This window comes from Sarcophilus harrisii, chromosome 1 (assembly GCF_902635505.1).
Source record: "Sarcophilus harrisii chromosome 1, mSarHar1.11, whole genome shotgun sequence".
In the NCBI taxonomy this organism is placed as follows: domain Eukaryota; kingdom Metazoa; phylum Chordata; class Mammalia; order Dasyuromorphia; family Dasyuridae; genus Sarcophilus; species Sarcophilus harrisii.
In genome coordinates this window covers 81,070,214-81,566,071 of record NC_045426.1, presented here as the reverse complement: position 1 = coordinate 81,566,071, position 495,858 = coordinate 81,070,214, and the positions used below count along the sequence as shown (strand labels likewise).

Sequence of the window (495,858 nt, the reverse complement as noted above, 5' to 3'; positions counted from 1 at the left end):
CTCATTGTCATGAATCTTTGGTTTACATTTAGTCTATTCTAGTTTTTAGGGAGTCTTATTACTTGGGAAATGTTTATCACTTTCTGTTCACAGAAACTTACTCTTGTTCCAATCCTTTCTTTTTTGGAATCTTATTTCATTTTATAAAATCTCTTACTTCACTTCAGATATTTATGTCCTCATAGAAAATCTTTTTTGTTCTTTTGAACATCTGCTTGTAGGTGTAGAGCTCTCTCTCCTTCCAGGTTATATTTTTGGATCTATTCATTGTATTTTCCACATCTATAAATTACAGTAACAAGATCTATAATAATTCTCTTTTTTAAAATAGTTTTGTTATTTTATTAGTTTGTAATTATTTATTTTAAATATTTTATTTTTTCCAATTGCTTATAAAAACAATTTTTAACATTCATTTAAAAAAATTTGAGTTTCGAATTCTCTCTCTTCTTCTTTCTCCCTAAGACAGTAAGAAATTTGAAATAGGTTTATACATAACCAATCATGTTAAACATATTTCTATATTAATCATATAATGAAAGAAAACACAGACCAAAACAAGTCACAACATTTTTTTTAAAGTGTAGAATAGCATATTTTGATCTGAATTCAGATTCATCTCATCAGTTTTTTCTCTGGAGGTGAATAGCATCTTTCATCATGAGCCCTTTGAAATCATCCTGGACCATTTTTGAGAATAGCTAAATCATTCACGGTTGATTATCATATAATATTGCTGTTACTATATACAATGTTCTCCTGATTTTGTTCACTTCAATTTATATAAGTCTTTCCATGTTTTCTGATATCTGGAATACTAATTAATATAAGAAATTCATGGTGTTTCTTTTATTTCATTAGTATTCCATTACAACCATATACCGCAAGTTGATCAGTCATTAATTGACAGACATTCCCCAGTTTCCCATTCTTTGCCATCAAAAAAAGAGCTGCTATAAATAGTTTAATAATTCTTTAGCATAATTGACATCTGCTTTTGATGTGACTATTGCTGACTCTCATACTTCCAAATGTTTTAGGCTTATTGAGTTCTAAGTAGTACTTCCTTTTCCTATTTCTAGCACATTTTTTGGAAGATAGAACTGATGATAATAACTTCTATCTTTGCAATTGAGAAAAAAGGACAAAAATGTTCTTAAAATAATTTCTATGATTCTTAATTAATATTTCATATAGCAAATATTCTTTGACCTCTCTCTCCCAGATTACCCCTCCAGGTACAAATGTTTCCCTGAAGGATTTGAGGTTATCTCCTTTCTAATGCCATTATATTGATTCCCCCACTGACTGTGTTTCTCCCACTATTAGGAGCCTGTGACGAAAGTCCAATTTCCATTTAACCTCTTAATATTGATTAACTTTTACAAAGGGATAATTGGTTGAAAGATAGAGCCATAACAGAATTAAAAACAATTCTGCCCTAATATTTATGGAGATGGGGATGGGGTACACAAACACACACACACACACACACACTCTCACACACTCTTTTCTTTGTCTCACCTCAAACTCTTGAAAATGTGGGCTTACATATGAAGAGATGCTCCAAGTCATTCTTAATCAGAGAAATGCAAATTAAGACAATTCTGAGATACCATTACACACCTGTCAGATTGGCTAGAATGACAGGAAAAGATAATGCGGAATGTTGGAGGGGATGTGGGAAAACGGAGACACTGATACATCGTTGGTGGAATTGTGACTACATCCAGCCATTCTGGAGAGCATATGCCCTTTGATCCAGCAGTGTTTACTACTGGACTTATATCCCAAAGAAATCATAAAGAAGGGAAAGGGACCTGTATGTGTAAGAATGTTTGTGGCAGCCCTCTTTGTAGTGGCCAGAAATTGGAAACTGAGTGGATGCCCATCAATTGGAGAATAACTGAGTAAATTGTGTTATATGAATATTATGGAATATTATTGCTCTGTAAGAAATGACCAGCAGGAGCGAAATGAGCAGGACCAGGAGATCATTATATACTTCAACAACAATACTATATGATGACCAGTTCTGATGGACCAGGCCATCCTCAGCAACGAGATCAACCAAATCATTTCCAATGGAGCTTAGTAATGAACTGTACCACCTATGCCCAGAAAAAGAACTCTGGGAGATGACTAAAAACTATTACATTGAATTCCCAATCCCTATATTTATGCACACCTGCATTTTTGATTTCCTTCACAAGCTAATTGTACATATTTCAGAGTCTGATTCTTTTTGTACAGCAAAATAATGTTTTGGTCATGTATACTTATTGTGTATCTAATTTATATTTTAATATATTTAACATCTACTGGTCATCCTGCCATCTAGGGGAGGGGGTGGGGGGGTAAGAGGTTAAAAAATTGGAACAAGAGGTTTGGCAATTGTTAATGCTGTAAAGTTACCAATGCATATATCCTGTAAATAAAAGGCTATTAAATTAAAAAAAAAATGACCAGCAGTATGATTTCAGAAAGACCTGGAGAGATTTACATGAACTGATGCTGAGTGAAATGAGCAGGATCAGGAGATCATTATATAACTTCAACAACAATACTATATGATGATCAATTCTGATGGACGTGGCCCTCTTCAACAATAAAATGAACCAAATCAGTTCCAACAGAGCAGTAATGAACTGAACCAGCTACACCCAGTGAAAGAATTCTGGAAAATGAGTGTGAACTACTACATAGCATTTCCAATCCCTCTGTTTTTGTCCACTTGCATTTTTGATTTCCTTCTCGGGTTATTTTTACCTTATTTCTAAGTCCAATTTTTCTCATGCAGCAAAATAACTATATGGATATGTATACATATATTGTATTTAATATATACTTTAACATATTTAACATGTATTAGACTACTTGCCATCTAGGGAAGGGAAGAGAAAGAGGGGAATAGTTGAAACAGAAAGTTTTGCAAGAGTCAATGCCAAAAAATTATCCATGCATATATTTTGTAAATTAAAAGCTATAATAAAAATATAAAATTAATGTAAAAAAAAACCTCACTGTATCTCATGCATAATGTTAGACCCTGTAACTACAAAGAAAGGCAAAAATTAAAAAAAAAAACATTTTGCCACAAAAAAAAGAAAGTGTGGGCTCAAACTTAGCTCACTTCCTATGTGCTATTGGTTTCACTAAGATCATATTTTGATGTGGAAAGACTTCTGTATGTACCCTCATCTCAGTAACTGTTGAGCTGTCAGAAAGTCATTCCTTAAGGTCATTTCTTATTCTTTTGTGCAATGATATTGGAGGGGTTGCAAAACCCTGACACAGGATGCTGGTGGGATATCTGTTTTCCAATCCTTTCATCACAACCAGAAGAGAACAAATGCAAGGTCAAGGTCAGAGGCCTGTTTCTCCGGACTACATGGTCTTGATGGTGAGAAGATCTGAAGGCTTTTCGCCTTATAACACTGACTTTTATCAGACTCTGTTAGCAAAGAAATCAAACTACCAGAACAGATAATACAGTGAAGACACTAAGTCAAATGCTTATTGACTGATTACTCTTTAAGTTTTTTAAGATGTCCCTAGTTCTAGACATTAAGCCAGATGAAAGGTGCATTCTCTAATTATGTAGTTACCATACTAGAAACAGTTATAGGACATCTATATGTATTCCATAGACTCTCCAAGACATTTCCATTAGAGACAATTCAGTGAATAAAGCACTTTCCTGGAGTCAAAAAGACCTGAAGATTTTGTATTCCAAATTTTTTCTCCTGCCCTACCTTACCTCCTCCTAACCCAAGACAGCAAGCAATCTGTTATAGATTATGCATAGACAATCATTTTTAAAGGTATTTCCATATTTGTCATGTTTTTAAAAATAAATCAGACCAAAAGGGGAAAAAAAAACCATGAGAAAGAAAAAGCAAATAAACCAAAAAAGGTGACAATGCTATGCTCAGATCCACATTCAGTCTCCATAGTCCTCTCTCAGACACTTTATTATTATAAGATGTGTTAGCGCTGCTCAAGTTAACTGCAAAATGGGAATGATAACAGTAGTTACCTTACAGAGTTTCTTGAGAGGGAGATATCTATAAAATGCTTAGAATGTTACTTGGTATATAAAAATGCTTAGAATGTTATTTGGTATAAAAAGCTTAGAATGTTACTTGGTATATAACAGATGTTACATAAATAATTTTCTCCTTCCATTCCATTCCTTTTCATTCTATTCCAGGAACTCTCCTGGAAGTGAGCTCCCTGACCACCTCCATCATCAGCTGAATGCTCAATCTGTGTCAGCACCAGTCCTTATCACATTTGTATTTACCTAAATATTCTCTCTTTAAGCAGCTTTACAGCTGAATATCCAAATCTGAGAGCAAAGAAAATCATCTCCCAGGATTGTATTTAAAATAATAATAACAATAAATTTGGATCTCATCCTGTAGTGTCCAATCTTGTCTAAATAATGATTTGAAGAGGAGCAGACATGCCTTTGTACAGAGTAAATTGTTCCAGGGCAACTTAATTTTCTTCCATAATAGGATGACAAAGAGCAATAAGGAAGTCTTCAGGAAGATTCAGGACCCCAGTGACATTTCTATCACCACTGTAGAAGGATGAGACCTAACTGTCATGATTCTAAGATGAAGGAACCAAGAAGACTGGCATTACAATGAGTGAACAGTGAGTTGGAGTGGGAGTTCTTTCTTTTCCAGATATGCAATTTACCTTTGGATTACTGCTTAACCCTAATCTTTGATATCCTCCACTTCCCTTCTTCTCTCTAGGCTTTTTCTTGGAGATCTCATTAGGTCATATGATTTCCATAATCCTCTTCATGCAAATAACTCCCATTTGTCCAGCTCTAACCTCTGTCCTGACCTCCAGTCTGGCAAATTCAATTTCCTGGTAGACATTTTACACTGGATGTGTCATAGATATCTTTAACTCAACACATCCAAAATTGGACTTAATTATCTTTTCCTTCAAAGCTTTTCCTCTTCCAAACTTCTCTCTTACAATTGAAGATGTCACCACTTACTATTGAGTCAGGTTCAGAATCTATTTATGATCTTCAACTCCTCACTCTTTCTCACCTCCCAAATCCAATCTGTTTTTTTTTTTCTCAATAGTATTTATTTTCCCAAATATATGTAAAGATAGTTTGCAACATTCATTTTTGTAAGATTTTATATTCCAAATTTTTCTCCTTATCTCCCTCCTCCCTAAGATAGCAAGCAATCTGTTATAGATTATACTTATACAATTGTTTTAAAAGATATTTCCATATTTGTCATATTGTAAAAGAAAAATCAGACCAAAAGGGGAAGAAAATAAGAAAAAGCAAATAAACAAAAAAGTGACAATAGTATATCACTAATGTCACTAAATGCTAAGATCCACATTCAGTCTCCATAGTTCTCTCTTTGAATGCCGATGACATTTTCCATCCCAAGTCTCTTGGAACTGTCTTGGATCATCGCATTGCCGAGAAAGGCTAAATCTATCATAGATGATCATCACATAATCTCGATGTTACTGTACTCGATGTTCTCCTGGTTCTACTCACTTCACTCAGTATCAATTTATATAAGTCTTCCCAGCCTTTTCTGAAATCAGCTTGATCATCATTTCTTATAGAACAATAATATTCCATATCTTATTCAGCCATTCCCTTAATTTATGGACATCCACTGAATTTCCAGTTCCTTGCCATTACAAAAAAGAGCTGCTAGAAACATTTTTGCACATATAGATCCTTTCCTCTCTTTTATAATCTCTTTGGGATACAAACTCAATTCTCTCTATATTTTTGAAATGAGGTCTTTATCAGAAGCACTAGCTATAAGAATTGTTTCCCAGCTTTCTGCTTCCCTTATAATCTTGGCTGCATTGTTTTGTTTATGCAAAAACTTTCTAATTTAATGTAATCAAAATTATCCATTGGGCATTTCATAATGTTCTCTAGTTCTTCTTTGACCATAAATTTCTTCCTTCTCCAAAGATCTGATAGGTAGATTATTCTTTGCTCTTCCAATTTATTTATAGTATAAGCCTTTATATCTAAATCATGAATCCATTTTGACCTTATCTTGGAAAAGAATGTGAGAAGTTGGTCTATGCCTTGTTTCTGCCATACTACCAAATCCAGTCTACTGCCAAGACTTATTTTCTATCTTTAGAATGTTTCATCTATGCCCTCCTTTTCTTTTCTAATATTGGATTCATCCTGGTCCAGGTCCTCATTGCCTTCCTTTGACTATCATAATAGTCTGCTGGGTCTTAATTCTCTCTCTACTCTACTCATCTTCCACATAGTTATCAAAGTAATTTTCCTAATGTACAGGTCTAATCATGTCACCTTCCTATTCAAAAACCTCCAGCAGCTCTTTTTTGTCTCCATTATCAAATATAAAATCTTTTTTGACTTTTAGAGCTCTTCAAAATGTGGCCCTTCCTACCTTTTCAATATTTACATGTACTCAATAATTCAGTCAAACTGACCTTGCTGTTTTGCATACAGGACATTTCATCTTCCAACTTTGTGATTTTTCAGTGGCTGTTCTCTATGCCTGAAACACTCTCCCTCCTCACTTCTGCTTCCAGGTTTCCCTGGCTTCCTTCAAGTCTCAGGCTAGTGCCTCCTCTCTGATATCATCTTCAATGGTGCTATATAGCTACCGTTTGTACATAGTTAATGTAGTTGTGTGCTGATTCCACATTAGACTATGAGGCCCTTGAGAGCAGGGACTGCCTTTTGCTTTTTTTTTTTTTTTTAACTTAGCACAAACACAGTAATACACATTAAATACTTAATAAATACTTGTGGACTTGTCTTTAAAATGTGGATAGAGCTATTATATATATTATATAAAGTATTATGCACTTCTTTGGATTATTGTAAGAAGTGCTTTGAAAACATTAAAAATTATATTAATATGAATTATCATTGTTATGATTTGCAGTAACTTTCAAGAGGGCAGAGTAAACAGTTATCATTCAACAGATATTTATTTTTATAATAACTTTATTTTTCAAAATACATGCAAAGATAGTTTTTAACATTCACCCTTGCAAAACCTCTTGTTCCATATTTTTTTTTCCTCCCTCCTTACCTTTCCCCTCCCTTAGACAGCAAGTAATCCAATATAGGACAGCAAGTAATCCAATATAGGTTAAACATTCAACAGATATTTGTTAAGCACTTACAATCTGCTTTGGTGGCTTCCTGTTGTTAAATGAAAAGATTAAACTTCCCACCTAAGTATTCAAGATCTTGGAGTCTTAACAAGTATCTTTCCCACTTTCTCATATTATTCCCCATTGTTCTATATTCAAGTCAAAATGAACCACTCTCCATCAGTTTTCTTTTCTCAGCCTTTCTTTTTCCAATCTTTGTGTCTTTTTGTTCATGTGTCATACCCATTGTCGTCAGCAACCTCCCATCTGCATCTTCTGAAGGCACACTCTTTCTTCAAGATCCAACCTTTCCCATGAACCGTTCCCTGCTCCATCAAGGGAAAATGAATCTTTCTTCTTCACAGTTTTTGTACCTTTTTCCTGGACCCCAAATAATAATTACTTGTCCTCTTTTCCCCTTCCTCCTTTCTGAATTTTAACTCTTTGAGAGCAGGATTTAAGTCATATCTAGCTTTGCATCAACAACAATATGTTTTGTTGCAAGTTACAGGTTCTTAACAACCATCTGTTGATTTCCCTGCACTCAAGGAGTTTATGATTCAAAAGGGAAGAGAAGACAGATACATAGAATATAAATTAGAAAATGATAGGCTATACACAAAAAGTATACAATTTTATAGATCAGATGAGAATATAAAAGGCAGCTTGCTAGCCCCAGTGGTGTGCTGGAAAATGTTTAATAACCAAATATAAGAAGGATCAGAAAAGAAAATTGATGGAAAGTGGTTCATTTTGAAACTGCCTTGTTTCCATCCGCTGAATTTCCAGTTCCTTGCCATTACAAAAAAGAGCTGCTAGAAACATTTTTGCACATATAGATCCTTTCCTCTCTTTTATGATCTCTTTGGGATACAAACTCAATTCTATATTTTTGAAATGAGGTCTTTATCAGACCTCAATTCTTTAAATTCATTAAAATTCATTAAATTCATTAGGGATTGAACTGGATTTCTGAGGGGATTCTCAATTCAATTCATTAAAATAAATTCATTAAATTCATTCATTAAAATAAAGTTCATTTCATTTCATTAATTCATTAAAATTCATTAAAATAAAGTTTAAAAAAAAGGCAATTCATTAGATATGTTAGAAAGACAGCTGGTTTGTGAGTCAGGAAAGACCAGAACAGACTAAGAACTTTGAAAACACATCAGAAAAATAGAAAAGCAATGAGCATGGTGCTGCTCTGTGCACCCATGAGGTTACTCTAGACCCAGAGGCTCTGGTGTCTTTAATACTCTATCCTGAGAAGCTAGAGAAATATGAAGAGCCAGCCCTCTGATCATGGAAGATCCAGGGGAAATAAACTCCGGAACGGGGGAGATCAGCACAGAAACCCAAGAGACAAAAGCTGAACAGAAGGGTAGACTTTGGCCCTGATGCAAAGCTCCATTCATGAAACTAAAGCTGAATTCATGAATAAATTATAGAAAACAATTACTAATGTAAAAAAAAAAAAAGGTTCTAATGCCATCTGCATCCAGAGAGAGAACTATAGAAACTGAAAGCATTTTCACCTTTTTTTTGTTAGCTTATTTGTTTGCTTTTTCTTTCTTATAGTTTTTCTCCCTTTTGGTCTGATTCTTATTGCACAACATGACAAATACGTTTAAAAGAATTATACATGTTTAACCTATATCGAAATGCTTGCTGTCTTGGGAAGGAGGGAGATAAGAAAGAGAGGGAGAAAAATATGCAACACAATATGAACAACAAAAATGAATGTTTAATTATATGTTTTTGGAAAAATAAAATACTGTTGAGAAAAAAAAAATGATTCTAAATCTAAAGATTCACCAAAAAAAGGAGAAAGTAACTCTGAAACAACTGAAATAGACTTATAGGGAAAATGGATTTCCTATAAGAAGTACATGAATACCTAGAAGAAATGAAACAAGAAATTAGAAAAAAAAAATAAAAGCTCCTGCGGAAAGATTTGGAAGGATTTATTAATCTGAAAATAGTAAACTGTTCCCAAAAAATAGACTCCCTGAAAACTAAATTAGACCACAAAGAAATTAATGACATATTAGAACAAAATTAAAAGACTGAAAAAATATATAATAGAGATATATAAGATATCTTATATAAAAACAACAGATCAGGAAACAGCTTAAAGAGAAGAAATAATTTAAATCAAATTTTCTGAAAACTATGAATAATATAATTAAGGATCCTGTATTTCAAGAAATCATAAATGAGAATTTTCCAGAAGGTAAAATAGACAAGAGAAAGTAAAGTAAAAATCCAGATCTTTCATATCAAAGAAAAAATACTGACTGTGTAAACATCCAGAAAGATGGAGTTTGAGTGCCAAGCAACTGTAATCACTATCTCACAAGAATCTGTAAGCTTTTATTATGCATGAGAAGAAAGTTCGAAATACAATATTCCAAAAGGCAAAAGAGCTAAACTTACACCTAATAATAACTTACCTTGTATAGTTAATATAATTCTACAAAGGAAAATAAATATCTTTAATGGAATAGAGGACTTTAAAGCATTTCTGATGAAAAGACCCAAACTGATTAAGAGCTTTGAAATGCAATTACATGGAAAGAGCCATCTGTAAGCAGAGAGAGGACTGTGGGGCCTGAATATGGATCACAACATAGTATTTTCATCTTTTTTGTTATTGCTTGCTTGCTTTTTTTCTCATTTTTCCCCCTTTTTGATCTGATTTTTCTTGTACAGTATGATAAATGTGGAAATATGTATAGAAGAATTGTATATTTTAAATCTATATTTGATTACTTGCTGTCTAGGGGAGGAGAGGAAAGGAAGGTTTGAAACAAGGGTTAATGTTGAAAACTATCTTTTCATATGAAAATAAAAAGCTATTATTTAAAATAAGAAGCTGTGGGCATAAAAACAAAATGAAGAATACAAACACAACAATCCAGAGTAACCTTGATAGGTAAATTTGGTTGAGTAACTGAAAGGAGCTTAATGATGATGTGGTGCTGACATCCTAATAGTGGGAGGAAAAAAACAAATTTTCTTGTCAGAGCCATAATATCTTCAAAGGATATTTGGGGGAGTTAATTTAAAAACAGGGACTTGGGGTGATCTAGTTCTGTTCTGAGGGTTTTAAAAGAAGAAAGAGGAAGTAAAAGATGAAAGGAGGAATGTATTAATGAAGAAAGGAAGAATAAGGAGGTAGGATTTACTATTTTTAAAAATTGGGATATGTGAGAAAAGTATGAAAGTATACAAATAATGAAGAGAATATACAATAGTGATGCCAGTAAAAAAAAAAAAAGCAGCTATCATAATATTTTTCTAAATACACAGAAAATAATAGTGGGAACTTCAGAAAAAAGCATAGATAGGACATTATTGAAATTAATGTATAAAATTTATATTATATCCATTTTAAAAAATCAAGTAGTTTGAAATGTAAAATTAAGAAAAACATTTATTTGATTTAATATTTGATATCATAGGAAAAATATAATAGCTGGTTGTATATCTAGGAGCTCTCTGGGGAGCTTAGAAGACTTTTTTTTTTTTACATAATAATCCCAGAGTGCTTTAGAAGTCATAATAAGAAAAAAGCAGAATCTGTGATTTAGGGTTCTTATGAATTCAATTCTACAAGTCAATCCATAGAACATTTATTTCTACCATATAGAAAGCATTCTATTGGGCACTGGATACTAAAAGGAAACAGTCTCTACCCTTTTTGGGACCTATTCTCTAGACATAGAAAAGTCAAATACAAGTTACATGAAGAAATTTTAAAAGCAAAAGAGCACTATTAATAAGGGGCATTAAGATTCTTGATGTTGAACTTCCATGAGTAGATTACATCATACCCTTTGTTGTTGTTGTTGTTGTATGTTCTGCTGCTAAGAGATTCCTTCTCTTAATGTAATCATCTAAGAGTGCTTCTTATTGGTTAGTGATTTCTGGCCAAACTCCTAGCACAAATAAGAACTCCTAACACTAAATAAGCTTTTAATTATAATTGTTGAATTGAAAGGTCCACAGGGGTGGCAAGCAGAACCATAATTAACAATTATTGTTCCTGTAGCAAACAATATAAAACATGCCCTCATATCAATTAATACAAATTCAGTTAAATGGTACAAATATAAGAGGTGGCAAAAAACCAGCAATCAGAGCAGGAGCTCACCCAGGATGTGGTCCCTGGGGAAGATGGGGAAGAAGTACATCATTTGATAGCTTCCAATTATAACTAATTCTTATTAACTAGGTATTCAGCTCACTTGTTTCTATGCTATTGAAAGAAAGACTTCAAATGCTGTCAGCATCCAAATTTTCACCTTTCTTTGTGTCCTCAATTCTTAGCATAGCATCTGGCACATAATAAACCCTTAATACTTGTGACTGAGTGAATGAAAGAACGAATAGTGATCAACTCAATGTCAGTATCCTAGGACAAAACTCTTGCTGTGGCTCTTTAATGGTGGCAAGGATTGTGTAAAGCCTGCTACTTGGCTGGCCAAAACTCTGAAAATTTAATGGGTGCCTATGCTAATACAACACTTATATTAACTGTTTTCCCACTAGAGCACAGAAGGCAGCAAAAATTTTCATTTACTACTAAATATATATGGAACAGGGAAGAATGGTACATTTACCGCATTTCAGAGTAGAAATTCCCTCAGAAATCCAGTTCAATCCCTAAACTATTCATTGTCCCAGGCAGCATCTCCAAGGAGTTGAGCATTCAGTCTCTGCTTGAAGAAGAAATACATGGGATCAAACTATGTGTCTCCTTTAAGTATGATTTCCATACTATAAAAGCCTTGACTAGTTGGCATAAATGTTACCTCTACAGGCTGATCTTTCCCTTCTCCTTTCACAACTACCATGCTCCCTTGTCAGTTTTTTAACCACTTCTCAAGGTCTTTATTAATAACTTCAGAATTGTTTGCGAGACATGGGAGACACTGGCACAGGACCATCCATCATGGCATGCCTTTAGCGGAGAAGGTGCTGTGAAAAGCAGAATTCAATTAGCCCAGAAGAAACTTGAGATGTGTAAAGTTAAAGAAGCCACCTGTTCATAGGGACTATTTGGGTCTGACCTGTGACAGAGCATTCCAAGCTCATGTTGGTCTAATCATTCACAAGTGGACACACTGTAACTTGACTCATATAGTGATGTCCTTTTGGATCCTCTTCAAGAGCAAAGGACAACAACCAACCAAACAGCTTCCTCATCACTTAAAAAAATCTAGACTGTTCACCTACTAGGGGTTCAGCCTTAGCTGACATTTATACTGTGGAGGACACAATAGGAGGAGAAATCATGGGTCCATTAGGCTCAGGGTGGCTGTGGGGTGTAGGTTGAAGGAGGGGGAAGCCCCAAGGTGTAAAGTGTGTGTAACAGATTCTAAGAGCTCAGAGATTTCAGAATATTCCAATCTCACAGGATGGAGTAATCCCTGAGGAGGTTCCCCTACTTAATTAAGCTGTGAACTATCAAGTATGAACAAGATTTAGATAGGAAGAGGAGAGGGTGAGAGGAAGGGCATTTGAAATAGGGGCAATACCACCAAAAGCTAGCTCTTAGTTCTTTATGTAGGAACTGGAACTACCTACAAGTTCTGAAATTCTTCTCTTTGATTACAAACTTCTATTCTTCTATCTCCTCTACCCCCTTTCCCTTTCAATTTGCTCATTGTAAACTTTGCCTCATTTGGAAAGTGAAAAGAACTTTGGCCTTGGAATCAATAGAGATAGGTTCAAATCTCATGGGTAACAAACAATTTTTGCCTCTGTGACCTTAGGCAGATTACTTCTCTATGAATCAGCTTTTTCCCATATGCAAAATAATTGGGTTGGACTAGGTAATAGATCCTTCCTATGATCCTGATTTATCCCTAACATCCAGCCTGTGAATTCCTGCTGTAGTTTCATTTTCTTTCCTATTTGATCTTGAACCAGTGAGCAGTTCTTTAAAAATATCCTTCCTTCTACTTTTGAATCCCTTTCACATTTAATTTTTTGCTCTTTATTTTTCATCCCTGATTAACTCTTGCTATTCTTACTCAATTTTTCTGTTCCTACTCCTTAAATTTGTGTAAATATTATTCTTATAGAACCCCAGATGATAATAATTAAGACAAACAAGCTAATAGCATGTAAAGAGAGGTAGCTGCCCCACCTATGAGAATAGGCAGTCCTAAGCTCTCTGATACATTAGACATTCCTGAGACATAAATCCAATAGCAAAGCATTTACTTAAAACAAAGTGTTATTTTCAAGAGACTGATCATCTAATTTTCCTTTTTTCCCTTTAAATTGATAAAATTAACTTTTTTGTAAAACTTTTTTGTAAAACATTTTACAATTGATGAATGGTGAAAGTTTATTGTGCAATTCTTTCTGCTGTCTTCAGTCACATCCTTGTCAGACCCTCCAAGGCAGACCGGAAAACAGATGAAAGCTCTTGCCTCATCCTTGTAGTCAAAAAGATAGACCAAATCATTGACAATCCATGAATTTATCCTTTATCTTTAGCCTGGGTGTGTTTATGTTTTACTGTTTCCATCCAGTTATCCATAAAGCTCTTGCAACACTTTAAAAAATATCTACCCTCTTTAGTCTCCTTACAGTCAGTATTCTCACCTGATAATGTCATCATGCTGAGAACTCACATACAACCCTGTGGGAAATATTTTAGATCCAAACATTGTGGAAAATGAAATAATGTAGACATATTTTTATATTTCCATGTCCCAGTTAAGATTGTATTTTCCAAAAATCTTACTATGTACATAGATATATCTATAGTTATATGTTATAAATACTAATTGAAATTACATAATCATAGGAAAATATCTCAGATACGTAGTACAAAAGCAGATATGTAAGTGTATAATATGAGAACTGCTAGTGGCTCAGGACTTTTTTTCCCTGGGTCTAGTAAGAATATAATTTCTCCCCTTTTTGTGTTCTCCACAGCACAAAGGTCAACTATGGCTGGGAAATACAGTAGGCACACAGTACAAATTTATTGGCCATTTGACAAAGAAGCATGGGAATTAAACTGGTAGATAGAAGAGGGGATCAGTATTACAGTACTACAGATCAGCAGTAGGTCAGAAAGAAAATACATGGCTTATATAGTGAATTTGCATACAGAAGACCAAATATATAGATCACACAAAGTCCATAACATAAGTTAAAATTACTTATAAAGTACATATTATGTGTTCCATCAATGGCTATTTTCTGTCTATCTGTGGAACTTCCTCTCCCATTATCTCCTGGAGCTCTACATGTCAACCTAATAATCCTTAGATGTAGTGGCCTATTGTCTCAGTCTAGAGTTCATAGATCTCCTTGGCTGACTATCATAACTTTCAGGCAAAAAGCAAGTCAAACTCTAAAAGCAGCTTTCATTCACTTGAGTCTAATACAACTGGATTATTAATTAGGAAAATGGGGGTGGTTAGGTTTAACCCTCCTCCTTTATGAGGGCAGAGGTTGCTCTCAAGTTGAGATAGCCTTAAGAGCCTTCTTTGACTCTCAAAAGGATATCAACATATAGGTTCCTCGTCATCTGAATTGTTACCCAGATCTTTTTTCATATGGATCATCATCCAACACTAAAGATCCATCTTCAATTGTTTAATAGTCCTTTCCCAGAGTCCTTTTTTTGATAATTTTGATAGAACTGAGTACATCCTTTTAGACTCCAAAAGGTCTCTAGAAGATTAATTATTCTATGCGTCACAAAATAATTGCAATGTATTTTTTCAGGAATATTTTATAGCCAGGCAGACTGCCCTAACTGGTATGGGATAGTTCTTCACTGCTCTGCTCTCCTGTTTTTTCCTTTTTCAGGAGCTCTTGGTAACAAATATGATGCTTAATATCATTCTTCGACTTTCTCTAAGATCTTCTGAGCTGAGGCCTACATTCTTAAATCTCTTCTTCCTAAAAAGTCATTTTTGATCCTTTGAATCCCTTAAACTATTGTCCTGTATCTCTTCTACCCTGACCACCTACTTTTAAAAAACAGTCTATATCCACTATAACCAGTACCTCACAGTTTCCAATATAAATTCTTCTAAAACATCTTTGTTTTGGGTTACCAATAACCCTTCTTGCTAAATATCCTCCCCCCTTACCTTTTTTTCCTTCTTTTCAATGACATTTCTCATTATGGATTACTTAATACTTTATGATATTACCTCCTTAACACTTGGTATAATTTTTGTCTTCCCAGTTCTCTATCTCTTTTCTGTCATTCTGGCTTCTTTCTTGCCTCCCTGATTTTATGAGTGTCCTCCTACAGCATGACCTCCTAACTATCCATCATGCTGATCATTGACTCAAGATGCTTTCTAGTTGATCATCTGTTCTTCCTAAAATGTGGCACCCTTACCTGAACACAGTGCTGCTGATATGATCTGACCAGGGAAGCATCTTCTCCCTCTTTCTGTATTAATATTCATCTCTCTTAATCTAAGGGTAGCATAATGGCATTGTAGGTAAAGTGCCAGCCCTGACCTCAAAAAAAATTATTTATATGATCCTATGCAAATCACTTTATCTTGTTGGCTTTAATTCCTTCTTTCTTCCTGGAGAAGGAAATGGCAAAGAGCTCCAGTATCTGTGCCAAGAAAACACCAAATTGGGGCCATGAGAATTTGGAAATGACTGAACAACTTTTAATTTCACCTAAGATTTTATTCATTTTTTGACTTTCACATTGTTAACAAATAACAGCTTTTATGAAGTTATTCATTATAAAAAATTTGAGTTTCTACACATAAATAGTTTATAGCTATAAATTTTAACCATTTCAACATTAATTTTACTTTGTAGTTTGCCTTTCTAATCTTTAGCTTCTTTGATTTTGGCTGCCGAAAAAGGGGGATTTTTCCTAGTCTGGAGAGTTCCAAAAGCATGATTAGTCAGTATCTTGAATTTTCTTTCTTTTGGCTATAGAGTAAACTCTTAATGTTAATGCTGTTCTTATGCTGTCATTTTGGGTTCAGATCTATTTCTGAAGTCAGATTTGGGCACAGACTTTGAATAACTTTCTTTAGATTGGATCTACTTCACTGCTTTCCTTTCTGTGAATTTTTCACACTCATTCAGATAATTACAGTAGCCCCCAAACAAATATTTCCACCTTCAATTCCCCCCCTTCCAATGCTTCTTTCACTGCTAAACTAAACTATTTTATGCATGTGTATCCATCCCCCAACCTTCTCCCACCCCCACCCTTGGGGCAGACACTTAAATAAGTTGAATGGAGGATATTAAAAGACTACATTTCCCAGAAGTAAATGGGCTTAAGGAACACATGGAATGCAGGTATTGATTGGAGGAAAGCAGGAATTGTTGGAAAAGGGAATCAGCTCATGGGAACCAAAAGGGAAGGTTTTTGCCTTCATATCAGACTTAGGGACAACTAGTTTTCACTGAGGGCGTTCTCATGGGACTATAGAATTGTAGACAGTGGAGGCAGCAGAAGCAATAAATAGCAGGAGCAGATGACAATTGCTAAGTCAACAATCCCCAGCAGCAGCTGGAAGAGATGGTTGTTGATTGATGGCACCTGCAGGAGCAGGGACAGCAGAATAGTTGGAGCAACCATGCAACAGGGATGCTGTACTTGTGCTTGATTTAGGACCTGGGACAGCAGTGCACTCAGTGCAAAATTGGGTCTTCAGCAGAATAGTTGGAGCAACCATACAACAGGGATGCTGTACTTGTGCTTGATTTAGGACCTGGGACAGCAGTGCACAGTGCAAAATTGGGTCTTCTTATTGATGTTACTACTGGTATGTTCCTCAGCACTGGACTCAGGTCTAAGCCCCATTTGTGTATCTTTTTTTGTCCATTTTTTTTTTTTGTAATAAATGTTTATGTTCAAAAATGATTATTAGTTTTCTTGGTTGCTAATAGATGAACAAATTTAGAGACTCTAGAAATTAGGTAAATTGTGATGTTCCTAGGGGAACTCTGGTAAGGAACGTAGCCATATAGAGATAATTATTTTTGCTAAGCCTTTAAGATTGAGCCCTATTCAGTCAGCACAAAGGTAGAACATAGATCTGGGTAGATTACTCTTTTGCTCAAAAATGTCAGCAGCTCACAAACACCTTCCCCTTTGCCACTAATTATAAATTTATAACCAGATTCTGTAACAGAGTATAGAGTGTAAAGAGCATTGACTCTAGAGTCAGAAGACCTGGCTTCAAATTCTACATTAGTACTCACTACTTCTGTGGTGGTGGAGAAATCACTTCATTCCTTTGTATCCTAATCCCCTCATTTGTAAAGTGAGGACTTTAAAAAAGATGACCTCTGAGATTTCTTCTAACTCTATCTAGATCTATTTGTGATTTTTTGATTTTCATTCATTGTTTTCTTCTAGTGGAAGCATATAGCATTAAAATTTCACTGATAGTAAAAAAATCTCAAGAAATAATATTTTGACAAATGTTCTCATCTGAACTATATGCTATGTTTCCCGGAAGTAAATGGGATTAAGGAATATGCTATGTGCAGACGGTGATTGGAGGAAAGCAAGAACTGGTAGAAGGAAAAAGAAAAAAAATAGTACCATGAGAATGGAAAAGAAGTGATTTTTGTTATGTAACATTTTCTCTCTCCCCTCTTACCCTGCCATCTCCCCCCCCCCCCCATTAGAATGTAAGTTCCTTGAGGGAAGGGACTTGTGTGGTTCAGATAGCATTTAATAAAAAAAAAGCTGGAGAGATCTCTAGAAGCAAAGCAAAGTTTATAATACGTTTTCACAACAGGCATGCGACCCATCGAGCAGATAATCGAAGGGAGGAGGCACTGGCACTGTAGGGGCAGGGTCAACACTTTTTATCCCTAAGGCAAATACCCCCTCCCACCACTGACCCTCATCCTTATTGACTGAGGATCTTACATTCTAAACGCGGGAACTACCCAAGAAATTGAACTTGACCAATAAGTACATAGCTGCCCATATTTGACCTAAACAGAAAGACACTAATGTCATAGGAGGATAACGAGGGGACATAAATATGCCTTCTAAAGGCATAGAAGGATAGCAGGAAGGGGACTTAAGAGTATGCCCTTGACTTAATGCTTAAAATCCTTCAGGCCTACTCAAACTTTGAAATAGATGAAGCCTTACTCGATTTTCACAACTGTCTTGAAAGATCTCAGTTCATCTCGTTCAGATTGTATTTCTAACATTAGCAAAGTCCTTGGCACATACTTAATGCTTAATAAATGCTTGTTGATATAACCTGAAATCCTTGATCTCATTTTAATCAAAGATCTACTTGGTCTGCTTTGGATAGAAGAAATTTCAAAGAGGCATCTTAAGCCTCTGAAACTGAAATCAATAGGAAAAGTTGTCTTTTTTTGTGACCAAATCAAAGTGAGAATGCTCTTTTATTTAATCCATTTAACAGAGATATCTCTTTGTTCACCTTTAATCAACTTAAATTAGGAAGTAAATGGTTTTAGGAAGAGTCTCTTGCATATACTTTTACTATTGTTTTGTTCGACATTTCAAAAACTCTAAACTTAAAATTATCTTTGGTTTAATTTACAATAGAATTTTGTCTTGTTGCATTCAAAGCACTGTTGAATCATCCTGTATCAAAGAAGCATGCTAAAAGATTTGCACTTTTAGGTAACAAAGACCCCTTATTAGCAGCAGATGTTGAATAACTACTGGAATAGGTTCACAAAAGGAGAGCAACCTTTCAACTTGGCCCTTTTATTTAGCCTCTCTCCTTCTTTTAACTCTGCAGATGCAAATACTGGGCTTCCTATTTCGAGGTTAGGAAATGTCCTATGCTCTCTTCTCTACATACTCTACCAGGTTCTGAAACAGAGATTCAATTATATAAGTTTGTTTCTGAGCCTCTGGCTGCCTGTTTTACTTTTATTTCCTTTCCTAGACTATGTGTCCAGGTTGGATCTTGAGTTTTGGAGGTGTAGAATCCTAGGTTAATGCTAGAGTGGCAATCAATATACTGGATCTGCAGTAGGGGATGGGATTGAAGTTGGTGAGAGGAAAAATAAGAAAATAAGATCCTCTGTCAAGATCTCTTTGATGAGGGGAGCCTGAAACTGAAGGGGGGACCTTGAAACATTCTCTCTGAAATTCCTTTAAGGAGAAAGTCTCCTTGAATTCTGGCCTCTGAAAAGACCCTGCCCAAGGGAAACAGGACAAACAGCTTCATTTTATTTTCTAGGTGGGGCTAGTTGATCTGGAGTCAGAGATTCTAATCCCATTGAATTGGAGATTAGTCCAGAGACACCCATTCAATTCCAAGATTTTCTATTCTTATTCTAGCCCAGGCTGCACCCAGCCCCTATCAAGAACTGCCCCCAACTTCTAGCCATAAAATGAGCCAATTTGGAGCTCAGTTCTTGCAGAGGACTTAACATGCCATGCCATGCTCCCCTTTGCATAGCAGTAACCCTCTGCCTGCTGAAATAATATTCTCTTTCAGTATTACCCTCTCTTTGTCTCCCTCACCTATTTCTCTAACAAGACTTTATACCTCTCTGTCGGGATTTCTCTACTAGAAACTTTACTTCTCTGTCAGGATCTTGCCACCAAGGAATTCAGTCTTTCTATTCATGCATAGCAAAAACTGACTTCCCAATGCCAATAATAAACTTCTTTTACCCGTCTAGCTTTGGGGGTTCATAAATTCCTTTTTGAAGGACCTCTGCGCCACCAGAAGGGGGATCCCACAACTCCCTACCCTGCGCCAAATCCTAGGGGAATCTAGGGAAGCCAAACCTTTTCATTTGCTTCCCTGAACTAACCTCATCATTTAACTCCCTGACCACCAGGAACCCTAACTTCATCATCTTCAGTCTTTTTGGACTCTTCTGGCTTCCACCTTCAAAAGAGAAGATGGTTAATGCCAGCCTCTCTTCAAGTTCCTGGAAGGGGAAGAGGGGGAAAAGGCAATTCTAGACCTTCAACCATATCTGTATTTTCACCTGTTACACTAGAAACTTCATGGAATTTCTCTTTGGGTTGAGAGAATTTCTTTTTGGTTCTCTTTCTCTTGGTTGAGTTGAGATACCTCAACATGCAATGAGAGAGCTCTTTCACTCTGTATTATCTGATATATATTTTCATATGTATACTTTCTTTGATTTCTGTTTCACTATTCATTTGGATAAATGGATTTACTTAAGTGTGTATTTATGGTAGAAATGAGATTTGTTGGGAAGAAAGCCAAGCCTTGGATATAAAGCTTAAGGTCTCTCTTAGATTTAGATTAAATCTAAAAATCACATCTTCTAGACTAATAATATTTAAAGGAAGAGATAAATATAATATCTAGACTAATATCAATAAAATTGAGGAGAGCAGAGTGGCCAGCCTCTGACCTCTACCTTCTGTTTCCCCTTGTAGCAAGAACTAAAATCTCTCTCGATGAAATGGAAAGGGAGGAAGAAACTAAATTTAGAGATATCTTTTCTGGTCTCTCTTCAAAGAACACCCATTTCTACCTAGGGTAGGGCAGCCTTAATTACACTTAAAAAAAAACCACTCCTAACTTTATCCAATCATGTCTATGTCATCCTATATCTCTTCCATCCTTCAGGACCAAGATCTTCATGAAAGATTTTTACATTTAGTATATCCATTTCCACTCATTCAATTCTAAACCATCTGTAGTCTGACTTCAACTGAAACTTCTTTCTTCAAGGTTACTCTTTTAATTATTGTGTTTAGTAATCAAATTTTTCTCTTAATTGCCAAGTCAAATGGATTTTCTTCAGTCATCATTCTAGTTGAGTTTAATGAAGCCTTAATTTAATACTGTTGATTCCCTTGTATCACCTGGATATATTGACTCTTTAGGTTTTTATAACACTGTTTTCTGCCTGTCATCTTCCAACCTGTATGACAATTCTTCATCCATATCCTTTCACTGTCATCTTCAACCCTTCGTTCACACTCATCCCAAGTACCCAAACTCCAAGACTTGTCATTTCTTCCTTAAAAACTTCTCTCATATATATCCTCTTCTCTCCATTCACAAGCAGCTGACATGCTGGTACTGGCACTTATTATTACCTCATACTTGAACTTTTGCAATAGCCTTTTAATTAGTCTCCTTTCCTCAAATCTCTCCCCACTCCAATCCATCCACCATCCAATTGCCAAATTGGTTTTCCTAAAGCACAGATCTGGTCATGTTCCCCTCTTACTCAAAAAATTTCATTGATTCCCATTATCATTTGGAGCAAACATAAAATCCTGTTTGACTTTTAAAGGTATTCATTACATGGCCTCCTCCCACTCAGTCTTTTTATACATTATTCCATCTATGTACTCTATGTTCCAGGACACTGGATCCAAATATGCCATTCTATTTTTCAAAGAATCTCCTGTTTTGGAGAGATTTTTTTGTCATTACTCAAAACTACTCTATTTTTTTTCCTTGAGAGTTTAAAATTTTACACTAATTTATATCCTTTATTTTTGGAATTTGTGCAATGAAGTTTTCCAGAAGCATTAGCAACAAAGGGCAAAATGCAGATTGCTATAATTCATAAAGAATCAACAGAAGGAAATTCCATGTTTAACTTACAGGAAATGTCATGATGCCAAACTTCAAAACTTGAATGTCAAACAACAAATATAACAGTCAGCCAAGAGTAAGTTCTTCATATAAAAAGGAAAAGCCATTCACTTTATTCAAGACTTCTCTTTGCTTATGATAAATCAAAGAACAAAATGAAATTTGATATTTCAAAAGGTAAAGATTGGATTGCTCCTCAAATTACATATTCTACTAAGCTGAATTTAACAATAATTTTTTTTAAAAGATGGACTACCAGCAAAAAAGAGAATTTTTAGTCATTCCTTGAAAACAATATGAAGTGGTGATTGCACATATATAACATATATCAAATTGCTTACTGTCTCAGAGAATAGGAAGGTGAGGAAGGAATGAAGAAAATTGAGAATTTCAATTTTTTCTCAATATTTTATTTTTCCAAATACATATAAAAATAGTTTTCAACATTCATTTTTATAAGACTTTTTCTCTATCCCTCTTTTATCTCCTCACTTTCTAAAAGAGGAAACAATCTGATATAGGTTAAATATGTGCAATCTTTTTAAACATATTTGTGTAAGAAAAATCAGATCAAAGGGAGGGAGGTGGGGGGAACTATGAAAGGACAAAAAACAAATAAAACACAAACATACTAAAAGCAAGAATGTACTTCTAGTTATATTTGGTTTCCATAATGCTCTCTCTGGATGCAGATGGCATTTTCCATCCCAAGTTTATTGGAATTGCCTGAATTCAAAATTTTTTTCAAAAATGAATGTTAAAAATTATCTTTTAAATGTTATTGGGGAAAATAAAATGCTATATAGAAATAATATGAAGGTAAAAGGTCATCTAATATACAAATTTATGCAAGAAAGCCAAATCACTATTATTAGCAAGAAATTAATTCAATGCTTTTATGTTCCTAAATTTAGGTAAGATTATACACATACATACACATATACTCCCACACTCACTCTCAAACTTTCATACTCTTTAAGGTTGATACTTAAACCTCATTAGAACAAACATTTTGCAAAATTGTATTATTTATGAAGAAGCTGAGGTTTAAAGTGATTATTATTCTAAGTCACAAAGATAGAAAGTTGCAGAGTCCTCTGGGTCCTCTGACTTCAAATCCAATGCTCTTATTATGACACACTATGTCTGGTGAAGGACTTTTTCAATACCACAATAATGCTTAGTGGCAATCAAGACTAGTACTCAAGTCTTGGTATAGTAGAAAGAACTTTGGACATAGAGTCATAATCTCATCTTCATACCCAACTCTGCTATTTACTACCAGTCATTCCTTGGGTAAGTCATCTACCTAAAGTCCTAGCTCAAACCACATCTTTTATGAGAAATCTTTCCTGATCTTCCTTTATGCTAATACCTTCCCTTTGTTAATAAATTCTTAATATTTCTGGTTATAGCTTGTTTATATATTGTTATTTATAATTTTATATATTATATATTATTGTTTGCATGTTACTTCCCTGATTAAGCTGTAAGTTCTGTGAGTGGAAGAACCATCCTTTGCCTTTCTTTGTAAAGAAAGGCAAAGCTATTAGCTAGCACTTGGTACCTTTTAGAGGCTTAATAAATGCCTCTTGACTCACTGACTGACAGTTTTTCTTTTTTTTCCCCTAAAGCTTTTTATTTTCAAAACATGGATAATTTGACAACATTGATCTTTGCATAGCCTTGTGTTTCAGATTTTCTCCTCCTTCCTAGATGGCGAGCAATACAATATATGTTAAACATGTTAAAATATATGTTAAAACCAATATGTATAAATATATTATATTTATACAATTCTCTTGCTGCACAAGAGAAATCATATCAAAAAAAAAAGAAAGTAAATGAGTAAGAAAACAAAATAGAAGTGAACAACAACAAAAAGCGTGAGAATGTTATGTTGTGATCCCTATTCAATTCCTACAGTACTCTCTCTGGGTGTGGATGGTATCTTCATCACAAGATCAATGGAACTGGCATCAATCATGTCATTGTTGGAAAAAGTCATGTTCATCAGAATTGATCGTCAGATAATATTGATGTTGTCGTGTACAATGATCTCCTGGTTCTGTTCATTTCACTTAGCATCAGTTCATGTAAGTCTTTCCAGGTCTTTCTAAAATCATCTTCCTGATTGTTTCTTGTAGAATAATAATATTCCATAACATTCACATGCCATAACTTATTCAGCCATTCTCCAACTGAGGGGCATCCACTCAGTTTCCAGTTTCTGGCTACTACAAAAAGGACTGCCAAAAACATTTTTGCACATGTGGGTCCTTTTCCTTCCTTTAAGATCTTTTTGGAATATAGGCTGACTGAGTCTTCTCATCAGTAAAATGAAGGAGTTGGATTAATGATCTTAAAGTTTATTTTTATTTTATTTTATTTTTTTTATTTAATAGCCTTTTATTTACAGGATATATACATGGGTAACTTTACAGCATTAACAATTGCCAAACCTCTTGTTCCAATTTTTCACCTCTTACCCCCCCCACCCCCTCCCCTAGATGGCAGGATGACCAGTAGATGTTAAATATATTAAAATATAAATTAGATACACAATAAGTATACTTGACCAAAACGTTATTTTGCTGTACAAAAAGAATCAGACTCTGAAATATTGTACAATTAGCTTGTGAAGGAAATCAAAAATTCAGGTGTGCGTAAATATAGGGATTGGGAATTCAATGTAATGGTTTTTAGTCATCTCCCAGAGTTCTTTTTCTGGGCATAGCTAGTTCAGTTCATTACTGCTCCATTGGAAATGATTTGGTTGATCTCGTTGCTGAGGATGGCCTGGTCCATCAGAACTGGTCATCATATAGTATTGTTGTTGAAGTATATAATGATCTCCTGGTCCTGCTCATTTCACTCAGCATCAGTTCGTGTAAGTCTCTCTCTCTCTCTCTTGAAATCATCCTGTTGGTCATTTCTTACAGAACAGTAATATTCCATAATTTTCATATACCACAATTTATTCAGCCATTCTCCAACTGATGGACATCCATTCAGTTTCCAGTTTCTAGCCACTACAAAAAGGGCTGCCACAAACATTCGTGCACATACAGGTCCCTTTCCCTTCTTTATAATCTCTTTGGGATATAATCCCAGTAGTAACACTGCTGGATCAAAGGGTATGCACAGTTTGATAACTTTTTGAGCATAGTTCCAAACTACTCTCCAAAATGGTTGGATTCGTTCACAACTCCACCAACAATGCATCAATGTCCCAGTTTTCCCGCATCCTTCTCTGGGCATAGCTGGTTCAGTTCATTACTGTTCCATTGGAAATGATTTGGTTGATCTCGTTGCTGAGGATGGCCTGGTCCATCAGAACTGGTCATCATATAGTATTGTTGTTGAATGATCTTAAAGTTTCTTTACAGCTTTAAAGCTGATCCCATGATCCTCTGAGCAACCTCTTCCTTCTTCTCCCATCGCATGCTACCTCTTGGAAGGGCTTAAGTTAAAGAAGTAAAGAGGGGATTATGCTTAGAGACATATTGATGGTCTGCAAATGTCTGCTATGGAAAAGAGGAATTAAACATGTTTTATTTGGTACAGAGAGAAAAAACAAGAGTCCTAAACTGGAGTTTCAGAGACACTGATATAATTCAATCTAAGGAAGGACTTTCTAACCATCAGAACTGTCTCAAAATGGAATTATCCAGTTAAGGTGATGAGTTTCCTATTGAGTGGCTATGCAGAAGCTAGATGACCACCTGTCAGGAGGGCCATAGAAAGGACTCCTGTGCTGGTTAGAAGGTTTTACCATTGAGGTTCTTTCCAGATACTTCAGGGGAAGGTCCTAGAAAGGAGGGATCAACTTAATAAGAGGCATTGGGAAAGATAGTGTCTTTCCCTCATCTACACAGTGGCTTCAGGCTCAGAAGTTCCTCTCATGTTTATGAACCTCCATGTTACAAGTTGGACACACTAAATCCTGACCTTTTTAATGTCAAAGTCACCCAGACTTTGAAAGAGCAAATTGGGAAATTTGCCTCCAAAATATGTCTGGTATGCGGTGTCTCAAGCATGTACCATTGCATGGAAAAGTCCAAGTTTTTTCTTTCTTTTTTTCTTTTGCTATTAAGTAGAACAAAACCCTTCATTTCTAAGATACAGTACAACATTTGCAGACACACAGACAGACAAGGAACCAGAGAGATACCATATTTGACTCCTGATTCCTTGGCCCTCCTTTTTCTAAAAATTCTCTTTTTAGGGATTCAACATTCATTTTGGATTTCCCAATTTTTTTTCTCCCTTACCTCCTTAACACAGCAAGCAATCTAATTTAGGTTATACATGTACAATCATCTTAAACATATTTCTATATCTTTCATGTTGAAGCATCAAGTTTTGAAATCACAAAACCTGGATTCAAGTTCACATCCAGATGTAGCATAACTGTCAGAGGAGGCTTTTCCTCTGCTACTATCGGATTGGATCCCAAGAGTAACCCTTATTTCTCTGGCCATGAATGTTGAATTGGCTGCAGAATCCACACACTGGAAGTCTAGACCCTCATTCTCCTAATTAGAGGTCCTATTCTCTTTACCTAGAAAGGGAAGGAACAAACACAAAGGTCAAGAGATGTTTATTTCTAAAGGCCACATGGTTTATTAAGTAGGGAGAAGGAACTAAATCCTCTCCCTTTATAGTGTTGTATCTCATTGTACACCACAGGCAAAGGAGCCCAACCATGAGCAGAATTAGTCAGAAGGAAAGGACAATGGCTAACTTAGCCTGTTTTTGAATGCCTCTGCAACCAATCAAAGAATCTCCTCTAACCCAAATTTTTAGCTGACTAGAATTTATTACAAAATGTATACACATGCTCTGGAGTCTCTTCAGGGCACTTCCATCATGATTCTCCTGGAAGAAGTCTTCCCAGAATCTTTACAGAGAAAGACATCAAAAGAGGTACTCTGCACATGTGCCAGACCCTGTTAACACCATTTAATGGGACTCTTTCCTGATTAGCAAGATGAACAATCAGGAAGAAGCTGAGGACAAATACAGAAATGTGGGCACAGGGTAAAGAATGTTGAAGAAGTGACTCTGAGGCTCATGAGAAGCACTCATTCATTCAGTTGACAGGACTCTTCTTTTCTTTCTTGCATCCCTCCATCATGAAGGCAATTTTTCCAGTTTGCCAGTCAAACATTCATTTCCTCATTTTCCCTCTTAGCCAGTGAGTAGCAGAAATAGAAGAGAAATGCTTGTTTCATTTCTTCTCAGTGTCCAGCCAAAGCATCCAGCTTACTTTGATTTTTTAAAAATTTTGAACTTAGATACACACACACATAAAGCATTTCTATGTACATAGTAAAAGATAAAAAGATTATACAAAACTACAGTTCTTCATCCCATAGCATAAATTGTCCTGCTTGTCTGTGCTTCCTTTTGAACTGCCATATGTTTCCTCCTGTGCATTTTCAAAAACGTTACTGCAGTAGCTCTCTTTGAAAGTAGAGGGTATCGTTATTTCTAATCTCCTTATCCCTGACTTTCCCCACTCCAAATTAACTAAAAGAAATGTATCCAACTTAATTTCATTTCTATGCGAATTTACCTAGCATAGTAGATATGCTCTACCATAAGTGTATTGGTCTGTGAATGTTTGGAGCAAGATTGAGAGTTGGTTAATTAAAATCCAAAAAGGAGTCATTCTAATTTTTTTAAAATTTTTTATTATAGCTTTTTATTTATAAGATATATGCATAGGTAATTTTTCAGCACTGACCCTTGCAAAACCTTCTGTTCCAACTTTTCCCCTTCTTCCCCCATCCCCTCCCCTAGATGGCAAGTAGACCAATACATGTTAAATATGTTAAAGTATATGTTAAACACAATATATATGTATATATATATACATATATATATATATATGTATACACAAACACACACATATACATAGTTATTTTGCTACACAAGAAAAACTGGACTTAGAAATAAGGTAAAAATAACCTGAGAAGGAAATCAAAAATGCAAGCGGACAAAAACAGGGGTAGAGATGCTATGTTGTAGCTCACACTCATTTCCCATAGTTTTTTCACTGGGTGTAGCTGCTTCTCTTCATTACTGGACAAATGGAACTGATTTGGTTCATCTATTATTGAAGAGGGCCACGTCCATCAGAGTTGATCATCATATAGCCTTGTGGTTGAAATGTATAATGATCTCCTGGTCCTGCTCATTTCACTCAGCATCAATTCATGTAAGTCTCTCCAGGCCTTTCTGAAATCATCCTGCTGGTCATTTCTTACAAAACAATCCTATTCCATAACATTCATATACCACAACTTATTTAGTCATTCTCCAGTTGGTGGGCATCCATTTTCTGGACACTACAAAAAGGGGGGGCCACATACATTTTGGCACATACAGGTCCCTTTCCCTTCTTTAAGATCTCTTTGGGATATAAGCCCAGTAGAAACACTGCTGGATCAAAGGGTATGCATAATTTGATAACTTTTTGAGCATTGTTCCAAATTGCTCTCCAGAATGGTGGGATATATTCACACACCAACAATGTGTTAGTGTCCCTGTTTTCCCACATCCCCTCCAACATTTAGTATTATCTTTTCCTGTCATCCTAGCCAATCTGAGAGGTGTGTAGTGATATCTCAGAGTTAACTTAATTTGCATTTCTCTGATTAATAATGATTTGGAGCATCTTTTTATATGGCTAGAAATCGTTTCCATTTCTTCATCTAAAAATTGTTTGTTCATATCCTTTGACCATTTATCAATTGAATGGCTTGATTCCTTATAAATTAGAATCAATTATATATTTTGGAAATGAGGCCTTTATCAAAAACTTTAACTGTAAAAATGTTTTCCCACTTTATTGGTTCCCTTCTAATCTTGTTTGCATTAGTTTTGTTTGTACAAAACTTTTAATTTGATATAATCAAAATTTTCTATTTTGTGATCAATAATGATCTCTAGTTCTTCTTTGATCACAAATTACTTCCTTCTCCACATGTCTGAAAGGTAAACTATCCTATGTTCTAATTTATTTATAATCTCATTCTTTATGCCCATTCTAATTGTTTTGATTGTTTTCTTTGACTAAATTGAGATGGGAGGGGGCAGATAAAATGTATTTATATCACCTTAAATAATTTTCCTGAGTTCATATGTTTAACTATAAGTTTGTATTAAAAGATCCCAGTTTTTTTCTTTTTCTTTTTTCTTTTTTTTTTTTTTTTTTTTTTTTTTTTTTTGTGAACCAAATGCGAGAAAATGGGAGGAGCAATGTTTTATGGGACAAACACATGCTTTTTTTGCTCATAGACACCTCATAGAGTGGGACTGGGAGTTTCTGAAGCCCAGACTTCATAAGGACCTTAGCCAGGGGAAGTAGAGAGATTGCCCATGGATGAGATTTGCTTAGATTGCAGCTGGCCTCAGTTTTTTATTTAATGCTAGGAGACACCTGACTTATTCATACACTATCCCAAGTGGTTATACAAGAAACTTTCAAGAGGTTGAACTGAGTATTTTTTGTCTTTTTCCCCACTGCCCTTTGGATGCTGCCTTTTCAGTCATCTGGTCTACTTGAGGAATTGTTTCATTGCTATCACTGACCTCTCCATAGTTTCCACATCTGGGGTTGAAGGTTTCCTTAGGGGGCTGTATGGATAGGGAGCCTTCTCAGGTCCATTATAAGTATAATCCCTCTCTCACTTCTAATATCACAAAGATCTGTACTCAGCTCAGCCAAGCTCAGCTTCTTTTACCCTGTCAGCTTTGGCCCTCCTCTGATTTCTCTTAAAGTCTAGGTTCAAGTGTGCAATGGTGATCTATACTAGCTAAGACTTAAACAACCATCCCTAATGATGTATTAGTTGGAGGGCCAACAAGTCCCTGGAGCCTTGCTACTATTTATCTTCTCAACCAGATTCAAAATCCCAAATAAGACAAGAATATCGATGCGCTTTTAGTGGGAAGATTTAACGTCTAATCAAAGTCTTCATATCTTAACATTATAAGTTGATCAGACTATCCCAACACTCCCTAGTGATGTTACAAAAGAGACTGAGGTAAGTGCAAAAGAAAGATCTAAACAAAATGCTTTAAAAAGTGGAGGGAAGAAAGGTTACTTTCAATTTAAGACTTGAAGAAGGGGGCTGGATTTAGAGTGTCTCTAAGGACTCTTCCAACTCTTATATTCCAAGATTATTCAATCCCCAAAGAAGTAATTATAGAGAAAGGAGAAGCTACAAAGGGCAAGAAACATCAGAAAGAATGTGCAGTGTTGTTGTTGTTGCTAGGATGCTAATCAGAGTCCCACCTTGGTTGCCTTGGTGGAGGTAGAAAGAGGGGAACTCCAGTATGTGTGTATGAGTGTTTTAGCTCATTGGCCCTGATTTTGCCTCATCAACCCACATTTTGCCACTTTCCCAAGTCACAGTAAAGATCTGATCCCTGAAACAATGATCAAGGGCCCAAGAGATTTTACTATTTGCTTTTATTCTGAAGGCAATTCTCCTCTACACCTGAAATGTCTTTTTAGGAGAACTGAGGTTTAAGACCATTTCCTTCAAATAGCAGGCCCATAAGAAAGGCTTAATGAGGTTTGGGTCCCCAGCTTCAGGTGGGTATTTTTGTCTAGGAGTCCTAGAAAAGGGAATCTCAAAGGGATGGGTGAAAAAACAGGCAGATGAAGGTAGCTTCTACTCCAGGAAGCATTGAAGATTATATGCACCCTCCAATGGGACCAGGCCAAAGGTCTAAGATCGATTCTGATTGAGCCCCTTAACATGGTCAGTGGGCTTAGGGAAGACGTTCTTTTTGAGTGAGTAGCCAACTCTCAAACAACACTTAGATATGGCAAATATTTAGGGTCCCTCCTAAATGGGGTTAGCAAGGTTCCCTCCAGAAAAAGTGTACCTATAGATATCAGGAATATGATAGCTATTTAGTTCCAAAGGAAATGTTTAAAATACAAAGGACTCATAAAAATGCATTAACAATTTAAATATGGAACAGTAACTCATCCTTACTTTTATGCTCTCCTGTAAAGCAAATACAACTTTGTTGGGTTGATAAATGGATATTTCACATTTATCTTGGATCTGTAACATGTGAACAATTCACAAGTCTAGATCTTCTGGACAGACAGGCATGGCCTGGGCTTTCTTGGCCCTTTCATAACTGTAGCATCCACCTGGTGGCAGTCATCTCTTCCAAGAAGTTGTCAGATTCACTTGCGACTGGGCCACCAGCTTTTGGTCCCTTAAATTCACTAGTTAACTTTTGCCAAAGCTGAAATTGTCCATATGTAAAGATAGTTGGTTTGTAACCTATACTGGGGAAAGGACCACCAAGCAAAAGTGGCAATTAGGGCTTGAAGTCCCACCTCAGGCTCGCCTAACTAAGCAAGCACATTTTAATTGTTATCATGTGACAGCTGCAAGTATCATGGCAATAAGGGCAAGGAGGAAAGTGGAAAAAGGAGAAAGGAAAGAAATATCTTCCCTTGCCTTTCTGGGAGTCCAAGTAAATTTTGGCCTGTCTATATCCTAAAAGAACACCAGTGGCTTTGGTCTCTGTCCAAGAGAGGAAGATGGACTTTCCCATAGTTCTTTATGACCTACTAAGGGGTGGCGTGGTTCTGACTTTTTTTGTCAGTCATTTTTGACACAGTCTCAAGTCAAATGAGGACCAATCAGGAACTGATATCAGGGTCACATCCCTTAGCAAGGAGTCCAGAGTATAGTTCATCTCTACTCAGACTCCACTGGGTGTTCCCTCCTATATATGCTATATATATATAGCACTATTTAGGTATTTAATGGTCATAACTTGAGAAACATAATATGTACTATACATATTGACTGGTTCATATGTGGGATAGAATGTCAGCATTAGAAACTCTCTATTCCAATTCCTTTATTTTATAGATCCAAGTAGGAAAGTACTTGACTAATAAGGAGCACAGCCATGTTTAGGACAAATGTCTTCTAATTTGAAATCCAGAGCTATATAATATGTATATGTATGTATATATATAGTATAATAGATACTTTTTATGTTTGTATATGTATATTCAATATACTTTTTTTTTTTTTTTTTTTTGTATATTTAGACACATGAAGGCCTGGAAGAATACTGGAGAGGGGAGAGAAATAAGGGGGAATGTGTTTATTCTTATTTTTAGGAAAAACCAAAGAAATCCTCAGAACATGTGGATTTTCTTTCTACGTCCTCTTTGGATCCTGTCTTAATTTGGGACATTTTCTATTGACTTGTACTTGATAAAGGTGAAAAGTTTGAACTAAGCTTCAGACTAAAAGAAAAGACAGCAAATCAAGCTGGAGCCTTTTTAATACTCTTTTTTTTTAATTTTTATTTTTATTTTTTTTTTTTTTGTGGGAGGAAGGCAATTGGGGTTAAGTGACCTGACAAGAGTCACACAGCTAATTAAGTATCCTAGGCTGGATTTTAATCCACCTGACTTCCTGACTGCTCTATCCACTGAGTTATCTAGCTGCTTTATCTTGATACTTTCCCAATATAATATTTGCTTTACTACTGATGTGAATACAATCTTACACTTAAATAGTACTTGCAAGTATCCCTCTTTCCTTTATAGGTGAAGAAATGGAGGTTCAGAGGGGATAAATGACTTGCCCCAAATCACCCAGCTAAGGACTTAACTCTGAGCTTTCTAACTTCTAAAATCCATGCTGATATCCCTTCCCTTACCTCACTAATGCTTCTCACATAACTAAGTTTGCCTTCTTTTCACTGTACTAAACTCCTAGAAAGACATCTGTATCAGAGGTATTAAAAACACAGCCATAGAATGCATTGTATCTGGCAAGACTTCCAGTAGACTAAAAAGAAATTAAAATGTAATTGAGAAATATATAACAAGATAAATAAGAATATAGTAGCACATAAATAATATTAATATATGGTTTTCTAAGTCAACCTCCTTAGGAATTCTTATGTATGATTTAGAAGCCCTGGTCTCTGTTTGAATTTTACCCCTCTGGTCATCTACACCCACAGTCTCCATTTCCTTACCAGTTATTCCTCATTCTCTGTCCTCTGACTTCCAACCCCCTTCACTTTACTGAAAATGAAACTACACTTTTTAAAAATGGAAGTGACCTTTTAATTGCTAAATCTAATCAACATTTGTTTTCAATCTCTGATTTTTCTGGACCTCTTGAAATTACTGATCTCTCCTTCCTTCTAGTTGTGCCCTTAATCTCCCTATCTGTCCCTCTTGAGAGATTATTCCATTGATCATTCTCTCTAACTGCCTCCTTTCATGGCTACAAATATACTTAGGTCTCTTATATCCTTAAAAAAAAATCCTCCTGTCAATAAAAAGTTATAATTTTTTAAAAATTCCCTTGACAATCCCAGCCCCTCGAGTTTATTACAAAATTTTAGATTTAGAACCACAAAGGACCATCAAACTAATTTAATTCAACCCTTTAATTTTAGGGATGAGAAAACCAAGGCCCTAAGAGAATCAGTACCTTAGGCCACATAGGTAATAAATGTAGGAACTGAGATTTGAACCTAATACTTCTGACTCTAATTCCAGGACTATTTCCATGACATCAGGAGGAACCTTGAGCTGAGATCTGAAGTGAATTAGGGATTCCAAAAGTAGAGGTGAGTTGTAATTGGATTCCAGACTTGGCAGGAGCACTAATGTGAGGTACAAATCAGGAGGAGATGGAATAGCTCTTATAGGAAATGGCTGCTATTACAATAGCTTCCTAATCGGTTTTGCTCCTCTAAATCTTCTCTCACCAATCTATCATCCTCACAGCTGCCATTATAATATTTTTAAAGTACAGGACTGACCAACTCATTCTGCTACTCAAAAAAACTTGGCTGCTATAACTATAGAATAAAATATAATCTCCTAAACTTGTCATTTAATGCTTTTCACAATATGACTCCAACCTTCCCTTCCCCCTTTATTTTATATTCTGTCCTTTCCCTTTATGTTGCTCTACATTCCAGCCAACTTGTACTGCTAACTGTTTGCTAAACTTGACTTGTCTTCTGCTGTCACGTGGGCCATTCCTTCTTGTCTGGAATGCATTCTTTCTTTATCTTCACCTTTCTGGAATCCTTTCCTTCTTTCAAGACTTAATTTACTTGTCACCTAAATTGTGCAGAATTTTCTGAGTTTCCCTAGCTAATTTTTTCACTCTCTTTTAAGTTTTAACCAAAAATGCTTTATTTACATCTCTCCTTTGATTTCCCCTACCCCCATTATCTCCTTTCTTGCAATTATCACACATTTTAAACTTATTTATTTATATATTGTATCTCCCTAATAGATTATCAACTCTGTGAGGTAAGAAACTGTCATTTTGTATCTTTGTGTCAAGACTGAACCTTGCCTCATGTTTATTTAATGGAACATGGAAGTTCTAATCTTTTGCAATTCTTGAAAATCTTTTATTTTCTCCTTTAAAAAAGCAACTAATTTGCAAACCTTTTGGTGGCTTACACAAATCAATTTTTTATTTTTTCACATAATACTTCTCAGTTTCCTCATTTGTAAAATAGAGTAATAGTGTTTTAACTGTCTATCTCTTAGGGTTGGTGTAAGGAAAGTGCTTTTTGATCAAATCTAATAGGAGAGACTGTTAATTTTAATAGGTCACAGACCTCTGTAATAGAAATTAATAAAGTGTTGTCACTGATGATGACAAATTAGGTACAGATATCAGATGACAAATAACTAAGAAAAACTGTGTAAGTATATAAATGGAGCAATATGCCAGGACAAAGAAAAAGGAGTGTGTGTGTGTGTGTGTGTATGTGTGTGTTTAAGGAAAACTCTTAAGGATTTTAGTTATTCCCAGTATTACAGGGTTTTTTAAACTTTTTGTCTGAGAAATTTTTATTTGAACCTTGGGTATTTATAAAATAGGTTTATACATCAAACATACTGATAAATAACTTGTAATTTTGCCAATTCCACATTCACTTAGAAGATTCCATCTGACCACTACATACCTGTCAGATTGGCTAAGATGACAGGAAAAAATAATGATGAGTGTTGGAGGGGATGCGGGAAAACTGGGACACTGATGCATTGTTGGTGGAGTTGTGAACAAATCCAACCATTCTGGAGAGCAATTTGGAACTATGCTCAAAAAGTTATCAAACTGTGCATACCCTTTGATCCAGCAATGTTACTACTGGGCTTATATCCCAAAGAGATCATAAAGAAGGGAAAGGGACCTGTATGTGCATGAATGTTTGTGGCAGCCCTCTTTGTAGTGGCTAGAAACTGGAAACTGATTGGATGTCCATCAGTTGGAGAATGGCTGAACAAATTATGGTATATGAATGTTATGGAATATTATTGTTCTGTAAGAAACGATCAACAGGATGATTTCAGAAAGGCCTGGAGAGACTTACACGAACTGATGCTGAGTGAAATGAGCAAGACCAGGAGATTATTATATACTTCAACAACAATACTATACGATGACCAGTTCTGATGGACCTGGCCATCCTCAGCAAGGAGACCAACCAAATCATTTCCAGTGGAGCAGTAATGAACTGAACCAGCTACGCCCAGAGAAAGAACTCTGGGAGATGACTAAAAACCATTACATTGAATTCCCAATCCCTATATTTATGCCCACCTGCATTTTTTGATTTCCTTCACAAGCTAATTGTACAATATTTCAGAGTCTGATTCTTTTTGTACAGCAAAATAGCTGTTTGGTCATGTATACTTATTGTGTATCTAATTTATATTTTAATATATTTAACATCTACTGGTCATCCTGCCATCTGGGGGAGAGGGTGGGGGGTAAGAGGTGAAAAATTGGAACAAGAGGTTTGGCAATTGTTAATGCTGTAAAGTTACCCATACATATAATCTGTAAATAAAAGGCTATTAAAAAAAAGATTCCATCTGGGTTGCAAAATATAGTTTAGGAAGCTGGGAGTTAGGATATATCCACTGGCCCTTTTTACTGCCAACATCAGTCAAATGTTGAGCTATATATTAAGGGAAAAGTGAGAAGTGGCAAACATATAATACTACAAAAAGAGTTTTGAAATCAAAGAAGCTGAATTTGAATGCCAGATGTAACATACACTAGTTATGTTAGGAATGTCACTTAATCTTTCTAAGCCTCAGTTTTCCCATTTGTAAAATAGGAATAATAATACTTTATTATTACACTACACTATTAACCTCACAGGATTATTGTAAGGAAGATATTCTCCAAAGTCTAAGCGTAGTTTTAATATTTAGGAACTTCAGAACTATATAAATACAACACTTCAAAAAAAAACATTTGAAGAGTTAATTATTTACAATTTTAAAATATTTATATGTTCTTTATTAAAATATAACATCTTATGCCATATGTTGCTCTATCAATTTTCCAACTTGGTAAAATTTTTAATCAGCTGCTGCTTAGTGATAAAAAGAATTGCATCTATAATTCTAGATTTAAAATTATCCAAAGAATGAGGTTTGGACATATACATTATGGTTTTGATATGATCTTCTCCTTGCCATTCCCCCTTACCCCAAAGAAAAAGTCAAATAAATCAAGTGACTGAGGTGGCCAAATAGAGGATGACATCCATCTGTCTACCAGTTTGACAAAATGTCATCAAACACTGTTGCACATAAGATATGTGTGTTGGGGATGGTGGGGAACCCCAACTTGTGAAAAAAATTTAAAATTATTCGAATTTACAAAATCAAACAAGTATAAAAAAAATGTAAATAGCTAAACCTTCAAATTAAGTTTTTTAGAAGTTTGTGACATTGGGATTTCTGAAATTACTGAAGCTTAAAACTGAACTAAGCCTTTCAGACATGGCATAGAAAGACATATATGTTTCTCCTGCTGCTGCTGCTGTACCATTCTTGTGACAGAGTATAGAATGACTGCAATTGTGAGAAATTCTGGTCCCCATTATGTCATTTGTTCTGCTTCTGTAATCAAAAACTCTAAAATTTGTTTCTTAGAAGGATGCTAAAATCAGCTCAAAACAATTCTTGAGAGTTGGTTGTTAAATTTTCAGGGTGAAAAGTTGACAAATGCTACAAACTGGGACTTGATGTATTGTTTTGTTCCTTTTATAGACTTAAGAAAGTGATGGAGAAAATATTAATAATGCAGATTAAACCTGTGAATGTGTCATGGGTACATTCTTTGCCTCCCTCTCCCCCAAGCTGGCTGTTAAACATTTATCAACACATTGTTGTCTCTCTTCCTCAGTAATTTCCTGTACCATTATCTCTGCCCAGTTTGACTTTTCACCCCTTTGTCAGGTAAGACCCTTTATTTAACTCATTCAAAACTCTATTCTCCTCTACTCTTCAATCTTTTTCTTCCTTGATACTTCTACCATCTGCCTCTTCTGCTTCTATTCCTGTACTACTGCTGAAAAGAGCTGGAGAAAGTCACATAATTGCTGTCTGGTGGCACTACAAATTTTTATTACCTAATCTCAACTGCACCCTCCTTGGAGCAAGGCTATTTTATTTGTCTCTAATTAATTTTATACTTCATTCTCCACAGAAGCTATTTAAACCTGTCTCCTCTCCTTCAAACTCTCATATTACCTTCAACCCCCCAATCTTTGCAACTAAAGACCTTATCTTATACTTTACTGAGAAAACAGAGATCAAAACTGTGCATACCCTTTGATCCAGCAGTGTCACTACTGGGATTATATCCCAAAGAGATACTAAAGAAGGGAAAGGGACCTGTATGTGCACGAATGTTTGTGGCAGCCCTCTTTGTAGTGGCTAGAAACTGGAAACTGAGTGGATGCCCATCAGTTGGAGAATGGCTTAATAAATTGTGGCATATGAATATTATGGAATATTATTGTTCTGTAAGAAATGACCAACAGACAATATTTCAGAGTCTGATTCTTTTTGTACAGCAAAATAACGGTTTGGTCATGTATACTTATTGTGTATCTAATTTATATTTTAATATATTTAACATCTACTGGTCATCCTGCCATCCGGGGGAGGGGGTGGGGGGTAAGAGGTGAAAAATTGGAACAAGAGGTTTGGCAATTGTTAATGCTGTAAAGTTACCCATGCATATAACCTGTAAATAAAAGGCTATTTAAAAAAAAAAAAAAGAACAAGCAGTCAAGTGCTTTGACTTCCAAAAATAGTCAGAGGTATGCTGGTAAATACTTAGCAACTGGTTCTCCAAAAATAAACAACATACTTTAATTAAAAAAAAAAAAGAAATGACCAACAGGATGATTTCAGAAAGGCCTGGAGAGACTTACACGAACTGATGCTGAGTGAAATGAGCAGGACCAGGAGATCATTATATACTTCAACAACAATACTATACGATGACCAGTTCTGATGGATCTGGCCATCCTCAGCAATGAGATCAACCAAATCATTTCCAATGGAGCAGTAATGAACTGAACCAGCTATGCCCAGAGAGAGAACTCTGGGAGATGACTAAAAACCATTACATTGAATTCCCAATCCCTATATTTATGCCCACCTGCATTTTTGATTTCCTTCACAAGCTAATTGTACAATATTTCAGAGTCTGTTTTTTTTTTGTACAGAAAAATAACGGTTTGGTCATGTATACTTATTGTGTATCTAATTTATATTTTAATATATTTAACATCTTCTGGTCATCCTGCCATCTGGGGGAGGGGGTGGGGGGTAAGAGGTGAAAAATTGGAACAAGAGGTTTGGCAATTGTTAATGCTGTAAAGTTATCCATACATATAACCTGTAAATAAAAGGCTATTAAATTAAAAAAAAAAAAAAAGAAAACAGAGATCATTCACAAGTTCCTTCTTTTTCCTTCCTTTTCATCTAGCAATCCTGTTTCTTCGTTTCCTCTCCTTTCCTTCTATAAGGGTGATATTTGATTTAAAAAGAGGTGCCTAGTCTATCAAGTTTTTCAGTTCATATATGACTAACTGCCTATTAAACACTATGAATTGGCTGTCCTGTAGGCATCTCGAACTCAACATGTCCAGAACAGAAGTCATTATTTCTCCTCAAGGATGCTGTCAACCTTCCAAGTTTTACTTTTCCCCACATACCTCATTTGCCAAATCTTATCGTTTTTTTCCTCCAGATCTTTTGCATCTGTCTGTTTGTGTTGCCCCTACTCTAGTTCAAATCCTTCTCTAGAGTCCTGGAATACTTTACTAATTAGTTTCCATCTCTAGTCTCTCCTCATTCCATCTTTTACAAAGCTGTCAAAGTGATTTTCCTAAAGTTCAGATCTGACCATTTCACTCCTCTACTCAATAAACTCCAATGTCTCATAATTGCTTCTAAGATATTTTGGCATTAAAAATCCTTTACAACTTGATTACAAACTATCTTTCAAATCTTATTACATAATACTTCTCTTTGAGCATACTGTGCCCCAGCCAGAGTAGCTTGTTATTCCTCATACACAATAAGGAGCATCTCCAACTAGGCAACTGGCACCTGATTCTGGGATTCCAGACTTTTTGAACTCACAAGACAGAATAATAGAGGCTGAAAACATGCATCTTCCTCAAGATTGACTATCATCTATATTCATGGAAAGAAACTGAGCAGAGAAGGCAGTCAGGGCCTTGAGAATCTAGTATCATGCTCATCTTGACAAGCATATGTTCTCATTGCCATGTCTGTGTAGCTACCACATCTGCTACTGGAGGGAATGAGAAACATTCCTTTTTCCCCATTTGAAAGTCTAAGAGAAAACGGTTGGAGTCTCCAGCCATACATTCAAAAGAGAGGAAGACAGAAATAAGAGACTTTGACTTCAACTGAGTGGATGGCTTTTTTTCAATACATTCACCAATCTTCTTTGTCAAAGCCCCATCTCACAGAAACCAAGAAACCAAGCTTTGGTGTAGTGCCTCCCCATTAGCAAGATGCTAGAGTGCATGTGTCAGCAACATCATACCTGTTACATCTATATATACCCCAGCTAAGATCCTTGAGAGCAAGGACTGGTTTTGATTTTTGTCTTTGTATCTCTAGTATCTAGAATAAGACAGAAGAGTACATAGTTAAGAGAAATGATTCTTGAACTGAATAGTTATTTAACTGGAATCTGAAGGTCACGATAGAGCTTGCTTTAGCACTCTTCATCCCTTGTCTTCATCTGTAGCCTCCTTGTCTCATTGCCAAACTCCTCCTGGAACCTTCCCATGATGAGAAAAGGCTCAGAACAGTTATTCTAAATTCTCCAGACTTAACCACCCTGCCCCACTCACCCCCTAATTATAAATTTTCCTTTTCAGCATCATTTTATGTGTTGCCTTTTCCAGTTAGAATGAGGTCTTTGAGAGCAAGGATAATCTTTGCTTATATTTTTATGTAGCACATTGCCTGGCATGTAAATAATAGTAAGTACTTAATAAATGTAGGTGCTTTTTGCTGTATGCCCTAATTCTTTCCCAAACTGTAAGATTGTTTTTCACCGGCAACTACCAGGACATTCTGGGGCAGGGGTCCTCAAACTATGGTCCGCGGGCCAGATGCGGCAGCTGAGGACAATTAACCCCCTCACCCAGGGCTATGAAGTTTATTTAAAGGCCCACAAAACAAAGTTTTTGTTTTTACTGTAGTCCGGCCCTCCAACAAACAGTGTGAGGGACAGTGAACTGGCCCCCTATTTTAAAAGTTTGAGGACCCCTGCTGGAGGCATCTGTCAATCTCCCTGAGCTACTCTCAGAGCTTGTTTCTTATTGAGTGGTATTGCTCCCTTACCTTAGTATAGAGATTATCTCAATTTGTTTGCTCCATCCCAGTCTCTCATTCATTTTTTTTTCCTGCTGTGTGCCTTCATTAAAATTATTTTAACTCATAGCCTAGAGACTTCCCAATTTCCATATCCCATGTCCAGACTTGGAGTTTTATCCCTAAAGATTATTTGGTTTTTCCTCTCTTCCCTCACCTGGAATTTATCCTGGGAAAATATCCAAAGCTCATATTTAAGTTTTCACATATATTAGTAAAAGGTGATCCCTAGAGAGGCAGCTAGATGGAGCAGTAGATAGAGCACTTGCCCTGAAGTCAGAAGGATCTGAGTTCAAATGTGGCCTCAAACATTTAATACTTACTAGCTATGTGACCCTGGACAAGTCACCTAACCTAATTGTCTTGCCAAAAAAAAAAAAAAAGTATTCCCTATGTCTCAAATAAGTACTTATTAAAGTAGCAAATGAATATTGGGTATGGTATTTTAAAAATTTTTTTAATTACACATTGCTTTATGAGTCATGTAGAGAGAAAAATCAGAAGAGGGAAAGGGAAAAAAAAAACACAACAGAAAAAAGAAGTGAACATAGCATGTGTTAATTTACATTCATTCAGTCTCCATAGTTCTTTTTCTGGATGTAGATGACATTTCCTATACAAAGTTTTTTGGGGATTGCCTTGGATCACTGAACCACTGAGAAGAACCAAGTTTTTCATAGTTAATCATCACACATTCTTGCTATTACTGTGTACAATGTATTCCTGGTTCTGCTTATTTTGCTCAGCATCAGTTAAACCTTTTTTTTTTTTTTTTTTTTTGGTTGTTGTTGTTTTTAGAGGCAATTGGGGTTAAGTGACTTGCCAAGGGTCACACAGCTAGTAAATGTTAAATGTATGAGATCAGATATGAACTCAGAGCCTCTAGACTGCAGGGTTAGTTCTCTAGTCACTTGGACATCTAGGACATCTAGCTGTCCCTTAGTCTTTGTTTCCTCAAACAGAAAGGGCAAATTCACATGAAGCACATAAATGGATACAGAAAACACAGAACTCTTACAATAGTTCTGCTCAGGATTGCCAAAATAGTAACATTTCAGCCTTCCTCCTGTTTTCTCACAGCAATCCAGAATAACATTACAAAGGGAAATTTTTAAATTAAAAGCATAAAAGTAGCCTCTAAAGTCTTTTATGAGCTCTCATAGGACAGCAGTTTCTTCAGTAATTCTGTCCTCTCCCAGAGTCCTAGACAATGTGAAGCTTAAAGGCTCTCCTACTCCCTGAAACCAAATTAGGAGCTATCCTCCCTTTTCTTGTTTATGTCCCCTGCTCTCTATTCACCCAGGCAATACCCTACTTCAGAACCTCTTCACCTCTTGTAAATAATCACCTTTTGTAAATGGATTATTACAACAGCTTTCTAATTGGTTTATATCTGTTTCAAATGTCTCACCATCCTTTTACTCAAGTACCAAAATAATTTAAAACTGCTTTTAACAACTCAACTCAATAAACTTTAGTGGGTCTCTTTTATGTTCTGGATCAAATAAATAGAAAATATTTTGGCACTGACATTTTTTACAACTGGTCCCTTCCTATATTTCTACCTTTATGTTCTTCCAAACATTTCTAGAGTCCAGCTATGTGTAGCTGATCTACTTGATGCTGCTCATTCACAGCATTTCAAATCCTACTTGTGTGTCTTTGCATTGTTCTGAGCTTGAAATGCTTTTCCTTTTGGAATCCTTGTATTCTTCTAAGACTCTAAACCTCCTAAAGCACCATCTCTTCTAGTTCTCCTTCTCCTGAGATTGTCTAATCTGTATGTTCTGATTCAGACATGTTGCTTTAGTAAGCACTAAATGTATACTTGTTGATTGGTTAATATCCTGTGGCCCAATGAAATTCCATTCCATTCATAGAACTGTTTAGCTATTTCCTGAACTGATTGGTGTACATTTTGACTCCAGTTCTTTGCTACTTCATAGGTATACTTTGACTCCAGTTCTTTGCTATTTCAGAAAGTTCTGTTGTAATATTTTGGTAAATATGGAACTTTCTTTTTCCTCTAGGAATATGCTTAGTGAGATTTTTCAGTCAAATGGTATTATCAGTTTTAGTGACTCTTGTTCCTAAAAATTCCAAAAGTTTTTTGGAAAAGTTGGAGATTTTTCACACTTTCATCAACAGAGCATTAGAGTACCTGTCTTCCCATTGTCCTTCCAATATTCACTATTTCCTTTTTCCATTATAATTGCCAGTTCTTGTGTAAGGGACACCTTGAGTGTTCAGAGTTGTTTTAATATAAAGGTTATCTTAAAGTGTGATTTGGAATATTTTGTAATGTAATGGTTAATAGAGTTAATAGGTGAAAAATGGTATACACACATGTAGGCTTAAGCCTACATGTGTGTGTACCAAGAGTTTTTCACCAATAAGTAGTTAAGAGGATATTATGAGGGAAGCATATACAGTTTGCTGCTTACGTATGTACATGTGCTGAGTCCTATTAGTTTCCTCTGTGTATACATGTGTGTTCGTGTGTACACACAAATACACCCCTCCCACATATAATTGTTGTTGAGTTATCAATCATGTCCAAATCTTTGTGACCCTCTTTTGGGGGTTTTCTTGGCAAAGGTACTAAAGCAGTTTGCTATTTCCTTTTCTAGATCATTACACAGACTAGGAAACAGGTTTAAACAGGGTTAAGTGACTTGCCCAGAGTCACATATTTAATGTCTGAACCCTGTCCTGGAAATAGAATGCTCTATTCACTGCACTACCTAGCTGATACAATTATAAAAAACATGCACATGGGGCCCAGCATCAGTGTAAAAAATACACAAATGTGCTAAGTCGCAGTTTTCTCTGTGTGTATATTTTGCAGAGCCTCAGTTACCTGTGCGTATATATTTTAATAAACATACATATACACAAGCATAGAGTACAGAGCCTCAGTTTCTTGTGTGCGTATATTTTGTCTGTTTCCTGGGTGTGTATATTTTAATAAACACACATGTACCCATGCATGGAGTGCAGAGCCTCAGCTACCTCTCTGTATGTATATTTTGCAGAGCCTCAGTCACCTGTGTATATATTATGCGGAGCCTCAGTTTCTCATGTATATATCTTAATAAACACACATGTACACATGCATGGAGTGCAGAGCTTCAGTTTCCTGTGTGTATATTGTGCAGAGCCTCAGTCACTATGTGTGTGTGTATTTTGCAGAGCCTCAGGTACCGCGTGTATATTGTGCAGAGCCTCAGTTTCCTCTGTGTGTGTATCTTGCAGAGCCTCAGGTACCGCGTGTATATTGTGCAGAGCCTCAGTTTCCTCTGTGTGTGTATCTTGCAGAGCCTCAGTCACTATGTGTGTGTGTGTTTTGCAGAGCCTCAGGTACCGCGTGTATATTGTGCAGAGCCTCAGTTTCCTCTGTGTGTGTATCTTGCAGAGCCTCAGTCACTATGTGTGTGTGTGTTTTGCAGAGCCTCAGGTACCGCGTGTATATTGTGCAGAGCCTCAGTTTCCTGTGTGTATATTGTGCAGAGCCTCAGTCACTATGTGTGTGTGTATTTTGCAGAGCCTCAGGTACCGCGTGTATATTGTGCAGAGCCTCAGTTTCCTCTGTGTGTGTATCTTGCAGAGCCTCAGGTACCGCGTGTATATTGTGCAGAGCCTCAGTTTCCTCTGTGTGTGTATCTTGCAGAGCCTCAGTCACTATGTGTGTGTGTGTTTTGCAGAGCCTCAGGTACCGCGTGTATATTGTGCAGAGCCTCAGTTTCCTCTGTATATTTATTTTAATAAACATACATGTATACACACATGGAGTGCAGACCCTCAGTTTCCTGTGGGTATATATTTTAATAAAAGCCCATGTAAACACACACAAAGTGCAGAATCTGTTTCTTCTGCGCGTACGTATTTTTAATTAACTACACACACTCGCACACCCGCCCGCGCGTGTTGCGCGCCGAAGTGGGGGGGTGCCTGAAGGCGCCCCCTCACCCAGGCCGGCGGCCCCCGACTGCAGCAATGTGGGCCATTGTTAGCAGCGCCGCCGCCGCCAGTCCGAGCCCGGGTCGCCTCGCTGGGCGCTGGGGGATAGGCTCGAGGCTGGGCTCGGGGGCCTTAGCGGGGAGGCGGCCCCTCTGGAGTCGGACCACTCAGCTCTTCGCCCCTCGGCCTGGCCGCTCCCTCGGAGCCCACTCCTCCTCACGTTCTCTGCGGGCCTCCCCCTCCCTTTCTTCCCCTTGTCTCCCCTGGCGGGGGAACGCAGGGTTTCCTCAGCGGAACCTTCCTGTCGGAGGTTCCTGTTTCCCGCCCGGGGGGCCCTGGCGGTCACGCCGGCCGGGAGGGGGAAGCTTTCTGGCGCGGACCCCGAGCGGAGGCTGCGAGCGCCGCCGACTGAGGAGAGGCGCCGCGCGGCCGGAGGGAGCTAGCCAGCAGCGCCCGGGCCCGGCGGGCCTCTCCCCCCGCCGCCGCCGTCCCTCGCAGCTCTCCGTGGCCTTCACAGCTCCGCGCGCCGCGGCTCGGCCCGGCCCAGCGCAGCCCGGCTCACCAGTCCCGGCCTGGCCCGGCGCGGCCCAGCCCGGCCGGGGGCAGCTCAGCCCCGGCGTGGGGAGGTGAGACGGGGCCTCCCGGGGCGGCTTACTGTGGTCTGTGGGAACTAGGCTGACCGAGGGGTTGTGCCCGGGGCGGGGGGGCCTCGGGATGGCGCCGATCTTGGGGTCCCCCGATCGTGGGGGCGGGGGACTGTGTCTGGAGCGCCCCGGTGACCCCTGCGCGGGGACTCCTGCGTCTCCCGCTTCGGAGGAAGTGGGGCTGGTTTCCAGGGACCCCGCGTCTGTGAGACTGGGCGGTGGAGGGACCCGGAGATGGATGGAAGCCGCCGGGGCCCGGGGCTGGAGGGGGGAGAGGAGGCTCGGTCCGGGAGCAAAGTTCTTGGGGGCTCCCGTGGGTCAGAGGAAAGTCATCTTGGCACAAAGTGGCGGAGACGCTCTGAGGGAGAGGCTAGACGGCCCGCTATGGAAGACGAAAGTACGGGAAGAGCGGAGGAGTGGTTGTTAGTGAGACGGGGGCAATGGGGACCAGCTTGGGGAGGTTGGGGTCCTGTGGGAGATGACCCAGTATCTGCGTAGGAGGAAACGTGCAGAATGGATATCCGGCTATATTGAACTGACCTCAGAGTGGAGTGGATCATTCAAAACCTGTTGGAGTCACCGAAGCTCAGAAAGGCAACAGGGGAGAATGCTGTTAGGTGAATTGATAGGGGAATGAATGGTGAAGAACTGTACTTTGAAGGATTCCATGTAAGGGTGATGATGCAGGGGTGGCATGAATTACTACTCATAAACTGGACGACGAACTTGGGCAGAAAATACGATGCTCACTATTTAACTCTGTGCCCCAAATTAAAACGGGGGGTATTGATGTTTGTACCATTTTTAGTAACTCATTTCTCTTATGTATTTCAATGCCTGTTTCTGAGGATGATATTTGGCTGTTTTCTTTCCTCCTTTGTTCTGGAGTTGAATGACTCATAATTTCTGTTCACTGATGCAGCCATTGTTTGTTATTGAAGGATGACGATCAAAACTGGCCACTCTGTATTCATGAATTCCAGGGAGTTCAGTCTCTATATAGATTTCTGTTTGATTTTTCAGAATCCAAACTTTAATTTAAAAACCTATCTTGACATAGCCAGGTAACACTGTTCAGGGTTTCTAGATAATCATTGTTTTAAAAATCTCAGCAGGCAGAAGGACACAAAACTTCGTTTTCCCATCATTCATCTCTGAGATTGCAACTTTGAATCATGCTGATTATCACTTTGGTTCCACAGGGTAACTTTCAAAGTAGTTTGTCAACACCCAGTAATATTAGATGCTTTTAAATAACCTACTGAGTTTGTGTCTGATAAATTTTTCCTTTGAGAGGCTGTTTCACAGGATATAGTGTGCAAGCCCCAAAATTTGATTTGTCCAGATTTGTTCCAAAGTAGTTGAACAACTTAATCCTGAGATAGCATCTCATCAGAATTTTGGGGTAAGCTTTTGAAAATATATTTCTGTGTGTGGATTTATGCTCAAAGGGAAACTCTCCTAAAGAAAGGGAAACTCTTGTGCATTCACAAGAGTACCTGTTATTTACCATTGTGCTAAGCACATTACAAATTTAACTCATTTGATTCTCATAACTTATGAGGTAAGTAATGTTATCTCCACTTTACAGATGAGGAAACTAAGGCAGAGAGGTAAATGACTAGCCTAGGATCATACATCTTCAAGTGTCTTGAAACTAGGTTAAATTTGAAAGTAATATTAGGTAAATTAAGTTAGCTTCTTTATATCTTCTGAATTAATTTTGGGCCAGAGTGGCAGTGTAGAGCCTGGGTTATTGTTTAATAGGAATTGTAGATTTATGAAACTGAGATAAGACCACTTGTCATCCCTCTGGGGACAACACAGGTCTCTTGAGATATTGAAGGAGGGAAGAAGCATTTACTAAGTACATATTATTTGTAGGCAAGATGCTAAACTATTTACAAATATTTTCTCATTTGATTTTCACAACAATCTGGGAGTTATGTGCTATTCCATTTGTAAAGTACAGTTAAGGAAACTAAAGCAGACGGAGATTAAATTATTTGCGCAGAATCATACAGCTAATAAGCGTTTGAGGCCTGATTTCAGGTTCAGTGTTCTCTCGATATTGTGACACATAGTTGCTTCTGTTTATTTAATGCTTTGGTAAAAGTGTAACTGTTCTAGTGATGGTAGTTTTCCTGACTTTCAAAAAACAATTCTTAATTTATTTCCCTTTTCTGAGCTAGTTGCAGGTCAATGAGGAGTGAAGTGATTCTGGTAGAGAAAAAGAAAAAAAAAAAGAAATGGATTTTAAAATCTATTAAGAATTAGAAGTTTTGTCATTGTAGAATATTTCTTTCATTAGTTAAAATTGGTTATCCATTTAAAATCTGTATAGGAAATATGAGATTATAATTCCTTGTGTGAACACTAAGTTGTTTTTTGCATTGCTATAATTCAGTCTGCCTAATTTGCTTTAAAGTATAATCTCAAACACAGTGCTAATGCATTAAGCAAAGATTTTATTCTTTGTATATGTATGTCTTTGAGTAATGATATACAAATATATTACATTTTCAATTTCTTTAATAAATTGTAATGCCATTTTTCCTTGTCCCCTTAAGAATTTGAAGATGCTTTTTTGCTTTACTTTATCAACTTGATCACAAAATACCCATGATCTCTTAGAAGTTATTTTAAAATGATAGGAATAAAATAAGGCTTTTTGAAAATCACTTACCTTTTAATTAATTGTGCTACATAACAATGTAAACCTGAAATTTTTTTTTTATTGTTGTTGTGTCAGCCAATTAATGATCTGATACAGTAAAATGAAATTCTACTTTGTGACTGGATATAGTTATAACAATTGAAGAAACTGATAATCTGTGTTTGAGGGCACAAGTTGTTTAAAACATCTTTCACTTCCTATCTGGAATGTTCATTCTCTCTTTCTGAGAATTCCAAATGTTAATTCATTTGTTACATTATTATCTGGGAACATTGCCTTGCTTAAAGAAAAGTTTTGGGTTCCATTTTGGTTAAAAGCTTCAGAATCCTTGGAGGAAATTCCTAGTGCTTTTAGTCATGCTGAAAATAATGATACAATATTTATAGTCTCACAGCAATCAAATATGCAGGTATGAGGTGGCGTGATTTAATGGTAAGGAGTTGCCTAATTCTGTATTGAAGTATATGAAAAATGTTAATCAAATAATTGGCAAGATCATTGTTTTTCTATCTTCTATCTAATTCTTGGTGGCTATGATCCATATTGAGATTTCTATTGTCATGCTTGTGGCTCCTTTATAGACGGTTTTATGGAGAAGTCACCAATTGCATGTCTAGAAAGAATGAGCATCACTGAGATGTCATGCAGCAAATTGTTCTCTGTAATTTCTTATCCTGGTACTTGTTCAGCTTAGTTTTGTTGGTGGTGTCATTCTAGTTTTCATCAGGTTTGGAAAAGCTCAGTACTGGGCAGATTCTTCATTCTTTTTCATTATGTGCTAATTTGATTCTGATAGAACATGTATGGAGAATATGCATGTACTTCAATAGAGGACTATGAATTGTCCCTACTAGGGATAATATCAGCACTAGAAATTTAAAAAATGATGAATGGAATGAATAGGAGTCTGAAGTGGTTCTAAAGGAACTAACCCGTTTCTTGGATATAAATCAGACCTGCTCTCTGGTGAATTTTTTATCTGAAATGAATAATAACTCACATTTATATATTGCTTTAAGTTTTATAAACTTAATCCTGGGACATAAGTAGTACATATATTGTCTCCATTTTGCAATTTAGAAATTTAAATTCCAGATGAGAAGTAATTTGCTCATATTTACATAATTAATAAATGTTGGACTTGAGATTTGAATCTAGATTGAATCACATTGCTTACAACATAAAGAGAAACTTTTGCATTTAAGATATTACAACACAAAGATAGCTCATTCCTGAAATTACCATTTCTGGATTCCTATTTTAGTTAGAAATAGCATTTGCATCTTTTTATTTTCAGGTGGTTAGAAGAACACATCCATACTTTCATAGTGTCATGGTCCTACTGCCAATTCTAGGTCCTCCCTCATTTAGTAATCTTTCTTCTTTTGAGGTTCATGCTATTCATATCCACAACCCAATCAAAATCTTGGTCACTATTGTCCACTGATCTCCAAGTCATTCCTTTTCTTCTTAAGTGAATTTGATAGCTGACGTAATTTTTTTTTCTCCCCAACATCTGCTCTCATACTTGAATATACATATTGATTCTCTTTCTGATATCCTATTTAGTTCCTTAACCTGTTTGTTCACACCTTTTATGAGCTACTTCTCAGCCACACACAAAGGTCTTTGATCTTGCCATCACCTGCAGATGGACCACCTTCATATTCAAGAATTCTGAAATCATCTTATCTGGTCAAAATCTGTTGACTTTCTACCTCTCCCTCTGCCTTCCCTTACACAACCCTACTCTTTATTATATGGCCTGTTATCTCCAATCCCTTGACCTTTCAATTCTCTCCCAGGCCACTTCCTCTTTCCTGGGCACTTTTCTCTCCTTATCTTGTCTCATTGGTGGACCAATTCAACTCTACATTGCTCTTCATTTTTGTAACTTCTAGCTCCCTTATCATATCACTAATTCTTTCCAGCCAAACCTCAGCCTTGAATCATTCCCACCATTTTTTACCTTCACTCTTTTACACTGCACATGTACTATTGAATGAAGGTGGAAAAAATTCACAAAATAATTCTGATTCGATTCACAACAAATTTTCAATGCACAGCATCAATTGGGTCCTTACTATCACTAGGCAATCCTATTTTATTTTCCATATCAACTCACTATCCCACTCTCCACAGGGTTTCCTCCAAACCTTTGCATCCCTCCTCAAACTTCTTACATCCTATACTTTCAAAGAAAAGAACTTTTGATTCATATTTTACAGAAAAAAAATTAGGCCATTCAGGTGAATTCCCTCTTCTTCCCTCTTCCTCATTTCTTATTATTCTGGTACCTTTTTCTATTCTTTCCTTCTCAACTTATCTTACATGATGAAGTGGCCTTATTAATAATCACATTCTATCTTATTTCTTCAAATAGATTGCCCTCTCATCTTTTATCACTTTTAATTTCTAACTACTGGCTCTTTACTGCTTATAAACAATGTCCATGTTTCTCCCATGCTGGGAAAAAATGTTCACTTAATTCTTCCACATTTGCTAATTATCATCTTATATATCTTTGGCCCTTTGTAGCTAAACTTCTCAAAAATACCATCGACATTAGATTCTTGCATTTTTTCTCCTCTCTCTCTCTCTTCTTAACCCCTTATAATCTGGCTTCTGACAATCATTTCGATGAAAACTGCTATCTCTAGAATTACTAATGATCTCTTAGTTGCCAAATCCAATGACCTTTTTCTCAATCCTCATTCTCCTTGGCTTCTCATCAGCCTTTGAAACTTTAATCAGTCTCTCCACCTTGATACTCTCTTCTCCCTAGGTTTTTGGGGCATCACTCCTCCTGCCTATCTAACTGCTCCTCCTGTCTTCTTTGCTAGATTTTCCTTCAGATCATGCTCTCTATCCATAGGGGTCTGTCGGGATTCTGCCTTGAGTCCTCATCTCTTCTCCTATATTACTTTATTTGATAATTTCATTAGCATCCATGGATTTAATGATGATTCTCAAAGTAAGTTTCTATGTTGACTTCCAATCTCATATCTTGTCTTTCAGACATTTTGAATTGGATGTCTAGTGGACATTTTAAACTCAACATGTCTAAAACAATTCATTATCTTTCCTCTTCCCATCCCCTTTCCTATATTGTAGAGGATGACACCATCCATCCTTTTGATCTCTCAGGTTCACAATCTAGTACCTTGGCCTGGATTCCTTATATCTCTTAGCCCTTACAAGAGCCAAGCTGTTGTCAAGGCCTGCTTATTTCATCTTTGCAATAACTACCTCACTCACATGTTCCCCCCTTCTCTGACCCTGCCATTTCTCTCATCACCTCATTGTTGTTGTATTATTATTCAGTTGTATCTGACTGTGTGATCCCTTTTGGGGTTTTCTTGGCAAAGATATTGGAGTGGTTTGCCATTTACTTCTCCAGTTCATAAAGTAATAACTGAGGCAGACAGAGTAAGTGATTTGCCCAGGATCATATAGTTAGTAAGTGTCTGAGGCCAGATTTGAACTCGGAAAGATGAGCCTTCTTGACTCCCGGCTTGGAGTTTTATCTGCTTCACCACCTAGCTGCCCATCACCTTAAGCCTTGATTATTACAATAACCTTCTGGTGGATTCCCTGCCTCAAAAGTTTCTCCATTCCAATTCATCCTCCTTTCAACCACTCAACTGATTTTTCTAAAGTGAAAGCCCAATTGTAGCACTGCCTTACTTCATCAACTAGTAACTTCCTTTTGTTTTATGAACAAATTAAAATGCATTGTTTGACATTCAAAGACCTTCAAAATTTAGCCCTCTCTTACCTTTCCAATCTTTTTACACTTTACTCCCCAACAAATACTCTTTGATTCAAGGGAGAGTGGCCTCCTAGGTGTTCCACAAATAAAACACTCCGCCTCTCTTGGTTCCAGGCATTCTCCATCATGCCAGGAATGCACTCCCTCCTCCAACTATTGACCCTTCTTGACTTCTTTTAAAATCACAACTACAATCTCACATTCTCCAGGAAGCATTCTTTAAAAGCCTTCTCAGTGTTAATTATTTCCTATTTATCCTATATATAGCTTGCTTTGTATAATATTTGCATGTTGTCTTCCCCATTAAATTGTAAGTTCCTTAAAGTCAAGGACTTGCTATTACCTCCTTTTTATTGTATCCTTATTGCTTAGTAATGGGGGTTGTTAATAAATATTTATTAATTGATTAAAATAAACAGGAAGTGATGAGTGCTTCAGTGAGGGTAGTGGCCATGTGCAATTGGGAGAACGGGAATTGAAGCTTGAAGACATGAGTATAGAAGTGGTGAGTTGATAACTGATTGTATATGAAAAGAGAGAAGAATTAAGGATGACTTGAAGTTGAAAACCTGGATATCTGGACAATGAGTATCATATGAGAGGAGGGGCAGGTTTTAGGTAAAGTTAATCAGTTTATTTTGGTCATGTTATGGCTAATGAAAGGTAGAAGCTATCCATATACAGGCAGCTGATGATTGGGGACTGAAGTTCCAGAGATTGGAGATGAGTGTGTGTATACATACATATATATATAATGTTATCTGCATGAGAATATTAATTGAAACCCCAAGGGAGTAACTGATATCACCAAGCCAGAATGTTTTGAGAAAGGAGAACCCAGGACAGAGCCTTAATTTCTATTGGCTGTCTGTAAAATTTGGCAAATAGGGCAGTTAGGTGGCCCATTGGATCAAGCACCAGGTTTGAAGTTAGGAATACTCATCTATTTGAGTTCAAATGTGACCTTAAGACACTTGCCAGCCATGTGACACTGACCTGTTTGACTCAATTTCCTCTTCTGTAAAATGAGAAGGAAATGGAAAACCATTTAGTATCTTTACCAAGAAACCCCCAAATGGAGACATGAAGAGTCAGACATGATTGAAATGACTTGAACAATGACAACAAAATGGCAAACATTTTATACTCTTGTGAATGAAGGGGGAGTTCTTTGACAGCAATTTCCCAGTAGGGTATTTTTTGGGGGTGATAGAAGAATATATGAACATTTTTTCTTATTTTTCATTTCTTTATAACCACGTCCCCTTATAGAACCTTTCACTATAACAAAGTATAATTAGGCAGAAACCAATAAACACATTGACTTGTCTGAAAATGCATGATTCATTCCATATCTTCAGCTCATCCCCATTTCTCTGCTTAGTTATTCTTTACTGTTGTAATTCAGAATAAGATATTTATGGTTTGAGATCTTTGGATGTAGCATTCATTGTTTTTGGAGATCAAACTGGGTAGCATTCTGTCATCTTCCAAAGAGTTTATTTTTTTTCTCCAATGTTATACTAGAAATTGAAACTCTATAAATCAGAAAATATTTTTCTTTAGTACTTCTCAACTAGATATTGTATAAAAGAATATATTTGTCTTTAATATCTGAAAATTATATTTTCTATGAACTTTTCCAGAAGTTGATAGTATTAAACTAATTTGCTTGTTTTTTCTAGTCCATCTCTTCAAGGTTAGACATCTTGAGAGAATGTTTTCCCCATAGTAACCATGTTAGAAGTCAGTGTACTGACAAATGATTATTGAATTGAATTATAAAACATGGAATGGGATAGAAAATAATAATTATAGGGAACATAGTGTTTTAAAGTTTGCAAAATGCTTTATGTATTTTTATTTCATTAAATCCTCAGAACTGCCAATTGAGATATGAAGAAACTGAGACTGAGAGAAGGGTTAAGTGATTTGCCTAGAGTTATACAGCTAGTAAGTGTTTGATGCCTCTTCCTTTCTTCAGAGGCCCAAGACACCATCCATGTAGCTGCCTCTCAAAATGAAAAGCCTTTAAGTGCTCACTGTGTGTGTGCGTGTGTGTGTGTGTGTGTGTGTGTGTGTGTGTGTGTCTAGCACAATGATAAATGCTGGGAATATGAGTAGAAAAAGCCAGATGGTCCCTGCTGTCTGAGATCTCACGTTCTAACTAGGGGCAGTGAACATATACAAGAGAGTTCAGCTTCAGGACAGTTGGAAAGGCCCAGTAATTCTTAGAGTGTATTGCCAGGTTAGATAGTAAGGCCTGCTGATCCTCCATATTATTGGAAAGATTGTAGTTGGTAATTTTTTACTCATTGAAGGGGTGTGATGGGCTATGCAGCTAGGAGCCTGGAGGGATCCAGACACATGAAAGGAGAGATCCTAGTATAGAGATCTAGATTACTAGTGATTGACCTGTGGCTGTTAAGGAATGGTCCTGCACAGATCTTATTACCACCATCACACTTTTGTAGACTTTGGCCATAATTTTTTTTTTTTATGACAGCTTTTTATTTTCAGAATACATGCAAAGATAGTTTTCAAAATTCACCCTTGCAAAATTTTGTGTTCTAAAATTTTCTCCCTTCCCTCCACCCCCTTCCCCTAAATAGCAAGTAATCCAATATAGGTTAAACATGTGCAATTCTTCTAAATATTTATCATGTTTCACAAGAAAAATCATATCAAAAAGAAAAAAAATAAAAAGACAACAAAAAAAAAAAGCTGAAAATCCTATGGTGTGATACACGTTCGCTCCCCAAAGTCTTCTCTCTGGGTGCAGATGGTTCTCTCCATCACAAATCTATTGGAATTGGACTGAATCACCTCATTGTTGAAAAGAGCCAAGTGCATCACAGTTGATCATCACATAATCTTGTTGCCATCTACAATGTTCTCTTGGTTCTGCCCACTTCACTTTGCAACAGTTCATATAAGTCTCTTAAGGCTTCTTTGAAATCATCCTGCTGATTGTTTCTTATAGAACAATAATATTATATAACATTCATATGCCATAACTTACTCAGCCATTCCCCAATTGATGGGCATCCACTCAGTTTCCAGCTCCTTATTACTTCAAAAAGGACTGCCACAAACATTTTTACACATGTGGCTCCTTTTCCCTTTTTTATGATCTCTTTGGGATACAGACCCAGTAGAGACATTGGTGGATGCTCAGTTTTATAACCCTTTGGGAATAGTTCCAAATTGCTCTCCAGAATGGTTGGATCAGTTCACAACACCACAGTTTAGTGTCCCAGTTTTCTCACATCCCCTTCAACATTTATCAATATCTTTTCCTGTTATCTTAGACAATCTGAGAGATGTGAAAGTAATACCTCAGAGTTGTCTTAATTTGCATTTCTCTAATCAATAGACTTGGAATTCTGGCTGTAGTTACTGGAGGAGAAAGGATCCTGTCATATGTACAATAATGCAAATAGTATGAGTATGGGTAGGGTAGTGAGGTGGCAAACTGAATAGAACCCAGGGCCTGGATTCAGGAAGACACATCTTCCTGGATTCACATCTGGCCTCAGACATTTACTAGCTGTGTTATTCTAGATAGGTCAGTTCATCTTTTTTGCCTCAGTTTCCTCATCTGAAAAATAAATTGGAGAAGGAAATGACAAACTATTTTAGAATCTTTACCAAGATAACCTCAAATGGGATCAGAGATGTTGGCTACAATTGAAAACTGTTGAACCTCAACAACAGATGAGTATATAGGTAAAAGAAAGCAGTGAAGAATCATTGTAGTATGAATTAATGTTTTTGTACATAAAAGGATGAACTGGTGAGAGCTAGAAAGCTCGTTTTGGTTCACAACTGCATCAATAAAGGCATTTCCTTTCTAGTCAGAACTGAGATGCAACAGAGAAGGAAGTTGTATTTGTAAGGGTGAGAAGAAATGAAAGCATGAGAAAGAATTTTAGTAGAAGCAGAATTGTGGCTGTATTAGTGGTTTTACTGTGTAACATATAGACAAAAATAATTGCTGAGAAATTATGAATATAAATGGGGAGAGAGTAAAATTTGAGAAGCATTTGGAAATATTTTGTATTTCAGTTTGAAGGAAATCTCAGTATACTATATAGGAAACATTCCTGATGAATTTGAATCCATGCTGTGGAATTTGACTTGTTTGCCCAGATAAAACTTAAGTTTTCTGGAAAGCCTTAAATTTTGAAATCCTTAGACACATACATTGTTGACCTATTCCTTAGTTACTGATTTGGTTTCTTCCAATTTTTTTTTTCTCATTTTCATCAATTAACCAATCAACAAACATTTACTAAGCACTTGCTATGTTCTAGCTATAAGTACAAAGACTGCAACAGTCCCTCTTGTCAAGGTTTGACATTCTAATGGGGAATACAGAAAGTACATATAAAAATATTCACAGCATAAACATTTGATCAAACAAATGGCATTTATTAGACTTTTCCTATGCGACTTAATTTGCTGAGAATATAAAGAAAAAGCAAAAACAGATCCTGCTTTTAAGAAACTTACATTCTAATGAGAGGGATAACATGTTTATTTTATTTTATTTTAATTTTTGTTTGTGTGTTCTTGGAGTTTTTTGTTTGTTTGTTTTGAAATACAATTGGGGTTGTGACTTGTCCCAAGGTCCCACAGTTATGATCTATTCACTGTGCCATCTAGTTGCTCCCAAGGAAACATGTTTAAATCAAAACATACAAGATGAATGGAGAGTAGATGAATGGTAATCTTAGAATGGAAGCTTCTAGGCAAAATCAGGGGACTAGAAAAGACTCCCTGGATGGGTTTTGAGTTGAATATTAGAGCCAGGATTTGGAAAAATAAGTTTAGGACTATACAAATGTGAAAGTTAGTGCATATGTAGGTATAAGTATTTTGTTGTTTCTTTCCAGTATAAACATCTGATGTTGAGTGCATTATTTGTCCTGGCAGAAGCCTTATCATTTCACTCATAAGGTGAATTTTCTGGTTTTGCTTAAGCTGTGCATTCACACAGAATGCCTTCCCATGTTCATTATATTCACAAGGTCTCCCCAGTATAAATGCTGTGGTGCCAAGCAAGCATGCTATTCCAGTAGAAGGCCCTCCCATTTTTATTACATTCATAAAGTTTTTCCAATTTGTACAGACCTTCCAGTATATACAGAGTAGTTAAATATAAGGGATGGAAGACATTACCAATTGTATGGATTGAGAAAGGCTTTATTTAGAGGATTGTGCTTAACCTTAATGGAAGAGAGTGGACTCTGTGAGATAGAATCAACAAGAGTACATTTCAGGTATATGGGATGGCAGGAGCATAGGCATAGAGATGAGGGATAGGAAATATTTGAGGATCAGAGAAGCCATTTTGGCTGAATGACAGTACAAGAAGATCTCTAATGTCCAGAGAGATTGGAAAGACATTATTGTCACGTTTGGAGAGCTTTAAATTTGTAATTTGTATTTTATCCCAAATGCAATGGGAAGCCAAAGAATTGATTGAGTAGAAGTCATAATGTTAGATTTATGTTTAAGGTAAATTACTTTGGCTGCAATGTATAAGATGGGCTTTTACTATTAAGTTATAATAAAACATGCTTGAAATCAGTACAATCTTATTTTACTAATTTGTATTAATAAGTACAAATTTATTTTATAATATTTTATACATTTGTATAAGTTAATTTCAATCCATAAAATGTTATAGTAGCCATTAGATCACTTAACTCTCCTTTAGAATTATTTATCATCTGACCATTCTCATTCTTATTTTTTTTTTCTTTCATGTCTTACAGTTGTAATTACTGAGTACTCTGCTCTTTTCTTATACTTTATTTTAGTCATGACTACGTTTTGGTGTTGTTACACTAATGTATCATAATTTAAATGTTACTTTATTGTTATATGTTTAAACTTGCTTTCAATTTCTTATTTTTTAAATCTTTGAACAGATAGCTATTTGTTTTTTAATAATACTTTAGAAGTTTTCTGTTCCTTTCTTTTGACCTGTTGTAGATTATATTTTTCTGTAATCTTTTTAACAATCTGTTATTTTTGTATTAATTATAGTTTTTATATGTAATTTCATTAATATAATCACATCTATCTTGTCCCTAAAATCTCCTTTTATTTGTTACATATAAAAAGTAATTTCCACAGTTGAGATAAATACATTCTTTCATTTTCTTGTCTTATTTTTTTGTGTGATTTACTTAAATTTTATTTAATTTTCTAATATATCGCCTTCTCTCCTTACTCTTAGCTTCTTCCTTCCCTTTGCCCGCATTGAGGAAGCAAGAAAAATAAAACTTTTTACCAATATGTATAATATAAAGATACAAAATTTATCATTGGGCATGTCTTTAAAATATATATATACATATACACACATATGTATCTATTTGTCTCCTCATTCTTGAGTCCACTAACTTTCTGTCAGGAGATAGCATATATTTTATCATGAATTCTCAGGAATTTGGTTAGTTATTATGTTGATCTGAGTTTCCAAGTTTTCTTCCTTCTCAGCCCTCTCTCCCCACAACTCTGTCTCTCCTTCCTCCATTAAGAACTCAAGAAAAATAAAATCTATTACATACTTGTATAGTCAATCAAAACAAGTATCATTTTTCTCATTCTGTACTCAGACTTTCGCTCACCTCTCAATTCAGCATCATTCTTGTGAAATCCTGTTTGGTCATTATGTTGAGGGTCATTAAGTTGAATTTAGTTGTTTTTGTTGAATTATTTTTCAATTTTAATCAATTCATGATGACCGCCATTTGGGGTTTTTTTGGCAAAGGTATTGAAATGAGTTGCCATTTCCTTCTCTAACTCATTTTACAGATCAGGAAACTGAAACAAACAGGGTTAAGTGACTAGCCTAGGGTTACACAGCTAGAAAGTGTTCAAGACCAAATTTGAACTTGGAAAGATCAGTCTAACTAATTCCAGGCCTGGCACACTATCCATCGGGCTACCTAGCTGCCTGATAAGAATTCAGTGTGATTGTATTCCATCACATTTTATGTAATGTTATGTGTTCATTGATTCCCTAATTTATAGGGACACTCTCAGATTCCCATTCTTTGTCATCTCAAAAAGAACTATAAATATTTTTATACATCTTTAGAATGTTTTGCTTAAAGCTAATCCCTTTATTTTATTTTATTTTTATTGTAGTAAGCTTTTTGAAATGTGTAGGAAGAGAAAAATCAGCAAAAGGAAAAAACCATGGAAGAAAAAAAAAAGCAGAAAAAAAGAAGTAAACATAACTTGTGTTGATTTACATTCAATCTCCATATTTCTTTTTCTGGATGCAAATGGTGTTTTTCATTCAAAGTTTATTGGGACTGCCTTGGATCACTGAAACACTGAGAAGAACCAAGCCTTTCATAGTTGATCATCGCAAATTTTTGCTGTTACTATATACAATGTATTCCTGGTTCTGCTTATTTTGTGCACCATCAGTTCATGTAAATTTTTCCAGGCCTTTCTATAATGAACTTGTTCATCATTTTTTATAGAACAATAATATTCCATTACCTTTATGTACCACAGCTTATTCAGCCATTCCCCAATTGATGGGCATCCACTCCTTTTCTAGTTCTTTGCTACCACAAAAAGAGCTGCTACAAACATTTTTGCACATGTGGGGCCTTTTCCCTCTTTTATGATTGCCTTGGGACATAGACCCAAAGGGTATACACAGTTTTTTTATTCTTTGGCATAGTTCCAGATTACTCTCCAGAATGGTTGGATCCTTTCCAACTCCTCCAATGAAGCAACTAATCCTTTTCTTAAACTGTTTTCTTTCTAATTTCCCCTTCTTCACTTTCCTTCCTATAAACCTGTTGAATAAATATATATCTACTTTGTGTGCAGCGTGTGAGCATGAGTGTATATATGCATATTCTTCCTTCTTTTGACTATTAATGAGTTTCCTGTGTCAGCTGTTTTACTTCATTCCCTCTTTCTTGATTATATAGATGTTTACTTGTGTACTCTCATGTGAGAAAATTTTCCCTAACTTCCTTTTCCCTTCTCTCCCCTTTCCTCACCTTTTTTCTCCCCTTCTTTTTCCATTCTTTTCTAAAATCAGCAAGATATATAACTGAACTATTCTCTGGCCTTGTCTGATTGGATTCCCTCTATGAACCCTAATGATGATATTATTTGCCTTCTGCAATATCATTCCAAATGTTCCACTCCTTTATAGTGTGAAATTGTGATGCTGATTGTAGCTCTTTGTTACTTGAATTCATTTTTTTCTGGCTGCTTGCAGTATTTTGTTTTGACAAATTCTGGAGTTTGTCTATGATATTTATGGAATTTTTTCATTTGGAGAGCTTCTTTTAGCATCTGACCAGTGGAATCTTAATATTTCCACTTTGCCATTTGGTTCTGAGAGATCTGGCCAATTTTCTTCTAAAATTTCTTGAAATATTATGTTTAAGCTCTTGGTCATAGTTTTTATAGTCCAGTGATTCTTAGATTTTTTTTTTCTCCTTGATCTGTTTTCCTGGTCAGTTTTTGCTGTGAAAGATAACTGACTTTTTCCATAATTTTTTAAAAAGCCTTTTAATTGTGTTTAATATCTTATTGCCTTATGGTATCATTGGCTTCTATTTGGTCTATTTGAATTTTTAGAGTTTATTGCTTGAGTAAGATTTTGTACTTCTGTGCCAAACTTACTAATTTCTTGTCCATTCCTTCTTCCATAACTCTTTTCTTTTCCAATTTTTGTCTCAAACTTTCCCATTTCTTTTATAAAAAGCATTTTTTTAAACTCTTTTTAAAAATTCTTGCTTCATTTCTTCCAAGAATTCTAGTTGATTTTGTGTCTAAGCTATTTGTTTCTGTTAGGCAATACTCAGATGTTTTGGAATTATTCTTTTCAATGTTTATGTGTTGAATTTCCCTGTCACCATAATAGCTCACTGTAGTGGGGTTCTTTTTTGTTTGCTCATTCTTCCAGCCTACTTCCTGACTTCAGACAAGATGTTAGGACTAGTCCTGTTGCTGCTTTCTTGGGGTATTGAGTGGTGTGTTATTCCAGGATCTCCAGGACAGGCTGGGAATTTGAAAGCTTTTACTGCTTTCAGAGTGCTCTGATCTATGTCTGGTCTGTGCTCTGCAAGTTCTTGAAATGGGTTTACTTCTGAGCAAAAGTATACTGCTGCTGGATTCTACCTCATCAGTCAAAACTGTAAAGCTCTTTTAGTTCAGAAAAGCAGAATTTTAGACTCCTTTGACTTTGAATTTCAACCCTGGTGAATTTCAACCCTGGTTATTCCTCTGCAGGCGGGTAGATATTGGAAGTGAGACCCTGCTTTGTCCTGGGGTCTGAGCCATACCTATTTATTTTTTATCTTTAAGTCTGTTATTATTATTATTATTATTATTATTTTTTTATGACTTAAGACTTGTTGATGTGATCGGAATGGTAACTTTTACTCACCAATGCCTATAGTAAGGAGTATGATTGCTCACATTTTATTGTCTGCCATTTGCTACCATTTCCTTTTTTTTTTCTTCCTTTGCTATAGGACTTTGCAGGAAGAAAAAACTGGAATAGGGAGCTGGATTTGTGAGTTGTTTTTAAAATTTTTTGTAATTTTCTTTTCTACACTCTTGATATTTGACTAATTTTTGTGATATATTTTCTGTTGCTTATTGGGAGGAAAATGCAAATTGAATTTTCTTAAATCGTCAGTTTTTCTGTGTCTATATTAATCTTATGTTAGGACAGGGGGAGGAGAGTGAAAGAAAATCCATAACACATGATGGTTTTCTAGCAACATAAAAGAAAAAAGAAAGGAAATACTTGAAGACTTAAGACATTAAAGAGTTCTTTATTCTCCTGTTTGACAATGGGCTTCTGCCCAGTCACAAAGTATACCTTTCCCCTTCTCATCCCTTCTCTTCTTCTAGGAGCCATAACCCAAACAATTCTACCATTGCTCTTGGTAAGTATAGACCATCTGCTTTCTCTGTCTCTACTTATCTCTGTAACTTTCCAGACCAAAACACATTTCCCTGGTCACCATTCCTCCTAAATATCTTCTTCCCTTAATAGGGGCAGCTAGATGACTCAGTGAATGAAAGACTGGCACTAAAGTCAAATTTGGCCTTAGACATCCTAGCATGTGAGCCTGGGTAAGTCACTTAACTCCAATTGCCTCACACACGCAAAAATAGAATAGAAGCTTTTTGAGATTTGTAAGTGTTGTTTAGTTCTTTTTATTTGTAGTCCCAGTGCTTAATACATATAGTAAAAACATAATATTGCTTTTAATTAATTCATTCATTGGACTGGAATTCCTTGAGGAATATATTAATAAATCTTTATATATATATATTTAATTTCAGTAGTTTTTTATTTAAAAGTTATATGCATGGGTAATTTTACAGCATTGACAATTGCCAAATCTTTTGTTCTCCTTCCTCCCACCTTCTCCCCTAGATGGCAGGATGACCAATACATGTTAAATATATTAGAGTATAAATTAAGTACAAAATAAGTATACATGTCCAAACCATTATTTTGATGTAGGAAATCCTTTATATTTTGATTGGCATTGCATTAAGTGAGAGGAAGCATAGCAGCCTGGGGAAGTTTATGAATCCCTTCTTATAACAATTTTTAAAAAAATTCATAATTAGTTAGCAATCATTGTAGTTTTTATCCTATGACAAATCCTATGATTTCAGAAAAACCTGGCAAGAATTGATGCTAAATGAATTGAGCAGAACCAGAACATTGTATACAATAACAGCAAGATTATATGATGATCAACTATAATAGATTTAGCTCTTCTCAACAGTGTGATCCAAGATAATTCTATTAGATTTGGGATGAAAAATGTCATCTACATCCATAGGGAGGGAGAACATGGAGATTGAATGTAGATCTAAGTATAGCATTTTCACTTTTTTTGTTTGTTTGTTTGTTACTTTTTCTTTCTTATGGCTTTTGATTTGATTTGATTTTTGGTTTGATTTTTCTTGCACAACATGACAAATAAGGAAATATGTTTAAAAGGTTACATATTTAACTTATACCAAATTTGGAACACAAAATCTTACAAAAATGAATGTTGAAAATTATCTTTACATGTATTTAGAAAAATAAAAAAACTATTGAGACTAGAAAAAACAGCAATCCTTAGCCTAGTAGATAGAGAGCTTAACTTGAATCCAAGTAATTTAGTTGTAAGTTTCCCTCCAATACCTACTGACTATCTGAAATTTATCAAGGTGATCATTAATTACCTTGGAAAAAGCATTTATAGTGAAGTATTGGTTGGGGATAGAAATAAGATTGCAGGAGGCTGAGTGAGCCATGGATGAGAAGTGGAGGAAGAAAAAGCAGATGATTCCTTTGTAGCATTTCTCAATAAAGAGAAGAAAGATACTGGCAAATTATAGTTGTGCTTTTTAATGGACATGAATACCTATGTATGTTACCTGAGTGTGTTTATAGGCAGAAGAGAGTTCAGGGATGTGAGAGACTTTAATACTATTCTTAAGAGGCATGATGCTTATTCCTGAAGCAAAAATGAATGACAAAAGGGTGGTTGCAGTAATGGAGTTTTGAGGTATGAAGAACAGCTCAGGGAATTCATGCTGGATAGTCCCTGTCTCCTTAGCAAAGTGGTAGATGAGGAAATGAAGACGCTAGGTAGGCTATAAGAATGTGGAAAAGGTCTGGAACAGTCATAATAGGGAATATCACAGGGAATTAATGAAATAAAAACAAATTGCATAGGAACTTTTGAGGGCTCAGTTGTAGATAGTTTAAATTTGTAGTCAACCAGGTCATCTTTCTATAGGAACAGAGAAAGTAAATAATGGAAAAGACGCAGGGTTAACCACTGACATGAAAGACATGGTAGAAGATCATGTGAGTAAAGGATTTTAGAGTATTAGGTAAGACAGCAATGAAATGGCTGAGCATGATATGGGCTTGGATAGCCAGAGAAGCAAATGATAATTCTCATAGTAATATAAGGAAAATTACATTGAAAGATTCATCTTATAAATACACTGGCCTTTTGTAACTTCACAGGATAAATGATGAAACAAGGCTGAATTTTTTGGTTGTGATATAAGGCATAGATTTTCAAACAGAAAAGTGTCTTGATTTGTAAGTGTGACTCTCCTTTGTTATAAGGAGAGTTTAATTGGTGATGTATATGGGAGTGACATTTTGAATCATAGTGATTCAAAAAGCTTTTTTTTTTTTTTTAAATTTTAAGACAAGTCAAATCAGAAAGCAGCTGACAATAGGAAGAGGTAGAGGGACATATAGTCAGATGAGGGAAAGGACAGCTTATTTATGTAAGCTCAAAAAAACCCAACCCAACTTCATTTTTTTTTTCTTCTGTGTTCTAATTTTTCCCTAAAAAGTATATCCTAGTATTCCTGTGACTCTATATGTGAGCTTGTTAATGTGAGTATACCTTTCAATTTGCTAATTTGCAAACTATTCATTCAGTCTACCCATCCTATGCTGCTACTCTTATCTTTTCTTAAATCTATAACAAAGAATCCACTCAACTGTTTCCCTTCAAATTGCATAGATTGCAGTGAAGCATATGGGTTTTCATCAGTTGTCATGCTCATTAGATGACTTTGCTCCTGTCTTTTTTCCCCCAGGTATATATTTCTCTAATTATTACATCCTTTAGCCTTGTTCTGCAGAATTTCTTATTTTTAATGTATTGTATCTTTCTCACACTATTTGCTTCTCCATTGCCCGTTGGGTGATCCTGTATTTCAGTTCTGCAAAGATTTTTATGTTACATGACTCACAGCCATATATCATTAGAGGAATATTAGTATCAAAAAGATATGGTAATATTTCAGGGAGAAGCTTGGATTCATTAAAAGAAACAAAGAAGTTTACCAAAGGCAATCCAGTCTATTCCCCTTAATTCTTTTTAATTCAGAAGAAATTATTAAGCATCCACTATGTGTCAGACACTGTGTGAGAGATACAAAAACAAAAAGGAGATAGTCCCAAGTTCAAGGAGTTTATATTCTATTGGAGGAGGAAAGAGCAAACAACATGAATATAGATAAGTAATTACAAATAAATATACAAAATAAATGCAAAGTAATTACAGGCTCTTTGTGTGGGGAATAATAGTAATTGGGGAAATCAAGATCTTAAAGAAGATGGTACATGAGATGACCTTAAAGAGGAACTAGAGATTCCAAGAGGTAAAAATAAGGGGATATCCTATATAAAGGCACAGAAGGAGGAAATGAATTGTTGTGTATGGGGAACAGTGAAGGAAGTGAGTAGTTGAAATATAGAATATATGATGATGAGTAATGTATAATTAGACTTTGATGGGTAAAGAGAAATTGGAGACATTTTGAAATGCCAAATCAGAATTCTCTTAACCTACAGGCAAAATATCCTATCATGGAAGCTCCTTTAGGGAGCCACTTAGAGATAACATGATCAGTCCTGAGTTGGAATACTAGTTCAATTACTCTGAGTGATTTTGGGCAAATTTTTTAGCTTCTCTGGAATTGTTATTTTTATCAAATGGAAGAGTTGAGATAGATATTTAAGGTTCTGTGATCCTAATGCTTACATGATAGCAGAGGAAAGATAAATGTTCTTGTTACAGAAAGAATGAGAAAGAATTAACCCCTTTAATTTTTACTCCTAAAAAGGTTAGGATGTAAACTAGTTTAGCGAACTTCGTTGTCCACTTGTACTATTCAAGATGGATATGCTGATGGACTAGCTCTATAAATAGCTGACCATTTGATTGCATGCATAGTTTGAACAGTAGGCATTATTCTTCCTTTGCTTTTTTTTGTGTGTATAGTTAAGCCAAACTCTTTCAGGTGATTAGAGTTCTCTTCCAGGTTGCTCTACAATGTTTTGGGATTTGATGGTTATAATAATGTCATCTGCTAACAGGTTCATTTGGATGATTTTGTTATCAATAGTGAGTTCCTCTTCAAGTATGGATTGGTTTGGACATCCTTCATGATTTAACAAATATCTTTGTTAAGGATATATGTGTTTTGTTTTGCTCTTGATATTAACAATTATAGGCTCATTAAGCAAAGTTTTTTGTTAAAATTTTTTCAAGTAATCTTGTCTACCATATACATGTTAAAATTATAACACCTCAGGTTTTTTCTTTTTTTAAAAATTATTTATAATAGCCTTTTATTTTTCAAAATACATGCAAAGATTGTTTTCAACACTCACCCTTGCAAAACCATATGTTCCAAATTTTTCTTTCTCCTCTAGACAGCAAGTAATCCAGTATAGGTTAAACATGTGCAATTCTTCTAAATATATTTACTTTTTTATTATGCTGAACAAGAAAAATCAGATCAAAGAGAAAAAAATGAGAAAGAAAAAAAAAAGCAAGCAAATAACAACAAAGGTAAAAATACTATGTGTTTTGCTCCACATCTATTCTCCAGAGTCCTGTCTTTTGGATGCAAATGGTCCTCTCCATCACAAGTCTATTGAAATTGGCCTGAATCAACTTATTGTTGAAAAGAGCCAAGTCCATCAAGGTTGATCATAATCTTGTTAGTGTGTACAATGTTCTCTTAGTTTTGCTCATATCGCCAAGAATCAGTTTATGTAAGTTTCTCCAGGCCTTTCTGAAATCATCTTGCTGATTATTTTTTATGGAAAATTAATTCTATTACATTCATATACCAAAAATTATTCAGCCATTCCCCAACTGGTGGGTATCCACTCAGTTTTCAGTTCCTTGCCACTACAAAAATGGCTGCTGTGAACATTTTTGTACGTATGGGTTCTTTTCCCTTTTTTATGATCTCTTTGGGATACAGACCCATTAGAGACAATGCTAGATCAAAGGGTATATACAGTTTGATAGACATAGTTCCAAATTGCTCTCTAGAATGTTTGGAACAAAGTTCACAATTCTACCTACAATGTATTTAGTGTCCCAGTTTTGCTACATGTTGGAATCTTTACAAAGTGTTAAGCCATTTGGAGTTAATTTAATCTTAGAAACAGTTATTTTGGGCCAGAACTTGAAACAAGTTACTAAGTGGAACTGATTGAACAATGCTTGTGTTCACACCTCTAGAGAGCTCATAAGTATCTAAGTACTCAATGGAGTTCACAGTTTGGGAAATTAAGAGTCTAGAAAGAGATATCTGAATTCACACCTTCCTTAGGGCCAGAGAGCATGCTGGGAGATATCCCACAATTCCACTCTTGGAGAAGTAGCATAAATAGCATATCTCTGGGAGATACAGGAGGGTACTGGCCTCAGTTGGAGATTGAGAAGCCACGAGTCGGAGTTGAGCTGGAGGGTGAAGAAAGAGGCAGAAGCCAAGGACAAAGCTGCAAGATCTCTTGGAGCCAGGCAGAGAGATAGGCCTCAACTAACCAGGGTAATTTGGAAGGAGAAATAAATGTTTGCATTTTTACCAGCTGGCTGCGTAACTGAAACTAAGGCTGCCTCCAGGAAAACCTTCACAGCTACTTTCCCTCCAACATTTATCATTTTTTTCTGTCATCTTAGCCAATGAGAGGTATGAAATGGTACCTCAGAGTTGGCTTAGATTGCATTTCTTTACTCAATAGTGATTTAGAACATTTTTTCATTTCACTAAAATTTCTTCATCTGAAAGGGGTCTATTTATATTCTTTGACCATTTATTTATTGAAGAATAGCTTGTATTCTTATAAATTTGAGTCAGTTCTCTATTTTAGAAATGAAGCCTTGGTTGTAAAATCCCCACCCACCCCAACTTTTCTCCTTCCCTTCTAATCTTGGCTACATTGCTTTTGTTTGTATAAAATCTTTTTAATTTAATCACAATTAATGATTTTGCATTTCATAATGTTCTCTAGTTCTTCTTTGGTCATAAATTAATTCCTTCTCCACTATCTGACAGGTATATTTTTGCTTGTTTTTCCTAATTTGCTTATAGTATCATCCTTTATGTCTAAATCATGAACCCATTTTGACTTTATCTGGTATAGGGATACACCTCTTTTGAGGAGACTTTTTTTAAGTCTACAGAATCAAATTTCTTTTATATTTTCTGTACCTATACCTGATTTTTAATATAAAGATGTGGTCTACTATAGAATATCATTTCTCAGTCTTATCCGTATTCTCTCTTACCTTCATCAAGGAAGTTCTTGATGTGTGTATAGATAGTTTCTATAACTTTTTTTTTTTTTTTGGAGGAATGGGTAAGTAGGGATATTTTCAAATGAATATATTTCTGATGGTGGTATCACCATCCTTAGAGTTCTCCAGATTTATATTTCTAAAATATCCTTGACTTTTTCCTCTCTTTAAACACCTCCCACCCCCACCAAAAAAAAAAAATATATATATATATATATATATATATATATATATATATATATATATATCTCCAGAGAATTGTCAATTCTTGTCTGTACTACCACCATAGCATCTCTTGAATTTATTTCCATCTCTCCACTCACATAATAATCTCTACCTTAGTTTAAGCCTGCCTGAACTGTTATCTGGACTCGGATTGCAACAGACTTCAATTACTCTCTTTGATTCTAGTCTCTTCCCTTTCTTTCTCCTTAAAGAGGAGTCAGCCTCCTCTTTAAAAATCTTCAATGGCTGCCTTTTGGCTATTAGGATAAAGTTTCCTTAGCCTGGCATTCAAATTCTTTTGCTCTCATTGTAACTTTCCAATGTTATCCCCCACTATTTCACTCCTACATGCACCCTCCCTTTTAGCTGAATTGGTCTATATATTGTTCCATTCGGGTCATATCAAGGCCAAGATGTTCTTGTCTGGAATCAACTTTGTATTCTTTGTCCAAGTCCCACTCTTCCAAGGCCAAAGACCTACTTCCTTCATAAGTAGTTCTCTGGTCAATTTGTCCAGTCAACCCTTGACCCTCCTTTGCTTCTTTCTCTGAACTCTAGCAAGAGTGAAGCTTGTGAAAGTGTTGTTCCAACCAGTATTTGAGATATAACCAAACTCTACTATGAGGGGAGGTCCCCCCAAATCTGCTTTAATAAAGTTAGATTAATCAGTTTTATTTATTTCATCCTCTTCCATTTCCCACTTATAAGGCTTTTTCTTGTTCTATTTCAGATGGGAAACTTTAGCTTAAGGCTGCTACATTCCCATGGAACCATTTCTATTTTACCCTGCTTCATGTGCAAAAACTGTGTTATTTGTTTCATCTGAGATAGATGGTACCAGAGTTAGATTATAGTTCTGGGTTTAGAGTCAGAAAAATTTGAGTTCAAATCCTGCTTAAGGTAAGTCACTAAACTAACTGATGTTTGGCCCAGTTTCCTCAACTGTAAAATAGGGGGATGATAATAATATCTAGGTTTATTTTGAGGGTCAAAGAAAATACTATTTGTAAAAGTGTAAAATTAGCACAGTTCCTGGCACATAGTAAGTGCTGTATAAATATTTATTCCCTTCCTCTTTTCCTCTGACCGATTGCTGTCAGGCAAGGTGAGCCTTTATTGTTCTTGGTTGGGAATCAGGAGAGTTGGAACTCTTCCTGGTTCGGTCCCTGACTAGGTGTGTGACTAATCTCTTTGAAGTCATTCATAAATCGGGGCTGTAAATGTTACATGTTTCACAGGGTAGTTGTGAAGGATCAAATAAGATAGCAGGTGAGAATGGATATGTTAAACTATGTGTATGTTTCTGATGTTATTTATTATTTGTAGTGATAGCATTACAACTCCTCTGGTACTGCTGCTTATCATTTTCATATGTACCCTACAGGCCCAAATAGATTGTCTTAAATTCCTTTGGGACACGAACTCCTGTGTATTTCTTCAATTTTGTCATGCCATTGTGTCCACGCTAGTGTTTAGAACAGGGTTCTACTTATGGCAAGCATTTAATAAATATTAGTTGATGACGGCCCCCCTCCTGAGTGAGATTGGAAGGAAAGCTTCTAAATAAATTGAACTAGGACCTACTCACTATGTTGTTCATACACTGGTTGTCCTCTTCATCATTTATTCCCTGTCCCACTGCTTCAAACTTGAACTTTACTCTTGGAATACTTGCCTTTGAGTTTTCAGCTTGTGTTGTCAGGACCCAGTCTTTCTATGCCCATCCCTCCTCCTGTTCCTCTCTATATCAGTATCCTGGAGAATAATTATCCTTCTTCACTTTCTAGCTTGCTTTGTGTTGTTTCCTATTGTCATATAAAGAGCATGGGCTGCTTTGCTTGTATTTGTATATGGTATACTATACTGTGATATTAGTAATCACTAAGTAAATGCTCTTATTTCTCATTTTAACTGCTTATCTTTGACTAGGCATCTTAAATTTTAGTACAGGTAGGATCAATTACTGAAAAGTATAATCTGCAAAGGAAATGTATGAATCTGGATAGATGGTCATGCTTAAGTGATTTGACTTTTCATCTGTCTTGTTAACAAATATCCTAAGTAGTAAGTAGTATACGTTTGTCTTTATTGTAAAATGTTAATATTTTAATTTTTTTTCTAATTACATTTAAAACAACTTTTTTTTTTACATTTGTTTTTAAAACTTTGAGTTTTAGATTCTCTTCCTTATCCTCATTCCCCAACTTGATTAAATTAGGCAAAACATTTGGCAATTATCTTTAAAATATCACTGATCATTGTTCTGAGCATCTATTTCATGCTTTTAGTAGTGCTAACTTTCTAGAAGGGCAAAGGATTCTTTATGTTTGAAATGCTAGTGAATTTGGCTAGATGCATCCCAGGATGGTGCAAGAGCTGGTCAGGGTGAGGCAAAGTTCACAGACAAACTCAATAATGTTATGAGCATGAATTAATCTAGTGACATTGGGACCTGATGATATTATCAAAAGACAGAAGATATCTGTCTTGTTTTTGACCAATTGTGATTGTTTCAGATTTTTCTGTGAGATGCAATATTTTTAAATTTTGATGTTTATAAGGTGTTTTGATCTATGATAAACATGTGCCTCTGGCAGCATCTTAAAGAACAACCAACCAATCATGTTTTAAGGTCATTTTGGCAGCTTTTCCTATTCAGGAGTGTTGACTAATTTTACTATGATTATAATTGAAGGTTATAAAAAAAAAAGTGTCAATATGTTCTTTATAAGTATTGAAACTAATATAAGTACTAGAGCAATTTAAAAAAATAGGTTGTTGGAATAAGGAAGAGGCACAGTTGTTGGAATCTTTACAAACTGTTAAGCCATTGGAGTTGATAGAGACAATAATTATCTAATTTGGCATGGTTCAGTATGATTGATTTGATCTTGGAAGGAGATATTTTGGGCCAGAACTTGAAACAAGGTACTAAGTACAACTGATGGAAACAATGCTTGTGTTCACACCTTTAGAGAGCTCATAGAAGCAAGAAATATTTAAGTACTCAATGGAGTTCACACGTTTGGGAGATTTCAGGCTTAGTATGAGATATCTGAATTCACACCTCCCTTAGGGCCAGATAGCACTCTGGGAGATAACCCAGAATCCCTCTCTCTCCAGAAGGAGGAGTTAACCTTTGGGAGGTCATATATATACAGGAAACTCTTAGAGCTGGGGAGAGTTTTCTTGGGAACATTGACTGGGGTTGGAGAGGAGCACTCTGGAAGGAATTTCTCCGGAACATTGGGGTCAGAGAGGAGCACTCTGGGAGGAAGTCCACAAGCCCTATCTTCGAGGCAAGAGATTCATTGCATTTTCCAACTTGGTGCTGGCTGGAGGCTGAAGAAAGCAGAGGCAGAAGCCAAGGACAAAGCTGCAAGAGCTCTTGGAACCAGGCAGAGAGATAGGCCTGAGCTAACCGGGCTATATTGAAGGACACAATAAAAGATCTGAACTTTTATCACCTGGCAGTGTTTTGGAAAAAGACCACCACACACTGTGATAGACTTTCAAGGGTTATTATGCGGTTTTTTCCCCCTTTATTTTTTCCAAATATCGTAATCCCTAAAACTGTAGCTTCTCATTTAGGAATGCCTTAGTACTTCATTGCTGTTGCTTCTTAGAGAAGAGCTGGAAAAATACCAATAACATGGTCTCAGTAAGACAAGATAATTACATAGATCATTTTAAAAGCCCTTACTATGTGCTAGGTACTGTGCTAAGCATTGGGAATTCTAGTACAAGCAAAAAGATAATTACATATAGTGGAAAGATGACTAAGAAGTAGAATGGACTTATGAAGCATGTGTTCTAGCAACATAAAGTAAAAACTTGCCTATCAGAGGCAGGTGTTGCAGGAATAGAATTCAAGATTGACCTCCATTTTCAGGCAAATTTGCAGCAGATATATTTTCTGAACTCAAACTATAGCTCCAAAAGCCTGCACTTTTTTGGATCTCAACACAAGGGCAAAAGAAATTTCCTTAATTAAAAAACCATTTAACTGCCATTGAAGAGCTTTCACCTAATCTTCAGTTGGAAGTGATTAATCCACAATGTAATAACATGCTAAAAGATAAAAGATTCTGTAAATGCCTTTCCAAGTGATAAATATGTGTGTATGTGTATATTATTCAATTAAAACCATACGTGGGTAATTTGGCATTAGTATTTAAACATGACTTTTTATACAGATGGATTTGGTTAAAGATGAAATATGTAAAAATCTCATTATAGATGACATCTCTTATTACAAATACATAAACGAATAAACACAAGTAAACACTAACTTTGAACCCCAGTTAAGCAAGATGTTATTTTCCCAAAATAATTCCATTCATCTTCTAGTAGTTCTGTATTACCAAAAATATACATAATCAATTACTATTTTAATTCTTGAAAAAAACCATTTTAGAAATTCAGAATTTTTTTTCTTTTATTGAATAAGTATACCTATATGATATTATTGAACTTGCCTCTTGGCTCACAAAGCTTGAAATATTTATTATCTAGCCCAATATAGAAAAAGTTTTTCAACCTGTGTTAGAGAATATTAGCCATCCCTATATCTTGGATACCCTTTGGGCAAATCTGTTTGAATTTATTGGACTACCAGTTTTTTGTTTGTTTGTTTGTTTTGTTTTTTGTCTTCACTGACTCCCTTTCTCTCCACTCCTTTTTTACACTTATTACATCAGCATCCTTTAGCTATGCTGCTGCCTGTAAAGAATACCTCTTGTCTGGTCTTTGAGTTTAAATTTTTGTTTCATTTTGTGACATTTCAGTGCTTCCTCCAGAAATGAGCTCTTTTAAATCAGTACAGAAGTTATTTTTATTATTTTTTTTTAAAAAGGACCAACTTAGATTCCACTTTTTTCATGAAGCCTTTCGTTTAGTAGGAATGAGTTCCTGCTTTTAGCTAAAAATGAAAATCCCTTTTCCCATTTCCCTAAAACACTTTCACTGAGTCTTTCCTTTGACCTTATCATGTTCAACTATGTATTCACTAGATTCTCTTGTTATATAGTAAACTTTTTGAGGCAAGAATTATTATAATAAAAATCTTAATTTAGATCTAGAAGGTGCCTCAAAGATCTTCTAAGTACCTTTATTTACAGATAAAGAAACTGAGGTTCAGGAAGATTAAGGTACACCTTAAATCATCAAATGTAAGAGATGAGATTTGAACCAAGGGCTTCTGGCTTCAGAGCCAATGCTTCTTTTACTTTGCTGTGAATCCTCAGTGCCTTAACAAAATGCACTTCATGTAGTGGAATTCAATTATTTAAGGACCACATTACATGTAATACTGAAAGAGATGATTGATCTTCTGACCTAGAAAATAAAAATGGGGTCACATTAAGTAAAATCCTGACTTTTCAAATTTTTAATGAGCAATTTAAGTTTTGCAGTGTTTACTAATAATTTTTTAGTGCCATGATCACAATACTATAGAATTTTCAGAAGAGATGACATTTTAAAGTTAAATTGGAGTTTTAAAATAGTGATTCCTAGTATCATACTTATTTTGTAGGTAGGGAATAATTGGTTACCTGCCTCTAAATCAGGGGCATAAGTTTGTCTTTGTCATTGCCATCTTCATCTTCATGCCTCCTCATCCTATCTTCTCTGAAAAACTGGAAAGCAGCAGAGTAAGTTCTATAATTTTAGGCTCAACTGCTTCACAGTAGTTCGTGAATTACTGACAGTATAATCAGCCTTCTCTCAGACACAAGCCTGTTTTCCACCTTACATAACAGAAGGCATCACATATTTATTGCTCCAGAATGAGCATACTAGGGATTCTTAGAACTGGACTCATGATCAGTAACATGTTTATGTACTTTATATTCAAAGCATTTATAGTTTGTATCATCAAAAGGAGTCTGTAAACAAATAAAAAGTAATATCATTACTTGAAGAACCAAAAGGATGTGTCAGGAAGTTTTAGGAACTATAAAAAAGCTATTTACCTTCCATTTATTAATTAATTATTTTTTTATGTTTGGTCATTGCTTTTCTCATAATTTTTTTTGTTAGGTAAATAGGATTTTATTTTTTCCAATTATATATAAAGATAGTTTTCAACATTCATTTTTTATAAGATTTTGAGTTTCAATTTTTTTTCCCTTCCTCTCTCCCATCCCTCCACCCAAGATGGCAAGTAAACTGATCTGTTACACATGTGCAACCATGTAAACATACTTCTATATTAGGCATGTTGTGTGGGAAATAGGGCAAAAGAGAAATGTCACAAAAAAAGAAAACAAAAAAAAAAGGTGGAAATAGTATGCTTTAGTCTGCATTCAAACTTTATAGTTCTTTCTCAGAATGTGGATAGCATTTTCCATCATGAGTCTTTTGAATTTGTTTTAGTCTTATGTATTGCTCAGAAAAGTTAAATCAATCATAGTTGATCATTGCATTGTAGTATTGCTGTTTTTATGTACAGTGTTCTCCAGCTTTGCTCTCTTCATTGAGCATCAGTTCATGTAAATCTTCCAAGGTTTTTCTGAAATCCTTCTAATCATTTTTTTATAGAATAGTAGTAATTCCATTATGTTCATACAGCACAACTTGTTCAGTTATTCTCCAATTGATGGGCATCCCCTAGATTTCTAATTCTTTGCCACTAAATATTCTTTGCTCTAAATATTATTTAACATATAGGCCATTTCTCCTTTTTTATGATCTTTTTGGGATATGGATGATTATGGTATTGGTCAATCAAAAGCTATGCACAGTTTGATTACCATAAATAACATAGTTTCAAATTCCTCTCTATAATGATTCAATCATTTCACAATTCCACCAACAATGCATGTGTTCCAGTTTTCCCACATCCCCTCCAACATTTATCATTATCTTTTCCTGTCATCTTTTCCAATCTGAGTGGTTATAAAGGTTATCCCAGAATTGTCTTGAGTTTCATTTCTCTAATCAATAATGATTTAGAGCATTTTTTCATATGACTAGAAATGGCTTTAATTTCTTCATTTGAAATTTGTTCATATTCTTTGAGCATTTATCAATTTGGGGAATGACATATTCTTATAAATTTGAGTCAAGTCTATTCTTTATATATTTTAGAAACGAGGCTTTTATCAGAAACTCTTGCTGTAAAAATTGTTTTGCAGCTTTCCTTTTCCCTTTGATCTTGACTGCATTGGTTTTTGTTGCAAAAACCTTTTAATTGAATGTAATCAAAGCTAGTGATTTTGTATTTCATAATGCCCTTTAGATCTTCTTTGGCTATAAATTCCTTCTTTCTTCACACATCTGACAGGTAGATTATTCCTTGTTCTCCTGCTTTGCATATAGTATTATTACCTTTTATGTCTAAATCATGAACTCATTTTGACTTTATCTTGGTATAGGGAGTGATATGTTGATCAATGCCTAGCTTCTAACATATTTTTCAAGTTTCCCAGCAATTTTTGTCAAATAGGGATTTTTATCCCAGAAGCTGGAGTCTTTAGACTTTTTGTCATTGATTATCGTTTCTTGTGTACCTCCTTACCTATTCCACTGATGCACTATTCTATTTCTTAGCCATACCAAATGGTTTCAATGACTGCTGCTTATTTTTTATTTTGGTTAGATTTGTCTGATTCTATTCTATGGAGGGAAGGTTGAGGGCCCCCATTAGAATAGTTTTGCTGTCTATTTCTTCCTGTAATTGCCTTAAAATCTATAAGCATTTGCCTGCTCTACCACTTGGTGCATATACATTTAGTATGGTTACTACTTTATTATTTAAGGCACCCTTTATCAAGGTATACTTTCCTTCCTTATCTTTTATTAAAATCTTTTTTTTTTTTTTTTTGCTTTATCTGAGATCAGAATCACAATACCTGCTTGCTTTTTTTTTTTTTTTACTTCAGCTGAGGCATAATACATTCTGTTTTCAGCCTTTTATCTTTACTCTGTATGTATCTCTCTGTGTTTCTTGTAAACAACATTATAGGATTATATTCTTTAATCCACTCTATTTGCTTCCTTTTTATGGGAGAGTTCATCCCATTCACATTCAGTTATGATTACTAACTGTTTTCTTCCATCCTATTTTCTCCCCTGAATATACTTTAATTCTCTTTCCAAACTGTCCTTAGTTCTATTTTTTTTACTCACTCTATCCACTACCTTATCACCTACCACCCTTCCTCTCTCCTACTTAGTAGTAGTAGTAGTGCTTAGTACTACTTAGTAGTAGTAAAACAAAAAAAATGTTTCGTTTTTTAACCCATTCCGCCCACTGCCTTGTCATTACCTTTCCTCCCATTTCTTACCTTTTTTCCCTCTTTTTTTTTTTTTGCCCTTTTTTCTATTCTGAATGACTGCTGCTTTTATACTTTTAGGTCTGGTATGGCGGGGCTACCTTTCTTTGTATTTTTTTTTTTTTTTCATTAATTCCCTTCATGTTCTTGACTTTTTGTTATTATTTTTCCTAACTCTATAAAGTAATGTTTTGGCAGTTTGATTGGTATGCTTTGATCATTTCTTGAACAGCACAAACTTTTTTGTTAATCATGACTTACAAGTAGTCCAACAATTCTTAAATTATTTCTACTTGATCTATTTTCCAGGCAAGTAGTTTTTCCCATGAAATATTTCTCAATTTAAAAAAAATTTTTCATTCTTTTGATTTTATTTGACTGATTCTTGATGTCACATAGTCATTCACTTCCAATTGTCCAATTCTAATTTTTAAAGAATTATTTTCTTCAGTTAGCTTTTGTACCTCCTTTTCCATTTGAACAATTTTATTTATGAGGAAATTGTTTTCTTTAGTCAATTTTTGTGCTTCTTTTTCCAAGTCGGCTTTATGTATTCTTTTTTAGTCCTTTTTGAGCTCTTTCAAGAAGACTTTTTAGGCTTGAGACCAATTGAGATTTCTTTTTGAGTCTTTGCATGCAAGCATTTTGACACTGTTGGCCTCTTCTGGCCTCTCTTCTCTGTCTCCATAGTAGCTTTCTATGGTCAGGATTCTTTTGTCGTTTTTTTGTTTTTTGCTCATTTTTTAAAGTTTAAAGCTGTGTTTCTGTGGCATAGGGGATACTGTCCCAAGCATTTTGCACTGGGTACCAGGGCCCTGGTCTTTGGCTTTCTGATTTAGAACTTTTATAGTTGGCATCTTGCCCACTGTTAGGATGGCTGGGCCTAGTCATGCCTGTTGTGCCCTGGGAGTTTGCTTGCTTACTCTGGGACTGGAGGTCTCACAACTGGCTTGCTGGGCCTGAGCCACAGGGCATCACTACTGATCTGTGCTGTGGCTAAGAGTTGGCTTGCCCACATATCTGGGCTATGTATTTTCCTTTTAACAAATAGATAGACCTCTCCTGAAATCCTGTTCAGTTATCTTGAGCTGGAAAACTGTTTCACTCCCATTTTTTTGTGGATTCTGTTGCTCCAGAATTCTTTAGATGCTTAATTTAATGTTGTTTTTGAGGGAAACTTGTGAGAGCTCAGGCAAGTTCCTGGCTTCTCTCTGCCATCTTCCCATTTTATAATTATTAAACAAGCTGCCTGAAAGCCCCATGATATTTGTTACCTTTGTTGATTATGCACAAAGCTTTTGATTCAAATCTGTACTTAATGGGTTATTAATGTATTTCAAATATATAAAATAGACCCAAAATAAAGTGAGAACACTAGTGTATTATGTCCACATTGTTGGGGGAAGGGAAAGTATTATTATTGAATTTTACATTTTAGGCCCAGGTCTGTTAGAAATAACTTTATATTTTATTCATCATAAATTGAATTTCAAAGCATTTCTAGTGGGGAAAGAGTGGGGAGAGAGAGAAATTAGCATCATTCTACCTCTGATGTCTTTGCCTCAAGAGGATTTGAAATAACATTTATAGAAATTTTGAATAGGAAAAAGATTATAATATGATGTTAAAATAAAGTTTGGGGGTAACTTTCTTTTTTCTAGAAATTTTAAAAATATTTTTCAATTACATTAACATTCTTTTAAATTATTTTTGAATTTGAATTCTAAATTCGCTATCTTTCTTGAGAAAGGCAAACAATTTGATATAGATTATATATGTGCAGTGATGCAAAACATTTTCATATTAGCTGTGTTTTGAAACATGAACATGAACATGAAAACACAGGCCCAAAAAAAAAAACCCAAGGGGAAAAAATTATGCTTTAATATGTATTCACATCCTAACATTTCTTTCTTTGAAGATGAATAGCATTTTTCATCATGAGTCCTTCAGATCTTGGATTTTTGTATTGATGATAGTAAGTTATTCACATCTGCTCATAATGCAGTATTGTTAATAGTGTGTATGCTATTCTCCTGATTCTGTTCACTTCACTTTCCATCAGTTCATAAAAGTCTTTCAAACCTTTTCTGAAAAAGCATTCTGTTCATCATTTCATATGGCATACACTATAGTATTCTATCACAATCCTCTACAATACTTTGTTTAGTCACTCCTCAATTGATGGACATCCTCCTAATTTTCAGTTCTTTGCCATCATAAAAAGTGCTGCTATAAATATTTTGTACATATAGGGTTGTTGTTTTTTTTTCGATCTCTTTTTGGGATATAAACCTAGTAGTCACATTGATGAAGCAAAGGATACGCACAGTTTGATAGCCCTTTGGGCATAATTTTAAATTGCTCTCCAGAATGGTTGGATCAGTTCATAATTAAACCAACAAGAACATTAGTGTCCCAATTTTTCCACTTCCCCTCCAACATTTATCATTTTTTCTCTGTTATATTCACCAATCTGATGGGTGTGAGATATGGTATCTTAGAATTGTTTTGTTTTTTCTAAGCAATAATGACTTAGAGCATTTTTTCATATTTTTAGAGATAGATTTCATTTCTTCTACCTATTCATTTCCTTTGACCATTTATTAATTGGAAAGTGATTTGTAGTTTTATAAATTTGACTCATTTATGTATTTTAGAAATAAAGCCTTTCAGCCCTTTTTGTAGTGGCAACAAACTGGAAACTGAGTGGATGCCCATCAGTTGGAGAATGGTTGAATAAATTATGATATATGAATGCTATGGAATATTATTATTCTATAAGAAACTATCAGCAAGATGATTTCAGAGAGGCCTGGAGAGACTTATATAAACTGATACTAAGTGAAATGAGCAGAACCATTGTACACGACAACAGCAATATAATACAATGATCAATTCTGATGGATGTGGCTCTCTTCAACAATGAGATGATTCAGACCAGTTTCAATGGTGTTGTGATCAAAAGAGCCATCTTCATCCAGAAAGAGGACTGTGGGAACTGAGTGTGGATCACAACATAACATTCTCACTCTTTTTGTTGTTTTGTTTGCTTGCATTTTATTTTCTTCATCATTTTCTTTTGGGGTTTGATTTGATTTTTCTTGTACAGCAAGATAATTATATAAATTTCTTATATTGGATTTAACATACATTTCTATCATGTTTAACATATATTGGACTACTTGCCATCTAGGAGAAGGGGCTAGGAGAAAAGGAGGGAAAACTGGAACATGAGGTTTTTTTGTTTTTGTTTCTAATTTTTTATTAAAGCTTTTTATTTACAAAACATATACATGGGTAATTTTTCAACATTGACCCTTGCAAAGCCTTTTTTCTAAATTATCCCCTCTTTCTCCCCACCCCCTCCCCTAGATGGCAGGTAATCTAATATATGTTAAAATATATGTTATGAAAAAAATAGATATATTATGTTAATTATATATATTATAATATGTATACATATTTATACAGTTATCTTGCTGCACAAGAAAAAAATCAGATTGAGAAGGAAAAGAAAAATTGAGAAAGAAAACAAAATGCAAGCAAATAACAGAGTGAGAATGCTATGTTGTGATCCACACTCAATTCCCACGAACCTCTCTTTGGGTATAAATGACTCTCTTCATCACTGAACAGTTGGAATTGGTTTGAATCATCTCATTGTTGGAGAGAGCCATGTCCATCAGAATATATCCTTATAGGTTTGGCAATTGTTAATGCTGTAAAATTACCCATATAACCTGTAAATAAAAGGCTATTAAAAAAAAAAAAGAATATATCCTCATAAAGTCTTATTGTTGCCTTGTACAATGATCTCCTGGTTCTGCTCATTTCACTTAGCATCAGTTCACATAAGTCTCTCCAGGTCTCTCTGAAATCATCCTGCTGGTTGTTTCTTACAGAACAATAATATTCTGTAACATTCATATACCATAATTTATTCAGCCATTCTTGGAACACAAGGGTTTGCAGGGGGTAAGGTTGCAGAATTATCTATGTATATGTTTTGAAAAATAAAAAGCTTTAATAAAAAAATAATAAAGCCTTCATCTGAATCTTGTTATAAGTTTTTGCGTGTGTCAGTTTTCTCCTTTGCTTTTTTGTTACAAACCCTTTTTAATTTAATGTAATCAATAAATTCTTCTCTTATCTTGAAATCTATGAAGTAGAATAATCCATGTACTCCTAATTTGTTTATGCTATCACTCCTTGTATCCAAGTCATACCTAGTTTCTGCTCAACTGTTTTCAGATTTGTTAGCAATTTTTGTCAAATAGTGAGTTCTTGTCCCAATAGGATCTTTGGATTTATCAAACACTAGATAATTATGGTCATTTACTGTTATGTATTGCATAGTTTATTTATCCTACTGCTCCACCACTGTTTCTTAGCCAGGAAGAAATTATTTTGATGATTACTACTTTGTAATAGTTTGATATCTTTTTATTAAGATACCTTCTTTTTCACTTTTTTTTTTTTTAACTGATTCCCTTAATATTCTTGACCTTGTGTTCTTGGAGATGAATTTTGCTATTAATTTTCTTAGATTCATAAAATAATTTTTGATAATTTAATTTATATAGGACTGAATAATTAAATAGAATTCTCAGTTTTATGACTTACAAGCAAACTGGTATTTTTCAAGTTGTTTAGATCTGACTTTAATTTTGTGAAGTGTTTTGTAATTGTTTTCATACACTTCCTGAGTTTGTATTGACAGATTCCCAAGTATTTTATATTGTCTATAGTTATTTTAAATGAACTTTCTCTTTCTTCTTGCTGGACCTTGCAATATATATAAAGATTGATTTGTATGGGTTTGTTTTTTGTCCTTCAACTTTGCTAAAGTTGTTGATTATATCAAGTAGTTTTTTGTTTGATTCTTTAGGATTTTCTCAATCTACCATTATATTATTTGCAAAGTCTGATAATTTTGTTTCTTCATTACCTATTCTAATTCCTTTAATTTTTTTCTTAATCATTGTTTTATTAGCATTTTAAATACAGTATCAATTAATAGTGGTAAAAATGGGCATCCTTGTTTATTCCTGATCTTGAGAAGATTTCTACCTTATCCCCATTACAGATAATGCTTGCTAATAGATACTACTTATCAATTTAAAGAAAGCTCCATTTATCTCTATGGTTTCTGGTGTTTTTATTCAAATGAGTATTGTATTTTGTCAAAAGCCTTTTCTGCATCTTTTGAAATATGATTTTTATTGGTTTGTTTTTGATAAGTCAATCATGCTGATAGTTTTTCTAATATTAAACCAGTTCTGCATTCCAGGTATAAATCCTGGCTGGTCAGTTTGGAAAATGTGTAAGTTTATTGAATGTCCATTTTTCTTATTTAATATTATGAAAAATTTTGCTGAATATGGCTGCAGGTCTACTTCTTTTGTTTGCCTGTAGATAGGATTCTGGTGTCTGTGGTCTTTTATTGTGGCTGCTGATAAGTCCTGTAATATTCTAATTGTAGCTCCAGCATATTTGGATTTTTTTTCCCTTGAGAAATTTCCTCTTTGATCCCCGGGGGTTTCAAGATTTGGCAATAATAATCCTATGTATTTTCTCAAGGATCTGTTTGAGGTGGTGATCCGTAGATTTTTTTTTTCTTTCTCCTTTCCCCTCATGTTCTGTCAATCCAGGACAATTTCTTTTTTGCTCAGGCAAGTATTTGGTTAAGTGACTTGTCCAGGGTCACACAGCTGGAAAGTGTTAAGTGTCTGAGGTCAGATTTGAACTCAGGCCCTCCCAACTTCAGGGCTGGTGCTCTATCCACTATGCCACCTAGCTGCCCCTCAAGGACAGTTTCTGGGATTATTTCTTGCATTATTGTGTTTTTTTGGTCACAGCTTTTATGTAGTCCGATTATTCTTATATTTTCTTTTCTTAATCTGTTCTCCAGATCTGTTGTTTTTCTTTTAAGGTGTTTTACATTTTGTTCTGTTTTTTTATTTCTTATATTTGGTTTTGTTATTTCTTGATTTCTTAGAGCTTCACTAACTTCCCCTTGCCCAATTCTACTTTTCAAAAAGTTATTTTTGTCCTTGAGACATTCTTATCTCTTTTTCTAATTAATTGGTTAACTTTTTTTCATAATCTTATTTTTCTTGAATATATATATATATATATATATATATATATTTAATTTTTCATCAATGTCATTTGAGTTTTAAATTCTTTTTTGAGTTCTTCCGTAAATTCTCTGTGGTCAGGAAGCCATTTAACATTACTATTTGGGATATGGTTTTTTTGGTTGTTGTTTTTATACTTCAGTATCTTCCTCTGAAGATGAACTTGATCTTCCCTGTTCCCATAATGAGTTTCTGTGGTTGGATTCTTTCTTCTTTGCTGACTCTTTTATTTATTTGTTTGTTTATTTGTTTGTTTTTTTATTAAATGAAGGAAGTAGTGTAAGCACATCCAATTGTGGAGTGGGGGGATGATGCCTTTAGCTTCACATCAGCTGTCCCCTCTGACCTGGAATTCAAAATCAAGAGATTCACTCTCCTGCAAGTATGGGCAGCCCTGCTCCACTGCTTCTACACTCACCAATGTTGGTTCCTTTTTGCTCTAAGACTTATTTCAGCAATACAGCTGGGCCTGGTGTTCCTAATCAGCAGAGATTCACGCAGTCTTCCTGGATTTAGATCTCCAGCTCTATATGCAGTCTGGGAGGTGAAAGTCTATGCATTCTGCTGAGGCCCCAACTAAACCCAGCTAGCCCCAGGGTTCTCTACTTGATGTTTCTGTGGAGCTAACCTGGAAGTTTGAATTTCACACTGGTTAATTGCAGGACTGGGTTCCTCTTTAGACTTCCTTGAGTTGTATCAGGAGGAGACCTCTGTTATGCCTCAAGTCTTCTTGATTTTTCTCCAGTCTATGTTTGTCTTGAGCAAACCTGTTCTGCCCTGGGGGAAATCTAGAGAGTCTGAAATTCACTTACCTATTCTGCCACCTTCCCAGAATCCTCTCTTTATATTCCAATTTTTAATTTATGATTCCATAGCTCCTTATTACTTTTATTTCATTCTTTTTTTTTCCTTACTGGTATTTTATTTTCTAATTATGTGTAAAGATAGTTTTCAACATTCATTTTTGTAAGATTTTGAGTTCAAAATTTTTTCTTCCTCCTTCCCAGACAGCAAGCAATCTGATATTATACATGTACAATCATTTTAAATATATTTCCATATTTGTCATGTTATGAAAAAAAATCAAAACAAAAGGGAAAATGTACAAGAAAGAAAAAGCAAAAAAGTGAAAGTAATGTGCATAGATACTTAGATTGAATGTAATTTTTATTGCATTTGATCTGAAAAAGATGCATTTTTTTTCCATTGGGTTGTGAGGTTTTTTATTCTGTAATTGTTAATTTTTGTGAAAATACTGCATACTTCTGAGAAAATGTATATACTTTTTTATTACCCTTCATTTTCTCCAGAAGGCTATCAAATTTAACTTTTCTAAAATTTTACTTATCTTCTTAACTTCTTGGGTTTTTTTGTTTTTGTTTTTGTTTGATCTATTGAGTTCTGAGAAAGGAAATTTTATGTTTTTCATCATTTTTGATACCTTTTAGCAAAATGTAGTTTCTCTGATTATCTCTTAATTAAATCCATTTTTGCTTTTCCTTTTCTTAGGTCATGATTGCTACCTTTTTTTATTTTTTTTTTATTTTTTGCTTCAATTGAAGCATAATAGATTCTTCTTATATTTACTGTCTGCTTCAAGTGTGTTTCTTGGAAACAACATATTGTGGGCTTCTCATTTTTAATCCACTTGACTTTTCACTTCCTTTTTATATGTGAGTTCATCCCTTTCACATTCACAGTTATGATTACTAACTGTGTTTTCCCTACAATCTAGTTTTTCCTGTTTATCCTTCACTCTCCTTTTACCCTGCTCCTCTTCAAAAGTCTTTTGCTTATGGCCACCACCTCTCCCAATCAATCTTTCCTTTTATCTTCCTTTCCATCTAATTCTAAATAGAGCAGAATAGATTTTTTATAACCGAGTGTGTATGTTATTCCCTCTTTGAGCCAATTCTTGTGAGAATAAAGTTCATGCATTGCCTTTTTCTCCCTCCAAAGATCTCTTACAGTGTAAAAGTTCTTCCTTTTTTATTTCTTTTATGTGAGATAAATATCCTAATTCTACCTCTCCCTTCCCCTGTCTTCCAGTTTATTCTTATTTCTCATCCCTTAATTTTTTTATAATCATCCAATCATAGTCAAGTTATACTTGTGTTTTCTGTGTATATTCCTTCTAACTGATCTAATAATGATAAAATTCTTAGGAATTACAAGTATCTTCCTTTGTATGAATGTAAATTGTTTAATCTTTTATTGAATCCCTTGTGATTTCTCTATTGTGTTTACTTTTTTGTGCTGCTCTTGAGCCTTGTATTTATTTGAAAGTCATTTTCTTTTCAGTTCTCTTCATCAAGAATGCTCGAAAGTCCTATATTTCAAGGGTGGAAAAACCTTTTTTTCTGCCAACGAATATTTGGATATTTATAACATTAAGTAATCATCTACTTAAAGAACTCAAGCAGTGGAAGGTTGTGGTTGCCTTGGGAGGCTCAGATCAAATAATTTCGAGGACTTTATATACTCCCTTTTGGCAGGACATTCCCCACTCTTGCTCTATTTCATTAAATTTCTATCATTCACCCTGAAGGGTGATAACTAAGTTTTACTGAGTAGATAGATGATTCTTGGTTGCAATCCTAGTAACTCCTTTTCTTTTTAGACTATTAACATTCTAAGCTTTCTGATTCTTTAAAGTAGAAGCTGCTAAATCTTTTATCCTGACTATAGCTCCACAGTGTTTGGATTGTTTCTTTCTGCTATTTGCAATATTTTCTTCTTAACTTGGCAGCTCTGGAATTTGGCTATAGTCTTCCTGGGAATTTAAATTTGGGAGTTTTTTTTTTAAGAAGTGGTCAGCAGATTCTTTCCATTCTATTTTATCTTCTTGTTTTAGGATATTACAATGTTTTTCTTGATAATATCTTGAAAGATGATTGCCTAGGCTCTTTTTTAGTCATGATTTTCAGGTAGTCCAATAATCTCATCTGGATTTATTTTCCTGGTCATTTATTTTTCCAGTCAGATATTTCCCATTTTCTTGTATTTTTTCATTGTTTTGATTTTGTCTATTTGTTTCTTGAATTTTCTTGGAGTCATTAGGTTTTTAGTTGTCCAGTTGAAAACCTCATTGAGGTTTTATACTTTTCCATTTGTCCAATTCTAGTTCTTATGGATTTGTTTTGTTGAGTTAGTTCAATTTTGCTTATTTAAGGAGCTGTTCTTTCTTGTTGTGACTGTTTTTAGTATTTGGTCTATTCTATTTTTGAGGGTATTCTCTTTCTTGGTCAGGATTACACAAAGTAATAAGTATCTGGATGCAGATTTGAACTAAGATCTTCCTGACTCAAGGCCCAGTGATCAAAGCCACCTGACTGCCTGAAAGGGACTTTTTGTTGGTCATTTGTATCGTGACTTTTTATGAACCTGTGGACCTCTGTCCGTGGAGTTTTCTTGTCAAAAATACTGTAGTGTTTTGCCATTTCCTTCTATAGAAAACAGAATTTAAGTGATTTGCCCAAAGTAACACAGCTAGGAAGTTTCTGAAACTGGATTTGAACTGAGAGCTCTATCCATTGTGCCACATAACTGCCTGAAAGAGACTTTAATTACTTGTTATTTAGACAAAAGGCATCAAAGTCATAGCTCCTGACTGAGCCTTAGCCAGAACCAGATTAAAATATAATTGGAAGATGTTTAATAAAAGAAATAAAAATTCACAGAATAAATACTGATTTGGGTTATCTGAGTCAATATGTGGCCTGTAATGATCATTTCTATTTAAGTTTAGTACATTGTTGATCCAGAAACAACTTTATCATTTTACAGCTTTTGTCCTGTAATCATAGAGCTGGTTCTAGAATCTTAGTTTCTTTCTTTTTCTACTCCCTTCCCCACTTATAGTATTTTATTTTCTCTTAATTATATATAAAGATATTTTTCAGCATTTATTTTTTATAAGATTTTGAGTTGCAAATTTTTCTTTACTTCTCTCCCCCCTCTCCAACACAGCAAACAATTTGATATACATTCAATATGTACAATCATGTTAAACATATGTGGAAAAAGAATCAGAGCAAAGGGTGAAAAAAACAAGAGAAAGAAAAAAAAAGTGAAAATAGTATGCTTCTTGTATAGGACTGCTTGCCATCTGGGGGAGGGGGTGGAGAGAGGGAGGGGAAAAGTCAAAACAGAAGTGAGTGCAAGGGATAATGTTGTAAAAAAAATGACCCAGGCATGGATTCTGTCAATAAAATTATAATTATTAAAAAAAAAAAAAAAGAAAGAAAGAAAGAAAATAGTATGCTTCTGACTCTATAGTTCTTTTTCTGAATGTAGTTAGCATTTCTGTCATGAGTCTTTTGGAATTATCTTAGATGTTGTATTGCTGAGGACAGCTAAGTCAGATATAGTTGATCATTGCCCAGAATTGCTGTTATTGTGTCCAGTTTTATTCTGCTTCTGCATACTTCACTCGGCATCAATTCATGTAAATCTTTTCAGATTTTTCTGAAATCTTCCTCTTCATCATTTCTAATAGCACAATAGTATTTCATTACATTCATATACCACAATTTGTTTAGCCATTCTCCAGTTGATGAATATCTCCTCACTTTCCAAATCTTTGCTGCCACAAAAAGAACTGCATATTTTTGTACATGTAGGCTCTTTCCCATTTGGGATAGGAAACTAGTAGTAACACTGCTGGATCAAGGGGTATGCACAATTCTGTAGTCCTTTGGACATAGTTCCAAATTGTTCTCCAGAATTAGAATCCAATTTCTTGCCTCCTGATCAAGTGCTCTTTTTACTGTCCATTCTTTAGAATAGCAAGGAATGCTCAGAGTTGTTGGCCTGGTCTGTTTCAGTTCAATTTATTTTGTTTTTTATAAACTCAAGCTAGAACATCCATTATTCATTGAGCCTCAGTGAATGTACAAAAGGTTAATTGCCTAGGAATACATGGTGGAGAGTTCAGTCTACTGGACCTTAGATGAGGAATGATTCAAGGTTAAGTAGGAATATGACCATAGGTAATTGAAATCAACTGTGCCACAGAAAAATAGTTTTAAATAGATAGGTATCTTGCTAACTGAACATATAGTAATGATCTGATGATGAAATATTTACCCACCAATTTTCATTGAGCATGAGGAAAAACCCAGTCACCTGATATTTTTCCTCTGATAAAACCATTTCTTTCTGTGTCAGTCTTCAAGCTAAATCAGCTACCTGGATAAGGAATGCAGTTTGGGAGCATCTTTGATTTCATTAACAATATAGTTTTGCAGACGTTAGCATTTAGCACAGAGAAAAAAAAGAAAAGAGATGACTGCCTCATGATAGAATTTATATAATATGGATGTTAGATAAATGGGTAATAGGTTAAGTGTCTATTTGTTAAGTTATGGTTAAATAATGTTTTTCTTTTCAACATGTTTGTTTCAGAGATTCACTAGGGCTCAGTAATTAAGTTGTGGTAATTGCTCCAAGATTTAATTTGTTATCTGAATTTTTACTTTATTTTTTGTTTTATGTAGACCATTAAAGAATGAACTCTTCTTATTCTTAGGGGGAAAAAAAGGCCTATTGTGCATATGCAGCAGTTAGAATGGTTACTGACTAGTCTGAAACTAATCATGAGTTCTTTCTAGCCACTAATAATTTATATGTGATGCTCTCAGATGATTTCTTATACCCAGTGTTATTTTCAGATCATTGTAAAGTCATCTGTTTCCTGTCATGCACAAGACAGTCCTAAGGAGATTGACTTGTGGAAAATGAAATAATTAATTCAAGATTTAGTTCTATGGTATCATTTGTAAGTCTAATATTTCCAGATAGCATATTCTTTTGGTCCAATCACAGATTTCTCCTAGCTTGAATTTTAAAGATAATCCTTTGATTTGAGATTGCTGAGAAGTGCCAGGGAAAGAAATGTCTGGTTTCTGCAAATCCTGGCAAATCTGTGAACAAGAATAGCTTCAAAAGTATTGAAACCACTTGTCCCAGTGTTACATAAGGAAATAGTTAACATTGTACTTTGTTCTCTACATGTAAACAGAACTCATTAGTATTAAATTCCTTGGTTAGATGTAACTAAAAATGTAGAATTTGTTATCCATGATTCTTTAACCAAAAATAAACACCTATCTAGGGAGATTAAACAACAGGGCCCTAAGTTAAAAGTTAAAAGTCATGCATAGAGAGAAGGTGTAAGAATTACTTTAGTGTCATGTGAAACTCTTGACATGATTCAGCTTTTCTAGATTCTTTTTGTTCAAGAAAGGTTACTTTATTCACTATAGTGTTATAGGGGGCACCCTGAAACAATGAATTTAATTTGTTGAGTAAAGCAGATTGTAGTGAACTAAAAATAAGTCAGATTCTATCCTAATAGAAAAGGAGATGAACGAGATAATTACTAGCATTCTAGAACTTTATTATGGATATTACTCCTCATATCAAAGTGGTTGGTATAGTAGACGGCTAGGTATCACAGTTGGTGGGGTGCTAGACCTAGGCTCAGGAAGATATGAATTCACATCCAATTTCAGACACTACACTTACTAGCTTGTCTGAACCTCTGACTCAATTTTATCTCTATAAAATGTGGAAAAATAACAGTGCCTATCTCCTTAGGTTGTTAAAAGGATAAAATGACAATAATATTTGTAAAGTGCTTGGCACTATGCTAGCTAATAAGCATATTGATGATAGTGATCATTATCTCTTTGAGTATTTTGTTGAACTCGTCACAATCCCTCCCCAATCTTAGAGATAGGTATAAATAATTTCTTATTATGTGAAGAAATAGAAGTGAATCAAGAACCAAACTAAGACTGTAGAGCCAAAGGAGCCATTATCTTTCTAGCTTTCCATCTCCATCTTCTCACCAGAGTCTGCAGGTGCTTTGCAAACCAGCATATATATGAGTCATCAGGATTTCCAGCTTAATGAAGATGTGTACTTTTTTTTTCTTAGTTAAAGGAGGCTTGTTTTAAAATGGAAGAGTATTGAATACCAAAAGAATCCAGTTCATATACTCTCCCATTGTTTTCTGATAGTGATTGGAATTTGTTTTAACATGGGGGTACTTTCTTCAAAGTCTTTGTACATCTGATTCAAAAAAGAGAGCTTTGGAATACTGGGTTATACTCTGAATAGTTTGACAAGTGCTGACCTCTGTTTTTCTCTTACTGATTAGGTGTTAACCTGGTTCTCCCTGTATATAGTGTATATATTTAACAAGAGGACATTTCTACTGTTCTTCACTTGGTCTCTCTTGGCACTTTCTTTAGTGAGATTCTTATGACTTCCAAAATTTCTTCTAATTCTAAAAGGTGACATGAGAGCTCTCTTTATTGGTCTCTTTTTGTTTAGAATTCCTTTTGCAAATACTGATTTCAAAGTCTTAAATAGAATAAGGGAAAACCTTAAAGAATAAATACTTGTGCAAAATGCTACATTTTGTTATTAATGTTAATAGTAGTAGTGCAAGAAATTATGAGTTTGGGTGGATAATTTTCATCATCTTATGTGAGTAGTAATTCTCAAGCATATTAGTTTTTTCAGTATACAATTATTTCAACAATCCTTACATTTGATTCATTATAAAGAATGAAACCTTATTATGTCCCTAATTAGACTTAAGCTTTTTTGTTTTATGCCATCTAAGCAAGTATCAGATAATATATAGGTGAATTAAAAATAGACATATAATAATGGGTGTCAGTAAATGTTAATAGATTATCCTGTTGAAATTGTTTATTATGGACTTTCCTGTATTCCAAAGCTTTTGTTAAATAGTGAAATGAAGAAGAGGACTGAATACTGGGAGATACTGAGGTGTGTTCTGATAGATTAATAAAGATGAGTTACTGCTGCCAGTAGTCCTGGTTGTATAATAATCTGCAAGTATTACCACTAACTTTGTTAGTTTCTTTTGTTCATCTTCAGAGTGAAAACTGAATCTTATATAACATTGAATTGGACTCCGTTTTTGAGTAGTATCTAATTAGTAGAAAAAGAATTAACTCCTCTCTTTCTCTCTCTCTCTCTCTCTCTTTTTTTTTTTTTTTTTTGGCCATCACTTATCTCTTTTTCCTTCATTGGACATTTTTATTCTGGCTTTAGTCATAGGGAGAATGTCCACTTGAGAATGAATCTTAGGAATGCTGACTATATAAATAATCTAGAATATTAAAATTTTATTAATCCTCCAATAAATATTTGTCCAGTTCTAAAGTTGTTTCTCTAGAGATTGTTATTTATATTGGAAATGCTAGTTTGTACTATTCATTTTCATCATTCCTAGTAAGCAAAATTGTTTTTGCAAGGACTTCCTAATTGTTTTGCAGTGGATTTTTTTGAGCTAATGAAGTCAAAATTTCTGGTTAAATTCCTGAATGAGCTATAGTTAACTCTATCTAGAGAATAAAATAACCTTATTTTGTGGCCACAGACTGAATGTTTAAGTGTAGTCTAGTAAATGTATGTCAATGGCCACAAGAAAGATTTGGTGTTGATGGTATTGAGTAAATCTTTTACTCCATTGTATGTGACATTTGCTGATGAACTGGTAAAACAATTTTTTATGTTTTGTGTTATGATGGAATCTGCCTAAATGAGACAAACTTTCTTGGGTATCTGATAACTTCTTTAATTTTTTGCTAAGCAGATAATCTCCAATAATTGTATATGTGGGATTTTTTCAAAGAAGCTAATTTAGGCTGATTTCATGAAAAACTCCCTAACAAAACTGTCACATAGTGGGAGATAGGCAACTTCTCTGGAAGTGGTGACTCTCTCTTCTTCCTTATTTGAGATAACTTTGGATCACAACTTATCAGTTGTGATATAGTGAATTTCTTTTGGGATGTGGGTTGTACTAGATGGCCAACATTAAAATTTTATGATTATCTGAGGATGTTTTTCTTTGTGACATCGTTTTCATTTTTCTTTTTGTTTTTCTATCCATGCAAATTAACTTGCCCTTTAAAATCTTCCTTCTTGTTTTACTAAAATCATCATCATTATTATTTTTTGTACCTTACCCTTGCCCACTGTTTACAAAGGATTCTCATATGAATGATGGAAGAGAACACTTAGTTTAAACTGGAATTCTTAACTTTGGTCTGTGAGTTTTTTTAAAAGCTTTTTGTAACACTAATTTAATTGGTTTTATTTATAATCTTTGTATTTTTTTTATTCATTTAAAAATATTATTCGAAGGAGTCCATAGACTTCACTGGACTGCCAAAGTGATCTATGATACAAGATCTAAATAAACTGATTTCTTAGGATAATAGACTTATCTTGTATTGCTCCCCAAATTCCTCTTTGTAGAGCTGTAAGTTAGAAATGTATGTATGTGTGTGTTTAACAATAAAAACAGCATATTTTGTTGATAATACATATGAGCTTGGCTAAAATTTTGCCTTAAAAGGATTTTATTCTGCTTTATGGTACTTTGAAAATTGAAATCTGTCAATGTGATCTTTGTCAGTTCATATAACCTATCTGGTGTTTTATTTCCTCATCTGTAAAATGAGTGGTCCTACACTGGATAATTTTTAAGTTCCTTTTTATCTATGATCCTGTGATCTTATATGTCCTGTTTTTTGTAAATAGTTCTTTTTCATAGGGTGATTTTTGGCTCACATTTGCTTCACTTCTTAAATTTTTGGTGTTTGATTTCTTCAAACTCTCTAATTTTCTAGCTGCACTTAAAGAGGGTAACAGTTGGAATTTTAATCATAAAATCCTTTAGAATATTCTTTGATCTCCATTTTCAAATATATATATATATTGTCTGTCACCATTACTCAGCAACCTGTCCTTTGAGGATATACTATTTAAACATTTCACTCAATTCAGATCTTAGTGCCAATTACCTAACAATCCTGTGGTCATTTCCCCTTCTTTCTCACAATCAGTAGACTATAACATAAACACCCTAAACTCCCAGTTCCTCAATTCAACTACAATACTATATACTATTTCATTACATATAGGGTTGATCACTCTTTATGTATAATCCAAAAGTAAACTGGTTCCATGATCAGGAATTCCGTAATTCCTTTATTTTCTCAGAATCTTTTATAACTCCTCCTTGTTCTCTCCCCTTATTATATTGCTTCACACTTCAGTACTCTCCTAGCCATCTCTCTTGCTCTGGCTTCACTTTCCTCCCTTCCCAATCTCTTATTGTTTAGTTTTTTTTTCAGTCGTTTTTTCTGACTCCTTGTAATCCACTTTTGGAATTTTCATACCAGATATTGGAGTGGTTTGCCATTTCCTTCAATTTATTTTGTAGATGAGGAACAGAAGCAAACAGGGTTAAGTGACTTGTCTGGGGTCACACAGTTAGTAATACTATCCTGTATTCTCAGATCCTTTGCCCCGTTTCATATCTTGCCAAACTGAATTCCAAGGTAAGTCCCATCATTTGCCCTCCTCTATTTCTACTTGTTTGCTGTTAAATGGATCTGGAGGAAGTCCATGATGACTGAGTCCACTCCAGAGTTGTGTCCTAGACTTAACTATAATTAACTTTAGCAATGTAGTCTTTGTAATTTTTGCTCATTTATTCTTTATACACTTCTTACAGAAGCTATTAAAAGTGTTTTTTTTATTAAAGCTTTTTATTTTCAAAACACATGCATAGATAATTTTCAACATTTACCCTTGAAAAACCTTGTGTTCCAAATTTTTCCTTCCCTTCCCCCCATTTCCTTCCCTAGACAGCAAGTAATCCAATATGTGTTAAATATGTGCAATCTACACATATGTCCACATTTATCATGCTGCACAAGAAAAATCAGATCAAAAAGGGGAAAATGAGAAAAAACAAATAAACAAGCAATAACAACAAAGTGAAAATACTATTTTGTCCCCATAGTCCTCTCTCTGGATGTAGATGGTTCTATCACAAGTCTATTGGAATTGACCTGAATCACTTCATTGTTGAAAAGAACCAAAGTCCGTCAAAGTTGATCATCATATAATCTTGTTGTTGCTGTGTACAATGTTCTCTTGGTTGTACTGATTTCACTTAGTTCATGTAAGTCTCTCTAGGCTTCTCTGAAAACATCCTGCTGATTGTTTCTTATAGAACAATAATATTCAATAACATTCATATACCATAACTTATTTAACCATTCTCCAGCTGATGGATATCCACTAAGTTTCCAGTTCCTTGCCACTACAAAAAGGACTTCTATAAACATTTTTGCACATATGTGATTTTTTCCCTTTTTTATGATCTCTTTGGGACATAGATCCAGTAGAGACAAAGCTGGATCAAAGGGTAAGCATAGTTTGATAGCCCTTTGATAGGCATAGTTCCAAATTGCTCTCCAGAATGGTTGGATCAGTTCACAACTCCTCCAACAATGTATTAGTATCCCAGTTTTCCCACATCCCCTCCAACATTCATCATTATCTTTTCCTTTCATCTTAGCCAATCTGAGAGGCGTGTGTGGTACCTTAGAGTTGTCTTAATGTGCATTTCTCTGATCAATAATGATTTAAAGCATTTTTATATGACTATAAATGATTTTAACTTCTTCATCTAAAAATTGTCTGTTTATATCCTTTGACTATCAGTTGGAGAATGGTTTAATTCTTATAAATTTGAGTCAGTTTTCATTCTTATAAATTTGAGTCAGTTTTCTAGCTATTTTGGAAATGAGGTCTTTATCAGAACCCCTCAGATGAAAAAAATTTTTTTTTCCAATTTATTACTTCCCTTCTTTTCTTGTCATTGCAAACCTTTTCTCTTCAGTTTACCAACACCATTCCTTCCCTTCCTTTCAGTTGAGGATTGTGTCCTGTATGTCACTGAGTAAAGAACTCCTTCATTTCTATATTTTTTACAGTTCCTTTGAAATTATCCTTCATTCTCTCTTTCTATTCCATTTTCTGATGAACAAGTGGTCCTTCTTATCAAGGCCAGCATGTATCTCTGGTCCTACCTCTTAGATTTTCTTTGCAGTTATGTTTCTCCCTTATCTTCATTGGTTCCCTTTTTGGTTCCTTTCTTGCTGCTTACACACATGCCCATGTTTTCCCTAGCCATATATATCAGTAAGGTCTTCCTTCTTTCCTCCTTCCACCAATTGAGAATGCAATTCTTCCTTCCTTCCTTCCTCTTTCCCTTTCTCTTTCCTTTTTTTTTTTTTTTTAAATTTTGTTCCTTTTCTCCTCCCTCCACCAACTGAGAATGCAAAAATAAAAACATATCTCATAATCATGTATTATGAAGCAAGACAGATCTCCATATTGGTTTTCTTCAAAAAAAATATGTCTTATTCTGCACTCTGAATCTTTCACCTCTCTTTTGGAGGTAGGTAGCATGTTTTTATCATTTGTCATTTCTGTAGAACTGGTTGGTCATTACATTGATCAGAGTTCTACTTTTTTTCAAAGTTGTTTGTCTTTACCATATTGTTATCTTTGGACACAAATTGTTCTCCTGTTTCTGTCCATTCTCTTTCAGTTCACATGAGCCTTATTAGGTTTCTCCGAATCCATTCACTTTTTTGGGGGGAGAGGAGCAGGGAAAGTTAGACAATCAGGATTAAGTGTTAAGTGACTTACCCAGATCACACAAATAGTTCAGTGTCAAGTGCCATGCCTGAGAGGCCATTTTTGGTGTTTCTGACTCCAGGACTGTTGCTTTATCCATAGTGTCATGTAGCTGTCCCCTTTCGTTATCTTTTGTAACATGGGTAAGTACTCCATTTCATCACGCAGTTAATGAGCGTCTCTTCAGATTTTCACTTTTTGCTATTTACAAAAAAAAAAAACAAAAACCTATAAATATTTTTGTATCTCCTTTTAGTTTATTTTGCTTAGGACTAATCCTTCTCTTTCCCTGAGAGAAATGCATTTTTTTCTTAATGGTGTATTATTTTTTCAAAATACATATAAAGATAATAGTTTAGTTTTCAACATTCCTTTTTGTAAAATTTTGTCTCCCAAATTTTTTCTCTCTTCTTTCCTTATTCTCCCTTTTCCCAAAGATAACAGGCAATCTGATACAGGTTATACATGTACCATTCTTTTCAACATATTTCCATATTTGTTATGTTGTGCAAGAAAAATCAGACCAAAAAGGAAAAACCATGTAAAAGGAAAAGCAAACCAAAAAAACATTGAAAATACTATGCTTTGATTCACACTTAGTGCATTTTCTATCCCAAGTCTATTGGAATTGTCTTGGATCACTGTATTGCTGAAAAGAATTAAGTCTATCATAGCTGATCATTACATAATCCTTCTGTTTTTGTATACTGAGTACAATGTTCTATTGGTTTTGCTCACTTCACTCAGCATCTTTCCAGCCTTTTCTGAAGTCAGCCTGCTCATTATTTCTTATAGAACAATAATATTCTATTACATCCATATACCATAACTTATTTAGCCTTTCCCCAACTGAATGGGCATCCACTGAACTTGATTATGGTTCTTTAGTACTTCTTTCTTTCTAACTGCTTGCAATATTTTGCTTTGACTTGTGAGCTCTAAAGTTTGACTATGGTATTGTTGGGAATTTTCATTTTTGGACTTAAATCAGGAGGTAAGCAATATATTCTTTCTATTTCTTCTACTTTGTCCTTTTTTTCTGAGAGATCCTGGGCAGTTTTTTCTCCTTAAATTTCTTGAAATATGATGTGTATTCTCTATTTTTGGTTGTGGTTTTCATGTAGTCTGATGATTCTTAAATTTTTCCTTCTTGACTTGTTTCCAAGTCAGCTGCTTTTGCTATGAGATACTTTGCATTTTTCTATTTTTTTAAACTTAAATTTTTTTTTTAATTCTTATTTTTTCCTGTTTTCTCATGAAATCATTGGGTTTTTTCTGGTTCATTTGAATTTTCAGTAAGGTATTTTTCTCTTTCCCCCCCAATAAGGTTGTGCATTTCTGTTAATTTCCTTTCCAATTCTTTCTTCTATAGCTCTCGTTTTTTTCTCAAAAGTTTTCCTCAAGCATTTTCATTTCATGTATTAAACATTTTTTAATTCTTGCTTCATCTCTTTCATAAATTCTAATTTAATTTTTTCCCAGATTGTTTTACTCTTAAGCATTGTCTGTATTTGTTTTGGAGTCATTCTCTTCTGAATTATGTGTTGAGCTTTTCTGCCACCATAATAGTTTTCTTTTTTTTAATGGTGGAATTCTTTTTTTTTTTTTTTTTTTTTTTTTAAGAGTAGTGAGTGATATATTATTCCAGGATCTTAGGGATAGTTCAAATTTGGGACCTGCAAACTTTCAGTGTTCCCTGGGTGATATGATTTAGGGCAAAGTCTTGATTACTATCTGTCTTGTCAGAGTTCTGGGTTTGGCTCTGACCTAAATTTGTGTTTGAACAATAGTAGAATGCTGCTGGCTCAGCATTATCAGCTAACTGGGAACTTCTGCTTGTTCTGAGTGACAGAACCTGAAGTCCTTCAGTGATCTGAGATTCCTGCCCTGATTTTTCTTCTTCACTCTTTAGAGTGGACTAGAAGCTAGAAGCTGGACCCTATTCTGATCCAGGATCTGAGCCACACCACACTGCTTTGCTGGGAAGGAGGGGAGAAAATGGTGGGTGGGTGCAGATCCACTTCAAAATCCACCCTTGACCCATGACTTGGACCTGAGTTGTGGGTGACCAATGATCAACATCATCTGTCTTGGTTGCAGTACTTCTTTATGAGTCTGGGCCTTTTATTTATATTGGTACACAGCCTCATTCTGCATAAAATGTGTTCATTAGCCTGTGTTCCAGGGTCCATAGACTTCTCTATGTGCCTAATACTGACTGAGGCTAGCAGAATGACTCATTGTAATATTTTCTTTTATTTCCCCATCAAAATTTCATCTGTTGCGTTTTCTAGGTCGGTTTGGAGTAAGTTTGTCAGGAACCTCATTGTATTGGTTCCTACTACTCTGTCATCTTGGCTTCTTATCACACTGTCCCTCCAGTTTTTCCTTATCCTTTTCAATATGACTTTCAACCTTCATCACTCAAATAGAATTGCTTTCTCTGAAGTTATCAGTGATACTTTTTTTTAAATAAAGCTTTATATTTTCAAAATATATGCATGGATAATTTGACATTGACCCTTGCATAGCCTTGTGTTTCAGATTTTCTCTTCCTTTCCCCTACCTCCTTCGGGGAAGCAATTCAATATAAGTTAAAGATGTTAAAATATATATTAAATCGAATATGTATAAACATTTATACAATTCTCTTGCTGCACAATAGAAATCAAATCAAAAAAAGAAAGTAAATGAGTAAGAAAACAGAATGCAAGTGAACAACAACAAAAAGAGTGAGAATATTATGTTGTGATCTACATTCAGTTCTCACAGTCCCCTCTCTGGGTGTAGATAGCTCTCTTCACCACAAGATCATTTGAATTGGCATCAATCATCTCACTGTTGGAAAGAATCACATTCATCAAAATTGATCATCCTATAATATTGATGTTGTTGTGTACAATCATTTCCTAGTTCTGCTCATTTCACTCAGCATCAGTTAATGTAAGTTTCCCCAGGCCTTTCCGAAATCATCCTGCTGAACATTTCTTAGGAAAATTATTAAGGAAAATAATATTCAATAACATTCATATACCATAACTTAATCAGTTATTCTCCATTTGATGGGCATTCACTCAGTTTCCAGTTTCTTGCCACTATAAAAAGTGCTTCTACAAACATTATTACATATGTGGGTCCCTTTCCTTCTTTTAAGATCTCTTTGGGATGTAGGCCCAATAGAAACACTGCTGGATCAAAGAGTATGTGGGGTTTATCAGTGATTCTTAATTGTCAAATTTGATGATCTTTTTTCTCATTCTTCTTGATTTCTCGGCAACATTTGAAACTGTTAAATTCCTTCCCATTTGATTATTCTCACTTGTCTGTGTTTTTGAGACTCTTGGTTCTCCTACTAATCAGAGGTTTTTTTGCTGAGTTTCCTTCTTACCCTCCTCACATACCCTTCCTTGTCAGCTTCCATGATTTAATGATCTATGTGCAGTTGACTTAGATTTTTATATCTTTCCTTAATCTCTCCCTCAAACTCTAGCCCTGCATTACCAAATGCATTTTGGACATTTTGAATTGGATTTCAAACTAAATATGACAAGAAAAGAACTCTTCCTTTTCCCTCCTCTCTTCTGAATTTTCCTATTTCTGTTGAAAGCACCACCACATTCCCGATTAGTAACTTTGGAATCATCTTTGACTCTTCACTGTCCCTTACCCTCCACTTCAGAACTCCACATTTTTCAGTTAGTTGTCACATTTTGTTGATTCTTCCTCCTCTGCCTTCCCAGCTTTATAACATATGTATTACTTTCCTTTATCCATTGGGTGAGGTGACCTAATATTAGCCTTACAGTTGAGACTCTCCTGTTTCCTTGCCTTTGTCTGTCCCCAATCCCTAGTATGTATTCTCTTCTTAAATTTCCTCTATCTCCTAGAATCCCTAATTCATTTTGAAGTTTAGGGACGTTTCTACATGGAAGTTTTCTTGATTTCTGCCAACTGCTAGTGCTTTCATCCCACTAAATTATCTTGCATTTATTTTGCATTTACTTCATATATACAGTTCTTGAGAGCATAGACTGTTTTCATTTTTTTTTTCTTTCTGTCTTTAGTGCCTGGCACATAGTAAGTGCCTAATAAATGTGTTTTGCTTTATTTGAATTTTAGAGCTTTTAGAAATAAAAGGAACCTTGGTGTGTTATTCACCTAGCCATTTTATTTTATCATCTCAGTTCTTGCACTATATTGGCTCTTATTAATGGACTCTTTTCTTTTCCCCAATTCTATTAGCCTATATTCGTTTGTTACTTCTTTATTCTAATAAATAATTTAGATGAATTGAGCCTCTGTCTCATATACAATCTACATGGTGTTTAAACCTTTGCATGTCTATGAGAGAGAGAAGTTGGGAATAGCTTTTGTAACCTAGCCACAAAATAATAGAGAAGGCTGTGGTCCGGATAGATTACATAATTTCCCTTGGTAGAATGTTCAGAATTGGGTCAGAGCTACATGAGGAAGCAGGGCAGGCAAGCTGGTGTGTTTTTATTTTCTCTCTGCTGCTTGTTCATTTTTGGTCATTGATCTTGGCCTCAGCAATCAGACCTGAATCTCCTCCAGAAGGAGCTCAAATGAGACCCAGTCAACAATGGCTGTCATGGGAAGCTCCTGGGACTTAACTGAGGGGAATGAAAGGAGAGCTAGCTATAAGGCACCCTCTTCCCTTCCCCCAGAACAGTGTTGTACATCATTTCTCTGCAAAAGTCCTAAGGGCTCAGTTAACCCTCTGGTGGCTTAACCCTATGCTGTTGTTTCTCCCTGAATATGAGAGTTAGAAAATCATTTGGTACTAATTAACTTTGGAGCCGTTTAGTACTTTGTCAAGGTAAAACTTCTCATTCATTTTTTGTACTGAGATACTTTTCATTGAGTGTTTGCTTTTGGTACAGTGATGGGTAGGAAAATTTGTTGTCTCCCCCTCCAACCATGGCTGTTTTACAGTTCTGATGTCAGTGTCAGCATTCCCATTTCTCTCTTTGTTGATCTCTTTGAGGAGGTATAGGGGGTATCACACTGTACAGAGGACTGGTCTTAGGGTCTTGAACACCACCTAAATTCATATCCAGCCTCAGACAATTCCAAACTGTGACCTTGGGCAACTTGCTTCCCCTCTCTCCGCCTCAGTTTCCTCATCTGTGAGATGAGGATCATCCCAGCTTTGTTGGACAATCAAATGAGATATTTACAAAGGTCTTAGTGAAGTTACCAACACATAGTAAAATGCTTGTTCCTTTCACTCTGCCTTTCTCTTGACTTTATAATTTGAACCACCAACAGAACCTCTTGATTATAGTTACTAGAATGTGTAGCCTAAGGGATTGAGTTGGAGGGGAGTGGGATAGATAACTGTTTTATGAGACTAGAATTATTACTTATTTGGAGATGCCAAGCCCACTAATAATCATCAGTGGTCATGTTTGGGTTTTTTTTTTTTTTTCAATTCATGTTATCAGTTGCTACTAAGATACACCCCCTCCCCCCAAAAAATCCTAATGTCAAAATTTAGTTCTGTCCAGCGAGGGTTTTTTTTTTTTTCATTTGTGAATTTTTAAAAATGCTACATGACTTTTCAGCTTCAAAGCATTTTATTGTTTCAATTCCAAAAGTACATTTAATTGTTTAAAGGTAGAATTAAGTTTCTGCTTTGAAGTAAATGGCAGCTTTATTATAACACTTAGGAAACCTAGAAACCGTTCCTTAGCCTTTATGTAGCACTTTACAAAAAGAAACTATTATTAGTTAACAATTAATGCTTATAGCATTCCTAGAAGAAAGGTAAGTGACCAAGCATTGTCATCTATTTTATGGTTTTGGGAAATGGAATCCAATGTTCTTGTGTTTATAAATAGACAAGTAGTAGCTCAAATCAACGCCCAAGTGTTGGTAAAGCCAAAAAGGACAGCTTTTGTTTATGTCAGACACAAGAAAACTGTATGCCTAAACATGTGGCTTAGGTATTCTACTGGAATGGACTGATTGGAGAAAACCTAATACAGGAATATTCATGTTTGCAGATTAGAAAATTAAGAGGTAATTTGTTGCATTCCAAAACATTATTACGGTATCAAAGAGGAAGTATTCTCCTTTGTGAAAAAGTGTCCTTAATAGGAGTGTTATAAAAATTTAGCAGTGGGTTGAAGTGGAACTACTCATTTTACATATTGGGAGACGGAGAGGATTTAGTTTTATTAAGTATGAGTTTTCTGGAATACATTTCATGTCAGAAGATAAGAATATGTCAACTATGAATAATTCTCTGTCATAATTTCTGTTAAACAATACTAATAAGAAGCCACTTTAATATTTGTAGCCACTTTATATTTGTATGGATACATGATATCATTGATATGTGTACTCCCTCTCCAGCAAGGGTTTTTAACCTCCTTTGTGTCAGGAATCCCTTTGGCAATGTGGTTAAAGCTTATGAACCCTTCGCAGAATAATGTTTTCAAGTGCATAAAATACAATAGTAATAAAGCATGCATATCATATAGTATTATAAAGAAAACAAAATTTTAAAATATTAAAAATAACAGGTTCATGGAGTCTAAGTTAAGAATTTCAGTTTTAGAAGATCAAATGAAAAACAGTACCTTTACATAAACATAAAAAACACACTACCTCTTCATGCTGTACTATTTTTCAGCTCTTATGGAAAATTTTATTTAAAATTTTGTCTCAAAGGAAAATAGGATTAAATCATAGTCATTTACATTTTGATAAAAGAAAGTAGTATTAATTTGAACAAATTAATATTAAAATTTATTCTAATTTTATGTAAACTATAAAATTTTGCTGCTTTGTTTTTGTGTAATTACAACCAGTATGTTTTCTGCTTTAATTCTCTTTTGTTTGTATCACTTCATTTAAATCATTCCATATTTCTTTGTGTTTTTATTTTTTCACAATTCAGTGATACCATACCTTATTCATTCTTTTCCTCATACTAGACCTGTTAATTGAGGATTAGAAATAAAATAACTTTTTTTATGGTAGCAAAGAACTGGAAACAAAGTATAGGTACCTATTGATTGGGAAATGCATAGGGGTCCTCAAACTTTTTAAATAGGCCAGTACTGTCCCTCAGGGCGGGACTATAGTAAAAACAAAAACTTTGTTTTGTGGGCCTTTAAATGAAGAAACTTCATAGCCCTGGGTGAGGGACATAAACGTCCTCAGCTGCCGTGCCGTAGTTTGAGGGCCCCTGGAAACAAAAGGTGATATGTGAATATGAAGAAATAATTACTGTGGTGTAAGAAAATACAAGCGATTGACATATAGTCAAAGAAGCATGGAAAAACTTATATGAATTAATACAAAAACATCATACACAATGACTACAAAAATATAAAGGGAAAGAATCATCTTGAAACAATTGAAAATAAATGTTGCAAAATTATAAACAAGAAGCATGGTTTCAAAGAAGAAATGCAAGAGAAGACCTCCCTCCATTCCTTTGCTGAGGTAGCAGTGGTAGCAGAGTATTACAAATATTTTCAATATAACAATTGGTTTTTGCCTTTTTTAATTCTTTTTATTTAAAAAAAAAATCTTCATGTGAGATGGCTTTTTGGTAGGTGGGAGAAGAGAATATATAAAGGGCAGCTTAAACAATATACATACAAATGCTATCAATAATTTTTTTTTAAGTAATAAAGTTGCTTTGAATATTTTTGCTTAATTAGATATATTTTAGGATTGTAGATTTAGAATTGAGAAAGATATTTTGATTTAATGAAGTTAAAACTGTTATTTTATCCAGGAGAAACCCATAGGGATTAATTTACTAGGAGAAAGTCTCCAAGGTTGTAAAAGACAGTAGCAGGATTAGTCCCATCTGACTCCAAATCTGGGCCCTTTTTCTTTTCTCCCTCTCTACTGTCTTGCTTGATGATCTAAATTCCTGTGAGTTCCTCTGTCAATGAATTTTTTATCTTTTTTTATCCAGCCCTAACCTCTTTTTAGATCTTCAGTATTTCATCACCAGTTGCCCATTGAATTCCTAGAACTTGATGTCCTATAGACATCTTAAATCCAACATGTCCAAAAACAGAATTATCTTTCACTCCAAAACCCTGTTTCCTTCTTCCAAACTTTCCTGTTGTTGTCAAGGGTATCACCACTCTCTCAGTTACCCCAGATTATAACTATACTCTCAGTGTCAAATTTGACTCCTTATTTCAACTCAACCTGTGCATCCAGTCTATTGCTAAGTCTTTTTACACACAACATTTTTCATATGTCTTATTCTCTCCACTCACATACCTGCCTCTCTGGTGTAGAATGGCGATCATTTCGACCTCTGTCCTATTGCAGTAGCTGATTGGTCTCTTTGTCTCAAGTTTCTCCCCATTCCAATTCATGCTTCATTCAATTGCCAAAACATCAGTCTGACCGTGTGCCCCTGCCTTGTTCTCTCCCCAGTTTCTACCCAATAGTAAATTCTAATGGCTTCTTGTTATCTCTAAGGTCAAAAATAAAACATAAAATCCCTTTTAGCTTTTTATAGCCCTTCTTAATTTGGCTCTTTCATAGCTTTCCAGTCTTCTGTAGTCTAATGTGACTGTTCCTCATACACTATCTCCCACTCTTGTGCTTTTTCACTGGCTTTTCCCAGTGCCTGGAATATTCTTTTTCTTAACTTTTACTTTCTGGTTCCCTTGCTTTCTTCATAACTTAGCTCAGAGCTCATCTTCTGCTAGAGACCTTCTCTTTAAACTGTATGTATTTCATATGTATACAATTTTTTACATGTCTTTCTCATTAGAATGTGAGCATTTCTCCCTCTTATTTCTTTGTATTGCCAGTGCTTAGCACAGTGCCTGGCACATAGTAAGTGCTTAATAAGTCCTTCTTGTTCAACAAATAAATAGCACTGTTTACATTGTATTGTGCTGTCATCTTTTTAGGATATAGGCAACAGCATAATTGGTTCAAAAAATAAAATCAGTTTTGTATCTTTTCCTTTATTTTGCCAGTTTGCTCTCTAATAATCCTGAAACATCATATTGTCTCAATAACACTTTGTTGTAAGTGTAAGTGCCTATTTATTCATATTTCTATCAAAATTGAATTCTTAATACCTTTTTAATCTTATTTTTATTGATTTATTTTGTTTTTACATCACCTTCATTTCCAAATGTATCCCTTTTTTCTTCATATTTAGCAAGCCATCTCTTAGAACCAAGATTAGAAGATAAAAATAGTTTACCAAAACTAATTACCATATTAGCTGTAACCACATACATGAAGTCCTATATCTCAGCAGAGAGAGAAATGAGGTACATTTTCTCAATTCCTCTGTGGACTCGAGATTTGGATATTATAATTATACAGTGTTTGGTTTTTCTTTTCTTTTTTTATTTGCATGATTATAGTCTTGTTTACCTGGTTCTGCTTGTATCACTTTATATAAGTTTACTCATGCATCTGAGTTCTTGATATTAATTTTTTTTAATGCAGTAATTATTTTTCAATTTTTTAAAATTCTGGACTTAACAAACATTTAATAAAATGAATATTTCTAAAAACATAGTTTAAGAGAAAAAAGGAGTATTATATATGAACTTGTAGATCTCTTTTATGTACAGCTTTTCTTTTTAAATATGAATTCAACATGTAGCTTTCCAAGCTGTTCTATTTGTCTGTGCTTCTTTGTGGTCTTGCCTCCGTTCTCTGTATTTTTAAAAATGCAATAGTATTTCATTATAATCATATAGTACAATTTATTTAGCAGTTCCTCAATTGAAGGGTACCTTCTTTATTTCTAATTCTTTGCTGCTACAAAAAATGTTGCTTTGAATATTTTAAGTGTATAGGTGGTCTTTCTTTTTGTCTTTGACCTTGTTAAGGGTATATCTAGAAATAGGGTCTTTGGGTCAGAGGATATCAACATATGAGATGGAGCCAAGATAGCAGAGTTAAAGGGGGGGGGGGGGGGGACTGCTGAGCTGTCCTCCAAATTCCTTCAAATAATAACTCTAAGCAAGTTTTAGAGCATCAGAACACACAAAAGGACAGAGTGGAACAACTTTCCAACTGAATTCAACATAGAAGGTTCGTAAGAAAGGTTTGTGGCATCATGAAGGAAGGAAGCCCAGCGTGTGTAGTACAGCTTGTGCAGTCCTGTGCCTCACCAGCACAGGACTAGCCCTAGCCGCAGCTCCAGCTCCTGCCCCTGTGTCAGCAAAGCAGGAATAGGCCTTGGGGTCTCTGAGTCAGTAGCAGTTTCTAGTTGGGGGTTTCTAGACCTCTCAGCCCAGAGACATTGAAGATGACTTGGAAGATCAGCAGGAAAAGTCTGTCAATAAGGTGAAGGGGTTTTGGGAAACCAGCAGACCAGGTGTGGGCACTAGGCAGCTTGTGGAAGCCTCAGCTCACAAGGAGGTCTCTTTACTATCACTGAAGAAGGATTCTTCACACTAGAACTTACAGCCACAGTGGAGTAGGAATACTCCTTAAAGATCAAGGGTAGAAAAGAATGCTTATAGCTAGGTCCCAGAAGGATCTCTAAAAACAGCTGCACAAAACTGCTGAAGCTTGGAACAGTACACCCTCCATTCTGGCAACAGAGCCCTATTTTAATCAAGTTAAAAGCTGAGTAGTAGAATATGAAAATGAGCAAATAATAGAAAAAGATTCTGACTAAAGAAAGTTATTGTGCTGATAAGGAAGATTAACACACATATTCAGAGGAACAAAGTCAAAGCTCCTATATCCAAAGCCTCCAAGAAAAATAAGAATTGGTCACAGGCTATGGAAGAGCTCAAAAGGGATTTTGAAAATCAAAGTAAAGAAAAGATGAAGAAGTTCAAAAGGAAATACAAAAAACCTTAGGAGAAGAATGCCTTAAAAAGCAAAGTTGGTCAAATGGGAAAGGAGGTACAAAAAGTTCAGAGAAAATTAATTCCTTGAAAATTAGAATTGAGCAAATGGAAGCTAATGACTTTATCAAACAATCAAACAAAACCAGAAGAATGAAAAAATAGAAAATAATGTGAAATATTTCATCGGAAAAACAATTAACCTGGAAAATAAATCCAGGAGAAATAATTTTAAAATTATTGGTCAACCTGAAAATTATTATCAAAAAAAGAGCCTAGGCACATCTTTCAAGAAATTTATCAAGGAAAACTGTCCTTATATTCTAAAATCAGAAGATAAAAAAGAAATAGAAAGAATCATGTTTATTTTTTTCCCTTCTCTCCTTTCACCCGAACTTTTTGAAAGAGATCTCAAAATAAAAATTACCAGGAATATTATTATCAAATTCTGGAACTCTCAGGGCAAGGAGAAAATATTGCAAGCATCCAGAAAGAAACAATTTAAGTATAGTGGAGCCACAGACAAACATTTTTGCACATACAGGTCCCTTTCCCTGCTTTATAATCTCTTTGGGATATAAGCCCAGTAGTAACACTGCGGGATCAAAGGGTATGCACAGTTTGATAACTTTTTGAGCATAGTTCCAAATTGCTTTCCAGAATGGTTGGATCCATTCACAGTTCCACCAACAATATATTAGTGTTCCAGTTTTCCCACATCCCCTCCAACATTCATTTATCTTTCCCTGTCATCTTAGCCAATCTGAGAGATTATACCTCTTTCAACAGCATATTTTATTAATATACATTTTTGCAATACTTTCAACATTTTTTTTTTATCTTTTGTTGTCTTTTCTAACTTAGTGGATATGCAGTGAAACCTCACAATTGTTTTGATTTTCATTTATATTATTAGAGTTTTAAGAAATATGTAATAATAACTTAGAGTATTTTTGAGAATCATTTGTTCATATTCATATTCTTATATCAATTTATCACTGGGAAATCTTCATCTTACACATTTGTTCTTATACAAACATCTCTTGGCTATTATGCCCTCAGACATGATGATGCAAATATTTTTCCCTCGTAGGTATGACTTTTTATCTTAACTACATTGATCTTGTTCTTGCAAAAGCTTTTTTGCGTTATTTGATAAATTATTTTATCTTTCATGATCTCCCCTATTTTTTGATTAAGATCACTATACCTAGCCATAGTTGTTAGATATCCATTTTAGAATTAAGAATTGTTTTGAATTTGACAATCATAAACAAAAATGATTATTTCTTCATACATAGAAGAATAGAAAAAGAGGACTTTGTGTGACTCCATGAATCTCTGTTACATACAGGTTTTTTTTTTTTTTTTTTAAAGGGTATATTAAATTTAACTTTATCGAATCAGTATTGCCTAGCTTATCTAAGTCTTCTTGTTAACATTTTTAATACCAAAAATTTCCCCAGTATATCTCCTTCCTTCCTCCAGAGAGCTACTCCATATAACAAATTATGATTTTTAAAGACAAAAGAGTTCCGGGATTGAAGCCAAGATGGCAGAATGAAACCAGGAAGCTGCTCAAGCTCTCCCAATTTCCCTTGAAAAGCACATGAAACCAAGCCTCTGAGCAGTTTGATGAAATGAAACCATTCTCGAGCTCAAGATAGACTGAAAAAACTTCAAGAAAGGTCAGTTTCACTGGGGTGAAAAGGGTGGTCAGCCCAACCCAGATGGTGTTCAGGAAAGCCAGTGAGAGGGGGTCTTAATCATAATAGATTGTAACCCTCAGAAGCAGAGCAGACAAGTAAGGCAGCCTCCAGTCCCAATAAGAATTTAAATTGCCAGCCCAGGAAAGGTAAGAGCAGGTAGCCCCTCCCCCTGTTGTGAGCAAATCACCAAACGCGGCGTTCCTGTAGTCAAAGGCAAAGGCTTAGAGCTTCACGGGAAATAAAAAAATAAAAAGTCACGAAATAGAAAAAAGAAAGAAAGAAAGAAAATGAACAAAAAACAGAAAATGAATTAAACCATAGAAAGCTACGATAGTGACAGGGAAGATCAAAGCACCAACTCAAAAAAAGACAAAATACCCACATGGGAGATCTCAAAGAGTGATATGAATTAGTCTCAAGCCAAAAAAGTCTTCTCAGAAATGCTCATAAAAGATTTTAAAAAGCAAATAAGAAGAATAGGAGAAAAAAAATGGGAAAAGAAAATGAGAGAGGTTTGCAATAAGAGAGTCAAACAGCTTAGAAAAGGAAAATAATTCCTTAAAAAATACAATTGGTCAAATGCAAAAAAAAAAAAAAATCCAACTGAAAAAAAAAGTAGAATCAATCAAATGAAAGAAGAGATATAAAAGCTAATTGAAAATCATACATTAAAAACTAGAACTGGTATCAAACTGTGCATACCCTTTGACCCAGCAGTGTTACTACTGGGCTTATATCCCAAAGAGATCTCAAAGAAGGGAAAGGGACCCACATGTGCAAAAATGTTTGTAGCAGCCCTTTTTGTAGTGACTTGATGGATGCCCATCATTTGGAGAATGGCTGAACAAATTGTGGTACATGAATGTTATGGAATATTATTATTCTATAGGAAATGATCATCCAGCAGGATGATTTCAGAGAAGCCTGGAGAGACTTACATGAATTGATGCTGAGTGAAATGAGCAGATCATTATACACTTCAACAACAATACTATATGAGGATATATTCTGATGGAAGGGGATATCTTCGACAATGAGAAGATCCAATTCAGTTCCAATTGATCAATGATGGACAAAACCAGCTACACCCAGAGTGAGAACTATAGGAAAGAGTGTAGACGACAACAGCATTTCCTCTCTTTCTGTTGTTGTTTGCTTGCATTTTTGTTTTCACTCTCAGGTATTTTTTTACTTTCTTTCTAGATCTGATTTTTCTTATGCAGCAAGATAACTATAAATATGTATATATATATATTTAACATATTTAACATGTATTGGACTACTTATTATCTGGGGGGGGGTAGGGGGAAGAAAGAGAAAAGTTGTAACAGGAAGGTTTTGCAAGGGTCAATGTTGAAAAATTACCCATGCATATGTTTTGTAAATAAAAAGTTATAATAAAATTAAAATAAACTAGAACTGGGAAAATGGAATCTGATGATTCTATGAGACATCAAGAATCAGTCAAACACAAAAAATATGAAGAGACAATTTTCAGATAATGAAATTAAAGCCATCTATAATCATATGAAAAAATGCATTAATCACTATTGATTAGAGAAAGTACCACCTCACACCTCTCAGATTGGCGAAGATGACAGGAAAAGAAAATGACAAATGTTGGAGGGGAGGATATATATAGGAAACTGGGACACTATTGCATTGTTGATAGATGCAACTAATGGTTGATGTTAAATGACCCAACCATTCTACAAAGTAATTTGGAACTATGCGCAAAGAGCTATCAAATTATGCATACCCTTTGATCCAGCGGTGTTTCTATTGGGTCTTTATCCCAAAGAGATCATAAAGGAGGGAAAGGGACCCGCATGTGCAAAAATGTTTGTAGCAGCCCCATTTGTCATGGCAAAGAATTTAATAGATCAATTGGGGAATGGCTGAATAAATTATGATGTATGAAAATAATGGAATATTATTGTACTATAAAAAATGATGAACAAATTGATTTTAGCCAGGCCTGGAAAGAGTTACGTGAACGGATGCTGAGCAAATCAAGAACCAAGGCTGGAATACATTGTACACAGTAACAAGATTGTATGATGATCAGCTATGAATGGTTTGGTTCTTCTCAGTGGTTCAGTGATCCAAGAAATCCCAATAAACTTTGAATGGAAAAGTCCATTTGCATCTAAAGAAAGAACAATGGAGACTGAATGTAAATCAACAAATTCTGTCTTCACTTTTTTTTCCTCTTTTTCTTGTTTTTTTCTTTCATTTTTCTCTGTTTTTCCCTTTGTTTTGATTTTTTTATCACATCATTAATAAAGAAATATATTTTTTAAAATTAATGTACATGTGTAACCATTAAAAAAAGAAAAAAAAACAACAAAAAGGGGAGAAAAAGGAGAATCAAACAAACCTTTAGTTTAGAATGAAAAAATGGAAAACATAAAATACCTCATTGGAAAAATAGCCAAATTGGAAAAAAGATCTAGGAAAGAGAATTAAAAATTATTGGTCTATGTGAAGACCATCACCGAAAAAGTCTAGATAGTATTCTTCAAGAGATTATTAAGAGAAACTGCCCTAATATACTAGAACCAGATAGCAAATAGTCATTAAAAGAATCCATTGGTCACCTTTGAAAAGAGATCATCCTATAAGGAAAACCCCAAGAAACATTGGTGTAAAACTTATAATCTCAAGGGAAAAAATTGCTAGCTGCCAGAAAAAAACACCACCACCAATAAAACAAACCAAGTATCAAGGAGCAATGGTTGGTATTACCCAAGGTTTGGCAGCTTCTACAATAAAGAATAGGAAGACCTGAAATATCATAATCTAGAAGGCAAAGAACCTGGAATTACATCCAAGAATCAACTATTCAGCAAGTGCATCTTCATTGAAGGAAGGGACTACTTTAAATTATTTCTATTGAAAAGACAAAAAGTAAAAAGAAAATTTGATATTCAAACAACAGAACTCAAGAGAAACATAGAAAGATAAACAGGAAAAAAAAGACCAAAAAAATTATGAATTTATGCAAATGTTATTATATCACATTTGTGGTACTATCCTACTTTATTTTTATTTGTTTTTTGCTGAGATGATTGGGGTTAAGTGACTTGCTCAGGGTCACACAACTAGAAAGTGTTACATGTCTGAGACTACATTTGAACTTAGGTCTTCCCGACTTCAGGGCTGGTGCTCTATCCACTGTGCCACCCAGCTGCCCCAATACTATATCCTACTTTTAAAGGAGTCGGGTAAGATATTCTTTCATATCTCCTCTTTGGAGTCATGTTTGTTTTTCAATGGTTATTTATTTTTTGTGGTGGTTCTTCCTGTTTGCATTGTTGTAATTAATTGTATCTTTTAAATTTGGAATATTATTTTCCATAAGAGACAACTGTTACAAGGAAATTCAGAGAAATAAGACAAGATTTTCATGAACTGACTCCAAGTTAAATAGAACCAATAATGCAATATGCCTACTAACTAAAGCACTGTAATAAAGCAAAGCAGAATTCTGTGTAACTATAATTAATGTTTTTTTTTTAAATGAGAGACTGTATGGTGTAGTGAAGTGACAAATAACTTACAAATAACTCTAGCTAAGTAACTTAACCTCTCTGTGTTCTTAAATTGCAGAGAAGACCATGACTTACAATTAGTAGAGGAAATTCCTCATTAGGAGGTATCTAAGTAAGTGCAATTACAAATTTAATCTCTATTCCTTTCTTAATTCTATTTTTTAATTCAATTTTATTTTATTTTCAGTTCTGGATTCATTCTCTCAAACCAGGCTCCCCATTTTTAAATGAGGCCCTGAGAAGTTTAAGCATATAATTTTTTTAGCACACTAAAATATCTCCTGAAATTTTATCACTATTCAGATTATGTGTATATAGAGGCTAATTAAAACTTTACCTAACTAGTAATCTACAGTAATTAATCTACTAAATGTGATTCACATAATTTTGTTCAGAAATATTGATGTTTTTTAAGATGAGGTACATATACAAAAACTTTTCTAGCTCTTCAAATTGAAGGGATAATTCTCTTAAATTAGTTCTCAAAATGTGGTTCTCAAAGTGTAGTTCAGAGAATCCTAGGAGATCTCTGAAACGTCTTTCAGAAGGTCTACACATTCAAAATTATTTCTAATGTGGTAAATATAAATATAAACCACAGAAACAAAAACTTTTTAACACAATAAAAATTTTTTTGAAAGTTTGAGAACCCCTGCTATATAGAAGGCAGTTGGATCTAGTTGGCATTTAACTAATGGAAATTACTAAATTCCTAAAATCCTAAGTCAAATAGGTAATCACTTAAAAAAAAATAGAAGAGTTAGATCAAATAACTTAAACATAGTTCTATCTTTTAGGCTGTAATTGTGTAAGTCTTGGTCATCAGGCCCTATTTTTTTTTTCCTATGAGGTGAGGGACTAATGGTATTTTTGTTCATGTTATTATATTAATATAAAGAGGCATATGGTGGTACAGTGAATAAAGCCCCAGATCTGGAGTGAAGAAAACTTGAGTTATATCTTGCCTCTGACATTTAATAGCCATATGAACCTGAGCAAATCACTTTATCTCTATTTGCCTCAGTTTTTTTTAACTGAAAAATAAGGCTAGGAATAACACCTATTTTGCGTAGATTAAATGAAACATTTGTGAAAGACACTTAGTTCATGGCACATGGTAGACAATATATAATGCTATAATGCTAATTTTCTTTCTTTCCCCTTCCTCATAAACTATTTTTCTATTGTTTGGATATCTTAGAGAGTAACAGCTATACAAGCTTTGTATTTTTTTTTTTTTTAACATTCATCTAGGAAGAACAATTGAATGTATACTCTTAGTTCAATATGTAAGTAATAAGGCACAGAAGCAAATGGTGGAGTGAGTTCAAAGACCCCTCTTAGTTCTATTGGCCAGAGGACAGTTTGAATATTTCTACTGTTTTCAGTAAAGATAGGCTTTCCTTTTCCGAGAGTGGAGTTCTGAAGGCCCAGTTTAATGAGAAAGGTTGAGTCATTTTGTTTGTATTAGTTTTGTCTTTTATGCTGCCTTGTATGTTCTGGATTATAAAATATTTATTACAATGTGATGAAAGTTATTTACACCTATCTAAAAGGTGTCTTGGGCTTTACCTAGACCAGGATGATGAGCTAAAAGCACTTTCATTTATGGAGTATATTGATTTACTTGGTTTATAAGATTTAAAGTTGGTAGGGAACCATACAGCATTATCTAGGCCAAACCAAGTCCCCTGTATTTAAATGAGGCCCAGAGAAGTTTAAGCATATGATCTTTTTAGCACACTAAAATGTCTCCTGAAGTTTTGTCACCATTCAGATTATGTGTATAGGGAGGCTAATTAAAAATTTACCTAAAATCTAGTCCACAATCATCTGTTCCATAATCAGCCAACATAGTCGCTCTGAAAGCAAAATATTTACTCTTTCTTAGTATTTGCTGACAAAAAAAAGTAATTCTTATGTTCCAAACATGAATCAGTTTATAGCAAGTTCTTATCATCATACAAATATTTTAGAAGCTGATTCTGCATCCAAAGCTGTTAGTATTTAATTTTTTTTTCTTTTTCTGACAGCCACAATGGACCCCAAAACATATGATAGAACTCTTGCCAAGAGGTTTAAAAATCTGTTTTGTAACTCTGGAATATAATGGAACATTAATTTGTATTTATAGATGAGCTTTCATCTCTTTGCCTAAATGCATTTTACAGATGTTTTATGGAAGTAATTATTATTATATTTTATTACCAAGTCACTTCACAGATGTTCTTTGTTTGCTTCTCTTGAAAAACTGTTTTTTTTTTGGTGGCCAGACAGTTCACTCTCATATTCATAATTATTTTCTGTTTATCTTTATCTTAGGTATCCTAAACTTGTCTTTTTTTTTTTCCCCTAAAATGATTACTTAGTTCAAAAGTGATGTATCCAACTTATTCTAATTTCTCCATTTTTTCCTAAGGAAACTCAAAAGTTATGTTTCAAATTTAATCTGAGCCTAAAATATTTCAACCATATTGTATTTGTTTTGTTAGGAAGGGACACCCCTTATAAAAAAAAAAAATAATGACCTCAATAAAAGTAAAGATTAATAAGAGAAAAGAAAAGGGACAGAAAATCGATATGTTTAGACATCTGTTACTATAATTTGATATTCTAGTATTCTAGAATACTAGACTTAAATATCAAAAGAGTGGTAGTCACACTTAACAGCTAAGAAAAGTGGAAGAATCATTGAAGTCTACAGTGAATTGTTTAGGCTTTATAAGAAGAGATATGGGACCTGAAATAAATAGGACTTAGGCAAAAAAAAATTGAAGTAATATCTCTCAGGTACAGGATGGAGACAAAAGTGTAAAAGTGTAGAGTGGCCATTGTATAAAATAGCTATAACACTAGTGGAAGGAGACTTTTTATATGTTTCTTCAGGAAATCTGCTCTCGCAAGTCTCTGCTTTCTGTTCATTCTTTTCTCCCCCTCCCCTAAGCCCAACTTCAGAATGATTGTCCAGATATATATAATAACCTTTAACTGGGTGGGGAAATTAAAAGGAAATGGGGCATGGTTTGTATCTATAAGGCTTGGTATTTAAAAAGGATTGATAAATGAATGCAAATAATAACACTTAAAAGCAATGAAACTTGATGAATTATAGTAACCAGTCACAGTCTTAGAGAATTCATTTTTTAAAAATACATGATCTTTTTTTCTTTTAATAGAAAAATGGGAATTATGAATATGAAAAATGTGTCTCATGGTTAGTCATAGTAACTATATCTTCGGTCTTTGCTTAAATGTTTTTATCTGTTTCTGGGAAGATTTCAGTTGGAGAAAGAAGAGTTTTTAAGAGAAAAACAAAAGGTTTCAGTTGGGGTGACAGGTGTTGACAAATAAAAGGCAATAAACCTTTTTTAAATTGAAATAAAAGGGCATGATAGACACTAAGAATCTGGGACAGAAATGGTTAAAAGAGGAACTGAAAATACTATTTCCTGAATATTCAGTCTGTTGGTGCATTGCCCCTAGATGAGGTTATTGTGAGCTTGTGATGTTTTTGGATTGGGAATTCTGAGTTCTTTTCTTGTTTTCTTTACTTTTCCCCATAGGTCTGTCCCACTGAAGACCATGAGTAGGTAATGCACAGTGAGGATTATTGGGAGCCATGTCAGACGAGTCAATCTCAGGGAGTGATCCAGACTTGGACCCAGACTTGGAGCCGGAGGATATGGAAGAGGAGGAGGAGGAGGAGGAGGAGGAGGAGGAGGAGGCAATGGAGGAGGGAAATGATGGAGATGATGAGGAAGACTTACTTGATGAAAATGGTAAGTATTTGGAGTTTCTGATACACTTCAATCTATCAGTGCCTTTTCAGCCATAGTTTGGTGAGAGTAGAGGAATTCCCTTTCTTGTTTTTGCATATTTTAAGTAGATATTTTATTCCAGAGAGTTCTTGATATTTTATTTCTTATTGAGTTAATTTTTAAAATTCATAGCGAAGAATTTTTTTTTTTTTAAATATGAATACAGGGAAGAAACTGGCTTCATGCTGCCAGTGCCTTCTAATCAAATAGTTTTTGGTGATATGGATAAAAAATATTGTTACTGCTTTATGGAACCATAAAGGCAGCCTCGTACATTGGAAGGAGCTCCTACTTTTAGTAGGAATTAGAAGATATGCTTAATACTCTTTTTGCCTCTAACTTGATTTGTGACCTTGGACAAAAAATCCTTCACCATCATGGCCTCAGGTTCTTCATCTATAAAATGAAGTGATTGGATTAAATGATTTTTCTAAGTGGTCCGTGATTCTCTGCTTTAACCAGTTGAGCCTCAGTTGAGCATTTTATTTCTTGTAATTTTGCTGGCTCATTGTTTCACTTCTTTAGGCTCCTTTTTGAGGGGACAGGCACAAGAAGCAATACACTTTTTATTTATCCCAAATTCCTTTATTACAGTCTCTGATGATATGAATAGTTTATGATTAGTTGGCTAGAAACTTTTTTTCAGCTTACCCAAAGAACTTCAATTCTATCCTTTCAGCAATTTTCAGCAGTTAGGAGATGACTAATTGGATTACTTAGACATCACACTTTTCAAAAGTCCTGAGACTGCCTATTAGCATTGAGTGGAAGTTTCAGAGAAGCTAATTTCAGAAAAAGAACTGTCTCCTCAGCCAATGGATTATGCTTTGAGACCACTCGTATTATTTAGAAAATGTTTATTTTCACTGGCAGGGTCTTTAGTCAGGGAAGATGATTACTTGTCAAGAATGTTGAAGTGATTGCTATTCATGTAGAGGTTGGATGTGATAACCGTAATAATCATTGAACTGAGGGATATGAAGAGGCAGAGAAGGAAATTGCGAACTGTGTGGAAGATTGTAGAGAAAGGTTAGAAGGAATTCTGAAATATGAAAAATTTCAGGATTCTCCCTTCCCTGTCCTCCACACTTTGACTCAATCTTGGTGTATTCCTCCCGAATTACTTCATTCTTATTTTGTATATATTTTGTATGTGTATCATTTCATTTGATCTTCCCAAAACCTTTTGAAGGAAATTATTCTTTTTTAAAAGATTTTTAAATGATAGCTTTTTATTTTCAAAATACATGCAAAGATAGTTTTCAACATTCGCCCTTTAAAAACCTTGTGTTTCAAATTTTTCTTCCTTCCTTTCTCCTTTAGAGAGCAAATAATCCATAGGTTAAATATGTGCAGTTCTTCTAAACACATTTTCACATTTATCATGCTACATAAGAAAAATCAGATCGGGAGGATGGGGAGGTGGGATGAGAAAGAAAAAAAATTGAGCAAACAACAACAAAAAAAGGTGAAAAGTACTATGTTGTCATCCATATTCAGTCCCCACAGTCCTCTCTGGGTGCAGATTGCTCCATCACAAGACTATTAGTACTAGCTTAAATCACCTCAATGTTGAAAAGATCAAATCCATCAGAGTTGATGATCATATAATCTTGTTGTTTTGTATAATGTTCTCTTGGTTCTACTCACTTCAATTAGCATCAGTTCGTGTAAGTCTCTTTAGACCTTTAGAATAATAATCTTCCATTATAATCAAATAACTTATTCAGCCATTCCTCACCTGATGGACATCCACTTCGTAAGAAATTTTTTTTTTTTTTAAGCAGATTAGGAAAATGAGACTCAGAGATATTAAGTAACTTGTTCAGTATCATCCAGCTAGTAAAATGTCTGAATCAGTATTTGAATTCAGGACTTTGTGACTCCAGGTCCCACCTCTGAAATATACTGGCTTTGTGACCCTGGCAAATTACTTAACATATTGCTCTGGGCAACCCTTTAAGTTACATAGAAGGTGCTTATCTACACTATGTAAGTTTACATATTGGGACAATTCCCTGTCCCTCCACATATAATATACACAGCTAGGGTAAAGACATGGAGTCAGAAGATAAAATGTAACGTATGGGAAATAGCAAATAGTTCAGTTTGACTTTAAAATAAAGTATGAGAGAGTGAGTGATGTTTAATCAGCCAATATCAAACAAAGGAACTTGTGTTTTTTCCTAAAGGCTGTGGAGAGCTTTGGATGCTTGTTGAACAGGAGAATGTGATAGATCATTCACATCTGTACTTAGGAATACCAGTTTGTGTGGAGAATATACTTAAGAGAGGAGAGATAGACCTGGGAGACCAATTGGAGACTCTTACTGTAAACCACTTAAGATTTTTGGAGAGATGTGTTAATTGTAGAGAGAAGGGGATGAATGAGAACAATGTTACGAAGTAGAATTGATAAGACTGATTAGATGTAGGCTCTAGGTGGGAATCAAAGAATTAAAGATGACTCACTTGAGTGACTGGAGGAATAGTGGTGTTCTCAACAGAAATAGGGAAGGTAGGGAAGAGTGGTTAGATTTAGAGAGAAAGATAATGACTTCCATTTTGGGCATGTTGAGCTTGAGGTGGCTTATAAGACAGTTGGGTGGAGTTCAAAAGAAGTATGAGGTTTGTATTTTTATAGCTTTGGGAGTCATCTCCATAAAGTTGATGGTTGAATTAATGGGATCTGAAGAAATCACCAAAAGAGAGAAGAATTAACAAGCATATGCTTATTACTATGTGCCAGGCATTGTGCTAAGCATTGAGATACAAAGAAAAATAAAAATAGTTCCTATTCCCCAGCAAACTTGCATTCTAATGGGGGAAATGATATGCACATCGATATGCACAAACCATATATAGGATTGTTAAGTCATTTTTAAGTTATGTCCAATTTTTTGTGACCCTATTTGATGTTTTCTTGGCAGATACTGGAGTGATTTGTTGTTTCCTTCTCCAGCTCATTTTATAAATGAGAAATTGAGGCAAACATGGTTAAGTGACTTGTCTGGGGTCTGGTAGGTATCTGAGACCAGATATGAATTCATGAAGATGAGTTTTTCTGATTCCAAACCCAGTGCCCTCTATCTACTGTACCCAAATATAGCTGCCCAAATATAGGGTTTAATTGGAAGTAATCTCAGAGAGAAGGACTTAACATTATGTAGGACCAGAAAAACTTTCTTGTAGAAAATGTAATTTTAGCTGGGATCTGAAGGAAGCCAGAGAAGCCATGAGCCAGAGGTGAGGAGAAAGAGTAGTCCAGGCATAGAAGATAATTAGAGAAAATACACAGAGCAGGAAATGTATATCTCATAGGAAAACATCAAGGAGTTGTATTTGAGGGTATTATACTTGGAGTGTAGTAGTAAAGCTGGAAAAGGAGAAGGAGTCAAATCATAAGGAACTTTAAAAGCTAAATAGAGGATTATCTATTTAAAGGTAAAAGGAAGCCATTGGAATTTATTGAATAAAGGATTGGTGAGGGGGTATGTATGAGAATGAGAGTCTATATGGTCGTACTTTCATGATAGGTAGACCACTTTGGTAGTAGAAACTGGACATAATGGGGAAAGACTTGAAACAGGAAGAACAGTCAGAAAACTCTTGCAGTAGCTCATGTGGAGTCCTGGTTTACAACCATGGTAGGGAAATATGGTGGGGAATAGATGGAAAAAATAGAGGGTTAGAAAGGAAGAAAGAGTACTAAAAAGCAGTCATGAAAATCCCAAGGAAGGAGTCATCAACAGTGTTAAATGTTTCAGATGGATGAAGAAAGATGAGAACTGAGAAAAAAGTCATTGTATTTAGTAATATAATTGATAGCCTTGGAGAGAGCTGTTTGTCAGTTATGGGGGAATGGTAAAAAGGTGGAGGTAATGAGTATGGAGACTTATTTTCTCAGTTTATTTATTTATTTTTTCCCCTCAGTAGTATTTTATTTTTCCAGTTACATGTAAAGATAGTTTTCAAAATTCATTTTTGTAAGATTTTGAGTTTCAAATTTTTTTCATTCTCCCTCCTTTACTTCCCCACTTCCCAAGACAGCAAGCAATGTGATATAGGTTATACATATACAGTCCATTTAAACATTTCCATATTTGTCATGTTGTGCATAAAAAAAGGAAAAACCATGCAAAAGAAAAAAAACAAATAACAAAAGGTGAAAATACTTTGCATTGATCCACATTCAGTCTCCATAGTTCTCTCTCGTTGTGGATGGCAATTTCCATCTCAAGTCTATTGGAATTGCCTTGAATTACCTTTTGATTATATCTGCAATATTCTAGACAAATATATTTTATTTGCCTTTTGTTGGGTACAGGCTTGCCCATAACCAAGAAGGCTATCATTCCTATAATTTGAGTTATGTTCAAGAAATCTTAGTCCCCTTCCCATATACCATCTTCTAACAAATTGTTTTATTCCAAATGTCAGTTTCAAACTTATTCATCTCAAACTCCTATGCAATCAGCCTTATCTCTCAGAATTCAGGCCTCTGTTACAAGCTTCTCCTTTTCTCCAAATCTTCTTCCAATTCATTCCCCGTATTCTTTCTGTGGTTCAGTTTAGGAGGATGAGATGGCCCTTCTTGACTATAGCAACCGCTTTCCTGGTATCTTTTATCCCTTGCCCTTCCCATTTTCACCAGATGATTGTCCTTTTGATAATCTCTCATCCTACTGCAAAATTTTTCAACCAATCTTTAACCACTGGCTCCTTCACTGCTGTCTACGAATATCACTAAATCTCTCCAATCCTTTAAAAAACAAATAACAAAACAAAAAAAGAACCCTTCACTTGAACTCTTACATCCCCTCAAGTTACTATCCTATATTGCTCCTCCCTTTCATAGCTGAACTGAGAAGATAAAATGTCAACATAATTGATTATATCAGGAACAAAACTAAAAGAAATCATTGATTATTTCAATAGAAACAGAGAAGAGTTTGTCAAAATACAATACCCATTCCTAATAAAAACACTAGAGATCCCAGAAATAATACTTAAAATGGTAAATAGCATCTATCAAAAACCATCAGAAAGCATTATATGTAATGGGGATAAGCTAGAAGCATTCCCAATAACATAGGGATGAAACAAGATTTCACCATTATCACCACTATTATTCAACATGGTATTAGAAATATTAGCTTTAGCAATAAGAGAAGAAAAAGAAATTGAAGGAATTAGAGCTGAGTGAATAAGTAGGGAAAGCTATGAGATTAGGAGATATGAGATTAGTTATGGAGAATGAGAAGAATAGGTTGATGAGAGGTATAATAGAATTGCCTTGCAGCTGTAGAGGCCCAGTTGAGCTTTTATAATATAAATTTGTAAAGGACTTAGAACAGTTGTGATTTTTTCCCCCCCACCTTTGTTTAGTAAGTATGTAGGAGTGAAAGTAACAAATGGCAGGAAGGATCCAAGGCTGAGTCTTGGCCAGGTTTAATCAGTGATATGAAAAGATGTTTGGGAATTTCAAAGAGAACAGAGTAGAATTGAATGGATTTACCAAGGGATCAAGATGGCAAGAAGAAAATAGCTTGTACAGGGAAAAAGACCTGGGAGAGAATTTAGAAATCATGGAATTTAAGGTAATGGTGTAAGTGAAGAATAGTTTTTCAAAGAAAGGCAGAGGGAGAAATGAAAAGGCAGTAACTTATGATTGGATAAGAGGATTTGAAATTCTTGAACATGGAGGTGGTGCAATAGTAAAAGGGTACATTTGTGGCAAGATCAAAGTGTGCAGCTGAGGTGTGGTAGAGATAGCAGTCTGTAAGAAGTGAGTAGGCTGTGAATCTGAGTGATAAGAATGTTTTGGGAAAAGTAAAAATGTATGTTGAAGTCTTCTACTATGAGGAGAGAAAAATTGTGAGTTAGGTTGTTGTTGTCCTTTCTCAAAAGAGGTCCATGACATTAGGGAAGTGATACCATGACATGTAAGTGAATTGAATTTAAGTGAGGAAGGGTGGTGCAAAGTCACCAGCCTCATTTTCTCTTCTGGAGCCATCTGGGTCCAGTGGCAAGATACAGATCAGGATGAGTGGAGATGACTCTGAATTCAGTGGGAGACCTTGGCCTTTTTATGCTAAGTGTTTTAATAGATCTTAATTTGACTGAGGCAAGTCCTGATCACTGATTAGGGCTAGGTAAGAAATGATGCAGAGAATGGCCTCTTACCTAGTCTGAAAAGAAAAAAAAAATCAATCTGAGTTACAATGTATTATAGTGTTTTCACATCCCCTCCAACATTTATCATTACCTTTTCCTGTCATCTTAACCAATCTGAGCAGTGTGTAATGGTAACTCAATTTGCATTTATTTAATCAATAGTGACTCAGAACATTTTTTTAATATGACTAGAAATAGTTGTAATTTCTTCCTCTGAAAATTGCTTGTTCTTATTCTTTGATCATTTATCAATTAAAGAATGGTTTGTTTGATAGGGTGTGTTTTTTTTCTAAACTTTTTGAAAATATAATTTGTGTAATAGAGGTTCTTTAGACATTTGGGAGAGTTTTCTTATGAACATTTGGAATCTGGATTATACAATGATTCTTTCTTTGTAATTATATCAATTTCTTCTGATGTAAAATCCCTGTTTGGTCTTCTTTTAATTAGGTCATTTTGCATTTTTGTAGGTAATTATTTATGATAGATTCTGACAGTTCTTTTTATTCACTGTTGTGATTTCATTTTACTTTTTTATTTTGCTAATTTAATTTTTTAAATGTTTTTTAGTTATTTTTAATTGACAAAAAACCTCTTTTCTTCCTCTCACTTTACTTCCCTTATATTACAAACAAAACAAAGCCCTAGTAACAACTGGATAAATTGTTTTTCTTCTCTTTTTAAAAATTATATTAACACAGAAATGCAAGAGGAATGAATAAATGCAGGTAGCACAGAATAAAAAGAGAAAGACCAGTAAGAGACTTCTTTCTGGATATACACAAGGAGAAAGGAGTGAAGGAGGGGAATGTGGTAGAAGTGACAAGTGAAAAGGCATATAGGGAAAGACAGAGCCTGGTGATACCGTGCTTGTATGTAAATGCTTCTTTTGTAGAACTCATTACAACATGGACAGAGTAAATGATAGAGACGGGGAGGGGGGGCGAGGGGGGAGGGAGAGCTGGGGCCTGGAGCGGAGTGAATGAAGTGCCAGGGTCAAATAGAAGGCTAGCAATGAAGGGAATGGATGACCTCTTTGGCTTCAGAAAGAGAAGCACTATAGAAGAATGGGTAAAGAATCAGGGGAAAGATTGAAAAGAGGGGGAAAGGAAGGAGGCCTTGTTTTGTAGGTAGGATGGGATTCCACTGATAAATGTCCTTTTGGACATATGGGAAGACATGTGAGTTCCTTACACTGTATAAGACTAGGGGGGATGGGGAGAGGTGGTACCTGCAAAGTCTACTTGTCCTGGGAATGGGGGAGGTCGAACCCTTGGAGGGCAACTAAGCAACTGACTTGAGTGGAAGAATGTGGAAACAGGGAGATTTCTAGGCAAATGTGGGGAGGGGGAAGGATGAGGAAGATCAAGAAGGGAAGGCATAGATACATGATGGGGGAAGGGGAAGGGACCTCATTTGAGCAGTATTCTTCTGTGATACCTATAATAATTGATATTGTTCAATGATTGATATTGTTCTGAGAGTGAAACACAACAAGAAAGGGGAATCCATGGGGTAAATAAGTCCTACAAGGCAGTAGCAGAAAGCGCCTATAAGTCAGAATCTAGAGTGAATACCTTGGAAGCTTTAAATATATAAAGAATATTGGGAAAGGGGTGGGGGGAGATAAGGGAAGAAGGAGACAGAGGGAGAGAAGAAAGAAGAGAGACAGATTAACCGACCAGATGTATATGGGTCATGTCATGAATCAGAGAATGAAGGTCCAGAGTAAACAAAAAGAGAAGAGAAGATAATTGAAGAGAGTAGGAGAAATCCTTTTGGGCAAGGAGTACCAAAAAACTAAGGAGCAAAGCCAGCTGAAGGGCAAGGGTGGAAAAGGGAGTCTACTTGGTTGAGAAGAGAAGGAAGAAAAAATATATAATTGGATAAAAGCTGGAGAGGAACAGATTCCTTTAAGAGGAAAAGGATAACAAATGAAAAGAGATGATCAAAAGGGGTGTGGGGAGAAGAGAGCCAGTTGGAACAAGTCCACCTTAAAAAAAAGAGTAAAGTAAAATAATAGATGAAATATAATACTGTGTTTACAGTAGAAAAGGGAAAAAAATCAGAACTTAGAAAAAACTTTTAGAGAAAGATGGAGAAAAATATAAACCTGACTTTTATAGCTTTAAATGTGAATGGATTGGATAATCTAATACAAAGAAAAATCTAAAATATAAAGAAAATCATGAAAAGGACAGCACTTTTAGAACTCTAGTATCTTTGCCAAGAAAACCCCAAAATGGGATCATGAAGAGTTGGACATGACCAAACACAATAATACAAAAATCAGATAAGAAACATCTTTCACAGCTATATAGATAAGTTATATTCTTAATGAATTATGAGATAGAGGCAATTAATAAAGATAAAATAGAAAACTTTGTTTACTTGAAACCGAAAAGCTTCTGCACAAGCAACATACATAATGTAGGATAAGAAGGGAAGGGATCCACTGGGGGAAAAAATCTTTGTATCACATTATTCTGATAAGGGTTTAGTGTCTAAAATACATAAACTAACAATCTTTCCTTCCCTCTCTGTCTCTCTTGCCCCCATACACACACACACACACACACACACACACACACACACATATGTAAAGGCCATTCCCCATCATATATAAGTCAAAAGACTTGAACTATTTTCAAAAGAACTTCAAAGTATTCACAGCCACACACACACAAAAAAAAAATCACAGCCAGATCACTAATACTAAGTAGAAATGTAAATTAAAACACTCTGAAGTTTTATCTCTTAGGTGAACAGGTAAATATGACAAAAAATGACAAGTCAACATTAGATGGGTTGTAGGACAATAGGCACACTAATATACTATTGGTGGAGGTGTGAAGGACTAAACTTTTATTTCTTTTGAACCCGAGGTTCCATTATGGGACTCTTATACCAAGGAGGCCATTGATAAGAAAAACATCCCCATATATTCCAAAGTACTTGTAGCAGTATTTTGATGATAGCTAAGGATTGGAAACAAAGTATATGCCCATCAATTTGGGAATGGCTAAACAAATTGTCGTGAATGTCACTGAATGCTCTTGTGCTTAAAAATGATGTGAGTGATGAATACAGAAGTACATGTAGAGTGAAGTAAGCAGAGCCAAGAAAACAATATACAAGTAACCACTAGAATAGAAATGGAAAAAATGACATTCCAAAAACCTAGAAGTCAATATAACAATATTATAAAGATCAAGTGAATCCCATTTAATTTTTATAATTTTGTTATATTTACTTTTGGGTTTGACTAAAGAGATAGTAGAAGACATATCTAACCAATCCCATTGTGGAAATGGGAGGAAGATCCATAAATGTTCAACATTGCACATGTCTTTATATTTTTTCAATGTTTTGCTGCCTTTTTTTTCTTCTCTTAAAAAAATACTGTCTATCATGAGATTCATGGGAAGTGGGATGATGAACAATATGTGAGATACTAGTGTAATAGTATATTGTGACATAAAAACTGAAAATATCAATAAATTATTAAAAACAAAACCCAGGGATTTGTGGATGTATCTAAAAGTCTTCATTTAATGTTTAACAAGCTTTTTCCTTGTTAACCTTCTACATCCCAGTGATTCTGAACCCCGAGTCTTACCCTTTGGATCATCATTCAAACTCCATTTCCCACTGACTGATCCCTTTTTCTCATTCCCCTTTACCTACACATCCCCAACTTCTCATCCCAAAGCTACCCATACTTTACACTGTGCTCTCAAATGCTTACTTCTTTGGCAACAGATTTATTTTTATCTTAAATCTTTTCCTCCCTCCTGATTACACAGTTTCCCTGGGCAACCTTTCTTCCAATACAGACTATACTTTCATTTGTTCCACACCATTTACTGGTAGAGGGGTGAGAGTTGGAAATACTCCTTGTTCCCCATTATAATTTCCTACTACCATTACTCAGTTCTCTCTCCTACTTGGAAATTTGTTCAATTCATGTCTTTCATCCAATCAAAATTCTAGTAACTATTGTCTACCAGACAAGTGTTTCATCCCCTTCTTTACTAAGTGAGTTCACTTCCTGACTCAGTCACTCTTTCCTCCTCAAATCCTTCCCTCTAATTTCAACACATATATTGTTTCTCCCTCAGATGCCTTAAGCTCCTAGTTCCTCAACTTACTTATTTCCCTTGACCTATTTCTTCACCTTTCCTTAACTACACATAAAGATGTTCACATCCTTGATCTTGCCATCATCCATAAATGTCCTCCTTTAATGTTCTCTGACATTCCCTTTTCAGATAATTTTTCATCATTCAACTTCTGTCTCTATTTTACCACACCAAAACCTGTTCTGATCCCTCAGAACTGCATTCTCTTCCAAGTCATCATTCCTACACTAGCTACCTACTCCTCTTTTTTCCATATTTACTCCTAAATGAACCAGTTCAATTCTACAAGGTCCACTTTTCTTGAGTCTGTTACTCCCTTATCATATTGTTGAGGGTGCCTTGCCAAGTTTCATCTTTTACTATCTCATGCCTACACATGTGCTGCTTAATGTAGACTGAAGAAAATCATGCAATTCTGTTGACTTAGGTGCACTACAAATTTTTGTTACATAATTTGTTTTTTTAAATTAATTATTTTATTTTATTTTTAAAAAATTTTAATAGCTTTTTATTTACAAGTTATATGCATGGGCAATTTTACAGCATTGACAGTTGCCAAACCTTTTGTTCCAATTTTTCCCCTCCTTCCCCCCAACCCCTCCCCAGATGGCAGGATGACCAATACATGTTAAATATATTAGAGTATAAATTAAATACAAAATAAGTATACATGTCCAAACCATTATCTTGCTGTACAAAAGAATCGGACTCCGAAATATTATATAGTTAGCCTGTGAAGGAAATCCAAAATGCAGGTGGGCAAAAATATAGGGATTGGGAATTTGATGTAATGGTTCTTAGTCATCTCCCAGAGTTCTTTCGCTGGGTGTAGCTGGTTCAGTTCATTACTGCTCCATTGGAACTGATTTGGTTCATCTCATTGTTGAACATGGTCACGTCCATCAAGATTGATCATCATATAGTATTGTTGTTGAAGTATATAATGATCTCCTGGTCCTGCTCATTTCTATGTTACATAATTTGAAGTAATGCTCACCCCATTAGGCAGTCCTTAAGCTTCCTTCATTGACACACTATTCCACTCACCACAGCAACCCTTCAAAATTTCTTTGTCCCTCCTCAAATTTCCTGTCATTCCCCCCTCTTCCCCACATTCCCAGCTGAGAACTTTGCTTCATATTTTACTGAAAAAAAATTGAGGCCATCCACAAAATGTTCCCTCTTCCCCCTTTCTCATTTCACATCACCCAGATGCCTTCTACCACCATCTCTTCACTTATCTCACATCTCATATGAAGAAATGATCCTTCTTATTGATGTTATTCCCTTTGTATTCACAAATGATTCCATTTCCATCCTGTCTTCTCCAAGAGTTTGTCTCCTCTGTCACATCCCTGTCCACTCACTACTTTTCCATTGTCTGTAAACATGCACATATCTCCTTCATCCTCAAAATTCTCTCCATCCATCCATCCATCCCTGCTAGTTATTTTCCTAGATCTCTTTCTGCCTAACTTTCTTGAGAAGGCCTTCTATCTATATTCATTGCCTTCACTTTTTTTCTTTTACTTTCTACTTAATTCTATGCAGTTTGGTTTCTGACTTTATGCTTTCAACAATATTGATCATTTTTTTCTTTTAATACTCTTTTTTTTTTTCCTTATGGGTTTTCATGACTTGACTCTCTAGATCACTCTCAATCTCCTAATATTTATCCACTCATTCAGCAGCTCACTGTAGTAGATGTCTTACAGGACTCTGTCTTGAACCCTCTTCTTCCTCTATATTATTTCACTTGGTGATCTGTTTAGCTCTCATAGATTGATTTTCATATCTACTTATCCAGCTCAAACCTCTCTAATAATGACTTGCAGTTTCTAAGCTCCAGTTGCCTATTAGACATCTTGAATGGGATGTCCTTTGAACATCTTAACCTCAATATGTCTAAAACCAGATTCGTTACCCACCCACTCCCCATCCCTGTTTCTAAGCTTTCTAATAAGCATTCTAAGGATGATAACACTATCCTCCAGACTCACAACCTAGGTATTACCCTCAACTCCTCAGATTCTCACCCCTTATATCAAATCTGTGTTGAAATTGTATCTCGTTATGTTCCCCACCCTCTCCCTCATGCCCATCCCATTGGTAATAAATAAGTAGCCGGTACAAGATAACAAGAAATAGGAAATTGGAATGAGGATTGTAAAGGGAAACATAGTACCCACTTGCCCCAAACTGTCTCCTAAATTAATTAAGGCCATTTCCAAAAATTATGTACTAAATTAGGAGAAGCCAGCTAGGTTCCAGTATAGTGGCCCTTCTGTCCCAGTAATGGTTCCTCAGGTTCAGATAGGTGCAATAGAGACAGAGAAAAGTGGTGGCACTGATCACTTCTAGAAGATATTAATATTAATGAGTAAACCCCAAGGTGCCGAAAAGTGAAGAGCTGGGTCTTCTGGCACCCCCAGAACTCTGTAAGAATTAGACCTCCAAACCCTGAGGTGAGTACTATTCTATCTGCCACAGGTCCGTGCAGCCCAAGTTCTCCCAACTCTGATGAGCAGTTATATAAGTGACAGTGTGCTCTTCTCCCTTCTCTGTCTCTTCTGGGAGCCATCTGCCCCTGTCTCCCACCCCATTCTCTGCACACTCTGCCTCTGTACTCTCTGTGCCTTATTAAAAGTGTGATTGGTGCATTACTCCCTGATTGCTGCCAGCATGATCTTTCCTGATGGGGAGCCAAAGAATTGAGCTTGCTCTCCCTGACCCAAACAGGGACCCTTCTGTGGCCCCTCCATGGATCATAGGGCACCACAGATCCACTGGGAAAGCACAAGAGATACAAGGAACTCTGTATCCCCCTTTCTCCAGAGGGGCCTCCCTAATGGTGGGGGCATAATAGAACATAATATGTTGCCCAAGACCTATTAATTTTATTTCTCCAACATGTCTTTCTTTCCTCTGACACTATTACCACCTAGTACAGGCCGTCATCACCTCACAGATGAATAGTTACAGTAGCCTGTTGATCTGCCTGAATTATGTCTGTTTTAGTACTTCATTCAGCTACCAAAGCAGTTTTCCTAAAATTAATCACTGGCCATGTCACTTCCTCTGCTCAACAAATTCCATTGGCTCCTTATCCAGAATCAATTGTCAAAGCCTCTTTTTGGCATTCAAACCACCCCCATCCCCGCCCCGCCTTTCCAATCTTCTACATTATTCTCCAATATATAATCTGCAACCCAATGACACTGGCCTTCCTGCAGCTCTTCAAACAAGACACTTCATCTGACTGCAGGCATTTCCAAGGACATGGCTGCAATGCTTTGCCTCGGGCTTCACTGGCTTCCTTCAAGTCTCAGTTATAATTCTACCTTCTGCAAGAAGTTTTTCCTGGTCTCCCTCAGTGTTAGTGTCAATACTCTGAGATTATTTACAATTCATTCTGTATATCTTGTATATAAATATTTATTTGTAAGTTGTTTCCCTTATTAAATTGTGAACTCCTTGAGCACAGAGACTGTTTTTGTCTATGTCCTTAGGACTTAACACAGTGCTTGGCACAATGTAAGCACCTAATGTATATATTTGTTGACTTGACTAGTCAACTAGGATTTTAGCTGGAGGGAATGTGCACAGTGGAGGGAAAATAAAATGTACAATAATGTCTTTGAGGTAGATAGTAAGTGCTATTGAGAGATTTTTTAATGATTCAACTTGAGAGTTTTGGTGGGCTTCAGGAAAGGAAACAGTAAATAGAAAGAGAATGGAGTATAGTAAGAAGTAAGTATAGGAAGAATGAAGATTTTTTTGGGGGAAAAAAGCTACTGTGAAGGTCTTCTAGCAATTAACTTTGGATTACAAGTTAGCTAAAAGCCAAAAACCCTGCTCAGCATCAACTCATAAATGAACATCAGGTTCCAAAAGGGAGAGGGTAAGAATCAGGCAAGAACAAGATAAAAGAAAGGGGTAAGGAGGGGAATGTACAGGAATTTTTGGAGCTTTGACTATTGACATGTATCAATGCCCCAGTGTGTGCAGGACCATGACTATAAGATCAAGGTAAGGAACAACAAGGTATACTAACTAGGGAGAACTTTACAGAAGTTCGTAATGGGGATATCAAAATATAAACAAATCAGAAAATAGTGGGAAGAACTAGATAGTGGCTATACTAATGAGGGATCCAGACTGGCGGAGTAAAGCAATTTATAATATAAATCATAGGTAGAGAAAGGAAGGAATTGTCTGTCAGGCATGGGGGATAATTAGTAACTTGTGGACAGAAATGGAAGATGGAGTATTTTGCCTGGGAGCAAACACAAGGCTAGTCAGTCAACAGACATTTATTAAGTGTCTGCTATCAGGCAAGCACTGTACTAAATGCTGAGGATAAAAAGAAAGCCAAAAAATAGTCCCTGCTCTCAAGGAATTCACAGTCTAATGGGGCTGACTCTGTGCAAGCAATTCTGTACAGACAGCCTACATACAATATAAAATTGAAGATAGGAACTTGCATTAAGGGATTAGGGAAAAGCTTTTTGTAAATGATAGAATTTTAGCTGAGACATAGGAAGTAAGCCAAGGAAATCTTGAGACAAATGAAAGAGATAATTTCAGTCATAAGAGTAGCCAGTCAAAATGCACAGATTTGTGGGAGGAATAGCAAGGAACACAATGAAGGAGACAGATAAAATATAAAAACTGATAAGAAGGGAATGAAGTTATGAAGGGATTTAAATTCCAAACAAAGGATTTTATATTTGATCAATAGAGGCATATTTGAGCTTTGCAGTTGATATTGGATCAAATAAAAGGATTATATGTGATCCAATAATGGATTGATCTTGAAAATTTTGGTTTGGAGGGAAAGGTAATGAGTTCCATTAATGGATGTGTTAAGTTTGAGGTGTCCTAAGGACATCTAGTTTTCAGTGTCCATTTGATTTGGTGATTCATGAGCCTGGAGCCCAGGAGAAAAGCTAGGGAAGGATACTGGTCATCTATAGTCAGAGGACAATTAGGAGATGATGTTGTAGGTTAGAACTGAGTTGTGAAGGACTTTAGATGCCAAGCAGAAGAATTTGTATTTGATTCTGGAATGGAGAACTAAAAGTTTATTGAGCAGAGGAATGATATAGTCAGACTTGTGCCTTAGGAATATCAATGTGACAACTGAGTGAAGGATGAATTAGAAAAGGAAATTAATTTGAAACCAATTAGACTATTTTAGTAGTTGTTGATTGAAGAGGGGTTGAACTAGGACACTAACCATATTGAATTGAGAGAAAAAAAATAAACTAGAGAGCATCCCAGAGCAAAGTTCATACCATAAGAAGATACCTTGAGGACAATCACTTTTAACCTGGAGAAAAGATTGAAAAGGGACCATGATAATCTTCAGCTAATTGAGTAACTGTCCTATGGAATAAAGGTCAAGACTTGTTCTACTTGGTCAGAAGAAGCTATGGGTTGATTTTGCAAGACACATTTAGACTTGAAATAAGAAAAAATTTCATTTCCTAATAATTGCAAAAGTGGAGTGAACTGCTAGGAAAACAGTGAGCTCCCTTTCATACTGATTATTTTTCAGCAGACAAAAAACTGGATTTGTTGTAAAGGGATTCTTTTTTTCCCCCTAAGGCAATTGGGGTCAAGTGACTTGCCCAGGGTCACACACCTAGGAAGTGTTAAGTGTCTGAGGCCAGATTTGAACTTGGGTCCTCCAGATTTCAAAACTGGTGCTCTAACCATTGTGCAACCTAGCTGCCCTGTGTAAAAGGGATTCTTACTCAAGTGTGGATTGGGTTCTGTAGGTCTCTTCCATCTATCTTTGAGATTTGGTGATTTTTTCTGTTTGTTCGTATAATTAATATTTCTTTCCTCTGTGGCAGAACAGATTATAGGAACACTTTATAAAATTAGCACTTCAGATTATATGTAAGGGAAATAATAGTTATTTTCAACTTTTTTGCTCACACTTTTCTCCATTGGTATAGTGATAATGCCATTTTCTTCTTGTAGCTTCCCTTGCACAGGCCAAAGTAGAGTTTGAATAGTTATCTGAGGATTTGTGTTATATTCTGGGTCTTTGCCACCAGGTGAAGTAGATTGCAGCCTAGGTAAATGGGATCTGATCTGAATGCCAATGTCCAACTTTAATTTAAGCTGTAAGGGGAAAAAAGGGATATGACCGCTCTCTCCCCATCATCCACATTCTCATTACTTTGCCTTTTAAATTAATCCCTTTTATTGGGGTGGACCTAATCATCTTCCAGCTGATGGATCATCAGCTAATATAAACGGGGCTGTTTTGGTAGCTAGTGGTTGGTTTCCCCAACTATCTTAGGCTGTATTGCTGATTTGAGCCTATAAGCAGGGCAGGGAAAGAGAGATCAGGTTGACGCCATTATTTGTAAGGCCTCCAGCTGAGCACCACGCAGATGAATTTAACTAGTTACATAACAGTGATCCTGCTCAGACAGCATGGAGTGAGTTTTGGTACAGCTTTATTCCTTTCTGTATTGAACACCAGGTGGGGAAAGTACAATTTCAGATGGCATTTCTGAACATTTCCAGGAATATTCAGCAGTTGGATTTAGTTCCAGTTTGTTTTTTCCTCCTCTTCTTCCTCCTACTGGACAATTATAGAAGGAAATTACCAAGAAATTATTGCTTTTCCTCCCTTTTCTCCTACCAGTGCCTATAATGAGATGATCCCAATATTTAGCTTTGCTTACAGAATTAACAGATCTTGACTCTAAGTTTGGAGATAATTTCTAAAGGACTGCTGATTTGGGAAGAGGTGTGGAGCTTATTACCACTTTAACTCTTTCTGTTAGAGCATAGGCAGTTTCTTCTCTGTCTCAGAATCAGCTTCAGTCAGCTAAGTGCTGCAGTATGCTACTTTTGGATGAGTTGCAGAAGTTTCCAGGTAGGATTTAGCTTTCTTGGATCTTGATGTGTGGTGTTTTAGTTAAATTGGGAGAGGATGAAAGTGGGAGCAATGCTGTTTAGATGGGGGTGAGTGAGAATGGTGCCTGACAGCAGTCATTTTCAGGAATTTGGAAATAATATAGTAGTCTGCAAATTAATTTGGACAGAGTAAAATAATTAAAGGTATTTACTTCAACAATAAGCTTTACAACCTTAAAAGCTTTACATACCTTTAAAAACTTGATCAGTATGTCCAGCTTTTGCGACAATTACCTATTTTACACAATTTTGCTTTGAGTCCACATATTTTATCTTTCTTTGGTTTATTATGAAACCTGTTTTATCCTATTAATTTTAATAATTTGTTATCTTTTGTTATTATATCACTTGAATTTTCTTTTACCACTTCTTTCTTCTCTCAAAGAACTATCACATTGGACATTATTGGACATGCCTTTGACAAAACGGAGTGTTTAAAACAATTTAGCTTTGATTATTGTCCATAGAATTTTAATAGTATTTAAATCATGAAAATTTCCAGATCATTGAAGCAGTGAAGTGTTTTTTGGTTTTTTAATGGATAAATTCCCTAACCTTTTGTAAAGTGTGACATGATGCAAGGCTACATTGCAGTATTCTTTCTCTAGGTATTTTAATTTTATAACAGCTCAACTTTCTTATTCCTTTAATAGAGACAAGAATTCCAGGCTCACTATAAGTAAAATTACCCAGACATTTTTGTGGGTGAATGTTGTACAATCTGGTGAAAATGTCCCGATTTTACAGGTTTATTTGTACTTCCAACAAAAGTTTTGGTATAAACTTATATGAAAAAGTGAGTTTTATCAATAAAAATTACAGCACTTTAATTTTTCTGTCATCTTCCCTATGATAAATTTTTTTCATAACAAACAATAGTCAGTGGGTTGTTTTTCTTTTTTTTTTGTTTTTGTGTTACTAATCTTCTCACTATTCTTCTAGCTTCAAGAAGCCTATGCTACCTTATAGAAGAATGAATAATAACCTTTTCAACTTCCATGTCTGTCCAAAGACTTTTGCTTGTTTTCTGAGGATTAACTAGGCTATTTCACAACAGTAGTTTCTCTGTTTTTGGTGTGGTAGGATTTTCTTTAAAAAAAAAAAAAAAAATTATCAACCTCACTTTCCTTTGCACTTCAGTGAAACCAGTAGTTTTAACTGTGCTTTTGAATGTTCCTTGAAATGAAACTCATTTTCTTCATGGCAATATCTCTAATGATCCTTGAAATGTGTTTTTTAAGAGCTACAAATTTTGCATATTTCATTGGAATAATATTCCTTTTTTAAAAACTGCACAATTGAAAACACAACAAAAGAGAGATAGCAAACACTTGCGTATGCCATGAAGTTCAGCATTCAATTGACAGGGAACTCAAGGTGGGAAAGGTAAACCAGCTCAATCCACTTTCTTCTCATCAGGGTGAGGTGGTGTTAACAATCTAGTGAGTGAGCATATATGCATAACTGTTACTGTCCCTAAGTGAAAACAACACCAAAATTACTGCTTGTTTAAAATAAATCTTGTCCCATAGTGTAGAATCCAGTGGATTTTTTCTCATTAGTTGTGTAATTCTGGAGCCTGGTGTCATCTGAGCTTCTAGTTGTTTTTAAGTGAGAGGATAAGCAAGAAATGATTTTCATTGTTACCTTTTGGATTTGAGACTTGATTTCTGTTTGTACCTTGGCAGAAAGGGATTCTGAGATCCTGTTAACTTAGAAAGCCAGGCAGTAACTTGAGAAGTTCCCTCAAATATAAGATCCCTCAAAACATCAGCCTTAATAATTATATACCCTTCTCCTTCTCTATCTTCTACTTTTATCTCAGGAATTCTGATTCTTTCCTGAAGTTTGCCATGAAATGTCACCCTCTAGTCCTCTTAGAGACAATTATTACCACCCTCAGAATGCAGAACAAAACTAATGCCATTTAGTTTGCAGCAAGGAAGTACATGTAGTCTCAGATGTTTTAAAATGGTTCTTGGTCATGTTTATCTATGATCTTTACAAATAATTCACTTATATTTTTTGCTGTTTTGACAGTAGATGGACTTAAGTGACTGAGCTTCTTTCTGGCAGGTTGTAAGTTCTTCATAGGAAGTTCTGCTCATTTTCACTTAGCATCAGTTCATGTAAGTCTCTCCAGCTTCTCTGAAATCATGATGGATGACTTTTTTGCATTAAGTGATTCTAATACAAATAATTCTAGAGGAACTGAGGATGAGGAAAAAAAGCTACTTTTCAGTTTTCTTATATAAATCAGAGTGGGAAAATGCTTTTAATAATTGAATTATTAGATATATTTTAAATCATCTATAACTTCATTTCATTTGAATGAATGTCTGTGTGAGTTACAAAATGAAATTTTAGTTCCTGTTTTACCAGACTGGCCAGCATGCCACTGTTCTCAGAGAAGCAACTTGTTTTATTTTTTCCCCCTCAGTGGCTCCTAATTTGACCATTTTATTCTATCTTGATATTTTTGTATATTAAATTTTTTAAAATCCTAGACATTATACACACATACACACACACACACACACACACACACATATATATGTGTATATATATATACATACATACATACACACACATACATTATACATTATCCAAAATGGGGAAAGCTGGCAAACTCAGATGACAGCAGTTCTCTTAGAAGGACTCAAGGGCTACAGAAGAAAGCAGCCACACTTAGCGTCAGAGGACCTGGGTAGATAGCCTGGTTCTGCTACTTCTTATCAGTATAGGCTTTATCAAGCCATTTTTCATCATTTTTTTTATGGCCCAGAGTCTTCATCTTAAAAAATGAGAAGATTAGAGTAGATCTTTAAGTACCTTCTGGGTCTAAATTCATTGATTTTATTCCCTAATTTACTACTTGACTATAGGCAAGTGATCATTCTTCCTTGGGTCTCCATTTTATCATCTGTAAATTGAGAGATTGAATCTTTAGGGTGCTTCCAACTCTAAGTTTTTTATTCTGAAGCTTTTATGGAGTCTCCATGGAGTTAATAAGGAACTTCTTCAGGTTGCTTTCAGGCTATGTCAGTGATATGACAAGAGGAAGTTGAGAAGAGAATAATTAGATTGCAATTGTTTGATATTCTTGCTTCCCTCTGCTTACATGTCCTTCTCATGATAGTCTTCTTATACCTTTAGTTTTGTTTGAATTTTGAAATTCATTTATTCACCATTTATTAAGCTTACTCTTTGTGGTATAATCTGCTGGGCTTTGGGGAAAGGTTATAAGATTTAAATCCTTTTCCTTATGGAGCATATTGTTCATCCAAAGGAAATTAAATTAGGGATAATTTTCTTAAAAAGAATGAATTCCCAGTCAATGGAGTCAGTGGTGTGAAGAGTTATTTGGGGATAAAGGAGGTAAAGTGAAGTATGCTGTGGACTTCAGATTGAAACTGGAATTCAGCTAGAGAACCCTTGGTTAATTTTGGGATGATGAAGAGAGGGACCTATATAGATAGTTTTCTAACCTCTAAATTTGTATTTAGGATTAGATGATTTCTAATCTCTCAGGCTCCTTCCAGCCTTAACATTCTAGAATTAGCCAGCACCACAAATAGTGATGATGATGGTGATAGTCATTTAATATGTCTATAATGTTTTTTAAGATTTACTAAGCATAAGACCCTTTGATCCAGCAGTGCTACTACTGGGCTTATACTCCAAAGAGATACTAAAGAAGGGAAAGGGGCCTGTATGTGCACGAATGTTTGTGGCAGCCCTCTTTGTAGTGACTAGAAACTGGAAAATGAATGGATGCCCATCAGTTGGAGAATGGTTGGGTAAATTGTGGTATATGAATGTTATAGAATATTATTATTCTGTAAGAAATGACCAGCAGGATGAATAGAGAGAGGCTTGGAGAGACTTACATGAACTGATGCTGAGTAAAATGAGCAGAACCAGGAGATCATTATATACTTCAACAACAATACTATATGAGGATGTATTCTGAGGGAAGTACATTTCTTTGACAAAGAGAAGAACTCAGTTTCAATTGATCAACACCCAAAGAAAGAACACTAGGAAATGAATGTAAACTGTTTGCATTTTTGTTTTTCTTCCCAGGTTATTTCTACCTTCTGAATCCAATTCTCCCTGTGCAACAAGAGAACTGTTCGGTTCTGCACACATATATTGTATCTAGAATATACCGTGACCTATTCAACATGTATAGGACTGCTTGCCATCTGGGGGAGGGGGCGGAGGGAGGGAAGGGAAAAATCGGAACAGAAGTGATGGCAAGGAATAATGTAAAAATCTACCCTGGCATGCATGGGTTCTGTCAATAAAAAGTTATTTAAAAAAAAGATTTACTAAGCATATTTCTCATAGCAAACCTATTAAGTAGGTAATATCAGATAATATTTCCATCAGACCAGGAAAACACAGACTCAAGGAAATTAATTTGTCCAAGGTCATCATTTAATTAGTATCAGAAATTGAACTCAAATTTAGATCTGATGACTCTACATCCAGTATTCTTTCTACTACCATCAGGTTTATTTTTCTTCCATCTATTTATTTATTTGTTTTCATTCAGATTTAATTCTCTCAAATTTTATTGATATTTTAGTAATTCTCACCCTTGAAATACTTTGTTTATCGACTTGTAGAAATTATGGTAAGGTATCCTTACAATGCTATAGCATTGCTGTTTGATTAGAAGTGAGTGGAAGATAGCTATATTTTTTTCCATGACGAAAAAAGCCTTTCATTGTATTGCTGAAAATTGAATTGGTCCCCTTTGCTTTTAGATCATGTTACAAAGTCGTTTAATTCACTATTTCCCTTTGATATTCCTGCTTTTTAGGTTTCTCCTTTCCAGTGATGATCTATTAATTGGAATTTTTTATTTCTCCAAATAGATCACTATATGTTTTTGAAGCTGAGCATTATTTAGTTGGGCTTTTGTTGGTTTCTTTTCTTTCTCTTCTCTCCTCTCTCCTCTCTCCTCTCTCCTCTCTCCTCTCTCCTCTCTCCTTTCTCCTCTTCTCCTCTTCTCGCTAATTTTCAAGCCCCTGAGACTTGTTGGTATTTTCTGGAACTTGAAATGTTGATTACATCAGGAAAAATCTTGTTTGCTATTTTCTTAATAAACTGTGGTAGATGATTAATAAATGTTCATCAAAAACCATTTATTAAGCACCTACTTTGTGTCAGAATTTTGGAAATTCAAAGATAAAGAAAATTGAAGCATTCCTTTTCATAGCCAGGCTTTAATACTATCATTTTATGTTATTTCCCATCCCTTTGTCCTGCCTTAGATATCCTATTGTTGCCTTATAATCTTTTGGCTATATAGATTTGCCTCTGCCTTTTCTTGTATTTGTTTATGTTTTTAATACAAACCTATTTAAATCACTGTTGAAAGTTTTGATAGACATCACAGATAATACATTACTGGATTTCTGAAGGATCTAAGTTTGGCAGCCATCAAAGGCAAATTATTAATATGAGATGTCTTTTACTTAAATCCTCAGTTTTGAATGTCTTATCTATCTTCAGCATTCATTTATTAAAAAAAAAAAACAGTTGAAACCTTTTATCATAGCACTTTTAACTTTCTAATATAACTATCCCAAACAATAACAAAAAATGTAAGCAAAATCAACCAAAAAAGGTCCATTACATCAACATTCCAATCATATGGTTCCTCTCCTGTTTATTCTGTAACCAAGATTAGTCATTGCAGTAATTTATCTGAACTTGCCTGCCTTTTAGTATTTCTTTTTTTTTACATTGTTATAGTCATCATGCATTTCATTATCTTGGTTCCTACTTGTGTGACTCTTAATATATTATAAACAAGATAATACTTTATCACACTCATATTACAATTCTCCCCTTAATTGATAGCCATGCACTTAATTTTTTAAGTTTTTTTGCCATAATGAAAAAGGACTACTACAAGTAGGCATTTAGGTATCCATGAAGCCTTTCTATCTTCAACTTTTTTGGAATATATACTGAGTATTAGGATTTCCAAGTCATAAGATGGGAAAAATTTAGTGACTTACATAATGCCAAATTGTTTTTCAGAGCAATTGGGCCATTTTATTGCTTCACCAACAGCATCTTTGTGTGTCCTAAGTACTTTTGCTCCAACTTTTCTCAAGTTTCTGATATCTTTAGGAATATAAACATTATACAAGAATTGTGGCCAAGTTAGTCCTAGATAATTTTAATGTTAGATAAAACATCACCTTTTCTTGTATTTATTTCCATCATTTATTTTTTTTTCTTTCCCTCTGTGAATTACTTTCATTTCTTACTTCTGAGAAACCTTTTCTTTCTTAGTCACTTAAAAAAAAAAAAACTTATAGGCATTGCTTTATGGAAACAAATGGGATAATATATGATACATACTCTGAAAACCTTAAAATACTGAGTTGCTGCTACTGTTATTATTAGCAGAAGTCATTTAATGGATAATATGATTCAGAGTTGGAAGAAGCTTTAGAGATCATTAATTCTAACCTCCCTCATTTTACAGATGAAGATAGTGAAGCCCCAAAAGAGAAAATGACTTGTTGGGGTTATAGAAGTAATAAATAACAGAGCAAGAATTCAGACCCTAGTTTGGCTCAAATATAACACTCTAGGAGTTTGCTCTTTCATTCTTTGAATTTAATTGATACTAGCCCTAGTCACCTTTAAATACTTAATGATAACTAGTTTATTCTTTTTTATAATTACATGATTGGTTCTAAAGGTGTTGTTAGCTTGTATAGCTGTCATTGTAAAGGGAGTACATTTGGCCAGTCCTTCATTTGAAGTCACCATATTCTCTGATATCTAGGAAGAATGGGGGGGGGAGGGGCAGATGTTGTTGTTGGTAGTGTAGTTCATAAAATCATGTTTTTTTTTTTTAAGAGCTGTTAATGATTTGAAGGCATCTAACTCCCTCCTCCTTTCAAAGGAGGAAAGTAAGAAGGGAAGTGGTTTGCCAAAGGTCATTAATCTATGCATAGCTGAAACGAGAATGAACGTATCCTGACTCTTCTAAGGATTTTTTTTTTCTGCTACACAACATGTATTTATCCCATTTGTGATGGGAAAAATAAATATAGATTATGGTTAAGAATCCATTGAGAAACTATACAAAATGATCTGTTCTACTCTAGAATTGCACAGAGATAGCCAGAAACCTACAGGCGATAAGAAAGGGAACCCACCAGAAAGGATGAGAGCCTTCCAAATTAAAACCATTTTTAGTCTTATGTCATAGCCATTTCCAGAGCTTGAAAATCAAAGAAAAAGTACCTCATGAAGCCAAATAGAAATTCAGGTACTAAGAAACTATCCAAAACTGGGTAGTTTCTATTTTGAATGAGAGGTTATTTTGGAATATATAATTCTTCAAAACAAAAAATGTAGACTTATAACCAAAAATAACTTGCCCTGAAAATCTTACAACTAGAAAAAAATATATATCTTTATTAGAATAGAGTACTTCTAAAATTCCTTGTGAGGTTAGACTTTTCAAACTTTTGAAGTGCAAACATGAGTCTAAAGAAATCTAGAAAAGTCAAAGTTATTTGAGTAATTAGAAGGGATTATATGATGATGAGAGGCTAATGTTCTAATGGGGAAGAAGGAACAATTGTCCCTTCTGAACTTTAATATCATCTAGGATATTGACAGAGTTAATTAAAAAGCAAAACAGTGAATTGGGTTAGATTGGTTCTTTCCTATGGGTTTTAAAAGATAAAGGAGGTGGTGGCTAAGAGGGAAGTAAATACTGTTAAGTTCTAAGAAGGTACCCATCCATCATTGTATATCTGAACAAATATGGTATATGAATGTAATAGAATGTCTTTGTGTTATAAGAAATGGTGAAAGAGCTGATCTCAGTCTTGGAAAAAATGAATTGATACAGAATGAAGTAAGCAGAACCCTAGCAATTTATATGACATCATTTAAAAAAAAATATTTTTTTAAGACTTAACTTTAGTCAAAGAAATGACCAAACAGAATAATTGACCATACCTCCACAGGACCTGTGATAAAATATGTTGCTCACCTCCTGACAGCTGATCTGCAGAAAGAGCCATTTTCATATATAGCCAGTATATTAATTTGTTTTCCTTAATCATGCTTCCTGGGTTTTTTTTCTTTCAATTTGGAGAGAGAAAAAGCAGCTCTGGTGATAGGGTTGTCCTCCCCGCCCCCCCCCCAAAAAAAAAAAGAAGAAGAAGAAGAAGAGGTTTTAAGAAAAAAATGCACAGATGAAAACAAAAGGAAACACAACCAAGCAGGATAGTTTTGAAAATAACAGGCTGAATTTATTATGTGCTTTAAAAAAAAAAAAAAAAAGTATAGAATAGAGATCCACAGTATCATAAACAGTCATCTTTTGGTGTTCTATATTTTACATGTAAATGCACTTTTGTGTGTTTTTAAATAAAGAAAAAAATTTAAGTCAAAAAGGTGTTTTAAAAATAAAAAAAGTATAAGCACTAGTGATATTTGTACCTTGTAATTAAAATAAATGGCCTGGAGTTCCCTTTCTGTGATAATAGACAACTGTTTGCCTCTTGGAGTTTGAGGTGTTAGTGTTCATAAATGCATTCCTGCAGAGGCTTATGTAAGTGCTCTTTAAAGTGTTTATGTAACATGGGTCTCATTAGTCACTAACATGTGTAGCAGTGGGGCCTGGATAGAGAAAGCACATGAGCATTTGGGACCCAAAAAAAATACTGTTTTGTCTAATCACAGACTTGAAAGAAATATGGTCAGTTATAACTAACCATGGGTGCTTTGATTTTCTTTTTTCCTGGTTACCTCAACTTTTTTTTCCTTGATGAAATCTTCCCTCTCTCCCCATCTCTTTATACTTTATTCTTACCATCTAAAGGAAAGATTTTATTTTATCTTCTGGGCATTATATGAGCATATTTGGTGCATTAGAAAATCAAAGGCATTAGAATGTTGGGTTTAAATTTCATGCTGGTATTTATTGGGATGACTTGGGGTATTACTTGACCTTTACAAAGTATAGTAAAGGTGAACTCTTCTGCAATACTGAACTTTTAAAATTTTATTTAGTGGAAAGTTTAATTTTATAACATAAGATATAATTGGTTACTAATAAAATAAAGTAATGAAAAATTACAAATTAGAGCCCACATGACTGTCATAAACATGAAGATTTCATCAATATCCTTTAACATAAATGAATCATATACTGGCTAGATTGAAAGTATATGAGTATGTGGAGCTTGTTTCCCTTTATATAATCATAGGATTCATCTTAGAAGATAGAGACACATTGGAAAAGAATTTGCGTCCTTCAATTATTTTTTATTTATTTATTTATTTTTTAGTAAGTGTATTCCCCTTATTTTTCTAATAGGGAGAAATTTTTCTTTCAGGAAAAATTTCACATATTATGTCTGAATTGTTAAAAATTCCAAATGAAGTGTGAGTTAAAATTTAAAAAAACAACAACAACTTTATTTCCCAATGATTATTATTATTTAGATGATGAGGGCAAAACTTATAGGGTTTCTGAACCTAAGAGAAAGGAAATGTTAGGGAACACTTACCTGCCACCAGTGAGCTAAAATCATGAAGTTTATACAAAATATAACCCAGATTTCTGACAGATATGATTAACTATTGTCAGAGATCTTTGAAAAATCATGATGCATAGGAGAGGTGCCTTGGGATTGTATATATCCCAATTTTGTGAAGTATTTTTTCTCCTTACCTCCCCCAAAAAAGCCTGCTCCAAATAGTTTTAGAAAATGCACTATACCAAATCCTGATGGGGGAAATCCAAGAAAGTCACAGTGAATCATGTCTGCAGTACAGTTCAGCATAGAATGACACATAAAAAGGTCTTTGACACTAGGGAAGGGGTCTGACTAAGATTTCATTTAGCTAAGCACTAAAGTACATAGAAAGATGCTGTGTACCAGGCAAAGAGGAAGGCTCAGATCCGTACAAGATCAGGGAATAGGTGTCAACTGGTAGTTTTATTACCTACTACTCAGTGTGAGGTCATAGATCAATAGTGGACTGAGTAAAGGATCTGTCCCCAGGGATGGTGTTCTGGTAGGGAACAGTCCCTAGGCAGTAGCATGACTCAGATCTAAGGAGCAGAGCAAGGTCTCAGCTCTTTACTCTTCACCTGAAGAGGAATAATGAAAACCAGGATCCCAGACCAATGAGGATCCTACAATATGTCATCAGAACCAGCTGAACTTCCCAGCTAGTTGATAATGGCTGAGGGCTAGCAGTGGTCTCCTTTGTTTAGACCCAAACCCAGGTCAGAAACTTGCAGAGCTCAGAATAAGTAGCAATCAGACTTTTCCCTGAACCAGATCATATTGTAAACACTGAAAGTTTGTACGTCCCCAGCCCAAGCTGTTCCTTAGATCCTAGAATAATACATCCTTCACTACCTGAAGTAGTAACAGAACCAGCCCAGGCCTTCCCTTCACAAATATTGCAGAGTTGGTTCTAATATCAAGTCCAGAAGTCAGGAAGAAGGCTAGAAAAATGAGCAACAACAACAAAAAAGAAAAATGTGACAGGGACACACAAGACACATACCCAAAAGATAATGACTCCAAAAGACTTATGAGCAAAGCCTCATAAAGAAACACAGCTTGGGCAAAAATTCAACCAGAATTCCTGGCAAAGATGAATTAAGCAATAGTTTTTTGGTTTTTAAAGGATTTTTATAAATGAAATGAGCATGCCAGAGGAAAAAGTTGGAAAAGAAATGGGAGTTATGGAAGAAAGATTTGGAAAGGGAATTAATATCTTGGCATAAGAGGCACAAACTTTTGCTCAAACAACAAACTCCCTAAAAGATGGAATGGCCAAATCGAAGATAATGCTGCCATGAGACACAAGAAAAATTAGAACAAAGTCAAAAGACTGAAACCCCCCCCAGAAAAATATAGCAAAAACTGACTTAGAAAATAGATCAAAGAGAAAACATTTAAGGATCACTAGATTCTTAAACCATTAAAAATCATAACAAAAAAAAAAAGCCTAGACATTCTATTTCAAGAAATTTTAAAAGAAAATTGTTCAGACCTCTTAGAACCAGAAAAAAAGAAAACTGCGCAGATCTCTTAGAACCATAAGACAAAATGGAAATAAGAATCTACTGGTTACCTCCTGAAAGAAGCCCCCATATGAAAACTTCCTGGAATTTTATAACCAAAATTCAGAGCTTCTAAATCAGAGATTCAGAAGCAACCAGAAAGAAAGAATTCAAAAACCAAGGACCTAGTTAGGATCACTTCAGCCAGTAAGAATTTTTAAGCACTTGCTCTGAGCCAGGTACTATGCTAAGTGGTAGGAATATGAATACAAAAAAATAAAGGCAATCCCTCTTTCAATCACATATAATCTAGTAGCTAGGTATGATGGAGCCTAATACAATGTTCTAAATGGTGAAGGACATAGGCTTACCACCTAGAATAATTTGAGCAAAATTGAGAATAACACTCCAGAGAGAAAAATGAAATTGAAGACTTTCTAGAAATAGAAGACCTCCAGAGCCGAGTAGAAACTTTGCATTAAGACACAGGAATAGGAGAGACATAAAAAAGTAAATATGAATTTTCATTTGGAAACTTTCAGGAGATGACTGGTCGATTCATTTTATTTCTACTTTGACTTCAAATTCTAAGAGATGTCAGCAGTTTTTTTTCTTTTAAACATCAATGATGAAAGACTAAAGATAAATTGCTTACATTCAGATATATGGAGATGATACAGATGATACATGTGTCCTCTTTGAACTCTGTTATTGGGGTTCATAGAGGGAGACTAATTAGACAAAGCCTGGCACTACTGTTCTGTCATGTCTTGATGATCTTAAGAGAAGAGTTGTACAGTAGAAGGAAGGGAAAGGAAGATTCGGTAAAATTCACAATTAGGGTATACAAATTTACATCTATACAAATAAGGAGGAAATGGGGCAGAGCAGCAGCTGGCACTCTTTTAAACTGGTCAGAGGATGGAAGAATATACATACACAGATTTGAGTACAAAAACACATTTTGCTCAATAGAGAAATAGGAGGGATGGGGGAAATTCAGGTAGGGAATAGTTGTAAATCACACTCTACAAATGTTTCTACTTTTTTTTTTTTTTTGGTGGTGTCAGAAAATGGAAATCTGAGGGGACTGCACATAAATTGGGGAAAGGGGTGAACAACTTAGGAAATGTCTTGGCATTTTATTCTCCTTTAAGAAATGATGAAGCTATGGCTTTAAAGAGACTCAGGAAAATTTGTATAAAATTGATGCAGATTGAAGTGAACCGAAGGAGAAAAATGACAAAGACTATGAGGTAAAATACAAATAACTTTGAGAGAATTAGAAACTTTGATAATAAGTATTGGCCAACTGGGATTTTAAAGGACTAATAATGAAATGTGTTTTCCCTCTCCTGTTATAAGGATGTGAAGGACTTAAAATGCAGAATGAGACAATTTTTCTTTTGAGATGGCCATTAAGGAAATTTGTTTTGCTAGAGTTCATATTTGTGATAATGTTTTTTTTCTTTTTTCTTGATAGCAAAAGGATATCTTTTTAGCAAAAGTCACTATTTACATCAGTGACTGTGAGAAAGTTCTTTATTACAGCTTTTTACTTACAAGATGTATACATTTTTCAGCATTGACAATTGCAAAACCTTTTGTTCCAACTTTTCCTCTCCTTCCCCCTACTCCTTCCCCCAGAGAGCAGGTTGACCAATACATGCTAAATATGTTAAAATATAAATTAAACACAATATATGTATATATGTCCATACAGTTATTTTGCTGTACAAAAAGAATTAAACTTTGAAATAGTGTGCAAGTAGCCTATAAAGGAAATCAAAAATGCAGGCTGACAAAAATAAAGGGATTAGGAATCCTATGTAGTGGTTCATAGTCATCTCCCAGAGTTCTTTTGCTGGGTGTAGCTGGTTCAATTCATTACTGCTATGAGAAAGTTCTTAATCAAACCAGAAACAGAAATGATCCAAAAAAAGAAAATAGTTTTCATTATGTAAAATCAAAAAGATTTTATATGAATCTTTTTGCAACTAGAATCAGAAGAAGGAAGCTTTTGTTAGGGAAAAAAAAATCTTGTTATCGCATATTTCTCATAGGGTTCTAAGAAATACAGGCCCAAGAATCATGAGAAGAAAAATTGTGAATTATTAACAGCATGATTTCTCTCAGTCACTAATAATATGAGAATTGTAAATCAAAACAACTTAAGTTTTGTCTCACACCTAGAAATTTGGTAGAGAAGACAAAAAACATAAGAATAGTTAGTGTTGAAGATTCTTCAGAAAGACAGTATAATATAACCTTGGTGGAGTTTTCAATTGGTTCAGTTATTCTGGAAAGTAGTTGGAATTATGCTTTTAAAGAGGTAATTATGACAACCATATCCTTAGACCCAGAGAATCCATTGCTAGGCATGTTACATACAAAGAAGGCAAAACATAAAGGCTCCATGTAATAACACTTATGTGGAGGCTAAGAGTTAAAAACAGGAGATTGCCATAAGCTGAAATGTGAATGAAAAAATTGTGCGAAATGAATGTAATGGAAGAAACAATGACTGTGAAGAAGACTACATCAGTATAAATAAAAAGAACAACCACAATAATCCAAACTGAATGCTGAGTAATTAGAATGACCCAGCTTGGCCCTGAAAAAGAGACGAGAAAAGATGGGCACCATCTCTTCTTCATTGAGATGGAGGATTGTGGGTATAGATCAATGTATATGTTGGTAAACTGCTTTTGCTTTTCTTTTTTTTTTTTTTTCATAACTTTTTATTGACAGAGCCCATGCCTGGGTAATTTTTTTTTACAACATTATCCCTTGCACTGCTTTTCATTTTTTATTATTTAATGAAAACAAAGGGTGATTTGCTCAATATAGGACTGAGGGGAAGGAAATATTTAGAAATGAAGATGATACAAAACCAAAATATCATAAAAAATGTAAACAAACAAAAAACTCCAAACAAGTTCATGTCAGACCAGCCTTCCTTTTTGGGGGGACAGTGTTGACTAGTAGATGGTGGAAAGACCTAGAATTTATACACTTAAGATTTCAGCAAAGCACTTAATAGTTTTTCACATTATCTTGTGGCCAAGATGAGAGATGTGAATGAGATATCATGATTTTGGGGTTTCAGAATTAGTCTAGTGAATGGAGCTTAAGAGTAGTCATTGATGCATTGATGTCAGCTTGAATGTGGGCCTTTAGTTATATGTCCCAGGTATCTGCTTCTGAAATCTACATTTCTTCTGTGATTTCCATGGTTGAAGAATAAGGTGATTATCAGATTTCTAAATGACAAAAAGAATAGCTAATATGTTGGGTGATAAGTCAAAAAGTATAGTAGACTATAGAACAATATGCTGAATAAGAAGATAAAATTAAATGAATGGAAAAAAATTTTTTTAAATTAAAATTTAAAAAAATTAATCAGCTTCATAATAATAGAAATTACAGAACCATGTCCATATAACATTTCCTATGAAAAAATTCTGTGTTTTTTTTGGATTGTAAGCTATAGCTTAATATGGCATTCCCCAAACCTAATACAATCTTAGGCTGTATCAAAAAAGGTATAGTGGCCTATGCAGTGAAAGTGCTAGTTTTGATGTACTCTACCCTTGTATGACAACATGTAGAATACAATATTGATTTTGAGGCACCACATTTTATTTTTTTTTTAATTTTAGCTTTTTATTGATAGAACATATGCCTCGGTAATTTTTCAACATTGTCCCTGGCAATCACTTCTGTTCCAACTTTTTCCTTCCCTCCCTCCACCCTCTCCCCTAGATGGCAGGCATGTTAAACATGTTAAAGTATATCTTAAATACAATATATGTGTACACATCCATACAGCTCTCTTGTTGCACAAGAAAAATCTGATTCAGAAGGTAAAAATAACCTGGAAAGAAAAACAAAAATGCAAGCAATCCACATTCATTTTCCAGTGTTCTTTCTCTGGATGTACCTGGTTCTGTGTATCATTGATCGATTGGAACTGAATTGGATCTTCTCATTGTCGAAGATATCCACTTCCATCAGAATATATCCTCATATAGTATTGCTACTGCTATGTACAATGATCTCCTGGTTCTGCTCATTTCACTCAGCATCAGTTCATGTAAGTCTCTCCAAGCCTCTCTCTATTCATCCTGCTGGTCATTTCTTACAGAACAATAATATTCCATAATATTCATATACCGCAATTTACCCAACCATTCTCTAATTGATGGGCATCCACTCATTTTTCAATTTCTAGCCACTACAAATGGGGCTGCCACAAACATTTTGGCATATACAGGTCCCTTTCCCTTCTTTAAGATCTCTTTGTGATATAAGCCCAGTAATAACACTGGATCAAAGGGTATGTACAGTTTGATAACTTTTTGAACATAGTTCTAGATGGCTCTCCAGAATGGTTGGATCTGTTTACAATTCCACCAACAATGTGTCAAGGTCCCAATTTTCCTGCATCCCCTCCAATATTTGTCACTATCTTTTCTTGTCTTCTTAGCCAATCTGAGAGGTTGTAGTGGTATCTCAGAATTGTCTTATTTGCATTTCTCTGATTAATAATGATTTGGAACATCTTTTCATATGGCTAGAAATAGTTTCAATTTCATCATCTGAAAACTGTTCATATCCTTTGATCATTTATTGTGGTGTTCCTTCGTCTTTAAAATATAATGGTTCTCTCTGGGAGCAGGTTTCTTGGGGAGGTTTTCTAGAGCCAACTTTAGTATCAGTTCAGATCAATAATCACCCCAAATGCAGCCAGATGTTAAAAGTTCAGATCTTTTATTGCTTCTTCCAAAATAGCCCGATTAGTTTTCTTGGTGGCCTATCTCTCTGCTTGGTTCCAAGAGCTCCCTCCGAATGGCTCCAAATCCCTCCAAATCCAAAGGTTTGTCCTTCAGCCTCCAGCCAGCACAAAGATGGAAAATGGAATGAATCTGACTCCACCTCTGAGAGTGGGCTTGTGGGCTTCCTCTCAGAGTGCCTCTGTGTCTGTCCCAGAGTGAGTGCCCTTTGGCTCTGGGAGCTTCTTGCTTATATGCCTCTCTAAAGGTGTGAACACAAGTATTGTTTCTATCAGTTCCACTTAGTACCTTGTTTTATGTTCTGGCCCTTAACACCTCCTTGTAAGATCAAATCAATCATACTGAACCATGCTAAATTAGATAATTATTGTCTCTATCAACTCTAATGAATTAACACTTTGTAAGGATTCCAACAATTTATCAATTAGAGAATGGCTTGATTTCTTATAAATTAGAGTCTATTCTCTATATATTTTGGAAATGAGGCCTTTATCAAAACCTTTGACTGTAAAAATGTTTTCCCAGTTTATTGCTTCCCTTCCAATCTTGTTAGGCACCAATATTCTTTTATAAAGAATATTGCCAACCTAGCAAAGATGGTGAAGGTTCTAGAAACCAATCCACAAGAATCCTTTGAAGAAACTCGAGAGATTTCACTTCAAGAAGATAAGATTTTAAGTGCTCTCCAACAGAAGAATAAGACTTGTTCTTTTTGGCTCTAAAATGAACCTAGTATCAATGGAAATTATAGAAACGACAGTTTATTTCAGTATCATTAGAAAAGAACTACCTAACCCTTAAAGATGTCCCAGAACAGTGAGTTCTCATTTAATGGAAGTCTTAAACACTAGGGTTAAAGAAACTAGGGTTGAGCTAAGCCGAATATAAAGAAAGAAATAGCACATGCTCACACTGGAATGTAGCCCATACAACATAAGTTTGTTTTAAAGCACTTGGCAGCCAGATTACAAATTTAAGTGAAAGCAACTAATTGGTTGTAGTTGTCCCCCTTTCTTTGAAGTCTCTGAATATCTAGGGGTGTCTGATATTTACCAGCTGTGAGGAGGAGGAATCTGATGGCCTTTACTTTGAGAAGGGAAAGGGATTAACAAAAGTGGGCCAAGTAGGAAAGTGTAAGCAATAAACAAATGAATTGTGTAACATTTATTAAGTATTATCTCTTACTTAAAGCTGGGTTGGAGGATCCTAGACTATCAAATGACATGAAGGAATGACTAGTTTTTGTTTTTTTTGTTTTTTTTAAGTAAACACCCTTTTCACTCTCTCCCTTATTATATTTCATGGAAAGTGTAGTGAGTATAACTCAGATGGAACTGGAAAGGAATTATCTGAAAGTCTCACAGTTCTGTTTTGGAGTTTCCTTTTTTTTCCTGCCATACAACATTTGGATATATCTGAAAGATGAAGTCGGCTTCCTTTGCAGGATGCCAGTGCTAACTATCTAGAATCTAGGCGCTTCCTACTGTCTTTTACTTCCACTCCATCACTTTAAGCATTAGCAGCATTGTGGTAACCCCATGTATTATTACAACCTTTCTTAGTTATTTATCCATAATGCTGAAGTCAGTCCATTCACAACATCATAAGCATTTTTTAAGATCAGTCTTTTGTTTTTCCTTTGTATAAAAGCAAAGGTTGTATTCTTGAAAACCTGAGTTTAGATCCTATATCTGTTATTTATTTTCTGCCTGTGGTTCTTAACCTAAGGTTCCAAGAAATATATGAATAGATTTCGGGAGGTCTATTTCAATATAATTTGTTTCCTTTGTAATATTACATTTCTTATTTTATGCTCTATCTTTTATATCACTATTCTGATATGATTGCCCTGCTCTCTGATCTTGGGCAAATAATTTCCCTTTGTTTCAAATGAGATAATATTTGTAAAGCACTTAGTACAGTGCCTAGCATGTAATAGGTACTATGTAAATGTTACATATTGTTATGATAGTTATTATTTCAGTTTACTTCTCTGTGAAGTAAGTTAGATGAGATGATTCCTAAGGTTCCTTCCATCTCTGAATCCTGTGATCTGCTGTGGGCCAGACTTTTGATATATTTATTTTGCTGGACCTGAAATTTCATTACTATAGGGAGCCTTCCCTGAAGGAGGAATTCCAGGACCCCTGACAAAACCATCTACTTTTTGTAGCATTAGAGATTTTCCTGGGAGCACTCCCAAAATTAAAAAATCTGTCAGATCACTACACTGTGATCTCTCAGAAATAGGATATGAATCTTTGTCTTCCTGGGTTGGAGTCACCAATATAGCCTCCAGGCCAGGCTGCAGCTGAGGCCCTTTTGTGGGCCTCAGTTTTCCTAACTGTAAATCAAGGATATTAGACAGCTTTAAACTTATGATCCTGGGATTAATCATGGGGGTGATCTGCTAGCATTAGAGCTGTTGAGTGGAAAGAGCTGGTGAACATTGAGTCACAGTTATTTTCTTGATTTTATAATTAGTCTTCCTATTTTAGTAATAGATATATGATAGAGACCTAATAATCTTGTTTGCCTTTGCCCATTTTTCCTGTTTCTCCCTTCCTACTCTTCTCTCCCACATCTAGATCCGTTGAAGACACCCCACTTGAGTGGGTTTGAGTGTGGTCTGAAACATTAAAATTTACTTGGGAAATATTTAATAAAATAAATAAAAATGCAATAGAACACAAATAATATTTGACATATGGTTCTTCTAAGTCAACATACATATGCAGGTTGTATTTCTATTTGAGTTTAACACCACTGGTCAGGATTACTAATTCCCTTCCAACCTCCAGCTATAAGTTGTACTTTATAAAAACATTTTGTGCTTTTATCCGTTTGTGTGACATCATGCATGATATTTATTTACACAAATATTTCCCACCTACCCCCTTGAAATCAGGGACTGATGTTTTTCATCTTTGTATTTCCCACTCTGAATTTAGTGTCCTATGTAGGTTTATTTGTAATTTCCTTGATATGGGAACTCTTAAATACAAAGATCATATCCCTTAGCAAATAAGTCTTAGTAACTAAGGATAGAGAAGTGAACATTTTTACCGGTGATCATCTTTTTAAGTAAGAGTCTAGTCAAGTGGGATTGGAAAACAGGTGGTTCAGATTTTAAATCTACAATTATGTGTCCACTCTACTTTGCTGCTACTTCTTGCACAGAGTTAGAGTGAAACAAATAATTGAAAAGTTCCTAAAAGAATCTTACATGAGAAGAGAGCACAATGGGATTGGGACTAGATAGGCTGTGAAAAAAATCAATTAACATTAATTGCTTATTGCAAGTCAGGTACTGTGCTAAATGTGCTAGGGATTAAAAAAAAGTCAGTCCTTCAAGGAGTTTGCAATCTAATGGGGAAGACAATACTTAAACAAATATGTACAAAGCAAGCTAAATACAGAAGGCAAAGGAAATAATTAAGAGACAGAAGGCACTGAAAACTAAAAGGGATTGGGGAAGGCATTTTATAGAAGATGGGATTTTAGTTGGAATTTAATGGAAACCAGAGAGGTCAGTAATTGGAGCAGAAAAGGAAGAGCATTCCAGGTACAAGGGACAGCCAGAGAGAATTCCAAGAACTGAGATGGAGTGTCTTGTTCATGGAATAGCCAAGAGGGACCCTCTGGAGAAGTTTTTTTAACTATCAGTAAGTAGGAAAACATTGGGAACTGCCAAAATAACAGCCAGATAGTTTCTCCTTCTGCATCCTTATTCCAATTCTATAGGACCTGTCAAGGGATCAATGTATTCAGCAGTAAGTGACCTTTACGATTATATTTCATTCTAGAGACTTCCATATAAGATTGTCTTTTGAGAACTTTTCAGGTTACAGTGAGCAGTGAAAGATACTTTTTAAGGAGGTAAAGGACATTCCCAGCAATCCCAGAACTAATGTCTCTACATTACAATTGGTGAGACAATCTGTTTGTTTTGTGAGTTTCTGATATCTTTGGTAGTATCTGAGTGTATAAAATGTCCCTTAAATATAGTTTCCCGACACTATAGATATAGAACTTTCAGTGATTCTTCATTTACGTGCCAAATAAAGCTTAAATTCTTTTTTTTTTTTTTTAAGGTTTATAAAGTGCTTTATTTATTTGATTTCATTTGATTTTCTTTCTTTTTTTTTTTTTTAAATAACTTTTTATTGACAGAACCCATGCCAGGGTAATTTTTTACAACATTATCCCTTGCACTCACTCCTGTTCCAATTTTTCTCCTCCCTCCCTCCACCCCCTCCCCCAGATGGCAAGCAATCCTATACATATTAAATATGTCACAGTATATCCTAGATACAATATATGTGTGAAGAACTGAATAGTTCTCTTGTTGCACAGAAAGAATTGGATTTAGAAGGTAAAGCATCAACAAAAGAACAAAAATGCAAGCAGTTTACATCAATTTCCTAGTGTTCTTTCTTTGGGTGTAGCTGCTTCTGTCCATCCTTGATCAATTGAAACTGAGTTAGATCTTCTCTTTGTTGAAGAAATCCACTTCCATCAGAATACATCCTCATACAGTATCATTGTTGAGGTATATAATGATCTCCTGGTTCTGCTCACATAAATTCTTTCTTAACATTCAAATCTTGTTATAATCAGTCACCAACCTACTTTACCAATCTTATATTGTACTCTTCCCTTTTATATACTTTACATTCCAGTCAAACTGGGCTACTTTCAACCCCCCACTCTCATCTCCTGCTGCCTTTGTTCTTTTTCTCATACCATCACCTGTACTTGGAAATGAACTCTTCCACTCTACTTGTTAAAACTGCTCTTTCATGGCTCAATTGGTATACTACTTTTCTTTTTAAGTCTGTCTTCCCCTTTAAATTTCTTCTTGCATTTTACCACCTAGACTTTTTATTTTCTTTTAACATTTTTATACATAATTATTGTCTGACATTTTTGTTTTATCTCCATGGCATAGCAGTGTTTTATAGATGGTACACTTAATAATTGTAAATTGATTTGAATTTGATGAATAGAATGAATGACAAGAAAAGATCTAGTCCCACACATTCTTTTTAACAATGAACTCCAAAATTTTCCCTTTCTCTAATATTATTATTATTGTTGTTATTATGTTATGTTGTTACAATCCTAGCTGTGCTTTACTGAGCCTGCATATCTTATCTCTGTTTTCACAGTATTTCATGTATCCTAGTTCTCTGCTCTCTCTGCAATCACTCTCAATCAGGCCCTCATGTCTTTTAACCTGGTATGGATTGTGATATTCTTCTCTAAAATATAATGTTCTCTGGGAGCGGGTTTCTTGGGGGGCTTCTGGGAGCAGCCTTCCTTTCAGTTCAGTAATTTCCCCAAATGCAGCCAGGGGTTAAAGTCCAAATCTTTATTGTCTCCTTCAAAGTCTTGTCTCCTCCACTTGGGGCTCGGCTAGTTTTTCTGGAGGTCTATCTCTCTCCTTGGTTCTGAGAGGCCTACCTTCTCTGGCTTCTGTATATCCCAGACTGAATCCTGGCTGAGGCTCTGAGAGCTTCTAGTGGGCTTGTCCTTTCTGGCCCTGAGAGCTTCTCCTTATATGTTCCACACTGAGTATACACCCATCATTATATCACTAGGAAACCATTATTTGTTATAGGATTAAATCAATGCTAAACTAGATTTAATTACTATCTCCTCAATTCCACTTACTTAGTACCTTGTAAGAATCCTAACAATGGATCTTTCTTCTTGCGCTTTGACTCCTATACTATGCTGCTTACCCAGTACATTAGGGAAAGTGCTGGGTTTGGAGTCAGAGCACTGAGGTTTAAATCCTGGCCATTATAACCACCTGTGTGGCCTTGAACAGATCACAGCATTTCTGGGTTTCATTTCTCATGTACGAAATGAAGGGGGACAGACTAGATGACATCAGGATCCATCTTGATTCTAAATCTAGGATCCCATTTTCCTCTCTGATATTCCAAAATAATTTCCATATCAATGACCAGATAATCTTTCTAATGACATTCTGGTTAAATCATTCACTCAAGTAACAAAGGAGCATTTATTAAGCTTCCATAATGCCATAATGTACTAGACACTGTATTAGACATTGAGAATACAAATATGGAAATGAATTAGTTCTTGTTCTCAAAAAGAATATTTTGCTAACATTGTGCTAAGGTGATAATTAACAAAGTAGTAAATCCAGGAGTCTGTGTATGTATGTACACAGAGTGTAAAGGATGATAAATCCTCTCCTATATGTTAGTTATAATAGGTATTACTTGACTTGAAAGGCAATTAGTAGTTTTAAGAGTTGGTCAAAAGAAAGGAGAACATTTCAAGCATGGCAGTGGGGACAGCTCAGGCAAAGAAAAGGAAGCAGACGATGGAATGATAGGTTCTAGAGAAAACAGGAAATCCATTCGTTTGGAAGAGCTTATCTTAAGAGCCTGGGAGGGAGGGATGCCACTGATATTTCTTGAGTTTAAGAATTTCATGATTATTAGAACTGTACTAATAATAGAGGTTAAAAAACCTTCAGTAGCTGTAGCTTCCCTCTGCCTCCTGAGTCAAAGATAAAATGCTGACATTCAAAACCTTCTGTAGTTTGGTTCTAGTCTATGTGACTAGCTTCATCTTTTACTATTTTTTTCACTCCTTCTATGATCTACTCAATGAAAAAAGCATATATTAAGTGCTTGCTGTGTGCCTGTTTTGAGTCTGACCTTGTGCTTTCATCACATAATTGATCCTTAGGCTTGAAATGAACTACCATCCTATTTTATTTCCCTTTGTTCCTTGAAGAGCCAAATTAAGTACCACCTTCCTCACAAAATTTTAACCCTGCCCATCACTAGCACCTGCTAATTGGCTAGAATGCTGGGCTTGTATCAAGAAGACTTATCTTCTTGAGTTCAGTTCCAGCCTTATATATTTATTTGCATACACTTAACTAGCATTGTGACCCTGGGCAAATTAAATTTAACTCTGTTTGCCCCAATTTCCTTATCTGTAAAATGAACTGGAGAATGAACAGTATGTTTGTTAAGAAAATTGTAAATGGGATCACAAAGAGATAGACCATGATTGAACAACTACTACTATCCCACGAGTGAAAGTTATTTTCACCTTTTTTAAATTTCCCATACTACTTTTTTGAGCTTACTTTATACTTCCTTGTGTCAGTTATTTACTTACCTTTTCTGCTCATTGTATCCATGTAATAATAAATGTTTGTTGAGATGAATGAAGATACTGAGGATTGGACAGGTTAATGACTTATCCAAAGTCATATAACTAGGTAGTAAAAGAACTGAAGCCTAGAAAATTTGACTCCCAATTTAGTGTTCTTTGTATCATTCTATACTGCCTTTTCTTCAGCAACTTATATATAGTGGATATTTTACAAAGGATTACTATAAATTTCTAGTCCATTACAAAAGTTCCCCCACTGTTCCAAAGTCTTTGGGTTTGACTCTGGTGAGAAGTAGCATGGTATTGTGGGAAAGAACATTGGATATGAAATTAGGAAACTTGAGTCATAGTCAAGTGGACAAGTCATTTAATCCTTATTGAGCTTCATTTTCCTAGTTCTTAAAAAATAGTAATAAGCCCAAAGTACAAATTATCCAAATTAACAGGATGAGAAATAAGAATACTCCAAAAAAAACCCATATTTTTTGGAAAAAGAATTAAATAATCCATAAATTAACTCCCTGAATGAGGAAAAAACCCAAGTCTAGATCTGTTTCCAAGCAAACTATCAGATAGTTAAAGAACGATTAATTCTAATATAAACTATTTTTTTAAAATGGTAAAGGAAACATACCAAATTTCTTCTGTGCCATAAATATGATCTTTACAGCTAAATCAAGGAAAGTCAAAACAGAGAAAACTATGGACCAATTCCTGTAATGAATATTAAGACCAGATTTTTAAATAAATACTAGTAGGGAATTTACAGCAATTTACCACAAAGATCAAATGTTATGAGCAGGCTGAATTTTTACTAGGAATGCAGGAATAATTCAATATTGGGTAAACTATAAACATAAATTACAGCATTAGCAACAAAACAATCAAACCACATGATTATTTCCATAAATGCAAAAAACCCACTTGTTTCTTTTAAAAACATACAAGAATCCAACCATTATGGAGAGCAATTTAGAACTATGCTTAAAAAGTTAATCAAACTGTACATACCCTTTGAACCTTCTACTGGGCCTGTATCCCAAAGAGATCTTAAAGAAGAGAAAGGGACTCACATGTGCAAAAATATTTGTGGCAGTCCTTTTTGTAGTGGCTAGAAACTGGAAATTGAGTAGATGCCCCTCAACTGGAGAATGGCTGAATAAATTGTGGTCTATGAATGTTATGGAATATTATTCTGTAAGAAATGACCAGCAGGATGATTTCAGAGAGGCCTGGAGAGACTTACACGAACTGATGCTGTGTGAAATGAGCAGGACCAGGAGGTCATTATACACTTCAACAACAATACTATATGATGATCAATTCTAATGGACGTGGCCCTCTTCAACAATGAATTAATTCAGACCAGTTCCAATTGTTCAGTAATGAAGAGAGTCATCTACACTCAATGAGAGGACTGTGGGAACTGAGTATGGACCACAACATAGCATTTCCACTCTTTCTGTTATGGTTTGCTTGTGTTTTTATTTTCCTTCTCAAGTTTTTTTTTTCTTTCTAGATCTGATTTTTCTTGTGCAGCAAGATAAATTGTATGGATATGTATACATACATTGGATTTAACACATATTTTAATATGTATTAGAATATCTGCCATCTAAGGGAAGGGGGGGGTAGGGGGAAGGAGGGGAAAATTTGGAACAGAAGGTTTTGCCAGGGTTGGTGTTGAAAAATTACCCATGCATATGTTTTGTAAATAAAAAGCTATAATTAAAAATAAATAAAACATGCACACAAGCACATGTGTGCATGCACATGCACACACACACAAAAACATAAATTGAACTTTCCTTAAAGTCTTACGTACCTGAAACCAAGATTAAGCATTATCTGTAATAGGAATAAGCTATTATTAGTAAGATCAAGACTGAAGCAAGAATGTACATTATCACTTTTATTATCCAATATTATACTAGAAGTGCTAACAATAGTAATGTCAAGGAGAAGAAATTGAGTAAGTATAGGAAATAAGGAAACAAAACCATCACTTTTTGCTGATGATATGATGGCTTCCTTAGAGAACCTAGAGAGTCAACTGAAAAACTAATCTAAATAACAAATATAGCTAAATTGCAGGATAGCAAATAAACCTATTTTGCAAATTATCATCATTTCTTTATATTATTAAAGTTCCATTTAAAATAACTACAGACCATATGAAATATTTGATTCTGTCTACCAGGAAATACACAACAAGCATATAAACACAATTATAAAATGCTCTTCACACATACAGATTTTGATTATCTAGAGAAATATTAATTACTTGTGAGTAGGCCAAGCTAATACAATAAAAATGACAATGCTACCCAAATTAATTTTCTTGTTTAGTTTCATGCCAATTAAACTATCAAAGACTTACCTTATAGACCTATAAAAAAAAATTCATTAGAGCAATAAAAGCTTAAGAATATCAAGGAAACCAATGAAAAATAATCATGAGAGAGAGAGAGAGAGAAAGAGAAAGAGGGAAGGAGGGAAGGAGGGAGGGAGGGAGGAAGAAGAGGAGAAGGGGACTAGCAATACCAGATCTTAAAATATACTACAAATTGTATTTGTACTGACTAAGAAACAGAAAAGTTTCAGTAGAATAAATTAAGTATACACTATTAAGTATCCTGTATGCAGCATACAGAAGCAAATGAGTTCAGGAACATAATGTTTGATAAACCCAAAGATCTGAACATTTGACAAAATCTCAACTGACAACTCACCTAAGCACTGACTAATATTTCACATTGTATATGAAGATAAACCAAAATGGGTACATGATTTAGACATAAAGTGTGTTATCATAAAGTCGTAGAACATGAATAAAATTAGCTGTCATTTACAGAAAGGGGAAGAGTTCATGACTAAATAAGAGAAAGAGGTTCACAAAAGATGATAATTTTGGATTATACAAAAAGGATAATTTTGATTACCCAAAATTTATAAAAATTAAATTACTACAGCTAAAATGAGAAGAAGAAAAGAAAAATTGGGAGGAAATCTTTGTAAGTTTCTTTGTTCTCATATTTAAAATATATAGGGAATGGTTAAATTTATGAGCCATTCCCCAATTAATCAAAGTATATGAAGTAGGTCAAAAGATACGAATGGAAAGTTTCTGAGGAAGAATTCTAAACTATCAATAGCCATATGAAAAAAATTTCTACATCACTACTAGTGATAGTAGAGAAATGCCCATTAAAAACAATTTTGATACTGTACAGGGGGCCCAAGCGTGCTTGAAACAAATAATTTTACAGCAAGGTGTTAGCTCAGTGGAACTGAGATAATGATTCTCTAGTTTACATATGCTTAGTATTTAGTATAATTCTACAAGATTGACACCTATGATGATGCACTTATAATAAAGTATATAAGAACTAAGAGACCTAGAAAGGGGGGAGATAGAGGATTGGAGGCTGGAGCTTAAGCTCTCAGACTCAGACATAGACTCCAGAACAGACTCGAGGACAGACTTGAACACAAAGACCCTCGTGGTGGCTGTCCTGTCTCCTTCACTTCTCCACTAAGACCAAGAGGATCTGAAGATCCTCTAGAAAGCTAGCCCGGCCCCAGACGGAGACAAACTGTGAAAGAGATAATAAAAACTTTGGACTTTATTCCTGACTATTCTCGTGGTGATTATTCTGCTGAAACCAAGGCCCATTCAGAGGACCTCCAGAGAGCTAGTCAGAACATTGCATGATATTACTTCACATCCATCAGGTTGGTGAAAATGGCAAATACTGGAGGAGAAAGGTGTGGGAAACTAATGTGTTGTTGGTAGAGCTTCAAAATATTACAATCATTCTGGAAAGCATTTGGGAACTATGCCCAAAAAACTGTTAACTTGTTTATGTAACTTTTGACAAAGTAGTATTGATGCTAGATAATACCTTGGAGAAATCAGAGAAAAGACCTACATGTTCAAAAATATTTTATCACAGCTCTTTTTTATGATAGCAAAGAATTTGAAACTGAGATGTTGTCTATTAATTGGAGAATGACTGAATAAGTTATGATATTGTTAAGGGATACTGTTGTGCTGTAAGATATGAAAGGAATGTTTTCAAGAAAAAAAAATCTGGAAATACCTTTATGAACTGATGCAAAGTGAAGTGGACAGAATCAGGAGAACAGTTCATATAGTAACAACAGTAGTGTAAAGATAAGCAATCTTTTTTTCTTTCTTTTTTTTTTTTCCACTGAGGCAATTGGAGTTAAGTGACTTGCCCAGGATCACACAGCTAGGAAGTGTTAAGTGTCTGAGGCCAGATTTGAACTCCACTGCGTCACCTAACTGCCCCAAGATAAGCAATTTTTAAAAAGACTTAGTTAACTTCAGTGTTCAGTCCAGTGACCAGCCATGGTTCCAACTCATGATGAAACATGCTATCTATTTGTAATTAGAGAACTGATATATCAGAATGAAAGTTTGAATCATATTTTCTTGCCTTGCCTTTCCTTTTGGGGTGGTGGCATGGGCAGGGCATGGCTAATACTGGAATTTGTTTTGCATTGCTATACATAATTATAATGGGTTTTGTTTTTCTTGCCTTTTTACTGGGTAGGGGAGTGGAGAATTTGGAACGGAAAATAAAGTTGAATTTAAAAAGTAAATTGGAGTAATCATTTGGACTGCTGATAGATATTGTGAGGATCAAAGATAATGCAAAACTTAAAATATTGTAGAAATGTAAGCCATTATTAGGTACATAATCAAGTATTGGATCAGTTGTGAATGAATGAAAAAAACATATATTAAGTGCTTGCTCTGTGCCAAACACAATTGTAAACACTGGAGATAGAAAAGCAAAGATAGTCCTTGGCTTTAAAGATTTTTTTTTTTTAATTTGTTTCAGCCTTAAGGACTTTATATTTGATTAGGGGAGGACATTTCTTGTATATTTAGAAGAATGGAGTCTAGGAAAAGATATTTGGATAAGGAAGTCACAAGAATTGGTGAATGGAATTTTGTGGTGGTTGGGGATTCGGCTTTAACCTTTCCAGAAATGGTAGCATTGATTTGATTACTGTTCCCATAACTGGTGGTGGAAGTTGCTAAGTGGGGAGCAACATGGCATGGAGGTGACCGGAGAGCACTAGTGTGATGCTTCTGTATTGTCTAATTATACAGAACTCTGACCAGTCAGGAATGTAGGACCCAACAGTAGGGACTAGAGCACCAACTTGGGGTGTGAGGTAGAAGCCATGAAATGAAGATGGTTTCCGAATGTTTGATTTTTGCCAAGCACTAAGTATCTATGTAACTTAAGGGTCGTTGGAGGTTGAAATAAAGGACTATGGGTGTGGTTTATGAATTTGGCTACTTTTTACCAGATTATGATATTCCAATTCATATCTTATTCTGCTAATCAGAAAAATTCCAGTGTCACAGTTTGGAGCAAACTTTTTATTTGAATGGCGTTTATCTCTGAGGAGAAGCTCCAAGATCAATATTGATGTTCTTATAATCTGTTTAACTGTCATACAGAGACTTCCAGGCCAGTACTTGTAGCTTCCACTACCTCCCTGAGCTTAAGGGACTTTGTATGGGTCAAGTAGAAACTGGTCCGTAACATCTACTCTATTTTCCCTTTGTTGTTAGACCAGTCCAGAGAAGGCATGTATGGCACTGAACATACCCAGTCTGAGGAAGATGGGGAATGGCAGCACTCTACTTCAACTACCTCATCTCAGAGCAAAAGGGCAGAGCGTCTTGGTCAGAACCAGCGCAAGAACCTGACCTCTGAGGACACCAAAAAAAAGAGGGCTCAGAAACCTTCCCATATGAGGAGGAACATAAGGTGAGTTATCTAAGATAGGATAAGGGAGAGTTATATAATAAACGTCATCTGTTTATTGCTTCCCCCCAATCCCTTCCCTATTGCATTACATAGCAAATTCATCTCTGTGACTGATGTTGCTTAGTAATATTAATATTGGGCTTATTAATGAAGCAGGTATCTCTCAGACTGCTGAAAGAGAAACTTATAGACAGTATATTCAATCTGGATCTTAATTTATGTTTCAAGTAATCCCAAGACATATGTTCAATTCTTAGGCCTTAATTGCCAAAAGATTCTGATGTGATAGGAATTTTTCTTAATCATAGCAGGGGAATATGGGCATATCCTTATTATCAAAAGCCTAATATGAAGCAACAGAGAATAGGTGAAAAATGTCTAGGATGTGAATTTCTCCGAGAACAGACAAGGAAATTAACTTTCTAGTTACCAAATGACATGAGAAAACAGGTAGCCTAGATATGTCAGTAACTCAAGAATTTAATTTTATTGATGGAGGTAGTCTCCTCAATTCAGACAATAAGTCCTCTATAAAATTTGGTTTCTGAAGATGGCTATCTCTGAAAAATGTATCACCTTTGTATCCTTTTAGTAGTGACCTTTCCAGACTTAGCTAGGCTGGTCCTTGGGTAACAAACATACAGATCATTACCAGCCCTGTGCTTAAAGCTTTTACATTAGCAGGTCCTAGCCAGAATTTACACTGTGCTGACTTGACCTTTTAGGATTTTGTGTTACTCATGGCCAAAGCAGTGTCTTGGGCTTAAATGATGGATGGAAACCAGTGCAATTTTTTTTTCTGCTTCGCACTTAAAAAGAATTCTAGAACTCTGAGAGGTTCCCTCATCCTATTAGACCTTCACTTCTGTGTTCAAAATGATAACCTTGATCATATGAAGTATGTCTGAGGCTTATTTGCCTATCTGCTGAGGCTTATCAAGGTGTGGGCTTCTCTTGTAACTAAATAATATGCAATGTATAGTGATTCAAGGATTTTCCCAATATTGCATTACCAAGTTCCATTCCTTAGCCTACTAATGACAAGCAGGAAATATACATAACTGTCTTCAAGCTACACAATAAATATGATAATCTTTTCTTTTCCTTATTTTTCACTTACATCCACAATATCCTTTTCCTACTTTGGGTTTTGCCATAAAGTTGTTTTAGTTGAATTTACAAGTATGGCTAAAATTATTTCTCTTATTTATTTGAATGCTTAGAAAGCTGCTACGGGAGGATCAATTGGAGGCAGTCACCAAAGCAGCTCAACAGGAAGAACTGGAGAGAAGAAAACGGCTGGAACAGCAAAGGAAGGACTATCCTGCCCCAATCCCCACTGTACCACTAGAGTACCTCCCAGGTAAAAAGAGATGGCATGATATTAACTATGTCTAAACCAGTAGTTCTTAACTTTTTTGTGTGTCATGGGCACTTTAGCAAGCTAGTGAAGTCTAAGGGACCCTTCCCAGAATAATATTTTTAAGTGTTTAAAATAAAATACATAGACTTATAAAGGGAAATCAGTTATAGTGAAATACATTTTGAAAATATTCTTTAAAAACCAAGTTAGGAATGCCTGGTCCAAACTCATAATTTTAAAGCATTAAATCCTACCCTCACTGGCCCCTTTTTAAAAGAGGTATCTACTTCTCTAATAGTAGAGATCTAAGCAAAGCCTGTGTCCTTTGTGGATTATAGGATAGGGATAAGAAAAGACAGACAGATAGATCATATATTAAATACATACTGTGTGCCAGACACTGTACTTTCTAAGTATAAGTGAAAAAATCAGTTTCTGCTTTTAAGAAATTTACATTCTTTTGGGGGAAGATGACAACCATAAAAGTGTATTGAAAAAAGGGGGGAAGGGAGTGTGAAAGAAGTGGGAAGGTGGATTACTTGGGCAGAAGCTGTGTTTGGAGAATGCCAGGAAGAGGTCCAGAAAATCAGAGGGAAAGGGATTATGTAGTTAACAACAGTTTAGAGAAAAGTGTTCATATGTAGTGGAGACTTTGAGGCATTTCATGATTAATCAACATTTTTTAAATAATCATTTGGATTTGCAACCTTTAAAATGACAAACTATATGGCACAGTGGATAGAGTACTAGGCCTGGAGTCAGGGGGAACTGAATTCAAATCCAGCCTCAAATACTTCCTAGTTATATGACTCTGGGCAAATCACTTAATTCTATTTGCATCAGTGTCCTCATCTATAAAATAAGTCTGGCCCTTATTTGCTGGTCTTCTAAAAGAAAATGGCAAATCATTTTTGTATCTTTTCTAAAAAAAAAACCCAAATGGGGTCACAAACAGTCAGATGTAATTGAAATGACTGAATAAAACCTTTAAAACAGCCAGGAAGACACTTTGGTTTTTTTTGGTTTTGTTTTTGTTTAATTTATTAATTTATTTTTATTTTTTTAATAACTTTTTATTGACAGAACCCATGCCAGGGTAATTTTTTACAACATTATTCCTTGCACTCACTTCTGTTCTGATTTTTCCCCTCCCTCCCTCCGCCCTCTCCCCAAAGATGGTAAGCAGTCCTATACATGTTAAATAGGTTACAGTAGATCTTGGATACAATATATGTGTGCAGAACCGAACAGTTCTCTTGTTGCTCAGGGAGAATTGGATTTAGAAGGTATAAATAAACCGGGAAGAAGAACAAAAATGCAAGCTGTTTACATTCATTTCCTAGTATTCTTTCTTTGGGTGTAGCTGCTTCTGTCCATCCTTGATCAATTGAAACTAAGTTAGATCTCAGGAAGACACTTTGAAATGTATCTTCCAAATTGAGATTTTCCTCAACTTTCCCTCTATAGTTTTGGGTCTGAAGACCTTTCTTTCACATGAATATTATTACCACTTCTCCTAGGAAGTTGAATATCATCAACAATCAAGAACCTCTTCAGAGATAGAGATTTGAAATAGAGTGACAAGATCTGGTCTAGATATTGCCATTGGGTGATAAAAACATACTAATGTGATAGCAATGGAAATAGTAAAAAGAGGCAAAAACAAGGGAATTGTGTCTCAGGGAAATCTTTTTTAATCAGCTGTATCTGACTTTCGTCCCCAACCATTGTTCTGTTTTTTCCGTAGAGGAAATTGTTTTACGAGCAGGTGATACTTCCCAGCTCCCCCCTCAGGTCTTAGCTCAAGAAGTTATTTGTTTGGATAGCACCAGCAGTGGCAGTGAGGAGGAGACAAAGGGAATACTCCATGGCATTAAAGATGGTAAGAAGTATTTTGTTTCTCTTAGTCTCAACTTCCTGTGCTTCATTAGCAACATATCTAAATAAGGTTCCCAACCCTCCTACTTCCCAGCATAGTTTGGGCCTGATGATATACATTTCTCTTCTGTCCTCTGATTGACATGTGAATTACATTATTGCCTCAACTTGAAGTAAGAGAAAGGAAAAATTAAAACTTACTGTTTTCAGGAATAACAGCAGATAGAATAAAGTTTCTACCCTATTGTGTTTTGGAAATGATCACTGAAATCCCTTTAAATCTTTCCTGGTATCTCAGAAGTGATCGAACTGAGTTCCGGAGAGGATGAGGCCCTTCAAATTGTGGACAGTAGTGATTCTGCCAATGAAGGGGATGGCGATGCCACAGAGGAGAGCAGTGGCTCCCATGTGAATGATGCCTTAAATCAGTCAGACGCTATGGGGCAGGTCATTGTCAACATCAACCATCCACCCAATGAGGAAAATATCTTCCTAGCTCCACAGTTGGCACGTGCAGTGAAACCTCATCAGGTATTGGAAGTCTTGGGATCCTCTTCTCCTTTTCTTTCAAGGGCTTCTCATTAGTGTTGCCATTGCTCATTGCAAGTTTGTTGTTTTAATAAGTGGAGACTTTCTGAGCATGTGGGAGTTGTATAGAAAATCTGACTTTTGGTCTGGCCCTTATCTGCTGGTCTTCTAAAATTTCATCTAAGATTCACAAGGTGAGAAGCCTCAGGAATAATTGAGAGAAAAGAGGGGTGGGATGGGATGCAGTATAACTGTGTTTTGACCATTGATTCATTTTCTAGTCTTATTGCTAAACAGAATTGAATGAAATTCCTACGAGGTGTAATAGCCTGAATTCCCTGAGAAATGTAGTTGGGAAATTTGCTTTATCTTATTGATTATTCCTTCAAGTGATGTGAATAGATCTTTAAAAATATTTAATAAGCCTACCTGTATAGGAAAGAGTAGACTTTTTCTGTATTTCTCTACTAGAAGCAAGAGGTAGAAGTTACAGGAAGACAGGTTTTGGTTAGGTCACCTATCAGTGATCCCAATGGATTAGTGAAGTATAATGTTACTGAAGGTATTGAGAATTGAGATTGGTAACTGAATTGATTATGCCAGGAATTCTTTAGAAAGGATTTCTCCTTTGGGTAGGAGGTTGGAATCCGGGTCCCTTCCAAACTTAAAATTTTTTATTCAGAATTATGGAACATGGAACGACATGTAAGTTCACTTAGTTCAACCTCCTTATTTCACAAATAAGAAAATTGAGGCCCAGAATTGTTAAATGACTAATGACAGAATCACAAAGGGTAGTTAGTGCACAGCAGAGCTGGGGTCCAGCCAGATCATCTGGCTCCAGGTTAAGTTCTTCATTCCTAGTACATCTTTAAGTGTGATTTAATAATGAATGTTGTCCTCTCGCTAAGGTTGACTTTCTGGTGTTCTTCTCAAAGACCACTCCTCTTCTGTAAATTGTTTTGTTTATCAGCAATAATAATGTAACACTTTATTGTACCTACATTTTTTTTCCCTTTGGTATTCTCACAGCAATCCTGAGGTGCTTAACAGAGCTATTATAATTCCCATTTTAGAGAAGAGAAAACTGAGATCCACAGAAGTCAGTGATGTGACAATGTCACAGAACTCATAAATTTCTGGCCTAGAACTTCATCTTTCGTGTCTCCCATTTTGCTTCTTAGCAAGGGTTTGCTTGAAAGGGATATGAAATGTTGATTACAGACACCAAATGTCTGTTCTAATACTTACTGTCTTAACATTGTTTTCCCGTTGTCCTGGAAAAAAAGAAAACTCCAAATTCCACACTTATGTCACTTATGTTGTTTGTCATTTCGTGTTCTTATGATTCCTTTCCGTCCTATGTTAGATTGGTGGAATCCGATTCCTGTATGACAATTTGGTGGAGTCCCTGGAGAGATTTAAAACCAGCAGTGGATTTGGCTGTATTCTGGCTCACAGCATGGGTTTGGGGAAAACTCTACAAGTCATCTCCTTCTTAGATGTCCTCTTCCGACATACAGAAGCCAAGACTGTCCTTGCTATTGTACCGGTAAGGACCCAATTAAATCTAGTTTAACTCTACTATGTTTGGCATTGACTGTGTGCCAGCATCAGAATGAGTTCTTTGTAATCTGTTACCTTTCCCCAACACTTACAGAGCTTTGTATGAATAAGCAGGTATTTTAATTGCTTGTATTGCACCTGAACGTGCTGATCTCTGTAGTATAATTTTTTAAAAAACGCACCACAAACTTTAATATCTTTTCAACTAAACAGGCTTCTTTGGAAGAAGGATTGATTCTTCAAACACTTTCATTTTTTTAGATGCATATCATAGGGGCTATTAGTCAATACAAAACATATCAACATATCAGATATAATAAAGTCATCCCTTCCCCCCTTCATTGTTTATTTTACTTTTGACAGGTGAACACTCTTCAGAATTGGCTGGCAGAATTCAACATGTGGCTGCCAGCCCCTGAAGCTCTACCCGCTGACTATAAACCTGAAGAGATTCAGCCACGCTACTTTAAAGTCCACATTCTGAATGATGAGCACAAGTAAGTCTCTTAATTTTTTTAACCTAATTTTCCTTTCATTTTGTTTTTTTGCTCAACATACTTTTATTTTAAATTCAGTTCAACCAGCATTCAGATACTACAAAAGTCTCAAAACTTCTCTTGAGACTCTGATGTTCAGTAGTGTTTTGTTTGCATATGTTCCATATTCCCTAATTTCCTTTTGTTTCTTTTGTATATTAGCCACTCTATTCTTTTTTGTTTTTGTTTTTAATTAAAGCTTTTTATTTTTCAAAACATATACATAGATAATTCTGCAACATTAGCCCTTGCAAAACTTAGTGTTCCAGTTTTTCTTCCCCTTCTCTCATCTCTTTCCTCTAGATGGCAAGTAGTCCAATATGTTAAATCCAATATATGTATACATATTTATACAATTATCTTTTCTGTACAAGAAAAATCAAATCAAACCAAAAAAGAAAATGATGAAGAAAATAAAATGCAAGCAAACAATAACAAAAAGAGTGAGAATCCTATGTTGTGAGTCATACTCAGTTCCCACAGTCCTCTCTCTGGGTGAAGATGGCTCTTTTGATCACAAGACCATTGGAACTGGTCTGAATCATCTCATTGTTGAGAAGAGTCACGTTCATCAGACTTGATCATCTTAAAATCTTGTTGTTGCCGTGTATAATGATCTCCTGGTTCTGCTCTTTTCATTTAGCATCAGTTCATGCAAGTCTCTCCAGGCCTCTCTGAAATCATCCTACTGATCCTTTCTTACAGAACAATAATATTCCATTATATTCACATACCATAACTTGTTCAGCCATTCTCCAACTGAGGGGCATCCACTCAGTTTCTAGCTTCTTGCTGCTACAACAAGGGCTGCCACAAACATTTTTGCACATATGGGTCCCTTTCTTTTCTATAAGATCTCTTTAGGATACAAACCCAGTAGAAACACTGCTGGATCAAAGGGTATACAGTTTGATAACTCTTGGGGCATAGTGACAAATTGCTCTCCAGAATGGTTGAATCTGTTCACAGTTTCACCAACAATGTATCAGTGTCCCAGTTTTCCCCACATCCCCTCCAACATTCATCCTTGTCTTTTCCTGACATCTTAGCCAATCTGAGAGGTATGTAGTTTCAATTTCTTTATCTGAAAATTGTCTGTTCATATCCTTTGACCATTTATCAATTGGAGAATTAGCCACTCTATTCTTAAAATTAATTATTCTATCCCAGGTTTCTTGGTTTTAAAAAAAAAAAAACCAAAAAACTTATATAACTGTAGGCTCTCTTTGCTGGTGCCTCTTTTGGTACTTGTGCTTTAAATGTTTTTCATTTTGTCGCCTGCCTTCTCCAGTCTGGTCTCCACATAGCTTGCAAAGCAATATTCCTCAAGCATATGTATTGTCTTTCCTACTCAGTAAGGTTTAAAAATCTTCCTACCAATTTAGATTCTTTTGTTGTCATTTAAAGTCTTTCCCAGCTTGATACTGACATGCCTTTTCAGCCTTATTATACACTCACTCACTTTTTACACTTTAGCACAGCAACAGCAGCAAACAGGTTTCCTTGTGTTCCTTACAGACAGTGTTCTCTCTTCAGGGTTCTCACCTTTGTCCAGTTTACCCCCATGCCTGGAAAACCCTCCCCCCTGACTTCTTGGAATTCCTAATTTCCTTCAAATCTCAGCCCAACAAAGATAGTCCCTTGCCCAAAAATCATCTCATATTTATATTTTATATGTACTTATATGTGTACATATTCCTTTAGAATATAATCTCTTTGAGGACAGAAACTCTTTAATTTCTATCTTTGCATCTGCCTGGTAGAATTCTTGGTCCAGAATAGGTAGTTACTAATTGCGTAATGATTTATTCTTAGTTTTGTGGTAGTTAGTGTTTCTAAGGGAATACCATAAACTGAAAATGTACAAGCCATTATTTTTCCTATGTGCTGCTATTGTAATAAGGTCTGACATGATGAATATGGAACTCTTCTAAGTACAGTTTAAATATAGAGATCAAATGAGGTAATTTTTGTAAAGTGCTTAGCACAGTGATTGGCATATAATAGACACTTAATAAATATTCCCTCCCTCTTGGTTTTTATTTTGATTTTTGGAAATTCATCTGGTTTCACTGTTTTAGTCTGATCCACTATTAATTGAAGATTATAAAATTTACAAAACTTAGAGTGTATTCTTCTTGTTCACTAAACCAGCAAACTTTCTTTTCTTTTAGATTTTCTAGATTAAAATGTAAACAGTAAATTAACTTTTATTCTTATTAGATACTGACTTTCCAATCATCCATCCTTCTGTTGTTGAAGTCAGATAAAACCCTAGGGAATCAGAGTGTGATAGAGATTCCTTTCAGTCCTCTACTGAACAACCCCTAAAAATTCCAACCTATTTTATCTCAGTTTTGCTTTCGTGAGATACCACTTAATATATAGTTACTAAGATATAGTTAGCTTTTAAGTCTACTGCTGGTGTGGAAGGCAGCATGGCAAAAGTGGTGCAATGAACAAGGAAATGAATTTGGAACAGAGGACTTAGGCACATATCTTAGCTCTTAACTAGGGACTTTTTGTGAACAGGGGTAAATGATCTAACCTTCTCTGTGCTGCAGTTTCTGCATTGGTAAATTTAACGTTTGTCTTAGGAAAAGACTCAATGTAAGGACCAAAATCAAATTGCGTCATGTTTTGCATGTCCTTTCCTTCCATTGGTTAAAATAAACTCCTTTTCATATGTTCGATATAAATAAAGCTCTTCTTTGAGATTAGCTTCATTTCTATTGGAATTGGCTTAAATTCTAGCCTTAGCTAAAAGTGTAGCTTTCTAGAAATTATGATTGGCCAGGGCAACTAGTTGGTGTAGAACACCAGCCTTGAAGTCTGGAGGATGTGAATTCAAATCTGCCCTCAGACACTTAACACTTCTCAGCTGTGTAACCCAGGCCTCAGCCTGGGTGTAACCCAATTGCCTCAGCAAAAAAAAAGAAAAAAGAAAAAGAAAGAAAGAAATTATGATTGGTATCTTAAAAGGTGAGATATGGGGTGGGAAGAAGAAAAGGGTATTAATGCTTCTAAAACTTAGGTGAAAAGGGAAAAGTTGTTAGGACACCTGTTTTTTCACTAATAATATCAGAGAATCTCCTGTACCCTGCAGTAATAACTAAAATTTGGAGTGGGTAAGTTCCCGTCTTTCAGAAGCTCCCGATGGGTTGATCATCTCTTAGGCAAAGTCTGTCTTTCATAGCAGATTTTCATTGTATAGTGGTAACTGTGATTTGATTTTATTTACAGTTTTCTTTTAAGATCAGCTACCCCATTATTAGTGCCCAATTCTTGTTATATTACAAGGATGCATATCTTTAGAATTGTCTCAATGCTTGCTTATAGACCTTTGGTAGATACTCTACCTCTCCACTGGATGTACTATTATTTCTGACATGGATAACATTTTATTTTTAGGTATTGTCTAGGGAATCTTATACTGTGGCCTGGGATTTTTCATGGCTGATTTTCTTGATGTTTAGTGGATGTCCTTGGGCCTACTAGTTAACTTTTTTAAATGATCTGGCCTAGCTTAAGTAATTGTATTATCTTGAGGAATGATAGGTGAGAGAGGGACATATTTTTGAGCGTGTGTGTGTGTGTGTGTGTGTGTGTGTAGTATTAGATAATATTTGAAGTCATTGCCATTCTAGAATCATAGACGTAAAATAAATGTTATTCTGTAGGTGTCTGTTTTGGTGAATGCTGCTGGGGAATCTGAAAAAGCAGTAGTCATTTCTGTCTGTTCCTTTTTGTAGGACGACGGCTGCTCGTGCTAAGGTGGTGACTGATTGGGTGTCAGAGGGAGGGGTGCTGCTGATGGGGTATGAAATGTACCGACTCCTCTCCCTGAAGAAATCCTTTGCTACAGGTAGGAAGAAGAAAACCAAGAAACCTGCTTGTCCAGTAATCATCGACCTGGATGAGGAGGATCGACAACAAGAGCTCATGAAAGGTGGGTTGGTCTCTCTGACCTGTGTCATCAGTGAATGGGAGTGCTGTGCCCTAAAGCTGAGGTGTTGGGTGGCCTAGTGGAAAAAAGCTTGGTTGGGGTTTGCTGATCTGCTGGCTACATGGTTTGGAGAGAGAGCCCTTCACTGTCTTGTAACTTTCTAGGTCTGCTGAGTGGGGATGATGAAAAATTACTGAAGGGAAGCTTGAGAAGCCCACAAGAGCAAAGTTGTTTTACATGCAAAGCCAGCTTCTCTTGGAGGCCTTTGCTGGGATCAGGGAGGGCCTTCTTTCTGATCCACCAAGCTTATTTCAGTGTCTTAAATCTATTCATCTGCTAAGACCTTTGAGTTTGAGCTTAGAGTTGTACATGTCCTGGTAGAAGTAGGATGAGCACAGCAAAGGCTACAAAAGCCATTGACTTTCTGGCCTTCACCTCTTGGTTTTTGATTGTTTTAGAACCAAGAGCCTGGAGGGACAAGCTACAGGGCACCATTCTCTGCATCCATTGTCTATGTTGGGTTTGGTCAGAATCCATTTTTAATCTTGGGGACCATTACTAGCATATTATAAATCCTTATCTGCCATCTATTCACTATGGGTTTCAAGAAGGTATGTTGAATTTTTACCAATGTTGAATTTAGGCAATAAAAAATTGTTAAGACACTACATTGGCTATGAAAATTATATAGCTGACATTCCATGAAACCAAACATAGAAGTCAACCAGGATTTATTAAATATTTACTCTCTGTCAGGCAGTGCCCTAAACTCTGGAAATACAAATATAAACAGAAATAAAAGAGCCTCAATCCTCAAAGAGCTTATATTCTAATGAGGAAAGAAGACAGCTCATAAAAGGAAGCTTAAAAGCTAGAAGGAGAATGGAGTTTTTGTGTTGTGTGTCTTCCATAATTGATGTAAAGGTTCCTGTATTGTTTTTTTAGTTTTTTCATTTTTCTCACAAAATAATTTCTCTCCAGAGTGCTGAAAAAAGAAATAACCTTTGATTTTTTTTTCTCACTTTAGGCATTGAGAAGGCCCTTTCTCGCCCTGGCCCTGATGTAGTGATTTGTGATGAGGGGCACCGAATCAAGAATTGCCATGCCAGTACATCCCAGGCCCTAAAAAATATCCGGTCTCGCCGACGGGTGGTGTTGACTGGATATCCTCTCCAAAACAACCTCATTGAGTACTGGTGTATGGTGGACTTTGTACGTCCTGATTTCCTAGGCACTCGGCAGGAGTTCAGCAACATGTTTGAGCGTCCCATTCTCAATGGGCAGTGTATTGACAGCACCCCTCAGGATGTTCGTCTCATGCGATATCGAAGCCATGTTCTTCATAGCCTCCTGGAAGGATTTGTGCAGAGGTGAGTCATTCTGAGAGTCTCCAGACTTCTAGAAATTTAGGTTGCTTTTATATAAAAGGATTTATGGCCATTCTTTTTAGAGGCTTTTTAAAGAGGATTCATGATACTTTATTTTGAATATGGAAGGCATAATTAGTGACCAGGCAGCAAAATTGGAAAGATGAAACCAGTCATACATATAAACACTTAATTCTGCTTGTGTCCTGGGACTAGTAGTACCAGTTCCTCAAAAACAGAAGTAACATTTCCCCACTGTGTCTAACTTCATAGGAGGATGAGCTGACAAAGTTTGTGGGCTTATTGATGAGACTGACTGGGGTTAATAGGAATCTCCCCAGGGATACATACTTTTTATGCTGAGGAAAAAAAATCTAGGAATCTTGGTACATATTTGATCACCATTGCACTTCATTAGAGTAAAATTTTTTTTATGCCATGATATAGTATCACATGATATGATTTTCACAGTTCTAAACTGTTTGTAGAACTTAAGGAAATAAAAAGCAAAATAGAAAAAGAAAGAAAGAAAAATTTATACACAAAACAAAATATTGTCATATGCCCAGCAGAAAGTAGGGAGGATACAAAATATATAACAATAAATTTCCATTTCAAGAAAGCATTTATAATAATAGAAGAGATTATATTCATGAATATCCATCTTGCCTTTGCTTCCTTGTAGGTTATTCTTTTGTTCTCTGCTATGCATTTTTTACTTTATTCTTTTTTTCCCTTCCTCCCTTGCCCCCCTTCTTCCAAATAGATTACAGTTAAACATAAATACACATATATACACACACACATCCATATATCTATATACATATATATTCACATATACTCATATACATATTACATACACATTTACCTATGCATGCATCTAAATCTAAGCATGCATCTAAAACAGTATTAATGTGGCCGACATATAATGTAGATTTCTCTCTTGATTAAATCTTTTAAGTTTGACTGTCTAAGACTGTCTAGGACTGTCTAAAACTAGTCCTAGTTTTTTTTAATTTTTTTCTAATTTTACTCTTGGTCTTTGTTGTAGTGTTTATGTATATCCTTCATTTCCTCTCCCTGCTAATTCTTTTACTTTAATTCCACTCCTTAATTGACCTTGCTGTTACTCAGCCTCTCTCCATCTTTGCATGGATCCCTTTATCTTCTCCTCCCACCCTTTCCTTCCCTATTCATCACTTTTCCATTAATTTACATACCATATCTCACTCCTATTAATCTAAACAGTCTTCTGTACTCTACCTTATATCCTATGCCACCCTTTCTCATTAATCTACATATCTTATTCCACTACTATAACTCAGTACACTCTTCTATACCCCACCTTGTTCCTATTCCCTCTCCCCTTATTTTTTTTTAATATACTTATAGATATATCCTTTAATGGTGTATATGTAGTGTTGCTTAATTAATCCATTCCTGATGTTTTGTCAGAGTTAAGAGTCTTCTTCCCTCAAATGCCTTTGTGACTGTTTCTTCCTCTCCATCTCACTTGTATAATTGTGATTTTTACATTTTCCTAGACAGTTTTGCTTTTTAGAGTCAGATCATATTCAACAATGCTCCACTCTTTCTTTTGCACTGCTCAGTTACTGATAGCAATTTTAAACATTTAATATACATTTCCATGTTTAAAAAACCATAAATGATTTGTCCATGGTGAGTTCCTTGAACTTAATCTTTGATATTGGGTCTTATGTTAAATTTTCTATTTAGTGAGACAAAGTCCTGTAATCTGCAAGTTTGCCAAATGTCCATTTTTTCATTCAATATTATGGATAATTTTCCTGGATGTGATATTTTTAGCTATAGGCTAGTTATTTTGATTGCTAATATATGTTATTCCAGAGCCTGCAGTCTTATTGTGGTTGCTGATAAATCCTGTATAATTCTAATGGTAGCTCCAACATATTTAAATTATTTTTTTCTTGTTTCTTGCAAAATTTTCTCTTTAATCTGGTGGTTTCAAGATTTGGCAATAATATTCCTGTGTGTCTTCCACATAGGATCTCTTGGATTTTTTTCTATTTCTACTTTCATCTTATGTTCGAAATTCCGGACAATTTTCTTGGATTATTTCTTTCTTTCTTTTAATTATAGCTTTTTATTGACAGAACATATGCATGGGTAATTTTTCAACATTGACCCTTGCAATCACTTCTGTTCCAACTTTTCCCTTCCTTCCCTCCACCTCTTCCCCAGATGGCAGGCAATCTCATACATGTTAAACATGTTAAAGTATATCTTAATAACAATATATGTGTACATATTTATATATTTCTCTTGTTACACAAGAAAAATCGCATTTAGAAAGGTAAAAATAACCTGCGAAGAAAAGCAAAAATGCAAGCAGTACACATTCATATCCCAGTGTTCTTTCTCTGGGTGTAACTGGTCCTGTTCATCACTGATCAATTGGAACTGAATTGGAGTCTCTCATTGCCGAAGACAGCCACTTCCATCAAAATTGATTTTGGATTATTTCTTGCATTTTTTCAAGGTTCTTTTTTTAATCACAGCTTTCAAGTAGTCTCATTCTTATATTTTTTCTCCTTTATCTGTTCTCCAGATCTGTTGTTTTTCTTATAAAATGTTTCATATTCTGTTCTATATTTTTATTTTTTCTATTTTGTTATTTCTTGGATTCTTACAGCTTTACTGGCTTCCTCTTTCCCAATTCTAATTTTCAAAGAATTTTTTTCTTCTTTTAAGACACTATCTCCTTTTCTACTTGGTTAACTTTTTTTTTTTTAATAATCTTGTTTCTCTTGATTTTTTGTTTTTTGTTTTTTTTTTCTCAAAATCTCTCACTTGATTTTTATTTTATTTTCAAAACACATGCATAGTTTTAAACATTCACCCTTGCAAAACCTTGTTTTCTAAACTTTTTTCTCCCTCTCCTCCCTCCAATCCCTCCCCAGATGGCAAGTAATCCAATATATGTTAAACATGTCTTCTTTACATATTTCCACAATTATGGTGCACAGGAAAAATCAGATCAAAAAGGGAAAAAAATGAGAAACAAAACAAAAATCAAGCAAACAGCAACAACAAAAGTGAAAATACTATGTTGTGATCCACACTCAATCCCCATAGTCTTCTTTCCATCACAAGACCATTGGAAGAGGCCTGAATCACTTTGCTGTTGAAAAGAGCCATGTCCATCAGAATTGATCATCATATAATCTTGTGGTTGATGTCTCACTTGATTTTTAAAGCTTTTGAATTCTATAAATTCCTTCTGGGAAGATAGCCATTTAACATTACTTTGAGAATATAGAAGAGGCATTTTTGTCTTTTTTTAACTTTACTTTTTTACATCCTTCTCTGAAGATAAACCCGATCTTTTCTATTCCCAAAGTAAGTTTTTATGGTTAGGTTCTTTCTTCTTTGCCAGTTCACCAAAAGCTCTACCCTCCTGCTAGTATCTACAGCCAGCAGCATCCCTGCCTCACAGCTTCTACACTTACCAGGTATTCTGGTTCCTTCTCACCCAGAACAGTATTTTAGCAGCACAACTGGGCATGGTGATCCTAATCAGTAGAGGTTCTTTCAGTCTTCCTGGTCTTGGACCCCCAACTCCTCAGGCTATTTAGGAGGAAAAAGTTCCCGTGGTTTGGACTGAAGCTCCCACCAAACCCAGGTAGCCTCAGGGTTCCCACTGGCTGTTTCTGGGGAACTAGCTTGGAGGTTTTGCACTTCACACTCATTAAACCTGTTTTGGGGTCAGTCTTCTTAGGTTTTCTCAGGAGGGACCTCTGTTCTATCCTATCTTCTTTGTTTTTTACCAGTCTATGTTTGCTTTGAGGTACAAATTTGTTCTGTTTGTGGGAGAAATCTGGAAAGCTTGAAATTTTCTGACCTACTCCATCTTCCCAGAATCTTCCCCCCTTCTGGGTTTTTTTTCTTAATCATCCTACTGTCATCTTCACCATCTTCATCATCCACAAATATTAATTGTTTACTTGTGTGCTAATTGCTCTGGAGCCAGAGAAGCATAACATGCACTTGGCCAGCTTTTAAAGAATGTCTGGACTATGGCTAGGTGGAAAGAAGGGAGGAAGTGTAACCTAATAGAAGGAAAAGTAGGATTACAGGTCTTGGAAAAAGAATGTGCATGCTCTGTGTCATGGATGCTGAAAACAGCAACTTAGAGAACAGGAGGCTGTGATTACCCATTTCACCTTTGCAGCTAATTTACTAATTGACTTTGAGTCAGTAACGGCCTCATTGCCTTACATTCTTGCATAGAATCTAAACTTTATGTGTGAGGATTTTTTTTTTGTTTGTATTTATATCATTTATATCATCAAGGTATATGGAGTGTTCAGGAGGGTTAGTGTGAGGGCTTGGCAAGTCCTTTTCAGGGCTGCTTACCACCTGTCACCCAACTCTCATCTGTGGCTTCAAGAAACTGTTGCATACTCAGTGACCACCTCCCAGGAAAAGCCATCTCAGCAGATGTGCTAAAGCAGGCTGAAGGTAACTGAGGGGTCTCAAACCCATCAGTGAGTTAGGGGGATGGCTACTTTCCCCTAGCACAATGGGTAGATGAGAATAATTTATTCCAGTGGCCATTAAGGTGGTGAAAGCAGGCACCATAGAGTGCTTAGAGCTTAGTCAGACGTTGAAGACATCAGGGTCATCCACTGCATCCCAGGCCATTGCCAGGCATCTTGACTTTTGCCTTACCCCTGGACTTCATGGCTCAGGAAGACAGAGAAGCTGACAACTTTGTGCAATTCTGTCTTACTTGAGTGTAATTCATGTCCAAGTCAAGACATTACCCTGAAGTCACTGGTCCTTTTCAGAAATGAAGGAGGGACAACATTTGTATCCCCCATCCTTGGTATAGCATAGTTGCTTAATGTTTTTTGAGTGATAAATTGTTCAAAGTTTGGCAACTTAGAGCTCATTAATGAATAGCCACAGTTAACCATAAAGGTCCCTAAAAGGAGGACTAATTATGAATATTTGATTTTTATTCTGTGTCATCCCATGACCTTCTCCTATTGCTTTCTCACTTTACTTTTGGCATTGCCTCTCTAGGCGAGGCCACAGTGTGTTGAAGATACAGCTTCCATACAAAGAAGAGCATGTAATCCTAGTGAGACTCTCCAAAATCCAACGGGCTCTGTACACAGAGTTCATGAATCGTTTCCGTGATGCTGGCAACAGTGGCTGGCTGGGGCTCAACCCTCTCAAGGCATTCTGTGTGTGCTGCAAGGTGAGTAGGGGGAGTAAGAAAGTTAGACCCCTTTGGGAAGATGTAATTGAAATTAGTGTCACTGGGATGTTAGATCATTGCTCTAGTGTCTGCCTGCTAAAAAAAAATTAAAATGAGACCCCGCTGCCTTAGTGACCAGGCAGGCCTAGAAAGTCAGAGGTTCCCAACTGACAGTCTTCCAGTGCTGAATTGCTGTAACCCTGGAGAAATCTCATCCTCTTTGTGAGTCTGGCTTTCCCTCTATAAACAAGTGGGGAACTGCAGGCCAGTCTTTGGTATTAGCAGCAGGGAGATTTAAAGAAGTCCATATTTTTAAAAAGCCTGGGCAGTGGTTTTTTTTTTTTTTTTCCACTTATCTCTGCATTCAACTGGATTGGAATTTGCTTTAGGGTGATTCTACCTATGAGGAGTGGGGACAGTGCAAGGTCAGATAAAACTTGTCCGAAGTCCTAAAAGCAAGAAAAAAACCTCTCTGGTCTGTCTGTAATTACCAACTTAAGAAGTCCCTGTGAGAGACACAATGGTGTCTTCAAGAAGAAAAATTTTTCATTTTAACCAATGCTAGCAGTTGAGCTTGAGCTGTTTCATTGTGTCTTATTTCCCACGAAAAGTTACTTTACCCAAAGCACCCAAAAAGGTGCTTTAGCCAAATCAAACAATATAGGTGAGTGTGAAGTTCAGAAGAAATTTGCCCAGCAGTCAGTCCTTACAGCCTCATATCAGTGACAGGAAAATAAAGTTTTCATGAATTTAGTAGTGATATTTTCACTACCCCCACACCAAAGAATTCTGTGCCATAGCACAGAATTCTTTGTCATATATATGTTAGAATTTGGAATATCCCCAGAGCAGAAATCCTTTTACTCATTCATACCATGTCAAAAATGGATCTGGTTTTACATTTGGAGACTCTTAGTCACTGAATATCTAGCTTTTTTGGAAGGTTGAAACAAATAGCAACAGAACTTTAGCTCTTGATTCCAGCTTTCTGTTTATAGACTAAGCAAAGGAACAAATCCCTTGAGAACAAATCTCTCATTTCTTAATTTTTTTTTTTTTTTATCCCCTGAGGCAGTTGGGTTTAAGTGACTTTCCCAGAGTCACATAGCTAGGAAGTGTTAAGTGTCTGAGATCAGATTTGAACTCAGGTCCTCCTGACTTCAGGGCAAGTGATCTATCTACTGTGCCACCTAGCTGCCCCCCATCATTTCTTTTTAAAAAATCATATTTTGTTTTTATATCATTAAAATTTCTCCTAATATCCCTCTATATCTCTCATTTCTATGGATTACACTGTGGAACTAGAACTACTTAATCAAAAGGAATTTTCATTTTCGTCTTATATATATGTATGTGTGTGTGTGCATATGGCCAGCAGAAGCTCGAGGGATAGTGAGGAGGGAGGGAGGAATGGCAGGAGGCAAGATTTAATTCTTCCCATTACTCATCTCTTTTCATGGACTTCATTCAGATCTGGAATCATCCTGATGTGCTACATGAAGCCCTTCAGAAAGAGAACCTTGCCAATGAACAGGACTTGGATGTAGATGACCTCAGCACAGCTGGGACCAATGCCCGCTGCCAGACCCAGGGAATTAAGGTCAAAACTGAGGGTAGCACCTTGGCATCCTCAGGGGGAGAGGCAACAAACAGCAAATTCCTACAGGGGGTAGGCGGCTTCAACCCCTTTCAGGAGCGAGCCAACCAAGTTGTCACTTATGAATGGGTGAGTTCAGGAAAACTGTTCTCTCTCTCTGATCTCTATGTTGGCTCTTTGAGGACAAGGGCCCTTTGTTTTACTTGTAAGCACCTTTGAAATGCTAGATGATGTTCTAGGCTCTGGAGCTACCAAGACAAACAAAAAAATGGGTATTTGTCTTCAAAGCAGTTAACTTCTATTGAAGAAAAACAACAGGAATATAATAGATTCAAGATAAATAAAAATTTTTGAACTCATTCACCACATGAAGATAAAGCTAGGACCAGAGTGATGGCCAGAGATGAGGGAACACTGGAAGTCACGGGGAGGACAAAGAGGGATAGTGAGACAGGGGGGTCCCTATGCTTTTCACATCATTAATATTTAATAAGTGTTTATGCACTGAAAAGTTGAACATTGAGGGGGAATAACTAGGTGATAAGTGGTGATATAGTGTCAGTTTGGGGAAGAAATGTTCATTGGAGACAGGGGAGCAGTTTTTACCCTTTGCCAAATAATAGCAAGAATACTAGCAGTTATAAATTATCTTGATACAAGGGTGGCTGTTGCTTATAAATAAACTGGCTTAGAACCCTACAATTTGTTATTTACAGGAAACACATTTAAAGCAGGGTTATACATACAGAATAAAGGTAAAAGACTGGAGCAGAATCTACCAGGCTTCATTTGAAGTAAAAAAAAGCAGGGGTAGCCACCCTTATCTCAGACCAAGCTAAAACAAAAGTTGATGTAATTAAAAGAGATAAGGAAGGAAACTATATCTTGCTAAAGGGTAGCATAGATAATGAAGCAATATCAATACTAAACATATATGCACCAAGTGCTATAACATCAAACTTCCTAAAGGAGAAGTTAAGAAAGCTGCAAGAAGAAACAGACAGCAAAACTATATTAGTGGGAGATCTCAACTTTGCTCTGTCAGAACTAGATAAATCAAACCATATAATAAATCATCAACATTTTTATACATCATTAACATTAACATATAGCATTTATACATCATTAACAAAATCCAATAGCAAAAGATACAAAGAGAAATTCCATTTAAAATAACTGTAGATAATATAAAATATTTGGGAATCTTATTTGCCAAAAGAAAGTCAGGAACTATATAAATAAAACTGCAAAACACTTTCTACACAAATAAAGTCAGATATAACCAATTGGAAAAATATCAAGTGCTCTTGGATAGGTCAAGTGAATATAATAAAGATGACAATATTACTTAAAGAATCTATTTCTTTAGTGCTATACCATTGAAACTCCCAAGAAACTATTTTACTGATCTAGAAAAATAACGTAATTCATTTAACAGAACAAAAGCTCAAGAATTTCAAGGGAATTTTTAAAAATGCAAATGAAGGTAGCCTAGCTGTACTAGATCTAAAACTATATTATAAAGCAGCAGTCATCAAAGCCCTTTGATACTGGCTAAGAAATAGAATAGTCGATCAGTGGAATAGCTTAAGTTCATAGAACAAAATAGTCAATGACTATAGTAATCTAATGTTTGACAAATCCAAAGATTTTGAGATAAGAATTCACTATTTGACAAAAACTGCTGGGAAAATTGGAAACTAGTATGGCAGAAAGTAGGCATAGACCTAAACCTAATCCTGTATACCAAAATGAGTTCATGATCTATACGTAAAGAATGAGATTATAAACAAATTAGAAGAACATAGATAGGATAGTTTACAAGGAGGAAGGAATTTGTGACCAAAGAAGAACTAGAGATTATTATTGATCACAAAATAAATAATTTTGATTATATCAAGTTAAAAAGCTTTTGTACAAACAAAACTGTGGTATTTTTCTTCTCTATAATAATAGTTCTCTCTGGGAGCAAGTTTCTTGGGTAGATTTTCTGGAGGCAGCCTTAGTTTCAATTAAAAGTAATAATCACCCAAATGCAACCAGCTGATAAAAGTTCTGATCTTTTATTGTGTCCTTCAATATAGCCCGGTTAGTTTTCTTAGAGGCCTCTCTCTCTCTCTCTCCTTGGTTCTAAGAGCTCTTGCAGCTTTGTCCTTTGTTTCTGCCTCTGCTTTCTTCAGCCTCCAGCCAGCACCAAGGTGAAAGTTGTAATGAATCTCTCTTGCCTCAGAGAGAGGACTTCTGGCTGAATTCACTTGAGGCTCCCTCCTCAATCTAATTCAGCTGAACTTTTGACTGAGTCAGCTTCTTATATATCATCTCCCAAAGGTTTACTCCTCCCCTCTGAGGGAGGGATTAAGGGAGGTGTGAACTGGGATATCTCATACTAAACCCTCAAATCTCCCAAACGTGTGAACTCCAATGAATGAGTACTTAAATAATTCTTTCTTATATGAGCTCTCTAAAGGTGTGAACACAGGCATTGTATCAATTCCATTGAGTTAACACTAGGATTCTAACATCTCTGTCAAGTTATCACCTTGTTTCAAGTTGAGTTAACACTAGGATTCCAACACAAAACTAATACAAACAAGATTAGAAGGGAAGCAACAAACTGGGAAAACAGTTTACTTTCAAAGGTTCTGATAAAGGCCTCATTTCTAAAATATGTAGAGAACTGATTCAACTTTATAAGAATTCAAGCCATTCTCCAATTGATAAATGGTCAAAGGATATGAACAGACATTTTTCAGATGAAGAAACTGAAACGTAGAAAAATAGAAACTGAAATTTCTAGTCATATGTAAAGGTGCTCTAAATCACTATTGATCAAAGAAATACAAATTAAGACAACTCTGAGATACCACTACACACCTCTCAGACTGGCTAAGATGACAGGAAAAGATAATGACGAATGTTGGAGGGGATGTGAGAAAACTGGGACACTGATACATTGTTGGTGGAACTGTGAATGCATCCAGCCATTCTCCAGAGCAATTTGGAACTATGCTCAAAAAGCTATCAAACTGTGCATACCCTTTGACCCAGCAGTGTTTCTCCTGGACTTATATCCCAAAGAGATTTTAAAGAAGGGAAAGGGACCCACATGTGCAAAAATGTTTGTGGCAGCCCTGTTTGTAGCAGCCAGAAACTGGAAACTGAGTGGATGCCCATCTACTGGGAAATGGCTAAATAAGTTATGGTATGTGAATGTTATGGAATGTTATTGTTCTACAAGAAATGATCCAGGAGGATGATTTCAAAGAGGTCTGGAGAGACTTGCATGAACTAATGCTGAGTGAAATGAGCAGAACCAGAAGATCATTGTACATGACAACAAGAAGACTATATGATAATCAGTTCTGATGGACAAGGCTCTTTTCAACAGTGAGATGATTGAGGCCAGTTCTAATGATCTTGTGATCAAAAGAGCCACCTATACCCAGAGCGAGGACTATGGGAACTGAGTGTGTTCACAATATAGCATTTTCCCTCTTTTCGTTGTTGTTTACTTGCATTTTATTTTGCTTCTATGTCTCTTACCTTTTTTTTTTTTAACTGCTTTTATTTGATTTTTCTTTTGCGGCACTATAATTGTATAAATATGTATGCATATATTGGATTTAACATATATTTCTACCATGTTTAACATGTTTTGGACTACTTGCCTTCTACTGGAGGGTGTAGGGGCAATGGAGGGAAATTGGAACACAAGGTTTTGAAAGGGCTAGTGTTGAAGAATTGTCCAGGCATGTTTTGAAAAATAAACAAAGAAAAAATAAATAAACTGGTTTTGGAACTGTTCTGATCTGTTGATTCTTTTGTTTTAGGCCAAGGACATCCTATGTGATTATCAGACAGGAGTCTTGGAGAACTCACCCAAAATGGTGCTGCTCTTCCATTTAATTGAAGAAAGTGTGAAACTTGGGGACAAGATCCTTGTATTCAGGTAAGAATATTAGGTGCTCCCCAAGAAACCTGGTGTGATTTCGCATCATATTTCCAAAGGAAATAAAGCAACTAGCAGAATGAGACAGATGTCACTTCTCTCACCCACTGCATAATTTTTTTTTTCATTTTATTCACTCTTTTGTTGTTTTTTTCATGTTCATTTTCTACAGTATCCTTTCCCTTTTCCCTATATTGAGACCCATCCCTTATAACAATGAATTTTTTTAAAAGGGGGGGGGGGGGAACAATCAATGAACACATTGAAAAAAAATCTGACATTACATGCAATAGTCCACACCTCGTAGACCTATATATCAATGCAAAAGTGCAGCAGGAAGTGTCTTCGTACATCTCTTCTTTAGAGCTAACTTTTATCATTATAATTCTTCAGAAGAAGCTGTAGAACTTTCCATAATTTTAGACATTTGGATATTTATCCATCAATGCCTTTATTTCTCAAGAAAATTTTAAAAGAGGGGTCTCATTTATTCACCTATAACAAGACTTATCCTTGATGATATGAAGACCACAGTGGCCCTTCTAGGAGCTAACTTAACCCTTTTTTTTTAAACAGCTTTTTTAACAGCTTCCAATTCTTTATCTTTGGAAGCACTTAATATCACCCAGGAAAGGCTTTGAGGAAAGAGTGATAGTTAAAATCTAAAGGTTTTTCCCATTGCATTGTATCATAATTAGGTAAAATATTTTATTGTGTAATTTAGTGATAGAACCAGACATCAATAGCTATTTAAATGTGACTGTAAACTATTAGCTTTTTGGTTTAATTTGTCTTGAGCAGAGTCACATCCATGCTGATAAGTGTAAATTTGGGTAGCATTGTTTTTTGTTTTTGTTTTTTTTTTTTTAATTAATTTATTTATTTTTTTTAGCATTGTTTTTTTAAAAGCATTCTGATCCCCTCTCCCCCCCCCCCCCCCCCCCCCCGCTTGTAGATTGCAGAGTTGAGAAAGACAGATACCTTCTTCAGGGCAGTAAGACCTCTATTTTCCCTTGAAGGATTTACAAGGTTGCTTGTAGCACCATAATAAGTTCTGATTTGTCTGCATACTCATCTACCATTCATGGTACCCAGCTGCAGAATTCTTTGATGATGCATGAATAGAAAGAAGACACAGGAACAAAAATGGAGGTTTTTTGGTTTCTGCACTATAGATTTGAAAGTGATGATTTTGTACAGATGTGAAATTAATATTTTTAAGTCTTAAATATGATCTGTATTCATGGATTCTTGGCTGAGAAGGGGCTCGCTTGAGAGATCTTTTTGTGTTAGTGTTTTAGGATGGTCCGTTTTTAAGAGCAGAGAACATCTATAAAAACTTTGAGGAATTTTTTGCATCGGGACAAAATGACTTCTGGCAGGTTTTATTAAGATGACCTGTTATTCTCTTCAGTCAGAGTCTTTCTACCTTGTCTGTCATTGAGGAGTTCCTGGCCAAGAGAATAATGCCCTGCCTGCCTGGCTCAGATGGTCAAGGAGATCAGAACTGGATTCGAAACCTCAGCTATTATCGTGAGTTCATTCCTCTTGGTTTGATCAAATAACAGTGTGGAGAATGTCTGTTTGAATGGTATTTTCCTTTCTTTTTTTTCTTTCCTTCTTCATTATCTTTCTTTATGCTCACTTGAGCATCCAGGTATTAATCAATTATATTTATTGGCAAGATAACATGGTGCAAAGCACCATACTATGGAGACAAATCAGAAGGAATATAAAACATAATGCCAGGCCTTAATGGGTTTACAATCTAGTCAATATTAAAAAAAAGTGGGCATAAGAATTTAATCATAGAGGGCATTATATTTAAATATTACATGAGTAATATAGACAAGGATTAGTCTAGAAATTGGGAGGGTAGTGATCACTGGGTGGCATTCAAGGAAGTCTTCATGGAAGAGGGGCAAAATACATTGGATTATGAAAGATTAGAGGGATTAAGTAGGCAAAGAGCAGAGTTCAAGTTCAATGGAAATAGCCTTAGACTTCAGTCCAAAGATCTGAATTCAAGTCTCCCTTCTGCCAGTATACCTGTATTAGCCTAGGGGGAAATCTCTTAAGTTCTCTGAACCTCAGTCTCTTAGCTGTAAAATGGAATCTAATCAGATAGTTGCTAAGGTCCTTTCCCAGCTCTAAGCCTATTAGTTTATGAAAGGAGATTATCTGAAGCAGGAAAAATAGTATGAACAAGTGAGGAAATTATTTTGACTGAAGTAAAACTTTCTTCCTTTCCTTCTTCCTTTTCTCTCCCCTTCTTCCTTCCATCTCATTCAGCCTAAATGTACAGATACTTCTTACAAGCCAATCCCACTACTGAACAACATTTCTCCTCCATTTCTGACCACCTTGGCAGGCTGGTGTTTCTTACCACTCTCCAACTCGCAGGGGCTTAGCATATTGATGCATGAACCTCGTCACTCAGAACTTCTGAGCTCAAGAGATCACCAACCTCAGTTTCCCCAGTAACTTGAATTATAAGGGTGCACCATCAAACCCAGTAAATTTCTTTTGGGAAAAAGTAGAGAAAAGGGCATGAAAGAAAAGTTAGAACTAAATTATGGAGAACCTTGGACGCTAAAGTAGGGCTCCTCAGTATCTTCTTGCACATCTATGTTCTAATATTTTATTGGTCTGTGATTAATTTTCTCTCCCATAATGTCCTGCACCAATGTCATGATATGTAGTTGCAGAGAGCTTCCTAGTTCTGGTGCTGGTAATTTACCAGCCCAAGTCAACATTATTTTATCCATTTTACTAGGAGAAAAGAGTAATGTGACATTAGAGCCCATGACACCCCCCCACCACCACCACCGATCCTAATCTATTTCACTAGAACCAGCACCAAAATAAGACTCTTAACTGACTGCCATGTAATTGTTGCTTATAAATAGACTCATACTGATATCCCTTCTTTTTCTTGTGTGCCTTGACCTATAGCTTTGTGTCAAGTACTTTGTGCCAACTTTTAACATGTCCTTCACTTGACCACATCCTGCTTTTTTTTTTTTTTTTTTTTTTTAACTTGGAGACTGCCTGTCCACTTTATGTTCAGGAAGCCAATGGGAATAGGTGCCTTGACATTAGGGTTGAGGATAGGAACCTTCCATTGAGTACCTTTGGGTCTTGGGGGCTTTGCATTTTTTTTTCTTGGATAGGTAAATTCTATGCTGAATATTATTTTCTTGTTAGCTTTTCACTCTTAAGATTCTTAAAAGCACATCAGGACAATTTTCTCTTGTCTCTTCCTGGTGAGTGTATCTATCTGTCCATTAACGAGATTGTACCTGAAATTATGGTAGATGGGAAAGATTACTTAGTATAGTCTCTGTATATTTATGATAGCTGCGTATCATCAAAGTCCTTGCCATTTCTTTTCCCAGGATTAGATGGTAGCACCTCAGCTTCTGAAAGGGAGCGTCTTATCAACCAATTTAATGATCCCAACAACAGCTCCGTCTGGCTCTTCCTTCTTTCTACAAGGTGAGTAGGGTCTTGGGGTGTGGCAAGTGAAGGGAATTTAGCAGTGGATAGAACCTTTTTTGAACTCTCTTCTCAAACACTTCTGCTTGAAAGGCTCACCATTAGGGCATCTATTAAATATCTGTCTTAGTCTGTAATTTGGTCCTCGATTCAGGAAAAGAACATAAAGATGACATCGTCTTATTGGAGAGCCAAGAAAGAAGGTGCTGTACAGATTGTGGTGGAGGGAAAGAACAGTTGTTTGTGATGATTCCCTGTTCATGAGAGGTCTAATGGAAGTATCTAGTTTCTTAAATTCCAGAGGAAACTCTTGAGAATGGCCATACCTGCATCCCCTCCCTACACCAGGTGCAAATGAGATAATGGATAGAAAAGTGTTTTAAAAGGACTGCTAGAATAAATAGTGGTATGTTATTCCATACACCCACACCCAAAGACTTTCTTTGGCCATTACAAAGAGGGGAGATGTCTGGGGTGTTCAGGAGGACTGGCACTCCTGGTGTGGGGCTTCCCAAGTCACCTGACTCTCATTTGTGGCTCCAAGAAGCTTACACGGACAGTGACCACACCTTGGCAAACTATCTTGGCAAACCAGCTAAACCAGGGTAAGCCACAGGCCTCAGACCTGTTGGTGATTTATGGGGATGTCTGCCCTGGCATGTGAAGACTTCCCTCCGAGGAATGGGTGAATGAGAACAGTTTGTTCCGGTGACCATGAAGGTGGCTGAAGCAGGTGTTTTGGAATGCTTAGGCTATAGGTGGGCCTCTGCAGCCATGGCCTTGACATTTGTTCTGACGCGAGGCGCTGACAGCTTTGTCCAACTCTGCTCCACTTACACCCAATTTATGCATATCATGTCACCTGTGATGTCACTGTTCTCTTTGAAAATGAAGGACCAAAAACACTTGAGGGTTAGAGGACAGTTCAGGTTCCGGTAACATGCTGACAGTGGTTTTTCCTGAAGTGCAGCAGAGAACTGGGATGTTAATGGCATATGAGTGCCACAGGACAAGAGTAGTTAATGCCGTTTTAAGGGCTGTAAATGGCAAAAACAAAATGAAAACTGATTTGCAAATTTCCTTTATAAGTGAATACTCTTCTGTAGATGAGTCTGGTGCTTGTTGACTTGTATTTTTAAGAGCTGGATGCTTGGGTGTGAATCTGATTGGTGCCAACCGAGTTGTGGTGTTTGATGCCTCCTGGAACCCTTGTCATGATGCTCAGGCAGTGTGCCGGGTGTACCGCTATGGGCAGAAGAAGCCTTGTCATATCTACCGCCTAGTGTCTGACTACACACTGGAGAAGAAAATCTATGACCGGCAGATTTCCAAACAGGGCATGTCAGGTGGGTCCCCTCCCAGCTGTACCATATGAATACCAAGAGCATGGTACCCATGAACCAGAGGATACAAGGAAGTCAAAGGTAGGGGGAAGGGAAGGGAGGACATGGGAATTTTGGCTTTGAACTTTAAAAGTCTACAGTCTTTTTTACAGTATTACCACCTTAGCCTTAAAGCCCTTTTGTGCAGGGCTTTGATTTTAATTTGTTGAATTATTGATGGTGAGATATTCAATTGATGCCATACTGGCATGTGAGTTTCTCTTCAGCTTCTTTCCTTAGACTTAGGATTCCCTACAATCTTGGTCCTAAATAGGACCTCCTTTTGCTCTTCTAGTCTTACAGTGTAAAATATGCTTGAATTGATGCCATTTAAAAACAAACATTTTTTTTTTACATCAGGTCTGTGATTTTTGCATTTGTAATCAATTTCTTAACTTGCTTCCCTGACACATTTTATGTCATTTTCCTTTTCAGATCGGGTGGTGGATGATTTAAATCCAGTACTAAACTTTACTCGGAGGGAGGTAGAGAACCTATTGCATTTTGTGGAAGAGGAGCCAGACCCTGCCCAGCTGGCACTGAACATGAGTAAAATCAAGGACTCTGTCTTACAGCTTGCCTGTCTCAAATACCCTCACCTCATCACCAAGGTGTGTATTATACCTTATTTAGTGTATGAACACTTGAAAGGATATATAAAAAAAAGAATATTCCTTGAGGAGTGGATATGCCCATTCTAAATTTCTGCCTCTATTTCCAAGGCAGTCTGCTTCATCAGACAATGACCAAACATTGACTTTGACTTTTATATAAGACACTGTGCTTGCCATCAGGATAGCAAAAAGAATACACAGACCCTCCTTTCTCGGGAACTTGTGATTTAATGCTGCTTTTCTAGTAGTGGTAATTTGTGTAGAAAGGAAAAATGGGACTCCTTCTGTAACATTTTTCTTTTTTCTCCATCTGCCCTGTGTCCCAGGAGTATGGGTCATAGTGGCAGAAAGTAGCCATTTTTTTCTTATTCAGAATTGCCATGGGTGGGAGAAAACAGAACTTCATTTCTATTTTGAAGCAGTTTTTCATTGCCTTTGAAAGAACAGACCTACTGCTTAACTCCCATTTTAAAAAAAATTTTATGTTATCTTTTGTTTTTATATCATCTTCATTTCTAAAGTTATATCTTCTTTGTTCCTTGCACCGTAGGCCTAGGGGAAAAAAACAAACCTCCAAAAAAAAAAAATTGCAATCAAAGAATTGATGCATGTGCAATGAATGTGTCAAATCTTAGTCCCTTGCCTCTGCCAAGGCAGAATGATTTTTCAGCTTTTCTCTGTGACCAAACTTGATTGTTATGCATTGTTTCAGTGTTCTTTCAATTCACATTTTAATCACGGGGAGGGGTGGGGGAAAGGGGGAGTAGGGTTCCTGGTCCTTTCTTCACCATGCATCAGTTCATAAGTCTTCCTGTATATCACTCCTGATACAATAAGCTACATTACACTGTGAGGAACTTGTGTGCTGTTTGGGGGTCAGTTGAGTAGGTGTGCAGAGGATGAAGTGTGTAAACCTCCCTCTTCGGCAGGAGCCTTTCCAGCACGAATCGCTGCTCCTGGATCGCAAGGAGCACAAGTTGACCAAGGCAGAGAAAAAAGCTGCAAAAAAAAGCTATGAAGAGGAGAAACGGGCATCTGTCCCTTACACTCGTCCATCCTATGCTCAGTATTATCCTGCCAGCGACCAGAGCCTGACCAGTATCCCTGCCTTCAGCCAGAGAAACTGGTAAGTGTTCTAATCTAAGAGGCCTTCCAGGAGCTACAACTACGATTTACTATATTCTTTATTTGAACATTAAGACAAAACAACTTGTAAGATTACATTTTTCATTGTTAGAACACTGCGTGTATTTAGCAGAATTGTTCAAGCAGTTTGTGCTTATGTTATTGCAAGGGGGAGAAGGATGGGGCTTGTTGAATTTCTGGCCTCTAGGTCCCAACAAACAGAGGTTGTGTGCTCTGCTCAAAGTTTTTTTTTTTTTTTTTTTTTGATGTGAGAAGCTTAAACTGGAACTACTTCCTTTACATATGTGCTATCCTTATTACCCTGGTGTAACATCACTGGTATAATTTGCCTTGTTGGTGGCAGTTTGCCTAAAAGAGGGCAAGTCTTTCAGGAGCTATGCTGGGAAGCTGATTATTGGATGTAAGGGTTTCTTTCTGAGCACAGTATGCAGACTTAATTTACTTGGGCACAACTCCTAGAACTGTTCAGACATCTGTTGATAAGGTTCTTTATAATACAGTTCAGTTATGTTTTCTTTTCTCATTTTCAAACAATAATGTGGTTCCCAACTTTCACCTTCCTATTCAGTAACCAAATCTGCTGCCCATTTTTGTAGTTTGGTATATTCATTGATGCATTCAGGATAGTGACTTTCTCCTTATCCATATGGGCTCAGGAATTTTACCGATTTTGTACATTTTTGTTGCTATTTTTAAAGTTTCTTACATGAAAAATGTCAAATTAATTTCTAAGATACAAAGTAACTGGAGCCACATTCATTACATCTTTGTAGAAAAAGAATTTGGGACTTAAAAATAAATTGTTAATTTTAATATATTTTGTGTTTTCCCTTTTTTCTAAGTGGATGACTATCCTATAATATTAAGGTTTTTCAGAAAGTGTACATTGATGTATTTTTCCTTTTGCTTTGGCTCATATATTTTTATGCCCATTAAATGTTTTAAAACGAGTAATTATCTAGAAGCATAAACATTAATGTATCACTTCTTTGTGCTTTGGCTCATATATTTTATGCCCATTAAATATTTTGAAATGAGTAATTCTTAAATATCTAGAAGCATAAATTGCTTGCATTTTCACCTTTGTGCTTGAAATAAGTAAATAGTGATATATTGTATAACCAAGATGAGATATGCTAAAAGCTGCATCCATTCAAAAATTGTTTGGGATTGTGCTTTTTCTTTTGTAGTGCTTATTTCAGTTTTGTAGTTTATTTTTTACAGGAGAAGTGATCACAGGGTTGAGAGATGGGGAAGGGACCATAATGAACATCAGTCTACAAAACTGAGGGCCAAAGAAAAGACATAACTTGCTCCCTATAAGTGAGCATTCATCCCACACCCTCTGGCTCTAGGTATAGGCTTTTCCTACCCCAACTCTAGGCTACTTTCCATGGGACACAGATATGTCTTAGTTTCTCATGTGTGTTCATTTTTTAAAACAAACATTGTGAAGGAGAGATGGTCAAAACTGTGTGATTGCAGTAATAGCCGATATCCAGCTAGCACTATGTACCCAGCACTTTGAAGCTAAGTACTTTGATCCTCACCATAATCCTCAGGGAGAGCTATTATCCCCATTTGGAAAATTGGAAAACTGAGACAGAGGTTGACTTGCCCACGATGACATAGCTACTTAAGCTGAGACCAGATTTGAATAGACTCCTTCCTGACTTCAGGCTGGGTGCTCAAAACACAGGCTGGCCATGGGATCAAAGATCCAGAGCTGAAGGGATCTCAAGAGGCCTTCTGTGCCATTCCCCTCACTTTAATTGTAAGATGATTAAATGACAAATTACACAAGCAGATGCTCTTTGGCCACTATTGTTGAACTTCAGTCACTGAGACAGGAGGCTGGTGATTGTGGGCAGAGGTTCTCCTTTAGCTATAGACACATCTGCTGGCACCAGTATTTACGCCACAGCATACCCAGCAGTGACTATATAAGGCCAGTGTCTGTAACGTATATAATTTTTAATAGAAAGTACCTATCTTCTCTTTAGTCTTTCAAGGGAGTATGAACATTTGTATAACTTGGAAGTTGTTCAGCTGTCCCTCTGTGTTTGGTAACAGAAAAACCCATCTAGTAATCAGTTTTGATAGAATAAGAAGCTCTACTGAATCAGTCCATTAATTTTATCCTGTCTAGTGTTGTGTCTGAGCATGGTAAGCATGTAAATACCCATACCCATACCCCCAGATAGTTTGTGGAAACAAATTTTCCATTTGTTAAATTCAAGAAGTTACAAGTATTTTTTCAACCTCATCTTTATTGTAGTTAGATTAGATGACTTCCAGAGTTTTAGCTCTGATATTCTATAATTTTCAACTTATTACTACCTGCTATGTAGGTAGGTAGTGTAGAGCTCAACCATCATACTTAAAACACCTTGACCCAGAAAAGAGAACCTGTAAAAATATTTTTCACATTCTCTTACAGTACTAATTAATGCAGGAAAATATATTACATAGATATTAGTCAGTGGAGAAATTCCTATTTCCACTCAGCATTTGAGGTGGTTTGAACAGCCTCTATCATCTATGGTTTAATGTCTTAGACACTTTTTCTTAAGTGCCCTCTGAAGGTGTAATTACTTGATCCAGTCAAAAAACTAGATCAAATTCCTTAGTGAGAATCCTGAGTTTGAAAGATTTAAAAATATCTAACATTTCCCCAAGTCATTTCTAGAAGAAACATCTAGTTCTTAGTGCTTAAATTGATTCTGAAAGTTTCTTTCTCTTTCTCTTTTCCCTTTCTACTCCCTCTTTTCCTGTGTTCTACCCCTCTTTCCTTTTCCCTTTTGGATTGGCCAGGCACTGCAAGTCCCTCCTAATGATTGTGAGCTCTGGGATATGGCTGGTAACTGAATTGGTACCTATGTTGAAAACAGTGTCCCCAGTTCAATATATGTGATGAAAAACCTGCCATTAACCTGGTCTCTTGATCTAACCTGCTGCAGGAAGGGAGGGGTAGCAGGTAGATATGAGGAAGTTGATGTAATGGAGGGGTGGGGACAGATGAAAAAAATGTCCTACCTGGGACAATTATACCCCTGCCACAAAGAAGAGAGTGGCTAGGGAATAGTTTTCTTTTGCTTGTTAGATGTTAGTGAAGACTGAAAAAATCCCTGTGGATGGGTAAACTGTGCTGGTTTTTTTTCTTCCTTTCCTAATTTCTGGTGTCAGAGAGAATATGTCCCTAGCCAGGTACCCAGTGAGATCAGCTCAGGGTATAGAGCAAAGCACTTTGTATTTATGTAATATTTTGTAGTTTTCAAAGTGCTTTTACACCTTAATTCCATTGGATGATGATCATAATACTTCCATAAAGTAAGGATTATTTTTTGCTGAGGAGTCTGAAGATTCAAATAGGCCAAATGAATCAAGGCCCCACAGCAGCTAATACAAGAGCCAGGCATAGACTCATGTCTTATGGTTCTTAATCTGTTTTCATTATCAAAGGTTGTCCCTCCAAATAAGTTAGAGCATCCTATCTAGAAGGGACTCTTGAAACCCAGCCAAGCAAGAGTAAGACCAGCCTTTCATGTTGACTACCTCTGGGTCGTCTTCTTCTCTCAGGAGGCCAAGCCTGAAAGGCGATGACAAGCCTGTGGCCAGTGTCCGCCCCGTGCAGTCCACCCCCATCCCTATGATGCCCCGGCATGTCCCGTTGGGCAGCTCCGTCTCTGCTTCTGCATCCAACCCAGCAGTTAACTTCCCCATCAACTACTTACAGCGTGCAGGGGTCCTTGTGCAGAAGATTGTTACTACTACAGGTCAGTGGCTCGGGCACAATCCCAGGAATGTCCCTTTTGCTTGGCTCATGCTTTCCTTCCACGGGCATTAAGTACTTACTATGTATTCAGTCCTTTGTTGAGTCTTACAAAGGATGTAAGAAAACCGTCTTCATCCTTCACTCACTCCCCACTTTGAGACTCACTATGCACATTTATGAAATGAAAAATACAAGCTGGTACATAATCAGGTATTTGTGTGGTATAAAGAACTGTTCGAATTTAGAAAATATTAAAAATTTGTGTCATGGGATCAGTCAAGATACATAGCCTTCTTGGGAGTAATGGGTTTTGAGAGTAAGATTCATCTATGGCAGTGATCGTCTTCCCTCAAGAAGAAAAAAAAATAGCTTTTCCAACCATCAATATGAATTAGTCTAGATATATAACTTTATAACCTCAGGTATTGGTTTATCTACCAGATATTGTCATTCCTGGAACAAACAGCTCCACAGATGTGCAGGCAAGAATCAGCGCTGGGGAGAGCATTCATATCATCCGTGGGACAAAGGGTGAGAGCCTAGGGTCTGGGTAGACCAGCTGCCTCTGGTGCTATTGCCATTCCCAAGTTAGGGGAGGATGTGGGGAATTAAGGAAATAGGATGGGCTAAAGGAAATCAAATGATTTTGGCTATGAAAAATTTGAATAAGATTGTAGTCTGGGTTTGGAGAATATTTCAGGCAAGGCCCATCAGATCACCTTGATCAACTCCAAAAAGTTCCCAGAGTTCTAGCAAGGAAATTTTCATTTCTTGCTGAATTTAGTGGGGGAAACACATGTGCCTCCAAAATAGGTTGATGGCACAATACAAAGGGCAGGTGCATTATCCATTTTGTAGAGCTCTCTGGAGAGTTAAGCCTGAGTCCTGAAAACGAAAAAGGCATTTGGAGCACAGGCCTCTCTCTTTCTCGCTGGCAGCGAAGGGAGCACTGAGAAGTGGGTGATGGCGGTAAAACAACATTAGGGATAGGGTCTGGAGTTGTGATGAATGTGGGGAACTCAAAATAGGTGCAGAGTTTAAATGACTTCCCCTAACCCCCTCACCAAACCAGTTGAGGTGGGGCCTGGACTTTGTCTTAATGCTGCAGAGTTTTAGTTGCTTGGCCCATTTTCTATTTCGGCGCACCCTTGCCCCAACACCCTGTCCCCGGTGTGTTGTATTGACAAGAATTTGAAGCTTAATTGCATAGCTTGAAGCTAGTTAAGTGTAATTTGGCCTGAAGCCTTCACAGAATGGGGGAAAGGGGAAGGAACAGGAACATGCTATTTATGAAGTATTTGGTCCTACTATGGTCCTGGCACTGTTAACTGCTTCACAAACATCTTGTGTCATGGATATATCATAGCGTTTTTATTTAGTTTTCTTGTCCATTTCAGGGACATATATCCGGACCAGTGATGGGAGGATTTTTGCCATCAGGACAACTGGGAAACCAAAGGCTGATGATCGCCGGACAGCTGCCTCAGGTGCCTGTGTGACCCTGTTACTCTTAACTATTGGACTAAATCACACTCTGATGGCTCTTTTCTCTTCATCCCAAAGAGAAATAAGCCTGGTCAGAGTCTAATCTAGCCCCAGTGTTCAGGTATAGACACTTCTGCCCCAGAAGTAGGGCCCAATGCCTGAGTACCACAAGTACTCACTATGCATGGAAAACTTTTAGAAGAATTGAGACCAGGTAGCAGAAGTCATTGATCTTAGATTTAGAGTCACCCCACTGCGAACCGGCCCCTTCCCTCGAGTCTGGGGGGTTGGGGGGAGTTGGGGAGGTGATCCCCTTGTACCCAAGCACTCTGAGCAGCAGTCAGTTTCTCTGTGTCCTCTCTAACTCCTGGATATGTTTTGCTCCCAGGATCCCAGGGTCCGTCTCTAGAGTCCACAAGCAATGGCAGACATAGTGCCTCATCGCCAAAACCCCCCAACACAGAGGAGCTGGCCAGACCTATTTCCCCTGACAGCCCTGAGATCATCAGTGAATTGCAGCAGTACGCAGAGGCTGCAGCTGCTCGAGAGACTCATCACATCTCGCCTAGCACCAACCCCGTCTCCTCCGGTCCCCCAACCCGGTCTACAGACAGTAACGCAGTCCCTGGGACCGCTCGAGGGCCTGAGCCTCGCTTAGGGAGCCATTGCCTGGCCCTCTCCCTCCCGGCCACCAGCCAGCCCAGTGATGGGCACCCAGTACTGGACTTACGGGGCAACAAGCGCAAGTCGGCCTCACCATCTGCCACAGAGGAGCCAGCCCGCCGGCCGCCCAAAAAGTGCCAGCTGCCAGCCCCCGTGCAGCCGTATGAACACGGGTACCCAGTTTCCAGTGGATTTGCCATGCCACCAGTCTCTTTAAACCACAACCTCACCCATCCCTTCACCCCCCAGGCGGGGAACTCTTTCTACATGGGTACTGGCTCCTCCTATTACCAGCTGCCCAATCTGCTGGCAGACTCCCCGCTGGTATTCCCAGTGACTACTGACCCCCTCCTGCCAGCTGGCCCAGTCAGCTCTTCTTCTGCTGCTACCTCAGCCACTGCCAGTGTCCCCTCCTTCATGCTAAACCCCTCTGTGACGGGGATGCTGCCTAGCTACTCACTCCCCTTCACACAGTCTCTCCTGCCCGAGCCCAGGATGTTTGCACCCTTTCCCTCCACCATTCTGCCCAGCAGCCTTGCCCGGGGCATGTCAGTCTACCCAGGCTATATGTCGCCCCACTCGGGGTACCCAGCGGGCAGTCTCCTACGGTCCCAGGTGCCTCATTTTGACTCCCACGAGGTCTCGGAGGTGGGGTGCAGCTCCAATGAAGATGAGGACAAGGACGATGATGTGATAGAAATCACAGGGAAATAGCTGGGGAATCTCTCTTCACCTCACTCTGGCCCCCCCAATGGGCTTCCCATTGGAATTGGAAGGCAAAGACTGGGGCTCTGAAGAGATAGGGCCCAGAAAAAGAGAACAGTAGGCAGACAGGGACTGTCTGTCATTAGATATCAGGGGTTCTGGATTGTTTAGCAAGAAAGGAGAAAATCCAGACTGCTACAGTGGAGGGAGTTTGAGGACTGGGGACCAGAGATAGAACATCCTGCCTTTCTCCCTGTCTCCCCAACCTGTGCTGTCTGCCTGACTGAATGGGAGAGTCCATGTGAAGATTGGTTCTTCTGGCTTATGTCTGGAGGCTTCCATCCAGTTTCTGGCTTTTGGGAGCCCTCTCAAGAGAGCTGCCTTACTAGGTGATTTAGCTTGGTCTGGGGAGGGCAGGGTGGGTGGGTGGAGAGCAAAGGCAAAAGGGACAGAGGAGGATAGACTGAGATCCCCATGTGAAATGGGGTCATTTCTTAGGGATGGAGCAGGAATTCAGCCAGATGATGTGCTTTTGTGTGTGTGTGTGAGAGAGAGAGAGACAGAGACAGCATGGTAGGAGGGAAGAAGGGAGGGCTCTGGGGAATAGGGGCTGGGGAGAACTTGAAATTTTATTAAGTGAAATAAATAGTAGTGGCTTCTTTCCAGCTTGAACAGTGGGTAAAATAGAAGGGACTCAGCTCAGGGTTGGGAGAGTTGCCTTTTCACGATTCCATCTAGATATGGGATGACTGAGAAGACCTGGTTTGACCCACTGTCTTGAGATGCAGATTCTCAGTGCTGCATTTGCTTTAGGATTTGAAGAAAAATACAAAGATTACACATTGCCAGGTTGTGTTTCTCCTTGACATGTCTGTGTCTCTGGGCAGCTGTTGCTTTCCTTCTTGAAAGGAAGTTGTGTGTGTATCCTGTGAGGGAGTGGGTGGTGGGGAGGGGAAGATTCACTGCCATGTGTGGAGTTTCTCAGTGGTAGAAGACTGAACCCCCAACTACCTGGCCTAGTGGTATGTCTTTGTTCCCTCCTCCATTAGAAATCTCCATGTTAATTTATTTCATGAAGGCAATTATTTATTATTGGGGATTTTCTTTTTTTTTTTTCATTTATGTTAGGGGGAAGGAGTTGGGAGGGGGGAGGGGGGAGATAGGAAGCAAATGGGGATGGGGACTTTTAAGGTCTCCCTGACCCTTTGGTTGTCTGTGAGAAATACTATATGGACAGGGAATCAGTCTTGGATGGAAGTTAGAGGATTTGACCAAAGTATAGACTGTAGTTAGGACCAATGCATTTCTAGGTGGTGATTTCCTAGGATTAGTGTGGAGACATGAAATTGGCTGCAAAGTGAGAAGGTTGGGAACATTTGTCCTGGTTTTGAGACCTCCAGTATATTCCACTCCTGGAAAGGGAAAGTAGCTTAAGACTTTGGAGCATTGGCTGCCCTTTAAGTTCCTCACAGTTTGTCTACTGTTTGTGGTAAATTTGGAAGGAGGGGAATATAAACTTACTTTCAGGATAAGAAATATTCCCAGCTCCTAAAGTATATCATTTAACAAATATGCTGGATGTGACTGTTTTCCAGTGGGAAGGAATAGTTAACACCATCTCTCCCCTTCTCTGAATCCTGGGGTTTGATTTCCATTTTCAGAAGCCAATTGGTCATTCTGGGCTCAACCTTTTCCTGGTGACAGTGTCTAAGCTAAGTGGGTGCCTCTCTCAGGACTGATGTTGGGTTTTTGAGTTACTAGATATTGTAAACAGCTGAGGTGAGAAGGCTGATATGCTTTTCCGGGGGACATCTGGAGCTGATGACCATGTCTCCTCAGCAAGTTCTTGTAGTGGGTCATTTGTCTCCTCCCAGCTTTTTGAGGAGATTATGACTACACTGACCCCAGGAGTTGAGATCTCTTGTGAATTTTCTGTCCAAACACTGTTTTCATCGTTCAAAGGACTAGGTGTGCTGAGTAATTCCGAAGGGGAAAAAGAGAAGATGGATGGTAGGGGTGTGTGCATATATACCAGTGCACATGTACGTACTGTTGTCTAAAAATGCCAAAAGTGGAACCTTAGAGCTTGCTTTCTCTCTGTTTTCATAGGCATTCTGTCAGACATACCTAACTCTGCTACTCATAGAAGCCTTAGATCTACAGTTTAGCTATGCAAATTATTTTTGATTAATTTAAGAATAGCAGTTCAAACCAGTGTTTTCTCTTTCAGACACTTCCCATGAGTTGACAGTGAAGGGCTCCGTTGGAGCAGGCTCAGGTTTAAACTGGCACAGTAGAAGGGAACTAATCTGGACCCACTGGGTTCATTCACTACCTGATCTGTGTTAGTGGCTCCAAAGACCCAATAACAGGAAGGGTCTTGAGTCATGTGTTGGGAGGAGGGAGATTTGTCTTTCCTGCTGCCTCTTTTCTTGTCCACTGACACTGATTGTATCATCACTTTGTCACTAGAGTTGGTGGGCAGGCTAATGAGGTGGAACTGGCACAGGGACCAGGATCACAGATCCCTCTACAAGATAGGGAACTGATGCTCATAGAAGTACAAGACCCCTTGGTATTTGCCAGGTCATGCATGGTTTCACAGGGTTGGCTGTAATGGGGGCATTTATCTGCCACCTCTCACATGTGATACCTGGGGTTACTTCTCACAGTCATATACACCTGCTCCATCATTGAAGGCCAAAGCTTTGGGAGGCTGGTCTTGCTCAAAGTGGCCGCCTTTGATGATTACAGTTGTAGATTTTGTGGGAAAGTGGGATGGTTGAGGGATCTGAGTTTCTGAGGGTTTTATAATGACTTTTAGAAAAAAACAAAACCCTGTCTTTACTGCTGCCTTTCTGTGTATGTCTGTCATGTGTGTTTGTGTATATGTATGTGAGGGAAGCAGATGGTGTCATGGAGGCCATGAAAATCATATTCTTGCTTGCTTTCGCTAAGGCAGGGACAAATAAATGGCAGTAGCTTTCACTGTCCAGATTGTTTAGTAAAGATGGAATGAAGAGGAGGGTGAGGGTAGTGTATCCAAGGTAATTCTTAGGCTGATGACATCTATGGGTTGGGGTGGGGTTTTTTTTTTAAGCCTTTGAAACCATATACATCTGGTTTATTATAGATTTGCTGCTTATAGATTTTGCTCTTCGTCATAAGGGCACAGGAAAACTGTAGTGAAACTAACTTTGGATTTGAACTACTCTTCCATTTTTTAACAATGTATTTGTGGTCTTGAATTGGTTCAGATGTTACCAACATTTATGGTTCATGTATTAATTGGAAAAGGAATAAATCTGTGTTCCAGAGCAGATCCATCCATAAATATACTTCCGATTCTGACTTAACTTGGCTTCCGTACTCCTTAAATATAGGAGTACTGTTTCTAGTAACATCTAAGCTAGAGATAACTCCCAGTCAGACACTGCTTTCTAGATAAAAATTCAAGGTGATTTCCGTGCATCCCTAATTCATATCCCATATCCATTATCTTCAAAATTTCCCTCATCCAAGAGCATGGATCAGGAAAAAAACTAGACATTTCAAAAGTCCAATGTTGCTGCCTAGTTGAAAAAGTGAACCCAACTAGCAATTTCTCTTGGTGGGAATCTCTAGATCTTACCTTTAATCTTAGCAGAACATTGCCAAGAACCCATGTTCTTTTGTTGGATCCTGTTTATAGCAAACATAAGATACACTATTTGAGCTTGAGCATGAGTCGTGTGTCTTTTAATTGAATGTCTGATACGTACCTGACATTCCTCTCTTCTCTTCATCTGAGAGAAGAACCCATTCCTCACCTCCCATGGCTATGACCTCCCTATACCCTATCAATTTCTCTTAGTGATTGATAACACCCAGCTTCTCCCTTTGGTGGGCAAAGCCTTCCCTTCTCATGCAAAGTCATACCCACGAAGAAAACTGGCTCCTTTCAGTTACCAATCTGAAACACCCTGAAAACAGGCGCCTGACCCAAGCAAGGTCGAATTGTCTCTCCAGAGGATTAGAGGGGAAGCTCTCTGACTTGGCTGTAATCTGCCCCTAGTTCAAACCCAAGGCTTTAGCCCTGGACTGGTCCTATGGGTATTAATCTGGAAGATCACTCCATCTTTCTCCCTGGCTGTCTCAGTTCTTTCTGTCTAAGGGCACAGTGCTGGATGTGCCTGTCCCATTTCATTACTCTGTCCTAGACCATAGAGACAACTGAGTCTTAAAACTAAATTCTTGGCCAAGCAGATTGTAACTTCTACCCACCACTACCCCTCAAACCAAAATTCAGGCACTCAGCTATATGAGAAGAAGATATCCACTGGCCTTGGCCCAGTGCCTTTGTGAACATCTGCCTTTTTTTTTTTTTTTTTTTTTTTTTAAAGAGGTCCTATAGTTTATAATTTGTCCATTTAGGAAGGGGTAGACTAGTCTTTACAGCAGTTGAAGTGACATGTTTTCTTTCCTTCGTCCTTCCATAAGGATGATGTTTTGAGGGTAAAAGTATATTGCTCAGGACCTCATGTAACCTAGGACTCATTAGTAGCTGTAAGAGCGTAGCCTGACCAATCTGGACATGTTCATTAAACTGCACTTAGGAAGGTGAGAACAGCATGGGGGGTAGGGAGACTTTAGAAGAACCCTGCCCCTGGCCCCCAGGACTGACATTTTTTCTATAACTTGAATTGATGAGCACCATCTACTGAGGGTGGGCGGGGTAGGACTAATCAGCGGACCAGGTTCAGGGGAGGCAGAGAGGGGAACGTACTGGACAACCACTAAAGCCACACCGCTGATAGGGGCGGGGAGGCACTTGGGACCCAGTACCTGGCTTTGGTTTTCAGTTTTCTTTTCCTTTGGATGCCATCTGAGTCTGTGGTCCGCCTTTGGGGATTAAAAAGAAGAGATTCTGTAGCAGGGCCGGCTGGCCCGCACGAATGATCATGTGCTTCCCTCTTCTCTCTGTCAGGCAGGACGTCTCCTGCTCCAGAGACTGGACAACTGGTCGTTTCTATGACGTATTTATTTTTACTTGTGTTTCATGTCACTTTTTTAAAAAAGCAAACAGAACAATTGTAAAGTCAGTATAACTGCCTATCAGTTTTCTTTCTCCTTTTGTAAAATAAAATTTAAAATAAAAAAAAAAAAAGAGGCAGCTCTCTCTGGAGTCAGTTTTGTCTGGACAGACAATGGCTTGGAAGCTGGGACACCAAAGAGAAGGCAGTCCTGTGGGGGAAGAAGAGGGGCTGGCTGGCTGGCTTCCCAGAAAACATCATGGGCATTAGACAGTGGAGTCTGGGCTGTGGTAAGTACATGAAAGTGAATGTAGAGGGGTGTGACTACCACCTGCAGGGCTAAGGAGTGAGGGACTTGGCCGGAGCACAAGGCTGGGGTCCCAGAAGGGGGCCTGGCATCTGTGAGCTCAGGCTCCCCGAATATTAAAACCAAGAAGGCAGACTCCTCTCTCACTTCACAGGTGAGGAAAGTGGCCTGGCCGGGAGCAGCACATGCCCTGAGGTACAGAAGGGCTCCTGACTGCTCAGTGGTCTTGGAGCTCAACACCCCCTCCCCCCACCCCACCCCAGAGTCTTGGGTAGCAGCAGGAGGTGCCAGGGTGCCGGTATTTGGAAGGCTTGGTTTTGGAAGCTCTGCCCCTCTGGTGGTTTTCAGGGGCCAGTGCTTATAAATGGTGGGATTCCCACTGGGAAAGACTCTGAAGAAACCCTTTGTGAGCGGGGGAAAAGCTAAGGTGTCAGCAGCAGCTGAAAGATATCCCTGAACCTGTGCTGCTCAGGACCCCCAAAGCTCTCTTCTGGGCTTAAGTCCTAACTCCCCCTCACTGCTCCAGGAGGGAAGAAGCCTGAGGTTCTGGCAGCTCTGCAGGAGGCTCCTCTTGGGACTCTTCTATGAAAGAGGAAACCCACAGGACGCTCTGGGCAGAGCACAGCCCAGCCAAAGGGCTGCCCTCCGGACAGCTGGTCTGACCCAGAGAACCCAAGCTCCTTGCTGAGAGGGTCTAACCAGTGACCCAGGGGTCTGGTGGCACAGAGAAGGGCTTTCCAACCCACAGCTGCTAGAGGGAACCAATACTCCTTCCTTCATGCATTCATTCAGTGGACTTGAAATGCCGACTATGTGTCAGGTACTTAAAATAGTCATTTTTATTTTTCAATGATGAGTTCCTGCCCTCCAGTACCTCTGATTTTACAAGGGAAATAGGGGCTCCGTTCCAAAGGAAATACATAGATGAGTGTGACCCAGGGTAGGGAATGGGTGACAAGATTAGGAGCCACACAGAATGCTCTGGGGAGGTAGAAAGAGGAATGGGGATATGATGGGGAACCTCCTTAAAGAGCAAGTGACAGCTGAGTTTAGAAAGAAAACAAAGACAAAGGTGAAATGGGGAGATATTTACCAAGCCATCAAAGGGGGAGATGGCATGGAGAGTTTGGGAACAGCTAGTCCATTGTGGCTGGTACGAAGGGGTGGTCAGAAGGTGGCCAAGGAGGCTGAAGCTGGAGAAAAGCGCTGATCAATTAGAAATGTTTCGTGGCTTTTGAGACCACTTCCTTCCAGGAGGGAGGTGGAGCAGGAAGCCAGGTTACATGAACATGCATTCATGAAGAGAAAGTGGAGGCAGCCAGGGAAGACTGCTTTTTCTAGACACTGAGCAATGGAAAAAGAATCAGATGTGGGGGAGACAACATTGGCAGGAACAGACCCAATAGAAGGGGGACAGGCTTTGATGGACCAAGCAAGCTCCAGAAGATGGAAGAGGATCAAAAGCTCAAATGTGCCCTGGCAAAGGAAAGGGGAGAGGGGGAGCGAGGGTCCCGTTCCCTTGAGATGAGCCGGTGAGGTGAGGAGGAGGCTCAAGTCAGAGGCAAAAGAGTTTGCAAACCTCTTGGCAATATTGCCATGTCCCTCCTACTTTACGGATGAGGCTAACTGGCGCAGGGATCACAGGTTACAGAGGTCCATTCTTCTTGATCTAAGAACATGCTCTAGTGACTGAATTGGCCAGCTGTCTCTCAGGGCTAAATATGCCTAGAGTGGGGCTGCAAGCAATGACCCTAGGAGCCATTCCCTACTGACTGGGCCAGTTAAATGAGGGAAAAATAAGGTGAGACAAGCTCAAAAGGCCTGGAGCCCGTGGTCTGAAATAGAATTTCAGAGTTCCACATTGCAGCTCCCACTCAAGGCCAGGGCTGGCTGTCCCCCAGTCCGGCCAAATTGCTGCTTGGATTCACTTTCCCCCTGGGGCATAAATCTGAGTAAAAGGAACAAAGGAGGACAAAAGACTGAGCCGTGTGCCTTGCCCACAGGGGTGGGCAGAGTTAGGGCTTGGTTCTAGGGGTCAGTCGGTCCTTTCCGGCCCATTTTTAGCTTCCGCCAGCGGCTGCTTCCCAGTTTCCTGGCCTCGGGAGGGCTCTGCCTCCACTGCGCAGGACTAGGTGAGCCCAGCTGGTAACTCGAGCTCCCCATGCTCTTCTGCGTGCAAAAGTCAGCCCTCCCAAGGCAGGCCCCACCAGCGGCCTGCACACAAACCGCCCACAGCGGCAGCCGGGGAGACCGAGCCGCCGCGCGGCGCTCGCTTCCCCTTCTTGCCCACTGTTTCCCTTTTGCTCCGAGCTCTCTCCCAGCACGATTCATGACGCGACGGGCAGCAGAAGTACTTAGCGAAAGCCCATCCTTGTAGGCGGAGGCCGGCCCCGGCCGGCGGAGACAGGCCCCGGCCGGCGGAGACAAGGCCGCTGGGCAGAGGAGGGAGGGAGGCCCGGCAAGGGCACTGCCCTGCGGGAGAAGCGGCCCGGGCGGCGCGCTCCTGGGACAGCGAGCGGAGAGCGGGCGTCGCCTCGGGGGGAGAAGCGGCTCAGCGGGAGCCGCTGCCCCCCCCCCGCCCCGCCCCCCCCCCGCGCCGCGGCCCTCACCTCGGCTTCTGCGTCTCTCCCGCCGCTCTGCGAGGCTGCGGGCCCTCCCCCTGCCCCCCCCCCCCCTTCTCGGCCTGCTTTCTACGGAAACCCAGGAGAGGCAGCGGGCCCTGGCGGAGGGAGCGCGAGCGGGGCCCACGGGCGGGCGCCGGCAGGAGGGCGGGAGCCGGCAGGAGGCCGGGCCCTCACCCCCGGGCCGTGCCTTCGTGCCGAGGGCGCTCAGTCCCTCAGAGCCAGGCCGAGCGGGGACACGCGCCAGGGGGCCTCGGCGCAAGGCCGGGCAAGGGGGCGCCGCGGGGGGCGGGGCGCGGCCGGGCAAGGAGGGGCAGTGAACCCCACTAACGGCCGGTCCCCTTCCCCGCCCCCCCCCACCCCGCAGCCTCTTCGCCCTCCCCGGTCCCTTGCCCGCGGCTCCGGCGCGGCGGAGGGGGGCGCAGGCGTCTGTTGCTAGGGTCTCCCCTCCTCCCCCGGCCCAGGCCGTCGGGAGGCCGTAGCCCCGGCCTCGTTCGCTGGGCGGGGAGGGGCGGGGCCCGGCTTGAGTGGGCGGGGGAGGGGAGTGCTGTTGCCATGGCGACCCTCCCGGGCCTTTCCCTCGCTTCCACCAACCGCCCCTCCCCGTGGCCCGGCTTCCCGACCGCCGGCGCCCTCCCTCTCCGGGCGCCCAGCGCGCTCGCGCCGGCCCGGACGCGCGCCCGCCCGCCCGCCAGCCCCGGGGGCGCGCACGGCTCTCCGGCTGCCTCAGCCCCGGGACCTGCCCGCGCCGACCCCCGAGCGACCGCGGGGCCGGGAGGGAGCCGAGGTGAGGCGAGGGCGGGCCGGGGGGTGGGCGCGGGCCGAGGCCGGGGCCGGGGTCGGGGGCAGCGCCGCGGGCGGGGAGTCTGGCCCCGGCTTCCCGCCCTTCGCGCTCTCGGGCCGCCCGGAGCGAGCCGCGGGGCCTCAGTTTTCCCTTCCGCAGAATGGGCCGGCCGTGCGGCCCCCCCCCCCGCGCCCCCGCTCAGACAGCCCCCAAGCTGGGGTGGGGTAGCCCCTGCTGCAGCCCTGGCCCCCCGCCGAGCCCTGCCCCGAGAGGCCTGGCAGAGAGCCCCTGCCTGCGTCCCACTTAGAGACCTCGGGCTACCGGCTACGGGGGAGAGGGTCCCTTCCCGGGGGGGCGGAGCCGGGAAGGGGGCTGGTGACCTTGGGACTGGTGCGGGAGGCCCGCGGTCAGTTTCCCCGTCTGCAAAAACACCCTTCCGGGCGCCCGTGGTCGCGGGGGTCCCGAGAGCGGCCTCGGCTCGAGGCTCCCCGGTTGGGGCTCCCGTTGGGGACACGCCCCTCCCTCTCCCTCCCTCCCCCCAGGAGCCAGCCGGTACTTATTAGGCGCCTGCTGTGTGCGGGGCGCGGGGATGCCCAGGAAGGCGAGGAGCGCCGGCCTGGCCCCGCCGAGGGTCGGAGCGCAGTCTGACCCTCCTCTCGGCGCCTTCGCAGAATGTGGCCACTCGCGGGACTCCGGGGGCCCCGGGGATTTCTGGGACCCCCGGAAATAGCGATGGGGGAGGGGAGGCAGCCTTTCCCCACGAGAATTAGGCTCTATTAACTTCTCAGACCGGACTCCGCGTCTCTGAGCCCCTCCCAAACTGAGGGGTGTCCTGGAATCGGGCTCTCCCCAGAGAGGAGGCGCCGAGCAGCAGCCATTCACCCCGGGAGGCGCGCCGACTCCCGCGGACACCAGCAGCGCCCGCCCCTCCCAGAAGGAGGCTCCTGCCGGGCCGGGCCCGGGCCTCCAAGTCAGCGCCCGGGGCCCAGAGAGCTTCCTGGCATTCCCGGCACCTGGCCGGCCCTTCTTGGGAGTCTCTTGTCCCCGCGTGGCTCCGCCTTCCTGCCCCTGCTCCCGCACTAGTGACTGCCCTTGCAGGGAGCTGGAAAGCCCTCCCGGCCCGCAGCACACGGCGGACGCGGAGCTCCTTCCAGCTCCCGCCGGCTCTCAAGTTTTCCATGAGGTCTCTTTAAGGGCCGGGAACGCCCTCTCCGGCCCGCTGTTGTCACCGCGCACGTGAATCCCGGGGAACCAGGAAGCAGGAGCCGGCTGCAATGAGCACATCTGTTGGGAGGAGCAGCCGGTGGCCCTGGCCTGCGGGGGGAGGGATGGGTGGGCTTGCTGCCTGAGCTCGCTGCCTGGGGCTAGCGGGCCTCGGATGGGCACACCTGGCGCTTTGTCCGGTCTGGGCAGAAGCCGGCCCACTCCCCTCTTGGGTAAGAGCGGGGGAAAGCCCTAGATGGGAAGGGGGCGTTTGTCTCTGGCTGCTGGGGGGTGATTGAAACTGCCAGAAAAAAGAATTCGACACCTCAGAAAGACAAGTTTGGGCCCCTCAACCCATTGGGGAAAACAGAGCAAGAAACAGCTCCGCGCTGGGCTTGAGTGGAGGGATTTGAGGATGTTTTCGCCTCCTGTTCTTTCTGTGGGTCCAGCGGAGTAGGGAAGGGGCTTCGTCTTAGAGCTGAAGAAACCGAGCTCAGAGATATTACACATGCATCTATGTACGTAGGGTTTGAAACGCGCTCCTCGGACTCCAGAACAAGGGCTCTTTGGAATTGTGCCTCATTTCCCTCCCACCCCTCTGAAGGCTGAACGTGGCTGGTGGGAGCCACCCTGTAGCCAGAATAGCTTCATTAACCCAATGGAGGTGTTTGGGCCTGCTTGCCCCTTCCTGAACGGCCCCAGATTGTAGGGTCGTGGCCTAACCCCGTGCGTCGGAGGTGTGTGTTGGCCGAGACCATGAACTATTAGTTTTTCCTGGTGTTTTTTGGTGAGTAACCACAAAGCCACCGAGCATTTATTTTCTCGCTATGCAGTTGTTTCTCTTATGATGGCCCCCGCGGCTGGCACACTCTTCTGCAGGAAGTGCGGGGCTGCCTGTGAGGTAGGGGGAGGGAAGCCCGGGAGGCTGGAACAAGATTGGGGTGAGAGGGACCAATGGCTTCAGGGGGCCTGAAGTGGTGAGGAGCCAATCAGGGATGACTGTAGGCCAGCCACCCACACAAACCCAGAGAGGACTTTGGAGGTAAAAGGAAGCCGCTTGGGAGTCCTCAGAAACTGGCTTCTTTGAAGTTTTGCAGAATGGTTGCTGAGGTTAGGGGGCTCTCTGGAAGCCAGGGCTTGTGGCAGCAGCAAGAATAACAGGCATGGGGCATGGCCAGAGTAAGGGTAGGGGCCGAAAGAAACCAAAGGAAATTAAGATCGAGTGAGAACATGAATGGAAAAACGTGATTGTATGAAGTTAAGATGGTGGTGTCCTAAGACCAAATTTGGTTTATATTTGAGGGTTTGTTTTCTGTTGGTTGATAACTGTTGTCCTCACTGTTGGCAGTAGCTCTAGTCTGGTAGAAAGTGTTCTGGATTTGGAGTTGGGAGACTGGGATTTGAATCCTTTCTGCCACCTTTGGGATCCTGAGTGGTCCGCTAAACCAAGGGGCTTCATTTTGCTCATTTCCTGAAAATAGAGAGTCTGGATGAGGCACCAAATTCCCTTTTAACCCTAAACCTCTCGATGTATCCCTGTTAGAGCACTTTGCTGATCACACCTCAGTGGGTGTTAGGAGGCAGAGCAAATGTACTTATTTTTGTTTTACAGATGAGTAAATTGAGCCTAGAATAGTGGTGATTCATGCTACTAGTAAGTTGCACAAGCAACTCTTACTATTAAGAGCTGGGACTTAAACCCAAGTCTTCTTAAGTCTAAGTAAGACTTGTTTATTTGTTTGTTTTTTCCAGTGCTATTCTCTTTAATTATACAGGAAACCTCTAAAATTCCTAAGGCCTTGATAGCCAGGTTTTTTAAATGGCTTCAGTTTTTTTTTCTTTCAGGACCAAAATTTTTAACTATTTTTCTAAAGTATATTGTTTTCACGCCTGCCTTCTTAAACCAGTGGTATCAGATTCATAGAAATAGGCCAACAAAACTGTGTATAAGGATTCCTGCAGGTTATATATCGATTTAGAAAACTACATATTAACATTAATGATATATTGATATCTATTATATACAATCTACATCAGTATATGTTGATATACTGGCATATTATAATGATATAATTAGCATTTTATATGTGTGTGTGTGTGTGTGTGTGTGTGTGTGTGTGTGTGTGTATTTATTGTGTCAAACATTTCCCAATCACATTTTAATCTGGTTCAGGAGAGAGAAAGGAGGAAGTGTTATGAGCAAGGGTGTGTTTGGCCCCTTTGTCTTAAACAATGAGTTTCTCAATTAGACTTTAAATTTCTTGGGGGAAGAAAGGTATAGAGTCCCAGGCACCACCGTATCCTTCTAGGCCCTCAGATAAATGTTTGTTGCATTTATCGATTATTTAATTAAGGTCATTATTATGTCCTTTTTTGCTTTGTGCTGTGATAATGTGACATCTTCCAGGCCGTTTTGGGGTGACTGAAGCTGGTTGTCCTGAATTTGCTAGCTTGGATTACTGGGCATTTTTATGGTCCTCTGTTCACTTTTCTTTTTTTTTATTCTGCATCCTCCACTGACAAGTTATTACTTCTCTCAGTATGTTTGCTGCAGCCACATTCTGATTTCTTTCTAACTTATCATGGGGTCAAAAAACAGGATGAAGCTTATTTGACCCATATGTAAAATTAAAGGAAATAGAATCTTGACTAGACTTTCTTTTTTGCTTGGTTTGTGGCTCTTTTCTGGAGCTGAGAGTGCTGGAAAGTTGAGCTGCAGAGAAGTAAAGTATCATCATCATAATTAGAGCTTCAGAAAGTTTTTTCTCTGGGGTGTTGTGTCTCCCAGCATCCTTGTTATTAATAGGTATCTGGGTCTTTGCCTCCCTTCTCTGGGTCCTCTTCTGACTGCAGCAGCCCTGGGTGTTTCTGACCACAGGACTTAGGAAGGGGGATTTGAGAATCACCGGCTGTTGAGAGCTGAGGGTCCATCTGCTCCTACCCCCTTCTTTATGGAGGGTAGGAGAGTTTCCCAGGGTCGCAGGTCGCGCAGGATGGGACAGAGCCAAGGACTAGACAGCTGGCTCTCCTTTCTGCTGGCCGGCCTGGCTGTGGCCCGGCTCCCTCTGGGCTCCAGCTCCCTCTGAGCTCCAGCATCGCTCCGGGCACTGTTGTCACTTGATCCGGTGTTAAGTTTCCCTCCCAGAAGCCAGTCCCACTGCCTCCCTTGTGATTCAGGTGGAGGATGATGTGATGACACTCTGGCCTTGGGAGCCTCAGTGATTGTGACTAAGGAATGAAGAGTCTTGTGGCTTCTGTCACCCTTTGTTGCTCCCTTCTGGGTCATCTCGCCAGCAGTAAACAGTCCTGGCCCCTCCTCCTCCTCCTGGCTCATAGGTGGCGGGCCCAAGGACCGTGGCTCGCAGAGGCAGGGAGGCCACGTCGGCTTGGGCTGGAGGCAGGGGACTGCCGTCGCTCACCTCCCTCACCTTCCTCTCGGCCCTTTCCTCTCCTCAGCGTCTCTCGGGAGCAGAGGGCCCAGAAGCCATGTCGGAGTTACTGCTCCTGGGCCTGATTGCGGCCCTGCTGCTGACCCTGCTGCTGACCCTGTTGGGTTTTGCCGTGTACTCTGGGCTTCTGGAAGACGTCGTGGTGAGCGCGGGCTCTCCCCCGATCCGGAACATCACCCTGGCCTACAAGTTCCACGTGGGTCCCTACAAGGAGTCGGGCCGCTTGTTCACGGAGAGCTGCAGCATCTCTCCCCGTCTTAGTTCCATTGGGGTCTACTATGACAACCCCCACACGGTAAGCCTGAGCTGGGGGGATGGGGGGGCTGCTCCTTCCTTGGCCCAGGATTTGGTTCTGCCGGCACTGCTTTGAGGCCTGCTTGAGCGTCGGGCCTTCCCTGAGGCCTCCTTATGGGTCTGAGATTCTGCCCTGGCCTAGGCCTTCAATGGCCAGTCCTCTCGCCGCCTCCAAGAGCTGGCTCATGCCCACTTCTGGTACCTCCACAGTCCCTGCTCGCACCCGTACCTCCCTGGGCTCTCTCTGTTGCCCTGCCCCAGGTTTGTTCCCAGCTCAGGGGAAGGATGGGATTTGTATGATTCTGTTTCCTTCATTTTGTACCTTCTTCCCTTTTCTGGGCTAAGTCTTGTGGACAGAGGGACGAGCTGGTGGGGACTGGGGATAGAAGCTTGAAAAGTGCCAGCCTTTCCCACTAGGTGGGGATAAGAATCCTCCCACTCTGGCTGCCTCCCCCTTCCCTTTACCCCGATGAGTACTTTTGCATGGCCTTTCTTGTGCCCCCTCACCCGCCTTCTTGGGCCTTGAGAGCCAAACTGGCTAGGTAGTGGGATGGACCAAGTCGCCCTCACTGCCCAGGATGCTTGACTGGCTGAGCAGCATCGCTGCCCCGGGGCCGGCCAGCAGGCCACCTGGTGCTCCGTAGGCATCTGGCTGGCTTGGACTCCTGGAGAGTGAGTCAGGGCCCTCCAACGTGGCCTCAGTGGCATGGGGAGGTGCAGCCACAGCCTGGTGTGCTGGCATCTCAAAGCTTTCAGCTCAGCGGGCAGGGCTCCCCAAGCCCGTCTCTGTCTGCTCTTTTCCCCACACTCAGAGTTGGCTCCGAGCCTAGGATTTGGAATTCCCGGCTCAGGTTTCCACCTCTGATGGGTGGCAAGGACTTGGCAGGCGGCAGTGGTTCCATCTGCTGTGCTCCCCGAGCTTTGCCTCTGTGCCTGGGCCAGACTGCCCTGTGTCCGGAGATCAACAGGAAATTCCGAGTGCCAGGGCTTCCCCCCTCCTCCCAGCTTCTGGGGAACCGGAGTTGGGCAGTCTTCTTTACCAGTGGCCACCTACGCTGGTGAGCTCCCACTCACCCGGCCCGGGTCAGGCCCTGGCCTAAGGCAACTGGAACCCCGAAAAGAGCCACCTCGGCCAAAGCAGAAGGGGCCAAGGGAAGAGAGCCGCCTCATGTCAGCCCACCCTGCCTGCTGGCTTGAGACTCCACAGGGCCACACCGAGAAGGGAAAGGCTCCAGCAAGAACTGGGGCTTCAGACAGACCCAGCCATGGAGGCGCGGGGTCTCGTGGCCCCACCGAGCCTCAGATGCCACAACCCCTAAAGCAACCAAGACAAGGGGCGCTGAGGGCACAGCAGGAGGCTTCCTTTTTGCTTGGCACCAGCCTCCCAGGACTCCGAGTGGCCACATGAGGCCTTGTGACCCAGTTCTTTAGCTTAGGGCAGAGAAGTCGGACTCTTCTCCTTCTTTCCCTGGCCCTTCCTCCTAGGCCCCCAAGAGCCTGAACAAGGTGTGCCTGGGTCTGGTTCTCTGGCCCTGGCTTCTGTCCATCCCCATGTGTAGAAAGGAAAAAGAGAAATATATTAACCCGCTCTCCTTTCCCTTTGCCCAACCAAAAAAATAAAACAAAATCCCACTGGTCAGGTTTCAGTGGGAGACAAAGGAAGTTTTCTGTGAGCCCAGCCCTTCCTGTCCCAGAAGGCATCTGTATCCTTGTTGTGTGTCAGCCAGGCCTTGGCCACCCTGTGGCACCCAAGACCCTCCCCTCAGGGTCCCCTCCTGCAGGGCTCGTCAGGAGCGACCTCTGGCATGGTCCAGATGCCTCATCCCTCGCACGGCTCCAAGAGGCGGGACTGCTGGACACCATCCTCCCTGCTCCTTTGGTGAGGATCTGCAGCCTCAGAAAGACTTGCCTGTGGCTCCCAAGAGCCCCCAGCTCTAGCCTGCCTCGCTCTGCCCCTCAGAAGTGGTCACCGAATGAAGGCTGGCATCTCTGGGCTGGACCAGCCCCCTTTCAGAAGCGGCCACGCGTGTGACATGACTGGGTCCCAGACCTCTGTTGGGGTCAGAGCAGGGACTTCCGTCCAGGGATGTGGCCCCTCTCAGAATAATGTTTGTGAATAACTGAAGGAATTCTCAAGTTTTGTTCTAGAAGTTAATGAGAGTAAAGGCCTAAAAATTTTTTTTCTCATTCAAGTTCTGGAACCTCCTGAAATCTTTCTAGGCAGTCTGTGGACCTCGGGTTAAGAACCCCTGAACTAGACCCTTAATGAGCCTGTCCTTTTTGTTTAGATGTCTGCCTCTGTCTCAGCTGTTTTTTATTTTCTCTACCTGTCCCTCTGTCTTTCTTGCTCTGTCTCTCTCTGTCCCTCTGTGTCTCTCTCTATCTCTCTCTGCCTCTCTCTGTCTGTCCCTCTGCCCCTCTGTGTCTCTCCCTCCCTTGGGCCTGAGGCTCTCCGCAGAGTGGGCCAGCCCGGTGTTAAGCTGGTTGGAGTAGGCAGTTGACCAGGCTACACTATTCCTTGAAGGACTGAGAGAGACCTGGGCTCCGTGCCCTCCTACATTAGAAAACAGGCTGCTGGCCTAGGATGAGCTCCCCGTGAGCCCTGGCCTTGGTGAGGGGAATCCAGCCAAGCTGCTCCTCATTCTCAGGTTCCCACAGACTCCACCCACCTCTTTCCCTCTCCCTCCCACTTACAGGTGGCACAGGAAGGCGGGCGGGCCCAGCCTTTTTATGTGGTACAGGGAAGCTCTACAGCCTTAGTCACTGGCCTTGCTGCCTTGGAGCCTGAGGGGAGGGAGAGGGAAACTGAGGCCCGGGTGGCTGTGACTCTCCTAAATAGGAGTGGGATGTGGCAGGTGAGGGCTGTCTCCTGGCCTTCTCATTTTTAGCAAAAATAGAAGCTTTATTTGCCTGTGGGTAGGAAAACTTCTTGCACTCAGCCACATTGCCCTGGGTGAAGCTGGCCCTTGCTCAGGCATGTGTGTGACAGGGACTTGGTGGTGGAGCATGAGTTCTGAGTCGCCTTGTTCTCCACTCTCGTCCAGGACTTGGGCCTCCCCATCTCCCTCCCGCAAGTGACCACCTCTCAGGTTTTGTGGTCTGCCAGCTAAGCCTCTTCTAAATGGCTTCTGAGGAGGGAGAGCCACTGACCAGAAAAGCTGAGGAGAGCCAAGCTAGAACCAGCTGAAAACTAGAGGCTACCATCCCCAAAGAGAAGGGAACACACATTTATGTATTTGTTTATTTAATTGATTTAGGATTTATTTATTTAAAGCTTTTTATTTTCAAAATATATACATGGATAATTTTCAACATTCACCCTTGATGGGAGCACACATTTATTAAGTGCCTACTATGTGCCAGGCATTATGCTGAGCATTTTGTGGATAATATTTCATTCTGTCTTCACAATTGCAATTACTGTCCCCATTTTGCAGATAAGGGAACTGAGGCAGACAGTTTACATGACATGCCCTGGGACATGCAGCTAATAAATGTCTGAGACTAGATTTGAACTCAGGTCCTCCCTACTCCAGGCCCAACAACAAAGCAAAACCCCTAAGGCTAGGCTGCTAAGTGATATAAGACCGAGGGCTCTGGCCTCCGACTAGCACAGAATTCTCTCTACCCCCTTCCTTCCCTTTCTCCCACACACCTGTCTCTACCCACCTCCTCCATTCCATCTCATAAGCCTGAGCCTGGGGCTGGAGGGACCCAGGGGCTGCTAAGTGCACATCTGGGCCTTGTGCAACTTTCCTGGGATGGAGGAGCCCTGCCAGGTTGAGGCAGGTAAGGTCTGGTGAGACCCAGCTCAGCTCACCTTACCTTTCAGGCCAGAGGCGGGGTTTGGCTCTCAGGGCTGTTTACAGGCCTGCCACCTGGGCCCTGATCCCCCTCTGGGCCGCCCCACCAACTTCCTGCTTCTGCTGGCTTCCCCCTCCTTTGGGAGGAGCTAAGCTGGCCAGGGTGGTGTCATCCCCTAAGAGGGGACCTGCTCTGCCCCATTCTGGCAGTCTCAGGGAGCTGCAAGAGACGCCACCCTCCTTTGGACGCAACTTGGGTTTCCTGAACTGCCCCTCTGGGGCTCTCTCCCCCCAACCCCGTAAAGGCACTCTCTGCTCTGTGGCCGACCCTTCCCCGAGCATGGATTGTGGGTGCTTTCAGTGCCACAGAGGGAGAAGCATGCGTGCCCTCGTGGGGAGCTGGTCTACCCCTTTGTGCCCATTTTCCTTCAGAAGAATGAAAGACAATGGCTCTTCTGGGCCTTGAGTAGCTGAGCTGATGTTCCATAATCTCAGAGCTCTGACCCCTCCTCTTCCTTTACCTGGAGGTAGCCTCTTATTTCCTGGAGATGCTTAGAACATTCCCAGTGATCCTTCCAGAGACCCAAAGGTACAGTTTTGGGGAGGGAAGAAAAGAGAAGGGAAGGGAATTTGTTATAGCAAAAAACTTTGTGTTCCCTGACTTGGAAATAAAGGGCTAGTAATAGTCCACAGGGCAGTGCTTTCACATTGACGTATCCGTGGAAGTAGATATTCCGGGTGCTGTTTTCACTGAGTCTTGTGTGGAATAAGGTTTATCTGATTAAATTTTATTAAGATTTAGACTCAGTGGTTTAAGCATGACTCAGGCACATCTAGGCAGTAGGTAGCAGAGTTGGAATTCTTGTTCTGTTCCTCGTCCGCGACACGTGTCACTGTCAGCGTAGGCTCTGTGCTCAGGCAGTAGAGTCCCCAGCACCTGTCCAACACCCAGGCCAACACCACTCCTTGGGATGATGTCCTTTGCCCAATGACCTGTGAAGTCATTTCTTAACTTGGCAGGTGTCGAATGCGTTGTGCCTTGGGCATGGGAGAAATTTCATAGCTGTTTATTGAATTGTTGACCTGGGCTACCACAGTAGCCTGTTGAGAGGTCCCCCCAACCCAGATGTCACATAGACCTTTCTAAAGTACAGGTCTCCCCGTCACCCCCTGGGATTCAGCAAACGCCTTCAGCTTCCTGTCACTCTGAGGATCAAATACACATCCTCTGCTTGGCATTCAAAACCCTTTTTAATCTGGACCCGTCCTGCCTTGCCAGTCCCTTATTCCCTGGGATCCCTAACTCTGTGATCCAGGAGGCTTTTACTTGGCCTCCCATCCCTTGGCTCTTCAGCAGTGTCACTGGCTTTCTCCATACCTGGAATCCTCTGCCTCTTCATCTTCCTCTCCTGGCTTCCTTCTGCAAGAAGTCCTTAACGGGAGTGCCTTCCCTCCAAGCCCACCCCCCATTATCTTGTACACCTTTTGGGCAGCTGGCCTGCCGAGCAGCAGGAAGTCTCTTCATGAGACGCTTCCTGTGTGGCCCTGGCCATGTCGCTTCACCCTGGAGTTTCCTCTGTAAAATGGGCAGGAGAAAGCAATGGCAGCCACTGCAGTGTCCTTGCCAGGAAAGCCTCCTGTGGGGTCATGGAGAGTTGGACATGACAGCAACATCTCGTGTGTGTGTGATTGTTGGCGCGCGTCTGTCCTATTAGGTGGTGACCTCCTTGAGGGCAGGGATTGCCTGTAGCACTTAATCAGGGCTCCCCATGGCCCTTTCATTGAGGAGTCAGCCGCTTGCCTCCAGCCTACTTCCCCTCTGCCCTGCTTCTTGGGGGAAGTCTCCCTAGGCCTGGGCCTTGACCGGGATAGGGAGGGAAAGAGAAAAGGAAGGGAGTCAGAGGTCAGGGTCAAGGCCAGACAGCTGTGGAATGAATCACATTTGGTGAGACCTGCTTGCTCCTAAGGACTGTTGAGGTTGGGGTTGGCTCTCTTGGATTCCCAGACCTCTTGGAACTTGACTCACTTGCAGCAAACCAAGAGGACACTGGGTCCTTCCCTGGGCAGAAGGCCTCTTAACCAATGGCCTGGCCTTTTGGGAGAACCTTGAAATTATTATCATTGAGGGTAGAACTAGACAGGAGTTGAGGGGTCAGTGAACAGGAGGCCCTTGAAAGCTGGCAGCCGGGGATGAGCCTTCCCTCGGTTTCGTTTCTCAAGGAGTAGAGCCGATCCTCGTCCAAATTCACCCCCCTTCCTCTCTGGTGGGGTTCTGCTGCCCTGACCTCCTTTCCAAGAATCAGTGAATGAATGGAAAAAAAGGGAAAGAAAAAGTGGCTACTGTGCCTAAGGGTCAGTGCTCGGGAGGCCCACGGGGAATTCTGTAGCCCAGAAATCGTAACACCCCCCCCCCCCGCAGGGGCGTTGCTCCCCCAAGGTCAGTGATAAAGGTGTGACTGGCCTGTGCTGAGCGCCAGGTACTTCAGAGAACAGGAGGCAGACCCCCGCATGGGGTTTCAGGCAGGTGACAGTGTCCGCTGCTCCCAGGGGAGCTGCTCCGCCGTTTTCCCAGTTTGGGAGGTGGGGTGGGAACAGGCTGCCCAGCCAGTGGGGGTGGGCGGGGAGGGAAGAGAATGTCTTACCTTTGGAGGAAACCACCAGCAGGTCTGTTCCTACCGAGGTGCTTCCCGGAGTTAATCTCCTCAGCCTGTCTCATGGGGGCCAGAGTCCCTTGTGTCTTCTCCGGATAGAGAGATGGGATCCAGCAGGAGGCCGAGCCCCGCGGCCTCCATTTCTCTGGCTGCTGAGGTTCGTTAGGGTCTCTGAGGAGATTCGTCTTCCCCCAACCCCCGGCACACTGGATCTGCACATTTCCTTCAGTCTCTGCCTTCCTGGGATTAGCTGACATTCTAACACAGAAGACAGTACCGAGGGAGCCAGAAAGGGACACTGGTGTCTGAGGGGTGTTCGGGATGGGAGGGGATGTCACCCCCTCCTGAGGCACTGGCGGAGTTCTTGGAGCTCCCCTCTGATTCTGGTGGGAAGTCAGGCAGATGCCCTTGGGCGGCTTTGCCAGACCTGAGGCCCCGAGGCCCTTTCTCTGAAAGGGAGAAGGCAATTCCTGCTTGGCCCAGGAGCTACCTGGCTGTGTAAACAGCCACCTGTGCCTCTGTGTGTGTGTGGGGGGGGGGACAGTGGGGGCAGTCCCTCCTCCTGGCTTGGCCCTCCCTTGTCCCGTTCTCCATTCTCCGGGGGAGAGGGCTTTGTGCCCCTGGGCCGTGGGCTTGGGCAAGGGGGAAGCTTGTTGTTGGAGGAAACCAGCTGTTCTGTCCCCTTGGGGCCAAAACAAAGGCAGAACCCGGAGCAAAAAGGGGCAGCTCCCTGCTGCTGGTTTCCGGGGCCTGAAAGGCTCTGCTGGACTAGTGCAGCTGGAGCTGCCTGACTTTTCCTTTGCTGGAGGGAACTGAGGCCACTTTGATGGGCTCCCCGGTCCTGACCCTGGAGGCACTGGGCTCAGCATCTGTCCAAGACGGGGGAGAAACTGTTGTTGTGTCCCTGACGCGGCCTCTCTGAGAAACCTGGGGCTGGGAAGGGCGGGCTGCCTGCCCGGGGTCCTGCCCGCGCTTGTCCCCCCCTCCCCTCAGCCCCCGCCGGGCCTGGGCTTTGTCTGCCCGGGCAGCGCTTCCCCGGCCTAGAAAACGTTTGCTGATTGACGATGGAGGGGTAGCTTCGGGGTGGGGGGTGGGGGGTCCTCTCCAGGGAGCCAGACTTGTCAGCATGGGGCGGCCAGGCGGGGCAAGCCCGGCCCAGAGCCTCTGAATGGGGGCGTTTGTGCTGGGCCTGGGAGGCCTAGGGGTCGGCACCAGCTCAGCAAAAGGCTTTGTGGTTCTTCCCGGAGGGAGCAAGGTGGCTGGGAAGGAGCCGGCGCCCCCTAGTGCCCGCGGCTCTGACTGCACGGCCCTCTGGGGCATCTGAGCAACCATGGGGGGGGGGGGGGGGGGGGAGGCCTGAAGCCTCCCTGGCTGAGAGAGCGCGTGGCCTGCGGGCTCAGGGTGGCTGCTTGCTGCCAGCACCGGGCAGGCCAGACCCCGGCTCCTGGACCCAGAGGCCTCAGGGAGGGCTCCAGCAGTGGGGGAGCCAGGGGCAAAGCCTGTGCCAGCTAGAGCCGAGACCCAAGCCCGGGGTCTCCATTGCGGGCCATCCAGGAGAAGCTTGTGGAGGCAAGTTGTAGAGAGGCCTGGGCAGGGGCCAGGGCGCTCGGGAGTCTGAGCGCGCCGCGATGACCAAGGGAATGGCGGGCAGAGCTGGCGGAGCAGGGGCAGCCCCAGAACAGGAGCCTGCAGGACGATTGCAGCAGTTCTGTGTCGCGGGGGGCCTGGGGGTGGGGACGAGCTGACCCATCAGGAATGTTGGAGGAGATCCCCGCTCCAAAGTCCCTTCAGGTGTGAAGTCGGGGCTGCGAGGGACGTGGGCCTGGCCCCCGGTGGTCTCAGAGAAGCTGAGGAGGCAGAAGGTGGACCAGAAAATGGAAAGCATGGGGGGTGGGGGGGGACGCGGTCTGGCTCCTCCAGGAAGAGAAGAAATGGGCACTGAGAAAGGGCAATGGGGCTGAGTCAGGCTGTCTGCACGGTGCTCCCGTCCGCGGGAAAGGTGGCAGGTGAGGGTGAAGCTGGGGACATGACAGCAGGGAGACATGAGGATCCTGGAGACCCCAACAGGAGGGGCTGGCGGTCCTGGGCAGTGTGCCCCCAGAGGAAACTTCTGGGGGCTGAAGAAAAGCCTTTGGGTCCTCAGCCTTTAAGCGGATAACCTTCATCTGAAGAGGTGGCTTTGTTCTGAGCCTCGCCGCCCGCCTCCATCAGGGCTGTGGAGTCTGTCAGCATCTCCTGGGGTGCCTTCCCTCAGGTGTCCCTGAGCCACCCTCCAGAGGGTCCCCAGGGCCTCCTCAGGGTCTCAGCCACGGCTCCATACAAAGCTTTCTGAACTCTGGGGGCTCCAGCTCCTCACCCCGTCTGCAGGCCTGTTGTCCTTGTGACGGCTGCAGAGCCTCGGCCCCCTGGGATTCAGGGAGCAAGGGCCGGGAGGGGCTGGCTTCCCAGGGTGCCCTTCTCTCCCTCGGGGCCATCGCTGCTCTGACTCCCAGTGTGGCATGTGTCCAGGCTGGGAAATCAGGAGGGCCTCTTCATTGGCAAACGGCTCGGAGGCAGCTGCTGGGCACAGAGCCCTGGAGTCGGGAGCGCTTTACTCAACCTCTTGCCTCAACTTCCTCAGCTGTCAAATGGAAGTAATAGCAGCTTCCTCCAAGATCTTGTGAGGATCAAGTGGGAAAATACTCGTAAAGGGCCCAGCACAGTCCTTGGCACGAAGCCGCACGTAACAGATGTTTCTTTCCTTCCTCATAACCGCTTCTCTGGGTTGGAGGCTGCGGTCGAAGATGGGGTGTAAAGCACAGTGTCACAGCCGGCGGTTGTTAGCGTGGCAGCAGCCCGCATGAGGCTGTGGCTCTGTTCTCTTTGTTGGGGACCTTGGCCTCCCTGCCTGTGACTCCCCCAAAGCACCTGATGCCCCGCTTTCTCCCCCACTATAGGTCCCTGCAGAGAAGTGCCGCTATGCCGTGGGCAGCATCCTGAGCGAGGGCGAAGAGTCACCATCCCCCGAGCTCATCCGCCTTTACCAGAAGTTTGGGTTCAAGATCTTCTCCTTCCCAGCCCCCAGCCATGTCGTGACCGCCGTCTTCCCCTACACCACCGCGCTGTCCATCCATCTGGCCGTCCACAGGGTCCATCCCGCCCTGGATACGTACATCAAGGTGAGGCTGCCTCTCTCTCTCTGGCTCTCTGTTGCAGGCTTGAGACAGGAAGCACAGAGGGGCAGGCGGGGGCGAGCTGGGGGACTGAGGCTGCCATCCAGGCCTCTGCCCTCTCCTCCCGGCTGCTGGCAGGTTCTGGGGCGGCTGGGGAGGGGGTGGGGCAGCTGGCAGCGACAAAGCCCCGGAGTCAGGAAGGCGGATTCCCAAGTTCAAATCCAGCCTCGGACACTTCTTCCTGGGGGGACTCTGGGCAAGTCCCTTCACCCTGTTTGCTTCAGTTTCCTCATCTATAAAGTGAGCTGGGAAGGGAAATAATAAACCACTTCAGCGTCTGCCAGGAAAACCCTAAACAGGTCACTAAGAGTTGGACGTGACTGGATAGTAATGACATGACCTGGGGTGGGGGTTGGGAGTGCTGAATGAACCCCATCGGGTTGGAACCTTAGAGCTGTCCAATGCCTCAGTCCCATTAAGTGTTAGCCAAGGGTCTCATTGACAAAAGCATCACCTTGTTCCCTGGCATCCAGCATAATTTGGGCTGCCATCAGCTCCCAAGGACCCTGTCTCCCCAGACCCCCGGGCCATTTTCAGATCTGTCTGAGGTTGAGAAGAGTGCCCCATTACACAGAGTTTTCCTCAGAGAAGGCAGCCTTTAAAGTTCTCTCCTCCTCTCCTACTAGCCTAGCCAGAATCTGTGAGGGGCCATCCTCTAACCTGGGATGTCCAGCCACTCTAAAGTTGGCAGAGGACTAGCTGGCTGCGCCCTGTCTTTCCACTCTTGTTCTTTCTGTGATCTGCATGATGTGATTCCTGGGGTTCTGTTAGCAAGAACCCCAATGGCCTCTGGGTATAGTCATTGAGGGAAGGACCAGAGCTGGACCAACCTAGTGGAATCAAGAGTCCAGGCTCTGCAGAGGACGGGTCATTGGAGGTTTTTGAGGGAGGGCTGGGGCAAAGTGTGAATGGATAACAAAGTAGGGGAAAGCTGTTAAGGTTTCCCCTAAGCTAAAAAACCAACAGGGTTTTTAAACTTTTTTTTTTTTTTTTTGACACATTTATTATTTCTCCTTCTCAGTCGCCCTCCTCATGGGACATTTCAAAGCAAGCTAAAAAACAGACCCCTCACAACAATCATGCATAGTCCAGCCTAGTAGAGTCTCTCTTTGGCCATCTCCCCAAACCTGCATTTTTAAATGTTTTCTTTCTTGCAGGAGGAGGGTGGTAGATTTCATCATCAGTGGTTTAGCATTGCAGTGATCAGAATAATGGAGCCTTTGGAAGATGTTTTTCCCTGTATGATTGTCATTGTATAAGCTGTTTTCCTGGTTTTCACGCTGCAGCAGTTCTTCATAGCCAAGTTTGAAGTGGTCCCTTTGTCATTTATTATGACAATCATATTCTGACAGTCAGTAGCCAGTATTTATTAAGTGCTGAGGGCTGAGGATGCACATTTGTGGGGAGCAGGAGTCAGGCAAAGAAGGACTTGAGCAGACTTGCTGAAGAAGTCAGAGAAATCCCACATGGTGCCGCCAGCTGAGAAGCAAGGCAATGTCTGAGCCAGAATTTTCCCTTCAAAGGAAGTCTGGCATTCATGGCCCCGCCATCCAGTCAGAAGGACAGATGAGGTCTTATGGGCTGAAGAGCTCACCCCAAGCAGGGTCTTCCTAGCGTTCGGGGAGGGAGGGAGGCCAGAGACATCCCCCACTAACACTCTGCGGTCTCCATCCTCCGCAGTTTGGCCAGGCATAACTCAGGAAATGGGTACTCTTTGTGAAAAGGGTGACGCATGTGTGTTCTGTCTTTGTGGGGCCTTCTTTCTCTTATCTTTGCTGTCCAGTCCTTTCAATCTTGCCCAATTCTTGGTGACACCATTTGGGATCTTCTTGGCAAAGACATGGCGCGGTGTGCCATCTCCTTCTCCAGCTTGTTTACCCTCTGGAAACTGAGGTGAACAGGGGGAAGTACTTGTCTAGGGTCACACCACTGGCAAGTGTCTGAGGCCGGATTTGAATGTGTGTCCTCCTGACTCCCCCTGCACACTCAAGTTCCCAGAGAGTAGCACTAATGCTGGAGTAGCTGGCTCAGAGGAGATGGGGGCACAACCCCAAGTGCTTCCCAGAATGCAGAGTACCGTGCCGTGGTGGGCGCTGGGAGAGTACAGACCTTGTGTGGAAATGCCATGGAAAGGGAGAGGTGTCCAAGGCCACTCGAGGCCTGCCTTTTAGATACTTCTGCCCGTATATCCCAGTTCTCAAGACTTTTTAGGTGTTCTAAGTAGTGATGTCACTTCTTTGAAAACTCCCTCCCCAGGGAGCCCAGGCCCATTGAAGATAGAACAGGCGGTGAGATCTGGGTAGCCCTGATCCTTGAATCACAGACTGGAGATAGCCAGCAAGGAGCTCCCAGGTCTGTGGTGCTCGGGATAGCCTAGGGAGGCTGGGAGTTCCCCCTGGCCAGAGCCAGCCGGCCACCTTAGGGGAGACTTTCTGGCATCCAGCCTCTCTTCGGCCTCCGGGGACGAGGTTCCTGTTAGCTTCCGGCCCAGGGGGCACCTGCTGAGCCTGGAGGGGAGAGGACCCTCAGACCCAGGAACCTGCCTGAGAGGAGCTGGCATGAAGGAACTGAAATCAAAAGTCCCTGAGTGTTTGTCTTTGCTCTTTGAGGAAGGGAGGCAGGGTCACCCCTACTTCTCCCTGTCTTGACTCTCCACCCTCTACTGTGGAATCAGGGAAAGGAGTGGCTTGAGGAGGCTCCAGGCCTTCTGGAGTCTGCAGCCCCCTGAGTTTGCCGGGCTGTGCGCCCTCAGGCACGCCTGCGCTTCTCTCTGTGTGCCTTCTTGATCTAATGGGAAGGTGCTGGCAAGCTTGTCGTGGCCTGACAGCAGCCGGCCAGTTGGGGGAATGGAGTAAAGGGAAGAGGAGAAAGAAGATGGGAAGAATAATCCTGGCCTTGGACTGAAGGAACTAAGGGAAGGGGACAGCAATGGCCCCCTGCAAGAGGGTTTGGGCTTAGGAATCCCCTGGGGCTTGCTGGGAGCAGTCAGCCATCTGGAAGGATCTCCAAAAGACCCCCAAGAACCCAGCAACCATGGTGTGCCACATACTGCTCAGCCCCGGCCTCTCTCAGCAGCCCTCTCCCCTTCTCAGCTCTGCTCCCCAGCACACGCTCCTTCCCGGCCCCGCTCTGGCCTTAGGTCCTAGTGTCCCCTCTCTGCCTCGGAGCAAAAGTACCGGCTCCCCGGCCTTTGTGGGCCCTTCTCCAGGAAGCCTTTCCCATTCCCTCTGGTCACTGGCGAGCTCCCTCCAGCCCTCCAGGGTTTAATGCCTGTTTACAAGCTGTTATCTTCTAACTGAAAGTAAGTGCCTTCTGGGCAAGAACTCCGCCACCATGGGCTTGTTATCTGATCTTTGCCTGTAATGAGGGCTCAGTGAATCCCTGCTTGTTAAATGAAGGGGAAACTGGCAGCGGAGGCGGAGGCAGAGGGTGGGACGGCTGGGAGGCCTTTTAGGCCTCGCGCTCCCTCTGCAGGAGAGCTGGGTCTCTGAGGTGAGCGCTGAGCGGCTCATGCCCCGGTGTGCATGAGCTCCAGGCTCATGCTCCGGGGTGCTGCTCTTGGCTCCAGTCGTTCATCTGTCTGACTCCTCATGACCCCAGCTGGGGTTTTCTTGGCAAAGATACCAGAGGGTTTTGGCATTTCCTTTTCCAGCTCATTTGACAGGTGAGGAATCAGAGGCAAACAGGGAGAAGTGACTTGCCCAGCCTGATACAGCTAGGAAGTAAGATTTGAACTCATGACGATGAGTCCGGCCCAGCACTCCGCCCCTCGCCACCTGGTTGGGCCCTGGGCGTCAGAGAGGAAGAGCCGTCCTTACCAGCCTAGGGCTCAGGTCAGCAAATTGGTGCGCAGTTGGCTTTGGGCTGATTGAAGCCGTCACCTCCCAGCCCCAGGGGGCAAACCATGCAGAGTTAGCATCTGCTCCGAAGCTGCAAGTTCTGTCATCACACAGGGTGCTGTGGCCCAGACGGCGAGGCCCCCACTTATGTTGGGCCAGGGAGAAGGCCCACTGGCAGTGGCATGAGTGGCGTGAGAAGGCGGCAGTGCCCCCTCTGCCCGGCCCCTGGGGCAGGCCTGGCTTGGGAAGGGAGGCGGCAGCTGCTCCTCTCTCACCCCCCCAGTCAGAGGCCCTTGTCTCCCTATCTCCCTCCCCTAATGCTGATGGGCGCCGCGTCCTCCTGTCAGGCAGGTTTGGGGTTATCCAGCAGAGGGAGTTTCTCACTAGATGGTCCACCTTCATTTCTTGCCTAGAGGCAGACACAGCCTGTGAGCTCTATGTCCACGAAAGCCATCTGTGTGTGTGCGGCCCTGCTGCCTGGCGGGCCTCCTTGGGCCCACAATGTGGGACACGTGTCTGGCTGGCGAGCGGCCCACAGCATTGGGGCCTCTCACACTGACCTGCCGTGGGCGGCCTTACACCGGGGTGAAGCGGGGAACGCGCCAGGGCAGTGCGGGGAAGCAGCCCCTGCTCTCAGCCTGCCGTCCCCTCTGACTGCGTCCATCATGAGGAGGTGGGACGAGGTGAGAGACAGAGTGGAACTCCTTGGGAATCTGCAGCTATCACCAATCACTGCTGTCTGGCCATGTGTCCTTCCTCCTCTGGATAAAAAGCCACATAATAGGAGTGGATTAGCTCTTTGGTCCCAGCCTAGAGAAAATGATTAGTATCCAGCCTGGCAGGGAGCATGGACATAAGCCCCAAATTAGGCCAGACTGGCACAGAGGGAAATGGATAAAGAGGGATTCCCCCCCGTCCTTGGTCCGGGTTCCTTGCTGTCTGCTCTCCTCCAAAATACTCTTGACAGCCTCTGGCCCATGGCACCTCTTGTTCACTTTTTGGAGAGCCAAGCACACCTCCTTCACTGGGTCTTTGATTCTTCCAGGTAGATGATCACTGAGCACTTCCTGTGGGCATTGTTCCGTACCAGTGCTCAGAGAGATCTTTGTATGAAAGGACTCCGTGTTCTAGCAGAGAAGGGAGCTATGGTGTATGTAATTACAATAAGAGACAGAACGCAATGACATCCCAAATAGAGGAACAGACAGGGTTGTTTTTGTAGTCCAAGGATGGGGAGAACACTTGTGGTTAGAAGGGGAGTCTTCATGGAGTAGGCCCATTAGGAAGCTGGTGGGTAGTCCAGGTCATATGGGACAAGAATTGGTACAGAGTTAGGGTTAGAATTCACTTGTCAGCTTCCATTCTAGAGGCTCACCTGACAGAGAGAAAAGCCTCGGTGGCCATCCTTGCCTCATTTACCCCGTCTCATATGAAGATGTGATCTTACTTCTTACCAGCCCAAAGCCCCCTATCTAGCTACCCGAGGGATCCCATTCCAACCTTTCTTCTCCAGCAAATTGCCCTTCCATTCCCATCAGCTGGTTCCTCCCCTCCTGCCCCCATAAGTGCCCACATCTCCTCCATCCACTCACTCCTCCTGCTCTTGTCACAACCCCTTACAGCCCAGCTTCTGATCTTGTCATTCCACCAAACTACCCTCTTCAAAGTTACGGATGATCTAAGAGTTACCAGATCCAATGGCCTTTTCTCAGTCCTCATTCTCTTACCTCGTGGTGGCCTTTGAAACTGCTGATTATTCCATCCTCTGATATTCTCTTCTCTTTAGGCTTTCAGACCACTCCTCTCTCCTGCTTCTCCTCCCACTGATCTGACTGCTCCTTCCCTCTCTCCTTTGCTGGCTTCTCCTCCAGCTTCCACCATACTCATAAGTGTCCCTCAGGGCTTTGTCCCAGGCCCCCCTTTCTTGTCCCTCTATACTGCTCCCCTTGGTGATCTCATCAGCTCCCGTGGATTTAATTATCGCCTCTATGCTGATGATTCTCAAGTTTACCTTTCCTGCCCCAAACTCTCTGCTGACCTCCAATTTCATATCTCCAACTGCCTTTCACCCGGCTTCAACCGGATGTCCAGGAGACATTTGAAACTAAATAGGGCTAAAATTGAACTCATTATCATTATCTAGCAATCCCCTCTCCCCTGTTACTGAAACCCCCAGTTCCTCAGCCTCAAAAACCTAGGAGTCATCCTCTCGCTGCCCATATCCACAGTGTTGCCAAGGCCTGCCCACTTCCCCTTTGCCACATCTCTTGAATGTGCCCACTGAGACACTGGTACAGGCCCTCCTCTCCTTGTGCCTGGACTGTTGCAGCAGCTGCCAGTGGGTCTGCCTACCTCAGGTCTTCCCCTCCATCCATCATCCTCTGTGTAGCCACCAAACTGATCTTCCTAAAGCCTGACTCAGACCATCACACTCCCCTCTCGGCCTCGCGTCACTCCCACGAACTGCGTCAGCAGATTCCCTGTCACTTCTAGGGAGTCCTGTTGGTCATTCAAAGCCTCTATAAGCTGGCCCCTTCCTCCCTTCCTGGTGCTCTTACACCTCACTCCCCCACCACATTCTCTTGGATCCAATGACAGTGGCCTCCTGGCTGCCCCATGGACAAACCCCCCCCAACCTCCTGCCCCCCATGTCTGGGATGCTCTTCTCATCTTCACCTCCTGGCTTTGCTGGCTTTCTTTGTATTGCAACCAAAATCTCATGTTTCCAGGAGTCCTTTTGCACACACACACACACACACACACACACACCCAATTCTAGAGCTTTCCTTGGACTAATCATTTCCTATTTATATTGTGCTGTCTGATTGTTTTCTCCCCCATTGTGAGCTCCAAGAAGGGAAGGAGCTGCCTTTTGCCTCTTTTTGTATCCCCAGTGCTTAACAGAATGCCTGGCACATAGTAGGTGTTTAGAAAATGTTGATTTGCTGATTGAACAATCAGGAGTTGCCTACTGGGAGTAATACCAGAGCCTCCTTGGTGTCTCTGCCCTAGCCTGTCCCCTCCGCCACTCCTTCCCTTGCTCAGTCCGCACTGGAAGGAACCTTAGTGGTTGTCCAAAACAGACGTCTCACATACAGGGGAACTGTGCCTGGAGAGGGTCAGTGGCTTATGGTCAGCATCACCAGAGCCGGGTCACCCAGTGACTAAGGCACTTTGTCAGCCATGCGCTGCCCTGACTCTCAGGCTCACCCCCGTCTTCCCTGTTCTCTCAGATCCTTCAGTTAGTCCTGGAATCATAAAGCCGCAGTTGGGTTTAGAAGAGGCTTCGGTGGCCAACAAGTCCAGCCCATACCAAGAGAAGTCTCTGCGGAGCACACCCGGCCGAGGTACCCGGCCCACCTTTGGGTGCCTCCGACTCCAAAGAAACTAGTCCCTTCTCAGCCCTAAATTGCCCCTTTGCACGTCTGCCGCTGCTCTTGGGCCTCTGGCACCAAGCGGAAGTCTGTCTTCCACATGGCGGTGGCCGTCCCCTTCCTCACTCACTGAAGCTTCTCCTCTCGTAGTGCTAGCTCCCGTTCTGGTTCCCTACTGGGCATTCTTCTGCTCAGCAGCGGCCTCTTAGCGTGACTCCCAGAAGGGAAGACGGCCCCGGTCCCAGAGGGGCTCGGGATTAGGTCTCTCTCACAGTGCACACACTCACCCGAGCACACTGGGTGCTTTATTGGGATTTGTGCTCACAAATCCTGGAAATTCCCCATTCTTGTTTCAGACAAGCTGCTCTATCTCATATTTGGCAAGTAGATTTTTGAATCCAACATAAGACTTCTTTTACCCCTATTGAGTTTCACCTGCTAGACCAAGGTGCCCAGCCGAGGGTCAGTAGTCGCTGTGGGTCCATGGCTAGATTTTAGAGAATCCATAGTCTTGGACAGGAGAAAAGTGACTAACTCCTGGCTGGAACTTACTGTTTACTTATGATGTTTAAAACTACTGTTCGAAGGTTGTCTCTAGCATTTACCAGAATGCAAAGAAAAAGTCAGGGAGCCTCAGGTTAGCCTCCGCCCTCTGCTCTGCCCAGTTAGGGTCTCTGGTTCCTGACTGCCCTGGGGGCTCTCCCTCCCGACTTGATGCCCTGTGAGCCTGCCCTTCTGTGCCTTTGTCCAGGTTACTGATGCTCAGCAGAGCTCCCTATGCCCCTCCTCTGGAGGCCTCCTGCTGAGGTGACATTGAATGGCGTCGGGGCCACACTCTCCATCTCCCCCAGAACAGGCCCATGGGCCCCCTTGCTCATGGCTGAGCTTGGTTCTCACCTTTTTACTCCAGGGGCCGCTGGCATCAATCTTTGGCCATCTTTGCCTGTTCAGGTACGACAGGGGGACTTGTTCCCTGCAGCGGGGACCCAGATGAACAAGACAGAATAAGAGTTAATATCAGGAGGCAGGTTACAAAAATAAGGAAAGTTGCAATAACTTTGTCCCGTAGCCTTGGGGTTAGAGTCCCAGCAGAGATATGCTGTGCCCGCTTGCTTCCTGGGCTTGGTCGGCCTTGGTTCACCTCCCTAAAGTGCATCCCCAGACAAGGGTGGGTCAGGGGCCCACCCCCGTCACAATGCAGCTGGTAACGCAGAGGCCCCAGAAGGAACGCGTCCCCTGGAAGGTGTCGTCCCACCCGCTGAGGGCACTGATGCTGTCACAGGAAACTCAGCACCCCCCCCTCCCCGTGTCCTCTCCCCCCGACTGCCCACCTGTCCTTCCCTGCTGGCACTTATTCCTCTCCCGGTTCCCAGTTGCTCTGCTTCACGGCTCCATCTGCATAGAACAGCTTTTCCCTCTGCTGGATAATCAATCAGCGACTTTTCCATCAGCCTAGGCACAGGATGAGAGGGCTCAGCTGACCCAAGGTCCTTTCTCCTTCAAAGGACACAGCCCATGTTAGTCATCACTTTGGCCCACGGGGTCTTCTCTTCCAGGGAAATGCCACTGCCACTTGGAACAACAGTGCTGCCCACAGAACTTTCTAGAGGGAGCAGCCTTCTTAAAAAACACACTAAAAACACGAGGTGCAGGGGCTCTGTGAGCCATGCAGTCCTAAAGCTCAGCTGGGGGTCTCTGCTGAGGGCCATCACAACCACAGTCCTTTCCCTCCTTTCCCGGCCACCTTCCCCTTGGAGTCCCCTGGCTTTAGCCCCTTTGACTCCCTGGGCAGCTCTCTGGGGGGGTTCAGGAAGCTGTAGCCCATGGGGGCCTCTGCAGTGGGTCGGGGGAGCTTTGGCCTAGGGGAGACTCTGTGCCTGAAGCTGTCTGGAGGCTGGGAAAAGCAGGCTTGTGGCTCATTTTGTCCCCATTCTTCCCCTAAGCGAACCTACTGCTTCTTGGCATTTGGGAGTTTGAAGGGCTGCACCTGAAGTGGAGGTGTCCCCCTTTCCCCGCCCTCTTTTTCCTGGCCCACAGCTGCCTCCATCCTCCCTTCTCAGCTCTCAAGGGGAGTTGGGCCCAGGGCAGCTCCAGGAGGCCGAGCTGAGGTGTAAATTGCATGGCAGCCTGCCTTTCCTGAAGTGAAAATGAAAAAACTGGGAGGCGGGGGGCCCTCGGCCCGGCACAGCAGCTTCAGCCCAGCCTCGCTGCCTCTGCTTCCCCCTCTCCCTCCATCTCCGCGGCGGCCGCCTCAGCTGCGTCTCCTCCCTCCTCACCCACCTCTCCCGTCCCTGCGCCAGCCTCGTCTCCCCAACCACGCCGCTCCCTTCGCTCCCTGCTCTCCCCGCCCATCTTTCCCTCCCTTGGTGCTCCCAGCACTGGGCACAGCACCTGGTCTGGGGCCGCCCTGCAGAGGGACATCCTGAGATGGGAGGTGACGGGAGGTGTTTCATTTTAACACATCATTCCTGCTTCCTGCGTGGCTTTTCAAGCTGTTTAATTTTAGCTTGGCCAGCCTCTCCCCAGACAAGCAGGGGCCTGGTGGCCACTGGGAGCGGGCTGAGAGGAGATGGCAGAAGCTCCCAGGGTAGGAAGGATAATAAGGACGTGCCGCGTTTGTGAGGCAGCCCCCCTGCCGAGGCGTCTCCAGGCACTTTGCACATGTCACACGGAGGGTCTGTCTCGGGATGCCCGGGCCTTCACCCCCACGTGTGCGCCTGTGTGTGTTTGTGCACTTCCTCGTGTGCCGGGGAGATGTGGGGGCGTAGGCATAGAGGGTCTGTCTGTATAATTAAAAATAAGTGTGCATCACTTCACCCACCACTGAAATGCCACCACCCTTGGGTGGGATGCAACAGCTGCTTACCAGCTGGATGGTTTGCTGCCCAGGGACTCCCGCCATGGCGAGGGGAGGGGGGAACACAGTCCTCACCATCTTTTTCCCAGGTAGCTCCTTGCTCAGCCCTTCTGCTCCAAGATGAGATGGGAGGAAGGCAGACTTGGCACTAGGGACAACATGAGGACTTCCTCAAGTTTGGAGGAGAGTGTTCTTCCTCTAACCGCTGACCCAGCTGCTGGTGGCTGACTCTTCCTCCAGCACAACTTGAAGAACACTCGGGACAGCCCAGTGGACTTGTGGATGTGACCCTGACATCTCCTTCTCCGTCACCCTTCCTCCTTCCTTCCCTTTGGGGCTCTTAAGGCTCCTGTTAGTGAAAAACACTCCCTTTGGTGACTTAGCTCCCAGGGTCCTCAGCAAGATTGTTCCAGGGCCTAGCCAGCAATCTGGAAGGAAGCACGGACACTGTGACAGAATTGTTTGTCACCGGGGGGAGGGAGGGGCTTGCTTTACTGACCACCCTCCAAGGCCCAGGGACCGGCCCTGCTTTGAGGTCCCTGAGAGCTACCACCCCTGGACAGTCTGTAGGCAGATAGCAGAAATAGGCCTTGGCCTTAGGCCCATTCTCCCATGGGGTCTGACCACTTCAGCGGCTCCTGTGGACCAGCTTCCTCATCTTTCCTACCCAGGCCTGAGTGCCCCGTCCTTGGTCCCCCTGAAGCTGAAGGTGCCCCTTTCCTCCTTCTCTCATGGTTTTAACCATCACCTCTGGGTAGAGCGTTCGCCCATGCTGGACCTGGCCCTCCTTTCTCTCCCGAGCTGCAGTGCTGCTGTCAGCTAGCTGCCCATTGGCCACCCTGTGGCCCTTTCACACTCAGAGCGTCTAAACCAGAACTTCCCTTGTGTCCTCTCTCCAGACTTTTTGGGCAGCACCAAGAACAAGCACCCCTGTCCCTCCAGGTTTGCAGCCTTGGTCCTCCTCGCCCCCTCCCTCTCCTTATGCAGTCATTGCCAGCCTTATCTTGTCTCTAGCATCTCTGAACTCTTGTCTCTACCCAGATCAGCCTCCTCCCAGTGTAGTCCTGGATCACCTCTCACCTGGATTGTTAGAGTAACCTGCTTCTCTCCCCACATGTCCCCCCTGTTCCTGCAAGCCCTTGCCTGCCTTCCCAGGCTTCTGGCCTATCACTGCCTTCAGGCCGGTTGGGCCGACTTACCCGGCCTTCTGCCAGTGCCTTCGGACCTCCAGTGCCCTCCTTCCTGGCCTCCACTTCTCCACCCCTGGAGTGCTCCAAGATTCAGCTCCAATCTAACTTTCTCCAAGAGGCTTTTCCCTCTCCCTGGCTACAGGTGTCTCCTTCCAAGATGACCTTCCTCCCACTCTTGTACATTCCTAGTGATGCCCATGCTCTCTCCTCCGTTAGAGTGTGAGGCTCTTGAAGACAAGGGTTGTTTCTGCCCCCAAATGCTTAGGTAACTGGCATGCAGCACATAATTAATTGCTCAATTAATGCTCATTGGCTAATTAGTCGATTGATTGATGACCCAGGAAGAGTTCCTCCACTGGCCTGGGAGAACACACATCCCTGCACTTCCTGAACCCTCGCCTTACCCCTTCCTCTGCACCAAGGCTACAGCACCACATCCTGGAAAAGGTAGGCAGAATTGCCCCCCTCTAAGCCATGGACCCACAGCCTGCTGGCCTTCCTTCGTATTTTAGGTCCTGGCTGCCCTGCAAGGCCTCTCTATGGACAACCCTGGGCAAGTGTCGGGGCCTACAGAGATTGAGTCATGTACCCAGAGCCACAAAGGCAGGATTCTGGAATCCCCCTCCCCATTCTCCTCGGTGTGTGCATGAGGCTGCTTGTTCCTTTGGAGCAGACGCTATTTCTTCACCAGCCGGGCTCTGGGGAGAAGAGGTGGTCAGGTTTTCAGAGGCCAGGGCCAGCAGGTGAAGAGTGCATTGTACCCCCTTTTATCTTCACCTTTCTGCTATCCCCCCAAGGCTGGTACCCAGGAAGAACAAATGTCTTTAACATCTTCTGTTCCTTTTCTTCCCCTCAGGTGTAAATTGTGACAGGACCTGGCTTGTGTTTTAATGATTTCAGTTGAGCCGTAAATGAAATTTTAATTAGTTTGGTGCCACATTCTGACAAGCGGCTCCCTGGGCAGAATAAGGAGCAGGACCAGGGTGTCAGGGCAGCCCTGGCAGGAAGGAAAGGTTCCTCTAGGGCCTCCCTTTGCGGGCTGGGACAAGCCAGAGGTGGGGATGCCGGCACAGAGGAAAGGGGGGCCAGGAGAAAAGGGGCTCCCTGTGTGTGCTGCCTGAGAGGATCTGAGGAGAAAGGGAGGGAGAGAGACTGGGCCTGGGCCTGCCAGGCCCTTCATTTTTTCTCTCTTCTCTGTTCCTCTGTTCTCCCTGATGGTTTTGAGATGGAAGCCACGGGAAGGATAGAAGATGCGGTTTCCATGACAACAGAGCCCTCCGCAGTGAACAACTTCAGAGGCTGGGCTCTCTCAGGGAGGCAGATGTGCTCAGCAGCCACAGAATTGCCCCCCACTTGCTGGCAAGGGGTTTGAGGGAGAGCAGGTGGCATGGGGTCACCACAGGGGATGTAACCCAAGGTAACCCATCCCTGCTGTGCAGGACTCTGGGAGATGGTAACAGAAGGTTCTGCTTCCTTCATGTCCTCAGAGCTTTCTGAAGAGCAGGGTGAGGTTGGGGGGTGCTGGGGGATGGGCAGCTGGAGCTTCAGCCTCTAAGACTGTCCCCAAACACACAGACTGATCAGTGGGCCTTACATGGCCTTTTGAAGGATTAGCACCATCGTGCCAGCTCTGTCTCAGGCTCCAGCTGTGGGGCGGCCTTGCCCACTGCTGCCCTTTGCACCAGCTGGAGGCCCAGGGCCGAGCCAGAGATGCTGAGAAGGTCAGTCATTAACTGGACCCCAGGGGGTCAGCCAGGCCTGCTTGCTTTGTCCCACCCTCCCCCACTGTGACCTCCTGCTGATGAGGCAAGAGCCAGCTATCATTCAGCTCCCTTCTCCACTCTCTCCTTTTCCAAGCAGGGCTTCCACAGTAGGGGATGGACTCCCCTCTCAGGGAGGGGCAGCTGTGCCTGAGGGTCCCCGTCAAGAAAAGGGCAAAGACCAGTGGCTAAGAAGGGGGTTTCCTCTCCCCCCACTCCCGAGTGCCAGGGCCTGGCAGCTCCTGGATGTGGGTCTGGATGGAGTCGAGTGGACTCCGGAGCTGTGGCCTGTGCTTCAGGGGGCTCAGGGGCTCCTCCCCAAGGGCCTGGGCAAGGCTCCAGAGAATAGCCTGCAGTCAGATCTTCCCTCCTTTCTCTCCAGAAAAGGAGAGACCCCCCCCCCATTTCCCCCTCTCCCTTGCCTCTGGCCCCAGAGTGAGGAGCGGAGTCCTGGGAGCGGCCCTTCCCCCGGCTGAGACCTCCTCGCCGTCGGGGCAGGGGGCTCGTGGGGGAGCTGGGAGTGAGTGTGGCTGCTAAAAATAGCCCCGTTGTGCGCTCGCTGTGGAGCTCGGCGCACAAGGGTGACAGCGGCGAGGCCGGCCCAGTAATCTTCTCTGTGATCCACAGGCTAATTGTCCTCCCAGGCAGGAAGAGGCTTGGCTCGCAGCTCTCTCCCCCAGGCCGGCCTCCGGATCGCTGCCCGGCCCGGCCAGGCCCGGCGTGGAGGAGCCACCATCCTCCCATCCGGGGCTGGGGTGTGAGGGGGCGCTCTCCTAGGGGCTCCGATCCCGGCGGGGGGCGGGGGGGGGGACAGGAGGGACCTTTTGGCTTCCTGCCTTGGGCTGTTGGCACATTTAGCCCTTGCTGGCCCTGCCCTGCACAGTCGCTCCTGGAGCTGAGGCTTCTTTCTGCGCCTCCTTCCAGGGTCTCAGTGGGAGGGGGGAGACCTTGAGGACCCTCGGCCCGTGGGCACCGCTCCTGCCGGGGCTGAGTAGTGCCCACAGGGGGGCAGGGGCGGCACCAGAGAAGCTTTCTGAGATTTTTAATCTGCAGGGTGGGGGTGCTGTGGCCAGGGGTCACAGAGGTCTCCAGGAATGGGGGCTACCCAGTGGGGGCTACCCAGTGGGGATCCCCGGCTTCTGGACCTCCCGGTTGTTAACCCCCTCGCCTCACTGACCCCCTGGTACCTCCTGGGCTGGCATGGAGAGGTGGGGGGCATGGGGCTTAGGGTGGCTGCCTCACAGGCCCAGCAGAGGCAGCCCCTTTTGTGATTCGTACAATTTGGAAATTGGAAGAAGCTGGAGAGGCCGTATCTGCCAACTCCTTCATATACAGAGGGGAAACCTGAGCCCAAGGGTGGGAAGGCGCTTGCCAAGGTCAGACTAGAGGTAGTGACAAAAGCGTGTCTCAAACCCAGACCCCCTCCCCAACTTCTTTCTGGCTCAGATATTGAACAAACGTCCAATAAACAAAACAAAAAAGAGGATGGTGGAGAAACTGAACTGTTTGGGTTTTTTGGCAGGTTTTTAAAAATTAAATCAAATATTTAAAATATTAAATCAAAATTATAACACTTTCCTACTTGTCCATATTCCCTTCAAACCTTCCCTTTGCTTTTCCAGTCTGTCTCTAATGTCTCCCTCATGCGCTTCATTTCTCCTCCTTTACGTACCTTTTATTTCCCACCTCCTTACACTCAGAAGGCCCTCGGTGCCACCAGTAAGTCTAGTTCCCAAAATAGGCCACTCCTACTGGTTATCTCTGTCTCTCTCTGCACCCCTAAGCTGTCACCTCTCCCTGTGCTTCATTGCCCCCCCCCCCCCGGCCCCAACACCCCCTGCAGGCTGGTGCTGTGGGTATCTCACGCTGCCTTTTTCTTCCTCCCCTTGCCCAAGGAGCGGAAGCTCTGTGCCCACCCCAGACTGGAGATCTACCAGCAGGACCAGATCCACTTCGTGTGCCCGCTGGCCCGTCAGGGTGACTTCTACGTACCTGAGGTGAAGGAGACGGAACGCAAAAGCCGAGCAGCTGCCGAGGCGGATGACGCCCAGACGGATGTCACAGGTACCCTGCAGGGGGAGGGGGGCTCCTTCCCACCTCAGGTACCGCTGCGGGCCTCCCCGGCTGTGCGCCGAGCACTCGAGGGGCCGTGGAGGGAGGAGTAGACACCGGGGGCCCTTGGAGACCTTCGGCTCCAGTCGGAGAGACGGGGCAGGCGGCAGACACACATGCTGAATTCCCAGGCACTGCCGGGCGCAGACGAGCACCCGATCCCCGCGAGCACGGCGTCAGGGAGGGCTCTGTCTGGGCGCCCCCGCTGAGAGAAGTTTCCAGGGGCCCAAGCTGGCAAGGGCCAGAGAGAGGGCTCGCTTTCCTCCCCATTGGGCCCTCAGCCGACCTTTGGCCTCCAAGGACCCGAACCAGTTAGAGAAGTAGGTGCTCGGGGCAGCTCGGCGGCGCAGGGGAGAGAGCCCCAGCCTTGGAGTCGGGAGGACCCGAGTTCTGATCTGCCCTCAGACACTCAGCACGTCCTGGTTGTGTGACCCTGGGCAAGTCACACAACTTTGCCTCAGCAAAAAAAAAGAAAAGAAGTCGGTGTTTGACTTCCAGATCCGGGAATAGAGAGGGAGGGTCATGTCCTGGGTGTTGGGGGCCCCAGCTGGGAATGCGCGCCATCAAGAGAGTCTGCAGTGGCATCCACAAGGGGCAGCTCGTGCTGACTGACCCAGGGGAACAGTGAAATGTTCCCAAACCGGCCACCCTGAAGACAGAGCTAGACTTAAAAAAGGAGAGAGAAACGATGATAATGCAGATTGAAATGAAAAGGGGCCTTGCATTTTCAGAAAGCCAGTGGTTGAATGTTTCCAGCGTAGCCCAGCCTGTGTCCCCGTCCTCACCCTGCTAATACCCCTTGGGCAGCTTGGGAAAACAGCCACTCACTGCTTCATTGGGGGGAAGGGAGGGAGAAGGCGCCCTATTAGCCGACCATTATCTCAGGCCCAAAGGACCAGACCAAAGGTCACTTCCCCTGGCCCAGTCCTTCATACAGTCTGGGTGGTGACCCCTTGGCCTGAACAAGAAAGTTACTCTGGCAGTCCCAAGTAGGCCCAAGGGACTGAGCCCAGGCAGCTCCTTTTGTGACCTGTGAGAGGTCACAGAGCTGGGGTCGGGGGAGCAGGAGCGCAGTGTAAGGAAGGCGTCGGCTCCTGCCAGAGGGGACAGAGCCCCGTCCCCAGCCATCACCCCCATCGGCCTCATTGGGCAGCTCGGCTCCTCGGCCGCCAAGGTCACGGGGAAATAGGGGAGAGTGTGTGCAAGAGGGGATGCAGAGAGACAGTGACTCGCTCCCCAGGGATCTGTGTCTAACACAATTAGGTTCATCTGCCACTTAATTACCTCCCTGGGGCACAGCCCAGGCCGACAGTGCCCTCAAACCAGCCTCGAGATCCTCGGTGCCCCCACTGTGGGCACAGGACAAGGCGCAAGGTCAGAGCAGACCTCAGGATGGGAGCAAATAAGGAGAGGCTGGGCCGAGTAGTGAGCTTCCGATCTCTCCCACCCTCATTCTCCCCCCCAGTCCTTCCTCTCCCAAACACAGCCTGCCAGTGCTCTTGAGGGACTGTCTGGCACCCTGATCCCTCCTCTGCCTTTCCCCCTCCAGCTGGCTGCGGCCCCCAGGCTCCCTCGGGGGCCGAGTTCCCCCCCATAAGCTTGTCACCAGCCCTAACGCCCTTTTCTCCCCTGCCCCCATTTCCCTCCGGCCCCCTGGCAGGGAGGGCAGATGGGCTTGCTCCGTGCTGACAGGGTCCGTCCTGCCCACCCCTGGGCGGGATCTCGCTCTCCCGGCTGCCAGGTGCGTGCCACTCACCCAGCAGCGTGTGGTGGGCGCCCGGCCTGCCCCGCCCGTCTCTCCGTGGCTGGGACGCAGGAGGTGAAAGGGGGTGATTAGCCGGCTCTCGCCTGCTATTACATTGATGTATTATTTAGTACCAGGAGAGGAGATGAATATTTGATTGCACATTAAGCTGGCTGTGGGGAGAAAGCCCGGCTGTGGGGTTAGGGGTTAAATAGTGACCATCGGGTTCCTCCAAGAGCAGCTGGAACCCCAGGGGTTTGGCTGCTGGTCGCCAGCCTCCCTACCTGGCTGAGAAAGGGGAAGGGGAAAGGCCCCCATGTCCCCTCTGGGGGCTGCTCTGCTGAAAACACTCCATGGCTGTGCTGAGATAGAGACGGGGAGTTGGGGTCTTTCTGCCCATTGTCTGACGGAACCAGGGAGGGAGCAAGAGCCAGCCCTTGCAAGTGCAATGTGGAGGTGGAGAGCCCCCCGGCAGAGCAAGGCAGGGCCCAAGGAGCTGGCCGCCCGGATGGCCAAGAACATGTTCCAGGTCCGGGGACCCCCCTTTCCCCGTGTCCCCAGACACACAGAGGCCCCAAGGTCCCTCCTGAAAACTAAGGCCAAGGGAGTGCCAGCAGCCTGAATGGCTGCCCCCGAGGTGGGCCTCCAGGCAGAGAGCTGGGAAGGGGGCCCCCAGACTGCTGAAACTGCCCCTAGTCCAGCTGTCCTTCCCATCTCGGCCCCTGGCCTCCATCAAAGCAAGGGCAGCTCAGAAGTCTGGGTGGGGAGAGTCCTTAGGGGAGCTCAAAGCCCCCCCCCCTTTTCTTGACCCATTCATTGTTATGGCGTGAGGTGGGACTTTGCCAGCCCCTGCTCACCCTCCATTGCGGTGGGGCTCCTGCTTCAGGATGTGCAGGGGGAGGGGGTGCAGTCCTTACCTCCTTTCAAAGACATGCACCCTTTGCTCCTGGGACACCCTCCCCCTTGGCAAACGGGGAGAAAGGGAGACCCCGCAGGTTGAGGATCCTGTGATGGCCGCAATGGTAGGTGGGGCACAAGTAGGGCACAGGAGGCACCGAGGGGGAGACAGAGCAGGGTACAAGAGAACGGCCCCCTGCCTGGGACACTCCCCCAGGGCCCCCTAGGCCTAACCTGGAGCTGCAGAGTCGGCCCCCCCGAGCGCTCAGACACCATCCCCATTTGCCTGAGATCTTGGGGTCTGGGGGTGGGGCAGAAGGTGGGGTTGGATGTGAAAAATGGGCAGCTGGCTGACTGCCAGCTTCCCCTGGCACCCAGATCCCAGGAGAGCCCGTGCAGAGGGAGCGGGAGGGAAGGACATGACAGTTTAATAAGGCTGGAGAAAAGTGCTCCTCCTCCCCCTCCCCCTCCGCCTCTCTCCCAATGCTGGCTCTCCTTTGGTCTGCGGCCCTGAGAAGAGAGGAGGGAGTTCGGCAGCTCTGCCGGCCCCCAGGGGCGCTAATTATTATTTAAAGAGACATGTGTTGCTGCTGATGAGCGGGTGTCCTGCCTCAGGGCTGAGGAGAGATTGTCTTCTGATCTCTGGGCCCCTGGGATGGGAGTGGGGGGTAGGGGGTAGCCAGCGGGAGAGAAGGAAGGTGACCAGGCTGGCTCCAGAGGCAGACAGAGCCTTCCAGTCTCTGCCCCTCCTGGTGCATCTCCATGGGACATCCTGGCATTGGGGGCACTCCATTGGCACCCCGAGTGGGCAAAGTAAGCCCAGAGACGAGTAGGCCCCCTTCAGCCCCCACAGTTCTCTTCTCCCCCCACAGTTCGGCTTACCTGGAAAGGCACTCCCCTTCCCAGGAGGTCTGACTGGTATCCCAGAACTGATGGGGTCTCAGAATGGCAGTCATTTTATACTGTCACTCGGCATACGCCATTGACTTTTGAGCCCAACCCTGTAGGATTCCAAAAAGCAATAGGATCCAAGCCAGCGGCTAACCCTAATTCTGACCCCCCGTCAGATCCAGGGGGTGCCCCATCCCATTGTCCCGTCCCGATTTCCGATCTGCCACAGAGCTCTAACCAAGACCAACCAAAAAACCCCAGACCAGCCCGAAATTCAGAGCATTTACACCCCCAGCAGCGCCTGGGCTCTGGGCTCTGTCACCATCACCATGGAGACGGAGAACCAGGAAAGCATCATGCTCGCTGAATACGGCTAACCTCTCACCTCCCCAGTGCTCCCACACCTGGGCTAGGCACCCGGCTGAGGTGGCGGCGAAAAGGCAGCTCCCCAGTCCCTGTGTGTCTCTGCCTCTGCAAGAGTAAGGCTGGGGGCACTCGCTTCCCCCTTCCCCTTCCTATTTTCCTCTTTCATCCAGTAGCCTTCCCCACAAAAGGGAAAGATGGCCAATTTTTAGACAAGGCAGCATGATAAAATGTTTAAGACTAGAAGTGAGACATGTGGATGTGGGGAGCACTCCTTCCCACACCTCCCTGCTGCTCCTTGAGCACCACTAGCCAGGGCCCCTTAGCTCTCCCTCCTCTCCTCTTCCTCCTCCTCCTCCTCCTTCTCCTCCTCCTCCTCGATCCTACCTGCTGCCCAATGCCTGTCAGGCCTTGGTGCTTCATCCTAGGGAGCAGAAGGGCCCTTTATGGTAGTTCCAGGTTGGGGGAAAGGGAACTCCCATGGTGCTTCTTGGTCTCAGTAGCCCCTTTTGGGGACTGCAAATCTAGGGAGTGCATTGGAGCCATGGGGTTACCAAGAGGGGACAGGCTGCTGCTGAGGCTTTAAAGATGACATCTTGGGGCACTGACCGGTCTCTCCAACTCTAGCTCTCAGGGGACACATCCTGTGCTCCTTGGTCTGAGGTCAAGTCGGGCCAAAGAGTCCCAAACCCCTCCCTGGCTTTCTCCCAGAGACAAACGCCTCCTGGGCCTGCTGCCTCCATTTCTCAGCAGCCAGATTCTGCTTCTTAAGGGGCCCGTGTACGGGCAGCCCAGTTATATCCTTTCTCTGCACCATCTTTAGCCAGGGGACATCTCTGGTTTGTTGCTCCCCAGACCTTGGCAAGAGGACAGTGTATCGGGGAGAAGGTGGGGACTGCTCTCAGTGCCTTTGTTCTCCCTTCCACCCCACGCTCCCCAGGGCCATAGAGAACATTAGAGCCAAGAAAGAGCCAGGTTCATCGGCCAAGAGCGGGGGGGGGGGGGGGGGGGGGGGGGGGGGGGTTGGGGGGGGGGGGGCTTTGTGAGAATGCAGGGAAGCATGGCTAACACCGAGAGGTGGGCCAGCAGAGCCAAGGTCCGCACTCTCCCTCCCGCCTTTCCTCCCTTCCCTCTCGGTGACAGGGGCAGAAATACTTTGGCTGATTGTGGTGGGGGGGCACCTCTTTTTCATAGGTCTTGTCCAGTGATGGGGGAGTTGTCCCTCTCCCACTTGTACTGGTCCCCTGCCCGGACACTTTCTCAGGTGGGCTCAGTCCTGCCTTTGGGAAGCCCCAGGTTCCTCGGAGGAAGCCCGGGCTGTGCCGTGCCCCGGCCCCCCACTCACCAGCCTCTCCATTTCCCTCCTGCCCCAGGAGCTGACACACTGAGTGATACCAGCTCTGTCAGTCTGGACGCAGGCCCCGGGAGCCGCGAGAACTCGGCTGCCACCTCCACCCTGTCCCCCGGTGTGGTGGGTCGCGGCTGGGATGACGCCGATAACCGGAGCGAGCACAGCTACAGCGAGTCGGGGGCCAGTGGTTCCTCCTTCGAAGAGCTTGACCTGGAGGGAGAAGGAGCCTCGGGTGACCTCCGCTTTAGCCACGAGGCTGAGCCCCCCGGGCCCAAGTGGGCCAAGGAGCGCAGCACCCCGGAGAAGGATGAGGAGTAGGTGCCCCTTGTGGTCCAGGCCTCTGCCTCTCAGCCCCCCTCTCCTGGGGCTTAATCAAAGAGGAACTGATCAAATTCGTCCTTCCCCACCTCTGACCTGGCCTGGCCGGGCCTGCCTCTCGCCCCTCTCCCCTAGATCCTCGCTCTGAGGGCTGGGGCCCAGTGCAGCCCCAGCTGACCCCGTGGGGCTGCCGCCTGCTGACCAGGCTGGGGGTTATCTTGGTCCCCTGCACCCCGAGCTCTTTGCTCTGTTCTTTCTCCTCTCTCCCTGGCCTGTTATTCCCAGCCAGCTGGAGGGGGCAGTCTCTTCCCTCCCATTTTGCCCCTCCCTCATCAGTCTTTTTCAGACTCACATTGGGACTTTTAGGATCCAGAATAAAGCAGATGATTTTCGTTTCACTCAGACTCAAGCTGGAGATTTCTTTCCTGGCCCAGGACCCCTGAGGGTTGCTGCCGATCATACCCTGCCAGCTCTCTCAGGGTCACCACGCACAAGGCTGCACTGGAGGGAAACGACGCTTCCAGGGTCTCCCGGGAGTAAGGGGATCATCAAGGTGGAAGGCAGGAACTCACTGCAGGAGCCATCACGGGGAGGGGGCTGGGGCCCCCTGCTGTTTTCTAAGGGTTGTAGATCCAGAGATGGAAGACTTCAGTGACATTTAGTCCGGCCCTCTGATTTTATGGAGGAAGACACTGAGGTCCCGGGGAGTCACACCGGGAGTGTCCCATGAACCCAGGGGCCTTGATGGAGCCTCACCATTGCACTACACTGCCCGCCTTCTGTGTCCTTTAGTCCCAGACCCATACTCCTGGGTCGCTGGAGTAGGTGGGGGGCCACCCTAGGAGCAGAGGTAGTGTCTGAATGGAAGGCCCAGCCTGGGCTCAGGGGATGTTCTGCCTCGGGCCCCTCAGGCACCCCACTGTGATTTAATGACCGGTATCAGGGACACCCTACAGCTGGCGGGACGGTGCCCACACACTCGGGGCTGACATTTCCTGAGGGCTCAGAGGGCAGCTGGCTTGTGCCTTCCTGGTTCGAGGGTCTCAGGCGCAAGTGAAGAGGGGCCCCACTCGTGTTTGAACGTGTGCCTTTGTCTCGGGTGTGTGTGTGTCTGTGTGCTCGCCTTCACTTCCTTAAACCCCGGGGGCTTCATCCACAGGACCCAGAGCAGGGGCCGCTCTCTCCAGCTTCTTCTGGCAGGCTTGGGGTCTCATCCCTCTGCTGCAAGGCTTCCTGGGGTGGGGCTTTTGTCCTGGTGTCAGGGTGTAGTTAATGTGTTGGGTTTGAAGTTAGGAGGATGGCCTGACTTCAGATCCTACCTGTCCAAGCATTAGCAAGTCAGGTGCTTCTATGCCTCAGTTTCCACATCTGTAATCTATGGTCTCTAAGGTCCCTTGGGGCTATAAGTCTATACTCCTCTGCCTTATGGAAACAGGGACTCAGGGAGAATGAACCTGCCCTTTAAATGGCCCCCAAATCAGTATGAGTGTTTCCCCAGGTGACTGGCATTTTGTTTGTTGTCCACTAGGGTCGTTTTATGTACCCATTAGTGTGTGTGCCCATGGGACACTTGTGAGGGCCCCGTCTGGGAGGGCAGGGTTGGATCTGCCCGTTGGCAGGAGGAGTTCTGTGCTCGGGATGGTGGGATGACTCCTCTGCTCCCCGGCCTCTCTGCCCCATTTGCCCGACGCCCTTCGGTGTGGCATCGATGGCCTAAGAGCAGCTGCGACTCTGCCTGCGGAAGCGCGAGGACTGGACAGGTTTTGGGGGAGGGAAGGAGAGCCAAGAGCTTCCTCCCAGAGATGTTGCCCTCCCTGGGCTTCCCGTCTCTACTGCCCTAGCAGGTCCTGATGCACGTGGGCTCGCTCTCAGTCCCTCCACAGAGCACATGCTCTCTGGGTGGGCAGTGACCCATGGAACGTCTCAGCGAACCCAAACCTGAACAGAATCTGTTACTGGCAATCGGGCATCCCGGCTTTGTGGGGAGACCTCATTACCTTACTGGACAGTCTAGGGATACTTTCTTGTGTCGTTTTTTGGTTTTTTTTCCCTTAACATATAATGGAAATTTTTATCCCTGAAACATCCACCCTTTAGAGCCAATCAGAATATGTCTTGCACATGAAAGCCTGGGTTCCTCCTCCATATCTTCTTACCTTACTCCCATCCCAGGCTGGTCTGCCTCCCAGCTATCTGCTGGGAAACCTGGACCCCCATTCTGGGGCCTGGGAGCTGAAGGAAAGTGAGAGAAGCGCCCCTCCACTCCCTCCTCTCCCCCCCAGACCTGGACCAGGACGGAGTCAGGCTGCCTGCAAAGCCGCCTGCTGGTGGGGGAGGAGGAGGCAGGGCCGTGGCCTCCTGCCCTCTGGCTCACACACGTGCAGACACATTTGTGTCCCTGCGTGTGCGGAAGCCAGGACACTTGCAGGCTGGGCACGGCCAGGCCCCCGTGAGCAGGAACAGTTTACATGGAGAAGCCCCTCGAGCCCTTTGACACGTGTTACCCGAGTCCCAGGAACGTCTCAGAGCATCAGGCTGTCAGAAAGGGAAAGGACGGTCCGGGAATGTGTCTGTAGGAGTCCACGTGCAGTCACTTACAGATTAAAAAAAGAGTCCCATGAACTGACAGAGGGACCCCGGCCCCCCGCATCTTCCTGTCTCCGGGTTACTACAGCTCAACCTCCAGGGAAGAAAGGGGGAGAGGGGCACTGTGGGGGCACAGGGGTAACCCCAACGCCCTCAGCTGCCCTCAGTGAGCCCGGCCTTCCTCTCCAGGGAGAAGTGGGTGCTGTTGGGCAGGAGCATAGGCCATAGGTGCTGGGGGCCAGAGGACGGAGGATCTTGGGACCAGAGGATGGAAAGTGGCCAGTCTGGGGCCGAGGGATGAGTCCGGGGCGAGCAGAGGGGCACTCGGGGGCGGCCGGTCCCTGGGCAGGTCTCCAAAGGCACCTCCGAGGCCCCCTAGTTTTGAGTTCAGCACCTGGGCCCGGACAGCTCCGGAGCTGGGAGGGCGGGAGAGGTAGCCGGAGGGAGGAGCAACGAGCAGGGGGGAGAAGTCGCAGAAAGGGAGGGCTGGGGGGCCGATGGAGAGGGTAAGGGGGAGAAAGGAGAGGGAAAGGGGGGGCCTGAGGAGTGACGGAGCGGGCAGAGCCAGCAGGGAGGAAAGGGGAGGAGGGGCCGGGGGCGGGGCGGGCGGGAATGAAAGCGGCGGGGAGAGCTGGGCGGCAGGAGAGCGGCTCGGAGCCCGGGCCGGAGCCGGAGCCGGAGCCGGAGCCAGAGCCAGAGCCAGACGGGGAAGCCAGGAGCCCAGAACCCAAACAGCCGGCTGAGCTGAGCTCCGTCTCTTCGGAGCCGAGGCAGGTAAGGTGAGCCTGCGGGGCCGCCCTGTCCCAGTCCCAAGAGCCCCTGAAGGTGGAGAAGATGAGCCCCATCCTGCCTTCCTCTTCTACCTCAAGGCTCTGACTCAGGCTGGGTCCCTCCATCACTGCCTCTGTCTCCCTTCAGTGTCTCTCTGTCGTTTTCTCAGGCCACCTCTCCCCCGTCAGCATCTCTGCATCTCTCCCCCACACCCCCGGTTCTGTCTTTTTCCTTGTCCTTTCAACCCCCTCCCTGTCTCCCACTTCTGGTTTCTGTCTCTTGTCTCTCTTCCTTCCTCCTGTTCCCCCTCCCCCACGTCCATTCCCCCCTTCTCTGATTGTCACCCCTTTTGGATCCCCCGTCTCTAGAGTAATTCCGCCTCCTCCATTTCTCTGTCTCTCCTCCTATTCCTGGATCCTCACAGTGTCTTATATTCCCTTATGGAGAGAAGGGGGTTAACCCCGTATATATAAATGGGGGGGCAGAGATGAGGTTTCCCTAAGGGGATAGACCCCATTGAACCAGAGGAGAAAACAGTTAAGGACAGGGGGCCCTAGGGGACGTCAGAAACCTTGGGTTGGATCGTCAGAACATTTCAAACCTAACTAGGTGACCCCGAACAAGTACCTCCTTTCCCTGGACCTCAGTTTCCCGAGTCATGTACCATGGGAAGGTGACACTTTCCAGGGAAGTGGTGTGTACATGTAGCTGCAGGACTGTGTATGAGCATCAAGAAGTCTCTGTGTGGATGTGAGTAGGGAGAGCTGCGTGTGTGCTGGTGACAAAGAACTCTTTGGCAAAATTGTTTAGACTGGGGGGTAGGAGGAGAGGAGCCAGAGACAGATGGAGATATTTGCCAAGCTGAGGAAACTGAGTCACTGAAACAGCATCTCCTTTTCCTGACTCCACCCTTATACCTGAGGGTAACAGACAGGATCTTTGGTGCTTTTGTGATGCCTCAGGGAAAGTGTAGGAACTAACCAACTTCTCCCACATTTCTGACCGGAATCACACACATCCTGACACACAAATCTGATCACACACTGAAAAAGACACGCACAAATGCACAGACACACCCACCTGTATGTCCACAGGCAGCCACATACACCTGTACACAGTCACTCGGCCGTAGCAGTCAACTCTACAGGAGCTTGAAATGCCTGATTTCTCTCTCGTTCCCCCCCCCCCCCCCCCCCCCCCCCCCCCCCCCCGCTCCCATCCATTATTGGGAATCCATCAGCAAAAACAGACTGGAAGGGGACCATATGATACTGGAAAGACATCTGGGTTCATGCAGTTTTGTCCTAGGCCCTCTTCCTCTTCTTAAAAGAGCCTCTGCCTAGGCATTGCCCAGACACTGAACCACCCAGATCAGGGATTCTCAGTATACAGTGATGTTATGGAGAGGTCCTTACCAGAGACTGTGCTTTTTATACCAGGTATCTAAGAATGTTGTACCATTTGCCCTCCACTTCTGACCAAGGCCTTGTCTCCTTTTCCAGACCCAGTTGAAAAATTCTCAACCTCTCTCTCTCTTTCCTTTCCCTCTCTTTCCTTTCTTTCTCCTCTCTGTCTCTCTGTCTCTGTCTCTGTGTGTGTGTGTGTCTCTGTCTCTATGTCTCTCTGTCTTGTCTGTCTCTCCCCTCTCCCCCTCTTCCTCCTCTCTCCCTCTCTCCTTTTCTCTCCTCTTTCTCTCTCCTTCTCTCCTCTTTCTCCTCTCCCCATTTCTCCTTCCCCATTATGTCATCCCCTGGAAAAGATCAGGGACCACGTAGTGTTCAACTGAAGGGAAGAGAAAGAAATGGGACCCTAGGAAATAGGTCAGAAGTCAGTCACTGTCACCCCTTTAGCTTGATGAATAATCGTTTTTTTTTCCCCTCTGGTCCTGGATTCACAGGAGGGAGGACAAACTCTCATTTCTCTTGAGTGTGATTGAATATGTGAGGTGGGAGTGTTAGGGAAGCCCACTGGGTTTTCCCTTTCACCCAGCTTCCATGTTTCTGTCTCTCTGCAGGTGCTGTTCTCTGCTTTCTCTCCTCTCCCACTCCTTTTAATCCTCACTGTCTTTTTTCACTCTAGCCTATTAGGTTTTTCCCAACCCACTGCTTCCTATTCCTTCACTTTCATCTAAAGTCCTCTTTCCTACTCTTCCCAGTGAATTTTTGTCCCATCTTCCTTCTCTTCCCTCATTTCTGTCTTCTCTCCTCTAGCTTTTCATTATTTCTTTTCCTCCTTTCTCTTTCTCTTCCCAACCTGCCTACTTGTTTCATCTTCCTTTTCTCTCTCCTCCCTTTTCTGTTTTTCCCTTTCTCCTCACCCTACCTCCTATTTCTCCCATCACTTCTCCTCTCCTCCTCCTCTTCCTTCTCCTCCTCCCCCTCACACCTCCCCTTTCTCTTTGTTTTATCTTTTCTTCTCTCGCTCTCCCCTTCTGGTTCCCATCTGTGCTCCCCCTTCTCCTCTTTCCTCCCTTTCTTTCTTCCCTTTCTCTTCCTGCACCTCTTCTCTCTCCCTTTCATTCTCCCCATCTCTCTCCTCCTTTTGTCTTCTCTCCCTTCTTTTTTCTCCGGCTCCTCTCCCTGGCCCCACCCCGGGCCTCGGTCAGGTGCCCTCCAAATGGGGCCAGCTCTGCCTTTGCTGCTGCTGCTGCTGCTGCCGTGGGGAGCCGAGGGTGGGGGCGAGGCGGGCGCTGGGAGCCCAGGCAAGAAGACCCTAAGCCTGGCGGGGGACCTGGTTCTGGGCGGGCTGTTCCCGGTGCACCAGAAGGGGGTCCCGGGGGCTGGGGGGAACGGGGAGTGCGGCGGCCCCGTGAACGAACAGCGCGGGGTGCAGCGCCTGGAGGCCATGCTCTTCGCCCTGGACCGCATCAACGGCGACCCGCGGCTGCTCCCCGGCGTGCGCCTGGGCGCGCACATCCTCGACAGCTGCTCCACCGACACGCACGCACTGGAGCAGGCCCTGGACTTCGTGCGCGCCTCCCTCAGCCGCGGCGCCCCGGGCTCCCGCCACGTGTGCCCCGACGGCTCCTACGCCATCCACGGCGAGCCGCCCACAGCCATCACCGGCGTCATCGGCGGCTCCTACAGCGACGTCTCCATCCAGGTCCGCGGGGAGGGGGTCCGGACAGGGGTGGAGGGGCTTGGCCGGGGGCGAGGGCGAAGGCGGCGCGGACGCGGGAGACGGAGGACGGGAGACGCAGGCAGAGAGACTGAAATACCGCAACAGAGGAGGAGGTAGAAGGACAAACAGCAGAGGGAGTCCGAGGCAGAGAGGGAGCGTGTGCGCGGGGGAGAGCGGTTCTCCGAGAGCCGGGTCTGAGAGGGGGCAGGCTGAGAAGTGACAGCGCAGAATCTCAGCCTCCCCCAGCTCTCTCGGTGGGCATCTAGTCCAATCCATGCCTGATACGTTGGGGGAGGAAGCCTTTGCTGGAAGAGCTTCCCAAGAGCCCATTCATGTTTAGATTGCCCTGATGGAGCCAGAGGAGGGGAGACAGAGAAAGACACACAGACACAGAGGGTGTGGTGGAAGGGGAGGTGAAGAAGCAGACTCAGCGGGCGGGATTCAGGTAACAGGGATGGGGGTAAAACAGGGAGAGGGAGAGATCCGGAGAAATAGGGATCGAGATGGCAAGACGCGTCGTGAAATGGAAAGACCGGGCAAGAAACACTGGGGGTGGGAGGGAGAGGAGAAAAATAGAGATTGGAGGACACAGGGGCAGAGCAAAAAAAAAAGGAAACCAGGAAAAGAATGGGCAGAATCCGATCCTCAAAAGCACCTCGGGAGGCAGAGGCTCTCCAAGTTTTAGAAGAAATCTGAGTCTTAAGGGTGGAGTCATTTGCCAATGACCACTGAACTAAAATCTCGGGCAAGATTTGATCCAGTCTTCATGACATCCCGCCCTGTGTTTTTTCCAGTATTCCGCTGAAACTTCCGAATAGAAACAAACAGGTAGTGAGAGACCGGGATTCCCAGAGAAAGTTGGAGACAGAAGACAGAGACGGACTCAAAGACGGGAAGACAATTTAGAGATGGAAGCAGAAAGAAGGGCCAGACAAAGACTGAATGAAACACGGAGAGAGGGGTGGACAGATGCCTGGATAGGATGAGTGGGAGGGAAAGAAGTAGGAAGCAGAGGGTGGGGATATATGGCAGGGACACCCACATGTCAGGAGGCGGCCAGGCCATCCATATACATACATGCACACGTCCACATACATACATACATACATACATCAGTCCCTTTCTCCTTCCCTCAGCATCTAGCTCTGTCTGAAGGTTTGAAGAGGGAATCCTGTTTCGGAGGCCCCTGGGGAGGGGTGAGCCAATGCAGGCCCAGCTGAGGTCTTGTCTGCTCTTACCATCTGCCATTCTGGCCCTTGGGGACACAAGGTCCAGGACCAGGGTTTCCCCTCCTTTCCCTTCCCCCACCCTCTCATTGCCAGCTATCTCATTCTCAGCTGGAGCTGTCCAGTCCCTAAGGCACTCCACCGGGCGGTGGTCCTTTGCCAAGGGCAGACCCCCCAAAACCCAGCTGGCCCCACCCCCAAGACTCGCAGTGGCTGTGCACAGTACAGCCTGAGGCAGAGGGAGCGAGAAAAGGGGAGGAAAGGGGACTGTTCCTAACGTGCCGGGAGCGAGGATTCCCGGACCCTCTGCTGGGGGAGGAAGGGCCCTTGGCTTTCCCTTTGGAGACAGTTGGGCTGGCGCGAGATGCTCTCCGCAAGGGCCCTGCCCGGTCCCGAGTGCGGGGCTGCCCGGGGCCGTGGGGCAGAGGCCGAAGGCAGCGGCCGGGCCGAGCCGGGCCTATCCAGTCCATACTCTTTATTGAAAGAGGTAGAGTTCTCCGGGGCCCCTCCCCCGCTAGCCCCGTCCGCAGGGCCCCGGAATTTCTAAACCAGAATCTTTATATCGATCTCCAAGTGCTCGGCCGTCGTGTGGCTGCTCTGCAGCTTGCGGTGCCGGCTGGCGTACCAGCGCCAGTACGCCTGGATGATGCAGGCGGCCGCCCGCGCCCGGCAGAAGCAGCGGCGGATGCGCCACATGCGCGCCCGCGCCTGCAGCTTGACCACGGCGCCCTCCTGCCGCGAGTACAGCAGCAGCATGGTCCGGCGCCGCTTGTCCAGGGCGCGGGCCAGCGCCGCGCGCCACCAGCACTGGATGATCCAGGCTCGCAGCGCCGCGTGCAGCAGCGTCCGCCGCACCAGCAGGCCTCTCCACCAGGCCTGGATCTTGATGGCCGCCTCGGTCTTCTTGTCCTGGGTGGAGAGGGGGAAGGCACGAGGCTTAAGCCTTTTCTTCGCTCCCCCTAACCCGGGCGCTCTCTCTCTGCAATCTTCTCCCATCTCATTTCCCCTATAGTCCCCTTCTCTCCTCCTTCTTCTGCTTCCCTTCTCCTCAATTCCTGCTCCTCTTATTCTGTTCTCCTTTCCCTTGCCTCTTCCCTCCCCAGTCTTCCTACTCGCCCTTCTTTTCTTCTGCCTCTGTCTCTCCCCCTTTCCCCATCCTTTCCCTTTCCCTTTCTCTTCCCCTTTTCTTCTCTTCTTTCCTCCCCATCCTTTCCAATTCTCATTCCTCTTCCCCATTCTTTTCTATTTTCTCCTCCTCCTTGCCTTCCTCTCCTCCTCCTCCTTTTTCTTCTCTCAGATCTCTATCACACACACACACACACACATCTCTCCTCCCTGTTTTCTCTTCTCCCCATTCTTTCTCTTTTTCCTCTTCTTCCTCTCCACCCCCCATCTTTTCTCCCCCTTCTCCTCTCCCTCTCTTTTCCATTCTCTCCTCAGGCCTGGAAGGACCCTTAAACATCACCTAGCCCAAACTCAGAGCTGACCTGATCTAGGATCTCTAGGCAACGTTCCCAACAAGGGCTCATCCATTTGTCACTTGAAGATTTCGAATGAAGGAGGAAAACTCATTCTTTCTGGAGACAAACCGTTTCACCTTTGGAGAGCCCCAATTGTTCAGAAGTTCTCCCTTCCCATGGAAAAAGCTAAATCTGCCTCTTTGCACTTTCAGATCTTTACTTTTAGTTTTCCCTCCAGATTCAAACAAATAAATCAAATGGAGCCTTCTTTTATGTGATAGTGTTGCAGATACTTGAAAATAAGGGTCATGTCTTCCTTTCTACCCCCAAGGGTTTTATTCTCCTAGCTAAACAACTCCAATTCCTTCAACCAATCTTTTTGTGACATGATCTTTAGTCTCCCAAATCCTGGTCATGTTCCTCCGGCTAGTTAAACATCCTTCCTTTAGTGTGGTGCTCTGACAATTCTCTATAGAATCTGCTGAGAGCAAACCCACTACATCCTTTGTTCTAGACACCGGCCTCTTCTACAGCTCTAAGGGATCCTTAACTGACCAGATGGATAACAGTATAGTTCTATGGACTCCTGAGCTCCTCGCAGGCCACTCTTTAGCTCCAGACATTTAACCAGCACAAACTCTACCTAATACTGTTGCCTAACCCACAATTCTCTATCTTGTCTGGAAGAGTCTTTGTCCAATCAAGGTCAATTATCAGCTGACCACAACTACCTGATCTGCCAGTCCAATTATTCTGTCAAAAAAAGGAATGAACCTACTTCGGCACAATGTCTTGAAGTTATTGGCTTTCATTGCTTTCTTTTCCAGATATTCCCAAACTAGTCCTTTAATTATACAATCTATCCCCCCCTCCCCCACTGCCCAAAGCTTGCATGCTCTATTCTTCTTTTCTCCCTTCTCCCAAATCTGAGTATTTGCTTTCCTCTAGTCCTGTAGCTGCTCACAAAATCCAAGTTCATGGACAGTTCTTAATGACTCAACTATCACATCCAGCAGTTCCTTCAATATCCTGGACAGTATCTGGCGTGGCAACTTGAATCGAAGAGGGCAGCTATGTGCTTTCTTCTATATTTCCTAACTCACATCTCCCTTTGCCCTCTCTGCTCTCCATCTTCTCTCTCTCACTTTTCTCCACCAGCTTTCCTTTTTTCTTCTCTTCTCTTCTTGCCTCCTCCCATTCTTTTTTTTTTCTTCTCTTTCCTCTACTTTTTTGTTTTCTCCCCTCTCCCCTTCTCTTTTCCTGGCCACCCCTTATCCCATCAAGCTCAGTTATGGATTCTCCATCAATCCTCCTCTTTAAGCCTTTCTCCCAAATCTCTTGCTATAGTTTAAACCCTTTCTCTTTCCTCTTTCCTAATCACTCTACTGCTCCCTCCGGCTATCCAACTCAAAGCAAAAATCCTGCCTCCTCCAAGATGCCTACCTCTTTTTCTTCTGCCTTTTCTGATTCTTCTGTTTCTGGCTCCTTCTTTTTCTTTTTTTGTGTCGACTTGTGGGAAGGAGAGGGAGAAGGGGGGGTGAAGAGGGGAAACAAAGATGCCCAACACCTCACACCCCAGCCCAGACTCTAAGGGACCCAAAACCCCCATTGTGGATTTGCTCAGGGATCTCCAGAGCTAAACTGGTCCTTCCCCCTACCTCAGGGAAGATCAGCCCTTGGTTCAAATCAGCCCTCTCCTCCCTGAAATTATGAGGAACTCCAGGCTCTTGCCCACCACCCCTGGTCCATCCCTTACAGAGAGCAGACTTCCCATGACTTCCAGACAGATGATGGTTCAGCCGTCTTCTTGACCTTAGTTTAAGCATCTCTGGCCTGGTGTGAAAAGGTTTTACAGGGTCATCTATGAGGTCACAAGAGTGACTCTGACTCAGCGATCTTCACTTAGATCGCTCATTTCTACCCAACCACTGAGAAAGAAAAGGTTAGAAGTTAGTCTCTCACTGGAGGGGACAGACTTCTAGAGTAAGAAGCAAGACCCCTGGGGCTCTAGGGGAGGGAAACCTAAGTCCTGCCAATAAAACAGGGACTGTGAGAAGGACCTGGATGAGGAAAAGGTAGAGCAGTGATGGTGGGAGCAGGTCACTAAAGCTCAAGAAGCAGGGTGGGAAGGGCAGAGCCACAAGCCATGTGTCCAAGGAATGGAGACATTCCTTGGGAGGTCCTTTCCAGGGAGTGAGTCAGCTAGGAACCTGATTTGATCCCCAGCAGGGATCAAATAAATCATTCAGTCTGAAACTCTGGGGACCCTTCTCTGTTCCCTGCTCTCTCTTCCAGGTAGCCAACCTCCTCCGGCTTTTCCAGATCCCACAGATCAGTTATGCGTCAACCAGCGCTAAGCTCAGTGACAAGTCCCGTTATGATTACTTTGCTCGCACGGTGCCTCCAGATTTCTACCAGGCCAAGGCCATGGCTGAGATTCTCCGCTTCTTCAACTGGACCTATGTCTCTACTGTGGCCTCAGAGGGTGACTATGGGGAGACTGGCATCGAGGCCTTTGAGCTGGAAGCCCGAGCCCGCAACATCTGCGTGGCCACTTCGGAGAAGGTGGGCCGAGCCATGAGCAGGGCTGCCTTTGAGGGGGTGGTTCGGGCCCTGATGCAGAAGCCCAGTGCCCGCGTGGCTGTGGTGTTTGCTCGCTCGGAGGATGCCCGGGAGCTTCTGGCGGCTGCCCAGCGCCTCAATGCCTCCTTCACCTGGGTGGCCAGTGACGGCTGGGGGGCCCTGGAAAGTGTGGTGGCCGGCAACGAGGGAGCAGCAGAGGGGGCCCTCACCATCGAGCTGGCCTCCTATCCCATCAGTGACTTTGCCACTTACTTTCGAGCCCTTGATCCGTGGAACAACAGCCGGAACCCTTGGTTTAGAGAATTCTGGGAGCAGAAATTTGGCTGTAGCTTCCGCCGGCGGGACTGCGGGGGCCACTCGCTCAAGACGGGACCCTTTGAGCAGGAGTCCAAAATCATGTTTGTGGTCAACGCTGTGTATGCCATGGCTCACAGCTTGCACAACATGCACCAGGCCTTGTGTCCCAACACGACCCATCTCTGTGACGCCATGCGGCCGGTCAACGGGAAGCGGCTCTACAAAGATTTCATGCTCAATGTCAAGTTTGATGGTAATGTGTCGATTCCATTTTTCAATATTTATTAAGGACCTACTGTGTGCAATACCCTGACCTAGTGTTAAGGTACAGAGATGTTAAAAAAAAATTAGCATGGTTACTTTCCCAGGAATTATAGTCTAATAGAGAGGATATAATGTGAGTGGGTGGGGTGGGGAGACAGGAGGGGGAGAGCCAGACAAAATGTGAGGAAAACAAGCCGAGGGAGAGTGCCTTTTCATTGGCTGGAGAACCAGAGTCAGCTTTAAAGAGGAAGATTTGGGTAAGATGGCCTCTGAGATTCCTCCCAGATCTGTATCTAGAACGCATTCCTTCCTCATCTCCACACACTGAAATTTTCCCTTCTGTTCAGGCCCTCCTCAGGTGATGCTATTAGGAGAACTCTGTACTATCAGGAATGAATATAACCTTGGGAGTACAGAAAGCAGATGGAGAATGACTCTTCCCATACCACCTGAGGAGGGCCTGGAAGGAAGGAAGGGAAAATTTCAGTGTATGGAGATGAGGAAAGAATGAGTTCTAGGTACAGATCTGGAAGGAATCTCAGAGGCCATCTTACCTAAATCTCATTTCGCAGTTGACCATATCACTGGTCCTAGAAGTTAAGTTATTTCCTCGGCCCAAATCCACATGTCAGTGAGCCAAAGGGCCGGTTGTCTGATCCCCAGTCAGCACCGTTTCTCCTAAGCTACATGCCTGTGCGTAAGAGATGGAGAGCCCACCCAAATACACACAAAGAAAGCACAGAGGAAGACTGGGGACAGCTAGCAAGGGGGCCGGTTTGTTTGGAGTGAAAGGTCAAGTACAATGAACACTGAGCCAAAGGCCAAGCTAGATAAGCACCGGGGGTTTGGATGACAGGAGTGACCTGTCTGTCTGATGGCTTGGCTTCCATATAGATACTTCCATCCAGGTGTATGAGAAGATTACTTTCTAATAGGACACCTTAGATAGTTTAAATTTATTTCTTTCAAAAATATACAGAGAGGGGCAGCTATGTGGCGCAGTGGATAGAGCACCAGCCCTGAAGTCAGGAGAACCCAAGTTCAAATCTGGCCTCAGACACCTAGCACTTCCTAGCTGTGTGACCCTGGGCAAGTCACTTAACCCCAACTGCCTCAGCAAAAAATAATAATAATAATAATAAGAGAGAGAGAGAGAAAGCTTAATACAAAATCAAGAAAACCCAAGTTCAAATCAGTCTCCAGATAGTTATTAGCTGTGCAATGTCAAACAAGTCACTTGAACCCCTCTCCTCATTAAGATGGAAGCAATCAGAGCTCCTACCTGCCTGGGCTGTTTGTGAGGATAAAATAGTATTCTATTTGCAAGCATTTTATAAGCCCTAAAGTGCTCTACAGATGCTATTGTTATTAATAATCACAAGATGCAAAAGGTGCATTAATTAACTTAATTAATGAGCGAGCTTAGTTTGCATTGATAACCCAGGCAGAAAGGTGAGTCTGCTATTTATTCCAAGCAGGTCTTTAGTAGGGCACTAACCAGCTGGGACCCAACCAGAGGAAGACGGCCCCCATGCTGAGAGTATGGAAACCATGGATACATGGATCCCCGAAGGAACTGGGGGTGTTTGGCCCAGAGGAGAGAAGTGTCAGGGAGAAGCAATCAGTCTGCAAATAGCTGAGGGGGGCCAGCAGGAGAAAGATGAAGCTTTTCCTTACTCGGCCCCGAGGGCAGAAGTAATGACAGCTGCCATTCCAATCTGGCTTTCAAGTTGGCAAAGGGTTTTGTGGATATGTTCTCGTTTGAGCTTCCCAAGCATAGTCGCTATTATTATACCCATTTCAGAGATGAACAAATTGAGGTCCAGAAGAGTAAAAGTGACGGGTGGTTCCCAGCAGAGTAGGAATCCATAGGAACTGGAGTTGGGAACGAAGCTAGTTATTACATTAGAGTCCAGATTATGCTGGGGGTTGGGCGGGGTGTCGGAAGGGGATCGTTTGGGAGACTGGGTAAGGTTTCTCTCTCTCTCTTTTCATTAAAGCTGTTGATTTACAAGGCACATGCATGGATACATTTTCAGCCTGGACCCTTGCAGAGCTCTGTCCCAACTTTTCCCCTCCCCCCCCCCTCCCCAGATGGCAGGTGGTCCCGTTCGTGTTAAATAGGTTGAAATACACGTTAGAGCCGGTGTGTGTGTGCGTGTTTATACGGAGACAGTGTGAGCTAGAATGGCAGGGAGTGAGGCTTACAGCCCGCGCCGAGGCAAGGCTCAGTAACGGAACTAAAGGCATCCCAGGTTGGCCTTGGTGTAGGCTGGGTCTGTGAGCCCTGAGCGGTGAGCCAACAAGCAGCGTATTCTGCCCAACTAAGGTCACGGCCAGGAGCCCCTCAAAGCAGCTCGGGGGCAGCTCGGGCGCCCCGGCCCTGGAGTCAGGAGGGCCCGAGTTCAGATGTGGCCTCAGACACTCCCCCCTTCCTGGCTGTGGGACCCTGGGCTTGACCCCAACTGCCTCAGGGGGGGAAATAAATTATTTTTTTTTAAATTTTAAAACGCTCCACTGGGCTTTGCATGGACTCAGTTTCCTCATCTGGCGAGCGGGTGAGGGCCGGGCTCAGGGCTCTAACGTCGCGCCCCTCCTCTCCCCGCAGCCCCGTTCCGCCCGGCCGACACCCACAGCGAGGTGCGCTTCGACCGCTTCGGCGACGGCATCGGCCGCTACAACATCTTCACGTACCTCCGCGCCGCCGGCGGCCGCTACCGCTACCGGAAGGTGGGCTACTGGGCCGAGGGCCTGCGCCTGGAGCCGGGCCTCATCCCGTGGGCCTCGCGCGCGCCGCCGGCCTCGCGCTGCAGCGAGCCCTGCCAGCAGCACGAGATGAAGAGCGTGCAGCCCGGGGACGTCTGCTGCTGGCTCTGCATCCCCTGCCAGCCCTACGAGTACCTGCGGGACGAGTTCACCTGCGCCGACTGCGGCCTGGGCTTCTGGCCCAACGCCAGCCTGTCGGGCTGCTCGGAGCTGCCGCAGGAGTACATCCGCTGGGGGGACGCGTGGGCCCTGGGCCCCGTCAGCCTCTCCTGCCTGGGCGTCGTGGCCACGCTCTTCGTGCTCGGGGTCTTCGTGCGGCACAACGGCACGCCCGTGGTGAAGGCCTCGGGCCGCGAGCTCTGCTACATCCTGCTGGCCGGCGTGCTGCTCTGCTACGCCATGACCTTCGTGCTCCTGGCCAAGCCCTCGGCGGCCGTGTGCGCGCTGCGCCGCCTCGGCCTGGGCACCGCCTTCTCCGTCTGCTACTCGGCGCTGCTCACCAAGACCAACCGCATCGCGCGCATCTTCGGCGGCGGCGCCGGCGCGCGCCGCCCGCGCTTCATCAGCCCGGCCTCGCAGGTGGCCATCTGCCTGGCGCTCATCTCGGGCCAGCTGCTGGTGGCGGCCGCGTGGCTGCTGGCGGAGGCGCCGGGCGCGGGCAAGGAGACGGCGCCCGAGCGCCGGGAGGTGGTGACGCTGCGCTGCAGCCACCGCGACTCGGGCATGCTGGCCTCGCTGGCCTACAACGTGCTGCTCATCGCGCTCTGCACGCTCTACGCCTTCAAGACGCGCAAGTGCCCCGAGAACTTCAACGAGGCCAAGTTCATCGGCTTCACCATGTACACCACGTGCATCATCTGGCTGGCCTTCCTGCCCATCTTCTACGTCACCTCCAGCGACTACAGGGTAAGCCCCCCGGAGGGGGGGGGGGCCTGGCCGAGCCCGCGGCCCGCCTGTAGAGGAGCCCAGAGGAACTGGAGGGGAGAGGTCCAGCATCCTCGGGTTATGCAAGCAGAAGTCCAGAGGCACGGAGCTGTTTAGTGATTTCTCCGGCATCCCACATCTATTAAGCGTCGGAGATGAGATTTAAATCCTCCTTAATCCCCGCGCTCGCTGGAGGAGGGAAGTTAGCATTCCCTAAGCTATTTCAGTCCTCCTGCGAGCCCCAGTTCGGGGAGGAAGGATGTACTGGTAATTTCTAGAACCCTTCCTCCTCCTTCTGCCCCCAAACTTTCTCTTGGCCGATGGAGTCCTCTGTCCTCAAACATGAATGGCAGTTGCTGTCTCCCACTGCCCACTCAAACAGCATATTCTGCCCGACTGAGACCATGACCAGGAACCCCTCAAAGCAGCTTCCTTCACCCCCCTGCACTGGGGCTTTGCAGGGACTCAGTTTCCTCATCTGTCAAGTGGCACGGATGGACTAGATGCCCTGTAGGGCCCATTCCAATCTTAAATGTCGTGAGTCAGTTTTGCCTCCGACATCAGCATGGTGAGCAGAGTCCCGGGCTCAGTCAGAAAGGCTGCCTTCAAATCTCTCTGTAGGCACCTCACCTAGCTCCTATCATAGGTAAGTTATTTAAACTTCTCAAGTGTAAGTTGGCGATAATAAGACCTCTATCACCACCTCCCTACACAGGGTTCTTTTGAAACCCAAGTGAACTAAAATACATAAAGGACTTTGCAGATTTTAAAATCATAAATCAATGTCAGATATTATTATTGTTACCAATTTCTAACAGAAGCTGGTACAGAAAGACTGGCTTGAACCTCAGAAAGGGTCTTTCTGATGATCTAATTCAGTTATTTCAGTCTTGTCTGACTTTTCATGTCCCTGTTTGGGTTTTTTTTGGCAGAGATACAGGAGAGTTTGCCATTTCCTGCTCCTGCTCATTTTTCTGATGAGGAAACTGAGGCAAACAGGGTTAAGGGTCACACTGCTAGTGGTTGCCTGAGTTTGGATTTGAACTTACATCTTCTTGACTTCAAGCCTGGTATGCACCACTTAGCTTAGTAGGTACCCAAACACCTGCACACAGATCTCTAAAAATGAACAGGATATAACCATCTCCATGGCCCCTTCCAGCTGACAATCCACAATTTTCTGTTTTACTCAAATTTCCCCAACATTTAGGTCTTCCAAAGCACTTTCCTCAAAATCACCTTATAATATAGGAAGAGCATGTGATAGCCCACCCATTTTACAGACAAGGAAAGTGAGTCTCAAGAGAAATCTGTAGGACTGGACCTCAAATGCAAGTCTTCTGACCCCTAGGCGCTTTCAACTAAGTAAGGTCTTGTCTCGCTCCAGAATAATAGAGTTGGAAGGGACCTTTCTTCCAACTGAGTTGGGGAGCTAGTGGAGCAACTGGAACTCGGATCTCCAGGCTGATCTCTCCTGGCTGTGCAACAACATGGCCAGGTCACTCAAGTCCCCTGGGCAGCCTCATCTGCAAAATGTGGTCCCCAATGGCATCTGTCTCACAGTGGAGCTGTAAAGTGCTTAGCAAACTATGAATCTGGACACAAATGTCCCAGGTCGTTGTTATTATCTGGCTGAGTTCTATCTGATGCAGGAAGCCTTCCCACATTATGCCTGGCAAATACTCTGCTCAAGTACTTCTAGTGATGGGAGCTCACTTAACTCCAAGGCTGCCCGTTTCTTTGTTGTATAGTTCTACTTAGGAAATTCTAACATACAAAGCTGAAATCTGCCTTCCCTGATCCCTCAGATCCCCCCTGGTCCAGTTCTACCCTCTTGCACCAAGCAGAAGGATCTATCTATCTGTCTGTCTTTTTCTTTTGCTCTTTTTTTGTCTCTCCTTCTTTCTCCCTCCCTCCTTTTCTTCCCTTCCTTCTTTTTCCTGCTCCTCCTCTTTCTTTTTATTCTTTTTCTTTCACTCTACTCTCTTTCTTGCTTTCTCATCTCTATTTCTTTCCTTCCCTCTTTCCATTATCCCTCTATTTCTTCCTTTCTTTTTTTCTTCTTCTCTTTTTAACTTTTTTCTCTTTTTCTTTCTTTCCCTTTTCCTACCCCTCCACCTCTTCCTCCTTTCTCCCTTCCTTCCTTTCCTCTCTTCCTCCCTCTCTCCTTTCCTTTTCTTCCTCCCTTCCTTTTTTTCTTCTTTCCTGCTTTCCTTCCTTGTTTTCTTTCCTCTTTTCTCCCTTTTCTTCCTTCTCTTATTCTTCTATAATACTTACTTTTTTATTTTTAAATATAACTTTTTTTTATTTCTTTTGGTTTTAAATCACTGTCATTTCTGGATCTACCCTTACCTCATCAGCATTGGACCCTCCTTTATATGAAGAAAAACAGCTAAACAAAAACAACTGGCCTTGTGACCTCATCTGACAATATTGATGGTATTCTGTACTTATATTCTCCCAGCTCTGCTCAGAGGAAGGCTCTATATTTGATGAACTGTTCTCCTGGACCATTATTGATCTGGTTATTTTTTCCCCAGTTAACATTGATTTCGGTTTATTTTTATTCATTTACAGCTGTTGTGTACCTTGTTCTTTTTCTTCTGAGTCTTTTGTTTTAAGTTCATTCAACTTTTCCCACGCTTCTCTCACTTCCTATATTTGTCATGTCTGATGGCATGATAATATCCCATAATATTCATATACCATAGTTCGTTTGGTTCCCTAATTAATCAAAGCTCACTCTTTCCAGTATTTTGTTACCACAAAAGTGTTGCTCTGAACATTTTGTTGTTTCTGCCTTTGTTGTTGTTTGTCCTTCATTCCTGAAGATGGCTATGACATCAGGGAAATGAAGCCATGACATGCATGTGGCTTGGATTTAAATGAGGGAGGGCTGTGCAAGGTCACCTGCCTCACTTTCCTCTCCAGAGCCATCTGGAGCCAATGGCAAATATAAATCAGGATGACTGGTGATGGGCATCTTTTAAGCTAAAGTCTTCCAACAGGTGTCAGTTTGACTGAGGTAACACCCCATTTTAAGGCTGGACGGCAATTAAGGCAAAGAATCTCCTCTTTCTGTCTTTGAGTCCCTTTGGGTATATGCCTAATTATATCACCAAGTTTAAAAATATGTATGTTCAGTTATTTTTCTTATATGATTCTAAATTTTTATCCAGAACTGTTGTAGCAGTTCAAAGCTTCAACAGAGTGCTAGTATTCCTGCTTTCCCATAATCAATCAACAAACATTTATTAAGCATTTACTATATGCCAGACACTTTACTGAGCGCTAGGAATACAAAGAAAAAGGAAAAATATAGTCCTTATCCTCAAGGGGTTTATATTTTAATAGGAAGACAACATTGTCATTAAAATTGGTTCATGCAAAATAAACACAGCATAGATGGAAGGTAGCTTTAAATGAGAAGGATATGGAAGATATGGAGGGTGGAGAGGGAAGACCAGAAAAGTCATCCTACAAGAGGTGATGCTTGAGGAAGTCAAGGATTCTCTGAAAAGAAGAGGTTAAGGGAAAAAAAAATATTCTAGGCACAGGTAAGATCCAAACAAAGAAGATAGAATATTGTGTGAGAAATATAGTAGGACTGCTCCATAGAGGATGCAGCAGGAGGTATTGAATAAGATGACCAGAAAGATAAGGTGGCTAGATTGTGAAGCTCTTTAAACACCACAGAGATGCGTTTATGTGTGATCCTAGAAGTCAGAGGGAACCACTAGAATTTATTGAATAGTGGGATGACATTTTCAGAGAATTGTGGAGTATGGATTGCATTGGAAAGATACAAAGCAGATTATTTCATTATAAATGAAAGGAGCTTGAACTAGGGCAGTGATTGTGTGAGTGGAGAGAAGGGGACATATGCAAGAGATGTTGCGGGGCGGGGGGGATGACAGGATTTAGCAACTCATTGGATATTTTCAGTGATCAAGGATGACGCCAATTTTGAGAACTTGTGTGAATGTTGCCAATTTGTGTCACCCTTGTTAATGTGCAGAGCGTGGGATGAGACCTCAGAGTTGTTTTACTTTTATTTATTTCTCTTTATTTTTAACAGTTTGGAGAATGATTTCCCATGGTCAGTCATAGCTTGAAATTCTTTAGAAAATCATTTTCATATCTGTTGAGCAATTTATACACTAGGATATGGCTCTTAAAGCATGGGTTTGTGTCAGTTCCTTTTATATCTGTGATATCAGGCTTTTATCATTTCCCCATTTCAGTAGTGTCCTGGTAAATGTTTTTGCCAACCAGTTCTTCAGTGGAAAATGTATGCAGGACACACTTTTAAGTTTAATTTACATTATCAGCATTTTGTCCATCCCTTTTTGAAGTCTAGACTGAAAATTGAGCAATCGGGGCTTGCAAACCTGGCCAAGCTGGCTCCAGTAACCCTTGCAGAGATGTTTTTCCTAAATTGATTTTGTTTGCACAGAAGATTTTTAATTTTATGTAATCAAAATTGTCTATTTGGTCTTTTTATGATCACTGTGACCTAGTGATATGGATTGTCTCCCAGTCACAGATGTGATATATTCCTCATCCATACCCCTTTTCTATACAATGGACCTTCAGATACTGAAGACAGCTTTCTTTCTTTCTTTCTTTCTTTTTTTTTTAATAATGGCTTTTTATTTTCAAAATACAGTTTTCAACATTCATTCTTGAAAAACCTTGTGTTCCCAATTTTTCTCCCTTCCCCACCAGACAGCAAGTCATCCAATACATGTTAAACATGTGCAATTTGAAGACAGCTTTCATGACCCCCTAAACCTTCTCTTCTTCAGGCTAACACCCAGTTCCTTTTATTGACCTCCTGCCACATGGTTTCTAGATCTCTCGCAATCCCAGGCAAACTCCCAAGGTCCCAACCCTCTGTTCCCATGCTCCTTTATGAGTGAGAATAATATTATAGCATTCTACACTCCAAAATCTCTTCTAACTTTGATGTTATAACGGGATCCCAAGGGTGAGATGGGTTGGTCTCTGGGTGGGTGGAGGAAGGGAGGAGGTTTGCAACACAGAAGCCCTGACTCCTGGTCCTCCCTCCAGGTACAGACCACGACCATGTGCGTGTCTGTCAGCCTCAGCGGCTCCGTGGTCCTAGGCTGCCTCTTTACTCCCAAGCTTCACATCATCCTCTTCCAGCCACAGAAGAATGTAGTCACCCACCGAGCACCTACCAGCCGCTTCAGTGTCACGGCTGCTGGCTCCAGCATCTCCCACGGTCAGTCTGTGCACCCTGGACCTCCTGGCGATCCCAGACCGAGAGCTCTATCCACCCCCCACCCCCACCTCCCATCATCACAGAATTCCCATATGTATTCCTTAGGGTCATAGGTTATTCCTCATTCCTGAATCCCAATCTCCCACCAGAACGTCGTCTATACCCACTTGCCCCTCGATTTTTTTGCCCCATTATGCCCCCTCCCCTCCAGTTCATTTTCCTTTATTCTCTTGAACTCTAAAGACATTCTCAGGTCACCATATTGTGATCTTATTTAATTTTATTTTTTGAGAGAAATAGAATGATTGTTCACTGAGAATAGAACAGAAAAAAGGAAGGAGTTAAAAAGAGAGAAGTCTCTGTAGCAGAAGACCCCTAGTTCAAAGACCCTTTGAACCTTCCCTGAAATTCACACCACAGAGAAGATTCCTCTGAGCCTAAGAAAGCACCCCCCCCCTTGGAGAGTAGATTGCTCTCTCCTGCCCTATGTGATTCATGAAATGCCTTGTCCCCACCACTGACCTCTCTGCTTTCTCTCCCTAGGCTCTGGCTCCCAGTTTGTCCCTACGGTATGTAATGGCCGGGAAGTGGTGGACTCTACAACTTCATCACTCTGAGGCTGAGCCCCCAAACAACCCAGCTCCCTGGTTAGAGATGGGGAGATAGCACAGGGCCTTATTCCCAGGACCCAAGCAGATGAACATTGGAACATTGCAATAACCCCAAATCATCTCATTTCTCTAATACCCAAACATTGTCATCTCCCCTAATCCCCATGGGTTGTTATAACAACCTAAACCCATCCTACTTCCCAACTTTGGCCCAAGGTCAGAAGCTGCTGGAGAATGTTGGGAGCATGGGGTGCCCAAGAGATCATAGCATTGGCTTTGTTTGACCCAATAGTGTCAAATGGAAACCCTGAGAGAGGGGCTGGGGTTAGAGAGGTGGATTTGACAGAAGTAGAGATGCTACAGATCTAGGATCAAAGGGTTTATATTAGGGAGGCAGTCCCCAAATGGGAAGGAAATAGAGGAGCCAGGTTCTCCCCAGTCTTTGCTACATCAAAGTTGCTTCCAGCTCTGGGTCGAACTCCTAATCCCTACTTATGTCCTAGGGCTTTTAATTTTTTATATAAGTTATTTTAAGGGTGGGAGGAGGGAGCACCTAGTCTTCCTGAAAAAATAATGTATCCTGTGGTTTATTTTGTAATTTCTGTAAATAAAGTTTTTTTTTTTTAATCCAAACCCATGGCCTTTTTGCACTTTAATCAAAAGGGTAGGGGCACAGGAGGGGACTTTCTATATAATGGATAGGATACCTAGATGATAGCATTCTTTGTTGTGACCAGGAGGGCCACAGGGAGCCGGGGCCATAATACCATCAGTTGTTACTGCTGGCTCCTGGCTCCTGGCCCAGAAGAGCTTTCTCTGGGTAAAGCAACCCAAACAATGTGATGCTTATACCAGCCTCCCAGAACTGGGTGATGTGGGAAGAGGCAGAGGACCTGAACCTGAATTATTGTCTGCTTTTTTCCCCTTTGTGATCCCTTTGTGATTATATGATGAGGCGTTGAACCAGATGACCTTTGAAAGTCTCTTCCAGCTCTAAATCAGTAATCCTGTGAGCGAATGAAATAATGTGTGTGGAAAAGTTTGCAAACCTTAAAGATCTATACAAATCCCAGCTATTATAAATTATAAATGAATCCTAGTGTCAAGACCTGGAGAAGTCAATGAAATGAGGCACAAGAGGCTGGAAGGGAAGGGCATCTGTGGATGTCTTTTTTTTTTTTTTTTTTTTTTGGTCTCGGTTTCCTCTACTGTTTTTTTTTAATTGAAGATTTCTATTTTTCAAAACATACACGTGGACAAGTCTTCAACATCAGCCCTTGCAAAACCTTGTGTTCCAATTTTCTCCCCTTCCCCCATGCCCTCCCCTAGATGGCAAGTAGTCCAATATATGTTAAACATGGCAGAAATATTTGTGAAATCCAATACATGCATACATATTTAGGCAGTTACATGCTGGTGCACAAGTCTTTAGGAAGGTTCTGAGGATACCAGAAACACCGGGTGAAGGAGAGATCTCGGGGCTGAGACACTGGGAAAGCTCCATGGAGAAGGCAGGACTTTAAAAATTAGGAATTCAAGAGATAAGGAAAGGGATGTGCATTTGTGGTGGACAGTCCCAGCCATAAGGGAAGGCACAAACTAAGTCAGGAAAGTAGAAAGCAAGCACACAGGATCCAACAGATGTTCATGAGTGTCCACTGTAGGCACAGTGCTAGGCACTTTGATTATAAAGCTCAAAGAGCTTATATTCTACTGGAGCAGAGGAGGTGCAGACACAAGGGAGTAAATACAAATTAATAGTTATTTGGGAGGGGATAACTGATAACCGGGGAAAGGATCAGAAACAGCCTTAGGTAGAAGGCGGCGTCTGAGCTCAACTTTGCAGATTCAGGGATTCCAAGAGGTGAAGCGGAGGGGGGGAGAGGCTTCCCATTGCGGCAGACAATATGCCAAAGCATGGAGGTGGGAGAGAGGCTGCTCTTCATGGGGAACGATAAACAGTCCAGTCTGTCTGGAACATAAGTTTCATGAGCGGGAATAACGTGAAATAATTCTGAAAAGATAGACATACTGTAAGGGTCTTTAAATGTCATACTGAGGAATTTGTGTCTTATTCTAGAGAAGATGGAGATGTGCTGAGACTTCTTGACATTATCAGACCTGTGCTTTAGAAATATCAATTCGACAGCTGGGGAGAGGCTGGACCGGAGAGAGGAGAGGCTGGAAGCGGGAAGATCAATTAAGGAGGTTTTTGGTGGAGCCTAAGAGAGGGATGAAAGTCTGAACTGCATGTGAGTGGAGAGAAGAGGTCAGATGTGAGAGATCGATCCATCAATAAACAAGTATCTATTGAGTACCAAGATCTGGACGCTGATTGGATGGGGGACATGAGGCAAAGCCAAGAGTAGATAATAACTGCAAGGTGGTGAACTGGAAAGATTTGGAAGGATAACAACACCCTTGATAGACATAATAAGAGGAGTGGATGGTATAGGGAGAAAGATATATTCTGTTTTGAACACATTGAGTTTAAGATGCCCGTGGGATGGTGCAAGTTACAGTAGGAGCTAGGTTTTGGATTAGAAATATAAGGGCTGAAGGGAAAGTCAGGAACTATACAAGGCCGGGTCAGGACCTATATAAACAAAACTACAAAACAGTTTCCACACAAATAAAGTCAGATCTAGGCAACTGGAAAAATATCACGTGCTCTAAGGATAGGTTGAGCGAATATAATAATGACAATGCTACCTAAACTAATCTATGTATTTAGTGCAATACCAATCAAACTCCCAAGAAACTATTTTACTGAATTAGAAAATATAACAACAAAATTCATCTGGAAGAACAAAAGGTCAAGAATTTCAAAGGAATTAATGGAAACAAACAAAACAAGCAAATGAAGGTGGCCTAGATGTACCAGATCTAAAACTATATTATAAAGCAGCAGTCATCAAAACCATTTGCTACTGCTTAAGAAATAGAGAAGTTGATCCGTGGAATAGGTTAAGAACAGAATAGTCAATGACTAACAAAATCTAGTGTTTGACAAACCCAAAGGCCCCAGTTTTTGGGATAAGAACTCACTATTTGACAAAAACTGCTGGGAAAATTGGAAATTAGTATGGCAGAAACGAGGCACAGACCCACACTTAACACCATACACAAGATAAGGTCAAAATAGGTTCATGACCTAGGCATAAAGAATGAGATTATAAATAAATTAGAGGAACACAGGTTAGTTTACCTCTCAGACCTGTGGAGGAGGAAGGAATTTGTGACCAAAGAAGAACTAGAGATCATTATTGATCTTAAAATAGAATATTTTTATTATATCAAGTTAAAAAGTTTTTGTATAAACAAAACTAATGCAGACAAGATTAGAAGGGAAGCAATAAACTAAGAAAACATTTTTACATCCAAAGGATCTGATAAAGGCCTTATTTCTAAAATATATAGAGAATTGACTCAAATTTATAATATTTCAAGCCATTCTCCAATTGATAGTCAAAGGATATGAACAATTTTCAGATGAAGAAATTGAAACTATTTGTAGTCACATGAAAAGGTGCTCCAGATCACTATTGATCAGAGAAATGCAAAAGACAACTCTGGAATACCACTACACACCTGTTAGATTGGCTTAGATGACAGGAAACGATGACAAATGTCGGAGGGGATGTGGGAAAACTGGGACACTGATACATTATTGGTGGAATTGTGAACACATCCAGCCATTCTGAAAAATTGGAACTATTAAAAGTTATCAAATTGCATATCCGTCCACAGTGTTACTACTGGGCTTATATCCCAAAGAGATCTTAAAGAAGGGAAAGGGACCTGTATGTGCACTAATGTTTGTGGCAGGTCTCTTTTGTATAAAAACTGGAAACTGAGGGATGCCATCAATTAGAATGCTGAATAAATTGGGTTATAAAATTTTGGAATATTATTTTCTATGAAATAAACAGGATGATTTCAGAAAGGCCGGAGAACAATGAACTGATCTAGTAAAACAGGGCCAGGAATCTTTACAACAAAAATTATATGTATCAATTCTGATGGACGTGGCCATCTTCAACAATGAGAGGATTCAAATTTAAACCAGTCCCACTTGTTCAGTGATGAAGAGAGCAATCTACACCCAGAGAGAGAACTGTGGGAACTGAGTGTAGAACACAACATAGCATTCTCACTCTTTCTGTTGTTGTTTGCTTGCATTGTGTGTTCTCAGTTTTTCTTTTCCTTCTTGATCTGATTTTTCTTGTGCAGCAAGACAACTGTATAAATATTTAAACATATATTGTATTTAACATATAGTTTAACATATTTAACATGTATTGGTCAACCTGCCATCTAGGGGAGGAGATGGGGGGAAGGAGGGAAAATTTGGAACAAAAGGTTTTGCAAGGGTCAATGTTGGAAAATTACCCATGCATATGTTTTGTGAATAAAAAGCTTTAATAAACTTTTTTTTAAAAAAGAAATATAAGGGCTGAAGATAGATCTGGGAGTTGCTGGAATATGATAATGAACCCATGGGATTTGAAGGGCCACTGAGAGAAAATGTGGAGAATAAAAAGGGCCAAAAACAGAAATCTAAACTATATCTGTGCTTAAGGAGAAGTATGAATGATGACCCAGCAGAAGTGACTGAGAAGGCGTAGTGGGCCAAGTCGGAGATCAGAGACATTAATTTCATGAAGCCTAAGAGAAGTGAAGTATATGCAAGAAGAGAGAGATTGTCCTCCCTGCACTTAGCACGGTGTCTTGCACATAATGGGAGCTCAATAAATACTAGCTGCCTAATTAGCTCATCAACAGTGTGGAAACTGCAGAGAAGTCAAGAAGAATGAAAGAAGGGAATTAGCAATTTTAAAAAATCATTGATGATCCTGAAGACAGTTTCATTTCAGTAGTGAGTCTGGAAGCCAGATGGCAAGATATTGAGAAGTGGGTGGGAGGTGAGGAAAGGGAAACAAAAAGTGTAGTCAGCTTTTTCTAGGCCTGTTAAAGAGAGGAAGAACACAGGATGATAGCTTGAGGGGATGGCAGGCTTAAGGGAAGAATATTTTTTAAAATATAGGGTAGATTTGGGACATGTTTATAGGCAGCAGAGAATATAGAGACTAGATAGTCATCATATAGTGAATAGATTAAATATTAGAAAATAAAAATGTTCTAAATATCAACTTCCCCACAAAGGCAGAAAAGGATAGGTCATTTCAATCGTGTCCAACTCTTCATGAAACCATTCGGGGTTTTCTTAGCAGATATACCGGAGTGGTTGGCCATTTCCTTCTCCGGTTCAATTTGCAGATGAGGAAACTGAGGCAAACAGGGTGAAGTGACTTGCCCAGGGTCGCTGAGCTAGTGAGTGTCAGAGGCCAGATCTGAACTCGGGAAAATGAGCCTTCCTGACTCCAGATCCAGTGCTCCGCACGCTTCCTTACTTAGCTGCCCCTGGTTAAACATACAATTTAATTTTTAAAATTTAATATTTATTAATTTAATTTTAATAACAATTTAATAACAATAACACCCCCCCCCAGACAATACACAAGCCTGCCATTCCATTCGCAGTCCTCTCGTGTAGTAACAAACGGGCCCGTTTTGTTCCGTTTTCATCTGAGACAGCCCCGCCAAAATGACTGCCGCTTTTCTCTGGCCGTTCGTTGCCCGCCTGACGCAGGGGAGAGTTCCGGGTCGGGGCTGATGGGTCTGCCTTGTGTCAGCGGCCATTTGGACATCTTGTCGCCGCTCCGTCTGTCGCTGTTGTGAGTCTTCGCTTGTCGTGACGTTGTGCTGAACCCGGCGCCTAGTGCGGCCGGAAGGGTCCCGTGGGCTTGACTTTCTCCAGAATTCAGCAAGAGCGGGGAAGGGGGAGGTCCTCCGCCAGATCTGCGGGCGTCGCTTGCGGGGGCTCTCGGTTGGTTGGTCTTTCTTCTGATAATTGATCCGCGTTTCCTTCGAAAGGCTCACGCGTCTCTGGTGTGACACAAAACGCTTTTTTTTTTTATTGATTCTTTTTTTTTAAAAGTTTTTTTTATTTTCAAAGCATATGAAAGGACGATTTTTTTTAACAGTGACCCTTGAAAAACCTTGTGTTCCAGTTTTCCTCCCCTCCCCCCATCCTCTCCTAGACGGCAAGCTGCCGGACACATGTCAAACACGGCAAAAACGGATGCTAAGCGAGGGAGGGCGGGAGAGCAGGTGGCCCCGCCCTCTGTGGCCACAGCGGGAGCCCCCGGGAGCCTCTGCGCCCAGACGTCCCCAAGGCAGCTCGGCGCAGTGCGCGACGGCCCTGCTGCTCCCCACCTTGGGCCTACATTTTCCTCTCTGCAACTTCTCCCCAAGGGTGACAGCGCCAACACCCGGAGCACAGACTCCGAACGGCCAGACCGGTTAGAGCCTGAAAATGTAGCATCCCGGGGGCGGGGCGAGGAAGCAGAGCCCGCCCCTCCCCCTTCCCCTCCCCTCCCCCCCCGGCCCGCCGCTGTCCTGGGCCGCCACCTGGTGGCCGCCGGTCACTTCGCTTCTCGCCAGGTCGGTGGCCCCAGAAGGGACGCCCCGCCCCCCGGCCAGTGTGGTCCTCCTGCCCCCAATCTTTCCCCGAGGCCTGGGCCCAGGAAACCTACGTGTGGCCCGGAAAGCTGCTTCGCCCTGGTCCCGGCTCTCCAGACCCCCTCCCCCCCAGCCACCGCCCGCTGGGCGCAGCTCCTGGCGCGGCTTCAGAGGCAGCGCTAAGGGCCCCGCCCGCGCGAGCCTGTTCGGCGCGGGACACCCAGGAAACACCTCAGGCACTCACCGCGTCTCGCACTTCCGGGACGTCACTTTTCCCCCGAGGCAGTTGGGGTAAGTGACTTGCCCAGGGTCACACAGCCGGGAAGTGTCTGAGGTCGGATTTGCGCTCGGGTCCTCCTGCGCCCCCTAGCCGCCGCTAGAGGCACGGCCCCTTCCACAGGGACCCAGAAGCCCCCGGCTCGCTGCCTCGGAGGGCAGAGAAGGGAGCCTGGAGCCGCCCCCCCTCCTCCCCTCCCTCCCCTCCCTCCCTCCTCCCCCCCGCACGTCCGCCCGCGGCCTGCTTCCCAGAGGGGGGCCTGCTCCTCCCGGGGCAGCTCCCGTCCCAGACGGTGCGGACGTCACGGACGGGATAAGAAGGGCGCTCGGGTCCTCCTGAGGGAGGCGGCTCTCCCAGCAGCCGGGGTCAGGCCGGCCGACGGCCCGGTGATGGAGGGCGCCGTCGCAGCCGCAGGGAGGCCCGTGGGGCCTGACAAGCGCCGCCGCACAGTGTCTCCGCTCTTTTTTGTTGCGTTTTGTTTCGTCCTCCTTTTGTCCCCTTTTTGATCTGATTTTTCTTGTGCAACGAGATGATTACATAAATCCGTGTGCACGTCATGGATTTAACATACATTTCAGCATGTTTAACATTGGATTGCTTGCCATTGAGGGGGACGGGGAAGGCCGAAACACAAGGTTTCTCAGGAGTCAGTGTTGGGAAATTACCCATGCAGGCTTTGAAAATAAAAGACTTTAATTAAAAAAAAAAAAGATCAGAGGGCCAAAGAGAGACGCCCAAGGGGCATCCCCAATAAGGGATTGGGGCGGGGAAGATGGTGAGACCACAAAAGGAACCAAGTATTTGGGGGGAGGAGAACCAGCAGAATGTCGCGGAGGAGGGGCTGCTAGAGATGCGGCCCCCAGGAACATTTATCTTGGACTCCAAAGCTCTCCTCTCCATTACTGCCTCCCCCCAGGCTGGAAGGTTGTGAGACTGCCTGTCCAAGGCACTCAGAACCTCTGCTCTCAGGCCAAGAGGATTCCGACGCTCACAATTCTTTTCCATGATTTGCTAAAGTCCTTAGTTTTATACTGAGTCTGCTTTTAGAATTAAGAGACCTCCTTATAGCTCTAGGGAATTTTCTGATTGGCTTAGAGATAACCTGGGATAATAGAACTGACCAATGGCCCTAATGCAGCACCCAAGGGACAAATCCCAAGGTTTGCTTAGGGTTTTCTCCAGGCCTCCATCCTCTGGTGTCTAAACAAATTCCAGCACACGCCTCCCCACCATCCGCCTCTCCGGGAACTCTCAGTATTTCACCACTGCTATCGAGGGAGCCAAGAAGGGGAAGGAGAGGGAGTTCTGAACCTGTTGGGCCAGGGGGCTCAAGCACACTGTTCTTTGGTCCCGATCCAGCCATTAGTGAATCTTTGAGCAGGAGCTTCTTCTCTTACCTCCTACTACACCTACTACACACAAGTGAAAGAAAAAAGGGAAAAGAGAAGGCCAAAGGGGACTTTAGGGTCCCTTTTATGTAGGCTAGAGCCATCCAACAACATGTTGAACAAAAGTAAGAGCCAGCGCTTTAGGTGACAATCCCCCTCAACAAAGTCCATCCTTTAGGAAGCACCAACAGACTTTATTGGACTTTACTGGAAGAGATCAAAGACTCTAGACTCCTCATCATCCCATGAGTGCAACATAACCAAAAAATGTCTTTGATCAGCTCCCTGAAACAATCAGAACTCTCCCCAAATCAATTTGGCTGCTGGAAGCAGAGGGCTCACAGCTTTATGGGACAGACTGTTTGTAGCCCTTATTCTGACCCACAAAAAGGAGCCCTTTGGGGGCTTTTCTTTGTCTTCAAACAAAGACTAGTCAACCATTTGCCAGGCATTTTGTAGAAAGTTTCTGCAGCTGAATCTTCAAACCTATGTAGCTAAAGGAAGGAGATGCTGTTGACAGGAACATTGGCGAGGTGGGCAGGCTCGGGGGTGGGGGGTTAAGATTCTGTTTTAGACAAATTGAGGCCAGAAGTTTTAGACAAAAAAGGATGGAAAGATGGATCTGGCAGTACAGATTGGAGGGGGAGAGACCGGAGGTGGGCGTTACAGTCAAGTTTATGAGGTCTGGAGAAAGGCCTGAAAACTATATCCTTCCACAGTGACCATATGTTTATTTCCAGTCCCACTTTCTCAGCCCACATGGTAGGCTGTGTCTGTGAAGTACTTATTCAGTATTCCAGATTAACTGGAACTTCCCTGGGATTCCAGTTTAGACACCAGAGGATCTAGGCCTAGAGAATACCTTAAGTAAACTTTGGGATTTGTCCCTTGGGTGCACTGGATTAGGGCCATTGGCCAGTTCTATTATCCCCAGGTTATCTTTAAGCCAATCAGAAAGCTGTCCAGGGGTTTAATTAGGTCTCTTAAAATTAAGAATAGATTCAGAATCCAACCATTCTGGAGAGCAGTTTGGAACTATGCTCAGAAAGTTATCAAACTGTGCATACCCTTTGATCCAGCAGTGTTACTACTGGGCTTATATCCCAAAGAGATCATAAAGAAGGGAAACGGACCTGTATGTGCAAGAATGTTTGTGGCAGCCCTCTTTGTAGTGGCCAGAAACTGGAAACTGAGTGGATGCCCATCAGTTGGAGAATGGCTGAATAAATTGTGGTATATGAATATTATGGAATATTATTGTTCTGGAAGAAATGACCAACAGGATGATTTCAGAAAGGCCTGGAGAGACTTACACGAACTGATGCTGAGTGAAACGAGCAGGACAGTGTTACTACTGGGATTATATCCCAAAGAGATTATAAAGAAGGGAAAGGGACCTGTATGTGCACGAATGTTTGTGGCAGCCCTTTTCGTAGTGGCTAAAAACTGGAAACTGAATGGATGTCCATCAGTTGGAGAATGGCTGAATAAATTGTGGTATATGAATATTATGGAATATTACTCTTCTGTAAGAAATGACCAACAGGATAATTTCAGAAAGGCCTGGAGAGACTTACACGAACTGATGCTGAGTGAAATGAGCAGGACCAGGAGATCATTATATACTTCAACAACAATACTATACGATGACCAGTTCTGATGGACCAGGCCATCCTCAGCAACGAGATCAACCAAATCATTTCTAATGGAGCAGTAATGAACTGAACTAGCTATGCCCAGAAAAAGAACTCTGGGAGATGACTAAAACCATTACATTGAATTCCCAATCCCTATATTTATGCACACCTGCATTTTTGATTTCCTTCACACGCTAATTGTACAATATTTCAGAGTCTGATTCTTTTTGTACAGCAAAATAACGTTTTGGTCAGGTATACTTATTGTGTATCTAATTTATATTTTAATATATTTAACATCTACTGGTCATCCTGCCATCTGGGGGAGGGGGTGGGGGGGTAAGAGGTGAAAAATTGGAAAAGAGGTTTGGCAATTGTTAATGCTGTAAAGTTACCCATACATATAACCTGTAAATAAAAGGCTATTAAATTTAAAAAAATAGATTCAGAATATAAAATTAAGGACACTATCAAATCATGGGAAAGAATTGTAAAAGAGTTGGAATCATCTATGATCATTAGTATGAGATAAGCTTGGGAGATATTCTGGTTTTGTACATACTACAGAGAGTTGATCACTCAAAATTTTTTGATAGTGATAGAAGATAAACTGATGACTCAATCCCTTTTTATGAAGAAAAGTCAGTTCCAAAAAGTGGAAGAATTCATGGGCACAGACTGATGAGAGAAGGGAAAAAAAAGAATGGATGCTTCAGTCTCAGGCAGTACCAAGTCTAAACCTGCCACAAAATAGCCCAAGCCTGGAAATCTCAGGATAAGGTCCATGTTCCCTTGAAGGAGATTCAAGAGAAAGGCAGGATGAGATGACTACAGAAGTACTTAGCTACTAAGTCAGAAAAAATGGGGACCCTCATCGGGAGCAGTAAAGTGGCAGCTCCTCTGACTGTCCCTACATTTATTTTTATTTTTTCCTACTCAAGGGGCAAAATTTATTGAAATTAATTGTAACGCCATTGCAAAAGCAGGCTGGAATTCTAAGGGAATTTCAGCAGAGAAACAGAAGCAAGGAGACACACTCATCCAGCTTTTTAGCACTGAAATGCTCATTCTATGGTTCATGGGTAGGAAGGAATTTAGTTTTCATTGACCAGATTATTACTACTGTCTCAGGAATTTTCTCCATGGGATTATCCTGAGGCCAGAAACCATCAGAGAATCAGCAGTGAATTGAGGAGTGGTCTTATTTAAAATCAGAATGTCGTTCTCAGATTGGGAGCGTGGGAAGTCCTCTACTGTCCCCACATTTGTGCAGAATCTGAAGAATCTGAACTCTGACATGTGCATGCAAATATTGGAAGGAGCCACTGGCGGAGAGCAGAGAATGCAAGAAGCATATGCAGGGATAAGGATAGAAATCATTTGGTGAAAAAGGGAAACAACCATCTCCTTTGGAATACAGGGAGAGGCTCTGCTCCAGAAGCTGGTAGGAGCAGCATAACCCACAGAAGCAAGTCAAACCAGAGTGAGTGAGTAAGGATCTGCAGGATCATAGATTTCTAGCTGGAGGGATGCGGTTGATGCAGGCACTGGTGGAGGGAAAGGAGAAGAAATGGAGGAAATGGCCTGTGGTGAGCTAGCCATGTGACATTAGCTGGAGTGCTGGGCTTTCAGTCAGGAAGATCAGAGTTCTAATTCTACCTCAGACCATTACTGGCTGTGTAACCCTTCCTCGGTTTCCTTTTTTTGTGAGGTGTCCCTCAAGTGTGAATGCCTTCTGAGATGAATTTCACTTTATCCTCATGTATCTTGTTTGTGAGCAGCTAGGTGACACAGTGGATAGAGTAGTGGGCTTAGAATCAAGAAGACTCATCTCCACGAGTTCAAATCCAGCTTCAGACACTTACTAGCTAGATGACCCTGGGCAGGCCACTGTTTGCCTCAGTTTCCTCATCTGCAAAATGAGAAGGAAATGGCAAATCACTTCCAGATCTTTGCCAAGAAAACTCCAAATGAGAGCACAGAGAATCAAAAAAGTCCCAAACAGCAAAGCTTGTTTATACACAGCTGTGTCTATGATCCTTCTGTGCCCTTTTCTATCCCACCAGACTGAGCTTTTTGAGGCTTGGTCTTGTTTTTGACTTTCTTTGTATCCCCAAGGCTTAGTACAGTGGTATATAGTAGGTAGTTAATAAATGCTTGCTGACCTACCCCACAGGATTGTTGTAATGGCTAAATGAATGAATGTATGTCCAGTGCTTTACAAATTTAAAGGGCTATATAAATGCTAGTTGTTATAGAGAAAATAGGCTCCAAATGGATCTTCGAGCTCATTGGATCATTGATCTACCTGGAAGGTTATCTAGTCTGATTGATGCTGTCAGAGAGAGGATTTGGACTCCAGAGCAGTTGCTCTTTCCACTGCCTCCCTCAAAGAATGGGGGGAGAGATGGCAAATAAGCAAAGGAGAAGAGTCTTCCACTGATCATATAGCTATAAGGACAGAATTCAAAGAAAACTTGTCAAAAATAGGATCAGGGCAAACACCATACTGTTTAGGAGGACAAAGGATCGGGGAAGAAGCCCGCCAGCAGGACCTGGATGCTCATTGGGAAGTGAGAGATGCATTCAAGACAATACAAAGGTGTGCCATATTTCTAAATGGAACTTTGATAGGAATTCCGATTTAGGAAACAGAGCTTGGTCTAGGACAGAAGTCACCCCAGATGCTAAAGGCACGAGGCTTCACGTCCTGGGACTCAGGATCTCATAGAGCAGTGATGGTGAAGATGGACAGCATGGTTAGAGAATGGATCTGAAGTGATTCACTAAACCCCAGTCATTTTAGGAACCACATTCAAGGAAAATACCTTCACGGTCTATCCCAGGGCAGACGGAATGACAGGAATATCAACATTTCCATATTTGGTATATCCTGATGGGTTGTGACCTAAATAGATGCTGTGGCTCTAGAACTGCACCCTCTGGACTGGTCCAGTCCTCTAGAGCCTATACCTTCCCCTTTGTTCTGTATGGGAGTTAATCCACTACCCTGGGGCTGAGTGCCCCTGGACCACTGAGTAGGTGAATAAGGACTATTTAGCTCACTTAACCTATTTCCAAGTCTGCTCAGACCATGCTTCACATGTAGCCTGGCATACGGCCGTGCACTAATTCCGTCCCATCTTCATTTCCCCCTTGGGTAATCACATCACAACTACCTTGTTTCTGAAAAAGCCATGACAATTCTCCATCGATAGCTCAACCCACCTTCCCTGTTGACTCCCTAGACCTTAGTAAATTCCTTTCTCATGTTGCCAATGTTATTTCCCCTTATTAGAATATAAAGAGCAGCTTGATGGTGCAGTGGTTAGAACACTGGACTTAGAATCAGAAAGATATATTTAAATAAGTTCAAATATGGCTCAGATACTTAACCAGTTGTGTGGTCTTGGGCAATTCACTTCACTCTGCCTCAGTTTCCCCAACTTTTAAAAGAAAAGGAAATGGCAAACCACTCCACTCTTGCCAAGAAAATCTCAAAATAAGGTCATGAATTTTCAGATAACAATTAGAACATAAGCTCCCTTGAGAGAAGGGACTTTTTTGTATTTGTAGCCTCAGTGCATTTTCATTTATTCATTCATTTCGGATGCAGCAACTACCTCCAGAATTAGTGTTGTTTGGAATTCCCTTTGACCTTTTTGAGATCATAGCAAGATACTGCAAAGCAGCAAGTCAGGAAGCGATTGATATCTGAATGCCAAATCTATGCATCTGTGGCAGAGCTCATAGGATGATAGGGGTAAGTGGGGGCCCAATGCTGAGGTCATCTTATTTCAGTAGAACATCCTGGTAACTCTACAGGGCCTGAAAGATGAAAAGATTGGTAGAGAGAACCTCAGCAGGAGGATCCATGTTTTCATTGCAAGGATGAGATGTGGGGTGTGTCTGAGAAGTAACTCACATAAAACATTTTTCTGACTTTCAATGTTTCCCAGAGGTCTGGGTTGATTCCTTGATGTGTGATAAAAGGCCCCAGAAGCCATCTGATATAATTGTTGTTCAATGATGTTAACAGAGTATAGCAGTTTAAAGATCTCTTAGAGGGATTCATAGAACGAGAAAGAATGAATATGTGGGAACTACAAGACTGAATAAGAAGACTAACGTATGCTGTTCCAAAAGTTCAAAATGTGGCAGATTCTTTGTTAAGACTGTTGCAAGGCTGCAAGATCCAGAGGCTGGATCAGGAAAAGCCATTGGATTTGGCAATTAAGAATATTGGTGATTTTGGAAAGGGGCCCTTTTTGGCCCTATCTGGTGGAATGATAGGGCCAAAAGCCAGAATGTAAGAGGTTAAGAAGAGCGTGGAAGGAAAGTGGAGGATTCTATTGTAGATCTTTTTCAGTTTAATACAAAGGGCTGAAGATATGTAGGATGACAATTGGCAAGAGTGGATCAAATGTTTTTTCAGGATGGAGGAGCCCTTGGCATGTGTGTAGGCAGTAGGGAAAGAACCAGCAGATAGAGATTAAAAATAAGTGATAGAGTAAGGACAACAGAGGGGACAATCCATCAGAACAAATGAGGTGGGATCACTTGAGTAAGTAGAGGATCCTGTTCTCCTTGGTGAGGAGTAAGGCCATTTCTTCATGAGACAGGGGTCAGAAGAGCATGAGTGATGGGAGATGAAGATGAAGGAAGGAGAGAGCTCTTGAATGCTTTATTGAAACCTAAGTCTAGGAACTTTGCAATGAGCTATTAAACTCCATTTAAAGAAAGGGAATGGAGTTAGTGTGGCAATAGTCAGCTAGCTAATCTCTCTGTTTTCTTTTCAACTTTACAGAATCCTAAAACCCCATTAAAAAGGCATCTTGGAGTCAGGTCTCTTCTCCCTCCCCCCACAGTCTGCACCCTGTATGGTCTCTGGAATGGATCTGATGTCCAACCTGGGCCTTTGTTCTTCCAGAGTCTGACTTTAGTCAGAAGCTTTCTATTTCTTAAGAAAGGTAAGGGAGAAGGGGAAGAAATTTGTTGATCGAGGACACAGCTGAGTTAATGCAAAGTCCCCAAGTCAGTAAGCCCTTATGACCTCATAGGTGTTAGCTAGCCCTCCTGCCTAGACCAGGCCACAGCTGTCAAAGCCGGTCAGAGAGTGACAGCCTCCAAACTATGGGAGGTCAAGTCTCTGTAAGCGCCAGGAAAGGGGGGTGGGGTGGGGTGGTAGCTTGGGATCTTGGAGATTCTGCTTCTGGCAGGGAGGGTGGCGGGGAGGGAAAGATAAGATTGACCTAGGAGAAGGGTAAGAAAACAAGAATTCTCTGGAAGAATCCAAGCCAATCTGGGGTCCAGGGGCCAGAGGCTAGTCCCCAGGAAGAATGGCCATTTAGGGCCAACCTCTTCTAGTCTGCTTTTCTTAACTGTCCCCTTTCCTTCCTTCTCCTGCCCCATTTCTGGTACAGAAGGGTAGTAATGAATCTGAAAACGAATCTAACAACTTTGAAGAAAAACACATGGTAGGTGAAGGTTGGATGTTTCCTTAGGGTGTTTGGGAGGGGGCAGAAATTGTCTCTCAGGCTGTGAATAACTCCTGTGGGGCCCAGAGCTCTGATGAGCACTTTCTAGCTATCGGGGAGCTGTTTGACTGGTTTGGAAGATGACGGAGGGAGAGCTAGCAAGGCCTGAATGATCAGATCAGGTGGGGAGTGGAAAATGAGAGGGTGGGGATTTGGAAGGGCCTGGGAATAGGATGGAGATTAGAGAGGAGCCCAGGGGACCTAATATGAGAACAGTAATCTTCCTCTTGTAAGTTAGAAGAACCAGGTAAATGGGAGATTTTTGCTAATGCAGGAGGAAAGGCCATCCCAAGCGGTCCCTCTTGTTAAGCTCTGCCCTATTTCCTGCAGCAGACCCAGATGGACTTGGTGAGCCCAAAGATGTGGGTATGGTGGTAGGGAATGTTGGGGCGATGGGCACTGCTGCGTGCATTCCCTCCAAGCCCGGGCCATGCAGTGCTGCTGCTGTGCACGCCCACAGAAGTGGGCCCTGGTGAAGCTCCATCGCTGGTCCCCATGCCCTGGGGTCCTGCCCAACACACCACCACCTGTCTCACCAACAGTACTCCTCTCGGGAATTGGCATTTGACACCAAAATTCTAATGGTTTGAGGAGCTGGTGGGACTGTGGGGGGAGCACTAGCCCTTCCCTGCCCAATAAAGGACGTCCTCAGGCCCACCCTGTCTCCTTCACTGACTCTTCTTTCCCTCCAAACATAGACCTGACCCTAAGTCTCTTCTCTCTCCTTGCCTTCTACCTGTGATCTCGTCTGCTCCCCTGGCACCAGTTACAATGTCGATGCAGACTGCCCTAGTGGAGCATCTCCAAGGACGGATGCATCCGGTCAGGGCCGCTTGATGTTTTTATCAGTAATCTGCAGGCGAACACTGCTGGGAATTTTCAGACGTCAGCAGTGGGAGTAAAGGCTGACAGGTTGCATGACGAGTCAGTGTCCCAAAAGAACCCAACAGGCTGCAATGGACTGAACTGATTAAGATGGAAGTGTCTAACAGTGAAAAAACCAGATGTTTTGGTTAAAAAAATCAAGCGCTCAAATCCAAAAATTAATGGAGATCTTGATGGACTACAATAAGGGGGCTTGGAAACCACAAGTTTATCACATTTTGTGTTGCCCTGAGACATGTTTAGAACATAAAAGCTAAAGTCCCAATGTCCTTGTCAGATTGGGGTAATGGGGGAAACCCAATCTGGACATTCCATTCAGTTCAAGTTCTTTTAGGAAGAGAGCACTGATGAGATGGAGACCATGACAGGGAAGGGCCTGGACTCAATACTATAAAAGAATCAGCTGAAAGAGCTCGAGATGTTTAAGTTGGAGAAGAGAGAAAGTTTTGCAAAGGCTAGCAGGAGCACGGATGACAGTCATTCTTAAGAATCTGGAGAGCTAACATGAGGAAAAGAGAATAATGGGTGGAAATTTGAGGTAGATTTTAGCCCGGTATAAGGGAAAACTTCCTAATGATTAGAATGATCAAAAAGTGAACCAGCTATCTTAAAAAAGATGAGTTCTCTCTTTCTTAAAGACTTCAAGCTAAAGCCTTCAGACTCTTATCAGACTATTTCAGAAGTGGTTAAAGCAGTGGGTTTGGAGTCACAAACATCCGAGTCCAAATGCTACTTTAGGCACTAAGAATCCTTAGTTTCCTAAACTGTAAAAAGAAGGGACTGGATTTATGGGCCTTCCACCTCTAGACCTACGGTCTCTCCCAAATGATTCTAACTGCCAAGTGTGATTTCCAGCTTTAAACACGTCTCCTGAAGTTCCAGATTATCTCAAACTAACAAGATACATGCCCATTTCAGTGTGTCACTGGCACCCCAAAGTCATAAACCAGCTTTCTTCTACTTTTATTTCTGTAGCTATTAGCATCCCTATCCTTCTCAACTCTCCAAAGACCTTCCTCAGACTCCTTCACTCCCATATCCAATCCTCTTCCCAAGTCCTGTCTTATTCCTGCCTCCATATCCCTCACACATCCAGATCCTTGAATGTCACTAATCTTGTGCAAGCCTTTGTCGCTTTACACTTAACTCGTCACTGTTTTAGGTACAGAAAATATTTAACACTTGGTCAGAAAGAAATCTCAAGGGACCCATGCTAGTACTGGGCACAGAATTGGATGCCACTTGACACTTGTTACCAATAACCAAGTTCTAGATCACTATCATGAGGAAGCAGGGGGCTCTACCTGGGTAAGGAGCAAAGTACAGGCCTGAAGAGCTGTGACCAAACTTCTCACATCACCTACTGAACTCGGATCAAGTTGTGAAAGTAGGAGGACATCATAGAAGTTCAGGTCAATTGTCCCTACCCTAGAGGTGAGTAGAATTCAATTTTTAATATCAAACCCAAATTCAAGATTTAGGATGAGAAACTGGGCAAACAACAACAAAAAAGCCTGATCATTAAAAGTGACAGGGAGGCTCAAAACAAAAACTCAGAAGGCAATGAGTGAAATATATACAAAGCAAAGACTGGAGGGGAGGACAGGGCGGAATAACTTAACTGTTAAATTACTTAAAAATAACTGGCTGAATGGTAAAAGAGTTGTACAAAACGTAACTGAATACCTCCTTAAAAATTAGATTTGGTCAAGGGGGAGCTAATAATTATAAGAGATGTCAAGAAATAATAAAAGTCAAAAGAATGGGAAAAAAATTGAAAAGAACTGAAATAATTCATAGGAAAAACAACTGGGAAAGAAAAAATCAAGAAGGGATAATTTAATAGTTGGATTACCTGAAAACCATGGTCCAAAAAAAAAAAAAAAAAAAAACCCAGCTTATTGATATGGTATTTCAAGAAATTATACACAAAAGCTGCCCAGATATCCTAAAACCAAAGGGCAAAGTAGAAATCAAAAAGATCCACTGATCACCTCCTGAAAAAGATCCCAAAATGAAAACACCCAGGAATGTTATAGCCAAAATCCAGAGCTCCCTGGTCAAAGAGAAAATCCTAAAAACAGCCAGAAAAAATTAATTAGAATACCATGTAGCCATAGTCCAGGATAACAATTACCACTATGAAGGAGTGGAGGGCTTTTGGTCTATGATATTCCTGGCAGCAAACAACCTAGAATAACAACCAAGAATAACCTATCTGACAAAATTGAGAATAATCCTTCAGGAGAAAAATGAATATTTAATGAAAGAGAACTTGAAAGATGCTTGAGAAATCATAAGAGACTTATTAATGATAAACTGTTTACATTCCCAAATGGGAAGATGATACATGTAACCCTTAATATTAACCAATAAGGCCATTAGGTGTCTACTTAAAAGACACAGATATGAATCTATTATGTTAGGATGTTCTCAAAAAAAGAAAAGTAGAGCAAGAAAGAGTGATACACTGAGAGAAGGGGATAGGGAGAGGAAGAATGGAAAAAAAATCATCTCATAAAAAGAGATGCACAAAGAATGGACAACATCTGAGTCTCACTTATGTGAACTAGTTTGAGGAAAGAGTATATAACATCCATAACTGAGTATAGAAATTTTCCTTATTTAACAAAGAAGAGGTTAAGAGAAAGTGTGGAGTGAGAAGAGAAGATAAATTTAGGGAGGCACAATAAGCAATTGAGGGGAAAGGTGAAAAAGTGGATCATAGATGTAAAGTCAAATTCATGGAGTTAGATCAGCAAACTATCAAGCAATGATTTGTTACAAATCTGAAGTGCCAAGGAAAGAATTTGTACCCATCACTTTCTTTTACATCATGCTACCTCTTATTATGTGAATAAGAACTGAAAAAAACCCAAAAAAACTAGAGAAATATACAGAAAAGTAAAATAGTGTTTATATGTGGATACAAAAACATAGGCTACCAACTCGTTCTGAGCTATTCAAGTGAACATGCACATTTTTAAGGTTTTAGTGGGGGTACTCCCTCGTTAGCAGTGTGCACTGCTATCCACTCACACCACCTCATCCGTTATTATTGCCGTTCACATACTTCCAAAAACCCTCCATGAAGGAGCTACGCAACATCCACAGTCTGGGGGGTATCAATGCAGCATTTGGATTGTCTTTCACTTGCTATCTGCCTCTTTTCTGAGGCTCCTTTTCCTGAATAACTTTTTCCTGAGTAACTCTTAAACCAATCTTCAATATGATGTAGTTACACCCACTATGTATGTCTCCATTGCCTTGAGTTCCCCAATTAATTTGGAGTATTCCATATTATGTAGAGAGAGAGGATTATTGGAAATCTGCCTTTGTTCAAAAGTAGGTTTTATGTCTGTCAGGGGGCAAATTTAAGATGATCAGAAGGCTCCTCAATGTAATTCAATCGACCCACTCTTCTTTTGAATTTGGGTCTAGTTTACCGTCCATCTACAATGCCTAATGAAGACACATGTGCTGACAGGCTGACATAACAGGCCACGTTTCCAGCTGCACATTGGGTAACAGGCCCATCTTCGTGCACTTGTTTTTTTCCTATTGAATTGTTAGGCTGATCACTTGAATGGGAATGAATTTCATGGAGGGGGTCCAGACTCTGGGGCTTGATGCAATCAACAAAATGTCATCTGAAAATAAAGGCATTTGGAGGAGCTCGGGAGCCTGTGAAGAACCCTTCTTCCATTCCAGCCACCCAAGACGCTCCGTGGCGGAGGCCAGTGCTTGGTTTTAAGCTGCTTTAAGCTTTGCTTGCTGTACCGAACGGGAGCACGGCTGAACCAAGTTCTCTCTCTCTGTTTTCATTTATCAAGCCAGAGAAGGTTTAAATGTGGTCAAACACTTCTTAAAAAATTTATCGTCACCCACCAAATGAGGAGCACAGGGCTCTTGTTTCATTTTGGCCGGGGGGGAGTGGAACATTTTCTGTGGAGCCTCCAAGGCCCCCATCTGGTAAGAGGAAAAACAGCCAGGCCTGACCCGGACCACATGGGGCTCAGAGAAAGGGGGAGGAGGGGGGATGACAGGAGTCAAGGAAGGTTTAAGGTTATTACCAGAGGGCGGAGCTCTGGGACAGGAAGATGCAGACAGAGACACAGGCTAAGCAAGGACAGGGGACTGGCTGGGAGCTGAGTAGGCTTTTGTCCTGCTCCACTCTGGCCTAGGACAAGGCAGCCATCAAGATCCAGGCCTGGTGGCGGGGGACCCTAGTGCGACGGACCCTGCTGCATGCGGCCCTCTGCGCCTGGATCATCCAGGCCTGGTGGCGGGTAGCTCATACGCAGTTATTAGAGCGGCGGCGACGGACAGTGCTGCAGCTCTACACGAGGCAAGAGTGGGCCGCGGTGAAGCTTCAGGCCGTGGTCCGCATGTGGCGTGTGCGACGGCGTTACCTGAGGGCTCGGGCCGCTGCTTGCCTGATCCAGATGCGCTGGCGCAACTGCCTAACCCGTGGGCTCATGCGTGGCCGTTACCAGGTCATGGCCGGTGGCCTGGCACTGGACATGAAGGTCTTAATTGCCTAGGGCCCGGTCGGTCCTCCCCAATAAAGGATTTTGGTAGGTCTGACCTGACCTCTTCCCTCCTCGGGCCCTGACTAGCTGAGGGATCTTGGGCAAGGGCCCTGCTACCTGTCTGCCTCAGTTTCCTCGTCTGTAAAACCGGAGACTACGATGGCAGCTATCTCCCAGGGTTGTAGGGATGGATGAGATAACAGACATAGAGCCCGCTGCAAGCCGGACGTGCTCTCTTAACCGTGACCACGCTCGCTCTCTGGCTCTCGCCAGCTGCTCTGTGTCCGACACTGTCTCTGTCCGTCCTGTTCCTGCGGCTGGGAAACTGCTTCCACTCCCAGACCTCCCCAGAGATGTCCCAGGGAGACAGGGACAAGAGCTGGGCGCCAGGCCCCAAACCCCACCTCCTGCTCCCTTTGAGCCTTGCCCATCCCCAGGAAGAACCCACAGGCAGGCTGGGCCTGGAGTGACCCACAGGCCAGTTTAATACAAACAGTGGGAGCAGAGAAGAGCCTTAAATAAGGAGGGGAGGGCTTCTGGGGAAGAGGAGCTAGGAGCCAGCGGCGGGGGCAGGAGGCACTCTCCGCAGGGGGATGATGCAGACCGCGTTCTTGGCATCTTTGATCTGCCACCAGCGTCCCAACCTGTGGGCAGAGGACGGTGCTGAGCCAGAGGCCTGGGTCCCCTCCACAGCCTTCTCCGGCCCTGGGCTCTGGACCAGCCCACCCAGCCAGGGGGACCCCCAGCCCTCGGTACCTGTGCTCCTTCCCGACGCCCGCCACCAGGAAGTCTCCCGTGCTGGAGAATTTGAGGCTGTTGATGAAGCCAACCTACAGGGTAGAGCGGGAGGTGTGACCTGGAGCGCCACAACGCCCCCAGCCCCAGCCCGAGCCCCCTGCCTCCTCCTGGGCCCACTGCTTACCAAAGGGATGTCCCAGAGGGGCTCCAGCTTCCGGAAACCCTCTGCACACCGCCAGAGTCGCACAAAGGAGCTGTGAGACCCTGGAGCGGGGGGAGAGGGAGAGAACAAAAACTGACGGGGCCAGGTAGCGAAGGAAAACCAGAGCCCGCCCTCCCTGCTGTGGCTCCGGGGAGCTTGAGACAACGTAGGTTCCTTTCCAGGCAGACACCGGGGGACCAGCAGGGAGCTGCCCTTGGCCCTGGCTAGTGCTGCCCAGACCCTAACTCTCCTGCCTGGATACTTGTCACCAGCAGTGAAAGGCTGCCCTCCCCCCCCAACCTTGAGCCCAACAATAATTCTACACTGCCCCAAATCAGTCCCCTAACAGACCTGCACCACCCCCATGAGGCCAAGAACCGGGCACCCTCAGGGGCCCTCCCGATCAGCTGTGCCCTTGGGCAGCCAGCTAGCTCTCTCCCAGGAAGCCTAGCCGGCCGGGGTACTGCCTCCTCCTTTAGGCCCTCTCGGGCAGCAGTTCCCAGCTCTCTTTCTGGTCCGTTAACCTCCCCAGCAGCACTTGAGAATGTCACAGAAGCCGAAGAGTCCCTCCTTCCTTGCTGCTACACCACCCAGCCCCCAGGTCCTACCTCCTCCCTGGGACTTCGGGCCTTTACCCCATAGATCAGAGTGCCCAAGCCCAAGGCTGCACAAGCCCAGCTGAGGTCTCAGACTTCAGGCCCCTCCTGGATGCCCTGAGGGCCCTCCCAGACCTTCCCCAAGCCCTCAGGCCCCAGAGGCTCCTCCCTCTGATCTCCTGGCATTGCCCCCTGGCCCTAAGCCTGCCCCAGAGGGGAGAAACTCCTACAGGGGGAGGGGGCCCAAGCCAACCTGAGGCCACAAGGTCCGTGTTGAGCAGCGCAGTCACAGAGGACACCCAGAAGGGCTGCTCCAAGCCTTCTTCCCCACGCATCCCATGGGCTTTTTGTTGCAGGGTGAGGGGCCGCTTCTTGGAGAGGCCCCACAGAGCCAAGGAGCTGAGGCAGGGAGATGGAAGAGTTAGTGGGGGGATGGAGGGGACAGGAAGGGCTGCAGGGAGGGCACCGTCAGGCAGAGGACGGTGCATCTGGGGCTAAAGGGAGGATCCCTTACCCGTCCTCTGAGCCAGATATCATGTGTTCCTCATTGATGAGCTGGATGCAGTCAATGGAGCCCCTAAAAGAGGAAATGACTTGAGAGGAAAGCCTCCCAGCCCTTCCCCAGGAGGACCCAAAGCCCCTCCCCCCTCTCTAGGGAGGCTTTCTCATTCCCACCCGCTTACTGGTGGCCATAGAAGACCAACTGTGACTCCTCGGGAATCTTCCAAACACGGACAGTGCCGTCGCGACCCCCCGCGGTCACACAGCTCTCCCGGCTCAGTCCATCCAGGGCCGTCACGGCATCCTGGTGCCCAAACCTGGGACAAAAAGAGGGCGAAGAATCAGGCAAACACCATCCAGCCAGAAAGGCGGGCGAGAAGCCAGGCCCCACGCCCTGAACAAGCCACTTCTCCAGGGCTGGCTGGTCTTCGGGTCCCCACTAACTCAGAACCTGCTGGGGAGCTGCCCCTGGGGACTCAAAACCTGTGCAGGAGACAAGCCAAACAGGAGGCTGCTGACGGGCCCTGGAGGGCCTGGTTGGGGGGAACTCAGAGGGGAGCAACAGCGGGCTGGGCGCCACACCGGGGGAGGGCCAAAGGCAGGAGGCACGCCAGGGAAACAGCCAAAGGAGTGGAGGTGGCTCGGGCATCGTCTGTGCTTTTGGCCAAGTCTCTCCAGGCTTCAGTCTCCCCCTATGTAAAATGGGGAAATGCTCTCGAGTTCCCTCTACCCCAAATCCTAGAACGTCCCAACTCGGGGGCTTTAGGCGGGGCCCTCCCACCCTGGGTCACAGACTCTGGGGAGAGGAGGCTGGAGACAAGATGGAGCTGGGGGCCAGGGACAAGGGACCCCAAAAGCCTGGCTGAGGAGTTCCGCCCGGGCTGCCCTCCTCCCCCCACAGGCCTCTCCCCTGAAGTGCTGCTCCAGACGGCCAACCTCCCACTCACAGGGTCTCTATGTAGGCGTTCTCGGCCACGTTCCACACCTTCACAGAGCGGTCGTGGGATGTGCTGTACAGCTGGTGCGTGCCCCTCCGAAATGCCAGGCCCTAAATAAGGCAGAGGGTGAGTCAAGTGTCAGGGCCCGGGGCCCACCCGCAGGGAAGGGTCAAGGTTAGATGGCAACAGGAAGAACCCACCCAAGAGCATAAGGCACATCACAGGGATATATAATAAACATATACGTGTAGTAACAATAACGATCTACTGCGGACATTAAGTCATAAAGGGAATCCTGGCCCTGGAAGCAGACATGAAGATGGCTGTAATGACCTCACAAAATCCTGTTTCCAGCTAGAAGACTGCCCCCCCACCCGCCGAAGGCCAACGGGGTCTCCCAGGCCCCCACTTTCCCACTCTCACCGAGACTGCATCCCGATGTCCCGTGAAGGTATAGAGGTGCCTGCAGGTGCCTGCGTCCCAGATCAGGATGAGCTTGTTCTTGTCTCCCGAGGCCTGGGGACGAGAAGGCAGGGCTGAGGTGTCCTCGTGCCGACCCCCGACCCGCCTGCCCCAGCTCCAAAGTGCTCGGCGAGCTCCTTACCAGGTACTTGCCGTCTGAGGAAATCGCCATGCAGAGGACGTGGTCAGCGTGCCCGGGTGGCTGGCCTTCGGCCCCCTTCTTCACCCTCTGAATCTGGTGCAGCTTCTTCCCACTCTCCACACCCCCTGCAGTGGGAGGGAGGAAAGTGTGAGGAGAAAGCATGGCAAGGGCTGGAGACCGGCCGCTGGCCCTCTTCTGAGGACAGCCGAGGGGCAGAAATGAGAGTGAGATCCAAGAGGCTCAGCACCGGAACTCCTGCCCTGAACGCCCCTGGCCAGGAGGCAGGGAGGGGGCTGCAGGTTCTGCCCCTGGCTGGGAGGTGGGGAGGGGGCCCCTGGCCGGGGAAGAGAAGGGGGAAAAGTCAGCCCGGTCTGCTGAGCATAGGACAGGCCCTGCTTGGGGCCTCTCTGGTCACTAACATTTGATGATGGTGCAGTCTTTGGCTCCAGAGAAGATGGCCGAGTTGTCTGGGGTGATGACCAGGCATGTGATGGACAGCTGGTGGCCCCGAAGGACCCGGATGTCTGCAGCCACCGGAGCCTGGACCTGCCAAGAACAGGGGGCATCGTCAGCTGGACCAGCAGGAAATAAGCTCCACGGGTGCTCCCAAGAGCCTCAGGCCTCATTCTCCCCTCCTAGGCTGGGGTAGAAACCACATCCAGGCCTGCCCAGACGGCAAAGGGACAAAGGGACTTCCTCAGTCGACAAAGATGACAAGAGACGGTTCTGGCCGTTCCTCGTCCAAAGAATCTGCTCCTATCTCATACACTAGGAAAAGGACGCTTCACATGTGAAGGGATAGGATGTCTGGTGGGTCCACAATTTTCCAGAGTAACAAAACCAGGATTCTTTTGGTCACAGGAGAAAAGCAGCCAATTTGAAGGGAAAAAACCAAGGCACTGAAGGATCCTGAAGGATCCCTGAGATGGGGCTGGTGCGACAGGTCAGTCACACGTTCCTGGGCACAGAAAAAGAAGTTATCTGATTATTAAGAAAGAGGGAGCGCCTCGCAGTCGCCAAGTTCCCAGAGACACAATGAGATTATGTTCTACTGTTTAAAAAACAACTGTCTAAAAGGAAACACTGGGCTCAGCTGGCTTCTCAGGCTTTGAGAGGTGGGCTCTGGCTAGAGTACTAGGCTCAGAACTCGGTGACATGGCTCTGAAGCGTGGACACCGACTAACTGTGAAAGCCTGAGCAAGTCACCACTGCTCTGCGGATGAGGAGAGGCCCAGGGAACAAGGGGGCTCCCTCCAGACCAGGCCACGGTCAGAGGGGGCTCAGGATTAAGGACCGATTCGTTCCTTTAAGGTTTACAAAGCGTTGCCCTCAGCACAGCCCTGGAAGGCGGGTAGCACAATCGCTCCTGCTTCCTGGAACAGGAAATTGAGGTTCAGAAACAGGAGCACCCAAGACGGCGGCCGGGATCCAAACACAGAACTCTCTCCCCCTCACCTCCTTTGCCACTAGCTTCTGAAGTCGACCTCTCTGCTCGAGCTGTGGGAAGAAGAGAGAGGATGATACTCTCTGGAGCCCCACAGGCAAGGGGGCAGACCCCCCACCCCCACATTCACATTCACCCTCCACTCACCACATCTTCTTTTAGCCGCCCAGCCACCTGGTCATTCCCAAAGGCCTCCTCTTCTGCTTTCTCCTCCTCTGCCCAGAGCAGAATACAGACCAGGTAAAGACCAGAGTTGGGGGGAAGAGAAGGAATCCCCAGCTGTTTTCATTTTCAACCCAAACTCCACCAAGGGAGAGGCGCAGGTCCCAGTTCCTGCCTCTTTCCCTCTCAGGTTCCCCCCACTCCCCCAGGGCCCAGCTCTCCTTGTGCAGACACAGGCGTCCCCTGATCTTATCCAAAGCTACTTCACAGCCTCAGTCAGCTTCAATAACTATAGGCCCCTGGGGCTTCTTCCCTTCAGGGGGCCTATTAAAGTCTTCCCTTCTCTACCTCTCAGGGACCTTAACTCAGGGACTTAGGCTATCCCCTGCCAGACTAAATGCCAGCCCTGGCATCAATCACCCCCCAGAGGGCCCAGGCCCAGGCACCCAAGGAAGTGTAGAGACGGCAGGAAGGAGGGGGAGGGCAGGACCGGAGGGCGGCGTTGCCAGGTAAGGCCGGTGGCTCCCAGAGCCCCATGCTGGCTCCTCACCCTGGAAGCCCAATAGTAGCAAGACCCAGGAAAATGCCAGCAGTTCTGAATGTCCTAGTAGAGCCCAGAGAAGACCGGAAAGGATGGCTCCCCCCCACACTCCTCAAGCCAGGGAAGATTCCCAGGCTTCTGTCACTTACCTTGCTGCCTCAACTGCTCCAAGTACAGCTTAGCCAGCCGGAGCTTCTTCTCCTGGGCAGTCTCCTCCAGCTCCTCATCTTCCTCTTCCTTGGTCCTTGTGTCCTCAGGACTGGAGACACAGGAGAGAGTGGAGATGAAGGGATCTGTCTCTTGCTCCTATCAAAGTCACTTCTACAAGAAACCTATTTATGTGCAGCTGCAGGCAGAGATGGGCTCAGCACTTCAGGGAAACGCCAACGACAGATTCAATGAGTGTTTAAGGAGTATCTCTTTTCAGGTGAAAGATTGTACAAAGTTTGAGCCATAAAGATATCCATGGAAAGCCCTCAAGGAGCTTCTCTACTATGAGGGGCAGACTAGATTCAAGGAAATCAATTCAGAGGTACTACACAGCTGATGAGGACTTGAATTAGTCCAGGAGTTGTGTCCTTTCCATAAGCTTACCCTGAAATCATTCTCTCCACCTCTGCCTAATCTTCACATCTCTCCTATTTCTTTGGTTCCTTTCTTGCTGCCAAGAGTCATCCTCAGCTTGTCCCTAACTTTAAAAAGACATTAACCTAGGGCAGCTAAATGGTATAATGGATAGAGCACTAGCCCTGAAGTCAGGAGGACCCGAGTTCAAATATGACCCCAGACACTTAACACTTCCTAGTTGTGTGATCCTGGGCAATTCACTTAACCCCAATTGCCTCAGTAAAAAACAAACAAACAAACAAAAAAAAAAACCCCAAGAAACAAAAGACATTAACTGCTAAGTGATCATCCTACATTTTTCTTGCCTGTGTAAGTCGTGACTTAGAAAGTCATGTATACTAACTAACAGACACAACTCCTAGAAGGTTAAAAACGGGTACAAAAGAACCTTGGGTACAAAAAATATTTATAGCAGCACTTTTTGTTCTATCAAGGACTGGGGAAAAAAAGTGGGTGCCCAACAATTAGGGGAATGGCTAACAAATGAAGGTTTTTGAATCTAATGGGACATTGTGCTTTAAAATATTTGGGAAAACTGGAAAGATATACACAGATATGCAGCTGGGAAGAAGACAGCAGAACAAGTAGAATAAGATATACTATGATCAAATAATGAAAAGGAAAGACACTTGCAAAGACTTCAGAACTCTGATTAATGAAGGGAAGCATTGGGACTCCAGAAGTCTGAGGAAGGAGGAAGCTTTCATCTTTTTTCTGGGCAGACGTGACGGATCTCAGGTACAGAACGACACAGATGTTTTTAGATGTAATGACTATTTCCCTTGACAGTGTATTTGTGACAAGGGAGGGCTCCTATGAGTGGGTAGCTGATTACTAATGATGGCAATGAGAAGCAGAATGAAAAGGAGGAGGAAGTACAATGGTGTCTATAAAACATTTAAAAATACTCAGATTTTGCCACCATGAATTATACTGCTATAAATATTTGTGCATATGTAGGTCCTTTCCCCTTTTTAATGATCTCTTTGGGATACACATATTGTAGAAGTATTGTTGGGTCAAATGGTATGCAGTTTGGTTGCCCTTTGGACAGAGTTCCAAATTGCTCTCCAGAATGGTTGGACCAGTTCACAACCCCACCAACTGTGCATTAGTGTTTCAATTTTCCCACATCCTCTCCAACATCTATTACTTTTCTTTTTGTCATGGAGGCCAATCTGATAGGTTATGAGGTAGTATCTCAGAGTTGTTTTAATTTGCATTTCTCTAATCAAAAGAGATTTAAAGAATGTCATAAAACATTCATTATATATGAACTACCTGTTCATATCTTTTGATTATTTGTCACGTGGGAAACAGATAAACAAGCTGTGGTATATGAATGTAATGGAATATTATTGTGCAGTAAGAAATGATGAATAGGCAGATTTCAGAAAAACTTGGAAAGATCTGTATGAACTGATGCAAACTGAAATGAGTAGAACCAGGAACTGTGTGATGATCAATCATGATTGATTTAGCTCTTCTCAGCAACATGACGATCCAAGACATGTACAAAGGGCTCATGAAGGAAAATGCTATCCATAACCAGATAAAGAACTGATGGACTGGGAATGCAGAGTGAAGTATATTTTTTTCACTTATTTTATTCTTTCTCAAGGTTTTTTCCCCCTTGTGTTCTGCTTTTTTCACAACTGTGACTAATATGGAAGTAAGTTTTACATGATAACACATGTATAAACTATATCAAACTGCCTACTATCTTAAGGAGAGGAGAGGGAGGGAGAAAAATTTGGAACTCAGATCTTGTAAAAAATGAAAGCTAAAAATTTTCTTAACATGTAACTAGGGAAAAAAATAAAATTCTATTTTAAAAAATAAAATAAAAATACTCAGAAGAGAGCAGCAGGAAGTTCATCAGGGATCAAAGATAAGCAGAGCAGTTTTGTTACTAACGGGCTGGCCCAGTTTCTCTTCATCTACCCCACACATATATAGCCTGGATTGTCACCCCATTACTATGGGGGCTCTTTGAAGGCAAAGATTTTTTGGCTTTTCTTCTTCTCCCTAGATTTTAGCGTACTCCTTGGGTCAGAATAACACATCTAATAAGTGCTTGCTGACTGACTGTAGAGGACTGAAACTCTGAAAAGGTGTGCTTGAATCAGACAGCAGAGCACTTAAGGCTACCTATTCCATGTGAGATAATAGTTCTATTAGCATATATTTAGATGATGGCTTTCCTCACCATTGGGGCTTGCTGAATGTGTGGTGGTGGGGTAATCAAAGACAAGGATTGGAGGGGGAGGGAGAGAGGCTGGAGACTTCGGACTCCAGAATCTCATTTCTCCCCCTAAAGACCAAGGACTTTGACTGATCTAGACTCTGACTGATCCTGAGGCCCTCTAAGGAGCTAGCCCAGACTTTACAACTGACTTTTCCTCATATAATGAAATGTTCACATTTGTTGATTTCACAATAAAAAAACAGTGGTTTGAAAGCCTCTATTGCTTCACCTCCCTCACTTCTCAGCCCTAGCCACCTGGCTTCTGACGTTCCCACCATCTCTCTGTCTCTGCCTCTTCTTAGTCCTCCTCCTTCCAGACCTTCTTGCAGCTTCTGCTCCCCATGGCCATCCTTGTCCAGCATCCTCTTGGCTCCTTCTGCTTTTCATTCCTCCCCAGTATCCTCTATGGGATCACCATCCGCATCTCACCCCTAACCATGGGGATCTAAGGCAAAGTCTGGGCCCCCTTCTTTCTCCTTCCCCCACCAGCTTAGAAGCTGCTGTAGATTAAGTTGTGATCTCCTTGCCAATATCTCCCCAATCTGCCTATCCAGGTTTAATCTCTCCTGAGCTTCAGCCCCACCTCACCAACTCCCTGGATGTCCCAAGGCCCATCCTCATCTCTGCTGCCTCCCATGGAGAGACCACCAAGGCGGTCTCAGGAAGGCCTGAAGAGTCTGATGTAGCCCAAGATCTCATTAACTTACTTGGTTTCTACCTCACAAAGCTCCCTCACAGAACTTGTAGTCCACTGAAACCTCTCTCTCTCTCTTCTTTTGGGGAGGGGGTGGGGGTGAGAGAGGGGCAACAACTGCTTTTTACCCATGCTTACATATTACACAAATAAGACTGACATTTACTCCTACTGAATTTCATCATAGGTTAATTCCAATGTTCTATCCTTTTGGATAGATTTTCTCATTCATTGTTAGCTAACTGTCCAAGTTTTTGGTTGCAAGTGTCCAACCACTTGCAAATATGATAAGCAAGCCTTTCCAAGTCATTGAAAAGAAGGGCTGAACAGAATTGGCCACAGACCCCTGAGATATTATATTGGGGGCCTCTTGCCACACTGACAATAAGCAATCAAGCACTACTCTTTCTGCAATTTTAGACACATGATTCACAAGATGATAAGACCAGAAATGTTTTCCAGTCTTCAGTAACTCTCAAAACTCCTCAAAAGGGGAATTATGTACCAAGGATGGAATTTGAGTTGAATCTACAAAAAAAGCAAAAAACCTATATTATGAATTAACATTGGAGAGTACTCACTTTTAAGTGTTCACTTAGTACTTTTCCCTCAGCAGCTATCTCACAACTATAGGATGTATAAACTGATCCCCATGGGTTTGGGCAACACAGAAATTATACTTCTACAGCAGAGGCAGCCCATCTAACTCCCAGCCCAATTACAGTAAGCTGCAGAAATTCATTCTCTACAGTCACCTATGGAAGAAAAATAGAGAATTGGGTTTTCTTCAGCCTGGAGCAGTACTGAAAGTACTGAACCCCAAGGCTGTAGCGTATGTACCTCTGGGTATTGGGGCAGTAGGTCAGTTTTAAGTGACAGTACAGAGTTGAAGGAAAAGGGGTTAGTCTTGTTGAGTTCTCTATTACCCTTTGCAGTTTAGCACTACCACCAAAAGGTAGGGAATGTCCAAACAATTTTGTAAATAAGAAAAAAAGAAAATTCCATAAGCAGATAAATTAACAGACAGGCTGCTAAAATTAGAAGGGATTATGAGTACCAAAGCATAAAAAATGCCACAAATTTCTCTTACTGGACAAAGAACAGTGCCAAAAGAGTGAAAGAACTAACCAGGTGAAATCGTATGCTAGATCTGATTTTTATTAATAGGGAAGAACTGGTTGCTGAAGTGAAAATGATTAGAAGGAACTGAGTCCCCTTCCCAGAATCTGAGAGGAGAGAAACACTGGCCATGATTAGTCAATAAGCATTTTTAAGTCCCTACTATGTATCAGGTACCATGCTAAGTCCTAGAACTTTAAATTTTGTGACAGAAGATATCAAAGAGTTTAGATGTACTAAAATTCTGAAGAGAAAATCAGCCCAGGAAAAATGGAAAACTTTCAAGGAAATTCTGAAGATACAAAGAAGAACTATTTTAAGGGGGGGGGGGGGGGGGGGGGGGGGGGGAGGGGGATTGGACTTATCTTAAGAGAACAATGTAGATCTTATACACAGGGAAGTTAACAACCAACTTAGAATGTAAAAGATATGTACAGTAAGTAGAACCTAGAAAATAACATATACAACACAAATGAACAGCAGCAACTAAACTGAACTGCAACCAGTTAGCTATCTGAGAGCTAAGAATGGTTTCTCCATTTTAAAATCCAATAAAACCTTATTTCAAAATGTAAAAACCATTTTTAGTTCACTGGCCAAATTAAAACAGATGGCTCATCTAACTGCTGAAATAAACACTCCAGACTGAATTCCACTAGTCTATAATGATCAAGCTTGGCCCCAAAGAGCTATGAGAAGGTACTTCCTCCCATTTCTTTGCAGACATGAGAGCCAAGAGGTGTGGAACACTGTATATAATATCTGACAATTTCACTGTTTGGCTGAACTTTTCCCTCCTCTATTTTATTGGTCATTATAATGGATGGCTCTCTGGAAAGATGAGGAATAATGTGGGAAGTATAGGTGATATAAAAATAAAATATCCCAATAAAACTTTCTTTCTTTATGTACAGGGGATGAATAAAAGCGTGGCAGGGTCCTACAACAATCATGCCACAAGTGCTACGGCTCCAAATGAGTTGAGGACAGCAATCAATGTTTTTAAAACCTACATGGGGACAATGGAGGAAGGAGGATCAAATGAGAACGGATGGATTGCTGCTTGGGGCAAATGGCATGGATGGCATGGTAACCGACAACACCTCTTATTTTCTTTCCATTTTCTCTAACAAGGAAAATAGCATTCTCATTGGAAATAAAAGAACAAAAAAAGCTAACAGAGAGCTGATACCTGAGATAAATAAGAACAGAATAAAAGAGAATCTAGTTACTCTCAGTGTATTCAAGCAGCTTGACCTAGATGAATTCTACTCTTTGGTACCAACAGAACTGGTAAGATGTGATTTCTGTGCCCACTGTTAATAAGCTGAAAGACAATGGAGACTGGGAAAGATCTGAAAGACAGCCTAAAAGACAGCAAATGTCCCAAATTTTCAAAAGAAATAGAAGAAAAAAGTCTTCTATGGGACTGTGACCTTGACTTAGATTCCTGGCATATTCCTAAATGTTTCATGAATATCCAGAAAAGAAAGTGGGAATAACCAAGAATCATCATGGTCTCATCAAGAACAAGCCACACTAGGCCACTCTTATGTCCTGTTATCTTGCAGTCACTAAGCTCACAGATTGGGAAGTGCCATAGACATAGTTTATGTAGAACTTAGTTAAAGTATTTGCTACAGTGTCTCACACCATCTCTGTGCTAAGATGTGGACAAGTCAGTACAGTCTCAGAATCAAAGAGAAACTGTTAATGGCTCAAAATCATTTTGGCAGCAGGACTCCAAGGGAGGATCCCAAGGGAGGGATCTGTGCCTAAAAGGAGAAAAAGGGTCCTCCTAGTGAATGGCTTCTGTTTTCTCAGTAGAACAGGAGGTGAGGTACTCTGCTGAAAAGTGAGGGACAGGAGAGAGGTGAAGGCCCAAGGATAGTACTGAATCTCTCTCAAACTACTGTCCCAACCATAGCTTACCTCGTCTATATTTTTTGGAAGCTGATTAAAAAAACCAACAATCCAACTGTAGACCTGACAATGCAGAATCAAGCTTTGCCAAAGCACTTCCACCTCTGTAAGCCGTGCTCCATTTGGAGTGCAAGAATTCTATTTTTCTCCCTTGTAAAGACACATCTTTGTGCTGAGAGGTATAAACAACAGATATTCTGCTCTTGCTTATGTCATTCACTTGCTCTTTTCCTACTGCTATCTTTAATTTTGTAATTCTAATCCCACTTTCACACACTCTCAGAAAATTGAGGCTGCTTCCAGTTGTAATACATTTGAACAATCTGACTGCCAATCAGAGGGTCTTTCTTCCAGATAGCAGGCCACATTTCATGCTGGTTTTTGCATATCTGGGACCTAGCACACATACTAGGCACTTAATATGCTTATTAATTTACTGACTACAAAGTCAAAATGAGTCAGCAATGGGATGTGGTAGTCAAAAATGTTAATGCTGCTGCACTAAGAGGGATATGACTTCTGGGAATAAGGAGGTGGTGTCTTTCTGTATTGTGCCCTGGTCAGACCATACAAGGGAGCTAGATGGTGCAATGGACAGTACTCTGGACCTGGAGGCAGAAACATATGAGTTCAAATTTGGCCTCAGGCACCAGCTCTGCTAGTCACTTGTCCCATGTCTACCTCAATTTCCTCAAAAGTAAATGGGACTAATACCAGCACCTCCCTCTCACAGTGGTTATGAGGATTAAATGAGATCCTATTTGTAAAGTACTTAATACAAGGGCTTGGAACACAGCAGACACTAAATAAATGCTTATTTCTTTTCTTCCTCCCTTTATTTGGTCTTGGGTACCATGTATAAGGACATTCCGAAGAGGGTGACCAGGAAGGTGAAAAGGCTCAAAATTATCTCCTCTATAAAAATCAGTGAAAGAACTGAAGGTGTTTAACCTAGAAAAGACTCAAGGGAGATGTGTGAATCATCTTCAACTACTTCAACTACTGGCAGAGAAGGAGATCAGGCCTGCTGTTTGGCCGTCAGACTCAGAGGGGACCTTGGGGGAATCAAGTCCAATGCTTCATTTTATAGATGAAGAAACTGAATACTACAGAAATCAACTTGAGAGCCCAGAATCACTGAGCCAGCAAGTATTTCTGTTCTGGCCTTCCCAACCCCCAGGCCCAAGTTCAATCCATTGTATCATATTGCCTCCCTGCTTCCAATTTCTTTCCAATCTATTGTGACTGGGATTAAAACTCTTGACCATGCTACTCACCTACTGAGACCCTTTCTGTGGCTCCCCATTGCCTTTACAACAAAGGACAAACTCTCTGTTCAGCCCTTTACGATCTGGTCCCACCGGACCCTCCCACACTTCTCTCCACTTCCCATCAATCTGGCCTCTCTGCTGTATCTCATAGATGAATCCCTTTCCTCTGTCCTTCACTGAGCTCATCCTCCATACCTGTCCTCTGCAAAACTTGGATCAGGGACTAAGTTACTCCATGATTACAAACGTTCTTTCGACCCCTTGATGGCAGAGACTCTTCCTCAGAAGTTACTGGGATATACTTTCATTGCTCATGCACTCCACTCTCCCCCTCACATCAAGAAAAATCAAGAGAGTCTGTAACATGATGGAAAGGGCAAAAGTCAAACAACAGGCAGACCTTCTTCTCTAAGATAACCTTTCATCTAGTCTGTATATCTCTTTTAAGTACTTAGTTACATAACATCTCCCTCATTAGAATGAAAGCCTTTCAGAGACGAGCATATCGTTCACATATTTATGTATATACTTTTTATTTACTTAAAAGCTGTATCCCCTCCTTTCCCCTATAAAATGTAGAGACTGTTTCATTTTTTGTCTCTGTATCTCCATCACCAAACACAAAATGGAAACTTAACACATACTAATTGGATTGATCTTGGGCCAGTTACTTCCACTTTGGCAGAAGGCATTTTCCCTCTTGAACAATAAAGGACTGAATTCAGTTCATTCTTTTAACAAAAAGGCCAATCAACAAATACTTGTTAAGTGTTTACTTCGGGCTAAGAACTATATTAAGTGCTAGGATACTAAGAAGGGCAAAAAAACCAGTTCCTGCCCTCAATTCTAATAACAAAAAACTTCCCCACAAAAATATACCATGCAAAAAACTGTACATACAAGATAAATATATTGTAAATGGAAAATTATTTCAGAGGGAAGGCACTAAGCAGCAGAAGGGATGTGGGAGAAAAGATCTCCTGCAAAAGGGGAAAATGATCTGACTAGTAAAAGGTGAAGATGTACAACATTCCAGGCTTGAAGGACAGTCACTGAAAAAGCATGAATGGAGTCAAGAGATGGAGTATCATGAGGAACAGCAAAAAGGCCAGTATTGCTGGATCACAGAATATGTAACAGCGAGTAGTTAAAAGTAGGAAGGGATCAGGCTGTAAAGTTATTTAAATGTCAAACTGAAGATTTTACATTTATTTTATATTTAATCTTGGAGGTAACAGGGAGCCCCGGGAGTTTCTTGATTTGGGGTGAAGAGGAAAATAAGGATGACATGGTCAGATTTTAAGATAATTTTGGCAACTAAATGTAAGAAACACTGGAGTAAGAAGAGACTTGAAATAGAGAACAGTAAAGTTTACTGCAATGATCCAAGGGCAAGCTAATGAGAGCCTGCATAAGAACAGACCTAGCTATACCTGATCTAAAACTTTATTATAAAGCAGCAGTCACCAAAACCATTTGGTATTGGCTAAGAAATAGATTAGTTAATCAGTGGAATAACTTAGGTTCACAAAATAGTCAACTATAGCAATCTAATATTTGAAAAACCCAAAGATCCCAACTTTTTGAATAATTCATTGTTTGACAAAAACTGCTGGGAAAACTGGAAATTAGTATGGCAGAAATTAGGCATGGACCCCTATACTTAACACTGTATACCAAGATAAGATCAAAATGGGTCCATGATTTAGGCATAAAGAACGAGATTATAAATAAATTAGAGGAACATAGGATAGTTTACCTCTCAGACTTGTGGAGGAGGAAGGAATTTGTGACCAAAGATGAACTAGAGATCATTATTGATCACAAAATAGAAAATTTTGATATTAAATTAAAAAGCCTTTGTAGAAACAAAACGAATGCAAACAAGATTAGAAGGGAAGCAACAAACAAAGATTAGAAGGGAAAACATTTTCAGTTAAAGATTCTGATAAAGGTCTCATTTCCAAAATATATAGAGAATTGACTCTAATTTATAAGAAATCAAGCCATTCTTCAATTGATAAATGGTCAAAGGATATGAACAGACAATTTTCAGATGATGAAATTGAAACTATTTCCACGCATATGAAAGTGTTCCAAATCATTATTGATCAGAGAAATGCAAATTAAGACAACTCTGAGATACCACTACATACCTGTCAGACTGCCTAAGATGACAGGAAAAAATAATGATGATTGTTGGAGGGGATGCGGGAAAACTGGGACACTGATGCATTGTTGGTGAAGTTGTGAACGAATCCAACCATTCTGGAGAGCAATCTGGAATTATGCCCAAAAAGTTATCAAACCGTGCATACCCTTTGATCCAGCAGTGCTACTACTGGGCTTATATCCCAAAGAGATACTAAAAAGAAGGGAAAGTATTATATGTGCCAAAATGTTTGTGGCAGACCTGTTTATAGTGGCTAGAAACTGCAAAATGAATGGATGCCCATCAATTGGAGAATGGTTGGGTAAATTGTGGTATATGAATGTTATGGAATATGATTGTTCTGTAAGAAATGACCAGCAGGATGAATACAGAGAGGCTTGAAGACACTTACATGAATTGATGCTAAGTGAAATGAGCAGAACCAGGAGATCATTATATACTTCAACAACAATACTGTATGAGGATGGATTCTGATGGAAGTGGATTTCTTCGACAAAGAGAAGATCTAACTCAGTTTCAATTGATTAATGATGGACAGAAGCAGCTACACCCAAAGAAAGAACACTGGGAAATGAATGTAAACTATTTGCATTTTTGTTTTTCTTCTTGGGTTATTTTTATCTTCTGAATCCAATTCTTCCTGTGCAACAAGAGAACTGTTCAGTTCTGCACACATATATTGTATCCTGCACATAGGATATACTGTGACATATAGGATATACTGTGACATATTTAACATGTATAGGACTGCTTGCCATCTGGGGAAGGGGATAGAAGAAGGGAAGGGAAAAGTGGGAACAGAAGTGAGTCCAAGGGATAATGTTGTAAAAAAAAATTACCCAGGCATGAGTTCTGTTCATAAAAAGTTATAATCATTAAAAATAAAAAAATCTGTATTCACACCTAAAAAAAAAAAAAAAAAAGAACAGTGGCCATGTAAGTAAAAAGAGGGGGACATAGAAAAGAGATATTATGAGAGTAGAAACAAGACTGTGTCAAGAGATTCAATATGTGCTGTGAGAATGAGGGGTCAAGGAAGACTAGGTGGGGAGATGGATGATGATGGTGTTCTCAAAATTAACAAGTTTAAAATCGGGGATGTTTGGGGAAATGGTAAAGAGGTTTTTTTGGTCATACTATGAAACATCCATTTCAAGATAGCTAAAAAACTGCAGATCAACTTTTTCTGTTATTGTTTGCTTGCATTTCTGTTTTTTTCTTCTCAGGTTATTTTTATCTTCTTTCAAAATTCAATCTTTCTTATGCAACAAGATAACTTGTACATATATTGTATTTAACACCTACTTTAACATATTTAACATGTATGGGACTACTTGCCATCTAGGAGAGGGGGTGAAGGGAAGGAGGGAAAAAGTTGAAACAGAAATTTTTGCAAGGGTTGATGTTGAAAAATTCCCCATGCATATGTTTTGTATATAAAAAGCTATAATAAAAAAAAAAAAAAAAAAAGAAAAGGAAAAAAAAATTGCAGGTCAAGGTCAGAGCTAGATTTTTTAAAAAATTGAGAATCATCCACATAGAGATGGTGTTAAAGAGATTACCAAGTGTAAAAAGGTAAAAAGAGACGTGAAGAGAGCTCAGGCTATTTGAGGGACCATTTGTAGGTAAAAGAAGATCCAGCAAAGATTTAAAAAGAGTAGTGAGAAAAATAGGAAGAAAATTAGGAGAGATCAGTGTCACAAATTTAGGACAAACTATTAAAAAAAAAAGTCATCATGGGACAACTACAAGTGTACCCTAAACCGCTGGATGATACCCAGAGTCATCAGAATCACACCAGAGGTCACTTAATAGCATCTAGATGTGTAGCCCTGGGCAAGTCACTAGTGAGTGCAACACACAAAAAGGCTACAAAACCGGGACTAGCACAAGACAGTAGAAACATACAGCCAGAGGAGTTACATCACACTAGGGATCAACCGTGTGCATTTAGAGTGCCTGCCTCCATGATTACCAGAGGGCACAAGCACATGTGCGGGCACACACAAGAGTGACCCAGGGCACCCACTGGGAGCACACGCCGCACAGGACACACCACGCATGTTGTGGGCACCACCCACGTCAGGACACCGCACAGAACACAGAGGTGCACACAGAGGTCACCCAGGACACACGACACACACACAGAGGCACACACACACAGAGGACACCCACACAGGGACACACACGCAGCGTACACAGACGCACACCACACAGAGGACACACACACACAGAGGGTACACCCACCCAGGGCACACACACACGCGCGTGCAGGACACACGCACAGCACACACACGAGGGCACACACACAGGCGCAGGCACACACAGGTGCGCACACCACAGACACCCACAGGGGCACACCCACAGGGACACACACACACAGAGGGCACACCCACCCAGGGCACACACACGCGTGCGTGCAGGACACACACACGGGCACACACACAGAGGGCACACCCACACAGGGCACACACGTACACACACAGAGGGCACACACACAGAGGGCACACCCACACAGGGCACACACACACAGAGGGCACACCCACCCAGGGCACACACATGCGTGCGTGCAGGACACACGCGCACACACACAGAGGGCACACCACACAGGGCACCTGCAGTTTTACACACACAGAGGCACACACACAGGCACCACACAGGGCACACACGCACACAGAGGCACCCACACTGCAGGGACACACGGACAGCACTCACACACAGAGGGCACACCCGCACACAGGGCACACATCACAGGGCACACCAGGGTGCAGCACCTCACACACAGAGGGCACACACGGAGCAGGGCACACACAAGGGTACACCACAGGGCACACACAGCAACGTCGTGCAGGACCGCACAGGGCACACACACAGGGCACACACACCGGAGGCACCACCAGCACACACTGGGGCACACCGACACACAGAGGGTACACCCACACAGGGCACACAGACACACGCGTGCAGGACACACGCACACACACAGAGAACACACACACAGAGGGCACACCCACCCAGGACACACACACACGCGCGTGCAGGACACACGCACACACACAGAGGGTACACCCACCCAGGGCACACACACGCGTACGTGCAGGACACACGCGCACACACACAGAGGGCACACCCGCACAGGGCACACACACAGAGGGTACACCCACCCAGGGCACACACACGCGCACACACACAGAGGGCACACCCGCACAGGGCACACACACAGAGGGTACACCCACACAGGGCACACACATGCGTGCGTGCAGGACACACGCACACACACAGAGGGCACACACACAGAGGGCACACCCACACAGGGCACACACGCACACAGAGGGCACACCCACCCAGGGCACACACATGCGTGCGTGCAGGACACACGCACACACACAGAGGGCACACCCACACAGGGCACACACGCACACAGAGGGCACACCCACCCAGGGCACACACATGCGTGCGTGCAGGACACACGCACACACACAGAGGGCACACCCACACAGGGCACACACGCGCGCACCCCAAGGCCCAGCCCGCGCACCTTTCCGGCTCCGAGTCGCTGGAAATCTCCTCACTCAGCTTGGGTCTCTTCTTGGTGCCCGGCTTGGCCCGGCCCGGCTCCTCCTCCACGTCGGGCTGCCAAGAAAACCCCGCCCTCCCGGTCAGAGGCCCGCCTGAGGGCAGCGGCGGGCCGGGACCCCCAGGGGGGCGAACCCGGCCCCGGCCTCTGGGGGGGGGGTCGGGGGGAGGGACCCGGGCCGCGCCCGCTCGGGGGAGGGAACGACGCCGTTCCGGGGGGGATGCCCGCCTCACCTTCCGCCGCCGCTTGCCGGCACTCGGACCCGCCGGCTTCCCCCGCTTTCCCGAAGCCGCCACGGCCGCCGACATGCTGGCTCCTCACCTCAGCTAGAACGGCGCGAGGCTCACGTGGCGGCTGACCGGGAAGGCGTGGCCACGCCCCCTACGCGCTGAGAGGCCCGGGCTTCTGGCCACGCCTTCCTTCTCCCTTCCTAGGCCCTGGCTACAGGCAATGCCACGCCTCCAGAACGCTCATGGGGCAAGCGATGGGGTCTGGCCCCACCCCGTAAGGGGGCGGGCTTTTCTGCTGCTTGAGAGACGAAATAGGAAGTTCGTCACGACTGCTTCCTGCTTCCGAGGCTAATGCGCATGCTCACAACGTCGAGTCAGGGAAGGGAAGGGGAGGGGGAGTGAAAGGAGCAAGACTGTTGTGCTTCCGGGGAACAGCTTCTAGGGGGCGCCAGAGACACGCCCTAGAGGGAGGACTTGGGGAAGGATGGTGGGCGGGGCCAGCGGGCTGCGCCGGACGCGGCCCCCAAGCACGGAGCGGCCCGGAGAGAGCGACGGTGCCAGCTGGGCGCTGGGGAAGAAGCCTGCGCCTGACTGGCGGGCGGCCAGCGGGACAGAGAGTGTGGGCTGAGCCTGGCAGTGCCCGCTGGGGGCCTGGGCAACAACGGCCACCGCGCAGCGGGCACCCTGAGTCACTGACAGGGCCGCCCGGGCACGGGGGGGGGGGCGCGCGGTGCCCCCTGGGAGAGCCTGGGGTTACCAGGGCCGCCCGGGCACGGGGGGACTGGCAGTGCCCATCAGGAGGGGGGGCCTGGGGTTACCAGGGCCGCCCGGGCACGGGGGACACGCGGTGCCCGCCGGACACTAAGGACGCCCGGGTCTTTACTTTCCCCGGGGTTATTAACAGCTAGGCCTGGGAATGGTAGCCGGGGGCGATGCCCCGTCAGGGCGGGACCGCAAGGCTGACCCACTTCGGGGCGGCAGGAAGCAATCAGACAGGCCCCTGAAGGCGCTCCCTGGGAGGAAGGGGCAGGCTGACTGCCCCGGGGCCAGCCGGGCTCTCCGCTGCCCTCGGGCCGCCCGGGACTGCTGGCCCTGCCCGCTGCCCGCAGCCCGGTGGCCCCGCCCACTGCCTGAGATTCCTGCTGAGGTCACCCTGGGACTGGGCGGGGGAGGAGAAGCAGCTGCCGAAGCCCAGCCCCCGTGTGGCCCTGCCCTAGAGCCCTAGCAAGAGCTGGCTGCCCGGAGGTGAGTGCCAGGCTCCCCATGCAGGGCACAGAAAACCAGGGTGAGCGTGAGCTGCCGGAGGGGGGTCTCCGACACCTGACCCTGGGGCAGGGACTGGGCGGGCCTGGCCCCAGGAGAGGGCTGGGAGAGGGACGGTGGGCACCACTCTGGGCAGAGACCCCCGCCCCGCCGGTCAGACCCCCCACTCCCAAAGCCTCCTCTCCAAGGCTTTCCTCCCCACAGCCCCCATTCTTGCGCCCTCTCCCGTCCAGTGACAGGCCCCGGCCTGTGCCAAGCCTGGGGGAGCCGAGCATTCCTGGAATTGACCGAAAAATGGAGAAGTCGCTGTGGGCCAGGCTGGAGACCTTGGGGAGGAGCCTGTGAGCCGGGATGCGGGAGAATTTCCTTTAGGTTCTTTCCATGGGTGGGGCTGGCAAGGGGGGCAAGAAGGGAAGCCTCTTCCCCACAGACAGAAGGAGCCCCCTTCCCCGGAAAGGGTGTCCCAAGTGCCCCTCGGGGTCTAGATGGCACAGCCCCGAGCTCTGCTGGAGCTCAGGACGTTGCCATTGGGAGCGGCAAGTGTGGAAGGGAAGGTGTCAGGCGGCCAGACGCGCCCCACCCCATTTTTGCTCAGGTGAAAGCCCCTGCCGTTGGGCGCGTCTCTGCACTTGGACATCCTCCTCCTCCTCAGCAGCTCCAGCTCCGCAGGTCCAAAATGGGACTCATGGCTCTCTCTGTACCCACCTCCCCTGAACTTCCTTATGTCTACACAGGGGACAATCTAAGTGGGAAACCTTGGAGTCATCCTCGATTCTGTCCTCTCCCAGCTCCCCCTCCCACTCCAGGCCAAGTCTTGTTGACCCCACCTCTCCACCTGTTCCCTTCCTTCCACTCATCAGGCTGCTCCACTGGCTTAGATCTTTATCGCCTCTCACCAGGGCTATTGCACCAGCCTCCCAACTGGACCCTCTCCTCCTATTTTCTCCCTGCTCTGAACCATCCTCCGCACAGCCAAACTAATCTTAAAGCACAGGTCTGACTATGTCATTCTCCTATTTAGAAACCTTTCATGCCCCCCTATTATTACCCCTAAAATGAAGCGCAAAATCCTTGGCACCTCATTCGAAGCCCTTCACAGTCTGCTAGCCAGAGGCAGCAAGATCATATGGCAAAAACTCTGCCTTCTGGAGTCGGGAGATTCGGGTACAGACCCTGCCTGTGCTTCTCACTGCCCAGGGTCTTGTCCTTAACCTCCCTAGGTTTTACTCCGTAAATCAAGGGGACTGAACCAGGAGGCCTCTGAGGTCCCTTCCAAGGCTGCATCTGTGAAACTTGGGCTAAAACTTCTTAACCTTCCTGGGCCTCAGTGTTTGCATCTGTACCATGAGAGGGTTAGATTGCTTGAGGCGTGAAGCCCTTGATAATTCTAATATCACAGATTTAGAGCTCTCTCTGAGCTAACTGCTCATTACAGCCTTTCACACAGTATCCGTCCTGGTCAAACTTGCCCATCTGCTTTTCCTTAACCTTGGCTTTCCATCCCCTGCCTCATACCTTTGGACAGACTATCCCCTAGGTTTGCAATGTGGGTCTTTTGCAGGGCTGACCTTTTAGAGTCTTTCCTCCCGAGGCCACACCGAGGGCCCAGGCAGGCTTTTCTGAGGCTGGCAGATCCTCTCTTCCTCTTTCTGGGTACATCACTCCTCTCTCCAGATTTTCCTGAACTTCCTTTTCTGGGAGAATGTTCTAGCCGCCTCCCCACCCCTACTACAACACAGACTCCAGGAGGGCAGATTTTTTTTCAGTTTTCTGTCTTTTATGTTTCCAGCATCTTAAACCAGACTTGTAGTAGGCACTTCCTAAATGCTCATCAAGTGAACAATCCTGTGCAGTAAATAAAATGCATAAGTCCAACTCACTCTACATTCTCTGAATCCCTTCTGCGTGCAACAATCTTTCCTGAGCACACAGACCTTGCCGTCAAGGAGATTCCAGTAGACCAGGAAGATCACTGCATGTACATAGGGCAGGTAGGATTTGAGAGAAGAGGTGATGAGACAAAGGGAAGATCCAAAGTAAAAGTAAAAGTAAAAGATGGAGGCAGCAGGCAGCTAGGAGGTGTAGTGGTTAGAGCATCCTCTAAAGTTAGGAGGACTTGTGTTCAAATTTCGCCTCAGGTACTTTATTGTGTGACCCTGGGCAAGTCACCTAACCCCATTACCTTAAAAAAAAAAAAAAAACTCAAAAAATTCTTTTTAGTTGATGATACCTAACTCATAGTACTATTGTGGGGAGAAAATGATGTAAAGTGCTTTGCAAACTTTTAAATATCAGCCACCACTACCATATTCTCATTATGCCTAGGTATTTTTATTATCTCCTTTTTTTTAATAGATGATAAAACTGAGGTTCAGAGATTGAACTATAACTAGTGAGTGGGAGATTGAAACTCAGGTCTCCTGATTTCAAATCTAGTTCTTGTTTTATCTAAGCTGCCCCGGGGAAATCCTTTTAAAGGGAAGGATACTTCTGTGATAATTAATATTCAGTCATTTCAGTTGTGTGCAACTCTTTATATCCCCACCGGGGTTTTCTTGACAGAATTACTGGAGTGATTTGCCATTTCTTTTTCTGACCTGTTTTCACAGATAAGGAAACTGAGGCAAACAATCACCCAGCTAGTGTCTGAGGCTGTATCTGAACTCAGTTCTTCTTGAGTCCAGTCTCCTAACATGTATTGACCCTTACTATGGGCTAAGTGCTGTGCTTTACAAAGATCATCTCAATGGAGCAATATAACATCCCTGGGAGGAGAATGCAATTATTATCCCCGTTTTATAGATAAGTAAACTGAGGCAAATGAAGGCTAAATGACCTACCTGAGGAAGCACAGATAATGTGTGTTTGAGGCCAAATGTTAAGTCGGCTCTTCCTAATGCCGAGCCCTCTGGAGCCCTAGCCTCTCTGCTATTAGAGACAAGGAGATGGTAGCAAAGGGTGATTGGGGAACCTGTTGGAAAGGTAGGATGGGATAAATCTGTAGTAACTTGGTACCAATCTTGACACAGTAAGGAAAATGAGATAAATAGAGGTGATCACTTCTCAGGGCCACACAGTATGTATCTGAGAGAAATGCTTGTTTTCTATTCTAATAACACAATAATTAGGGCCTAGGAGTTTTTTCTCCTGCAAGGACCAGCCCCTGAAGAGCAGTCAGCCACTTTCTGATGGGCATTGTCCTAGTGCCCTGATCCTCAGGAGCATGTTCTTTGACTCAGCTGGGAGAGTGTAGACAGAGTCTAATCTACATGAATCCTTGCCTTTAGGGAATAAGTCCATGTTTTTGAACCCCTCCGTTGGAGTTTAGGGTGAACCACTCATGAAGAAGGGAACTGACCAGGGCGATCTGGTGAAGATGGATTACTCCATCCAGATTGCTGGGGGTGGCTGAGTCTCATGATCGGAGTCTCATGATTTAGCCACATTCGCAATAGAACTGAAGACTCTTAGCCCACTTTTCTTTAATATATCCATATCCTCATTAATTGTTCATCAATCAGTATTAATTTCTCCTGTCAGGAGCATTCCCTTTCAAAAAAATATTCATCATTCAGTGCCTTGGCCATCAATCTGTGGATTATTAGCTAGCCTAATTAACAAATTGACCATTATCCAGAAATCTTGTCTTAGAAATCTGTTTATTTGTCCCACATCTGAGATAGGATTCAGATTCAGACCTTCCTCGCTCTCTGTTCAGTCTACCACACGGTCTTACAGGGAAGGGGCAGGAGTTTCTAAACCCCTTCTCTATGTCCTAGGGCTTTATCAATGGCTCCCAAGCGCAAGGCAGCGAGTGAAAGCACAGGAAGCTCCAAGAAGAAGGAGAAATCAGAGGTGGAGGATGGCTTCCACTCGGCCAAGGAGGCCCTTAAAGCTGCACCCAAAGAGACACGAAAAGCTCGGGTGGATTCCATGTGTCCACTCAGCAGCAAGCCTAATGTCCAGGTGAGCCCAGTCCTTCGGGTGACTCCCTCCCCTGAAGAGCCAGTGAGTGATGTGCCCTGGGCCTGGGGTAGCAATAACCAAAGGGTGCAGGGGACTGGTGAGGGGGAGCTGCCAGTCTCTTCCTTCTGTGGATCCAGCAGGCCCTGAGACTGAGGATGGGCAGAAGCCTCTGAAGCCCGGGATGGGGAGTTTAGAAAGCAGGGAGAGCTGGATAGCCCAGCCCTGAAGGCGAGGGCACCTGGATTCTCTCCAGGCCTCCAGTCAGGCAGGAGGCCCACAGCAGGAGAGGAAAAGGAGGCCGCCCGAAGGCCCAGCTGTGTTGAGCCCTGGCTGCTCTGCCTCTCTCCCCAGGTATACGGGGACTATGACTGTACCCTGAACCAGACCAACATAGGGAACAACAACAACAAATTCTACATCATCCAGCTGCTGGATGAGAACGGCAGCTACCATAGCTGGAACCACTGGGGTCGTGTGGTAAGTGGCCCGAGAAAGCCCCGGCCCTCAGCGGGGCGGCAGGAGAGGGGGCGGAGGGAACCCAGGGCCTGGACATGGCGCATCACCTGCCTTTGTCTGCACAGGGAGAGAAGGGCCAGTCCAAACTGCAATCTTTCTCCTCCCTGGACGAAGCTAAGCGAGACTTTGAGAAGAAGTTCTGGGACAAAACCAAGAACCGCTGGGCTGATCGGGACAATTTTGTGGCCCAGTCGGGCAAGTATACGCTCATTGAAGTGCAGGCTGGTGATGGCAAAGAGGGCCAGGAAATTGGGGTCAAGGTGAGTCCTTCCCAGGAATCTGCCCTGAAGTACTTGGGGCCCCACCAGGGCCCCAGGGGCCTCTTCTGAGGCCCAGCGGGGGCAAAGCAGGCCGGTGTACAGAGAAGCAGACAGGCTTAGAGTCAAGGGATCGGATGTCCAAGCCCCGAGACGCTTCCAACAGTGGCAGCCAAGCACAACCCCCGGCTTCTCAGTTTCCCCTTCTGTAAAGTGAAAGGGCCTGAGCCAGGGGAGGCGTGAAGGCAGCCTCCCTGGCTGAGGCTTTCGGGGCTAAGCTTTGCAAAGTGCTCCCTGCACACTCCTGTCAAGGCAGCGCGGGCCGAGTGCAGGATGCCAGAGGGTTAGGGTTAGAGGCAGGAAAAGCAGGGTTTGAATCCCAGCCTCAGCTTCCTCAGCTCTCATTTGTAGTGTTATCTCCTGCGATAGCCGACTTCAGAGAGGTCAAGTTCAGACGAGATCCGCCCCCCCCCCCCCACCTGTGTAACGTGCTTTTGCACTCCTAAGGCATCACAGAGCTGTGGCTGTTAGCCTGTGGTCTTCCCAGGAGACCAGAGGCCTGCAGGTGGGGGCTGGCGGCCCTGCACAGCTCCAGGCAGGGAGCCATGGAGAGGGGGAATCTGACTCCTCTGGCTAGACTTCGGACAGTTTTGTTCATTGGTTTGGGAGGGTCCTGTGACTCACTCCAGTGGGAGCTGGGGCCCCAGTAGAGATGGGTGAAACCGGGGTCCTCTGCCCCGTGGAGGAGAATCTCTTCTCTTCCTGCCAAGAGGAAAACTCAGAATAGAAGCTCTTTGAGACCAAGACTTTCATTTTTTATTTTGAATCCCAAGTGCTTAGCACAGGTCTTGGCACGCAGAAGGCCCTTCATAAATGGCTGTTTGATCTACTAAACGGAATTGCCGAATTGGCTGAAGAGACCGGCCCGTGTTACTTTCCCTGTATCTCCTGTCCCCTCTGACCTCTGCAGGCCCTGCCCCCCAATCATGGCCTGGGAGCCACCCACTGCCCCGCCCTTTTTGTCCCCAGGTTTACCTGGCTCCTTGGCATAAACCAGAGAGATAAATAATTCAAACTACTCTCGGGAGGGAAAGGACGCTAAAGCTAGGAGAGGGATGTTATTTTCGGTCTTTCTTTCTCAAAGGGGACCAGTGACATCAGGAGGGCCATGTCTTGACTTGCAAGTGAATTGGATTTAAGTGAGCAGAGCTGTGCAAAATCAGCAGCCTCACTCTCTCCTCCAGAGTCACCTGGGTCCAGCACCCCCAGGGGAAGGCTAAGGGATGCTAAAAGGAAGGGTCAGAGGAAAGTATCCCCTGAGCCACGCTCTAAAGGAAGCTAAGAAAGAGGTGAAAGCTCTTCATTCCAGATGAGCAGCCCCTCCCCCCCAAAAGGATGCAATGTTGGAAATGGAGAAGAGCTACCAGGCCGGTCTGGCTGGCACAGAGAGTGTGTGAAAGGGAATAATGTGTAATCAGAACTCAAGAGCAGACCGGGAGTTTTAAATGACCAGCTGAGGACAAAGACAATGGGGAACCCCTGAAGATTTTTGAGTAGAGAAGTGAGGTGGTCAGATCTGTGTTTCAGGATTATCCATTTGGCAGTTGTATGGACAGACTGGAGAGGAGAGAATCTAGAGTCAGGGAAGCAGTTAGGAAGCTCTGGCAATGAAGACCTGAACTGTGGTAGAGGCTTGTTCAGGAAGAGAAGAAGGGATGATGAAAGAGACGTTAGGGAGGTAAAAGAGAGAGATGATAAGACAAGTCTCCTTTACTTACTTGGACTACCACATCTCCTCCTCACTTACTGCCTGCCACAGGAGAACCTCTGCTCTTCTCTCGGCCTGTTGCCAAGCTTCTGGAGCCACTGCCATGAAGGGTGCTGCTTAATATTTAACAACCAGCTCTCCAAAAAATGCAGGACACTTTGAAATTTCAACTGCATTATTTTTTTCTCCATCACTTTCTTGTAAGAGTCCTCACAATAAGGAAATCTCGTCCTGATTTGTAGTTTGCTCACTTTCAAGGTGTCAGCGCTCACCCTGAAAAATTTAACAATCATGGTCAAGTTGGCTTTAGCACACCCCTGGTTTCTTCTCAAGTCCTCCTGGGACAAAATGAAATAAAGGATTGTAGGCTCCTCCTAAAGAATCCTAGGGATCAGCAGTGTTACTACTGGGATTATATCCCAAAGAGATTATAAAGAAGGGAAAGGGACCTGTATGTGCACGAATGTTTGTGGCAGCCCTTTTTGTAGTGGCTAGAAACTGGAAACTGAATGGATGTCCATCAGTTGGAGAATGGCTGAATAAATTGTGGTATATGAAAATTATGGAATATTACTGTTCTGTAAGAAATGACCAACAGGATGATTTCAGAAAGGCCTGAGAGACTTAACAACTGATGCTAAGTGAAATGGCAGGACCAGGAGATCATTATATACTTCAACAACAATACTATATGATGACCAGTCCTGATAGATCAGGCCATCCTCAGCAACGAGATCAACCAAATCATTTCTAATGGAGCAGTAATGAACTGAACTAGCTATACCCAGAAAAAGAACTCTGGGAGATGACTAAAAACCATTACATTGAATTCCCAATCCCTATATTTATGCACACCTGCATCTTTGATTTCCTTCACAAGCTAATTGTACAATAATTCAGAGTCTGATTCTTTTTGTACAGCAAAATAATGTTTTGGTCATGTATACTTATTGTGTATCTAAGTTATATTTTAATATATTTAACATCTACTGGTCATCCTGCCATTTAGGGAGGGGTAAGAGGTGAAAAATTGGAACAAGAGGTTTGGCAATTGTTAATGCTGTAAAGTTACCCATGTATATATCCTGTAAATTAAAGGCTATTAAAAAAAAAAAAAAAAAGAAGAATCCTAGGGATCACCTAGTGTCCAAGCTTTTCCTTTTACAGGAGAGGAAACACAGCCAGGGAGGAGGAGAGGGCCTTGTCCAAATTCACAAAGCCAACTGTGGCCAAGCTGGGCCTGAAACTCAAGTTCTCTGACCTCATCCTCACTGACTTTGCCTTTAAGCACAAGGAGCGTCAGATCTTTCCCAGAACTACTGAAAACCTACTAGAGATACAGAAAGCCTTGTCGAGTTCAGTATTTACACTCTGGCTGGATCCCAGAGTAAGAATGGAGGTAGAGGAGTTAACGAGTTCATTAGCTGAGTTGTACGTGGCTATTATTCCACTGTTATGGGATCTCAGGGTGGAAAGGGATGTCTGAATATCTATTGAGGAGAGCAGAAATCTGGCATCCCAACTCCATACAGTACATACGTGCACACTCAACCAGCCTCCATGTGGCACAGTGGGAATGGGGTGTCCCTGGGGACAGGGGTAGAATCAAATCCTGGCTTTGATTCTACAGTCTGATCTTCCTCTTGTTACTTAACCTTTCCTGGCCTCAGTTTTCTCATCTGTAAAATGGGAAAGTTGAATGAAATGGCCTCTGAATCCTCACTCAGCCCCAAATCTGGGATTCTCTGGCCCCCAGTGAGAGGGAGTTCCACCTTGCCCCAGACACCCAATCATCATGATATATAAACATCTGCCATGTGTCAGGCTCTGAGCTGGGCAGACACTGGGGCCAAGAGAATGAAACCCCCAGAAGCAAAGCAGCCTCTTCTACTTTGTGGTCACTTAACAGCCAGCCCAAATTTACCTTATTGCTCCTTGTCTTTTGACCTCACAAAACTAATCCCTCCCCCTCATGATGGCCTTCAAACACTTGAAGACCACTGTGATGTTCCCCTGAATCTTTAGCTTCCTTCCACTGTTCCTTGTTTGGCCTTCTGAGGTCAATCAGAGAAAGTCTTCTTCTCTTCCTTGTGACAGCCTTCAAATATCTGAAACCAGCTGTCTCCCAGTTTTTCCTGGGTAAATGTTTCCCTTGCACTGACTTTTGCATGTCCTGATCCTCCGTCCTGTGCTCTTGCCCGGCTCTGTTTTATGGTTGCAACCCCAGGGTACTGGGAGTTGGTCTCTTCAGAGGATCCTTCTTACAGGTTCCATTCTCCCACAGTTCAGAAGGTACTTAGGCCCCGTCCTGGAGGTTATAAAATGAAAATCTATTAGGTCATTTCCGGCCTGGTCCTGCCATTCATCCTGCAGATGCGGAGAACTTACTGGCCTTTCACTTAAAGCGAGTGGCCATTAGTTACTTATTGTGGTAGACTTTGGAAGATACTGATTGAAACCTAATTTTTTTGCCAAACTGTCTTCCAATTTTTTCTGCAGTTTTGTGCCAGTATTTTCTTTTCTTTTTTTTTTTTTTAAATTTTAATAGCTTTTTATTTACAAGTTATATGCATGGGTAATTTTACAGAATTGACAATTGCCAAACCTTTTGTTCCAATTTTTCCCCTCTTTCCCCCCACCCCCTCCCCTAGATGGCAGGATGACCAATACATGTTAAATATATTAGAGTATAAATTAAATATAAAATAAGTATACATGTCCAGACCATTATTTTGCTGTACAAAAAGAATTGGACTCCGAAATAGTGTACATTTAGCCTGTGAAGGAAATCAGAAATGCTGGTGGGCAAAAGTATAAGGATTGGGAATTCAATGTAATTGTTCATAGTCATCTCCCAGAGTTCTTTCACTGGGTGTAGCTGGTTCAGTTCATTACTGCTCCATTGGAACTGATTTGGTTTATCTCATTGCTGAAGATGGCCAGGTCCATCAGAATATATCCTCATATAGTCTTCTTGTTGCCTTGTACAATGATCTCCTGGTCCTGCTCATTTCACTCAGCATCAGTTCGTGTAAGTCTCTCCAGGCCTTTCTGAAATCATCCTGTTGGTCATTTCTTACAGAACAGTAATATTCCATATTATTCATATACCACAATTTACCCAACCATTCTCCAATTGAGGGGCATCCACTCAGGTTCCAGTTTCTGGCCACTACAAAGAGGGCTGCCACAAACATTCTTGTGCAAGTATTTTCTAATGAATAGAATGATCCAGCAGAATAGGCTGCCCCAAGGAGTAGTGGGATCCCTGTCACTGAGGATCTTTTACCACTGTCTAAATAGCAGCTAGGGAGGCTGTAAAATAGACTCACCACAAGGGGCTTTGGGCTTGGAGGCAGAACACCTGGGTTCAAGTGCTGATTCTGCTGTTCATTGACTGTGGGAACCGTTCTTCTCTCTGGATCTTACTTTCCTCTTAGGAAAAATGAGATTGGACTCAATCATGTCAAAGGTTCCTCCTGGCTCCAACAGGCTGGGAATCTTTTTGATCTCTGAGGCCTCTCCCAGTGCTAAGAAGGGTGAAGTGCCAAATGTTCTTTTGGGAAGAATGAGTTCTGGTATGATTAAGGCATACTGCACAGTTCTCCAGGGCTGTGGGATCTTGTCTGATCCATTCTCTTCCCTTCTGCCTCTTCCTCATTCACTCATTCACCAAACATTTCCTGAACTCCTCCTCTGTATGGGACTCTGCTGAGGCGAGCCAAGAAGGAACGGAGATCAACCTCCCCCAATTCACTCTCTGCAGAGGGGATCAATGGATACAGATAATTACACAGGAAGGGAGATTGTGACACTGGTCATAAGAGAAAGCCAGCCACAGTTCTGTGGCCATTCAGAAGTAGGAAAGGCCTTTTTTCTTCTTGCTGAATGGCATCAGGACAGGCTTCCCAAAGGAGGTGATGTTGGAGATGGACCGGGAAGGAGAGGGACAGCAGCCATGGCAGGAGGACATTCGGGGTGAGGAGGAGAAGTGTGAACCCTTGGACAGAAGCAGGAAAACTTAAAGGATGGATGGGAGAATCATCCTCATTGTAGGGGAGCCAGAGCCCACACAGGAGAACTGGGAGGAAAGGTCGAGGAAGCTGTCTGTAGGGAGTCCTGGGAGGCTGCAGAGCCAGGGCGACACATGGCTCAAGTGGAGTGGTCTGAAGGTTAGTCTGGCCCTGCATCGGGGGCTTCCTTGGGAGGAGCTCTAGGCAGTGTGGCTGATAAAACCGGATGAGGAGGCAAGGGCCTGGTACGGCCCATGCTCTCTCTGGGCAAATGTGGGGAGATCTCTATCAGTAATAAAACAACTGCTGGTTTTTATTTCCCCATCTTGTTCCAAGAATAAATGTCAAAAACAAACAAACCTGGATTCAGATTCTGTCTTTTTAATTTACTAGCTGGGTAATCCCAGGCAAGCCATTTCCTTTCTCTGGGCCTTTGTCTGCCTCTGTAAAATGAGGTTAGACTAGGTGATCTCCAAGGTCCCTTCCTGCTTTAACTTCTCTGGGTCTGCAGCACAAAAAATTATAGCCTCATAGGGAGTGAGGAAAGGAAGGATTTTCTGTTTTCTTCAGATCTACTTGGGCAAGGGGGAGGATCCCGGTCTGAAAGGGAGGGAGGGGCTGGGCATGATAGAGAGCTCCCCACTTGGAACCTGGACCCAGGCACATCAGGGACTGAAGAAGCTTTTCCAGAGCCGGTTCTAGGCTCAGCTTCGAGAGACAATGCTGCCCCTGACCAGGACTGCTGGAAGTAAAGGGCTCTGTAATTTTTAAGTGAAGTAGAAAAGGCTCCTTGTACCTTCTTTCTTTAACAAGGAGATTGGGGAAGGCTCTAGAGAAGTTAGTGGGAGCCAAGAATGGAAAGCCTTGGATGCTGGTTGTGCAGCTTGGACCTTATGTCCCAGACGGTAGACCATGGGTACCTCCCCTTCCCCCCACCTCCTCCTTAGAAATGAGGAGAGACCAAGCAGCAGAAGGACTCAGAACACCTTCTAGCTCTGGGGTTATGGGCAGGGTGTTCAGTTTCTTCCTCTTTTAAAAAATAGTAGTCTTAGAACACTCTGTCTCCCATAGCTGTTGTCCAGAAAAGACTTTGTAAACCTTAAGGCAATAGAGAAATGAGGCTGTTGCAGCTATGTGAGTCACCCTTCAGTGATCCTGTGTTGTCCTACAAAGGGAGGCTCTAGCTGCTGCCCCCGGCACTACCCCCCCAGTAGCTGGGTTCTTCTCCTCCCCAGGTGGACAGAGTGGACGGGGTTCAGGCTATTCGGCAGAAGGTCAAGCCCTGTACCCTAGATTCAGCCACCCAGGAACTGGTGTCCCTCATTTTCAGCCATGATATGTTCAATGATGCAATGAAGACCATGAACCTTGGTAAGAACAGGGAAGGAGAAGCTTGGGGAAGGGATAATTAAGGGGGAAAGAGTCTAGAGACAGCTCTACCTCCGGGCCTGTGCTTTATCCTGCTCCTTCTCCTACCCCTCCCTGTTAAATAGATGTTAAGAAGATGCCCTTGGGAACGCTGAGCAAGCAACAGATTGCCAAGGGCTTTGAGGCCTTGGAGGCCCTAGAGGCTGCCCTACAGAAGAGCGCAGATGCAAAAGAGCTGGAGGAACTATCCTCCTGCTTCTACACAATCATCCCCCATAACTTTGGCAGAACCCGGCCCCCGCCCATCAACTCGCAGGAGATCCTTCAGGCCAAGAAGGACATGTTGTTGGTGAGAATCAGATGGATGGCTTAGGGGAAGGACAGACGGAAGCCATGGGACAGATGGACAGGATTGGAGACGGATGGATGGGAATGGAGACAGATGGAAAAAGATGGAAAAAGCATATAAGGGACAGACAGACAAAGGGGAGAGAGGTGGAGGTGGGGGAGGCAAATGGACAGGGATTGAGAGATAAGGGGACAGATGGATGGGAAGACAGGTAGAAATATGGGGGGACGGACAGGTTGTAGGAGACAGACATGAGAAGAAAAGTAGAATAGACACATAAGCAACAACCAGAGATAGACAAATGAGAGATGGAGAGAAATATAGTCAGAAACTGTTCTCAGGCAGAGAGGATGGCAGGAGAGGGTGGCAGAACATGGGCCCTGGCTGGCAAGCTATACTTCCTCCCAGGTCCTGGCTGACATTGAGCTGGCCCAGGCCCTGAAGGCTGGACAGGAGGAGGAGGAACAGAAGATAAAGGTGGAAGAAGTGCCCCACCCACTGGACCGGGATTATGGGCTCCTGAGATGCCAGCTGCAGCTCCTGGAGACAGACACTCATGAGTACAAGGTGTGGGTGCAGCCCAGAGCAGAGGGAGCTGGGAAACCAGCCTCCCCCCCCCCCCCAGGCCAAAAGGAGATACGGGAGGGGGAGTGTCCCCGGACCCTGCAGTTCTCCGTTCTCTCTCCATTCTGCCCAAAATGCTAAGTCTTGGACAGTGCAAGAGGTCTTGGCTGGGGATTAGAAGAGCCGGGTTCTGGCCTTCTCCCGACTCACCCCAGTATGTGCCATCCCTCTGGGCCTCCCGGGTGGGCAAGAGGAGGCTGCCTGTGGGGTTTGTAAAGTCCTTGGATGCGGGAGCCCGGCTTGAGGCGGGGTCTTTCTGCCAGCCCACCCCCCACCCTGCAGACCCTCAGCTCTCCCTCCTCCTTCCCCGCTTCTGGCAGCCTCAGCTTTCTCCGCTTCTCTCCCCAGCTGATTGAAATCTACCTGAAGAAGACAGGATGGCCTCATCTCCGCCTCCTCCATGTCTGGAAAATAAATCGAGAGGGAGAGGTGAGGGGAATCAGGCCCAGTGCGGCCTTCTCTCAGCCCCACCTCCCTGGGAGAGGACAGCTGGAGGAGACCTGGGAAATAGGTTGCCTCATTTCTTTGAAGCTCTGCCAAACACTTCAGCTCCTGGTCCACAGCCCGTTCACACGGGACCTTGGACTGCAGAGCCGGAAGGGACTCTCCAAGGCAGCGTGCTCATGGCCGCCATTTCGCAGATAAGGAAGCAGGCCCAGGGAGGGACAGTGGCCTGCACCTTGGGGGGAGGCGGTGAGGGCCCAGGGCCTTTCAGGCCTCAGACCCCGGGTGCCCACTCTGGCTGAGGCCCCCAGCCTCGGGCTGAGCCCTTGGCCAACCTGTGTTCTAGGGGGAGCGGTTCCGGGCCCACACGGACCTGGAGAACCGGCGCCTGCTGTGGCACGGCACCAATGTGGCTGTGGTGGCCGCCATCCTCAAGAGCGGCCTCCGGATCATGCCCCACTCGGGCGGGCGCGTGGGCCAGGGCATCTACTTCGCTTCTGAGAACAGCAAGTCTGCTTGTTACGGTAAGGGGGCTCTGCCCCGGCCCCCCCAGAGGCCCTGCCAGGAGCCCCCCCCCCTCCAGAACCGGCCTCTTGTTCTCCCCCCCCCCTCACCTCCTGACTGGCTCAGCTGTAGCCAGTTTTTGGCGCCTGTGGGGAGTCGGGGCCCCTTGGCCCCTGAGTGCTGGCTCCTGCCTGCCCTACCAGCCCCCTCTGCCAGCCCGGCCCCCACGGCCATTCCCATCTTCTCCCCCCCACCCCAAGTCGCCCTTTGGGCTGCGCCCAGGACAGGCCCCCTCAGACGAGAGGCTCTGTCCTGCTGCTGCAGCCCCGTCTGTGACTCCCAGGCTTGTTAGCCCGGCACCCGAGGCCCTCTGCCACCTGCTACCCCCTGTTCTACTGTTTCTTCCACCAACTTCTCCTTGACACTTTAAAGCATCCCTATCACTTGCCAACGACTTCTGCCTCGACTCCCATTAGACTCGCACCCTCCTCCTGACAAAGCAGCTCAGACAAGAACCAGAGCTGCCCTTAGGCCCATCGGTCGGATAGAGTATGCCCCGTTCCATCCCCATGGGCCACCACCCTTCTGCCGAGGGGAGCCAATGGCAAATCCTCTCTTGGCATGGCCCGCCCCGCGGCAGGACCCTGGGACCGAGGCCCCGTCCCGGACCCGGAACAGCCACTGTCAGTCCTGGGACAGGCCAGCTTTCAGAGGGCTCTGGGAGCCCTGCGGGGCTCCTCCCCTGCCCTGCTCTGTGAGGCTCAGAGGTCGGGCCCCCCAGCCGGCAAGGTCGGAGCAGGGGCCGGGCGTGGGCCCGCTTGGTGCCAGATGGGCCCGGGGGTCCTTCCCTCCCATGGCACTGCCCAGCCCGGAAGGGCGGGTCTCCTGAGGCGCGAGGCCATTTCTGCACGTGCGTCTTTCCCTCAGTGACCTTGAGAAAGCAGGGCCGGCACCTTTTCTGACCTCTGCTTCCCTGGGAAACCCAGGGCCTTGTGGGTCATTGACGGTCACTGGCTGAATGAGTGAACGGCCAGCCTGGCTCTCAGCCCCCTCCCCCAGCTGTGAGTGTTCTCTGTGGGAGAGGAAGAGGAAAACTGGTGGGGCAAGGGACGGACAGGGCCCCCCGAGCTTCCCGACCCAGCCCTTGCTCCGGGCCCTGTCAGGCCCCACGGGGCCAGGACGCCCCTCCCAGCCTGGCCCTCTCCGTGGGAGCCCCTGCAGGGCCCCACGGGGGTGAGGACAGGCCCCCACAGGGGTGAGGACGGCCTGACTGCTCTGGCACTTCCCCCCATCCCCGCTCGTCCCCCACCCCTCACCCACGTGCCCTGACCCATCCCTGTCCCGCAGTGGGCTGCACCTCTCAGAAAATCAGCCTCATGTTCCTGAGCGAGGTGGCCCTGGGCCTGGAGTACCGCATCACGCAGGACGACTGCAGCCTCCGGCAGCCGCCCCCGGGCTTCCACAGCGTCATCGCCCAGGGCCAAACGGAGCCCGGTGAGTCCCCCGGGCTGGGGCCCAGAGCTAGAGGGGCCTGGAGCCGGCCCAGAATGTCACAGAAATCCTGAGGCTTGGGGAGGACCAGTAACTTCTTTTTTGTTTCTTGGTAAAAGCACTGATACAAATCTCTCTTAGAAAATCTGAACTTCCCGAGGGGGGCTCCCTTGGGGCCGGCCCTCCCCTGGAGATCAGCCCGGGGGGCAGCTGGCAGGCTCAGAGAGGCGCCCACTGAGCCAGCCCTCCGGATTGGCTCCATCGGATTGTATGGCAGGGGCCTCCCCGATGTACACCCTCCCCTCGCCCACTAACAGAAAAACAGGGAGCAGAATCCCTGCTGGGGGGGGCGTGCACTCTCCTCCCCCGCAGACCCCCACCCCAGCGCCCTCCCCAGGAAGGACAGCTCTAGCTTCCTCTCAGGGAGGGGGGAGGGGTCGCTGCAATGATGCTGCATTTGACTGTTTTATTCTTCTTTTCATCTATTTTATCGTAGCTGAAATGACTTCTCATGAGGTCAAAAATGAGGGAGGTGTGATGGAGACAAAGGGAGGGAAGGCGGCGGAGGGGCTGGGGGAGCTTTGCTGAGGGCTTTGTTAAGAGGCCCGGGAGCCGGGCAGGGGCCCCGGGGTGAGGGAAGCCCCATCTCCTCTCCCTGCCCCCTGAGCCTCAGTTTCCCCATTTGGTTGGCCGGTCCTTTGGGCCCTCCCAGCCTGGACGGTCGGCGTTCCCGGGTTCTAGATTCCATCTGTGTCTCTCCAAGCCTCTGGCTGAGGAGAGCTCAGGGCAGCGGGAGGGCAGGCCCGGGGCAGGTACAACCAGGGCTGGGCTGCCCGGCCCACAGGTGGGGATGACTCCCTGGCCTTGCCCCCGCAGACCCCAGCCAGGACGTGGCTCTGGAGCTGGAAGGGCACAAGGTGATGGTGCCCCAGGGCCCGCCTGTGCCCATGCCTGACTTCAGAGGGTCCTCGTTCTTCCAGAGCGAATACCTGATCTACAAGGAGAGCCAGTGCCGGCTGCGCTACCTGCTGCAGCTGCACTTCTGAGCTTCCCAGCCCCAGGGTCCTTCTCCCTGGTCCCAGAGGAGGCTCCTCTGGCCCAGAACCTGTGCATTTCTTGTAACTACGACAGGAAGGAATAAAGTCTTTCCAGCTGATGGCCTCTCGTGGCTCCTGGCTCTCCGTCTGTAGCCCTTCTCTCCCCAGCTGGGGGTCGCAAGTGAGGCTGCTTGGGTGGGGGCAGCTGGGACCAGTGGCTGGGGAGCCGGGGCCCTGTACAGCGGGCAGTGACCCAGGCTCGATTTGGAATCGAGTGTTGGGCTCGTTCACCACCTGAGTGAACAAGCCACCACCGCCAATCCCTGTGCCTCAGTTTTCTTACCTAAAACAGGGGGAAGGGGAGATGGATTAAACAATGTTTAGGGGCCATTCCCACTCTAACTCCTGTGGACAGGGACTTGGAGATCCTCCCGGGGAAGCAGTCAGCAATCGCTCCCATCTGCCCGGGTTTTGTCCCCAGTTTGCTGCTTCCTTGAGTTGGGCCAAGGGGAGCCGAGGACCCCCTCCTGCCCAGACCTTGTCGATCCTTCATCCGACAGCTTCATGGCAAAGCCCATCTCACTTTTGCCTCTGTACCCCAAACCCCAGCACCTGGCAGGGAGAAGGTGGCAGATAAAAGCTTGGCAATGGATTAATTGAGGGGAGCCTCAGAGGGGCAGGACTGAATGACCCCACTCCCCCTGGTGCGTTTGGGGCACGATGACACTTTCTTGGATTCAGTCAGCGGTCTTTGTGTCCTGCTGAGGGCCTTCCCACTCCCATGTGATCTTCCCAGGAGATAACGGGCCCTCAGAGAGGCGCAGAGCTGGGAGAGGGGACGAGCTCACAAGGAGGCCCTCGGGAGGTCCTGGAGAAGGAGGCCGGGGTCAGCTTCAAGCGGCTGAGGGTGGTCTTTGGGGAGGAGGGTGGGATTTGTGCCCCTTGTCCCCAGAGAAGTCACAGGGAGCCAGGTTCCAACTCAATAGGAAGAAAAACGTCCTGACCATGGAACGGGCCATGGAGGGAGGAGTTCCCTGTCCCCAGAGGTGTCCAAGGGAAGGTATAAACCCCACTGGAGTGGGATGTCAAGAACTTCCTGTGCAGGTGCAGAGGGGAGCGGGTGTCCTGGGACCCGTCCGATTCTCAGGTCTGTGGCTCTGTTGGACCAACCCCTTCCCAAAGAATGATGTCTACAGAGCTACCGAGCCTCTGCCACTGAAGGCGGGCCTGGAAGGCTGCTGCTAGGACCCAGGGCGGCTCACCACCCCCCCAGGGACTGCGCGATCTTTAAAGGGCAGCGCCAGGAGTGACAGCCTGTACCATCTCCAGGGAAGAGCAGCCGCAGCCGCTGGCAGAGGCCCGGCCTTGCCTGTCGTTCGCCCGGCTTGGGGGAGACTGTGCCCCCAGGGACTCGCCGGCTCCTGCTGCCCCCGGCCACCTCCTGGGAGGGCGTGAGGTGAGACCTTCCCCTGGACCCTGGGCAGCGGGAGGCTGGGGCCATGGATGCCAGAGGAAGGGGAAAAGTAGGCTCCAGACCCAGCAGCCCAATCCCCCCCTTTTACAGATAAGGAGACTGAGGTCCAGAGAGACCTGGCGAGTTGTCTAAGATCACAAAGCTTTGTGAGTATCAGAACTGAATCCCGAACCCAGAACCCTCCCCCCAATATCACTTTCCCTTGGTCTCCCCAGTTGAAAGGAGGGCACAGACCTGGAACTTGGCTCCACCCCCTTGGTTTTCCCTCCCCTGGCCCAGTGCGACGTGGTCACAGATGCCCGGGCTGCCCCCAGCCACTGGGATCCCCAGGGCCATGGCTTAGCCCCCGGGGTCCGATGGCCAACAGGACAGAGCCCAACGAGACACTGGGGGCAGGGTTCCCCTCATCCCCCCTGGTGGGACTCATCCCAGCTGCCTTCCTGGAGGTGGTGACCCTTCTGGCCAACGGCACCGTGCTGGCCGTTGTCCTCCGCACGCCCGCCCTGAGAAAGGCCGTCTACCTTGCCCACCTCTGCCTGGTGGACCTCCTGGCAGCCGTCTCGGTGATGCCCCTGGGCTTGCTGGCGGCGCCTCCGGGGCTGGGGACGGTGTACCTGAGCCGGGGCCAGTGCAGGGCCGCCCGCTTCGTCACCGCCACCTTGGTGACGGCCTGCACCCTGACGCTGGCCGCCCTGGGCCTGGAGCGCTACCGCTATATCCTGCACCCCCTGCGGCCCCGGCCCCGGCCCCCGCCCCTCCTGGTGCTGGGGGCCGTGTGGGGGGTCTCCAGCCTCCTGGGGGGGCTCTCCCTCCTGGGCCGGCCTTCTCCAAACTGCTCCCTGGTGGCCGGTCCCCCAGGGCCCTTCCGGCCCCTCTGGGCCATCCTTGCCTTCGCGCTGCCCGCTCTGCTACTGCTCGTCTCCTACGGAAGCATCTTCCGCGTGGCACGACTGGCAGCCCTTCGCCCCCCGCCCCCCGCCCCCGGCCCGCGGCCCCGCTGCGACTCCCTGGACAGCCACCTGTCCATCCTGCCCCCCCGGCTGGCCAGCCCCCACCTGGTGGGGGGCAAGGCGGCCCTGACGCTGGCCCTGGTGGTGGGCCAGTTCCTCGGCTGCTGGCTGCCCTTCTTTGCTGCGTGTCTGCTCCCCGGGCGCTGGAGCGTCGGCGTGGAGGTGGCTCTCACCTGGCTGGCCTACTCCTCCTTCGCCGCCCACCCTTTCCTCTACGGCCTCCTGCAGCGGCCCGTGCGCGAGGAGCTGAGCCGTCTGGCCCGGGCCTGGCTCCGAGCACTCCCGGGACCCTGGCACTGCCCCCCGCGAGCTTGGCTCCCCCAAAGCTTCCTGAGGCTCCTCCGGGGAGACCCCGAGAGCCCAGCCCTGGATCCTTCTGCTGGCCAGGAAGCAAACCCAATGGCTGCAGAGGGGCCCGGCCTGGACCAGGGAGAGACCACCTGAACAAGGAGACTGAGGGGAGAAGGAGGAGGGGGAGGAAAGCCTGAGATACCGGGGAGAGGTATCTCCCCTTGGGGTGGGCTTGTGCCGTGTCCATCCCGAGCCTCTGGGCCCCCAGGACTGTCGGGGACTACAGTCCCCAGGTGGCCCTGCCCGTGGGCCTGCCTGACCCACCCCCTCTGTCCCTCGGGGGAAGCCGTGTCCCACCTGGCCAGGAGTCCTTGGGTCTCCCCCTTCTCCCTGGGCCCCTTCCCCAAGGCCTCCTAAGCTGGCAGTGGGGAGGGGGTTCTCCCCTGCCCAGACCCCCACCCACCTGCTTTCCCGATGGACCACCTCAGGGAGCTAAGGAAAGGAGTCTGGGGGAGCCTCCTCTGGGCTGCCACTGGCTTTAAGGTTCCAGCATGTTCCAGGAAGGGGTCAGCGTCCTGGCGCGGGAGCCCCAGCGGGATGACCTTGAATCCCTGGCAAGGAGAGGATCAATGCCTGGGAGAAACATAAAAGGCCAGGCCAGACCAGATGGGGCTCGGAAACCCTCCGGGGGCTGCGCCCCAGACTCGGGTGGGGGCTGCGCCCCAGACTCGGGTGGGGGCTGTGCCCCAGACTCAGAGGGGGGCCGTCTCTGTTGGAGGGGGCAGACCCAGCTGCCCCGAACCTGGCAGAAACACCGGGGACCTGTGTTCCGAAGGTGACTTCTGCTCGCCTCTCCCCTGGCCCTCTCCTCTCCCCCCCAATCAAACTGGAGACATCCGGGTCACTGAGAATATTTATTCAAAAACTGGATTGAAAAAACTGTACAGAGTCTTGGCTGCTGAGAGCGCGCCTGTCCCCCCCCATCCCCCCCAGCTGCCTGGCAGTGCCCCCCCATCCTGGCCCCACCCCCCCCGCTATGCCCCTGCCCAGCCAGCCTGTTCCAGTCGAGAGAATGTTGCTCAAGCAGCAGGAGCGGATGTGGGTGGGAAACGGGGCCTCCTTGGGACCCTCCCGCCCCTCCCAGAGGGAGGCACTGGGGGCTGCCCCTCCCCCGGGATTGCCTGTATCCCAGCCGGAGGAGCGGCCCGGGAGGGGGAGGGGCAGTGGGTGGGGGCTACAGGCGGCCGCTGCCACCTCCTCCCTCCCCCTCGGGCTTCCTAGACCTGGGTCAGCGCCCCCCCACGCGGCCTGAGGCAGACTCCGGGCGCAGGCGCCGGGGCCCTAAGATCCATGCGTACGGGACTTTGCTAGGGAGGTGTCTGCCGGGCCCGGGGTCGGGGTGAGCTGGGGCTGCGCGGAGCCGGAGTCGGGGCCGTCCCGCCCCGCGGTGCCCCCCGGCTCCGGCCCCCCCCTCCCCCCCGCTTCAGTACGGGGAGAACTTCTGCCTCTCGGACTTCTTGCTGCCATTGGCGGCCGCCATCTTGGCGGTGTAGGCCGAGAGGCCGCTGGGAGGCGGCCCGGGCGAGGACGGGGGCAGGGCCAGGAAGGGCACGGGCTTGAGGCCGATGAAGTTGGAGAGGGAGATGGCGTAGGGGGTGCCCAGCAGGCCCGGAGGGGCGGCGGGCAGGGCCGTCAGGGCCGGGGACGGGGCCAGGGGCGGGGAGAAGGGGGCGGACAGCTCCGCGGGCCCCGAGCCGGGCGTCCCTCCTGAGGTAGACTTGGCCGTCTCTAAGCTGCAGGCGGGGGCAGAGATGGATGGGGAAGGGGCGGGGGAGGGAGCAGGGCAGAGACAAAGGTCCGCGTCAGCCACAGCTTCCAGCCTGGCCCCCTCCCCCCGCCCCCCCCCGCCCCCCCAGGCCCCCCCCCCCCCACCCCGGCTCACCAGGCAGTGATGAGGTACTGGGCCAGGGCGATGGAGACCGGGGAGCCCGTGATGGTGACGTGCCGCTCCCCAGAACCCTCCGCCTGGTTCCCGATCTTGATGTGGGCCCCGGACATCTGCCGGATCTCACTGATCTTGCTGCCCTGCCGCCCGATCACGCAGCCAATCAGCTAGAGGGGATGGAGAGGCGCTCAGCCTGGGTCCCGGACCCTCCGCCTGGGCCCCGGACCCTCCGCCTGGGCCCCGGACCCTCCGCCTGGGCCCCGGACCCTCCGCCTGGGCCCCGGACCCTCCGTCTGGGCCCCGGACCCTCCGCCTGGACCCCGGGCCCTCGGCCTCGGCCCGAGGGGGAGAGCGGGCCCTCCCGCCCTAACGCGCCTCCCTGCCCCCTCCCCACGGCCCCCTGCCCACTCTGGGCTCACGTCATTGGGAACCAGGAACTCCTGGGAGCTGGTCTGGGCACTGGGATCCAGTCCTAAGGGGGGGAGAGGAGAGAGTTTTGGACCCAAAAGGACCCATCATGGCAGCAAAGTCACCTCGCCCCCTCCCTGAGCAGGACCCCGGGAATCCTGGGAACCAGGGGATGCTAGCAGCAGCCCCGCCTCTGCCGGTGGGGGAATGGAGAGCTGGGGAGCGGCGGGGGCCCTCAGCAGGGCGAGCCAGCACTCCTCCCGGGACTCAGCCTCCGGGAGCCGTGGGGCTCAGGGGAGGATGGGAGTGCCAGCTTCCCAGTCCCAGGGACCCGCTTCCTGCCGGTGGCACTGGGGACAAGGCCTCTCCCCATTTCTAGGGCAAGTTCCCTTTCGGTAAAACAGGGAGTGGTTGGGCATGGAAGCAGGTGGCCTTCCCAGCTCCGAAGCCAGAGTGACCTCCCAGAAGCCCTTGGGCCCGCCAGGGCTCCCGCACTCACCTGGCACCACGCTGGGTGAAGCAAAGGGCACGGGGTGGCCGGAGAGCTGCTGGAGCTTGCTGACCTGAGCCGGGAGGAGGAGAGGGTGGTGAGAGGGGTATTCCCTGCCCCACCCCTCAGCCTCCGGGAAGGGCGCCGAGAGCACAGGGGTAAGGGGGCCTGGCCCCACTCACCTCGGCTGGAGTCACTGTTCCATACTGGCCCTGAACAGAGAAACCCTGTGGGGGTGGGGAGGGAGGCAGTTACCATGGTAACAGCCCCCTCCTTGGCTCTCTGCCTCTCCATCTCCCTGGAGTAGTGGGGCAAGATGTCCAGGCTGCTGAGGGGATGCTTGGGGAATCCGAGTGTGTCCCCTACCCCCGCCCCACTCCTTGCACCCACAGACTTCCTCATCCCCTCTCACCCCTTCCCTCATAACCCACCGACTACTGTACCTCCTCCTCGTTACCTGATTGGCGGAGAGCAGGACGGTGCCCAGGGAGAGGCTGGGGTGGTAGGGGATGGTAGCTCCTTTGGGAGGGGACTGGAGGGGATGGGGAGGGGGGTATTTGGACAAGGTCCCCAGTGACCATAGGACCTCCCACCCATAACCCAGCTGAACCCCCACAACATGACTCCCCAATGCCTCGCAATTGCCCTGCTGCACCTAAAACCTCACTGAGCTCCCCACTAACCCCCATGCCCCGCTAATCTCCTCACGACTTATCCCACATCCCAGTGACCTGTGATTTTCTCTGACAACGCCCCCTCCCCCTGCCCATGCCCTGCCCCTCCCTTTCCCACAGACCCCGTCCCGCAGGTGTGAAGGGAGAGCAGGTGCCCAGGCCTGGGGCCTCACTGGCCCCAGACTCAGCTCACTGACTCCCTGCACTCCCACCAGCTCCCCCTTCCCGCTCTGACGCTGCCCTCTCCCAGGCCTGGGACCAACCCTGGGGGATGGGGAGACAGAGAGTGCCCCTTCAGTCTAGTACCTCTAGAATCACAGCACAGATCTGGCGGACACAGAGGATGATGGCATCTGGGACCCCAGAAACAGTGACTGCCCTCTCTGTGGAGTTGGGAAGCAGGTCTCCAGCCACCTGTACCTGAGCCCCTGTGGTCTGGGGCAGGAGAAGGAAAAGACTCATACATTTGCCAGCTGAGATAAAACTGGGGTTTCCACTGCTCCTCTACAGGGAGGGGCTCCCCTTGGGAGCCACGGGACAGAGCGAGAGACAACACGCTGGAGAGGGCCGGGAAGACCAGCTCCCCCCTGAACTTACCCCAAGAGGGCTTCCATACCTCCCGGATCTCCTTAATCTTGGTCCCGGCTTTCCCAATGAGGGAACCACACTGACTGGCCGGAATGACCAGGCGGAGGGTTACTGGGGGCTTAGAGATGCTGCCGCCGTTTGGGGGGCCTGTACACAGGTCCTGGAGAGCAGGGAGGGCAGAGGGCAGTCATCTCCCCAACAACGTACACCCCATCTCCAGGCTTCACTACACTCCCATGTTCTGTCAGCCTTTGAAAATGCAATTTTCTTCACCCAGGAAGGCTGACTATCTGATTCCTACCTTCCCCTCAACCCCCACGGTTATTATCGCCTCAGGACTAATGGACTCAGGCAGAAACATGGCTCGGCAAAGTTTGTTCCTGCTGCCTTAGGGTCTTTAGACAAAGAGCTCCCTGAAGGTAGGGGCCTGGTTCCTTTTCAGGTTGGGGGTCCTCTGAAGAGCTCTTTCTCCCTCAAGATGGGGAACCTGAAGGGGAGGGCCTTTGTCTTCCCCTTAAGCCCCTTTAGGGGAGTCATGGTCTCTGTTTCCCCAGTTTGGTGACTCGGTCCCCAGGCTAGGTTTCGTAATTCAGATATTGAATGTCCAGGGCCCGAGCCCTGGCCTAGGCGCTCACCTCATCCAGTTTGAAGGCAATCATGGACACGGCGTGGAAAACGGCCCCCGTGGAGCCGGTGATGGTGGTGATTCTCTCTGGGCAGGAGCCCTCCGAGATTGTGATCCGGGCACAGCTCTGGGGGGCGCAAGGGGGGAAGGAGGACAGGACAAGGGCAGCAAGGGCCAGAGCCCCAAGAGGGCAGGCCCAGCAGCCCAGTCTCCCCAGGAAAACTGCCTCTGCTGCCCTCTCCCCTCCCCCAGACTGGGAAAGCCCCCCTCCTCTTCAGGGGTCTCGTGTTCCACCCTGGAGAAGGACACAGCCCGGTCTGCCTGTCCTTGTCCCAGGTGCTCCCATACCCTCAGCCACGCTCACCTGCTCCCGGATTCTCTTGACTGTCTCCCCTTTCTGTGGAAGGAAGGAAAGTACAGTTCTGTGCTCTGGCAGACATGGGGGAAGGGGCACAGTCGCGGGGGACTTGAGGACAGTTGTCACTCACCTTCCCAATGATGCTGCCCACCTCCTGTAAAACAAGGAGACGAGGCTGGCTCAGAGCTCAGCCCCCCTCTCTCAGCCACCAGATCACAGAACCCCCCCCCCAGTCTGTTCTGCCGGGGTGGCTCTGGGCTGCCTGACTTCTGGGGGTGTGATGCTGGCCCTGGCCCGGCTCTCCCAGCCCCAGCTCCTACTCTTCCTGGCAGGAAGAGCCCCAGGGCAGCGACTGGGAGGTGCCAGTTCTCCCACCTTAGACAGGTGCCTGTCCTCGGGCTCCCTCTCTCTCTCCAGATCACATGAGGGTCCTCCCATCGCTGACAGACTATGATTTTGGAATCTTCCTTTGGGCCTTTTTAGCTTCTCAGCTCTCCAACATTCTCCCCAAGTACCCCTTGTCCATCTCCCCATTCCCCACACCAACCGACTCTAGGACCCCCATTCTGGCTAGCCACCCTTCATCCCCCTCCTAGAGGGCTTCCTCCAGCAGTTGCCCCCACCCTTACCCCACTTTCCAGCTCCCTTTGGAAGCCCTCTGAGGGCAGGAAGGAAGGCCTCAGTGCTTGCTGCCCCCCAGCCCTGTCTGTGGGACAGGGGAAGCCCCAGAATAAGGACGCTGCCTTGCCTTTCCGTGCATGATCATGCGCAGGGTGAGGGTGATGCTCAGCTCCGGCTCCTCCTCGAGCCCTGGGTCAGAGCCGCTCATGCTGTCCGGGGAGACCGCCACTGAGGAGGTGGCCCGACAGTGCATCCACCTGGCCCGACGGCCGCCTGCTCTGCAATGGCAGGGAGAGAGGCTCGAGCAGGGCCTTGGGTTCTGGCGCCCGCCCTAGGATAGGGCCCACCCTTGGGGCCAGGACCAGCCTGGGGAAGGGGCCCAGCCTGGGGATGGGGCCCAGCTGGGGACGGGGCCCAGAACCAGCAGGTTTTCGGCCGGTTCCCTTCTCTGAGCCTTACCTCTCTCAAAGCCTTCCCAGGGAGTTTGTGAGCATGAAATAAGAGGAGATAAAGCCGGGCTTTGTCAGCGACCCAGCACTATGTAAATGTGATTATTCCCGTTATAATTATTACACATAACAAGACTTCCCCGGTGTCAAGGCGGAGCGAAGGTAGAACTACCTCCTGGTGACACCTAATGACCAAGGCTGGAAGGGCCGTCCCCCGGAGACAGGTGCCCTAGCCTGCCCCCCAAGGATAGGACGGACCAGCGGGGGGCCGGCCACGCTAGCATAAGGAGTGACCCCGGGAGCCTCCCATCACCTCCTACCCGGGCCATGGGGCAGTCTCAGCTCGGCCTGGTGGGAGGCCCACGCTCCAGCTTCATTCTCCCACTCCCCCCCTTAGCTCCAGCCATCTGGTTTCCTCCTCATCCCTCATAGATGTCTTGCCTCCAGCGCTTTGTTGTCAGTGGTACCTGACACCCCCTTCTCACACTCCCTCGCTCTGGAATACAGCTCAAAGTCCCTTCTCTGGGGAGCCTCCACTCACCAGCCCTGGGAGCACCGCACCACTGGGTCCTCCCCAAACTGTGAACTCCTCGGCCTCCCCCTGGGCAGGGTCTGTTTTTCTAGAACCCACATTTCTGGATTTCCTGCCTAGGGCTATTTTAATTAATGCTGGTGGAGGAGAGAAACCTGTGTCCTGCCTAACTGAAACAGTATAAAGCTTTACACTGGCCAGCAGAGCCAGGCAGGCAGCGTGTGGACTTGGAGCTGGGCTGGGCTGGATTCAGCGCAAGGCCGGGTGACCCTGGGCAAGACCCACAACCTCCCCGGGGGTCCCTGCACCAAGAAGTCACAGTCCCGCTCCGTCTCTCTCCAGTCCCTGGTTTCGGGCCCTCCCCAGAAGTGTGGCCCTGGACAGCTCCATTTTCTTCCCCTGGTGGGTCAGGACCTCTGTCCCCATTGTGCCCAGTGGTGGGTCTGACATTGGCCTGTCCGAAGGCGCCCCCTGAAGGCAGGCGCCACCTGGTACCTCCTTGGAACCGGCCCTTACCACAGTGTCCACAACACAGCTCCCTGACCCTTCTTCCGCCCCCCCAGAAATGACATGCCCATTTGGGATATGAAGGTGCAGGAGGGGCAGGAGGCACCACACACATGTCAGGGGCTGTTAATGTTATTAGCAGGACCCCCTGAAGAAGGTGGAGCTGAGCATAAGGATGGGATTAAACCCCAGGACCCTGAGCCCCTCCCAGCCACCTGCCCCTCCCCTCCCAGCTCCTGGCCCCTTTCCCCCCACACCAGTTTTAATCTCAGGCCTTAATCCTGCTTGGAAATCCTTGCCCAGTTTGCATCGGCCAATCCCCCGCCCCCTGAAACAAACCAACTAGCCCACAGAGGACAGCAGCCTGGGGCCCGGGTGGGCTGGGCACAAGTGGGGGGCTCCAGTTCCCGGATGTGGTGGGGAGACCGAACCCTTTCATACATGCAGGAGATGGGGGGTTCGTGCTACCTCCACTGTGGGGTGTCTCCATTGTAGCCACAACTCAGCAGTGGGGGTGCAGGTCCCTGTGCTCACCGCTACCTTATCTAGAAGCACCTCTCTGTCCCTTCATAGGCTGTAGCCCCTGAGGGTAGCAAGCAACAGCCCACCTCTCCCCCCTCTGCAAGGGCAGAGAAACAGCACAGGGAGAGGATACCTGGGGGAGAGCCAGCTCTCGCTCCCCCAGTTCTGTCCCTTTCTGGCCTTCTCGGGACAATGTCCTCATCTATAAAATAAGAAATCCAGACTGGGGCGGGGGGGGGTTTAGGATCTTCTTCATCTCTGATCCTGAGGGTGAGACCCCTCCAGGAGGACTAGAGGTGGGGTCCCCAAAGCCTCTGTTTCCTGCAGGGTTCTTCTGAACCCAGTCAGGGACCGGCTTCCTCAGGGAGCCCACTGCTTATCAGTCATTCCAGGACTGGCTTTCTGCAGTTATTTATTGCTCTGGCCAGGTCGGGCAGAGTGACAGTGGGCGTTGGGCCCCTGCCCAGGGCCATGTGGCTGCCACGCGTCAGGACAGACTGACCTCATCCTCACCTCTGGGGGTTTGGGGGGCACAGTTCCCTTCTTACAGCTCTCCTGTCAGCAAGAGACCTCTTATCGAGCTCCCCCCCTTTACTTTTCTAGGGAATTCTCCAAATAGGCCCCCGACCCCCATGAATCCAGCTCCCAGGGTTTCATCCCAAGGCCCCAGTGTCCCCTGTTCCTATAGTCTTCTCCCACTCCCACCCCTCACCCACGCTGCCGGATGGGGCACAGGGGTGACAGCTGTGTAAGCAGCCTGACCCCCCTCTCTCCCCTCCCTTCACTTTCCTACCCCTCCCCCCTCCAGCTGTCTCCATCCTGTGACAGCTGCCCCCGTGAAGGGCTGGGGGCTTAGCTAGCCCCCTCCCCCTCAGATCAAGTGTCCACCCAAGCTTTGTTCTAGGGTAGAACAATCCAGTGGGGGTGGGGTGGGGAGGGGAGGGAAGAAGGCTCTGGGGGCCAGGGAAAGGGTGGGGTGACATGACTCTAAATTGCCCATGGAGGGATTCCCTTCCCCCCTCCCCTCCCCCCCTTCGGGCTCCAGGAGGAGGATGGAAGTGGCTGGGAGTGGGGGTGGGCTCCTGGGCTTGGCTGCAGGGCTTGGGCCCATCCCTTCACCCCCACTCCCTCCCTAGGCCCCATGGCCCTAACTCCTTTTTTGCCAGCTACACATCCCTCACCAACCCTAGGGACAGCCCGTTGGCCACCACTTTGGAGTCGGGCTGTCCTAGATTGGAGTGACTTCCCCCAGCTCTTGCTCAGCATCCCCCCCTTGGGCCGTCTCCTAGCCAGGGCCATGCTTAAGCAGGACCCTCGGTCAAGGGCCAGACTGAAGGCTGAGGTAAGAGGCCGTGCCCTCGAGCCATCTGCTAGGCACATGGAAGCCCCAGGGAACAAGGGAGAAAGCAAGTCCCTTGGATTTGGGGAGAGAGGGGAAGGGAGCAAAGGGGGGGGGGCTGATCCGTTTCAAGTCCCCTTTTGGCGCACACCCTCCTTTGCTAGTCCCTTGGATTCTTTGAAAAAATATTTTTTTGTATCTGCGTGGCTGAGACAATTCTATAAATTAGCTGTTATTAGTTATTTCTGGCCTCTCCCTCCCAAAATGCCATTTTTTTTCTCTGCAACTAAAATTTCCTGTAACCAGCCCTAGTTGCTCATCAAAAGGATAACCTTTATAAAAGACGCTTAGCGGTGGACAAGACAAAAGAACAAAGTTTCCCCTCGATATTCAGAGAGATAAATGTACAGTGCTCCCTGGACACAACCCAGGACTCATACACCATAAATCCACGACCGCTTTTACAGGAGACTGGGGCTAGAGAGAGACCTAAAATTAAGCGGGCCTGAGTTCTAATTCTGACCCCAGCTCTCACTCCCTGTGTGACCTTGGGCGAGTTGTAAGCTTGGAGGCTTGCTTGGGCAAACAAAAGTAAACACTTTGCCTCAGTTTCCTCATTAGCGAAATTGGGGGGAGGGGAGGTGTTGGATGAGGTGACCTCTACGGTCTCTTCCAGCTCCGACCTCTGGTCCCTTTATCCTGCATTCAGGTATTTTGGAGGCTGTTTGGAAGCCAAACTCCCAGAAATTAACGTTCCAGCTGAATCCCAGCGGTCAGGGCCCAGCCAGGAGACTGGATCCCGGAGGTTGGGGGAGCCAGTCAGACACCTGCCTCAGCCTCTCGGCTCTGGGGTCAGGGTCTCAGGACCGGCTCCGACGGGGAGGGATGCTGGCCCAGGGCGGAGAGGCACAGGGCACCTCGGGGATGTTTCAAGCTCTTTAGGGCATTAACCTCCCAATCCCTGGATTATTCCTTCCCGCTCCCAAGATTTGAGAGTAGACCAAAGCCTGGTCACCGACCTTCTGGGCCACTTTGTGGGTGCCTGAGTCCCAACCCCTTTTCCTAGCCATTTCCTCCCTCGGGGAGACCAAAGAGTGGGGAGCAACAACTCAACAATCCCAGGACCTGGCAGGGAGAGGCCCGCCGACCTCTTACTTTGGGAATATCCACCGAGTCACGGACAGGAGTGGGGCAGACCATGGGGAGAGGGAGAAGGAGAGGGAGAGGGAGAGGGAGAGGGAGAGGGAGAGGGAGAGGGAGAGGCAGGGGAAGGGATGAAGCAGGCGTTGGCGGGCAGGAAAGGGGCTGATCCACTGTCCAGCGCCGACCCATGGGGTGAGGCCCATCAGGCCCCCTCGGGCCTGAGCTTACAGCCCTCACAGGTGATCGGGTCCTCAGCCGCTTCCCCATTTTACAAACAAACAGACGTATGACTTGTTCAAGGTCAGGGTCAGAGCCAGAACTAGAACTCCAATCTCAGATGACCCAAGTATCTTGTACTGACCTAGAGACAGTGGGACGGAGTGGGAAGGGATCAAACGCCGGAGGAAGGGGCAGCCCCTGAGCTAGGGGGCAGAAGGGCTGGGTCTCAGCACACGCTGCCTGCCTCCATCCCTCCCTCTGCCTTGGCCTGGGCCTGGCTGGGGTGTGTGAGCTGTGGGCGTCCCCCCACCCGGCCCCCCTCTCTGAGCCACCAGAGAGAACAATTCCCTTGTGTTTGGGCCATCCAGCTCTGCATGCTGATGAAAGGGGGGATCCTGGGGGAGGGGAGCAAGGACATGGGCAGCCAGGACCCTGGAGGGGCTATCCCTTGGTGGGGGAGCCTAGGAGAAGGGATCTAGAACACTGGGCAGGATGGAAGCTGGGCCCCTCAGGGGGACATTCCTTGAGAAAAAGAGAAGTAGGCCCCTGAGTGGGGAGGGGTCTTGATGAGGGAGGGAGCTGGTGGGTACCTAGGGAAGAGGAGCTGGGGCGGCCTGACTGCGCATAAGGACAGGGTGGAGTTGCCAAGCTAGGAGGGTTAGGAATGGAGGTTACAGAGGGTCAAGGTCCCCGCATTTCTGGGTACCCAGTGTTCCCCCTTCTGAATGCTGCTGCCCTCGGGGGGATGGAGGGAAGGGACAGAGGGAGGCAGGGGCCCTGAAATGCCAAAGGTCACGAGATGGCCGTCAGGGAGCGGCAGGCAGCGGGCACCTCCCCACCCTGGCTCCGGCCAGTGGTCCTGTGGGTGCTGGGGCCCTGCGTGGCAGGGGGGCACTGAAGGCTCTGGCTCCAGGCTCGGGGAGGACAGCAGGGGAAGCTGTCCAACTGCCCAGGACTCCTGGTCTCCATCCCTATCTCAAGTTGGGAGCCAGGATCCCAGAGATTGGAGCCGCTCTGCTGTAGAAAGCGGGGGTACCTGAGCCATTCACGGCTGGAAGCTGAACAAATGGGGTCTGGGCTGGCAACGAGGCTGGGCCGGAAAAGGCTGAAGTTAGGGGGCAGGGCCCTGGATGGAAGAAGTGGGTGGTCTGGGGCTTGGGAGGGCTTGCTTAGGGTCAGGCAGCCTGAGAATGTGGGCGTGGGGGTCGGGGGCCTGGAGTGGAGGAGCTTGGCTCTAAGTATTACAGGTGTCTGGGTGTCCGACTGAGGCAAAGCTGGGGCTCGGGGAGTGGGAGGGGGAAGCTGGAGTAGAGAAAGCTGGGGGGGGGGCATTCAATGCAAGGACCCGGGGTGGGGGTTGGGTGCAAGGCCCTGGACAGCAACCAAATCAGCCCCTGGCCGGCCAGACCCACCCCTCCCTGCCCCCCAGCCCAGCCCCGCCTGCGCAAGCGTCCTTGCTTCTCCCCTGTCCCTCAGGGGCCAGCAGGGTGTGTTCCCTGCAGCCCCGGGTCCAGCACTGCGGCCTCTTCCCTCCCCGGCCCCCACCCCAGAAATCTGAGCCCCCTAGGAAAGGCCCCCACCCCCTTCCCAACTTTCCCCAGGGCCCGGCTTGGGTCTGTGGTTGACGCCCCTGCCTGCTGGGGCCCTGGAGTCACCTGCTGGGAGGAGGGTCCCTCCCGGTTCCCGGCAGGGCCGGGCGCCTGCTGTGCCCCCTGCCCGCCTCTCCGGCCCAGGGTGCAGTCCCTCTCCTCCCCAGGCAGGGTCCCTGCCCCTTCCCCCTCCCGGTCCGGCCCAGCCCAGCCCAGCCCAGCTCAGCCCAGCCCAGTCCAGCCTGCCGGTACCTCTGGGGTCTGTCCTGCAGCGCTGGGGGGGTGGCTGGGCCGCTCAGTGCCACATTGTCCCCGGGAGAGGCGGCCGCTCACAACTGCTAGTGACATCAGCTGCGAACAATGAAGTGTTTGACAGGCGAGCCCGAGCCGGGCCAGGAGCACGGGAATATGTGTGCCCCCCCCCCCTCGCCCAGCCTCCCTCCCTTCCCTCCCTCCCCTCGGCCTGCCCGCCCGCCGCCAGCCCCTCCCCTCCCCCAACCCCCTCCCCTCCCTCTGGGATCCGATTACAGCAGATAAAGGCGCCAGGGCCCCAACAATGCCGCAGCCCCGAGCTCCAGCCCAGCCCAGATGCCAGGGAAGCCAGGGCTGCCCCCTCCCCGGGGATGCACCGCCCGGGCTGGCATGGGATGCTCAGCGCCCCCCCCCCCCTCGCACCCACCTGCTTCCCTCCGGGCCCGCTCCCTGCCCTTGCGGGCTCCCATCCTCCTCCGGCCTCCCTCTGCCCCGCTCCCAGCCTCTGCCTCCCGGGGGTCGCTGCTTCCCTTTCCCATCTCTCCTCTCCCGCAGCCCCCTCAGCCTTTGAAGGAAGGACGTGGACTAGAGGATTTCTAAGGAATCTCTCTGGTCTCCGTGTCTGGGTGTGGGGGTGTGAGGGGGGAGGGACCCCCCCCCCCAAGAACTGCCTCAGGCCCAGGCCAGGCCGTTTTCTGTGCTCTAAATCCCAGTGACCCAAAGTCCCTCAGGAGTCTGCTGGAGCACCTAGTTGGGGGGGGAAGAAGGGAGGGGAGGACAAAAGGGAGAAGGGGCTGTTTCCCTTACCCCCCTGGGGACTAATTGGGAGAAGACTCTTTGGGCCTCAGTTTCTCCGGGCCTTGCTCACTATCAATATTAATATTTAAAGAGCCAACTTGGTCCTGGGAATGGCCTCCGAGTCAGGAAGGCCTTGGGTCCAAACCCTGGTCCAGAGACTGCCGGGGAAATGACTTAATTTTAAGGCCTCCCCCCCTCCCCCCAGACAATTCTAAGAATCAGACTTAGGGAGTGAGGTATGTTGTTACCTGCTGTTGGAAGGGAAGGGGAGAAAGGAACCATCATTCCTACAGGACCGACACATACTGGGCTAAGCACTTTTTACAAATATTATTTCATTTGATGCCGATAATAATCCTGCTCCCCCTTTGGTAGAGGTCTCTCTACCAAATACATGCTCACTGGGAGTTTCCCAGATCCCACTTTCTTAAACTATGATTCATGACCCCAAGTCCCATGACTGAACAAGGGAATCACCAAATTAAGATTTATTATCAATAAATATCTGATTTCATACCTATTATATATATGGAGTCATGTAAAAAATTCATAGCCAAAAAGGGTGGAGCATGGAAAAAGTTTAAGAAGCCCTGTTCTAGATCAATAAAATCACTGGTTTGGAAAAAAAAAAAAAAAAACCTTTCAAGATTTTCAAATTATTTTCCTTAAAATATCTGCAAAATAAGTAACAAATGAATTATTATTATTTTGCAGATGATGAAATAGGATCAGCTGAAGTGACTTCAGGTCATCGATGTGGCCAGTAAGTCTGGGAGCCTGGAACCAGCTCTTCTAACACTAAATCTGGTGTCCTGTGCACTATACATTAGGACTCTGTGAATGAAGTGTGTCCCCATACAGAGTATCCCCCATAGAGACAGAGCAGGAGGTAAGGGGGCAATTAACCCTTGGGTATATAGGGCTGCCCCACCCCCCTGAAGCAAATTCCCTTCAAGGTAAGCGGATCATCCTGGGTGCTCTGAGCTCCCCGCACCCGACTGAGCCTCTTGGGACCTGAGAGGGGGTGGGATGGAACGCAAGTCCACACTCCATCTGCCCAGAAGGACAAGGGTCACAAGGCCATCTGCTGGACAGGAAGGGGGGGGGGTGGAATAAGGAAGGGGTCTGGTCAAGGTAACGACGTCTGAGCTGCCGAGACAAGGACAAGCAACGAGAGGATCTGGTCTCTTTATTTGACTGTTCCTCTCCCAAGCCCCATGATTCAAGGGCAGGAAAAGGCAGGCTCTGCGGGCATCAGGAACCGGTGTCGGACAGAAGGAGGAAGGAGAGCCCGTCACCAAGTGTTAACGCTAACCCCCAGAGGCCAGACAGCAGCACCCACCGCAGCACACCTGAACTCCAGACCCTGCCCGGAAACCTGAGGGCCCAGGCCTTCCCCCCAACCCAGGGAGCCCCTTTGCCCCTGGAGACCTCCACCGGCAAGGCCGGGGATACCCACGGAGGTGTGGCTCCCTGAGCACCTGTGTTCCGGATGTATGGCTCCTGCAGCAGATAGATGGGTGTGCGTCTGTAATCCCACATGTGCAGGTGTGAGCACAGACAGATGAAGGGGGAGGGGGTGTGGAGAAGCCTGCAGAAAAGGACCCAGGAAGGGCTGGAGGTGGGGGGGAGCAGAGGAAGCACAAGGAGAGAGACATTTCTAATAAATTACCCTCCACGTGGGTGAGATTCCTGGTCATTATTTCTCCTGATTCTTCTCATGCACCTGAAGTTCTGGAAAGAGAGACAGACAGACAGACAGACAGACAGAGACCTGGCCCGAGAGAGCCAGCTCCCTTTGAGCAGACAGGCAGGTGGAGAGCTGGACAGAGGCTGTCAGACAGGCCGGCTGGAAAGAGAGGGAAGAAGGTGGGTAAAAGGGGCAGGAATGTGGCTATCAGTCCCCTTCCCTCCCCCAGTCAGGAAGGGGTGGGTCCAGGGTAGGCCTGGACCAGCTCAGGCCCTCAGGACAGCCCATTCAGGAAATCCAGCAGCCCAGAGTGCCATTCATCGGGCCTGTCCAGGTAGCAGGGATGTCCCGCGCCTTTCATCACCATCACCTGGTGGTTAGGCAACTGCTTCAGGTGCTGGAGGCTTGACTCCCCCATGGGATCCTGGTCTCCATACACGATCAGGGTGGGAGTCTGCGAGGGAGTAGATGGGTGCAGGAGGCTATCAGAGACCTGTTCACGTCAGCTGCCCCTAATCCCTGCCCCCAACATCATCTACCAGGAGGGCCTGCTCTCTCTTCTCAGCTGGATGATAACAGTGATGGCAGGGGCAAGGTCTGGGGGCTTCCCCAAGGGAGAGGTCCCACCTCAAAGGAATGATCTAGAGCAGACCCAGAGCAGCAGGCAGCCTCTAACTTGGGTCAGCCCTTCCCCTTTGGTGCAGGAGGGACAGCCTTTTAAAAATGTCCAAATTTACTCCCAATATTTATTTATTAAATGCCTATAGCATCTAGAGCACCGGGCTCATACTCTACTAGCCCTGGAGAATAAATGGGGCAAGGGGAGGGAAAGGCTTTAAGGTAACTATCTAGATAAGTTATGACTTCCCCCCCCCCTTCCTTTTTTTCTCTTTTTTGTTCTTTTCCTTTCCTTCTCTTTCTTTCTCCCAGTGGTAAAGGAGGAGAGTAAATAAAAGCTTGTGAATTGAAAAATGATTTTTTAAAGGGGTTTCACTAAGATGGAGTCACTTTGCTCACTGAGCTTTCCTGTCTAGTAGAGGAACATTCTCAGCAGCCTCAGTCCCTGCCTCGTGGGGGCTGCCCGTGCCCTGGCTTAGGTCTTGTCTGCTTCTCTAGACTCACATACCTTCACACGGCCATAGTCAGCTGGGCTGACTTTATCTGTGCAGATGGGGGCAACAGGCACATAGCCACAGAGCTGGGAGCCGGGGGCCGTGAGGAAGGGCAGCGAATACATCCCACTGAGGGATGGGCTGACCAAGACCGTGGAGCCCAGCTCCAGAGCCTCCAACACACTCTGCAGAAAGCTGCTAGGGGCCAGCTCCCCGATGGCGGTGGGGGCAGATGCTTCCTTGGAATGTCCTAGACCTGGAGGAAGGAAGGGAAGGAAAAGCAAGACAGTGGGTACGTGAACAGAGGAGAACAAATACTTCACCTACTCCAAGAACTCTTCCCAAATCATCACTCCCAACTTACTCTGATCAACTGATGCTTTGTATTAGATAGGATTGAAAGCCAAGAGAATAAAGAGATCAGTGCTGGATATGGCAGTGAACTCAGAGTCATAAAGAACTGAGCTCAAATCCAACCTCTAAGGAGATGTTTTTGTTTTTGGACAAATCACAATCTCCTTCTGCCTCAGTTTGCTCATCTGTAAAATGGTGATCCTCATTTGTAAAACAGGGATAATAATAGCACCTGTCTCCCTGGGTTGATAAATTGAGTTACTGTTTGTAAAACTCCTCACAAACCTTAAAGTATGAAAATACTCACTAGTCACTCTTATTAGTCCAACCCCCTTCCCTTTACAGAGTGAAGTGTAGAAGTGTGTTGAACAAATATTTCTACTATATTTAATATATATTGGACCACTTGCCATCTAAGAGAGGGGGTGGGAGAAGGGGGGAAACTGGAACACAAGGGCTAATGTTGCAGAATTATCTATGTATGTTTTGAAAAATAAAAAACTTTAATTAAAAAAAAAGAAATGTGTTGGAGACAGCTAAGTTCAAATCCTGTTTCCAAAACTCACTGGCTGTAAGTGGGTATGTATGTTTTGAAAAATAAAAAACTTTAATTAAAAAAAAAGAAATGTGTTGGAGACAGCTAAGTTCAAATACTGTTTCCAAAACTCACTGGCTGTAAGTGGGCAAAGATTTGGCCTCCCTAGGCCTCGTTGGTCCCTTTTATAAAATAGGAGATAATATCAATGGTGTTTGTCTTACTAGCTTTTTGTAAAAATTAAATAAAATTATTCAGTGCTTACCATGGACCTGGAGAGGGACCATGCATTTATTAAGCACCTTCTATATTGTGTGAATTTGACTTAAAGTGTCAAGAGTTCACATTTGATGCTGGAGGCAATAGGCAGTCCCTGGAACTCACTGGGCAGGGGAGGGGTGGTCTGCATTAGAGTGGGGAGAGAGAGTTGGAAGGGACAAGAGACCAGAAGGCCCAGGAACGAGGCAAGATCGTGGTTATATGAGCGAGGGCAGGGGAGAGGTGTTGGGAAGGTAGAAGCGACAAGCTCCAGCCATGAGGCAGGACTGTGGTTGAGCAGGAATGAGAAGCTGAGGCGGCTGCTGAGGTTAGAGCCGGTGACTGGGGGACAGCAGGGGAAGCCTGGAGGGGTGTGGGGTCCCGGGTAAAAAGCGCGAGCCGGCGCTAGAAGCCAGCCCTTATTCTGTTCTTGATTTGGTGAGTGAGCTGTGTGTGGGACTCCCGGGTGAAGATGCATGGTGGTAGTCTAGCAGAGAATAAATAGATCCGGAAATAATTAGCACAGAGAGGACTGCTTGGGTGTCTGCATATGCAAATAACCATTAGGTTTTTTATTGCAAGCAAACACTGCCTTCTTACCTGGGGGTGATGGTGGAAAGGGGTGTCCCTGAGGGTCACACTGGGTTCCCATCCCCCCCCCCCCGTTCTCCCCTGTGTCGCCCGCTTAGGACTCTACCCAAAGGCAGGGCAGGGCTTAGGCCAGGGGACAGGGGGGCGATCCGGGGCTCCCCATCTCTGGGGTCAGCCTGAGGGGCGCCCCCCGCAGACACGCTGCTTGTTTGTGTGACTGTGGAAAGGGCCCTGGGCTAGAACTCGGAGAACCTGCCTTTGCAACCTGGCTAAGGGCTTCGCCTCTCGGCCTGGTCAGATAAAGGAACTGCACTAAATTACTCCTGAGGTCCTGCCCAACTCTGACCTTCTGTAAAAAATGGTCCCCTCCTTTTGGAGGCTGTAGAGGGACACAGCAGCTGTACACACTGCGTAGAAGCATAAGGCAGCCCATCTTCCCAGCCCTCCCACTCTGCTTTAGGAGGCTTTGAAGCCCTGCCCCGAACAGCTCCAACGTCCATAACCACTACCTTGTCTCCTATTCTCCCCCTTCATCCGCAGGCTGTGACGCCATCCCTTCGGACACAATTTGAATCCAGCTCCCCGGGCCCCAGCTCCCCGGGCCCCAGCTCCCACACCCTTTCCCAGGAAGGCCGGCGCCCGGGACCCGAGCCCGCGGGCCGCACCTGGCAGGTCGATGCCCACGGCCCGGTAGCCCGCCTGGGCCACTCGCTCCAGCGTGCCCAGCTTGAGCCACGTCTCGGAGGAGAAGCGGATGCCGTGGAGCAGGAGCACAGCGGGGCGCGGAGCCTGCCCGCCGGCGGGCCGGGCCTCGCGGAAGAAGAGCTTCTGCCCCTGCACGGAGATGGTGCCTTCACTCAGCCGGACGTCGGCCATGGCTCACCGCCCGCCGGGGCCTGCGGGGACAGAGGCGTGTGAGGGCCCGGGAGACTGCGTGACGGCGCCGGGAGGGCTCGGCCGGCGGCCCGAGGACGGCCCCAGAGTGGGGGGCGCTGGGATGCACGCGCGAAGGAGAAGACAAAGGGCACCAGCGTTCATAAGCGCTTGTAATGCGGGCGCTGGGCAAAGCTTCTCCCAGCTGGCACCTCATCTGAAGGGGGGGAGGGGCTGCTATTCTTTTCCAGTTGAGGAACCTGAGCTGGGAGTGACTGGCCCAAGGGCGCCCAGCTATGAGGCCACGCGGCCGTCCTCCAGACCGGCCCCCCCAAGGCCCTCAGCTCTCCGTAGCAGGCTAAGGCCCGGGCCTCCCACCTCCTAGGTGGGGGCCGGCGCTGCCTGTGGCCCCGGCGCCTCGCAGGGGGGAGCCCGCTCACGGCGCGGAAAGCCCCTCCCCGTGCAGGCGGCCGGGCCCGGCGGGCCGAGGCTGCGAACGCGGGCTGGAGGGCCCGCAGTCCTGCTCTGGGGCACAGCCTGGCCGCCGCCGCTGCTGCTTGTCCCAGGCTGGGCTGGCAGGTGGCCAGCGACAGCGCAGACAGCTCCCCTCTCCCAGGAAGCCCGTCCCGGCCCAGCCTGGGGCCCGCCTCGGGGAGGGCGAGCCAAGGAGGCGGTGGGGGAGGGGGGAGCTGGGGGGGCCCAGAGGGTGGGGGCAGGGTGTGACGGGGGTGAGGCCACAAAATGGAGGGGCTCGGTAGGGGCGGAGCCAGGGTACGGGAAAGTGGGGAGACCAGGTTCCAGCACCCGATATTGGGACGGAGGGGAAAGGACCGGGGGTAGCCAGGGGGAGACAGCACCGGGCTGGGGGAGCGAGTGTTGGAGAGCGGGGAAAGAGCGGGGGGGGGGCGCATCGGACGGGGGGCCGGGTACCGGAGGAAAGGGCGAAGGGCGCGGATGTGGCGGGCTGAGACAGAGACCCGGGGGGCTGGGGCTGAGACAGACCCGGGGCGCTGGGGGAGAAAGGCCGAGCGGCACAGAGTCAGGCCTGGCGGACGGATCGGGGCAGGAGCCGGGGCGATACCTGGTGGGTTCGGAGGGCTCGGTGCGGGCGGGAATGGGCCAGGGCCAGGGTGATAGTACGGGAGGGCGGCGCAGGGGCTGAACCGGGCGGGGAAGGGAAGGGCAAAGGGCAGGGGCAGGGGCCCGCCCAGGGGCAGGGGCCCGCCCAGGGAATGGCTCCGGGCCGGGCCCCGCGCGGGAGCCCCCTGGTGGCTGCACCCCGAGCTGGCAGGGACGGCGGAGGCGGAGCCCGGGCCTGGCTCCTTCCCAGCCCGGCTCTGCCCAAAGGGGGCGGGGCCGACACTGCCCCCTCCCGGAGGCTGGCCTTAGGCTCGTGGGGCCGCCCTCCCCGCGCCGCCTCGAGCAGGCCCCGTCCGGGCCCCCGCCCCTTCGCCCCCCTTCCCCGGGCTCTGGGCCTCATCCTTCCGAGAGGCCGGGCCGGGGGCGCCCGAGGGAAGGAGCCAGGCCCGCAGCCCCGCAGCCCCGCAGCCCCGCCGGGCGGGGAAACTGCAGCCGCTTGCACAGCTCCGCGTCTGAGGGCCCGGTGACGCGCGCCGTGCGGCGCCCTCATTGGCTGCTCCCCGCCCCGCCCTCCAGGAGAAACCAGCGTCGGCCGCGGAGGCTGCCGGCTTCGGCTAGGCGCGCCGGGAGGGGCGGGGCGGGGCCCGGTGAGTGCCTGTCGGTGGGAAGGGGAGCCGGGGGCTGCGGGGGCTGCCGGGAAGGCCGGGCCCCTTGCAGCTCTCTGGCTTGGCCCTGGGTGCGTGAGACGTGCGTGCTTGCGCGTGCTTGCGCGTAGGCGTGCAAACGTGCGGGGGGAGGGGTGCATTTACAGGGCCTGCTGACCGTGTGTCCGGGGACTGTGGGGCCTCTCGCGAGCTTTAGAGTTTGTGCCCTGGGGCCTCACCCCTGGTGAGGGGTGAGGGGTGAGGGGCGTAGGCGAAGGCAGTGCGTCGGGGTGCAGCGAATGGGCGGGGGCGGCCTCGCGAGGGAGGCCGCGTGCTAAGCGGGAGGAGGCCAGGGTCCGGAGAAAGTCGGAGGGGCCTGAAAGGCCCGGCTGCCTCAGTTAAAATGGACGGACGGATAGAACGCCGCAGTCTGCGGGCGGCTAGCTCCCCCAGTGGCCAGGGCACTGGCCCTGCAGTCCAGGCTTCGCTACATTGGGCAAACATCTGTAAAATGAGCCTAGGGGCAGCTAGGGGGCGCAGTGGCTGGAGCCCCAGCCCTGAAGTCAGGAGGACCCGAGTTCAAATGTGCCTCAGACACTTAACACTCCCTGGCTGTGTGACCCCGGAAAAATCGCTTAACCCCAATTGCCTCAGCAAATAAATAGATAAATAAGCAAATAAACAAAATATACTAGTAGCATCCAGCTTCCAACGCGGTTGCCGCCGTAGTTGTAAAGCTCTTTATGCCGCATAAATGCTACCAGTTATTACTGAGCGCTGCACAGGCTGTCAGGAGATGCTCTGTTTTCCAGAGCCGAGGCCCAGCGAGCAGACCGTGCCCTGCGTTTGACATAACAACAATCCTTTGCGGTCGCTCTCTGGATAATCTCAGCCACAGCAAAACCTCGCGATTGTTTCTGGTCATGGAGCCAGCCTATGGATCCAACTTTTCCCATTATTTCTGTTATCCCTAATTGTCAGCGTTAGGGTTAGGAAGCCACCGGTCTAAAGTATGAAGACCTTCCCGAGCTAAAGTAGCCCCCCCCCCCCCACGAGGGGCGGGGCTCCGCACCTGTGTCTGCCTAGAAGCTGGTTCCCCCACTTCGAAATGAAGCTGGAGTTCTCTCCCGATTCCCCCGAGCAGGCTAGTTCTGGGCACCCACAGGCTGGGCTGGTGCTGTGATTATAGACGCCCCTCCCCACTTTTTAGAAGGAGGATGTGATTTTCACTAAGCTCTCAGTTTAGACGCCCGATCCAGCCGTTTTCAGCAGTATCCAACTCACCATGACCCCGTTGGGGTTTGTTTTTTCTTGGTAGAGGTGCTGGAGTGCTTTGCCATTTCCTTCTCCAGTTCACTTTTCAGTTTAAGTCACTTGCCCAGTGACTTAGTTAGTCTGAGTCCAAATTTGAATTCAGGTTTTCCTGACTCCAGGACTGCTCTCTCCCCAGCAGTGGGCATTGTTCCCCTGATTTTTCACATTCCCCTGCATTAGTTATTGCACTTTTTTCCATGTTGCTTCTACTTCTTCATATTCCTAGTTTCTTATTCCAAAATAATGTGCCGTTAAATTCACAAACCACAATTTGGTCATTTCCCAGCAAGTGAGCACCCATTGTGTTTCCAATTTTTTTATTATAATAATGATAATAATAAATAACAAAATAAGTAACAACATCGAGCTTACTGGCTTATTTATTTATTTATTTAGTATTTTCCCCAATTACATTTATTTATTTATTTTTTTGTTTTTTGCTGAAGTAGTTGGGGTTAAGTGACTTGCCCAGGGTCATACAGCTACCAAGTGTTGAGTGCTGAGATCAGATTTGAACTCCTCCTGACTTCAGGGCTGGTGCTCTATCCACTGTACCACCTAGCTGTCCTCCCTCCCTCCCTCCCATTACATTTAAAACAATTTTTTATTTTTGAAACTTCTGAGTTCTAGTTTCTTTCCCTTCTCCAACTCCCAGCCCCCATTAAGAAACCATATGTGAAGTTATATAAAACATTTTCATAAAAATCATGTTGTGAAAGAAAACATAGATCGTCTACTCTAATAAAAAAAATCCTCAAGAAAAATAAAGTTAAAAGAGAGAGAGAGTATACTTCAATCTGTATTCAGACACAATCAGTTCCTTCTCTGGATATAGATGGGATTTTTCATCCTAGGTCCAGTCATGGATCATGATGTTGCTGAGAATAGCAGTCATTTACAGCTTGTCATCCCAGAACATTGCTTTTACTTTGCACACGGTACATTTCACTTTGCTTGAGTTCATGGAGGACTTTCCAGGTTTTTTTGTTTTTTGTTTTTTTTTTCTGAAAGCATCCTGATAGAGCTTACTAGGTACCAAGAATTGTGCTTAAGAACTTTATATTTATTATTATAATGAGCCTTATAACAACCCTGGGAGATGGATGCTATTATTATTATCCCCATTTTATAGATGAGGAAGCTGAGAAAAACAGCGGTGAAGTGGCTTGTCCAAGGTCACAGTGAATATCTGAGGGGCAATTTGAACTCAGTTATCCCCATCTCAGGCCCGGTGCACCATCCACTGCCCCATCTAACTGCTGGCTGGAGGAAAGAGTAATGCCGATGATTTTGCACAGGACCTCACTTAGATCCAATTCACATATAAGTCCAGATATACCCTTGTGATGTCATCTGTCCTCTTCAAGAACAACCACAAAAAGTGCTGCTATGAATATCTCGGTATTATATATGGAACCTTTCTGGTTTTTTACCTCCTTAGGGTAAAGGGAATGAACTTTTCCCATATAACTCCAGTTTGTTTTCCACAATGTATGAACCAATTTACCAGTTGTCCCACCAATGTTGTATTAGTGTGCCTGTCTTCCCATAGTCTCCCATAGATGGAGACATCTTTTTTTTGGCACTTTGATGGGTGCGAGGTAAAATTTGCATTTCTCTTATTAAAAATTATTTGGGGATTTTTCCATACTGTAGTTTATAGTTTTCCCTCCCAAACTGCAAACTGTTCATTCATAGTCTTTGAATGTTTACATGTCAGAGAATGGCTTTATTTGAGTGTACTTTTATTTTTCACCAGAGCAATTTAATGCAAAGATTTTTCTCCTGCCCAACTATTTCTCTTATTCTAGTTGCATTGATTTTACTTTAAAATGTTATGTAGCTGAAAGTGTCTATTTTATCTTTTATGACCCCTGGTCCCTTGTTTGGTTAAGAATTCCAATCCTAAATCCCTTTCCCCAGGGCACACTTGTGAAAGGCATCGACTTTTCTCTACTGATTTTTCCTTATGATGTGACCAGTACATTTAGGCCGTGTAGCATTTTGAACTTACTATGTTATACTGAGGTAGGTGTCAGATGGCCTTCCAGTTTGCCCAGCAGTTCTGGATGAGTAGAAGCTATAAACAGGTTAGAGTGAAGAAATCTCTGTATTGGTGGAGAAAGTTTTCCTAAAGTATAGTTCTGAGGAGGCCATCAGCCTGCTCAGCAAACATCTGTGGCTTCCTGTTACCTTCAGGATCACGTATAAAGCTCTCTGCATTTCCAAGTCTTCTTATCCTTGATTTTCCTCTACATTCGCAACAATCAAGGTACACTGTCCTATGGGCTCTGGCATCTCTAGTTTCTTTGACTTTACCCAGTTGGTCCTCCAATGTCTGCAGTGCTCCCTGTCCCTTCCCCCACTCCCTTCTTCTCCCTTCCTCCCCTTCTCCCTCCTTCCCTACTTCTCGGTCTCCCTGCCCCAGCTTCCTTCAATCTCACCCTCTGCTGGAGGCCTTTCCCCTCTCTCCACCCTCTCCTTCCCACCAATGATATCCCTTCTCCCTAATCCATATTAATCTTGTGTGTACCTGGTTATCTCACATGTAGTCTCCCCCCACTAGAACATGGGCTCCTGAGAGGCTTAGGACTGTTTTTGCCTTTTTCTGGCTATACTCAGCCCTTAGTAATTGGCAGGGAGTAAATAAGTAAGGTGATCCAGGGACGTACTGATTATTAGGGCAGTTAGGGAATGCAATGAATAGAATTCTGGGCCTGGAGTCAGGAAGATATGAATGAGTCCAAATCTAGCCCCACACACTCCTTATTTGGGGCACTCTGGACAAATCAGGAAAACTCATCTTCCTTAGTTCAAATCTGGCCTCAAATACTTACTAGTTGTGTGATTCTGGATAACTTAATCCTATTTGTCTCAGTTTCCTCATCTATAAAATAAGCTGGAAGAGAAAATGGCAAACAGCTCCACTCTCTCTGCCAAGAAAACTCCAAATGCCGTCACAAAGAGTCAGCTGTGACTGAAGTGATGGAACAATAAAATGAACATGATAATAGCACCTACCCGACAGAGTTGTTGGGAGGTAATAATAATGAGATAATGAAAATAATGAGATAATAATTGTAAAGGGCTTGGCACAAAGCCTGGCACATTGTAAGCATAATATGTGTTAACTATTGTTATTATTACTGTGTACATGTAAAGGAAGGACAGTTCTGTGCTGTAGTGCATAGAGCCAGGGTCCGGAGTTCAAATCCAAACCCAAGAAACTTACTAATTGTATATCCCTGGGCTACTTCACCCTGTTTGCCTCAGTTTCCTAATCTGTAAAATGATCTGGAGAAGGAAATGGCAAACCACTCCAGTATCCTTGCCAAGAAAACCCCAGATGGGACCACAAAGAATCGGACCAACTGAAATGACAATTCAGACCCAAATGAAACAACAAAATGTGTAAAGGGCAGTGTGTTATAGGTGACAGAAACTGTGTTCTATGTCAGAAATGTTGGATAACAAAACTGCCAAGCTACTCACCAGTATCCCCAAAGCCTGGGAACCACTCTCAAGAGTGTAGGAGGGTTTTCCCAGAAAGGACAGGCAGAGCCAAATTCAGGTTGTGGTAAATACAAGGTTTTAACTAGATTAAGAGTCTTTGGGATTAGTAGGCTGGGGGTGGATAAGGGAGGGGGGGGGGGAACGCGTTGGGAAGGAAGGAGTTAGGGAAGGTTAGAATCTTTCCACATTCTATGCCAGAGGAAATATCTGTTATCCAGGAACATCTGGACCAATTAATCCAGTTGCCTCCAGGGAAGTTAAGTGACTTTTCCAATTTCATACAGCTAGCGAGTAACAGCTGGAATTCAGTCCCAGATTTTTGGACTAAAAATCCAGTGTTCTTTCTTCATAGCTGGGTGATAGAGTGGAGAGACTGCTGAACTTGGAATCATGAAGAACGGAGTTCAACTTCTGCCTCAAATGATTACTTCTCTCAACCTCAGAATATAAAATGGAGACGATAATAGTGTCTACCTCACAGTGTAGCTGTGAGGAGCAAATGAAATATGTGTAAAGCATTTTGCAAATCTTAAAGCACCATTATTATTATTATCCCAATTTTATAAATATATAAGAGCCTTAGAGTATAGGACTGGAAGGAACTATAGATTAATTCAGCTATTTTAATTTACAAAAAAGAAAACTGAGTCCCAGAAGGAGAGGAAGGAGCTTACCAAGACCACACAAGTGGCAAGTGGTATATAGCCAAGATTTTTGTCCTAAGTCCTCCTAAAATAGCATTTTATTTCTTTCCAATTGTATGTAAAGACAATTTTTAACATTCACTTTTACAAGATTTTGATTTTCAGTTTTTGATATGAGCCAATGACTTTGGAGAGGGCACTTTTAATGGAATGATGACATCAAAAGGCATTGCCGAGTTTAAAAAAGAAGCAAAGCATTTAGTGTAGATGGCTTTCTCAAGGAATTTAACCACAAAGAGGAAAAGAGATAAAGAATGATAGCTAGCAGAGGTGGCAAGATCAAGAGTGAGTTTATTAAGGTTTGGGAAGACACAGATGAGTTTATAGGTAGCAAGAAGGAGACAACACATAGGAAAAGATTGAAGTTAATCTAGAGAGTGGGGGTGATGGAAGAGAGAAGAAGAAAGGATACATACAGAAGGATTGACTTTGGCAAGGAGAAAGGCAACTTCTTTATCAGATAGCTGAGTAAAGGAGGAAATAATGAAGCAAAATGTCTTAATGATGTGAGAAAAAGTGGAGCGGGAAAGAGATTCCCAGCAAATGTTTTTATTTTATTTTTTTCAGGGAAGTGCGAGTCCAGATTGTCAACCTAGAGGATTAGGGGAGGGGGATGACATACAGTGCTTGAAGAGAGACAGGAAAGTATGGAAAAGACTATGTGGAGAGTGAGAACACCCTGAGGATATATAGGTAGCTATGTGGATTCTGCAATAAATTTGAATGGAGTGAAATTCTGAGGACAAGAGATTATCTAGTGAAGGGGGTAGAGGGAGATTCTGGCTTTAGGAACATTTCAACTTCCCTACGTTCATGATTGGTGGATATGAGAGAAAGTGTAGTCAGTACTGGAAAGTGTGTTAAGGAAAGTGGGTTTCATCAGGAGGAAGACAGGTCTCAATGAGAGTCAGAAGATGGAAGAAGGGTCAAAGAAAGGAAGAGGTTTGAAATGAAAGGAAATATATTCATTCTGAAGCAGGCATCCCAGAAGACACTGGATGGGGTGGGCAGAGCTGAATTGAGCACCATGAAGCAGGGTAGAAGAAGATAATAGCAGGGATGCAGCAAGTTAGGGGTAAGAAACAAGGCAAGGAACAGGGAGGTCAGAATCCCTGGAATGGATAATATGGCCTAGACTGAACCACACTAACCAAGAGTCTGTCAGAGTCTGTTCTGGGTTTGGAATACAGACAGAGAAGTCAGGTTCGAGCCGGAGAATTCTCTAGCTTAAGGCTGGTTTTGTGGTGGGGTTTTTTGTTTGTTTGTTTTGTTTTTTTAACCAATTTTCCCTTTTACCAAATAGTCCTTTGCTGAAGGGTGGCAGGGATTTCTCTCTCTTCCATCCTGATTTCCAGAGGGGACAACACAGGGCAGGGTACCTCCACAGTTCTGTGGACTGGCAGTCAACTGGACTGACACCATTCCCAGGGTTTGGGCAGAGACCAGGCCTGGTGCTGTAAGCTGGGTCTTCCCCACAACTTGGGATGAAAAGGACTTTCTGTGATTTGGACCAGTGAGCTCAAGGGACACTCGGTGTAGTGATATGAAGTCCATTTGGTGGGGGGCACATTTTGGGTTCAATGGCCATAGTATCTGCAGTTCAGGGACTGGGGCAGGGACACGGTCTGTGTGTCTAAGAGGGATGAGAATCCTGTGGAGATGTACGTAAGAGACATCCATCTGTGCCTGCAGAGAATAGTCTGTGGGTAAAACCACGTGTTAGGGACCCTTGTGTGCCTGAGAAGGGACGTAGAATCAGGGGGCCGAGCACCTGGGATAGAAAAGTTCTTCCCAGGATTTTCAGCAAGTGGTCTCGCAGCCATCACTGGCTCTGAGCAGCTACAGATTACCCTGTCGGCAAGTAGAGTCGGGGGATCTGTTCATTAGAATGCTCAGTGTGTGTATGTGTGTGTGTGTGTGGGGGATGCGAGTACCTTTAGGTGCATTCTTGAGAACCCAGAAGCCTTTACCTGCAGGGGCTGAGAGGCCCGGCTCTACTTGAACCCATTCACACTCCAAGCCTGGGAGAATGAGGGAGCAGCCCAGAGCCTGAGCTGGGAGTTCCTGGCCCCAGTGCTAGCTGGGCCACCCTAAAACTAACCTCGGTCTGACTACCCTTGGGGGATGGGCTAGAACCCTTTCTCCAGCCAGAGGTTCCAGTGGGGTCAGTTAGATGTAGATTCCGTTGAGAAGTGTATGCGGGAAGTCCTTCCCTGACTCTCAGCCGTCCTATTCCCTGCAGGGCATGCAGGGTGCCCCAAAACTGCCCAAGGGGGTCCTGCTGGCCCTGGGCCTGCTCCTGACTATCCTGCTCTACCTGGGACTGCCTAGTCTCCCCCAGCCCCTCATCTGGACCCGGGACAGAGACAATGTCACCATCCTGGCTGGTCTCACACACAGCAACTCCTCGCTTTTCTACAGGGAGGTGCAGCCCCTTCGCCGGCCACACAGGTGCGTGTCCTTTCTCCTCAGCCCAGCCACCCCAGCCTCCATCATGGTCCCGGCCTCCCGGGGCCATGCGCCCTCCCTGCTTTGGCTGGTGACCTCCAAACCCTAAGCTGGCACCTTCACAGCCGGGGCCAAATCCTAGCTTTGCCTTGAACTCCCTGGATGACCTTGAAAGAAAAGCCCCGGCTTTAGAGTCAAGAGACCTGGGTCCGAATGCCAGCTCTTCACCTTAGGGCCTGGGTGACCCTGGCCAAATGCTGTGCCCTCTCTGAGTGGAGATTTTCTCATCTGAAAAGTGGTCCTCCCCAGCTCTGGCTCCTGAGACCCGAGGAAGTCCATTACTTCTCTCAGCTTCAGTCTTCCCTTTTGTGAAATGGGGATCGGAGTTCTGGCACTGCCCTTCTCATGGCAACAGATGAGAAAATGTGGAGGATGGAGTGCTTTTGTGAAGTGCTCCCTGTCCCTGTGTCCCAGGCTGTCTTTCCTGGGCTCATCTCCTCATACCATCCCCCTTCCCCCAATAGGACAGACTCCAGCCTTGATACCCTATCTATCAGAGAGAGGGAGAGGAGGAGGGGCATTGGAGCTCCTAGGGAGAGGTGGGGAGGGGAGGGGAGAGGGCCTCCAGACTAAGTGAAAATCCTCAGAAGGTCAGTGTGGGGGAGCAGGGCTTGCTCACCCACCTGGATTCTTCTCTTTCTCTGCCTCTCCTCAGGGTGGGGGGCACCTGGCTGAGTTGGTCTGAGGCTGGGGAGCCCAGGGTGAGAAAGGGGGCGTCATGCACCTTGACTTTCCACAGGATCGAGGTGGTGTTACTACATGGGAAGGCCTTCACTTCACACATCTGGCAGCAGCTGGGGACACTGGAGATATTGTCCCGAAGGGGCTACCGGGCCATTGCTCTAGATCTCCCTGGTGAGAGACAGGATCCCAGGGAGGGATCTGCAAGGGCTAAGAGAAGGGTTGGAAATGAGGGGGAAATTTGGAAGGGCTTTGAGAAGCCTCCAATCCATGTTCTCTGTGTCTCTCTCCCTCCCCTCCCCGCCCACATTCTATCTCCCAGGCTTTGGGAACTCGTTCCCCTTACCTGCAGCCCGCACAGAGGCTGGACGGGCAGATCTCCTGCATCAAGTCCTGCAGGACCTGAAGGTAAAAAACCTGGTGCTGGTCAGTCCCTCCTTGAGCGGCCTTTACTCTCTGCCCTTCCTGATGCGAACTCACCAACAGCTGTGTGGATTTGTCCCCATTGCTCCCACCTTCACTGAGAATTACACATACAAGCAGTTCTCAGCCATCAAGGTATGTCTGATGAGTGGGTGCATGAACTGGGGGGGGGCATAATGAGTTAATGGGAGCCCCTGCTCAGAGGGGGAGGTACAGCTTCTAGAAGAGACCTCAGGGACCATCCAGTCCAACCCTTTTGTTTTTAAAGTGAGAAAACATGCCCAGGGAGGGTTAGTAAGTATCAAAGACTGGATTTGAACCCAGTCCTCGGATTCTGAAGCCTCATTATCCTGTAGCCTCCCTTTGAGACCCTGTCCTCAGGGGGTTTGGGTTGAGGAGACACTGGAGAAGAATGAAAGCGTTGAAGTTGGAGGATATAGGTTAAAGTTGTGGCCCCGCTGCTTCCTACCAAGCCACTGAACCTCTTTAGAGCTCATAGTTTCCATGCTGTGGTCTCCCTTCTTCTAAGAAGAGGGAGACATTGTCCCATCCTCAGGGAGCCCCCCAGAACAGGGGGGAAGCGGGCTGGAGAACCCCCACCAAGCACTAAGGGAGCATATATGCTGCTCTGTACAGAGCATCCTGTTCATGAATTGGTTGGTACATTATTCTGGGAGGGCTTCCCAGTGGAGGTAGGAGGGCAGGGACCTGCAGTCTGGAAGGTGGAAGGATAGGGCTCCAGTCTGGGGGACGGGGGAGAAGACGGCTTCCTGGCTGACCTGGGGGCCCCTACTCTAGGTCTCCCCTAGCTCAGGCTTTTTCCTCCCTCTCCACCATCCCCTTCTACAGACACCTACACTTATTGTATACGGAGCTCTAGACAAAGGCCTGGCCCAGGAGTCTCTGCACAAGCTGCAGTACCTCCCCAACCACTCAACGGTGAAGTTGCAGGACGCTGGCCACGCTTGTTACCTCCACCAGCCCCATGACTTCCATGATGCCCTGCTCACCTTCCTGGACAAGCTGTCATGAAGTCTGTGTCTCTGTGACCACTGGCCTTTCTCTGGGTGGAGCAGGATGGGCCCCGGATCCCAAGAAACTGGGGGAGGGTTCAGAGGATCTTTGCAAGACAATGCCCTCCTGCTCCCCGGTTCCACAGAGGGAGATGAGGCAGGTGCGGCTGGGATCGCATGGTTGCCCTCTTGGGGCCTTGCCAACCCCCACTCACTTGGACTTTAATAAATGAACTTTGTCTGCTTCCAGGGTATACATCCTGTTTGGAGGTGGGTAGGGCATGAGGTGAGTGGGAGGACCATGAAGGAAGGATGGACTCTGGGGCAGTTTTCTCCACTCCTGTACAGCATTTGAAGTTGTTTGGGGTTTTGAGGATGGGGGTGATGAACTAAGGCAGCACGACCCGGACTCGAGAACCAGGAGAACCGAGTCCTGGTCCCAGAGGCCTCTGCCCTTAACTGGCTGTGTCCTTTCCTGGCTGGTTTCTTGGTCTATAAAATGAGGAGGGGGGAATCACAGAATCTTGAAGTGGGTAGATGGGATGTTCTCTTCTTTTCTAGAATATGATCGTGCTCTCTGGGAGAGCAGGTTTCTTGGGGAGGTTTTCAGAGGCAGCCTTAGTTTCAGTTCAAAGTAATAATCACTTCAAATACAGCCAAGAGTTAAAATCCAGTCCTTTATTGTGTCCTTCAAAGTTTTGAGCTTCAACCCCTAGGCTCCCTCCGAATGTCTCCAGCCAGCACAAAGGTGGAATATGGAATGAATCTGTCTCTGCCTCCAAGAGTGGGCTTCTATGTCTGGCCCTGCGAGCTTCTTGCTTATATGCCGTTCACTGAGTACACACCAATCATTATATCACTGGGAAACCATTATTTGTTGTGGGATTAAATCAATGCTAAACTAGATTTAACCATTGTCTCCTCAATTCCACTTAGTAGCTTGTTTCAAGTTTTGGCCCATAACATCTCCTCGTAGGATCAGATCAATCATACTGAACCATGCTAAATTTGATAATTATTGTCGCTATCAACTCTAATGAGTTAACAGATTGTAAGGATTCTAACAGGTAGACAGCCCAGCAGCTGCCTAGAATAACTCAAACCCCCTTATCAACATAACTGAGAAGGCTTTATTTAGTCTATGCTTTGAGAAAAGGTCTTCTAAAGAAACCCCAGTTGCCTTAGAATAATAGCTGGCTGTGTGAGGTTGGCAAAGCACATTGTCTATTATTCTATTCTCACAATGATCTTGGGAGGTAAGAGTTATTATCTTCATTTCACACAGAAGGAAACTGAGACAGAGAGGTTTTAAGTGATTTGCCCAGTCACTCAGCTAGGAAACAGCTGCTGCAGGGTTTGAACTGCTCTTTCCTGTTACCCACCCCAACCCCTCTCTCCTAACTCGTCTCACTGCTTAGACTAACAAACTTAGGCAAACAACAGCTGAAGACAGGGCCCTGTTACCCCCACAGAGATGGTTGACTAGAGTAAAGCTTCTTAAACTTTTTCCACTCGTGATCCCTTTTCACCTGAGAAATTTTTTCTTGACCTTGGGAATCTAGATAGATGAAATAAGTTTACAAATCAAACATTTGCTGATAATCACAATTTTGCACCCCCACATTGTTAGCCCCTATGGGACTGCAAACCACAATTTTAAGAAGTTAGGCTCTAGGGCACCCAAAAGATAGTCTTGGGTCTATCCCAGATCAAACATGGAAGTTGCAGGGGACAGGACAGACTGTGAGATCTGATCTCTGAGACTGTGTTCCTTTGGCCCGTGGTTCTGACACTTTTTGCTGAGGTACTTGTGTTGGGGGAGTGGGGTAATTGATCTCACACTGCATGCTCAAAAGTCTGGGGAATCAAGAGAAGAATGAATTGGGGCAAAGGATCTCGGGACTTGGAGATGGAAAATCAGAGCAAGTAAATCATTTCAGGCCCATCCCAAACCCTAGACTGTGCTGAATGGGTAAGTATCTTCTCCACCCTCCTCCATAAGCACACAAATCTGCTGGGCTAAACAAACCTGGCCTCAACTGGAGGCACACACCCATACCCCTACACATAACCCGAGGGAGCCGACTCAGCATCTGGCACAGGGGAAGGGGAATTCAAGGGCCTCCCATGGTGAACTAACTGTTCAGAGAACAAAGGGCATGTGGTTGTACTTGAAGCATGTCGACATATACTCTTGCACACGTCCATGTACTCAGTACCACTAGGGTCCCAAAACCTGGCAGTGGCTGGTCTCAAGGGGCCTGATCCAAGAATTTCATTGTCCCCAGAGCCACTCAAGACCATGGACAGGTCATGTTGCCCAGGCAGGTTTCTCGAACATCTAGACACAGCGCTTCACAAAGAATAACGTTTATATGGTACCTTAAGTTTTGCAAATTATTTTACAAATATTGTCACATGATCCTCACAACCCTGGCTGGTGAGGGCTATTATATCCTGATTTTACAGATGAGGAAACTGAGGCATACAGGATAAAATGTATTGTCCAGGGTCATAGATGTAGAGTCAAAAGTCACACTTGGTGATGATGTGTGCATCGTAGAATTATATCTGCTGGGGACTTGGATGGTCTGGGTCTGTTGGGGACAGGGACAAGACAATAGTACAGTGTTGATAGCATTAACACAAGCATTAAGCACCTATGACATGCTTGGACCCTGGTATTCTCAGGGGACACAAAGATAAAATCAAAATAGCTCCTGCCCTCAAGGAGTTTACAGTCTGCTGGAGAAGGAGATAGAGCTGGAAATAACTTGTGCAGATAAATATAAGGCATATACAAAACACTACAAAATAAAAAGGGAGAGTGTTTAAAAATTTTGGGATCCAGAGGGGCCTAGGGTAGTTGGCGCTTAAGCTGCATCTTGGAAGGGAGTGAACTCTCACAGGAGGGGGAGGTGAGGGAGTGCATTTCATGGGGGAACTTCATGAGTAAAGGTACAGAGAGAAAAATGTCTCCTTGAGAACCTGAAAGGCCAGTTTGTGGTTCAGGGCAAGATTTAGCAATTGATTAATTGGGCGAGGGAGATAAGGGAGAGGGAGGACTGAAGGTTGACTCCAAAACTGAGTTTCCTGGAGGGGTGATTGGTGCCTTCTGCAGAAATGGCTTTAGGGAGCCTAAGAGCTCGGCTGTGGAAATGAGGCGAGACCTCGGCGGATATTCAGGCCGTGTTGGTGATACAGCACTAAGGTCCGGGAGAGAGACGGATCGGACCCAGAAATTTGGGGGACCTCCGCAGAGAGCTCCTGGTTGAACCTTTGTGAGTTAAGGGAGCGAGAGTACGAGAAGAGGGTCCCAGCCGGCGCTCCGGGGGGAAGCCCAAGGTTACAGTGTCACGGCGACATGGTTACAGTGTCTCCACTGTCATGGTGACAGTTACACAGAAATGTGGGAAATAGAGCGGGGCTCACACGCAAAGATCCCCAATCTCCCTTCAGTCCCCGAGTCCCGCCTCCCGGCCAGCCCAGGGGCGGGGTCTCCTCCCGATACAGGCACGGCCCGGGCCAGGCCCCGCACACTGGATTGCAGCGCCGGGACCGGCTGCTGGGGATCCTGACGCGCCGGGGTAACGGTTGGGGGTGGGGGTGGGGAGAGCAGCCCGGCGGGGCTGTGGGTCAGTAGAGGGGCTCTGCCAGCAGCTTGCCCCCGCGGGCCTCCACGTGCCGCGGAGAGTGCTTTCCTCTGGGGCCCGAGACCGCGCTGTCCCCGGCGGGCGGTCGCCAACCTGCTGGGCCAGATGTGCTGCCGCGGGTGGGAGCCAGCTGTTGTGGCCCCCGGCCTCCAGCAGAGGCTTTTAGCCTGAGCCCCGGGTGGGGGTGAGTGGGGAGGAGTGGGGGGGGGGGGGGGGGGGGGGGGGGGGGGGGGGGGGGGGCTGAGGCAGCAGAGGGTGAGGTGGGAAGGAACCCTGAGGGTCGGTGAGAACAGGCAGGGAACCCTGTCAGTCCTGGGGAAACAGGGGTCTGAGCGGCCGTGGGGAATAAAGGACCAGGGACCCAGGCGGAGGCGAGGGAGGCTGAGGGCAAAGAGGCATCTGCAGGTTTCCAGGAAGCAGTCAACAAGTGTTTGCTAAGCCTCTCCTATGTGCCGGGAACAAAGACATTTCCATTTCTTTCTGGGGGTAGGTAAGGGATAGGGATGGAGATTCAGGAGAGGTCTTGGGATCCTGCAGGAATGGAGAAAGGCCCGAAGGATTTTGGAGGGAGGAGAACAATCCTGGGAGAGTGGAAAGTGGTCAGGAGAAGCTGGTAGGGAGTAAAGTGAGGCGGCTAGGTGCCTTAGTGGATAGAAAGAAGGCTGGGCTTGGACTGGGGAGGACTGGTCTTCTAGGGTTCAAATCCAGCCTCCCAGACTTACTAGCTTGTGGGATCTTGGACAAGTCACTTAATCCTGTTTGTCAGTTTCCTCACCTGTAAAACGAGTTGGAGAAGAAAATGGTAAACCACGGTAGTGTCTTTCTTTGCCAAGAAATTGGAGTGGTCCTTTAGGGAGGGAGGCCGGGTTGGGTAGGTTTGATACAGGAGCGAGACATCTGAGATGGTTTCTCCACTACTGGGCAAAAAAGGAAGCTGATCCTTGGACCTACTCATTCCATGGGCTTCCTGCCTTAATAGGAAGGGACCAAGATCTTGGGTTCCTTTGTGGATAAAGGAGAAGTCCTGGGGTAAATGATACTTGGACCTGTGAAAGCTAGCCAGCTGGAGAGATTTCCAAAGAGCTGCTAACATTCCGAATTCCCTTCCATCAGGGCAGGGAGCAGAGCATCCAGGACTACTATGCCTGGCCAAGACCACCACCAGCTCTCAGAAGGGGAGCATCCATCTGTGACACTGTTTCGCCAGTACCTCCAAATTCAGACTGTGCAGCCAGAACCCAAGTATGGTAAGCTCAGATGAATTTCCCTTGCCATGTCTTCTGAATGGGTTGGGGATAAGGCCTCTCAGGCTGGAGGACTTTGGGCTTCTTGCTGCCTACAGCATCATCTTGGATGATCTAGTAACTGAAGAAATGACATATCAGGTCTTTGAAATTTTGAACTTCAGACTCTGCCCCTTGAACTGGGGCAAGGACCCTGGGGAGAAAGAAACCCTCAGCCAGATTCTGGAATGGGACGGGTTCTTGTCTCCTCTCCCTTTTCCATCCCACCAGAGTTTCTCTCTTCCCTACAGAGGAAGCTGTGCTTTTTTTGGAGAAAATAGCCAAGGACTTGGGCCTTGAGTATCAGAAGGTGGAGGTGAGAGAAGAAGGGGGGGAGGTCTATGACCTGACCTGAATCTCAGGTATCATTTAGAAAACAAAGGTGAAAAGGAGGGGGGATTGGTCTCCAAGCAGGGCTCAGAGGACTGGGAGAGGAAAATTTCTTCCTCAGCTCTCTTTAATCCTCTACAATCCTCCCATCATTATCTTTTGTCAGGTGGCTCCAGACCGAGTGGTGACAATATTGACCTGGAGAGGCACAGATCCCAGGCTCCGTTCCCTTGTGCTTAACTCCCACACTGATGTGGTGCCTGTCTTCAAGGTACATGGGCCCCCAGATGGGGTGGTGGAGGGCTCTTCTGGCATCCCCCCATGATTCCATGTTGCAAGGTCCAGCACCTTGTCATTCAGGGAAGCTTGGCAAGTAAGCCCACCTATTGATGACCACCTTTGAAAGCTTATTATGGGCTTTCCTCACGACCACATCATGGAACAGGTTGTGCAAATATGATCTCCATTTTATAGATGAAACAACTGAGGATTAGAGGGAATTAAAAAATGTGTCCACCGTCATTGAGTAGGGGGTCAAAGCCAAGACTTGAACTCAGGTCTTGCAGCTCTAAAGAGATAACATGGTCCAAGTGCTCATAGCCTGATTGCTGGGGACTAGAGCAGTGTATCTAAAATAGGGGAGAGTACGGGAGACAGCAAGAATGACTGTAGGCACGATTAGGTAAGATCCCATTAGCAGAAGCAGAGGCTTTCTGACTTAGCAGCTACGTGGGGTGAGTGGCAAAACGCTCCATATACATGATCCAAAGGAGACACCAGAGCTGTTACCCCCACTTTCCAATGCCACGATTCTCAATAGCTGCACACTGACTACTGATCACAGATTTAAAAGCAGAAGGGACTTTGGAGTCTATTTAGTCCAATTCCCTGATTTTACAGAAGAAATATTGGAACTTGAACCTGGGAGCTCTTAGCACAAATGCAACATATCCATTCACTGCTCTGACGCCTTCCATGCTCTATTATCTCTTGGATAAAATGCAAACCTGTGTAAACTCGTGTGCATGGCATTGAAAGCCCTCTGAAAAGGGGCTCCATTTACCTTTCTCCGAGTCTCATTTGACATGCATCCTCTTGACATATTGTCTGCTCCCCATACCCAATATTTCATCTTCTTCCTTCAGGCCTTTTCCCAGGTGGTTCCTTTGTTGTGGGTTGTATAAGCCCAGGCCCATCCACTATTCCTCCTGGGAACCATGTGAATAAAGGCTGAAGTGGAAGGAGCTACTTAGGGTAGCCAGAGGTCAGGAAGGAACTGGCCTGGATGGAAGGGTGGGCAGAGCTGGGAGTGGTTTAGAGAAGGGGTGCTGATTAAATGAGGAATGGGGGCATTGTCATATATGACACACATAGGCACTTAGTGTGAGAGCTGGTAGGGAGAGTTCTGTTTAAAATGAGGGAACAATAAATTCCAGGTTGCTGTAGGGGGCCTGGAGACCTAGCCTTCCAGGGAGGCTTCCTGAAAGAGGTGAAAGATGGAGGAAGCTAGGGGAAAGGTATTGTGGACAAATCACAAGAATGGGAGGTAAGCAGGAACTTTCCCTTCGACCCTTTGCTCTTTTTGTCCTCAGGAACACTGGAATCATGATCCCTTCGAAGCCTTCAAGGACGCCCAAGGGAACATTTTTGCTCGGGGTGCTCAGGACATGAAATGTGTTGGCATTCAGTGAGTCTCTGAATCCACATCCACTGGGAAGACTGGACAGCACCATACCTCTTTCTCTCTCCACATGACCCTGTCTCCTCTTCTGGGCTTTGATTGAGTCATAGAATCTGGGAATCAGAAGGGATCATTGAGTCTCAGGCTACTTACACAAGAGTTTACCTGCTCATGTCCCTTCTGTCAGTCTTTATCCCCAACATGTCCCCAAGCTCAGCTTGAGCCTTAATCTACAGGGACAGGCTTGTCTGGGGAGTCAGCTCCTTTCTTCTGCACAGGATTGTGCAAATTCTTAAGAGTTTCTCCTTATAATGGGTCAAATCAACCTGAGTAAATATCTCCAGGCCCTGCCTTCCTGGCCTACACAGGAAGAATCAGATTGATCTGCCTTCCACAATTCAGTGCTTCTAATAGAAGAAGAGATAGCCTCTTCTTCAGACTAATTTTAAAAAATAGCTAGCATTTATATAGAACCTATGTGTTGGGCACTGTGTTAAGTATTTTACAAATATAATCTCATTTGATTCTCACACAACCCTGAGAGATGGGTGCTATTATAATTCCCACTTTACAGTTGAAGAAACTGAGGCAGACAAGCTAAATGTCTTACCAAGCATCACACAGTTAGTCTCTGAGGCTATATTTGAACTTGGGTCTTGTTGAAGGGACTTGGCAAGGACATAAATTGAATTGTCCCCTCTCCAGTACTCTTTTTTTTTTAATTTTATTATAGCTTTTTATTTACAAGTTATATGCCTAAGTAATTTTACAGCATTGACAATTCCCAAACCTTTTGTTCCAACTTTTCCCCTCCTTCCCTCCATCCCCTCCCCAAGATGGCAGGTTGACCAATACATGTTAAGTATGTTAAAGCATATATGTCCTAACTGTTATTTTGCTGTACAAAAAGAGTCGAACTTTGAAATGGTGTACAGTTAACCTGTGAAGGAAATAAAAAATGCAGGCGGACAAAAATATAGGGATTGGGAATTCTATGTAGTGGTTATAGTCATCTCCCAGAATTCTTTCGCTGGGTGTAGCCTCTCCAGTACTCTTAAATGCTAGTACTAGGAGAGCATGAGCTTTTGCCAGCTGCCACATCACACTGCTGACGCTGAATCAACTTGCTTCTACTACCTGCTGGTACCTTTTAGTATGTATTCATTCTATCTGGTGCCGGTCACCATCTCCCTAATGAATTGTATAAAAGCAAAGGTGGTAGGATTCTCAGATTGCAGATGACAGAAAGTTAATATGCTGGAGGACAAAATTAAGTTCAAAAGAAAATACAATTTAATAGGAGGCAAATGCAAAATCCTACCTGGATTAAAAAAACCAAACCAACCATACAAGTACTGGATGGGGAGAGGTGGAAATAGTCCCTGTTTTCAAGTAGCTTACAGGAGAGGGGTTTTGGCAAACCAAAGACTTCCTGTGAGTTAACAGTGGGATGTGGCAGACTGCAGTGGGGGTCATGGAATTTTAGGCCATATTGGCAGTCATAGTGTGCACGTGGAGGGAGATGATAGCACCATAGTCAGTTCTCTTCCCCGCTCAGACTAAATTTAGAAGAGTCAGTCAGTAAACATTTATTAGATATCTTCTCTATGTCAGGCACTGTGCTGAATACAGGGAGATCAAAAAAGGCAAAAGACAATGACAATCACAATCTAGCAGGCTCCACCTTTTAGGGAGAGCCTGACCAGAGAAAAGTGACCACCTGTAGCAAGTCACAGGATTATAGGCCGAAGGAATTAGTATCATTTAGCCTGGCCAAGGAAAGACTTGGCAAAATAAGGTCCTCGGGGATGCCGGTGTGATTGGCACATAGTAGGCCCTTCACGTTTGTGGCTGGGTTGTTGCTTGAGGTGGGAGCTGTCTACAAGTATCTGAGGGGCCGTCACTGAAAGTCACAAGGCTGGTTCTGCTATTACCAGGAGGCCAGAATTGGGAGCTCTGGGTACAAGATCAAAGAGGTAGATGTCCTTTTGATAAAAGGACAACTGCCCCCAAGCGGAATAGGCTGTTTCATAAATCACTGGGTTTCTCATCACTGGCCATTTTGGGTGGAGGCTGGAAAAAGCTTTAGGTTCTCCTTTTAATGGACCTTTGGGATGTTAAAAGGGTACTTTTAACTAGATCCTCTGAGACTTCCTCTCCAACCCAGATCCTGAGATTCTTTTTTTTTTTTTTTTTTTTTTTAATTAAAGCTTTTAATTTACAAGTTATATGCATGGGTAATTTTACAGCATTGACAATTGCCAAACCCTTTGTTCCAATTTTTCCCCTCTTTCCCCCCATCCCCTCCCCCAGATGGCAGGTAGAGCAATACATGTTAAATATGTTAAAGTATATGTTAAATCCAATATATGTATACATATTTATAGTTACCTTGCTGCACAAGAAAAATCGGATAAAGAAAGGAAAAAAAAAACTGAGAAAAAAACAAAATGCAAGCAAGCAACAACAGAAAGAGTGAAAATGCTATGTTCTGGTCCACACTCAGTTCCCATAGTCTCTCTCAGGGAAAACCTGAGATTCTTGATTCTTGGTGGGGAGTCAGTTGTGGGACCTTGGGTTATCTGGACTCCATACCTGCCTCACTCTTAATGGACTCTGTGACTCAGTCTCACTCTTGTCCCTCCAGGTACGTGGAGGCTATTCGGAGGCTAAAAGCAGAAGGGAAGTCTTTTCCCAGGACCATTCACCTGACATTTGTCCCAGGTATGGCTCTTGGGGGTTGAGAGTAAGGGAATAGCCTAGTGCCAGGGGCCCACTGGGGGACTCCATCGTTGCTGTGGCAAAATGGGCTCCTCCTGCCCAGTGTGTGTGTGTGTGTTTTTGCTTCATGGGATTTCTGTTGCCTGCTCAGATGAGGAGGTTGGAGGACACAAGGGCATGGAGCTGTTTGTGAAACGGCCAGAGTTTCAGGCTCTAAGAGCTGGCTTCGCCCTCGATGAAGGTGAGTCTCACACAGGGTGAGGTTGGGGGTCTGAGTGGCCTGGGTTCTGGTACCAAATCGGGATCTGGGCCTGGGTCCTGGTAGCAGGTGGGGGTCTGAGTGGCCTGGATCTGGGCTGGGACAGACTCCCTCTTGACATCCCACTTCCCCCTGCGTAGGCTTGGCTAGCCCTACAGAAACCTTCACGGTCTTCTACAGCGAACGCAGCCCCTGGTGTGAGTAGAGCCCTTCCCTGGTGCGGGGGAAGTTGGGGGATCTCGGGTCCAGGGTGGGGACCTGTCCTTCCCAGGGTGTCCCTTAGTTGGCTGGGGAAGACTAATAAGCCTCTGCCCTCCGGGCACCCCTCTGCCCACCAGGGCTGTGTGTCACCAGCTCTGGGAACCCAGGCCACGGCTCGCGTTTCATTGAGAATACGGCCGCAGAGAAGCTGGTGAGTTGAGGGGGTTGGGAAGCCCGGAGGAGGGGGCGGGCTGTCAGTGGAGCACCCTGGCTGACCCCCCTTTCCCCCCCGGGGGCTCTACAGCATAAGGTGGTCACCTCCGTGCTGAAGTTCCGAGAGCAGGAGAATCAGCGGTGAGAACTTCCCCTCCCTCCCTCCCTGGTTCCTGCCCCGGGACCGGCCTTCCTCCCCCTTCTTTTCGCTGGGGCCTTTGGGTAGGGGAGCATGGAGAAGGGCCGGGGTTGAGCGTTCTCCTTTCCCCAGGCTCCAATCCAACCCCAACCTGACCCTGGGGGCCGTGACCACCGTGAACCTGACCATCCTGAATGGAGGAGTTGCCTTCAATGTGGTGCCGGCCACCATGAGCGCGAGCTTTGACTTTCGAGTTGCTCCAGATGTGGACCTCAAGGTGCTGGGGCGGGGCGGGTCCTCCCAGGGTCCTGCCTTCCTGACTCAGGCTCACCCCCGCCTCCCAGGTCCCCGATGACTCTGCCTCCCGGCGGGGGGCTCGGGGCTCTGCCCTAGGACTTGCTGGCTGCCATGACTTGGCCCCACCATGGGAGCCCCCCTCTCCCTCCCCCCCAGCCTCCTGGTCCACCAGCTGAGGATGGTAGTTCTTGATATAGCTCTGGGGAGCTCCTAGAGAGCACTAGAGAAATGGGGACTGGAGCTGTCGTCCCTCCAGGACTCCCCCTCCCCTTGCCCTCCCCTTGTCAGCAGCGGTTCCGAGGGTCGGATGCCAGAGCCGGGGGCGCTACCTCCTCCCTCTGTTGTCTCCTAGGCCTTTGAGGAGCAGATTCAGGGCTGGTGCCAGGAGGCTGGGGAAGGGGTCACCTACGAGTTTCACCAGGTACATGGGCACCCTGGGTCCCTCCCCCCCCCCCACAGGGAACCTTTTTCCTGTTTCACAATTGGAGCAGTGGGTGGTCCCAGGGGGGCTCCCATGTTTGTGGGGGATGGTTTGTGGATGTTTGTCCCCGGGAGCTTGGAGGTCATTCCCCTGAAACGGATCGGAGATGGACTTTCTCTGATCCTTGCTTTATCTGCTCCCCCCCAGAAATGGACAGAGCCCCGAATCACAGCCACAGATGACTCCAACCCCTGGTGGGCCGAGTTCAGCAGAGTCTGTAGGGAGATGTAAGACCCGACCTCCATCCCCTGCTGCCCTTCCCTTCCTCCCTTTGATGCGGTCGGCTGGTGGGATGCCCCCTCCCCACTGGTAAAGACCTTCGTGTCTTCCCCTGCCAGGAATCTCAGTGTGAAGCCCGAGATCTTCCCAGCTGCTACCGACAGCCGGTACCTCCGAGCCGTGAGTCTCTCCAGCCTCCGCTTTGGGATGGGAGCGGTGGGAGGCGGCCGGCGTGCGGATTGGGACGGGCAGGCAGGGTCCTGGACTTCCGGTCTGAGGGAACCGAGGGTGCCCTACTCCAGGGGGCACGGCGGGGGAGGGGAGGGCAGGCTGGCTCCACCAGACAGGAGGGTGAGCCCTGCCCTGATGCACCCACATGCTTACAGGCAGGGGTCCCAGCGCTGGGCTTCTCCCCGATGAACCACACCCCCGTCCTGCTGCACGACCACAACGAGTTCCTGAACGAAGCCGTGTTCCTTCGGGGCATTGACATCTACGCCCACCTGCTGCCTGCCCTGGCCAGCTTGCCGGCCCTGCCCAACGAGTGCTAACAGCAGCGGCTACCAGCAGCCCCTCCTAGTGCCTTCCCCTCCCCACCGCTCGGGCCTGGGGGCTTCCCCTTAGCTCCCCTTAGGAACCAAAGACCCAGACCTCCAATAAAGCCTCGTTTTGGTGCTGAGCTGTCCTGTCTCCCCTCTCCCCAGCACGCTGCACTCCTTTTCGCACCGAGCAGCCGCCCTCGCTAGGTTCTGTGGGAGGAGAAAAGGGGTGGCAAGGAGAGGGGCACAACGCTGGACCCGGAGGGCTGATGTCCGGTCCCGCTCCGGCCCACCAACGGAAGAATGATGTGGTTGGGTGGGAGTGGCTGCCATGTGCTTGCCAGCTGCCTTTACCGATGAGGAAACAAGGCAGAGAGAGCTAATTAAGTGACTTGCCCAAAGTCGTGCCCTACTGCTCGTCTGAAGGCGGATTTGCACTTGGCTCTACCCACTGCACCCGCCCCGGCATGCAAGGTGGATGGTTTATTCCAGTATAGGGCAAGATGTGGGAGGGGGAGAGAAGCACTAAGTCAGCGAGCATTTAAAGGCAGAATGGGGCTGAGGTACAAGGAGATCAAACAGCAGTTCCCTCCGTCTGTTGGGAAACCCCTCAGGGAAGACAGGCTCCACACTAATACATGCTCTTGATCCAACCATTCTGGAAATCATTTGGGATGTAGTCAACAGTTCAATTGCTCCAGGGATACCACTACCAGGCATTAACACCGGGAGGTCAATGGCTGAAGGAAAGGACTTAGAAAAACAAAAATACTTGCAGTGGATATATTTTTTTTTTTTTGTAGTAGCAAAAGGCTAAAATGAAAGTGGATGCCCACTGATTAGAGAATAATTGAACATATTCTTGTTCACTGTAATTAACATTTGTCATAAGAAATAATTGTCAAAGATTCAAAGACTATTCACAAATAAAACTCATGTAAAAACAACCGATATCAAGAAAAGTTTCTTTAAAAAAAGACTCAGAGAGATTTGGGGAAAATTTGTTTGAAATGACACAGAGCAAACTTGGAACCAGGAGAGCTATTTAATAAGTAGTAATAGCTAACATTTATATAGTGTGTCGGGCACTGTGCTAAGCATTTTACAATGACTTGATTCTCATGACAACCCAGCAAAGTAGGTGCCATTAATTTTATAAGTGAAGAACTGAGGCAAACAGGGGAAGTGATTTTCTCAGGGCCACAACTAGTGAGTTATGAGGTTACATTGGATCTAGGGTCCTTCTGACTGTGATCCAAGGCTAGCCATTGCACTAGCTCCTCTAATTACTTATGAATATATACAATGACCACAGAAATGTGAAGAGAAACACTGAAAGACTTCAGGGCTTGGTGAAGCATGTTTTCCACTTCTAGGCAAAGAGGTGTTAGACTATAGGTATGAAATGAGACATTTACAAACCTATCCAATGGATTGGAATTTTTTGATTTGGTTGTTTTGGTGTTTTTTCCTATTTTTTCAAAAGGGAGATTCTGTGGGACGGATGGTCCTTTCAAAGTGACGGTCAAGTTGGAAGAAAGCATCAGTGAAATTATTTTCATAAAGTGTCTTGAAGATGTAGGCCAAAAAGAACTACATGGTGTCTAAGTGGAAGCCCCTTAGAAAACAGAGGGATCAGAAAATTACATAAAGTGTCATTTGAAGTGAGCTTTAAATGATAGGAGTCCCAAAACAGGTATGGAGGTCTGGGTCAGAGGGGAAAGATTCCCTTCTAGTGCAGAACTGGAATACAAAGGAAAGAACTTAGAAATGCATGGAGGAGCTCACTGGTGCTCCTGGAGGTGGGATGCCTTGAAGAGAGGAGTTGGGATTTGGATCGGGAGCAGAAAAATACTCCAGATGAGCCTGGGGAAAAAAATGCTATGGCCCGGGGATGCTCACTATGATGGGTTGGAATCTCAATGTGTATCCTGCGGGCAGGGGAAGGCATTGGGAGCTTCTGATCATTTCCCACCTTCTGGCAGAGATCCTGCTCTTTGGGGTGGTTGATTAGTCTGTCTTAACTCCAGCTTTCTGATGCTGCTAGAGGGAGATTGGAGGTGGGAGACTGAATATTGCCTCTGACTTTGGGCAAGAACATGTCAAGAACCTCTGGTTAGGAGTTTGGGCTCTTACTTGCAAAATGTGAATCATGAACTTTTAAGCACTTACCTTCTAAGATGATGGTGGTGATACTTTGTACACTGTAGAAATGTAAATTAAGAAATAAAATATCTTTATATCAATGCTACAGATAATAAAGAGCCATTGGAATTTACTCAGTAAGGGAGAGATGTTCATGGCAGACTTCCTTAGGTCAACGTGGTCTCATTTTTCCACCTCCTGTGTTTGTTCTACTGGGACTTTTGTACCCTGTGCCAGGATGCAGCCCCTGCACTCCCCCTCCACCCCCCAAATCCTATTTTTCTCAGGATTCAGCTCAGGGACCCCATCTGTGCCCAATGGCATACAGCTACTTCCATTAATCTCCCTAAATAAACTAATTACTTGTATTTGTTTACTGTATTCCGAATACAAGCTTCTGGAGTAGTAGTAATATTTGGGCCTGGCTCCGTACCTAGTACATAATAAATGCTTGTGGATTATCCTCAAAGAGAAAGAAGAGTAATATTACCCGGAACCTGTGATTCCCTTATCACCCCTCCAAACCAATATAAGACAAATCTTTCCACAAGATTTTGAAATGCTAGAGACCCTGGAGTCTGAATGAGTTTCAATGAATTCCAGGGAACATTAGGCCCCTGGAAGGCAGATGCTGCAGTTGGGTTGCATTGGCTCAAAGGGTCAAACCTCCAAAAACTGGGTCTAGTAAATGCAGGAAAGCCCCATTTTTTCATTTTAAGGAGACATCAGTGTTTGTAACCTGGGAGTCTGCAAGGCAAGGCTATGAGGCACTGAGTTCAGAGCCCAGTGAGAGGGGTGAAGCTTAGAGACAGAAATCCAAGGAAAAATCCTTATCTCAGTGCTGAGCATCCTTGAAGGGGAGGAAGCAGATCCTGCTTCTTTAGGCACCCCTGACACCGAAGTGAAAAATTAAGTATGAACCGACATAGAACAGGGGAACTGCTCAAAGCGGCCTAGTCCAAACTCTGCCTTTGATCTTCAAGCAGAAGCTCATCCAGAGGGCAGAGAGCCCAGTCACAGAGTGACTTGGAACTGAAGGAGGGTTGAAGCAGCTCAGAAGCAAAGCAAAATCCACCTTGGATTGATGGTTTCCAACAAAGGGGAGCTTAGATTCCCAGGATGCAGCCCTATTCAAGGACCCAAGCCCCTCGTTTCCTCTATCATCATCCACAACCCAAACCCTCAATCCCAGCATACAAATTGCTAAGGGTCTCCCAGGCCATAACTTCCTTTGCTGAGTGTTTGCTCCCAGAGAAAATGACCAGCTTTGTGGGGTTGCTGAGAATTTTCTTTCCCTAGGTCCCTTTGCCTGGTTGTTAGTCCAGCAGTGAGTATGGGCATCATCATTCCTGATCTAAAGCTTCCCAAACTGATGAGGTCCAAGGTTTGGGATTAGAAAAGTCACCAAATTCTATCATGTAACTCAAAAATAGTGATTTTGAGTCCATATCCTTATCTAGAACTAGGTATTAAGGCAGTTCTGACCGTATTGAAGTCTTGGACAAGTAGTCTTTAAAAATTCCAAGACCAAAGGAGGGAAGGCAGGTCTCACGCTTTCAAATGTGAGAAAACAGGTTTCTGGTGACAGTGATACACTTAGGAGTTAATGATAGTTAATGTTCAAGACCAGAACACTGGTGAACATGTTTTTCAGTTCCCCAGGGACCTGCAGAATATGGGATACTGGATGCAGGGTGATAAATAGCGACATTCTTTGCTTGCTGCCTTGCCCTTCCCTGGAAGCACAGAATGTGGAAGTAATTGTATGGGACAGCCACTTTGAGGGATGGGGTAAAGGGAACTGTGGCCTTCAAAGTATTCTGGCTTGAAGTTCTGATGGCTTTGGATCATATGTGGGATGAACTTGATGGGTCAATCTATAACCTCAATGAAGAAATGGAGACCCAGAATGGGGTGTGTGTATGAACAACAGGTACAGATGTGGTCACTTAAATTAACAGAGAACACAAAGTCCCTGGGCTCCAAACGCCGTGCCTTTCCTACTAAAGTTTTCTATCGGCAACCTGAATCTGCATTCTCCTCAGAGTGGCTTCCCCATATCTCTTCTTTTAAAAGAGCCGCTCACTCTAATATGATTCTGAGATTTTTACCAAGAATTATAGATTAGGAACTTGGAAGGTTCTCACCCAGTCCAATCCCCTTCACAACTTACAGAAATTAAGGCTAAAGAGACTGAGATCTGCTTCAAGTCAAACAGTAAAGTAGCATACCGAAGAGACATCTTTTGCCTGTTACTTTGCCAAAGACCTTTAAGTGCAGGGGTCCCAACCTCCTCATTTTTAACAGTGTGTTTCACAATTACTCCGAGCCTATGTTTCCTCATCTACAAATTGTTGATAATGTGTTACCTCCCATTTCACTCCTAGATTTGACGACAAAAAGACCAGTTAATTCTTATGACTCACCATTTATTTTATTTGTACAAAATAGTGAATAATCATACCCTGGCTAGGAAAAAACGGTGGCTTATGTTTAAACAAGTCCTTCTGTCCTGAAGCATCTATTATTTTGAAGGCTTGGAACCAGAAGCTTTAGCCCCAGCATCTTTGGGTTTGGACTCGGCAGGCTTAGCAGCCTTGGAATCACTGGGCTTTGTGGCCTTAGAACCAGACTTGGCGGCCTTGGGATCGGGTTTGGCAACCTTGGCGTCAGACTTGGTGACTTTGGGGCCAGGTTTGGTAGCCTTGGCATCAGATTTGGTGACCTTGGCGCCAGACTTGGTAACCTTAGGATCAGTGGGCTTGGCGGTCTTGGGGTCAGTGGGTTTAGTGGGCTTGGTGGCCTTGGGATCGGTGGGCTTGACTGTCTTGGGCTCAGTGGTTCTTGCAACCTTAGAGTCGGGCTTTGTGATCCTGGGGCCTGGGCGTTTGATGCCAACTCTAGGGGCTGGACGCTTGGTGGCCATCTTGTGGCCAGCACGGCGGGCAGTGGCCTTGGAAATCTTGGGCCTGAGGAGCTTGGCCTTGGAGGCCTTGGTGCTCAGGGCCTTGATGGCCTCTGCTCGGGCCTTGATGGCTTTGGCGTTGTTGGCCTGCATCTTCTTCAGCCCCTTCTTGTTGTGTTTCTTGGCAAAGCGCATGTTTCTCAGAAACTTGGGGTCAACCTGCAAGACAAACAATGCACAGAAATGTCTTTACAACTTTGCCCTGGCCAGGAGCCCTGAGCGGGGGAACCACCTCATCTTGGGCCCTCTCCTCTCCACATCTGACTGCCCCACCAGCCACCATCCATTCAACAACCACCTCCACACATTTGACCCAGGTCTGGTTACTCTCTGGAGCTCCAGCACCACACCTACACTGGCCTTCTGGAAATCTTCAAGACCACCACACTTCCCAAAGCAGCAATCAGCCTCTACAACTCTCCTGTTGCTGTCAAGGCACCACAGGTGTCCAGTTTTCAGGCCAGCAATCTTACCCAGTGTCACCCTCAACCCTTATTCTTGAAGGAGAGTCGCTGCCACATGGGATTAATGCCCCACATATCTAGGTATGACCAGAATAGACTGACAGTATCTCTTGCATATAAGCACTTTTCTCATAGTCGTCAGCCCAGTTAAGGCTTCCATCCTTGTTACCCTTTCTGATCAAAAGGCAACAAACTTCTAGCAGGTCTTCTACTCCAGGTAGCTGCCAAAATGTGGCCCCAGGATCTATCCAGTCTTGTATCTGGCATTTAAATCCCTGAATCTGTCTTAATCTTATTTTGGCATGTAAAACTGTCTTCTTTCTACTTCTCTGCTATTCTTATGCTTACCGTTTTCTCCATGTCTCGCTATCCTCACACCCAAAATGTTCTTCCTCTCCTCTGCCTCTAAAATTTCTCTTCCCATTTTTTTGGGTTCAGTTCAAATCTCACCTTTTCTAAATCTCCCCAGCTCACTTCCAATTTATCCTGTATATAGCTTGTTTGCACGCTGTCTCCCTTGAGAGAGTGAGCTTCTTGAAAACAGGGACTACCTTTCACCCCAATGCTTAGTAGCATGGTGCCTGGCATACAGCAGGTATTAAAAGATGTTTACTGCCTAGTAGCTTCCCTCCCGGGAGATTACCCTCTCCCTATTCTGTACACACATTTTGCATATTTAAAATATTTCCATGTTTACACTTATCCCTAGCCAGAGAACTTGAGATCTCTGGGAGGCAGTAGTATTCCCAGTGCTTTGCACAGAATAAGCACTTATATATTAAGTCCCGAGAACCTATGGTCCAGGCTAGGTCTCTAACTACTATGCTATATAATGTTTGAGACAACTACCTCCACTTTCCTACTTACAAAATGAAGAAATTAAACCTGACCAAATCTAATTAGCCCATAAATCAGTGACTGGTCCTAAACATGTCCTCATTGACTTAAGACTGTATAAGAGACTTATCAGGTACCATGCTGGTCAGCTTCAATTATTTTGTCTTTTAATTGAAACTGAATGTAATCTTTAGATTCATTTGATTCAAAACCACATGGATTTATCATGTGGCTTTTATTAATAAAAAGCTAAATATTCCTGGACTACACAATCTCTAGAGTTTCTTCTATGTCTAATCACCAAAGATTCCAGAGCTACATGATATACTAAAGCCAACTCTACAAGAGTATATTTTTAAAAATGCTTCCCAAGGGCCTAATGGTATCTAAAGCAATACCAAAAACAATTTCATCAAACTGATTAAAAAAAAAAAAAAATTACCAAAACCAATGTTACTGGAGGAAATCGAATGGCTGATTAAAGGAATAGATTAGGTATACAATATACAAAAACAAATGAGTGCAATAACATAGTATTTAGTAACTCCAAAGATGCTAGCTATTGGGCAAGAATTCACTATTTGATAAAAACTGCTGGGAAACTGGAAAGTAGTCTGGCCAAAACTAGGCATAGACCAACATACCACATGCCAAAATGGGCTCAAAATGGGCACATTATCAGAGAGAATAGATACCATAAGCAAATCATAGAAGCATGGGAAAAAAATACTTATTAGATCTATGGAAAGGGGAAGAGTAAATGACCAGAGAGAGATAGGTTTACAGGAGGCAAAACAGATAATTTTGACTATAAAAATTAACATTTTTGTACAAACAGAACCAATTAAATCAAAATGGTCTTGTTTTCAAATATATAGGGAAATCAGTTACATTTATAAAAATAAGATCCATTTTTCAATTGATAAATGGTCAAAGCATGTGAACTGGCAGTTTTCATAATCCAACAAAAATGTTTTAAAGCATAATAGAGAAATCTGATGGCTAAGACGTAAAAGTGAGAAATGCTAGAAGGGATGTGCCTGCTGGTCCAATCAATTTGCAACTGTACTCCACCCAAAAGCTATAAAATTGCATGTTTTGATCCAGCAATCTTATTGGGTTTATATCTCACAGAGATCAAAGAAAAATACTACTATGCTATTAAGAAATGATGAAGGGGATGGTCTCAGAAAAACTTTGAACAATTGATGCAAAATGAAGTAAGCACAAACGGGAGAACATACTACAAAGTAACAGTAGTATTGTAATCCATGGCTTAGCAGTCATTCTGACCAATACAACGCCAAAGGATTCAAAATGAAAAAATGCTATCCACTTTCAGATAGAAAATCTGGTGGCCTCAAGAGGGCAGATTGAAGCATTATTTCTTCCTTTTATCTTTCTTCCAAAATATGGCTAGTAGAGAAATGTTTTACACAACTTTCCTAAATAAGGAACAACAAGCTAAACGACTGGTATCCAAAGGTGGCAACAAAGTTTGGCCTTTACATAACTCTGTGAGGAGTAAATAATTTTTTAAAGTTCTCGGTCATCAAGAAATTTAAAAATTACCTTTGGAGAAACTGTTAAGTTAAAACTGTTTGAATACTGTATAGCTATATAGTTATCCGAGTTTATGGTTTTTACCTCCTACTGGACTATTTAGGATTCCTGAGGGCTGGGCTCAGATCTTGTAAATACATCCCTACCAGCTCAAATCACTGAACACAATGAGCATAATGATTGATGAATGGTTAAAAGATTAATACCAACTGTTCAAGGGCTGAATGTAGCTCATGTGACCCAGTTATTAACAAGCTATGTTGGCCCCAATGATACCATATTTGGGTTACACATTTAACCATATTCTGAAAACTACAAGTGATGCCATCATTTAGTTCATGTGCAGAATATTCTGCCAAGACTCTTGGATAAAAAAATGACACCTATGTGAACACAAGGAAGTAGGAAAATTTTAGAACATTCTTTGTGCTTTGCCCTAGTGCTATGTACATCTTGTTTTCTCTCCTTAGGGCAGGCGGCTGTTTTGTTTCCTGACAGGCCAGTGACTTGCAGAAAATCAGACTATAGCTAGAGAAAGACTTGGAAGTCATTAACCTAATTGTCCCCCACCCCCAAATCTCATAGGTGAGGAAACTTAGGCCCAGAAAAGTAAAGTTTTACCTATAGGATCACAGGCTTTCACTCCCAGCCCTTGCCTCCGGAGCTAACATCTTGCCAGTGTATCACAGTATGCTCTAAACTCCTATATAACTTTTCTAGACAAGCCTCTCTTCTACCAAGGCTGATACTGAGAGCAGCAGCCTCCCCATATTTTGATGGTGAGACAGATGGTCAGGGGGCTGTGGGCATAAAGCATCGTCACAAAACTGACCATCCATCTAAAGACTCAAACCAGCAACACGAGTTTCTCACCAGCAAACCATAATCGCAGAATATATGCACACTCACCCCCTTCAGAGACTCGTATCTCTGTGATCTGGGTTTCTTGATGCCATTTCTGTGCCATTTTCGTGCTACAGACAAAAAAAGAAGGAAAAAATCCAACTTAGGCCAGTTTGATTTTACATAGCAAATAACTCCCAGTGTCCAACGTTCAGATGTTATTTTTCCTCACTCCGGTCAAGTGGCCCCGGTTAACAAGGGGCTCTCTCCTTTACCCGGGGGAGAACTCACATTGATTGTGGGTGGTATGGTTCTTAGACTTGGCCATCTCTGCACCTGTAGGGGAGAACAAGGACTGAGGATCACAGAGCGAAACATCCTTCCGATTCTGTGACCCCACCAAGCCCAATCCCTATCTTCACAGCTCTGTATGTAGGATGTTTCCTGGGTCACCAAGCCGGATTTGAGCCCGTTTCCCGAGTCTGGTCCCAATTAAAAACCAACCTCTCTTCCCTTTAGTGCCACCCTCCCCAGGATTGCCCATCACTCGTGGGCAGGCCGTCTCCAATGACGGGCTCCGGGAGGACGGGCCCGCGTTGGCTGTTCCAGCCAGCCCCCGAGTCAGTGATCGCTAAGTATTTGCCGGTCGCTGATGCTTCATTTCAGCCAAGCCTCAAATATGTAATAGATGAAAGGGAAAGGAGTTTCCGAATTTGGGCTAACTTGGGGCACGACCGCGGGGGGTTAAAGCAGCGCCAGCGGTCGTTTCCTCGGGGAGTAAGCCAGCGGAGGGACCTCAGGAGCTCTAGCTTGGAGAAGCCTTCCCACGGGCTCCCCTGGGAGGGGACTCGGGTTTGCCGAGCCGCGCGGGGAGACGGAAGTGGGGGGGGGCCTGCGGCTCCGCGGGCCATGGGACTCTCCCCTTAAGGGCGCCCCGCGTGGGCTCCCAACCCCGTCTTGCTCCGGAGACTCCCCGTAGCGGCCCCGAGGCTACCCTAAACGGCGCGCGGCACCCAGCCCGCTCTGCGCCTCTTCTTCCCTTCTCGATGCCGCGGGCCCCGAGCTCCCTCTCACTCCGGACCCGAGCTCCCTCTCACTCCGGGCCCGAGCTCCCTCTCACCCCGGCCCAGGCCTCTCAGCTAACCCCGACTCTCCCGGGCTCAACCCCGAGCTGCCCCCCGGTCCCGCCCGGCCTGCCCCCCGGCTCAGAGCTCCTCCGTTATCCTCCGAGCTATTCGCTCGACCCCCCATGCCCCATCCAGGCCACGGATGGCGCCGGATGCGACCCCCAGAGCCTCTCACCGCAGCGTGCGCCAACAGGCACTCCACCAACCGGAAGAGGCCCAAAGCTAGAGAGAGAAAGAAGGAAGAAGCGCGGGGCAGTGTGGGAAATAAGGGCCGCGTGGGAGGAAAATCCTACTGGAAAACCTTCCCCCCGGAGTCCTACGCCTCAAGAACAAACGTTCCGGGAAGAAACGGTCCGGGGCCTGCTCTTCCGCTGGGGGACCGAATTGAACCGTGGCCTCGGAAGTGTCCGGAAGCCAACCCCGCCCGTGGCCCCCGCTGTTTCCTGTTTCCCTCCTCTGGGCCCGAACCTCGGGCGGTGTCCGACACTCCCCAATTTCCCTGATTGTAAAACGGGCGTAGGAAGGAGTTGCCCTCGGACGGCTTAGCCCTCGCGCCTAATCGGATCAGTTTCCCCTGTGGTTAAGGCTATTAAATGACGGATGGGATTAATTGCCCCGAAGGGCCCCTCCCAGCGTTGTCAGCCCCTGTTTCCAAGGCAGGTCTAGGACCCGGATGCTCAGCTGACCTCCGGGCACCTCGCCAGGGCCTGCCTCGGTTTGCTCATCTGTAAGATGGGTATATTAATAATAATATTATACCTCGTGTTCCCAGTTGTGACAGTTGTGGCTGTAACTGACTCTGTCCACACTAGAGCCCTTTTTCATGGAGAAGTTTGTGTGTCTCTCTGTATATGGGGCTATAAAGCGGGCACACAAGTCACACTTTTCACGTTCAGCTGGAGACCCCCTGCGGGGCCACACGTTTAAGAAGCCGGGATTTGCCCGACGTGCTGCCGCCTATTTACAAGACCGGTTTCACTGTTGGGAAGTGGCTAAGAAGGCGTCTGTGGGAAGATTGGGGAGTCCCCCTCCGCAAGTGGTCTCTCCGCTGCTTTCTTAACTCGACCTTCGTTCCCCCTGACAGCCGACAAGGACGGCGCCCGCAGAGACTCCACAGCCCGCGTTTCGGTCGGGAGTTAGGGATTTCTTTCCTTACCAAAGCCGCAGCAAGAGCGCGCTGCCTGGTTTTGCTGCGGAGGCCTCCCAGGAGTCGAGCAAAGTCGGGGCTGGGAGGGCCCCGCCTCCTCTCCCACACCGTGTAATCTGTCAGTTTCCTGTCAGTGTCCTGCCCCTCTCGGTTACATTGTAACAGGGACTTAATGAGGGATGAATAAACGAAAGGGTCTTAGAGAAAGAAATGGACATTTGTGGTCCAGATGATAAAAGAACTAGTCCAGGTTACAGTGTAACAGGGACTTAATGAGGGATGAATAAACGAAAGGGTCTTAGAGAAGGAAATGGACATTTGTGGTCCAGATGATAAAAGAACTAGTCCACAAGGCCAAGAAACCACAGCCCATCGCGGGCCGCGCCTCTACCCCATTCTCCTCTACCGCAGGACTTGGGGTTAGAAAATTCATTTGGTTTTTCTTTGCCCTTCTAGAAGATCTGAGTTCAAGTTTAGCCCCAGACACTCCCTAGCTGTGTGATCCTGGACAAGTCACGACCTTTGTTAGCTTCGGTTCCCTCAACTATAAGATGGGGATAATAACAGCACCTGGAACAGTTGTGAGGATCACGTGAGGTGATATTTGTAAAGCTCCTAGTACAACGCCTGTCACATAGTAGGTGCTATAAAAACGCTCATTCCCTTCCACGGTTAGTAAATGCAATACGGATGAAGTTGTTGTGAGGATCACATAAGGTGGTATTTGTAAAACCTGCATCACTGTGCCTGGCACTAGTAGGTGCTGCATAAATGCTTATTTCCTTCTATTCGAATAATGCAATAAACATTTATTAAGTACTTATTGTTATTGTGTGTCAGATAATTATACAAACAAACATGAAAAGAAACATCCATTTATAGAATTTATGATCTAACCTTTGATATTCCAATACCACCCTCAAGTTCCATTTTGACTTAGGAATCTGTGAAACATTGGGACCTCTCACTTTTCTGACTCATCTGAGAACTTTAATGTATGAAATTCCCTGAAGGAAAAGCCACCAGCTCCATTTAAAATGACTAAGGCTCACAAAGCATTTCATCATAGAACCACTAAAGGGCTTGTATCTGGGTCCACATAGAGTCCAGAGCATCCTTCCACCTTCAGTGGGCCATCTGCCTTTAGAAACCTGTACAGACCAGATGACTTCTAGACTGGCCAGATTAGGGCCCCTTAAAGGAGAAGGTTGATATTCCCTCCTTCCCTGTTCTATGATAAAATGTCTTTCCATCAGCAATTTTTCTCTGGTCCCTGCTTCTTGCACTGGCCTCCATTCTCCACAGATATCCTACATCCTTTCTTTATCTGTCTGTCTCTGTCTCTTGTCTCTCTGTCTCTCCATCCTTTTGAGGAGTACTCTCTGGTTTACTTTGCTTGCTTCTTCCTGATGTTCAGTTCTCCTCCAGCAGATGGAGTCAGTCACTCTTCTTCTCTGGGTACCGAAGCTTCAGCAGCAGCACCACCTTCGAACTCTTGTGTCTCTGGAGCATCAAATGTTTCTAACCTGTTTACATTTTCAATTATTTTTAATTAGTGATTGCACAATTGGTAATTCAAAAGTTTCAGTTGGTCATGAAAACATTTCTTCCTTTGTCAAATCAAGGAAATCTGTTTTTCACTTTAAGAAAGTTTCAGTGCACTAAACCAGGATTGCTCCTGGTGAATCCAGAGGTGTTTAGTGCATTGTCTCTCAAAACCTAGGTCGTATACCTCCCAGCCATGCCATCTGATGCCATGGAATCTCTAAGAATTTGGAAAGGCAAGATCAGAACCAGGAAAACATTGTACAAAGCAACAGAAAGATGATGCAAAGATCAATTGTAACAGATTTGATTCTTCTCAGCAGTTCAGTGATCCAAAGCAATCCCAATAAACTTTGGATGGAAAACGCCAACTTAGAACTATGAAGACTGAATGTATATTGAATTTATACTATTTTCAACTTTTTTCTGTTTCTTTTTTTTCATGATTATCCCCTTTTACTCTGATTTGTCTCTCCCAAATTGACTCATTTGGGAAAATGTGAAAAATAAATGTAAATGTATAACCTAGAAAAAGAATTTGGAAAGGCACTTTGATTTTCAGCCTTTCTCCAGGCCAGATGTACAACTTGGAACTGCTTCTTTGGAAATCTCCAAAATGGAGGAGAGAAAGGTAGAACTCAAAAATGTCACTGGCTACTGCCAGTGCAGGGACCTATGTCTCAGAGAGAGAGAAAGAAAAGTCTTCAATATCTATGTATAGTACAGGCATGTTATTAAAAACATTTAGATATTTCCTTTTTATGAAATAAAGTTCAAATTCCTCTCCTAGGCACTTAAGGCCTATAATCTATTACCACAATTAGTTATAAGTACCACAATGTCTTTCCAACTTAATATCACATTTTAAATTTTAACTTTCAAAATTCATTTTTATATTCAGGTTCATATCCTTTCCCACTGTCCCCCTTGAGAAAGTGAGAAAAACAAACTCCATTAAAAATATCTAGAGTCAAGCTAACAATTTCCCATATTGGTCACATACGTACACATGCCCCACAGTGACTAACATTAAACTCTGGGCTGATGAAACCATACATCAACACACACACACACACACACACACACACATACATACATATACACATATGGGTATTTATCTACCTTAATTTTCAGTGTTAGTCCACTATCTCTATCAGAAACTATGAGTCCTTTGGAAATATGGTTGGTCCTTATATTGATCAGAGTCCCTAAATCTTTCAAAATGGTTTTTCTTTACAGTATTGTTATCATATGAATGATTTTCCTGGTTCTATTCACTTCACTTTGCATCAGTTCATAAAAGTCTTCCCAGGTTTCTCCATCCCCTTCATCATTTCCTATAGAACAATAAATAGTATTCCATTCACATGGATATATAATATCACTGGCCTCAAACCTGCAATGCTCTCCCTCCTGGTTTCCCTTCCTTCCATCAAGTCCAAACTAACATTCCATCTTTTAAAGGAAACCTTTCCAGATCTCTCTTAATTCTAGTACCTTCTCTATGTTTATTTTAAATTTATTCTGGATGAATATCAGGAACTGTTTTTTTTTTTTAATACTTAGGTGTTTGCAGGTTGTTCATACCATTAAATTGAATTTGTTAAAAAAATTTTTTTAAACTTTTCTTTGTATTTAGAGTTTGAAATCTATTTGCTGTTTAAAGAAAAGCCTCTTTTGATATCTGTAAAACAAAAGGAAAGATACCATCTAAAAAATCTCTCTAAATCTATTACCCAATGTTCCAATGGGATCTACTGGGGCATAGAGAGACAGACTAGGTATTAGGAGCCATGGATTCTATTTCTGGGTCTGCTGTTGAATGTGTAAATCAGTTAAGTAAATCAGTTTTCCATTCTAACCTCAATTTTCTTGCCTCTTTTATTCTGCCATCTTGATTCCTCCTCTCTAGTCTCAATTTTCCCATTACAAAGTTGGACTTTCAGCTCCAACATGATATGATTTGAATACAATTCCCCAGTCCAGTGCACAGTTCAACTGAGCTGTGGTTCTATGATTCTGATAAAATTGCCCAGGCAAACTAATCTGAAGAAGAAGAAGATGGCATAGAACCTGTCTTCAAAGATACTCACCTCAGGAACAACAGCCCTTGTCCTTGTCCTTAGAGACCCTGTACTCTGAAAGGATTGTAGGGCCTCTGTTCTCAAGGAATCAGTCACAAGATCATAGATTTATAAGTGCCTTTATTTTTTTTTTTTAGTAAAGCTTTTTATTTTTCAAAACATATGTGTAGACAATTCTTTAACATTAGCCCTTGCAAATGCTCGTGTTCCAATTTTCCTTCCCTTCCCCCACACTCTCTCCTAGATGGCAAGTAATCAATATATGTTAAACATTATTCAGTAAAGAAGAGAACCAGCTACACCCAGCAAAAGAACTATGGCAAATGAATCGGACCACAACATAGCATTTCCACTCCTGTTATTGTCCGCTTGTATTTTTGTTTTCCTTCTCAGGTTATTTTCACCCTCTTTCTAAATCTAATTTTTCTGGTGCAGCAAAATAACTCTATGAATATGTATACATATATTGTATTTAGCATATACTTTAACATATTTAACATGTATTGGTCAACCTGCCATCTGGGAGAGGGGGTGGGGGAAAGAGGGGAAAAATTGGAACAGAAGGTTTTGCAAGGGTCAGTGATGAAAAATTACCTGTGCATATGTCTTGTAAATAAAAAACTAAAATTAAAAAAAAAAACAACAACATGGTAGAACAATTACTGTGCTGCACCAAAAAAAATCAAATCAAACTGGTTAAAAAAAAGGAAGCAAAATAAAATGCAAGCAAGCAACAATAAAAAGAGTGAAAATGCTATGTTGTGGTCCACACTCAGTTCCCATAATTCTCTCTCTGGGTGTAGATGGCTTTCTTCATCACTGAATAATTGGAATTGGTCTGAATCATCTCATTGTTGAAGAGATGTCTATCAGAACTGATCATCTCCTTATATATTTCAACAACAATACTATATGATGATCAATTCTGATGGACCTGGCCATCTTCAGCAATGAGATGAACCAAATCGGTTCCAGTGGAGCAGTAATGAACTGAACCAGCTACTCCCAGCAAAAGAACTCTGGGAGATGACTAAGAACTATTACATAGAATTCCCGATCCCTATATTTTTGCCCACCTGCATTTTGGATTTCCTCCACAGGCTAATTGTACAATATTTCAGAGTCCGATTCTTTTTGTACAGCAAAATAACGTTTTGGTCATGTATACTTATTGTGTATCTAATTTATACTCTAATATATTTAACATCTACTGGTCATCCTGCCATTTAGGTGAGGGGGTAGGGGGAAGGAGGGGAAAAATTGGAACAAAAGGTTTGGCAATTGTCAATGCTGTAAAATTACCCATACATATAACTTGTAAATAAAAAGCTATGAAAGAATAAAAAAAAAACTTTTTAAAATAAAAAAAAATAAAAAGAACTGATCATCATATTAAAATTGTTGTTGCCGTGTACAATGACCTCCTAGTTCTGCTCATTTCCCTCAGCATCAGTTCCTGTAAGGCTCTCCAGGCCTTTCTGAAATCATCCTGCTGATTGTTTCTTACAGAACAATAATATTCCAGAACATTCATATACCACAATTTACCCAACCATTTTCCAATTGATGGGCATCCACTCACTTTCCAGTTTCCTATCACTACACAAAGGGCTGCCACAAACATTTTTGCACATACAAGTCCTTTTCCCTTTTTGATTATCTTTTTGGGATACAGGCCCAGTAGAAACACTGGGCCAAAGGATATGCACATTTTGATAACTTTTTGAGCTTAGTTCCAAATTTATAAGCGACTTATCAACTCCCCCAATTTACAATTAAGTAACCTGAGGCTAGTCAGTATCTGAAGGGAGATTCACATTCTGTTCATGCTGACTCCACACCCCCCTTACACTGCCCACTTTACTACACTGCCTCTTCATTGAAAGGAATAAGGAATATACTGATGAATTTCAGAGTTGAGATCCAAAAAGATTTTGACAAGTAAAAGCATTGGGCTGAATCTAATAATATGGAATTCAATAGAAATAAATGTAGTCTTATTTGAATTCAAGAACAAGAGGAGGGAGACATAACTAGAAAGCAGTTTGAAGAAGGAAGGCAGACCCAAAGGCTCAATATAAGTGAGCAAAGACTAGACTGGTCTACCTTAAGGGAAGGGAATAAGTATTTTTTAAGCACTTGCTATGTACCAGGTACTGTGCTAAGCACTTTACAAATGGTACCTCATTTCATCCTCACAATAATCCTGGGAGGTAAGTGCTGTTATTAGCCTAATTTTACAGCTGAGGATACTAGGGTGAATAAGGGTTGGGTGACTTGCATAGTTGTACAGTTAGTGTTTGAGGTAGTGTTCCCTACATGTTTAACTCAGGTATTTTGGACTCCAATCTAGCACGACTCTGCCATAGTTACCAGGAAAAAAATGGTAGATTATATTTGGAATGTGTTTTTAATTCTAGATGTACAGTAGAAATCTGGAGAGTGTCCAGACGATGCAATCAGAGTTGTGAAGGGTCTTGAATCCATATCACATGAGGATTTTTGCCTTAAGAAGGCCAGGTTTAGGGACATCTGGCAGGGTTTAAGGGGTCAAGGGGAAATAACAGCTGTTTACAAATATTTGAAGGACTGGTTAATAGAGAAGGGATTAATTTGTTGCATTTTGGTTTTTTGGGTTTTTTTGTGGGGCTGGTAGGAAGAACAGAAATAATGGATTTGCAATAAAATAATTTAGTACTAATGTTAGGTAGTGAAAAAGATCCCAAAGTGGAGTTTAAGGTCATTTAGGAGGAAGTGAATTCTCCCTGACCACCAGACTGATATATTTTGTGGGGATTCTCCTGGGGCATGGTTTGGATTAAATAATCACTGAAGATCTCTTTACAGCTAAGATTCCATAATTTTCAACGAGTCCTCAGTCTGAGGACACCCCAAGCTGAAAGTGGAAAGTAAGCCCTCTCCTGGGTCTGGTCCATGGCAAGTAAGGAGATGGATTTCAGGAAAGGCCGGGCAGAGCCACCCAGACTGCTTTGCTCACTTGGTGGCACTGTTGGGCCAGGAATGGAGCCTGTCCCAGTCATTCTCTTCAAGCCCAAGCTTCTAGCTCCCTTTGGTGTACTTGTCTGATCTCTGGGTCCGTGGTCCCTCCGAGTCTGTAGCAGTGGTCCCTTTTTCCTGTGTCGGGCTGTTCTTAAATCTGGCATTTTAGTATTTTATTGAGGGCTCCACGTCAGTGTCTGTACCGAGTGAGCTTCAAAAATGCTCTCTCCCTCCCTCCCTTCCTCCTTTCCTTCTTCTCTTCTCTTCTCTTCTCTTCTCTTCTCTTCTCTTCTCTTCTCTTCTCTTCTCTTCTCTTCTCTTCTCTTCTCTTCTCTTCTCTTCTCTTCTCTTCTCTCTCTCTCTCTCTCTCCCCCCCTCTCTCTGTCTCTGTCTCTCTGTCTCTGTCTGTCTGTCTCTGTCCCTCTTTCTGTGTCACTCTGTCTTTCTCTGTCTCTCTGTCTGTGTGTGTGTCTCTCTGTCTTTCTCTGTCTCTCTGTCTCTCTCTCTCTGTCTTTGTCTGTCTCTCTGTCTCTGTCTGTCAGCATCTCCCTCATCTTGTCTTGGCTTTCCCACTCCAGTCCTAGGGGAGTAAATAGTCAACTAAATGGACACAGGCCCCTGCTCAAAGACCAAGGACTGGCCATGAGGGACCTGTGTCCTCCACAACCTTCAGAAGTTGTTCAACTGTTCCAGTCCTGTCTGACTCTTCACGACCCCATATGGGGTTTTCCTGGCAGGGATAGGGGAGTGGTTTGCCATTTCCTTCTCTAGTTCATTCCATAGATGAGAACACTGAGGTACACATGGTTAAGTGGCTTACCCATCAGTGTTTGAGATTGGATCTGAACTCCTGAAGATGAGTCTTCCTAACTCCAGGTCTGATACTAGATCCACTTTTCACTTTGGGCTTCCCTTTCCCTCCGTGTATAATAAAGGGTTGAATTGAGGTTCTTTAGTCTATGGTGTAGGGTTGGGGTTTAGGAGAGAGATAAATACCAGCTCTTAATCCCTTTCTCCTCGACCTCCTCCTCCCCACCCCCAAACATTTTTCCTATACCTCACCTTGTTTTCTAGATTTCCTCACAAAAACTAAGAGTGAGATTCAGCTGATCCAGCCATTCTGGAGAGCAATTTGGAATTATGCCCAAAAGGCTATAAAACTATGCATATCCTTTGATCCCCAGTGTATCTCAGATCATAAAAGAGAGGAAAGGACTTACATATGCAAAAATGTTTGTAAAAGTTCTTTTTGTAGTGGCAAGGAACTGGAAACTGAGTGGATGCCCATCAGTGGAGAAATAGTTGAATAAGTTATGATATATGAATATAATGGAATATTATTGTTTTGTAAGAAAGGCTGAAGAAACTGACTTCAGAAAAGCCTGGAAAGACTTTATAATTAACTAATACTGAATGAAGAGAGCAGAACCAAGAGAACATTGTTCACAGTACAACAAGATGTGATGATCAACTATGAAAAACTTGACTCTTCTCAGCAATGCAGTGATCTAAGATAATTCCAATAGACTTGGGATGGAAAATGATATCTGCATCCAGTGAGAGAACTATGGAGACTAAATGTGGAGCGAAGCATACTATTTTTACCTTTTGTGTTGTTTGTTTTTTCTTTCTCATGGTTTTTTCCCTTTTGTTCTGATTTTTCTTTCACAAAATGAGTAATGTAGAAAAATGTTTAAAATGATTGTCCATGTATAACCTATATCAGATTTCTTGTTCTCTTGGGGAAGGGGGAGGTAAAGGGGGAGAGAGAAAAAAATGAAGCTCAAAATCTTAAAAAGTGAATGTTGAAAACTATCCTTACATGCAATTGGAAAAGTAAAATACTTTTGAATTTAAAAAAAGGTTTTAAAAAGAGTGAGATTCAGAAACAATACTTGAGGTTAAAGGTAATCTGAAGGGTGGAACAAATTTTGTCCATTCTGAATAGGGTTGGGGGAGGTAGTTTTTCCAGTTATCTAAACCAGATTAGTCTCTCTTCAAAGCCACATCCCCAGGAAGCCTTTTTGAACTCAGCCTAGTTGATAATACCTTGAGTGCTCACAGCCAAACTCTGGTCTCCAAGTTCATGGGAATATAAATCATTTAGTGTGTAGACTCCATGGCTAGGTTGGTTTCAGCCAGTACCCCCTGAACTCTTAAAGATCCACACAACTGTAAAGTGTTCATCTAAAGTCTTGTGGGAAATGTAGTGGTAGAATGGGGGAAAAGCATTGGGAAGGTAGATAGGACTAGGTCTAACAGCCTTAGTGGACTATTTTATTAGCCAAACTCCTGTGTTCAGTCCCTTAGGCAAGAAAGAACAAGTCTTTGAGATCAATTAATCATAAACAAGCATTCCTTAAACTCATTATGTGCAAAGTACTGTGCTAACTTCTGGTCCCATTGGTCTTTATCAGGTTAAATAAATCCATCCTAGGGAAAGGAAATTTAATCAGGTAAAGATAGTTGGGTTTTTTTTTCCCCCTTCTGAGCCTCACAAAACAATAGAAATGCTAAAAATAACAGGAAGATGAGGAAGGATGAATTTGGAGACAGAAGCACTGATAAAAAGAGAAAGAGACGGTTGAATTAGGATTAAATGCAACAATTGAAACACACCTTCAATGAGCCTTTAATGAGCACCTATGAAGTACAGGCAAATGTGTAACAAGCATTTATTCAGCATTTACTGTGTGCCAGATTCTGTGTTCAAGCTACAAATACAATCGAAAAGCTAATCCCTGCCGTCAAAAAAAATTGTATTCTAATTAAAGAATACAACACCTAAAAAGGAGGAATATGGGCCATCGTGGGAAAGTCTGGAGAGTCAGAAAGAAGCCCAATCAGAGAAGAAGAGTATCCACAGGAGGCCTTTTCTCAAATGGACACTCTTATTCCAAGGAACTCACTGAGTGGACAAAAAACTTGGCAAAGGGAAGTTCTAGGGTGAGAAGGCATCTGAGTCATAGTGGTAAAGTCCAGAGAGCACATGGTCAGAAGATATAGAAGTGGAGATGACCAAGTTCCTGTTCTTATGGAACTTATCATTGGAAGGGGCTGCCCAGGAGCAGCCCAACATGCCCTTCCCCATTCCTCTCCTATCTCCTAGTACCAGGTGTCAGTGCCTTGGGAGGTCAGCTTGGTGATCAGCTGTGAGATCATCCCGACCTGGGTATTCTCCTTGATTACCACATTAAGACGGACTGATTGCTACTGGAGCAGTTCCTACCAGAGCGAACATGGAGCTAGATCCTAAAGCTCCCTTCTGGCTCTAACTATGAATCCAAACCCTTACGGACCTCTACGCCTCCTGAGGTCAGCCTGGAAACACTCTGAAACCTAGGGAAGACCTCCAAAGGACAGAAGGGAGGTCCCTTTGGGGCCTTTCAGTTCTTATTCCAGGGGAAGGAGCACCTCGGGGTGCTGGTGGAGAGGGAGAGAGCAAGCATTGCCATCAGTTTGGGGAGAGGGAGAACCCAGCTCTTAGAGCAGCCCTGGGAGAATCAGTGGGCTGGAAATCAGGATTCAAGTCAGAAATTACAGCGAGGTCTGTGATCATTGACTCTTACCAAATGAATTTTCTCAGAATTTCTGAAATTGTCTCTCTGTAAGCTCGTTTGTCTATGTAAAAAGAGGAAATTGGACCAGGTGATCCCTAGCAAAGGTTCTTTCCCATTCTAAACCTCAGATCCAGCCTTAGATGGTGTTGAGATGGATGTAAATAAAGAAGGAATATCATTTGCATCAATTAAGATAAGTCCTTTTAAAAAAAAGTCTTCCCACTTTGACAGCCTGTAAGTCTTAAGCACCTACTATGTGCTGGGGATGGAATAGGAGAAAAATAGTCCCTGCCCACAAGTAGTTTATGATATAATGAGAGCAGATAACACAGAAAGGGAAGCTAAAAAGGGTGGGGAAAGGCATGATGGGGTCCAGTTTAGAGAAAGAAAAGGTGATGGGAATTGAAGGCCCCGGTTATTCTGGGGGCCCTCTTTAAATGGAGGCTTTGGGGACTTCCTCACTTTGCCCTCCATCTTCCAATCTGTACCAGACCCTCTTCCCTCTGGTTGGAGTCCTATCATCTGTTTTCTCACTGTTTCCTGTTTTCATCCAGTCTTTATGGCAGACTGAATAGTTTGTGAGAACTGGGCCTTTTCTCCCTCCTCCATTCCTCCTGTGGACCTTTCCCTGTGTGCTCCCAACTCCCCCATCCCAAAGAGTAGAAGAGAGAGGGAAGGAAAGCTCAGAAAGAGCATTAAAGCTTTTTTCTTTGGGTTGGACCCCAGAAGTCTGAAATCCTGGGAGGAGGAAAGCTCTGGACTACACTGGGCCTGAGTGAAGAACGGGAGATTGGCGGGTCTCACTTGGATGGGAGGTATGGGGAGAAGTCTGGAACAGAGGGTGAGAAGCCCCAATCAAAGTTCATTCAGCAAAATTTTTAGGTTCCTAAAGTCTTTGAGAGCCTTTACAGGAACTGGGAGTTTAAAAATAATAAAAATTAAATTAAAATTTTAAATTTAAAACTAATAACAATTTAAAAATAAATAAGAAGCAGCCTCGAGGGACCTAGCTCTACTAGTCTGAGATAAGTCAGGGACGCAAAAAGAATATGCCACCAATTATCCCCAGATAAGAGGATAGAACTATAGATATAGAGTCATAAATGCATAAGGTCAAAGTACAATGCAAGGAGAGATCCAAAGAGGGACCCAAGACCATCCCTTTTGGTTGGAAGATTCCAGAACTTTTAGGAGCTGGTGGTCTTTGAGCTGGAGGAGCCCTGAGAAAAAGACATTGAGCTGGGACCTAGAACGTCAAAGTTGGCCTTAAAAACCATCTGGTCTCAGACCTATATTGTACAAAGAACAGAATGGGACTGAAGCTCCAGAAAGGGGAAAGCTCCTTGCAGGGCAGGTCTTCTAGCTCCTGATAACCTTCCCTGTCTCAGACAGAACGCCAGATAACACCTTTTTAATAAACCCTCTGCAGCTCCTACAACTTCTGCTTCCCTTCATTCCTTGCTCTGGTCCAGAAAGGGGCAGGAGATGGCGGGTGGATGGAGTAGGAGAAGAAGCTCCCACCACATAGGGCCCCGCCACTGTCCTGGAGAGTAAGACTAAAGACATCTCTTTCTCTGTTCCTCGTGGGATTTCTGGGGCTAACTCTCAGAGTACTCACAGTGTCTCTGTCCATAAACAAGGGAGAGGAATGACTGTTGTCTGAATGAAAAAAGGGATTCTGGTAGAGAAGGAGAGATCAATGGAAAGGGGATGATTAGGGAACTAGAACAACTGGCAAAGGATCCTTCCCCACTAGGGTTCCTGACACTGGTGGGAAGGAACTATGAACCCTGAACGAAAATAAGAACAAACCACCAAATTTCACCAGAGATTTTTTTTTTATTTAAACAATGAAGAACAGAAAAAGAAGAATGAATGAAGGGGAGGATAACCCCTATTTCTCTCCTCCCTCAAATAGCCTCCTCTGGCTTGCCTGCTCCTTGCAAAGTCATCTCCATGGCAACTCACCCTTCTTCCTTCATCAGACCCAGAGATTCACCAAATCTTCAGAGACCTCAGAGGCCATCCAATACAGCCTGCACCCGCCTGAAATGCCCTTTCTGCAACAGCATCCGAAATCATCCAGGCTTTCACCCATCCATTCTTTCAGAAACATCTATTAAATGCCTATTGTATATATTAAACATAGTGCTAGGAGCAAGGGAATAGGAAGACAAGAAGGAAACAATCCCTGTTCTGAGGCACTCAGTCTGTGAGTGGAAGTGTAATCATATGTACATACAAAATATGTGTGCAAAATAAATGCAGAGTAATGGACACCGTGGAGAATTAGCATCTGGGGATCAGGCACAGCATCATGAAGGACTAGCAGCATGTCAGCTGAGTTTTGAAGAAAACCAGGGATTCTGAGGGCCAGGAGTGAGAAGAAAATATATTCCAGCATAGGGCGTGTAGATGAGAAATGATATGTGATGATGGGTAAGAATATAAGGAGGCCATTTTGGCCATGAAAGGCCACACTCCACTGATAAGGGTTTGGGAATCAAGGATTCTAGGGAGCCCCTAGACACTTGACCCCCATTCTTGGCTTTCTGGGACTAACTGGGGACAAGCAACAGCACAGGGATGCATTGGTCTGTTCTAGGACATAGGGTGTGAAAAATAGAGTAGAACTCTTCCAAGTTCTATCAAGAATTTCCAGCATCTGAACTAATTTTGGCATCTGAATGTATTGGAATACTATTGTGCTATAAGAAATGGTGAGCAGGCAGATTTCAGAAAATCCTGGAAAGTCTTACATGAACCCATGCTGAGTGAAGTGAACAGAACTAGGAGAACATTGTATCCCTGTAACAGCCACATTGTGTGAGGATCCGCTTTGATACTTAGTTCTTCCCAGCAATACAATGACCCAAGACAATTCCAAAGGACCCATTGATGGAAAATAGCAGCCACATTCAGAGAAAGAACTAGGAAATCTGAAGGCAGGTACTATTTTCATTTTTTTGGTTTTTTTTTCTTTCTTGTGGTTTTCCCCTTTTGTTCTTATTCTTTTTTTCACAATAAGACTAATGTGGAAATATATATAATATGATTGTATATGTATAACCTATATCAGATTGCTTGCTCTTTTGGAGAAGGTAGGGGAGATGAGGGAGGGAGAAAAAATTAGAAATTAAAATTCTGTTAACAGTAAAAGCTGAAAACCATTTATACATGTATTTGGAAAAAAAATAAAATACTATTAAATTGGGGGAAAAGGAATTCCTAGCTGCTGAAGGGACTGGGTCTATGAGGACAGAGAGTGTGGAAGCAGAGATTCATCCGTAGCTTTCTCCTCCTTATCTCCACTTGAGCCTGTTCTAAAGATTTCTGGGAGCTTTGCTCCCAGAAGGTAGGAATGAGCTGGTAAAAAGATATCATTTTATGGAAAGAGAAAGAACTCACAGCTCTCTTCTCCCCCTGGTTTCTTTTATCAAACTCTGATCTTGGTTAACTATATGGGACCACAGGTATTAGAACTAGAAGGGCCATTTAAGATAGTCTGGTTTCACCTCTTCATTGTACCAAAGAGGAAAAGAAGGTCAAAGAAATGTAGAGCTGCTTGAAGTCACTGACATGGCAGAGTCAGGATTAGAACTAGGATCTCTCAGGGTCCAGATCCAGTATCCAAGAGTTTTTGTCCATCACATTTCTCATTGAGAAGACAGATCAAGAGGTTATTATTAGTGGTTGGTTGCAAGATCATGGAGTGGATCAACCTGCTTGGAAAGTGTAGTTTGATCTGATGGTCCATCTTGTGCCTGTAGTGAAGCCCCCCTCAGGTGAGGCCACGATTATGGGACAGACTCAGCTCTGAAGGGCAGTGTAGTACAGTGGACAGGGTTTTAGATGTGGAGTCAAAAAACCTGGGTCCCAATTTTGCCTCTGTTATTTAATATTTCTGTGTCATTGGTCAAGTCTTTGAAACACTCCAGACCTCTATTTCTACTTCTAAAAATGAAGGGATTGTGTCAGATGATCTAGGGATTCTGGGGACAAATTAGCTCCAGAGAGGGAACACTATGTTAAAAGTTGGGAGAGGTAAATTTCAGCTTGATAAAAGGAAAGAAAAACTCTCCTAAAAATGAAAGTAGCCCCAAATTAGAATGGGCTGCCTTGGGACATGGTCAGTCAGTCAATCAACAAGCATTTATTAAACACTTACTTAGAGGTCTTTAATCAAAGATGGAACAGCCACTTATTAAATGTGTAGTTAAGAGAATTCTTTGTGAGCTGTTTAGGGCCCTGACTAGGGAACCTAACAGTGATGATGGTTGTGGAAGAAAATGTTTGAATCAGTTGACAGGGGAAGGCTTCAAGCTGGGACAGGTGGGACTCCCCACTGCCCATCCCCAAACTTTTCACTTTTGGATCTTAATCAGTCATTTTCTGTCATCAGCCACTGGATGGGGGTGGTTGGAGATGGGGGTGGGGACTGGCTTTCCCTTGTTTCACAGACTGCAGTTCCCCCAGAGCATGAGAGCTGTCTAAAAATAGTCCCAATTACAACATGCCCAGCGGGTACAGGGGGAGAGAGCCCAAAGGAAGAGGAGGAGGAGATCAACAGCTTGAAGGGGAAAGGCCAGTTTCCCTGAAAAAAGGGAGGGAAGGAAGCCTCCTGGGGGGACAGAGCTCCGCTCCTTCTCAGTTACAGCCCCCCTCCCACAAAGCCCCCTCCCCACCTCTCAGCCTTGGCAGGTTGACGGTTCTTGGGCATTTTTCACTTTGCATTTTCATGACTGATCAGAGGATTTGGGCTTGGAAAGCTTTAGGCTATGTCCAGCCTGTGGAGAGGGCCCCATTTACATTTCCTGGGTTTTCCACTTGGACTGTGTTAGTGTGGTATTGTGTAAAGAGAAGACAGTGAGTTAAAATCTCAGCTTTGCCACTTGGGAGGCAGTGGAGTTCTCTCCTTAAGTTTGTACCTTTTGTTAGGTGAGTCCCAGATGGGGGTCCTCAGAGCAGCCATGAGGTCTGCCTTTTTCCCCTGGAGATCTGCTAAGAGGCAATCCTTAGTAATGGGTATATGGCCTGGTCCTGCTTTCCTTAAACATTTAAAATTATTGTCATTTTTAGATATCCTTTTTAAAATGTCACCTTCATTTCCAGATATACTCTTGTCCATAAAGCAGAGATCCTTAATTTTTTTTTCTAACAAATCAGCTCACACATATTTATATGCCAGTCACTGGTTAAATCGAAGAATACAAAGTAAGGCTTACAAATATAGTTTCTACTTTTTAGGAGCTCAACCATCTTATGGAACTTTGTGTCATGTACCACTTGGTCTGATGAAGCCTGTCTCAGAATCATGCTTTTAAATGCATAAAATAAAATTCCTAAGGAAAAATACAAAGGAAGCTAATTATAAGGAAAGGAAATTATCAGTTTTTAAAAAATAGACACAAGTTTAAAGAACACAAGTTGAGTCTCTGCCACAGAGCCATCCCTCAATAACAAAAATCAAAGAGAACAAGAAGAATAACTGATCAGTAGGTGTTATAATTCCCCCCATTTTACAGTTGAGGAAACTGAGGTTAAGGGATTTGACCAGGATGACACAGACTTAAGTGTCTGAATTCAAATTTGAACTTAGACCCTCCTGATTCCAGGCCCAGCGCTCTATCCACCACACCACTTCTTTGTCTTTGATTGCTAAATGGAGAATATGGCCCTGGAAGTAATCAGGAGCAATTGCAGGGAACTCAGACCTGCATTTTAGGAAAATTATTTCTGTAACTGGGTGGCAGATGGATGGGAATGGGGAGAAGCTTGAAGTAGGTAAGGCCAATCAGGCCACAGCAGTAGTTCAGGTGAAAGGCAATTCAGGCCTGAACCAGGGTGGTGTCTGTGTGAATGGAGAGCAGAGGATGTGTTTAAGAGAAGTGATGAAGAAAGAAAAATGATTTGTCAACCAGATGAATGTGGAGTGAGTCAGAGTGAAGAGTCAAGGGTGACATTGATGTTTCCAACCTGAGTGACAGATGGTGCCCTTGAATGTGGGAGACTGGATGCTCTTCTGAACGGGTGGTTGGGTGGGAAGCTGACGAGTTCTGTTTGTGGAGCTTGAGCGGCCTGGGAGACTGGAAGAAGGAGGAAGGCGGCTGGGACTGTGTATGGAGAGAGGGGGATCCAGTTGGGAACGCTGGGTACCAAGACCGAGGGGCTGCTTCTTCATCATTCCAATCATCTGTGAGTCAGCCTCTAGTTACTCTTTTTTTGGTTGGAATCAGATCCAGGCTAGCAGCTCTTTTCATCGATTTCTACACCTTCCAAGGAAGGAAATTGTCATTAAGATGAGACACAGACTTTCCCACTCTGCTTACCCACCCATTCTCTGTTGAGTTGTTTTTCCAAATGTGACACTGGGAGAAAACAAAACGATTAGTCAATCAGATCAACTTGTCAAACCAAGTTCCCCGAAGCTATAAAACCTGAATCATCTCCCGGGGACTTAACTAGAAATTCTGGCACCATTCTGGAGAGTAGTTTGGAACTATGCTCAAAAAGTTATCAAACTGTGCATACCCTTTGATCCAGCAGTGTTACTACTGGGATTATATCCCAAAGAGATTATAAAGAAGGGAAAGGGACCTGTATGTGCACGAATGTTTGTGGCAGCCCTTTTTGTAGTGGCTAAAAACTGGAAACTGAATGGATGTCCATCAGTTGGAGAATGGCTGAATAAATTGTGGTATATGAATATTATGGAATATTACTGTGCTGTAAGAAATGACCTACAGGATGATTTCAGAAAGGCCTGGAGAGACTTACACGAACTGATGCTGAGTGAAATGAGCAGGGCCAAGAGATCATTATATACTTAAACAACAATACTATATGATGACCAGTTCTGATGGACCAGGCCATCCTCAGCAACGAGATCAACCAAATCATTTCTAATGGAGCAGTAATGAACTGAACCAGCTACGCCCAGAGAAAGAACTCTGGGAGATGACTAAAAACCATTACATTGAATTCCCAATCCCTCTATTTATGCCCACCTTCATTTTGGATTTCCTTCACAAGCTAATTGTACAATATTTCAGAGTCTGATTCTTTTTGTAAAGCAAAATAACGTTTTGGTCATGTATACTTATTGTGTATCTAATTTATATTTTAATATATTTAACATCTACTGGTCATCCTGCCATCTAGGGGAGGGGGTGGGGGGGTAAGAGGTGAAAAATTGGAACAAGAGGTTTGGCAATTGTTAATGCTGTAAAGTTACCCATGCATATAACCTGTAAATAAAAGGCTATTAAATTAAAAAAAAAAAAAAAAGAAATTCTGGCACCCAGGTTTACTTCAGTTGTGGATGGGATGGTGAGGATGGAAGTGGGGGATCAGAACCTGGGGGCCTGATTCCCAGCTACCCACTGCTCTTGGACCCTGAAGTATCCCCTTTGATAAGAACTGCAAAAACTATGAAAGTATCCCTTTCCTTCCCTAGTCCCTCAGTCCTGACCGGGAGAATCAGAGAAGCATCCCCTCCCCTCCCCCCCGCCAGAGATGAATAAGGTCCAGAGAAATATCGATCCCTTAGAGAAATGAAGCCCTACAGAGTTCCCTTTCTGAGAGCTGAAGTGAGTCTGAGTACTATCTCTATTCTGAGGGGGTAGCATCTCCTTAGTGGACTCTGTCCTCAACAGATTTTTATCTGAGACCAAGCTGATTAAAACTTGGACTGGGGCTCCCCTCATCCTGATTGGAAGATTGGCCTCAGGACAGAAGCAAACTTCAGTCAGAGCCTGAGAGGCTTAATTTTGACACCATCACCCTCCACACCCCGACCATCCACAGGCGTTTGTTCCATGAGAGCAGAAATGGAGTCTACATCTAGTCTACCTGAGCATGTCAGAAAGAGCACAAGTTTCAGAATCAGGGACCTGAGCTCAAATCCTGCCTTGAAAACTTTCTGGGTGACACTGGATACATCATTCAACTTCCCATTGCCTCAGTTTCTTTATCTGTAAAATGAGGGGGCTGATTAGATGGATCTTCAGATCTAAATCTGTGATCGTATTTTCTCCCCCAGTGCCTAGCATAGGGCTGTGCCTCTAGCTAGGGATTAATAAATGTCTGTTGAATGCATGAGTGTCAGGAGAGATAGAAGGAGGAGGCAGGAAGGATCCTTGTCCTTAAGAACCTCATTCTAATTGGGGGTGGATTATGGGAAAGATTTAAAGGTATGAATCACTGAATTTAGGGAACATTTGTCCTTATGTGGTACTGACAGTAAGTGATGGAGGAGTGCACAGGAGGATAGGGGGAGCTGGGAAACTTCACTGAGCTAAACCAGAAGTAGAGGAGTGGGGAGAGAGAAGGAAGCAGCCAAGAGGCAGAAATAAACTAAGGGCATGGAAAAGGATGGGGCAGGAGATCGCTGGATCATACATTCAGAGCTGGAAGGATCTTCAATGTCATCTAGTCCAATTTTATAGCTTAGGAAACTGAGGATTGGAAAGGAGTGTGACTTGCTCAAAGTCACGGTTATGTAGGTAGTCATGAGAGAGACGTATACTCAGGGCCTCTGACCCCCAAAGCTAGCATTCTTTCCATCCCACCCTACTGCCTCCTCTTTGAGTTGCAGCCTGATCCCTTCCCCTGTCCAAAGTGCTCCGACACTCAGCTGTTCTGGGCTTGGGCAGCCCTCAGGTGGCTGGCGCCCATCCCTGGTCCCCACCCCTCTTCCTATAGGCTGGAGCCGCGGGCAGCTGCCCCCCTCACCCCTCAGGGGTGTGCAGGAAGGCGGGTAGAAATCCTGATACCAGCCCACGGAGTATCCAAGAGGGTCAGGAAACCAGACACCGGGAGGCCTGGCCAGGTCTGGAGGGCAGCGGTGAAGATCAGGTCGTAGCCTCCCCCTCCCTGTCCCCGCCCCCAAGCCCTCCCTCCCTCCCCTCACCCTTCATTCCAACAGCCAGATTCTCGAACTTGCTCTCCGTCAGTCTATATACTGCGGTGACACTGCAATGTTCAAAGCATTAATATATATATAATATATATTATATATATATATATATATATATATATATATATATGCACCTGCCCTTTTAAATCATGATAGGAATAGCTGACTTTATATAATGAACTAACAGAACTTGTTAACCTTTCTGGTGACATGGATCCACTGGGCAGTGTCTGGTGAATGTTTAAATGCATCAGATTATCAAGGAAACCAATTACATGGAAATATAATTATCAAAAGGCAAATAAATAAATTCACAGATCCCAGGTTGAGAACTCTGGCTTTTAAGGGCTTTAAAGAACTTGTAATATTTTATTTAATTTTCACAACATCCCTGTGAGAGAGGTACTGCTATTATTCCCATTTTACAGGTGGGGAAACTGAGACTGAAAGGTTAAATGAATTGTCCAGGGTTACAGAGCCAGAGGCAAAATTTAAATTCAGGCCTTCCTGACTTTTAAGTCCAACCCTCTTCATCAAGCTGTCTCTCATATATACATGCAAATCCATCTCCCATCTCTGAGCCTTTGCCCACATAGCCCTAATTTCCTTTAAAGTCCAGCTTAAATGCAAACTTCTACAGCAGCCCTTTGCTGACCTCCAAAGCTACTAAGGCACAACTTATTCTTTATATTCACCTTGCATTTGTGTATACAGTTGTCTCCCTCAAAAGAAAGTGAATTCTTCAAGGGGAGGTATTCACTTTTGTCTCAACTCTCTTATCCAGTCTCTAAGAGGCTCCTCCCAATCACCTGGGGAGGGGAATATTGTCCCCAGTGAACAGAAGTGAAAACTGAGGGGAAAGAATACTCAATTAGTGGCAGAATACCAAGTCTCTTGTAAGCAAGGCCTTGGGTCCCTTCATAGGGGCACTGTGGTAAAGATCAAAGTGTGTGTGTGAGAGGGGACAAACCCTTTCGGGAGGTGCAAGCCACTCTGCCTGGTGGAAAGAGCCCTGGCCTGGAGTGGGGAGACCCTTATTGTCTCTTCATAATTGTATAACTATCTACAAGTCAGTCAGTGACCCTTTATTAACGGGCTGAGCTCTGGGAATACAAAACAGTCCCGCTCTCGAGAATCTCACACTCGGTGGAGGAGACAACACGTAAATAATAACTTTGTACAAATAGGCTATATAGAGAATTAATTGGAGATAATCAACAGAGGGAAGGCCCTAGAATTAAGGAGACCTTTACTTTATCTGTGAAACAGAAGGGAAGTTACAGAGATTTGGACAAGAAGATCTTTGTCCTCTCGGACAGTCTGACAGCTGTCACAGTCAAGGATTTAAAAGTCATGTATTCATTATAAAAGTCGGTGTTTATTATGTATGAAATAGGTGTTTATTGTTGGTAACAATGAACATTTATTAACTCCTTGGAATGCGTAAACAGCCAGGAGGCAGGAAACACCTTCTCAGAATAACTTGAGGACAATTATGAGCAAGGTATCAATGAGGACAAAGTTCTCCAGCAGGGCTTGATGCGTCCTGGGGACCCACAGGGCACAGAAAAAGCCACAATATGGAAGAGTTCGTTATCCAGGAAGACCTATATATAGAAGAAGGTAAATTTTAAACTAAGAACTGAAGGAGGTGAAGGCCCTAGGTGAGCAGGGAGCCCACCTTGGTGCACCAAATGTCACCATCATCAGTAATATTGATGTCATCATTGGCTGATGGCAGAAGGGCCAGCCTTGGAGTCACCTGAGTTCACCTGAGTTCAAATCCTGCCTCTAATACTTATATTTATTCTCTCTCAGACTCAGTTTCTTCATCTGTAATAAGGGTGTTGGAACCTATGAAAACTGCAAGGCTTTTTTTTTCTTTCTGTTCTATAATTATGATTCTATCTCCTATAAATATGATTCTCTATATCCATATAATTATGATATCATAATTATGATCTAGCTGATGTAGCTCTTCTGAGCTAGGGGAGGGAAGAGGCCAAATAGGAGGCAGGAGCTGGTAGGGAGGGAGATAAAATCAAAGAATAAGAAGATCCTGTTCCCAAAGTGGACTGAGCTGCCTCATGAAGTAGAGGGTTCCCTGGTTACCAAAGGTCTTCAATGGAGAGGCTGGATCTATCCCACTGAGGAACGTTGTATGTGGAAGACATCTCTTGTCAGCTCGGTCTAGATGCCTTTAGAAGGACGATGGAGCGGGGAGAGGGAGTCTTAGAAGAGACTCCAGAAGGCTATGACTTGAGTCCCCCCTCCATCACTTTGACTCTGGGTCTAAGTCAAATGGATTTGGATTTACAGGACTTGGGTCAAAACCAGCTTTGCTACTTACCAACCATACGGCCATGGACAAATCCCTTCACAGCACTGGGTCTGTTTCCCCATCTGTATAATGAGGTGTTTGGGCTTGACCACTAAGGTATCTTCCTGTCCTAAGTCTGGGGTCTTGTGACCTCTCCTGGAATCCATTTCTCTCTCTAAAACGAAGGACTTAGATGAGGTGCTCTCCAAGGCTCCTTCCCCTTGTCTCTCTGAAGCCCCTGACATCTCCAAGGGATGCCCACCTCCATGACCTTGAGGGCTGTCCAGCCTTCCTTGCAGCTCACTCCTGGAGACGCTGAACCCCTGCTAGTGCTTCTCATATTGCAGCCAAGCTGGACGATCTGTTCTCTTTAAGAGAGATTTCAGCCAAAGTCATCCCCTCCCCTCCCACACCTCCTGCTCCAACTGCAGAAGCAGAGTCCTCAGGCAGAGGGTCTCCTTTGTGGTACAAATGGAATAGAATTGGCTCTGGAGACACAAGTATGGCTGCAAAGACCCCATTTGGGGTTTTCTTGGCAGAGATCCCAGAGGAGGGATTTGTCTTTTCCTTCTCCATCTCAACTTCCAGATGAGGAAATGGAGACAAAAGGATTAAGTGATTTCCTGAGGGTCACACAGCTAGTAGGTATCTCGGGTCAGATTTAAACTGACTCCAGGCCCAATGCTTTATCCACTTCTCCACCAACCTGTCCCTGAAGCCTAAAGCCCTGGATTCAAATCCCACCATGGAAGCTTACTACCTGATTGACCTTTTGTAAAATGAATGCTATCCCTTCCCAGTTGTTCCTAAATCACTTTGCCTGGATCTCTTCTTTGTCCTCATCAAGATTTTTCTGCATGTGTGGGGTACCCATATTTACTTACCTAGAATGAGACCATCATGAGGGCAGGGATATGCCATTTAAAAATTATTTGCATCCCCCAAATTTTTCCCTGTTGTAGGTGCTTAGCAAATTGAAGTGAATCCCTTAAAACAAAGCTTAAACAATTAAAAATATATACATATATGTGGCCACTTAAATTTATAACTATGGTAAAATAAACTGTTATCCATTTAAAATCATGAATTTTTAGTGGTATTGCAAAAGCAGTCTCCAAGGAAGTTCATTCTTACGTAAAGTACATCAAGACAGAAGCAGCAGCAATAAATGGAATTTGAGAAGAGCAGATTTTTAACCTAATATAGAGAAATCCTTTCTAACAGTAAGTGCTATCCTAAGATACAATGGGCCACATCGGGAGGTAATGGTTCCTCTTCCTTCAAGGTTTTCAGAGGAAGGCTGGAAGACTTGTTATCAAGGACATTATAGAGCAGATTGCTGCTTCATTGGTCTACATGGCCTTGAGGTGCTTTCCAATTCAGATATTAATTCTCTGACAGAAGCCAGTTATAGGCCTAGTATTGATTATTGATCAATAAAGATCAAGTCTATTAAATCTCTGGATTTCTCCAATTTTAAAGTAAAAATCCAAGGAGGAGAAGGCCGTGGGTGGGTAGGGGGCTCAACTTGGTGCACCAGATGCTGCCATCATCAGTAGAATTGACAGTGTTGATGATTGTCATCACTGGGTCAGCAAGACGGCAGAAGTGCTGGCTTTGGAATCTAATCCACTTGCATTCAAATCCTGCCTCAGATACTTACATTTATTCTCTCTCACCTATACTAAGGGTATTAGATTCTATAAAAACTCCAAGGTTCTTCCCTGTTCCATAGCTATGGTTCTAGGCCTCCTTTCCCCTTCTTCCCCCTTTTTTGCTTCCTTTTGTGAGTTCTCTCCCCCAGATTGTAAGCTCCTTATAGGCAAGGACTCTCTTTTTCACAGTTCATATTTAACGACTGGCTAATTAACAGATTGAATTCATCTCAGTAACCGGGGGACTGTGTTCATTCTGTACATGTTAGTTCTAACTCCAGAATTCCACCATTAACAATGCTTCTGTTTCAATTCCAGCATTTTGATGAAAGAAAATATGGTTTCCTGGTGCCTGAAAGAGCCAAGGATTGCCCCAAGTCTGGCCACAAAACCCAAACCAGAAATTCCAGGTCATCACATACTGACTAACTTATGTAAGAAGATGCTTGGGATAGTGGGGAAAAAAATCCTGCAGTCATAGTCAGAAGGACTGCATCCAAAACCTAGCTCTGCTGCTAATCAATCATGGGGAAGTTATTTTTCTCTATACCTCAGTTTCCCCATCTGTAAAATGGGGGAATAATACTTAGGCTCTTTCTCTTCCTTTTCCAAATTTGTAGGACTATCCTGGGTGTCCCTCTCTGCTTCTTTAATGAGAAAGAACTTGGTGTGGTGAGGGAGCCTTCTTTTATGACCTTCTACCTCCTCTTGATCCAAACATTCCCTGTATTTTTTACCCCAGTCTCCCTGCTTTTCCCTCTATTTGCAAGGGGAGAGAATTCAAAGTTTCTAGAGGTTCAGACAATCTCAGATAATTTATTGTCTCCCCTGGAACCTCCAGACTTATCAAACTATCCTGGGTTCTATCCTATATATTATCCTAATAATCTTATTAGAGAGTCTGCTTTTCCATTCCCGGGTCTGTACAGTCCATATAACTAATTATTCCAATTAATGGATGAAATCCAGGCTTGCTCCTCTGTATTTTTAATATTCCTGCCTTTTTCTTAGAATTTCTGTTTTCACATTGAACCAGAAACTTTCTGTTGCAAACCAGGGACTCTGCACTTTAACTCAGGTTCCTGGCTCCCTTGACCCAGGAATTTTCCACTTTCACCTTGCTTATGGCCTGTGAGCTCCTCAAGGGCAGGGGTTTCTATATATCCCCAGCCCTTAGCATGGTGGCTGGCACACAGTTGGTACTTAATAATTGTTCATTAACCAACTGACAGTTCCACCTGGTGTCTGCTGCTTCTTGTTTGGGCTGGCCACTGCCATCTGCTGCTTGCCACTGTGCCCAAATCTGTTGCTTCCATAAATCCTTACTTTAGCCCCTTTAGAATGAAATTTCCCCAAGCCAAGATGCCCTTCGAGCCAATCAACATGTTTCCAGCTCTGTGTTAATTAGGGCAAAACCATATTAAAAATAGCTGTCACCTGCTGGTGGCAATCCCGCCACAACATCAAATGTTCATTTCCTTTTAATAATGGCAATGGATATAAAGTGAGCAATTAGATGGCACCACAGTGCACAAGAACCAGGTCCAGAGTCAGGAAGGCCTGAGTTCCTGTCAGGAAAATCTCAAATGGAGTCACAAGGAGTCAGATATGATTGAACTACAAAATCCCATCTTCTACAGGAAACCTTCCCTAACTCTTCTCAATTTCAGTGCTTTCCCTCTTTTAATGACTTCCTATTTATTCTGCAGGTAGCTTGCTTTGTATATATTTGTTTGCATGTTGTCTCTCTCACTAGATTGTAAACTGTTGAGGGCAAGAATTATTTTTGCCTCTTTTTGTAGGTGTTCATGTTTACTTATTGGCTGATTATAACAACATTTAATATCCATATAATCATATATAAAAAATAAAAATTACATAGACATTAATACTTTTTGTATTCTGTAATAGTTTTTGGTTGGAAACTGCTTTACAAGAGCTGTCTTATGGGACCCTCACCACAGCCCTGTTTGGTAGATCCTTAAGGCTAGTAAGTGTTAGAGGCAGGATCTGAATTCAGGTTTCTTCTACATGACTATCAGATTTTGTCCACACCCGGCAGTAAGCATGGTTATGTAAGCTCCCCAAGGGCAGCCTGAAGCCTTTTCCTTCTTGGACACAGAGCTGGATGCACATGGGTGTGCACTGAAGTGAGGATAGAGCATCCTTACTGGTGGACTCATCCAATGAATGCACAGACTGAGGCCATTTTAAATGTGAGCTCAATTAGTTGTTGCTTGGTTCTTGTTGAAGATTAGAAATAGAAACTTAGTTGGAAGAGATCTCAGATCTGACTCCTTCATTCCACAGCTGGGAAAACCGAAGACCATAGGAAGGAAAGGGGTCATCCAAGCCCCCCAGGGTTAGGGACAAGGCAAGAATGCAGATTCTTGCTTTCCTGTCTCCCAAATCAGAGCTCTTTCCATGGCACCAAGTTTTTCTCCTATATCTGCTCTGACCACTGTGGGTCTAGGGAGCAGTTGGGAATTGTCAGGTCTCTCTCTTCCCACAATGCTGCTGAGTGAACTGGTAAAGTGCTTGGGGATAATCATGGACACAGGATTGGGGGAGATCTTTCCCCCAGGCTTCCAGGACTAATAGACTGATGGATAAGAAGATCTGATTGGGGAGACAGAGAAAGAGAGAGGGATGAATGAGTTGGAGCCCTGCCCTCCATATTAATTCTCCCAAAGGGCCAGAAGCATTCTAGGAAGAACATTTGATTAGTGAAAAATATAGGACCAATTTGTCACTCTCCTTTTATATATTCAAAAGTTCCCCTCTTCAGAGTCCAGTTAGGAGAAGGTCCAGGACAGACAAGGACAGAAGTAGCTCATGTATCAACCTATGTGTCCCTAGACTCATTGCCATACACTATACCCCTTCCTAGATGTGGAGCAGAGGAAAGAGAGTGGGATATAGAGTGACAGGTCCTTGGTCTTTTTGTTGTCCAATTGTGTCTGATTCTTTGTGACCCCATTTATTGTTTTCTTGGCAGAGATACTGGTGCCGTTAGCCATTTCCTTCTCTAGCTCATTTTCCACATGAGGAAATTGAGGCAAACAGAATAAAGTGACTTGCCCAGGCTCACACAGCTTGTATGTGAACTCAGGCCTTCCTAAACTTCAGACTGGCTCTGTGCCATCTAGCTGCCCATCTTGGTCCTACTCCCAGCTCTCTGATGATTATGTATGTGATCTTAAGATGGTCATTTACTATCTCTTGACTTTAAGCTCCTCATTTTGAAAAATAAGGAATTAGCTGAATAATAATAATTGATAATTTCCATCATTATATCACCTATTAATTATATAAGATATTAGGTACAATAATTATTATATGTTATAATACATATTAATTATATATTATACATCATACATAATATTAATTGTACATATTATTATTATGTAACAATGTATAAAAAGTATCATTATATATTTTAATATATATTATTATCGTGCTTTAAGGATTACAAAATCCTTCCCTCACAAGAATCCTGTGAAGGAAGGAGTACAAGTATAAACTAGCTGTGTCTTCAAGAAGATTCCATTTTATTAGTGTAAGAGCCTGAATTTGAACTCAGGTTCTCTTGACTAGCTACTTACCTAAGACCCCTTCTTTTCTAAGTTTGAGAACTTATCTATGATCCCCTGTGGTTCTCATTTAGGCAGTTTCATTGCATGGGGCTCTCCCTCTTTCCCACCAGTTGTTCAGCCCTCAGAGAGAGCGACTCTGTGGGGATGTGTCATTTCCCGGGGACCCTTTATCTCTCACTGGGGAAGGAGAGGCTCTGAGGGACCTAAGTGGGTCTGTATGGGAGAGTTGTTTTAATTTGCAGGGGGAGGAAGAGTGTCTTGATGTCCCTGAAGAGTTTACCCCAGATAGAACACAGGAAAGATCCCTGGGCTAGCAGTCCAGGGAACAGGGTTTAGTTCCAACAGTGCTAGCTGTGTGACCTGTGTGAGTTTCCTGGGACAGAGTTATCTTATGTAAAATGGTGGAAGAGAATTTCAAGACTGGAATCAGAAAGATCTGACTTCAAGCTGTGAGATCTTGGTCAAACCATTTAACCTCGCCTTGGTTTTCTCATCTGCAAAATGACTCTTAACAGATGACATATATAATTTGGATTGGTTCCCAGGATTATATAATGGAGAGTTGGAAGGGATCTTGTCTAATTCCCCCTCCTCCAATTTTGTAAATGAGGAAAGAGAAGGCCAGAGGGAAGAGGAAGTTTCCCCAAATCATGGAGGTAGTAAGTAGCAGAATCAGGATTTGATTCTGGGGTTTCTGATGCAAAATTTGGAACTCTGTTTACTATACCCTACTCCTTTGCCAAGCAGCAGGAAAAATAACATGTCACATGTCCATAATAAAAGATTGAAGGAATCCAGAGTACTTTACATATGTTATATCTCATTTGATCCTAACAACAACCCATTTTACAGGTAGGAATATTGAGTCTCATAGAGGTTGGATGACTTAGATATATCTAGTAAGACCCTGAAAACAGACTATCAGCTTTGAGAAAAGCTAAAGATGGAGAAGGAGCAGGTATCATTTACAAAGTACTATATGCTAATGACCCTATGAGGTAGATGTTATTAAATTTTCTATTTTACAGTTGGGAGGTCAACAGACTTGCATAAAGTCACCCGGGAGCAAGTATCTAAGGCAGAATTCAAATTCAGGTTTTCCTGACTTTATGTATCCTGCTCTTTACTTACTGAGAAGAGCTGGGGGCTGTAGATAAGGAAGGGCTGACTGGCAGGGCTTAGGAACCCCTAGGTTTTCATCTCTGCTTTTCTCACAATACCAACAATGGAGGGGCAATCCTGAGTCCTTTTTCTTACTTTTTTTTCTTTTGCTAATTTTTTTTCTTAAATACATGCAAAGATAGTTTTCAACATTTTTTTCTCACTTTCTGACTGAACTTGGAGGAGGTGGAAAGGGCAGAGGAGGCAGTGGGGAAACTGAGGCTGGGCTAGGGAGAAAGCTTTGGGGCAGTACGAGTGGTCAGGAAGCAGTGTATCTGACAATTAAGTTCGATGCCATCTGAATCAATAAGCATTTATCGAGTACCTTCTGTATTCAATATATGAGTCTTTGTTGAGAGGGAGGAAGGACTAATGGTGGAATTTCGGGTCTCTGAGCAGCAGAGAAGGGATGCTGGGGAAGGTTGACCTATGAGAGATATAAATTGAAATGGGCAGTCCATCCAGGACCTAGGAGTTGCCTGGTGATACAAGGTTCCTGGATGGACTGCCCATTTCAATTTATATCTCTCATAGGTCAATCATTCCTGTTTGGGTCAGAAACCCTGAGTGTCTTCTCCCAGATTTATTTATTTAGATCATTTTCTTTTGTTTGACTAGGTTGAAAGAAGCCATTCTTTTCCTCAGTTACTGTCTAATCTTAATCATTGAATGTCTTTTGCTTCAGTCAAAATAAGACCTGTTAAAGATCTTAGCTTAAAAAGTCAAAGTCTCCCATTGCATCCAGGCCATCTCCAGCGCTCCTGATCTATATCTGGACCCCGATGGCTCTGGAGGAGAATGTGAGGCAGGTGACCTCCCTCAGCCCTCCCTCACTTAAATCCAGTTCCCTTGCATGGCATGGCATGGCTTCCCTGACGTCATGTTCCTCTTCCAGAACAAAGGACAAACAACAACAGAGTTGTTGCCCTCAACAACTTAAAGTGCCCTTGAGGGAAGGAACTATTTTTGCCTCTATGTGTATCCCCAGTGCTTATTTAGTGCAGTATGAGGCAAACAGTAAGTGCTTCATAAATGCTTGCTGTTGATGATGATGATGATGGTTAATCTAATTTTTTTTTTTTACACTAGATAGCTGGTGTTCTTCTTGTCCATTCAACAGAAAATGATGGTCTCATTTAATAAACACACTCCTGACAGCCTCTCCTATTTGTCATTAAGTCCCAGGGCCCTAGGAAGAAAAGGTGAATTATAATAATTTGTTCACTTCTACCTGGTACTTCAGATGTCCCTCTCTCCCTCAACCCAAGCGCTGGGCTCAGGGCTCTATTCTCCCCACCCCATCCTGCAGTAAACACTCAAAGGCTCAAACAAATGTCAAACTTTCTGCTTGCTCCTGGAACTTGCCTTTCCTGCCTTCTGATCTCATCACATCTGGGATAAAGTCGGCTATGACCTGGAGTCCAGCCAGGATGTTGGAGCAGGCAACGTTTGACAGCTGAGACATGCAACTGAGAGACAAATCTCAGGGTGACAGAGTCTGGGTGAGTCATATTTTTAAAAATTAAATTAAATTTTATGCAATTAACAAAAAATAAACTCTCCTTTGCACTTCCCCGTCTCCACCCCCCTGAGATAAGAACAAATATGCATTTTTGTAACAAATATGCATTTTCCAACTAAACAAATTCTTGCATTGGCCATGCCCAAAATGTCTGTATGTCTCAGTCTATATCCTGAGAAATCCTGATGATTTCTCTGTCAGGAGATGGGTAACCTGCTTTATTCGATTTCTTGATGGATTTAGGATTCGCTCACGTTTTAAACTCGCCCCCCAATTCAAGTTTCGCTCCACCTTTCTGACCTGATATATTAGGAATGGTTCCAAGGCTTAGCACAGGACCTGGGACTTGGTAAATGCTTAAATGCTTGTTAAATTGACTCCATTCTCTACTTTCCAAGAAAGGACTCTCTGAATTATAAAAGAAGTCACACATTCTTAAAGTTGGAAGGAGCTTCAGGATCTAGTCTAGGCATCCTCTCTATGACATCTTTGATCAGTGATTATCTGGGCTTTGTGTGAATATTTTCTATGATGGGGAACTCACTATTTGTCAAAGTAACTAATCTCACTTTTGAATAGTTCCAATTGTTAAGGAAGTTTTACATTACTTAGAACACAAATATTTTCCTCTTTCATATGACAGTCCTTCAAGTATTTGAAAATGACTATCACATCTTCCTTATGGCCTCTCCCCACTACCTTCAACTGAATTTTGAATGATCTGGTTTCTTGTCCCTCCGTCTAGTGGTATCATACTCAAGTAGAACTGAAGCATTCAGAAGAGTCCTTGTGGGTTGTATATTGGCTCAGAAAAACACATGTTAATATTATCTATGTTTTATTGTGTTTTATTTATTTAATTTAAAAATGTATTTTAACATTTTATTTTTCCATTTATTTTATTTAAACATTTCCCAATTACATTTTAATCTGGTTTGAGTAATACTCAGGAGTATTGTGAGCCTCGTGTAGTCCGTGAGACATGGATTTGACTCCTATGTTCTAATCACTGCAAGGATATCCTTGTGTCCAAACACTAATTCACACTAAGCAAATAGTACTGAAAAAGTCCAGAAAAGAGTCACTGAGAGTGTCAGGAGCCGAATGAAGTAGAAAGAAACTTGGATTTTGAGTCAGAGCGCATGGATTTGAACCTGACCTTGGCCACTTTCTATGTTCCTGGTTGTGGTAAGTGTGTGATCTGTGGAGGTCCTCAGCATCTCCATCTGTTCAATGAGGGGTTTGGAAAGACTGGAGTCCCTTTCTATTCTGGATTCTTGGTCTTATTGATGAGGTCCTCATCTATGAGAGAGAGCCTGAAGAATTGATAAAATTACTCCCTGAGGCAAGCCGGGAAGGACACTAATGGGGATGGTTTAATCTTATAGTCCCACTTTGTGGAAGTCGTGGGTACTCCCACCTTACTCTGTGCAAAAATCCAAGTTATATCAAACCCCTGAGATTAAATTTTCTCTATAAATCTGTCCATGGCTCAAGCCATCCTTGCTGAATCTCTTTTGGGTTAGTCCTCCATGGTGGAAGTATCTTTCCCCCATGCCATGTGATGTCTTTTTTTCTCATTTCCCACACCATGTTTCATGGTGTTTTTCTGAACTTGTCTTTTCCTCTATTAATTATTATATGCTCTCCCAATTCTATCTCATATTTACCTCTCCTGGTGCCTATTGTACCCCTTCATTTTGCCCATAACCTCTTCTCCTAAATAAACTTACCTTTTGCCAAAGGGAATGGTCATTATGAATTCTTCACATCACTGAACCCCAATATTTGGTGCCCTACATCAGTCTCATCATTTGGCGCTGAACCCCAAACACATCATTTGGAACTAGGAATTGTTACTCTGAATAAATCATTATGATTCCAGTTGAGAGAAATCACATCTGGAGTACAAAGAGAGGGAGGACATAAACTTATTCTGTTATCTGGACTCAAGGATGATGTGTCCTCTTAGTGAAGATGGATGTTGGGAATTTATTGATATGTTAATGATCCTTTACTCCCCCCAGAGCAATGTGATTATGGGTAACTAGTTAATTCCTGAAGGGCTCATATGAATAGTATCAACAAGTCTCAATGGGCTCGCGAAGGATTTTAAAAATTCTATTTAAAAGATAATTTTATTGATATTTTCTGTTTTTACATCCCCTACCTTTCCCATTGTATTTCTCCCTCTTCAGAACTATACCTTATAACAAAATATGAAAAGGAAGAACAAAAGCAGTTCAGCAAAACTAATTCATATTAAAATGAATGAAGGACTGAAAAGGTATTTATGAATCTCTTCCTATGTACCAAGCAGTTTGCTGAGGGCTAGGGATAAAAACAGGAAAAAAAGGGACAATCCTCACTCCGGAGGAGCTTCCACAATAATTAAGGAAGACAATACGTGTCAAAAAGCACAGCTGCAGGATAAGAATAGCAAATCCCAGAAATCCTAACGGCACAACATCAGTCTAGATGACAGTGACCAAGGACCTAGAAAGCATGTCTTGGGGAGGATGGTAAGGCAACCCTCAGGTCATCCACATGGTATGAATATCCAGGGATTTTCTGAGATTAAAGTCTAATATTATATATGGAATATCATATGTACTATTTTATACTCCGCACTCCTAATCCTTCACAAAAGAAGGTGCCTTTTCATCTCTCCTCTTTGGGATCAATCTTATTATATATATAATATTTATATATATTATTATTGGGCAGCATTGAATCTTAATCACCCTGTTGCTGTTTCCATTTACATCATGGTCATTGTGTATATTGTTTTCCTAGTTCTGTTCATTCCACATTGCATCAGTTCACATAAGGCTCCCTCACTCATGGTTTCTTCTGGCCAGGAATATTCCATTCCAATTATGTACAATCATGGTTTAGTCGTCCCCCTATTGATGGGCTTTTACCTCCTTTCTAGTTCTTTGCTCCCACAAAATGGGTGGCTATAAATATCTTGATGGATATGAGACCTTTCTTTTTAACAATGAGCTCTTTGGCTCATGCCTAAAAGTGAAATCTCTGGGCCTGTGGGTAGGGATATTTCAGTGTTTTCAAGAAAACTTTACAATGACTTTCCATTTCGTTTAGCAGAAAGAGCACTGACCTGGAAACCTAGCTCCGGGCCTTGATGGTCGTTAGTTCCCTGTAAGACCTTAAGCAGGTCCCTTAAAGTCTCTAGGCAAGAGTTTCTTTATCTGAAAAAGGAGAGAATCTTTTGGACGGTCAGAGGCCTTTCCTGAGCTCTGCTGTGCTCAGCTAAACTTGGGTGGGAGCAGGAGGAGAATAAGATTGTGACTTCCTCGAGAGCCGGGAAGTCAGTCTGACAGGAGAGACAAAGCGTGGAAAAGGGAAAAACCAAATCCCAATAAGGATTTTCAGCTAGAACATGAGAGGATTCAAAATAGGAAACAGTAAATTTCCATTTCCATAATAAATATTATTAATAATATGTTATAAACACTGTAAAACTTTTAAAATAAAAAAAGAAGTTTTCAATTATCCAAAACAGCAAACTAGAGAGTCAGTGAGGGCTGTGGGCAGAAGGACTCTGGGAACTGGGGGGAAATGGTCGCTCTGTGGGGGAGGAGAAAGAGCTCGGGCCTTGGCTCTCTGGGGAGGGGGGAGTGGGGCCAGGAAGTACCTCCCAGTCCTCTCTCCGCACTCCCTAATTGCACAGTAAATTAATAGTGTTTGCCGGTAAATACCCTGCCTGCAGGCTCAGCAATTATGGCCCCCGGTCGTGTGTAATTACACTTGGTAATTGTCACAGTGTCGGGGTCTGGGGAAAGGAGCCAGTAGCCCCTGACATGGCCTTTTTCTGGATTCATACCTCAAGGGCAGCAGATTTCCCGCTGGAGGAGAATCCGGGTCGCCCCAAGGGATGGAGAGGGTCCGAAAGCTGGGAGCCTGTCTGTGGCCCCGTGGCCCTGGGTCTGGGAGCAGGAGCGGAACTCTCACTGGGCCACTGGCGCTTCGTCCCAGGGCCTTGTGTAAATGCTGCCCGTGAGTAAGAGGTGGATGGTCACTCCATCCTCCGGGCCCAGGGGCCGCGGTGATAATGTGCCTAATGTGCCTACACGGGCGAGCCTCCCTGCCCAAGGTCCCCCTGCCCGGACACAAGCTTGCTGGACCAGCGTGCAGCGTGGGCCCTGCCCAACAGCTGGGAGCTCCTGCTGCACCCCCCCCCCCGCCCCGTGCTGAAATCACAAAACGGCTGCCCTGGGCCGAGCTGGAGAGGGAAGTGGCAGAAAAGGCCCAGAAAACCCAGACCAGGAGAGTGGGACACGGACTGAACCAAGTGGACAACAACCCCCTCCCACTGTTCCCAGAGCACTGACCTCAGGTGATTTTCAATCATGTCTCTGTTTGGGGAGAATCGGATTCCAAGCCCTGATTTGCCATCAATTTATTATGGGACAAGTCCCTTTTCTCCTCTGAGCTTCACTGTTCCTCAGCTGCAAAACAGACATAATTATTCCATTTCCCATTTCAATTCTACGTTTGTTTTGTCTCTAAATGTGGGACTTTGGGGAAATGAAGATGAAAAACAATCCAGTCCCTGCCCTCGAGAAGGTTACAATCAAATGGGAGGAAGCCTAAGCTTATACTTACCTTCTGTATAGAGAGTGGGCGAAGGTGGAACTGGGTATCCTCCTTTTTTTCCCCTGAGGCAATTAGGGTTAAGTGACTCACCCAGAGTCACTCAGCTAGGAAGTGTTACCCGTCTGAGGCTGGATTTGAACTCGGGTCCTCCTGACGTCAGGGCTCTATCCAGGGTACCCTCCTTTTTTGGTGTGTGTTAAAAATGTCCTTTATTTTTCATTCAATATTCTGGTTAGTTTTATGGAAATTGGCTGCAGGCCTTGCCATCCTGACTGGGTAACCTCCTTTTAAAAACTTCTTATATTTATTATTTTGGGGCAGCTAAGGGGTGCAGAGTGCCGGATCTGGCCTTGGGAAGACTCATCTCCCCCAGTTCAAATATGGCCTCAGACACTTATTAGCTGTGTGATCCTGGGCAAGTCACCTCACCCTGTTTGCCTCTATTTCCTTACCTGCAAAATGAACCGGAGGGAAAAATGACAAACCTCTCCAATATCTCTGCAGGAAAACTCCAGATGAGGTCACAGAGAATCCCACACAACTGAAATGACTGAGCAAGAGCGAGGCTTATTTATTTTTTTTTGTTGACTTTATTCGAAACTTGAATTTTATCTAGCTGGGGGGTCTCCCAGTGTGGAAGCCCCCACTGCCAAAGTAGACACGGGACCTGCTCTGCAAAGGGAAGTTTTAGCCCAGACTCCTTTGCCCAGGGTCCCACAGCCAGTACAGGTCAGTCAGGACTTGAATCCCATCTTTCTTATATCATTCTTTTCTATCCTTTATCTTCTCTTTAACCAAGGAGTATTTTCCCTTGAGTTTGCTCTTTTGTTAGATGGGGATGTCCCTGGCTTAGGAGTCTTTGTCTCTTTGCCACAGACGCGAAGATGATGACTTGTGTGTCCACCCGGGCCCCGAGCCCCAGAGACGGCTCTCCTCCCATCAGAAACACCAGTTATCCCCTCCCTCATCCTCCTACGGCACCATAGCAGGAGAAGACAAGTCTTTCGTCGGTGGGGTCGCCTTGTCCCTCCATCCCTTGCTGTTCCTTAGCCGTGGTTCCCACTTAATGTAGAAACTTTTCTTCCGCCTCCAACAGGTTGGTCCCAAGAATTTCCCAATGTCTCCAGGGAGTCCTCTTTCCCCTTTCCCAGTCCTCGCTGCTGCTCTTGGATAGCACTCCTCCAGCGCCTGCTTCTGCCCCTAACACTGCTTATCTGCAGCCATACGAATCCCTGCTGTCACGTGGGTGGGTGCCCAAGCCTTCCCCCTCCCTCAGGGCCCTGAGTCAGATTCTGTGGCCCCGAACTTCTGTCTTCCGTTCCTGTTCTCTCTCCTTCTCTGCTCTCTCTCTACCAAGGGCACGGCCCCATGTATGAACTGGACACGAACAATGGCTCATTCTTGCCATCTCCTTCTCTCCCTCCCTCCCAGAAAGCTCCCTGGGAGTATCTTTGTCTCATCTTTGTTGATGTTTGTGACCCCAGAGCCTGACATGGTACTTAATGAATACTTGTTGATTGATAGTTGATTGATTCCCTTTACTCGCCTTTTCTCCCTGAACTGGGAGTTTGGAGACTTGCTCGAGTCCCACATTTGTTATGGGACTTTGGGGACCTTCTTCTCTCCCCTTCTGAAAAACAAAGGGGTTTGAGCTCCATGAAGTCTGAGGTCTCTTCCAGTTCTCAGAGTCTGTTCCATCTCCTTAATGATAACTGACCTTTATGTAGAATTTGGCAAAGTCTTTTACAAACAACCTCTTTTGACTCTCAGGGTAATTTCTGAGATGAAGACTATGGGTCTTAATATTCCCACTTTACAGATGAAGAAATCGAGGTTCAAAGAGCTCGGTTCGTGTCTTCCTCATAGATCTAACCCCACTAAGCTCAGAGGCAGAGACTGCAAGCCCAGAGCCCTCGCTGTGACAGCAGGTTGTCTCCTCAGGAGAGAAGAACGATCAGGGGTGGGGCGGGGGGGAAGCCCTGGGTTTGAATCCCATCTCTGCTCCTAACTTCTAGCCCCGAGCTCTATCCAAAGACCCCCAGTTTGGGGGAGGAGTGGCGGGGGCCGAGCAGACCCAGGCCCTGCCCTCTTGGGATTCTCCACGAAGGGCACAAGGAAGGTTCTGGCCTCAGGAAATTTCCAGTCTGGACCATCCAGGGCTCTCCCCGGAAACAGTAAATGCCCACGATAATGTATGATCTAGTTCACTGCTGGGTGTCAGAGACAGGAAGGCTGGGTGCGGTGAGGTGCCCCGTGAGGGGTACAGACAGCTAAAGTCAGCTGCCAAGGAGTTAGAATAATCACCGTGGACTGGTGGGGTCACTCAGGGCTTCTTGGGGGATACGGAGCTGAGCTGGACCTGGAAGGTTTCTCCCAATGCCTGCCATTGATGAGGCACCAGGGAATGAGCAGGTTTTACTTCTAAATCAAGGTTGGGGGACAAGTTCTTAGCTTCTCTTTCTCTTCTATTTTCCCCTCCCTCCCTCCCTCTTTCCTCTCTCCCTTCCTCCCTTCCTTCCTTCTCTCCTTCTTTCCTTCCCTCCTTCCTTCCTTGCTTTCTTCCTTCTCTCCTTTCCTTCCTTTCTTCCTTCTTTCCTTCCTAACTTTCTTACTGTCTCTCATTTTCTCTCTTCCTTTCTTCCTCTTTCCCTTCCTCCCTCCCTTCTTTCCTTTCCTTTCTTTTTCTCTCTCCTCCCCTCTCCTCTTTCTTTCTTCTTCTTCTTCTTCTCTCGCTCTCTTTTCTCTCTGTCTCTCTGTCTCTGTCTCTCCCTCTCCCTCCCCTCTCTCTCCCCCCCCCCTCTCTCTCTCTCTCTCTCCTCTCTCTCTCTCTCTCTCTCTCTCTCTCTCTCTCTCTCTCTCTCTCTCTCTCATTAGTTTCAGCAGATAACAAAGTGAGCAGACCTAATTGTCTCATTCTATGGGCAATTAGCTGGCACCCTCCCCCACCCCCATGCTCACATGAGGGTGGGGTTGTGCCAGGGCTTCTCCAGTGTTTTCCTAGAGATGCCTTCTTTCTGGGTCCCCGAGCGGCTTATTGGCTAATGAAACCAATTAGCAGGCGCCCGGATGCTGTGCCAATTAGCTGGCTGCAAAAAGTCATTGGGAGCCGCCAGGACCACCGGGGAGCCTGGTCATTCCCAGAGTGTCCCCATGGGGACAGAGATGGATGGAAACCTCAGCTGGTTGTCAAGCAGGCACCAGCCTTTTGTGACTCAGGGGCTCCAATACCTGCAGAGACGGGGAGGGGGCTGACCAGCAGCAAAATGCTTTGAGGCCCTTGATCTTTTGTCTCTCTGTATCGGAAATAGGCTCCCTCCCCCTTCAAGTAGCTCTGATTTTTTACACCTGCTTTCTATCTTCATTTCCCAGTCCTTTGCGGGGCTGTTTCTCATGCCTGGAATGCACTCCTCTGTCTCTTAGACACCCTCTCCTCCTTCAGCACTCGGCTCGCAGATCACCTTCTGCCTTCCCCACTCTTCCCAGGTGCCTCCTTCCCCCACAGGACCTTGCGTGTGTTTTAAAACCCACTTTGTGTGTGACTGTTCTTTCCCACAGCCCTCTCCAGATCTAAGTTCTTTAAGGGAACCACCTGGTGATTGTGCCCCCCAGATCCTGCTTGCTATTGTTGAGTTGTGACCAACACTTCATGACCCGTTTGGGATTTTCTTGGCAAAGATACTGGAACGGTCCTTCATTTCCTCCTCTAATTCATTTTACAGATGAGGAAACTGAGGGAAGCAGTAACTTAACCAAAATGCCACAGCCAGTGTCTGAGGCCAGATTTCAGCTCAGGAAGTCTTGTTGACTTCAGGCCTGACACTCCATCCATTGCAGCATCTAGCTGCCCTCAACATATAGTAGGCGCTTATTGATGGATCAATTTTTATAACACTTTAGGGTTAACAAATTGCTTTGCTGATAGGTCTGTGAAGTAGGGGGTTTTATTATCCCCATCTGACAAATGAGGAAACTGAGGTTGAGAGAACTTCCCTTGGGTTACATGGTTCATAAGTGGTAGAACTGGTCTGGAGTCCAAATTCCTAATGAGTCCAAGTCCCAGGGTCTCTCCAGGCAGTTTTATCCAGGAGTACAATCCTCTCTTGGTGATAAATACCAATACAAAGAAGCCTTGACCTGGATCCATCTCAAGTGATGGAGGAGGAGGCAGTGGATCCTACTGGAAAGAACTCCCACCTATGAATCCTTGCTCTGCTACTAGAAGTCCATTTCTTCCTCCGGGCCTAAATTGGGATGACAATACTAGCACAACCAACTTGTTAGGGATTATCATCCAGAAAGTGTTTTAAAAGCCTTAAAATATTATATGAATATCAATGATCTTTTAGCAGTAAATAATAGCATCCACATAGCTCTTTAAGATTTGCAAAATTCCTTACAAATATTATCTTATTTGAGTTTCATAACAGCCCTGGGAGCTAAGTATCATTATGACCATTTTACATTTTTAAGTTGAGAAATTTTACATTTGAAAAAACTGAGGCAGACAGAAGGCAATTTCCTCACCCAGGGTCATGTAGCTAAAAAGTACCTGAGGCTGGATTTGAAACTCAGATTTTATTCCAGGTCCAGAGCTCTGTCTTCTATGAAACCCATGATCTAGCAACATAGTGCCTCTTTCTCTCTCTGTCTCTCTGTCTCTGTCTCTGTCTCTGTCTCTCTGTCTCTGTCTCTGTGTGTGTGTCTCTCTTTCTCTGTCTCTTTCTCTCTCTGTCTCTTTCTCTCTCTTTGTGTGTGTCTCTCTCTCTCTCTCTCTCTCTCTCTCTCTCTCTCTATTGAATTAAATGGAAGGATAATCATTATACCAGGTGGAAAAGAACCTTTTCCTCTTAGTTTCTTCATTTGTGAAATGGGAGTTACTCTGAAGTCCTTGCCTGTCACCTTGCAGTCCAAGAAGTAAGTCAGTGATCTTACCGTAAGGAAGATTTGCTTTTGGAGGGAACCATAAAAGGGAACGAGGCTGGGAGCTCCTGATTTGTTAGGAGGATCTGAGTCCCAGCAGAATCTAAGAAAGAAACCTGAGGGGATTGCAGCAGACACAGAGAATTTAAGGACTTTGCCCCCTCACACAGCATCAGGGGGCATGAGCCACTGGCCTTCCTAACCCAGCATTCTGTCTCTTCCAAATGACGGAGAATTGACGGAAGCTCCAGGCCCTTCAAAGTCTGGCCTCCCCTGAATTGCACAGGGTGGAACAAGAGGTCTGAGGGAGCTGGGTTTCAGCTTCTCCGGGAGGGAGCGACTCCCTCTCTCATGTCCCTTCCAGCTCGGTAGCCCATGATCTTTGGAAGCTTCAGCCTGCGCCAGGCTGCTGGGGGAAGGGTGGGGTGGCTTCCTGAGGGGGCCGGCTGCCGGGGAAGGGAAGTCTGGCCTTCTGAGGATGAGCTGGAGAAGGCTGGAGACAATTTTCCAGGGAACATGAGCCAGAAGGGAAGTAGGAATTCCTTAGGAAATGAGAGCAGCTCAGGCACTGGTCAGCCAGGCCCTGGCCCGGCCAAAGTCAATTCACGTAGGTGGGGAAGGAGACTGGGAGCTGCCTTCCTCCCTAATTGCCCGGTCTTGGGTGGGGAGCTGGTCGTTTTTTGGCAGGAGGGCAGGGAATCACCCAAGAGTCACAACTCCTTTTTCTACTTCTCCATGTCTTTGTACCAGCCCAGGCCAAACAAGTGACCACAGTGGGGACAAAGGGATGAACACGCCATCTTTCCAGATCGGAGATCACGGCCTAAGGCCCGGCACAGCCCTGCCAGCTCCTACAGCTTTTCAGTTGTATCAGTTCTGCAAGAAGTTATCAGATATCCAGCATTTATAAGGCTTTGTACGTGGTGATGGTACCTTATGAGGTTCATGCCCCAAGGATGAGGGGAGTGGCGCTATGTGGAAAGATTAATATCAGTTATTGACTCTTGTCAATCCTGAAACATTCCCTGATCTAAAGTGTAGTGGATAGACAGAGACATTAAATGCCTTTTTCAGGAACTTATTGTCTCATCTTTCAAATGAGGGGACTGAGTTCAAACTCTAAAGTCCTGTCTCACTCTAAATCTGTGACTCTTTTGATTGGAAACATCCTTTTCCCTCCAAATTTCATAAAATCTTTTATTTTCACTTATCATGTAATCATATTACATTATTTTATTATAATTATATGTATTTAATATATTAATTATGTGTATTATAATTAGTTATCTACCTATTAACCAGGCCATAAGATCCATGAGAGAAGGACCTATTTCTTATCTAAATTTTGATTGGTAGGTAATGCTATTTAATAAATATTTGGATGAATAATAGTTGTTAATTTATAAAGTTATGTGCCAGGCACTGAGATAAGGTTTACAATTATTATTTCATTTGATCCTTATAACAACTCTGGGAGGTAAAAGCTATTAGTTGTCTCATTTTACAGCAATGGAAACTGAGGCTAACGGCAGTTAGCAGTTAGACTTGCCCAGGGTAATTGTCTAAGTCAGGATTTAAATTCAAGCTTTCCTGACTCCTTAACCCCCCAAAACTACCTGGATCATTGAATAATGAATAAATAAATAAATGAACTGAAGTAAAAGGAGGTAATATAGTGTGAGAGGCAGCTAGGTGGTACAGTAGATGGAATGCTGTGTGACTCTGGGCAAGCCAATCAATCCTGTCTGCCTCAGTTTCCTTCTCTGTAAAATGAGTCGGAAAAGGAAATGACAAACCACTCCAGTGTCTTTGCCAAGAAAATCCCCAAAGAATCACCAAGAGTCAGGCAGGCTGAAAACGACTGAACAATAACAATGTGATGTGTTGGAAAGACCCCTGGGCCGGGAGCCAGGAAGGCAGTAATCTTGGGCAAAACCTTTCTTCCTTTCAGAGCCTCAGCTTTTCCCTTTTTAAAGGGAAGGGATTTGGCATGATAATCACCAAGACCCTCTTTGGCTTTGATACATTATGGCTCCACAATTTTATATGTAGAGGAGATAATGATGTCTATAACACATTTATTTTTTTCTTTCCTCCCTCCCTCCCTCCCTCCCTCCCTTCCTTCCTTCCTTCCTTCCTTCCTTCCTTCCTTCCTTCCTTCCTTCCTTCCTTCTTTTCTTCTTTCCTTCCTTCCTTCCTTCCTTTCTCCCTCCCTCTTTTCCTTTTCCCCCCTCTCTTTCTTTTTTTGTTCCTTCCTTCCTTCCTTTCTTTCTTGGAACCATCATGCTTAATGTATTATATACTTTTTATTGTTTTCCTTTTTATTAAAGCTTTTTATTTTCAAAATATATGCATGGATAAATTATAACATTCATCCTTGCAAAACTTTATGTTCTAATTTTTTCCCTCCCTTCCTCCTACCCCCTCCTCTAGATCACACGTAATCCAATACATGTTAAACATGTGCAGTTCTTTTATACATATTTCCACATTTATCTTGCTGCACAAGAAAAATCAAATCAAAAAGAGGAAAAATGAGAAAGAAAACAAAATGCAAGCAGACAACAACAAAAAGAAGTGAGAATGCTATGTTGTGATCCACACCCCGTCCCCACAGTCCTCTCTTTGGGTGCAGATGGTTCTCTCTATCACAAACAAGACCAACACCAAACAAGAACTGGCCTGAATCATCTCATTGTTAATCGTCCATCACAATTGATCATCGTATAGTCTTGTTGCCGTGTACATTGATCTCCTGGTTCTGCTCACTTCACTTAGCATCAGTTCATGTAAGTCTCTCCAGGCCTTTCTGAAATCATCCTGCTGGTCATTTCTTACAGAACAATAATATTCCATAATATTCATATACCATAACTTATTCAGCCATTTCCAGTTGATGGGCATCCATTCAGTTTCCAGTTTCTTGCCACTACAAAGAGGGCTGCCACAAACATTTTTGCACATGTGGGTCCTTTCCCCTTTTTTATGATCACTTTGGGCTACAGGCCCAGGAGAGACACTGCTGGAACAAAGAGTATGCAAACTTTTATAGCCCCTTGGGTATAGTTCCAAATTTCCAGAATGGTTGAATCAGTGCACAACTCCACCAGCAATGTTATAACACATTTATTGATGACAATGGTATCTCAAGGGATAAAGAATTTAAATCTATCATTAAAATCAGGTAAAGAAACTAAGAGTTTGCCCCACTTGACTGGTAAGAAAGTTATTACATTCTAAATGCAGTAAACATTTGCCTCTCTTCCCTTGGCCCAGACTTGGTTTAGGATTTTAAAATGCATAAGAATGGTCTACATAGACTAATTCCTAGATGGATAACAAATTCAGCTTGTACTCTGTCTTCACTATGCATTTCAACTCCAAGGAAATTTCCAAATACAATTTCTGTCTCATTTCTCCATTAACATTTTTATTTCTACCCTACCTTTGACCTAAAAGGAAAATCTTGCATTTTAGTTTAAGTACATTTGCTATTTAAAAAACCTCACAAAATAATAGAACACAGCACTGAGCTCTTCAAATGCTGCTGCTAGAGTAAACACAAAAGAATCAGCCAATTTTAAGCCTGGCCCCAACTGATGCATTTGTAGGCTGAATTCTCCCAAGGATTTGGGTTCCTCCCAAAAGGACCCTTCACAAATGAAAATTACCTCCCTCCTCCTTCAAACACATGGAGAGACATCTACTTCACTCTGGGCATTTATGTACACCAAGCAAAAAGGGAGAAATATGGGGAAAAAAGGGCTTTTTAGAGTCTGTGATTTGATAGGACAAATAGAAGGAGGAAGGACCTAGATTTTGTGCCATAGGTTCATAGTTCTAGATCTGGCAGGGACCTCGGGGGTGATCTAGTTCAACTCCCTATTTTATATAAAAGGAAACAGCCTAGGGAGGTAAAAGCATTTATCCAAGACTCATAGGTTATGTAGGCATCAGAGGCAAAATTTGGACCCAGATTCTTTGTCTCCAGATCCAATACTCTTTCCATGCCCACAAAGACTGGTTGAAGGAACTGGGGATGTCTTAAGGCAATCTTTAAGTAATTTAAGGAATCTCATTTGGAAGAAAGATTAAACTTGCTTTGCCAGATCCTAGAAGGTAGCACTGGATAAAAATTGTAAATGTAGGCTTGACAGTAAAGAAATGCTTGCCAATCATTAAAGCTGTCTCCAAAAGGAAGTGATTGTCATCAAGCCAGTGAACTCAACCTCCTAAATGTCTTCAGGATGGATGCTCTCTTGTCAGAAATATAAATCGTATTCTTTTCCAGCTATAACTTAAACTAGATTGCCTCTGAGTTCCTTCCTGCTCTGAGATTCTGTGATAGGATACATAATAAGGGGAAGGTTATGGATTTTTCAGCAGACATAGGAAGATAATCTCTTTTTAAAATTTTATTAAATTTTTTCATTAAAGCTTTTTCTTTACAAAACATATGCATGGGTAATTTTTCAACATTGACCCTTGCAAAACCTTCTGTTCCAAATTTTCCCTTCCTTCCCCCCTACTTCCTTCCCTAGATGGTAGGTAATCCAATACATGTTAAATATGTTAAAATATATGTTAAATCCAATATATGTATATATTTATACAATTATCTTGCTGCACAAGAAAAATCAGGTCAAGAGGGAAAAAAAAACTGAAAAAGAAAAGAAAACGTAAGCAAACAACAACAAAAAGAATGAAAATGCAATGTTATGGTCCACACTCAATATAGGAAGATTATCTTCCTATATTGTCCATCAGAGGTTCCATCCTGGGGAAGGACTCTTTTTTAGTTGAACCCTTAATACAGAAAGACATTGATATGGTCTAGGTTTTTACTCTAGGAATTTATTTCTTCAGTGAGGCAATTCAGGCCTATTCCAAAAGTCTTGTGATGTAGAGAGCCATCCAGCATCCAGAGGACTATGGGAACTGTATGTGGATCACAGCATAATATTTTCACCTTTCTTGTTATAAGTTGCTCGCTTTTTGTTTTCTTTCTCATTTTTCCCTTTTTGGATCTGATTTTTCTTGTGTAGCATGATGATTGTGGAAATATGCACAGAAGAACTGCACATGTTTAACATATATTGGGTTACTTTCTGTCTAAGGAAGGAGATGGGGGAAGAGGGAAAAAATTTGGAACAATATTTTGCAGGGGGTGAATGTTGAAAACTATCTTTGCATATATTTTGAAAGTAAAAAGTTTTTTCTTTTTTTTTTTTAAACAAAAAAGGAATTTAGTTCTTCTCAGACCATTTTTAGGGGTAATAAGTGTCTCAGATATAGGCTGTGATCCATCATGCCCTGCCTCAATCGTTCTCTGGCACGCTAATGTTCTCTACCACACATTTGGATCCCATTGTCTGAAGCTGGAAAAGTTCACAGCAACAAGGAAGGAAGGGCCAGAGCCAGTGGTCTTTGAGGTGACTTGGAGCAGGGGTAGTGAGGAGGCAAGTGGTCATATAGCCTTCACTTGGAGAGTTCTTGAGTAGAACCCCCACCCATCGGTGGGAAGAGTGGCTACATATGTGAAGCATCCTAGTAGAGAAGGACCACAGAAAGAGAACACCTGTAGTCCAGGTAACTGGCAACTCTGTCCTCATAGGACTTTACTGTCCCCCTTCCCTTCTCATGGATGCCTCATCCTCTCCCTCCAGATACAGCATCTCTATTGCCCCTAAGAAGACCTGGAAGGGTCCCTCTGTAGGGCTTCCTGCACCTGATTCTCTCCATAGCACCTGGTCGGGCTAATTCTTTTGACTCACAAAGTTCCTCTGACCTTATGCCTTGTAGCCTCTTCCTTTGCAGAAAAGACTTTGTGGCTGTTGGTGGAGAATCAGAGGAAGAGGCAAGAATTAAGAGGAATCCCCCCTTAGGAACTAGGCTCTTCTCAGGTGATTTTCTTCTCAATTTTCAGAGCTCACAACCCAAGGCATCTTCGTTCTCTACTTACTGACTCCCAGGGATAAGTCTTGCTTTCCAAAGGGCCATTTTTCCAGAGTCTGACAGGAGTCCTCAAACTTTCTAAAGAGGGGGCCAGTTCACTGTTCCTCAGACTGTTGGAGGGCCGGACTATAGTAAAAACAAAACTTTTGTTTTGTGGGCCTTTAAATAAAGAAACTTTATAGCCCTGGGTGAGGGGGATAAATGTCCTCAGCTGCTGCATCTGGCCCGTGGGCCATAATTTGAGGACCCTTGCCTCTGAACATCCTTAGGGCAGGACCTAGATCTGTTCCTCTAGTATAGCCGCCCTACATTTTCTCCAAGGGTTAGATAGACTGGGTCCAAAAAGGTTCTCAGGAAAAATTGGTTGGCGGATGGAAGGAATGGCTAACCAGTTAAAAGGGCTGCCGAAAACAGAGGCTCCTCTGGAAACTGGGGTAGTATCTTCTGGGAGGAAGGTTCAACCTCACAAAAGGGGGAATTTTTGGCCATCACAAAATGAATGTTTCCCAAATATCTCCCTGTCACTTTAGGAGCCTTGCTCCATTGAGACACTACCTCAAGATGGGTCACGTTCTCAGTCTCCTAACCACAGGGGATGGACCTAACCGGCACATTCCTGAGAAAAAAGGAAATAGAAACAGAGGAAGAGCAAAAGGAACCCAAAGGGGGAGAGGAGGGGAAAGGGGCTTACTCTTACCCCAGGTTTTCTTCTTTCCCTACCTGAATCCATCAATATATAACAATCATAATAGCTGACATCATATAATGACCAAGGTTTACAAGGTTGGGTGACCAGTTGGCACAGTGCCCAGGGTCCAGCCTAGGGTCAGAAAGAGCTGAGTTCAAATCTGCCCTCAGACACTCAGTAGAATGTCACTTAACTTTGTCTGCCTCAGTTTCCCCCTCTGTAAAATGAGCTGGAGAAGAAAATGGCCAACCACTCCAATATCTTTGCCAAGAAAACCTCAAAAAGGGGTCATGAAGAGCTGGACATGATTGGACAATAACAGAAAAGCTTGCAAATAGTTTTATACTCACAGGATCCAGGGAGGTGAGTGCTACTATTTTCTTTACAGAAGGGGAAGCTGAGATTTATTGCAGTTAAATCCAAATAAATTCCTAATTGTTCCTCCTACACTCTCAGCACATAGATATCACTTCATAGTGTCTCAATGAGTGACTATGTATGTGTGTGTCTATATAATATATATATATATATATAGCATATGTATAATGTGTGTATATATAAAATATATATAATATATATGTGCCGGTGACTATGTCTCCATATGATTATAGGACTGCGCACACGGAGTGTCTGTGTGTGCTTGGGACTGGCCAGTGTGTCCCTCCGTATCAGGGTACGTGTTTCTCCGGGTGCCAGCGACTGCATGTCAGGATGGGATTGGATGTGTGTGAGCGTCTCTCTTTGCTTCCCTTCCTCTCGTCATCCTTCGCTCTGCCAGAAGCCAAAACCAATAAAAAGCCAGCCCAGAAATAGTCTGTGTTTCTGCTTTCCCGTCAGAGTCATAAATCACACCCATAATGGTTCCTCCAAAAATTGGGGGTGGGGGAGGAAGGGAATAGAAAGATCTTTTGAAGTGGAAAATGTGAGAGAAGGGGGGAGGAGGAGGAGGGCAGCTCAGGGAAGGCAGAGAGATCTCTGCTCAGGAAGGGGAAGGCAAACCGCTACGTCCTCACCCCACCTGCCCTCCCTTGGCTTCGTATTTGGGAGGTCCTTTCCAGCCCCCAGACTCCCACTTCCTCTCCTCTCCCGCAATAAGACGCTTTGCAGCTGGGTCTCCCTGGCTCTCCCTTCATTTAGCTTTCTTTGGTGTATAATCGTCCCCCATTAGATCTTCCATTAAGTTCCTCGAGGGCAGAAATTGTCTTTTTCTCATTTATACCCAGTGCCCGGCCCGTGGTAGGTACATTTTTATTGAATTAAATTGAATTCTAGATCCCAGTAAAACCCTCCCCCCAGACTGTTGAACTCTTAGGGAATGTAGGCTGAGTCTGGTCATTCATGTCTACAGCTTGAACTAGGATTGGACTCAGGGCTCCGTCCAAAGCCAGAACTCGGGAAGGGACCAGGTCAGAGCTCTCTCTAGATCTGCATCCAGTGCTCCTTTTGTGGCTGGACTAGAGCTGGGGCTTAGCCCGGGGCCAGGGTCAGGGTTCCAGATTTAGCGCTCAGTCTGGAACAGGCCCAGTTTGGGATGGAGGTCAGGGCTCAGGTTGGGGCCAGGGGCAGAATTCAGTCTGGTTCTGGGTGCGGGATTGACTCCCCTGGAGCTGGGATCTGAGAGGGAGGAGCCAGTTTTACTCCCCTCACTTGATAGTCAAAGAAGCGAAATCCAAGAATGTTTGTGGCCGCTCAGAGTAAGGTCACACAAGGAACCTCCAGCAGGATTCTGCACTGACATCGCTATTCCTTGAATTTTTAAAGTCATTGCTGGAGTTTTCTATGACAAGCAGAACTTGGGGAGCGGAGCCCCGGCAAGCGGAGGGGTGCTGCCAACTGCCTTAAGAAATAAGCAGCACACAAAAATTTATCAAACTGTGCATACCCTTTTATCCAGCAGTGTTACTACTGGGCTTATATCCCAAAGAGATTATAAAGAAGGGAAAGGGACCTGTATGTGCACGAATGTTTGTGGCAGCCCTTTTTGTAGTGGTAGAAACTGGAAACCTGAATGGATGTCCATCAGTTGGAGAATGGTGAATAAATTGTGGTATATGAAAATTATGGAATATTACTGTTCTTGTAAGAAATGACCAACAGGATGATTTCCAGAAAGGCCTGGAGAGACTTACACTAACTGATGCTGAGTGAAATGAGCAGGACCAGGAGATCATATATACCAACAACAATACTAGATGATGACCAGTTCTGATGGATCAGGCCATCCTACAACGAGATCAACCAAATCATTTCTAATGGAACAGTAATGAACTGAGCTAGCTATGCCCAGAAAAATAACCTGGGAGATGGACTAAAACCATTACATTAAATTCTAATCCCTATATTTATAATACGCATTTTGATTTTTCACAAGCTAATTGTACAATAATTCAGAGTCTGATTCTTTTTGTACAGCAAAATAATGTTTTGGTCATGTATACTTATTGTGTATCTAAGTTATATTTTAATATATTTAACATCTACTGGTCATCCTGCCATTTAGGGGAGGGGGGGGGGGGTAAGAGGTGAAAAATTGGAACAAGAGGTTTGGCAATTGTTAATGCTGTAAAGTTACCCATGTATATATCCTGTAAATAAAAGGCTATTAAATTAAAAAAAAAAAAAAGAAATAAGCAGCACAAGAGAATTGTGTGACGATGGACGTTAGTCCACAAACATATATGTTTACCATATATTGGACTACTTCCCATATAGGGGAGTACACAAGGTTTTGCAAGAGTTAATGTTGAAGAATTATCCATGCACATATTTTGAAAAATAAGAAGCTTTCATTAAAAAAGAAGAAGAAGAAGAAGAAGAAGCACTAACTAGAATCAGACGAAGAGGACTGATTTTGTCACCAATTCTCCATGTAATCTCGAGCAGAACTTTCACACTCTGGAGCTAGGTTATTTTATATATCCATTGGAAATAATAACCCTTGCCCTGCTTGTCTTACTGGTTTGGGGGGAAATACAAAGGCAGACTCTTTCAAAAGTGGGAAAGTCTGAGATGTGTAGAGACCTTTCCCCATTGGTCAGGAAAATGGTAGGGAGGTGAATGGCTAGAAGACCCACAGGCATAAGGGAATTCCCGAATATTTTTCCTGCTGACTGGGACTTCCTTTGATCTGCATGTCTGGGTCCCTCCTGTCTACCACAAGGCACACATCAGCAAATGATGGGGATTTGGGTAGGGATTAAAATGACACCAGATCCTGGCCAGGCCCGGGATCTATGGCCAAGCTGGCCCAGGCCCGGCATGATCAGGGACTTGTGTATCTCATCCCCCAGCAGTCTTGGATGGCTTCTAGCTTGGGGGGGGGGGGAGTAAGGAGAAAATAAAGAAAATAATAAGGATGGACCAGGAAACCAATTTTTCTTTTCTGGAAGTCAGGGTTAATATGTGGGTAGAGAGAGAAAAAGAGAACTTTATGTATTTGTTTGGAGTTAGGTTCCCCTTTAAATGGCTGTAAGGATGACCTGAGCCTGGAAAAGAATGGAATCTCTAAATCTTTCCTCCTTGTTTATTTTTAAATTTTCATTATTTATTTATTTATTTGTTTGTTTTAGCCAATTGGGGTTAAGGGACTTGCCTAGTAAGTGTCTAAGGCCACATTTGAACTCAGGTCCTCCTGACTCCAGGATGAGTGGTCTGATCCCTGTGCCATCTAGCTCCCACCAGCCCACCCTTGCTTATTCTAAATTCTTTAGAATAGAGAAAGACATTAGACTCTTTAACTGAAAAGTTCTGGACATTTGATGGATTTTCTTCACTGGTAAATCCAGTGAAATCTTCAGAATTTTGTTTTTAAATGAATAAAATATAAAAGAAGACCAATGATCTTGAATAGTTAATTTTTTTTTTTAAAGAAGCTTTTGGACTCAGGTTTCAAGCCCTTGATTCCAGTCCAGTCTCTCAAAATTATAGACGAAGAAACTCAGGACTCAAAAGCTGCAGTAGCTTGTCTAAAGTCTTGCCGTCAGTAATGGTTCTGGGATTCGAAGCTGGGTTTTTTGTCTCTTATTCGAGGCAGCTCGCCTAGAGTCAGAAGTCGACCTCAGACAGTTACTAGTTGTGCGATGCTGGGCAAGCCACTTAACTCAGTTTCCCCAAGTGTAAAGTGAGAATAGTAATAGCACCTACATCCCAAAGTGCTGAGCACAAAATGAGACATTTGTGTCTGCTCTCTTCTTCCTTCCTTCCCTCTGACCCTCAACCCAGCAATCTTTTCTCAGTCCAGTAACCTGGTGACTGGGAGCTTTTTGTGAGTGACGAGGTAGGAGAAACTTAGTGGGTAGAATTCTGCCGGCAATGATCAGAATCCCAGAACTTCGGGGGCGGGGAGAGACCGGGAGCCACACAACAAATCGGAGTGGATCCAACTCCCAGCCCCGGCCCGTTCCCACCGGACCAGCCGCAGATCTAGAGCCGCTTCTGTTGGCAGGGATTTGGAGCCTTGGGACTGAGGCACGGAGGGCAGGGGTGGGCAGGAATGAGAGGTCAGGGCACAGTGTGCCGGGGGCTGGGGATGGCACGAGCCCGTTACAAGCCCCATTGTTTCTCTTCTCCCACTGGGTAAGGAGATGGGCCTCAGCCTTCCCCACTGGGTCCTAGAAGTGCGTCTCCCTTCCAAATTATGAGGTTTGTTCAGGAGTGGGTAAAGGGAGGTGAGCGAAAGTATCCTGGGACTTAGCAGTGTGGGGTGTTGGGGAAAGCACCGGGTTTCTATTTTTCTAGTCCCTGCCCAAAAGGATGGAGGTTTTCTGGACTCTTCGTTCCTGGTGAATCCCGGGCTTTGTGTCTGAGCTAAAGCATTTATTCATTCATCCAATCAATCAATCATTCCTTCATTCAGTGTTTGCTATATTAAGGCTCCTTGGAGGGGGTGGGGTTTTGGAGCTGAGACTTGGGAGGAGGGAAACACTAGATGTGGGGCTGTCTGGCTCACCCCCATCTCCTTCTCCCTTTCACCCTAACGTGTCACCTCCTCCTTCCCAGGGTGAGTGCTGCCTGCCAGAGGCTGGGGATGGAGCGGCTGCTGATCCCCAGGCTCGCCTGGTCAGCTGGCACCCTGTGAATAGAGATTGGGAAGGGCCCGGGGCCACCTCCCACGGCAGAGCTAATAATACCAGTGGCCACCCGCGCTGCAGGACGCTGTGTTCCACTCAGGCCTAAAAAAAGGCCCATAACAGGGTTTTTGGCAGGACATCTCCCCAGCTTGCCTCCTCCCCCTGCCTGCCTCCCCCACTGAGGCTCCGTCAGAGCTGGGCAGCAGCACAGGCAGGAGCTGGGATCCTAGCAGGGGAGAGGGCCCCACCGAGAGATCAGAACCCAACCCTGAGGAGGAGACCCAGGGAAGGCTCTATCAGGCTCTTGCGCTCCATCTTCCTGGTTTTAAGGTCCCTTCCACCTCGGACAACTCGGTCCTGTCTTCTAAGGCCCTTGACAACTTTGAGAGGCTGTGTAATGTGCTCTAAGGTCCCTTTCAGCCATGACAGCCTGTGCTCTAATGTTCCAAGGTCCCTTTTAGCTCAGACAGCCTGGATCTATGTTCTAAGGCCCCTTCTAGCTTTCAGAGGCTGTGTTCTGTGCTCTAAGGCCCCTTCCAGCTCAGACAGCTCGGTTCTATGTTCTAAGGCTCCTTCCGCCTTGGACAGTCTGTGTTCTACGTTCTGAGCTCTCTTCCTGATGCTAGCCTTTGTTTCCATGAGTCTCTGAGAAGGGAGCAGCACAAACTCTGACTTCCCCTCGTGCCAGATGCTCCCCAATCCCCAGGGACACTCTCGGCCGCTTAATTCCCCAGGCGCTCCAGGTTTAGAACATGTAGGCTGGGCCACAGCTCAGTTTCACCACCCACTTAGAGAACAAAATCCCCAAATAGCCAGGGGGGTGAAATTTGGCCCTGGTCAGTGTCCCAAGGGGATTGATTCATCTCGCCCTTTGAAACCCACACCGCCGGCATCGGAAATCCTGGCGATGACCTAATGTAGCCCAGCTCCTGGGAATGGCCCTGGGACCCTGGGGACGGCCCAGCAGGAGCCCGTTTTCCTTGAGGTCAGGAGAGGTGACTGCCCGCACCTGAGCCAGCAGCCCAGCCGGGAGGGTAGCTGCGGAGGACAGGTCTGTCCCCTGTGCCTCGTTCCCTGGGGGTCCGAAGTAGGGCGGCTTAGCAGGAGAGACATTTTAAGGGCTGCGTGCCCTGAGAAAGAGACAGGCGGGCTCTGTCCTCCAGAGACCTGCTTGAAGGGGCTGGCAGCTGCTGCCCTTAGGGTACCCCTGCGGAAGAGGTGGGAGAGAAGGCACAGACCTGTCTCAGGCACAGACCTCTCTGGTCCGAGCTACCCTCAGGGAGCTTCTGACGGGGGTCAGAGATGGCCCCAAACTCAGGGAGCCCCGGGTCTGGGGAGCTGACATAGCTACACCCCACGGGGTCCTTGCGTTAGGAGGAAATCTCGCTCACTTCCAGTTTCAAGGAGCGTGGCACTGGAAGGTTTCCTTTTTTTGGCTCCATCAAGTGATTCTTTTAGTTCTGTCTTTAGAAGAAAAATATGAAGACTCATTCCAGCGTCACTCCCTTCTAAGGAGACATGATACTATATAACCTTCAGAAACAGTGATTTGGCTACTAAGAAAGTGATATCACCCCATTGATAGAAGCCTGGTGTTCAGAGGGAGAAGACAGTCACTCTGGTCTCCATGTCTGGAACTCTGGGTATCACATTTTAGGAAGATATTGACAATTAGGATGGTGGCTGTACCCCCAGATTTTAGAGAAACTTGAAATCATATCATATGAGAAACAGTTAAAAGAACTGAAGATATAACCTTGGACAAGTCCTGCATGATCTCCTCTGTAATATATATGTGGGTGTGTGTGTAAATATATATATATATATAATTGTATATACATATAAATATATATAATTGTGTGTGTGTTTGGTGGGGGAAATGAATTAGTTGCTCTATAAGTTTACGGAGCATCTAGGTGGCCCAGTGGATACAGTGCTGGTCAAGCAATCAATTCAAATTCAGCCTCAGAGGCTTACTAACTATGATCCTAGGAAAGTCACAACCTTTGCTTTCCTCAGGTTTTTCAACTGAGTAAAATAGCGATCACAATAGCATCTATCCTAAGATAGGATTAAATGAAATATTTATGAGATATTAGTATGGTGTCTGGTACATAGTAGGTGCTTAATAGATGCTTGTTCCCTTTTCTCTCTAGACCCGATCTAGACTCGGAGGAAGATTTATTGGTGACATAATCTCTGTCTTCAAATAGCTAAGAGCTGTCACAAGGAAGAAGGATAGCCCTTACTTTGTGTCGTTACAGAGGCCAGAATCACAGTTACAGAATTTCAGAGTAGGAAGACACTTTACTGGTCATTTAGTTCAAATTGGAAAGGAATTCCCTCTTTAAAAAAATCTCAACAAGTGGTCGATACATCCTTTGCTCAAAATCTCCAGTGGGAGATTTGCTCCCTGTGACAGCCCTTTGCAATTTTGGACAGCTTGAATTGGTAGAGAATTTTTCCTGACATCAAAACTAATTTGCCTCTTTGAAGTTTCCCACCTATTGCTCCTAGTTCAATCAGTAAACACTTATTAGCCACCTACTATGTGCCACCACAATGCTAAGTGCTGAGAATAGAAAAAGAGGCAAAAGACAGCACCTGCCCTCAAAGACTTCACAGTCTAATGGGTGAGACAATACCAGAGCAAATGTATACAAAGTAAGCTGTGAAATAGGATAAATAGGAGATAATTAAAAGAGACAAGACACTGGAAATAAGAGGTGTAGAGAGAGGTTTCCAATAAAAGAAAGGAGGGAGAGCATTTCAGGAGTGGTGGACAGCCAGAGAAAATCCCAGAAGCCAAGAGCTAGTTGCTTCTGCCCTTGAAGGTCAGGCAGAATAAGCCTAATCCTCCTTTCACATGATAGGCCTTCAGATAGATGAAGCTATCATGTTCCTCCAGTTTTCAGGCCAAGCACACATGCCCTGGTCCTTCAAATGATATTCGTTATAGCTCAGCCTCAAGGTCCTGATTCACTGTCTTGGGTGCCCTTTTCTGAACTGTCTTCAATCTTACCACTTTCTTTCTTTCTTTTTAGTTTTTTAATATGATTTTTGATTTTTTTTTTTTTAGGCAACTGGGATCAAATGACTTGGGTTACACAACAAGTTAAGTGTTGGAGACTGGTCTAAACTCAGTCCTCCTGATTCCAGAGCCAGTGCTTTATCCACTGCACCACCAACTCTAAACTGCTGGTGGCTAGAACTGAAGACAATAATACTCCAGGCATGGAGAGGCAGAGGGATTATCATCTCCTTATTCCTGGAAGCTGTGCCTGTCCTAGACCCTAAGGCAGAATGAAGATCAAGAGAAGGGCATTATGAGAAGGAAGATGCTGATTTCACAGCTGGAATGTACTTTCTAATATCTAGAGAGAAGCTGTCACCATGGAAAGGGCTTCCATTAGTGGAAGTGCTCAAAACAAGAATTCTCTCTACCACATTCCAAAAGGAAAGCCATCCAACTTCTGACAGTAACTCCACCTGACCTGCTCCTTCCCCCTACATTCTCTCCCCACCCCAAGGCCCCCTAATCCTAATATTTTGCTTCTTGGAATAATAATCTAATAGTTAAATTTTTTTTTTAGTTTTAGGACCCCTTTTCTTTATGAAAATAGTTTTGGTCTTGTGGATTCCTTAAAGGGTCTCAGGGATATTCAGACACTTTTTGAGAACCACTATTCTGGTCCAACTCATTCATTTTACAAATGGGAAAATTGGAGCCTTGATGTTGCATGATTTGCCCAGAATCACACAGTAGAAGAGACAGGATTTGAACTCAGGTTTTTAGATTCCCAATCCACCATCTTTTCTATTACATCTTCTTTAATCACTCTTTCGGTCTCTCTCTTTATAGCTCCTTTTTTTTTTTTTTTTTTTTTTTTTTTTTTTTTTTTTAAAGCATCCTTCTCTCTCCCTCTTTTCTTCTATTTTTACATCTCTTTGATTTTCTAATTTGCATTTCCCTAATGCCTCTGTTTTAGTTTCTGATTCTATCCTTCTTTTGTAAATATGCTTCTGTCTCTCTGTGTCTGTCTGTCTCTAAATCTGTGTCTGTCCCTTTCTTTGTCTCTCTGTCTCTGTGTGTGTGTGTCTGTTTCCCTATCTCTCTGTCTCTGTCTCTTGGTCACTTTCTTTGTCTATCTGTCTCTGTGTCTGTCTCTTTGTTTCTCTTTCTTTGGCTGGTTGTCTCTGAATCTATCTATGTTCCTCTGTCTGTCTCTGTCACTTTCTTTGTCTATGTATCTCTCTGTGTCTGTCTCTGTCTCTTTGTCTTTGTCTGTTCCTCTGTCTCTATCTCTTTGTCTCTCGGTATCTGTCTCTGTCTGTTCCTCTGTCTGTGTCTTTCCTTGTCTATTACCTCTGTGTCTGTGTCTGTTCCCCTATCTCTGTCTCTGTCTCTTCTTTGTCTGTCTCTGTGTCTGTTCCTGTCTCTGTCACTTTCCTTGTCTATTACCTCTGTGTCTGTCTGTGTCTGTTCCCCTATCTGTCTGTCTCTTTCTTTGTCTGTCTCTGTCTGTCTGTTCCCCTTTCTGTCTCTGTCACTTTCCTTGTCTATTACCTCTGTGTCTGACTGTGTCTGTTCCCCTATATCTGTCTCTGTCTCTTCTTTGTCTGTCTCTGTGTCTGTTCCTGTCTCTGTCACTTTCCTTGTCTATTACCTCTGTGTCTGTCTATCTGTGTCTGTTCCCTTATATCTGTCTCTGTCTCTCTGTCTCTGTCGCTTTCCTTGTCTGTTACCTTTGTGTCTGTCTGTCTGTGTCTGTTCCCCTATATCTGTCTCTGTCTCTCTGTTTGTCTGTCACTTTTTTTGTCTATTACCTCTGTGTCTGTCTGTGTCTGTTCCCCTATATCTGTCTCTGTCTGTCTTTCTGTCTCTCACTTTTTTTGTCTATTACCTCTGTGTCTGTCTGTGTCTGTTCCCCTATATCTGTCTCTGTCTCTGTCACTTTTTTTGTCTATTACCTCTGTGTCTGTCTGTCTATGTCTATTCCCCTTTGTGTCTGTCTCTCTCTTGCCCTCCATAAGGCCTGGTTCCCTCTGTGTTTAGCCAGGGAAGAGGGTCAGTCTGTTTTTGTAGCATTTATATGCTTCAGTACAGCGCAATTTCAACAGCACCTCTTCTGATTGAGGTCACAGGACTCTCCACTCTGGTGTCACAGCCCTAGAGCCCATCAGCTGGATGACAGTTCCCAAGTGACTACCCTGTCTGAGTGAAAATCCAGGGTATTTCTGGGTCTTTCATCCAGAGTTTTTCTGTCCTGGAAAGCCCTGGGGATGGCACATTTTTGGAGAAGTCTTGCTAGCCCATGAGGCAGACTTTGTGGAATCTCCTTCCAGTTTTCTTCCTCTCCATGTGTGGCTGGCTCTTATTTTCTGTCTTGAGGTCCGTGTCACTCTGTCACTCCCCCTTCTGGTCTCTGTGGAGCTTCCCACGTGGGGACCTCCCCTGCAGCCCTGCCATTAGCTGGGGGACGATTGAGAGATCAGGCGACACTTGTAGGCCAGGCCTCTGGCGGGCTTCCCAGGTAATTGATGTGATTCCCGGAGGTCCCAGAGGAGGGAGGAAGGGAAGGGGGAGAGAGACAGAGAGAAAGGCAGATGGAGTTGAGTTACAGCTTTTCTAAGGGTCGCACATAGACTGGTTTTCACCAAAGGGCATTGAATGTCATACATGACAAAGGGCTTGGCAGTCGGCGCCCAATCTTGGAGAAGATTCTTCCTTTCACCATCTGCAACCAACATCTTCCTTCACAGCCCTTCTGATCTCTGTCCAGGGTCCTTGCCTGTTCATTTTGGGAATGGTCCCCAAGGGGCCTGGACCTGACAGCATCTGATTTCAGCCAGTGATTCAGGAGAGAAGAGATTCAAAGCTAGAGTGTGGGATTCAGCCTTTAAAAGGACCGTAGGGACCAGAGGGTCATGATTTCTCCCAAACTCCATACGGTGGCGAACAGACCCAAACAGGAACAGACTTTGCTCAGGGTATGGGGAGGTTTGGGGAATCAGAGGGAATGAATACACTGTAATCCTCTTGTTCAGGGATTGGAGATTAGAGACTGCAGAGATCCCAGAGGTCAGCCGGTGGAGCCCTCTCATTTTATGTGCATGGAGGGGAACAGGATTGGAGGAGTCTCCCCATCTCCTAGACTGGGGCTCCTCCTGTGGAACCAGGTGAGAGCTCTTTGGCTCCTGCTCAGGCCCAGCCCTGAGGCTCTCCGATCCAGCTGCTGAGGGTGGGGATGGGCAGTTAGGGTGGAGAAGGGGTTCCCCTTTTACCTATAGAGATAACAACAAGTGAACTTCCCCCTAAGGTAACCCAGAGAGAAAGCAGCTGGGGCCGAATTTGAATCCAAAGCTTTTGACAGCGAGCCAATGTACTTTAGTCCCAAGGTACTTTAAGGAGAAAGCCCTGATCATTTAGGAAAAAGAGTCTGGGGTCATGGGCTACTCTGGCAGATGTTTACCTTTTCTGAGTCCTGGGCTAGAGGAGCCAGCCAGGGGAATTTCTGACAACCCCCAATCTTTAAAATCCTCCACATGCTCTCCCACTTAGTGTCCCAACTGCCTTGGGGTTCTAGGGCCTCCTGCTCCCACCACCACCACCATGGGTTTTTTGGTTTCCTGAAGCACCACAGAGTGGAAGGCCTGGGGGGGGGGTCACATCCCACCTCTGTCTCCCAAGACCCACATCCACTAGAGCAGGCTGAACACCAGAACAGCAGTTTTCACCGAACTCATTCCCACAACCCAGGAAATTTTTGTTTAAAGGAAGAAATTTCAGGGGGAAAAAAGTGCCGAGGAGGAGCTATAATTAGTCCCTTTCCCTTGGGGAGGGGAGGAGAGAGCAGGGAAGAACAAGGCAGCCGCAGAGAGTGAGTCACCCAGCTCTGGTGACAGACAATGGGAGCCTGCACGTGCAAGGGCTGAGGAAGTCTTTGGAGGGGGGAGGGAGCCGGGGACTTTAGTCTCTCTCATGGGAACAATAGAACAGCTATTGGGGGGGTGTAGAGAAGCTGCTAGGGTAAGGGCAGTATCCTGATCCTCCCCCGACCTGGGCAACAGCAGATTGGCAGAAGGTGCCGACATGATACCCTGGGGGGGTATTAGAGAAAGAAGTGTTAGCCCTGGACCTACAGGACTGCTACATTCCCTTCAGGTGTGTGCATGCTGCCCTTTCAGAGTTCAAATTGCCTTCAGCATCACTCCTTCCCCAACCCTTGGCCTTTGGTGGGTGTTGAGGGGCTGCTAGAAAGGGTTTGGCTACTGGATTTCCCTACTCATAGCATCCTCTCCAGCCAGGCTGAAAGCCCAAGTTACAGGGGCTGGGACCTGCCCGAGACCAGCCACAGATGGGATTGGATGGCCTCCAAAAGGGAGGCTCAATTGTGCCTTCTGATATCAGCCTCCTCCTTGAGGTTACCCGAAATGGTGTGGGCCCGAGAAACTGGGCCCTCAGCCCCAAGCCTGCCTTCTGAGGGAGCTTAACTGCTCTCCTAGAAACATTCTTGGCTATGGATGGGGCTCCTGTTGGTAATTCATCTTTTTCTTTGAAACCTCTTGTTGTCAGAAGTCATGGCCTCCCAATGGCACTTGTTAATACATTTATGGATGGACCCCTCCAAGAGTGAGGAATAAGTGGGTCCAAGAGGGCTTCAGTTGCCCTTGAGGGAGGGAACGATGTTCATTTATTGGGAGATCCCAGTGGTAAGTCACCAAGGGGCCTGGCCTGGATACAGAGTGTATTATAGCCTGTGGAGGAAGAGGAGGAGGAGGAGGAGGAGGGCCCAGGAAGGCTCTGGAGTGGTGGTGGGGAACACTTCCTGCCCAGGGAGCCTATTTGGACAGAGTACAGTGTGAAGGGTGTATGTGGCATTTAAATAGACTGTGCCCTTCAAAAACCAAAGACCAAATTAGCTTCCTAAATTACAGCCCTTGTTTCCTCTCGGCCTTGAATTTCTTGGTGAAAACACAGGGCTTCTTCTCCCTCTCTGCTTCCTGCCTGAAGTCCACTGACACTGCTCAGATTGTTCAAGTCTGAAATCAAAGGACTGAAGAGGGGCCCTGGTGGAGCCCAATTCCCTCGGGCCAATGGCCAGCCGAAGGAGGCTAATCCTGCTCAGGCCCTGGCTGTCCCTGTCCTGGCCCAGTGGGGACCTCCTAGCCTCCAGTATGGGAATGCAGGGGATCCTCCTTCCCCAAGAATGACCTTTGGGGATGCTTATTCATTAACTAAACAAAATAAAACAAAATTAACCCTTTACTATGTGTTGAGTTCTCTGCTTAATGGTGGAAAAGATATAATATTTAAAACAGGGATTCTTCAGCTGGGATCCACAAACCCACATGAAGAAATTTCAAGGGGTTCAGGAACTTGGAAAAGAAAAAAATTAAATTTTGATTTATATTTCAAGTTCCTCTCGGTTATTTAAAAACATCCATAGATTTCATCATGCTACTAAAAGGGTCCAGGATCAAAAAAAGGGGAATAAGAAAAGAAACATTTATTAAACACCTACTGTGTGCCAGGCGTTGTGCTAATTACAATTATGATCTCATTTGATCCCTATAACAATTCTGTGAAGTAGGTTCTATTATTTCCCCCATTTTATCCCGATTTCCCCATGAAGAAACCAAAACAGACCAATGTGAAGTGACACAAGTGCCAGAGGTCACATTTGAACTCGGGTCTTCTTGATTCCACTCTTTATTCATTGTGGAACCTAGCTGCCTTAAAAAAAGAAAGTTTCAAATCTCTGGTTTAGATAAAATACAGTCCCTGTGTTCGTGGTACTTACAGTTCAGAAAAGAGTAAGAAACTAAGACATCAGTGAGCTTTAAGAAATCAGAACTTGTGATTTTATTGGGATAAGGAACTTTATATTGGTATGGGAACTGATTGTGCTGGCCAGCCCCTGGTTTGGGGCTACTTGTTAAGACTTGAGAATTGCTTGGCCATGCTGAGAGGTCAAGTGACTTGTCCTGGGATCTCAGTAAGATTTGAATTCAGCTTTCCCAAATCGAAGGCTAGCTCTCTGCCAGGATGATAAATTGTGCCAATAAATGAAGCAGCAAAATGCAAAGCAATATCATCTGCAAGGTCATGGGCAGGGGGCCGTGATCCAGCCAGGAGACCAGGAAAAGGGAATCAAGATTCATGAAGGAAATGGTGACTTGAGTGGGTATTTAAAGGATGGGCTTCAAAGGGTGAAAGTGCAGAGGATGACATTTCAGTCCCAGGAAATGGTGGGAGCAAAGGCAAGGGGAGGGTAGGTATGTCTGGGACAGAGACTTAGCAAGTTTAGATGGAGTATGTATGTGAATGGGAATAACAGGAGAGAGGACTGGAAAACACTAAATTGTGGAAGGCCTTGAATGCAAGAAAAGAAGTTTGAACTTGAGTCAGTAGGGAGCCACTGAAGGGTTTTGAGCAGGGGTGTGGGTCAGTCTGAAGGGGGTACTGTCTGACAGCTGTGGAAAGGAACCATCCATCCCAGAGAAGGTATAAATTCTTCTCTCTCTCTCTCTCTCTCTCTTTCTCCTAGCAGAAGAGAGACTGGAGTTGGGAGGCACATAAACAATCTATTAAAATTAAATAGAAGTTGGGGGTAATGAGAACCTGTATTAGGATGGTGGTAATAGTGAGTAGAGAACAGATGTGAGAAATGAAGAACTTTCTTTGGAGCCAGTTTTCAACTTAATCTGAATGAATAGGAATTTGTGGGCATTTAAAATTACAACTATACCTGGAATGAATGTGCAATAATAAAAAAAAAAAAATGACAAGCAGGAAGCTCTCAGAAACTTAATACGAGACTGATGCAAAGTGAAGTGAGCAGAACCAGGAGAACACTGTATACAGTCACAGCAATACTGTAATGATGATCATGTTATTCTCCGCAATCAATATAATGATCCAAAATAATTTTGAAGGACTTTTGATGAAAAATGCTATCTATCTCCAGGAAAAGAATTGTGGGAGTCTGAATGTAGATCAAAACATAATTTAAAAAGAAACTTTATTTTTCTTGTTCTTTGGTCTGAGTTCTCTTTTGCAGCGTGGATAATATGAAAATATGTTTTGCATGACTGTGCATGCATAATCTGTCTCAAAGTATTTGCTTTCTCAGGGAAGAGGGAGGGAAAGAGTGAAGCTGGGAATTTAGGACTCTCAAATGATTTTGAAAAATTGAATGTTAAAATTGTTTATATATATAATTGAGAAAAGCTAAATATATTCTCCTTTTTTCTTTGTTCTTCTTTCTTCTTCTTCCTTCTTCTTTTCCCAAGGCAATTGGGATTGTGATTTTTCCAGGGTGAGACAGCTAGTAAGTGTTAAGTAGTTGAGGTCACATTTGAATTCAGGTCCTCCCAGTTCTAGAGCCAGTGTGCCATCTAGCTGCCCCTATAAATTGTTTTTAAAATTTTTGGTATTTGTGTGGCAACATGATAGAATGAAAAGAACTCTTTCAAGAGACAGGGGTTTGAGTCCTCCCTCCCTCCCTTATTAGCTCTGTGACTTATCCAAACTATTTAACCTCTCTGGGCCTCAGTTTCCCCATCTGTAAAATAGGGCTAAACAAGAGCACTACCTCACAGGATGGTGAGAATTGAAGGAGATAGCGCATATTAAAAGCACTATATAAATGTCAGCTGTAATTATAGCACTTGGAGGTTTACAAAGCACTTTCCTTGAAAAAATGACTCGGGACCAAGTATCGTGATGTTCATTTTACAGTGGAGGGAACAGAAAAACAGAGAGGAAAGGACCTGGCCACCATCACAGATACACTGAGTGTCAGTCAGGGTTTGGATTCCCCTGTTCTTTCCCATTTGCCAGATGTTTCTGTCCTGGGTCTGCTTGTCCTTCCCCCCCGGGGATCTGAATCCTCTGTGTCCACTCACCTCTTTGGCCTCCTGACAGGCCGTCCGGGACAGCGGGTAGGGCGTGGGAAGTGGGGGGAGATGCTGGCTCCCTGCCACGCAGGGCACTGCTCTGTCCCTGTCTGCCGGATGGGAGCCTGTGATCCCATCTCTGATTGTCAGGGTGGGCTCTCTCCGCCCGGCTCTGGGCTCTCGAGTCCCGCCGAGTGCGTGAGGAGCCCCACGGGGCTTGTTTCCTGGATGGGCCACGTCCTGCTGCCTGACACGTCCTGTCCTGTCCCGTCCCGTCTCCTGCCATCATGGTGGAGTCAAGATGGAAGAGAAACAAGCCGGGTGTGGCCATGACCCAGTCCCACTGGCACCTCATCTGCCTAGAGAGGGCTTTGCCGTGGAAAGATCCCCAGGCTGGGAGCCAGAAGACCTGCATTTTTTTTCCCTGTCCCGACTCCGGGGGACCCGTGGAAAATTCTTTCTTCTTCCCGACTTCAGTTTCCCCAACTGTGACTTGGAGGCACTGGGCTGGAATCAGAAGCGTTGGATTAGCCCCACCAGCTTCTCACTTACTCCCTCTGGGTCTCAGTTTCCTTGTCTGGAAATTGAATGGGGGAGTCTAGATGATTTCTGGGGTTCATTCTTATTCTAGAACTGTGACCTAGATGAAGGAATTTTAAACCGAGGTCTGGGAACTTGGTTTGTAAAAATAGTTTAAAAAATTTGACTTCCTTTGTGACTCTCTGTATGTTATATTTTTAAAAAAACATTATTCTGAGAGTGGATCTACAGGCTTCTCCAGAGCCAGAGGTTCCCCACACAAAAAAGGTTAAGAACTTCTTGTCTGTGTGACTGCTCTCTTGCTTTTCCCTGAGGGCCAAGTGAGAGACCTCTTTGGGTCTAGGGAAGAGGTGAGAATTTTGCTCAAAGGCTGGAGAGACTGCTCCTCTACTTTCCCTCCTGCCTGTCCGATCTTACACTTCCTCAGTTTTCTCCAATCACCATTTCTGTCCTTGGAGGCCATTGATAATATTCAAGTCTTTGGCCCAGAACTGAATCTCCTTGTCTATTACTAGGACTAGGCCCTTTTAGAGACAATTTGGAGACCTTCTCGCCCTAAAGAGTATTGCCACATTGTGGAAGAGTCCCCGACCTCACTAAGTCACTTGAGAAAACCATCATCCTGACTTAAGCCACTGTGACTACCCAGCCTCCAGGCGGCAAAAGTTCTCTCCATCAGGATACGACCATGACTCAGGATCCAACCCTACCAGAAGCCAAGTGCTTGTTCCATGTACATGGTATTTTCTGGATGTCATGCTCCGTCATTCTTGACTAGAACAAAAACCTGGGATTGAGTAGTACAGTCAGCTGACTGGCATCTCAATTACCAGGTGTTTATTGATCCACAGACTTCTCCCTCTGGGCTCAGTCCCTTCTTCCCCGACTTTTGAGAGAGGACCATTTTTTCCTTCACCCTCTGAAAAGGATTCTGGGGCAGGGGAGATGCTCCGTAAGCTTGAGACCCTTGAAGGTGGAACCCTTGTCAGCTGGTACTTCCCCTTCTTAGGAGGGGCGCCCATCCTTTTGCTATAATCTATGATTCAGGATGGCTACCTGCTGAGACAAAGTTCCTCTTCTCCTGAGACATCTTTCAGAAATGCTCATCCCTACCCACCTCAGTCCTACTCTTCCTGAGTGTCCATTCCGTTCTTCTCTTTTACACTGTGCCCTCTGGAGCTCCTGTTGTATCATAAACACATTTCCATTCATCATGGACTTTTTGCTCTTCCTATCTTAGAAGGATCGTATCTTTTCATGAAAACCTCACTCCCCTCTGGAAGGGAATAGCCTCTGCCTCTGTCCTCCCAAACCTAATCTTATCCAGTCCAGGATTTACAGTCACACCTCTTCCCCCTGTTTCCTCAACCCTGGTTAGTTAACTAAATTCAGCCAGATCTGATTAGTATTAGTTCAAATAATAAATTCCATATGCATAGAGATTTACACTAATTGAAGTTATAATTATGTAAAATATGGTAATTGATCCCAGTCAATAGAAATATGCCATGCGGCCACTTTATGGGATTCATTATGTGCGCTAATTAGGAATTAGCTGTATCTTGTCCTGTAGCCTTGAGTCCTCTGGCCCAGGTCTGGGTCATCCCTACCGTTTCATCTTCTCCGCTTTTATTTGTAGACAACTGAAGGATGCTGGAGTAATTCACACAATCCTATCAATCAAAGTCTGCTACAGACTGATGTTACCTGTATAACATACCTGACTCTAGCCTTTGCTTGAAGACTTCCAGTGTGATGAGATACACTTTGGATCATTAGAATGATTAGGGAGTTTCTCCTATTCTTCCTTTCTTTCTTTCTCCTTCCCTTTTTTCTTCTTCCCTCATGACTGCCATTTCCTCCTCTCTCTCCTTTTCCTGTAGATTCTACCTTGTAACATTTCTCATGTATACCTCCTTTCTCTGATCTTACAATTGCACCGACCTTGCAATTGGTCTCCTTGCCTTGAGTCTTTCTCCACTATGTAGTCCATCTTTTACTCAGCTGTCAAATTTATCTAAAGGCACGGATCTGACTATATCACCCCTATTTAATCAGCTTCGGTGGCTTCCTATCACCTCCGGGATAAAATAGAAAATTATCTCTTTGGCATCCAAAGCCATTCATAATCTGGCCTCTTTCCCCTTTCCCAGTCTTCTTACACCTTACTCTCGGCTCCATCTTCCATAATTGAGTGACACTGGCCTCCAGACTCTAGGCATTCCTAGCAGCTTTCCCCCAGCCCTGGAATTCTCTTCCCTCCTCAGTCCTTCAAGTTTGCCTTCCAGCCTTCAAGGCCTCTTTCAAGTCCCAGAGAAAATCCTATTTTCTCCAGGAACCTTTTCTTTTCTTCCTTTATCTTAGTGTTTTCCCTCTAAGATTATCTCCAATTTATCTCACATTTTGTTTGTCTGCCCTGGGGAGACTGAGAGCTCCTTGAATCCCAGAGTTTTGTTTTTGTTTGTTTGTTTTTTTAACTCCCCAGCATTTAGCACCAGTGGAGACACAAAGCAGATACTTACTGAATGCTTCTCGATGAACTTCTCCCCCTTCTCTTTCTTCCCGGCCTCTTCCTCTAATTTTTCTAACTCCTTGGAAAAGAGCTTCTGGCAAGGCAGTTCCCTCTACCAAGGCAGACTGGCCAGACCAACTCGCCTTATCTCAGTGGACTCCCTGGGGCAGTGTAAAGAGAAGTCACTTTCCTGGGTCTCCCAGCCATTATTAAGTGTCAGATGCTTCCTTTGAATTCAGACGTTCTTGACTCAGAGGCTTGTTCTCTGTCTCCCTTTCTTTTTCCCTTTACAACTTCCACACACTGGTCCTAACTTTGCCTTCTGGGTCCAAAAAGAACAAACAAAGTCCCCATTCTCCAGGACATCTCTTCAAATAACAGAAGGCAGTCATCATGTTCCAAATCAAGTCTTCCTAGCATTTCCTTACCTTCATGAGAACCTCTTATGGTATGAGCTAGAGGCCCTTCGATTCCTCTGAATACATCCAATTTATCATGTCCCTTCTCAGGTATGGGACCAAGACCTGAACACAGCCCAAGGCAGGACTGAACAGGACAGAAAACACAGCAAAAACACCATTTCCTTAATCTTGGACACTATGCTTTTCAATAGTACTTAAAATAATAATATCTTCATATCTCTTTTAGTTGCTAGGTCACTCTGGAGTCATATTGATCTTTTCTATCCATTAAAACACCCAGAATTTTTTTTTTAAAGATAAATTGCTATTCTATTTCCCCCCTTCTTGAATTTGTAAAGTTGGGTTTTTTTTTTTAACCCGATGTAAGATTTCACATTTATACCTATTCATTTTCATTTTCTTTGATTTTCTAGGTGTTCTAACCCTATCAAGACCATTTGGGGTACAGAATCTGGCTCCATTATTGTCCCTTCCAGCTTTTATCAATTGCAAACTTGGTAAATAGCTGTGACTTATCAATTAAAACTAGACAGCAATAAAAAATCTGAGAGTATAGCTGCCAAAACAGATACAGAAACTATTTGAATATAAACATAAAACACTTTCTGTACAAATAAAGACAGATCTAAATAATCGATTAATAATAATTCTTATTGTGCATGAGTAGATAGAGCCAATATAATTTTTTAAAATGACTATTTAACCTAATGAATCTATTGATGTAATGCCATTTCAATTAAATTTCTAAAATACTATCTTGCTGAGTTAGAAAAAAATAATAACAGTGTTTATTTGGAAGAGGAGAGAGTCAAGAAATTCAAGGAAACCAGGGGGAAAGGTGTGAAGGAACTATATTCAGTATCAGACCTTAAAATACATTTTAAGTTGAGAATAGTGTTGAAGTATAAAAATTTGATTATTTAAATTAAAATTTTCTCATATAAGTAAAACCTGTTTAATCAAGACTAGAAGGAAATTGAGGGGAAAGGACTTTCATAGACAAAATCTTGGATAGAATGTGATTGGATTGGAATATTGCTGTGGTGTAGGAAATGATGAGCTGGTTGATTTAGAAACATATGGGAAGACTTGGACTTATGAAGGAAAATACTACCTATCTTCAGAGAAACAGATGACAGGTAGAAATAAGCACAGTATATTTTTACAGGTATGCATTTGAGTGGATATATGTATGTGTTTATAGTTATGTATATGCATGTGCATTTATGTACATGTCTGCAAGTGTGTGTATACATACATATATAGATATGTATATATACATATATATCCACTTAAGAGTGGCCTTCTTAATTGTAGCCTTCTTGGGAGGAGTGAGGAAGGGAGGAAAATAAAGTAATAAGTGCACAGCAGAGAACAAAAGAAAATCTACAACTTTGAAAACAATGTGTAGTATTTACATATAGGTTTTCTTGAAATGGAAATGTATTGTTTTATATTGAATCCTCTCACATTCTGCTATGTACATGGCAGCGTTTTTTTTTCCTTTTCTTATTTTGTGTTGAAGTTTTAAAAACAATTTAAAAAGTAAATAGCTGTGATTTTATTAAATCATTAACAAAATGTTAGATAGTAGGAGGCCATATGCAAACTTCTGCTATATTCCTTTGGAGATTTCCAATGTCAAGTTGACACTGGAATGACTTCTTAGTGTTTGGCTTTTTGAGCAGCTTTGAATCTCCCTAAATATGTTATCACTAGCTTACATCTTTCCATCTTGCCCATAAGAATAGTGCAATGTTTTTCCAAAACTAAGGTGAACTCTATTTACTGAATTCCCTTGGCCGGTCTTGCAAACTTATTAAAAAAGTTGGGGGTTGGGAATTTTAAAAAACTAATTAAAAAGGGGGGAGTTGGGAATAAGATGAATCTGACAAAGCTTCTTGTTAACAAAATCATCCTGGCTCTTTGTAGAATCACTGCTTCCCCTTCTCTGTGTTCACTAGCCATCTTTTTAGTAACACATCCTAGAATTTTGCCAGGATTTGAAGTCAAGCTCACAGGCCAGAAGAGATTCTGTTCTCTTTCCTTTTTGGAAAAGTTGAAATAACATTCACTCTTCTCTCATCCCGTGGTAGCTCTCCTATTGTTTATGATGTTTCAAAGAAATCTGACTGATTTATCAAGAACATCTGCTAATTTCTTAGGTACCTTAGGGTACGGGTCAGCTGGGTCTGCTGAATTGGACTCTTCAGGGCAATAAAGTGCTCTCCAATTACCTCCTTACTTATCTATGTTATCAACTCCTTATTGACCAATTTTGTCTTGTTCTTTACAACTCAAAGATCCTTATCCTTAGAAGGGAAAACAGAAATTAAGTAAGACCAGGTCTGCCTCCTTTTCAGCATCCACTGGAGTCGCAGCTGCCCCAAGCAATGCTCCTATCACTGTTTTGATGCCCTTCTTTCTTCCAATACCTGTCTGACCACTTCTTGGTTTCCTTGACTAGATCTCTTGTTCCAAAACCCTGGACAGATCCCCAAACTATCTTCACTGGCTCCTACCTTAGGGGGATTTAAGCATCAGCTGAGGGCAAACTTTATGGTGAGAGCACTGCAGCCTGAGTGTCTAGCTTTGGGAAAGGAGGCAGTGATGGGAAGGTTATGGTTTCTAGGAGAAAACAGAAGAACTGAGAAAAAGAGAGTGCACAGAGCTCCCCTCCTCCCCCTGAACAAATATAACCAAATATAACCAGGTTTTCTGGCTTCTTGATAGAGCTTTCCTCCCTATCCCTCCAGCTGGACAACTCTGATTATTTGAAACTTCTTCCTTGTAATAGACTGAACTGGGCTGTTCAGTGATTTCCCTCTTAGCTCTTCCAGTTCTGCCTAAGGGGTCGAGCATTTTCTTTATGTCCTTTGGAAATGGAAGCTAAATTGTTTAAGGGCAGCTTAGGTGACAGTGTAGAGAACCCTAGGTCTGGAGTTAGGAAGATATCTCTCTGTTTCCCTCAGTTTTCTCGTTTGTAAAATGAGCTGGAGAAGGAAATGGCAAGCCATTCCAGTATCTTTGTCAAGAAAATCCTAAATGGGGTCACCAAGAGTCAGACCTGACTGAACAACAAATAATTCATTCCCTTATAGTTTTCCAGGTTTTTCATAAATAATTTGGGTTTATGAACATTTGGTGTGATCTGGTAAAGGAAATAAGATTGGGAACTATCAGCTAAAGAGCTAAATAGAGAATTACTACTAGTATCATAGATTTGGTTGGAGGTGAGAAGGGGATCATTAAAAGAGGACCCGAGTCTTAAGATTAAGCTATAAAAGATACAGTTAAGTAGCAATTCCAGTGGAGAAGATACTAGGTTTTTTAGCAGTTTTCAAATTCAAGGTGAGTCAACAGTATAACATGACTGCCATGTTATTCAAGGCTGTGTTGAGAGACCTAGGAGGTTCCATTATGCTCTACCCTGGTCAGACCACATCCGGAGTATCATGTTCTCTTCTGGGCACTGTATTTTAAGAAGTGGAAAGACGAACTGGAACCCTTCCAAACCAGGGTGAATAGGATGCCGAAAAACCTAAAAACATCTTTTAAAAGGATTCATTGGAGGAACTGGGGATTTTCAGCATAAAGAAAAGAAAAATAGAGGGACAAGATAATTGTCTGCTTCTTACTACCCGTGTGCCTCAATTTCCTTATCGTTAAAAAAAAAAAAAAAAAAAAAAAAAAAAAAGGCAGATGACCTCTTATCTTTCTCTTTCATATTGGGATTTTCTTTGATTTTGCATTTTTTCTCACTCCCAAGCTAAGGTTCCAGGGAAATCAGACCAAGGGATGACTGGCTAGAATGAATCTGCCCAAGTGCCTTCTTCTGGATAAATACCACTGTGTAAGTAGTTTGGATATGTCCTCTATTTATTTGAATCCAAGTTCTCTGAGGGTTTGTTTTTTTTTTTTTTTTGCCCAGGACCTAATAGGTGTTGAATAGATGCTTGTTGAAATGAATTCTCAGACCTTAGCTGTGGGTAGATGTCTATACTGATTCTATACCTCTGCTCTTCATTGAGGTCCGTGAAGGCCAGTTGGCCATCTTCTCAATGACCTGCCTTAGGTGCACTTAAGGAGGAAAGTTTTCCCATTCATCCTCTGCTGCCGGGGAGGGAAGGCTCTGCAGGCCGGTGGCAGGGACCTCCCAGAGCCCGGTGATTTATTAGGATGACCATCTCTCAGGAAGATAAGGGGCTGGCCCAGGGCATAGCCCCAGGAACAGGAAGGAGCTGTCAGCTGCCTGCAGAGATAATGAGTCTGGGCAGCCTGGTCCCCTGCCTGAGGGCAGGGATCCCTGGAGGAACTCACGTCTGCTCTTCACCCCGGCTGGACAACCACCTCTGGGCTTCCCATAGGAAGGAAGACGCCCTGGAGAAGGTGATGGCTATCAGCATGTCCGTCTGCCTGGGTGTGGTGGAAGGGAGACAGTCCTCTCCCCACGTTCCTCACGAACTCATGGAGCAATCCATAATCTTCTGCTTGGCATTCCAGGTCTGACCTCAAATCTGTGAAGGGCAGGATCTTAGCTGGTGAGCCGGGAGAGACCTTCCAGGCTTTGCAGACCAAACCTCCGATTTTACAAATGAGGAATTCAGCCCTAGAAAGTGTCACCCAAGTAATCAGTAGGATTTGAACCCAAACTCTCAGAATGGAGCAGACCCTAAACTTTAAATTCCGCCCCCCCCCCCCCCCCCACCAGAGGTCAGAGATCTTCTCAGGACAAGTGCTTAATTAACCTTGAATTCATGATTCTAATAAGGATTGATTTCAAATTAAATAATTCAAGTTTATATCACTTTATTGTCTTTTATTTTCTATTTTGTCTATTTTTTCTGTATATTTATCTATATTATATTGCTATAGTAATATAGTTACTACATTAAAGTAGATAATCTTTATTATCTACTTATTTTTATTACCTATAAGACAAATTACATATTTTTTTCACAATGACCTCATAGCTGGTATAAATCAAGTTCAAGTCAAGTCAGTATTTATTAAATTCTTACTCTGGGCCAGCATTGGTAAGCATGATATTTGAGATATTATTTTCCCTATTGAATAGATGACTCTGAGAAAGGAGAAGTGACTTGTTTAAAGTCAGAACTGAGACTCAAACCTAGGGCTGCTCTTTCCATGATACCATGATGCCTTTCAAGCCACATATAGGAGGTTTCAACAATATACAGTCAAAGTCACCCCTTCCTTCTACTCCCATGCCCCCTAAAAATTTTCTAAAAATATTTGAATTATTACAGTTATTATTTCATGGAACTGTAGAACATCCAGTCTGGAATGGATCTTAAGGATTATCTCATACAGCCACCATCACTTTATTTTTGTTGAGATTTTTTTAAATTATCTTTTGGTATTACTCATTAGTCATTTCTACTCACTCTTACAGTGAACCCTCCCTTACAGCAAAGAAAATAGAATTTAATTTAACATCGTAATCCCTTCATTTAGAGGGTGTGACTAAGACCAGGAGATGGGACAAGGCTTGTTCCAAGGTACCTGACGTAAGGACTAGCACTCGGAGATCATGCTTCTTTCTATGACGCTGGTTCCCTTCTCCTTCTCAAATAGTCAGCAAGAAGCAGTCATGACCTACATTTTAGCAAAGTGTGTGATAAAAAGGACCTCACATTATCCTAATAGAGAGAAGCTAGAGATAGGAGCCAGATATCAGTATCATTGATTGGATCCAGAACTGGTTGGATGGCCAAATCCAGCAAACCAAGTTCCAGCAACTTGGACTTGAGGGTAGCCTCCCAGCCTTAGCCTGGCTCTGTGCTGTTTAGCATTTTTATCAAAGATTTGAATCCATGCGTAGAGGGTGTGCTCCTCTGATTCCCAGAAGATACCGCCAGCTTATCCAATTTCTAGATGGTACAAATCTGGAAAGGAGAGTTCACACTATGAATGATGGAATGATAAAAGGAGCTTGACAAACTGGTTAGAACATTGGGCGAATGACATTTCATAGGGATAAATGTAAAATCCAGTAATTGAGTAAAAAAAAGATGTACAAGATAAGAGACACATATTTGGACATAGTTCATCTGAGAAATGATCTGGATGTTTTAATGACTACAATTTCTCTGGAAGTGAACAGATGTGGCAGCCAAAAATGTGATCTTGGGCTGCTTTAAAAAGAAAAAAAAAGTTTTCAGGAGTAATGTGGTAGAAGTCCTGCTGAGTTCTACTCTGGTCAGACCATAGCTAGGGTACTGAAAACATTGTTAAGCCAGAGACCACCCAGAGAGGGGCTATTCTAATGGCCAAGGGCCATGAGTCCAAGCCATAGGAGAATCAGTTAAAGAAAATGAGAAAGAGAAGATGCAGAGGTGATATATGAAGGGTGGTCAACGATGTGAACAGTAGTTATATGGAAGAGGAAGTAGGTGTGAAATTTCTTCTTGGCACTTGAAGACAAACTGAGGGACCCTGGGGGGACGGGCCTTGGGTTTCTCTGTCTGACAGACCTTCTCCTTGTAAATGCCCCCGTTTACCTGTTTCGGAGGAGGCACTTGTGCAGATCTGCTTCCTGATTTTAAAGGGGAATCACAGCTGATTTGAGCCCAGCACACAAAAATCCCCACACAAAATAGTTCTGGGTTGATGAAAATAGGACATCCCATTTCATAACCGAGGAGCTATTTGCTTATGACACTGACTCCCTGATATAGCACCAGCTAAGATAATAAAAATAACTGTGCTGCCTAAAGACAGAAGAGAGCTTAGGCTCCTCACTTGGGTGAAAGTTTTCTTTGTTATTGCAAGGGTAATTCTTTCTCTTAATGAGTGGGTCCGATGGCCCTTAAGAGCAATCTGAACCGCCCCAAAATCCAAATGGAATTGACTTCTTCATAAATTAATGAGCTACCTGTCAGTGGAAGTATTCAAGCAGAAGCTGGAGAGCTACCTGCCAGGAATGCCTCTTGCAAGGGCATGGGAGCTTGGTCTAACAGAGCTCTGAGAGTTTTCTTTTTCTATGAGATGGGTTGTTGTCCTCAACCTTTCCCAAAGCAATTGGTCCCCAACTCTCATCTTGTTTGGTCTGAGATTATTTATTTATTTTAATTTAGCAAACATTAAATGCCTACTGTGGAAGAGGAAGAGAATGGAACAAGCATTTATTAAGCCAGGTGCTGTGCTAAGTGCTTTTACGGATATTTTCTCACTGATTCTCACAACATCAAGAAAGGAGATGCTATTATTGTGCCCATTTTACAGTTAAGGAAGAAGAGTCAGAAGTTAAGTGACTTGTTCAGGGCCACACAGTGTCTGGATCACATTTGAATGCAGATTTTCCTGTATGCAGACCTGGTTCTCTAACCACTGCGTCATCAGCTGCCTCTATCCATCCATCCATCCATCCATCTTTCTATCTATCCATCCATTTATCTCTCTCCACACATAAATATAGACACACATCCATTCATCCATCCATCTGCCCATCCATCCATCTACCTATACATCTATCCATTTATCTATCCACTTACCTATCTCTAGCAATCCATTCATCTCCTTTCCTATTCATCCATCTATCTTTATTTATCTATCTCTATATCTCTATCTTTATTCATTCACCTATTTGCCCATTATCTATCTATTCACCCATCATTCATTCATCCATCCATCTTTCTGTTTATCTAACCATCTACCTGCCATCTCTTGTTCTTGCTATATGGCTATAGGCCCTGTCTTTGGCAATATCTTTAACGCTGCTCCTGGTATATGTTCCTTAGTGCTCATAAGATTCCGGATCACAGGTCCAGAGATGACCTGAGGGGTCACGTGGTCCAACCCCTTCATTTTGCAGACAAAGATGCCGAGGTCCAAAGTTAGGCTGGTAGCAGGCGGCAAGGCTGGAACTCAGTTCTGGACTCCAAACCCAATGCTAGACAGCCACCTCTCCCCCTCTCAAGATGTCTTTCTCTTTTCACGTTTGACTTCACTTTTACCTGTAACTTTAGTTCTTCAGAAATTGTGGTACCCCACGATTGACAAACTCCAACACAAGATCACTTTTCATCAACAATAGTATCAGAGGCTCAAAGTAAAGGGCTTTGAGAACTGCAAGGGGAAGAACCTGTTATTATAAGGGGGGCTCAAAGAAGGCTTCCTTGGGGAAGGCTTTACAATGCAACTCCATGGAGTCTGGGGGATTTAAAGCCTAGGTAGGAGCTCAGCAGTGGGATGCTGAGAAGGACCATCCCTCAGACAGAGGCAGCACTGTGAGTCGAGCTCACCTAGTGTTGTTCCACAGGGCAGCTGGAGCACCAGGCCTGCAATCAGGAAGAACTGAGTTCAAATCCAGTTTCAAAACACTGATTTTTTTTTTTTGTTGTTGTTGTTTGTTTGTTTGCCTCAGTTTCCTCATCTGTAAAATGAGCTGGGGAAGGAAATGACAAACCACTTGGATATTTTTGCCAAGAAAATCCCCAATGGGTGATGAAGAATCGGAGGTGACTGAACAACAGAATCGGCGGCGTTCCCCTTAGTTACAGGACCCCCTCAGTGAGGAGTCAGCAGTGCCATCCTCGTGGCTGTACACGCTGCCAGACACCAGGGGATGCTCAGGGAGAACACCATGCTGGCCTGGCTCTCCCAGGAGCTATTATCACTTGGTCTCAGCTCCATCCCTCTGTGGGCGGCAGCTGCAGGCCCTGTGAGTCTAGGGGTGGGGTCAGGGTTGTTTTATCTAATTAGAATCTTGGATTAAGACCCACCTCTGGGGAGAACTCCACCCCTTCCCTGATGCTGCTTTTTAGTGAACCCTAATCTTTTGAATGTAGTGTAATGGAGCTGACCACAAACAGGGCTTTAACTATTTACAGTATTTACTTATGACCGAAGAAATAAAGGAAATAGAAGAGAAAGACATTAAAATAATTACCTTGAGTCCATTTGCCTTCAGTTTCTCCCAGTAACCCACAGCCTTTTATAGACACACTCAAAATCCCAATGCAGTTCCTATATCTAGACTGGGCTGCTTCCACTGGGAGCAGCAAGGGTCCCAAATGCTGTGTTTGGCCATCCCCCTCCAAGCTCCTGATCCCCTAGAGGTTTACAATATGGAATGCAAACTCCATGAGGGCTGGGGCCGTTTCGTTGCTGTCCAGCACAGACCCTGGCATCCAATAGGTGCTTAATAAATGCTTGCTGATTGTTCAGGGAGCCGGGGACCCAGGTGGGGTGGCTCCTGCTATCGGCTAAGACTTTTTATTCTCTGTCCAGCTTTACAGTGACTGCTGATCTGGCTTTTTGACTTCTTTCTGGCGTAGTCACTGTGTCTGAAGGGTCTCTCTAGCCTTGTTCCTTCCTTATGAACTGAAGGGTCTAGTTAAAAACAGCTAGCCAAGAAGGGACTTGGTTTTCCTTGCCTTCAACCACCATATTCAACATCTGGGCTGGCTCATCTGTCTCATTGCTTGCATCCTCATCAATTACAGGTTTTTTTTTTTTAATTTTATCACATTGACTTTATGGGAAAAGTCCAGAAAATAGAGGCGAACTCTGTTCCATGAGCAAGGGCACGGATGTGGGGGAGCCCGAATGACCTGGGGTACCCCGTGGCTGAAACAGCCCACTGAGAGGGGGGTAACATGATCTAAATTTCAGAAAGCTGGTCTGGCTCCAGACTGGGGAGGCTTTGAAAGCTTGGTGGAGAAATTGGAGCTTTATTTAGTAGGGAAGAGGAATTCATATTCTTGAGCTTAAGAGTTATGGGGTCTGCTCTATTCTAACAGTAGTAGGGAGTTCAGACATGTGGAGGAAGAGAGAAGATTAAGAGGGTCTGGGTAAGTAGTAATGAAGTTCCCTAAAAGGGTGGCAGCTAAAGGGTGGAAGAAAAAGGAAAGGATGATTGAGAGGTGTTTGGAAAGTGGACTGTATACGGCTTGGTAACTGGATATGAGAAGGGAGGAAGAGAAGCCAAAAAGGTCTCTGCTGTGGGAGACTGGGTCAGAGAGAGTGAGCTCTTCTCCCATCCCCACAACACACAACCAGTGGGATAGAGGGAGGCCAAGGGCAGGTGTGTGCCCGGAGCCAGGGGGTCACAGGCTCGGCAAGGAGCCAATGAGGACCCTCTGAAAGCAGGTGGAGAGGGTGATGGGGGGGGGTGACTGCTTTCAGTCGGACCTCGGGGTGCTTGTCACAGCTCTGCTCCTCCCCATACTGCAAAGCCTGCAGGGAACTTCATAGGTTCCCCGTCATTTCCACCAGTCCTCCCCCTCCCTTTCCCTTCCTTTCCTTTCATGGAAAAGTGTTGCCAGAACTGAGACCTGAAGGAAGAGAAGGAAGGGGCTTTCCAACGGGGCAGGGACCTTGCTGGAGGCGGGGGCAGAACATTTCACAGGGGAGCTAGTAGCATGGTGTAATCACAGTGTGGCCACAGGGAAGCACCTGCAGGGAAGCAAGTGATGGGCAGGTGAGGGGTCGGAGATGATGGGGGCTGGACCAGACTGGGTCAGCAAGATGGGAGAGGGGAGGCTGGAGCAAGAAATGTTGCAGAGGCGCCTGAAACTCATAGTGTGGTGTGAGGGAAGATTCACACTCCTGCTGCTCATTTATTATGGGAAAAATAGTAGGATGAATGAAAAGGAGGCAGGGGGTGGGGATGGTGGAAAGAGAACTGGTTCTAGAGGGAGGGGACCTGGATACAAGTCCCCCATGGGCCACTTACTACCTGTGTGAGTCAGGCAAGTCACTTATCTTCCTGGCCCTGAGGGGAAGGGGCCGATGAGACGGCTTGTGCTTCTAGCTCTAGAGCTCTAAGGCTGTGGTGGGAAGATGGTGGGAGCCTCCTCAGCATCTGGGAGGAGGCGCAGCAGGTGTGCCGGGTTGTCTGGGGCCCTGGGCAGGACGTAAATGGAGAAATCCCAGACTGGAGCTGAGGAAAGATAATGGCTGAAGATGTGGATTTGGGAGTCATTTGCATAGAGGATAATTATACCCATGGGAGTCAATGAGATCACTGAGTGAGAAAAGAGAAGAGCCTTGGGGGGACACCCACACTTAGGGAGCAGGAGCTGGAGCAGGAGGAGTCTGAGCCAGGGGAAGAGACATACAAGGTGAATACAGACAGTGGCTCACAGAGGTTCTGGGGAGGGGGGAATGGAGAGAATTGTGAGATGAGTGGGGAGAAGAGTGGGATGGAGGATGGGGAGGAAAGTGGGATGGAGGGTGGGGAGAGGAGGAGGATGGAGGATGGGGAGGAGAGTGGGATGGAGAATGGGGAGGAGAGTGGGATGGAGGATGGGGAGGGTGGGGAGAATAGTAGGGAAAATAACCCCCATTCTACTCTCCTCCTCACTCTCCATCCTACTCTCCTCCTCCCTCTCTATCCCATGCTCTCCCACCTTGGCTTCTTGGCCCTGGTCACCTCCTACTTCATCTCCCACTTCTCCAACTCCTTCACTGGTCTCCTCACAGTTTCCTTACCTCTAAAAAGCAGGGTTAGCACAGGATGCCCTCTGAGATCTCTGATTTGTGCTCCTACTTCCGGATTATGGGGTAAACTTGCTGCCCAGTGGGGGTTTGTTCTTTTGGATGACTTGATCTCCCACCCAGTGCCCCCTTTTCCATTCGTCCAGTGTAGCTAAATCCACAAATGTTTGTTAAGCGTTTCCTATCTGCTGCACACTGTGCCAAGTGCTGGGCATATAAAGAAACTACAAAAGAGTCTTATTATTAGCTGTGGATTCTGAGCAAACCACTTCACTTCTCGGTATCGCCTTTAAACAGGGATCATCATATATCTCATCATGTGCTATCACAACAGCACAGAGATGCTGAGAGGAAAGCCTACATAAGTCACTTTGCAAACCTTAAAATAATATATAAATGCATCAGTCACTGGCCAGCCCCTTTCTCCAGAAGCTTGCAATCTAACAGGGTGAAAATGTCAGCAATTATGTGTATACAAGATAAATATCGAGTAGATAAGTTGTAGTTACACAGAAGTAATCAACGAACATTTATTAAGCATCTACTGTATATCAGGCATTATGAAAGTTCGGGGATACAAAACACAGCCCCCCTGCCCACCCCCTGCCCCCTCCCCAGGAGCTCACAAATCTAACCGGGGAGACAAAAAGCAAAACAACATCTGCTGTGTGAGCTGGGTGCAGGGTAAAGAGGAAATAATTAACAGAAGGAAGGTACTGGAACTAAGAATCGCAGAGTCTCCGAAATGAGAGGGAAGTCCAAGGTCACAGAGTCCAAACCATATCTGAAAATAAATCTTCCCTAGAGCTTTCCTAGTAATCCAGTGCCTGCGGAGGGAATTCGGCTCCTTCCAAAGGCAGCCCCTTCCACCTTTGGACAAGTTGCTTTAGTTTTTGTTAATCAGTTTCTTCCTTCGAGCCCAAACCTGATTCTATAGCTTCCTCCCGGCACTCTTGGGTCTGTCCTCTGGGACGGAGCCAGAGCAAGGATGATCTCTTCTCCGCATGGGAGCCCGCAAAGATTGGAAGGGAACCAACACGCTCTCCTTCCATCACAGAACACGGCCCTGGCAGAGGCCTCTGAGAGCGGCCGGTCCCAAACCCCGTCGTGCCCAGGTGGAGGCCCCTCTCGTCCTGGTCGGATTCACACCATGTCCCCGGACTCCGAGCCTGAGACCTTCCCCATTGCACGTCCCCCTTCGGGACAAACATTCCACTTCCTTGAAGTGGTTCTTCACCCACTGCATGTGGCCCGGCCCAGGTGAGGGGAACAGCCCCCGGCCCAGGTGATGCTGGGGGGGCTCAGCACCCATAGGGATGCCCCCCAGCCTCCCAGAGGAGGGAATGCTTCCCTTTGAGCCCAAGGGCTCCCTGGGGGCTTTGCCTTCCCCCCTGGATAGATTTTTCTCCCGTGTCTCCCTTGCCTTGCCTTACCTTCCCCGTTCCTGGAGAAGACTCAGTCTGTGGGTTACTTGAACCTGGGAGTTCTGCAGGAGGGCTATAACTGATTGAGTATCCCCCCTAAGTCTGGCACCCAGAGGGTGACCCTCAAGAGTGGAGAGACAACAGGTAGGAGACAGAGAAACCCAGTCTCAAGCAAAATAAAACAAACCAGAAAAACCAGTCTAAGATTGGAAATAAGAAGACCTGGGTTCATTTTAAGACTGCCACTCATTTGCTTTTTAACCTCTCTGGGCCTCAGTTTCCCCAATCTATAAAATGGGGACAGCAATCAATTTGTAGCCCTTGCTCTCTTGCCATAGCTCATATCATCTACCTATGCTGGCAATGCTCTTCCCTATCTCTTCCTATTGGAATCTTTCAAGACCCATCTCAAATATCTCTTCCTTCAGGAAGTCCTTCTTGATCTACCCAGTTTTTTTATTTGTATTTTTTTTTTTAGCATATATACATGTACATTACTTTTAAACATATTTCTATGTTTGTCTTGTGTAAACAAAAAAAAAAAATCAGACCAAAAGGGGAAAAAGCCACAAGAAACCAAAGGAGCAACAACAAAATGTGAAAGTGCTTCTATTCATGTTTCAGTCTCCATCCATAGTTCTGTCTCTGGATGCAGTTGGAATTTTCCATTCCAAATCTATTAGAATTGTCTTGGATCACTGCTTTGCTGAGGAGAGCTGTCTATCACAGTTAATCATCACCTAATCTTGTTACTGTTTACAATATTCTCCCGGTTCTGCCCCCTTCGCTCAGTATCCGTTCGTGTCTTTTCAAAGTTTTCCAGGCTTTTCTGAAATCAGCCTGCTCATCATTTCTTACAGAACAGTGATATTCCACCACATTTATACATCGTAACTTCTTCAGCCATTCCTCAATCGATGGGCGGTCACTTAGTTTCCAGTTCCTGGCCACTGCAAAAAGGGCTGCTAAATTTTTGTACATTCTCTTTCCACTTTTCCCTCCTTTAAGATCTCTTTGGGGTATAAGCCCAGCAGAAACACTGCTGGATCAAAGGGTATGCACAGTTTGATAACTTTTTGAGCATAGTTCCAAATTGCTCCCCAGAATGGTTCACAACTTCACCAACAATGCATCAGTGTCCCAGTTTTCCCACATCCCCTCCAACATTCCGTGTTATCTTTCCCTGTCATTCTAGCCAATCCGAGAGGTGTGTGGTGGTATCTCAGAGTATCTCAGAGTTGTCTTAATTTGCATTTCTCTAATTAATACTGATTTAGAGCTTTTTTTTTTTTTTTTTTTTTTTCATATGAATACAAATGGCTTTGATTTTTTCATCTGAAAGTTGTCTGTTTGACCACTTAGAATCCAGGGAATCTCCAGTTGTTAAGGGTCTTTCCCTTTGACCTTCACATAGCACTTGGTCTGCATCTCTCTCGAGCACTCGTTATGCCTGCTTTTTATTATCTTTTTGTGCATAAGCCCAGGCACGCTAATCCACGGCAGATGGAGAGGTGATTTGTTCAGTGCTCCCCTTTTCCCATAGCCTCTCCATCCACCTTCCAGCCCAGGAGAAATTTCTGCCCCGGGGCTCCACTTTCCTCATTGGCCACGGCCTCTCCCAGAGCCTTATTAGAGGAAAAGCCCCAGTTTTGCTTGACTTCATTTGATTTTTCTGGCCGTCTCCTCCACAGCCCCGACAACTTCCTCCCCAGGGGGAACTCTTGCCTCGTCACCTCCCCCCCAAGCAGATCGAGAACCAATGAGCCATAAACAAATCAACTCTATCATTGTTCCTGTGTGGGGTGTGTCAATTTGCTTTCCTAAAGCTCCCTCCCCATCATCTCGGTAACTTTCCAGTCCAAAGTGTCCCTCTCCTACCCGCGGCCTTTTGTCTGCTGCTTGTCCAGTCACTCAAATGGAAAACATAGAATTAGGCAAGAAAAGTGGCCCCATTTTTCATACTCTAGGACCCAAGGAGTCCATTGGTTATTGACCCCAAGAATGGATCCCTATCTATATAAATGTTCACAGAAGCATTATTTGTGATAAAAGAAAATCAGAATCAAAATATGTTCCCAGAAGCTGGGGGATGACTGAAGGAACTGCAAATGCAGTGGAATCTTACTGCAATAATACAAAAGCGGAATTACTGCAACAATGAGAATGAAGAGTTCAGAGAGACTTATGCAGTAATGTAGACTGTAGGAAACAGAACCAAAAGAACAGTTTCTTCTTCTTATTATTTTTTTTTACTAATTATAACTTTTTATTGACAGAACCCATGCCAGGGTAATTTTTTACAACATTTTCCCTTGCACTCACTTCTGTTCCGACTTTTCCCCTCCCTCCCTCCACCCCCTCCCCCAGATGGCAAGCAGTCCTATACATGTTAAATATGTTATAGTATATCCTAGATACAACATATGTGTGCAGAACCGAACAGTTCTCTTGTTGCATAGGGAGAATTGGATTCAGAAAAAGAACGGTTTCTACAGTGTTTTGGGGGTCAGTCTAGACTTGGGATTTTACCGGGATGTGGATCCTTCATAAGGCTCACCAGTTACCTGGAGGCCCCGAGAGCGGGCACGGCAGGGATGTGGCCCCGGTCCAGCGTTTCTGACTCCGAGGCTGGTCTTTTGCCCATTTCGCTGCAGCCTCTCACACACAATGACCACGGAAATGTCACCGACACCAAATTGGGGTCAGATACAATGGGCAATGTTGGTTTTACGCTGCCACGTGAAAGCAAGTGCCCTCTGTTTCTGTTCTCCGGTTATCGCGGGTTCTCCAGCGGGCTCCCTCTGGAAGAGGCCCCTTTTGGGGAGCAAGGGCTCCCCAGCTGAGGTGAGCCCAGAGAAGACTGGTTAGTGGGAGCACTGAGGAAGGGTCAGTGGAAGGAGGGAGAATCTTTAGTCCAGAGGTGCCCTCAGGTACATACAGGAGGCAAACCAGACTCTTTTTGCTTGCCTCCCAGAGGGCAGAATTGCGAACAGTATCCGGTTTCAGCTTGAGGGAAGGGTGGGATTTCTGGTTATTAGAAATCTCCCAACGTGGGATGGGATTCCTTAAAAGAGGGCGAGTAAGATCCCAGGTCTCCCAGAACCTTCTCAGGTTTTTTTTAACCAGGACTGCTCACTGCCCACCATTGTTGTCAGGGCAGGAATCTTCGCTCCAGGTGCCCACGGGTCTGGAGGCTTAGGACTAACTGTGGCCCCGTTCTGTGGTAAAGGCCCCTGGAGGAGAGAACAGAACCATGGGAAATTCTTCCGCTCGCATCCCTGCCCTGCCTTTCTCCAGTCCTAGAAGTCAAGTGGTCTGTCTCTGGGATAATTCAAGTCCAGATTTTATCCAGGTTATAGAAAAATGCCTCTGCTCCCCTTGCCCCCACCCCGGGCCTGGCTCTGTGCAAGGAAGGGTTTCCTTCCCGCCTCAGGGCCCCCTTCTCATCCCCACGATGGGGCTCCCGCCTCTCTCTGTCTCCCCAGACTTTGCTCTGGACCCTTCTCCCAGTTCTTCTCCACCTGTGACATTTGCCCCCGAGCACCAAACCTGCCTGGGAGCCCACCTTCCAGGCACCCGCCAGCCCCCTCCTCTCTCTTTTCTCCGGACTTCAGATACCTGGGCCCGCCTGTCACAGGTCCAGATGGCTGGTTCAGTGCTTTGCTACCTGTGTTCCTGCCAGGAGAGAAGCTTGGCAGGGGCAGAGCCCAGTCTGCTCCTCCCGCTGTCTCTGGCTTTGGGAACCCTCAAAATCCCTTGTTTGCCAGTAGCCAAGCTCGGGGCTGGCTGGCCACACCAGAGACTCTCTGCACTGAGGCCGGCTTGAGCTGCAGACCCTGCCCCCTTTTCTCCCAGGACCCCGGAGGCTGGGATGGAGAGGATTTTATGGCCTAATTCTCTTCCTTTGGCTCTCCCCGACCCTCCCCAAGAGGCTCTGCCGAAAGGGATTTCTGAGCTTCCCTGCCCCCGCAGCCTCCGCCTTTGAAGTTTCTCCTTCCTCTCTTTTCTAGGGAAAAGTTCTTCTTCCTCCTTCGGATGCTGACTACATGGAAAACCCATCATGTGCTGCTGGGGGAGGGGGGATGGAGCTGACTGGGCCTGCCGAGATCCCTTCCAGCCTGAAGTCCATGACAAATCCTGCTCTTCCCCGAAGGCCCAAAGACCCCTAAGTGGGCTGGGGAAGATTTCCAGCCTGGGAACTCTGGGGGTGAAACAGCAGCAACACTGCGGCTTTCTCTTCCCTAACTTCTGACTGAAACCAAGGATTTCTCTGGCTATGATATGTAGGGAGCAAACTTTTCTGAGGTCTCCATCAGACTTTGCACGAAGGTTAAAGGGCCTACCCATAGAGCTCCTGTTAGGAAGTCTGGGGGGGGGGTTGAGCCCCCGTTCTTTCAGGTCAGTTTTATTTTGGGGGATATAACACCCTCAGGCCCCCCTTCTTCCCAGGCTGGGGTAGAAACAGGTGACTTGGAGACAACTTCTGGAAGATGGGTCCTGGCAGGGCCATGATGACACTGAGAGCAGACAGGTGAAACACAAATTAAAGCCCCGCAGAGGAGCTCACCTTTCACCTTCCCTTGGGGAATCTCTCTGTGACTCAGTAGGCAACCAGTGGAGTCAGCTCCACCAGGACTGGGGGGCTTAGGAGGAGGCTGAACTTCCTTCCAAGGGATGAGACCGATTTCCCTGCATCCCCAGAAGCCTTAGCCCTCTAGGGAAGTGGGGGCTCTCAGGGGAAGGGGGGACGCAGGGGATCCCTGAGTCACTCAGCCCGTGGCTGATCCGCACAGAAGTCTCCCTCTTGGGGACCTGTCTGAGCACTCAGAATCACTCGGCAGAGGAAGCGGGAGGATAGGGCTGGGGGCTGTCCCTGCTGTGGAGCCTCCTCCAGCTCCATCTTACTGGAAACTTGCCTCACTGGGACTTTCAAAGCCTTTCCCCTGTAACCAAGTCAGGGAAATTAGGGAGCTTTGTTCCTGAGGACCCCCTTGGGGTGTCCTCCTGACCCTCTCCTGATCCTCCCTCTGCTCAAGGGGCTGCCCCTCTTCTGCTGCTTTCTGTGGGCCGCCCGGCGCTGGAGCCCCAGCCGGGTGCCTCCTCCTAAGTCCACTTGCTTTGGACGGCAGGATCCCTAGTCATGCAACTGTTCCCTAGCCCCCACCTGGAAGTCTCCCCTCTGGCCGGCCTGGCCAGTTCCCTGCCTCTTGCACTGACCTTCTTACTCCCCCCATCCCCGTCTTAATCTGAGCCGTGCCATATCTCAAACATATTTAACTCTCCAAAATGAAGCAGCTAGAAAGTACAGTGAATGGAGCAATAGGCTCGGAGTCGGGAAAACCTGAGTTTGAATCCAGCCTTAGATACTTATCTGAGTGACCTTAAGCAAGTTGCTTTTATGCTTCCTGCCTCAGTTTCCTCATCTGCAAAATGGGAATAATAATAATCCCTACCTCCCAGGGTTCTTGTGAGGATCAAACGGGGTAATGTTTGTAAAGTACATGTTTAGCACAGTGTCTGATACATAGTAAGTGCTATATAAATGTGAGCTGTCATTATTAAATGTTTCTTTACAAATCATCTCCTCCAGAAGACTTTTCCTGATTAACCGGGTCAGGTTCCTATCATGCCATTCGTTTATATCCCTCCTGTATGGAAATACTGTCTTCTCTAGAGAAACTTCCCAATAAAGGGGGCTCTATTTGCCCCCTTAAACTGAGGGCAAAGGCTGACCAGAAGCTCCCCCCAAATTAGGATTATTGTGTCTCCCTGCCCTTAAGTGCTGTGGTGGAAGGAAGTCTATTCTGGGAGTCTGGACACCTGGGCTTTTGTCTGGCTTCCTCCACTTACACTTCTGTAAAATGGGTGATTCCAATTAATAGATGATCCTAAAGGTTCTTTCCAGCTCCACATCCTACAGTTCAAGCCTTCCAATCCTGAGAAGTAGGGACTATTATTATCCCCATTTATGGGGTGAGGAAACCGAGGCAGGAAGAATAAAAGTAACTTGTTCATGGCCACACAGATAAGTATCTAAGGGAGGATTTGAACTCAGGTTTTCCTGACTCGGAGCTAAAATGCTTCCTCAGAGCTCGGCACAGTTGCCAGATTGGTCCCTTTACAGCTGGGCTAATGACACCGACTCAGGTGGTGGTGTTATGGGCAGTGGATTCTGCTGCTGGTTCCTTAACTTTACTTTGTTCCTCTGTAAAGGATGATCATAGTACTATTTCACCAGTCAATGTGAGGATAAAAATGAGACGATATTTGTAAAAGTGTCATAGAAATGCTGGTCACTATTATTACTGTTGCCTTTTCTGTTTATAGGGGGATGTCCCTAAGCAGACTGGGGGCGCCCTGAGGGTAGTATAAGTGCTAGCCACTTTTTCTTATTACTGTTGGTTTTTTTCTGTTTACGGGGGTCTCCCCAACAAGACTGGGGGTGCCCTGAGGGTAGGAAGCATGCACTCCTTCTTCCCGGGGAACCTTGGAGAGTAGTGAGGAAGAACAGCCAGGATTCCTCTTTTGGGTAACTCGATCTCCCTCCCAGCCCCAGCCCCTACAGAACACATCTTTGTGAGGGACGATTAGAGATGGGGGCAGGACGGCAGACGCGCAATCCCATTTACTGGGGAAACTGGGACTTGGCCAGTCCTGCTCTAGGGCCCGACTCCTTATATAAGAAGGGCTCATGTTCGGTCCGGGCCAGCCCGGCATCCTGGGCCAGGCCCGGGAGTCGAGCTTCCAGGAAATGACCGCATCGCTCCTGGCTGGTCCCCCGGGGTCCTTGACATCATCAGCGGCTCCCCAAGCCAGAGGTGCTCCTTTCCAGCGGAGTGCTGGCTGGGCGGGAGGCTTCCTTTCCCCCGGCTCTCCCAGGAGAGGCCGCTTGGCGGGGAAAAAACCAGACCAGAAACAAGCAGGATTGAGCCGGGAGGCAGAAGAGCAGGGCTAGGCTCTGGCGTTGCCTTTCAGTGTCTGTGTGACCTTGAATAAACCTTCCTTTTCTATGAAACAAGGGCCTTGGAGACTCCAGACCTCGGAGGGCCTTCCTCGCTCTAATAAATGATGATTTCTGTATTCTGCCAATTTGGTTCAAAAGACCAGAATTCCTTGGGCACTTGCAGGGGGCTTCTAGGCTGAGCTGAGGGGAAAAGAGGAGGATGATTAAGCTCTGAGCTTATATGCAGTCTCCTGGTGGGGAACTGATATGGTCTCAAATCACTCTGACACGCGGCAGAACGTGGTGGTGTGGGGAAAGGAGTTATGGTCTGGCTGTCAGATCTGCCGCTGAGGGTTCCTCTCTGTGACTCAGTTTCCTTCTCTATAAAATGGGCCAACGAGCTCTAGCCTGTCTGTTTCATAGCGGGTCTCTGAAGCTGGAATAGGAAAATGGCTGTAAATTGCTCCGGAGGTATCTAACCCCATCTTTGCCCAGGTGAGTGGGGGGGGGGTCCCCTGAAGGACAGTCCGTGCTGTCTATCCAGATGGATGTGACTTCTGATTAATGGGAAGGCTTCCGAGAGGCGAGGAGGAGAAGGAAAAAGGGAGCAGTTGTGAGCTTTGAATGGTGAATGGGCGGCCCTGGACCTGTGGACATATCCAGCAAAGACCAGTAAAAGTGAACTTCTGTGATGAAATAATGCTCTCTCTAGTTGAATTCTTGGATCCCAAAGCTACCATCTCCTGTGTTTTCTTACACACACATACATATATGTGTGCAGATACATACATGTGTACATTATACATCTTTATATATATATGTTTTACTGCTTACATTGAAAATTATGTTTGATATATTGGATTACCACCCATACCGGGGCGGGGAGGGAAAAATTTGGAACACAAGGTTTTGCTAGGGTGAAAGTTAAAAATTATCTATACATATGTTTTGAAAATAAAAAGCTTTCATCTTAACACTTCCTATCTGAGTGACCTTGGACAATTCACTTAACCCCAATTGCCTTAGCAAAACAAAACCAAAAAAAAAAAAACCCAAAAAAACCCGATTTAATTAAAAAAGAAAAAGAAAAATATGTTTGCTCACTGTCTGTGGTTGTCTTTTGTGTACTAAGCATTGAGTGGGAGAGAAGCTAACTGAAATGAAATAAAGTTACCTTCTAGGTCTGGGACAGAATGATTTTTGTCCTCCCTCTCCCCAGGAACCAGAGAGCGCACTTTTATACTGAATCCCAACAGAAGAGTCATACTCTATAATGCAAACATCTGACGAGTGATAGATAAATAGAATTTCTAATGCAACATTCCTCTTCAAGGTAGAAGAGGCAGCTAAGGCCATCTTCCTACTCTCCACAAGATGAAATTCAGTCTCTCTGAGATTTGGGGGGGCATCCCCCCATATATATATATACACACATATATGTTACAGCTTTGTGTCAGTCAGTCAATAAACATTAAACATCTGTGTGTCAGGCACTGTGCAAAGTGCGGGGGATGCAAAGAAAGGCAGAAGACAGTATTTACTGAGGGAGACAACAGCAAACAATGACATACAAATAAGCAACATACAGGAGTAATGGGATATGATCAACAGAATGAAAGGGGATTGGAAAGACTTGCTGTCGAAGGTAGGATTTTACCTGGGATTTGAAGGTGGAAGGACTCAGCAATGAGGAGGGAGAGCCTCCCAAGCATGGAGAATAGTCAGTAAAGTGCCGACCTCCTTTACATGATCGCTGCTACAGATAAATGGATAGAGAAAGCATCTGTGAAGCATTTTCTATGTGCACTTCGCTGTTCTCTAAGGTCCCTTCTGTCTCCTGGTGGCTCTGATTCCAGTGCTCTGAAGCTCTGGAGCAGGGGTTAGACCCTGGTGATGATGGTCAAAGGGAGCCGGATGGGAACAAGATTGCCTGAAGGAAGCTGTTCCGACTCCCTCCCTTTCTCTGTTTCCCATGGGAAAAGCCAGGGGATTCCCTTAGGGTTTTTCCCAGTTTTGAGCATCTAAAACTCAAGAAAACCTTAATCCTTTGAGCACTTCCCCCTCCCCAGAGTTACTCGAGGCAGTGACTTAGGGACTCCCTAGCAGGATACTAGCAGGGCCAGGAAGCCCAGCCCAGTTGATGACCCTGGATGCCGGGCCCAGCAGACTCCCCAGCAGGCCAGAATTTCAGCTGTGACTCGAGCGTTCACTGCTGCCCTCTTCCCAGGACTGAGATGTCGGGGGTGGGGGAGCCAGGAGTCCCAGGAGGCACATTCCTGAGCATCTAAGGGATGCAAAAAGTCGTTCTCATTCAGTCTTCAAAGGATCCAATTCTGTGTCCCACAGGTCCTTCCCCTGCCCTGCCCCTTCTCATACACAAAGTCCCGAAAATGGGGTGGGCAGGCCCTGGGCTCGCTGGGCTCAGCTGGGTCCCCTTTTCAGCGCCTTTCCCTCACGAGCAAGGGGACAAGTCAAAGGCTGACTGCTCCCTCGAGAGGACGAAATCGGCCGGAGCCGGACCCCAAGAAGGCGAGCCACAGCTGTCCGGTGGATTGGACCTCGTCAGGGGCCTCCTGAACAGGATGGCCGCTTTCTCAGCTTCTCTCACACCATCTCTTCCACAAAATTTAGGGCAAAGTTCAGCCCCAATAGACTGTTGACCCCGTTTTCATCCCACTGCTTTCTCTTTCTGGGCCCAAGTTGCTTCTCCCTGATTATGGCCTGGATCCCCCTTCTGTTTTCCCTTTCAGTGCCGGGGCACCAGGGCTAGGAGCAAGTTAGGCAGGTGAGCTGTTAGGTTAGAATCACTTCTTATAAATATTCATTTTTTAAAAACCTGAAAAATCAGCCAAATTGTGGATGCTACTTCCTTGTATCCATCGAGTCACATGCCTGGAGAACCACAGAACATGGGCCATCAGAACTAGAAGGACCTTTAGAAAACAGGAGCAGAGGATATGAGAGCTGGAGGGGATCTTAGGTCATAGCATGTGTGAGTGACAGAATGTAGACTCTCAGAGGAGAGGCGGATGTTAGAACATACTACCCCACGTAAGAGATTCTATGATCTCATTCGTGTGGACCTTCTTTCTCAGGGTGGGGAGAACAATTTGTTCTCGTCTGCTCATGACTCTTGTCCACGTGTTCCCATAATTCTACCACAGAAGGGTCGCCTCCCCCAATTTGCCAGAGGCCTTCTTCTAGATCAGGAAGACTGAACAGTTTTGGTGGCTGGGAACTCTTTTTAAAAAATTTTAATTTGCATTTTATTTTATTTTAAATGCCTAAAATAAGACATGTAAGTTTCCAAAGTAAACCAATTATGCTGAAATTAGTTATAAAAATAATTTTAAAATAAGTTTGCAGACCCCAGCTTAAGATGTTCTGATCTCTGAACATTAAGTGTGAGAAACTGTATAATTCTCAACCTTTCTCATTCCCAATAAATGTCTGGTCAACCTCATTATCTCATCATACATGTCTTGGCTAATGAATTTTATGTAAAGGACCTTGCAAAGCTGAAATCACTATGATCATTGTCATGGTTGTTTAATTTTACTTCTTTAGACATTGTGATACTTTTTTATGATTACAACATGCTGTTATAATTATTTTAGTCACATCTGACTCTTTGTGACCCTTTTTGGGGGTTTCCTAATCCAAGGGCACTGGAATGGTTTGCTATTTCCTTTTCCAGTTCATTTTACAATTAAGGAGACTGAGGCAAATATGATTACGCGATTTGCCTAGGGTTACACAGCTTATAAATAATTACCCATTTTAAAAAGATGGGTTTTTGTTTTAAGAAGAAACTTGAGATTCTCAAATGTACTATGGGAACTGGAAGGACCCTCAGAAAATGGGGGAGAGAACACGAGAGCTGGAGGGGACCTTAGGCATGTTTGGGTGAGAAGGGCTCTTAGAACACAGAATGTAGACTGTCAAAAGGGAGGCGGATGTTAGAACATACGACCCTACGTAAGGGATTCTCCAATTTGCCAGAGTCAGTTTCCCAAACGCAATCCAGCCTGCTCTTTTCTTAGAAATCATCAGTTCATTCATTTAACAAGTATTAAGCACTTGCTGTATTGCATGAATAGCACTGTCTATGATATTGGAGATACCAAGGGTTAGAGTTCCATCTGAAACAGTGGCTGCAAATACTGATATATAAGTTTAGCAACTGAATTTCATAGTCCGGATCGGACAGGAAAGCATCTTTGCAGGACTGCATATTAACTCAGAAGACTATGAATTACCATTATCTGTTTTGTATTGTATTGCATTTTTATTTATTTCATTAAACATTTCTCAATTACATTTTAATCTGGTTCAGGACACTTGGGAGTTTTGTTGGCTGGCAGTTTGATAGTGCTGGCCCAGATAATAAACATTCTTTATTTAATTGGATTTTCCTATGTGAATTATTAGACAATCCCCTTTTGAGTGGCTATGGATGTTATTTAGGAGGATCAATAGTATTTTGGGGTTCAATACAATCAGGACAATATTATCCACAAACAGGAACATCTCTAGAGAACATTTCTTCCATCTGGATTCTTTTTTTGGGGCAGTCTTCCAGGAATGTCAGGACTGGGAGCTAACTTAGAACTTAGTATGGCAGGATTGGGAGACACCTTAGGACCCAGAATGTTGGAACTGGAAGAAACCTTAGAATCTAGAATGTCAGGCCTGGGAGGCATCGTAGAATTTAGAATGTCAGGACTGGGGGAATCTTAGGACCTAGAACGTTGGAGTTGGAAGGCACTTTAGAATCCAGAATGTCAGAATTGGGAGATGCCTTAGAACCCAGAATGTCAGGACTGGGAGACAGAACCTAGAATGTCAGAATTGTGAGACACCTTAGGACCTAGAACGTCAGGGCTGGAAGGGTTCTTAGAACTTAGAACACAGAAAGTAAAAACTAAAAAAAAAAAAAAAAAAAAAAGATCTTAGATCACAGAATGGTAAAGACCATCTAAGAAGAAGAAGAATCTTGACCTGGTGTCTGAATTAAAAAATATATATATTTAAATTATTTCAATATGATTGGTTTTCTTTGTACTTCAAGTATTTTGTGCCTTTAGAAATATTCCCAGCAGCCCATAGGCTTCACTAGAATGCCAATGTGGGTCCCAGATACGTAGATGTAAGATAATTTTGGGGTGGGGGAGGGAGGCGACTGGGGTTAAATGACCTGCCCACGGTGATAGCTAGCTCTCGTGAGAACCTCTCACCATAAGAGAGGGAAACTGAATTCCAGCTGAGAGGGGGCAGAGCATCCATCAGCCAGGGCCTCTGTCCCTGAGTGTGAGCCCAGACTCCCCCAGGCTCTGAGCCCCTGCAGCTCCCGGGGAGCCCCAGCTTCTCTGACCCTCTCTGGAGCCTGCTGGTGCTGTCACACCTCATGGTGTTTCTATGAATGGGACTGACCCTTGCCAAGAATACCATCCCCTCCCAACTTCCTGTGTTATGCAATGTCAACAGAGCCGGCTGTGGGCTGGAGAGGTGGCTGGGCCCCAGGGGGGCCCTGCCGGGCCCTGTTTCTAAAGGGCTTTGTTCTGCTATCTCCCAAACCTGGCCTGACCCGGCCTCTCCCCATCCCCCTCCGCCTGCCGGGCCCAAGGCCCCACCCAAGCCTCGGGTTTACCCAGGACTCCCTCCCCACCAGCCCTGAGGGTCCTTCATGTCCAATCTGGTCCTGTTCCTTTGTGTGTCAGGGCTCTCTGGCCAGGTCAGACAGGGAGGGGCTTGGGGACCTTCTACCTGTGTCTCCCTGACCCACGCCAACCCCAGCGGGTTAGGGAGCAGCCCTCCCGCTCTGGGCACTCGTTCTCCGTGGGCAGGGCCAAGGAGGGGTGAGCTCTGCCAACCGGCCCCATGCTGGGACCACCTGTAGGTAGAGAGTAGTCATGAAGAGAGGGAGCTTCGATCCAAAAAGATCCTGCCTCATTAGCCAGACCACCAGCATCCTCATCTCCTCATGAGTTTGATGATGGATGTAGTCCTTTGTAAGGCTACTGATTTGTTTAACCAGGGAGGCAGTCTGGTGGACCGAAAGCTGGGGTCGGAGTCAGGAAATCTGAATTCAAATCTCAGAAATGTACTCACTATGTGACTCCGGCTTAAGTCACTTAACTTCTCTTTGCCTCAGTTTCTTAAACTGTAAAATGGGGATAATAATAGCACCTACCCATTCCCTTTTCATCCTTTTGTATATTTTAAAATACTGTACCCATGTCAGTTTAGTTTATACAGGAAAGCAAGGAGAAGCAAGATGGGTGGGATGGATGTTATTAAAAAGTCTATTATGGTGCTGTGGTGTAATGGAAAGATCACTGGTCTTGTAGTAAGGAGAATCCTAGGTTTAAATCCTACCACGGCTATTCTGGGCCGGTCACTGAAGCAATCTGGGGTCCAACATTTGTAAGGGGGAGATTATAAGACTTATGTTCCCTCCATTGCAGAGCTGCTATGAAAAATCTTAAGGAATGAGGCTCCTTAAGTGCAGAAAGTGGGGAGGATTTGGGAGGGATCTGCCATCTTTGTCTTTGTGCCACAGGCAAGTAACTGCAATATAGAATTGTTGGGGATTTTGTAGAGGAATTAAATGAGTCAGTCCATGCTGAAAAGCAATGATCTGTTTTATTTTGGCATTTTTCAGTGAAAGCTCCGTAGCTGACTTGGAGCCGCCCATGGGAGTTCGGAGGGAGAGACAGGGCCAATAAGAGGGGGTGCTCAGACAGTCTGTCAAACCAGCTCTCTTTGGGGCTGGGACTCACACTTCCAAAGCAGGGCTGGGAAGGGCAGGGATCCTCTCCCTGGGCCTTGGTCTTCAAGCCATGGAAGGAGGATGTCTGTAATGGTCTGGGGAGATACTCTTGCAGGGTCCATGCTTCAGGGAAGCCCGGGAAGGTCTAGAATGAGAGGCACTGGGGTGTTATGCAGAGAGATGGAGTCCCACTTAGCATCCTGGTGGAAATCTCTTAGAATTCTCTCCTGGGTCCTTTTTTCTTCTCCCTCTGTACTCTTTTACTTGGTGATTTCTTCCTCTCCCAGCTTGTGATTATCATAAGATTCTCAGATCTTCTTAAGAGAATTTCCACTCTTGCCTTTCTGCACCTTGACCAGGATGGCCGGTAGACTTCTTAAATTCAACGAGTTACCTTTGCCTCCAAATGCTTCCCTTCCAAACTTCCTGTGTGAGGGTACCACCATCCTCCTGGTCATCCAGGCTCACAACCTAGTACCATCTTCACCTGCCCACTCTCACCTCCTGTATCCAATTTGTTGCCAAGTCCTACGATTTCCCCTTTGCAGCATTTCTAAAAGATGCCTCCTTCTCTGCTCTGACACGGCTACCTCCTTGGTACCTCACACCCGGATCATAGTCTGGTCTCTGTCCCAAGTCTCTCCCTACCAGCCTATCTTCTAAAAAACTCAGAGTGAGCCTCCTAAAATGCCGCGTGGCTCCCTATTCAATAAACTCCCACAGCTCCCTAGAGCCACCAGGACCAAATGCAAAATTTGTTGTCTGGCATTCTAGATTCTTGGAAAAATTCTCTCATGTCCTTTGAATAGACAAGATGAAGAGATGTTTAGAAAGTTTGGTGGAATGGCTGGATGCAGAGAGTAGGAAGAACCTGCTTCCTGATGGTTCAGGGATACACAAATGGTGGCTGGCTTCTCTCACCCTGGGGATGTGTTAGACTTGTTAGCCTCTTCTGAAGATTTCCTTGCTGTTTTTATTTAATCCTAAATACTCTTTAGGTCTCATCATTCCAACATTTCTTAATCTTCCTCTATAGACCATTGCCTGGCCCACATCTTGCAGTTTTGTCCATGAGGATAATATGAACAACTTTGTCAGATGTTTTGCTGAAATTGAGGTAGGTGCGCTACTTTTATCCTATTCTAGTAATCCTGCTAAAAGTAAAGAAATAGGACTAGTCTATCATCATTTGTTCTTAATTAACCCACGTTGGCTCTTTAAGGTGTTCTAGGATTTTACTAGGAATCAAAGAGTAGCCGGGGGATCCTCTATATTTGGCGCAAACTCATGGATCTCTAGTTAGAAGACTCTGTCTTGGTTCTTAAAATAAACAAGCAAACAACCTGGGGATTTACCTCTCTCTCATCCTTTTGGTTGCTTTCCTTTCTTCTCCACCTCCACCTCCAACCCACCCCAAACCAAAGACTTCTTAAGAGGAGAGACTGAATAAGTAGTGCTAAATTACAGATGCTCACAGTTCCCAGTGACTCCTGGCTAGTTGCACTCTCTTGTCCTGGGATTAATTCCATTTTTTTCTATTGCCAGAGAGGTGAGCAGAGGTTTGGGAAGAAAGGATGAGATAAAATAATGAGTCAGAGTACATGAATTCAAATATTGGCTGGACTATTTGTTACCTGATAAGACATTTGTTGTTCTTGTAGCCAAAATATTGACTGTTGAATTTACTGAATTGAATTGGATTGGATTGGACAGGATTATATAATAAAAAGAACCCTGGCAAATCAGGAGACCCAGGCCTTGGTTCTGGGTAACCATGAACAAGAGCCCTCCCTCTCCTGGGTCTCAGCAAGAAGAGCTAGGAGGAAATTGGTCTCTAAAGTCCTTTCCCTGTCTGGTGTTTGGTGATTTGGAGGTTGGAGCTGGACTTGAGAGAGCCCTATCTGCTTTTCTGAGACTCATCTCTAGAGTGCTGGCAGTCTGATGGGAGACCTAGTACCCTCCCTCAATCTCTACCCTTCTTTCTGGGACTTTGAGGCTCTAGAAGCGGTTCAGAGTTGTCTCCTTGGATGATGGGTGAGAATAAGGCTGTTTAGGAGCAGGAAAACATAAGAGATAAGCACTCAGTTCCTGGGTAAGCCATTTAACCCTTTTTGCCTCAGTTTCCTTATCTGTAAAATAAGCCAGAGAAGGAAAAAGCAACCCTTCCGATATCTCCACCAAGAAAACCCCAAATGGGGTCACAATGGGAAAAAGACTAAGAACAAAAGAATCTGGAAGCGGGCTGTGGAATAATAATGTGACATTTACAGAGCCATCTAAAGTTTGCCAAGTGCTTTTCAAAAATTATCTCATTTGAACTCAACACAACCCTGGAAGACAACTTCTATGGCTATAATGGGATGAGGAATCTGTGTCTTCGGGGGCATTAAATGATTTGCCCCCAATTCCATAGCATCTCTCTCTTCCCTCCGCTCCCAAATACACTCACTTGTCTCTGAAGTTAAGAGCAGCAGAAGCCGGCACTCAGATGTTTAAAGTCTCTCTCTCTTTTTTAATCCAAACAGAGACTTGGAAACTATCAAAGGAGGGAGGTTAGAGCTCCTGTGTTTGTTCTTATTGAAGGCCTCGGGGACAAGGAGTGTGTTTGCATTTCACAAGTCTTGCTGCTTCTTCCTTTTTTCCCCTAGGATTTTTTTTTCCAAGTTTCATTGATGTCTTCTGTTTTTAATATCACAATCTTTCCCAATATAGCCTCCTCCATTGAATCTTCCCTTATAATTAAAAAAAGATTAAGTAAAACTCAATGAGCACAGCAGCTGGATCTGACAACATATACAGCCTTCTGTATTGAAAGGCCACCTACCTCTCTCTACTGAAAGGAGAGAAATGTGATTTTTCATTTGTTCTCTGGGACCCAGAACAGTAAGTACAATTTGGCTGACTCCAAACACATTTTTGCACTGATTTTAATTTATGCTTTCTTAGTTATTGTGTACGTTGTTGCCTTGGTTCTTTCTGCGCTCTGCATCAGCTCATATAGATTGTCTTATAGTTCTCTGAATTCCTCCTCTTCACTATTTCTCATGGGACAATAATATCCCATTACATTTATATACTACAATGTATTCAGTCATTGCCCAATTGATAGACACCTGTTTACTTGCCACCACAAAGAGGGATTCAAAGAATCTTTTCTCTACTCACACAGCAGCCACCTAAACTGGGGCTCTCATTCCCTCTCAACTAAATGATTGCAACAGTCTCTTAATTTGGTTTCCTAATTTTGATTTAATGTCCCTGGATTTTGGTTTCAATCCTCTCCCCATCACAGCCTTGGAAGTGATTTTTCTGATCTTCTCAGATCTAACCTTATCACTTTTTTCCCTTTTTTCCTTTTTTTTTTTTTTTTTTTTTTGCTGAGGTAATTGGGGTTAAGTGACTTGCCCAGGGTCACACAGCTGGGAAGTGTTAAGTGTCTGAGGTCAGATTTGAACTCGGGTCCTCCTGACTTCAAGGTGAGTGCTCTATCCACTGAATCACCCAGCTGCTTTCATATCACTTTTCTAACAAAAATATATAGTGGCTCTCTATTGGCACTGGCACAAAGTTTAAACTTTTTTGCTGAATTTTTATGGCCCTTCCCATCTGTCCCCAGTCTCTCTTTCCAGGCTCATTATGTAATAACCCTCTTTCTAAACTGGATAGTCCAAGGAAAATAGCCTTTTATCTGTTCCTTCTGCATAGCCCAAGCAGAACATGGTCCTTTCTCTGTCCTGGCCCAAGCAGAAAAGACCCATTTTATTCCCCAAACGGGAAAGGGGAATAGCATGATCTGAAGGGAACTGACAAGCTAAACAGTGGCCAGAGAGGTGAAGGACCTTGAGTTCTTGATGTCCAGACTTAATGACTATTTGCAGGTATTTGAAGATGACTGAAGGACTACCTTGCAGAAGAGGGAAGAGTCGGGTTCTCCTTGGCTCAGAGGGCAAAAGTGGGGTGAATGGGGGGAAGCAAAGAGAGATGTAAGCTGGGTGTTGGGGGCCTGTTGTGAACAATTGGAGCTGTCCGTAGTGGAGGGGAAGCCTCCAGAACGGCGGGTTTCCCTCTCGGTCTCTGAGCAGAGTCGGGTGACCACTTGTTGGCTGTTGTTGAGGAGGTTTTGGGGGTGGGTTGGAGCCAGACACCGAGGTCCTGCCAGCTCAGAAACGCTTTGATTCTCGCAGGCATTTTCTGTGTGATGGCCCCAGCAGAAGCTTCTGCCATTAATCATCCAGTTTCTGAGGTTTGGACTTTTTTCCTCCCCTTGATGTAATTAGCCCTCGGGCTTAGGAACAGTGACTTGTTCATGTCAAACGGAGAATCGCTTCACAGAATGCGGAGCCGCTGGGCTTCCAGGCTGGGGAGGAGTCAGGACCAAGTTGGATCATGAAAAGACAGAAGAAGGTAGGAAAATAGCAACAAATATCAAGTCTCTTGCTCAACCCGTGGCTGACAGTGTGTCAACATGTGGGAGGCCCGTTTCTAACAGGCCTTAGCACAGGGAAACAGATCCTTTACAATGGAGAGCCTGACGTGTCTGCACACATCCCTCTGACTCTCTCTGAATAAGATCCTCTCCCCAAAGGGAAGGGCTGCCTCTGAGCTCCAAAGGCAGCTCCCATTTCCATGAACTTGAGTGAAGGCCGAGAAAGAGTCTTGAAATCAGCCTCTGAAGCCCTGCTGCGACCAGGAGGCAGGAAGACTGGGCCTGGAGTTGAGGCTCTGCTGCTGACTCACGCTCTGAGCCTCAGTTTCCCCATAGCACGTCGGGGTTGGACGACGTGATTTCTGGCATTCCTTGTAACGCGAGCAGCTACGTTCCAGAATCACACAGTTTCAGGGTTAAAGAGAGACCAGATGCCATCGACTTCCCTCCGTCTCTGAACAAGAATTCTTTCTACCACATGACAAATGAGCGATTGTCCACCCTTTGCTTTCAGTGGGGGGGAAGTTGACAGTTTCCACCATATCTGGAAGCAATCCATTGCACTTTGGGATGGCTCTAATTGTCTTTTTTTTTTTTGGAGTTTTTTTTTTTTTTTTAATTTAATAGCCTTTTATTTACAGGATATATACATGGGTAACTTTACAGCATTAACAATTGCCAAACCTCTTGTTCCAATTTTTCACCTCTTACCACCCCACCCCCTCCCCTAAATGGCAGGATGACCAGTAGATGTTAAATATATTAAAATATAACTTAGATACATAATAAGTATACATGACCAAAACATTATTTTGCTGTACAAAAAGAATCAGACTCTGAATTATTGTACAATTAGCTTGTGAAGGAAATCAAAAATGCAGGTGTGCATAAATATAGGGATTGGGAATTCAATGTAATGGTTTTTAGTCATCTCCCAGAGTTCTTTTTCTGGGCATAGCTAGTTCAGTTCATTACTGCTCCATTAGAAATGATTTGGTTGATCTCGTTGCTGAGGATGGCCTGATCCATCAGAACTGGTCATCATCTAGTATTGTTGTTGAAGTATATAATGATCTCCTGGTCCTGCTCATTTCACTCAGCATCAGTTCGTGTAAGTCTCTCCAGGCCTTTCTGAAATCATCCTGTTGGTCATTTCTTACAGAACAGTAATATTCCATAATTTTCATATACCACAATTTATTCAGCCATTCTCCAACTGATGGACATCCATTCAGTTTCCAGTTTCTAGCCACTACAAAAAGGGCTGCCACAAACATTCGTGCACATACAGGTCCCTTTCCCTTCTTTATAATCTCTTTGGGATATAAGCCCAGTAGTAACACTGCTGGATCAAAGGGTATGCACAGTTTGATAACTTCTTGAGCATAGTTCCAAACTACTCTCCAAAATGGTTGGATTTGTTCACAACTCCACCAACAATGAATCAATGTCCCAGTTTTCCCACATCCCCTCCAACAATCATCATTATTTTTTCCTGTCATCTTAGCCAATCTGACAGGTGTGTAGTGGTATCTTAGAGTTGTCTTAATTTGCATTTCTCTGATTAATAATGACTTGGAGCATCTTTTCATATGACTAGAAATAGTTTCAATTTCTTCATCTGAGAATTGTCTGTTCATATCCTTTGACCGGGATGGCTCTAATTGTCAGGAAATTTTTCCCTTTTATCAAGTTAAATTCACGTCTACAATTTCAACCATTGTTTCTAGATTTTCCACAGGTGCCGTACAGAGCAACAGTAATTCTCCTTCGGTCCCAAATATTTGAAGACAGATGCCGCGATCGAACCCTTCGTTCTTCCAGCCTTTCCTCTTCCAGGGTGAACATTGCCAGCTCCTTCAACCGACCTTCATCTGTCATAGAGCCGAAGATCTTTCCTATCTGGTACTTCTCATCTTTTCTCTCCTATTTCTGTGACTCTGTGATCTCTTCCACTCCACTTTTCTGCTAGGGAAGACTGCACTTCCTCCATCAGGGGAGTGATGATAAATGTGTAACACTAATTCTCCAAGGGAAAAATATGTATGCAAAACATACTTTTAAGTTTAACTTTCAATTTTGCATTTTCTCCATTACTTTCTTAAGTTTAGACAATAAACAAAACCCCTAAATCAAGCCCTGATTTGCAGTGCTGACCCTGGAAAATTTGTTCTCATGAAGCAGCTGGAACTGGCTCCAGCATGTTCCTGCCGCCATGTTTTCTTTTTCTCTGTGTTTCTTGTCCAAGGCTTTCCACTAGACCTCCATGAGAGATCTATCCGATGTGACAGAGGCCTTCCTCTGGTTCTTTCACTTGTTTTAGAGACACCATTCAACATGTTGACCAGCTCTCTGTTCTATGTTATCCATCTTGATACGTGATTGGAAGAAAACTTCCTTTTCTGGTCACAGATCTCCTTAGTGATGCTTTTTACGTCATTGTTTCCAGGCAAGATATCACTGACCATATTCTGCAGCCTCCTTACTCCCCTCATGCATTTTTACATTGATCTTTTAGATCATTCAATTGAAATCTTGTTTCTTTAGAGATGGGACTATTCCATGCTTCAAAGCAATATGGAACTCCTGAGGAAGTGCTATTGTTATTTGTAAAATGGGCCTTAAGTACTTTTTTTTTTTAAACATACATAGCGGAATTTTATTTGGCAAGGAAGGAGGGGACTGGGGAGGAACATCAGCTTATTCAAAATTTGTCTCCTCAAGGAAGGTTAGTTCCCCTGATTTTTCCATAGCGGCCTGTTCTTGGGGTGGATGGGAGAGTAAAGGCACCTTAGGTGGAGCTGAAGATGGGAGAATTCAGCCAAGTAAAAAAAGCTTCAGCCGAGATGCTGTGGCCCAACTCAACCTGTCCTTTAAAGGGCTTTCATGATAGCCTTGGATCTTTTTCCAAAGTACTGGACTATGCAGAGCTTCCTATGTTCCCTGAGGCTTTTCCATCTCTTTGCTTCACTAAGACCATTTCCTCTGGTTGAAAGTCCTATCCCAATTGCTCTATCAGTCAAAAGTCTGCTTATACTTCAAGGCCCCACCTCCTCCAGGAAGACCTCCCTGGAGAGGCAATTTGGGGCAGTAGAAAGCTCTGGAGTTGGAATGGCTTTGAAACTAACTCATTTTCTAGGAATGTGATCGTGGGTAAGTTGCTTCGTCTCTCTGAAACTTAGTTTTCTTTTCTGTAAAATTCAGATACCGAGAATTAATTACATCCCCAAATGCACCTCGAAGGGTTGTGGGGTGGACCAAATAAGATGCAATAAGCAGTCCCTCACAATTCAATGAAAGGAGCAGCAAGCCTCATCAACTTCAGGCTCTGCTTCCATTGGCTCATGTGCCTTTATCTAACTGAAAAACTCCCATTTCCTTTTGAATGTTACCTGTTCTCATCTCACCTCAGCTTCAAATTAAACTTAAATAATTTAATTATATTAGTAACAACATGATGAAGACCAAGAAACATTCTCTATCTATCTATTTACACTATAGGATGGGTTGTTTCAAACTTTCCTAGGTTAGAGTCCATTTTTCCTTCTCTCCAGTCTTCCAAGCTGCAAGAGAAAGAGAACTTAGAGGCTCAGCATCTTATAACAAAGTGAGAGTAGGAGGTAGGCAGCCAAGTCTCAACAGGATGTTCACACCAGAATCCGGCAGTCCTGATTCTCTTGGATGCAGCTGTGTGGGCAGCCAGCCTCCTGCTCCCATGGTCCCACGGCTCCGGGTCCCCCCAAGTTCCATGATCATGGACATGTAACTCCTGCCAGCCCTGAGAAGAGGGGCTGCTCCAATCCCCACAAGCAAAAGCTAAATGCCTCCACTCCCCACTTTCCCTTCCCCTCCCTCCCCACTTCTTTCTTCCCCAAACCTTCAAGCTCCCTGAGTTGCTTTGGTATCAGAGCCACAGCCAAACCAGCCGGGGACATGTTGGCACTGAAGCCCACTGGAAAGCATCCCAGCACTGGCAGCTCCTGTGAAAACACTACATCCCAACAGACATCGTCCTTGTAGAGATAATGTATGTACAGAGTTTTGCATGACTTAAAAAAGCTAAATGGTTGTCAACGATTATATTTGTTTCTAGTGGAAGTGCTAACTTCAGCCTCTGAACCCTTAGAACACTTTGTGATTCTAAGATATTTTTTCATGTTGTCTTTGGGATTTTAATTCCCTCTCTCTTTCTCTCTTTATTCCTCTCCCGCCCTCTCTTTTTCCTTTCTCCCACCCTCTCTCCTCTTTCCCTCTCTCCCTCTCCTCTCTGTCTCTGTCTCTCCTCCTCTGTCCCTTTGTCTCTTTCTTCCTCTATACCTTTCTCTGTCTCCCCATCTCCCTCCCTCTCTTTCTTTCCCTCTGTCTCTTTCTCCCTCTCTCCCCCTTTCTCTCTACCTCTTTCTCCCTTCTCTCTTTCTTCCTCCCCCTCTCTTTATCCCTCTCTCTCTCATTCTCTTCCTTTCTCCCCTTCTCCCTCCCTCCCTTTCTTTCTTATTCTATCCCTTTCTCTCTCCTTTTCTCTTCTTCTCTCGCATCTCTTTATGTATGTGTGTGTCTTTCTGTCTGTCTGTGACTCTGCCTGACTATCTCTCTGTGTCTCACTATCTCTCTCTTTGTCTCCATGTCTTTTCATGAAGACAGGAACCTGTCATTTCCCAGATGAAAGCATCTTTGTGTATGTATGTATCTCTCTGTCTCTGTCTCTCTTTGTCTCCGTGCCTTTTCATGAAGACAGGAACCTGTCATTTCCTAGATGCTTTCAAAGAGCATCTTGTCTCGCTCCAACCCTGCTGATATACAAAGCAGTCCAACAGTTAAGTACAGCCCCATGGCATTTACTGGGGCCTTCAGCCTCTTTCCTCTTGCTCACCAGGAACACTGTCCCTATTCTAGGTCTCAGTCTAACTTAAGAGTTAGAAGGTTGCCTTTATTTTCTATCAGTTCCCAATTGATAACCCACACTTTCAAAATAGCATTGACACTACATTTAAGCAAACCACGAAGGTTGGCAAATCCAAGGCCCCCAAGATTTTTCTCAACCTTCTATTTTGCCTCCATCCCCTTCTCCTCCTTCACACAATCATTATCACAGCTTGCTTGAACTACACAATAGTCTCTTCACTGGTCCCCCTGCAGCCCATTCCCTCCTTTCCAACACATCCTCCATAGTTACCAGACTACTATCCCTGAAACACAGACTTAACCACATCCCTTCCAAGCCCAGGAAGCACCAGTGATTCCCTCTTGCCTCTAGGATAAAAACAGACTCTTTGCTTGTTTCTTAAAGCCCTTTCACTCTGGTTCCAGCCTAATTTTCCAGCCTTATTACTCATTACTACTTCTTTGGCCTACTTGTTGTTTCCTGTCTAGGATGCTTCACCCCCCCTCTCAGGGCATTGTACACAGTGTCCCATTCCTGGAATACACGTCTTCCTTCCCTTTACTTTGTAAAATCCCTCACTTCCTCTAAAACTCAGTTCAGGTACCGCCTCCTACCGAGCCCTTTCTTAGTCTCCCCACCCCCCACACTTGCTAGAATCCTCCTCCTTGAAAATATTTTAAAATAGATTTTATATTTAGTTTTCTGTGTATGCCTTGTTTCCTATCCCCATTTCTCCAGCCCAACAGAATATAAGCAATCTAATTTTTGCCTTTATGTCCTCAGTACCTACCATTGCACTGGGTACTCAGTAGGTGCTCTATAAATGCTGGGTAGATGAATGAATGAATGAATGATCCCTCAAGATCATTTTGGCTTCCCGTGCAAATAAAAGGGCAAGGGGAAATAAAACCACCACCAACAACAAAAAGTCCAGATAGAGCTGAGGTAAATCATTGTCTTCTATTCAGTGGTAAATGTTTAACAACAGGCTCTTTAAAAAAAAGTACTCATGTCACTGCTTTTCAGTTTATTCTGTATTATTCACATTTTTTCCATCTTTTGTTCATTTTAGACAATCAACAAAGAAATAAATCAAGTCCTTATTTGTAGTGTTTGCAGATTTCTGAGGTATAAGAACCTGTGCTGAAAATTTAACAATCGACTCTCTGGAAACATTTGGATCTGGTTCCTCTGCCTCTGCCTCCTTCCAGTTCTAAATTCCTGTCACTTCTTGGCTTCTAACACACACACACACATACACACACACACACTCACACTCAGACACACTCAGACACACACATACACACACACACCTGTATCTACACACACACACACACACACACACACACACACACACACATCTGTTGTTTGAAAGTCCTGAGGAGCTAACAAGGAATGATGTGTAAAAGCCGCCGGAGCCAGGTCTCAGTTCAGTGTAAAGGAAAGCGAACAATGATCGTTGTCCCCGAGCCCATGAATGGGCTGCTTTGAGAGGCCAGTTCTCCATCGCTGAAGTGAGGCTGGATGATCATTTTTGGAGAGGCTGTAAAATGAGACCCTTGTTTAGGTGTGAGTTGGATTTCCGGGCCTCCTTAGGGTCCTTCTCCCCAGAGACCTTGTGATTTCTCTATTTTTATTTTGTTCGCTAAATCCTGTTCTGAATAAGCAAGTGGAGAACCACCTTGGCCCTGGGGAGAAAGGAGAGAAATAACGAGCCTGTGCCCAGAGAGGGGGTGAGGGCTGTGGTGGGCCCGGTCTTTCGGAACCACCAGGATTGGGTTTGCTTCACTACTCTCCTAGTGCCTTAAGAACAAATAGTTTTCAGACTGGGCTGGGATTGGGCCTGAGCCTGACAGGATCAAAGAGGCCCCGAGCTGTTGTACTGGCCCGCTGCTCTCCCTCCCCCGGGGAGTCGGCCTGAGCTAGGCTGGGCGTCCTGTGGGAGTCAGGACCTGCCGTGGCCGGGCGGGAGCTCCTGGGAACAGCCAGGACTGTCACTTCCCCACAGGCCAAGCTGCCTGAACTTTCTGCAGGGACCGAGGGGGGGGGGGGGGGGAATTCTTCCTCCCGGCATGTTGCCCCAGGACTCACCTAAAACTCAATTTCTTGACATCACTGTGGTGCTCAAGAGCTTCCAACAGCTCCGGAGGCCCACAAATCAGGCCCAGCTGTGTGAGGCCGGCGGGCGGGTTCCCCTAGGCTCTGACCCTGGAAGCTGCACTCTCTCCTTCATCTCCCCCACCCCCTGGCCCACCCCCTCTCAAAGTGTTCCAGCCGAGCCAGGCCCTTCTCACCAACCGGACTCGTGGCCGCCTCGAGCCTCCCCGGCAGCTGCACGGAGAGAGAAGCCCCGACTCTCAGCCCAAATCGCTGGGGCATCTCCCGTCCTTTACCGTCCCTTCTCTACCTAGGGCCTGACTATGGCCTCGGGTCGGAGGCTGGAGAGATGATGTGAACCCACTGTAAAATGAGGAAGCTAAGGAACCCAGAGCGTTTGAACGCCTTGTTGTGGTCACCCGGCAACAATCATTTCTTCCTTACTCTAGTAGAACACGTTACAATTTCTTTCTTCCTTCCTTCCTTCCTTCTTTCCTCCCTCCCTTCCTCCCTCCCTCCCTCCTTTCCTCCCTCCCTCCCTCCTTCCTCCCTCCCTCCCTTCCTCCTTCTTTCCTTCCTCCCTCCCTCCCTTCTTCCTTCTTTCCTTCCTCCCTCCCTCCCTTCCTTCTTCCTTCCTCCTTCCTTTCTCCTTTTTTTCTTCCTTCATATATAAATAGAGAGATAGATAGATATACACACACAAACACATAGGTGAGATGATGTTTATTTTTGGTCTGGAATTGTGACATTATTGATATAGGGAACCGTCACTACCAATATATACCAACCATTTGCCTGTAACATAGATGTTAAAAATTTCCTGGCAGGTCTAAGAGTTTAAGTGACTGGCCAGCCCAAATCAGGAACTAAACCTGAAGAACTAGCCCCTCTACCTGATAGAGCACATTGCCTCTCATTATTATTACAAGAGAAAAATCATGACCCTTTTCTGAAATTGGATTCCCTGATTGTTATCTTTTTTTGAATGATAAGTTTTACAAGCTTATTACTTGCTAGGGTAAGGTTTGATTTTTCTAATTAACCCTCTCTGCTGCTGAAGGGGACCCCACTTATATTGTATGCCCAGGCCCTTGTTTAGTAGTCAGGAATTCAGACTAGCTGGAGCTCAGGATATAAAGCAAGGAAAAATTATTTTGTCTGTCACAGGTACCACAGAACCATCACAGAACTATAGAAATGAAAAATAAAACCCCCTAGAAATCATTTAATTCACTTTCTTCCCCGACTACCACCCCAAAATATGATAGAAAATTCGGGCTCAGAAAAAGAAATGAACTTGATGCAGGTCACAAAACAAGTCAATGGTAGATCCACCGGTTGTGGTCCTTCATGCTCAAAGCTGTGTGAATGTGGGCAACTCACTTTATTCTGTTTGCCTCAGTTTCTTTATCTATTAAATGAGCTAGAGAAGGAAATAGCAAATAATTCTAGTGTCTCTGCCAAGAAAACTCTAAATGAGGTCGCAGAGAATCAGATAAGAATGAAAAGAATGAACCACAACAAAAAGTCATATTACTCTAAGTAACATGAAAGATGAAGTTGGAAGAAAGATAACAGATAAAAAAGGGAACAGATCTGTCAGCATTTTTATGACAAATTATTTCCTTTGTTGATAACAACGAAACTTCCACATTGGGACCAACTTTACTGTCCCATTGGGAGACTACTTGAAGTCATGGAAAGGACATTAAAGATGAAATTAAGATCAAGTATCTAAAGAAAAGGACTGTGATGAAAGCAGTCCAATTTTTAAATTTTTTATCACATATTTCTTTTATTTTTATTTTAATAGCATTTTATTTTTCCAAAAACATGCAAAGATAGTTTTCAACATTCATTTTTGCAAAACCTTGTGTTCCAAAATTTTCTCCTTTTCTTCCCCCCTCTACCCTCTCCCAAAGACAGCAAGTAATCCAATATAAATTAAACATGTGCAATTCTCCTAAACATATTTCCATATTTGTCATGAGCATTCCAATTTTTAAGGATATTTGAAGAATTTATTCTCAAGATGTCTGAAAAGGAGAAGAAACTGATGACTGGAAGAAATACTTTCACTACTGAAAAAAAAATTAAGAGGTTCTCAACAGAGACCAACCTATCATATGTTAATTTTTTAGTCTTTCTGAAACCTTCATGAGAATTATCTATACAACAGGATATCCTTAATGAAACAATTTGACACTGAACCTCAATCCAATACAATGGAAAACAAAATCCATTTGATAAATAACTACCAGACACAACCTTAACCTTTTACCACTAGAACTCTTAAGTTCTAAAGCAATTGAAATACCCTCTCATTTCACCAGGGCAATCAGAAACAATTAAATTAGAATTCCCTTGGACATTTAAAAGCTTACCCCCGCTTGTATTTGGGAACAAAGGATGATCTATTATTTGGTCTCTTCTTGTTATTCTGCTTTATATCTTAATTAAAAACTTTTGCTATTGAACTGGTGACTTTTACAATAGATGGTGCTATACTGTAATGGATTTGAGCAGTGATTTGCATAAATGATTATCTGAAAGAGCTATCCTGAACCTAAAAAAGATTACTAGAGGATTAAGATTCAGAAGTCTCAGAGTTTCTAGAGTCCCAGGGGTGATCTTTTGTGGGGCCTTATCCAGGATATTTATAAGTTGATTAAAGCTATAAAGAATCAAATCAATGCTACAATATTAAGGGGGATATATATATATATATTTGTCTAGGCTACATTTGTATTTCATATAATTTCATTTAAATTATTTATACCAATGGCCTTACTATGCTATAGAGTGTAATATATTTGATTAATAGCATATACACCAATGGCAACATTGAAAGGTTCAGGGTCTGCCCCCAATAGACTATAATTTGACAGCAAGTTTTCTAGTGAAAACTCTAACACAGGTCAGACAAGTTGATTCAGGTCCCCATTGTTCCATTGTGTATAAACGTGTCATTGCTTTCTTTTATTTATTGAGTGATATTATCGACTGTGTGGAAACAATTTTGGTGAAGCGAAGTATAATTGTGTTGAAGTAGACTTATAATTGTGTATATGAAGTGACGTGGTTCATGTCATTGTACATTGCACGGAATAGTTGGCGTGACTATTCAGGCAATAAAGACCAGGGACACAGTGAGCACTTGACCCTCATCACGGTTGGGTGGTTTGGGGGTTCCTACTGTGATAGTGATATTTATAGCATGCTGTGGAAGTTTTGTCAGAAAATTAGATATTGACTAAGATATATAGAAAGATGAAGCAGGAGATATACAGTGTTAGCTGTCTAAAATTGTGGGGTATTCCAAAGCCCCCAAAGGGATAATTGTCGAGAGAGTTTTGTGGAAACTAGTTATTAAGCTCCTTAGTATTGACCAGTAGTTGAACCAGTTTACCAGCCTTCATGATGAGAGAGGGATGGAATAATAAAACGTTTAAAAGGTTTAATAGCCCAGAAGGAAGAGATAGAAAGAGAAAATCCATTTAAAATACCTATAGATAATATAAAATATTTGGGAGTTTACCTGCCAAGACAAAGCCAGGAACTATATGAACACAATTACAAAACACTTTTTCACAGAAATAAAGTTAGATCTAAACAATTGGAAGAATATCAAGTGCTCATGGGTAGGTTGAGCTAAAATAATATAAATGACAATTGTATCAAATTAATCTAATTATTCCATGCCATAGCAATGAAACTGTGAAGAAATTACTTTGTAGATCTAGAAAAAATAATAGCAAAATTCATCTGGAAGAACAAAAGATCAAGACTTTCAAGAAAATTAATGGGAAAAAAATGCAAAGGAAATGGCCTAACTGTACTAGACCTAAAACTAAAAGGGGCAGTCATCAAAACCATTTGCCACTGGCTAAGAAACAGAGAAGTCAATCAGTGAAATATTTCAGGTATACAAGACAAAAATAGTCAATGACTATAGTAACCTAGTGTTTGATAAACTCAAAGACTCCAGCTTCTGGAATAAGAACTCACTAATTGATAAAAATTGCTGGGAAAACTGAAAAACATCTAACATCTATAAAAAGAGCCACATTCATCACAGTTGATCATCACATAATCTTGTTATTACTGTGTACAATGTTTTCTTGGTTCTACTCATTTCACTTTCCATATTAGCCATATTTCTAAAAAAAACAAGCAAGAAAAATAAAGTGAGAAAATTTCAATTTGCACTCAGTTCATCAGTTCTCTATCTGGAGGTAGATAGTATTTTTTCATCCTAAGTTCTTTGGAATTGTCTCGGATCACTGTATTTATCTGAGTAGCCAAGTTGATCATCATTACAACATGGCTATTATTATGTACAATAATCTTCTGGTTCTTCTCATTTCACTTTGCATCAGTTCATACAGGTCTTGCCATGTTTTTCTGAAATGATCATCTTGTAATTTCATTTGTTTGTTTGTTGCTGAGACAATTGGGGTTAAGTGACTTGCCCAAGGTCACATAGCCAGGAAGTGTTAAGTGTCTGAGGTCCATTAGAACTCAGGTCCTTCTGAATTCAGGACTGGTTCTCTATCCACATGGCGTGTTCTATCTAGCTGCCTTTGTAATTTCTGATAACACAGCAGCACTGCATCCAATCATATGCTTCAACTTGTTCAGCTGCTTCCCAAACGTCCTACACTGTTCTTATAGCAATTGTGCTAGATCTAATCTCCCCTTCCTATTTGAAATGGGAAACTTTGAATAGCTTTGAACAGAGCTCTGACAAGATATTAAACCTTTGAGCACATACTCCATGGACTATCAACCTGCAAACCTCTGAGTATATGTCCTGACCATGCAAAAACAACAAAAATACATGTTTTTCAGAGGCATAAAATGTTCACGTTGATACTTTTGCCATTATGAAACAACATAGATAAAACAGTGTCACTGCCACAGGAATCTGTCTTTCTGTTAATCTGGAGCTAAGAAAACCCTAAGTTTTCTTGTGATGATGAACAAATTTTGGTAAAGATCTCATTTCTAAAATGACTCAAATTTCTAAGAATATGATCCATTCCCCAAATGATAAATGGTCACAGGATATGAATAGACAATTTTAAGACAAAGAGATTAAAGCCATTTTTAGTCATATGAAAAAATGCTCTGAATTATTATTGATTAGAGAAATGCAAATTGAGACAATTCTGAGGTACCCCTTCACACCTCTCAGATTAGCTAAAATGACAAGAAAAGATAATGATAAATGTTTCAGGGGATGAGGGAAAACTGGGACACTAATGCATTGTGGGATTGTGGGATTGTGAAATGGTCCAACCATTCTGGAGAACAATTTGGAACTCTTCCCAAAGGACTATAAAACTATCCATAGTCTTTGATCCAGCAGTGTCTCTAGTAGGTCTGTCAAAGAGATCATAAAAGAGGGAAAAGGACATGTACTAAAATGTTTGTATCGCCAAAGAACTGGAAATTAAGTGAATGTCCATCAGTTGGGGTATGGCTTTATAAGTTATGCTATATGAATATAATAGAATATTATTGTCCTATAAGGAATGATCAGCAGAATGATTTCAGAAAAGTCTGGAAAGACTTATGTGAACTCATGCTGAGTGAAATGAACAGAACCAAGAGAACACTGTGCACAGTAAAACAAGATTATTTGAGGATCAACTGGGATAGAGTAATGAAGTGATTCAAGACAATTCCAATAGACTTGGGATAGAAAATGTCCTCCAGAGAGAAAGAGAAGGAACTATGGAGACTGAATGTGGATCCAAGTATACTACTTTTCATCTTTTTGTTATTGTTTGTTTACCTGGTTTTTTTTTCTTTTCAGTGGTTTTTTCCCCTTTTGATTTTATTTTTCTTGTATAGCATGATGGATATGGAAATATGTTTAGAAGAATTGCACATGTTTAACCAATATCGGGTTGCTTGCAGTCTTGGGGAGGGAGGAGTTAAAAGAGTGAAGGAGGAAAATTTGGAATAAGGTTTTGCAAAGGTGAATGTTGAACATTATCTTTGCATGTATTTGGGGAAATAAAATACATTGGGGGGCGGGGAAAGGTTTAATGGATGAATGCCATCAATAGCCAATTATTCTATTGTTTCTGCTTAGTTTTTTTTCTTGAATGGTCCAAGTAGCTAAGCCTTTTTCTGTTACAAATGTGGACCAATTGAGCATATGTATGCTCATGGACTTAAGGGAAGGAACTAGTACCTATTTGCCAGAAACTGAATTCTACTAGACCAGCATCAGGAAATAGAGTAGAGCATAAGAAGTGTTCTAGGCTCTGAAGACTATAACTTCAGTCCCAATAACCTTTCCTTGGTCCTTTCTACCTGGATTCACTTTGTGCAGCAGAGATGGTAAGGACTGGAGATGAAGAATATTCTTCTGTACTGGGCCATATCTTCCAACTGAAAACTGTATTCCAGTCATTTGATTATTGTTGTTGCTAATAATAAAAAAAAAACAATTCTAGCTAATATTTATAAAGCACTTTAAGGTTTTCAGAGCACTTTAGGTACATTATCTCGTTTGATTTTGAACAACAACCTGTGAAGTAGGTATTATTTTTATCCCTACCTTGTAAAACGACAGGCTATTTTTTATGACATGTTAGAGGCATATAGTTCTGCAGACTGTGCAAGAGCTAAGTTTCTGACGACTGAGTGAGAGGGATTGTCCATATTTAGATTATGTTCTGATGAGTTTGTAATTCCTAAAGTTAGGTATGTCCTTGGTGTAGTTCATAAGATATACTCTAGAGAGCTCAAACATTTTTTAGATATTGATTGGCAATGGATTGGTTCAATGTGTTCAGGGTTCAGATTTATTAGAGAAGTGCATGCTAGGGCTCAGTGCCTGAATGCCTTATTACCTACATCTTTTATGCAGGAGTTTGTTGGAAAAAAAGAGGATCCTGCTGGAAGAGAGGAAGGCTGTAGTGCCATACCCTTGAATTCAAGAGTGGATCCACATGAGGTCAACTTCGGTGAGGGTCTGGTGTCTGAAGAATGGGAAGGTTGTCCAAGGAAAAATCTCAGGGTGAACTGGGGTGTCCTCATCACTTGCATGGGACATGGAGAGTATGGATATATATACTCTCTCTCTCTCTCTCTCTCTCTCTCTCTCTCTCTCTCTCTCTATATATATATATATATATATTACATATACTGAAGGAAGTCAGGGAAGCCAGGGGTGGGGAAGAGAGAACATGACAGACACGGGGCCCAGAGTTTGGAGACAGAGCGTCTTGTTTGAGCAAAAAGTCCAGGGTCAGAATATGTGATTTAAGTATAAAAAGATGGCGAGGTCAGTGGTTATTAATACTGGATCTCGACTGTGGGGTATCGGCAGCTTTTTATGATGGAAGCAAACAGGGAAATGCAGCCTTCATCAGCCCAGTAACTAGATCCCTATATCAAGCTGTGACTGAAGCCTCATTTGGGTTTGGGCTTCTGCATCTGCCCATGAAAGGGCTCTGGAAAAGGGCACATCAGTGGAAGGGACAAAACCCTTTCCTACCTTGGGCTTTGCTCTCCCCCACCTGCTCATCTGGGTGGAAGAGCAGAGCAGATTTAAGATACAAAAATTAGGGATCCCCAAATGTCACAGCTATTCATAGGTTTTTAGTAAATAATTCTAACAGGGCTCACAGTTGAATTTGGAGAGAATAAAACTGAGAGTTACAGAAATGCTCACCATGATCGCGATTGAAGCTGCCTGGGGAGAACTCGAGCCAAATGACCAGGAAGTTTGATCCAAAAGGAAAAAAAAAAGACAAAGGATCCTTAAAGGACCGTGGACTGAGCTAAGAGGGCCTCTGTTCTTTTTTCTAAAGCGCTTGGCACCTAGAGCTGACAATCTCTTGTTGAAGAGACACCAGATCTAGAGCCAAGACTTTGAGGGGAACAAGGTGATTTACTCCATCAGAGAAAAAGCTGAGAGCCTGGGGGAGGTTTCCCACAAGGAGAGGTTTACTGGTCCAGGGCAAATACCTAGGAAAAATGTCCCAGCAACAAGAGGATGGCCATGGCCACTTTTCCCTCAGGGAGGAGAAAGCCAAGGATTTCTTTCAGCTGAGCCAGGGGAGCCTGCAGTGGAGCCAGGCCCACAGGAAAGCATCTCCAGGAGGCCCCGAGTACAGCTGAACAGTGTCCGGCTGAGTCCGGCCAGAAAGAGCCGCAAAATGACCCATGAATTGCATGAGTGGTCCTGCAGAAGCTCCTCAGGGTGCCCCAGGACAGATGTCATGGGAGAACTCTGGCTTTGGAAGCACATTTATTAGGTATATAAACCTCTGTTTATCTCAGTTTCCTCATAAAATAAGAATAAAAATAGCACTTATCTTGCAGGGTGGTTGTGAAGATGAGATAAGGGTATAAAAGGCTTAGCACAGTGCCTGGTATATAGTAAACTCTTAATAAATGCTTGTTTCCTTTCTTCCTCTTCCCCAATGTTCCCTGGCCCACATGCGTTTCTTACATCTGTGTCTTCTATTTGTGTCTCTTAGCTGGGTTTATTCCTCTTAATTATGTTATTTATATTGTGTTATTTTAATTTATTTATATTTATATTATGTGCTATTTGTTGCTAGGATGCTCACCCTCATGTTTGTGGGGGAAATATTTTACCATTATTATTATTTTTTTTTGCTATGCCATTTCACATTTTCTTTGAACTTGTATATTCTGGCAGATTAAAGTAACTACATTGATGCATACACTGCTATAATTTTATTTTGACTTTTTTTTTTTTTTTTTGCTCTCCTAGTCCAGATAAGAATAAGATTCCCAAACCCTATTTGTTCTTTCTTCACCTTTATGTTTGAATGTCCTTCACCTGGGAAACTTGTGAGCCCTGATTTGAGGGAATACAGAACCACAGCATATCTTGAATCTGGGGAGTATTCTCTGGGGAACTTCATCTGTAAGTTGAAGGAAGGATGTCTATAGGTCCATCTTTGTGGGCAGAGATTTCAGAAATCACCTAATTCACTCATTTTATAGAGGAGGTGACCAAAGTCTTCCATTTGTATATATGCATACAAACATTTTTTTTGAGGTTAAATTCCTTTTTTTTAATTGAATATTTTATTTTCTACAGTTACATGGAAAAACAATTTTTAACATTCTTTTTTAAACTTTAAGTTCTAGACAATTTTCCTTCCTTCCTTCTTACCCATTCCCCGCATTGAGAATTCAAACAAATCAATGTAGGTTATACAAGACGTAAATATTTTTAAGTCATGCATGTGATAAAGAACACATATTCATATTTCAAATTCTTCCCCTTCACGAATCAGCATTGTGATATTATTTGTATATAGCACATTCTGATCAAGGTTGCTCAGCCACCTTCCTTCAGGAGTCATCTCAAACCCAGTGGCAAATTCCAAAACCAGATCTAGAGTTGGGTAAAGTCATCATATCTGGGTATCAGGCCAACAATTTCTTTTTATCATTCTTTATCTGTGAATCTGTATCCCATACATTAGTCCCACAGATTTAAACAGCTTCAGATTGGTGATCAAGTGGGTTACATCTGTCTGTATTCAATTTTGATAGTCTCTCACTGTCTATGGAGGCTTTAAGCATATGTATTTGTCCTTAAAAATATCTATTTTTACTGTTGTCTTGTCTGAGATGATAATTGCCATTCCAGCTTTGGGGGATTTAGGCGAAGCTGAAGTGTCATAAATTCCATATTTTACTCTATGAATCTTTATGTTTTATGTGTATGTCTTGCTTGTCATGAGTTGTTGGAGTCTGCTTTTTTTTTTTTAAAAAAATACATTCCACCATTCCATTCCATTTTATAGGTGAATTTATCTCATTCCCATTCTCAGTTATGACAATTAGGTTTTAACACCCCCTCCCATCAAATCCTTTTTCTCCTCCTCCCACCACCACCACCAACCACTACCATTACGACCATCTTATTTTCCTTTCTTCTTTAAGAGAAAATCAATAATCACAAAAGGTAATTACAAGTTCATATTATTTTGGAATAATTCAGTCCTATTTTCCATTCCTTCCAATTCCTTCTCTGTCCAGACTTGTCACAGAGTCTTATCCCTAAAGGGATAAGAATCTGTAATTCCCCAGCGCCTGTGACTGTAGGATCACAAAAATGTTTCATCTTGATTTGGGGTATTTGGGCCAAGGGGTAACTAACTGCAGCTGCAGTGGGACAGCTTCTGCCGGTCCAAGATGGTAGCAGGTGTGTGCAAGAAGAATGGCACTGAGCTTGGTGTTTTCAAGGGAAAATTCTCCCTTATAGGACTTTGATGGGGAGCATGAGCACCAGCAGCTTTGGATGTGCTATGCGTGAGCTTCTTATCTCTCGGAGGAAATAGAACATAAGCAACATCTGAGCGATGACAGATCATTTCACCCGTATGTACTGTGTGCATGTCCTATCTTACCAGGAACCAGAAAATAACCTCCGGATTGTAAATGCCCTCAAGACATAGCCCAGAGAGTAATCTGGGTACTCTCTTGGGTACTGGGTGATAATCCTCCTGGGTACTCTCTTGTCTAATTGTTTTCCCCCCTAGGTTTTCATAACACTCTTAACCACTTAACCACTCCTTTTCAGCCTCCTTTGCTGGATCTTCACCCACAGCAGGTCCTAAAACTGTGGGTGTCCCCCATGATATTGCCCTGGGCCTTCTTTTTCTTCTTTTTTTTTCTCAATAGAAAAGATAGTTTTCAACATTCATTTTTGTAAAACTTTGTGTTCTAGAATTTTTTCCCTTCTTCCCTCATCCCTCCTCCCCAAGATTAGTATGCAGTCTGGTTAAATATGTGACATTTCAAATTGCTTGCTGTCTTGGAGGCAGAGGAGAAGAGAAGGGGAACAATTTGGAACACAAGGTTCTGCAAAGGTGAATGTTAAAACTATCTTTGCATGTCCTTGGAAAAATGAAATACTATTAAAAACTAAAAGAATGAACATTTAAAAAATAAATATGTACTATCCTTTTAAGCATATTTTGAAATTTGTCATGTTGTGCTAGAAAACTCAGATCAAAAGAAAAAACACCATGAGAAAGAAAAAAAACAAACAAAAGATGAAAATACTATGCTTTGATCCACAATCAGTCTCCTTAATTTTCTCTCTGAATGTGATTGACATTTTCCATCCCAAGTCTATTGGAATTGCCTTGAATTACCACATTGTTGAGAAGAGCCAAGACCATCATCACACTTGATCATCATATAAGCTTCTTGTTGCTCTGTACAATGATTTCCTGGTTCTGCTCACTTCACGTAGGAAACAGCCCGCTCATCATTTCTTATAGAACAATATGCCTCTTTAATGTCTGTTTTCTGGACCCAGAAGCCTGGATGAGGGGAGGAGGTGGTCACTGATCTGAAATACCTTGACTTTTGCCCTATAGACCTTGCTAGGACATGTGCCAAACCCTGGCTTTTACCTCCTAATTCTGATAGTGAAGATCTTTTCAAAGATCTCGAATCTCTCTTTCCAAACTCTAATCTCTCATATCTTGTCTTTTCTGTTGTTTCTGAGCTTCCTGCCTTCCCCACTGCTTCACCCGAATTATCAGAACCCCAGAAATTGCTTTTCTGCTCTTTTTTTCTCACTTTCCTTTTCCCCTTCTAATTCTGTATTATATTGAATAAAACCTACTCCAGTCAATTGTTAGTGTCTAGATCTCTGTCTAAAGGGGAACCCCGATCTTGGAATTAGGAGACCTGGGATCAAGTCACAGATGTACCATTGACATACATGATCTTGGTCATTTCTTTCTTTGAGACAAATACCTGTTTCTCCCCCTATATAAAAGTGAGGAGGTCTAGATAATCTTTGCTATCTTGTTTACCTCTGATATTTGTGTGTTGTCTCTCTTCCCTCTGATCCTCCTTTGCTACTGTCTTTTTATTCCTCCTTTCCTGTTGATCTCAGGGTCTGGACCTTTGTATCTATCCATAATTAATGTGGGAGACCAGATCATGGGATTCTCAGTACCCTTCGCTCATCCAGGTGAGTAACCTTCCCTCATTAGGAAGAAGAAAGCCTGAATGGGAGCGCTGGTCTGGCTGGTCACTGATTCCCCTGCCCTGCTGTGGGCTACTCCTGGTCTGGTCCATTTCTGGGCAGCCCTGGCCTTCCTACATGGATGACAGAGGCCATTCTGGCCCTCCGAAGACCTGGCTTCTGGTCCTGCCTTTGGTTTTAGTTCTCAGTGTACCTTATAGTAGATTATTAGTCATCTCTGGGCATCAGGTTCTACTTCTCTCCAATGAAAGGAGCCGGGTCAGATGCCAGGCAAAGAATCCAGCCAGCTGTGACATTCCTGCACCTCCGTACCTCTGGATTCTCATCTCACTGAATCTCCACCATTAACTTTCTGGGGGATCTCAGGTAGCTAACCTCAGGTAGCCCTGAGAGTTCTCCTCCTTGTAATGAGGACATCAGTTCTCCAACAGGTAAGTGATCAAAGGCAGCTCTCAAGAGCAGAAATCCAAACTCACACAGCTATATGAAAAAATTCTCCAAATCACTCATAAGGAAAGAAATACAAATTAAAGTGGCTCAGGTTCCATCTGAATACGTTTGGGGATAGGAAGGTAACAGAATACTACCCTGCTTTAAGAAATGATACAAAGGGGGCAGCCACGGGGCCCAGTGGATAGAGCACTGACCCTGAAGTCAGGAGGGCCTGAGTTCAAATCTGGCTTCAGACACTTAACACTTCCTGGCTGTGTGACCCTGGACAAGTCACTTAACCCCAATTGCCTCAAGGAGAAAAAAAAAGAAAATGGCTAAGAAATGACACAAAGGGGAAAATTTCAACAGAAGTCTCTGAAGACTGATATGAATTGATACAGTGAGATGAGCAGAACCAGAAAAACAATTTATACTATAATATAACATCATTAAAATAAGAAACCCTGAAAGACTTGAAAACTCTGATCAACCAATGCAATGATCAACTATAATCCCTTGTTTCCTGACAGACAGATAGAAGACACGTTTTAAAATATATTCTATATGGAAATTTGTTTTGCTTGACTCTGCAGGAATTCATTTTGAGCTTTTTTTTTTTTCTCTCTCTCTCTCTCTTTTTTTCCCCAATGGAGGGAGGAGTTTTGGAAGAGAAAAAAATATATATTTTTGTTAATTGAAAAAAATATTATTTGGTTTAACAAAATAAAAAGAGGGAGTTAGATTAGATGATGTCTAAGGTCACTTTTATCTTTCTTCCTTTAATCTAAAACCCTTCCTTTTCTCTACTCATATGAGGCCCAAAGGATGAGATATGATTCTCTATCCTTCTTCCTTCCACAACTAGTTACACTTTAGGATATGCATTTTATAATTAATGGATGTTCGTTTTTCTTATCTTTCATTTCTCTTCTGCTGGCTTCTGCTTTACTGCCTACAAAACAGCCTGGGTTTTCTTCCACTTTTAAAACACCCCTCTTTTTTTGACCCTTCCAACCCTTCAAACTACGATTCTCTATCTCTGCTTTCCTTTACTGATAATCTCCGGAAAGAGTTATCTACACTTGCTTCCTCACCACCCACTCATTTCTTAACCCCTTGTAGTCTGTCTTTGGACCAAAACTGCTCTTTCTAAGATCCCCACGGGTTTCCTAATGGCCAGGCCCTGTGGTCCTCATCTGTCTTGCCCTCCCTGAAGCTTTGACCACTCTGCTCTTGGATACTGTCTCTTCCTTTGGTTTCGTGACGCTGCTTTCTCTGGGTTATCCTTCCTGTCTGACTGCTCTTTCTCAGTCTCCTCCTCCTGCTCCCTAAATGTGGGCGTCCCCCAAGGCTCTTTTTAAACTCTCTCCCTTGGTGATCTCAACAACTCCCATGGGTTTAATCATCAATCTGTGTAGATAACACCCCAAATCTTTATCTATAGACCCGGTCTTTCTACTGTACTCTTGGCCAGTCTCTTCACCTGGATATAGGTGCAGCATCATCCCAAATCTCTCAACATCCAGCTCAACAAATCCTCCCAACTTCTCATATTTGTATCAATGACGCTACCTCCTCCTGGAAGGTCTGGGAGGTATTTATTACTCTTCCCTCTTCTACATCCTGTAGCCCACATTTATGACTGCCCTCCATCACATTTAACCATCTGTCAAGCCCTGATTCTGCCTCAGAGGTCTCTCTTACACCTGTGAATTTCTCCTTATTCACAAGCTTTTCACCCTTGCCATCCTTTGTTTGCCTCCTAACTGATCTTCCTGCTTCTCATCTCTCTTCTCCAGTTCTTCCTTCTCACAGCTGCTCAAATTCTCCTCCTAATTCTCAGCTCTCGCCATGTCCCTCCCTGCTCAAAAAGCTTATAACCTTCTTGGGCTTGGATTTAAAGATCTCCACAATCTGGCTCCACTCTTCCCTTTCCAACTTTATATATACATATATATATACATATATATATGTATATATAAAGTATATATATATAATACACATTATATATATAATAATAATAATCCTCTTTGCAAATCTTACATTCTAATAAAAACTGGGTGACAAGTTTTTTTTTTTTTATATCTCCCACCCTCTCCTGCTCCCATACAGTTAACCAGCTCCTATGTTTAGAATGCCCCTCCTCCCTTATCTCCATCTACTGTAACTCTTCTCTTCCTTCCTGGCTCATCTCAGATGCTGCCTCCACCATGAAGTGGTGATTTCGTGATTAAACTAGAAAGTGACCTCTCCCTTCTCAGGTTTCCCCAGAGAACTCTGGATCTCTCCTTTGCCCCTACCATGCTCTTCTCTAGTTGGATCACATTCACCTGTGGTCATGTCTTGAATCCTTCCCTCTCCCTCCTTTCCCCATCCCATCAGAGACAGGGAGCAGTAGCTCAGGGCCAGACCTCTGTCATTTTAAATTTCTGTATCCCCAGTGCCCAGCACAAGCCCCAGCACATTAAGTAGGCCTTTAAGAAAGGTTTTCTGAAGCCAGATTTTACGTTCTTTACACCCAAGATAATTGTTATTTGTCAAATACAATAGAAACATCCATACAAAAGTTTTCATGTAGACAGTATATTTAACTTCATTCTAAAATATATTGTTTACGCTTTATTTTATTTTTGTTTATTTTGTTAAATATTTCCTAACTGAGTCCACTCGATTGTGTTGCTGGCCACCCAGGGCCTTCAGGTCAATGCTTGACACCTCTGATTTATACAGTCCAACAAATGGCATAGATAGGGCCCCGGGCCCCAGACCCAGCGACAGCTAAGCTAGAATTCAGAATCTGAACCAGACACTCTCTAGCTTTGTGGATTGGAACAAGTCACCTGACTTCTAAGCCTCTGTTTCCTCATCTGCAAATTGAGGGTGATAATAGGACGTATCTTAGAGGTTTATTGTGAGGATCACGTGAGATAAGATTTTATAAAACTTAAAGTCTTTAATAAATGTTAGTTATTATTATTATTAAGTGATGGGAGGGAGAGGGAAGACAGGCTTATAGAATAAAGGAAGGAATCTGAGAATCACAGATTGAGAGCTGCAAAGGGCTTCAAAAGTCACGAATCCAAGTCCCTCATTTTATAGATTTGGAAATGAGCCCTCGGAAGTTTAAGTGGTTTTCCCTCTCACAAAGAGAGATCAGGCAGCCAAGCCGGGACTGGGGTCTTGACTTACTGATTCCCCAGCCAGAATGGGACCTCTTCCCTGGGCCCAGACACCTGAAGAAAAGCTCAGTCTGGAGCTAAGGGAATCCAGTTCAGATGCTAGCATTTCAGCCACTGGGTTAAGGCCCAGGAGATTTCAAGGACTCTTCCGACTTAACTGGGCCTCCTTTCTGTGGCAAGAGCCTTGGGCCACAGCCACATCCCCCCTCCCAAGTCTGAATTACTCAGCAGTTAGGCGTGGAGCCAGTCTCTAGAGGGGCTGAACCCCCCTGCTCCAAGAATGGGGACCAAGAGGCTCCACACCGATTCTGTGCAGGGACCGGGCCCCGTCTGGTCTCCTCCGGATCTGCTTGAGCCCAGAATTACTTCCTCCAGAGCTTTCCCACGCTTCTTGAGCAAGCGTGTGTTGGTCAATGGATACAGCAAGCAAACAATTAGGTGTAAAAATCCGTGTACAGGATAAAAATAGGAAATTATTAACAGGGGGAAAGACATTCCAATTCAGGGGAATTAGGAACAACTTCCAGGAGAAGATGAGATTTTCCTTGGAATTTAAAAGAAGTCAGGGATCTCTAGATGAGTGAAGAAGGGAACAGAGCAGCCCAGTCCTGGGAGAGAATGACTGGAATGGAAAGATGGAGGGTCTTACTCCTGGGACAGCCAGGGGGCGAGTATCCCTGGATCAAAAAGGACATTTTGAGGAGTAAGGATTGTAAGGTAGGGTACTGGGTCAGGTATTGGGACCCTAAAAGCCAAACCCCAAAATGGACCCTGCCTTCGGCACTCTTATACTCATCACTCCAATGTTCTTCTGCTTGGATTTTGTCTCCCATACTCTTCATCTAAATCCTCCTGGATAATTAGTCAGGGAGGAGAAGAAAGAATCCCAGAGGTTCATGGCTCCTAGAAGGGAGAACTGAAGTCTGT

At 43.6% G+C, this 495,858-nt stretch overlaps 14 protein-coding genes and 3 long non-coding RNA genes across 34 annotated transcripts; 10 read left to right on the top strand and 7 right to left on the bottom strand.

The window, feature by feature from the left end:
• The first annotated feature begins 45,044 nt into the window (after window positions 1-45,044).
• RAD54L2 (RAD54 like 2) lies at window positions 45,045-201,362 on the top strand. 3 transcript variants are annotated; one of them, XM_031958498.1, is made up of 23 exons: window positions 45,051-45,113; window positions 61,114-61,154; window positions 114,589-114,804; window positions 160,771-160,969; window positions 162,193-162,332; window positions 164,080-164,214; window positions 164,509-164,741; window positions 166,108-166,290; window positions 166,668-166,801; window positions 170,593-170,789; window positions 171,814-172,156; window positions 177,224-177,401; window positions 178,873-179,127; window positions 182,829-182,947; window positions 184,362-184,480; window positions 186,346-186,445; window positions 187,586-187,791; window positions 188,263-188,438; window positions 189,371-189,567; window positions 193,167-193,363; window positions 193,804-193,893; window positions 194,760-194,849; window positions 195,236-201,362. In XM_031958498.1, the coding sequence occupies exons 3-23, from the start codon at window positions 114,645-114,647 to the stop codon at window positions 196,222-196,224; spliced, it is 4,440 nt and encodes a 1,479-aa protein (XP_031814358.1). In that variant the 5' UTR covers window positions 45,051-45,113; window positions 61,114-61,154; window positions 114,589-114,644; the 3' UTR covers window positions 196,225-201,362. The 3 variants fall into 3 exon arrangements, with proteins under 3 accessions (XP_031814349.1, XP_031814368.1, XP_031814358.1); XM_031958489.1 differs by lacking the exon at window positions 61,114-61,154 and having other exon boundaries at window positions 45,045-45,113; XM_031958508.1 differs by lacking the exons at window positions 61,114-61,154; window positions 193,804-193,893 and having other exon boundaries at window positions 45,045-45,113.
• A 2,216-nt stretch (window positions 201,363-203,578) lies between these two features.
• On the top strand, window positions 203,579-240,645 carry TEX264 (testis expressed 264, ER-phagy receptor). 4 transcript variants are annotated; one of them, XM_031958525.1, is made up of 5 exons: window positions 203,579-203,666; window positions 209,599-209,886; window positions 219,276-219,497; window positions 234,467-234,635; window positions 239,952-240,645. In XM_031958525.1, exons 2-5 carry the CDS (start codon window positions 209,629-209,631, stop codon window positions 240,245-240,247), a joined length of 945 nt encoding a protein of 314 aa, XP_031814385.1. In that variant the 5' UTR covers window positions 203,579-203,666; window positions 209,599-209,628; the 3' UTR covers window positions 240,248-240,645. The 4 variants fall into 4 exon arrangements, with proteins under 4 accessions (XP_031814385.1, XP_031814399.1, XP_031814378.1 ...); XM_031958539.1 differs by lacking the exon at window positions 203,579-203,666 and adding an exon at window positions 204,805-204,942; XM_031958518.1 differs by lacking the exon at window positions 203,579-203,666 and adding an exon at window positions 206,118-206,375.
• A 5,487-nt stretch (window positions 240,646-246,132) lies between these two features.
• On the top strand, window positions 246,133-262,710 carry GRM2 (glutamate metabotropic receptor 2). The gene is made up of 5 exons (XM_031958460.1): window positions 246,133-246,706; window positions 251,706-252,543; window positions 255,163-256,226; window positions 261,318-261,492; window positions 262,036-262,710. The coding sequence occupies exons 1-5, from the start codon at window positions 246,221-246,223 to the stop codon at window positions 262,107-262,109; spliced, it is 2,637 nt and encodes an 878-aa protein (XP_031814320.1). The 5' UTR covers window positions 246,133-246,220; the 3' UTR covers window positions 262,110-262,710.
• On the bottom strand, window positions 248,387-252,332 carry LOC100914539 (IQ domain-containing protein F6). 2 transcript variants are annotated; one of them, XM_031958467.1, is made up of 4 exons: window positions 252,246-252,332; window positions 251,167-251,243; window positions 250,854-250,919; window positions 248,400-248,859 (listed from the first exon to the last, which is right to left on the bottom strand). In XM_031958467.1, exons 2-4 carry the CDS (start codon window positions 251,182-251,184, stop codon window positions 248,494-248,496), a joined length of 450 nt encoding a protein of 149 aa, XP_031814327.1. In that variant the 5' UTR covers window positions 251,185-251,243; window positions 252,246-252,332; the 3' UTR covers window positions 248,400-248,493. The 2 variants fall into 2 exon arrangements, with proteins under 2 accessions (XP_031814336.1, XP_031814327.1); XM_031958476.1 differs by lacking the exons at window positions 250,854-250,919; window positions 251,167-251,243; window positions 252,246-252,332 and adding an exon at window positions 249,438-250,245 and having other exon boundaries at window positions 248,387-248,859.
• Window positions 262,711-267,610: 4,900 nt separating the features above from the next.
• LOC116422254 lies at window positions 267,611-280,141 on the top strand. Of its 2 annotated transcripts, XR_004232816.1 has the most exons (5): window positions 267,611-267,993; window positions 276,738-276,900; window positions 277,354-277,407; window positions 277,742-277,815; window positions 278,234-280,141. It is a non-coding gene; the product is annotated as an uncharacterized LOC116422254 (long non-coding RNA). The 2 variants fall into 2 exon arrangements; XR_004232817.1 differs by lacking the exons at window positions 267,611-267,993; window positions 276,738-276,900 and adding an exon at window positions 276,907-277,081.
• LOC116422255 lies at window positions 267,682-269,085 on the bottom strand. Its single transcript, XR_004232818.1, has 2 exons — window positions 268,873-269,085; window positions 267,682-268,052 (listed from the first exon to the last, which is right to left on the bottom strand). It is a non-coding gene; the product is annotated as an uncharacterized LOC116422255 (long non-coding RNA).
• Window positions 280,142-281,245: 1,104 nt separating the features above from the next.
• On the bottom strand, window positions 281,246-302,635 carry RRP9 (ribosomal RNA processing 9, U3 small nucleolar RNA binding protein). Its single transcript, XM_031958343.1, has 15 exons — window positions 302,476-302,635; window positions 302,204-302,298; window positions 288,760-288,869; window positions 288,055-288,122; window positions 287,919-287,960; window positions 286,883-287,009; window positions 286,464-286,588; window positions 286,283-286,375; window positions 285,869-285,969; window positions 285,104-285,238; window positions 284,935-284,997; window positions 284,674-284,819; window positions 283,807-283,886; window positions 283,641-283,714; window positions 281,246-283,528 (listed from the first exon to the last, which is right to left on the bottom strand). Exons 1-15 carry the CDS (start codon window positions 302,548-302,550, stop codon window positions 283,435-283,437), a joined length of 1,428 nt encoding a protein of 475 aa, XP_031814203.1. The 5' UTR covers window positions 302,551-302,635; the 3' UTR covers window positions 281,246-283,434.
• On the top strand, window positions 281,945-282,916 carry LOC100914018 (IQ domain-containing protein F6-like). The gene is made up of 2 exons (XM_031965874.1): window positions 281,945-282,088; window positions 282,537-282,916. The coding sequence occupies exons 1-2, from the start codon at window positions 281,945-281,947 to the stop codon at window positions 282,894-282,896; spliced, it is 504 nt and encodes a 167-aa protein (XP_031821734.1). The 3' UTR covers window positions 282,897-282,916.
• A 322-nt stretch (window positions 302,636-302,957) lies between the features above and the next one.
• Window positions 302,958-320,191, top strand: PARP3 (poly(ADP-ribose) polymerase family member 3). Of its 3 annotated transcripts, XM_031958328.1 has the most exons (12): window positions 302,958-303,717; window positions 305,525-305,726; window positions 307,515-307,701; window positions 308,053-308,178; window positions 308,283-308,477; window positions 315,491-315,626; window positions 315,749-315,972; window positions 316,381-316,539; window positions 316,945-317,025; window positions 317,387-317,564; window positions 318,892-319,038; window positions 319,912-320,191. In XM_031958328.1, exons 3-12 carry the CDS (start codon window positions 307,525-307,527, stop codon window positions 320,079-320,081), a joined length of 1,593 nt encoding a protein of 530 aa, XP_031814188.1. In that variant the 5' UTR covers window positions 302,958-303,717; window positions 305,525-305,726; window positions 307,515-307,524; the 3' UTR covers window positions 320,082-320,191. The 3 variants fall into 3 exon arrangements, with proteins under 3 accessions (XP_031814188.1, XP_012399240.1, XP_012399241.1); XM_012543786.3 differs by lacking the exon at window positions 305,525-305,726; XM_012543787.3 differs by lacking the exon at window positions 305,525-305,726 and having other exon boundaries at window positions 302,958-303,757.
• Window positions 320,192-320,286: 95 nt separating this feature from the next.
• Window positions 320,287-323,772, top strand: GPR62 (G protein-coupled receptor 62). Its single transcript, XM_031958396.1, has 2 exons — window positions 320,287-321,528; window positions 321,637-323,772. The coding sequence occupies exon 2, from the start codon at window positions 321,903-321,905 to the stop codon at window positions 322,998-323,000; it is 1,098 nt and encodes a 365-aa protein (XP_031814256.1). The 5' UTR covers window positions 320,287-321,528; window positions 321,637-321,902; the 3' UTR covers window positions 323,001-323,772.
• On the bottom strand, window positions 323,747-335,554 carry PCBP4 (poly(rC) binding protein 4). Of its 6 annotated transcripts, none has more exons than XM_031958362.1 (14): window positions 335,536-335,554; window positions 335,109-335,207; window positions 328,684-328,834; window positions 328,066-328,089; window positions 327,942-327,974; window positions 327,588-327,704; window positions 326,981-327,112; window positions 326,671-326,799; window positions 326,148-326,222; window positions 325,873-325,917; window positions 325,700-325,763; window positions 325,212-325,264; window positions 324,790-324,959; window positions 323,747-324,640 (listed from the first exon to the last, which is right to left on the bottom strand). In XM_031958362.1, the coding sequence occupies exons 3-14, from the start codon at window positions 328,807-328,809 to the stop codon at window positions 324,331-324,333; spliced, it is 1,278 nt and encodes a 425-aa protein (XP_031814222.1). In that variant the 5' UTR covers window positions 328,810-328,834; window positions 335,109-335,207; window positions 335,536-335,554; the 3' UTR covers window positions 323,747-324,330. The 6 variants fall into 6 exon arrangements, with proteins under 6 accessions (XP_031814222.1, XP_031814225.1, XP_031814216.1 ...); XM_031958365.1 differs by lacking the exon at window positions 335,536-335,554 and adding an exon at window positions 329,016-329,027 and having other exon boundaries at window positions 335,109-335,270; XM_031958356.1 differs by lacking the exon at window positions 335,536-335,554 and having other exon boundaries at window positions 335,109-335,270.
• Window positions 327,093-327,807, top strand: LOC116422258. The gene is made up of 2 exons (XR_004232822.1): window positions 327,093-327,371; window positions 327,507-327,807. It is a non-coding gene; the product is annotated as an uncharacterized LOC116422258 (long non-coding RNA).
• Window positions 335,555-337,078: 1,524 nt separating the features above from the next.
• ABHD14B (abhydrolase domain containing 14B) lies at window positions 337,079-342,502 on the bottom strand. Of its 2 annotated transcripts, XM_031958425.1 has the most exons (5): window positions 342,401-342,502; window positions 341,112-341,342; window positions 338,723-338,964; window positions 337,967-338,050; window positions 337,079-337,755 (listed from the first exon to the last, which is right to left on the bottom strand). In XM_031958425.1, the coding sequence occupies exons 2-5, from the start codon at window positions 341,320-341,322 to the stop codon at window positions 337,606-337,608; spliced, it is 687 nt and encodes a 228-aa protein (XP_031814285.1). In that variant the 5' UTR covers window positions 341,323-341,342; window positions 342,401-342,502; the 3' UTR covers window positions 337,079-337,605. The 2 variants fall into 2 exon arrangements, with proteins under 2 accessions (XP_031814285.1, XP_031814295.1); XM_031958435.1 differs by lacking the exon at window positions 337,079-337,755 and having other exon boundaries at window positions 337,866-338,050.
• Window positions 341,349-342,383, bottom strand: LOC116422249 (protein enabled homolog). The gene has a single exon (XM_031958402.1). It carries the CDS (start codon window positions 342,228-342,230, stop codon window positions 341,481-341,483), a length of 750 nt encoding a protein of 249 aa, XP_031814262.1. The 5' UTR covers window positions 342,231-342,383; the 3' UTR covers window positions 341,349-341,480.
• A 222-nt stretch (window positions 342,503-342,724) lies between the features above and the next one.
• Window positions 342,725-353,446, top strand: ABHD14A (abhydrolase domain containing 14A). The gene is made up of 5 exons (XM_031958414.1): window positions 342,725-343,046; window positions 350,817-351,025; window positions 351,822-351,937; window positions 352,086-352,321; window positions 353,036-353,446. The coding sequence occupies exons 2-5, from the start codon at window positions 350,820-350,822 to the stop codon at window positions 353,216-353,218; spliced, it is 741 nt and encodes a 246-aa protein (XP_031814274.1). The 5' UTR covers window positions 342,725-343,046; window positions 350,817-350,819; the 3' UTR covers window positions 353,219-353,446.
• A 3,265-nt stretch (window positions 353,447-356,711) lies between these two features.
• ACY1 (aminoacylase 1) lies at window positions 356,712-366,162 on the top strand. Of its 3 annotated transcripts, none has more exons than XM_003762596.4 (15): window positions 356,712-356,786; window positions 357,966-358,099; window positions 358,387-358,451; window positions 358,632-358,736; window positions 360,058-360,152; window positions 362,794-362,870; window positions 363,019-363,108; window positions 363,267-363,323; window positions 363,465-363,538; window positions 363,632-363,681; window positions 363,812-363,956; window positions 364,329-364,397; window positions 364,605-364,684; window positions 364,796-364,856; window positions 365,063-366,162. In XM_003762596.4, the coding sequence occupies exons 2-15, from the start codon at window positions 357,994-357,996 to the stop codon at window positions 365,225-365,227; spliced, it is 1,239 nt and encodes a 412-aa protein (XP_003762644.1). In that variant the 5' UTR covers window positions 356,712-356,786; window positions 357,966-357,993; the 3' UTR covers window positions 365,228-366,162. The 3 variants fall into 3 exon arrangements, with proteins under 3 accessions (XP_003762644.1, XP_031814161.1, XP_031814169.1); XM_031958301.1 differs by lacking the exon at window positions 356,712-356,786 and adding an exon at window positions 356,818-357,036; XM_031958309.1 differs by lacking the exons at window positions 356,712-356,786; window positions 358,387-358,451.
• A 3,610-nt stretch (window positions 366,163-369,772) lies between these two features.
• RPL29 (ribosomal protein L29) lies at window positions 369,773-375,476 on the bottom strand. The gene is made up of 4 exons (XM_003762589.4): window positions 375,335-375,476; window positions 374,324-374,368; window positions 374,099-374,163; window positions 369,773-370,484 (listed from the first exon to the last, which is right to left on the bottom strand). The coding sequence occupies exons 2-4, from the start codon at window positions 374,358-374,360 to the stop codon at window positions 369,885-369,887; spliced, it is 702 nt and encodes a 233-aa protein (XP_003762637.1). The 5' UTR covers window positions 374,361-374,368; window positions 375,335-375,476; the 3' UTR covers window positions 369,773-369,884.
• Between the last annotated feature and the right edge of the window lie 120,382 nt (window positions 375,477-495,858).

What these genes read in the sequence shown, in the direction of transcription:
- PCBP4 (XM_031958362.1), bottom strand. Translation starts at nt 328,809, where the DNA reads ATGCACTGTCGGGCCACCTCCTCAGTGGCGGTCTCCCCGGACAGCATG. An exon ending in GCATGATCATGCACGGAAAG is followed by an intron (nt 328,090 to 328,683) that starts GCAAGGCAGCGT and finishes CTTGTTTTACAG; the next exon opens with GAGGTGGGCAGCATCATTGG. An exon ending in TCCTGCTCTCCGCCAATCAG is followed by an intron (nt 325,918 to 326,147) that starts GTAACGAGGAGG and finishes CCACCCCCACAG; the next exon opens with GGTTTCTCTGTTCAGGGCCA.
- RPL29 (XM_003762589.4), bottom strand. Translation starts at nt 374,360, where the DNA reads ATGGCCAAGTCTAAGAACCATACCACCCACAATCAAT. An exon ending in CCATACCACCCACAATCAAT is followed by an intron (nt 374,164 to 374,323) that starts GTGAGTTCTCCC and finishes TTTTGTCTGTAG; the next exon opens with CACGAAAATGGCACAGAAAT. An exon ending in GATACGAGTCTCTGAAGGGG is followed by an intron (nt 370,485 to 374,098) that starts GTGAGTGTGCAT and finishes TTTGTCTTGCAG; the next exon opens with GTTGACCCCAAGTTTCTGAG.
- GPR62 (XM_031958396.1), top strand. Translation starts at nt 321,903, where the DNA reads ATGGCCAACAGGACAGAGCCCAACGAGACACTGGGGGCAGGGTTCCCC.
- TEX264 (XM_031958525.1), top strand. Translation starts at nt 209,629, where the DNA reads ATGTCGGAGTTACTGCTCCTGGGCCTGATTGCGGCCCTGCTGCTGACC. An exon ending in CCCTGGATACGTACATCAAG is followed by an intron (nt 219,498 to 234,466) that starts GTGAGGCTGCCT and finishes CCCTTGCCCAAG; the next exon opens with GAGCGGAAGCTCTGTGCCCA. An exon ending in CGCCCAGACGGATGTCACAG is followed by an intron (nt 234,636 to 239,951) that starts GTACCCTGCAGG and finishes CTCCTGCCCCAG; the next exon opens with GAGCTGACACACTGAGTGAT.
- ABHD14A (XM_031958414.1), top strand. Translation starts at nt 350,820, where the DNA reads ATGCAGGGTGCCCCAAAACTGCCCAAGGGGGTCCTGCTGGCCCTGGGC. An exon ending in CCCCTTCGCCGGCCACACAG is followed by an intron (nt 351,026 to 351,821) that starts GTGCGTGTCCTT and finishes GACTTTCCACAG; the next exon opens with GATCGAGGTGGTGTTACTAC. An exon ending in AGCAGTTCTCAGCCATCAAG is followed by an intron (nt 352,322 to 353,035) that starts GTATGTCTGATG and finishes CCCCTTCTACAG; the next exon opens with ACACCTACACTTATTGTATA.
- LOC116422249 (XM_031958402.1), bottom strand. Translation starts at nt 342,230, where the DNA reads ATGCGCCCCCCCCCCGCTCTTTCCCCGCTCTCCAACACTCGCTCCCCC.
- ACY1 (XM_003762596.4), top strand. Translation starts at nt 357,994, where the DNA reads ATGCCTGGCCAAGACCACCACCAGCTCTCAGAAGGGGAGCATCCATCT. An exon ending in ATGTGGTGCCTGTCTTCAAG is followed by an intron (nt 358,737 to 360,057) that starts GTACATGGGCCC and finishes TTTTGTCCTCAG; the next exon opens with GAACACTGGAATCATGATCC. An exon ending in CAGCGAACGCAGCCCCTGGT is followed by an intron (nt 363,324 to 363,464) that starts GTGAGTAGAGCC and finishes TCTGCCCACCAG; the next exon opens with GGCTGTGTGTCACCAGCTCT.
- ABHD14B (XM_031958425.1), bottom strand. Translation starts at nt 341,322, where the DNA reads ATGGCCGACGTCCGGCTGAGTGAAGGCACCATCTCCGTGCAGGGGCAG. An exon ending in CGTGGGCATCGACCTGCCAG is followed by an intron (nt 338,965 to 341,111) that starts GTGCGGCCCGCG and finishes TCCTTCCTCCAG; the next exon opens with GTCTAGGACATTCCAAGGAA. An exon ending in AGCAGTTGCCTAACCACCAG is followed by an intron (nt 337,756 to 337,966) that starts GTGATGGTGATG and finishes CTCTCTTTCCAG; the next exon opens with CCGGCCTGTCTGACAGCCTC.
- RAD54L2 (XM_031958489.1), top strand. Translation starts at nt 114,645, where the DNA reads ATGTCAGACGAGTCAATCTCAGGGAGTGATCCAGACTTGGACCCAGAC. An exon ending in ACCACTAGAGTACCTCCCAG is followed by an intron (nt 162,333 to 164,079) that starts GTAAAAAGAGAT and finishes TTTTTTCCGTAG; the next exon opens with AGGAAATTGTTTTACGAGCA. An exon ending in ACAACAAGAGCTCATGAAAG is followed by an intron (nt 170,790 to 171,813) that starts GTGGGTTGGTCT and finishes TTCTCACTTTAG; the next exon opens with GCATTGAGAAGGCCCTTTCT.
- LOC100914018 (XM_031965874.1), top strand. Translation starts at nt 281,945, where the DNA reads ATGAATTTCATGGAGGGGGTCCAGACTCTGGGGCTTGATGCAATCAAC. An exon ending in CAAGACGCTCCGTGGCGGAG is followed by an intron (nt 282,089 to 282,536) that starts GCCAGTGCTTGG and finishes ACTCTGGCCTAG; the next exon opens with GACAAGGCAGCCATCAAGAT.
- GRM2 (XM_031958460.1), top strand. Translation starts at nt 246,221, where the DNA reads ATGGGGCCAGCTCTGCCTTTGCTGCTGCTGCTGCTGCTGCCGTGGGGA. An exon ending in ACAGCGACGTCTCCATCCAG is followed by an intron (nt 246,707 to 251,705) that starts GTCCGCGGGGAG and finishes TCTCTCTTCCAG; the next exon opens with GTAGCCAACCTCCTCCGGCT. An exon ending in GCTCAATGTCAAGTTTGATG is followed by an intron (nt 252,544 to 255,162) that starts GTAATGTGTCGA and finishes CTCTCCCCGCAG; the next exon opens with CCCCGTTCCGCCCGGCCGAC.
- RRP9 (XM_031958343.1), bottom strand. Translation starts at nt 302,550, where the DNA reads ATGTCGGCGGCCGTGGCGGCTTCGGGAAAGCGGGGGAAGCCGGCGGGT. An exon ending in TTGGTCTTCTATGGCCACCA is followed by an intron (nt 284,998 to 285,103) that starts GTAAGCGGGTGG and finishes TTCCTCTTTTAG; the next exon opens with GGGCTCCATTGACTGCATCC. An exon ending in ATATCTGGCTCAGAGGACGG is followed by an intron (nt 284,820 to 284,934) that starts GTAAGGGATCCT and finishes TCCCTGCCTCAG; the next exon opens with CTCCTTGGCTCTGTGGGGCC.
- LOC100914539 (XM_031958467.1), bottom strand. An exon ending in AAAAGGCAGAAGAAAAAGAG is followed by an intron (nt 248,860 to 250,853) that starts GTAGGCATCTTG and finishes CTCTCCACCCAG; the next exon opens with GACAAGAAGACCGAGGCGGC.
- PARP3 (XM_012543786.3), top strand. Translation starts at nt 307,525, where the DNA reads ATGGCTCCCAAGCGCAAGGCAGCGAGTGAAAGCACAGGAAGCTCCAAG. An exon ending in GCAGCAAGCCTAATGTCCAG is followed by an intron (nt 307,702 to 308,052) that starts GTGAGCCCAGTC and finishes CTCTCTCCCCAG; the next exon opens with GTATACGGGGACTATGACTG. An exon ending in AATGAAGACCATGAACCTTG is followed by an intron (nt 315,627 to 315,748) that starts GTAAGAACAGGG and finishes CCTGTTAAATAG; the next exon opens with ATGTTAAGAAGATGCCCTTG.